The sequence below is a fragment of the Schistocerca gregaria genome, chromosome 2, assembly GCF_023897955.1.
Source record: "Schistocerca gregaria isolate iqSchGreg1 chromosome 2, iqSchGreg1.2, whole genome shotgun sequence".
NCBI lineage: Eukaryota > Metazoa > Arthropoda > Insecta > Orthoptera > Acrididae > Schistocerca > Schistocerca gregaria.
The window spans coordinates 539,771,189-540,312,426 of NC_064921.1; the positions used below are offsets into that span (position 1 = coordinate 539,771,189).

The 541,238-nt window shown below is 40.1% G+C and overlaps 2 protein-coding genes across 17 annotated transcripts; one reads left to right on the top strand and one right to left on the bottom strand.

Moving 5' to 3' along the window:
• Positions 1-1,513: 1,513 nt before the first annotated feature.
• LOC126331098 (gamma-tubulin complex component 3-like) lies at positions 1,514-273,370 on the bottom strand. Of its 14 annotated transcripts, none has more exons than XR_007563253.1 (17): positions 272,921-273,116; positions 230,700-230,881; positions 213,164-213,301; positions 208,646-208,745; positions 199,309-199,425; positions 185,149-185,267; positions 172,532-172,717; positions 132,999-133,238; positions 127,551-127,687; positions 127,315-127,466; positions 122,931-123,123; positions 101,819-102,023; positions 84,785-85,138; positions 77,152-77,394; positions 36,733-36,967; positions 11,108-11,258; positions 1,514-3,105 (listed from the first exon to the last, which is right to left on the bottom strand). XR_007563253.1 is itself a non-coding variant. In XM_049996444.1 (16 exons), exons 1-15 carry the CDS (start codon positions 273,045-273,047, stop codon positions 36,776-36,778), a joined length of 2,685 nt encoding a protein of 894 aa, XP_049852401.1. In that variant the 5' UTR covers positions 273,048-273,370; the 3' UTR covers positions 1,514-3,105; positions 36,740-36,775. The 14 variants fall into 14 exon arrangements, 12 of the variants coding, with proteins under 12 accessions (XP_049852401.1, XP_049852400.1, XP_049852403.1 ...); XR_007563254.1 differs by lacking the exon at positions 272,921-273,116 and adding an exon at positions 272,711-272,876; XM_049996444.1 differs by lacking the exon at positions 11,108-11,258 and having other exon boundaries at positions 36,740-36,967; positions 272,921-273,370.
• Positions 273,371-273,421: 51 nt separating this feature from the next.
• On the top strand, positions 273,422-455,028 carry LOC126331251 (KAT8 regulatory NSL complex subunit 2-like). Of its 3 annotated transcripts, XM_049996458.1 has the most exons (5): positions 273,422-273,504; positions 273,609-273,731; positions 278,072-278,153; positions 386,088-387,189; positions 454,822-455,027. In XM_049996458.1, the coding sequence occupies exons 4-5, from the start codon at positions 386,122-386,124 to the stop codon at positions 454,894-454,896; spliced, it is 1,143 nt and encodes a 380-aa protein (XP_049852415.1). In that variant the 5' UTR covers positions 273,422-273,504; positions 273,609-273,731; positions 278,072-278,153; positions 386,088-386,121; the 3' UTR covers positions 454,897-455,027. The 3 variants fall into 3 exon arrangements, with proteins under 3 accessions (XP_049852415.1, XP_049852414.1, XP_049852413.1); XM_049996457.1 differs by lacking the exon at positions 278,072-278,153 and having other exon boundaries at positions 454,822-455,028; XM_049996456.1 differs by lacking the exon at positions 278,072-278,153 and having other exon boundaries at positions 273,455-273,731; positions 454,822-455,028.
• Positions 455,029-541,238: the final 86,210 nt, after the last annotated feature.

The following is a 541,238-nucleotide window of genomic DNA, read 5'->3' on the forward strand; positions in this document are numbered from 1 at the left end:
ACTAACACTTGAACTGATTTATTTTGTGATTCCAAAAGATACTCAAAATATTCTGTTAGTTTCTATGCTGCATAAAGTGATTACTTTATACATGTCCTAACTTTATTTGGCAACTTTTGAGTGATTTTTAAAACAACTCTACATATAAGGCACATGGGTTTCCAATTTGTTAGTATTCAACCACATTACAAATACTGTATTATTCAAACTGAAGAAAGCAGTTTGTTAAGGCTGAAGAGGCATTATGATGATTACAATGTGACAAATGAAAATTTGTGCCATACATAGGAGTTGAATTCTGTTCTCTCATTTTTTTGCAAGTGTTTGCCTTCATCTAAGCATACTATCCAGACTGTTGAATTCATATGGTCCCTTTCTTTTGGCACTGATTTTTCCAACTGAATAGTCAAACATTTCAAGACACTTAGGGGTAGTACAACATAAGGGATGTGTGTAGGTGGACAGGACTAAGCACCATCACAGCCAACTAAAAAGTCAGGTCTTTAATGCTGAATTTACATTTGGAGAAAATTTGTGAAAAATGCATGACAGAGGATTTGAATCAGTTGCTCATGTAGCTTAACTGGTTAGTTCAAGTGCTTGTTAAAAGGAGGTAATCCAGTTTTGGAAATTGTACTTAACTTTTTTTTGATCGACATCTTGTACCCACACTGCAATTATTCAGCACTGTAGCGATGACATACAGTATGTTATTTTTGAATGCTGAAGAAAAAACCAGAATTTTCTTTCTCGTAACATGCAGCTGGACTGACACTATCAGAGTTCTAAAAAGGTTATTCAGCTGGACTTTTATGAATAAAATCATAGAATTGAAATAAAATTTTAGGAGCATACCTACTTAGGACATGTATGTACTGAAACTAACGAAGTTGCTGGTGTTTTCTTGGCCATTTCCACTAAATGTGATGAATAAGTTTAGCACTGATCGAGGTTTTTAATTTTTTTTTAAGTTAATGGCAAGCAGGACTGATAGTTCCCTGTCACTGCAGATGTTGAATTGTAGTGTCTCAAAATAGATGAGAAAATAATACAGCTCATGCTGAAAAGTAAAATGTGTAGTATTACAAGCTTATAATGTTAAACAAAATTTGGTGACATAGTAAAACTTTGCGATACATCAACTGGGAAAGTTCGATTTCCATTGTGGCTAGTGGTGGCAGCTGAGCTGGAAACCAAACTAACATTCAGAGGGAGAGGGTGTACACAGTGGCATTTATAAATGTATTAAACCGTAAAGCATGAAAACTTTACAAAAAGCTGTTAAAACACTGCAGATAAAACATATTGTGGTTCACTGTGCCTGAACTTGAAACTAGTGGAAGCAATGTGAGGTACTATACAAGAACAGTTCTAAATGAACTATATTATCACTAACCTTAATTCGAATACACAGTTGGTTGCAGTCTGGTTGCCCAACTGCTTCACTTAAGTGGCCAATGTTGAGCTGTGTGAGGAATTTGTAATGAACAACACAAGGGGGGTTGTTGGAGCTTAGGAACAAACAATTTTTACTTTTTAGCAGGTGATCTTTGTTAACAAAGTAAAGTAAACAATGTGTCGGCACTATTGTGACAAGTTCTTATTACAATGAACTGATTCTTCAAATATGTGAAAATATATACATTACAATGATCAATTATTTACAATGGTTTAAAAAAATTACACAATCATGCACAAATAGTCCCAAACAGTATTGTTACTTTCAATTCACAACTGCTAAAAGTTAAGTTTTCCAAAAAGCTGTGCAATATAGCTGCGAGTCCTGTGCGATATAGGTAAACTGCCTCTGCACATATTAAGAGTATCAAGCTTGAGGCATCTCGACATAGAGAAAAGAAGAGAAAATTGGAATATTTAAGAAACTGGTACTGGGGAAAATACATGACAGGAAGTTCAGCAGAAAAAGTTAGAAAGGAAGCAAATGAACATCTGAAGGCTGTAGAAGAGGGAATGTGTAATAACAACTGGGAAGGACTGTTGGATTTCTAATGAACTAGACAAAGGGGGTTGTTAGAGCTTACGAAGTGCAAGGAATAGAAGTTTTCACTTACATAGTTCATAATAGCTGGTATTGTGGCAAAAAAAAACAAAACACAATACTTTGTCAAAGCAGCAACTGTTGCAGATACTGTAGGAAACAACACTACTTACGTCATAAAAAAATGAAAGAATTTTTAAAATGTCATAAATCCACAAAAACTGTCAATTCATGAGCAAATTAAATACAGAAAATATAAAACTTGAAATACAGAATTTACAAAGGAGTAAGAAAACAACATTATCAGTACCTGATACTAGAAAAACAGAATTTGTTCAAAGAAAGAAATAATGTACATAACAACAGAAACATTTCTTTAGTGATCTTAAATTATTATCAACAGTGAGGTAAATTCTTAAATAAAAAACAAGAAACATATCAACATAAATGACTACAATTTAAAATAAAATATAATTTAACAGATACAGAAAATGCTACTAATGTCTAACATACTGGATAAAGAAAAATAAATAGTATCTGGTAAATATCAGCCTTACACATCACAGTGAAACAGAGATCTGAAACAAGAAAATTGAAGACTATTGTAGATGTTCAAAAAGATATAACTCAGGATTGTAAACGAGTCACAACATAAAATCTTACTTGCTACTGAGTAATATCAAACGGCAGAATTTTCTGTTGAAAGTTAACACTGTGTTACAGTTTACATACTACATTTTTATCATAACTAACTAATTTCGCATGATTTGACAAGGAATGGAAATTGACAAAAGCACAAGACCCGACATGATTGAACAATACTAAACCCTAAATGAATTTGAGGCATGTGTATACACAAGATACAGTGATTTTTTCCTTTTGGTGAAAGCCAAAAATTAGCACGTTCGCAGCATTCTTGTTAAGTGCAGATTCACTTATGATTTCAGTACAAAAATATAGAGAGATTTTTGTACAGATCACAATCTACAGTAAAAGCATCAATGTTTTATCTGCCACTGGTTCATCAATCCACCATATTCACTCACAAAAAAGAGCGGTTTATTTTCCTTCTTTGGGAGGTAGTGCCTTGGGTAAAAAACTGAAAGCTGTAAGCAAAATAAAATCAATGAGAAAAATAAACAAAAGAGCAAATCATAATGAAACATCAATGATACACCTAATTGGAGATTGACACATCAGAGTTTCCTCTCCTTAAAAACAATAATACATAATTATAGTAATATTCTAGGAAAATCGTACTTAAAGTAACAATATTCCTGCTTAATAATAACATTAAAAGAAAGTACAAAGGGACAGATGACGCGAACAATGTTTGAGATAAGAGAAAGAAAGATTGTGCTAGGTGAAAACAGAATATTTAACACAATTATGTCTGATACAGATTAACCAACCAGTGACTCATGAGCCATTTGCTTTAGTTAGTTAAATATTACAAAGAAAACTTTAACAATTCTTTCGTCAAAATTATGTATAATGAGTCACTTTACAGGCTATGTACAATGTGGAATCCAAGATTTTCAGGACTGGTGCTGCCATATGGAAACTAGGAGTAGTAGATCTTTGCACCGCTAGGTGGCGAGAGCTGCATATCTGATGAGTGAGTGTGAGGAGTGGCATTCAGCTAGGAGGACACGACGCATGCCCACAGAGTTTTCCATAATACTCTGTGTTTGGTGTGTGGCGATTTTACAATGGATCCATGAACAGAACAGCGCATATGTATCAAATTCTGTGCAAATCTTGGTAAAAGTGCTATGGAGACTCTAGAAATCATTCAACAAGTTTTTGGGGGACAGAGCATGAGCCGTGCGCATGTGTGAGTGGTACGCTCGGTTCAGGGTCGGCCGTACAGACATCGAAGATGATGCTCACACTGGAAGACCCATTAGCCGCACAACATCAGATATTGTTGCCAAACTTTAACAATTGGTTTGTACGGATCGATGTCAAAACAATCAAGACCTTGTGGATGAAGTGGATATTGATTATGGGACATGTCAAGGAATGCTGACTGATACATTGGGAATGCATCGTGTCACCGCAAAATTTGTGTCCAGGATCTTTACTGCCGATCAGAAGGCACAGTGTGTTGAACTGTGCATGGACCTTTGTCAGACCGCATCTGATGCTCCAACCTTCTTGTCATGGGTTATCACCGGCGACGAGAGCTGAATTTATGGTTATGAGCCACAGACAAAGCAACAATCGTCCCAGTGAGAACCCAGGCTCTCCAAGACCCAAAAAAGCAAGACTGGTGAAGAGCAAAGTGAAGACCAATATCATCATTTTCTTTGATACCAAGGGAACTCTGCACAAAGAATTCGTCCCACCCAACCAAACAGTGAATTCCGCGTACTACGGTAACATTTTGCGATGGCTCCATGAAAATGTGTGGCGACAACAGCCCGAACGTTGGCGTCGAGGGAACTGGCTGCTGCATCATGACAACGCACCTTGTCACACGTCCGTACTCACCAGGACCGTTTTGGCAAAAAACAACATGGCAGTTGTACCCCACCCACCGTGCTCACCAGATTTGGCACCGTGCGATTCAAGAAGCACTGCTGGCGTTGATAAACACCCTCAAAGAACAGGACCTCCAAAAAAGGTTTGACCAGTGGCAGAAGCACTGGGACCAGTGTGTACGTGCAGATGGGACTTACTTTGAGGGTGATGGGACCATTAGTCCAAAGGTAAGGTTTTCAACAGATGGCAGCACCAGTCACAATAATTTTGGATAATGTGTGTATGCATCGTTAGTTATAACATGTTATTTTTCATGCAACTCCACTTAAAAACTGACTAAAAAATGCTACCAGCTTTTAAATAAAAATTCAGCTCTGGAGTACAAGTTGTTGAGAAGAAATGATTTTAGTTCATCTTGTGATGAGAAGTTGCATTAGAGAATACATATATGGTACAATTAAAATGCCTAACTCCTAGGAGAGGTACCTACAAGATGACTGTGGTGAATGGCACATATTTTACTTGCTGCTTGTTTTTGTGCAACCAGTACTTTTAAGTGATCAGTTCACCCCCTACCCCCCCCCCCCCCTCTCCCCTAAAAAGAAAAGATATATTACATAAAACATTGGGTGGAAACATGCAAAATACATTAGGAGGCTGATTTGTTTCTTTCCAAGATTAACAATTATGCAAACAAGAAAAGTAGCTGAACTTAATTGTTTGCTTCTTTCTGTTAAAGTTTTCATCAATATGCATTACAAAAATTTGGAGCATTCCACCATATTTACCGACAGCTGTTCTTGTGTACATTAATTGCTGTTTTGACTATTTGTTGTGCAGAACTGAATATGGTACTTTATCAAAATTTATGGCAGTATATTTACAAAGAAGCACTTAGCAATAAAAAATCATTAACAATCTCTTCTGTTAATGTCTCTCTAACAGGATTTATTAATATGTCTGCAAAACGCACCAATTCCACTTGATTAATGTTAAGTGGAATATAATTCACATACATAAGGAACGGGACCCAAAATTGAACCCAGTAGGACTGGGTGTGTGTGTGTGTGTGTGTGTGTGTGTGTGTGTGTGTGTTGGGGGGGGGGGGGGGGTAACTAAAATTTTATGTCCTTCCATCATTGCTAGAACCATCCAGCACAACTACTTGCATTCTGTTTTTTACATATAATTTAAACAAGTTGTTTGTAAAGTCATCAATTTCATAAAACTTCAGTTTTTACATGATCTATACAATAAGATGCCTTGGAAATATCACAAAAAATACCCCTTAATAGTTGTCAACAATGTACCTCACTCCAAAATTCAAGCACCGTTTCATTATCTGAATTGCAGTTCCATACAATCTGCTGATGATATTTACTGCTTGGATAATTCCGAATCGTGGAATTTAGCTTCACTGAAAATCACTAGTCCACGCACTACTTCGCCCGGTGGTGCACAGCTTGTACAGACATGCCCCAAAACATTGCACTGCATTACTCACAGCCTGGCTCTTGTTATATCTGATTATTAAATAAGTGTTCTCATTCCATCCAAACCATGTTAGAATGTATGGCAAGGTTAGAAAAATGGAGCTGGGTTCAAGGTCCTTCTTTGTAAAATAACTTAGACCACGACGACAATGATGAACAATAAACTCTCTGAAACTTGCTGGCAGAAGAACTTTACAAAAATTTGCAGTTGGTTTCAAAGTCACACTGTGGGGTACCACCGACAGAGTCATGCACAGAGGGCTAGCCCACAGCCGCACTGGATTACAAAAGTTTCAGATAAGGAAAGCCTGCGGTGTCATTGCAGGGCCGAGCAGTACTGTGCCCAAATACTGATAGCTGTGGCCTATGGGCTAATGGTAGCACTTACTGCAAGCTATGGTCTATGAACAAGTAGAGCAGTGATTACAAGGATAACATGGCAAGTGCCATCATCCAATTTTCCACCAACTTCGCTCATTGCAAGTGGGTTCAAAATAAGTGAACACATGTCTTGGCTTATCTGTACACAACATATGCTGAAAAAACATTGGTCAAAGTTTTTGAGGCACTATATGTGCCTTTTACCACACGATATCCCCAGGAAAAATGGTGGTTCAGTGGTTAGCGGCGCCGCTTCTTAATTTTACCTCCTTGTTTGACACATTATTTTTTACTTATTTCTAGTTTTGGTGTATCCATCCATGTCCTCAAGAGGTTACTACAAGAATATTCCTTATCAAATTATGGAATGCTTGGGCATTATACTAATTGCAAAATTACAACTGGATTTCACAGTAAGTGTTACAAATTTATTGTATAATATATGTGTGTACAATGTATTGAAGTGTTTTGAATCTTTTTAGATTCCCATATTCTGATATTTCATTCTCATATCAAATCTTATATTTTATTCTTTGTTTATCCCTCACGAACATTTGGTACATTCCCCTGGATGATAATGATTGTAGATATATTCGTAACACAGATATTCCTAACACCACAAGCATGAAGTGAAGGTAGGTCTGCCACAGTGATATTTCTGCTTATGGATCTCACTTGGTAAAGACACTGGTGACGATTTCACACACTGGCAACAATTTCGTGGCAAATCATGCATAGTGGATCACTTTTCCGAAAACTGAATTAGGACATGCTAATGGAATTTCACTGAAAATAATTTCAAATAATTTTCTCTCTCTGTCTCTCTCTTTTTTTAATTCTTTCATCTGACATACAATTAGTAGGTGAATAAGGGCAACGTTATATCAATATACTGCAAAATATTCTTTTAGTAATCTTCTACAGAATTGGGTATATAAATGAAAAAATAATGATAAAAATAATCAAGTTTCGAACGTGGAGCGCAAAATGAAGAAGCACGACACTAACCACAGTGTCGGCACTTCGTCTGAGGATATCGTGTGGTAAAAGGCACATGACATACCTCAAAAACTTCAACCATCGTTTTTTCAGAAACAGCTTAGTATCTACAGATAAGCTGAGATACGTGTTCACTTACTTTGACTGCTCATCCACTGAGTGAAGTTTTTGGGAAATTGGGTTATGGCACCTTGCCCTGTTCTCCTCATTAGTGGGCTGGTGCAGTTTCTCAATTTTTTTCTTAACCCACAAAATGATTGCAGAAATAAAATGTGATTTGCATAGGAAGGAGAGCATGTGGAGAAAAAGAGAAGTAAAAGAAAACTTAATCAGGTTCACACAGCCAGAAACGAATGCCACTGATGTGGATTTGCAAAATAATATATTAAAAAGTTTGCGTAATTTCCCAATCAGGAAATTAAAAACAAAGATTCCAAGACTTACCAAGCGGGAAAGTTCCGGTAGACAGGCAGGTAGACAGTGTGTGTGTGTTTGTGTGTGCATGAGTATAGACCTATCTTTTTTTCCCCCTAAGGTAAGTCTTTCCGCTCCCGGGATTGGAATGACTCCTTACCCTCTCCCTTAAAACCCACATCCTTTCGTCTTTTCCTCTCCTTCCCTCTTTCCTGAAGAAGCAACCGTTGGTTGCGAAAGCTAGAAATTTTGTGTGTGTGTTTGTGTGTATTTTATTGTGCCTGTCTACCGGCGCTTTTCCGCTTGGTAAGTCTTGTAATCTTTGTTTTTAATAAATTTTTCCCATGTGGAAGTTTCTTTCTATTTTATTTACATCACATATATATAGGTCAAAGAGTTGTACAAGTCACGAAGAGGCAATTCTTTGTCAAATTCCTCAAAACCTTAACTATCTGCAAATGTAAGGAAGTTTGCTTTGAAGGCAGATGTCTATGATAGTCTTACTCAAATAGATGGGTTGTAGAAATATTTAAATAAAAACTTCAACATGGAAGAAAATGTAGCTTCTTATGGCAAAATTAGGGAACAAAATTTTCTGAATCTTCAGAAGATGAACAGAAAAATATTGTACACACAAACATCTAGCTCTGCTTCTGCAAGAAACTTTAGTTGTGACGGTTTCATTCTCAATGTAAGGTGGTCACTTTTACACTCTGGCAATGTTGATGCTTTTTTTTTTTTTTTTTTTATTTGTAGTAATTCTATAAGAGACGAACGAGTGACATCCTGTTTGGACATTATGTTTCGTTTTTCGTTGTTTGTAGCAGTGAAAAAGTTTTCGTTTATTGCACATTTTGTTACGTATGTTTGATTTACGTACACTCTTTATCAAATTTGTTTAGTTTTTTAATATGAAATAAAACTAGCTTTATTTCCAAAACATTATTGAGCAGCAAGGCCAATACTAGCAGCTTTATATCAGCTTCTACTTATCATGTTTTAAAGTTAGTATGTACTTTGTATAATGTCATTCACATGTCTCTTGATCATAATTATTACATATAGTATTACTGTAACCAGTTTTGAGTGTAACAAGTCATAATCAGAACTAAAAATCCTGTTCTTCTTACGAGAGTAACAACTGAAGTTGTATTAAAACAGTCTTTGTGGGTCCTTGAAATACATCAAACAAGTGCGAGCAAGACAGCTATAAATAAAAATATCTTTCAGCGAGAGCGGGTGACGGTGGGATGCACATGGCAGTGTAGCAACATTTGGCTTGCCATGTGTGCTCCCTCGATATTGCAGTATGTCTGACTATCATTGGCGCCACAGCACGGCTGGCGAGGTGTAACACAGCCCATCCAGTGCAGTGGGCTGATGTAGCCCAGAGGCACGGGCTACTAAGCAGCCATGTAGAATATGGCAGACTGGGCAGGAGAATGCTGCTAGCTTGGAGCGCTGTGCGAGGCCACTCTGCACTACTCTGAGACCGATGTCAGTTTCTCATTTAGTTCACAACAAATGACAGAATAAAGATGTTGCGGGTAGGCACTGTGTAAAATTAAGGAAGTCAGGGATAAGAGAGACCTCACAAACTGTTTCTGAGGATACCTCACCCAATCCAGAGCATTATTTGCAAAATAAAGAAGGGTTGGTTACAATGGATTAACTTTCATACGCAAAGACAGTTATGAGTGATCCACATTACTTCCCTGCTCCAACTGCCACTACCAACAGCCAAATTAGTGTGTTTGGTATGGACATTTTTGTCAACAAGAATTCCTGGCACTGCAGACACCACAGCCTCCCAACTTCCTATGGTGCAAGTGAATGTGGAGGCTCACCTTCAATGACACCGTAAGCCAGTGTTATGAATTGACAGAACAAGAGGAGACTGACATGGTATCAGATAATCCAGCAACACCAATAGTCATACAAAACCAAAACAACACAATATGTACTGTCACAATTCCCACTGTCTCATATTGTCCAAAACCCACATAGCGCACACTCTGCTGCAGAGTGAAAATCTCATTCTGGAGTCCCCACTTTCACAGCAGATGGCACAACCTACTGTAGCTTAATGGGCAAGTTTTATTTTTTAGCATTAACATATCTGATAGCTCTATGTATTAGATATGTAATACAATTCTGACAGAATCCACAATCAATGAGAATCGAGAGAGAAACCCTTCTCCAAGCAACACAAACCTTTTTTATCAGTCAAGAACTGAGATTATAGTGGCATAGTTTCAGCCGTACTTCCAATCTAGACTCTCTAGAAACAATATAATATGGAATAAGGGCACAATGATCCTATTCATCCATAAGTGTATAGCGTAAAATTGTGTGGCATTATCATCACTCTAGTTTGTGGCAACAAGTGTCAAACCAAACATGTGGCCCATTTACTACTTTGTCATTTTATTGATAAATGATACTAATCCATATCAAATGCCGCATGGCAAAAGCTATCACAGATACCCATCCACCTTACTTAATTTTCAGCAACCTGCAGTGTAAATCTGCCAAGCAAAAGACATTTACAAATACAAGATGAAAACCTCGTGGTCTTAGGAGCACACACTTTACTTAGTATTCAGTAATCTGAATACTCATGGTATAACATGGAGCCGCCAAGAAAGACTTTTACTAATACTAAATGAAAAACTTGTGCTGTTAAATAACTTTTCACCCATGATGGTAATTTTGCCTTATCAAACACAGTCAGATTTTGATATACCTGTGTGTTCTTCATTTCTTGCTCCAATACGTGACTGCAAAGTCTCGAGATACCCATGAGGTCACCACCTTATAACATTTTGGTCATATCAAACTCATCTCCTCCATTTCAAATAACTGGATGTGACAAACAGTACAGGGGTAAAACTGACTGGAAAGGTTGACACAGGTAAAAGAATAAGTGAACATTTTCCCTTTCCAATTTCTTAGACATATGATATATCATATAACTGTTTCATTAACACACTGAGGATAGCAATGTCTGTAACCATTCACAACAATACTGCCCACCATCTCCACAATAAATAGCCTACAGTATGGTGGAATCTAGAATGATTTCAGGCTATTGCTTTAAGGGAAGCAGCATTAAAAGAATTCATGCAGCAGCTCACATAGAAAATGTCCCTAAAATACAAACACATCAGGATTAAAGTAAGGTGACACTTGTAACAATTAAAGAACAGATATTTGTATGCCATTCTTTGTCTCACTCACCCACAATGTTATCATGAATAAGTGATAAGTTAAGCAGTATGTAAATAGGAGCAACATCTGAGACAAAAGCACAGACTGCACAAAAGACAGTCACCTTGCCACTTGTTAACACTCAAGTAACTCCATTCGACCTCTTGGTGAAGGATGACTTTCTATGCATCCCAACACTATAAGGGAATTTCAACTGGCAATCAAGGAAATCTCTACTGAGGCCCATCCAGGAATGAAACATTTTCTATCTGAAACTAAAATATTTTCCATCAGAAACATTATTATATCCACTGTGCATCTTTATACTGAAATGTAGCTATGGAATCTGTCAATTATGTGGGTCACACAAATCATTCTGAAAGAGGAAAGAGATCTAAATGACACTGGTCTTACAGGTCAATTTCCCAAAGGTCATGCAGCAACAAAACTCTGGAAACAATTGTTAAAATACAACTAAAATGTTAGCTGGGACAAAATTATTTACTGTTTAGCATTAAAAATGGCTTCAAAACACGAAAGAGGACATAAGATACCTTGAAGTATTAACAATTCACACCTTAGCTGCTTTTATCCAGAGCAGCTGTGTATTTAAGCACTTATTTTAGCTGATAAAATACAAGCTACATGCTGTTTGGATTCTAGGCACCTTAATTACTGGTATCTATGGAATGATTCATACACTATGCACATACACTAGCCAATCGAAAGTATTTGGAAATATCCTCTGTAACGCAGAATTGATAACTATATGCCATGGGAGGTGGCCCTGCCGGTATAAAAGGTAGCAGTAAGTTTTGTGTTGACAGTAGAGAAGCAGTTACAGCATAACAGGTATAAGCTCAACGACTTTGTACTTTCGACTAGTCATTGGATTTCACCTAAGTACCACATCAGTCAAGGACACTTCAACCCTTCTGAAGCTGTCCAAGTCGACTGTTGTGACTGCAAACTTGAAATGTGAAGGAACAACCACAGTTAAACCAAGACAAGGCACACTTCATTTACTCATATTGATGGAACGAGACTGTTGAACAATGTGAAGGGTGATTGTAAGAAATCAGATAAATCAGTGGAAGGAATAACTTGTGAAGCTGAAAGTGCTACCAGAAATCCAGATAGCAAAATGATTGTGTGCAGTGAGTTAAAAAGAATGAGGTACTATCATTGAGCAGTTCCTCATAAGTGACATACCTGTATTTCTATAGTCAACACCAAAGTTTGATATGGTGTAAAGAATGATGCCATTGGACAGTGGATCACTGGAAACTAGTGTTCTAGTGATGAATCACACTACACACAATACCTATCCAACGGAAGGGTCTGGGTTTGGCAAATACTTGGAGAATGTTATCTGTCACCATGTGTAGTGTGAACAGTGGAGTACAGAAGAGGTGATTATTATGATACGGGAGTATTTCTCGTGGTGAGGGCATGGTCCCCTTACTGCGCTTAAAAGAATGCTAAATGCGGGATGATATTAACAGATTTTACAGCATTGTGTATTGCTTACAGGAGAGGAGCAGTTCAGAGATGATTACTGGTTGTATCAGCATGACAATGCTCAGCCATAAAACAGCATATTTGAGGCAATGATTTATGGACTTAGTATTTAGTTAAATCTCCAATGCTCTAATAAATACAAAAATTCTCTTGGGCATTGAATGTGTAATGGCACTGATCTCTTCTTCCAGGACTGACGTCCACACTGTTTGAATTGTCGTTTTCAGCTCGGCCAGTCTCACAAGATAGTCCGTTGTGATAAACACATCATGTGGAGATCCTCCATAGTTTCTATGTGGCATTTAAATCTGGATTTTTCAATGGCCAGCTCAGAAGTGGAATTCCTTTATTCTGAAACCAAAATTTTGTCTTGGCAGACCTGTGAATTCCAATATTATCACGTTCAAATAGCAAATTATCATCACTGAATTCCTCATACATATGAACCAATTCAATTTCCAACATTCTTTTATAATGACTGGACTTCATTTTGGGGTGTACCATTCTTTGTTAGATGTGCTGTCAGCACATAATGCTGCCCACATCATAATGCTGCCACTGCCAAAGTTTCTATTGTTCTTAACATGTTGTTCTGTACTTAGATCATGCCAGTAATAATGAAAACCATCTGGCCTGTCCAAATTAAACTTCTTCTAATCATTGAAAATTACTTTGTTTCGTTCTACAGTCCAAAACTTATGTTCTTCCACAAACTTCAGTTGAGCTTTCGTATGCACGGTGTTTAAAGGTGCCTTGTGGAGCCATTTCTTGAATGCCACATTCATGTCTTGGGGCAAGATTTGTCTAGTGCAGTGACTGATAACTGCAGATCAGCCACGATTTTAGAGGAACAAAAAGGTCAACTTTTTTCTTTACACATAATGAAACGTGTATATGATGCTGATGATTTTCATGTCAGGTCATAATTGCCATTTTGTACCCAATCCGACAAAATTGCCAATACCACCACAACTGGAATACCCTACTGACATCCATGTCTATGTGTGTCAACTAGTGGACCTGAGTTTATACCAACTTCTGCTCCTCCCTAACCAAAAGATCACATTTTTTTCAATTTTTAAGTAACTGGTCTAATTCTAGTGGTGAAATGACAAATGTGTTTTATTTTGTTCTGTTGTAAACTGTACGTGCAAAATACATACAACACCAAATAAATAGCTAAACTTGTTTTTTCGCAAATAGCCACAAACATTTACACTAATTTCCATCACTGTATGTACTGCTAATACTGAAGTTGCTCTACAATCAAATGTTGAACTTTTCCAGTGTTCAGATGATGGAACTTTCTACTCAAGAGTCACATCTTACCATTATACCTGCCATACATTAGATTGTGTGCAATTACTAGGATTAATGAATGACTCACAGATGATTTACCAGGCCTATGTCAGACGTCTCTTTCCAAGTATAGCACAAGCAATTACTGTTCTTCATGTGTTAGCCCACAGTTGGTAAAGTCCACATCTCATGACAATGCTCACCATTTACTGACTGCAATAGTTAGCTCAATTAAATTACAGAGCTCTCTTTTACCACAGCGGTATCAAGTCGGCACTCTCAAAATTAAATAAAAATAATAATGCAGCATTAGAATTTGCATTGGACCAATGCCATCAATGCTAACCACAATAACCAATGCTCTGCTCTTGAAAGCAGCAAAATTACCTTGACTGATTTCGTGCCAGTACCTGGAAGATAAACTTATGTTGTGGAAAATCAAAACTCTGGTGCGCCAAACTGATAAGAAATTAGCAGACCTAAAGCAGATTCTTAAGAAAAATTATTTTATTAAAACTACGAGCTTGCAGCTCAATAGTAACCATTATTTATCAGAAATACTTCCTTATTACAAAGTTCACTGGACAAATCAAGACCTCAAAACCCCATTTTCTCAGTTACTCACTTCCTGCAACATCCATGAGGTCCCCGAACAAGAAACACCAAACATTAAAAATGAACTCATAACAGTTGTTCAGAGGCAGTGACCAGATGCAAATAAAATATTCACTGGTGAATCAAAAGTGACTGATCAACCATATGGGCCTAATGACTTTTCCTGAACACTGTGCAGAAAGAATGTACTCTGTCCCATGGAATATGCCATTCTTTCCAATAGAGGGAGTGGCCATAGCTGCAACTCTCCAGTTTGTCAAGTCACTATGACTGAATTAGATACTTGTCATACCTGAGGTCAACTGTTGGTTCCAAAATCTCAGCAGTATGGAGAGACAACGATGTTAATCTTGTGAAAACAATGCAGAAAGTGGTCCAGCCAAATAGGCAAGGAATTTCTGCGAACTTTCTCTGGATATCAGTGCACCAAGGCATACTGTAAAATGAGTACAGTGGAGCAAAGAACAATGGGCATTTGGTTGATCCTGATTTTAATGCATCAGGAAATATTTCCATGGAAATAAACAAAATAGTATAACAGCTGGTAGTACCCTTATCTAAAACTGCCCCCCTCCCAAAAAAAAAAAAATAAAAAAAAATCAATATTTAAGGACTGTATCTGTAGTAGAAGACAGCTTTTGTTCATCATAAGAATGTGTTCACATCATGGCCACTTCCCCATCATCTCCACAGGTCAGTGCGTTAAGCATATCATCATGTCAGTTGCATGACCTATTATTCACGATAAACATTTACGCTTTTTTTCTGTAAAACTGACTAATTATTTCTGCTTCCGCTGTTAGACATTTTAGTTGCAAATGTAAATGGTGTTGTACCTCTGAGTATCCTTGTTATCCTCAGACTCAGATGGATTGTTGGTAACATATTTCATAAGTGAATAAGTTTACAGTGAGGCTGTGGTTAATAATCCCAGCTTTTTAAAGACATACCTGCAAGATGTACAAATGTGAACCTTAAAAATATTTCTCGTTACTTTCTTTTGTGCAATGAATACTTTTTGCATAATCGATGAGTTACCGCTGAATATTATCCTATGAGACACCACTGAATAAAGATACGCAAAATATGTTAACTTACTAGCTTTTGTACACACAAAGATGGCAATTATTCTTATGGCACAAGTAGCCATACCTAAACATTTTTGTACTTCTACTATATAGTTTTCACTTTTAAGTTTTCATCACTTTGCGCACCTAACAACTTAAAACTACTCTGTTTACTATGTCTTGTTAGCATACTAGATTAAAAGGAGATGGGATATTTTTGATGGTACAAAATTACAAGGGCTGTATTTTTTCGAAGTTTGAAGTTAGCCCATTGTTTTCTCTGCTCTTCTTCACAACAATGCCTGTATCATTTGCAAACAGGACTAATTCTACCTCCTGATTCAAATAAAGTGGCGGATCATTTACATAAAGAAAGAACAATAGTGGGTTAATGATTGGATCCTATGGAAGTATAATAATGTCTCCTGATGCACATGATGTCGTATTTGTCTTTGTATTGCTACAACAACCTAAGGTAAATCTGTGCATCCAGTTTCTTAAAGAAGAACTATACCAATTGTGCTGAACTATGTATTCATAAAAAATTAACTTCTCTAATAGTATACTATTACCGACACAATCATATGCCTCTGATAAGTCACATAATATCCAAAATGGTGATATTTTATCACTTAAAGATTTTCCTATGTGTTCAATAAATGTATAAAATCTGTCTCATAAGAATGGTGCTTTTGAAATCGAAATCGTTATTGGTTCAGTATCCCTTTACTACACAAGTGTGTGGCAACCCCAGAGTTCATCGTGTTCTCGAAAATTTTAGAAAATGTGGGAGGGTGACACTGAGCAGCAGTTATTGGCACCTGTGGAGACACCATTTTTACAGGCAGGCCTAGCAATGACCTATTTCAATCTATTTGGGAAAACACTATTACACTTTAGAGGAGCACATCTTTTAGATGTCTTTTTGCAGATATTATGTACCAAATACGAACTTTTTCTTTTTAGAGCTATGACGATCTTCCATATTTCAGATGGGAGTAAGAGGTTGATTTTTATTTCACTAATTGTTCTCTGTATTGCTTCTTCATGTACTGTTTTGCTTTCTCTTCTGAATTATTTGCAGCAATTTTCTCATCTATTTTTAAAAATTATATTGTATAAATATCTGCTACACCCAAACATCATGGCTGTGCATCACTTTTTTGGCACCCTGTAGCACCAGTCAGGGCTGCATCAACAGCAATGCATGCTATGCACCTGATCACTATTTCATGATTCTACTTCAGTTTTTTCATCTTTTCCCTCATCAAGCACCACACAGTTTTACCTCTAATATTCCTCAGTGTTTACTGACATCAGTTACATCCTTTCCCCCTACCTAGAGACATCTCATTCAAACTTGAACCTACTCTATCCGTTCAGAATCCCTATCCCCAGCTAAAGCCCATTCCAAAATCCTGTTCCTTAAATGCTGCCTAACTGTCCCTCTCCCCCAAATGGCTTAACAATAAATACTGCCTTCTGTATATCACCACTCCCCATCCACGTCCTTCAAATTTTCTGATTCTGCTAAACTCTATCCTTCACTAACCTGAACTGTCTGTGCACCCTCTGCAAGACACTGTTACTGGGTAATGCCAAATACCTACACTGTATCGTCCAAATTGGAGCCCTCGCCTCCAATACCTAGAAGAGCACATCACTAATAATCTTGAAAACTTACTAAATTTACTGATGTCCTATTCGTGTCTTTACCTTTAACCATCAACAACTTTCCACCCTCTGAGACCCACATTCTCCAAAATTCCCTTCCGGCAGCCCACAAAATCCAGGACCTGAACATATCCGAAGTATTGTTGTCAACCTATCCACCTAAAACCTCAATCCTACAGATGTTTCTGTCCTATCCAGCCCCACGCCCAACTACAAACACCTACCCTCCTCCTCCTGAGCCCTACACTGGAAACACCTATTTGCTACTAAACCCTCCATCTAAAGCCAACCTAATCCCAACACTGACGTTTGCCTCTCCCAGTTCATAACACCATCCAACTGCAATCCTTCCCCTCTTCCAGCTAACCGCCCCCTGGTTACCTCATAGGGATTCCTTACCTCCAACTTGCCCTCATCATTTAACCACAGCCCCTTCCCAAGAACACAAAGCTCACAACAGAAAAAAGATGAAAACATCTGTTACCTCAAGATGGAAACTGACTCAATCATATTTCCAGCAAAGTCTCTCCACCACTGTCATTAGAGTGATCACATTCCGGAAGTCCAGATAACCTCCAGTCCATATTCAAGTCCTTAAAGTTTCAAGAATCTTTCCCTTGAATAAATCTACCTTCTCACTCCAAACACCCCCGCCTTCTAAGTGCTTTGCAAAACCACAAACCCAAAATCCTTGACACTTCATTTCAGCTGGTTACTGTATTCCTGCTGACAAATATCCAATATTGTTTACCAACACTTCAAACCAATTGCCCATAGCCTAGCATGTCATATTAAAGATATGAACCAGTTTCTTCACTGACTCTCAACGATTCCCATCACTTTTATACCTGGATCCCTACTTGCCACTATTGAAGCAAACATTCCTATACACTGCCACACCCAGGCCCATGGCCTCGCTAATATCAAATACTACCTCTCCCAATGTTGTTCTGACTCCAAACCCAACACCTTGTTTCCCGATCATGTAACCAATTATATCCTCATGCACAACTACTTCTTTGAGGGGAAAATATACAAACAAAACTATGACATGGCTGTGGGCACTGACATGGCACCCTCCAATGTGAATCTGTTTATGGGTCATCTGGGGGGAAACCTTTCTAGCCTCCCAGAACCCCAAACCTCTCAGGTTCATTGATGATATCTTCATGATCTGGCATTACAGCCTAGGCATCCTATCCTCAATCCTCTATGCCCTCAACCCTTTGTCTCCCATTTGCTTAACCTGATTCTCCTGAGCCCAATGTGCCACTTTCCTGGATATTATCACCTCCATGATGTATCCATGCTTACTTTTGTCCATGCCAAAACAATTAACCATCAATGATAACTTTATTTTGAAAGTTATCGCCCATTCCACAACAAATAATCACTCCCATATAGTCTGAACACCTGTGGTCAACACATCTGAAATGACAAGAATTCCTATATCCATATGCCAAAGGGTTAACTAAGGCTTTCGCAGGCAAGCACTACTATCAAACCAAAGCCCGCAGAAAGATTTCCTACATAATGGCTTAACATACTCCTAATCCTACCAACAAACCAAATAATCAGCTGCTAAAGAGCAACCCCTCATCACCCAATATAATTCTGGACTGGAAACACTGAACCATATATTGTATCAGCGTTTCTACTATCTATAATAATGCTGAACTACATCATGATCCCTCCCACCCCTCCTAAAGTGGTATTCTGCCACAAATTCACTCTATCTATGCAATCAACTGATGCATCTCTATGCTACATATTCTGCTACACACTCACTCTATCTATGCAATAAACTGATCCATCTCTTATGCCACATCTACTTCTAACTCCCGGTATGAGACCATGGTACAAGACCCGTCTGATTCATCCACCCAGAAAATTCTACTCCAGTCTCATCACAGGCTTATCCAATCCCATCAGAGACAGAGCCCCACCAAAGCAGCCATGTTATAAACCAGCTTTGCTCCAATTCTTCCACAGCATATTATGTGGGCATGATCACTAACTAATTCTCCACCAGCGTCCACCTGCTTAGCTGAGTGATAACGTGTTTGCCTACCAGGCTGGAGATTTTCTTCGCTTGTGGACTACGTATTGTGTTGTCCAAATATCATCTCATCATCACCGACACACAAGTCGCGCAATGTGGCGTCACCTGAAATAAGACTTGCATCCCGGCAGCCAGACTTCCCCGGATGTGGCCTCCCAGCTATCAATGCCACACTATCATTTAATTTTTTTCTCCTCCATAATGAATGGTCACTACCAGACTATGGCAAAGAGCAGTATTAACCACTCATTGGCAAAACACTCTGCTAAGCACCACACCTTTGATATCAATGGCTGCTTCACAACTCATGCCATCTTGATCCTTACCCACAGCACCAACTTTTCAAACTATACAGACGGGAGTTATCGTTTCAACACTTCCTTTATTCCCGTAGTTCTCCTGTGCTAGATGTCTGCCTCATACCCACCTCCACCTTACCCCAGGACCATAACTCCATACTCTTACACCAACACTCTCTTCCCTACAGTCTCCCACGTCCATGTTATATAACTTGCCTTCACATCATCATCATCATCATATTCATAATCATCATGCACTGCAGGAACTCATTAGTGCTTTTTCCATGCACCTTCGGCCTTGCCTTCCCGCAATCCTATGCAGTACACCTACTGCATCCCTCCCACTCCCCACTTCCTTTCTCTTCCTGCTCACTCCACCCAACACAACCCCTCATCATATCCAATGACTTCTTTCGCTGCCTTGTCTTAATAGTATTCCATATTGATTTGATTCTATTGCCTAATGTGTGAACTTAAGCCACTTGGATTTTTTACAACCTTTCTTCTGTATGGATCACTACTGTTTAGGATATTTTGTACATGTCCCTTTTCTGTTGTGAAGTGTAGTATCTGTAGTAATCATACATTTTTTTAATGACTTGTCGGTATTGCACTTAACCATTTTTTTTAAGGGAAACTACTATCAAAAACTGAATATGGAGCTTAGTCAATGTGACTGACTGTGCATCATGATTTCACAATCTGTTTACGACAGGATAGACACGTTTTTCTTTAACTTCTGCTTGTTGATGGAATATATTATCATCGTGTGAGTATTATTATGACCACCTAGTGGTTCTGCGCTAGAAACTATGCATGTTAAAATTAATTTCCTATCAGTTTCACCACCACTGTTACATCATTTAACAGAATCATCATTGACTGGCTGGTTCAAAGAACATATAAATGCACTCTGTCGTAACAACCTGAACAAATCCAGTTTTGTCACACAACTGCTCAACATAGCCATTCTGCAAACAGAACAGAACAAAGGCTTTAGCTACTTTATTTTGCTGACAAAGACGTAAAACAAATAAACTGAAATTTTTATCAATGCACCTAGATCATCAGACTATCTTCTCAATGACTGAACCAGTGAACAAGTTTTTCCCCAAAGAGCTAATATTACTACCTGATAACCTATCAAAGAATAATCCTGTACCATTTCAATAGTTAAAAAGGGTTTTTGTTAAAATGTCGATGATATACAAAGACAGTAGGCACCAAACATTAAAAAAATGCCGTAACAATGTTTGAGTAGTTCATCACGTAAACTTATGATCGTAATTGCTGCAAAAATTTGAATGCAGTAGTCCAGTAACTTTCTATAAACAGCTGCATCATTTTCACCCTGCATTTAATGTGAGGCTACATTTAATATCCATGTTAACATTTGTCTAGTTCAGTGTATTTGCTCACAGAACAATATATTTCAGGGGGGGAATAAAAAAAAATACAAACTGCTTAAAAGTGAAAACGTTGTGTCTCAGTACCAGTACCTGGTAACTCAGGACATCAAAGAGACCAACTCTATAAAGTACAATTATGATGTTGTCGCTAGAATAAAATTTAATGAATCACTGAATTAAAACTGCTATTAACAGTGGAAAGACCACAGATTAATCTGACAGGTACACAATCACAATTTACATTATAATCTCTGTATACTGCAGGGTAGTGAAAAAATCACATTTGCATTATGCAAGGAATATTCAAACAAGTACCTTAACACACATACAACAAAGTTTGCTAAAACATGCAAATAAAATGAAAAACACTAAATTTAAAAGACCATGAAAAGCAGGCATAGATAACAACAAATACATTCACTGCAATTAAGAACATTAATCAGCACAAAGAAGCAGAAAGTTAATGCAATAACGTGAATCAATGGGTGTAATCTTATGACAGTATGCAGAAAAACAAGCGGTCATCATATATAAAAGAGTTACGCAGCAACCAAGCACAGGGAAAGGGAGAAACCCAGAAAGCTAAGTAACCATAAATTAATTGACAAGATATAGGAACCCAAATCAAGTACTAAATTATACTGGTTGTAGCAAGTGTGGCCGAAATAAACTAGACAGTTACATCACACCACAACAACAATTATCTATAGTAATAGCAGCATAGCAAGTGATACGTACTGGCTATTTTTGTCCTGAAAAATGAGAGACATTCATAACTCATCATCACTAGAAATGAAAACATTCAATTTCAGAAAGTGTGATATACACAATGACAAATGAAGAGTCTTCTGTGTGGAAGAGTTATATTGACTCAAACACAATGCAAGGAGGGCTGGAACCTCACACACTTCTTACTAAGAAGAAATGATGAATATTTATGAATTATCAATTAAGCATATGGTAATAGCCAATTCAGTGATATGCTCAGTTTATGTAGGGCAGTATATCTCCTCTTACTGCTGGATACTGAGAACATTCCTTCAATTTTAAGAATTTGCCAGGATTTAGAAATAATGGTGGATTGCAAAAAACACTACACAGTTGTGAGTGCATGCATATAAGGATAAGCAAAAGAGCATAATTCTCAGTTAAAATGCAGTGTCTGATATGTAAGTAGTTCAGAAGAATATGTATCTCTCAATTTGTTGATGATGTAGGTTCAGTTGAACATTTGCTAGAGTCAATAAATTGGAGGATGGAGTGATTAGCTTTTTTGGGGTGGTAATAGTAACTACAGTGAGAGATATTAACATGATTGTTACAGGAACAGTCAATTACGTATTGGGTAAGCTAGATCTGAGTTTTTGGCCTGATTTATATAAGGATGTTAAGAGAAGTCAGAAAATGAAGACACTCGGAACAGTGTTCAATGATGACCATATTACATGCTCTATCAGAAGCAGCAAAACAGGGTAAAGAAAAGGGCAGTAATGCTTAGCAATCAATGGGAATTAGATAAAAGTCAAGATGAATAATTAGATGCAGAGGGTGCATGGAGAAGAATTACCATTGCCAATGTGTAGATGATGTAAACTGTATTGCCTAAACATCTCATTTATTCAATATGAGTTTTATATTATCTGCTCTTCCCAATCCTCTTCAGTTGTTACATTTTAATAGCATACACAGTGTATACCAAAATAAAAGAAAATGTAAATCTGAATGGTAGCTTGGATTATACACACGAACAGACACAAACTGAAAGGTTGATATGAGGCCATCTCCTGAAGCCAAGCTCTTCAATGAAAGCCAAAGTTAAGGATGGGCCTACATGCACAATGTGTCTCCCATAGCCTAATCTTGACCAGTCATGGACAGCCTCCACATTGACTTTGTGGATCTATTGAAGTGGGTTATGTTGTTTTTTGTTGTGGAAACTCTCCCTAAGTTCCCATCCATTGCCCAGGTCCCATCTATGTCAGCAATTACTGTCCAGCAACATGTGACAATCTTTGCCACTGAAGCAGTGCCACATAAACACTGTACACATCAATGCACCACACTTCACACTGGGAAGCTTCATTCCTTTTGGTCAACACAACATAGCATGATCACTTCTCTTCATCCTGCATCGAAAATAGAAGCAGAGTAGCTGATCATAAACACTTCCTAATTTCACATAGAGCCACCTATATACACAGCCATAACCGCACTAAGAGTGACAAGGCACAGGCACCGTATCTGCACCTACATCTTCTGCATCCAACCTTCAGCACACAGTCCTCAGAGCCATGATGGTATAGTGTACAGACTCTTGAATGTGTTCACATGTATGCTCATTCTTCCAATGGAGGTACAAAATACTGTGCTAAGATAGGTCTGATGGATTGTGATCAATTTTTCATTCATACGGCTCTGATCCAAATACCTGGAACTAACTGGCAAAGCTATAGGACATCAACAGATTTGAAGATGTATGATATTTAGGGGCAAATGAATACATCTGACACAAATTACAATGTATGTGTCTAGAAAAGTAACTAGTTTACTATTCAGCATATTAAGCAATGAAAAATCAGTCCACCAAAAAGGAGTATAGGAAATCTAAAGACTTACATACACGCCAATTGCTGTCTTAAGGATTTTTGTTTCATAAAATAACACTGAATCAGCTGAAATGATTTCTTTAATTGCCGATGAGTTTTAAAAAAGAAAAAAAGTATTGGAATACTCAAATAGATATGAATTTATACATTTTCAAAAATCAATACAATGTTTCAATAAGAAAGAAAAGTGAAGTATTTTGTACAGAAATTTTTACAGAATTTACATTTTTCTCCTAGGCAACATGCAAGTTATGCATGATCAATAACACATAATTAAGGCTAGAGAGTTTAAGATATAATATGTTATGTTTCACATGTGGTCCCTGCCTCCATTATATACGAGGTAACTAAATTTTTTCAGAACAGTTCACTGCTGTAAGATGCAGTTATATTTCGCATACGCGTACACACACACACACACACACACACACACACACACACACACAAAATGTGCCATTTAACATATAGTACAATACTATTTTCCAAAATTGTTATGTTTTATTTCCATTAACAAGGAATATTCAGTTATGCCCAATGGAATGTTACTGTACATATTTTTCGAATTCCATGGGTATTTTTTTTTCTTTCTGCATACTTTATTAAGCAATGCAGTTTTTTCCCTACAAAACTGACAGAGAGACCAAACTTTTAACAGTGGAGGAGAACAATATTTATTATTTATTTCATTAACTGCACACTTCGAATTCTGAACATTTTGAACTGTAAAGTTAAGCTCAGTACCACTAAAATATTGTACAGAACTACTACTGATTCTTCGTCCATGTTATTCCGCTATTCAAAAAAGAAGAAAGGTAGGAAACAAGATAATACCAATGTATACAGCACTATCAGTCAGACAATAATAAACATATACCTCCACCATATGGCAGAACGTGTGAGTAGCATAACACTTCATCAGGCCATTGTACACAGTTCTTCATTCTTCAGCTCACATATTAAAAAATATGATATTGTTTACTACACAAATGATATGTTATTTACAGAAACACAGACTGGCAGAAAAGCTTCTTCTTCTTCGAACTGTTGCAGCACTGTCCATCACAAAATGTAAATTGTTCTGTGAAGATTACTACAATTTTTTTTAAAAAAGAAGTATTTTGTGGGATTAAACCTCAATTGTGCAATCAATATTATCCCACTTTGCTTTTACGCTCTTCACAAATAATATGATACACTCTTACAATTATATACATCTGGGATTTTACAACAACAAATAACAACTGTAACACAGTGCTCACAGGTAGCATTCAAGTACAATGTATCAATTTTATAACAACAACAACAAATCTGACTGACCGAAAGAAAACAGAAACTGGAGAATTATACAGATATTATGACCCTATCACATATTAACGAGGTATGTAGTATGACCAACACTTCACTGTTCACACAGAACTTTCCACACCTTTAAAAGAATAATTATTAAATTAACAACTTAGTTTTCAGTTTGCCTGGGTTGCTCATGTTCCCACTAATTGATATTCCAGTTAACTCAAATCAATGGTCACAGGAAGATAATACAAGTTCTATATAAACTTGGGGGAAGGGGGAGGAGGGGGGGAGATGCTACAGTGTGAGGGGGGAGGAGCGGGGGAGGGCAGGGGGGGGGGGGGGAAGATGGGGAGATGCTACAGTGTAACTAACAGGAAACAAAAGAATTTTGGTGGCAGCTGCTGAATGTGCTAGGTAAATGTCTACAACAACTTTAAAAACAATAAAGCAAATAACAAATAATTTCACTAATATTTACACATTAGACATTTAACTCCCACATGATTATGGAAGAACACAGTTGATACTGTATACGTACTTGGATGACTCAACTGCTCACGGGATACACTGCCAGGTTTAAATAGTCAGTACTACCTGCAGATTAATGACAAAATCAGTTCATTCTGAAAATGTGTGCTCACTATCTGAAACAGTTTATTATATTTACCCCATAATAAGATGAGTTTCCTCCCAAACTTTTTCATTCCAAGAACATGCAGATATACGAAGAAAGTTGAAGGTTTATTTCCCATAAATGATGTGATCATATAAGATGAAGCATAAGATTAGAGTAATGGAGGAAACCATCTGTGTTGTTTCCTAAGGAACAATACCTGTCATTCACATGAGGTGTTTTAGGAAAGCCACAAAAACCTAAATCTGGATAAGAGTTTTACCCCTGCTCCTCCTATGCTGCCTTGCTCAGTACACCCGAGATTGTGCTATATTCTCAAATAAAGCTTAAATGGTTGAGGTCAACGTTACATATTAGACGAGGGTGGTCTGAAAAGTTCTCGGAATCACCACGAGAGGTCAGCGCTTGTGCAACGAGTTGTTCATGTGATATTAATTGGAGTGTTGCCTGTAAACACATGCCACGTCAGTGCTCTTGGAAGATAGCTGTGGCTGTGATGTGGCTCTGTTGTTGTTCCTGTATAGTGATTTGCAAAGATGTAAAACTGTCAAGATTTGAGCAGTCATTAACTACTTCATAAAGAAAAGTATGAAAGCAAAGGAGATTCATGCTCATTTGCAGAATACACTTCCTTCAACTGTTGTCAAGTGGACAAATGAACTGAAATTTGGTCGAGAGAGCTTAGATGATGATCCGCGCAGTGGTCAGCCAAGATGTGTCACTACTCCTGAAATTGTTGCAAAAGTGCACAAAATATTCATAGAGGATTGCCGATTAAAAGTGCGTGAAATTGCTCACACTTGCCAGATGTCACCTGAAATCAAATATTAACTGAAGAATTAGAAATGAAAACATTATCTGCAAGATAGGTGCCAAGATTCTTGACACACACGTGCTGGCGTATGAAGGTATGAACCGTTTCCACACCAGCCTTATTCAGCTGATATGGCTCCCCCAGACTTCCATCTCTTCCCAAAACTGAAAATTTTTCTTGGTGGACAAAGATTCACTTCAAATGATTCAACTGATAGCCGGAATTGACAACTATTTTGCAGTTTTTGAATCTTTTTTTTTTCCCCCTGTCGAAGGCTCTGGCCGAAACCTACATGTGAGTGTCTTTTATCATGCCCGTCTGCAAATTGATGTTTCTTCTTTACAGCAAATAGCAATCTATTTTTTCCTATATTGTTGATTTATAATAGCCCTAATTTTTTAAGCTTCTGAAGGTGACAAATTACACCCTCAAAACTAGTAAAGCAAAATAAAAATATACTTGCAACTGATGACTGGATTTTATTATGAAATATATACTACAGTTGCTGAAAAATAGCTGATATGAATAAAATAATAAATGAACAACACATTACATGAATGTAGTTATAAATACACAACTCTTAAGGGACTTAAGTGGAAGAGGTTTCACAAACTGAAGTGGTGAGTCATGGATTGAGAGTGAGAGAAACACAATGAGGGTTTCTCATTACATAAGAAGTTATCAGAATGGAGGCAATGTCAAAATTTCACGCAGTAGGAAATATGAGAATGATGAAGAAGGCAAAGCAAAGAACAAGAACAGAGAATTTTTTGCAGTGTTCAATGAAAATCGAATAGTATATAACATCAAGTAATCAGTCTGATGAAACAATGGGTTCTTTCAAATGGTTCGAACGGCTCTGAGCACTATGAGACTTAACATCTGAGGTTATCAGTCCTCTAGAACTTAAAGAACCACATAAACCTAACTAACCTAAAAACATCATATACATTCATGCCAGAGGCAGGATTCGAACCTGTGACCATAGCAGTCGCGCAGTTCTGGACTGAAGTGCCTAGAACCGCTCAGGCACAGCGGCCAGCTGGGATTATTTGATAGGCTTTATGGACACCACCAATCATATGGTTGTTCATGTTTCTGTGACGTCGAACGCAATGGTCAACAAGAAGAATGTTAAAAGTGCCCTTATAAGAAGCTCTCGCAGTAAAAAGGGCATGCCGGTTGCTCTTGGAAGTTTGGGAAAGCAATGGCTCCACAAAGTGTGAAGGAGTGCAAGGTGAAATGTTTCTACAACTAGAATGATTTGTGTAGCCCAACGATTAAGTTGTCTATTCAATTTTTTTAAAAAGACATCACTACCAGGAACAGAATAGAGCGAAGAACAATAAACACGGAGGAGAACTTTTATTTTGTCTGAGGGAAATGTATCCAACAATGAAAATATAATATATCAAAGAATAATGAACGATGTCTTCATTTGTATGGGAAGATACTTCTGAAACAGTAGGAATAGGTGGCAGGATCAGGATAAGCAATCACCAGAAGATCTCTCTCTCTCTCTCTCTCTCTCTCTCTCTCTCTCTCTCTCTCTCTCTCTCTCTCACACACACACACACACACACACACACACACACACACACACACACACACACACACAGTACATTTGGGAATGCAGGAGGGAGAGGCAGTATGTATGGCATAAGAATGCAACAGGGGGACTGGCACCAGTGATTCTGTGCAAGAGCATGATGATGACATTGAGAAGTGGGGTTGGGTGGGGTTCACAGAACAGAGGAAGAGGAGCCTGAAGGAAAGAGAGTGTAGGTGCAGTTAGAGTCCTGGGGCTGGGTGACAGAGCTGCTGTTGCGCGAGGATCCAGAAGGCACAGGTTGTTAAGCAGTCAGTGAAACTGAGAATGTTGTGCTTAGCAGCAAGTTCCGCGTACAGGTTGTCCACTCTGTATTTCGCCACAGTTTGGTGGTGACCATTCACTTGAGAGGACAGCTGCTCGGTTTCGTGCCCACACAAAGTGCTCTGCAGAAATTTCAGCAGAGCTGCTGTATGACTTGTCTGCCTGTGATGGGAGTGGTCTGGAAGTTACTAATTAGGTGTACCACACAGATCTTGCATCTGTGCTTTCCACATGAATATTGCCTATGTGGCAAAGGGTTGAGAGTGGGTATGGCATAAGGATGAACCATGATGTGTGTGTGAGCAGCAGAATACCTCTTCAGACAGGGGGGGAAGGATTGTGGGTACGATGTTAAGATGTTCTTAATTTCCAGGCATGTTAATACATAAAAGAAGAGCTGGTGAAGAATGAGATTCAATTATAATGCGACCAAATGCTACAGGTGTGTACATACATGATCAGAAGAAAACAGTCCAATGACCTGTCAATAATGAATTCTTGAAATGTTTGGAGGTGGAACCAACAAATGATAAAAGTTGGGTTTTTGCATAACAAAAATGCCCAAATATACATAAACACAGCTGAAGGGAGATCACTGATACCTGGATGCTTCATTATGAGAATTCATGCAGTCACAAATCGTTAACTGTGAGGTAGCCTATGTCCAAACATAACGTGGCGACACTATTCATCCACTCTACAGTCCAGAACTGAAATAGCCAACAGTACGATATTTTACTTGAAAATGTTAACTACGTGAGAATTCTGTGGTGCACATAATAGATAGAAGTGAGATGATTCTCTGTGCAATGAAGTGGAAAACGATGTGAGAAACACACATATGGCTAGTAAATGTATGCAGTAGAATGTGAAATTTTACTTACTATATATTTCAGTGTTGAGGAAGATGGTGGTTCCAGAAGGAGACGGTAATAACAGTGCTATACAAGGACTGATTATGTGCAGGTGTTTTATGCCAAATTATTGTGTCCAATGGCAAACTCAGAAAGATTAAATACATGTGGAAATGAAGACGGGTTTCTTAGGTCAATGTGTCGGGTTCTCTCAGGTTAATGTGTTGGCTAAAACAGAAATGGAAGTAGAAAGGATACTGAAATTAAACTGATTATTTTAATTAATATGTATTTTATTTGTAGTGTAGTTATTATTTTCCATGTTTGTGATTTGTTATGGTTTCAGCTAGCCATAGAAATATTTCATGTATCAGTACCAGTCAATGGAGAGACTGGGATAAACTACTGGGAGAACAGGCAATAATTTTAGGGTCAACTTGTATATTATTGACATGAATGAGAGCATGAAAAGAGAGAACATCTGTGACACCATAACTGGGAAATTTTTTGGAGCATTCCTGAACATGAAATACAGAATAACTTCTGTCAGATTTATGCAAAGTGCTACAAAATGTGAACCAATACAATGTAGGGTTGCTTTCTGCATCACACACAGAACCAAATATATAATATATTGAAATATGACTTTCTGTACCTGGTATTTGGTGGCTTTTGTATTGGAACTTGGATGATATGAAAATATGCTGTTTTAAGGCATTAACACATTAAAGATGACAAAACCGCATTTTCTGGATATGATTTGGTATAATTACATGTTGAGAAATTATATGTTGATGGCTGAATGTGCTACCACAGTAAATGAAAAAATACAAATACTTAGACAGGAACATGAACCTCTCCAGAGATTTTATTCAACCAATTTCTGTATGCATCCTCTTCTGATCATGCAGAAATAAAAACTTGACTTGAAACAGGTTTGTAATGTATGTTGGCAAACAAGGTCAGAATACAAGCTTAGATGATAAGATCTACTTGTACTCAGGCAGTGTATCACTAGCCCACTGCTTTTGCATTTGAATACGTATGTTCATTTCCTCGTCACCTTCTCACAAACATGTGAAACATTTGCTAGCTGAAATATTTAGCACGATAACTGAAATTTTGTTAATAAAGAAACAGAATATTTTTAAAGCTCCCCTGCATCTTGGAGAATCTCTTAAGTTAATGCAACTATTTCACATATCAAGTCCTGGATGGAATAACAACAATGTGGAAAGGATACTTTGTTACTCACCACACAGAGGAGGCACTGAGTCACAGACAGGCACAAGGAAAAAAATTGCTAAAATATTAAGCTTTTGGACAAAGCCCTTCTTCCAAAATAAGAACACCTACACATATTTACAAGAGCTCAACTCACACACACATGGCAACTGCATCTACTTATGATGCAAACAGCTATCTGCTGGGGAGTGTGTAGGGGGTAAGGAGGCAGGATGGAGCAAGGAAGGGGAAGGTTAGCAGGATAGGGGTGGGGAAAGATGCTGTTTTGACAGTGGGAGCATGTGAGAATGCAGTGGGGAGAGGAGAGGGCTGCTAGGAGCAGTGTTGGGAGGCTGAACTGAGGGAGGGGGAAAACACTGGTAGTAGTAGTGGCGGGACAGAAGAAGTGTGTATTGTAGGAGTGGGAGCAGGGAAGGGGATAGGTGGGTGAAGGACAGGGACTAACTAAGGTAGAGGCCACGTGGGTCAAGACAACGAAGGACATGTAGTGAGAGTTACCACCTGCAAATCCAGAAAAGCTGGGGTTGGTAAGAAGAATTCAACCAGGCAACTTGTTAACAAGCCGTCTATCAGAATGGTTGAATGAGAAACAGATGAACTACCTAGTTTCTGAACATGCTGCCCAACATGATGTGGTCCACTTTAATGATAGCTTCACAGCCTGTGCTATCTGTGTTTTAAGTGGGATTTTTCCTTTCAACACAGACCTTCATTCCCTTAACACATCTAGCCTCAAGCTTCACTAGTCCCTGTCCTTCACCTACCTATCCTCTTCCCTGCTCCCACTCCAGCAATATATACTCCTATTCCACCAATGCTCTCATTATTCCTTTCCTCTTCTCTACTCCATCCCAGCACATCCTCCTGACACTGCACCTAGCATCCCTCTCCTGTCCCCACCACATCCCTGTATGTTCCCAAAGACAGTACAGTCACCTGTACCCCACTGTCTCTCCTCTTTCCTGCCCCAGACGTCCTCCTTACACCCAGTACCCACCTTGGTAGATCGTTGTTCACATCAGTTGCAGATGTGGTGCAAGTGCACATTAGGCTCCAGCATCCAGACACAGTGCTCATGGGTGTGCAAGATGTGCTTGTCCAAATGTGTGTGTGTGTGTGGGGGGGGGGGGGGGGGGGGGCCTTAATATTTTAGCAGTCTTTTTCATTGTGCCTGTCTACAGCTCAGCACCTCCTCTATGTGATGCAATCTATCCTTTACATGTTGTTGCTATTTCATACGTATCCATTTTCAGAAGAAAAATTTGTGTCTTTGTTGCACAACATGTAGGTACACATGCTGCTGCTGCAGACCACTGCTCTCATAAAGAAAGTTGTGAAGCATGTCACATGCATGTGCTTGTTTCAGAGTACACTGGTATGAAAACAGCATTATGAAAAATAATTAACTGTTAGCCTTGCAACACTGCAACCCACAAAAAATTACAAGAGGTTGTTGGAATTCTAACTTACTTATTTGGAAGAAAGCATTACTTAACTGACACAAAGCCAAGCTGAAAATAAGTCATGGTCCTAGATCATGACTAACATTTATTAGAAAAGAGTAACCAACAATCATAATGTGAACACACAGGAAAAACCAAATAATAATGTGCTAACATGGCACATTTTAGAAGAAACAACGGACTTATTTTATTTTCCCTATTTGCCCAATAAGACAATCAGTATCATTATAGCACAACTATTAAATACAGAACACCCTTTATTGCACAATGCTTTATTAAGCATTACAGGTTTCAAAATTTCTTCATTAGGCTCAATCTGTGGAATAATGTGTACAAGGAAATTAATTATAGCAAATATGTACATAGTAACATAAGGAGGCAGCTTAGTATTCTATACACAGAAATTTCAATTAGTATTGTACTTACATTTCCAAATAAAAATTTAGTAATTAATGTAATACAGTTCTCATTTTATCCAGACATTTTCACAGTGCTGTTGTCCATTTGAAGGGAACCAGTGCCAAACTGACTGTAGCGATTAAGTTATCTAAGAAGTAAATAAAGACCGGTAGGTGGCTCTAGCATTAATCACAGAAATAAAGTTAAAGAGTAAGTTTACAAAGAACTATACATTGCTAAGAACTACATGTCAGAATACTGTGAACAACTTGAGAAAGCTACACTTATGCTACTTTTACGGAGGAGAAACTCATATGCTGACAGCACGAAATGTGCATCATTACGTAGCACTGTGAACAATATCACAGAAATAATCGTTAGTCAATAATCAAAACATAAGACACATTGGCAGCCATTAACTGGTGTGGTACAAAACAAACATGTATCACCAAATGAGGTCATATTACAACAACTGAACATATAATAAATGACATACAACAGAGTCATTTTGGTGACCCTATATTATTGGTAACAAGCACACATAAAATGGGGGACTACTATTACAAGAAAATGGATTTTTTAATCTTTTTAAAAAGTTTTTTTTAACAATCTTTCAGCTGTTATCAGTTTACAACCATCACAAAATAAAAAGTTACAAGAGTATGACCAACTGCATATTACAATAGACGACCAAATAATGGATGACATACAATACAACCGATCAGTACACCTAGGTAAGTCGCAACAATTTGAAATGAAATAGAAGTTAAAAACATCTTACCATATGGTGGTTGAGGGTGTAGATTTAGGATCATTAGGTGACAAAAAATTGGTGCCAATGCAATCATACTGCTACTACGTTTACATTGTACCACACCAAGTAATAGCTGCAAATATGTCTTCTCTGTTGATTACTAACTACAGACTACTTCTGCGAAGTTCACAATGTTACCTTATGACGCACATTTCATGTTGTCAGTGTGAGAGTTTCCCCTCCATAAAAGAAGCATAAATGTATCTCTGTCAAGTTGTTCATGAAGTTCTGACATGTTGTTCATCACAATGTTTAGTTGTTTATAAAATTACTCTTGGACTTCATTTCTATGGTTAATACCAACGCCACCTACCAGCATTTGCTCTCTTTTAACACAGCTTAATTACCACAGTCAGTCTGGCACTGGTTCTCTTCAAATTGACTAGGCCCTGTCAAATATGCCTATATGAGATGAAATCTGTATTATATTCATTCTATGTGCTCACTTTTATGAGCTTTTTACTAAAATTTTATTTAAATCTAAATATGATACTAATTGAAATTCCTGCATATGGAGCATTAAGATCCATACTTACGTTACTATGTACATATTTGCTATTGTTAATTTCCTTGTACACTTTATTCCACAGCTTCAGTGGGATGATGAAATTTTGGAATGATGTAATGCTTTTTAAAGGACTGCGAGATCAAGTGTTTTCTATATTTCAAAGCTGTACCAAATCTGAAGGGTCACCTGCCTCTACCACAGATGGACTTCTCCATCAAATAATGGAATACAGTCATAGTGTGCTCATTATAATCAGGGCCCATAATTGTGCAGATCAGCTTAGTGCTGGGGGGTATTGTATGGGATAACTACTAGCCAGCAGGGGAACTGCTGTTCAATAAATGAAGTTTCTTCCAATACACACACACACACACACACACACACACACACACAGACACACACACACACACACACACACACACACACACACAAACACACAAACACACAAAAGCTTCACTATGAAGCAGTCAACCTGTACATAACACACTTTCAGCCCCTATCATTCTGTATAAAACAGTGGTAGATAAAACAATAACTAAAGTGCAGTTGCTGGAAGCTCACAAGCAACCAAGGCAGCTGATAACTTCAGAAAAATGAAAGTGACTTGTCTAAAGTTCAGTGTGAGAAAGTACATTCTATGTAATGGTCTTGTTATCCTGAACACATTCAACACAGCCTAGACAATTTTGCTTTAAAGTAAAGTGCTGTAAATATACTTTTCTTTAAAACTCCGAATCAATAATTGCAAATATTTATAAATAGTTCTTTATGTTTCTAACATAAAAAGTCTTAACACAATGGTTTAAAATTTTTTTATATAAAATAAAAAATGGAACAAATAACAACAATTCTAACAGAGTTGCACAACAGTTAGGCACATGAATGAGAAGTTTAATCCTGGAAATTATTTACAGTATCCAACTTTCAAAGCTCAGCTTCAATGTTCACAACACTTGTGAAAAATGTTTGATATGTCACTGACAAACCACACAAGAATAAATAATTAGGAACAAGGAGAAACATTCATTCTTATAGAGTTATGACTCCAAACAGTCATACCAAATACAGTCTCTTATCCCACCCATGAGTGTTTAACAACACAGATTAAAGGCAAATCAATATTGTAATGATAATTGCAGTGGCGTAAGAAGGTCCCCGACACCTTGCAGCACTATTGCAAGCTTTCAACTGCAAAGCACTAATGGCTGTGGGCGTAAACAGGAGTCATCTACAGAGCTCTGACAACACCGAGGCATTTCCAAAGGGACATTTACAAAATCTCATTATGTTACTGTGTGGTAGTCCCATAAAGTTGCCACACCCAGCGCTCTGCAACTGTCAAGGATCAACTTACGCTGACTCAACTACAGTTATTTTTATGAAATAACTTTATACAATACAATCTCACTTTCATATAGGAGGTGAAAAATGAATATTGAGTTTTTAAGCATGGAAATGCATTATGAAGTAAATTAACGGGGTCTGGTTATAGTTTATAATTTACTTTTGTTCACCGATTTGTCCATCTTATGACAAGCTTATGCCCCAATCAAAGGATACAACAGACTTTGTCAACATGATGCCACTTATATGCAAACAATTACATGCCCTTCAACTATGGCTGAATGTTCTGTCAGCACAGACAGCATCATGTGATTCCTAATTTTTTATTTTTTGGTAGATCTTTGATTTCATTACCATTTCTTTCTACACTTAAATCAATGACTGTGCACATCCCTCTTTGTTTACTATTACTAGTTTCTACAGTATTTGGCCTGTTATCAAGGGAGATTATATTGTGCTCTTCATCTGTGAGTATTCTCGTTGCAGAAAAGGTATTACCCTCTTTAATTCCATCCTCTACGTTACAATATTTGAATGCATTCATTATACGTTGGAGGCTTCCATCTACTGTTCTGCTTTCATGTGCCAGAAGGTTGCAATTTTTCTTCTGAACACTTTTATTTTTGTATGCCGACTGTTTATCTACTTCCTTACCAAGTTTGATAGGTATTTCACTTCTAGAAATTCCATTCACAGATTCACTTGTTATCAACTCTTGTCTACTTTCCCTTTCACATACACTGATATTCCTCTGGAGATTTAAAGGACTACCTTCAGGAAGTTTGGAATCAGCAGGATATGTTTTATTCAGCAGAATATCTGTGTCTATACCAACCTCATCAATGAGAGACTGAGCATATGTCTCAAATTTTCTTTCCGACATCTCACTATAAACATTCACCTTGCCACACCACTGAAAGATGCTATGGCTCAGAGATGTGCATGTATTGTTGAGAGGGCCACCATCCTGAATGAAATTTGTTTCCTCACTCTGTTCCTTAGTTTTTGAAGGTGATTTGATTTTTATGGTGGAACATAGATCAATGTTTAATTTATTGTCTTCTGTTCCCAAATTACCACTGATTTCATCCATATCCCACTGCAGATTATCAGGAGCTGCACTGTCTGCAACAGCAATACTATTTGTTGATCTAGATCGTGTCAAACATGTGGAATCTGTAATATGGCATCTTACATTTCCAGCACTATGGGGCTTAAAATGAACTGATTTCATAACATCTGAAGTCTCCTCAGCTAACATTTCACCTCCTCCAGCAAAATCTATTTGATTTGACCAATCAAAATGATCACTGAAGCTAATAGTAGTTGCTTCATATGAGTGACCTGTAAAACTGTGATTGCTTCTTAGATCAACTGCTGTTTCACAGAATAAATCATCCAATTTCATGTCCTTAACAAAATGCTGTTGGTCCAATTCTCTACTGAATGAACTGCTTATATCAGCAGATGTACCGTTGTATATATCATTAACATTTACACACTTAGTCTTTGAGGTGTCAGTTGCATGGTTAAGGATACTGTCTGGTTTAGTGTGTATGCTCTGCTCACTAAAAACAGAATTTAGTAGAGAAGTTTCAGATGTATTTACATGTTTGGGTGTGGCTACACCTGAAGACAGTATCTTTGGATCTTCCATAGTTTTAGTTGTGTCACCATCAAATGAATTAAATGTGAGAAAATTATCTTCACCAGTGCTAGTTTCAAAGTTAGTTTGATCTAACACAGTTTTATTTTCTGGAACATGCTGCTCAGGTTGCTGACACGTGTGTTTAAAACAATACATGCCATTTTGAGTAGTACAGACTGAATTACATGCATTCTCACAGTGTACATGTTTTATAGACATGTTTGTGGCCTCTTTAAGCTCATTGCAATTTATGTGAGGCAATAGGAGGTTTCTATTTAAGTTATAATGAACAAATTTCTCAGACTTACTCTTTACCTTCTGAAGCTCAGCAGAAGGTACTGGAGCTGACTGTCATTTGACGCATGTTGGAGACAGATGCTTGCCTCCCAGTTCACTGAGACGACGATGCTGGTATGTAAGAGGTGCATTTAGCCTTGAATCTGATCTTCGATAGTGCTCATTGAAGTCCAGACGGAAACTCAATAGTTGCAATGTTAGTTCTGGTTGACTTGTCAACATGAGCAGAAACTTCTTCACCAAATCCTGAAAATGCAATAACTACTTTGAAAAGTCAATAACAAAAAGGGTTGTTACTCAAACCTGAGGAAAAGGTGGGAAATTAATTGTCAGACACTGTAGAACATTTGGGTGTTTTTTGAAATTCTCAAATCCTTGATTGTCATAATTTCATTTAAAACTATAAAATCAGGCTGAATATTATCACAATGTAATATTTAAATAATAAAATATTGCCAGTTGGTATTTTTTGTGATCATTCCACTGCAGTTGATTGTGTAGATCATGTTAAACTCTAAAAAAAACTTAAGGTATCTGGAACTGATGGCTTTACACACAATTGGTTTGAATCAAATCTGTGCTGAATTTAAAAAAATGTTGGAAAAGTAAAAATTTTAGTGGATAGGAAGAAAACACACACATAGTTCAGGTCAGTGACTAACGTGTTGTTTGTTGATACTCAGTTCAGTGTCGCCATCTTGTACTCCTCAGTGCTAACTTAGATCTGTAGTGTAGTGGACGTGTTGCACCTTGTTTATTGTAAAAATTTGTGGTGGTGGCTTCAAAATGGAAAATGATGGTCATTTTAATGGTCGAAAAACTTAAAGCTTTAAAAAGAATAGACAATGGTGAAACTTTATTAAAAGTGGCGCAAGATTATAATGTTGGGAAAACAACAGTTGGAGACTGGCAATGGAACTGCAATGAAATTGTGAAGTGGTGTTCTCAGCGAGCAACCTCGGCTGTTTTGGAAGATCGGAAAACCATGAAAAAATGTGATTATGAAAAAGTAAGCGAAGCTTTGCTCCTATGGTTTAGTCAACACAGGGATAAAGGTGTACCCATGTCGGGACCTATTTTGCAGGAAAAAGCCTTAGAGTTTATCAACGAACTAAACGAAGGTGAAGCCGATTTCACAGCTAGTGTAGGCTGGCTCGATAGATGGAAGAAAATATACGGAATTCGGCAACTTAATGTCTGTGGTGAAAAGCTTTCAGCAAATTTTGAACCTGTTCAATTGTTTAGGAATAAACTTCACAAGGTATCGGACAGGGAAAACTTAACAGGCAATCAAATTTTTAACTGTGACGAGACTAGTCTCAATTACAAAATGTTACTGGAAAGAACATTCGCGTCAAAGGCTGAAAAGGCAGTGCCAGGCTACAAACGTAGCAAAGAAAGAGTGACAATTCTTGCATGCAGTAACGCCACAGCAAATTTGAAAATAAAACTGTCTATGATAGGGGGGGAAAAACCAGAGCATTTAACAACATATCTAAAAATGCTTTACCGGTTAAATGTTACAACCAAAAAAATGCTTGAATGAGCTCAGACATTTTTGAAGAATGGTTTTTTAACAAGTTCGTGCCACAAACTGAAAAGTTTTTGAAAGCAAACAGCAGGCAAACAAAAGACAATTACTAACTTCTTCACACAGTAAATATCTATTCAGTCTAATTTGATTTGTACTGTATTAAATGTTTAATTCATTTGGCCTAATTTAATTTAATTTTTGTGTTCTTTTGTATTATTTTCCGTATTATCCGACCTTCCCGCTTATCTGATCTTGCCGCTGCCTGTTTAGGTCGGATAATCGAGACTCTACTGTACCACTTGAGAGAAAGCGAAAGAACAGATTCTAAATGATATTTTATAAACAATTATTAAGTGGTTGTTGGACAATGGACTATCTCTCAATATTGAGGAAATATGCTATATTCAATTATGTTCAGAGAATAGTGTCTCCTCAGCAACTGATGTAAAACTAACAGGAGTCAGTAAAATGCCCCAAATTTTTTGGTGAACAAATTGATGAAAATTTTAACTGGAAGAAGCATATTATTAAACAATTTGTATATTTTCACTCAGTAATGTCTTTATTGAGAAAAAAAGGCTATTAAAGCTGTCAGAGGCTCAGAAAGGAGTTCAGAAGGCAGCAACAAAAATTTTTCATCATTTGTACAATGCCATACAATATCTGACAGGTAGCAAAGCAAGTTTTAAATCTAACCCAAAATCATTTCTCCTGGACAACTTGTATTCCATGCACAAATTTCTGTTTAAAAATTGGTACAAAAAAGGAAACATGTTTGTAAGTGTAATTACATGAAAAGGACTAAAAAATAATTTTTTCTTTAATGTTAATATTAATCATGTACCACATGCTGTTGCAATACAAACAGCAGGCACCACCAGCAACCCGCACAACATGTATCACAGTGGCAGTACCAAGGACCGCAGGCTGACAGACCAAAGACCACTCAAACAGGTGAACCGCAATGCCAGACCAACAGGGACCAGCACCAAAGGCTGGGTCAGCACACAGAGACAAGCTCGTAGATACAATCAGTACACACAGTCTGAACTATTTCCTACTTTCGCAGAAATCGACAGGAGCCACTCACACTTGGGTATCACTCCAGTTAGCAATTATTTACCCTTGCACTCTGGCTCTTGAAATCAGCTCCAGTGCAGCAACCAGCCCCCGAAAGACTTCGCCAGGAGATCACTCGCTGCAACGAAGATGTCTCTCCACTATGTACATCACCAAGGGACCAGACTTTGTCAATGTAACAGTGTCGTACTGGGAGGCCTTGGTATACACTGCTTCCCTACTTCTTCAATTCAATCTAGACAAATTTCTCATATTCTCTTATTAGAACTTCATAAGCGAAGTATGACTCGAAGAAATTCCACGTGTTTTGACTCCATTACAACTTGTATACTTTAACATCTGCCTAAGACTCCAGAGTTTAACTTTTGGTTGATATTTCCGAAGTTAACTCGTTCAAGTAATTGGGAAACTTTACATTACACTTTAGACTTTAATTTGGTCAAACTTATGAACTTTAACTTTGTGGGACTTTGAAGTCTTTTGTCATTAATCACTCATTTCGAGAAGACCCTAGTTTGTTTGTTTCTATGGAAGTTATTGATTGTGTTATGGAAGAGCCAATGGCATTACCTGTGTGGCATATACTTTGTTTGCAATAAAACTTTTTAATGGTGCACCTGATATATTTTTTAACACATTGAGGGACAAAATGGCTAAAGCCTTCATGAAAAAATGTCTGGGGTTGCCTACAGAGCAAAGATTGTACGCAGTCATGCAACTCTTCATTCAAAGCAAATTCACAGCCATGTCTTTCTTCAGGGCTCCAACTAGATGTAAAGCACATGGGGAGAGACTGGGACTGTATAGGGGACATGTAAGGGCTCCCCAGTGAAACTTCTGCTGCATAACTGAAACAATCTTGGCAACATGAGGGTGATTTTATCAAGAATTTGTGGGATTTCCACTGACTGATTTGGAAGATAAATGACAATGGCTGAAGTAGAGAGGATATAAAATGCAGGCTGGAAATAGCTACAGAACAAATCTGAAGAGAGAGATTTAAGAGATATACAAAGAAGAGATATTTTAATGTTTGATATAAATTTAAGTGTTGGGAAACTTTTTCTTGAAGTATCTGTCAGGAGCGTAGCCATGTATGGAGGTGAAATAGGGATGATAAGTAGTTCAGATAAGAATAGAAGCCTTTGAATGTAGTGTTACAGAAGAATGCTGAAGATTAGATGGGAACAGTTAATCAGTTTCTTGTTCCATAGACTAAATTCATGATAAACATTATGATGTCGAAGGTGTCAACAGAACAGTGTGCTTTTGTGTGTCTGTGAAATTGTTTGTGAATATGTGTACTTTCTACTAGAAAAAGAGCCAGAGCTCAAAAGTTGGTGAACACTGTTTTCTGCTAGGTGTTTCTATGTGCCACACATCAGTCTTCTGTAGGCGAATAATTGTGTTGCCCTTATTTCATCTATTTAAACATAGAACACTGACACACAATGAAAAAATAGTATTTATATGGCTACATGCTGGCCAGTTAAGAGTTTTTTTAAATGACCTATTATTTCTATTCAAGAGTCCCTCTAATGTATAGAAGGAGTTGTTAAGAAGAAACATCTTTAATTTACAGTTGAAAACACTTCTGATATCGATGTTTAAAGCTTTCCCGGCATACTGATTGTTCCATAAAAACATGGGAGAACTGCCGGACGTCCTGGCACGACGTTACTGATATCCGGCAGTTCTCCCGTGTTTTTATGGAACACTTCTGATATCAGTCAGACATATTTCCATAGATACACTGTCAAGGAGATAGACAGCTACATATGTCAACCCTTTCTGTTCTGAGGATACAGTCATTAAAGAGTAATGTCGATCATTTTTCCTTATAGTGCTGTATTTGTGAATATCTCTGTTACTTTCTGACTTAGATTGATTGGTGATAAGAAATTTTTTAAGTGAATAAATAATGGAATCAGAAATGTGGCATGTAATGTCTTGTATTTCTTCATTAGCTGCCACCAGACCACGTATATTGCAGATCCATATATTATAAAAACGGCTCCCTGTAACGTTTCACAAATTTCAACCACCAACACATCTGGCCGAGACAGCAAATCCAGTTCATCAAAGCAACAAAAAAATATCCATATATTTAAGACACTTAGTGATGTTTCAGTCTATGAGCTCTTCAAGTGAAGCAAAACTATGTATTTATGATATAAAATGAAGGACTTTACAAATTTGTTGATTTGGTGTTGGTAGTTTTTCACTTAATTAAAGTTTTCTCGTGTTCAGAATCCATCATTGTACTTACATGTTTTGCGAGATAAATAAAAGCATGTACTTGTTTATATTTATCGGTTGATTATAAATGTTAAGAGACTAGAAAGTGTTTTAGTCCTCACACTAAGTAATGTTAGGTGGGACTCAGCACAGCTTTAGAGAGTATGCTTATGCTGCAGCCCCATGGGTGCACATTGTCGGTACACCTGACTGGCTATGCCCACTGACTAGCCACACAGGCACTTTTAACCTGCAGATTCATCACTGGAGTAGCATGTGTGTGGTTCCATTCTGGGTGTGAATGGAGTCACTCATATGTACTTGTTGAGAAAGAGCCATGCCCCAACATACATGACTCTACTTGCGTGTAGGGTAAGTGCAGCTGCAGTGCAACTAGGCATATAGGTGTAGTAAATGCCCCTTAACTGACTTCTCACCAAATTCTTAGGATAAAAGTAGCCAAGCCTAAACTTATTAGCATGTCCACCATATGATTTTTTCGGTTTCAGTTTTCATCAATATCCACATCCAAGAACTTGGAACTCTCTAACCTGTTTACTGCTTCTTATTGCTGCACTGTGTTAACAGAAGGTTGGATATTTCTGACAGTACAAAACGAGATTAACAGTGTTTTTTTTTCTTCTTCTTTTTTTCCAAAGTTTAAATCTAGCTCATTTGCGAAAAACCCACATGGCAACTTTCAAAGAAACATCATTTAATATTTACTCTGTTGATGCTTCTTTGCCTAGCTTCACAACAATGCTTGTATGGTCTACAAAAGGGCTAACTCTGCCTCAAGATTTGAATAAAATGGCAGATCATTAAGATAGAGTAGGAACAGTAGTGCACCAATGATTGAACCCTGTGCGACTCAGATTGTAATTTCTCCCCATGCTTATGGCGTGGAGCCCCTCTGTATTACTCCAACAGGTAACTTTCTGCACTCTGTTTCCTAAACAACAACTAAGGCAGGCATTCTCCGAATTACATATTCCATAAAAACTTAACTTCTCTAATAAAATACTGACACAATCAAATGCCTCTGATATGCTACAGAATATTCCAAATAGTGATACTTTAATCATTTGATTTAAAGATTTTATTATGTGCTGAGTTAATGTATAAATAGGTGACTCAGTATAACGGCCCTTTTGAAATCCCAACTGTGATCGGCTAAGTATCCCATTACTACACAGGTGGCTGACAACTTTGTCAAACATTTTAGAAAATGATATGGGGAGTGACAATGAGCAGTTGTTATTGATGTCTGTAAAGTAACTCTTTTTATAGAAGGATCTAACAATGGTTTACTTCAATCCCTCTGGGGAAAGGGGGTGGCAAAAAACAGACAGGTAAGAAAATGAAAGATGTAGGAAACTAAAACAGAGGGAAAAAAGAAGTAGTTACTGTGAAGAAATGCTGAGATGGAAGAAATTAACATAAATTAAGGTCAGGTGGGTGGCGAGAACCAAGGACATGTTATAGCACTAGTTTCCCACTGTGGGAAAGGGAGTATGTTAGTGAAGGTCTATGCCAGCTATCTTGACACATCTACATACAGCGTCTGCCATCAAGATCCCATCCCTGTAATTTAACCTGACCTGCAGTACCTCCTTGAAACCTCAGGTTCCCACAAGGACTAACACCTCAAACCACAGAACTTCTCACCCACCAAAACAACGCACCGCCACCTTTCATCTTCTTCCTAAGGAGTCACAAACCCACTCACCCTGGCTGTCCTATAGTTGCTGGCTTCAGACCGCCCACCAAACAAATATCTGCGTTAGTTAATCAGCACCTGCAACCCGCAGTACAAGGACTTCCCTTCCATATCAAAGATACTAATCAACTCTTAGGTTGTCTTAAGTCTGTGCCTGTCCCACTGAGACCACACACCTTACTTGTCACCATGACGCCACCTCACTCTATACCAACATCCCCCACTTACACGGTCTGTCTGCTGCTGAACATTTCCTCAGTCATTGTCCACCTGATTTCAAACCTATGATGTCTTTCCTATTCACCTTAATCACATTCATACTTACCAATGACAACATCACCTCTGAGGGGCTGATGCAGAAACAGATCAGGGGAACAGCCATGGGAATCTGGATGGCTCCTTCTTATGCCAACCGTTTCATGGCTCGCTTGGAGAGGGCTTTCCGGGGACCCGTAAGTCTTCAGCCCCTGGTTTGGTTTAGATACATTGATGACATCTTTACCAAATGGACTCATGGTGAATCTCTGAATACCTTCTCCCAATTAATTTTCACATGGTCCTATTCCGAATTTCGTGCCAACTTCCTTGCAGTTGAGCTCATCCTCACCAAAGGCCTGCTACATTCTCCTGTCCACATTAAAACTACTAACAAACAACAGTTCTTACGTGTTGACAGTTGCCATCCTTTCCATGTCCAATGTTCCCTCCCATACAGCCTTGGCATCCAAGACAAATATATTTGTTCAATTGTGGGTTCTTCACACCAATACACCACCATTCTCATCTCAGCCTTCACTGGAAGTAACTACCCCACCAGCCCAGCTCAAAAGCATATTGCCCAGCTCAATTCTGGTACTGCTGACCCTCCAAAAAACAACTTCAGAGCACACCACTGATCACTCAGTATTATTCTGGTCTGGAATGTATGAATCAGCTACTTCGACAAGACCATGACTTTCTAAAATCATGCTCTGAAATTAGATCCAGTCTGTCTGATATTTTGCCCACCACACCTAGAATAGCTTTTCACCACCCTCCTAATCTACGCAATACTCTTGTCAGACCCTATGCTCCTTCTGCACCCATTCCCTACCCTATGGCTCCTACCCCTGTGACCCTATTTCCGCTGCAAGACTTGCCTTAGGCACCCTCCTACTACTACCTATATCAGCCCTAGAACTGGCAAAACATATACTATTAAAAGGAGAGCCATATGTGAAACGATATGTCATCTATTAGCTACTATGTAACCACTGTTCAACATTTTAATCGGCATGACAACCACCAAATTATTAGTTAGGATGAATGAGCATAAGCAGAGGGTGTATTCTGGCAACACACAATATCTTGTTGCAGAGAAAGCTCTACAACATGATAATCATGATGTCAGTGCCTGTTTCACCATATGGGCCATCTGTGTTCTTCCCCCAGATACCAGTTTTCAGAACTCTGCAGGTGAGAGCTAGTGCTACGACATGTCTTCGGTTCTCTCCACCCACCTGGCCTTAATTTATGTTAATTTCTTCTGTCTCAGCATTTCTTCACAGTAACTACCAATTTCTTCACTCCATTTTAGTTTTCTACAACTTCCATTTTCTTACCTGTCTATTTTTTGCCACCCCCTTTCAACCTGTTATGTACAATGCACGAAGCTTTTCACTCTTATTAACTCATGCACGATGTTACGCAGTAATCTCTGTCTTGCACCTTTAAGGTCTCAGGTTTTCAAATCTTGTCCAGTGCCGTCCCCAACAGCCAGTTGTTCCTTCTCATCCCATCTGGTAAGTCTCCACTGACCTGCAATTCTGGGTGACTTTCCTGGAATCTAACTCTTTTCCTAGACCTCACCAATCCCTTTTTCTTCATTCCTCTCCTTCACCTTTAACCCTTCTGCCTGAAACAGGAGCCACTGGCTCAGACAGCTTGCCTAATTATAACCTCCTTTTATACGTGTGTCCTGCCGCTGCTTAGTGAGTAGATTTTTTATCTATCCATAGTTGTCAAAAATTGATTGATTTCATTATTATATTTGTTGGAGCAGTGACAGTGGCTGCAGTAAACGTGTGAAAGGTTGCACCACATACAAAACTTAGCAAACACCAGTTGGGTGATTTGCACGTGCCAAGCAAATCATGCCAATGCAAACACTGATCCACTAGTAAGTGTTTCCCCTCTTCACCTGTCACACACTGTAGTGGCTCACAGCAACGGGCAGGAGGGGATAGTTCTCTCTTAGATGTGGAACATAGTCGGGACGAAGTGTTTGTTACCTTGACAGTGACTAAGAAAGATGTAAAATTGCAACTGGACACTGGTGCTTCAGTTACACTTCTGAACAAACTTACTTATGAATGCTTAGGTTCACAAATACTGAGTCCAGCTATGCATGAGTTGTCAGCTTATAATGGACAGGAAATTCCAGTTTTAGGAACTTTCAACACCTGCCCTTCAGCAGTGTCTCAGCACCGGGAATCTTTCAACGCTTTTTAGAACAATGGCTGCCAAGGTGCCTTCTTGCTCAAATTATCTCGATGACATCGTCGTGTCTGGATATTCTACAGAAGAACATTTAGGCGGTCTCGAGCAACTTTTTCATGTGTCGCAAAGACAGGAGCTCTTTTTTTCGAGACACAAACAGAATATCTGGAACATGCCATTAACGTGCACGGTATTCACCCCACCCAGACCCATCTGCGAGCCATCAAAGATTTGCCGGCTCCCAAAAATCAAAAGGGACTGCAAGCATTGTTAGGCAAACTGAACTAATACTTCAAATTCATTCCTCACACATCTCAGATCACAGCTATGTTTCAGAAGTTAAGCTGTAAGGCACACACACAGGCATTCATACAATCATTCTTCCCGCTCTCCGTATGTGAACGGAAGACGAAGAAACCCTAAAAACTGGTACCATGGGATGTACCCTCTGCCATACACCTCATGGTGATTTGCAGAGCATTGATGTAGAGGGATGTCCCGTTTGCATGGACTATGGAATGTCAGATGGCTTTTGATCAATTGAAATGAGTGCTACTTAGTAACACATGCTTCATTCATTTTGATCTGGGTAAACCTGTGGTGTTTGCAGTTGATGCTGCTTCTATTGGCCTAGGCACTATTCTGTGGCATCATGTCGGAGCTCGTACAATAGCATTTGCCTCCAAACTTCTGAATAACACCCAGGCAAAGCAGCAATGCCGATCATTTACAGTGTAACCAAGTTCCATCATTACCTTTATGCAAGGAAGTTCTAATTGCAGGACTGCCACAAGTTTCCCCAAGTGAAATTCCCTGATATGTCCCTGATTTCCAGACAAGCTTCTGCATTTTCCTCTGTGAAATTTTCAGATCGCAAGGGTATGTAATGACATAAGTTGACAAAAAATGTAAGGACTTCTGTCTTTCTCCCCTTTGTGAGCAAAAACCTTACGTACTAATATCAACATCTTCTGTAATGAATTGTATTTAGTTGGAGAAAGCATGACAAATGGTCTGTGTGTTTCATTAAGACCACTGTCATTATTTCATTAAAACAAAACACATTTGGTGACAAAAATACGTATTTTCTTGGGAGTTGCAAGACAGATTTAAAATACCTTCGTTGATTTCAAAAATGACCTCAGAAAAAGTAAGCTTCTTGAAAGAAGTGTACAAGGCAGGGAAGAGCAGTGTATACCAACACTATAGGGTGACCAATAAAATGTTGGTTCTACTATATTCATTATTGTCAGTTATTACCCACTGTGTTATGTCTATTATTTTAAAGGTATCGTGTGATTTTTCTTCTGAGAAATATATTAGTACACAGCGTACATACCACCAGTGACTGCCACAATTTTCTTCTACTTATCGTCCATGCTTTCTAATATATAAATTATTTTTGAAGTGCCAAAATTACTAGAACAAATAAAATGTCTATAGAACACTGCACTGTACAATGTACTTAGGCTGAGACAGTTGCAATTCCTGGAATCCATTGCCCATGGTCTCTGGCCTGCCAAGGAGCACCGCACTCCTGGATCCATGGATAAAACATTAAAGTCTGCCGCATTATGTCACATACAAGCAGACCCGGCCAGAGGGCAGATTGACCAGACTTGATCTGACGAGCAGGGCTTGCACATCAGAGGAAACAATGAGCTTCAGATCGACAAGCCCAGTCTGTTAAAGAAACCTGCAGAAATGGCCTGTGAAGTTGGCTCGTCGTAGAAGTCCACTCATGTGGCCAGCTATTCATGTCACAGACACCATGTTGATGAAATGAGACCACAGTGATCAACCCAGATAACTTGCGCAAATACCCTGAGAGTCAGTACTAACGAGGATAGGTATCAACTCACTAAGATGATCACTGAGCTGCAGACAGGCACATAGGAAAGACAATCGCATCCTCATAACTAATTTTTCAACCATAGTCTTTGTCAGAAAATGAGAGCGCACACACACACATTCACACAATCACTCTGACACAACTCGTGCACACATGACCGCCATCTCCAACCACTGCATCGACAGTCTCTGAGAATCAGAGCCAAACAAACCACTCCTCATGCCCCCCTGCCTCTCGTTGGCAGCTGTTAGGCTAGTGACAAGAAGTGGTGAGAGCACTGACTGCAAGCTGAGGGGAATAGTAAGAAGAGAAACATTATGAATGAGGGAGCAAGGGAAGCAGTGCACGTACTCAGTTGCGCACAGCCAGCAACGATGCATGACATCTCAGTAAACAAATCGTATCATCTACAGAGACAAAAACAAGATTTCTCCAGTGCCCCCCACCCTCCCCAATTTCCCTAAAACATTTGAGATTCCCTGATTTCCAGAACTTGTGGAAGCCCTGAACTGGTCAGAGACCACAAGCCACTCACTTCACTCTTCCACCCAACCAAACCTGTTCTGCCACATATGGTGCAGAAATTGCAACAATGGGTTTTATTGCTGTTGACTACAACTACAAAATCTTGTGCTTATCTACAGCTCAACATTCCAATGCTGCTGTGTTCTCAAAGTTACCGGTGCACAAGGATGATCAGTTCCACTCCTCCAAAGCATTGTGTTGTCAGATAGATGCTCTGGATGCTTCTGTAGTTCACAGTTTTCCCATGAACTTTTGTCACATAGCACAGTAGTCAGTAGGATGCAGATTTAAGCAAGTTACTGAATTACACGTGCACAGTGTGGCCAAGGGGAGTGAAAGACATTGTTCGGCCAGAAGTATGTCGATACTTCACTCACCGTCAGCCGTGTCAGTGCAATTGTTAGACACTGAGAATGACCTGGCCCCGGGTCATCATCCCACATATCCTTCAGCATGATGGTGCATTAGGAACACTGGGCATTGTGAGCAGAAAGCATCTTGCTCAGCACCATAATTCTTGTCCAGGGGTGGATGCCCAGACTGAAGACACTACATCATGCTGCACCGCTTGGGAGGTGCAACAGGCAGCTCCAGCTCAACAATTTTCTGACTGGCCACACCCCAGAAGTCGTGGACAAGCATCCACATTGATTTTGTTGGTCCTTACTGGGACACACTATTGGTTTTTGTACTGGATGCCTTCAGTCATTTTCCCTTTCTTGTTCTGATGAACTGTATTATGTCGGCTGGTACTCTCAGAACACATACTTCTATTTTTTGCATTGGGGGGTTGCCGGAAGTTTTAGTGTGCGATAATGGATCTGAGTTCCCCTCACAGGGATTTGAACAATTTTGCATGGCCAATGATACTGAGTGAGAGACCACAACACAGCTCCACCCACAATTGAATGGTGAAGTTGGACCTTTTGTGCAAACATTCAAGGCACAAATGAGTAAATTCCATGGAACTCTTTCACGGGAGCACGCCTTGCAACTGTTCCTGTCCTCCGACCATGCAATGCCTCCAGATGGACCTTCCCTAGCTGAACTCCTGCACGGCTGCTGGCACTGCACCCTACTCAATCTGCTGCACCTACCAATGAGGAGCATCGGTCAGCACTAAGATTCTTATTTTCAGATTTGGGGCATGTTTTTGGTTTCCTTCCCAGCAGGATCGCTGCTCAAAAGACAACGGAACCAGCTGCAGCCTCTGAGATTCTGTGATACTGCCACTACATTTCGTTTTACAGATTCAGTATGCAGCCAGAATCAAGGTTTGCAGCCATTCACCATGGACCAGATGGCTTCTCAGCCTGAGGCACTTCCCATGGAGGTGGAGGCCTACGCCTCCCATGAAAGTGGACATGACCTCATCCCTGATGCCATCATCACAACAGTCCATTTTGCCATAGGCGATATCTCTGCACCCTGCAGCCTTCCTCTCTGAAAGGAGGTCCTCCAGGGTTTGAGACTCCAGCCCTGGATGCACATGTGCACCTTCCTTATGGTTTGCTAAATGCCAAGGAGCCTGTCACCAGCTTCAGTCACAGTTCCTGTCCAATCTGTTGTGCCTGTACCTGGACCTTCCCCTCACCATCAGTTTGCACCACAACCATGGCCAGGAGATTTGGGGGGGTGGGGGGCAGGAGATTGGTATCATAAACACAGCATGCACCACTAGGCAGCAACCACAGACATCAATAGGTTGACAACCCACTCCAGAGATGGCATATAGCACAGCTGCCACACCGAGAGGCCACAGTGGCAGTGGCGACAGAGGAGTGATATGAGCAAGCCCCCACAGCAGGGTAGGTAGTTTGAAGTCTACCAAGAAAACAGTCTTCTACTTGTGTACTTTGTGCTGCATTGTCTGCTTGTAGTGAGCCCATACCAGCCTGTCTCCAGTGAAAATTCTAGTGGGACAATAGCTGCTTACTATCCAGCCTTACCTCCTGGAATAGTAGTTGAACTTCAGGATCTGCTGTCTGAGCCAATTTGTGTGTGTTCTTGTCAATTATCATTATCAATGTTTTTGTGTTCTCCTCTCACAGTGTCTCCCTCAGTGCACTACAAATAGTTAAGGGTGGTAATGAGTAAAATCTCCTCTTGTGGTTGTATCAAATGTACAACAGAACATCCTCTGTACTGCTTCTTGTGTACTGTTTTGCTTCCTGTTCTGGACCACTTTCACCAATTTCCTGATGCTATGCATGAACTGTCTTTTGTAATGCTCCCATTCTCTGTAATAGAAATAATGTCATCTTGTATGGTGCCTTTCTATGTCTCTGTTTTAAAAATATCACATATTAATTTTAAGTCAAACAATGGAAAATCCAGGATGGAATGTAACAACACGAGAGAAGGAAAGTTGCTACTCACCATATAGCGCAGATGCTGAGTCGTGATAGGCACAATGTTGGTGCAACATCTTATGTCCCACTTTACTCCCGCCGATATATTAAGCCTGTAACTTCAAACTGATCATGCTCCCTGTGTCAGTTCCCATATTTTTGCAGGTTATCTCCTGCACTTTTCATGTGCCACACGATCTTACATCTCTAACTACGAACCCCTCACCCCCCCCCCCCCCCCTTTCTCTGTTCTATACCTGTTCACACCCACAAAATCCACCTGATCCAGTCACATCTGCCGTCCCCCTTCTCTACGCTTATCCGCCCTCAAACCTGCTACCCGCAATACACATATATTTATTAATGATTACTTATTCTCTACTTTGACCTTTGTGACTTCTCACCAATTTTATTAAGTTTTCACCTTCCACTATTGTTGTCTTACTCAGATTTAATCCCCCCCCCCCCCCCCCCCCCCCCCCCGTGCATCCATTTCGTACTTTTTACACGTATTTGGGTGGTTTTTTTTGCATAATTTTTCGGACAGAATTCTACTTTCTTACGTATTTTTTCACACTTTTGCACCACCATGGATCATTGCTCCTCTCATCTGTGTCAATATAGAAAAGTTTCCTTATCCCTACCCAGATCCAAGTCCCACATACTGTTCCTGCGTTGTTGCTTGACTCATGAAATCACCCCCTAATGGCCTTACCATCAAAATACCCATCCCTGGCTACCACCCCTCCTTCCACAATGACCTCCACCTGTTCAGATTCCGCCAATCCTTAGCCCTCACCAACATAGTCCTGCAAAACCATATCAACCAAGCCCAATTCTTCTTGCAGTACCTTCTCTCCATCTGCAAAATTCTCCTACTATGTAATCCCAAATTCCTGGAACCCATAACACACACTGAAACTCTTGCCCTGCAGGAACTTGAGCAACATGCACAATGCCACCTCAAAAAGCTCTCCATCCTGCTCACTTCCTACTCCCACCTCGGAGTACCACTGTCCACCACTTCTACAACAACCTCCAAACCTCCCTCACACCCCCTCATAGCTGACAAACCTTGTCTCGCAGACCTACTACACTTACCCCACTCTCTGAAACTCCCTCCCACCACCACACAGAACTCAAATCCTAAACAAACCCACAACACAGTCATGAATCTTTCCTCTAGAAGCCTTAGTGCCACAGAAATATCAGTCCTTTCCAAAGGCCTCACCTTTTGCCCCACTCCCAAATTCAACTATGCAGAACTAGTTAAAGACCTCACCTTCTCCCGGTCCCTACAGTGGAAACACTTTTTCTTCACCAACCCGACCAGTCAGACTCAACCGAAGACCAACATTGAACCGAACCTTGCCTAACTCCGTTCACTCCTCCATCCAACTGTGACCCACCCCAACTGCCTCCAAACCACCCCCTGTTAACTTTCCAGAATTTCTTATCCCCGAACCTTGCCTCACCATCATTCCCCAAATCCCTCAACATGCATACTAAACTTACATCCGCAGAAAAAAACAGTCCACCATCTAGAAACTGATCCCGATCTTATAATCCTACCTGCAGACAAAGGCTCCACCACTGTAGCTTTTGAACCGCAAGGATTACGCATCAGGAGGACTCCGTCAGCTGTCAGATCCTTCCACCTACAAACCATGCCACAGTGATCCCATTCCAGCAATCCAGCAGGATCTCCAGTCACTACTCAAATCCTTAGGCCCATCCCAGAACCTCTCCTCAGAGTCCATCTCTTTACTTACCTCTACCACGCCCCGCACTCCCACGTTCTACATGATTCCTAAAGTCCATAAACCCAACCACCCAGGACAGAGAATCTCTGCTCTAGTAGACCAACACGTTCAACCTATTACCTGGAACCTATCCTTCTATATAAAGGATACCAACCATTTCCTCAACCAACTCTCCACAGTTCCTCTCCCTTTACCACACGGTACCCTGCTCATCACTACTGATGCCACATACCAGTACACTAATATTCCTAATGCCCATGGCCTTACTGCATCGAACACTACATTTCCAGACGCCCTATGGATTCCAAACCAACAACATCATTCCTAGTCTCCATGACCACTCTATATCCTCACCCACAATCACTCTTCCTTTGAAGGCATTACCTACAAACGAATCTGCATGGCACCATCCTATGCTAACCTATTCACAGGCCATCTAGAGGAATCCTTCATAACAATCCAGAATCCTAAACCCCTCACCTGGTTCAGATTCATTGATGACATCTTTGCTATCTGAATTGAAGGTGAGGACACATTATTATTATTCCTCCAGAACCTCAATAACTTCTCCCCCATTTCCTTAAGCTGGCCCTACTCAACCCAACAAGCCATCTTCTTAGATGTTGACCTCCACCTCAGAGATGGCTACATCAGTACCTCCATCCATATCAAACCTACTAACCACCAGCAACACCTCCACTTTGACAGCTGCCACCCATTTCATACCAAGAAGTCCCTTCCGTACAGCCTAGACACCCGTGTTTGTCGCATCTGCAGTGATGAGCAGTCCCTCTCTAAATATACCGAGGGTCTCACTGAAGCCTTCACTGATTTTAATTGTCCTCCCATTCTTGTACAAAAACAAATCTCCTGTGGCTTATCTTTCCAGCCTCCTACCACCTCCCAAAGTAGCACAGTCCGGCCACAGGGGAGCATTACCCTCATAACTCAGTACCATCCAGGACTGTAGCAACTGAATTACATTCTGCCAGGCTTTCGATTACCTCTCACCGTACCCTGAAATGAAAAATTTCCTCCTCACTATCCTTCCCACCCCTCCTACCATGGTATTCCACCATCCACCAAACCTACACAATATACTCATCCATCCTTACACAACCCCTGCTCCCAATCCCTCACCTCATGGCTCATACCCCTGTAATAGACCTAGATGCACGACCTGTCCCATACATCCTCCTACCACAACCTACTCCAGTCCAGTCAGTAGCATTACCTATCACATAAAAGGGAGGGCTACCTGTGATACCAGTCATCTGATATACAAGCTAATCTGCAACCACTGTGCTGCATTCGATGTAGGCATGACAACCAACAAGCTGTCTGTGCGCATGAACGGCCACCAACAAACTGTGGCCAAAAAGAAGTGGACCACCCTGTAGCTGAACACGCTGCCAAACATGATACCCCTCATTTCAATGACTGCTTCACAGCCTGTGCCATATGGATCCTTCCCACCAACACCAGCTTTTCTGAATTGCGCAGATGGGAACGTTCCTTGCAACACATCCTATATTCCCGTAACCCTCGTGGCCTCAACCTTTGTTAGTCACTGTCCTCACCCATCCAGCCCCCTCCCTGTTCCCATTCCAGCACTATACAACCGTCATTTCACCGCCACACCCAGTCTTTTAATTTCTTTTACTTTTTTATTATTTTTATTTGTATTTTTATTTCTCTCCTTTCTGCTACTTATCCCCCACACCTTCCCTCCTACTCTCCATCTAAACTGCAACACTTCATTGTTCGCCACTCCCACAATACTATCCTTCCCCCTCCCCGCCCCAGCCTCCTCCTTACCCCCACCTAGTCGCCACTACCATCATGCCCTGGTACTGCTGCTCGCAGTGTAGTTTCAGCTCTCTGAGACTGCAGATGTGTGTGCAAGTTGTGTTTGTGTGAGTGTGTGTGTCTACTGCTGACAGAGGCCTTAATGGCAGAAAGCTATGACTGTGTGAATCTTTTTATTGTGCCTATTGTAACTCAGCATCATATGGTGAGTAGCTTTACTTCTCATATATTGATTTTATTTTGCTGTCTGATCCGTCATATTCAGACAAGATACGCACACTCCTATATTTCTTTAACAATCTTTCTTAGCCCTCTGAATGTCAAGGTAACACTCTATTGTTACTCCCTACTGATGCCAGTACTGTCAGAGTGCCAATTCGTTGGTACTTTGTTTACTTTTTCTTAGCTTATAATAGCGACTGTGCTCATTATTGAAGCCCAAGGTTCTGATTTACATGTACATTGATAGTTATCAACTTCTGAGTATTGTTGCACTGAAATATCGTCGATCGATAACTTTGCTACTGTATTGCTTGTTTGTCGACTGCTTTTCGTTATTTCATCCAACATTGTTGATTATGTCCAGTATTGTTATTTAATATTGTTTTCTTAAAGTTAATTATTAAATTTGTTTATTTGATTCATTTCATAATTTTTTTTTTTTTTAATGCGTCCAACACTGAAATTCGTGAGTAACTGGAAAATACTAGTGATACAGAATATTTTAGTGAAAGTAGCAGTGGTTCAGAAAGTAATAGTGATATCCCTGCTGGTATTCTGATTGAAAGTGAAGGCAGACTGGAAAATACACAGTACACTACAGCTGATACCACATCAATTTCACGAATATGCCACCAGTGGGATATTCAGCAATTGATTCAACTTATTTTTCACTGCGCTGTTACTTCAACTAGATGTTACCAGAACAAGTCACTCAGTTAATCAATTTATTTCTAAACGCGTTGCTCCTTTGTCCAGCACACATAAAAAAAAGAGACCGTCACAATATCAGAGGTAAGAGTTTTTATAGCATGGTTACTGAATACAGGACTACATTGTTTTCATATTGAAGTACAAAACCATCTAAGACATTTACATGGTTTGGTAAACAATATTCTGATCCAAAACACACGTTAGGTGATACAGAACTGCAAACATCATGCAGATTGTTATTATTCCTGTAAATAATATCAATCATTCCATGTTTCTTATGCCATTTTACTCAGAAATAATACAGCATCATATATGGAAATTTAAATAGAACACTGCATGACAGTATAACAACATTTGACATTGTTACAGTACTGTTTGAAATAAGAAAATACTTTTGTGTCATTACTTATGCTGGCTATTTTGTACAAGACCATTTTTCGTTATGAAGAGACTGTGATAATTGTATTTCAACACGAGTTTTCTTTAATTATTTCCTATTATTACATGTAATTACCTTCTTAGGAAAATTATTTTCAAAAATGATTACAAACTCTTGAAGAAATATGTTGAATTTATGATATCTGCCAGGTTTTCTCAGCGCGACTTATTAACAGTGCATTTCCGGGTGATCTACTGAGTTGTTTCCATTTTATGCACAATATTTTGAGAAGTGACCTAGCATCATCTTCAACTCTGAGTTTTGCTGATATGCGCACTTGCTGCATCGACTCCAACCAAACTGTGAACTACTTTTGGTCTCCTGCTGCTGTTTACAGTCGAGTTCCATTCCTGTCGCTCACTATCCCCTTTGATGCTCTTTTCTTTTCCAGAGATTTCACAGATATGCTATGAAACACCCACTCTCTCACCATTTTCCAACTTTGGTGGATGTGATGGCTGACAAAATTTTAATAAACTGACTACTGGACCCCAGCATCATTTAAATTGAAAACCCTATCCTTGTTAATTAGGTTTTCTGACATATTTATTTCAATAGACTTCTTAATTTTGCTGTCTCAGAAACTGTGTTTGCACTATTATACAGATCTCATCATATTTCATTTCATGATTATATTTGAGGCAGTGTTTAGTGGCAGCTGATTTGATTGCTTGTTTTAGTTGGGCGCGTCACTGATGTTCTTTACATCTCTCCTCTACTGTTCTGATAGTCTGTCCCATGTAAGACATGCCACATCTGCACGGAATACACCACACACTTGGCTTTTGGAGACGTAGACTGTCTTTACCATTACAAAAAATACTTTTTATCTTAAATGAAAGGAGCAAAACACTGGCTGCCATGTTTCCATACAAATGTATGGATATAGTGCAGGGTTAAAGTAGTGGTTTCTCTTCCTCAGTTTCAGTCTCAACCTTTTCCAGACATTCTTCATTTTGATTGCATCGCCCATTCCATTTGATGATCTGAGTACCCATTCCTTTGGAAAATTATTTGCAGGTGTTTTAGTTCTTTGGTGAGCTCTCCTTTTCTTTTTGTGTTCCAGTCTTTAGCACCAAATTTCTTTGTGAGGATTGCTGATAGCTTGAGGTGTGGAGAAGAGTCAGTGTGTGTAGGTTTTGCACAAATGTGACTCAAGGATCTGTCCATTCTTCTCTTAACTAACACATCAAGGAAATTATAATAAACCATGTATTTCAAGTAATTTTAAGTATTTTCCATATCTTTGACTATTGGGCGAGTTAGATTCCAGGTACATTTCCACACATAATTCAAACAATGCTGAAGTCAATTTCGTTCTAATCACTGACTATTAGAATATATTATTTCAAGGCAAAAGCGTAATTCATCTTTGCGATATAACTACGTGGAAAGCATTCTAAGCTGACGGACTTAAATTTTACTGTTAATAAAACCTCAGACATTTGTTATTAAAGTATTTGTGTGACTTATTTCCTCATCCTTATCACTGAAATAATTAAGAGAGAAAAGGGATAATCTGGAAAAGTTGTATAAACATAAATTTCACATATAGTTTTGTGATATTATCTGGCAGGCAGTATTTCGTATTCACTACTCAGACTAAATCTGATGATATATGAACCTGCTATGCATGTCGAATATTAAAGCCTACGATAATAAGAATCATTTTCACAGTCAATTGCCACCAGATAAGACTAGTGTTATTGTTGTACTGAATATCAGCACTCTGGAACATAGAGTAAATTTCGCTAATCTCGTGTCGGATGAAACTTTATCATAATACCTGGCAAGCACTATTGTAAAAGGTAGTTGGGCCTTTTTTTCAAATTCCATCATGACTTTTATATTAAGATGGATGGAGTTTAAATGTTCCACAAATTCTTAAGTTTTTTCACTACATGTGACCACACATACAATTAGAAACACAATGGTTTCAACACTGCAGAATCCAGTGCCTTTGGTTCAAAGTGTTCCATGTATAGGTTCACCACAACAGGTGATGATGGACTACCCATCGCCATGTCATCGGTTTGCCATAATTTTTTTTCGTGAAATAGGAAATAAATAGCTGCCCGAAAATCTCAAAAATTTTCTTGCGAAACAATCATTGGAATCTTCTGTGGTTAGTTCCAACGAATCTAAGTGGAACTCTTAGTAAGAGGGAGATTACATTGAAGCTCATCATAACATATTTAGCCTGGAACTGCAACTGACAGATGGTGTACAAATTCAGTTGCAGATGTAGTGTTTGCACTTCCCCACATATTCGCTACGAAGGCATTTCAGGTATTTTGTGAGCTGGTGTGTAGGTGCACCTGTATTATTAATTACAGCTCTTAGAGGAATTCTTCCTTGTGTATTTTTGGTAGACCATACAGTCATGGGGACACTGCTACTTGTGTATTTAAGACTCTTAATGATGTTATGTGGGGAGCCTGACTCAATGGGAAGAGTCATCATTTTCCTCTCACTTTTATTCATAGGTCTACGCTATGTCATTCAAAAGGTAGAAAATCATCTTATTAGGACCATCTAGTTGCTCTTGTCAACTGGTAGAACTACAGTTCCCTTGTCCTCCCCAAGATTTGTCAATGCTACTCATTTTCCCTTGAAGATGTTTGACCTTAGCATTGCCACCATGGTAAGGCCTCTGAAGGTTTTGTTGTGAACGACTTCTGCTGCTTTTGGTGGGAGAGAAGCTTCAACATGCTCCACAGTTCTGCTGTAATGTGCTATTGATAGCATTTTCGGAGTGGGTTCAAAATTTAGTCCATTCGCAAGGATCTTTATTGTATCCTCATCCTGGTGTTTAACTGAGATTAATTACAGTATGGCTCCATGCATTTTGTCTTGGCTTTTTGTGCAAGCAATCAAATTTTGCTTTCTGGTATGTACACATTTTCACCTGCACTGATTCTGCTGGTTACTATATAATATTGTCAACCATTCCCAGGAATCTGCAGAGTGTTCAGCTGTCATGGTTAAGACAGACAGGAAGAAGCTCTTTTGAAGTGACATCTAGCATTTGTCGGGTGTTCCAAATTCTCTCTTGCACTAGAGCCAAGCTTGTGTAGTGCATATTACTATTTGTCACTGGTGTATTAATGTGATGTTTGATTATAGTGAACATAACTATAACTTGTTCATCTCAACACCTTGTTATGAAGGTCAATGTATTGAGAAGTTGAGCTTTTTTACTGGCGGAACTTGTCCAACTAAAGTACATTGTGGAACATCTACCTGTGGAGTTAAGTGATATGATCTTGTAGGTTTTTCTTGGTGCAATTGATAAGTAGTGTGCTTCCTAATGTTCTGCCAGGTTGTTGTTTCCATTTATGCACTATATTTGAACAACTTACCCAGCTGTCTTCTTCAAGTGTTGCGAGTTTTGCTGTTATGTGTACTTACTGCCTGAACTCCGACCAGACTGTGGTCTACTTTTGGTCTCATAACGCTATTTATAGCCGAGTCTGATTCCATTACACCTTTTGATGTCTTGGTTTTCAGAGCTCGCATTGATATTCTGTGAAACACAAATTCTCTCAGCATTATCCAACTCTGGTGGCTGTGATGGCCAATGAGATGTTAATAAATTGAATGCTCCAAGTATAACATAAATGAAAACTACTGTTCCTGTCTATTAGGTTTTCTGACAGCTTTATTTCAACGGACTCCTTAATAATGCCGCCCCTGAAAATTGGCATTTGCACCACAATACTGATCTTATTTTGTTTCATTTCATGATTGTATTTGAAGCACTGCTTAGAGACAGCTGATTTGCTTGGTTGTTTTACTCAGGTATGTTGCTGATGTACCTTGCATTTCTCCTTCACTGTTGCTTTCAAACTGTAGAGACCAGAGTCTTTAGCACCCAATTTCTTTGTGACAGAACATGATGACTCGAGGCATGGAGACATAGGTCAGTGTGTGTAGGTTTCAAACATAAACTACAATCCGTAGATCCAACTGTTTTCTCTTACTTAACAGATAGAGGAATGGCAGTTGGGCCTCTTTTTCATGCTAAGTCATGAATTTTATATTGCAACGGATGGAATTTAAATGTTCCATTAATTCTTGAAGCTTTTCTGTTCCATGTAGACACACTATAACTGTAGAACTTGGCCATAAATAGTGGTGCGAGTATAATGTAAGAGCAAAACTCAAAGCACCTATAGAGGACAGCTGCATCAGTCGTCAACATATTGTGCATAAAATGGCTACAACAATTTGGCAGAACACACTATTAATGTTGAATTTATATTTAAGTTTATTCTAGTCAACATAATTTAAGCTTTCTTTAAAATATTCAGTAGTTTTGTCATTAATCAACCTCACTTGTTTCTCAGACTGTGTCCAAATTGTACGTAGAGGTAAGTTATACTATGTGACTAACTGCGCACTCTCATCTGAATAATCCATCACAGATAGGTGTGTGTCGTTTTTAATGTCTGATTGTTGAATTAGTACATTATCTGGGTATGACTATCTTGAGCAATTTTTGTAGGGAAATTTATGGCTGATCAAACTGTACGTGGTCTGAAGAACCTCGACATCCTCTAGGTTCATTCAAGAAATGTACACTAAAATCACCACAAATTAATAATCCCATACCTCTGTCTAACAGACAGCATAATAATTCATCAAATTTAGATCACATGACTAATGGAGAGGTAGTAAATTGAACACGGAGAAAATATGTTTGTGGCACCAACTTGACTAAAGGAAGGGGTCAATTTTAAGAACAGGTTCATAGCAATCAAAGAATTATCAGTTTGGTAATGAAGGAAAGTGTGTGTAGGGGACAAGAGGGTGAAAGGTGTTAAAATTTCTTGGGACAGATCAAGATTTGAGTACTGTAAGCACATTCAAGTTCACGGGGGTTGCAAATGTTCAGTAGTCGTGCAGAAATGAAAAAGATTTCACAGGATGGGCCAGTGTGGAGGGCTGCCTCAAAGCAGTTTTTGGAATGATGATGACAAAGACGATAATGCAATAATTGAGTGTGGTTGTTATGCCTCTACAAGTATGCAGAGATTCAATTCTAAACAGATCATCAGTAGGTAGTTTTATATAGTCTCTTGAGTCACAAAACAGGTGGTGGGAAGATAGTTTCTCAAGTCACAAAGCGGACAGTATGACTGAAAGCAAGTTAAAGTGCGGTTCAGAGCTACAGAAGTTATTTCTCTGTTCTGAGGTCATTTTTGTGTAACAGTAGCATCATTTTTCAATGCAGTGGAATTAATTTTGGGGCTCAGTTTATTAGATGAAGTGATGCAACGAAAATTTCAAATGGAGGAAGCCAACTATTAAAGAAAAGGTAGGGGTTTTAAGAAAGAGGTGGTAGGTACACGATAGAATATGGCGAATTATATGAATATATTCATAACGTCTTTGAAAATATATCAGAAGCCACTGTAAAAGTTTTATCGAAGTGTAGTGATACCTGTGCTGATGCACCATTAAGATATTTGTTGGATGGCGAACAAGTTGAAAGAAATAAGGAACTACAAACTATACTTGTGGGAAAAAATGTACAGACTGGTGAATGAAAATATTTAGAAGGCCAACAAATATTTTAGTGCACGAAGTATTTATTTTCTTAATGGTCCATTCAGAAAACAACAGATGTATATAAAAATTTTAGGCTGTGTCTCGTAACAGAACTGTAGGAAAACGCACAGTAAAAGACTGTAAGAATACTACACTGAAATTCATTTTTAGTAATCATATACGGTTTAATGGTAACAAAGATCAGTTGTTAACAATTCCTGAAAATTTAATCACTTTCTGACAAATAATCCATCTGTCTGAGTAATTTAAATAAAACGCTGCCTCATAAACTAGCACTAGTAGGCTAGGCATGAGCATGGAAACAACTGGCTTGAAAGATTAACATGACAGTTGGCACAGTAAGTAACAGAAAAAAAGAATAAAAAGGCACAAGTATTCACAGTAAGTAACAGAAAAAAAGAATAAAAAGGCACAAGTATTCAAAGATCTTTATATGTTTGTGTACTACAGGATGTGAATAAAAAAAACACGACAGTAAACAATGAAAATAATTAGGCTCGAGAAATACGCCAAATGATGTGTAGAATACCATTTGATGTATGAAGAAGGGAAAAGTGTTTGGAGACGATGGTGCTTCAATTGAAATGATTATAGCTAAAGGCAAAGGAATACAAAATGAATTAATTAATAATTTTACTGAGTAATTATGAAGGACAAGAATCCCCCAAAGCTGAAACACTGCTGTAATTGCTCTACTAATGGATACAGAGAAGTCAAACTATACTTATCAGTGTCCTCATGGCAAGGTCCACCAAATTTATCATCAACCACAGAGGAACAAAAAAAAAAGTTTACAAGAGGATGTAGTACAATGAACCAACATCCAAGCCATAAATGAAATTATAGAATGGGCAGTAAGTATGAACTATTACTTAGCATGAATAATAAATTTCTGAGAAAGGTTTTGGCTAATTATCAACAAAATTCATATTAATGTCTTTTGAGAAATTAAGCATTGTTTTAATAAACACTCTTACGCTGAAAAATATTCAAGTGGCTCCTTAACCAGCTGGCTTCAAATAATATATTGCCACACTCACAGTTTGGATTTCAAAAGGGTTTTGATACTGAGAAGGTTATTTACACATATATAGTGAGAATACACTTGCTGTACTTATCCAACTAAAAGACAAGGTTTTTTCCCCAAATTCATAATTTGTAAAATGTTTGTACAGAACACTTGAAAAGCATCACAACAAATGAGCATTAGCTTCAACAACAGGGCCAAAGCTGCTATTACTCTATGGCACAGCTGATTTTTAAGACCACATACAGTGTTAATCTGAAATGCTACACGAGTTCTGGTGATTCATATGTAGGTAGTTGAGTGCACAGCGTACTGTCATCATTCAGTCTGCTTATAATAAGTTAATGGTTCTCCATGAAGCAGAGGCCACAAACAATTGGGTAGCAGGAAGAAAATTTGGTGTCACAGAAGCAAATGTTCATAGGAGACATCAGACAAATAATAAATTAAAGGAAACCAGTTCCACACACCAAACTTCCATGGGGCCGAAGCAGGGAAGGTTCTACAAATTGGAGTAGCTTGGTGTTAAGTATGTGTCGAAGAAACACTATGAAGACTTCCCAAATACTTAAGATATTACAGGATAGTACGCACTAGAAATAAAGGGAATTTTTCAACTGAATGTGTTACTGAAACCAGAGTAAGTACTGGCTGGTGCGTGACAATGATGGTGGGCGTACTCTATCTCAGCAACTTCCTGTGGCATTTATGAGACACCTATTTTTTATCTGTCTTCAAATTTTACTGTTGACATGAAGGGTGTTAAAAGTGCTGGCATTCCAAGGACGAGAATAACAATAATGCTGGGTGCACTAGAAAATGGAACAATGTTCCCTGCGTGTGTGATTTTTCACAAGAAAATGGTGTCAAAGGAAAACAGCTTCCAGGACTTACTTTTAGGTGCCAAGAAATGGGATGGATAAAAAATGACTTGAAGCTAGATCAGCTGAAGACCGTTTGGAGCAGAATACCAGGCTCTTTTCATAACAGAAGGAAAATGATGGCACTCTATTCTTTCAGGGGACACCTCACACAGGAAGTTAATGGTTTAATGGCAAGGTAATAATTCTTCAAAGATCGATCTAAAACCTTCATGTAATAGACATCGTTGCGAACAAACCTTTTAAGGTTAAATTGCAGTCACTTTACAAAGACTAAACTGCAAACACTTTACAGTGAGTGGCTTCTTCAATGAAAATATGTCCTTACTCCACAAGGAGGATGTTAAAAAAAATTCCCAATATTCATGATTAATTTTTGAGGACATTTCTCGTGGAGAAACAGTGGTCTGTCTAAAAGTACTTTAAAAATGTAGACAAACAATCTTGACAACAAAAACATTTATTTTGATATAGTAACCAGTTTCAAGCAGTTTTTGACCATCCTTTGACCTTCATACAATGATGGTAGGCAGTAGCGGTGAATCGAGAGGCTACTGCAACTCCACAAATGTCAACTGAACAGTGGTATTGAGATAACACAAATACTGGCAAACTAGACATGTGGAAGCTGAGAGCTGCACCACAAGAATCAAGTTAACTGACTTTTCTAAATTAAAGAAAAGTTTCATTGGCCTGAAAAAAATATCCGAGCTAGGAAAAAGAAGTATGATAATTTGAAAAAGAAGAAATGAGAGGTTTATATGAGGCAAATAAATATTAAAAGTACATATTTTTCTATGGAAAAGAAGGAACAGCTAAACCAAAGGTAAAAGAGTTGGAAAGGGAACGGGTTTATCCACACAAAGTGACTGAAAATAGTAAGAATACAGGAAGAAAGATGACGCTGAAAAATCCACCATAAGTTCCGAATGCATTAAGTTGGAACACTAGAGTGGAATGAGGGTGGACAACAAAAATTTCGAATGGGGTTGTGAGAAAAGCACAACAATGAAAGAAGATACAAAATAAACTGAAATGCAGATGTAAAAGAGCAATGTGGACACATGTGATACTCACAAGGAGAAAGTGAAAAAAAGAAGAAGAAGAAGAAGAAGAAGAAGAAGAAGAAGAAGAAGATTGCACCAAGACATTCAAAGCAAAGGGCGACACTGCACAATTAACTGTATACAGCTAGCATGACAAGGAAAACATCGTGATCTCATTTTATCTGCTGCTGGTTTTGTACACAAGGGATGGTCGTCAGGTACAAACTTCGCAGTATTTAATGTCAGTTTACACAGTAGCAGCAATGCCCAGGTGAAGCTAGTTAAGATTTAGTTTTGTGACAGAAGATCTGTAAGGAGTGTTTGGTCTAATCCATACTGGACCACTGTGAGCCAGGAACATACTATGCAGTGATCACACTATGCCATAGTAAACTGAGCTCACCGAGCTAGTGAAAGTAAGTTAATTTAGTTCTGCATGCATAAGCACCAAAGTTACACGAAAGCTGGCGTTTGTGGTACTTCAACTGCTTGGTAGCTCTACAGCACATGCATGGATGGAGTAGCTGGTCAAGTGGTGTCATGTACACATCACCTACCTGGCACCACAATGGTTTCACAGAGCCCACTGGAGAAGTGACATGATGTCAGGTGTGTGCAAGGTGGGCATAGGGGAGTATAAGCAGACAGCCACAGATCAACAGCTCACTATACTTAGTGCTGCTTAAACACACAAATTCCTGCACACGAGAACAAGGGGGGGGGGGGGGGGGGGGCGGCGGCGGCAACCACCCCTTCTCATTCATTAAATGAGAACACACGTTTATGAGCAGCAGCTCATTGACCACATCAACAAAGATGGATTGTGCCCTTTCATGTATAATTCGGCTCACACTTGCAGATAAAAGTATCAGCTTGTGCAAAAGGTGGGGGCACTCACTAGTATACTACAAGGTCACTTCATGGGGCCAATACACTCACCTAATGCCACACAGCTAACGGATTGAAGCTTCAGTGTCACCCCAACTACAGGAAGCTACTTGCACATTCCCACACGCCAACTTTTCGCCAAGAAGTTTCAGTGTTTGTTAGTGCGGTGAATGTGAGTACAGTCCAGTGTTAAGAAAGGGACAAAGCATTATAATGCAGGTGAGTGTCTATCAGCATATTTCTTTTCTCTCTTATAGCACACACTTTTACTGAGAAGGGCTAATTTATCATTGTCTATATATTATCCTGTCTAGTAATAGTATTTTGGCTGGGAACATTTTAAAATGTAAAATGAAAGGGATGAAAATTTATGCAATTTCTGGATGCTGTTAACTTACATTAACATTTCAATTTTAATTATTTGTGCATAATATGCTTTCTAAGACAGGGAACAATATTTGAGCATTTTGATTATTTAAACTTGACATTCATGTTTGGAAAAGTACTTAGCATAATTTAGAGTTCTGAATGATTAACATGGCTAATTGAATTTGTGAAACACACTTTTCATTATTTACTTAATAATACCTACACATTTACTGAGTTTTTTAACAGAATGTTGTATCTTTCAATATGATTTTCATGTGTCCAGTTTATGTGAAATTTTTGTGTTTCGCAACTGCTGGGCATTTTGATACTTGTAATAATATACCTGCTTAGATATTAGTAACCTAAACCAAACCAAGTCTAAATTAGAAATCAATATAAACTTTTTGTGTGTGAATGAGTTGGATTATTCTTTTACTGCATTATGTAATACAGTCATTGAAGCTTTTCAAAGTTTAGTTTGTTCTTTGATCTAGGTGGGGTGTTTGTAAATGTCATGGGATCAATGAGATTTTAGCACAAATGTTCAACAATATTAGTGATGCGCACAACTTAAGTGCAAAAGCAAATACTGTAACATTTGCAACCTTACACACTTTCTGTATTGCTTACCTTCATTAAAAGATGGCTGCAGTTACATGATAATCTTCAAGTACAATAAATCCAGCAAATCATACACTACATATTTACTATTTATAGCCTACACAATAACATGTGACTTTTAACACAAACAATTCCACTTTTTAGGAATGCCTGGGGAAATGTCAGTGCAGTAAACTGCAAACTCAACCAACATGCTCACCCCCCATATGATGCCAAAAAGTGCCGTTGCTGTTAAGAGCGTACTAGCAAGCTATGGTCTGAGCTTTGTTGAAGACAATTATCTGGGTTCAAGTCCAACAGCATACAGTGTTGCACATTCCACTGTAGCATTAAAGTTTCATTCCGCAGTACATACAGTATCAACACCGTATTAAATGGTGACATCAAATGTATTAGGATACATTACCACTGTAAGAGTGCAGGTGTTTCTGATTATGGTTTTAGGGCGCAAAACAGTTATGGTCATAAGCACCGATTCCGTAGCTCAACTAAAGGGTGAAAACAGGAATTTAAATCAGCAGCAATGGGAGCGAAACTCAATAAGAAGGGAAGCTAAAAACGGATGGAAATCTTAGAAAATTGCTATTGAAGGGGAGATGTTTTCCCCAAAAAGAGCTTCAAATGACCGATGTCATCTCACTAACACTATTAAACTCAAGGATGCAATCGGCTGAGCCCGCGTCATCTGCTAAAAGGGAAGATATATCAGGCGGCAGCTGTAAACGGGTGAACAGCAATTTAAAATAGGGGCACTGAAGTAAATGGTGTCTCACTGTCCACAATTGAGAGCCGTGGGGACAAAGCGGGGAGGATCACCACTTAAAAGATGTCGATAGCTAAAAAGACAGTGCCCAATCTGGAGGTTAGTTAAAATGACCTCTTCCCGATGACAAGGCCAGGGGGAAGAGGTTTCGTCCCGCAATTTATTACTTTGAACTACAGACCAATGCGTGTGCCATAAAAGAGCAATGTGATGTTCTGTCATCGTGTTGCTCTTTTATGGCGCACAAACACTTGTCTGTAGATTGGGAAAGGGAACTATGCGAACAGCGCCACTTTATCGGCTGCCTCGTTCCTTCGTCAACCAACATGCCCTGGGATCCAGAGGAATGCCACAGAAATGCCCTCCAAGTGGACCATGTGGAGCCAGCCTGAATTCTGTAGACCAGAGGGTGGGCAGGATAAAGAGCTTGGATGTTGAAAAGAGAGCTCAGCATATAGTATACTGTGTCCGCTGACGGATGTATTGGACAGCATGGAGAACAGTGTAAAGCTCCAGAGTAAAACTGAACACTGGTCGGGAAACCAAAATCTAATAGGGTTGTCGTCAATAGTATAGGCACTCCCGACACCAAAGGTGGTCTTTGAGCCATCCATGTAAATAAATGTGGCATCCTCCATTTGTGCGCATAGAGCAGCAAATACCTGACAATAAACTATAGGGATACCATCCTTGGGAGGCTGACAAAGAGCACGGAGAACGTAGGACCAGGGCCAAAGACAAGGTGGTGACATTCCTCCATTTGTCTGGAAAAATTTAGGAAATTGGAAGGAAAGTGAACAGTTGACGGAAGCGGAATCCTGATGGTAGCAGAGACAGAGGGCTGCCTGCATACCCTAAATCCAAGGAGGTGTCGTAAAAAAGGGCATGGGTTGGATGAGGAGGCACTGAAAACAGATGAACAGCATAACGACTCACAAGAACAGCTTGACGATTGGACTGTAAAGGTTCAGCAGTCTCAGCATAAAGGCTCCCCACAGGTCTACTGTAAAAAGCTCCAGACGCTAAATGCAATCCATGGTGGTGGACAGAATGTATACGACAAAGAATAAACAGCCATGCAGAGGAGTAAACTATGCTTCCAGAGTCCAATTTTGAGCGCACTAAGGAATGATATAGGTAGAGTAGGTAGGACCACTCTGTCCGCTTCCCAGGAGGTACCACTCAGAACACTGAGGGTGTTGAGGGATCACAGACAGCAAGCCAAAAGATATGAAACATGGGAAGACCAACATAGTTTTCTGTAAAATATAAGTACCAAGAATTCGGGGACATCCACGAACGGAAGATCAACAGGGCCTAGATGTAGGGAAGGTGGATAACACTCTGTACAACACCAAAAATTTACACAGGCGGTCTTACTGGGAGAAAATTGGAAGCCGGTTTCAATGTTCCATGAGTGGAGGCGATCGAAGCACGCTTGAAGATGTCATTCAAAAAGGCTGGTCTGTTGAGAGGCAAAGTACACAAAACACAAAAAATTTGCATCATCCTGGTTCCCAGAACTCCTGAAGACATACGTTGACCGTGGATATTGTATCACAGAAACAGCCCCTTAGACTGTTTAGAGATGTCACTAAACCAGCCAAAAGATGTTAACAACCACGTATGAGCAATGCCTATTAGACAGAGGGGGTCCGACAGCCGATCAGTTCCAGTCATTCCACCAGGAAAGAGGTACACGGCTCGTGTTATCTGTAGTTCAACCATGCCTAGACGGTCAGTACCATGGTTTGACAGCATCTACATTGTTACTTTGTGCCAGGAAGGACTCTCAACAAGGGAAGAGTCCAGGTGTCTCTGAGTGAACCAAAGCAATGTTGTTCGAACATGCAGGAGATAAAGAGAAACAGGAACTCTCGATGACATGCCTCACTCAGGCCGCCCATGGGCTACTACTGCAGTGGATGACCACTACCGATGGATTATGGCTAGGAGGAACCGTGACAGCAATGCCACCACATTGAACAATGCTTTTCGTGCAGTCACAAGATGTCATGTTATTACTAAAACTGTGCGCAATAGGCTGCATGATGCGCAACTTCACTCCCGACATACATGGGGAGGTCCATCTTTGTAACCACGACACCATGCAGTGCAGTACAGATGGTCCCAACAACGTGAAGAATGGACCGCTCAGGATTGGCATCACATTCTCTTCACCGATGAGTGTCGCATATGCCTTCAACCTGACAATTGTCGGAGACATGTTTGGAAGCAAGTTGGTCAGGCTGAATGACTTAAGACACTGTCCAGCGAGTGCAGCAAGGTGGAGGTTCCATGATGTTTTGGGGGTGGCAGTACGTGGGGCCAACATACACCGCTGGTGGTCAGGGAAGGCGCTGTAATGGCTGTACGGTACGTGAATACCATCCTCCGACCGATAGTGCAACCATATTGGCAGCATATTGGCGATGCGTTCATCTTCATGGAAGACAATTTGCGCCTCCCATCATGCACATCTTGTGAATGACTTCCTTCAGGATAATAACATCGCTGGACTAGAGTGGCCAGCATGTTCTCCAGACATGAACCCTATCGAACATGCCTGGGATAGATTGATAAGGGCTGTTTATGGATGACGTGACCCACCAACCACTCTGAGGGAACAACACAGACTCACCATTGAGGAGTGGAACAATATGTGCCAACAGTGCCTTGATGAACTTGTGGATAGTATGCCACGATGAACACAAGCATGCATCAATGCAAGAGGACATGCTACTGGGTATGTGGATACCAATCTGGACCACTGCCTCTGAGGGTCTCACTGTATGGTGGTACAACAAGCAATGTGTGGTTTTCATGAGCAATGAAAAGGGCGGAAATGATGTTTATGTTGATCTCTACTCCAATCTTCTGTACAGGTTCCGGAACACTCAAAACTGAGGTGATGCAAAACTTTTTTTTATGAGTGTAGATTGTAGAACTGTCAACAAAGAGGGAGCCCGAGACATCAGGAAGGAGACATTCCATAGTTGTGTTTATGGCGATGGCAAACAGTACAACACTCAGCACTGGGCCTTGAGGCACCCTGCTTTCTTGGGTAAAACTACAGGATAAATTAGGATCACTCGCTCCTTAAATGTGCGCTCTGTCATAAATTCGCGGAGTAAAAGGGGTAGCAGACCTCGAAAGCCCCAAGAGAACAGTGTGTGGAAGATGCCTGTCCTCCAACAGGTATCGTATGCCCACTCCAGATAAAAAAATATAGCTACTGTTTGTCGTTTCCTTAGGAAACAAGATGGTCAACTGCAGAACGCAGTTGCTGTGGGCACTTGTTAAAAGATTTCGGGACTCTAGCCACCATACGCTCCAAAACCTTACATACACTACCTGTGAGAGAGATTTGGCAATAGCTACAGGGGAGATGTTTGTCCTTTCCAGATTTTCGAACAGGAATGATGATAGCTTCCCGCCATCTTCTGGGAAACTTTTGGTCCAAATTCTATTATAAAGGCGAAGGAAGAAATGCAGAGTAGAGTATGAAAAATGCAGCAACATTTGGATATGGATGCCATCCAGTCCTGGGGCAGAAGAGGGAGAAGAAGAGTGTGCATGTCAGAGTTCACGCATAGAAAAAACGGTATTATAGCTTTCGTGATTTTGAGAGGAGACAGCAAGAGGTTGCACTTTCATGGCTTGTTTCTTTGGGAAAAAGGCTGGTGGGTAATTAGAAGAGCTTGAAGCATAAGCAAATTGTTGACCCAATGGGTTAGAAATTGTGCCTGGGTCCACTAAGGTATCTTGTGCGACAGTTAGCCCAGATATCATGGAAAAACTAGATGTGCTGGATGACCGTTGAATTCGACTCCAAAGTACAGATGAGGGAGTGAAGGTATTAAAGGAGCTGGTAAAAAATTCCAGCATACCTTCTTGCTATTGCATAAGATCAGATGACATTGTGCACGTATCTGCTTATAGCTAATACAGCTGGCCAATGTAGGATGATGGCGGAAAACGCAAAGAGCACATCTCCGCTCGCGTATTTCGTCACAGCGTGCCTCGTTCCACCAATGAACTGGGGGCACTGGGGCAAAGGGGAGGTATGAGGTGTTGAAAATTCCGCAGCTGTAAGAATAAGTTCTGCAACACGAGCGACCTTATTGTCAATGCTAGGAAATTGACGGTCATCAAACGTTGCTAGATAGGAGAAAAGTGTCCAATCAGCATGGGAAAACTTCGAGCATCTTGGGTGCACAGATGGCAGTTGTGGCTGCAATTGAATGACACAATGAAAACGGTCACACAAGTGTGTATCGGTAAGAGTGCACAATTTAAAGCGCCGAGATAGACGAACCTTACCAACCAAAAGGTTCAAATGAAAATAGGCTGACACGGAGGCAGACAAAAACATAGCTTCAACCGTGTTGAGGCAAACCAGATCTGCTTGGTGGAAGAGGTCAAACAATAGGGAACCTCTTGGATACAGACTCGAAGATTCCCAAAGGAGGTGGTGGGCATTGTAGTCTCCAACCAGCAAACAAAGCGGTGGGAGCTGACCAAGGAGCCAAAGGAGATCTGCTCTTACCATTGGTGTGGACGATTGAACATATATGGTACAAAGAGAGAAGGTGAATCAGTAAAGCAAAAAACATACAGCGACATCTTGGAAGGAAATGTGTAAGGGGATTGGGTGTTAATGGATAGTATCATGGAGAAGAATCATAAGACCCCACGCGCCAGAACGCCAGCAACATACGGGAGATGAAATTGGATCAATTGGAAATTAGGGAAGACATAGCTTTATTTCTTGAAGACAGTAGATGACCGGGGAGTAGGATTGTAAGAGGATTGCCAATTCATTCCAATTGGAGGCGGTGGCCGGTGGCATGGAGTGGCACTCAGCAGGAGGCAGAAGATATTGATCGATAGGTTGTCGGGGGACAGCTCCTGCTGCCAGTGATCAGCTGGTTGATCGGCCTCCAGCGGTGCATCTCGACGACACGAGAGACGGCCGAGGTTGGCTACCTCTGGCTGGCACTGTAGAAGAGACACGCCATGGCACAGAAGGAGAGGAACTTTTTTTATTATGAGACATCTTGGAAGCAGGACGTTGAGATGGAAGAAGAGTTGATGGTTGTGGGGCCTGGGCACATAAAAAATCTTCATGAGTAGGTTCTTTTTTGGAAGTCTGGGTGTCTAATTTTGGGGCCTCTGATTTAGCTGGAGCCGATGAAGGTTGAGCCTTATTGTGAGCAGGTGATAGTGGGGAGGTTGAACAGGCGATCACTGGGTTGGCCGATCTGACGACTGTGGCGCTAAAGGTGAGATTGCAAGCCTGCGTGGCTACCTCCTTAGTAGGTCGAGGAGAGGCAAGGACAGTGTTATATTTATGCGCTGGGACCACAGTGAGCTTTCTGCTGGCAAGTAAATTATCAACAGCAAAGGTGGACACCTTTTCCTTCACTTGGATTTCCTCAATAATTCGTTCATCTTTAAAAACAGGGCAATCTCTAGAGGAAGCATTGTGGTCTGGGAATCCCTGCCACAGGTAATGCATTTGGCCATATTGGAACACGACTGGCTGGTATGATTAAACTCCTGACACCACTAGCAACACGTAGGGTTGGGGATGTAAGGGCAAACTGAAATTATCACATACCTCGCTTTAATGTTTCATGGGAGTTGAACTCTGTCAAATGCCAAGAGGAGAGTGCGAGTTGGTACCAGTTCCTTTGCAAACCTTTTCATTACTCGATGTACGCCCGTTATTCCCTAATCAGAAGGTAACTTTGACTGTCCTCATTTGATAATCCATTGAGTGATCTTGTATAAACCAACCCGCACGATGAGTTTAAAGTACAGTGCACTTCCACCCGGACAGGGAAGGTGTGTAACAGTATAGTTCGAAGCAATTTGCGTGCCTGGAGGGCACTGTCTGTTTCTAACAACAAGGTGCCATTTTGTAACCGGGAACATGACTTGAAAGGACCTGCAATCATGTCAACACCTTTCTGAATAATGAAAGGGTTGATAAGTCTTGACCTTCGTCAGGCCGAGAATCATCTACCTTTTTCTCGTGGTCTGAAGTAGTAAAAGTAGAAGAAACCATTGCGAAAGTATCCCCCATGATTACCGGCATCTCTGATGCCATGCTCCTTCCTAGTGGGGGCCCTCTGTGAGGGCACTCCCACCTTAGGTGATTGTCGACACCTTACGTCACACCTCCTGAGAATCATACGGAGGGACCAAACGGCATGTTCGGAGGGTAGCAGCTCAAGTAATCACCCCTCCTTGGTCCTGGCCTTTGCTAGGTGGTACGTATCCGGGGCGGGGAATTACACTTGCGAACACACGAGTCGGGCTTCAGACATGCACAGGGAGGAAAGAAAGAAAAAAGGGAGGAACAAAGAGAAGGAAAGAGTTCTCAAATGCGGCAGCAGTGAAGAAGGTAAAGAAATGCACTCCCAAAGAGAGGGAGAAGGGAAAGGGCTGGGGAGGGGGGGGGGGGGGGGACGACGACGACGACACACACGGATGTGGAGAGGGAAGGTATGCAGCCCAGAAAAGCAAGATAGTTGCATAAGCTTGGGGTTCCACAAAAGAGTTGTAGACTCCCTCAGCGGGAAGGGGGTGTTGTAGGTGTGTTTAACCCTCTGGCTGCTGTTGACAAGTTAACTCATCACGCTCTGCTGATTCCCAGGTGCTAAGGACATGTTCAAATGCAGTCCCTTGGTTTTCCTTAGTGCTACTATGTGTTTACTCATCCTCTTCTGCTGAACCCTCACTGCTGAAAGGCAAGTAACTTCCAAATCTCAGTAAATAAAAAGTTTTGTCTGTCAGTCATGTCATACAGCATACAAGCCTCTGTTCATGCTATCATTTGCAAAGAAACTTCATTTCAATATCTTGAACTGTTTATGAAGTATGACGATTGTTTTGACCACACGATTCCTGACGTACATGGACGAAAATGGGTGCATTGCACACAACCGTCTGACATATACTGAACCAAATAATATCTTTAAAATTACATGCAATGTTTTACTTAATTTGATGCAGTGCAGTAACTATGATGAATAACAAAAAGAAATTCAGTCCTTCAAAGACTGAAGATATTGGACTGTAAGATGAAAGAAAATCAACTTTTTCACCATATGGTTTTCTTAGAATCAGATGATAACTACTTCATAACAGCAAGAAAGCTGTCTCTCAGCACAGCTGGCAGCATTTGGTGAGCAGTACAGCACAAATTCGTGCTCAGCACGTAATGCAGAGAGCAAGTGTATAAGCAGACACTACGGTCTGTAGGAAGTGTCTTAATTCTTACGTAATTTTTTAAGAAGTAACATTTTTACATGATACCATTAGACTGCAAAGACAGACTAAACACCAACAAGTTAATCAAAATATCCACGGGTGTACTGCCGGTCTATAGTGTCCAACGGGCACAATATTTCGGCGATCAAACATGTCGCCATCATCAGGTGAACTGACGGACTGAGCTCCTGTGAACGTGCCGGCACGGAGATCCGTACGCTATGGCTGCTCAGGGGGAACTGGGTTCGGTCGCGGCGGCGGCCGATTTAAATACCCTCCGCCCGCGGCGCGCTCCCTCTGCCGTCCGCACCCCGCGCCACGGTAGCGCGGTGGAACAGATTGCGACGGCGTCTGAGATGACGTCGGTGTGATGGCTCTGTCCGCCGCGACCGAACCCAGTTCCCCCTGAGCTGCCATAGCGTACGGATCTCCGTGCCGCCACGTTCACAGGAGCTCAGTCCGTCAGTTCACCTGATGATGGCGACATGTTTGATCGCCGAAATATTGTGCCCGTTGGACACTATAGACCGGCAGTACACCTGTGGATATTTTGATCATCAAATACGCCAGGAGAAACTCAAGAATCACACCAACAAGTTAGTTAATAAAACCAAACTGACCTTTAAAATCCCTGAAACTCGTCATTTAAACTTTCTTCTTCCTCTTCGTTGTCCTCTTCATGTATAAGACTGTCTTCACTACCATTAGGAGCATCACTATGCTGCACTTCTTGAAAGATTAAACAACAATGTCTTCTCTCACTTTAAACCATGACTGTTTTATGCACTGACACACTTGTTTGATTGCACACCATTTTAAAGCTCTCTTCGGTATCAATTAATGTTGTGTTTCATACATCAGCCATTTGTTCCTTTCTCTCTCATATGCACTATAAATGATTTATTTATCGACACATCAAGAGGTTGCAATTGTGAAAGAAGTCCTCCTGGAATAACAGCAAGGTCTGTATTTCCTTGTCTCTATCTCTTTCACAGAATTTTTCAAATGACTATTAAAGCAACCTAGCATGGGAAGACAACTATTCTTCAATAAAGCACCTTTCCTTCTCTCCCACACACTGTTAATCCATAATTTCATACCAGCCTCACCCATCTAAACCTTGTTATGTATGTGAGCAACAACACCTAGCAGTACTTCGGAAGGTTCTGACATTGTTTTGAGCTTGAAAATGATCACTGGGTTAAGTTTAGTACTGTCAGCACAGCATAAAAGGACAACAGTGTAGTGCATTTTTTAATGTCCACTTGTTTTTATAGACACAGTTTTAGCACCTTTCAAGGCAACAGTTCTGTTATTCGGCACATCAAATGTCTGAGGACTTCCATCCATATGCACCATTTGGCTTAGTTCCACACTGGTTTTCTTTCGACGCTGAAAAATAAAGTGATGGAAGATAATATTTACTCTTATACTCTTGTGGAATTTTCTGATATATTTTGGTTTGCACGTTAAGTCCATTATGCTTCAAAGATCTGTAGCACCCTTTAGGTCTGTTAAGTTCCACTCTAGCAGTAGCTTACAAGCATGTATTGGAATCATTTTTGAATTAATTCCAATCCCATTTTGATGGTGTCCTTGAATTCATTTTAATACGTCGTCTTCAAGTTTTGGCCATTTTGTATTCAGTCCTCTGTTTTCTATATCCATATTTAGTCTCCCTCTTTTTTATCATTTCTTCTTTAGTAGCCCACCAACCCCCCCCCCCCCCCCCCCGCCACCTTCAGTTGGTGGAGGTCTGAAACACCACTCAGCTACTCTGTATCCATGTTGTTGTTCATATGCTATTACTTTCAATTAACAGCCCACATCATATGAATACCTTCTATTTTTTTCCATTGTGAAACTAGCTACTAACAAAAAAAATTCTACTGTTACCGATAACACAAATCACTTTCAACTCAAGTTCACTGGCTCTGTTGACTGCAATGATGCATTATAGGCTAGACAGTGTTCTGTATTTGTGATGGTGGAGTGTGAGGGAGACAGTGTTAGCAAGCTTGTGAATCCCCACAACTCATGTTGATTGCATCGACGCACTGCTGCTGCAGGTTGAATTCAATATTGGCAGATGGAGACAGATTTCCCACAGCATCAAACATATGGCCATTTTAAGACTAATGGGAATTTTAAATTAAACACTGGACATTTTTTCATTAAGTTTGAGTACAAGATATTCCTGAATTATGAAGGCAATTTTTGGATAAAAGAAGTATTTCTTATAGTCTGTAAAATATGGTAATAAACTGGGGGCAACAAGTAAAACAACTGTACCCTTGATGATATAATGAACTTCTTCATGCAGCAGTACACAGTATTTTACCAAACAAGTATCTCTAACCTAGTGCACTGGTGGGACAATTGCCTCAATCCTCATGGCAATTTTGCCTGACAGACATACCAACTCTGGACTGCACAACCTTCGAACAGAAACTTTTTGGTCCCCTGTTGTGGGTACAACTGAGGAATCATGAACAGTCTCGATTATAGGGCATTCCAATAGGTTCGGGTACTCTTAGTTTGAAGTATTAATATGATTCTGGATTTGTGTGTTTGTTATTTTATGTTTAAAGTGCTCCTGGATCATTGTGATGTGATGAAAGACTGCCACTCAATGTAATTCCCTGGACTCTGTAGCACCATGTGCTGCATTATGGAGTCCTCCACAGTTAAGTTCTGTGGTTTGACTTCACAACAATTCAAGAAGTTCTCTGTTTGAATGTTGTTATACAAAAAGGGGAACCAGAACTGTCAAGTTTTCAATGTCAAAGTGTTCGAGTTCATGTTGTAAATTGGATAATAAATCCAAACTTGGTTCTGTGAACGCAGCTTTTTACTTCGTAGTAGAAGTTACCTAACTGTACATGAAAAACATCTGACACTGCCAAAGGTTCTGACTGACATACCCAAAATTGACTTCAAGACTGTCAGTAGCCTCGCACCACCTCAGCTAATGAAGGCAGCAATATTATTTGGCAAAGCATATGGAACTAAATATTCAATATTTGATTTTAGATTTGGAAACTTATAAACAACAAACAGCTCATAAAAATCTCAGCGAGTTACTTAATTTAAATATCTGCACATTTTGTTGATCATAAATGTGACCTCTTGACATTGAATCAATCAGTTTTACAATTATAGGGCACTCAACACACAAAACTAAATTTGAAAGCCTTACATTATAAGGATGGCTTGGAAACTGAATTCTCATCATTTATCAATGCTAAAATATGTTACCTGATAGCTTTTAGCCAGTACACTCAATTGAGTGCGCATGTGAGGCAGGTATTTATTTGTAAATTCATTAACTCGTGTAGATTCCCTTTCCTCCATTGATATGTTTGTGCCAGACTTTTCAACTAGCTTCTCATACTCTTTACGAGCTTCCAGCTCCACTGATGCTCTATTGTGTAGCTGTTCTTCTAGGCCTTGGAGCTGTAGCATCAAGTCATACACAGACCGCAGTTGGGCTGCCAAACTCTGGAATCAAATTGCAGCAGTTTTTGTTTAATAATCTGAGACAGCTTTACTATAATTATTGTAGTGTTTATTAAGAAGTAATAGTTATATTGTTCCTAGTAGTTGAAATACTGTCCACTATAATTTAATTTTGGGGAGTACTTTCTGGTAAAGGTTAGGAAGAGGGGATTTCTGCGATTATTTTCTAAAAATTTGTAAATGGGGATGCATACTGTGTTTCAAGTATTGTTCCTTCTTTGCTATTGTTGTCAGTAAAAAGCAGATGCAATGCGAGTGAGTCACAAGGAAACTACCTATATATACAGGATGAACTTCGAGATGTATCGCACGCATAGGTGCACACTCAAAAACTCTGTAATATTTTACTTAAAAAATAACATCTTGAATTTTTTTGAACAGCATTAACTTTTAATTAATACTATTGGACTAAGACATTAGTTTATTTTACATTTTATCACTATTGTAAACATAAACGAGCAAGTACTGTTCCAAATGTCCAGTAGTAAGATTGTATCTTCGATCATTCAAAACATTTTTATATGCAGAAAAGGACCATTCTACATCAACTGAGGTAACTGGGCAGTGTTTGAATTTGGGTGCTATGTTGGCACTTATTGTTTATAGTAAAAGTTCACCCACCTCATTAATAAAACTATTAATTCGGCACAAGTGTTCAAAGGTTGCATTATTGTTTGAAAACATTTTAAACTTTTCTTTAAGTTTTCTTGCAAACACTTCCGGTAATGAGTTCACTAGAATAATTTTATTCATTAACTGAATAGATTCATTCAACACCAAACCTAGAGTTTTAAGTTGTTTAACACTTGCAGGCATATGGGAAAAATGAGCGCTATTGCAGCAACGCCTTCTTTAATACTGGAATCATTAAAAGCTCCCCTGCACTGGAAAACTGCCAAAGCCTCTGCACTATCAGTCATTTACTACCCTTCCACCCCAACGAGTTACCACTAGTTTTGGAGGTAAAGGCACATCTGACAGTTTTTCTTTCTAGGTCTTGATGCGAGCAGGAGCCTTTAGGAGCACTTTATTTGTGGATGAAATCAGTTTATTTACATTCACAAATGTGGAACGTACTTCTTCAGCAAGGCGATGTACTCCTTGAGAAATGCACATGAATCAAATTGGGATAAAATACTGTGAGGACTTTTCCTGCTTTGATCATATAGGTAGCAGCATCTGATATAAACACACACCCTTTCTTCTGCAGAAGATTCTGGAAATATTTTTCTAACACCCTCATTCACAAATGGCTGACTGAGACAAGAAAATAAAAGAAACTGGCAATAAGTGTCATACACTGTCACTTCAAATGAAAATGATAATACATCCAGCAAGATTGTGCTGCAGCAGAAATTTTAAAATACCAGTACAGGTTAACTATTCAAAAAGTTCAACTAGTTGGGCAGCCTGACACACACCCAAAAGGAATGGTGAAGGAGTGGCTGTATAAATGCTAGCATTCAGAATTCTTAATTCCTCATTCTTCTGTTAAAAATTGAAAATTAATTGCAGAACTGTACATACATAATAATATGTACTAATGTCTATACTGTGATTTTCAGTATCATTGCAAATATTTTGTGAATTGTCTTTTGGTTATATGACTAAGAAAATTACCACGCATAAGCTAAAATATTGAAGAATTGTAGACATAAAAAGTTTAGGTTTTTTTAGCTTCTCAACATAACAGAAAACAATGTATATCCTTTCGATACGCACATAACAAAACACACACAGAATTCTTTTAGAAGTCCATAAACTACTTCACAAATTTCACAATACTTTAAGCATGATGCCACAGTTGAGATTTGATGCCCACGAAGTTGTGTGTAAATTTCACAAGCCTTTAACTGCTCTGCTGTTCAGAGTTAAACGTCCACAATCATGCAAGCGTTGAAAACTTACTTTAAGTTCCCAAACTCCTGCAGTAATTTTTGCAAGTACACTAACTTGTCGCCATGAAAATTTTGAACACTTTAATCAAGATTGGCATGCTGCTCATCAGCACATCCAAACTCATCAATGTCTCAAACCAAACTGATTCAGGCCAATGTGGCCGCTGCCTTTATACAGGCTCGGTATGTCATTGCGAAACCCAGAAAATTACACATACTGTAATAATTATTTAACAAATAAACACCTAGACACCCATGCTTGCACTCGATCTGTTAAAGAAGCCGGTTTCATTGCTTTTGTTATCATAAAATCTAAAGTAATGTCTCTTATTTGATGCATGATCCTTACAATGAATAAAACTTACATTAAACCTATCACAAACACAAATATTATAAATAAATTAAAGTTAGAATTTTGCGAGTTTTTTTATGGTGACATTTGGTTTTTGATGGGCTTCTCGATTTTGTGTGTTACTTGTATTTTATTTGATTAGCTTAATTTGCCATTGTGTTTGCATACATTAAATATAACAATATTCAAGACGGTAAGTTGCTACTCACCATATAGCGGAGATGTTGAGTCACGATAGGCACAACAAAAAGATAGAAACACACACACACACACACACACACACACACACACACACACACACACAAATCAACCCGCATACATGTCTGCAGTCTCAGGCAACTGAAACCACACTGTGAGCAGCAGCACCAGAGCATGATGGGAGTGGCAACTGGGTGGGGGTAAGGAGGAGGCTGGGGTGGGGAGGGATAATATGGTGGGGGTGGCAGACAGTAAAGTGCTGCAGTTTAGATGGACAGCAAGAGAGAAGGTGGTGGTGGTGGTGGTGGTGGTGGTGGTGGGAGGGGGGAGAGACAAATAAGAAATTAAAAGATTAAAAGACTGGGTGTGGCAGTGGCATGACGACTGTGTAGTGCTGGAATGGGAACAGGGAGGGGGCTGGATGGGTGAGGACAGTGATTAAGTCACTAATGTAGGTAGCGGCTAGGAGGGTTACAGGAATGTAGGATGTACTGCAGGGAAAGTCCCCACCTGTGCAAATCAGAAAAGCTGGTGTTGATGGAAAAGATTCATATGGCACAAATTGTGAAGCAGTCACTGAGATGAGGGATAACATGTTTGGAAGTGTGTTCAGCAACAGGGTGGTCCACATGTTTCTTGGTCACAGTTTGTCAGTGGCCATTCATGCGGCCAGACATTTTGTTGGTTGTCAGGTCTACACAGCACAGTGGTTGCAGCTTAGCTTGCAAATCACGTGATTGGTTTAACAGGTAGCCCTGCCTTTGATGGGATAGGTGATGTTAGCGAACGGACTGAAGTAGGTGGTGATAGGAGGATGTATGAGACAGGTCTTCCATCTAGGTCCATTACAGGAGTATGAGCCTTCAGGTAAGGGATTGGGAGAAGGGGTTGTATAAGGATGGACGAGTATATTAAGTAGGTTTGGTGGACAGCCGAATACCACTGTAGGAGGGGTGGGAGGGGAGTTGCGTTTGCTTGAGTGTGTGTGTGTGTGTGTGTGTGTGTGTGTCTACTGTTGACCAAGGCCTTAACAGTCGAAAGCTATAATTGTGTGAATCTTTTTGTTGTGTCTATCGCGACTCAGCATCTCTGCTATATGGTGAGTAGCAACTTTCCATCTCTAATATTGTTACATCCCATCCTGGATTTTCCATTGTTTGGTACATCAAACATAATGAGACTTAATGTCTACAGACAGTTATTGTACTGTACTATGTAACACTGAATTTGTTTTTAACCAAAACACATTTTCTTAATACTTGGAATCAAAATTCCAGTTTATAATCAAATTGTGCTGCTTTAAAAGAGATTTTGAATTTTTTTCCGATAGTGCTGTTTAATGCTATCTGTTGACATTGTCCTTTAAGTCTGGTCAAAACACTTATAAGTTGTTAGTTTTTAAAGGTAATAGGTAAATTTATATCTTTCATCATGAATACCTGAAGTACCATCACACCTACAGAGTACGTGTTTAGACACGGTTCCCCATCACATTTCTGTCTTTTGCGTGGTGCCACTGCCTATCCCATACTTTTATTAGTATACATTTTACTTATCTGGTATCCTTGAAATAATTTGTGGCTTCTTTTTGTGCCATGGCAGCACCCCCCACATTATGCGTGGGTCAGTAACGTCCACTCATCCAGGGAAAACCACTGGCAAAAACTGTAGACTACCTACTGCCCTTATGAAAGCAGGATTAGTTCTTTCATATTCTACCAACAGTGAATATGTAGGCTGCTGATCAAATGGATGGCTTCACATGCTACCTCCTCACGAGCTATGTTTGTTTGTTTCAGGACTTGTGCCATTCAGCACCACATTACCTGTTGAACCAGTGCCTGTCTCACTGGAAGTCTGTCATCTCTCAAAGTCAGTGTATTGAGAAGCTGACATTTCTTCTGATGGAGCTTTAAGGTATTTTGTGGAACATAATCTCCCTGTAGAGTAAAGCGATGAGATGCCTCATGTTCCATCTGTGGGACTGATAAATAGGGTGCTTCCAGGAGTTTAGCTAATTTAGTATTTTTGTTTTTGCACGATATTCTGTTGAATGACCCACCTGCCTCCTTTAGGTGGTGTAAGTTGTGCTGTTACGTGTACTTGGTGCCTGGTTTACAACCAGATTGCGAACAAACAGTGGCATGAGACCAATAGTAATTCACAGTATGACTAGTCCACGCAGCAAGTACACAAAACATAACTCACAGCACCTGAAGAAAACCATATGGTTGGTTGCCAAAATATTTTGCAAAAATAAAAATACAAACCTAACTGAATACGCTAAGAAACATGAGGTGTCACGTCTCACTGTTCCTCCTAACATACCGCAACTTTCCTGGAAAATAAACAATTTCCTGTAATCCCTTTTGCTGCTCTACATCCATGTTTGTCAGAGGATATGACAGAACACCACACAAAGAAAAAATAACAATCAGTTAACAACAGAAAGTTGGTCACAAGATGTAAGTCAACACAACTGCTCACATTTCCACAGAATTGAATGTTGTTGCTATTTACAAAGACAGATTTTTGTAATGGAGACAGTTATCACTTACGACTGCAAATCAGGTCAGTGTAATTCAGAGTTGCTGTACAGGAAATCCATTGAGGTAAATCAGACAACAAACTTATTGGTTTGGTTTCATGTGTGTATTCTGTAATACACACCTGTCTCCGATATGGAAATAAAATACACTAACTTTTTTAACTTAACTAATGGTAAAACTGAAACATAGCAAAATACTTTCCTTTCAAAAAGTTTAAAATTCCTTATTTTGACAACTTGCTTTCCTGACAGCTGAGTCTCCATAACAAGTCCTAAACAAACACACAAAACGATAAACACATTACGTAACTTTTCTAACGGAGAACTAAAAAAAGATTTATTATGACAAACTCATTTTCCAATATCAAACAATGGAAAATCCGGGATGGAATATAACAAAACGAGAGAAGGAAAGTTGCTACTCACCATATGGTGCTGAGTCACAATAGGCACAATAAAAAGATTCACACAGTCATAGCTTTCGGCCATTAAGGCCTCTGTCAGCAGTAGACACACACACTCACACAAACACAACTTGCACACACATCTGCAGTCTCAGAGAGCTGAAACTACACTGCGAGCAGCAGTACCAGGGCATGATGGTAGTGGCGACTAGGTGGGGGTAAGGAGGAGGCTGGGGCAGGGAGGGGGAAGGATAGTATTGTGGGAGTGGCGGACAATGAAGTGTTGCAGTTTAGATGGAGAGTAGGAGAGAAGGTGTGGGGGATAAGTAGCAGAAAGGAGAGAAATAAAAATACAAATAAAAATAATAAAAAATAAAAAAGTAAAAGAAATTAAAAGACTGAGTGTGGAGTGAAATGACGGCTGTGTAGTGCTGGAATGGGAACAGGGAGGGGGCTGGATGGGTGAGGACAGTGACTAACAAAGGTTGAGGCCAAGAGGGTTATGGGAATATAGGATGTATTGCTGGGAACGTTCCCATCTGCGCAATTTAGAAAAGCTGGTGTTGGTGGGAAGGATCCATATGGCACAGGCTGTGAAGCAGTCATTGAGATGAGGGGTATCATGTTTGGCAGCGTGTTCAGCTATAGGGTGGTCCACTTCTTTTTGGCCACAGTTTGTTGGTGGCCGTTCATGCGCACAGACAGCTTGTTGGTTGTCATGCCTACATCGAATGCAGCACAGTGGTTGCAGATTAGCTTGTATATCAGATGACTGGTATCACAGGTAGCCCTCCCTTTTATGTGATAGGTAATGCTACTGACTGGACTGGAGTAGGTTGTGGTAGGAGGATGTATGGGACAAGTCGTGCATCTAGGTCTATTACAGGGGTATGAGCCATGAGGTAAGGGATTGGGAGCAGGGGTTGTGTAAGGATGGATGAGTATATTGTGTAGGTTTGGTGGATGGTGGAATACTATGGTAGGAGGGGTGGGAAGGATAGTGAGGAGGACATTTCTCATTTCAGGGTAAGGTGAGAGGTAATCGAAAGCCTGGCAGAATGTAATTCAGTTGCTCCAGTCCTAGATGGTACCGAGTTATGAGGGGAATGCTCCCCTGTGGCTGAACTGTGCTACTTTGGGAGGTGGTAGGAGACTGGAAAGATAAGGAACAGGAGATTTGTTTTTGTACAAGAATGGGAGGACAATTAAAATCAGTGAAGGCTTCAGTGAGACCCTCGGTATATTTAGAGAGGGACTGCTCATCACTGCAGATGCGACAAACACGGGTGTCTAGGCTGTACGGAAGGGACTTCTTGGTATGAAATGGGTGGCAGCTGTCGAAGTGGAGGTGTTGCTGGTGGTTAATAGGTTTGATATGGACGGAGGCACCGATGTAGCCACCTCTGAGGCGAAGGTCAGCATCTAAGAAGGTGGCTTGTTGGGTTGAGTAGAACCAGGTGAAATAAATGGGGGAGAAGTTATTGAGGCTCTGGAGGAGGTGTCCTCACCTTCAATTCAGATAGCAAAGATGTCATCAATGAATCTGAACCAGGTGAGGGGTTTAGTATTCTGGATTTTTATGAAGGATTCCTCTAGATGCCCTGTGAATAGGTTAGCATAGAATGGTGCCATGTAAATTAGTTTGTAGGTAATGTCTTCAAAGGAGGAGCGATTGTGGGTGAGAATATAGTTGGTCGTGGAGACTAGGAATGATGTTGTTGGTTTGGAATCCATAGGGCATCTGGAAAGGTAGTGTTCGATGCAGTAAGGCCATGGGCATTAGGAATATTAGTGTACTGGGAGGTGGCATCAATAGTGATGAGCAGTGCACCAAATGGTAAAGGGAGAGGAACTGTGGAGAGCCGGTCGAGGAAATGGTTGGTATCCTTTATATAGAAGGATAGGTTCCAGGTAATAGGTTGAACGTGTTGGTCTACGAGAGCAGAGAGTCTCTCATTTTCCAATATCTCACCTGTGTTCCTTCATCTAGGAAAGCCCCAGCACGAACTGTTGCCAGGAACGCATCATGTGCTCTAATGACATCATCCAAGCCTTCTGCTTGCTGGACTTCTTTGTTGAATGCCTCCCAGGAGCATTCCAGCACCTCAAATAATGTGTAGTACTGCACTTGATGTACAAAGTGCACCATTTCAGAGATAAGGAGATGTAATCTCTGCAATAAAGGCTTCATTCCAGGCAGACATCTCATCTGCTTAGCAGCTGTTAGCTGTCGCTTGACAGCCAGACTTAGCACAAATTCCATTCGCTTTGCTCGCCAAAGAGCATTGAACAGCATCAAGTAGGAAGACATGTTCATAGCAAAAACCTGTTGAGGAAAGACATTATCATTTACTAGTATTGAAAAGATGTCCACCTTTCAAAGTATTTTTGTTTTAACTGTCATTCATTACATACAATTTAAATAAAACTGATGCATTATTTCATATTTTCATACTGTCAAGATATTAATGTTGTGTTAGAATAACTTACAGAAGATTGGAGGACTAAAAAATAAAGTTAACAAACTACTTATCTGTTTAGATTATCTAGATTTCTAGAATGAAGTCTATGTATTATGTCTGTCTGTGCATCTTGTAAATACAGAGAATCACATGTTAAACATAGAGGACCATAACTTAGCACCCCATTTCTGCAGAGAAAATTTTTCAATCTAATCTCCTCTAATATCAATACATTTCACCCAGCAGTATTCCATTGCAATTATCACCTCTCAGTAGTGTTATCCGAAAGTGCTGCAAAGTACCCTTACCCTTCTACAGCCGCAATGGCTTCTGGACTGGATGAAAAGTGTTGATCAGTGAGGAATTTCTTACGTTCTGAGAATAGGTGGAAGCCCGAGGAAGCTAAATCTGAGGAATAAAATGAATTAACTTCATAGTGCAAATTCTTCAGTTTCTCCAATGCCACAACACTTTTGTGATCATGTGCCTTATCCTGATGGATAATACCGAGTGTTTTCATGAATCCTCACATACAGTCTAGATATAAGGTGATTTATAATAGTACTCTCCAGCTATGGTATTATATTTTTCAAGACAGTCAATCTACAAAATTCCTGTTGCACCCCCAAAACATTTTTGCCATGGTCTTTCCCACTGAAGATAAAATCCTTTTGTTCTTTGGAGCTGAAGAACCGGATTCTATCCACTGCATAGACCACTGTTTCAGTTTAGGTGCATAGTGATGAATTTATTTTTCATTTACTATCATGTTCTTAAAATGTACCATGCACTTTTCGGAAAATGTCACGCAAATGTGTTTGTGATCCACTGCGAGCAGATGCAACATCCATCTTGATCAAAGCTTTTTCCATGATGCAAGATGTAACCAACATTTCCTTGGTATTGCTAAAGCATTAGCAATGTCACACACCTTTACATACAGATCTTCCAAAATAATATCATGCACTTTGTCGGTGATTTCCAGTGTGCTTGCACCTCTTTGGATGTCCTTGGCATAGAGCATCTTGGATGCTTTCACGGCCACATTTAAACTCTGCCACCTATGCTTTCGTGGTGGAAATCGCTGCCTATTTTTTCATGGTGGAAATTGAAGACGAAGAGCTCCCATACACATTTACAAGCCACAAATGTTTGGTTGATGTTAAATCTTCTTTTAGAAAGAATTTAATCACAGATGATAGTCCATTTTTTTACATTTTTTAGGACCACACACCACAATTGCCTCAAAAGACTGCCTACAGTCAACTGTTGCCTTGAGTGACTTGCAATTTTACTTGCCATCTACTAACAAACATATCAACATAACAGGGGGCAAAATAAAAAAAATAATAAAAAAAATAAAAAAATAAGAATAAGAATAAAAACAATATCAAGTGAGAAGTACTGCGATCTTTGAGTGAGGGTGAGAACTTTTCAGACAGCCCTCATACACCTGCTCTCAATGTCTTGCCATAAGGGTCATATGCTTGTGGAAGATCCAGGTGAAACACTTGGACAACACAATATCGTGCTACATTTCCGTCAAAACTTGTCCTCCTCTATCAGAGGCAGGGCAACGTGTAACCCCTGTCATGTCAATATCATATACGAGATATGCTGTAAATGGTTCAAATGGCTCTGAGCACTACGGGACTGAACATCTGAGGTCATCTCCCCCCCCCCCCCCCCCCCCCCCGAACTACCATAGTGGTTGCGCGGTTCCAGACTGAAGTGCCTAGGACCGCTCGGCCACAGCGGCCTGCAGATATTCTGTAACTTCCACAAAATATTTTATTTAGGAATGACCAGAAACCTGATATCAACACGGACGAATCAGCACCACCAAACTGTGGCCACAAGCAGAGTTCACCATCCTGCGGCAAAACATTTTGCAGATTTATCAATTTCAAAAGTTGTTTCATAGCCTGTATGGTCTGGGTCCTTGCCCCAAACATCAATTTTTCTGAATTACATAGTGGAGGCTAACCTTGGGTCACATCCTTTGAGCCTATAATCCTTCCAGCCTCATCTCTGCTAGCCCATGCCCACAACTTTACTCATCCTACACTTACATCATCTTCTTCTGTTCTATGTCCTCCACCTCCATAATCCATTCCTCCATGTAACTATGCACTGCATACAACTCCACCCCCAAATGACCAAAATAAGCCCATTGGTGTGGCATTCCAATTATGTTAATCTGCTGCCTGTCCCTCCTGACTATCAGTCACTCTTCTCCAACCCTCTCTCCCCCTACTCACCTTATTTCTCTCCTTACTCACTCTACACAAAACAAACCCTAACTCCGGTAGATCTGCAATGCTGGTACGAAGTAACAAGTCGTGACATGGTAACCATCCGACTCTCTAGCTCTGAAGAATAATCCGTCCAGGAACTAGCAATATTTTCCATCTAGTTTTATGCTTTTTGACAACTCAACACATCAAAAATTTACTTGCTTAAATCCACATCTCTCACGAAATTGAAGATAAGTTAGTTAACTAAATTGCCCCCCCCCCCCCCCCCCCACTTAATGCAATGTATTCCATCACATACACAATACATACATAGTACTAAGGTTGTCCATAACAAAAGAGGTTCCCAATTATTTTTCACAATGAAAAACAAGTTTATTGGCAATAGATAATACATGTGTGGAACACTACACTCAAACTTTTACCTATTTGTCAATACAATCACAGCTGAGATCAATGCATTTTCGCATGTGGTGTACCATTTTCTGTATGTCTGCATCATACAACTCTCCTGCCATGCCACAAAGGTAGTGTAAAACCTCTTCTTTCAGCTCCTCTCTTGCAGACACTTTGTGAAACTGGAGTGCATCATGTACAATGTGGTGTGCTGAGCCATGACTAATCTGTAAACATGCGGCAATGTCATTCAGTGTCACTCGGCGGTTTTCCTTCACTATGGCTTCAACTGCTGCAATGTTGTGTGGAGTCACAACTCGTTGTGCCTGACCTGGACGAGGAGCATCTTCCACTGAAGTCACACCATTTGTGAACTTCCTACTTCATTCGTAGACTCGCTGCTGTGACAAATGTGCATCAGCCTTACTGAACCTTCATTCGTTGATGAATTTCAATAGGTTTCATACCTTCACTACACAAAAACTGAATAACAGAATGCTGTTCTTCCCCCTGCAAGTCGCAAGTGGGGCGGCCATCTTTATACGGATACTGTGACGGTATGTGTGCATCTGCACTATGTTGCCAGCTACAGGCCATTCTGCACGCTGTCTGTATCACACTTACTAACTTACAGGGTAACGGCGTGAAATTTTGATTTGTTATTAAAAATTTAAGATTTTCATTTGACACATTCTTGTACAAAGGAATATTTTAACACATCATTGTTTTGACACAATAAAGGTTTAATTTTTAGGGTTCTGTACAAACTGAACCCTTATAGGAACATTTTGTTGTCTGACTGTTAAGACCCCTTTTTCTCAGGAGCAGGTAGAAGCATAAAGTTGAAATTTATGTCAAATACTAATACCTGAGGTCCCTTGGTGGTGTAAATAATTTAAGCTTTTAAGTCAACGCAATCAAAATATATGGTCATATATTTCAGACAATTTGACACTCACAAACTCATTCATCGCAACCTACAGATGGAACTGTTGTTAGACATTCAGGCCTGGTTGTCTAGCAGTAATGCACATATCTGGAAACCAAGAGGTTGTGGATTCTCTAATCAGACCGCAGATTTTTCAGTCTTTGTTTTAACCTAGCCTTTGTCTCTCAAAGACATGTGGAGTCACCGGAAACAACACTTGGTTAGGTTAGGGACACACAAGTCAGCAAAGTGACAACCAGGGTATGGAACCACACGAAATTATTATTGTTAATTAAGTTTGTGCTGAACACTCAGACTGTGAGTCCTACTCACAATATACCTAGAGTAAGCATTTAAAGCTGGTTCTTGAAAATTTGTTAATAGACTTTCTCGCGATAGTTTATGTCTTTCCTCAAGAATCTTCCAGTACAGTTCCTTCACTATCTCTGTGACACCTTCCCATGGGTTAACAAACCTGACCATTCGAGTTGTCCTTTGCTGAAGATGTTCAATATACCCTATTAGTCCTATTTGGGGGTACCACAAACTCTAGCAGCAGAACCACTCACACAAGTAATTTGTAAGCAATCTCCTTTGTGGGCTGCATTTCTCCGCTATTCTACTAATAAACTGAAGTCTACCACATGCTTTGCCCATGACTGACCCTACGTGATCATTAAATTTCATATTTCTACAAAAATTTACACTTAGAAATTTGTATGAGTTGGTTGATTCCAACAGTGACTCACTGATATCATAGTCATAAGATACTATGCTTCTTCATTTTCTGAAGTGAAAAATTTTATATTTCTGAACATTGAAAGCAAGTTGCTAATCTTTGCACCACTTTGCAATCTTATCAAGATCTGAAAATATTTATGCACTTTCTTCCAGATAGTACTTCATTATGGATAACTGCATCACCTGCAAAAAGCCTGATGTTACTATGAGGGCGGATCAAATATAAATGGGATTTTATTTTTTATTTAATTTCATTTATTGAAAAACTCAAGGCAATTGTAATTTATTTTTCCACATAGTTTCCTGCCTTGGAAATGCATTTGACCTAGCGTATGGGCAGCTTTTTGATACCCTCATTATAAAAAGAACTGGGTCGTGTCACCAGCAAGTTGTGTACGAAGTCTTTGACACTCTTGTCATCTACAAATCGTCGCCCTCATAGAGCTTCTTTAAGTGGTCCGAATAAATAGGAATCGAGGGCGACACATCCAGGCTGTAAGGAGAATAATCAAGTGCAGTCCAGTTCATTTCCTGTAGCTTGGAGACAGTTAGAGCTGCAGTATGGGGTTGCACATTGCCATGGACTTTCTGTGCAATTTCTGATACTCTCGCCTGTTGATCATCGCCAATAATGTCTTTAATCGCACAAATGTTTATGTCTGTAATGCTGGTCCGAGGACAGCGATCGTGTTGCTGATTTTCCACATGTTCTTGTCCTTCCTTGAACTTTTTATGCCAAGCAAACACACGTGTCCTTGATAATGTTTTATCACCAAAATGTGCAGTCAATCTTTGGCAAATTTCCGCTGCTGTAACTCCTTCATGAGCAAGAAATTTGATAATTATGTGTCGTGCAATGGAGGAGTGCACCTGTTGCTCAGACATCATGAGTGTAACTGATGAAATGGCAGGAAATATCTAACAGCACATTCTCCTCACTTCCAACAGTCCTGCCTAAGCATAGCAGAGGCGCGGGGCAGTCCTACCAACTGTTGATGTTCAGGAACAAAAATCCCGTTTATATTTGATCCCCCCCCCTCATATTAATATTATCTGCAAGGTCATTAATATACAAAAGGAACAGCAAGGGTCCCAACACACTTCCCTGGGATACACCTGAAGTTACTTCTACATCTGATGACTCTCCATCCAAGATAACATGCTGCGTCCTTCCCACCAAAAAGTCCTTAATCCAATCACAGTACTTTTGACAATACGCGTAACTGAGGTACTGAGTCAAATGTTATTCCAAAATCAAGAAATACCTCATCTACCTGTCTGCCTTTATGCAGAGCTTTCAGAATGTCACGTGAGAAAAGCGCAAGTGGATTCACACGAATGATGTTTTCATAATCATTGCTGGCAGGCATTGAGGATATCATTTTGTTCAAGTTATCTCATTACATCTGGACTCAGTGATTCCATTGGGCTCTGGAGCCTTTTTCAATTTTAATAATTTCAGCTGTTTCTCAACACCACTAACACTAGTTTTTATTTCATTCACTTTTTCAGAGGCATGAGGATTAAATTGGGGCAATTCTCCTCGGTTTTCTTAATTAAAGGGAAATTTGAAAACAAAGTTAGATGTTTCAGCTTTTGCTTTTCTATCCTCAATTTCTGTCTCATTTGCTAGGAACTGGACACTAACACTGGTCAATATTTTGCTATGGTAGTCTCTTACGGCATCATGCACTGCTGTCTTGACAGCCAAAAGTGTTTCATCCACCATCTCTCTATCTATAGCCCTACACTTTGTTTTACACCTATTATGAAGTAATTTCTCTTCCTTAGAAATTTCTTTACAGGGGTTGCATGCCATAGAGATTCCTTCCCATTATGGACTGTTCTGCTGAGCAAAGATTCCAAGACTTAACAAGCGGGAAAGCGCCGGCAGACAGGCACATGAACAAAACACACAAACACACACACAGAATTGCTAGCTTTCGCAACCGATGGTTGCTTCTTCAGGAAGGAGAGGGAAAGACGAAAGGATGTGGGTTTTAAGGGAGAGGGTAAGGAGTCATTCCAATCCCGGGAGCGGAAAGACTTCCCTTGGGGGAAAAAAAGGACAGATGTACACTCGCGCGCGCACACACACACACACACATATCCATCCGCACATACACAGACACAAGCAGACATATTTAAAGGCAAAGAGTAAGGGCAGAGATGTCAGTCGAGGCGGAAGTACAGAGGCAAAGAAGTTGTTGAAAGACAGGTGAGGTATGAGCGGCGGCAACTTGAAATTAGCAGAGGTTGAGGTCTGGCGGATATCGAGAAGAGAGGATATACTGAAGGGCGAGTTCCCATCTCCGGAGTTCAGATAGGTTGGTGTTGGTGGGAAGTATCCAGATAACTCGGACGGTGTAACACTGTGCCAAGATGTGCTGGCCGTGCATCAAGGCATGTTTAGCCACAGGGTGATCCTCATTACCAACAAACACTGTCTGCCTGTGTCCATTCATGCGAATGGACAGTTTGTTGCTGGTCATTCCCACATAGAAAGCGTCACAGTGCAGGCAGGTCAGTTGGTAAATCACGTGGGTGCTTTCACACGTGGCTCTGCCTTTGATCGTGTACACCTTCCGGGTTACAGGACTGGAGTAGGTGGTGGTGGGAGGGTGCATAGGACAGGTTTTACACCGGGGGCGGTTGCAAGGGTAGGAGCCAGAGGGTAGGGAAGGTGGTTTGGGGATTTCATAGGGATGAACCAAGAGGTTACGAAGGTTAGGTGGACGGCGGAAAGACATTCTTGGTGGAGTGGGGAGGATTTCATGAAGGATTGATCTCATTTCGGGGCAGGATTTTAGGAAGTCGTATCCCTGCTGGAGAGCCACATTCAAGGTCTGATCCAGTCCCGGGAAGTATTCTGTCACAAGTGGGGCACTTTTGGGGTTCTTCTGTGAGAGGTTCTGGGTTTGTGGGGATGAGGAAGTGGCTCTGGTTATCTGCTTCTGTACCAGGTTGGGAGGGTAGTTGCGGGATGCGAAAGCTGTTTTCAGGTTGTTGGTGTAATGGTCGAGGGATTCAGGACTGGAGCAGATTCGTTTGCCACGAAGGCCTAGGCTGTAGGGAAGGGACCGTTTGATATGGAATGGGTGGCAGCTGTCATAATGGAGGTACTGTTGCTTGTTGTTGGGTTTGATGTGGACGGATGTGTGCAGCTGGCCATTGGACAGATGGAGGTCAACGTCTAGGAAAGTGGCATGGGATTTGGAGTAGGACCAGGTGAATCTGATGGAACCAAAGGAGTTGAGGTTGGAGAGGAAATTCTGGAGTTGTTCTTCACTGTGAGTCCAGATCATGAAGATGTCATCAATAAATCTGTACCAAACTTTGGGTTGGCAGGCTTGGGTAACCAAGAAGGCTTCCTCTAAGCGACCCATAAATAGGTTGGCATACGAGGGGGCCATCCTGGTACCCATGGCTGTTCCCTTTAATTGTTGGTATGTCTGGCCTTCAAAAGTGAAGAAGTTGTGGGTCAGGATGAAGCTGGCTAAGATGCCGAGGAAAGAGGTTTTAGGTAGGGTGGCAGGTGATCGGCGTGAAAGGAAGTGCTCCATTGCAGCGAGGCCCTGGACGTGCGGGATATTCGTGTATAGGGAAGTGGCATCAATGGTTACAAGGATGGTTTCCGGGGGTAACAGACTGGGTACGGATTCCAGGCGTTCGAGAAAGTGGTTGGTGTCTTTGATGAAGGATGGGAGACTGCTTGTAATGGGTTGAAGGTGTTGATCTACGTAGGCAGAGATACGTTCTGTGGGGGCTTGGTAACCAGCTACAATGGGACGGCCAGGATGTTTGGGTTTGTGAATTTTAGGAAGTAGGTAGAAGGTAGGAGTGCGAGGTGTCGGTGGGGTGAGGAGTTTGATGGAGTCAGGTGAAAGGTTTTGTAGGGGGCCTAAGGTTCTGAGGATTCCTTGAAGCTCCGCCTGGACCTCAGGAATGGGATTACCTTGGCAAACTTTGTATGTAGAGTTGTCTGAAAGCTGACGCAGTCCCTCAGCCACATACTCCCGATGATCAAGTACCACGGTCGTGGAACCCTAGTCAGCCGGAAGAATGATGATGGATCGGTCTGCTTTCAGATCACGGATAGCCTGGGCTTCGGCTGTGGTGATGTTGGGAGTAGGATTAAGGTTTTTCAAGAATGATTGAGAGGCAAGGCTGGAAGTGAGAAATTCCTGGAAGGTTTGGAATACGAGGGGGCCATCCTTCCAGGAATTTCTCACTTCCAGCCTTGCCTCTCAATCATTCTTGAAAAACCTTAATCCTACTCCCAACATCACCACAGCCGAAGCCCAGGCTATCCGTGATCTGAAAGCAGACCGATCCATCATCATTCTTCCGGCTGACTAGGGTTCCACGACCGTGGTACTTGATCATCGGGAGTATGTGGCTGAGGGACTGCGTCAGCTTTCAGACAACTCTATACATACAAAGTTTGCCAAGGTAATCCCATTCCTGAGGTCCAGGCGGAGCTTCAAGGAATCCTCAGAACCTTAGGCCCCCTACAAAACCTTTCACCTGACTCCATCAAACTCCTCACCCCACCGACACCTCGCACTCCTACCTTCTACCTACTTCCTAAAATTCACAAACCCAAACATCCTGGCCATCCCATTGTAGCTGGTTACCAAGCCCCCACAGAACGTATCTCTGCCTACGTAGATCAACACCTTCAACCCATTACAAGCAGTCTCCCATCCTTCATCAAAGACACCAACCACTTTCTCGAACGCCTGGAATCCGTACCCAGTCTGTTACCCCCGGAAACCATCCTTGTAACCATTGATGCCACTTCCCTATACACGAATATCCCGCACGTCCAGGGCCTCGCTGCAATGGAGCACTTCCTTTCACGCCGATCACCTGCCACCCTACCTAAAACCTCTTTCCTCGGCACCTTAGCCAGCTTCATCCTGACCCACAACTTCTTCACTTTTGAAGGCCAGACATACCAACAATTAAAGGGAACAGCCATGGGTACCAAGATGGCCCCCTCGTATGCCAACCTATTTATGGGTCGCTTAGAGGAAGCCTTCTTGGTTACCCAAGCCTGCCAACCCAAAGTTTGGTACAGATTTATTGATGACATCTTCATGATCTGGACTCACAGTGAAGAACAACTCCAGAATTTCCTCTCCAACCTCAACTCCTTTGGTTCCATCAGATTCACCTGGTCCTACTCCAAATCCCATGCCACTTTCCTAGACGTTGACCTCCATCTGTCCAATGGCCAGCTGCACACATCCGTCCACATCAAACCCAACAACAAGCAACAGTACCTCCATTATGACAGCTGCCACCCATTCCATATCAAACAGTCCCTTCCCTACAGCCTAGGCCTTCGTGGCAAACGAATCTGCTCCAGTCCTGAATCCCTCGACCATTACACCAACAACCTGAAAACAGCTTTCGCATCCCGCAACTACCCTCCCAACCTGGTACAGAAGCAGATAACCAGAGCCACTTCCTCATCCCCTCAAACCCAGAACTTCTCACAGAAGAACCCCAAAAGTGCCCCACTTGTGACAGAATACTTCCCGGGACTGGATCAGACCTTGAATGTGGCTCTCCAGCAGGGATACGACTTCCTAAAATCCTGCCCCGAAATGAGATCAATCCTTCATGAAATCCTCCCCACTCCACCAAGAATGTCTTTCCGCCGTCCACCTAACCTTCGTAACCTCTTGGTTCATCCCTATGAAATCCCCAAACCACCTTCCCTACCCTCTGGCTCCTACCCTTGCAACCGCCCCCGGTGTAAAACCTGTCCTATGCACCCTCCCACCACCACCTACTCCAGTCCTGTAACCCGGAAGGTGTACACGATCAAAGGCAGAGCCACGTGTGAAAGCACCCACGTGATTTACCAACTGACCTGCCTGCACTGTGACGCTTTCTATGTGGGAATGACCAGCAACAAACTGTCCATTCGCATGAATGGACACAGGCAGACAGTGTTTGTTGGTAATGAGGATCACCCTGTGGCTAAACATGCCTTGATGCACGGCCAGCACATCTTGGCACAGTGTTACACCGTCCGAGTTATCTGGATACTTCCCACCAACACCAACCTATCTGAACTCCGGAGATGGGAACTCGCCCTTCAGTATATCCTCTCTTCTCGATATCCGCCAGACCTCAACCTCCGCTAATTTCAAGTTGCCGCCGCTCATACCTCACCTGTCTTTCAACAACTTCTTTGCCTCTGTACTTCCGCCTCGACTGACATCTCTGCCCTTACTCTTTGCCTTTAAATATGTCTGCTTGTGTCTGTGTATGTGCGGATGGATATGTGTGTGTGTGTGTGTGCGCGCGCGAGTGTACATCTGTCCTTTTTTTCCCCCAAGGGAAGTCTTTCCGCTCCCGGGATTGGAATGACTCCTTACCCTCTCCCTTAAAACCCACATCCTTTCGTCTTTCCCTCTCCTTCCTGAAGAAGCAACCATCGGTTGCGAAAGCTAGCAATTCTGTGTGTGTGTTTGTGTGTTTTCTTCATGTGCCTTTCTGCCGGCGCTTTCCCGCTTGGAATCTTTGTTTTTAATATATTTTTCCCATGTGGAAGTTTCTTTCTATATATATATATACAGTGGAAGCTCAACTATTCTTTTAGAACGAGCTATAGTTCCTCTTCAAGTTCCTGCCTTGTAATGAAAGTTTCAAGTTCCTCAGTGAGATATAACACTACTAATTTTTTCATCTATTTTACTGAACATATATATCTTTCTGCTTGTTTTAGTTGTCTTTTGTACTTAGGTAATCACTGTTGCCACAACCCTATCATGGTCAGTCATACTGGTTTCGATGTGTACATCTTCATCTTCAAAGAGATCAGTTCTATTTGTTGCCACTAGATCCAATATATTTCCATCATGAGTGGAGCTTCTAACTACCTGTTCTAGGTACTTTTCCAGAGAAGGGATTTAGTAATGTTTCACAGCACGTGTTATCATGGCCACCACTAACAAAACTGTAATTTTCAAATTAATTGATGGATGCTTTAAGTCTCTACCAATGTTTACAGTAAGACTGGGCAGCTTACATTCAAATGTACTAAGGTTCTCTCTGAAGTTTTTGGTTAAATCAGGAGGTGAGTCGGTTGGGCGACAGAAGGATCCAATCATCATTTTATGCCTGTCCCTGACACTGAGTCTTGCCCAAACAATCTCATATGCAGTTTCAATTTCTATCTCGATCGATATGAGTTTGTCTACTGCAACAAATACACCACCTCCATTTCCCGTTTGCCTATCCTTTCAATATACACTTAAATTTCCCCCAAAAATCTCGATGCTATCAACTCCAGGTTTCAACCAGCTTCTGTACCTTGTATTATGTGAGCTTCACTGCTTCTCAAATGCATTTCAAACTCTGGCATTCTGTTGCGTATGCTTGAACAGGTTACCATTACGGTCTTAATATTCCCACCTGTGTGAGACATTTCTTTCGCTTTTACACTGATACTGATCCATTCTGGGAACAATGGTACACACTGTGAGTTTAGTTGAAACTCCATGTGCAAGGCTGGTTTTCTCAATCTTCTCTGCCAGTATCTGAAATGACCTAAGTATGACCTTGGATACTAAACGCCAAGCATAACTTGTTCCAACGTGTGCCACAATCTGCAGTTGGTTGCACCGTGTTTTGTTAATGGCTGTTGGTGTAGCCTCTTCAACATGTTGGATGAGGTCCCCACACATACACACTGAGTGCACATGGTGTCCTTTCCTGTTTCTTGCTACCATTTCCCTAAGGCATTCCATCAATTGTCGTACGTTTGAACTGACGTTAATTAATAGACCCCTATTGTGTTTGCCTCCTCTTGACTCTGGATGCAACAGGTTTTCCCAAAACAGGTCAAGTGAGAGACAGTACCTCAAAGCTGTTGGTTAGGGGGTTCGGTACAAAACCCTGAGCCCTCCCTGATCTCCTTCCTGTACAGAACGCCTTGATCTACTGTTGATGCGCCACTCGCAGTCAGGTGGACGTGTAATGACAGATCCTTTATTTTCTGCAGAGGAGACAGGTACTTGAAGTATCTCTGGTACCAGTATCACAGGTGCACAACTCTGCTGAGTTTTCCTAACACAGCGATTCGCAGCAGTTGCCAATTGTTTGACAGTAGTCAGGACAATTTCAACTGCTTATGAGCATCTTTGTAGTCAATTCTTTGATTTCTATGTGTAAAGATAGATTTTTTTGTGTTGTTTGCATTTTGAAGTTTTGTTGTGAGAATGTGCCGTTTTGCCAGTACACATAATACATAGGATGCTATAAGCAATTACAGAAATCATTATCACCATAACATCACAACTAATTAGTTTAGGGCTAACTGTAACCAGTTAGAACCAATGGAAGTTATAAAGCAATTCTATACCAGTTGATGGATCATTTGAATTGTCATGATCAAAATACCAAATGATGCACTGAATATCTGTGAAGATTCCATGAGTACTATCAACTCACAGTCTCTAATGTCCAAACGTCGTGCACTGCTATTTGTAACTTTAAAATCAAATTAATTTGGATGCAAACTGCAAAAAGGCCATACAACTTTTATATCTAGACTACATATTATAAAAAGAAGATATACAACCCATAGACGTCTTTATCCAGGACATTAAAAACTTTCAAATTCTCTTTAAACATGTTATGTATGTTACGTGTGTATGTTATGTATATATGTTTCTTGGTAAGATAAACGACGACATGAAAACCCTTAAATAAGTGTCTAAAGCTGTACTGCCAACTACATTATACGGGAAGGGAGGCCACAGTCATAGTTTGATGAATTGCGGTATAAGGAAGCGTTCAAGGAGCTGAACCTTCCGTTGATTACCGTATTTACTCGAATCTAAGCCGCACTCGAATCTAAGACGCACCTGAAAAATGAGACTCGAAATAAAGGAGAAAAAAAAATTTCCCAAATCTAAGCAGCACCTGAAATTTGAGACTAGAAATTCAAGGGGAGAGAAAAGCTTTAGGACGCACCTCCAAATCGAAACAAAGTTGGTCCATTGTAATATGAGACACAATTTAGGTCAAATGAATGACGATACAGCTACAGTAGTTTGGTTCAAGCCGTAAGCTTAGCAGTTAAGCTTTACCAGGTAGCCATTGCTATGCGTCAGGCGCTCCGTCTGTATTTATACGGGTACGCTTCCTTTTTCACGTGCTTCGTCTGGTTTGAATTGATTGCTTTTTTTCCTTTGATCTGATAAGCGCCATTCTCTTTGTTATAGGTGATTATGTCACTCTAAACTGAAAATGCATTAGTGTACTGTGTCATGCACTGTTTGTTGCATTCTGTTAATGAATGTTTACGGCCTGTCGTCGCTCGCGGCATTGCTTGCTTTTGCGCACGCTACCGCCACTTACAAAAAAAGGAGAAACTCTACTGCTAACAAGGGCATTAATGGCCGAAAGCTATGATTGTGTGAATCTTTTTATTGTGTTTATCGCGGCTCAGCATCTCCGCTATATGGTGAGTAGCAACTTTCCTTCTCTCATATAGATTTACAGAAGTGTTAAATTATTTTTCTCTCACTAAGCAGTCAACAATATTTCTATTCCTGTCAGTAAATGCAAGTCATACAGAAGGAGACCCTGAGTTACATAAAGAACTCTACAAGCAGTGTGAGTATCAATACCAGTAAATAAGTCAGATGTTTAAAGCAGAAAGAATTAGCCATCTGATATGAAACACGGGCAAAGTTTTCCTGGTCAGATGTAACTGAAATCAGAAACAATGCAACAAAAACTAAAATTAGTAATGCAGAGCTAACTGTGAATAATGATATACCGTATTTAATCGAATCTAAGCCCCGCCTGAAAAATAAGACTCGAAATAGAGAGAGAGAGAGAGAGAGAGAGAGAGAGAGAGAGAGAGAGAGAGAGGAATCGTCTCATTAGCGAAACATTGGGAAGAGACTGCTATTTGTTGTTACTTACACTGCTACTTTCTTTGATAATAATCAACAAGAACCAAATAATATACTGCATATGATAGAAGTTCTGAATGAGAGTCAAGCGAAAAATTTTCTCCCTTTGAAAATTTTTGCAGACGCCTCTTTAGTACATATCATTCTGCACAGAAAATTAGAGTCATCTTAGATTTAAAAATCTAGTCAATTGCCGTGCTTCATTTCTGACTGTACCACTATCAGGCAGAAGAATAAATACGAATATAAACATGACATGATATGTATATTCTTCCACATTTGCTGAGGGCTCACTATACTTTGGTAGTTAATTTGGCAGACAGGATTTAAATGAGATAGCAGCAAACACGATACAATACATAGCAAAATGTTTCTATTCATATTATTCTTATGGCGAAGAGAATAAGCATGTGATTCACAGTTCATTAAAGTTCCTATTAGCAACCATCTCTTCTCACAGGAAGGAAAAAATTCAGAACGTAGAGTTGGCCACTTTGACAAACATCCCAAACAGTCTTGCCAGTCGGATTTTCGTAGTAGATTGAAATGCTGCTACATTCGAAGATGAACTATACGGAATTTGTGTTTACTTCGTTGGATAATGTATGAAAATGCAGTGGTCGAAACTTAGGCAGAGAAAAAAGCTCCTCTTCCACCCTTTTTTTAAAAAAAAAAAATTATTTACTGACACAGAGGTTTTGGCACCAGTATTTATCTTTGTGCCTGCAAAGAATGCCTGCATAGCGCTACATATATTTGACGGCAGAAGTTGTGGCGACACCTACCAACATTTTTCAGAACTTCCGCTTACTTTGCACTTGATTCTAAGCCGCAGGCGGTTTTTTGGATTTAAAAAAAAAAAAAAAAAAAAAAAAAAAAAAAAAAAAAAAAAAAAAAAAAAAAATTTTAAATGTGCGGCTTAGATGCGAGTGAATACGGTATCCTGTGTGTTTCCATTAATTCCATCACTGACCAAACAGCAATACACAAATACCAACACACTTAACATTACCGGCAGAGCCAAATGAAATATGTATTACATATGAGCCCTACAAAGATAATGGAGGCATTACAGGATTTCATTATAAAAGATGCCTGCTTAGCTTGTAAAATGGATCAGGATCTAATTTTGAAGCAGGCCCATGTGGCAGAACTAAAATAAATAGTAATGCTCCACAGATTAAATGCTCTATGACCTGAGGGACTGAAGATGTCATATCACTACAAACGGGGTAGTAATTACCTTGGCAATATGAGCAAAAAGCCTTCAATTATTTAACTACACCCTTTGGAGATTATCCTGCATTAAGCACCTCCTTCATTGCGAGCAAAAAATAACCACTGAATGCTAATTTGCCACTTTGAAATTTACACAGCCAACCAGGAAGCTCCAGTCATACCATCCGCCCATGGGGCTGCACCTATATTAATTTTCCTGGTGCACCCACTTTCATTCATGCATCTTACATATTTGGTAAATACATGCTCGACAATGATGGAAATAAAAGCAGAAATCCTAAAAACGGAATATGTCATTGGCAGATTGCTGCACACTACTGTACCTTATATGCCACAGATCACAGCCAAGATTTTTAAAGAGTTATGTACTACAAATCGGACAAAAACTTAAGTTTCAATTCCTGTGGAAGCTGGTAGACTACAATCAGGATGCAACTTTCAACCAGATATCTTTCCAGCAGTGACATTTCTATACTGCCTTGTGCATCTTGTTAAATGGTATGCCACAGCATTATTCCATTTTACATTAATGCATAGAACACAGCATTATATATACAATGCTGAGTTCAGTGCATTAATGTACAATGAATAAGAATATATTAAAAAACAACAACTGATGCAACGATATCCTTCGACTAAATGTTACACTTTTATCCGAGTTGTAATTTCACTGTGGAAACACCCTGCTGCACTTATTCCTACTATGTAAGTCGGAAAGAAACAGACACATGAATTCCCACTGCCTACATTATCAGCTATAAAGTTGTGATAAGAGATACTGCAATTAGCTCTCTGCATCAAACACCGAGAGAAGAGGAAAATGACAATAACTACTATAAATATTCCACCATGACACTGATTATGAAGTACCATATTTAATAAGATAAATACAAATTTTATAAGTGGCAACAGCTGGCAACTGGAATCAAGAACTGTAAAGAACCAAATCATTAAAACAGTTTTAAAATAATTCTAATTTCATTAATGGCCAGTTTCTAAGCAACAACTTTCAAAAAAGTCGTAATAAGAAAGACTTACTGTTCCTATTGGACCGACAACATGGTAGTCCAATGTGAAAACATCCCAACCAGTATCTCCTTTTGACATTTCGAGTAATCTCACATCCAACCTCTGAAGAATATCTTCATCTTCATACTGGGCATTAGTAGAACGAACAGCAGAGTCCAGGATCCCCGATAAACAGTGAGGATACAATTGTGAGGCAGGCTTTGCCAACTCAGGTCTGAAACACAATGTGCAACAGTTCACAAAATTTCCTCGTAGGCTGAGAGTTTTGATGCACAGAAGTAAATTGCATACACTGAGACTTCCATTCCTCACACAACAAAGACATAGCCAGTCTTCAAATATTTTTGACCTTAATATGAGAGGGCATGATCCTTAAAACAACCTCAACACATATTTTTCATGCGTAAGCTTCATTCAGGTAGCATTGTTCTTTTTTTATAGTTCTTTCACATGGATCTATAAAGCTGTCTTTGGTTCTACAGTACCTGTTGACCAACATTTTCTATTATTTTTACATTTAGGAGCAAGGGAGATCTAACTGATGGTGCTAAATAATCTTACTAGAGGAGAGGTAATAAAAACGACATTAATGATGAAATGAGATCAACAATCACTTGAGTTTTTGAAGAATATAGGATTCTTTTCATAATATATCTTTCACTCTGCAACACATACTATGCTATATAGAAACTTTGTGTGATATTTAAACCATGCAAAAAAAAAAAAAAAAAAAACAACTAAACCCTTGATTGGGTCAGTAGGAATGTTCTCATTATCTGAGTTGCCTAAACACACAGAACAATTAACTCAAAGCTTCCATCTGCCAGTACTTACAATCTGTGTTAGAATTGCAGGACTTGCCTGTGCAGTTTGGAAATTAACAGATTCGGATAGACTGATGCTTTAAGTCTGATTATGAGCTATGGGTGGATAGTCAAGCAGTAACAGTATTTCCTGTGAAAGGCACTTAAAATAAGTGTGCACAAAGAGTAGCCAACTTTTGGTTGGCAGACATACATCTGTGAACGCTCTCTTCAAGCACAAATCATTTGTTAAAACTGAACATACTAATCCAGTGCTTTCCCCCATCTCATTTGCTAGTCTTGGTGCTGTGATATGATGCTCATCCACAATCAAAGTCCAAACTTGCTCAATGACTTATCATTTCAGCTTGTTGATAGTTTGCCTAAACACAGTTCACTGTCCGGTAATGAATGACCATCCCTGAAGCGAATGTACCACTCCTTTTTCCATGACTCGCACACTGCATCGTCACCGAGAACCTGTTGAATCTTACACCTGGGTATATCTGAACTTTTCATAAAATTTGATGCAATATCACAGCTCAATTTATTCCATCATTTTACAATTTACTGGAACCAGTTGAGTGCTTACTACACAAGCTAACTCATACGTTGACTGTCAATTAAGGACGATTTCTACTGGTGGGAAAAATTCACAACTGTACATGAATGTCACCACTACGAATCCACCACAGAAAGTCTTAAACACTTCACTGGTTTATAGTGGAAAGAAGAAGTTTCAGTACTTTCTGAACACACCTTTTATGTGTTTCAATCCTCGTCCAATACACACTTTAGTCTGTTTTGAGAACTATTTTATTCAATTTCATTCCATTATAATGACAAAAAATAAATTAATACGCAGTTCTCTCCCTGAAACTTGATACTGTTAGCTCTCCCACACCCATTTGTTTTCTTGAGAGAAGGATATTAAAGTTATGTATTGTGTGAAGTTGCTTAGAACAGTAAATCCAATTCTTTCAGCCTTTACTATAATGTAAGTACACAAGCAGAAAAAAAACAGTACAACTGATAGATTACATTCTGGCCACTGTCCACTCACTAATAATAATCACTAAGTGGTTGATGGCACCATTACAATCAAGCCATGCTCCCAGACATTATACCAATTACGTATACTCGACTGTTACAGCAGGCACTGCTTTCACACTGAATCCACTGGGCTTGCTTGTATTTTGTGAAGACCAGGGTCTCACACTGAAACAACATTTGGCTGAAATGAACTACAAACAATGATTACATATTAATGACAGATGGACTGGAAGTGTAGTGGTGTCATCCAATGTCACTTTGGACACTGAATAGCAGGTGTAACATTACTGTCGACCACTGTGGCGCCACTAGCCAGATGGTGCTTGTCACAGGACCACCCTCTGAAGAGACCACACCTATCAGAATTCTGCCTATAAGCCAGCCCAGGATCAATCTGAGCCACTTGCAATTCTATCACAGAGTTAACATAGTGGAAGTGCTCACAAGTCCATGGGGTTGGTTGTGATGGATTTGTTTTCTCATTTCCCTTTTGTATTCTGAATATTACAGGTCACATTTCACACGACTGCCTTGGCCTTGGAAAAAATCTTACCCACTGAAGGCATACTTGCACTTTGGTTTCAGATAACAGGACAGGGTTCACCTCCCATGATTTCAAACAGTCTTTTACCTGTAATTGGTTTTAACATCTCCATACTGTGCCCTTTCACCCGGTCTCCAACAGTTACGTGGAATGCTTTGGCCGCAGTTTCAAGTCCCAGATCCTGAAAGAAATAATGTACAACACTGCCCTATGTAGTTTCTTGACAACTTATAGGGCCACCCCAATTGAAGGCCACAGTCTGGCAGAATGGCTTCATAGCCATCTTCACCACACCCATCTGGGCATGTTGCACCAGACACCAATGTCCATTGTCACTGAGGCCTCTCCTTTGTGGGTGGGCGTGCTATTTCAGATGCCCCTAAATCTGCATCTGCAGGACAAATTCTGTCTACAAAGGGTAAATGTTGTATTCCGTGGTCTTCACCCATGGCCTTCTGCACCACCACCTACTCTGGGGAGCTTTCTTTGACATATCTCAATTCTTAGAATAAACCAGGGCGAGTCTCCATTAGTTTTGAGTGAAAATCACCTTCACAAAAATTGAGATGACTCAGGATCTGTGACATGTGCCATTTGGATTTTGTGAACATTTTGTGATTAGTCGATTGCATGAGTCTTCAATCACGAAGCAACTATAACTATTGGTAATGCAAACAATGTGAGTTTTTCAAGAGCAAGTGGCAGCAATTTTATGGGCAATAAAAGCGTTAGCAAATGCAACAGATATGTATTCTGTGCCATACATGTTTATGGATTTTCCATCCTTCAACAAACCGACTGAAGAGTGGGATGATTATCACCAACAACTGCAGTCACAATTTATGTCTTATAAAATTTCTGACTTGGAAAGACAAAAGACCACACACTTGCAGGAAATTCTGAGGTGTGTAATCTAATACAGAAACTACAGCAACTAATGAATCCAGCATAACTTGAGTTTCACAGAATATTATCTTAACTACATGAACATTTTTCGATGAAGAAACATGTTATTGCAACTAGTTAGAATTTTGGCAGCAAAAAAACAGCTCCAATCAAATTGAAGCGGGTTTGGCCACCGACCGATATGGATCACGTAGGAATTGCAATTTTTGTGTGAGCAGATGTACACTGACTCTCCAATGAAGGACGTTCTAACCCATCTTATTCCCAACTTGGAAGTGGGGAACCACACACCGAAGAGTCACATTCTGCAGTCTCTGCTGGAAGTAAGCAGATAGCTCAAACCTATGAACCTGCCCATGCAGGCCAGAGTTAGTAGACGATGGAAGATGTTGTGATGTCAGCTTTCTGGCAACTTTTAGTAGCTCCACAACAAACGCACCCCAATCTGTGGAAATAAATCTACGGTAGGGCAAACTTCTTAAAATGCAGCCCAATATACTCAGGTGTGTTTGTCGGCAATCTTTCAGTGATGTTACACCTCTTCAGTCATGTTTATGTGATCTTGTTAAACCAATCCATCTATTTAAGTTCAGGGTTGCCATCTCTGCAGGCAACAGAAACAAACACATGGGCCTATACAGTTTTACACATTCACAACCAAGTCTCTTATCCAGTAAATTTTCTTATGGTACATGACCACAATGTGACAGTGCTCTTGGGGTAGACTCTTTCCACACTTACAGGTTCACAGTTCGTCAGACAATACACACCTTGTAATTCGGAAGACCTGGCACCAGTCCAAAGATTCTCTGTGGCAGATATGCTCAAATATTCTCACCTGGGCTAGGGAAAGGAACTGATTTCGAAGCTCACGACTCTCAAGAGACAGTTATCTAGTGCTCCTCCAAATCTCACCTGGCACTCCTGGCTCTAAAGGATGCCCTCACAACAGAAATGAACAGCTTCACTCATAGATGTGTTAAAGCCTGTTCTCCTTGGTCAAAGCGCCACATCACTGGTAACAGTACACTAGCCCAACTGCACTGAGACTTCTTGTTGACTTGTAATGATAAATGCAAAAGCTGCAGTGGAAACTTTGCCCCCTACTGACCCCAAATGAACACTCTGCAAAATTAGGCCACAACACCTTATTAAGTAAAATTGACCTCATAGAGATATAGTTTCAAATTCCCTTGAATGCGACATCACAAACTTACCTATTGCTGAACACATCACACACTGTCTCTACCATTAAACTGAGGCGCAAAGGTCATGTGATACCTCCTTTTTCATGTCGGCCCTCCATATGCCTGGCACAGTGCAGCAATTCAATGTGGTGTGGACTCAATGAGTAGCTGGAAGTCCCTTGCATAAATATTGAGCCATGCTTCCACAATGAGATTTTCACTCCGCAGCAGAGTGCGCGCTGATATGAAACTTCCTGGCAGATTAAAACTGTGTGCCGGACCGAGACTCGAACTCGGGACCTTTGCCTTTCATGGGCAAGTGCTCTACCAACTAAGCTACCCAAGCATGACTCACGCCCCATCCTCACAGCTTTACTTCTGCCAGTACCTCGTCTCCTACCTTCCAAACTTTACAGAAGCCCTCCTGCATACCTTGCAGACCTAGCACTCCTGGAGGAAAGGATATTGTGGAGACATGGCTTAGCCACAGCCTGGGGGAAGTTTCCAGAATGAGATTTCCACTCTGCAGCGGAGTGTACGCTGATATGAAACTTCCTGGATGATTAAAACTGTGTGCCGTACTGAGACTCGAACTCGGGACCTTTGCCTTTTGCGGGCAAGTGCTCTATCAAGTGAGCTACCCAAGCACTACTCACGACCTGTCCTCACAGCCACGCTATATCTATAGGTGTCCTTAATTATGAAAGTGTTGCTAGTGCACGATTTTGTGAACGAAATGACCTCTCCATTAAGTTCCACAAATGTTTGACGTGATTCATACTGGGTGATCTGGGTGGCCAATCACTTGCTCGAATTGTCCAGTGTTCTTCAGACCAATCATGAATAATTGTGGCCTAGTGACATGATGCATTGCCAGCCATAAAAATTCCATTGTTGTTTGGGAACATGAAGTCCGCGAATGGCTGCAAATGGCCACCAAGTAGCTGAACATAAACATTTCCAGTCAATGACCAGTTCAGTTGGACCAGAGAACCCAGTCCATACTGTGTAAACACAGCCCACTCCATTATGGAGCCACCACCAGCTTGTACAGTGACAATCTAGGTCGATGGATTCTTGTGGTCTGCACCGCACTGGACTTCTACCATCAGTGCTTGCCAACTGAAATTGGGACTAATCTGACCAGGCTACAGTTTTCCAGTCATCTAGGATCCAACCGATATGGTCAAGCCCAGGAGAGATGCTGCAAGCGATGTCATGCTGTTAGCAATGGCACTAGCGTCAGTCGACTGCTGCTACAGCCCATTAATGCCACATTGCACTGCACTGTCCTGTCCAAATTGATATATTAGTCATACATCCCACATTTATTTCTGCGGTTATTTCATGCAGTGTTGCTTGTTTGTTAGCACTGACAACTCTACACAAATGCTGCTGCTCTGTCATTGAGTGAATTTCGTCAACCATTGCATTATCTGGCTTGAGGGGGGGTGGGGTGGGAAGGGGGGGGGGGGGGTCGGCCTCTGGCCAGGTCTGTATGGAACATAGGCCTCTCTATCATCTTCTGTCTTGCCACCATCTCTCCGTCTTCACCTTGATCCAGTCTTCTCCTTTCTTCTGGAAGCATTCCTCTATTCCTTTCAGCCATATGTCTCTCAGTCTTCCTCTTGGTTTCTTTCCTTCCAGTTCCATCTCGTGTATCCTCCTGGGCATCCTCCATTCTCTTAATGTGTCCATATCATCTCGGTCTTGATTTCTCTAACTCCTTGTGTAATGATTCCACCTTCATTAACTCTCTGATCCTCTCACTTCTTAACCTGTCTACCTTCGTCACTCCAATACTGTTTCTCAAGAATTTCATCTCACTAGCTTTTACTTTGTTTTTCTGCCTTCCTTTCATGCATGAGGGGCTTCATGCTTGAGGGATAATGCATGAAATTTGGTATTCTCGGCACAGTCATGACACTAAGGATTTCAGAATATTAAATTATTCTGCATTCAAAGTCTGTTAATTCCAGTTCTGTGGCCATAATCACATCGGACGTCTTTTCACATGAATCACCAGAGTACAGATGAGAGCTCCACTAATATACTGCCCCTTTATACCTTGTGTGCACGATACTACTGCCACCCGTAGATGTATATACCGCTATCCCATTATAATGACCCTGTCGGTATTCCTCCAGGCCCACTTTATTAGGTCGCAACTCTTCTTACTCTTCCATTCAACTTTCCGTATGGCTAATCTCATTTAATAACTCCTCCACAGATACTATGATGACTGTTTCAAGAGAGAACATTGACTTTTAAGGGGGTCACAAATTATAATTTATTCAAACATTCAGTAAACATTAACATTTTTTGCAACATCTTGACTTCTGTCTCGGGTTTTTCAGCTGACGTTTGTCTGATAATCAGACCAATATTGGCTGAAGAACCTGAGACAGAAGCCAACAGGCAATTTGTCAACAAGTGGCCACGAAAGCCTTAACTTTTTACTTTTGATAACTCTCAGCTTTCCAATCCACATGCCACAATTTGCTACCGACCTCTTCCACACTGAAACTTAAGCAACGAGCGATCGTATCACAGGTATGCTAGAAAAGCATTAAGACGGCTACCAAACAGTGCCAACGAATGCATTATCCAGGCCCCACTCACTCGGTCCTGACTGAGAGCCCCACTGCAACTACACACACACACACACACACACACACACACCAGTTTTTCCTTCTCGTCCAGTCTGGTAAATCTCCCCTTTTCCTAGACCTCTTCCAGTAATAAATATAGACTTTGAACAGAAGTCTTTAGCTAAGGTAGAATTTTCAAAATTTTTAGGTGTGTCCATTGACGAGAGGTTAAACTGAAAGCAACACATTGATGGTCTGCTGAAATGTCCGAGTTCAGCTACGTATGCTATTACGTTTATTGCAAATTTTGGTGATAAGAATCTCAGTAAATTAGCTTACTATGCCTACTTTCATTTGCTGCTTTCGTATGGCATTATATTCTGGGGTAATTCATCTTTGAGTAGAAAAGTATTCATTGCTCAAAAACGTGTAACCAGAATAATTGCTGGAGCCACCCACAGTCATCCTGCAGACATCTATTTAAGGATCTAGGGATCCTCACAGTAACCTCACACTATATATATTCACTTCTGAAATTTGTTGTTAATAATCCAACCCAGTTCAAAAGCAATAGCAGTGTGCATAGCTATAACACCAGGAGAAAGGATGATCTTCACTATGCAGGGTTAAATCTGACTTTGGCACAGAAAGGGGTAAATTATGCTGCCACAAGTCTTTGGTCACCTACGAAACAGCATTAAAGGCCTGACAGTCAACCAACATTTAAAAATAAATTAAAAGAATTTCTAGATGACAACTCTTTCTACTCACTGGCTGAATTTTTAGATATAAATTAAGGGAGGGAAAAAAAACTAACTTAAACATTAGTGTCATGCAATATTTTGTGTAATGTAATATCGTGTACAGACATCTTTTATTAACCTGACACGTTCCACATCATTACGAAGTATCGTGTTCATGATCCATGGAACAAGTATTAATCTAATCTAATCTCAACAGAATGGACTGGAAATTGCCTGCAGCAGTGTGTGCTTTACTTGTCTTATTTTCACTGTTCTGTCCACTATTGGGCAGCAACATTACACATTAAAGCATACACCCTACCGAAATCCCCTATGTAACCTGACATAGCTTTTGACCAATACCAAATGGTGTGTTTCCAGCTTCATTCAGGTTCGGTTTCAGTCATTTCAGTTTTCCCCATAACATAATACGACAACACAGCTGCCACCTGAAGGACTCAATATTAGGCTGCCTGACTCACTCTGTGGAATATAGGTGGACAGGCACACCTCCTGACCCCGAGCATTGACCCTCTGTCTATAGTGAAATCAACTGCACACAAATCAAGGGCTTTTTTTTTTGTTCTCTGGCAAGGTCCATTGCTGTGTCTCAACTGCTTCTTTCTTCAGTAACGAGTGCTGCATCTCCTGCACGCTGTGCACTGGAGCACGTCCAGGATATAACGTTTGATGCAACAATACTTATTCTGGCCCAATATTACAACATCTTGAACCTTTTCCACTGATGTCCTACCTATCAAGCCCATCAACTGCGTCTCCCTCGCAGTTCTCTCCCTGGCCCAATGTTGCAGAGCAATTTAAGCATATCCACAGAGATTTTGCTGGTCCTTTTTGTGCTGCAAGTGATTGGTTGTTAACGTTAATTTTTTCAATTCTGGGTATTCCAGATCACTTCTCCCACTATTACTGTGACCTTGGAAAATATCTTTACCACTGAAGATACCCCACGCCCTTTGGTTTCTGATAAGGGGATGGCACTCCCATTTCATGATTTCAAACAATTTTGTGCCTCAATGGAATTCCACATCTTCTAACTGCTCCATTTCATCCGACCTCCAACAGCCATGCAGAATACTTTGTCCACATTTTCAAGACCCAACTCCCCACAGAAATAGTGTCCAAAACTGTACCTAATGCCCTCAGTAGTAAGTTGCCAACTTACTGGGCCACTCCAGCAAAACGCCACAGTCTGTCAGAGTGGCTTCATGGTGTCCTTCACCTCACTCGCACCGACATGCTGCTCCCACAACCAGTGCATGCTGTCGCTCCCCTTCTGGGACTCCCCTTTCTGGGTGGATCTGCAATGTGGATGCCCCCTAACCTGGATCCATGTGATAAACTCTGGCCACTATGGGTCCATGTTAAATACTGTGGCCTCCATCCACAGCATTCTGCAGTGTCATTGAAACTAATTTTGTCTCTGCCACCCTGGTCAGCAGCCACCTGCCTCTCCAGCCCGAGATACCTTGAGACCATACTGTTTCACTCAACTTCCATCAAGCCTCTCCTTGTTATTCAATCTATCCATGTATTCCAATATTCTTTTACAGCTCCATTTTTCAAAAGTTTCTAGTCTCTTTTTGTTTTAACAGCTTCTCATCCATGTCTCACTTCCATACAAAGTTACACTCCTCACAAATATTCCTAGAAAAAAACATCTTATCACAAATCTGTTTTAGTTGTTAAAATATCCATCTCTTTCAGAGCCGTATTCTTTTTATTGCCAGTGCGCATTTCATCTCCTCTTTATTTCGGCCATCGTCACTTATTTTGTGGCCCATATAAAAAAAGTGCTGGGGCAGAAGCAGCATGTGGTCATCGTCCAGCAGGTCCACAACTAGAAAGGAAGCGGATTGGTGTCTATTGGCATCACAGTCAAAGGTTATATACTCACTGTCCTGGTAGTTTTGCATGCACACTTATGGTGCAGCTGATCCTGCAGTCTTCTGTTACTTAGTCTACTTGGAGATGTTGACTTCACTTATTAACTTTGTTAAGGTTGATGAAAAAGATGTCGCAAAGGCAGGAGGCTGTAGAGCCCTGCATTCCTTTTTGCCTGGAACATACAGAATTCATTTCCTTACATTTATTCTTTGGGTCATCATCTCTTTTTTGATGTTACTGATTTTTTTTCATTATGTTCTTCATCTCTCTGTCTCCTGACACTTCTAGACCTTTTGTAGTTTTGTTGTGACCACATCCATGCTATCTTTAAAGCTTACAATAGCCTTCCTGAGGTGCCGCTGTCTGTTTTGATTATTAGGGGAAATTGGCCCAGATTCTTGGCCTGTAAAAAGCACCATTCTCTGGCATGATGTCAACAGTTCCTGCCAATGTGTGTGCCACTGAATAACCGTGTGATGGATTTTAAACTCTGAACTAGCAGCTCCGAAAGCTATGATAGTTTTTTGCATATCTATCTGCAGTATTTAGAATTTTGTCTCCTGAAAGTAAATACTGGCAAGCTATTGCGTCTCCTTGAAATTTTGTAAATACACATTCTTGCATTGTGCTCTGTTATACTTTTTTTTTTACTTACACTATTCTCTGCAAAACTAGTTGGTTCTGTGGCTTGTGCACTTCCTGATGGGGGGAAAAAAATCCACTGAGAGTATGTTTGATTTGTTTTTCAGCTCTCATTGTGTGTGTGTGTGTGTGTGTGTGTGTGTGTGTGTGTGTGTATACGCGCGCGCGCATGCACGCACATGTGTTTCTAATGATCCTTTCATAGCCTCCAAGATGGTAGGGAAGTCAACTCCACTTAATAAAACTGCAGTGAGGCAAGTACCCCACAGGTTGCCTGCTGTTAATCTTAACAGCCATATAATGCATCATAGGATTGTTCTTATGGAGGTTTGTTTCATTCTCAGGGTCTGAACAGTCAAGCCAATGTCCCCAAACTCTCTGGTCTCCATCCTAACAGATTAGGGAAGGACTTCATAATAACATGGATCGAAGAAAGAGGAAACAATAAATTGAATTTGCAGTGTTATGCCAGTGGCCATTCTTCTCAAGGACAAAATTACCTAACTCTTTGCAGAATCAATCATGAAATTCCCAGTCAGTGGCGCAATACATTGGCAGGGCAAGAGTGATGTTTTTTAGCACAATAAAACTTTCCCTCTGTGTTACAGTACACAATGTCAGTGTATGTGCTCCATACAGGCCTATGCCTCTCAGAGACTGAAATTCGCATGAGAATTATCCACGATTTTTGCGTTATAATGTACAGGATTTAGGAAAGAACATAGATGTTTTTGAATCATTTATCACACGATTAGACCCAACGTGTTGTAGTTTTTACAGAACACCAGAAATCAGTAGATAATATTCATTATTTTAAATTGGAAGGATATACCCTAGAAACATTCTATTGTAGATACATAAGGAAGATTTTCTCATTGTCATTTACTCAAAAATATGGAAGCTTGTAACTTGCATGGAAGAAGTGATTTGAGTGAACAACTCTGTGTTTATAATTTTGAAATTTCAATACCCAAATTCGTGATTTGCACTATAAATTTCTTTGTTGTAGGTATGTATAGATCCTCCTGTGGAAATTTTTAAGTTTTTCTGAAATCACTCAATGGAGTTTTGAGTAAATATCAGGTCACAAAAATGTTACAATAAATAATTTCATTGCCAGATGGAATATTACGATATCTTTAGAAAAATAGTAGATATGGTAATATAATGTATTTATGGTATCTCTTTAATTTTTTTAAACTTTGAATAGAGCTTGAGAGTATGTCCATTCATTATTTAATAATAACCATTTAAGTGAAGAAATCAATGTGCAAAATTATTGTCCTATGGTACCTTTTATTGTAGAGAAGGTGACGGGGTTTGGCTCTTCTTCAAGGCTGTAATAGGAGGTAAGTGAAAACGAATTAATTTCTACCTGGCTTGGACTTTGTCAACATCGCCACTTGTGCAGTACATAAAGAAATAGGGCAATTCTCATCCTTTGCAATAGCTTGCAGTTTTTAACTTTCTGATTTCATGGACATAAAAGGAATAATAGTTTTCTCCAGGTCAGCTCATCAGAGAGACCCTGTGCCTCCGGCATACTGATCTCAAGCAAGACAGATATTTATTTATTTATTTTTCTGGATTGTAAAACTAACCATAATCACGCAACATGGCACAAGGGAATAATCTGTTTGTACTTCTCCCACTAATGTAAATCCCTTTTGTGTGACATGACTAACAACTACATCGAACATCATTCTCAAATTGCAGGCGTACCTGATTTACAAAAGTTGCTACTCACCATATAGCACAGATGCTCAGCCGCAATAGGCACAATAAAAAGATTCACACAATCATAGCTTTTAGCCTTTGTCAGCAGCGCGCGCGCGCACACACACACACATACACACACGCGCGCGCGCGCGCGCGCACACACACACACACATACACACGCGCGCGCGCGCTCGCTCACACACACACACACACACACACACACACACACACACACACACACACACACACACACACACAAGCACAACTTGCACACACATCTGCAGTCTCAGAGCTGAAACTCTACTGCTGACAAGGGCATTAATGGCCGAAAGCTATGATTGTGTGAATCTTTTTATTGTGTTTATCGCGGCTCAGCATCTCCGCTATATGGTGAGTAGCAACTTTCCTTCTCTCATATAGATTTACAGAAGTGTTAAATTATTTTTCTCTCACTAAGCAGTCAACAATATTTCTATTCCTGTCAGTAAATGCAAGTCACACAGAAGGAGACCCTGAGTTACATAAAGAACTCTACAAGCAGTGTGAGTATCAATACCAGTAAATAAGTCAGATGTTTAAAGCAGAAAGAATTAGCCATCTGATATGAAACACGGGCGAAGTTTTCCTGGTCAGATGTAACTGAAATCAGAAACAATGCAACAAAAACTAAAATTAGTAAGGCAGAGCTAACTGTGAATAATGATATACCGTATTTACTCGAATCTAAGCCCCGCCTGAAAAATAAGACTCGAAATCAAGAGAGAGAGAGAGAGAGAGAGAGAGAGAGAGAGAGAGAGAGAGAGAGAGAGAGAGAGAGAGAGAGAGAGAGAGAAGTAGAAAAAAATCTCTAATCTAAGCTGCACTTGAAATTTGACACTCGAAATTCAAGGGGTGAGAAAAGTTTTAGACCACATCTCCAAATCAAAACAAAGTTGGTCAATTGTAGCGTGAGACACAATTTAGGTCGAATGGATGAAGATACAGCTACAGTAGTTTGGTTCGAGTCGTAAGCTTAGCAGTTAAGCTTTACCAGGTAGCCATTGTTATGCGTCACGCACTCCATCTGTATTTATACGGGTACCATTCCTTTTTCATGTGCTTTGTCTGGTTTGAATCGATTGCTTATTTTGTTTTGATCTGATAAGTGCCGTTCTCTCCGTTATAGGTGTTTACATCACTCTAAGCTGAAAATGCATTATTGTAGTGTGTCATGCGTTGTTTGTCACATTCTTATGTGTGATTACGACCTCTCACCGCTTGTGGCACGGCTTGCTTTTGTGCTTGCTACCGCCACTTAAAAAAAGAGAGAGAGGAATTGTCTCATTAGTGAAACAGAGAAAATGGTATCCATTTGAGAATCTTTGCAGACCTCTTTAGTACATTACATTCTGCACAGAAATTAGAGTCATCTTAGATTTAAAAACCTAGTCAGTTGCCGTGCTTCAGTTTTGACTGTATCACTATTCAGTGTAAGAATAATATGAATATAAACATGACATGAAATGTATATTCTTCCGCATTTGCTGTTGTCTCACTCTAGTTTCGTAATTTATTAGACAGACAGGATTTAAATGAGATAGCAGCAAACACGAAAGAATACATGGCATAATGTTACATTTGTATTATTCTTATGGTGAAGAGAATACTGCATGTGATTCACAATTCATGAAAGTTTGTATTAGCAACTGTCTCTTGTCACAGGTAGGAAAAAAACTCAGAACGTAGAGTTGGCCATATTGACATACATTCCAAACAGTCTTGCCAGTCGGATTTTCATAGTAGATTTTTAGTGATGAGTTCAAATGCAGAGTGTGCTGTTGTCGTCTTCAGTCCATAGACTGGTTTGATGCAGCTCTCCATACTTTTCTATCCTGTGCAACACTTATAAAATAATAATAATAATAATAATGAAAATAACTTATAATTAAATGCTGAAAATTAAAACAAAATTTTATTAGGTTTGTAATACATCTTATATGAAATGTTTAAAATCTCAGTGACTATTCTGAATCGATATCACTCAATCCTTTGTTGCTCATTTCTTCATACAGAGCATCGTCCTCCGTACCATCTAGTGCACTGAATATCGAACATTTTTTAAATGCTTGTTGCACAGTCTGATTTGGAACATACTTCCACGCATCGTAAAACCATTGACACACTTGCGACAAACTTGCATGTTTTACAGGTCCTGTTGGCGTCAGTTGTCTGTCGCTTTTCGAAAGCCAGTCTGTATACATGTGTTTAAGCTTGCCCTTAAACTGTTTATTTAAACAGACGCCAAGTGGTTGCAGAATTGAAGCCATCCCACCTGGAATTACTGGCAAGTCCATTTTGCTTTCCTCTAATTTTTGTTTTACTGCAGGTGTTGTATGGCCTGTGTACGCATCTAATACCAACAGACTGCATAAACCAAGCATTACACCAGGACGACGATTCCACACACGCCCAATCCATTCCAGCACCATGTTGTCCGAAAACCACCCAGTTTCGTTTGTTGGTACAATTAAAGTTTTTAGTAACACTTCCAGTTTCGATAAAGTCTTTCACTTGAAAATTCTGAATGGGGTAATTTATTTCCATCTGCTGTGCAAGCAAGCATGACGAACATCCACTGTTTTTCACCCCCTGATGTAAGAACACGTATGTCTTTCTTTCCTTTGGTGTCAACCATATAATTTATAAGGGGAGTTTGGTCAGCATTTCCTATCTGACCAAGAAGGTATTGCTTTTGTGTGCGCCGCCTAATTATAAAGTGCTGAAATTCCACAAGTTTTCCTCCATAATTTTTCAACAGCTTCTGTGCAACTGAAGTTTGCCTCCAAAGTGAAAAACCCCAGCGCTTCATAAACAAATCAATCCAGCTGCGACTAGCCTTAAAATTTTCGATTTTTTGCTCTCTAGCAATTTCATGTGCCTTAATTTTTAAAATTTCAGCATTCACAGGCAGAAATTTCTGATGCTGATCCTTAACAAATTCATTTAAAATCACTTCTAGTGCATGATATCGATCACACTTTGGCCGACTAAATGCTTTCCTGAACATTCAAGTAATTTGTCTCTCTGCAGTCGCAATCACCTGACGTTGCTCCCATCAATCCCGTATCGCAAACCTGCAGCACGGTAAGAACTTTGTTCCGCAAAAGAAATAACTCCCCTCTTGAATTTGGCACTATAATGAAAGTTCTTCACAAAATTCCACAAAGCAATAGGCTGCTACGTGAAATTTTAATGAGACCCAGCATATCAACTCGTGCAACAATCCTAAAGCCTTGTGCATTGTTGGTATTTTAGTGTAAAGAAATTTATTTTTGTTGCTATAAATATCCGAAAGACTACTACACTCAAAGCTCTAGAATACGGAATTTCTATTTACTTCGTTGGATAATGTATGAAAATGCAGTAGTCGAAACTTGGGGTGGAGAAAAAAAGCTCGTCTTCTAGCCTTTTTTTTTTTTTTTTTAAATTATTTACTGAAGTAGAGGTTTTGGTGCCAGTATTTATCTTTGTGCCTGCAAAGCATGCCTGTGTAAGCGCTACATATATTAAATGGCAGAAGTCAGTTGTGGCGGCACCTACCAACATTTTATAGAACTTCCGCTTACTTTGCACTCCATTCTAAGCCGCAGGCGGTTTTTTGGATAACAAAAATCGGAAAAAAAGTGCGACTTAGATTCGAGTAAATAGGGTAGTTTCTGATCACCTTTTGGTTAGAAATATTTACAATAATTACTTTACAGATGCTGTTGAAAATGATGTCTGCACAGATACACAACACACATTTGAGTCCACTAATGAACAGAACTACTGCAAACTACAGGCAGTATGCATGGATTACAGTTGCAGTTTATTGACAGCTTCAAAAACAAACAAAAAATTGCAGGATTAGAAGAGATTTCTCCGTATCTATTGAAGAATTCAAACACTGCCTAGTGAAACCATTTGTTCATCTAATAAAATGTGTTCTTGAAGACAATGTACTCCCTGTGAAGTTGAAACTGCCCCCCCCCCCCCCCCAACACACATAGACAGACACAAAGAGAAAGAGAGACAGAGAGAGAGAGAGAGAGAGAGAGAGAGAGAGAGAGAGAGAGAGAGAGAGAGAGAGAGAGAGAGAGAGAGAGAGAGAGCACAAACAAGTTCAGAACTGTAAACCCATTGTCCTAATCTCAACATTTAGCAAACTCATTGAGAAAATAATGTTAAAAGGTATACTGGAACTTTACAACAATGCTGACATCTTAGGCCACTTCCAGCATGTTTTCAGAGGAGATTGAGGTACTACACCAGCAACAATTCAATCTGACCACAGAAAAATTGATAAAAATAAACCAAAAGTCCCAGGCACCAGGAGTACTTCTGAATCTATCACAAGCTTTTGATAGAGTAGATCATGACAAGCTGTTATAAAAAATTACAATGAGTTGTTTCATTGGAAACTTTATGCAATTGCTGGAAACATATTTTAAAAGATAGACGGCGGTGCACAGAAATTATGTATGATAATGGAGAGAGAAAAAAGAAGGAAGAAAGAAAGAAAGAAAGAAACAGAATATATTGTGGTGTTCCTGTTACTGATATCTCTATTTTAGGTCTCTACCTATTGATTTGTTACGGAAATGATTTCCTACGTTCTCTGCATAGTAAGCATTTAATCACTATGTATGTCAAAGACACATCTGGTGTCTGTTGTGCATACAGTAGGTCTGGTATAACTGAAGAGATTCCAAACTTTATTAAAATTGCTAGAGGTCGCTTTGAAAGAGAGAACTTAAGGTAAACATAGAAAGAACAATTATTATTCAATTTAAACCAAGTGGTCTGAATAGGTAAAATATTGTGAATGATTTGATTCTGTCAAAAACCTGTTCAGAATGTAAACTGTTGTGCTTACACATAAATGGCCAAATTGTATGGAAGTAGCAAGTTGACCCTGTCTGCAAAAGAACATCCAGTCTATATGTATTAAGATTATGTCATACTTCAATTCTGAAACTGTAAGGACTGTGTATTTTGGATTAGTGTACCTTTTCTTGTCTTATGGCATAGTACGGTGGAGTGAGACTTGACACACTAACACTAAAAGAGTTTTCACAATGCAGAAGAGGCCTTGAGGATTATAGTGAAGCATGGAACATCTTGAAAAAACCTATACACTACCTGTAATATTCTTGCAGTTTATGCCATATAAATGCTGGAAATCATAATGCTATTGATAGAAGATACTAACACTCTGCCATCTGGTGACACCACAATGGTGTCATGTGTGACATAGCAGTCAACAGCCGGCGACTCCACAGTAGTGTCGTGTGCATAGTATCGCTCAATGGCAGGTGACACCACAGAGGTGTCATGAGCATAGCATCATGCAGTGGCCGGTGACAGCACTTGACTATATATTTTTTTATTCTGTTGCTTTTTGTTTAGGTAACAATAACTTACACACGTCAACAAGTTTTTTGTTTTTATGAGTACTTGTGCCCTTTCATTGTGGCAGATGAAAGAGATGATATGATTATTTATGATGAAATGCGCAGACATCTTGTCTGATGTTCTGGATGACTTGGGCAATTGGGAAGAAAACACTGGATATTAAAAAAAAAATGAAACTGTAGCAGAATCGTCGGAAGATAGTGAAATATCTCCCAAGAAGAATTTCAACGAACTCTAGGGTTGCCAACTGATTCGGATGAATCAGACGAAGAAGACAGTGCACAGTTTTCAGGGTTTGATTTACCGAGGGCCAATAATAAATTTGAAGGATCTACGGATCCAAACACATTTCCCAAAGATACACAGTGCGTCGAGGATATTGTAGAACTATATTTATATTGGGAACAATCTATTTGAATATATTAGCAACGAAACCAAGAAGAACTACAGTGAAAATTGCAATAGAAGGAAACTGGATAAAAAAAAGATGCCAAATTTGTCGACGTTAAGGCGTTCGAACTTAGAAAATGCTATGTGCTTGCTATCCTTATGAGAGTTGTAAAATGGCAAGGATTGATGATTATTGGTCAACGAATCCGTTGATACACACACCATTATTTCACGAAACGATGTCCCACAACTAATTCAGAGAAATATTATCATTTTTACATATTTCCAACAACAACAACAATAAACCGGATAATGCCGACCGGATTTTCAAAGTGCAATTCGTAATTGCTTATTTTTTGAAAAAGTTTGAAGAAAATTTTAATCTAAGCAAAACCATCTTAACTGATGAAGGAATGATACTCTGGCATGAATGGTTAAATTTTGAAGTTTACAATCCGTCGAAAATTATGAAATATGGCGTACTCATTCAGATGCTGTGTGATTCGAGTACGGGATACATTTCCTCATTCAAGATATATTCTGGCACTGGACAGCCTTTAGCAAAAACAGTGATGTAACCTTCTTATGGAAAGTGGCATCACCTCTACGTGGATAATTATTATAGCAGTGTTGAACTTGCAGAAAAGTTACTTGAAAATAAAACTTGAGTTTGTGGAATGGTACAGCAAAATAGAGGATTTCCAGAAAATTTAAACCTTGCAAATGTCTATGCGTTTGAAGTTTGTCATTAATGGAAGGGTGAAGTACTCACACAGGTACGGAGAGCTTCGAAAACTAAAACGATATGAATGATCTCTAAAATACATAATGTACTGTGACTGACACTCAAACAAAATGTAGACAAATCAATTAAACAATAAAAAAAACTGAAAGTGTATTAGACTACAACAACTACATGAAAGGAGCTGATCGGGCAGACCAATATTTGATTTATTACCCTATATACATAAAAACTATTTCGATACAGAACACAAGAGTCTCCGATATCATGATTTTTTTATTTGAAGTGTCTGAGTTGTGGGTAGAAGACCATGTATTATGATCCCGTTGGCAGATTTTCCAGTCACATAAAGCAACACCAAGTAATACTTATTTCTGAAATGAATAAACAATAACGAAGAAACTGCCGTATACGTTGCAAAAACAAAAAAAGAAGAACAACAAACTTAATGTGCAAGTTTTGTGAAGTTGCGTTTCACCTTGGAGACTGTTTAGCTGCAATCAAATGAAACAGAAATACTAAGTATCAAAGACAATGCAAATAAACAAATACATGAAACAAACAAAATTTGTATTTATTTATGTATGTATATCTTGAAAATTTCATGAAAGTAGGGGAACAGGGTTGAAACTTATGAGAACTAACAATGAGATTAGTAAAACTTAACAATTTATAATCTTCCGATAATGTCAAGAAGGGCCACAGACAAGCCAAGTAATTCAAATTAGCACTGCTGGCACCAAGCGAATAAATTTGTTCGAGACGTGCGGATGGCAAAGTTTTTAACATGGAAATTCACAACCACAATGGAAGACACAAATAGGACTGTCACACATAAACAAAAGAGTCCCTTTAACAGGAAAAAGAAACTATGGAAAAGGAGCTGTTTTTCGTAATTTGTTACCAAAAGAAATTATGATATTGGTAGGGGACACTTTTAAAAAAGTGGCTCCAGCAGTAGCTTATCCTAAATGCCCATAAAACTTGGATTTAATGTGAATAACAAAGTAAGAAACAATCTTGTACTAGAAATATGTGTAGTAATTGCAATATATTGTAAAATTTTAGTAATGTGTAGCTGTAAAAAAAGTGTATACATTTTTAACAATGCCATGCATATAAAATTACTTCTTATGAGCAGATAATAAATTGAAAAGGCACACACCTCATGGTGGTCACTGAAGCATGCTCACAGCTTGAGGTGCTATACGACTGACGGAATTTAAATTCCTCAGCTCAGAAACCAAAGGTACAACAAACATGTATGCACCCAGGCTAGTCAAGTTTCTTGGGTTGAGGACAGTCAGAGGTTAGATTTGAAGCACAAAAAGAGTAATAGCACAGAACAGGCACACAGTCTCAAGTTGACTGATCATATGCTCAGTAAACAGTTGTGAGTCCTCTAGACTAAGGGGTAAGATTGAGCGTGGGGTTGTTTATGCAACAGATACTATACCACTTTCTCAAAGAGCATCAATGTCTAATAATGAAGAGGGGTACTATTTACAAAAAGGACATGCATCATTCCCTGAAGTTCCCATGAACTCAATGCCTATATTTCCTAAGCATAAGTACTTATTCTAAACTTAAGTGTATGTTGATTACTTGGTATGTTCCCAATTAATATTAACAATTTTCAGTTTTGGATGGAAGTATGTAATGATCTTATCACAGTGTGTTCACTTCCTTCCATAATCATGAATTAAAAACCTATCATATAACTGTTTTACTGACAAGCCTTGGCACACTATTACATTTGTCAGTGGCCAGCAACCAAACAAACAGCCAACTCCCAACTTTCTTCTTTTTTTCTATGGAGTAATAAAGCACAAAAACTAACATTCTGGTTTCAGGGTTTAGGGTTCCCAAATTAATTTTAAGCAAATTCAAGGCATTTTCAAATTAACATTCAAAAATTTAGATTAAATGGATGAAAATCAGGACATGATAGAATTAATAATAATTCATTTTTAGATATTCTATTATCCCATTGAAGAGAGGATAACAGCATAATTGAATAATTCAACTAGATGTCAATTCAAAGACTAATTTTACACTCTATGCACTGAAAACTGATGATATGGCCTCACAGATAATGTGTTTGCTCTAGATGTTTATTTTCATTAAGTATTAAACAGGAAAAATCAGAGCAAATGGGAACCCTACTCACAACACCTACATTTATATGTCTCATTTGTACTCATAGTAATGTTACAACAATTGTTTACAGAATACAGTTAAATTCAGCAAACAGTTCCTAGCCCATTACTGGAGTTTTAACTTATTTATAACCTATGAACTTCTAGTTTGCCTTTCTTTTAGAAGGTGCAATCAAATTTAAACTAAAGAATAACTAAAAAAAACTGTTATTTATAAATTCATATAATAAGACAGAGCAAGAACTACTAAATAGTGAGACAACTGAATTCCTAGAATTTGCAAGTTAAAAACTCTTTCTCTTACTCAAGTAACTCCATAAGGTGCCTAATGAAGTCCCCTTGCCCCAGTAGGAGATATCTCCTTAAAGCTTGCAGGTGGTCCATGAATTTATACTGAGTGTTGAGAACATCCAAAACACGACGAGACGTTTCACGGTAAGCTTGTTCTAGCATTGCCTGCAGCTCTCCATCCTGATCCTCAACAAAGAGTGCTTCCACTGCCAACAGAAACAAGTAAATCATTGTAAAGCAAAACTGAAAGTGTCCAATGCAATACCAACTGTAATTGGAATAATTATAACACAGTAATAACAACAAAACTGAAACTGTATGTTTTTGAGATACAGTAAAAGAACTTTTGGTTTGGTCTACAGTTCAATCCCCAATTGGTACAACGATTTTTTTGTGTCACTTACCTCTTCTTTGATTTTCAGTAATGACTATTTAAAGTGAATGTGTGTCATGTCATACTGTGGTTCAGAGTCCACGTTAAGCTTAGGTCCCTCTATAACCGACTGATAAGAAAGTTCTCTACTTGGAGGAAGGCAACAAGATACAATCTCCAACAGAACCATACCTAGGAAACCACTCGAGATTTCAAACCCACCTTCAGATTGAGGATTGCTTTACCTTTAATGCAGAAGAGCTGCTATGCACAGAACCATCAAAGAACATGTAACAATTAAGTGCATTTCTTTAGGATGATGACACACAGTGTGGAAAAGTGATCTGTTGGTTGTTCACATTCTGTTTTGAGCTATCTTTCTACTACATGCCCCGCAGCCCACCGTGCAGTTTGAATGTCCTAATACAAACCGTTCAGAAGTTATGGCAGTTTTATTTAACGTAGGTCAGTAATTGTCACCCTGTACATTCAGACCAACACCACCACCACCACCACCACCACCACCTACTCGACCTACCTCTTCCTCTGTGCTATCTCATCCTACCAATTCACTTCTCCATATAACGTTGCAACACATGTAATTATCCCTGCCCACGCCATAGAGAACTCACCAGTGCCACATTCCTATCTCCTGCACTTGCTACCACATTTGATCCACCCTTCCTTCCAACTCTCCTTGCATTCTTTCTCAACTTCATCCATTCAACCCAGTGGAACCTCTCATCAACTTGAGCCTGTACAATGTATTCAGCTGGGACAATGTTTTCTGTATTGGCTAGCTTTGATGGAAGACATCATCCAAAAGCTTGTTTTGTTTAAGCACCTATCAACCTTTCAATGTGTCAACTTGGGTTGTTATCTTTAAGCTGGATTAGAATGCAGAAATGAAACCCAAATGCTTCTAAGCACACGAGTGCTAGAAGTGGAGGAAGAGGAGGAGATTTGTGTTTAACATCTCGTGGACAATGAGGTCATTAGAGATGGAGCACAATCTCGGATTAGGGAAGAAAGAGGAAGGGAATCGGCTGTGCCCTTTCAAAGGAACCATCCCGGCATTAACCTGAAATGATTTAGGGGAATCACGGAAAACCTAAATCAGGATGGCCAACTGTGGATTTGAACCGCCGTCCTCCCAAATGCGAGTCTGGACTTATTTTTTTATCCGCTCATTTCAATTGCCTTATTATTTTGAAACATCACATATGGCAAATACTAGTTCAATATTATTTTCTGTAACAATAATATAAACACACACACACACACACACACACACACACATTACGCATCTTAAATGATACACCTACTTTAACAGCATACATATAGTTTCAACCATACGAAAATGATGGATTGCTCCTCATCTCTTAAAGGAGGTGCTGAGTTGCAGGTACACACAATGATAAGGCTGTTAAACTCTTAGCTTTCAGACAGAAACACTCTTCTTCAGAAGCTACTGTCTATGGCCGCTTAGACCAGACTGCAGGCTTTGCTTGCATCTGCGGTGAGTAGCAGTCAGGGTGGGTGGCAGAAATACAGAAGTGGCATGTGGTAAGAAGAGGGAGGGATAGCAGAGGGGGGGAGGGGAAAGACACTGTGCTGCTATGAGAGCAAGTAGGAATGTGGTAGGGGCAGGATAGGAATGCTAGTTGGAGAATCAGGAGGCTTTGTGGAAGGAGGGGGAAAGAGGAGAAGGGAGGCATGGAGAAGGGGAAGAGACTAGTAGGTGCACTGGCAAAATAGAAGGCTTGCATAGTGTTTGAGCGGGGGGAGGGAAGCGATTGAATGATGGGGACTATCAAAGGATGAGACCAGGAGGGTTACAAGAATGAAGGATTTTGTAGGGCCAGTTCGCAAAGCACTGCACAGAAAAGCTGATGTTGTTATGAAGGATCCTGATGGCACAGGATCCGAAGCAGTCACTGAAGTGTAGCTGATTGTGTTGGGCCATGTGTTGTTCAGCAGTTGTCTCCTGGGCACAATTTGGGAGTGGCCATTCATGTGGACAGACAGCTTTTTAGTTGTCATGCTCACACGGAAAGCAGCACAGTGGTTGTAGCTTAGTTTGTAGATCACATGGCTACTTCCACGAGTAGCCCTGCCTTTGATGGTATAGGAGATGCCAGTGACAGGACCGGAGTAAGTGTTGGCGAGAGGATGTATGGGACAGGTCTTGCATCTAAGTCTAGTGCAGGGATATGAGTCATGAGACAAGGGGTTGGGGGCGGGGGTGTAGGAATGGGCAAGAATATCGAATACTCCCCCCCCCCCCCCCAAATTCTCTCTCTCTCTCTCTCTCTCTCTCTCTCTCTCTCTCTCTCTCTCTCTCTCTCTCTGTGTGTGTGTGTGTGTGTGTGTGTGTGTGTGTGTGTGTGTGTGTGTGTGTTTTTGTCCATGAGCTAAAAATATAGCAGTCTTTTTGTTGTGTGTTGAAGAATTAATTGAAGAAAGTCATCTCTCTTGAGTATAAAAATAAAAAATATTTCAAAGCAATTTTCTTCTGCGAATGTGTGCTCTTTCCTTAACACTTCATGTCTATGAAAAATGTAATAAAGGATGTGTGACGGTGAATTCAGATTAACGATATCAAAGAAAAGCCTTTGGAGGAAACGTATTTTCAAATATTTTATAATAAAATATAAGCACGGACTAAAGCTCCTCTCAATAAGTGGTACTTTTTTCTCTGTCTCCATCAAATTGAGCAGACGTATCTCTCTGTAGTATAATTAGTCGTGATTTATAATTAAATTAAAGCAGGTTATATTTGTGTTTCATTCAAAAAATGTCATGTACTCCATGCAATTATGAAGTGGTACATGCTTTATGATTTTTTTTGTTTCAGAAAAGCTAGCTGGAAATGTGAGCTCATCAGATCATGGTAAAGAGATGCAAAGTGGCAAATGCAATTCGTGTTCAGCTACTGATTTCGTTCAGCTATAAGAAAAGAGTGTTCCTGTGATTATTTGTGGATCATTTAACAGTGACTTGCAATAATTTTGAGCAAGAACAAACTACATATGATCTGGTCATTGTATCTAACTATGAGTCTGCTGCTCTCACTTTTGTCCACAGAATACATGGTTGTGTTTAATTATTATGACCTGTAAATTATAGGAACTTCAGGAGTTAATTTTATTTCAAAATCAATGCATTCTTTGCAGATGTGTATCCAATGCAATAGGAAGAATGCTCACCACCATCAACAAAGACATATGCTTGATGATTCATTGAGAAAGAGACTATAGTCACCTGCTAATTTGATTTTGACAAATTCTCTCATTTTATATTGGAGCCAACAATACATCAATCTGTCTGCAACTCAGCACCTTCTCTATGTGGTGAGAAGAAATCTATCTTTTTCACATTTTTGTTATTCCACTGTGGACTTTTCATTCCTTGACACATATTCATTGCTTTAATAGAAATGACTGATGAACACTATAGAGCTTATGACAACACCACCATAACAGCCAACACATTTTCAGGTTCATGTACGCAAGCATTGCATATACAACAAAAATTTACTGGGCAATAAAATAGTTTTGATAATTTACCTGATGATAAAAAATGTGACAACAGAATTACTATTGCACTGTAATAAACTAAATGACTGAGAACACTACATCAATATATGGCTAGAGAGATGAGCTGCACTGCCACAACAATGAAGTAATGGTTTCCCCTTACTCTTTTCACTATCTGAGAACATCATCTGTTGCTTTTAACAGATGTAGCTGTAGTAAAAAACTATTCACATTAATTGACTAACAACTAATTTCACAGACACAGTAAATAAAAATGCCTCAAACAATATTCAAAAACCGAAAAGAAGAATAAAGTTGATTTTGCTTAATGTTATGTCTGACATTAACTCTATATGATCAGATCCATGAGCCCCAGCAGTATTTCCATATCTGCTTGAGGTGTCATGTGTTACAAATGATCAATTAACAAGTCTTTAAGTAATTTATTTGGCCTTTTTTTAATCAATAGGTAAGAAAAATTATACCGTTGGTGCTTTCCAAAGCGAGCCTGAGGGCTTCACGGCCTTTTATAGGCGTGTGGTCTTGGCACACTTCACGAAGGAAGTTTATGCTCTTGCCCGTAGCAAGAATTTTGCGAGCTTGTGCCAAAGATATGAAACTTGGTACAAGAGCTTCCCTGTATGGAAAAGAAAATTAATATTAGTTAACTGTATTTCAATTATAATAATACCTAAGTCATATACTATCAATCAAAACTTACTGAACATAATATTTATCGTGCCATAAGCGGTCTCCTTTCACATCAGGATTTGCAGCTATGAAGAATTCATTATAAGGATCCTCCAATTCCCCATCCAAAATCCACCGACTTAGCATTACATACATGGGACGACATACCTGCAAAAGTAAGTAGCTTTTCTTACTGAACACATCTGGAGCATAACTACACTAAATGCACAATAAATGATACAGCTATTTTCTAATTACTGTTATTATTATTAGCCTTTTCCTCTTTTATAAGTGATTGCACGATAAAAGAGTAGGACAAACATGTTACAAGTGATGCAAAATAATAATAATAACCAACATATTTCAAACATCTTGTCGAATCAAACTAAATGGATATGTAGACATAGAAGTAAGTCTCTACCCTGACTATTCCAACACCATCATCATCATTTAAGATAGATTATGCCTTTCAGCGTTCAGTGTGGAGCATAGCCCCCTTATAAAATTCCTCCGTGATCCCCTATTAAGTGCGAACATTGGTGCCTCTTCTGATGTTAAACCTATTACTTCAAAATCATTCTTAACCGAATCCAGGTACTTTCTCCTTGGTCTGCCCCGACTCCTCCTACCCTCTACTGCTGAAACCATGAGTCTCTTGGGTAACCTTGCTTCTCCCATGCGTGTAACATGACCCCACCATCTAAGTCTGTTCATCCTGACTGCTGCATCTATAGAGTTCATTCCCATTTTTTTCCCCTCATTGTGGACACCCTCCTGCTATTGTTCCCATCTGCTTGTACCTGCAATCATCCTAGCTACTTTCATATCCGTAACCTCAACCTTGTTGATAAGGTAACCTGAATCAGCCCAGCTTTCGCTCCCATACAACAAAGTTGGTCGAAAGATTGAACGGTGCACAGGTAACTTAGTCTTGGTACTGACTTACTTCTTGCAGAAGAGAGTAGATTGTAGCTGAGTACTCACTGCATTAGCTTTGCTACACCTCGCTTCCAGTTCTTTCATCATGTTGCCATCCTGTGAGAATATGCATCCTAAGTACTTGAAACTGTCCACCTGTTCTGACTTTGTTCCTCCTATTTGGCACTCAATCCATTTATATTTCTTTCCCACTGACATTACTTTCGTTTTGGAGATGATAATCTTCATACCATAGTCCTTACATTTCTGATCTAGCTCTGAAATATTACTTTGCAAACTTTCAATCGAATCTGCAATCACAACTAAGTCATCCACATATGCAAGACTGCTTAGTTTGTGTTCACATATCTTAATCTCACCCAGCCAGTCTATTGTTTTCAACATATGATCCATAAATAATATGAACAACAGTGGAGACAGGTTGTAGCTCTGTCTTACTCCTGAAACTACTCTGAAACATGAACTCAATTTACCGTCAACTCTAACTGCTGCCTGACTACCCATGTAAAGACCCTTGCAAAAGTTTGCCTCCTATTCCATAATCTCATAGAACAGACAATAACTTCCTCCTAGGAACCCGGTCATATGCCTTTTCTAGATATATAAAGCATAGATACAGTTCCCTGTTCCACTCATAACACTTCTCCATCATTTGCCGTAAGCTAGAGATCTGGTCCTGACAACCTCTAAGAGGCCTAAACCCACACTGATTTTCATCCAACTGGTCCTCAACTAGTACTATTCCAACAATAAGAGATATTCTCCTAAGATGTATACTAATAAAATTATTGAGAAAATGTTAATTGTATACTGAATCATACAAAATAAACAGCTTTGCTTTACTACAGGAGTTGGTCTGTTACTTAAACCAAAACCTATTATTAATATTCACAGCCATTTACAAGAAAATGTAGTGAGTGTGATATTTCCCTTTTTTGGGTTAAGTGGCAATTAGAATAAAACTGGCAGTCCTGTGGAGTGTTACCAAAATAACAAAAATTGTGTCATATTACTCCACGGGAGATACAACTGATCAAGCTGGCCTACTGGCATTGACTCCCCAGTTCATCTTTGGATTTCTGGGAGGCACTGGTTTCACAAAGAACAACAGGATCTCGTGTCACTTTGTGTGATCACAAGGGCAAGGAAGTGCAGGCACACAAGTTCACACTTCTTTAGCAACAATGACAGAAGGATATGTATGAATATGTGGTAACCAAATAGACCATCTTGTGATGAAGCAAGCTGGGATAATTTTAATTCCCCTCTTGTTTTGCCATTTGCCTCCTTAAATTCGTTTTTTCACTTATAACAATTTACCATTAACATACATGAATATAACCTGCATTTTCATAAAAGAGAAAGATTAGCCCTCAGTTTTAAACAATATAACACCAGATTTAATTTTGTGTTTAGTTTTATGTATGTAATTGATTTCCTAATTTATTTTGACTATTCCTAGTTAGTATCTTCTGTTATACGGTGAAATCAGTAATGGCTTCATAACTTAAATTCTACTGTTGACACTTAAACAAATATAAATTTTGTAATAATTGCAAACATTTGGAAGGTGAAATGCTCGTATTCTTTAAGTATCTACTTGGTTCTAGTCGGAAACATGTTAGCAAAATCAGCCATTAATTAATTCAAAAGTTATTGACAGTTTTGTAAAAAGTATTATTTGCATAACTATATTTGTTAATTTCACAATTTAAACAAATAATTCGACCTAACTCTTGTAGTAGAAGAAACTGTTAAAAAGAACCAATTTTTTGATGTATTCAGGTAATTTAAGAAGTTAAGTGTTAATTGTAATTTCTCTAAATTTAACTTTGAAAAAAGTGTAGTTTCGGCCATTATTATTGTGAGGATATGTAAGGGCACGATTTTTGGTCACAAGACAGTCAGTCCATGGCCGAGTTTCAGATGAGAAACCTATGTTGGTTAGAACAACAACAATGTTTCAACTTAACAGTGAAATAAGTGTTACAGTAATAGGCCATGTGTTACAGCAATGACAGTGTCTGTACCATATGCACCTGACTATTCCATAGCTATGTTATTACTGCTTGTTGATGTTCAACAGGAAACTATTGTAGAAGTATGTGGATGTTTGCCTGCTAACTATTAATGAGGCTTATCGGAAGTTGGAACAATACTTCACTGGCCAAATAACTGTGTTTTACTTGGGGGGGGGGGGGGGGGGGGAGATGAAATTAAAGTACTGTGAAACGCAATTGTACAACTGTTGGCTACATCATTTACACTGAGGACAACAAACGAAGAAATACCTCCTATAAGTAAAGGGTGTCTCAAAAGGTATGCTACAACTTCAATGTGTTAAGAACCCAAACCATTTAAGATATTCACATCATGTTTGGCTTATGTGGAGACAAGCACATGAAGTTTCATTTCTTTGTGTTCAAGGTTGATGTCACTGAAGCATAAAGACATCACTTCAAGAAAAAGCTCAGTACGTGGAACAGTTTATTCAGATCAAATCAGACCTACAGATTCAAAGGAACTTCCAAATAACAGTACAGGAAGCAACCATTGTCACAGACTTCAATATGCTAGTGATACTGGAACAAGTGAAGCCAACACAGTACAGATACTGTTGACTTTTCAACAGTCACCACAGAAGTTTGTTCAGAGGGCATCGTAGGAGCTGCAAATCCCTCGGGTGACCTTTCACCGGGTCCTTCGGACTCATTTATGGATGTGCCCACACCGATTGCAGCTGCTGAACGCATTGGCACTAGACAACGAGCCGTAACATACACAATTTGCTGTGGATGTTCTTCACCTTTTAAAGGAGGATGGAAATTTTCTAAAAAATGGAACTTTTTCTGCCAAAGCAACATTCCGCAAAGGTCCTAAGGTAAACAAACACAATGTTCACATTTGGGACACAACCAATCCACATATTGTGACAGACTAGGTAAGTGGTAGCCCAATGTGTGGGGTGTTTGATGTTTGATTGCATTGTGGGACCATTTTTATTATCTTTAAAACAGTTAATTCTAACAGTTAGCTTGACATGCTGGAGCCGTTTGCATTACAACCAGTTGACTCCAAGACACAGCTGTTTTCCAACAACACTGTTGCACTGGGCTCAGACTGTGCAAGATGTTCTAAACCAAGTGTTTCCAGAGTGCCAGGTTATATTCATATATGTTAATGGTAAATTTTTATAAGTGAAAAAACGAATTTAAGAAGGCAGATCGCAAAACAAGGGGGGAATTAAAATTATCCCAGCTTGCTTCATCACAAGATGGTCTATTTGGTTACCACATATCCTTCTGTCATTGTTGCTAAAGAAGTGTGAACTCGTGTGCCAGCACTTCCTCGCTCTTGTGTTCACACGAAGGTACACGAGATCCTGTTGTTTGATAAACCAGTGCCTCCCAGAAATCCAAAGATGAACTGGGGAGCAAGGATTCAGTTCTTTAAATCATTGAGTCAACGGACTTCTTTCTATGGGGGTTGTTTCAAAAGCCTATTGACCAACTCAATGATTTAAAAAAACTGAATCCTTGCTGCCATTGTCACAGCTAATGCAGATATGTTGCACAGAGTGTGGATAGAGGTTGAATACAGACTACATGTTGTGCATGTCACCAAAGGCACCCACGTTGAAGTCGACTGAATGGCACAAAAACTTTTGTGAGGTAGTGTCTCACATAAGCCAAGCATGGCGTGAATAATTTAGTTAGCTTGGATGCTATAACACCTTACAGTTGTAGTGTTTATTTTAAGACACCCTGTGTGTGTGTGTGTGTGTGTGTGTGATCAATAACAGTGGCTACCACCAATCAGAGGGTTATCTAAACAAGCCCACGCCTACTCGGCACAACATCAAAAGTGCAACTGCAACTGCTGGTCAACCTGGGAAGGCAACCAGTCTTGACTAGCATGCATAACTAAAACCAGAGAGTCAACATTTCATGAATGGAGAAAGTGAGCAAAAATCAGTATACTGTTGCATTGAGTTTAGCTACTACCGTCATGGTTTTAATTTGTAAATATACAAGAGTGAACTTAAGTTTCAAAAGACTTGGGAATGCACAATGACGGGGATAGTTTTGTAACATGAAGAATAACCATCTTTAAGTGGTCCATTCCCCAAGTTCAGCATTAGAAGGATAGGTTACTTAATAGTTCTCTCTACATGTCAATATGACTACTGACCCAACATATGTGTTGGAAATAATTAAATAAAAACCAAATTAATTACAATTAAATAAATTATGCGTGTCATTATGGGTAATGTAGATGTCTGCGAGGTGATACATTTCACGACCATTCAGCCATTATAGCAGGATGTACAATTCTGACAATACAAATTTAAAATTGGCTTAAGTTTTGGTTGAACACACGGAAGTTTCAAAGTCAGAACCATGTCTTCATGCAGCATTCATATATTAGTGGGTTTGGATAAATTATAGAGCTCACTTAGAAATTAAAAGTACAGGGCAATTTTTCCTGAATTACAACAAAATTGAAGGAAAAATGTTCAATACAAAATTATATAACTTACTGCTGCCAAGAGTGTGCGTACACTACGGCGTAAATTTGGATCACCGTGCTGCAAAAAACTATGTACACAGGATGCCAGAGCACCACCACGACGCCCACGGCATGCTTCTGCCAGTGACAGCAACAGCTGCAACCTTAGTGTGGGGCTCCGTACACATACTGCCAATTGACTCAATGTCAGTGATGGCAGTTGCTCTTCTGCTAGCGGTGAATCAACTACAGCCTCTGACTGCTTCTGTAACTTTCAGATAAAGAAAAGAGAGTTTACTTTGCGAAAATAAAACTGAAGTGTACACAGAATAAATGGGAAACTAATCATAAAAAAGCAGAGGATGAAAATACCACTACAGATGGAAAGTTCTTTTATTATCACACGATCGGTTCCGGGCCCTTAAATGCTCATCTTCAGGTGTCGTAACTGGGTGCTGTAAACCCCAAGCGCCGCAGTGGACACGTACGAAGCACAGTGTGCTACCTACAAATGCAGAACATGACTCCATGCTCTGACCCAGTCTAACAACTTTCAAATAGAACAGAACTAAGGATACTGATTCTCAAAGAAGCGTCATTTAAAATTTATGGTTACTAATGAGCAGTCATACATTACCTAAATTTTAGTTAAAAATGGGCACAACAATGTCAAAAAGTGTCTAGCATGTTGAAGCTGGATACAATTGAGAGTATTTTTATCAAGGACTCACAGTTGTTAATTTGACTAACCATGACATAATAATAATAATAATAATAATAATAATAATAATAATAATAATAATAATAATTAGTCCATCCCCAACAAGTTAAATAACATATTTCTGACAACAATATCGGTACAGAAAACCAGTAAAATGGTATTATCATCAAGGGCAGATATAATATAAAATGGCACTGGTTATTAAAGTTAATATTTATTGTGCCTGACTATGTGTCAGTTTCTACAGCCACTTGGCATGCAGGCTGTCATTCTCTCATACATGACAGTAATTTTTGCAATTAATTTTAAAACCTGTGTATCTTTTCATGTGTTCTCCTGCTTCCTACTTTCAGTTAATTGATTACCCAAATTATTTTTTCTTTGTTCTCTTTCTGCGGGAAAACTCTGCCACTACAATGAATGTAACAATCTGACATGGCACACAAGTGCTTGGGTTTATAGTGTGGGCTGTGGCAGCTAAGAATGCAAGGGAAGAGAATACAATGAAATGACTGAATACGAATGTAGTCTTGATATTTTAATTTACAAACAACAAGCATGCAACTCTATTTAAATGTGACATTACTATTGTTTTAAATGTGTTATTTGGTACTATCAAAAATGGAAGCTCATAAATTGGCAGAGTACTTTATTTATAAAGAGCATTTAAAGAAATATTCTGTGAAAAATTGAAATTTACTGTGAAAGTTTTTGCTGTCATAAAAGCCTAACTCAACAACAACCATCACGAATTGCTTCTTCCAACATTTGGTTATCAATCATCATCAGAAAAGACTGATTACAACTGGTTTGCAGAATTTAATCATTAACACGTTTTTGTCAGTGATGAATTCTGTGAAGACTGACAAAAACTGGTTGTCAGAAAAAACACTGATGCTATGCAGCACAATAACTGCTCGGTGTGCAGCCAAATAAATTATTCTTGCTTCTTCTTCTTCTTCTTCTTCTTCTTCTTCTTCTTCTTCTTCTTCTAATATTTCAGCTGTATATCATTCACCCATTTTCAGACTGACACTCCAATACTTACTCCATCCTTTTAAACTCATGGACCACACCATTGCAAATGTGGCCACAAATACACAGGTGCCAGTGATGTTGATCAGCAGCAAAGAAATTCACATATGCATGAATAATGTCTGTGGCTGCAAGGTCGACCCTTCCCTGGATGTTGCTGTATCACTTTAAACCGCACTGTGGTGAGGTATTTGAAAGTTTAGTACAGAAAGTGCTGGATTCCATGACTTATTCAAGTTGAAGCCGCTACTGTTATTAAATAAACCCATCACCAAATGAATTTCAAATGCTTCTTTCATCATCGAGTCCCAAAACAATAAAAGATGAAGTAGACGCTAAAATTTTGACACTTTTGTACAACACGGAGTGACCAGTATCAACACCGCACTTTGTCACAGCTGAATTACTGGGTTGTAAGAGACAGTTATACCTGTGGTGTCCTCAACATCTTTCATGGACTTTGCGAGTTGTCTGTATGATGTATGGAAGGCGATACTGGAGATCTTGTAAACAGCCGCACAAGCACTGAGACCATTCTTTTTTATTGTTTGCCAGTACTAAGTGTTGCCAAAGTGATCATTATACCACTGTCAAGACCGAGAGATTCTGTATGACCGCGTTCCAGTGTAGGACTGGGAGTGAATGGCTACTGTCCACTTAGGAATATGATTTACTGTAACAAGAAATTGTAGTCCACACTAAGCATAAGGCAAAATCTAGTAAAATGTGTGCAATATACATTAACTGAAGAGAATTGGATGACCCATGAACTCTTTAGTGAACATCAGCAAGGTGGGGCATTGATTAGTACATGGGATTAGCATTTAGGAGGAAGATGGGTCATATCCCTGTCCTGACCATCTGGACTTAAGTTTTCCTTGATTTCCCTAAATAACTTACGGCAAACGCTTGGGTGGTCCCTTTGAAAAGGGTGTGGCCAATTTCCTTCCTCAGGTTTTCCTAATTCAAGCTTGTGCTTCATCTTGAATAAAGAAGAAGTATACACAACAATTTCGACTTATTCATGCAACACAGAGTAACCAGTACCAATAGACAGCCCTGACACAGGTGATTCACAAGAGCCGGTTGTACCTGTAGAGTTCCACGATTCTTTCATGGACTTTAAGAGATGTCCGTCCGATTTATGAAAGGTCACACCCCCCCAAGGGATCTTGTAAGCCTCAGCTTTATGGATACCAAATCATGTTTAACAGAACTCAGGAGTGCTGCTATTTTCAATGGAGAGCAAAAAATTACTTTCACTTTGTGTTTGCTGAGAATAGACTTCCCAAATATGGCAGGAAAAACAAGAATTTAAATCTTACTGTGTCTTCTTCTGCATTCCTTATGCCAGCCTTCAGTTTAATTCATGGCATGTTCTGTTTCTTCTGTGGAGAACATCCACTGGCTTCTTAAACCTTCTTTAAGTGTTAGGAGTTCATCCCGCAGACTGCTTTCATCATCATCTGGGAAAGATAGTGGCAGCTATTTGAAACTAAATATAAATCCGCATTTCTTGGTTTCCAATATATTGCCATCATCTTTGCAGCAAACCAAAGCATCCAAAAGTGGAATGTATCCTCTCTTTTTTTTTCATTATAAACTGGATATACCTATGGATGGAATTAAGATGGTTTAAAAATTCTTGTACTCTATTTTCACCACGGGGCCCCACTATAAATGTACCGTCAACATGTCTACACTTAAGATATTATTTAACTTTATTAGTAAATTATGCACCTATGAAGACAATTTAGAGGTGACTTCTGAAGACCATGTGTCCACCATTTGTATCACTTTCTTTCCACAAGTATGTTGTCATTCATCAAACCTCTTTAGCAGCACAGCTTTAAAAGAATTATTATGAAACACTTGCCACCTAAGAGTTGCCAAAAACATAACAGTCCAAAGCAGACTAACAACGAACTGGGAGTCGAATGACACAATATCTAAAATGGATGATGATGAAATGATGAGGGTAACACAAACACCCCATCCCCCGGCAGAGAAAATCCCCAACCCAGCCGTGAATCGAACCCGGGACCCTGTGATCCAGAGGCAGCAGCGCTAGCCACTAGACCATGAGATGCGGACATGGAAGTTGTTGAACAGTGGCAACACATGTGCTTTGGCTTGATTATGAAACAATAATTTTTTTTTAATGCACCCGCAGCTACCAACTGCGAACTGGAGGCATACATATAACAACTACTGCCCCCAGTTTCTGTTTGTGTGTGTGTGTGTGTGTGTGTGTGTGTGTGTGTGTGTGTGTTTTCACTAAGGTGGTAGTGCCGTATCTAATAATGTTTGCATTGAACAACTAACATAACTTTTCCACCACAAGGTGTTACACATGTTTTTAATTTTTTTTCTTTGTTAGGAGAGCATGTAAGTTGCCACTGCATGGATTGCATTTTTCTCTGCTTCGTGATAATAAAGCAAATTTCAACATCCCATGTCAATAGTACTACTCTTAGGAATAAAAAGTCTATAACAACTGGCACTTTTAGTCTCATTTCCATCAATAATCCGCCTTAGCTTTAGTTCATAGACAGTGAAATTTCAGTATCTAGTCAAAGATACAATGAACAAATCCAACAGTTTTAGTTTTACAGCAACACTGCAAACAGATACTTACATAAAAACGGTAAGTATATGTGCAATATTTTCACCACCGACAGCTGTCAAGACAACACAAGTGAATCAATCACAGTGTAGTATATCAGCTTAAGATAGCTATACTTGCTCTGATACATTTCACTTTCTTTCATACAACAGCAATGTCAAAAGTAGATAAGATAGAACCGAAGAAAATAATTTATTTCATAAAATACGTTAAGGTCCTTCAATATAATCCCTATTCTTGCTTATGACAGCTTCCCAGTATTTTGGCAACACCCGTATTCCAAACAGTGCAACTTCACTGTTGAGTTGTTAATCAGGTCACCTCAAACGTATGAGAATGTTTTCCATAGAGGTGCAACAATTCCTTTCAGAAACTGTTCTCTTTCTGTTTGATAACACTGAAGCAATTCTTCTGTAATTCTTTTGCAACCTGCTTTCTGCTCTTCACTCAGATGATGCGGAACCCACCTGGCAGCAACTTTTCCCATCTTTAACTTTTCAGTTATGATTCTGTAAACTGAAGTGACAGGCATTATAGCCTCATGTGCAATTTGCTCAAATGTATTTGGTGAGTCTTTCCCACAAGGTGATTAACAATAACCTGAGAGATGTAGTCTGTTGCAGCTCATGGCCTTCCACTACTTGGGTTGCCCTCAGTGCTTACCCAAACTTCATGGAAATGAGCCCATAACTGAGAGATACCGAGCTGTGATACACTACGCTATTCCCACTCACATCTCCCAGAGTGTTATAAATTTACATTGGTTTCTCTCCACATAGTGAATCAATTTTGAGGCACAACTGCTGGTTTCATCTTCCCATGCAAACCACAAAACACATACTAGTCCATCATGCCTAGAGTCTCACTCACAATTGACATGAATTCCAACCTGATCATGTCACAGTATGATAGAACATGTGCAATATGCAGGACTTTTGAAATGATCTTCATATATCCTGCTCTACGATGTGATCATCCTCAAGTTTTTGCAACCAGAAAAACAGTTACACAACTCAATTCTACAATAGTGCTGATTTCTTGTGATTTAGTCCTGTTTTCAGAGTGTACTTCCTAGGCATGTTCACTGCCATAATTTGAAAACTAATGACCATATAAATTTTTCTTAATTATTGCACTGTTCCTCAAGATTTTATATATTTCCCACTTTCTCTTTTCATCTTCTCTCATTTCAAACGCAGTGTCACTTGATCTCAGCACAGTCGGTACAAAGCAAAAGTGTTTGCATGCTGTGCTGATATTGCTCAAGGAGAATGTCAAAACAGGATCCAAGCCACGTGTCTCCCTCTTAACAGATGCCGAAATGTGCTCTACAACATTGAGATCAGGTGATACTGGAATCCGGGGAAGTACCTTTACATCCATACTGACAAGTGGAGGTTACGATGCTGGAACCACAGATTTACTTCAGACTTTTTACATTTTTAGTAGGTGATTAAAACAACATAATGTGAAAGTAGTAAGGTGTACTACTCTAGCAACTTCGAAAAAATTGCAAGAAGTATTTCGCATCTATTATGTCAATTGCATATCTGTGCAAAGGGGTCAAGTGCCAAAATGCACTGTGGCCATGTGGTTAGCGTTTAGACCTGGCAAGAGGGACATGGACAAGATGACGATTCGAGTCCCACTAACATTAATTTTTTTAATCTATATTTTTTTCATCACTGGTTTTGTTATTTAATTTATATGGTATTTGAGAGGTAATTTAATGAAAAACGCACTTGTATTTGCATGAAGTTTCAATTTATGTTTTGCATGCCTGTATGACAGACAACATACTGCAACGTGTGATGTCGGGAACACATCCGATAAGTAATTCTCTTGGTCTGGCACACTGTGACTTACTATATTACTGATGGTGAATAATGTCACTTGCATCATTACTTATCAAGGCTTGACCTGGGCTTTCCAAGCCTGTCCCTCGTCCCTGTAAATTTAATTACAAATAGTAAATAGTCAAATAACATATGAAATTCACTACCACATCATGAAAATGCATTTTTTCCCCATTATATTACCTCTCAAATGTCATAAAAATAAAATGCGGGAATGCTAACCACTTGGCCATAATGAATTCATACACTCTCCCCCTTTTGCACAGATAGATGACTGACAAAATACTTGCGTAACACTTCTTTTGTGATTATTTTGAAATTGCCAGGGTAGTGCACCTTACTACTTTCACATTCTGCTGTTTTAATGCCTACTAAAGGTGTACAAAGTTCAAAGTAAATCTGTTATCCCAACATTGTGGCCTCCCCTATTGAGTATTTCAACTCATTCTGACACGAGTCACAATTGATAGACTTGTGACATTTGTTTCCTTTATTTCTTCATTGATTATCCTCGGTGTCGAGGTACTGTGTTGCTATATTGGCTGTTTTATCACACGGCCTAATTGTGTTACACTTATTTCACGGAGACACTGTTGTTAATCTAACCAATACAGGATCCTCATGTGAAACTTGGCTGAACCAAAATTCGGACCCTTATATATTATAACAATAATAGGCACTGAAACAAAACACTGTTTGATGTTTAAGTTACAGAAATCACGTTACAGAAATCACAAATAAAAACTAACTCATTAAATTAACTGAATACATTGAAAAATTTGTTACTTTTAACAGTTTTTTCTACTACAAGGTTTAGGCCGAGTTATTTGTTCAAATGATGAAATTAACATATAGACTTACACAAACAATACTTTTGACGAAACTGGAAATTACTTTGGAATTAATTAAGGGCTAGCTTTGCTAAAATGTTTTCGAATAGAAACAAATAGATCCTTTAAGAATACTATTAGTTGTTCCTCCAAATGTTTATAATTATCATAGAATTTATATTTGTTTATAAGTCAACAATAGAATTTAAGTTACAAAACAATTACAGATATTGCCCAATAATGAAAGATACTAACTAGGAATAGTCAAAATAAATTAGAAAATCAATAACATACGTAAAACTAAGCACAAAATTAGATCTAGTTTTATATTTTTTAATACTGAGGGCCAACCTTTCTCTTTTATGAAAATGCAGATTATACTCATGTATGTTAATTAGTCAGACACAAAAAAATAATAATAATAATAATAATTTTAAGGAGGCAGATGGCAAAACAAGAGGGGAAGTAAAAAATATTCCAGGTTGCTTTGTCATAGACTGGTGAATTATTTTGCTGAAAGTAGATCTTCACTGGGATCAAAAGCCTCAGAACAGGTGTCATTTACTTTTGCCAATTCATTCATCGTTTTCATATGGTTTTTTTTTTGTGTGTGTGTGTGTGTGTGTGGGGGGGGGGGGGGGGGGGGGGAAGAAGAAGAAGAAGAAGAAGAAGAAGAGGAGGAGGAGAACTTAATTTGAAAGTTATGTCAGACTGTGTTTCTTAATGTTAAGTGATATCTTTAAAACTGTATCATAAATCATGTCACTAGGATACCACCAGATCAAATACTTGTAATATTAGAAGTAAGGTCTTAATAATCTATCTTTACTTCTCACTCCGTCCCCATCATCTCTGGATTGAAAGTGGCACACTGCTACCACTGTAGTACTGTCTTTGACAACCTATTCTCTCTGATGTCTCCCCACCTGTAACTGTCTCCTAGTTATTCCAATAAACAAAAATTATCAGTACTTTATGTAGTTTTGAAATCAGATCTGGTTTCTGAATTGCTCTGCATATCTAAGAAACCATCATTCTAAAAATTGCTAAATGTGAAACAGTAATTATTAAAGTAAAAGTATTCTGGCTATTTATCAATTAATTCAGTTTTGCTTGTTTGTGTATTTTTGACTGCATTACCACAGTGCTGACATGGTATGAAACATTCCAGTATTCATATATCATTTCAAGCGATGAAAGTTTTTTTATTATTGAAGTGCATGGTGATATTTATGAATATGAGTCTGTTTAGGTGGTGAATTTTTTTATATGTTAGTATTATTGGTCTGTAATACTGCCACTTTGCTGTGTACTTGTGTAGTTCATTTACTACTAACTTTACCAGTATCAGAATTGTTACGCAATGTGAACGGTGGAAAAAATCCTGTACAAACTATAGGGTTTGTTCGATGAGAGGATATGGACCGGCAATGCATGGATTCCAACCTAGAGACCATTTATTCAGTCATACTTTGCAACAGAGACTGTTTTCTAATACGTGCTGCACCATGCAGCCACAGTCACAGTATGCATGGTTTCCTCCTAGAAACAGTTACTGTTCCTCATATGTCATGCCCTTAGCACTCTCTCCTGGCATAATAATTGGTAATGTTGTGCCTGAGTCACTTCTCTTGCTGATTCACCTTGTAGCAGATGAAGTAAAGTGTTGTACACAACGGTTCCTTATTCGAATCGAGAGCTTGTCGACATGGTGTTTACTTACAGAAAGGCAAACAGCAATGGGTGGCAGAAAGCAACGCTGTATCATAAGACCTATACCTGCCGACAAAACCACTGTGTTCAATGTTTGCAGCAGTATTTTGCCATTTGTCTGAGACAAGGTCATTTCAGGAAAAAGGAAATCATGAAGGATTACATTGAGAGTAATAGAGCAGCAAATTTCAGTAAAAACGCTACCTCTCTACATGCTCGTGCAGTGCCAAGTAAGCAAACAAGGGCTTGAAATTATTACAGTTGACATTGGTCAAATGATGTTTAAATCATTACATACAATAAATGATCAAATATTTCTACTTTTAAATAACAATGGGCAGAGATAACAATTGGTAAGAGTTCTAATTTTTAAAATTAATGGTTCATTTGTTGTACTACACTTGTGTACAGTATACACATAATAATGTTTCTCCATGTATACAGACTTAAAACTTCAGTTGTAACTACTTGGCAGCTGCAATTTTTATTAGGGAGTTAAACAAATACGATATTTCATTGCATATTTTATCAATTATGTTGTATGTTCTACCAGACACTTTGTGAATTCCATTGGAGTTACTTTTCATATTACTTTCTTTGCAGGGCCCAAGACAATAAATAAGTGAATAAGAGTTTTGTAAGTGTACATCTGAAGTTTCCCATCTTCAAATGTTTTCAAGAATAGTAGATTTTTCAAGTATTGAAATTAGTTGTTTTGTGGGTGAACTAATAAGTGAACAGTGCCACAAACAATACTACAAGAAGAAAGTGCATCAAGAATTAATAAGAGTGAGTAACTTGCCAGCTGAAGAACAATGTTTGTTAAAATTAAGAATTTCGAAAGAAATTGCTATTATTTGTTATTACCAGAAAGATTAAATATTTAGAGAAATACAACAATATTTTTGGTAAAAAGTGTTGTGACCCATTTGGTACTCACAAAAAGCCAGTTAAAAATGGTTTGCGTAAAATACGAGTTGAACACCTAAACAAACAAAAATGTGGATATTAACCTAATTCCTGGACAAGCTCTATGCCCAACTTGCGCATCAAGAATATTTGTAAATAAACCAGCTAAAAAAGTGGCAATTAGTGTTGAGAATTATCCTGAATTTCTTCCTGGGCCTTTAGAATTGGTTGAGGATGATCCTTTGCAGCAAGTATAATCAATCTGTGAAACTTCGGAATTATCTCCTTTACGTAAATTAACAAAGCTCAACAAAGACCAGCAACTATCAGCTTCACAAAGAACAACTGATAAAATTACAAGTGCTGTCAAGCGAAAATTGGAAGAATCTTTCCATAATGACTTAGATGCTCAGAATGGAAATAGTACAGAAAATTTACAAAGTGAGTATGATATACTTATTACCAAAATAAAAGAAAAATTCCAAGTTTCCAGTAAAGATGACAAAATTAAGATAATTAGCCTCTTGCCAAGATCACGGTCAAAGAAAAAAATAATCGAGGAATTTGGTGCATCTGAATACATGGTGAAGTTAACTAGGCAGCTAGTTATGGATCAAGGTATCTTACCACATATTTCAAAAAGACAAGGTGCCAACAAAATAACTGAAGTTGTTATTAATAGTGTTACAGAATTTTATGAGGATGATGACAATAGTCGCATGTGTCCTGGTAAAAAGGAATGTGTTTTAACTGTGACTGACAATGTTAAAGTGCAGAAGCAGAAAAGGTTAATTATTCTCTCGCTGAATGAGCTCTACAGCCTCTATAGAAAAAAAAAAAAAAACAGGTAACAAAATTGGACACTCTATGGTTTGTGTTCTATAATCAAAGTGGTGTGTTCTTCCGGGTTCATCAGTAACTCATACTGTATGCGTTTGCAAATGTCATCAAAACACAAAGCTTATGATTGATGGAAGGAGCAAAGCTTAAAGCAAATTATAAAGACCTGATAGCTTTCATGGTATGTGATGTTGATAATGAAAAATGTATGCTTGACATATGTGCAGGATGTCCTGGACCAGATACCCTACCTGATATCTTAAAAAATGAACTTGACATCTTGCCTGATTAAGTAGTTTTCAAACAATGGGTACAAACTGATAAGAGTTGAGCTTATTACACAGGTAATGGCCAGTGAGGAATTTTTACAGTCTCTTGTCGATAATCTGATGATTTTAAAATCCCATCACTTTATCTCAAAAGTTCAAGCTCAATATTTTAAGGAAATAAAAAAGAACAGAAAGAAACCCACTGTTTAGTGATTGGTGATTTTGCAGAAAACTATACATTTCCAGTACAGGATGAAATTAAAAGTTTTCACTGGACTAATGCACAAGCGACACTGCATCCGTTTGTCATCTACTTTAGAAAAGAAGACAGCGTGTGTTGCAAATGTATTTGTGTAATTAGTGACCACCTAGAACATAATACCACCACTGTGTATGCATTTCAACATCACCTCACTAGAGAAATTAAGAATATCATACGTAATGTTGAAAAGATAATCTACTTTAGTGATGGCGCAAGCAGCCAGTACAAAAATAAGAAAAACTTCTTTAATATCTGCCAACGCAAAAATGATTTTGGTTTACCAGCAGAGTGGAATTTCTTTGACTCATCACACGGAAAGAATTCTAGCGATGGGATAGGTGGAACAACAAAAAGAGAAATTACACGAACTTCCCTTCAAAGACCTTACACAGAACAGATCCTGACTCCACACGATTTGTTCAAATACTGTCAACAGAATATTATTGGAATTAGATATATATTTGTTTCTTCAACTGAAATTGAACAAATAAAAACAAAGCTGACGGAGATTTGATTGTTGTTTACCATTGAAAGGAACAAGAAGCTATCACAGATATGTTCCCATAAGTGACAATCAAATAAGATGTTTTGTTGCTTCCAAAGGCTCCAACTTTGATGATCATCAAACTTCAATACTTTTTACAAATGTATCATCTTTTACAAATAACGATTCTGTTGTTTGTATGTATGATGAGAAGTGGTGGCTTGCAAATATTGAAGATAAAAGTGAAGATAAAAATGATGTTTTAGTGCATTTCTTTCACCCTTCTAGTCCAAGAACTGCCTTTCAACTTTCCAAAAATGACACTGCTTGGGTGCCTGCAAATAAAGTAGTACGAAAGCTGACTCCACTGGAACTCTACATCTACATCTACATCTACATCCATACTCCGCAAGCCACCTGACGGTGTGTGGCGGAGGGTACCCTGAGTACCTCTATTGGTTCTCCCTTCTATTCCAGTCTCGTACGTGGAAAGAAGGATTGTCGGTATGCTTCTGTATGGGCTCTAATCTCTCTGATTTTATCCTCATGGTCTCTTCGCGAGATATACGTAGGAAGGAGCAATATACTGCTTGACTCTTCGGTGAAGGTATGTTCTCGAAACTTTAACAAAAGCCCGTACCGAGCTACTGAGCGTCTCTCCTGCAGAGTCTTCCACTGGAGTTTATCTATCATCTCCGTAACGCTTTCGCAATAACTAAATGATCCTGTAACGAAGCGCACTGCTCTCCGTTGGATCTTCTCTATCTCTTCTATCAACCCTACCTGGTGCGGATCCCACACTGCTGAGCAGTATTCAAGCATTGGGCGAACAAGCGTACTGTAACCTACTTCCTTTGTTGTCGGATTGCATTTCCTTAGGATTCTTCCAATGAATCTCAGTCTGGCATCTGCTTTACCGACGATCAACTTTATATGATCATTCCATATTAAATCACTCCTAATGAGTACTCCCAGATAATTTATGGAATTAACTGCTTCCAGTTGCTGACCCGCTATTTTGTAGCTAAATGATAAGGGACCTATCTTTCTATGTATTTGCATCACATTACACTTGTCTACATTGAGATTCAATTGCCATTCCGTGCACCATGCATCAATTCGCTGCAGATCCTCCTGCATTTCAGTACAATTTTCTATTGTTACAACCTCTCAATATACCACAGCATCATCCGCAAAAACCCTCAGTGAACTTCCGATGTCATCCACAAGGTAATTTATGTATATTGTGAATAGCAACGGTCCTATGACACTCCCCTGCGGCACACCTGAAATCACTCTTACTTCGGAAGACTTCTCTCCATTGAGAATGACATGCTGCGTTCTGTTATCTAGGAACTCCTCAATCCAATCACACAATTGATCTGATAGTCTGTATGCTCTTACTTTGTTCATTAAACGACTGTGGGGAACTGTGTCAAACGCCTTACGGAAGTCAAGAAACACGGCATCTACCTGTGAACCCGTGTCTAAGGCCCTCTGAGTCTCGTGGACGAATAGCGCGAGCTGGGTTTCACACGACCGTCTTTTTCGAAACTCATGCTGATTCCTACAGAGTAGATTTCTAGTCTCCAGAAAAGACATTATACTCTAACATAATACGTGTTCCAAAATTCTACAACTGATCGACGTTAGAGATATAGGTCTATAGTTCTGCACATCTGTTCGACGTCCCTTCTTGAAAACGGGGATGACCTGTGCCATTTTCCAATCCTTTGGAACGCTTCGCTCTTCTAGAGACCTACGGTACACCACTGCAAGAAGGGGGGCAAGTTCTTTCGCGTACTCTGTGTAAAATCGAACTGGTATTGCATCAGGACCAGCGGCCTTTCCTCTTTTGAGCGATTTTAATTGTTTCTCTATCCCTCTGTCGTCTACTTCGATATCTACCATTTTGTCAACTGTGCGACAATCTAGAAAGGAAGCACATTGCAGTCTTCCTCTGTGAAACAGCTTTGGAAGAAGACATTTAGTAATTCGGCCTTTAGTCTGTCATCCTCTGTTTCAGTACCATTTTGGTCACAGAGTGTCTGGACATTTTGTTTTGATCCACCTACCGCTTTGACATAGGACCAAAATTTCTTAGGATTTTCTGCCAAGTCAGTACATAGAACTTTACTTTCGAATTCATAGAAAGCCTCTCGCATAGCCCTCCTCACACTGCATTTCGCTTCGCGTAATTTTTGTTTGTCTGCAAGGCTTTGGCTAAGTTTATGTTTGCTGTGAAGTTCCCTTTGCTTCCGCAGCAGTTTTCTAACTCTGTTGTTGTACCACGGTGGCTCTTTCCCATCTCTTACGATCTTGCTTGGCACATACTCATCTAACGCATACTCACAACAGTGTCTAGTAGTACACACAACATAACTGATAAACTATGCAATGAAATATCGTGTTTAACTCCCTAATGAAAATTGCAGCTGCCAAGTAGTTACAACTGAAGTTTTAAATCTGTATACATGGAGAAACATTGTTGTTGTTGTTGTTGTTGTTGTGGTCTTCAGTCCTGAGACTGGTTTGATGCAGCTCTCCATGCTACTCTATCCTGTGCAAGCTTCATCATCTCCCAGTACCTACTGCAACCTACATCCTTCTGAATCTGCTTAGTGTAGTCATCTCTTGGTCTCCCTCTACGATTTTTACCCTCCACGCTGCCCTCCAATACGAAATTGGTGATCCCTTGATGCCTCAGAACATGTCCCACCAACCGATCCCTTCTTCTGGTCAAGTTGTGCCACAAACTTCTCTTCTCCCCAATCCGATTCAGTACTTCCTCATTAGTTATGTGATCTACCCATCTAATCCTCAGCATTCTTCTGTAGCAGAAACATTATTATGTGTATATTGTACACAAGTGTAGTACAACAAATGTACCATTAATTTTAAAAATTAGAACTCTTACCAATTGTTATCTCTGCCCATTGTTATTTAAAAGTAGAAATATTTGATCATTTATTGTATGTAATGATTTAAACATCATTTGACCAATGTCAACTGTAATAATTTCAAGCCCTTGTTTGCTAACTTGGCACTGCACGAGCATGTAGAGGGGTAGCATTTTTACTGAAATTTGCTGCTCTATTACTCTCAGTGTAGTTGAGCCTCAGTCATAATTTTTTTGTGAGATATTCCCATGAGAATAAAGAACATTCTGTAAAATTTTCACTTGTTTTCATTCAGTCCCTTTTTAGATATTGACCTGCAAAAATTGACAGGAGGGTTTTGGCCATTTTTGAAAAGCTCTAGAAAAAACAGGAGTGCATTCTCAGGACTGCAACTTTTACTGCAGGTAGTTATGTAAGTAAACAACACAGAGATAACATATTATTAGTGAGTCTCTCTTCCTTCATGAAAATTGAAGGCCTTAAAAAGTGAAGATTGATAAATTTTTTCTGAGTCTTTTCAGAAAGAGTTTGAGTGACACTCTTGCATGACAGAAAAATTTTAAAAAAATTATGCCTGAAGTTCATTTCATGCTGAGCACACTGGTTTCTGAATTATTCTGATATCTTTTAAAATAACATGGCAATTAAACTTTTCCGCAAATGTCAATTTCCAATCAAATTTGCCCAACCGCCATAGTACAAATTTGCTGCCAGAAAAAAACTGTGACTTATAAAAAATTTTAAAACAGTGTTTTGTGAATGCCTGCCTATAGGGAACGCATGGAAAAAAAAAAAAAAATTTTATTCATATTGAGTGATTTTAAATGGATTGACACAGTTGTCAGCGGGCCACTCGGTGGCTTCTCAGAGCGGCGCGGAGGCAACGAGGACAGGGCAGCTGAGTTGGCAAGGACACAGACCGCTGAGTCAACTGCGGCACACTGACGACGATGCAACTCTGCTGGCATTCAAGGCTGGCTCGACACAAAATTACACAGGCCGCTGGGGTGCTTCCTTAGCATTGCGGGGCCCTGTGACGCAGACTGTGGTGTACGAGGGCACTGCAGTTGGAAACAATAAATGATTTGGAAAGTTCCCGCCAAATTTTAATATAGCATATTTTACTTTCTGGCATCACCCACTACATTTGGTGTCAGAATAGCAGACGTCGTCTGTCAAGTATGACATTCGAGCCCACCTGCATTACATTCACAAGATGTGGTGAGTTTTGACCAGTTTTCTTTTGAGTATTGGATGTTTTCTTGCCTTTGTTTCGTTTTTTCGAGTATGGCTCCTGGCAAGCCACAATTTAGGTGTTTTGCATGGGCATAGTATTTTTTTGTTGTCAGAGTAAGTGTTAGGGTATTTGGGGCAGTAAGATTTATTATTTTTTCATGGCATTTAATTACTTTTGTATTGGCTTAGGATGATACAGAGCTATAGGAAATTAGGTTGTTCTTGTACTTAAATGTTTTGTTTCAGGTCTAAATGGGAACAAAAGCAACATAATGGCAGAGTCCGAGATGAAAGGTGTGTCGGGACCAGAAGTGGTGCGGACTTTGGTGGAAAAGATAGAACAATTGACAGCAGACAAAACACAGTTGAGAAATGAATTCACATCTAGAAGTGAGTGGGAAACCGCATCTGATCAGTCGTTGTTGCCTAGGGTGCAGGAGATTTATCCAGCTGCCGCGAGTTTGATTACTATGTTTTCTGGCAAGACATCTGAGGATGTGCGTTTGTCTGAGGACGACTTGGAAATTTCAGCTGTGATGAATGTTAGTCTGATGAACAGTTGCTACATGTAGCCAAGATTAGATTAACGGGTGAAGCGAAGATATTTGTAAGGTGTTCAGAGGCAGGACAGTTTAAGCAGTTGAAAGGGGTGGGGGGTTACAAAGATACAAGAAACAGAACAGGGCTCGGTACTTTAGAGAGAAGTTGAGGAGTACAATGACGAAGAGACGGGGAGACAGTAGACAAATTTGCGGCCAGGATAAGGGAAATTAATGTATATACTTATGAGTTGTATCAGAGCAATGAGGCAAATGGTGCTCTGTTGCAGGAGGCTGAGGAAAGAGCACTTGATGTATTTTTGAGAGGGTTACAGGCGAATATGTCACGGAAATTGCATGAAGAACTCCAAAAGATTTGTATTCGGTCATTCAGCTGGCACTTCAATGTGAGGAAATAGACGTGGCAACATGGGTACATGAGAGGCAAACAGTGTTTACAGCGGGTATAAAATGTAAGTGTGATCGTACAGGACAATTGCAGAGGCAATGTACCCAGTCACCAAGAAATAGATGAAGGAGTGGAAATCAGCAGCATGCAGGATGGAGAGAGGAGAACTGGACAAGCGCTAAATGGCAGAGGGGGCCCCAAGATCCACCTAAGAGAGCTCCCGTTTAATTTCAATGTTACAAATTCCTATGCAGAGGTGGAATGTTCAGTGGTAGGATCCATAGGAACTAAAAAGTTTAAGATTTTGTTGGACACAGGGGCGCAAGTGCCAGTGGCTAGTAGGAATATAATGGGATGGAGGAAGTGAGACCCACCACATTATAGGTTGCATGGAGTGGGAAATGAGGTGGTCATGCCTTTGCAGTCGGTAACAGTTGACTTTCGAATGTAGAAAATCCGATTTAATGCGTGCATGGAGGCAGTACCATGGTTAAGCAAGAGCTACGACATGATCCTAGGAGCAGATTTCTTGCATCAACATCATGCCAAAATTGACCCTGGACAACGAACTGTGGAACACGGTGGAATGTTATTTGCACTAGGAGAAACTGATGTCAATGCAGAGCTGTCACAAGGATCGTTCAACGTAATGAACAAACCAACTGTACAGCGTACATTAGCATTAAGGCTTAACTCACATAAATGTGTGTCTGGTGGCACCGGGAATTCCCTTTGGGTAGGTGTGGAGCCGAATCTGCCTGTGGGTACGGTATGTGTCATTGAACCATTGGAGGATAATGAAGTTTTGGGTTCACTGGGTTGTTTTGTGAAACGTAGTGTTATACGGGTACAGGAGGGAAACAATGGGCGAGTAGTGCCCGTGAATGTGGACAATTTTAGCACTGTAGACGTGAATTTAAGGAAAGGAGTTTTAGTAGCAAAATTGGATGTGCCAGACGACGAAGACTGGTGTTCGAGAGGTAGGCAAAGTGATCAACCACTAACTGCCGATACAACTGCATTGCGTGACAAAATCAAGCATCTGAAAGAAGGAGAAAGAGAGCATATGGAAGAATTATTGTGGGAATTTAAGGATTTGGTTTTGTTTTTTTTCCCCCCACAAGCACCGTTACCAACAACTCTATTAGTTCAACACAGAATACCAAGAAGGAATGAAGCGAAGCACCTATTTACCGTAAACCATACAGAATACCGAGGTATTTGCAGCCGACTGTGGAAGATTTCATTGATCAGCAGCTTGTGGATGGTATTATAGAGCATGGTAGTAGTTGCTGGGGAGCGGGCATTGTCTTTGTGCATAAAAAATCTACGAATGTAACTAAGAAATACAAGTTCTGTTATGATTACCGATACCTCAATAATAAGACAGTAACGGACGCATACACCATTCCAAACATATCGGAGACTTTGGATCACTTAGGACAGTGCCAGTACTTTTCTGTGATGGATTTGACAAGTGGTTATCATCAGTAAGAGGTGGCTCCAGAGGATTATCCAAAAACTGCTTTCTCTACACCTGGAGGAGATTACCAGTACACTAGAATGCCATTCAGTTTGAGAAACGCTCCGGCAACGTTTCAGAGGTTGCTAAACAGTGTCTTGAGGGGTCTGAAACCACGAAAATGCCTTGTCTATTTGGATGACATTATAGTGTTTTCAAGTAGTACGGAGCAACAAAGACAGTGTTTACGGGAAGTCTTTATGATGTTAAGAGCAGCTCATTTGACGTTGAGCCTGGAGGAATGTCATTTTGCAGTAGAAGAAGTAAAATAATTGGACCATATTAACAGTAAGGACGGAGTGCGAAGACATTCGAGGTTGGTACAGGCTGTAAGGGATTTTCGGGAACTGAAAACAGTTAAGGAAGTGTAGTCATTCATCAGAATTTGCAATTTCTATTGACAGTTCGTGAAGGGTTTTGCAAATTTAGTACAGCTATTGACGCAATTGTTATTGAAGGGTGTGAAATTTGAGTGGACAGAAGAGTGTCAGAAAGCATTTGACAAACTGAAAGAGGTGTTTCCATATTTTGAAAAGGAGTTTATACTAGCATGCGGTGCATCAAATCAAGCGTTAGGGTGAGTTCTTAATTAGAAAATTGATGGGAAAAAGCATCTTGTAGCCTATGCGTCTAGGTAGTTGACTGCAGCACAGAGGAATTACTCAACAACAGAGAGGGAGATGTTTAGCGTAATCTATGGAATCACAGTGACAGCGAATCATCAGCATCCATGCAGCCAGAACGTGTGGGCCCAGGACAACTGGCGACCATGTTCTGGCCATAATCCTTCCATATCACCTAACATGCTGGAACTATAGGTGTTTCTTGCTGGTGACTTTGCCTCCCACAACGTAAGAAGTGCCATTGATGATTCGAAGGGTTATATGGCTACTACATGATCACGCTTCAGCCCACTTTGCTATTAATGTCCGGATGCGTCTCAATTGTGTGTCTCCCGATTGAGCGATCGGCCGATGGTGTCCAGTTGCATCGCATGCTTGTTCACCAGATCTCAATCTGCGCGATTTCTGGTTGTAGAGACACCTCAAAACTATCGTGTATGCACAGCCAATTCCAGATGTGGAGACACTGGAGCAGCTGCCTTTGACACTGTTCGGATGCAAGCTGGCCAATGTTAACATGTGAGACAGAATGTGCTACGGCTTGTACATGCATGCATTGAAGCACATGGAAACCATTTTCAAGCGATACTGTAACTGTGGTTGCATCGTATAGCACATTTTAGATTGTTGTCTCTGTAACAGTGGATGATTGAATAAAGAGACTCTGAATAGAAATCAAGGATTTCTGGACATAAGTTCATGTGACCTTATTTGTTTCATATCCTCTCATTGATCAATCGCTAGAGTTTGCAGGTGGTGGAGAAAAAAAAATCATCCTACATTTTTTGTATGGGAGTGGCAGATTTTCTCAAGAGTCAGCAAATTTATGGTTATTTATGCATGCGGTACAACTGGGATTGATAGCACAAATGCATTGTAATTACACATTCCATTGTTACTGACTGACTAGTCGGACTGCAAGATTATATGGTGTGGAGATAGTATTACATTATGTGATCAAAAGTATTTGTACACCCGGCTGAAAATAACTTACAAGTTCGTGGTACCCACCACCGGTGACGCTGGAATTTAAAATGGGTTTGGCCCACACTTAGCCTTCATGACAGCTTCAACTCTCACAGGCATACGTTCAGCATGTGTTGGAAAGTTTCTTGGGGAATGGCAGCCCATTCTTCACAGTGTGCTGCACCAAGGAGACGTATTGATGTTGGTCGGTGAGGCCGGGCAGAAAGTTGGCATTCCAAAACATCCCAAAGGTGTTCCACAAGATTCAGGTCAGGACTCTGCAGAGGCCAGTCCATTATAAGGATGTTATTGCCATGTAACCATCCACCACAGGCTGTGCATTATGAACAGGAGCTCGATCGTGTTGAAAGATGCTGTCACCATCCCTGAATTGCTCTGGGTGGGAAGTGAGAAGGTGGTTAAAACCTCAAAGTAGGCGTGTGCTGTGATAGTGCCATTCAAAACAAGATGTGCAAGCCCCCTCCATGGAAAACACGACCACACCATAACACCACCACCTCTCGAGTTTTACTGTTGGCACTACACATGCTGGCAGACGACATTGGGCATTCACCATACCCACACCCTGCCATCGGATAGCCACATTGTGTACCATGATTCATCACTCCACACAACCGTTTTCCACTGTTCAATCATCCAATGTTTACACTCCCTACACCAAGCAAAGCGTCATTTGGCATTTACTGGTATGAAGTGTTGCTTATGAGTAGCCACCCGACCATGAAATCCAAGTTTTCTCATCTCCCGCCTAACTGTCATAGTACTTGTAGTGGACCCTGATGCAGTTTGGAATTCCTGTCTGGTGGTCTGGGTAGATGTCTGCCTATTACACATTAAAAACCTCTTCAACTGTCGGCAGTCTCTGTCAGTCAACTGACGAAGTCAGCCTGTATACTTTTGTACTGTACGTGTCCCTTCTTATCACATCGGAAACAGTGGACCTAGGGATGTTTAGGAGTGTGCAAATCTCACATACATAGATAAGACAAGTGACACCCAATCACCTGACCATGTTCAAAGTCCCAGAGTTCCACAGAACGCCCCATTCTGCTCTCTCACGATGTCTAATGACTACTGAGATTGCTGACATGGAGTACCTGGCAGTATAATGTACATAATATGAAAAACTTATGTTTTTGGGGATGTCTGGATACTTTTGATTGCACTGTGTAAGTTACTTCAAGAATCTTTCAGAAATGATAAATACTATAAAGAAGTAATTGCTGGTCTCAAGTTTGATCTCGCAACCCGCAACACACCACTAAGTAGTGACACTGAACACTACACTACATGCACCAATGCTCAAGGTGTTGTTTCCTCTGCTTGCAGCAACCTGCTGTTTCAGAAGTTCTCATTGGAGCGAACCGCAGCACCCTGGCTCTAGATTTTGTCAATGGTCCTCTGCATGGTACACTAGTGGAGCCTTGTGACCTGGCCGTGTTGTTAACCATCTTCACTATGATGATCCTCAAAGGTAGCCCCTTCCAGAAAAGCTTTGTGACTGTTGAAAGGAATTTCAGTTTCCCTGAACCTCCCATCATCGATCTTAGCCACTGAACAATAATATGGCTTCATGTGGAGGACATGGACTTCGTCTTTGGGCTTTTTTTTCTTTTCTTTTCTTGAAAAAGGATCATAATCCTCTACTTCATATGTGATGTCCGACAAGCAACAAAAACTTTGGTAACTTTCCCAACAGTCTCATAAAAATCCATACCAAGTCTTCCAGGCTCTACCTCACTGGCCAGCACTTGGCATTATAGCAACTTTGATCTTTCTCCTGGGCATGTGAGCCAGCTGCCTTGTTTTTTCAGTTCTGGTGGTGAGGTGCTTCACATAATCATTCGGTTGAAATTGGAACAGTGTATCCATCGTTGTTTTGGCCTCAAGACTGTGGAGCACAAAGAATGGTGTGAAGCCTGAAGTGTCTTGCTTTGCTGTGTTCTATGCAAGTGACACATAGGGCAGTACTGTATCTGACTCTCTCTGTTCAACATCAATGTACATTGAGAGCATGCTTGCCAACATTTTATTAAAGCATTCTATGAGGGCATTTATCTGTAGATCGTATGTACGCAGTTGTCATCCTCAGGGTGATGTCGCAACACGAAATTATCTCTGATATAGTCTTGACTGAAAAACTTTTTTCAGAGGTGCTCCATACTTCAAAATAATGTGTTCTGCATGCAACTTAATAATTTCTGGAACTTTGGGAGTCAATAAAGCTTTGGTGATGGCATAGCAGCCAAGGTAGTCAGTGTAGACCATTATCTACTGATTCCCATTTGTTGACTTCAGGAATTTCTCCAAGAGATCAAATCCCATTCAGTGGAATGTCGCTGCTCCAGGCAGTATTGGCAGCAGATGGCCTGTAGGCAACAGTGTCACATGCTTCTCTCATTGACATTCTTAATAGTGGCTCAAATAAGAGTCTAATGGTTCAGTAGCCACTGGGCTAGTAATACCTGTGTTTGAGTCTGTCTTAAGTTTTCAAAAATCCCTGGTAACCAGATGTTGGGGCATCATGGAAATACTTCATGTTCACTGGAATGATGAGCTGGAATGATGAGAAACCATTTCCACCCCATCGGGTCATAGTTTCTCTTACAAAATGTTCTGTTTGTTAATTGGGACCCTCTTTTTGGCCAGTTCCACATTCTTACAGGCATCTATGGTTTTCAGAAATGCTGGATCTTCCCTCTGTTCAGAAGCAAAATCAGTTAACACAGTGATGACTGGAATTTTGTCTGCAATGCTATGTTCCACTGAAGGGAACCTCACGAAGATAGTCAGTGTCCTTTTGTTTGTGCAATTTTTGTATACCACTGGGACAACGTACTCCTGAAGCTTTAGTGTCCATCTCACGAGTCAACCAACATACATAATAGTGATCCATCACAATGGTGAATAATCTGGCAAATAAATACTGCAAGAACTTGTTGCAAGGGATTCTCTCTCAGTTGCAGATTAGTTCACCTAAGAACTATAGTGTACTCTGCAAGCACAAACCATCACCTTTATAGCAACTTCCTGCATATGTGCTAGAACTATCACTATCCAAAAAAACCTATAGTGTCAGTGCGAAGTTCTGACTCAGTATTTCAGTGAAACAATGCTAAAACTGGAAATGTATGGAAAGGTATTTCTCGTCATTTGTTCCACAAAAATTTGGCGCCTCCCTGCAGCAGTTCTTGCAAGAGACGTTTCTTGATATATTGATCATTTATGAATCACCAATAGTACAAGCACATTCTGAGAAAACTAATTACATCATGAATCTGTGACTACTCTAATTTTCCCTGGAGCAGGATGGACTCCACGCCAATCACTACGTGCCCCTAAATTTTATTTCTTGCGCAATGAAGAGGAGCTTTTTCAGATTCAAGCAGTGATCTGCAGGCGGAATGCACTTCAACAAGGTTGTCAAACAGCTTGGATTTTCTTCCAATATGTTAAAAGATCCCTCTGTGAACCATGGACCTTGACAATGGTGGAGAGGCTTACGTGTCTCAGCAGATAGCTAGACCATACTTGCAACCACAATGGAGGGATATCTGTAGAGAGTCCAGACAAATGTGTGGTTCCTGGAGAGGGGCAGCAGCCTTCTCAGTAGTTTCAGTGGTGACAGTCTGGATGACTGAGTGAGCTGGCCTTGTAACATCAACCAAAACGGCCTTGCTGTACTGGTACTGTGAACGGCTGAAAGCGAAGAGAAACTACAGACGTAATGACATGCAGCTTTGCTGTATGGTTAAATGATGGTGTCCTCTTGGGTAAAATATGCTGGAGATAAAATAGTCCCATCCAATCTGGTCTAAGGACAGGGACTACTCAGGAGGACTTCATTATCAGCGGAAACAAACCTGGCATTATACGAATTGGAGGGTAAGATGTCAGATCCCTTAATTGGGCAGGTAGGTTAGAAAATTTGAAGAGAAAAATGGATAGGTTAAGTTATAGTGGGAACTGGTGAAGTTCAGTGGCATGAGGAACAAGATTTCTGGTCAAGTAATACAGGATTACAAATACAAAATCACATACGGGTAATACAGGAGTAGGTTTAATAATGAATTTAAAAAAATAGGAACACAGATAAGTTACTATGAACAGAATAGTGAATGCATTACTGTAGCCAAGATAGACCCAAATCCCACACTTACCACAGCAACACAATTTTATATGCCTACTAGCTGCACAGATGAAGAGATTAGGAAATGTATGATGTGATAAAAGAAATTATTCAAATAGTTAAGGGAGTTGAAAATTTAATAGTCATGGAGGACTGGAATTCGATAGTAGGAAAAGGAAGAGAAGGAAAAGTAGTAGGTGAATGTGGACTGGGGGTAAGGAATGAAATAAGAAGCCACCTGGTAGAATCTTACACAGAGCATAACTTAATCGTATCAACTTGGTTTAAGCATAATGACAGTAGGTTGCATACAGGGCAGAGGCCTGGAAGACACTGTAAGGTTTCAGATAGATTACATAATGGTAAGACAGAGATTTAGGAACCAGACTTTAAATTGTAAGCCACTTTCAGGGGCAGATGTGGATATAAATTGTAAACTAAAACTGAGTAACTTCAAAAAGGCAGGAATCTGAGGTAATGGGATCTGGATAAACTGAAAGAACCAGAGAGTGTAGAGAGCTTCAGGGAGAGCATTAGGTAACATTGACAAGAACAGAGGAAAGAGATACAGTACAAGAAGAGTGGATAGCTTTGAGAGATAAAACAGTGAAGGTAGCAGAGGATCAAGTACGTAAAAAGATGAGGGCTAGTAGAAATCCATGGGTAACAGACAAGATATTGAATTTAATTGACGAAAGAAGAAAATATAAAAATGCAGTAAATGAAGCAGGCAAAACAGAATACAAACTTCTCAAAAATGAGATCGACAGGAAGTGCAAAATGGCTATGCAAGGATGGCTAGAGGACAAATGTAAGGATGCAGAAGCATGTTTCACTTGGGATAAGATTGGTACTGCCTACAGGAAAATTAAACAGATCTTTGCAGTAAAGAGAACCATCTATACAAATATCAAGAGCTCAGAAGGAAAACTAGTACAGTGTGTAGGCAGAGTTGTGAGGGAAGTGTGGGGAGGTGGGGATAGTAGGAAGCAAGCATCAAGCATTGGCTGGGCAAGGGGAGAGAAGCCGTGTGAGGAGGGGGAGGGGGGGGGGGGGGGCACACCTACAAGTTGCAGTGCTTGCACTACAAATTGTGCGTCATGCTTACACGAAAGCAGACGAAAGGCTTGGAAGTAAAACTCACTTTAAAAGTTGTTCGTAAACGAAACTGAAATAGTCATGTACATTAAAATCTATATACATAAAAATGAATGTATGTATGTTTGTCTACTATGCGCTCACAAACCATTCATCTGATTGCAATGAAATCATAGATCATTACTTCGATTTCTCCACTTCTTTTCCTAAGGTGAAAAGAGAGAGAATGATTTATAAGAAAATGCCTTCTGCACTGCATGTATTTTTTGAATTTGGAAATGTACTGTAATATGAATGTGTTTTGAATACAGTAACCAGTGGTGTTTCCATACAAAGCAATATGGTAGCAAGGAAAAATGAAATATAAGGTAATTCAGACGATATAGGGGGCTCCTTCAAAGTTATCGCGAACAAAATATCTGAAATGCAAACTCACCTTTTCTTGCCAGGCGTTTGTGGTGATACGCCAGGATGATTCTTGGAAAACTGTTTGAATCTTCCAATGCTACGCATGCCTTGTCCTGTGTATGTAGCAGCTCTCACTGAAGATTTGTAAATGGGGTGAAGCAATTTTTTCTGCTCCCTTTCCCTTTCGCAGTATTCAATCACACGCAACATAATATTTAGAGCACTGCTATGTAATACTCGTTTCCTTCTAACCGTAGGCTTACCGGTAGGTGTTGTTGGCGACTCCCGAGATGGGCCAGCAACCTGCCTCTTCATTTATTTTGATAATGTTTAGCACAACTGCACAATAAAAAAAACGCAGAACAGTACAGCGCAAAACAATAATGAAGCAGACGACAATGGCTACCTTGTACAACACAGTCAGTTACGTAATGTTGGCAGCAGTCAGAACTGCATGCCTACCGAAGCCTCCCAACGTTTACCGACTTCTACCGATTCAGGACTAGAGAGAGGTCTGCCATTTAAAAGTTTACACACTGTACTAAGCAAAGAAGGGAAAGCAGAAAGGTGGAAAGAGCATATAGAGGGTCTATACAAGGGCGATGTACTTAAGGGTAATATTATGAAAATGGAAGAGGATGTAGATGAAATGGGAGATATGATACTGTGTGAAGAATATGACACAGCACTGAAAGATCTAAGTCAAAACAAGGCCTCAGGAGTATACAATATTCTATCAGAAGTGCTCATAGCATTGGGAGAACCAGCCATGACAAAACTTTACCATCTAGTGAGCAAGATGTATTAGACAGACAAAATACCCTCAGACTTCAAGAAGAATAAAGGAATTCCAATCCCAAAGAAAGCAGGAGCTGACAGGTGTGAAAATTACCAAACTATCAGTTCAATATTTCACGGTTTCAAAATACTAGCACAAATTCTTGACAGACGAATGGAAAAACTAGTGGAAGCCGACCTCAGGTAAGATCAGTCTGGATTCTGTAGAAATGTTGGAACACGTGAGGCAATTCTGATCCAACAACTCATCTTAGAAGACAGCTTAACGAAAGGCAAAGCACCATTTCTGACATTTGGAGACTTAGAGAAAGCTTTTGACAATGTTGACTAGTATACCCTTTCAAATTCTGAAGGTGGTAGGAATAAAATACATGGAGCGAAAGGCTACTTACAATTTGTACAGAAATCAGATGGCAGTTATAAGAGTTGAGGAGCACAAAAGGAAAGCAGTGGTTGAGAAGGGAGTGAGACAGGGTTGTAGCCTATCCCCAATGTTATTTAATCTGCATATGGAGCAAGCACTAATGGAAACAAAAGAAGAATTTGCAGTAGGAATTAAAATCCATGGAGAAGGAATAAAAACTTTGAGGTTCACTGACAACAATGTAATTCTGTCAGAGATAGCAAAGGACGTGGAAGAGCAGCTGAACAGAATGGACAGTGTCTTGAAAGGAGGATATAAGATGAACATCAACAAAAGCAAAACAAGGATAATGGAAAAGAGTCGAATTAAATCAGGTGATGTTGAGAGGATTAGACCAGGAAATGAGACACTTAAAGTAATAAATGAGTTTTGCTTTTTGGGAAGCAAAATAATGGGTGATGGTGAAAGTAGGGAGGATATGAACTGTGGACCAGCAATAGCAAGAATGGCATTTCTGAAGAAGAGAAATTTGTTAACATCTAGTACATATTTAAGCATTAGGAAGTCTGGTCTGAAAATATTTCTATGGAGTGTAGCCTTGTATGGATGTCAAATGTGTACAATAAATAATTTACACATGAAGGGAATAGAAGCTTTTGAAATGTGGTGCTACAGAAGAATGCTGATGATTAGATGGGTAGATCACGTAACTAATGAGGTGGTACTGAATAGAATTGGGGAGAAGGGGAATTTGTGGCACAACTTGATTAGAAGAAGGGATCAGTTGGTAGGACACGTGAGGCATCAAGGGATCACCAATTTAGTACTGGAGTGGAACCATGGAGGGTAAAACTCAGAGAGAGAGAGAGAGAGAGAGAGAGAGAGAGAGAGAGAGAGAGAGATGAATACACGACGCAGATTTAGAAGGATGTAGGTTGCAGTAGTTATTCGGGGATGAAGAGACTTGCGCAGGATAGAATAGCATGGAGAGTTGCATCAAACCAATCTCTCGACTGAAGAAAACAACAATATCTTAAAAGAAATGATATCCAGATAACAAAGACAAATCATCCATTTTTTTTAAATTGGCATTTGGCCACTGCTATACAGCCATCCATTGCATTTACCAAGTATCTTTCTTAATGGTTGTTCTACTAAACACTTCAAGGATAAAGCTATTTTAGGCCGCTGCTGCCCGTGTTAAACTCCTTTTAATACGTTGGTCAAGTCCCATTGCATCTGCCAGTAGATTCTCATTTTTTTCATGCATCATACTCATTTAAGATTTCATAAGTTCAGCAATTAGAGCACATGTGTGGTCACACACCAACATTCTTTCATAGACACATGCTAGTGTGTGACCACATATTTCCTCTAGACAATGTGTAAATGTGGCACTCACTTATTACTCATAGACACTGTTTTGATGTTGTTGTTTACCAGACACTAAAAATAGGATATTATGTATTACTTGTTGGATAAGTGAACTTCCGCCTGAGGTCTGCCCTCCTTGTATTATTATTATTATTATTATTATTATTATTATTATTATTATTAGGGTTAACATGCCTGCTAGTGGTAGCTGACAATTTGTACCCATTTTAAGCACTTTAATATTTAATCTGTTTTATGTTACAAACACGATTTACATTACGTTTATGTTTGACTGAGGTCTGTTTTTACACATCTCATTCATTATTATGTAATGATTATGCCATGTTTAGCATTTACATATTGCAGAGGTTTGTACCTTCTCGTTGATGGACAGAGTCATTTTGTTCAAATGACAGACTGGAAGAGCTCTATTCTGCCACAGATTGTTATTCTTATTCTTGCAATATGTATTTCTGTCAGGTGGACTACCATTGTGAACTACCCATTGTGAACTACAACACAATTGCTTTTGAATTACACAACATAGTTTTCTTAACTGGCAACAATGAGCATTCAAAATCTCTGTAGGCCATGAAACACTTTTGCACGAGTTTGAACATTATGTGGTTAGGAAAAAAATCACCGATGGTTTACTTCATATCTGGAAAGCAGGACGCAGAAGGATGTCCTACAGTGTCAACAGCGAAGAGGTTTGAATCTGACTGGGGCCATTTAAAGTTGGAGGTGCCACAGGGTTCTGTTCTGGGTCTATTGCTTTTCTTGATATACAGAATTATTCAAAAGTCATGGCCCTTAGGTAGAGACCGGAAAAATTCACATTTTACGATAAATGCAAAATAAATGTGAATTCTGCATGAAAATGCAAAAATGCTGAATAGTCGCAATTTGATAGTGAACTGTATCTAGATGAAGTATTTTATCAGAGATTAGAGTTTGAAACGGCTTTAATTTTTGCGCATAAATATAAAAAAATTAACCAATTTTCAATTACTGGTATTGTACATCATCTGGCGATAAGAAGAGAACGGCAATCTCTCTGACTCTGACAATGAGTCAGTTCTGGTGCAGGTGGGTGCTTGAGAAAGGGAGAGGCTTGTTTCGCCCCAGCTCTCCTATCCCCTCTGGTGGTCAAAATTCTCACATGTTTATGTTTGTGACATCTGCCACCACAACCCGTAGTTCTCACTCTGCGCTATAGTGATTGGAAAAGGAAACCAGTAACGTTTTTTGACTGCGCCATAATTCTTCCCCTAATGTTAAAATAGAGTTACCGCACGTTCGGTTCTACTTCTATGCTGTCTTGTCAGTTCTACCTGTAGCATTGTCACACGTGGGTTACAGAGCTAGAAATGTCCATGAAATGTCAAAATTAATAGTCTGCAGAATTTGTGCCCAGACACACCTTCAGTTCACACGAAGGAAAATGCTGCTGTTTTTCAACAAAACAACCAGTTTTGAATGGGTAAATACACCTGAATGAAAAAAAGGCCATTTCGGTACAAAATGATGTTGAAGTTTTAATGATATCAAACATTCCAGTCAAGAAGTTCCCTATTAGCAATTTTTTTAACTGTCAGTTTCAAAGAACTACAGCTTTGTTTGCCTTCACTTATGTAGCATGACAACCTTTTTAAATAAAAAAAAAGACGTAAATTTCGACAAAAATAGACCTGTTTTACAAAAAATAGATGCAAATTTTCCCAAAAATATATGCTACATTTTCCAGTCCCTACCCATAGGACAAAGTCTACACTGATGGTTCAATAGTCTTTGTCTACATGACGAAGTCGTATTCAGAGATATGACAAGAATGATTACTTGAAGCAAAGAAGTCTGGTAAGCGCAGGTTTTAAAATGCATACCGTATTTACTCGAATCTAAGCCGCACCTGAAATTTGAGACTCGAAATTCAAGGGGAGAGAAACGTTTAAGGCTGCACCTCAAAATCTAAACAAAATTGGTCCATTGTAATACAATACACAATTTAGGTCGAATAAATTATGATACAGCTATAGTAGTTTGGTTCGAGTCTTAAGCTTAGCCATTGCTATGCATCAGCCGCTCCGTCCGTATTTATACAGGTACTCTTCCTTTTTCACGTGTTTCATCTGGTTTGAATTGACTGCTTATTTTTCTTTTGTTGATAAGTATTGTTCTCTTTGTTATAGGTATTTACGTCACTCTAAGCTGAAAATGCATTATTGCACTGTGTCACGCATTGTTTGTCGCATTCCGAGTGTTTACAGCCTGTCGCTGCTCGTGGCATGGCTTGCTTTTTGCGCGCTACCGCACTTAAAATTAAAAAACTAAAAGAGGAATCGTCTCATTAGCGAAACAATGGCAAGAGATTGCTATTTGTTGTTACTTACACTGCTACTTTCTTTGATAATGATCAACAAGGACCAAATAATAGACTGCATATGATAGAACATGTTCTGAAATGAGAGTTGGGCGAAAATGTTTCTCCGTTTGAAAATCTTTGTAGACGCCTCTTTAATTTTAGTAAATTACGTTCTGCACTGAAATTAGAGTCATCTTAGGTTTAAAAATCTAGTCAATTGCCGTGCTTCATTTCTGGCTGTATCACTATTAGGCATAAGAATAATACGAATATAAACATGATATGATATGTATATTGTTCCGTGTTTGCTGTTGTCTCACTATAGTTTCGTAGTTTATTAGGCAGACAGGATTTAAATGAGATAGCAGCCAACACGAAAGAATAGATGGCAAAATGTTTATATTCGTATTATTCTTATGTTGAAGAGAATACTGCATGTTAAAAACAAAGATTCCAAGACTTACCAAGCGGGAAAGTGCTGATAGATAGGCACAACGAATAAAACACACAAACACACACACAGAATTTCGAGCTTTCGCAACCAGCGGCTGCTCCGTCAGGAAAGAGGGAAGGGAAAGGAAAGATGAAAGGATGTGGGTTTTAAGGGAGAGGGTAAGGAGTCATTCCAATCCCTGGAGCGGAAAGACTTACCTACAAAAATATAGAAACCGAAGAGCTGTGGGTACATGTTTCTTGGAAGTATTGTGTTCATGATCTTGTGCTGAAACTGAATGCTGCTATTTTCACCAAAAGGTGGTGGTGGTGGTGGTGGTGGTGGTGATATTCAGTTTGTGGGGCACTCAACTGCGCCAGTCATCAGCGTTCGTACAGAGTCCCAATTTTGCAGTGTCCAATCTTAGCTGCTGTCACGAATGATGATGATGATGATGATGAAATAATGAGGACAACTCAAACACCCAGTCCCCAGGCGGAGAAAACTCCCAATCCGGCAGGGAATTGAACCTGGGACACCATGATCCAGAGGCAGCAATGCTAGCCATTAGACCATGAGCTGCGAACTTTTCACCATAATATCTCAGCTGTCATTGACAACGAGGTGCAAAAGCCTGTTTACTTCACTCCATTATCGTACATGGCACTATATTTTGAGGCAACAGATGGTCAGGCTCACCAGCAGCATCGTTTCACGAACTTTATATAGGCTGTTGTTACAGAGTCCTGGAATTCTAATTCTACTGTCACTGTATGTATACTCCATCATGAGATTTATTGTCAAAAATACAAACCTCAAGTATTCAAATCCAAGTTAAAAGGTTTCCTTGTGACACTCCACTTCTACTCTGCACAGTTTCTCATAATAGTTGAAAACTTTCCTCTGCAATGTGTAATTTATTTGTAGTCTATTTTTCTGGGGCTCATTAATTCCTTAATTCTTTGTTTATAAATTTTCAAAGCAGCATGCTGCAAACTATGTACCAAATAGTTCAAGTACCTATGGCTTGCTCGGTCCCATAGTATTATATAAATGAAATAAATTAATAATTCAGTATCGTTCAGTCAGTGCAATGCGTAATGACACCACCAGCAATTGCCTCAACAAAATATTCTGTAATTTATACCGCCACAAGAACTGTGTCTTCAACATGGAATATTTACTTTGTCTACTCATTAGTGTACAACTTACTTACTAATATAACCCAAATCAAAAGATGAATTTTGTAAATGTTCCGATAGTACCATCAATTAAGTTTCTCCCTGTGGTACGAATTTATGATAAACTAATCCTTCGAAGTCAAAGGAAACTATCAGCATGATTTTGACGTTTGACCTGTCCTGATCAGCTGTTTTTGATATTAATCTCTCGACCCACTATGAAGACTGAACCCTTGTATCCTTTGTATCAATATCATAACTGTAGCCTCACGTCTCATCAACAATATGATTCTCTTAAGGTGCATCTCATTCTCGTTTGCTTGAGTCACAAGCTCTTCACAGACTGCAAGACAAAGGTCTTTCTGATCTTGACTAATGAGCAGTGGGACAAACGTGGTGGCAATGAGATGCATTACAAGATACTGTGTAGGGATTTCATTACATGATCCAACACGCCATTGGTGTGAAATTGTGAATGTTCTGGAATTTTTTGAACAGACCTTGACAAGCACAATTTCATTGACATTCTTGATACGGGCATTGTCAGTAGACATCTAATGGTGTCCTGAACAAGGGACATCTTTAACTTGTGTCTGGCCATTTTTAAACCACGAGAATCATTCATAGCACAGAGTATGGTTTAAGCACTCATCAATGAAGGCTTCCTGCATCATTTGGTGTTTGCGTCTGTGAACTTTTCTCGGGTTTCACGCAGGATTTAATACAGACCCGTTGCTCCTCTAAACATGCCACATCGGAATTCACAAACTGTGCGACAACGTTCTGTTCAATACAGCACTGAACAATAACTAACAGACACATGATGAATTTCCAGGAGTTACGCATTAAACACAGATGTGTGCAAGGATGCCAACTGCGTTTTACTCCACACACTATTGGTGTGAAATTACGACTGTTCCGGAATTTTTTGAACAGATCTCGTATTTGACATTTCTGAATAAATTATTTTAAAAAAATACAAAAATGTAGAAAAGACAACATGAAAAGCTATTTTAACTGTCTCAGTGACTGTCCAAAAAAGGATGAAATACGATGAGCACAAAAAGTATTTTAACAGTTGCTACAGATGAAGTAGTTTGCTGGCAAGTGAACAGATGTGGTGTTTCCAATGCTAAAATATATATTCTGTACAAAATGTACTTTCACAGCATACACTTTGCTGGGAAAAAAACTCAAATATACATCTACTTACAATGCATTAAAATTATTACCACTGAACATATAAAATTAAATTTTAATATTAAGATTTTCTTTTACTGTGAAATATACCTAGGAATATAAATTATTATTGAAAATAGATACTGTGTATTTAAACAAGTATTTAAATATTTGAACTTTCTGAGTTCGAAATGATGCTCCAGAAGATCAAATATGCTGGCGACAAACAGATGTGGTGTTTCAAATGCTACAATATTTATTCTGTACACAACATACATAAGAAGAATTCATTCCGCCAGTTAAACAAAACCTATGCTTATTCATCACTTTACAATGTCATGAAATTATTCACTGTGTCGAACAATTTTTTTCGCTTACTCTGATTTTCTGGCTATGATACTCGTATGAACACATAAGAAAGGACTGGGAATACAAACTGACTATTTAGAAAAGTATTCAAACAATTAAGATTCCTCACTTTGGAGCGTCCCTCCAAATGATGAAGCAAGCTGGCAAGAAACACACTTTCTGTTGCAGATGTTGCTACATCTATTTTGTTCACGATGTAATTACACAGCACCCATTGCACCAGCATAACAATAATTCTACGTATTCATCTGGCATCCTGAATTAGGGTCATTTTTAACTTCTGTCTAGCCATTTTTAAACCGTGTGAACCATACCTGTAGCACTGAGTACAGTTTAAGCGCTCATCACTGCAGGCTTCCTGCATTATTTGTTGTGTTTCTGTACAGTTTTCTTGAGTTTAATGCAAAATTTAATGCAGATGTGTTGCTCCCTCTCGAAATTCGCAAACTGAGCGACACAATGTGCTATTCAACACAGCACTGGACAATAACTTAATAGACACAACAATGAAACTTCCAGCAGCCACACATTACACACAGACATGTTACATAATATAGACTACAGGTGTCACGCTTTTTGACCGGGAAAGTTGTCAATGGACATATAAAAAGACTGAAAATGAATACTGCACATTGTGGAAAGAATTCAAAAGCTAAAAGGTTTCAAGCTTGAAGTGTCTCTCCAGATGAAATAGTGTGCTGGCAACAGACAGACCGATCTTTTTGTATGCAGCAATATCTATTCCATGCACAAAGTAAATACACAGCATCAGTTAATAAAAAGGTCTACAGATCCATTTATCTACAACTTCATCATTTTTTTTTTTTTATTTTGACATAAAGAAAAGATTTCATAATTGCAAACATTGATTTCCAGCCTTGAAGTTTTCTGGAGAACAAATAACTTTATTTATGTACTTGGAATGTATTCAGATGCATCAGAAGTGTTTACCCACAAGCAATTCATTTCCTTTGTGAAGAGTTTGTGTCTGAATTATTGTGCTAGCATGCACTTTGAGCACCGACAAAGGGGGAGTGTGGGTACATGGATTCTACAGTGTTAGGCTTGCAAGCTACCTAGAAAACATTCAGCACAGCAGCAGAAGTGCAATAGTATCAAAGTAAATTGACAGAGATTCAAAATGTGAAATAATTTGGGTGAAGGTAATGGTTAAAGCAGGCTCAGACATCACAATTGGATGTCTCTATAGGCCCCCGGGCTCAGCAGCTGTTGTGGCTGAGCACCTGAAGGATAATTTGGAAAATATTTCAAGTAGATTTCCCCACCATGTTATAGTTCTGGGTGCAGATTTTAATTTGCCAGATACAGACTGGGAGACTCAAACGTTCATAACGGGTGGCAGGGACAAAGAATCCAGTGAAAATTTTTTAAGTGCTTTATCCGAAAACTACCTTGAGCAGTTAAACAGAGAAGCGACTCGTGGCGATAACATATTAGACCTTCTGGTGACAAACAGACCCAAACTATTTGAAACAGTTAATGCAGAACAGGGAATCAGCGATCATAAAGCGGTTACTGCATCGATGATTTCAGCCGTAAATAGAAATATTAAAAAAAGGTAGAAAGATTTTTCTGTTTAACAAAAGTGACAAAAAGCAGATTTCAGAGTATCTGACGGCTCAACGCACAAATTTTGTCTCAAGTACAGGTAGTGTTGAGGATCAGTGAAGAAAGTTCAAAAGCATCATACAATATGCGTTAGATGAGCATGTGCCAAGCAAGATCATAAGAGATAGAAAAGAACCATCGTGGTACAACAACCGAGTTAGAAAACTGCTATGGAATCAAAGGGAACTTCACAGCAAACATAAACTTAGCCAAAGCCTTGCAGATAAACAAAAATTACACGAAGCGAAATGTGTGAGGAGAGGCGTTCAATGAATTCGAAAGTAAAGGTCTATGTACTGACTTGGCAGAAAATCCTAAGAAATTTTGGTCTTATGTCAAAGTGGTAGGTGGATCAAAACAAAATGTCCAGACACTCTGTGACCAAAATGGTACTGAAACAGAGGATGACAGACTAAAGGCCAAAATACTAAATGTCTTTTTCCAAAGCTGTTTCACAGAGGAAGACTGCACTATAGTTCCTTCTCTAGATTGTCGCACAAATGACAAAATTGTAGATATTAAAATAGATGACAGAGGGATAGAGAAACAATTAAAATTGCTCAAAAGAGGAAAGGCCACTGGACCTGATGGGATACCAATTCGATTTTACACAGAGTACGCGAAAGAACTTGCCTCCCTTCTTGCAGCGGTGTACCATAGGTCTCTAGAAGAGCGTAGCGTTCCAAAGGATTGGGAAAGGGCACAGGTCATCTCAGTTTTCAAGAAGGGACGTCGAACAGATGTACATAACTATAGACCTATATCTCTAACGTCAATCAGTTGTAGAATTTTGGAACACGTATTATGTTAGAGTATAATGACTTTTCTGGAGACTCGAAATCTGCTGTGTAGGAATCAGCATGCGTTTCGAAAAAGATGGTCGTGTGAAACCCAGCTCACTCTATTCAGCCAAGAGACTCAGAGGGCCATAGACATGGGTTCCCAGGTAGATGCCGTTTTTCTTGACTTCCGCAAGGCATTCGATACAGTTCCCCCCAGTCATTTCATGAACAAAGTAAGAGCATATGGACTATCAGACCAATTGTGTGATTGGATTGAAGAGTTCCTAGATAACAGAACGCAGAATGTCATTCTCAAGGGAGAGAAGTCTTCCGAAGTAAGAGTGATTTAAGGTGTGCTGCAGGGGAGTGTCATAAGACCGTTGCTATTCACAATATACATAAATTACCTTGTGGATGACATCGGAAGTTCACTGAGGGTTTTTGCGGATGATGCTGTGGTATATTGAGAGGTTGTAACAATAGAAAATTGTACTGAAATGCAGGAGGATCTGCAGCGAATTGACGCATGGTGCACGGAATGGCAATTGAATCTCAATGTAGACAAGTGTAATGTGCTGCAAATACATAGAAAGAAGATCCCTTTATCATTTAGCTACAATATAGCAGGTCAGCAACTGGAAGCAGTTAATTCCATAAATTATCTGGGAGTACGCACTAGGAGTGATTTAAAATGGAATGATCATATAAAGTTGATCGTTGGTAAAGCAGATGCCAGACAGATTCATTGGAAGAATGCTAAGGAAATGCAATCCGAAAACAAAGGAAGTAGGTTACAGTACACTTGTTCGCCCATTGCTTGAATGCTGCTGAGCAGTGTGCGATCCGTACCAGATAGGGTTGATAGAAGAGAGAGAGAGAGAGAGAGAGAAAAGATCCAACTAAGAGCAGAATGCTTCGTTACAGGACCATTTAGTAATCGCTACAGTGTTACGGAGATGATAGATAAACTGCAGGAAAGGCGCTTAAGTAGCTCAGTACAGGCTTTTGTTGTAGTTTCGATAGCATACCTTCACCGAGGAGTCAAGCAGTATATTGCTCCCTCCTACGTATATAACGCGAGGAGACCATGAGGATAAAATCAGAGATTAGAGCCTACAAAGAGGCATACCGACAATCCTCCTTTCCACGAACAATGCGAGACTGGAATAGAAGGGAGAACCGATAGAGGTACTCAAGGTACCCTCCGCCACACACGGACTATGAATGTAGATGTAGATGTAGAAGGATGGTACAGGTAATGCAGCATACAGGAAGTGGCCATGGATGAGAGAGTCCTGGTGCAGGAAGTCTGCTCAGGTCATAATGACACTGCACTTGGCATGGCCTGTAGCCAGCATGTCTGTAGCAATGAAAGGGTTAAGGATACTAAAATTTAAGAAACAAATCTTACAAACATATTTGCTAGATGTGCACACACAAGATTTACAATTACATGAACAATTCTGTAATATTTTATCTTTAAGATGCATCATGTACAAGCTATTTTAAGTTGACATGCATGGGTGAGATACGTTTGTTTAAACTCATAGATTCAGTTGAAGAAGCACATTTGAACGTAGCTATATATAGGTCAACAACTGTATTATACATTTACGAAATAATTTTTACTGCTAAGTCATCTCTCACTGATATTTATTAGCATGACACGTTTCATTGGCATGCTGCAGTCATCTGGTTCATTACAGTTACATGCACATTAGTCTGATGTGTGATCAGGATTCGTGTGTGTCGTTCAAATTGAGAGAGCAATGATGAAGAGAATGGACGCCAACTTCTAAGAGTGGCTTGAAAAGTGTATCGCTGAAAATGGCCTTCACCTGGGAGATTATGTTTTCAAGCATTAATTTTGTGACATGGCAACATCATTGTAGTTAAATTCTGGGTGTCAAAAAAAAATTTTTTTTTGAAGCTCAAGTAAATTTTTTTAAAAATTATTTAAAAAAAAAAAAAATCCGTCCTTTATGCCTCGCCCACTACCACTACAGGTTCACCCATTATTCCAGGAATATCTTGATTACACAGCGCAATGATTACAGAATCTGTTTATTAGTGTCTTCTTCCTTATATAAAATACAACAGTTCCAGGACTAAGGGCAAGTCCTGGATTACACTATTAAATGAGCCATATGAACCTACCCTCACAGATTTGATTTGTATTGACAAGACGTATAGGGCACAACTAGGATTTTAACTTGTGTAAGTAGGAAATACAACTTTCAACCAGGGAGGAAAAAAGGGCTTTAAAATTTTAGCTTGCTTATATAGTTCATAGGGTCATTGATAAGCAATGAGTTTGCAGCCAAATGAGTAAGCGCTTAGTTTCATAAGCGAAAAGTATCTAGATCGAATCTCGCTGCAGGTGCTACTACCTTTTGTGAGTTATCTACACCAATATTTGGTGCTATGCTTCGATATACATAGTATGCTGTGAAATTGTGTGACGCCCGAGAACTGTTTCTGAATGTAAATCAAGTTTGCTTTGCAACAGACACACTAAAATCCCACGGACATACAAAAGTTCAGCAATCCCTACATATTCTACATGTCATGATAATTATTGTTTTCCATGTTTCTACGATTAGTATCAACCTGATTTGTGCAGTGCTGCATAGGTTATACATTATACTTGTCAAAAATTAGATACAGTAATATAAATAAAATGAATACAATGATTTGATTGTAAGTTTAAGTGTATCATTTTTCGATTTCCAAACTCCTAAAAAAAAAAAAAAAAAAAAAAAAATACTTTTTTCTCCTTTCTTCATGTTACAGATTAGGAAAAAAGTAAATGAAAGACCAAATACTGATACTTCTCAAACCCATATTAAATGTGTTGTTAGAATTACACGGAACTGAAAAATAAACTACTGGCAGCGAGAATTGATGCAGACACCTCGCACATATGAAACTAAGTACTTACTGGCTTGGCTGAGGATCCCCTTAACACTAGAGGTCCTACAAAGCATACAGCACAAGCATGCCTATGATTTTCAAATCCAATTTTCTCAAAAACGGTTGAAAGTTCCATCTTCCTATTTACATATGTTAAAGTCCTAGTCGTGCCCTACACACCCTGTCAATACGAATCAAATCAGTGTGGACATGTTCACACTGTCTCTTTGTATGACTAAATCAATCAAGATATGTTTGGATTAAAAACAGAATCAAGATCAGCGTGGCATACTACCGAGCAGAATAACATACATGATAGCATGTTCACTATACTAAAAATTGAGGTATTTTTGTGATGGATTTTAAACAAACTTCTGAGAAATTAATCCTATGTTGTAAATGCTATGTGTGTTCTTCAATCTTGTAGTCTTGAAAATGTCTACCACTTTCCATGTTAAAAGCTGGAACCTTGTGGGGTTATTATAACAAAGTCAGTGCATAATGAATGATGAAACTAATGAATATCTGTTTTAAAAATTTTAAACAGCCAAAGATTGCAAAAGTTTGTTTTGTGATAAGACACACTGAAAAAATCAAAATGCTTATTATGGCCATGGATCTATGCACAAGGAAATTCAATCATCTTAACTCCCATTTGAGGACAAATTATTGAAATATTTTAACATGTTCAATATCAAGTACGTTTGATAACAATTTCATTTTTCAATATCAACTTCCTGTGAATAAACAGTACTTTACCATGAGAAATTTTTGAGACTCATACCCTAGACTGCAGTACAGCAATCAATCTGTAGTATTCTGTCAGTTCATCATGTAGGGCAGCTACAAGGCTCTGGTTAACAAGTCCAGCCGGTCTCGTAGCATCACAGAACTGTCGCACCTGGTTGTGTAGCCACCCAACCTCCGCCAAACGAAGTACTTGCTGCCGGACCGATGGACGGAGGTCCACCTGCAAAAAGAATCTTGTCAGTCCTAATGGCTCTATACTTACACATATCTTCTGTTAAAAAATAAGTTGGATGTTACAACTTTCATCTTTAAATAAGTCAGATGACAAAGAAAACTTTGTGTTAAAAGTGTTTCACAGAGCGAAGAACATTCTGTAGTCTCCTAACTGGAGAAAACACTGAATTTTAGAAGTGTTATCAACGAATATTTATTAAACATTAACCAAGTCCCTCCAGGTATGAAATCAATATGGCAACAACACATAGCAAGAAGTCTAGCCAGAAAGATAAATATATTAGTAACTATAAGGAAATGCAGTGTCATAAATTTCCACAATAACTTCATCTGTCCATCACGTCACAATGTTTTCCTGTATTAATTTCAGAAAACTTCTTTTCAATTTTTTTTCATCATCATCATCATCATCATCATTGCAGTTTTGAGGTTGAAACCTCCTTTGTGCTTTGCTTCACTTACTGGTCACATCCCTGAACTCTCTTGCTATTGTTTGCATTCTCTAGTGGGAATAAAAAGATGTTCCAATCACATATAGATATGAGGCATAAAATACAATATCATCTGAGAGGCTAAACGCTACTAAGGACACTTTTAATGAGGTGTCTGAATGTCTGTGGAGGAACAGCAGCCCATCCTTCCTCAAGACCCGGAACCAGAGAAGATATTGATGTTGAACACTGGAGTTGGTAGCAAAGACAAGATTCCAGCTCCGTCCCAAAGGTGTTCCATGAGGTTCTCTGGGCGACCTAATCCATTTCAAGAATGTTGTTGCTTCACAGACGTTGCTTTATGACAATACACAATACTATAAAAGGTGTTCATATCCTTCCACATGTATCGTTTCATTGAATTCAGTATGGGGACCTAACCCTAAGAACAAAAACACACCCCCATACTATAAAACCACCTCGAGTCTTATTTCACTGTTAACATTATACATGATTGCTTATAATGTTATCCAGGTATTTGCTAAATCTGAACCCTTCCATCAGATTGCATGGGTTGTATTGTGATTATCATTCTAAATCACTCGTTTACAGTCATCCAAAGAGTCAAGTGGCATCACTTTTTATCCCACCTGAAACTTAACTTTCACTGACTTCATAAATGTGTCTCTTATGAGGAGCTGCTCAACCATTCTATCCCTTTCTTTTTAACTCCATATGCTCAGTCATTGTGCTAAATGGACTGCTGGTAGCACTTCGGGAATCACAAATAATTCAGTCTTCTTATTTGTGGTCCCTTTCTGACCATAGGTTAGGTATGCCTGGTCTTAGATTAACTGTGGTTCTTTCTTCACATTCTACTTTACACTCACATCACCAGTAGTTGTTTTGGGTAGCTTTAGAAGGGTTGAAATATCTATGATGTATACATAATACTCAGGTAGCAACCAATGTCTAGACCACATTCAAAGTTATTAAGCTCTCCTGACTAACCTATTCTGCTGTAGTGCTTCTCTACTGATGACATAATACTCCACCTTTTACACTGGTGGATCACACACTCGTGATATCTAGTGGTCAATTCTGAATTACATAGGGGTGTTTGAATACTTCTCATCAGATAGTGTATGATGCTCGTGGAGTAATTGCTGTTCGCAAAAAGTGTAGAGCACATCATGAAAAGTGAGGGGGCAAGACTTTTGAAGTAGGCCCAATAAATTTGTCATATTTCACTGCAGTGGGCCATCATGGCCAGTAAAATATATATACCTGGGCCGGTGAAACATGCCACTTGACAGCTCACTTGTTGTTGGCTGTACTGCGATTGCAAGGTTGCAATAGCTTCCACCACAAACGCCAACAGCTCTGAAGTATACTTTGTAAATGTAAACTACAATCAAAGTTTGTACGTAAGTACAACAAAGTATGTTTTTCTAACAATGGAGAGAACAGCAATGGAGACAAAGCGTTTGATAGTTTATGAAACTAGGAAACAAAAAACACCCGAAGTTACGACAATATCTATGAAAAGTCATTCCAAATTGTTACGATGATAGCTACATATAAAATGTCGTATTAATAATGTAAATCTAAGCATACCAAAGAACATGGTATCCAAACTTGTAGAAAGAAATGAAGCAAAACATCCATAGCCTACTCGGTTGCAGAGAGAAATAATTAATTCTGTATACATTTACACTAATCAATTTACAGTGTCAGTGGCACAATTCCATCCAGTTCCCCTTCACTATCATCGGAATTGGTGCCAAAATCGTTACCATCATTGTCTAACAAAATCAAGAACTGTTTCTTTTCATTTATAATTCCAGCTATAGTCTGTGTTTCTGTTATGAGTTCAGCAACATGGTCTATTTTATTCTTCCATGAGGCAGCATTTACCAGAGCAAGACCTTTGCATATCAGTCTTTCTACTTCTGTTATTGTAAAGGTCTTGTAGCTTCTAATGTATGCCTTGACATCACTCCAAACCAATTCAATTTGATTAAAATGGCAGTGATAAGGCAGTAGCCTAATTACCACATGACACTGTTCACTTGCAACTTCATCTTCGATGTATTTAGGTGTCACAGGATTAGTATGTTTTATGAGCAAATATAACAACAGCTTTGTCATGCTAATGTCCATAGCAATTTCTCTCGCCTGCCACCACTGCACCATCATTTCTTTACGGACACTAATGATGGGAGTTTTGTCTAAAATTACGGGATGGTATGGTACATTGTGTATTACAAAGACTGTCAGAAAACTAAACTGGAGCAACAAATTTTTAAACCACTGTAGAGAGTGTGGGTGGTCCATATCCCCATGTTAGTCACTGGTTTTTCTTGACTGAAAAACTAAAACTGCTTCAGGCACAAAGCCGTTCGAAAATCCAGCATGGGTCACAATTAACTGGAATCCTCTTCCTGTTGGGCTGATGACCACTGCTATTTGAAGTATCATCGGTTCAGCATTTATCAACTGATTCTCCAGTGTTGACCCAAGTTTTGGTGGTGGTGGTTAGTGTTTAACGTCCCGTCGACAACGAGGTCATTAGAGACGGAGCACAAGCTCGGGTTAGGAAAGGATTGGGAAGGAAATCGGCCGTGCCCTTCTCAAAGGAACCACCCCAGCATTTGCCTGAAACGATTTAGGGAAATCACGGAAAACCTAAATCAGGATGGCCGGAGACGGGATTGAACCGTCGTCCTCCCGAATGCGAGTCCAGTGTGCTAACCACTGCGCCACCTCGCTCGGTTGTAACAACGTGAGCTTTCTCAAGTAAGAGTTTTTGTCCTAACTTTTAAAAACATGAGCCAATACTTTTTACTACCATCGTAAGTAACGGTTTCCCCCCTGAGAAAAGTTTCAGTATCTTGTAAGTCTTAAAGTAACACATCTTATACAATGTTTAAACGTAAGTCGGCAACGTGGTAGCGTCAACGCCAGAGCTGGCTTTTGTTGTGGTGCTGTTATTGGTTCAGAAGACACAGCGCCTCACGTTTCCTACTGGTTTGTCAGTTATATTGCCAACTTTACGGTGCTTGGGGAATGACCTTGAAATGACACATTTCAGCAGCCTGGGTATAGGACCCAGTGTTATTACTGTTGCCAATAATCACCTATTCCACCAAGAGGCAATCATCATCAACAAGGATGATGATTAATTACATAACAGAATGTGTGAGGCACTTTTAATGATAATTTTGTATGGTTTTTGAATAACGGTTTTGATAAAAACTTTATTATTGTAATTTCAGTATCACTACTCTTCATTCATTTTCACCATTCATCAATAAATATAAAAAAAAATATTTCACACATGAAACAAATATTTAATAAATACAGTAATTTGGTCAAATATTCTCTTAACTGTGGTCCGAACTGGTTCAATACTTCTCTGTATGAGTATGAGACTGCCAGTCTCAAGCTTACTATAAAAAATAATGAAATCATTCATTTAAAAGTTCTCCTGAAAAGCAATGCACATATAGCAGAGCACTTGCCATTTCAAATCACTAATGCCACTATTAATCGGATGAACTGTGTGGCTGTTCAGTTTAGACTGCTGTCTGCATCGTTCTTTCCTTTTTTTATTTTCCTGTGATTGTGAGCACTTTGTACAATTTTCAGTTTTGTTGTGATCTACATAATTAATCAATATTATTAAAAGCTATAGTAAACTCTCTAAGTTTAATGCAGGACAGTTGTCCATCTGACAGCAAGTTTTATGCACTGCCTTTACTATCCTTTACATTTTGGAAACAATGACTATTTCCAAACAAATAGGCACCCTATTAACCATAACTGATTAACCTGATCATAGAGTTGTGGTATTTGTGGCTCAGTGTGACCAGATGTGCAAATGGTATGTTCCACTGCCCAGACTACTGTAGGCATTGCCAATCTGTAGGAATAAAAGTATCTACCTTACACAGACTGAGCAAAAAACAAAGGTGAGAAGTGCCAAAGGAAATGAGTCTTCTTTTTACTGGGCTCTACCCTGTATCCTCAAGGGGTCAGCATGTTAATCTCAGTTTGGCAATGTTACTGATATAAAGTGACAAGATGTCAATGTTTCACAACTGCATTCTTAAGTCAACAAATAACTGTATTTACGTTAATGGAAAATCACAATAGTAGATGTGCTGCCAGTAACTATTCTGGAATTTAGACCGAAATGGCCAACATGGAGAAAACCTAGTGCAATCAATGAGTTTGAGATAATTGGTTTACTATGTGCACTACATCAAAATACTGTTTACTCCTGATTATTTGGGGTAATGAGAGAGAGAAGATGCACAAATAAACATAAATAATCAAGATATTTTCTTACATGCAGTTTTATTCAAAAGTTTATCCAAGTTCTCTGTGTACGTAATGTAGTCCTGTTTATTTCTTAAAATAGTCTGGGAGGTTGGTCTGCTTCGGATAGAAGTTGATATTTATTTGCCTGGCATTTCAAATTTTTCTTGCAGCAATAGTGGCATTCTACTGAAATCCTGTGGCCCATATAATTTAGATGGACATCAACACATTGCAATGCAGTACAATGACTGAAAATGACAATGACTTTGTTCCCCACTTTCACGTTCACTGTCCTCTTCTTTGTTTTGTTGTGAAGCAGCGGTCACAATTTTGGCATAACTCATGTACTGGAAGCCAGGTTCACAAGCATCAATCGTCAGCCTCTCATTCAAGTTACCTTCATCACCACCTGAAAAACCATTTAAACCCGTAGTCGGATTCATTACTTGTGCAGTTGTTATTTACTCAGCACTGAAATCTTGAAAACCACTTTTTTCTATATCTGGAGGTATTTGCCGCCAAGCTCAAACGAGTGTTATGTGGTTTGACTTCCTGACAGGCATCAGAAATACCATTTATGGCATACAGAATTGTCAACTTCTTCCTGAATGCCACCAAATCACCCTCATTAACCAGCATTCTCAGTAGAATAACACTATGGAGCCATTTTACTAATGCAATTACACCTTGGCCCATTGGCTGTATAAGAGCAGTAATGTTAGGAGGTAAAAACTAAGTTACGGTGAGACCATCGCCAGGTATAAGAATTCTCTCAACGGGACGTGCAGGAGGGTTATCAAGCAAGATAACAGCATTTTGTGGCAATCTTTTATCATTTAGAAATCATGCACTGTACTTTCAGAAGGTGGTGGTTTCAACCTACACAAAAAAACTGGGTAGATGGTATCTTGTTGATTTTTATTTTAAAAAATTGTGACTGGTTCAAAAAATATTAATGTGATTGTTGGAGGGAAAAATAAAGAGTTGGGGACTAAACCCATCTATGAATGTAATTACTTTCCATGAATTCAGGGACTACTTTCTAGAAGAATTCTGATCTGAGTAGAATCGAAGTATTCCTGAAGAGTTTGTGCTGACAGATCAAATGATAACACAAAATAAATTTTTGAAAAGCTGGTTAAAGAGAGTGGACAATTCGCATGACAAAAGACCAGAGTCAGAGTTTAAATCCCTTGTAGAAACTGGCAGATGATTCCAAATGAAAAATGGAGAGCAGGAAGCATTTCACGAAGTTTTTAGAACATGTGGAAGGCAAAGAAATTTGGCAGGAAAAAGTGATAATTAGAAATAGGGAAGGACTGGCCTGAAAATCACAGACAAAGAAATTATTAAGACAGAAACGGGAATAATAGGAACAAACGAGGAAACAACCAACCAAATACGGGAAGGAAAAAAACGCAAGTAGTAGATGGTGAACTCAAGCACCTCTTAGAACAGAGTGTAAAAATAAGAGTTACAAACTTGAGGGGAAGACAAACAGGAAAACAGCAGCTACACTATTTATGGGCTCCAACCAAAGCTTAAAAAAGAGGAGGTATGAGAAAGCTACATGGAAAATGCAACCAACAGATCTCAGACGACACCAAAATACAGAGTGGAGGAAATAAAAATGCACAAAATTGAAGCAAAATAGAAACGGTAGTAAATGAGAATGAAAACAGGGTTGCCCAACAAAATGTGGATTACTGTACAAAATCTGAAAAGGAAGAAAACGTCCATTATTCGGGATAATGAAGTGGCAGATCCTATTATTTGGTGGAGGCAACACAGGTGTATGAAGAGTTAGCTACGTGTATGAAGGGCATAGGAAGGAACCTAATTTGGGGAAGGAAGGAGTGATCAAAGGAAGATGGTACCCATCCCAAATGATTCTAGCAAGAATGAGGGCAAGTACATCATCCAACAGATGAGAAGCATCTACAGGCTTTGTTTAAGTCACAGTCAAATTACACGAAGTAAGTAATGACGACTTTATGAGCAGACTAGTGCTGTGGGCCAGAATGAGTTCATGTTTGATGACTGGGTACAAATCATCCAGAAAAATGTAGATTATAAAGTTTATGAAATGATATGATGAAATTACTGCATTGTTGAAGCCACAAAGTTGTAGGCAGATGCAGCTGAATTGTTATTCTTTTTCTTAGAAAATATCTCTCACTGGTCACATTTATCTGAAATAGGTTGTTCTCAGCTGTCGCCTCATTTTCTTACCTACAGTTTTCTCTGTGTTGTTCTATAATTTTCAATAGTTCTTACTTCTCTCCTATTTCTTGTAGAACCATCTCATTCATTTTTCTGTCAGTCCAGCTAGTTGTTCTAATTCTGCTTCAGAGGTGAGCTCTCTCCCGTTGTTTGCTAACATCCAGGTTTCACATCTGCATGTCAGGACAGACTATTCGAAGGTCTTTATAATTTGTTTTCTTAATGTGGAAGATGATGTCCTTGTTCAACAGTGTGTTCTTCGTATTCTGGAAAGTACTTTCAGCCAGTGCTGTTCTCTTGATTTCCTTGAGACATCTACTGTTTTTCTCCACAGTGCTACTTAAGATAGTAAAATTTCGTTGCTTCCTTCTTCAGTTGTTCACTGCCTATTTTGGTCATTCTTACATCCACCTCTCTTCTTTTCTATAATCATTAATTCTGTCTTCTTGGTATTTATTTTTTAGCTTAAGTATTTTTTTATCTTTTGATTTAATGTAGTCAATATGAAGACCATTAATTTTCATTCCAGTCATTTTTTCCTCTTTTTTTGTATGAATTCAAAAGAGCAAAAAATATGGTAGAGGTAGAAGGCGGAAAACCAATTAACTTACATAACAAACTTATGCAGTACCAATAGATGGATGCTACAATAGTTGTGGAAACAAGGGTGAAGAAACCTGCACATAAGACACAAAATACAGTTATGTGGTCCCTTGTAGAGCAATGTTACTGCTGTAAAAGACTTACTGCGGGAAGGTAACAAGTCAAGTACAGATTTGTGTTAACTAAACAGAATCCCAAAGAAAATATGCAGAGTAAATGTGGACATTTTAACTTTCACTGCTAAAGATATCTGCACCAATTCACACAAGTTATCCATGTTTTAAAGAACTTGCTTCAGCAGAAGTCTCCAATGCAAGTGTGTAAGTTACAATTACTACTGACAGTAATAGCAAATCAATAAATAAATAATAAAAAACAGGTCTTTTTTGTTATTAAGATGAATGATGTGGGTTTTGAACACAAGTTTATGACTGTACCAAATTACAGCACAACCAAAATTTTGGGAACCAAAACTTTTTAATCAGCAGATAATAATTACTTGAAAAAAATTAGAGAACTGAGTTGCAGTCAGGACAACCAGATAAATGTAAAATTTAATAAACAGCATAATTTGGGAAGATAGCGATACAAATCTATCCATACTGTGATGATACCAAGACATGTTGGTTTAGATAATGGAGAATAATGTTACTGTGTCAGAAACCTGCATGGGGATCGCCACTCATATAATGAAGTTCATCAAATTGGAAGTAATGTTCAAGACATCACAATGGAAAAGTGTGAGAAGATGTATCAGATATTGTTGCAAAACAAATGTGATTTTGCCTGAAAAATCAAGTATTAATGCATGACTACAAGTACTTTCTAGATGCTGTAGAAAACATATTATGTACAACTGAACCCTGTATCTTTAGACAAAACAGAAGTGGTGTAGAAGGAGATCAATAAAATGGTTGAATAGGTGTAGTGGAATGGACCAACTGTCCATTGTATTCTAGATCTTTCCATGTATTTTCCAAATTTTCTTATCTTCCTATTTCTACTAAACAACTTCCACACTTATGTCAATTATTACTTCAGACTTTTTCCCTGTGCCTTGTACCTGTCTTGATCCAAAGATTATATGAACTTTTTTCCCCACTATATCAGTATAACTTCCCCTTTTTGTTCATGATTCCCAACCTTGTGGTTTTTCTTGAAGGAGGAATGTTCAAAAATTTCAAACGCCATAGTTTCAAAGGTGTTTTCTACATTATGTATCTTCTGCCTTACTTTTGTTCAGTCAGTCCACAAAATGTTATCAATTACTGTATTTTCATGAGCAAACAAAGTCATAAGGCATGCATCAAAGTATTTTCCGTTCCCTGAAAATATTTACATAACAGAAAATAACCAACTCATAAACTTCACCCCAGCCAACAACACATATTACAACAAGGGAGATTGGGGAGATTGTACACACGTAGTAAATTCCAATGCATAAAATACTTTGGTCAGTATCTTTCAAGAATGTGAATTGATAGATGCCAGTAGCATTTGAACGGAGGGGAAAAAAAAAGCAAATGACACTCATAAGTTTGCACATATATCTTGCATACTACAATTATTTCATTGCATTACTCCATTTGTGCACAGAAATACAAATGAGGAGCTCTTACTTAAGAGGAAGAGCCTGAACTCTGTGTTGCAGGGCCCACTACCCTACAGACTTACGTAACAATACATGTCGTAACATGTGTATTCATTCTTTATAAAGCTCTGTGCTGATCATGCTAACACAGCGATCACACAGCTTGCATATAACACCACCAATGGCCCCAGGTTTATGCAGTCTAAGGATTTAGTAATGATGAGGTAAAGTATGTTTTGACAAAAGTGCGCAAGATAAATATTTTAATGTTATTGCTTCATACTTGTGGCTGAAATGCTCTAAATCACAAGGATATGAATAATGATTACCTCAGGCAAGTGCTATCAATAATCAGTGTTGCTCTGTTCATTAGATTTTACATTTAGATGTCTGTGTGGTTGAAAGTGTGAATGAGTGTACTTCTGCTGAAAAAGACCTATTGCTCAAAAGCAAGTGTGAATGCTATGTTCTGTTATGTGTTTCTGAGCTCCATGCATCAATCTGCTATCAATGAGTGGTTGCCGTACATATTATTCCATCCAGGAATTTTCAAAATTTTTGTAGACACTGCTTTCTAAGGAGTATTACCCATGTTATTTTGCCGTAACAGCTAGCACTTTACATGTGTCAATCCCATGTTTCAAAGAGTATTATCACTCTATTCATAAATCTGAAAATTTGTGCCCTTGCATCAGTTACAAACAAAACTGGACCTGACGGAATACCAATTTGATTCTACACAGAGTACGCGAAAGAACTTGGCCCCCCTTCTAACAGCTGTGTACCGCAAGTCTCTAGAGGAACGGAAGGTTCCAAATGATTGGAAAAGAGCACAGGTAGGCCCAGTCTTCAAAAACGGTCGTTGAGCAGATGTGCAAAACTATAGACCTATATCTCTGACGTCGATCTGTTGTAGAATTTTAGAACATGTTTTTTGCTCAAGTATCATGTCGTTTTTGGAAACCCAGAATCTACTGTGTAGGAATCAACATGGATTCCGGAAACAGCGATCGTGTGAGACCCAACTCGCTTTATTTGTTCATGAGACCCAGAAATTATTAGATACAGGCTCCCACGTAGATCCTAGTTTCTTAGACTTCCGGAAGGCGTTCGATACAGTTCCGCACTGTCGCCTGATAAACAAAGTAAGAGCCTACGGAATATCAGACCAACTGTGTGGCTGGATTGAAGAGTTTTTGGCAAACAGAACACAGCATGTTGTTATCAATGGAGATACGTCTACAGATGTTAAAGTAGCCTCTGGCGTGCCACAGGGGAGTGTTATGGGACCATTGCTTTTCACAACATATATAAATGACCTAGTAGATAGTGTCGGAAATTCCATGCGGCTTTTTGCGGATGATGCTGTAGTATACAGAGAAGTTGCAGCATTAGAAAATTGTAGCGAAATGCAGGAAGATCTGCAGCGGATAGGCACTTGGTGTAGGGAGTGGCAACTGACCCTTAACATAGACAAATGTAATGTATTGCGAATACATAGGAAGAAGGATCCTTTATTGTATGATTATATGATAGCGGAACAAACACTGGTAGCAGTTAGTTCTGTTAAATATCTGGGAGTATGCGTGCGGAACGATTTGAAATGGAATGATCATATAAAATTAATTGTTGGTAAGGCGAGTACCAGGTTGAGATTCATTGGGAGAGTCCTTAGAAAATGTAGTCCATCAACAAAGGAGGTGGCTTACAAAACACTCGTTCCACCTATACTTGAGTGTTGCTCATCAGTGTGGGATCCATACCAGATCGGGTTGACGGAGGAGATAGAGAAGAATCAACAGAAGAGCGGCGCGTTTCGTCACAGGGTTATTTGGTAACCGTGATAGCATTACGGAGATGTTTAGCAAACTCAAGTGGCAGACTCCGCAAGAGAGGCGCTCTGCATCGCGGTGTAGCTTGCTCGCCAGGTTTCGAGAGGGTGCGTTTCTGGATGAGGTATCGAATATACTGCTTCCCCCTACTTATACCTCCAGTGGAGATCACGAATGTAAAATTAGAGAGATTCGAGTGTGCACGGAGGCTTTCAGACAGTCGTTCTTCCCGCGAACCACACGTGACTGGAACAGAAAAGGGAGGTAATGACAGTGGCACCTAAAGTGCCCTCCGCCACACACCGTTGGATGGCTTGCGGAGTATGAACGTAGATGTAGAACTTTTAAATAAAATAGAAAGAAACTTCCACATGGGAAAAATATATTAAAAACAAAGATTCCAAGACTTACCAAGCGGGAAAGCGCCGGCAGACAGGCACATGAACAAAACACACAAACACACACACACAGAATTACGAGCTTTCGCAACTGGCAGTTGCTTCGTCAGGAAAGAGGGAAGGAGAGGGAAAAAATGAAAGGATGTGGGTTTTAAGGGAGAGGGTAAGGAGTCATTCCAATCCCGGGAGCGGAAAGACTTCCCTTAGGGGAAAAAAAGGACAGGTGTACACTCGCGAGTGTGTGCGAGTGTACACCTGTCCTTTTTTTCCCCTAAGGGAAGTCTTTCCGCTCCCGGACAGGTGTACACTCGCGAGTGTGTGCGAGTGTACACCTGTCCTTTTTTTCCCCTAAGGGAAGTCTTTCCGCTCCCGGGATTGGAATGACTCCTTACCCTCTCCCTTAAAACCCACATCCTTTCATTTTTCCCTCTCCTTCCCTCTTTCCTGACGAAGCAACTGCCAGTTGCGAAAGCTCGTAATTCTGTGTGTGTGTTTGTGTGATTTGTTCATGTGCCTGTCTGCCGGCGCTTTCCCGCTTGATGTAGAACTTTTGTATGAAAAGTGCTCTATAACAGAACTAAGAGACTGGAGTGCAACAGGTACTGAAGGAGGAAAAAGAAATTGTCAATAAATAATTGTTCAAAGAAACTGCAGTGTTTTTGTGTTGACTAATGCAAATTCAGTGCTGCATCAGAAAATGAAGACCTGCATTCAGGTTACTAGAAGAAGTAACACATTAAAATATTTTATTGCGTTAATACCAACATATATCTTTCCCCCATAGGATTACAGTTCGAAACGATTAACAGCTATATTTTTCACTGCATCTGTTGGTAACTCCCTCTTGTATAATGATGTCTACTACCAATCTAATAAAGACAAAATTACAAATGGTTAAGAACAATTTTCCACCAACACCCAGAAATAAACAAAACTAAAGAAATTCTTTGTGAAAATATGTAATTCCTTTGAGGTTAATGAATTCTCTGGTCACAGCTCTTGGATTAACATACCTTTGGATCTATTTTGAAGCCTTGAGAGACAGGATCCTCTATTAAGATTTTTCCTCCTATTCCTTGAAAGCAATATATCAGTTCTTGGATCAAGACAGTTTCTGATACTGACATCTTATCTGAAATATTACAATTGAAAAATTAAAACAACTTTTCAAAGAATGAAACTGAACAGCCTGTAACTGAAAGAATTATGTGAAGATTCAAATATTTTTAGAAAAATAAAAACATGTTTCAATGAACAACAAGTACAACCAAATTGATATATTCACATCATCAAACAAAACAATATAATAAATGTTAGTCCCTCTACACACATGACTGTTCACTTTAGACAAGATTTTTAATAGTTAAGGTGACATATTAAGTTGTAGACAAGTAGTAAGATTGACTACGAGCTCCTACTATATAAGTTTTCACACTTCTCTGTACTCTGAATAATACACAATCTAATATTAAACAGTGGAAGGTCCAGGATGAACGAACAGTAGCAGTCCGGTTAAATTGCCTTGGGACACTGACATTCTGTGCGTGTGTTTTAGAAGGACTTAGTCCAAAAGCTTTAATAATTTAGCAGTCTTTTTCAATGGGCCTGTGACACAACACCACCTCTATGTGGTGAGTAACAATCTAGTATTAAATACATAACACATTACAGTGTTGCCTATACAATATTATTGTCATATCCTGTCATGCACTGATAGAAAATTCGGTTAACAAAGCACGTATAGATACAGGGCAGCCACTCATGAAAGCATTCTGAAGTTCCTGAACACTGATGGGAGCATCTGTGGGATTTTCTTCAGCAATAAATGGTTAGAAGCACATAACAACACGACAACAAGAACTTTACAAATATGGACCACACAATGTACCATATGTTATTGAAGTGGAAGCTACTATTAAGCAACAAAATTATTTTTATTAAACTTGGTTATGAATGTAAGTTGGAGTCCAAATGTTGAATTCTTAGCAAATAAAAAAAGAGCCTCATCTATCTGCAATGTGAATATTATACAATTGTATATTGTGAGGAATCTCCAACCACATATCTTACACACTTATGCTACAGGAAAGAAGTGTTGTGTGTTACATACATGTACATTGCACTGCCAAGAGAATATTATCATCAGTTGCTTATGGAACACCAAAAGATGTTCGTTCCCTACAAATTTATAAAATTATAATCTTACACTGCAGACTGAAAAGATTTGAGAAAAAGCTTTAAGCTCGCATATGGGGGTGGGGTGGAACTGTATTTTCTGTCACTTCTTGGCAGAGAATGTAGTTGTAGTAGTAGTAGTAGTAGTAGTAGTAGTAGTAGTAGTAACAATAATAATAATAATTAGCAAACACTTCCCAATGTTCTGTAAAATTATATTTATTTAGTCATGACTCTCAGAAATGGCCTAGGGAGCCATAAACTTGTTCAAGGCCACATAAATATAATTTTGCAGAATATTAGGATGTGTTTCCTACTAAATATTAAATGGAGAACCTTATCCTTTTTTCACCAGTTGGAAATATGTGAACACAGCTCTCGATATAAGAGATGAAAACTTAGCGATTCTTGCCATGGCCACAGGAACATGCATTTGGATGTCTGTGTGGTCGTGTGTGTACTATTACTTAGCAAAGAGCTAGTGCTCAAAAGCTAGTATGAATGCTGTTTTCTGTTGTGTGTTACTGTGTTCCAGGCATTGATCTGCTCTAGGTGCAAGGTTGCCTTTCCGTTGTTTTACATATTATTACGCTTACATTTTTGACACTTACTATGGTTTTGAACTAATCAAATCGCTATTTCTGTAGCAGTAAAGAAATCGCAAGTAGAATAATCTCCAAAATGAAATAATTTAATACAAAGAAACTGAACTACAATTTCAGCACAAACATTTTTCTTTATCCTCTACAAATCAAATTGTACAATTATCTTCATTTTCATGAATATCACTTTGGGTACAAATGCATAAAGTTGAAAGCTCTTATCCTGGCCTAATGGAGATTTAGGCTCCAACTCCGGTATCGCTAAGGAGACTCCACAATCACTGACGTACAAGACTGCCAGTGCTAGGCAGCGCTCACAAGGCACTGCAGCCAGCACTAGCAGACATTTGCAGTGAGTACAGTGGTGCTCTCAGTTACGGAGTATGGCCAATATTAAGGGGCCAGCATCGGCCATTCCACTTCCTTCAAACTGTGTAGCAGTTTGTGACATCACTTGCCTGTTCTTCAAACCTGCCATGGCCACTGGACTTGGATTCTTGCTGGATTGCAACTTTGGTAGACTTTGTTATTTGCGTACAATAATTTGGCTTTAGATGTCTGGACTTTCTCGTTAATATACTGTTCTATTTAGGGTGCTAGTGGACTTTTGAATCAGCATGAACAGTACTTACAGTACTCTGTGTTTGTGAATAAAACAGAGTATCCATCTATTCAGTGTTAAAAACGTCAGTGCTGATGGAGACTCTAGTTAGAGCATCAACTGGATTTAAACTCTGCTCTGTGTCTGCAACAGTGGACTTAGATATCTTGAAGTTGTGGCATCTGCAATGGCAGCAACAGACTGAGCAACACGTACAACAGCATTCCCTACAACAATCTATTAGAATCTACTAACACAGCAGGCCACCCCTCCAGTGCAGCAACCTCCAAACCTGAACAAGAAGAAGACTGGCACAGATTCCATCACTGATATCTCCTCCACTCTCAGGTTGTTATTCAGTGCAGTTGTTTCCAGCTAATAATCTCAAGTAGCTCTGTATCCTTAATATATTGTATCCTCTTTTAGAATTTAAGAAATATTATTTTTTACAGTAATTTTTAATGGTTTGTCTTCCTATTATGAGAAAAAGTGTCCTCTGGTTGCTGTTATGCTCTAATTTTGCAGCGTCACAAGCAATTCTGTCAAACTTATGTGGCTTGGGTGGCAGATTTGATAGATCTCTCTCAAAAGGATTGCTTTATTTGTGACAATCTCGACTGTAAACAGTTGTATTCAGAATCTTTAGCATGTGAAATTGTAATTCATTATGCTCCAGACAAGGAAGTAGCACTGCAAGCCTTAAAGTTGGACAACGTGATCCTAAATGAAGTTCTTGCAATCTTTAGTGCTTATGAAATTTCCTTGTTTGTACACCATTCCCTCAATGAACAGTGTCTTCTATGTCTTAACTTTCCCAATCCTGTAAAATTGATTATATGTCGACAGATAGGTCTTCAGACAGTGATCCCTCAGAATCTTTGTCAAATGGATAGTAGTATAGCATATTTTTCTGTTGGCAGAAAAATCTTAAGCTTGCTGGCCACATGACGTGTGATGAAGTAATGAGAATTTTTCTTTTCTTCTTAAAGAATCTTTATTTATCAATCAACTTTGTCCCCTTCGAAGTTATCCCCTTCAGATACAATATACTTGTGCCAGCACTTTTTCCAATCCTGGAAGCACTTTTGGAAGTCACTTTTTGTTATGGTGTTCAGCTCCTTCTGCGAATCTGTTTTTATCTCATCAATGGTGGCAAAAAAATTCCCTTTCATGTTTCTCCACAGCCTCAGGAATGGAAAGAAGTCACAGGAGGTCATGACCGGTAAATGCTGTGGTTGGTGCACTGTAACGACTCCCCCCCCCCCCCCCCCCCCCCCCCCCGAAAAAATCGCCAATAAGCACTGAGATGTGAGCATGAGAATTATTGTGATGCAATTTCGACAAGTGGTTTCGCTACAATTCTGGTCATTTTCTTTAGATTGCTTCACAAAAACAGCACATAACTTCCAGGTAGTATTCCTCATTGACCATTCGACCATAAGACAGGAACTCGTGATGCAATGTCCCATTTTATTCAAAGAAAACAGTGAGAAGGAACTTCACAGGTGATCGAACTTGTTGAATTTTTTTTTTTTTTGGTCTTGGCTCTTCAGGCAGTTTCCAAGAGAACAGTTGGACCTTGCTGTCAATGTCAAACCTGTTATAACACCCCCCCCTTTTTTTTAGAAGTTTGTGATCATTGATGATTTCATTCAGCAATTTCTAAGCGATGTCTACACAATGGCGTTTTGGGTCAAAATTCAAAAATTTTGGAATAAACCTTGCAGCTGCTTGTTTCAAGCCCAAAACGTCCGAAAAAATTGCTTGTCATGAGCCAAAGACATGCCGATATCAGCAACTTCTCTACAATTTGCTAGAACATTTTCCTTACTTCTTCCACATCGTCATCAGGAATTGATGGGCTGGTGTGTCTAGGGCAGTCGTTGTCAACAATGTCTCATCCTCTTTGAAACATTTATGTCACTCATTAACTCTCATCTTACTCACAGAAGATTCACCAAAGGACACAGTCATTCCATGTATTCCAATTTTCAAGCAAAATATAATGCAGGCACTCTGATCTACATCTATACTCCGCAAGCCACCTGACGGTGTTTGGCAGAGGGTACCCTGAGTACCTCTATCGGTTCTCCCTTCTATTCCAGTCTTGTATTGTTCATGGAAAGAAGGACTGCAGTATGCTTCTGTGTGGACTCTAATCTCTCTGATTTTATCCTCAGGGTCTCTTCGCGAGATATTCGTAGGAGATAGCAATATACTGCTTGACTCTTCGGTGTAGGTATGTTCTCGAAACTTCAACAAACGCCCGTACCGAGCTACTGAGCGTCTCTCCTGCAGAGTCTTCCACTTGAGTTTATCCATCATCTCCGTAACGCTTTCGTGATTACTAAATGATCCTGTAACGAAGCGTTCCGCTCTCCGTTGGATCTTCTCTCTCTCTTCTATCAACCCTATCTGGTACGGATCCTACACTGCTGAGCAGTATTCAAGCAATGGGCGAACAAGCGTACTGTAACCTCCTTCCATTGTTTTTGGATTGCATTTCCTTAGGATTCTTCCAAATATCAGTCTGGCATCTGCTTTACCAACAATCAACTTTATATGATCATTCCATTTTAAATCACTCCTAATGCGTACTCCCATATAATTAACTGCTTCCAGTTGCTGACCTGCTATTTTGTAGCTAAATGACAAGGAATCTATCTTTCTATGTATTCGCAGCACATTACACTTGTCTACATTGAGATTCAATTGCCATTCCTTGCACCATGCGTCAATTCGCTGCAGATCCTCCTGCATTTCAGTACAATTTTCCATTGTTACAACCTCTCGATACAGCACAGCATCATCTGCAAAAAGCCTCAGTGAACTTCCGATGTCATCCACAAGGTAATTTATGTATATTGTGAATAGCAACGGTCCTATGACACTCCCCTGTGGCACACCTGAAATCACTCTTACTTCAGAAGACTTCTCTCCATTGAGAATGACATTCTGCGTTCTGCTATCGAGGAGCTCTTCAATCTAATCACACAATTGGTCTGATAGTCCATATGCTCTTACTTTGTTCATTAAAGGACTGTGGGTAACTGTATAGAACGCCTTGCGGAAGTCAAGAAACACGGCATCTACCTGGGAACCCGTGTCTATGGCCCTCCGAGTCTCGTGGACGAATAGCGCGAGCCGGGTTTCACACGATCGTCTTTTTGGAAACCCATGCTGATTTCTAGTCTCCAGAAAAGTCATTATACTCTAACATAATACGTGTTACAAAATTCTACAACTGATCCATCATCTTCGAAAGTAAAAATTTAGTGAGCACTCAAAGCCACAAGCAACCTTTCCAACCACCAACAATAAACTTAATAATCAAAATAGATGAAGATGCAATCACTCATCAGGGACAAGTGTACTAACAAGACAAAACAAAATTAAAAATTAGATATATAAATCCCACAATATTAAAATATTCCCATTGCTTTTACGATCACACATCTTATAGTGCAGTGCCATTAAATAGTATATAAGATAATGAGTGGCAATACAGTTCCCAGAGAGGTAGGTCTACAAAAGATGTAATTAACCAACCTGCAAAACATGTTCATTCATTAATATGAATGTATATTGTATGCTGTTGGAATAATGGTGGGTATTTATGGACCCTTTAACAACCAATTTGTAGAGGCCTTCACTTTTATCCCATTTGTAAGAGGCTGAATGTCATCAGTTACTACAATGTTGTCTGAAGCACATTGTCACTTGATGTCACTGCTTCTAAAAGAATTACAAAGAAATGATCCTAGCACATTGTTTGTGGGCCAGTATTCTGAAATGAACATGCTTGTGATAAGACTGAGTTGGAGAAGGCAAGAGCAATATCAGCAATACAATACCTAACTAAAAAAGAAGCAAAAAGTCACAAGCCAAAGAATCACACAGTGATTCTGGGGAGAGGTCTGAAGATTACGAGACAAGGATGGACAAATGTGTTGCAGAAATTATCAGAATGCAAGTAGATGCACTTCAAAACAAACAAAGAATGTGTACACAAAAGATTGGACAATGCAGATAGGATTCAGGTCATTGGCAAGAAACTGAATAACAGCCAAAAATGCAGTCACAGCTGAAATGTATAACAAACGGAACAACAACTCTACTGTTACCAGTCACTGTTTATTTACCTCACAGATGCGTTCCAAAGGTTTAAACCTCCATCATCAGGCGGATTTACACTTGTACATGACATACGTGTGTGTAGTGTTACAATTTTTGGGAACTTGTGACACTGTGTTCAGTGGTCACAGGTTCCTTTCACTGCCATAGCACATCAAATGTGAACTGCAATATTTCGTAAACAAAAAAACTTTGTTGACAACTATTACAGTTTACGTGTGATGGAGATAAACAAACACTGACTGGTAACAGTAAACTTGTTTCATTTGATATCAGTAACAGTCACGGTAAACTGTAGTCTAAAATTTTTGCATTTAAAATGACGTGGACAATACAAAATGAAATGTCAGTGAATTTAAACCCAAGTGAAAGAAAAAGGCATCACAGCACTCCAAGTCCATGACTTCACAATACCAAGTATCTGATCTGAACTGAATCAGTGAGGTTTTAAGCAGGCAATAACACAAATGGAGGAAATATTGCAAGAACTACCATTTGTACAGAAGTAGAACAACTTGTGACGACGAACATTCTGGAAGACAATTCTCAGGCCAGGAGGTATGAAGCATACCCAATGGTTTTCATAAAATATTTCCACTGTGTATTGCCACAAAACTGGAGAGAAAATAAAAGATCAGATTTGTCAGAGAATATACGCAACAAGATGCCACATCATGGGCAACAGGAGCTGATACAAGTCAAACTAATTTGAGCATGCATTCCTATCAGAACATTGATCATACGACATGCATGAGAAAATGCAAAAAGTTTTCAAATCAAAACCATGCAACAGGGAAGGCAAGCTTTGTAGATATATTGGAAGGTAACGTCCTGGCAGATTAAAACTGTGTGCCAGACCGAGACTCGAACTCTGGACATTTGCTGTAACATTATGTGATTGCCTTATCACTTTAAATCATTCACTAATCGAGCAGTCGCTCGGCAACAGCTACAGTTAGCAAATAATGTTGTGAGAATGTATGAGGTGAACGACTTGTGACGTAACTTGTTTATTGTCGAAGCGCCATCAGAGATGCAGTGAGTTACTGACTTTGAAAACCGCGGCGCGAAAAACGGACAGAAGAAGAACACTTTTACATATTTCTTTTTTTTATGTACGAGATATTCTCGATGAACAGTTACTAATTCTTCTCTTGTCTCTTGTAACTTGTGTCGGATGTGCATGTCTTGGTGCCGTATTATTATTATCATCATCGTTAAAAATAATATTATTTTAGTGTAAAGTAAAGTGCAATACTAAAAGTGCAATACTGCATAGAAGTAAATTTATTGTGCGATGTGTATGTGGAAACGTCAAAGGAATTATTGTCATTACCAGAAGAGAAGTGCCAGTCAAAACGGCATCCATGTTAAATCTTTCATTGCAGTGTAAGTTCATCTATTAATTGCCATAAATTCAGATTTAAATGGAATTGGTGTATGGACTATTTATTTAGTGTAGAATCTATGTCTCACTCCTTCATGAAGTTATTTAATTTTCTTTATGTTTCTGCCAAATAGAGAGTTCACAGTCACGAATTCTTTCGTCGAAATCGGACGGAAGTTGTATGCGGCAAAATATTTTCTCCGCGCCTCATTCTACTAGTAAACGCATGATAAACTACGGTCCCTTAGGAAATTCATGTTGAGCTATCCAAAAGTAATTATATTTTGAATAGGTATTTACTCTCCTCTGCAATGCAACGTCCGACTGATCAAACAATCCAACAAGAGGCAGCCGCACACGGTCGGCGTTCGCAAATATATTTCCACCGCTGATTATAGCTATATGTTGCAGCACAAAAGAAACATATTGTTATAATTAGCGACTACGAACAGGGACGTTTTTAACGTATGTTTATGTATACACATTACGTAAACATCTCGTTATAATGTCCTGGCAGATTAAAACTGTGTGCCGGACCGAGATTCGAACTCAGGACCTTTGCCTTTCGCGGGCAAGTGCTCTACCAACTGAGCTACCCAAGCATGACGTGCGCCCCGTCCTCACAGCTTTATTTCTGCCAGTACCTCATCTCCTACCTTCCAAACTTCACAGAAGCTCTCCTGCATACCTTGCAGAACTAACACTCCTGGAGGAAAGGATATTGCGGAGACATGGCTTAGCCGCAGCCTGGGGGACGTTTCCAGAATGAGATTTCCACTCTGAAGCGGAGTGTGCGCTGATATGAAACTTTCTGGCAGATTAAAACTGTGTGCCGGACTGAGACGCTAACTCGGGACCTTTACCTTTCGCGGGCAAGTGCTCTATCAACTGAGCTACCCAAGCACAACTCACAACCTGTCCTGACAGCTTTAATTCCGCCAGTACCTCATCTCCTACTTTCAAAACTTTACAGATGCCCTCCTGCATGCAGGATACAGATACAAGAATCTCAAACAAATTATTGCATTTGCAACTGGGACAACAGTCTCTATATCTTGAACAGTGCAGTTTGGAGGTTGTTTACATTTGAGGAGGGCAAAATATAGTTAACAGATGCACTGAAAAGTTCACCAGAAATATCTATCACAGACAAGCAAGTGCTGACATTGGATTTTGTTGATGAGGGATGAAAAATACCACATATATATTCTGGATGTGTGCAAAAAAGTAAGTCAGGTGAAAGACACATGTACTGAACAGCTAAAATATGAGTTGAACAGCAAGCTCAATGTGCATCACTTTATAAGACAAAGCTTGAAACAATTGAATAACTAGCATGCATACCTAAGCATATTGGTATATTTTCGAACACTGGTGCTTCCGTAACATGTGGAGAAGTACCGATACAGAATGCAGAAGTACCGATACAGCTTGTTTACAATGCTAGAACATGAAGGCAAGCTATAAATGTAAGAATGTATGTCTACAACCTATTTTATGGGCTACTCACTACACAAATTAATGTTACAAAAAACAAGGATCAAAACAGATGGATGAAACCTTTTCTAAAACGTAACTGTGCTTAACTACCACTCAAAGAAAGGGAAAGAATAGCTGTCACCACTCTAACAAAACAAGTGCAGGAAGAGAAGTATTTTGAGGGAAAAATGTCATGCAACTACAATAATGATGTAATAGTTGGAGATCAAATTATTTTACACACTCAAAGAAAGTCAAATAAGCTTATATGAAGGTGGGAAATGTACACAAGACTGTACAGGATTACTTGTGGACCACATGCTTGAGAATTTTTATGTAATGGGTCATTCCATGTCAAGTGTCCCAGCTCCACCTTCAATTTTGATTATATTTGTACAGTATGTACATGAGGGACCAGCATAAACTTATGCAAAGTTTCAGGTTCACCTGTAATTTGGTTGACGTGCTGAAGCCCCTTTTGTGAAGACCACTTTTACAAAGACTAGAAAGAAGTTTGGCATTTCACTGTTCCTAATGTAAAAGAGCTAGACTCTTGCTTCTGGGTATGGTGGTACAACTTTTTGTGCTCTACACACAAATGATGGAAGCAGAGTTCAGAAAGCAATGCATTTGGCATAATCTCAGTTCAAAGGGGGCAAACAAATCATGTCGCGAGCAATGCGTCCCATACTTTAACGAGGCGTAAGTAGTAGAGAAAGAGCGCTATGAACGTGGCCTTTTGCCAATTACTGTCTGCGTGTTTAGTATATCACTAATTTGGGTCTGGTTTGTGTGTTTATTTACTATGCTACTATCCTGTAAATTTGCAAAAAAACATGAATGTATCAAAATATACCCATGTTTAAAGTCATGGGTCTCAATGTGGACACCTACCACATTACATTCATTAACACCATTCAACATTTCATTCTATTAGAAAAACTTATTTTCATTTTGGTGTCTCTTTGGGTAAGGTGCAAAAATTGCACCTAAACTTTTGAATTTTTTTTCTAATTTGGTAAAAATCTTTTCATTGGTCCATCTTGGTGACTGGTAGCCCCATCGCCAAAGGGCCACGCCTGATAGCCATGCAAGGTCAGCCACAGGTGTTTTTTTTTTCTTTTTCTTTTTTTACTGCACATTCCCAAGCCTGAATGTGGCTATCTAGCAGGTTCCCAGGCTTAATTTTGGGTCACTTTGTGGTTTCCAAGCCATAATGCAGAATTCTTTAGCTGTTAGACACTTTCAATTTGTTGCAGATGTCCAAAACTATTGCTTCTGGCAAACTGTATTGCCACCCCATCACTGAAGCAGCTGGAACTGGAATGACTACAATTATCTGTTGTTGTGGAATCCAGCATATGTATCTTTTAGCTGGCCAGTGAAATGATTGAGCAGCTCCATGAGGGTGCATGAAATTAATCAAGGTGTTTTTTTCTTCACATGAATGTTCACAGATATTTCCTATCCACCATTTTCCATCACAAACGCATGTGACATACTGGCCAGGCTGTAGTTCAGTAATGGCAACATGTTTAGTAGCAGCTTTAGCATATAGGTTAACATTTGCTATAAAGGACATTGTATCATTTGATACTCTATGAATCTAAAGTCACTTTTCATCAATTGGCACAAAATGGTGATGGTTTCTTGTACTAAACAGAGTATCCATCCTCAAAACATTTTTCTGGATCAATTTTGCTTCTTCAATAATTTCTTTTGTAATATAGATAAATTCAGTGCCATGCCTCTTTTTTTATAATTTGGTGTTAAGATTTGGTTGTCATATGGACGCTGAGGGATAGCCCTTGCTGTTAAAAACTTAATTGTGCCCCAATTCTGTCACATGGTGATTTCCCATAGCTCGTTCTGAAAAAATTCCGTTATGCAGTAACGCCAAAATCTTTTTTATGATGGCAAAGATTTAGGAAGCTCTTAAAATTTTTGTACTGTGCAGCAGAACTGACACTAAAATAATGAATATGCTTAATTTCTTTAAAAATGCACTTTAGGGATTTGATGAAGTATGTTTAAAACACGTGCAGTGCAACTGTGTCATGTCGAACGAAGGCTATCATTGATTATGCAGTAGCTGACACTTTTTAGGTCTTCATTGTCTTTGTAATAAATGACAAATGGATGTATTATAGCTCGACTATTTTCCCAATGGAATCCTTGAACTGCGTTTGAGACAATAAAGGGGTAATTTTCAGCAACATCCATTAATATAATCAACTCTCCTGGCTTGAGACCTTCTTTAGTGAACTGCAATTGCTTGCTCTAATGCTTTGCAATCTAGTGGTGAGTAGAAATGACCAGAAGTTTTGTAATTAATAGTTCTATGAATTCGTCAACTTTCATTTCTTTAGTTTGAAGTGCATCTCTGTCAGTATTAGTCCACTGTTTGACCTGAATTGTATCCTCGGGATCAATATCTGCAAAAGCGCTTTCCAAATATTTCATTAGAGCTTCTGTTCCTGAATATACTTCACAGCGATGAAGCATGCAATCCTTCATTTCCAAGTTAAAGATAATTTTTCTCATTAATATTTTGAAATACATTAACTTTATCTTGTTTTTCCATTTTAGCAACAACTTGATATGCTTCAGGCACTAAAATCAAATTGTTGAGTCCTAAATAAAGAAAAGAAATAAAATTAATAAGCAATTAGTTCACAAAAATTATGTAGCAGTCTCTAGTACAGTTAAATGGTTAAATTTAGCAAGGAATCTGTCACTAACAGGTTTAAAATCTCCAAATAAATACCAAAATGAATATTTAAACACTGCAGACATAATCAACAACACTTCAAAATGAAGCCGTAATTTTTTTGCCTTACCCAAAGTGACACCAAAATGAAAACAAGTTTTTCAGTAGAATGAAATGTGCTCTATTGAACGGTGTTAATGAATGTAATATGGTAGGAGTCCATCTTGAGACACATGACTTTGAACACAGGTATATTTTGATACAGTCACATTTTTTAGCAAATTTACAGAGTACTAGCACAGTAAATAAACATACAAGCCAGACCGAAATTTGTGATACACTAAACACTCAGACAGACAGTAATTGGAAAAAGACCAGGTCCATAGCGCTCTTTCTCCACTACTTATGCCTCGTTAAAGTATGGGACGCATTGCTCGTGACACGATTTGTTGCCCACTTTGAACTGAGATTATGCCAAATGCATTGCTTTCTGAACTCTGCTTCTATCATTTGTGTGTAGAGCACAAAAAGTTGTACCACTATACCCAGAAGCAAGAGTCTAGCTCTTTTACATTAGGAACAATGGAATGCCATACTTGAATATTTCTTCACGACTTTTTGGTCTTGGTAAAAGTGGTCTTCACAGAAGTGGCTCTAGCATCTCAACCAAGTTATGGGTGAGCGTGAAACTGTGCATAAGTTCATGTAGGTGCCTAAGGTACATCATGTACAAAATTCATCAAAAGTGAAGATGGTTGAACTGGAAGCCCTAGGACACTTCATGTGGAAAGGCCCTTATCCAACTTTAGGATGTATTGAGGAACTTATCAAGATCTGAAATGTTCTTACGGCAAACAAAAACAGAGGGTAAACAATGTTATTCTTGTGTATATTATAAATTGTTGATGATCATTTCTTAAAATGTGTTACTACTGTGCGACAGACTTATTAATATATTTGAACAGACAGTCGGCTATGACTACATAGTTAACATGTCTGACTGGGATTTTAGTTCAGGGGTTGCTTAGGCAAAATATGTGTTGCGATTAGGAGAACAAATGAGAGGTCTTTTAGTTGTTTATGCATGGTACTACTATCTGTCTTAGAAGGGTTTAGCAAATACTTGTAACAATCCAACGGTTGCTTTTATCAATGACTGAAATAGACTGGAAGTAGGCTTATTTTCTGTCTGCCGATCACTGTTTATTTCAAAATGAGCAGTTTCTAGCAATATTCTCATTTACTGATCATAAGTCATACCTACAGAGTAACCTGTTCTAATGGAGCTGTCAGTTCATAGGCAAATGACCGAAATCTTTTCTAAAATGTGCAGCTTCCTCCTCTGAATGGTAAAATATTTGCTGCCTCCCCCAGGTAGGGATGAATGACCATCACAATAAAATAAGGAAAATCAGAACGTGGACATACCTTCCACACATACGTTCTGCTCTAATTGGACTCCACAGTATTTGCCAATTTTCACAATCAGAGGTTGCCCTGAAGACTATAAAGATGATACTTGAGTATAACAGCGATAATCTGATATGAATAATCCGCAGCTTATTTGTTTGTCATCATTCAGTAACTGTGTGTGAACACTTCTTCTATATGCAACAAGTACTTTTTCACTGCATACAATTATGATCAGGGGGGAATATACGGCACTGAGAAAAGAGCTTCCACCGTGACATCTTAAGTTCCTATAGCCTTGGATTTTTGCAGTCAAATGTTATTTGGAGAGATTTAATACACGTAATTTTGTGAAGAATGAAGTTACTACATTTTGACAATTTGGAAGGGGGGGAAAAAAAGATAGAGAGAGAGAGAGAGAGAGAGAGAGAGAGAGAGAGAGAGAGAGAGAGAGAGAGACTGCACTCATCATAGCTGTAGAGTTTCTAACCTTCAAATAGTATGCATTAACAGTTTTAAATCTCCCCACTATGTTTCATTATCAGATTTGTTTGTCTGCCTGTAAAGGAAGGATGATATGATAAGGTTTGGAAGATTAATTCAGTCTTAAGCAATCAATATATAACCATTAGGAGACTTAAGGACCCAACACTGCTTATGAGCAAATATACTTACAGGGGTTTCTGGACGGTGGTGGTACAGGCATTACTACTGGACACCCATTTAGGTGAGCAATGGTTCCTTGTGGCAAGTCATGAGCATATGAAATGGCTCTGGATGAATGGTAAGCATCTATGGAATAACATTTGTTTAGTGCACTTAGTAAGCAAAACATTTACAGAAATTTCACATACAACAAACAAAAGGAATACCATTGGGAAAAAAGTTTTGCACCACTCTCAAGACCTGTTTAACTTTTCATTTGAGAACATTTTTCTAAATTTTTTTTAAAACCATGAGAAATTACTATCTAGGCCACACAAAAAAAAGAATGCATTCTCAGTGCAGTTTACAGGCGTGATCTGCGTCTCTACTCCTGAACATGACAATACGGCTTTTGCACACTGTACATTCTATCAAAGGCCTCAAAGCATTATTTCAAGATTGTGCCATGTATGCGTTGTCACTCTACAGTAAAGCAGATTGTCAGCACCAGAAACTGGCTACCAAACTGGAATGCAAGATGATAAATCAGTCTAATATTCAACTGCTATTGTGAGACACAAAACATTGAAATTCTGTCTCGAAATGGTCAACCATGCCAGTAACACTAGATGATGACCACTATTTACAAACCGTGACCCATAAGCACTCTTCGGAGAATGGAACAGAACTGCATGCTGCTGTTTTTGGAAGCAACTAAGAAGGTTGTGATGACACAGAGAGTACACAACCATCCCACACAATCAATTTAGACTTGAGGCATCAATTATCAAACAACATCAGAAACAATCTATCCACATTGTGTATTACGCATACATAAGTTGAAAAAAAGCAAGCAAACACCAAAAATGGAATCAAGTCAATGGCATCAGGTTCTCTAGACCAACAAGTGCAGAATTTATGTGATGCTTGATGACTGTCATGAAAAGTGTACATGTCTCAGGGGCCAGTCACACATGTTCATCAATGTCTTCATTGTTTTAAAATCGTCACCTTTCAAGTGATTTTTCAAGGATATGAGCAAAAAATAGTCGGGTGGAGAACAAATATAGACTATAGGGATGGTGGTTGAGGGTCTCACAGTGCTGGTCCTCCAATTTGTCCCTTGTCAAACTCACAGTGTGAGGCGTAGCATTGTCACGGAGAGGACTGATATCTCTGATGCAATTTCTCATCTTTGCTTCAGTAGGAGGCATTTTCTGAAGTTAACAACTAGCAGCACTAAGCTGCGTTCACCATGTGTCATTTGTGAAGATAGTTAATCAGTTACACTCCTCTGCAGTCAAAAAACATAGTTGCAAGAACTTTTCCTGTTAAGAGGTGGGTTTTCGCCTTCACAGGGTAGGCTTTATTCTTTCTTCGCAACTCCTTAATCATCTTTTTGGATTCTGGAGTGTAATGCTGGATCCATGTCTCTCCATATGTGACGAAGTGCCTTGAAAAAGTCTCCCCTTCTTGCAAAAATTGATTCAGAAGTGTCTCACATATCTCCAACCTGACCTGCCTCTACTGTTCCATTTACAACTTCTGAACCCATTGTGCATTAATTTTTTTAAAGCCAAGCTACTCACTGATGCTGATACCCGCTTCTGTTGCCATTTCTTCAACAGTGCACTAGCGAGCACCTTCAATAACCTCTCGAACAGCACAGATTATGCTATTTTTAGACTTGACCACGAGCAACAAACGTGACCTTCATTTTCTACACTTTCTCAACCAACCTTAAATTGTCTGACCCAAATAAACAGTGCAGCATCCACAAATCGAGCCATCAAACAAAGCAAAATGTCCAAGGATTTAACACCTTCATGGGTCAAAAACATTATCATAAAACATTGCACAGCAAGCAAAGGAACCTTTTGTTCACTCATGGCTGTACCGTTTTCAGAATAGAGTACAGCACAAATAAGTTGACTCCCCTTCTCTCTCTCTCTCTCTCTCTCTCTCTCTCTCTCTCTCTCTCTCCACCATACTGCCCAGAAGAGCTTGTACTATACATGGGTGTAATTACCATTTATATTCCAATCCTTTTTATTATGAATGTCAGAAGCTGCTCACTGCCACCAAATGTACTTACAGGTCAGTGGAGTACAAGATCCTTCGATTTACTGGTCAGTTCTACAGTAAAATTTTCAGCAAAGAGTTCATCTTTCTTAAGACAATAATTAAAAAGGAGATAGAGCCTTTCTTGTGAACAACTTCCTCCAGGAGACAGCTACCAACAAAACAAAGGCCTGTGATACCTGACCACAGTTTCTTAAGGTTCATTACAGCATTCCATGCTCCCCTTGGTTCTATGCCCACACAAGTTTGCTGAAAGAAAAGTGGTGCAAAACTTTTTTGGAGAAGTTTATGTACTGAATACTTTCCATGCATTAAAAATTATGCGACTTATTAACCATCAAATATGAAATAAAAGGTTAACAGTGCCAATCACTCAAATAATATCAGAGATACTTACTTGTACTAAATGCCACATCTAATTTGGCAATGATTCCTATTAAAATGTTCATACCTGTTCATGCATTTTTAACAAAGAGCCTAAAAACCTGAATAAAACCATTAATTAATAGGCCAATACAGATACACACACGAAAAAAAAAGAAACAAGAAAAGAAAGAAGTTTACACAAAGCTCTAATAGTTGATAAAATTTGACAAGAGGAAAGGGTTGGAGGAAATGAAACTATTCACGTATAGTCACAGAAATTTGCACGAAAGGTTTGGAGGAACACAGCAGGACAGCACCATACAAAATAACAATTAATGTTAAAAGTTAACAATAGCCGAGATTTGAAAACCTGTCAAGTTAGAAATGATTAGGAATGAAGATGGGAAAATATAAATTGGAGCAATGGTATACTAAAAGTGGAAGCACAGATAAAACACAGTAAAAACGAATACACAATATAGAAGATGAAATTGATGGAGGAGAAAGAGCCAATGTTGGAAAAAACACTACAGGTACAGATGAAGTAGGTAAATGTAAGGACTAACACATCTAAATTGTATGATCCATTTTGTCTTTAGTGTAATTCTTTTTTATTTTTCACTAATATCAATAAAATTCACATTTCTATTTTCAGCAAGTCAGTGTCATTAACATACTCTATTTGACACAACCTGTGAGGCACCCACAAGATATGATCGGATGTCAAAGTAATGTTTTACATGCACACACCATTTGTGGGTACATAAATGATAACAGAGCTACTGTTCTGAATAACAGGTGGAATGGCCACCGGAGTGCAAAAGTATTGTTCATGTTTACTGTTGTTACAAGGCTTGGTTGGGTCAAGAGCATCAACAGCATCAGATGTTGAGTGAGCACTATGAAGGACACGAAGCTGTCCCATACTCATTTTAAACAAGATTATCTGCCCCTGACAGTTTTGAAAGGGGCCTCATGGTATGCCTCAATTTTGGCCGACTGGTCGAATAGTACAATGTACAGCTTTGCGGGGCAGTGAACCAATGTTGAATTTCACAGGAAAGACAGGACGGGCATACTCATCTTCAAGGTTCAGGTCCACCACATCTGGCCACTACAAGGAAGAATCGCTGTATTGTGTACCAAGCACACACTAACCTCTTCACATCTGCACCTGCCATATGATAACAAGTAACGAAATCTCTGCAACATTCTACATCATCCTACACCACTGATCAGATATTAGTAACAGCTGGACTAGGGAATTACCTTGCCATGTTCCAGGGCGCCACTAGCACACCACCGATTGTTGTGTTTGAAGCGGTGTTTTAAGCAGAAATAATGGACAGCTGGTGAATGGCATCGCTTTGCATTCAGCACTGAATAACAGTGCTGCACTACCCCAAATGACCACCAATGGCAAGTATAGTGGCGAACTGGGATGAGGTCCCATTCTTCCAATGTTTTGGAAAAACATAGCGATGTTGCTCCTGGCGTAAAGAGCCATTGGGTATAACTTCGGGACTCAGTTGATAGTGATTGAGGGAACAGAGTACATCGTGGATATCCTGCATCCTCATGTGTTGCCTCTTGTGTGACAATATTGTGGTGCCATCTTCAACAGGACAATGTTCATTAACACATGGCATTTAACCCTATAAACTGTGTGTGTGATGAGGTACGTCTGTGGCCAACCATCTTCTCTGTAAATGGGACCTGATTTTGTAAACTGCAAGATCCATTTTGTTTATCCTTCCCTTCCGGATGGTTAACATTTTTGTGTCGGGGAGGGGGGGCATTTAATGTGAACATTCATTAAGAGTCCCATCCACAATTACAGAAAATAGTTCCGTATATATTGGGGGGGGGGTAAGTTTATCAAATGGGGAAAAAGGGAGGGAACAACAGAGCCAGGAGTAACATTCAGCTGGGCTGGTGTCCTGTTCCACTACAGACAAGATTTGGTCCTACAGCAACAGTAAGAAGACGTCTTCTGCCGGAGAACATCTACCTCTACATCTACATGACTACTCTGGAATTCACACTTACCATCTTTGCAAATATTTCATCAAACCACTTTCAGGCTATTTCTTAACTTTCATTCTTGAATTGTAAATGGGAAAAACTAATACCTAAATCTTTCCATGTGAGCTCCGATTTCTCATATTATTACAATGGCCATTTCTCCCCAGGTTCGTAGGTGGGAGTCAACCGAATATTTTTTCCCATTTGGAATAGAATGTTGGCGACTTAAAATTCGTGAAAACATCTCATTGTAGTGAAAAATGTCTGTTTTAATGACAGGAACCAAAATTCGCATATCACATCCATGACACACTCTCTTCTATTTCATGATAATACATAAGGACGTGCCTTTCTTTGAAATTTTTAGATGTCCTCAATCTTATCTGGCAAGAATCCTATACTGCACAGCAGTCTCTTTAGTAGATTTGCTGCATCTATTAAAAGTTCTGCCAATAAAATGCAGTCTTTGGTTCATCATCCTCACAGCGTTTTCTACATGACAGTTACAATATAAGTTGTTTGTTGTCTGTAATTATAATCCCTAGGAATATAGCAGAGTCAACAACATTTAACTTCATGTTATTCATCATGCAACTGAAATTTAAAGGACTTTTTTTAGTAAACACATGGCAGATCTCTCTTTCTTTATTGTTTGGGGTCATTTGCCACTTTTTTCACCACACAGATATCTTGATCTTTTAACGACTTTACTATCTGGTGTATGAGGGCATCAAATGAAGGACTCAAGATTAATGTTTAACATCCCGTTGACAATGACTGAGCACAAGCTCGGATTTAGGAAGGACAGGAAAGGAAACCGGCCATGCATTTTCACAGGAAACACCCCATTATTTACCTGGACTGATTTTTGGAAATCACAGAAAACTTACATCAGGGTGGCCAGAAGGGCATTAGAACTGCTGTCTTCCCAAATGGAAGCTCAATGTGCTAACCACTGTGCTATTTGCCTCAGTAAATGACATTATCATTATCTGTAAACAATCTACAAAGACTGTTCGTACTGTCTCCTAAATCATTTATACTAGTTAGGAACAGCAGATGGCCTGTAACACTTCCTAGCGGACTACTATCACCTCTGTTTCCCTTTATGACTTCCTATCAATTACTATGATTGTGACCTTCCTGACAGGAACCATTAAGCCAGTCATATCACTGAGATGACACACACACACACACACACACACACACACACACACACACACACACACACACACACAGACACAGACACAGACACACACACACACACACACAGACACACAGACACACACACACACACACACACACACACACAGACACACACACCTACACCTACATTGTGCCCACACAAGAGACACCGCAAGGCTTGCAGTTCAGCAGATGGACTAGAGTGAAGTTTGTATCATGTGGGTAGAGGGAGAGAGAATCAGGAAGTATGAGGTGGATTGGGGGCACGGAGCTAGCTGCTCAGAGGAAGCAGTTGATGTGCAAGCTAGGACTGTGGGAGGGAGCAGTTTATGTGCAGGCTAGGACTGTGGGAGGGAGCAGTTTATGTGCAGGCTATGGCTGTGGGAGGGACAGGTGGCACATGCACGGGCTAGTTAGACATGTGGCACACAGATACTGGAGCCAATGAGGTGCACCAAATGATTTAAGATGACATGGAGGTGTGGATTGGGAGAGGGCGACAGAAAAAAGGGAATGGAAACTGATTGGCTGAGGTGAGAGGGCAGTGGGTTATCAGAGGCTGAGGGGGGAGGATAGATGATGATCCATGACAGGAGTTGGATGCCAACAAGTTTTAAAATTTATGGAGGTGGTGGCTGGATTGTTAATCCAGAAACAAGAGTTTCAATTTTGGCAATAGGCATTACCAACAAGCTGTCCACCAGAATGAATGGTCACCACCAAACTGTAGCGAAGAGCAAAGTTGAGCACAAGATAATAAGAGTTCAATGGCTGCTTCACAACTCATGCTACCTGGCTCCTTCCCTCCTACACCAGATTTCCTGAGCCAAGCAGATGGGAATTATCCTTGCCAAAACACATCCTTTACTCCCATAAGCCTCATGACCTCAGATTCTGATAACCCACAGTCTCCATATGATCTACCCAACAGTTTCCCCTTACTCTGGTCTCTCACTGCTCCCAATCATCATCTTCAGTCATCTTTAAAGGATCTGGTGCCCATGTATCACATGGCTAACCCATACATCCATCACCTCTTCCCCTCCCCCATTCCTATCCTGCACACCTACTGCCCCCCTGCGAGCCACTTGCTAACCTCCCCAACCCCTTCTCCTACTTCTCACCTCTTTCTCCCTCAACCCAAACCACCCGACAACTTCCTCGTCAATCCTATCTGCCAAACTGCAAGCCTGGCCCTGTGTCCAGTGGCAGAATTAGTGTTGTATGAATGTGTAGTGTCCGTTCTTCCAGACATGTCTAAAAGAACAGACACCACACATTCACAATGAATCCACCCCTTTCAGTGCAGATGCACAATTACATTTCACCTCCTGCAGGAATCTCACAGTAACAAGCATGGAGGACATGGAAAGATACTGCTGATAAGTGGTTCCGGATGAGAATGCAGGTAGGCATAGGTTAATGCAACTGCCTAGGAAGCAGCAGACTCAAGTTCGACACCAGTGTGTGTGTGTGTGTGTGTGTGTGTGTGTGTGTGTGTGTGTGTGTGTGTAAGGGGGAGGGGAGAAAAGGGAAGGAACAACTGACGCCACTGCACTATGAGGAATCAACCAGTGTGTGTGTGTGTGTGTGTGTGTGTGTGTGTGTGTGTGTGTGTGTAAGGGGGAGGGGAGAAAAGGAAAGGGAAAGGAACAATTGATGCCACTGCATTATGAGGAATCAGTGGTGACGATTGAAAATGTGTTCCGGACTGGGATTTGAACTTGGGATCTGCTGCTTACTAGGCAGTTTCGCCATCCGGACACATTTCCTTTTTGTGTGACGCACCTCTCGACAACTCAATGTTTCTGCTACTTGGTGGGTACTCTCCGTTACTCCGAAGCCACATATATTCTGTCAGAACTTTCCTTACTACATTACTGTATTTTTCCTATTCCACAGTGTCATTAGAAAACAAGACAAGATAATTTTTCTAAATGGTTAATACTAAACTTTTTATACATGTACCACTACTATTTTTTTGTTAATGGTAATCCATTTTTTCACTAAATCATTCCTTTAAATTTTATTATTCTAACTGGCAGATAAGACGAAAATTTAATCATGCACTACTTGCCACTGAATGTTAGCTAACCTCCTTCCTCCCCACTCATTGTTGTGATACCACATTTTAAGGCTATACTAACAAGCTTCATTTTCAGTTTAACAAATTATCAGTGAACCGTATCTTTAAATAAACTTGTGTTTTTCATATATAACAATTTATTTTCTATAGCTTTGTGTGAAACATTCTGTGAATATTCATACCACATATGTCGATGGTAATGACTTGCTGAAACGTAATGTGCCATCCTGACTAAATAAACAAAATATTTACTAAAGCATCCAAAAAGTGAAACAAAAAATGAAGAATAAATACATATGAAAAGTTAGGAAAGATATGGCAGAAATGAAAGAGGTGAGGGAGAAACGAGAGGGGACAGTGAAAGGTGTGAAACAAAGGTACACAATAAAAGTGATGAATGTAAACTGAGGTCAGATGGCCAACAGCAACCAAACACATACTGTAGAGCAAGTTCCCACCTGTTTAATTCTGGTGTACCGATGCTTGAAGGAAGAATCCCAGTCAACCAAATGGTTAAGGAAGTGCCAAAGTCATTCTCTGCAACAGGTTACTGGCTGTTAAAGATGCTGACTCTCCGAGCAAAGATCATGTCATCACAGAAAACTGAAGTCATTGCATGTCAACTTGTACCCAGCAACAGTTCTCACAGGTGGCTCTCCCTTTCCTAAAGGCCTACTAATGGGCTAATCTATTACACTGAAATGTTCTACTTATCCAATCCTCTGCTTGTTGCTTCTCTCATCACATCCTGCTCTCCACAGAGATGATGTTGCATTTCTTTATTAATCAGGTTGAACGAAAATGAATGTATCCAAACAGCAACATATAGTTCTTGGATTTTGAGTTAACTCCTGGAATATTTCAGTCAATTTTGAAGACTGTGGGAGAATCAAAATTCGAAATATAACCCTGACAGTGAAAGCTAAGACAATGATGAAAACAAAAACAATCTTGTGGCTTGAATTATTTTTTTAATGGTGCAGTTGAAGTAATACAAAGAAAAAACCATTGGACAGGAAATATCTGTGTAAAACAGGATCAAAACATATCACGAATGCCAGTGATTTGCAAATGAAAGAGAAAAAAAAGGTCAATTAAACATTAAGCGTATTTCTTCATTACATTATAGAAAGAGATTATAAGCATACTGCTGAACTGTAATGAGCAATAAAGGAACTGACAGGAAAATATAGCAAGAATCTTTAGCTGTTCAATTTAAAGTTCATTATATGGAGAAGACAGGAAAACTAAATGGGGAAGGGAATTTATGAACCTTTTACTGAATGTAAACCTATACAGGACTTTAAAAAGAAAAAAAGAATAGCTAAAAATAATTTTTTTATGATCTTGGGAAAATAAACAGCATTCTGGCACACAACTTATGGGATTCAGTAACAAGACAACATAACAGAACACAAATGCAATATATGCAAGTCAGAATTTTAAACTAATGAAAAATGGCATAGTTATTAACTTAAAGATTAACAACCTTCTCTCCACGAGACAAACTGGACTTCACATTAAATAGCACAGAATTCTCATATTAAAAGGACTGTAGTTTATTAAATTGCATACCAGGCATAACTGAGAGATAATCAACAATTTACAAGCATTAGAGCCTACCTGATAAAGTGTTAGAAGCAAAATTGGATGGAAGAGATGACACAGTGTCAAACATGTCTGGGTGTCTTTGCAATGCTGATGCAAATGGTGTTCGTGAAGCCTGCAGATCAAAAGTACATAAATTTTATACAGTATGCAAACAAACTATAATTAAAAATTAAAGCATTTGTTATCGAAATACTAAAACACAAACCACTCAACATGTTGGACAGAGACAGAAATTTGCCTTAGTTTTTTAGTCTTTTAAATATTATTTCATCACAATATATTATAAGAGCAACAGTATATGTAAGAGTTTAATTTCATCCACACATAACTACCATAACTACACCACTAATTTTAAAACAAAAATAATTGTTATTTGTAATACTTGCTATATTCTCTATGACACTATTTTACTCTACACGTTTTTCTGAAAAACTGAAGGGTGCATTCATTTTTACCAATTTAAAAATAACGCTCTCCAAATGCCAAAACATAATCACCAGGAACATGTCTGAGAAAGACAGAAATTTATTATATTAGCAACAGGATAATATACATTCTGGATCTGAAGAGATGTAAAATAAAGGACATGGTAAAGGAGTTACAATGGATTAACAAGAAAAATTCATGCTCCAGACTACTGTAGATAATAAGCCAAAGGTAAGGGGAAGAACAGACGAACATGAAACACACCACAAAATTGTAAATAAAAATGTAGGTACAGTAAATGTAATAGTAAGTGTGAAAATGACTGAAGTGTGGGAGAAAGCAAATACTGGGATACAAGAAATGAAGTAAAAAACATTATGCAAGTACACGAAATAAGGAGGTGGCAGCCACTGCGATAGATGATTAGACAGAGGTACGTACACACACACACGCACACGTGCGCACACACATGCACACAGGGGGCAGAGAAGGGAGAGAAGGGGGAGAGATGGGAAGAGAGGGGAGAGGAGGGGGAGAGGAGGGGGAGAGGAGGGAGAGAGGAGGGAGAGATAAGGGAGAGAGGGGGGGAGAGATAAGGGAGAGAGGGGGGAGAGATAAGGGAGAGAGGGGGGAGAGATAAGGGAGAGAGGGGGGAGAGAGGGGGGAGAGAGGGGGGAGAGAGGGGGGAGAGAGGGGGGAGAGAGGGGGGAGAGAGGGGGCAGAGAGGGGGGAGAGAGGGGGGAGAGAGGGGGGAGAGAGGGGGGAGAGAGGGGGAGAGAGGGGGGGAGAGAGGGGGGGAGGAGAGGGGGGGGAGAGGGGGGGAGAGGGGGGAGAGGGGGGAGAGGGGAGGGGGGAGGGGGGGAGGGGGGGGAGAGAGGGGGGAGAGAGGGGGAGAGGGGGGGGAGAGAAGGGGGAGAGAGGGGGGAGAGAGGGGGGAGAGAGGGGGGAGAGAGGGGGAGAGAGGGGGGAGAGAGGGGGGAGAGAGGGGGGAGAGAGGGGGGAGAGAGGGGGGAGAGAGGGGGGAGAGAGGGGGGAGAGAGGGGGGAGAGAGGGGGGAGAGAGGGGGGAGAGAGGGGGGAGAGAGGGGGGAGAGAGGGGGGAGAGAGGGGGGAGAGAGGGGGGAGAGAGGGGGGGTGAGAGGGGGGAGAGAGGGGGGAGAGAGGGGGGAGAGAGGGGGGAGAGAGGGGGGAGAGAGGGGGGAGAGAGGGGGGAGAGAGGGGGGAGAGAGGGGGGAGAGAGGGGGGAGAGAGGGGGGAGAGAGGGGGGAGAGAGGGGGGGAGAGGAGAAGGGAGAGAGAAGGGAGAGAGAAGGGAGAGAGAAGGGAGAGAGAAGGGAGGGAGGGGGAGAGAGAAGGGAGGGAGGGGGAGAGAGAAGGGAGGGAGGGGGGAGAGAGAAGGGAGGGAGGGGGAGAGAGAAGGGAGGGAGGGGGAGAGAGAAGGGAGGGAGGGGGAGAGAGAAGGGAGGGAGAGGGAGAGAGAAGGGAGGGAGAGGGAGAGAGAAGGGAGGGAGAGGGAGAGAGAAGGGAGGGAGAGGGAGAGAGAAGGGAGGGGAGAGGGAGAGAGAAGGGAGGGGAGAGGGAGAGAGAAGGGAGGAGAGGGAGAGAGAAGGGAGGGAGAGGGAGAGAGAAGGGAGGGAGAGGGAGAGAGAAGGGAGGGAGAGGGAGAGAGAAGGGAGGGGAGAGGGAGAGAGAAGGGAGAGGGAGAGAGAAGGGAGAGGGGAGAGAGAAGGGAGAGGGAGAGAGAAGGGAGAGGGAGAGAGAAGGGAGAGGGAGAGAGAAGGGAGAGGGGAGAGAGAAGGGAGAGGGAGAGAGAAGGGAGAGGGAGAGGGGGAGAATAAGTTGTCTGAAACAATTTATTTGTGTGTGGTACTTGGTGGCAGTCATACTATGGGTATAACTAACAGATCACTTGACAGTTCAAATGCATTTACTGTGATGTTGATAATACATGATTTGTCAGATGTGCAACTTGAGCATGTGGTACCAGAGGGATACTTGAGGCAAGTTTCACTATTAGGCCAAAGACAAAATTAATAGCAGAGGAGTAAGATAATATGATTAGGGGTGTCTTATAGCTTAATAAGTGCATCATGTAGATTAGAAAATCACAATGTTTGGTATTAGAAAGAAAGCATCTCGTCGTCCACACAGCAATGTAGAAAGAATCAATGTGCAATGGGATTTAAATAGTGCCCAAAGTGACAAAATTATTTAATCAGCAATTAAATAAAGTGTTTAGTTTCAAATAAAAACTAGAAAGATTAAAAAAAAATACTTATTAAAAATATTAATTATGATCAGTTGTATAGGGTGACTATAATTAAACTGACAAAGTGGTGTAGAAATAAACCAGTGGTCAGTATGACGTTAAACTGTAATGGAATATTATCAGAGATGGGTTTTAAATGTAAGGCAGAAGAAAAACAATAGTGTGAAAATTGATCAATTTATGGTGCTGTATGTGTCAGAATACGTAAATGAAAACACCTTTCCGGCGCACGACCCACTGAAGTTGGTATAAACATGTCGGGTACACGGCTTTTTCTCCTTTCGCATCTGCAACGTTCATCATGACTGTCACAATGCAGGATTGCGCTCTGACTGTAAAGCTATACTACAAGAACGATTAAAGTGCACACGTCAGTCTGCAGAAGTTCTGGACACTGAACAGTTTGAAAAGCGGTGTTGGTCTGATGATGCCGTGGGTCTGGAAAAAATGATTCGGAAATTCTAAAAGACAGGTTCTTTTGGTGTGTAACCTGGTAGAGATAGGAAATGAATTGATTCGACATCAGTGGAAGTAGTGGCCATGGCAATGCAGGAGGAGACGAGTGGTGGTGTGCAAACGTGTGGTGCACAGAGAACTGCCCGAACATTGGACATACCCGTGAGCATGGTGTATAAAGTCCTACAAAACATCCTTCTTTGCTGTCCATTCAAAATTACCCATGTGCACGAGTTAGTTCCTGTTGAGCTGCCAGCAAGAGAGACCTCTGCTTTAGAATTTCTTGCTCACACGGAAGTGGACAAAGATTGGCCGTGGACAGACAAAGCCCACTTCCATCTGACAGGATATGTCAATACACAGAATTGTCCAATATGGGCAATGGAAAATCCACATGCCAATCAACCAGTACCACTTCATCCTAAAAAGGTCACTGTATGGTGCGGGTTTATGGCATCATTTATCATAGGGCCATATTTTTTCGAAGAGACATGTGCTTCAGTCCTGTTACCTGTACCGTCACTGGTAGGCACTATGAGTTTCTTTTGCGCAACCACGTCATTCCAGCTCTCCAACAACAGGGATGTGTGGATGGGATCATTTTTATGCAAGATGGCGCACCTCTGCGCATTACAAATCCAGCTAAGCAGCTGCTGAAGTGCCAGTTCAGAAATGCTAGAATTATCAGCCGTCGTTTCCATACAGCCTTTCCATCTCCATCACCTGATCTTAATCCGTGTGACTTCTGGCTGAGAGGCTATCTGAAAGAGGTTGTGTTCAGTGTCCTGACAGTAAACTTACCTGCACTGAAGACATGCACTGCACAACACATTCTGAATGTGACTATGTAAACACTTTGATCAGTTGTGGAACATCCTGTTTCTTGATTTCAACTTTTTGTAAATAACAGTGGACAGCATACTGAACATGTTTTGTGCCAGTCACATGGAAATTAATAATTTGATTTGATTTAGATAGATGCTTTTCGTGCAGTTTTTGGCCTCAGGACAACTAAAAACAGTTTTTCCCATCCAAAGCAATATGACCTTGCCGTGATGGATGGGATTACGTAACTAACAACATCACACCTGTACACCCACGCACACTACATAGTAGTTTGTTTAACGCAAAACTTACACTTTAGGCATTGTTGTTATGATTCATTTGTCATTTGTAGTTGACCACTATTAAATAATGATGCTACATTTTGTAACTATTTATTTTTCTTTTGCCACACATTTTCCACCTTCTCCAATAATAGCCCGTTGCAATTTGACGTCATTCTGACTAGTTGTGTTATTTCTACAGTGGTTTGTAAGTTTAACTTTAATTATAATCACCCTGTATAATTAGCAAGACAAATTGTGACATTGGAAGCTACCTGTGATGAACTACGGATAGTAATATTTCTCAATGATAAATTTTGTGAGTCAAATGATGAATTTGCATCATCTGCTGATTCTTGTGCAGCGCTTCTCTGCATGAAGGCCAAGGTGTTTCTCAAGTTGGTTAGAAGTGTCTGAAAAAAAAGATTTAATTATAGATTGTAAATAAATTATAAGTTACTGTGGTATTTGCATGAACTGAAAAGCTAAGATTCTAAAAACACTTCTAGATAGAAAAAAACTGAATTCAGAAATTTTATGTTCAGTATACTTTTCCGAAGTTGTTAAAACCATTTCTCAATAAGCTTTCGTATTCCTTAACCCATTAATCTGCAATGTAAGTTCCAGTTCCAATGGCCAGGACTCAAAATGTAATCACCATCCCCTAGCCTTTGAGCCATTCAATGGCTCTGCAAACCAGTACAACATAATATACCAACAGCACACAATTTATGGAATGTTAAGTACATGTGTAAGATCCAACTGATGTAATTGGTTTAATTTTGTGAAATATTTCATAAATCTTCTGTGACATTCCTAACATAATCATTACACAAACTTGTAACTGCTTATTATAAATTAATACAATATAATATAAAGCAATACCATGTATCTCCAATACCTGAATTCATTCACAATGCACATAAATAGCACTCCTCCAAAAAGCACAAACACAAATCAGTGATCTTCAAGAGTGTGATATAATTCGAAACTTATAGGGACATGTAATGGAACTTTGCATCTTTTACTCTTCCATGTTGTTTCACTACCTCTTATTTCTCATGCAAACTTTACAGTCTTGATTTTGTGCTGTTGGGTGAATATGCTTAGGAAAATGGCCCAATGTTTTGCGTGCAGTCTCCCTTGTAAATTTCTGCATGATAATCATTCTTGTCCTTTACATTATGGTTTTGATATATTCTTCATTAATGATTTTATTGCAATCCTATAATCAATGGAACTCTGTTTTCCCCAATTATTTATTTTGTTGCACAAAATTCATTAATTGATAAGACCAATATAAAAAAAAAATAAAAGAAAATTTTTGAATATCCTCTCATATATATTCTCAAGACTGGAACACTATCTTTCTGAATAATTCCAATCATTCCTTCACTGTATTCAAGCTTTGTTTCAAAGTACAACTGGATCACCATCATTTCTAATGTTTTGCGTTTTGTTATTGTAACATTAACACAGCTCCTCTTTCTGTACTCTATCCCCCCCCCCCCCTCCACCCCTTTCCGTCCAATTTACTTAACAGAAATCTTTGGGCACATTCTTTCTATTCCCTTGTACTGTGTCAATCTGCAATGGTGTCGTAAATAATTTTGGTGAAGTGTACCAATTATCAAGGAATAAGTGTGTTTTCTTTGTAACAAACTGGGATAGCTCTTTGACAACATTTATGCTGGAACTATCACTGGAATTTATCTTATCATGGCCTGTATGTGTTTTAAAGTCATAGCAACAACCTAAATCTGACTCATAATTTGTACAACTTAATAATGAATCGTGCCCTGTTTCATTGCATACGCTTCTTCAAATTTTTGATGAAAATACTTGGTCACAGGTCTTATTTTGCTCAATGTCTGTATTAGCAATCAAATCATTATTTGCAAAGTGCAAACTTCTAAAAACAAGTGTTTCCATAACAGCCCTCTTTGACCAAATCAGTTGAGTTGATGTTGTTGTTGTTTTTTTTTTTTTTTTTTTCTTTTTTTTTTTTTTTTTTCCAACTGTGTAATTATTATGGACAAACTAAAATATCTTAATTTCATTACCATTCACAGGAAACCAACTGCTGTCAATTCTTCCTACTCTGTTTGGATTTGTTCTGTGAACTGGCTAGTCTTGGTTACAATATTCTACTAGAACATGTTATCAAATATTATATTAAATATACACTGAAGAGCCAAAGAAACTGGTATAGGCATGCGTATTCAAATACAGAGAAAGGTAAACAAGCTGAATACTGTGCAGCTGTCAGCAATGCCTACATAAGACAATAAGTGTCTGGCACAGTTGTTAGATAGGTTGCTGCTGCTACAATGTAATTATCAAGATTTAAGTGGGTTTCAATGTGGTGTTATAGTCGGCATACGAGTGATGGGACACGACATCTCTGAGGTAGAAATGAAGTGGGGATTTTTCCACTGTGACCATTTCACTAAAGTACCATCAGTATCAGGAATTTGGTAAAACATCAAATCTCCACCATCGCTGGGGCCAGTAAAACATCGTACAAGAACAGGACCAATGGCAACTGAAGAAAATCGTTCAATGTGACAGAAGTGCAACCTTTCCGCAAACTGCTGCACATTTCAATGCTGCGTCGTCAACAAATGTCAGGATGTGAGCCATTCAACAAAACAACATTGATATGGGCTTTCGGAGCTGAAGGCCCACTCGTGTATCCCTGATGACTGCATGACACAAAGATTTACGCCTCACCTGGGTTCGTCAACAGTGACATTGGACTAATGGTAACTGGAAATATGTCTAATTTCAAATTGTATTGAGCAGATGGATGTGTATGGGTATGGAGACAAACTCATGAATCCAAGGACCCTGCATGTCAGCAGGGGACTATTCATGCTGGTAGAGGATCTGTAATGGTGGGGGAATATGCAGTTGGAGTGATATGGGACCCCTGATACGTCTAGAAACGACTGACAGATGACACGTATGTGAGTATCCTGTCTGATCACCTGCATCCATTCATGTCCATTTTTCATTCCAACAAACCGGGGCAATTCCAGCAGGACAATGCAACAACCCACACATCTAGAACTGCAACAGAGTGGCTCCAGGAACATTCTTCCAAGTTTAAACACTTCCGCTGGCCACCAAACTCCCAAGACATGAAACTTATTGAGCATATCTGGGGTGACTTGCAACGTGCTGTTCAGAAGAGATCTCCACCCCTCGTACACTTACGGATTTATGGATAGCCCGGCTGGATTCATTGTGTCAATTCCCTCCAGCACTACTTGAGGCATTATTTGAGTTCATGTCACATTGTGTTGCGGCACTTCTGCACACTCGCGGAGGCCCTACACTATATTAGGCAGGTGTACCAGTTTCTACATCTACATCCATACTCCGCAAGCCACTTAACGGTGTGTGGCGAAGGGTACTTTGAGTACCTCTATCGGTTCTCCCTTCTATTCCAATCTCATTTTGTTCGTGGAAAGAAAGATTGTCGGTATGCCTCTGTGTGAGCTCTAATCTCTCTGATTTTATCCTCAGGGTCTCTTCACGAGATATATGTAGAAGGGAGCAATATACTGCTTGACTCCTCGGAGAAGGCATGTTCTCGAAATTTCAACAAAACACCGTACCAAGCCACTGAGCGTCAACCCCATCTGGTATGGATCCCACACTGGTGAGCAATAGTCAAGCAGTAGGCGAACAAATGTACTGGAACCTACTTCTTTTCTTTTTGGATTTCATTTCCTTAGGATTCTTCCAATGAATCTCAGTCTGGCATCTGCTTTACCGACGATCTTTATATGATCATTCCATTTTAAATCACTCCTAATGCATACTCCCAGATAATTTATGGAATTAACTGCTTCCTATCCCCCATGTTATTTAATCTGTATATTGAGCAAGCAATAAAGGAAACAAAAGATAAGTTCGGAGTAGGTATTAAAATCCATGGGAAAGAAATAAAAAGTTTTGAGGTTCGCTGATGACATTGTAATTCTGTCAGAGACAGCAAAGGACTTGAACAAGCAGTTAAACGGAATGGACAGTGTCCTGAAAGGAGGGTATAAAATGAACAACAACAAAAGCAAAACAAGGATAATGGAATGTAGTTGAATTAAGTCGGGTGATGCTCAGGGAATTAGATTAGGAAATGAGACACTTAAAGCAGTGAAGAAGTCTTGCTATTTGGGGAGCAAAATAACTGATGATGGTTGAAGTAGAGAGGATATAAAACGTAGACTGGCAATGGCGAGGAAAGCATTTCTGAAAAAGAGAAATTTGTTAACATCGAGTGTAGATTAAAGTGTGAGGAAGTCATTTCTGAAAGTATTTGTATGGAGTGTAGCCATGTATGGAAGTGAAACGTGGACGATAAATAGTTTGGACAAGAAGAGAATAGAAGCTTTCCAAATGTGGTGCTACAGAAAAATGCTGAAGATTAGATAGGTAGATCACATAACTAATGAGGAGGTACTGATAGAATTGGGGAGAAGAGGAGCTTGTGGCACAACTTGACTAGAAGAAGGGATCGGTTGGTAGGACATGTTCTGAGGCATCAAGGGATCACCAATTTAGTATTGGAAGGCAGCATGGAGGGTAAAAATCGTACAAGGAGACCAAGAGATGAATACACTAAGCAGATTCAGAAGGATGTAGGCTGCAGTGGGTACTGGGAGGTGAAGCTTGCAAAGGATAGAGTAGCATGGAGAGCTGCTTCAAACCAGTCTCAGGATTGAAGACCACCACCACAACAACAACAACAGCAACAACTGCTTCCAGTTGCTGACTTGCTAATTGTAGCTATGATAAGGGATCTTTCTATCTATGTATTCGCAGCACATTACACTTGTCTACATTGAGATTCAATTGCCATTCCCTGCACCATGCATCAATTAATTACAGATCCTCCTGCATTTCAGTACAATTTTCCGTTGTTACAACCTATTGGTATATTACAGCATCATCCAAAAAAAGCCTCAGTGAACATCCGATGTCATCCACAAGGTCATTTATGTATATTGTGAATACCAATGGTCCTACGACACTCCCCTGTGGCACACCTTAAATCACTCTTACTTCGGAAGACTTCTGTCCATTGAGAATGACATGCTGATTCTGTTATCCAGGAACTCTTCAATCCAATCACACAATTGGTCTGATAGTCCGTATGCTCTTACTTTGTTCATTAAATGACTGTGGGGATCTGTATCAAATGCCTTGCGAAGTCAAGAAACACGGCATCTACCTGGGAACCCGTGTCTATCGCTCTCTGAGTCTCGTGGACGAATAGCACGAGCTGGGTTTCATACAATCGTCTTTTTCGAAACCCAAGCTGATTCCTACAGAGTAAATGTCTAGTCTCCAGAAAAGTCATTATACTCGAACATATATGTGTTCCAAAATTCTACAACTGATGACGTTAGAGATATAGGTCTATAGTTATGCTCATCTGTTCGACGTCCCTTCTTGAAAATGGGGATGACCTGTGCCCTTTTCCAATGCTTTGGAATGCTACGCTCTTCTAGAGACCTATGGTACAACGGTGCAAGAAGGGGGCAAGTTCCTTCGCGTACTCTGTGTAAAATCAAACTGGTATCCCATCAGGTCCAGCAGCCTTTCCTCTTTTGAACAATTTTAATTGTTTTTCTATCCCCCTGTCATCTATTTCGATATCTACCATTGTGTCTTCTGTGCAACAATCTAGAGAAGGAACTACAGTGCAGTCTTCCTCCATGAAACAGATTTGGAAAAAGACATTTAGTATTTCATCCTTTAGTCTGTCACCCTCTGTTTCAGTACCATTTTGGTCACAGAGTGTCTGGACACTTTGTTTTGATCCTACTACTGCTTTGGCATAAGACCAAAATTTCTTAGGAATTTCTGCCAAGTCAGTACATAGAACTCTACTTTCGAATTCATTGAACGCCTCTCGCATAGCCGTCCTCACACTACATTTCGGCTCTTCAGTGTATCTAGTTCCTTATTTAATCCTACCTGATGCAAGTTGTCTCTTTTACGCCAGAAGTCATTTCACAGTTCCAGATTTTTTAACTATTTCACATTTCTTCCAAATCCAGGGCTCTGGTAGTTTATCTCCATCAGCAGTGTCATCTTCAATAGCTAACCACCTGCATTTTTATCATACAGGACTTACAGTGTCACTATCGTCACTGTCGGTAGCGGGAGTATCAACATATAATGCTCACTGTCCTCATCACATTTATGTTTCGAAAACATTTTGTGGGATACACCTTTAATATTCAATAACAGATATTTCGAAGTGTGAACGTGATTAAGAGTAATATGTAACTCAGTGTGGCACAAAGAGGTAATAATAATCTATCACAAGCTTGGAATAGCCAGTGCCTTGTGTGGTGTGGCACATCACAAGTTGTGACCGTCATACCATGGGCCAGGCCCATGAAGTTTACATTTTGCCTGACCGAAGTACCACAGGTCAGCCTCGTGATAATTACATTTGCCCTGAATACTGTACCACGAGTCTCATGCATGGCTATAGGTTAAGGGGTTAATATGAATAAGCAGTACATGACAACACATGTACAGAGTTTAGCCATTCATTATCTACTGCAGTAATTCTGTACGGACTGACTGGACCACACAGGATACTCCCACACTGCACTGTAAAAAAATAGCAGTAATAATGCACAAGGAACTAGTCTCAATCTCCACACATACACTGATTCGTTCAAATTACAGAAATCCAAGCCAAGATTACTGAACCATGGTCTCAATTATAAGTCTTTCTGACTTGTAGTAGTAAATGAACATTCAGATGGGAGACCTTTATCAATTGCCTATATAAGTGAAAAATAAAAGATGTAGCTCCAGCTGTATCTAGTTTATCTTCTTCCACTGTCAGGAGCACACCATGCATGCTACACCTCACAGATCTATAATTCATTGTACTTATATGATTATGAAAAGGAACGATGATACCCACCATATAGTGAAGATTCCGAGTCGAAGATAGGCAAGACAAAAAGATTGTCACAAACAAGCTTTCACCCCAGGCCTTTGTCAAAAACAACCCCCCCCCCCCCCCCCCCACACACACACACACACAAGGCTGCAGTTTCTGACAGCTAAAGCAGAGAGTGTGTGTGTGTGTGTGTGTGTGTGTGTGTGTGTGTGTGTGGCGCGCGCTCGCACGCGTGCCTCTGTCTTGTAATCTATTTGTTGCCTTGTTGGATTAAATCTTATTTGTGACAGTCTTTTTGTTGTGCCTACCTGCAACTCAGCACCTCCGCTATACGGTGAGTAGCACCATCCCTTTTCCTAATGCTTCTGCAATTCATCATGGATTTTCCATTGTTTGATTCATTGGATTTATTTATTGCTTATTTATGCTGACAAGCTGAAAACAGGTAAAGCAGACCAAATACAAATGGGTAAACGAATATGGATACAAAATTGTGGGTATTATAAAACTGCCTCTTTTAACACTTCGAAGACAAGCGACGTACATGGTTCCTACACCACACCGATTATTCTCTAAAATGATAAGCGATATAGGACCTACACTGACCGCTTCTCAGGTTTGTAAATGTATTCCAATATTTTTAATAATATTTGTCGTACATCTCCTAGGCCTAAGAACACACTGTGATATTTTTACTACTACAAACAACGCAGTTGACATCACTTGTCACTTGTATTCGTGAACAATGAATGTAGACAAGGAGATGGCCTTGCAACGCAGTACTAAAAATTAGAAACGGTGTCGCTAAAGCTCTAATTGATCAGAAGCTGGAAAAATGAGACGATTTACTGTCAACCACAGTTACCAGCTAATGGCCAACTACAGTTGTAAGAGGAAGCAAATGAAGTGGTGGAAGAAAGCTCTCTGTCACATTTTCATCACAATGACTGCAAATTTGTATGTTTTCTATAAAAAGTCAATGCTAACTTGCGAACATCTTGAACTCATCACTGAATTGATTGTGGGGCTAGATATGAAGGCACCTGGCTGTTCAGCAGGCAGTTCTCGACTCGCCGAGTGCGGAGAAAATCGGCCGGTCCAGCCGTGTGCCACTTCGACCATCCTCTCCTCCGCAATGATTGTCAGACGTTGCTTCCGTCATGTTAGGCTATCTACTAGATGCTAACAGCTGACTTTGACGTGGAACAGTTGTACGAGTATATAGTTGAAGGGAACCCAGAATATAGGTATACATTGTTATTTGCTTGATCCACAGAGGGAACCCTTAATTGTTTTTTGCTTTTGGAGAGTGTGTGGTTTACTTTAGTTTCCTTCATAAAAAAAAAAAAGGCTGCTGCGTAGATTTAGCAGTGGCGACGGGTTTGTTCGAATTCCTGCATTGCTCCGTTTTTTGCTGGCATGGCTGAAGGTATTCTGGCTTGTGTCCTTGAGCTACTGGATCATATGCAACACACGACTGAACTGATTCAGCATTTGCAGGCTTTGACTAGTGTTCCTCTGGTGGTGGGGAGGGCGTCAGCCTCTCCTGCTGCACTGCTGCCATTTGACAAGTCTATTGAACCATGGAGTAATTATGTGGCTCCCTTGAAACAACATCTTGCCCATGGAATCAACACCGGCCAGTGTTGTGCATTTTTTCTTGCCTATGTGGGTCCTGACATTTATCACTTAGTGCAGCAGTTGCATCTGGAGGTAGAACCTCATGCTCTCCCTCACGAACAGCTGACCACCAATTCAGCGGAATATTTTGGTGCGCAGGTCCATGTCGCAGCAGCTTGCCACAAGTTCTTCAGCTGACATAAGCGTCCATCGCAGTCTTAAAGGAATGGATCGCTTGCCTTCAAGGGCTCTCCTGGGACTCCTGGTTCTCTAGTGCGACCCCAGGATGTAAGCTGTCGTATGGTTCAGCCCTCGTTTGCGCCATGATTCATGTCCATGCTCCTGACAATGCCCTGAAAACGGATCTGTTGAAGGATCCCTTCTTGAACACGTTTTTGAAGCTGAAGGATCCCTTCTCGGACAGGTGTCTAGCAGTCACTCACCCCTACGAACAGTCTTCCCGTTTCCATTTGTCTGTGGTGCCCCAGGCCTCACCACAGGTCTTTGCTGCACGGGCACCCCATCTATGGCCAGCAGCGGGCACACCACCACCACCACCACCACCACCACCACCACCACCTCCTCCTCCTCCTCCTCCTCCTCCTCCCGACCAGGTTACGGGTTATTGGGCTTAACAACATCAGAGATTGCCCTCCTTTCGTCACTGCTTTGTTACGCACCAGTGCTGAAGTTGTCGTTTCCGGTGGGCGGTCTGTTCTGCTGGCGGGATGAAGGGTCATTGGACTGACGTTTGCCACTCCTCTTCGTCACTAGAGGTGGACCACCAGCGTTGCGACCCATCAAGGAGGCGGGCGTTCTGACACCAGTTCACCATGTAGTTGCTGGGCTTCGCCCACTGTCATCCTCGAAAAGCCGAATGGGTCCCTCCAGGTATGTGGTGACTAAGCCCACCGTCAATGCCCAGTCTGTCATCATCTCTTGCCCTATCCTGAAGGTCGATGATATTCTTTCCAAGCTGACAGATGGGAAGATCTTCGCCAAGATTGTACAAAGGGATCATACCTCCAGCTGCTGGTCGACACTCCCTCTCAGGAGATCCTTGTCATCAATACTACCTTTGGGCTCTTCTGGTACAACTGCATGCCATTTTGGATTGCCAGCACTACAGCCATCTTTCAACACTTTGTGGAGTCTGTGACTAAGGAGGTCCACAGCACTGCAAATTACTTAGACATCTTAAGTCACAGTAATCTCAGCCCCGGACTTGGCTCAGAATATTTGGCAACTTTTCGAGGTTCTGCAGACTGTGGGACAATAGGGCCAAATGTCGATTTTTGGTGCCACAAGTAACCTTTCTCAGCCATGTCTTTAGCACCGTGGGCATTCGCCCAAAGTTACAATACCTAGAGGCCATTCAGCAGCTCTGGCAAATGCATCACAGCTCAAATCCGACTTCGGTCAACTCAACTATTATTGGTGTTTCATCCCACATACTGCGGATCTGATAGACCCTCTGCATCACCTGCTTCACAAGAATGTTCCCTGGACCTGGTCGCCGGAATGTGATTGGGCTTTCCAGTGTCTCAAATCTGCTCTTCTCACGCTACCGTGCCTCGACCCATATGACCCCAATAAGCCTCGTATTTTGGCCACTGATGAGTCAGATTACGGGCTGCGGGCTGTGTTGTCTCATATTGATGTTGGTGTCGAGCACCCAGAACTTTCGCCTCAAAAACCTTATCACATGCACAGCACAGCTATAGCCACATCGGAAAGGAGGACTTAGCCTTCGTCTTTTGATTCAAGAAGTTCCACGACTTCATCTACGGTTGCCGGTTCACGCTCTACATGGACCACAAGCCTTTGCAAGCCCTTGGTTCCATGTTTGGCACCACATCCGCCATCCCTACCCTGATACCGCGCTGCTGCATCGCTGCCTGCAGTGCTGGGCATTGTTCCTTGCAGGGTACACCTAGGACATCCATTACTGCGCCACAGGCCTCCATGCCAATGTCAATCTTTTTCGACTTCCTGTAGAGGCGGATTCTGGTGTCAGTGCTGATCCAGTTGCTCGTTTTCATCTGGATGCCGAGGATTCTTCCACCATTGCTGCGTTGCCAATGGACGCCCGGCTCATCGTACGGCACATGCCCTTGGACCAAGTTCTCTGGACGATTTTGCACCACGTTCAACTTGGGTGGCCCTCCGATCATCAGCATTCAACCTAGAGGTTGGGGCTTCTGAACTCATCGGAACAACTTTGTGATCCGCTACGGGGTGGTTGTTCTCTTAGGCAACACTGATTGTTGGTGTGTTGTGATACTGTCCCCCCTCCTTCAGAGGGTCTTCATGCTCGTACACGTCGAGCACTGGGGTATTGTCCTGACAAAGCGCGCCTCGCCCACCAACATGTCTATTGGCGGGGAATGAAAGGTTACATCACCCACATGATGGGTTCTTGCGCCTCCAGCCAGCATCAGAAGTCGACGCCACCATAATGCCTGCTTCTGTGGCCTACGACCCTTGCCCCATGGTCCTCGCCCCATCTGGATTTTGCAGGTCCAATCCTAGGGGCCTACTGGCTCATTTTGGTGGATGCCGCCAATGGTTTTCTGTATGTCGCACACATCTCCTTGATGACTGCCGCTCGCACCATTCATCTCCCTCATATTTTCACCATCAAGGGTCTATTGGAGACAATTGTAATGCACAACGGTCCACAGCTGACATCGGCAGAGTTTACTTCCTTCTGTGCTACGTCGACCATCCAGTTACTCCATACAGTGCCATTCCATACCACATCCAATGCTTTGGCTAAAAGGATTGTTCGCATGTTTAAATTGCAGATGGCCAAACTGTGTCAGCATTACCTCTTCCCATCTACTTATTGTTCCTTTGGTCCTGAAGGGTCCTCTCTGGCGGAGATACCGCACGGACCCTGCTTCATCTCGTCCGGTTGCTCCTGTCTAACTGTGGCTGTGATTCTCTCCGCAAGATCCAGTCTGGGCACTGGTGTTTCCCAAGGGTTGGCCTCGCTGAGTTCCCACCAAAATCTCCATGCTTCTCTGCCGCACCACAGCGACCGTCATCCTCAACGATGGTTCCCTCTGTTGGAAGAATTTCAACCACCTATGGCACTGTTGTGGGCAGAGCCCAGCACTGCCATTGTCTCTGGTGCCGCGCCTTCGGTCTGGGGTCTTCTGGGAGGCTGGAGGCTCATGGAATGTCCATTTGCAGCTGCCGCCGCCCCAGCTGCTGTCAATGCAGCCGTCGCTACAGGCTTTCGCAGAGTCTCCATGGGCGGGTCCTCAGCTATGGATTTCGATGAGACCCCCTCCCCATCACTGGCACCTACACCACCACCTATGGTCCCGTTCCACCAGCAGAACCTGGGACCAACATTGACATGTGCCTTTGCCTCTCCCCTGGGAGGGGTGGGAGGGAGGACTGCCTCAGTCACCACAGACATCTACTGCAGCGGTAACTCCGCAGAGAAACCACTGATGTGGGTTACTGACTCTGTTGCGAAGTCTGGCCGACGCAAGAGCGTCTGGAACCAAGTACCACAATTGACAACAAACATGTAGGTAGAGCCAACGTCCATCAGAGGGCATCAACCAGCAGCAGAAGAAGGAGGCGCAACAATCAACAAATTATTTCCTGGTAATCAAGTGTGTGCAAATAGACCCAGAAATATCCTTCCGCCCAGGTCTAGATAATCCAGCACCCAGCCATTCAGCAGGCAGTTATCGACTTGCCGAATGTGGAGAAGATCGGCTGGTCCAGCGATGTGCAACCACAACCATCCTTTCTTCCACAACAATTGTGAGACGTCGCTTCTGTCGTGTTAGGCTATCTACCAGCTGCCAACAGCCGACTTCAATGTGGAATAGTTGTACAGGTATAGAGTCGGGAGAGAACTCAGATTATAGGAAGTAGTTGTTATTTGCTTGATCCGCACAAGAGATCCTTACTCATTTTTCTTTTGAAAACTGTGTTACTGTTGGTGGTTTACTGTAGTTTCCTTAATAAAAAAAAAGGTGGCAAAACAAGTTGGTTCTTGCTCAGTAAATTTAGCATTTTCATTTCCGTGTAAGGAAAAAAAATCATTAACGTAACTAGGTTTCTTTACAGGGATTTGTAGAAAAAAGAACCCACTTTTCTAGTGCTATAAACAGGCTTATATTCTGTCCAGCTGAACCTGCTACACAAAATTCAGAAAACTATGAGAAAGCATACTATCTGCCAGATGAATTACACCTTAACTGCCCAGAACTAAAAGTATTAACGTATGCTTCACTGGAGTTTCCAGTCTCCCAAAGCAACTGACCCAATGCCTAAAATTAATATTTATCTTTTTCCCCACAATGAAAATGTACCAAAAGAGCTTTATTCTATTTCTCTGAAGGTATTCTCTCTATAAAAAATATATGGTGCTACACTGAAATTTTCAGAGACACAGCTTTGGGTTTTTGTATTCACAATACTAACTCTTCTAACGCTATATGAATCAAACATAGGATCTGCCTACTGACTAATTTTATTCCATCGAAATAGTTCCCTTCAATTTTTGTGTTCTTCCAAACAGAAACACTAAAATTCCTTGAATTTTAATTGAGTGTGTGCCCAAGATTTCCTATACTATCACTCAACATTGCAAATTAAAAAGGCCAACTAACACAGAAACAAGATATACAGGATGTTCATTTTAACTGAAGATATTGAAATATCTCAAAAACTACACATCATCAGATGAAAAAAAGTTATAATTCCAATTTGTTTGTCCCTGAGGGGAACATCCAATGACAGCACACTCAACCCGCCACTCCATCATGCGGCTAGATGGCAACTTTGAAATCTCCAATGGGAACTCTCATTTTTTTTTATTGCAAATTACGGTTCTACAGCAAAATCTATATACATTTATTCTGAAGTATTTTCTTCGTTTCGCCACAGATGATGCTGTAATTGGAGGAACAGAAATTGGTAAGCAATTGTAATTTACAACAAGCTAGTCAATGGCCCCCAAATGCCCAATGGCACATGGGACCCCACCTCCATGGTGCGGAGTTGGACAATACTTCATAACTTCTAATTGGAAACCCCATTCACAATGTTGTATTCCTCCAACATATGGAAGAGCGGGCTGCTCGACATGCCACTGTGGCCATGGCTCGAGATGAACGCTGCTGTCCTTTTCCAATTCGAGTAAGTGTTACAATGTAGTATCGCCAACTTCAATACACTTAGTGATCCACTTTTTAAATGACCGTGCAAAAGTCTGAAGCATATTTGCGGAAATGTCAGTACAGGAGTTTCTGATGTGGTCAACCACATCTTCACGGCCTGTTGGCACTTGCTGTTAGACCTTATCTTGTGAATATCCCCATAGTAAGTAATCTAGAAATGTCAAATCTAGCGACCTAGCAGGTCAATTAATATGATCACCTCTGCCGATCCACCAACTAGTGTAAACATGGTCAAATACCTCCCGTGCTACAATTTCTTAATGTGCTGGGCAACCGCCATGCTGAAACCACATATTTTGTCAAACGTGAAGTACAACATCCAACAGTATTACTAGTAGTTCCTGTTCCAAATGTTTTCAATATTTGCATCCATTCAGTGTACTGTCAACGAAATCCAGACCAATGAGTTTGTTCCTCATGATGCCACACCTTATGTTGACTGGCCATGGATGTCAATGGTCAACTTGCCGTAACCAGTGAGCATTGTCTACACTCCAGTAATGCATGTTATGCCAATTAACACTATCATGGTTTGTGAATGTAGACTCATTGGAAAATAGTACCTTGGCAAAGAACACAGGCGTCATTTGCATTTGTTGATATGCCCATTCACAAAATACCACCTGGTTATGGAATTCGAAACCACGAAGTTCTTGATGCAGTGTCACATGGTATGGATGATACTTATGATGATGCAGTATTGTGACAATACTATCTACGGTGTAATTGCCGGGTTCTTGTCCTTTGATTGCGAGGCACTGCTGCATTAGCTTCTGATATAAAGGCATTCACAACCTTGTAAAAGAATGAGCAAGAGTAAACTTTCCCTGGGAAACACTTGGCATACAAGGCAATAGCAGCCTCAACATTTCTCCTACATTCTGCGTCAATCAGGATAATTTCTATTATTTCTTCTGTGTTTGCAACATTCATCATCCACTTGCACATCTGTTCTCCAAATCGCAGGTAGGTGTGCAGGTAATAAACACTGCACAAGTATAGTAACGTTTAGAGCCGCTATCTATCCTATGTCTGCACACTTTACGAAGTGTGAGCTCCAGTCGCAGTTATGATATGCCTTAGTTCATTACACAGCCACAGTGCACGTCAAGTAGTCCCCTCTTCCATATGCCGAAGAAATAAAACATTGCACATGGGCTTTCCAATTAGAAGTTATGAATAGCTTCACATCATGGAGTTGGGATTCCACGTGCCATTAGGTATTCAGGATCATTGAGTAGCATGTTGTAAATTATGATTGTGAATCCATTTCTTTTCCTCCCATCTGTGGTGAAATAAAGAAAATATTTCAGACAAAATGTATGTAGATTTTGCTGTAGAATCGTAATTTGCAAAAAAAAAAAAAAAAAAAAAAAAAAAAAAAAAAAAAAAAATAAACAACAAGGTTTTCCGCTAAAGATTTGGAAGTTGTCTCCCACCACCCAGGCATGGTGTGGGGTGGCAGCTCGGGGATGGTATCAGTGGGTGTACCCCTCCGGGAAAACAAATTGTAATTATAACTTTTTTTTTCATGTCTTCACCCTGTATTCGACACTGGTATATTTTATTACTGTTCGAAAAACAATATTTAGGTTACAAATCCTTTAGCAGAGTTATATATAATAGAAAGAAACTTCCACATGGGAAAAATATATTAAAAACAAAGATTCCAAGACTTACCAAGGGGGAAAGCGCCGGCAGACAGGCACACGAACAAAACACACAAACACACACACAGAATTACTAGCTTTCGCAACCGATGGTTGCTTCTTCAGGAAGGAGAGGGAAAGACGAAAGGATGTGGGTTTTAAGGGAGAGGGTAAGGAGTCATTCCAATCCCGGGAGCGGAAAGACTTCCCTTAGGGGAAAAAAAGGACAGGTGTACACTCGCGCACACACACACATATCCATCCGCACATACACAGACACAAGCAGACATATTTAAAGGCCTTTAAATATGTCTGCTTGTGTCTGTGTATATGCGGATGGATATGTGTGTGTGTGTGTGTGTGTGTGTGCGCGAGTGTACACCTGTCCTTTTTTTTTCCCCTAAGGGAAGTCTTTCCGCTCCCGGGATTGGAATGACTCCTTACCCTCTCCCTTAAAACCCACATCCTTTCATTTTTCCCTCTCCTTCCCTCTTTCCTGACGAAGCAACTGCCAGTTGCGAAAGCTCGTAATTCTGTGTGTGTGTTTGTGTGTTTTGTTCATGTGCCTGTCTGCCGGCGCTTTCCCGCTTGGTAAGTCTTGGAATCCAATTATTCATAAGCACGCAGTTAAGTTCAAGGAATTCACACATTCAAACATCGGCTATGGAAGCGCAAAGTCAATTCTTTTCCGCGAAAATTGGAAGAGGTTTATTGAATCAGTTCTTACTGAAATCAGAATTAGCTTCAAACAAACAGAGAGCAAGACAACCTGCAGCTTTTGTCAACAAGTAACCAAAAATTGTATGTATAGTTTTTAGATCAGTTCTTGATGTGTTGCTTTAAACTTTCCTTCAAACTGATTGAATTGTCACCTTGGTTTTCTCCAGTTTCAGTTTCTTCTGAGTTCTGAAATCTAAGTAAACAAACTTTACTCTTACTGTGAATAAATGTCACTGTTTTGAACATTTCTGATTCAGAATTGTTCATCTTTCAAGCTTCACAAATTATTCCATAACATTTACCAAAATTATGGTCAGGGCACTGTGTAGAAACCAAATGGACTTTCATGCTGAAATATTTAGAACAGTTTCACATCAAGTGACAACAAATTGAGAAATATGAGTTAAGCGTATATTTGTGGAGTGCTGGTAAACTCTAGATGTATTTTCACGCTACTCCTTGTTACGTGTACAGAATTGTCCTTTGTGTGTCACTGGAATTCTGCAACCATGTGCACCACCAGGATAATCAGAATATAAAGTTTTTCATGTTGATACTCCTTTGAATATACTGTATGAGACTGGAATTGGAAATAATCAGGAACAATTACAAATAACATTTTACAAAGATGTGTTGAAACAAAAAGGTGGTTGCTTCTCAACAAACACATAATCGAAGTACTAGCTCCTAACATACACCTCACACTACCATCAATCAACCAAAGCTAAATGTACCTGGACACAAAAATGAAGACTCCCACTAAAGGCAGTTGCAGCCAAGCAATGGACACTATGACTACTCAATGCACTACTACATCTTCCCAATGTGAAGAATCCACAACACATTGTTCTTTGAACTAGTATCTCACAAGGCGTATGTAACAAAATAATATACTATCTCTGTAACTTAAGCCTACTTGATTTTTCTAGGTAAAATAAATTTCTCCGAGTATTCAAGGTTTACCAAACAAATCACAACTGTCAATAAATAACTTTTCTCAAAGGTAAGAGTTCTTAGGTCATAAAAGCACCCATTTCTTTTTTCCTGGTTCCTGCACAAGGGCTCAAAATAATGTTACTTATGAGCATTGCATGTCTGCCAAGTACTGGCACTGGATATAGTTCTTTTCTGTTTGCCTGGGAAACTTTGTAAATTCTGTGCTTCTCTTAGTTGAAGAAAACTATATCACCACACCATTCACACAAGTCCACTTTAACATTTTTGTTGTGACTCAATAACTAAAGTTGGTCACAACAGCAAGTGATTACCCTGGCTTAATCTTCTGGTGTTTTTTTTAGTTTCCCTACATTAAAAATAAAAAAAATTAAATTTAGCCAGGGAAGAAAATTATCAAAGTTCTGCTTCCTCTTTATATCAATTTCACTGCATGCATTATGTTTCGACTATACCGCATCAGTTGGAAGTGTGATGAATAGCTAATGCTGCAAATTTATTTTCTTGCTTTTACTGTCATGTGGTCACAGCAACAAGGAGCAAGAAAAATGGGGAAATGAAAATATGCATACTTTTAAAAAATTTGGAAGAACCAAAATAAACAGATTGGTATAATTCAAATTCTGAAATATAGAAATAACGATTGTACATCAATTCTCAGGTCTGGGAACAGTTAGGGGAAATGAATCACAAAAGTGACATATTATGAACTGTTACTTACACATCCTCGAAGATGCCGGTAAATACCAGAGAAACGGTTTGCTTCTCTCTCTCCATGACTACTTGCAATTTTATTTTTTACTTCCTCTGCTATGCTGAACTCATCAGCTTCATCCAGTGAATCATAGCTACATCCTTGTCTAAGCTTTTGTAATTGCTTTTGAAACAGTCGGAACACTTCATCTGGGAACAAAAATAAACAAAAATGTCAAATTAGTGTGCATGACCTGGAAAAAATTCTGAATATGCTGTACTTTAAAATAAGAATGATTTTTATCTTCAATGATATTTCTTACAGACTCTGCAATAATTTAATACTTTGAATAACAATTTCACTGAAATCCTACAGCATGTCACAGACAATAATATCAGAAAAAACATATGTCACTCCCTGCTATGCTTAACAATGAGCTATGGTTTGCTTGTCCCTTTTTTTAATAAATAGGAATAAAAATTATACATAATATGCAAGTTTAAGAAGGAGAACCTTATAAATTGTCTAATAACTAATGAAAGCCACTTAGCAGTGAGAATCTAATATTACTACCACACTCAACAACAAAGACTACACAATTTACAAATAAATATATAAATAAATAAATAATATAAATAATAATAATGATGATGATGATTATGATGATGATAGCATAAAATTTTATTAGTTGGTCCTTGTATTTATTTTAGAACCCAGTGCAAACAGGAAATGAGAAAAGGTTAGGAGCTACTACTCTATTTGATATGGAGAGATGCCAATAACTACCAACCTGTTTCACTACTGAGAAAATTTTCCAAAATTTTGCAGAGGTTATGTATTCTAAAATACTACCTAAGCAATAATAATATCCTCAGTAAATTGATGTTTGCTCTTCTGACAATGCCATTTACACATCCACTTGCCAAATTTTATAAGCGTTAAATAACAAAATACCCCCTGGTTGGTATTTTCTGTGACCTATCTAAGGCCCTTGATTGTGAAACACACAATATTCTCCTGGCTAAACTGAAGCATTATGGAACTGATGGTACAGGTAACCAATTGATAATGTCATATTTTAGTAATTCAACAAACACAATCAGGGGTGATTCTTCTGAATGAGGAGAAATTGTTTGGGGTTCCAAAGGCTCAATCTAAATGACATCCCATCTAATATACAATAAACAGAATTAGTTATTTTTGTGGATGACACTAGTGTTGTAACCAAGCATAGACAGAGCAACAGAAGAAATAGTAAACAATGTTCTTAAAAGTATTAATGACTGGTTTTTCTGCAAATGGTCTCACTCTCAGTTTTAAAAGGACACAACATACTCAGTTCTGCACATCTAGAGGTGCTACAGCACTTATTTCAAAATTTTTAAATGTCCATAGTGACGAGAAATTTAACTGGAAAAGGCACATTTTTAAACTGCTTAAATTACTTAGGTCAGCCACATTTGCACTTAGAATCATTGCAAATCTTGGTAGGGACAAGTCATTATCTTTACATATCTTGCATATTGTCATTCAATAATATCACATGGAAACCAATCTTTAAGGAAAAGGAGTCTCCATTGCCCAAAAATGTTTTGTAAGAATTAACATCTAGATACATACTCTGCACACCACCACACAGTGTGTAGCTGAGGGTACCCTGTAGACTTCTCTTTAAGGAACTGAGCATTCTGACATCATCTTTAAAGTATATTTATTCCCTTACTCCCAAGAACCATGAAACCTGCCATTGGTGAGGAGGCTTGCATGCCTTAGTTGATAGCCGTACCATAGGTGCAACCACAACAGAGGAATATCTGTTGAGAGGCCAGACAAACGTGTGGATCCTGAAGAGGTGCAGCAGCCTTTTCAGTAGCTGCAGGGACAACAGTTGAATGACTGATCTGGCCTTGTAACACCAACCAGAAGGGCCTTGGTGTACTGGTACTGGGAATGGCTGAAAGCAAGGCGAAACTACAGCTGTAATTTTTCCCAAGGACATGCAGCTTTACTGTATGGTTAAATGATGATGGTGTCCTCTTGGGTAAAATATTCCAAAGGTAAAATAGTCCCTCATTTGGATCTCCATGTGGAGATTAGTCAGGAGGATGTTTTTATCAGCAGAAACAAAACTGGCATTCTATGGATCAGTGCATGGAATGTCAGATCCCTTAATTGGGCACGTACGTCAGAAAATTTAAAAAGGGAAATGGACAGGTTAAAGGCAGATATAGTGGAGGTTGGTGAAGTTATGTGGCACAAGGAACAAGGTTTCTGGTTAGGTGAATACAGGGTTATAAATACAAAATCAAATAATAAGGTAATGCAGGAGTAGATTTAATAATGAATAAAAAATAGGAACACTGATAAGCTACTATGAACAGCATAGTGAGCGCATTGTTGTAGCCAAGACAGACACAAAGTCCATGCTTACCACAGTAGTACCAAGTTTATATGCCAACTAGCTGCACAGATGATGAAGACCTTGAAGAGATGTATTATGCAATAAAAGAAATTATTCAGATAGTTGAGGGAGATGAAAATTTCAGTCATCGGGGACTGGAATTCGACAGAAAGAAAAGGAAGAGAAGGAAAAGTAGTAGGTGAATATGGACTGGGGGGTAAGGAATGATAGAGGAGGCAGCCTGTAAGAATTTTGCACAGAGTATAACATAAACATAGTAACACTTGGTTTAAGAACCATGACAGAAGGCTGTATACATGGAAGAGGCTTGGAGACACTGGAAGGTTTCAGATAGATTATATAATAGTAAGACAAGAGATTTAGGAACCAGGTTTTAAATTGCAAGACATTTTCAGGGGCAGATGTAGACTCTGACCACAATTTATTGGTCATGAACTGTAGACTAAAACTGAAGAAACTGCAAAAAGGTAGCAATTCAAGGCGATGGGACCTGGATAAACTGAAAGAATAAGAGGCTGCAGAGAGTTTCAGAGAGAGCATTAGGGAACAATTGACAAGAACAGAGGAAAGAGATACAGTAGAACAAGAATGGGTAGCTTTGAGAGATGCAATAGCGAAGACAGTAGAGGATCAAGTAGGTAAAAAGATGAGGGCTGGTAGAAATCCTTGGGTAACAGAAGAAACACTGAATTTAATTGATGAAAGGAGAAAATATGAAAATGCAGTAAATGAAGCAGGCAAAAAGTAATACAAACATCTCAAAAATGAGATCGACAAGAAGTACAAAATGGCTGAGTGGGGATGGATAGAGGACAAATGCACCGGGGTAGAAGCATGTATCATTAGGTGTAAGATAGATACTGTCTACAGAAATTGAAGAGACCTTTGGAGAAAAGAGAACCACCTGTACGAATATCAAGAGCTCTGAAGGAAAACCAGTACCAAGCAAAGAAGGGAAAGCAGAAAGGTGAAGAAGTATACAGATGGTCTATACAAGGGCAATGTACGTAAGGGCAATATTATGGAAATGGAAGAGGATGTAGATGAAAATGAAATGGGAGATATGATACTGTGTGAAGAGTTTGACAGAGCACTGAAAGACCTGAGTCAAAACAAGGCCCCACGAGTAGACAACATTCCATTAGAACTACTGATAGAGCCAGCCATGACAAAACTCTTCCATCTGGTAAATAAGATGTATGAGACAGGCGATATTCTCACTCTTCAAAAAGAATATAATAATTCCAGTCCCAAAGAAAGCAGGTGTCGACCGGTGTGGAAATTAGCAAGCTATCAGTTTAACAAGTTACAGTTACAAAATACTAGCACTAATTCTTTACAGACAAATGGAAAAACTGGGAGAAGCTGACCTCAAAGAAGATCAGTTTCGTTTCCATAGAAAAGTTGGACCACGTGAGGCAATACTGAGCCTATAACTTATCTTAAAAGATAGGTTAACAAAAGGCAAACCTACATCTCCAGCATTTGTAAACTTAGAGAACACATTTGACAATGTTGACTGGAATACTCTTTCAAATTCCGAAGGCGGTAGCGGTGAAACACAGGGAGGGGAAGACTATTTACAATTTATACAGAAACCAGACGGTCGTTGAGGAACACGAAAGGGAAGCAGTGGTTGAGAAGAGAGTGAGACAGGGTTGTAATCTATCCCTGATGTTATTCTATCTGTATTTTGACCAAGCAATAAAGGAAACAAAAGAAAAAAATTGGAATAGGAATCAAAAGCTATGGAGAAGAAATAAACACTGAGATTTGCCTATGACATTGTAATTCTGTGAGAGACAGCAAAGGCCTGGAAGAGCAGTGGAACGGAATGGACAGTGTCTTGAAATGAGGATATAAGATGAACATCAACAAAAGCAAAATTAGGATAATGGAATGTAGTCAAAATGAATCAGGTGATGCTGAGGGAATTAGATTAGGACATGAGACAATTAAAGTAGTAAATGAGTTTTGCTATGTGGGAAGCAAAATTGCTGATGACTGTCTAAGCAGGAAGGATATAAAATGTAGACTGGGAGTGACAAGGAAAACATTTCTGAAGAAGTGAAACTTTAACATCTAGTATAGATTTAACTCTCAGGAAGTCTTTTCTGAAAATATTTGTATAGAGTGTACCCATCTGTGGAAGTGAAACATGGACGATAACTTATTTGTACAAGAAGACAATAGAAGCTTTCGAAATGTGGTGCTACAGAAGAATGCTGAAGATTAGATGGGTAGATCACATTACTAATGAGGAATTATTTAACAGAATTGGAGAGAATAGGAATCTGTGGCACAACTTGACCAGATGAAGGGATCAGTTGGTAGGACACACTCTTGGGCATGAAGGGATCACCAATTTCATATTGGAGGGAGGCATGGAGGGTAAAAATCATAGAGGGGGGCCAAGAGATGAACACTCTAAGCTGATTCAGAAGGATGTAGGTACAGTAGTTATTCGGAAATGAAGAAGCTTGCACAGGATAGAGTAGCATGGAGAGCTGCATCAAAACAGTCCTTTGACTGAAGCCCACAACAACAACAACAACATACTTATTTCTTCATGAAGTTTGTTTAACTATATGACTGCAGATCTGAAGATCAATGATAGGAATAATAACAACACCAAAAGAAAAAATAACATTCACTGCTACACATTAGTGTTGTCTTTTAGCATAAAAAGGGCCTCACAATGCTGCAACAACTATTTTTGATCACATACTCAGTGGTATAAAATGTCTGGCAGACAAAAAAGTAAAATTAAAAAACAAACTAAAAATAAATTCCCCTTAACAACTCCTCCTATTCCATAGAAGCATTTCTGTTGTTATAATGTGTAGAAGGTGGTGGGTAGGAATTACTAACTCACAACTGTTTATTTTTTAAAACTTATAAATATTCTGCATGTAGCCATAGTTACAAATTAATTTGTGATGGGAAATGACTCATTCCACATCTTCAATTAGATTAGATTCTGTTTTTGTTTCATAAACCCAAAAATTAGATTATTCTCATTGGTCTGGAACAAGTCAGAAAGCATAACATTAAAAAACTCAAACATCTGAATGAAATACTCACTTCCCTAATCATTTGTCAGGAGATTGTCAAAATATGTGAATATATTACAGTGAATTTGAACTCCTATTATCTACAGAATTAATAAACTGTCAGACTGAAACACAATTATGAACTTTTGATAAATTTATCATACACAAGATACCTGATCTTGACTTTTGTAACCAAATGCTGTCAAAACTGAAATCTATGTACTGAGCTATTGATTGACAACACAGTGAAACCTCTACTTTATGTTTTTCTGTTGTCTACACTAAAAAAAAAAAAAAAAAAAAAAAAAAAAAAAAAAAAAAAAAAAAATATTGCAAAATTGAGGAAAACACAGAATTCTGGAAAATTTTAAATTCATAACACCCCCCCCCCCCCACACACAGACACGCAATTGGCATATATGATTAAAAATCACAATCCTCTCCAATACTTTGTATAAAATCTGTCCAAGTGAAGAACATTAAATGTACAAGACAATATTTATACTTTAATTTGTGGTAATGAACTTCATCAGTTTTTAAAAAATCACAGATGCGTAACAGCAAGTAAAAACACGTCAAAAAACTGAAATTGATATCTGGTCACAAGGTAATCGAGCTGTTTTCCAGCATACTATGACCACAAATTTTATGTTCAAGAGACACGTTTTTGAGAGATCATCCTTTGTTCTCACAAAAAAAAAGGGGGGGGGGGGGAAGTTGATGAACATCTTGAATTAACTAAAAACATCACAGCAGCTAAATTGTTAAATAACAAGGATAAATGCAGACATCTGCTTGATGACATACTCTGTCATCATTGCTGTTACTGTCTAATGCTTTTCTTGCGGTCCGTACTTCATGTACTCAGCATAATTAAATGCTAAATGAGAAAAACAGAGATGTGAAAAAATGACTTTACTTCCGTAACTGACGTTACAAGCTTATTAACACTCAGCTCAGTGAATTTTTGTACACTGTGTAAAATATAAATTTGAAAGAAATTTCAGGTGCTACAGTTTCACTTCATGCCCTCTACCACTGCTGACAATTGGTGGTGTGTGCAGTTCAAAGTATATACACGAGGAGTGTATGTAGGTGATACAACTGTGTCAGGTCAGTTTTGAACAAAAAAGTCTTTAAAATATGTTGTTGTGTTTTCCTCAATTTTGCCTTTTTTTAGTGTAGACCACACAAAAACAAAGTAGAGGTTTCACTGTGTTGTCAATCAACAGCTCAGTACATAGATTTCAGTTTTGACAGCATTTGGTTACAACAGTCCAAGACTAGGTATCGTGTGTATAATAAATTTATTAAAAGTTCATAACTGTGTTTCAGTCTGACAGTGTGTTAATTCTGTAGATAATAGTAGTTCCAATTTACTGTAATATATTTACATATTTTGACAATCTCCTGACAAATGATTAGGAAAGTGAGTATTTCATTCAGATGTTTGAGTTTTTTAATGTTATGCTTTCTGACTTGTTCCAGACCAATGAGAATAATCTAATCTAATCAAAAACGTGGAATGAGTCATTTCCCATCACAAATTAATTTGTAAATATGGCTACATGCTAAATATTTATAAGTTTTAAAAACTAAACTCATTCATCAACAAAGAATAAAACAAAAATGCCACATACACATGCCATCCACATTCAACACTAAAGAGCACTGGTAAATAAACACCATGTGCCTTGAAAAACAGTTCCTCAGATATTTGTGATAGTCCTGTAAAGAGACTAGAGCTCAAAAATTTTATGAATTTTTTTTCTCAGTGTGTATGCTGTATTTCACTGTTAACTGTCTTTCCAGTTTAAGGAATTACACGTAACATCTTGGGTTCACAAATGAGGTGATATACCCTTATTCTCTTACTGTAAATTAAAAAGATACTACAGTGAAACATAAGAAAAGGTGTTAGCAATAATGAGAGACAATACCAGTATATACAGACATAAAAATTCTGCGAAGAACAGTTTCAAAAACAAATTCAGGTGAGAGATACGGTTTTTTCATGGTCTTTATTGTCTAATTCACACAACTACGCACTGTGTCTTTATAATGATGAGACATCCACTTTACATATAACATTGGAGAAGATAATCCAAACAGCATCATTCCTATTGGGTCATGAAAGGAATTTTAATTCAACAATAGCCATTCAGTTAATCTCAACATCTTTAAATTCATGTGATGCCTGGGAAATGTGTCCCACGTACAGATTTCGTCGTATTTGAAAGCTAAATTCTGCCTGACTTACAGCTTTCCCACAAAGCATATTCATGAGCGTTCACAGCAACAGTGCTCCCATTTATGTATGTCTGAAGTCTCTTCATTAGAAAGGCGTCAGTAGCAATGACTGGAAATACAGGATTTGACAATCTTCCGGAACTGTCCTTATTGTACTGTACCTGTTTGTTGAAAAACTTTCACACAATTTGGCCTAAAGGCAAAGAAACAAAGAACATGTTAACATCTTGTATTTTGTGTACAACTCTTCCAGGTTAACTAAAATAAGACTTTTCTTCATGTGAATCTGCCAGTTATTTGCCAAGGCAGAAATAATCTTTTCTTCCTTGCACAAAGTATGGAAAAATTATCATTTTGGTAAAATGTCATTACATCTTGTTTCACAATTTCAGGTAACATCTTTTGACCACTTCTGTGTTCCAGAGTAGCAATTACATCACTACTCTCTTTAACTTTTCTTCCTACACATACCATGTGATCTGTCATGCCACTAGTAGATGCTACTCTGACAGTGCTCCACTATGGTAGAGCAAGTGATAAAAGTTGAATCCGTTGACTGCGAGTTGAATTGTATATTTCTGTATAAGGCACTCAGTTACATTGTTAAAATGGTTGTGCTGATGTGCTGACGTTAAGATGTTCTTTTCTTCACAGATCAAATCATATGAAGTTCTCTTAAAACACAGTTACAGTACAGTGAAGAGATTTCCAGGAACATGATCATACCGTACATTTCTAGTTACTGCTACCAACACGTTTCTAATGAAGAGATTTCTAACAGATGCAAACGTAAGTTCATGAAAAAGCTTTATAAAACAGCTGCAAGTTGGGCAGTATGTAGCTTTCAATTACAATAGTAAAGGTACACAGGACACATTACCAAGGCAACACAAGAATTTAAAGAGGATGAGATTAACTGAATGCCTGTTGCTGAATCACAATTCCTTTCATGAAACAGTAGGAATGATGCTCTTTGGGTTTCCTTCTTTAATGGTATATGAAAGGTGGCTGTATCATTATGAAGACACAGTGCTTGGCTGTACAAGTTTGACAATAAATGCTATGAAAAAATCACCTCTCTTTTCTTTAAGTGAACTCATTATGCTTTTGTATCAAGATGTCACGGAAAACAAAGTTATATGCCAGATAGAAGGGTTTTGAAATTACAGTTTCCTTCTTTATATTAGAATTTGTTTATGAAATTTTTATTTACAGAATATTTATATTTGTATATACCGGTATTTATTTAAAAAGTTGGTAGTGTCTCTCATTACTGCTAGCACCTTTTCTTATGTGTCACTGAAGTATCTTTTATATTTACAGTAACAGAATAAGGATATATCACCTCTATTGCGAACCCGAGATGCCACTTGTAATTCCATACACTGAAAAGACCATTAATAGTGAAGTACAAAACATACACAGAGTAAAATGATTGATAAACTTTTTTCAGCTCTTATCTCTTTACAGTTGTGGTCTACAGGTCAACCACAAATATTTTAAGAACAGTTTTTCAAGGAACACACTTGGTCTTTATTTACCAGTGTCCTGTGGTGTTGAATGTAAATTGCAAGTGTAAATGGCGATTTCATTTTATTTTTTACCAATGAATAAAGGTAGTTAGGATATTCTTCATTGTACCTAAGAGTGCTACCAGATGTTTAAACATTACAGAAAAAATATTGGAGATTCAACTCTCTAAGTACCCGACAGGGCTTTGAAATCCTACTTTTTACATTTTATATCAATTTAGTGTCCTAGATACTAGATGCAGAAAAAACTTTAGGTCCATAGGTCTCAGAAAATAGGGGAATTGGTGCCTGACTAATGAGCAGCAACACACTCTTGACTCCTCAAACCTGAATTAATTGGTGCCTGACTAATGACCAGTTACACACACTTGACTCCTCAAACCTGAATTTATCAAAGTGCTTAGAGGTAGAAATGTGCTGTTTGACAGTTTTACTATTACAACATGTAGGTATCCATGTACCAAACACTACTAAATTCTGAAATTGTCACCTTTCACCCACTGTGAGTTTACAGGGAACAATCATACAGTCCAGTTTAAATTTGATCGGGCAAAAATTATGCCCTCATTTCCGAAATATCACTGGCTACCAAAAACTAACTATAAACTCCTGGGGGTTACAATTTATGGACACATGATACATGAAAATCATATCCAAATGAGCAACAGAATATCCATCAAGGCAACATAATATCCATCAAGAAGAAAATACTGGAAGAATACATATAGATACAGTAAAATAAAATACAGGTTGGCTAAGGAAGTATGTTGTCCCTAAATGGAATTAATAAAATATATGTTAATATCATACTGAAAATAATGAATTAAAACTATGAGAAATAAATTCCATTGTTGTTCTGTGAATATTTTCTAGTTAATAAATGGGAAGCCACAGTTTGACAAGTAATAACAGTTTATTAAAATTACAATTACAGCACAACCACTACTATTGACAACATGTTGTTGTTGTAGTCTTCAGTCCAGAGACTGGTTTGATGCAGCTCTCCATGCAACTCTGTCCTGTGCAAGCTTCATCATCTCCCAGTACCTACTGCAACCTACATCCTACTGAATCTGCTTAGTGTATTCATCTCTTGGTCTCCCTCTACAATTTTTACCCTCCACGCTGCCCCCAATACTAAGTTGGTGATCCCTTGATGCCTCAGAACATGTCCTACCAACCGATCCCTTCTTCTGATCAAGTTGTGCCATAAACTTTCTCTTCTCCCCAATCCAATTCAATACTTCCTCATTAGTTATGTGATCTATCCATCTAATCTTCAGCACTCTTTTGTAGCACCACATTTCGAAAATTCTATTCTCTTCTTGTCTAAACTAGTTATCGTCCATGTTTCACTTCCATAAATGGCTACACTCCATACAAATACTTTCAGAAACGACTTTCTGATATTTCTCTTCTTCAGAAACATTTTCTTTGCCACTGCCAGTCTACATTTTGTATCCTCTGTACTTTGAGATCATCAGTTATTTTGCTCTCCAAATAACAAATCTCATCTACCACTTTAAGTGTCTCATTTCCTAAACTAATTCTCTCAGCTTTACCCAATTTAATTCAACTACATTACATTATCCTCAGTTTGCTTTTGTTGATGTTCATCTTACATCCTCATTTCAAGACACTGTCCATTCCATTCAACATCTCTTCCAGGTCCTTTGCTGTCTCTCTCAGAATTACAATGTCGTCGGCAAACCTCAAAGTTTTTATTTCTTCTCCATGGATTGTAATTCCTACTCCAACTTTTTCTTTTGTTTCCTTTACTGCTTGCTCAAAATACAGATTGAATAGCATCGGAGATAAGGTGCAACCCTGTCTCACTCCCTTCTCAACCACTGCTTCTCTTTCATGCCCTTAACTCTTATAACTGCCATCTGGTTTCTGTACAAATTGTAAATAGCCTTGCGCTCCCTGTATTTGATCCCTGCCACCTTCAGAATTTGAAAGAGTATTCCAGTCAACGCTGTCAAAAGCTTTCTCTAAGTATGCAAATACTAAAAACATGGCAACATACATGTAGCAAAACAAAGAGGAAATAGGTCACACTAACAGGGCCAAGACAGGTGCAGACCACTATTTAGTCACAGCAGAATTATGTCAATGGACAGCTATACATAAAATCCAAGGGGAGGAGAGGGCATAAAAGAATGGAATACTGACAAACAAATTGAAGGACAATGACAAGGCACAGGAATTTGTCAGTAAGCTTCAAAGCAGATCTGAGGTTCTAACAATGGAAGACAATCTCGACACTGATGGTCAGTGGGAAAAGATAAAAAACAAATGTGAAAGAAGCAGCAGTAGAAGTGAAAGGAAAAAGACAATAAGGAAGACAAATCCACAATTCTCATAAGGATATGAGCAAAAAGTGAAAAATAAGAGCAGCAAAGGACAAACACCTACAGAAGGATAGCAACAAAAACAAAAAAGCATATGAACTGAAAACTAAAAATGTGCTCAGAAGGAAATAATGAGAACATTTAGATAGTCTAATTAAAATAGCAGAAAAGGATACAACTACAGTGAATGCAAGAAATTTTTTACAGGTCAATTAGGTTCTTCTGAAAAGGATATACAACACAGATGTATGGCATTAAAGATGAAAGTGACAATACAGTTTTGTAAAGAACAAAAGGTACGGAAGTTTGGAAGGAATATTTTGAGGAGCTTCTAAATATTGAAGATGGAAGTACAGAAATGGTGGAACAACATAAATATCAGAACTCGGATCCCTTAGTTGCATTGCCGATAATGAAAGAGACAGCACATATACAATAAAATACTACAAAACAAAATTCCAGGGAGAGATGGAATAACAGATGGACTACTTAGGAAGAGAGAAGATACAACTGTGAAAGAAATACAAAAACTTATAGCCAACATGTGGTGGGCACAAGTGATCCAAGTATCAGTCCATAAAAAAGTGATAAACAAGAATGCAGGAATTATAGAGCCATCTCATTAATTAGCAAAGCCTACAAAGTATTGTTCAAGATTATCCACAAAATACTTGGAACCATATTTAAAAGAGATAATGGATGAGAAATGAGTGGAATTTACAAATAATCGATCCACTACTGACCACATATATGTACTGAGAGATGCCATGTCAGAATACTGTGAATACAGCAATGCAATTACAATACTGTTTGTTGGGTTTAAGCACGCCAATGATAGTATACACACAGAAAAGTTGTGAGAGAATGCTGAAGTTAGGAATACCAAAGAAGATTAAAAAATCTTGTAAATGTTCCACTGAAAAGCTCAAAAGGGACAGTAGAAATGCATGGAGAATATTTCAGGGTCTTGGTCATAAAAACAGGGGTCCACTATGACATGGAATATTACTCCCCTTATTCAACATTATAATATAGGAAGCACTGGAAGCAGCAAGCAAAGCAGTACAGCGAATTAGAACAGGAATAACAATGAACATACTGCTCTTTGCAGATGATGCACCACTAATCACTGATAATCTGGATGACTTGAAAATACCTGTAAGAATGTTATTTAAAGCAGCAAAGGAAGTTGGATTACAGATAAATGATAAGGGAAAAAAATCATGAGGCTGGAAAGACATTATAAGACAAAAAGGTGTGAAGCTCTGCAGATTGATAAATATGTGTTTGAAAAACAGGTGAGTCTAAATGTCTGGGAGCAGTAGTAAGCGACATAAATGATATACAAGAAAGAGAAGGAATGGTCAAAGCTACATCCAGAGTGTCACATTCACTCAACAAACTAGTCACCGAAAATTGTTTCCAGAGAAACCAAAATATGGATATATAAATGAAATGATAATTATTAAATGGATACCCTAGCTGCAAACAGGCGTTGATGTACTTCATTAGGGACATGTTGAAAATGTGTGCCCCGACCGAGACTCGAACTCGGGATCTCCTGCTTACATGGCAGACGCTCTATCCATCTGAGGCACCGAGGGCACAGAGGATAGCGCGACTGCAGGACAAACATCTCTTAGGTGCACTCGAATGTAGTGGTACTGACATTTTGGGAATGTGGGTCTCACGGGGAGCGTGCAAGGGATAAGTCCCTAAAGTCGCGCTATCCTCTGTGCCCTCGGTGGCTCAGGTGGATAGAGTGTCTGCCATGTAAGCAGGAGATCCCGGGTTTGAGTCTCGGTCGGGGCACACATTTTCAACATGTCCCTAATGAAGTACATCAATGCCTGTTTGCAGCTAGGGTGTCCATTTAATTATCATTTCATTTCTAGCAAAGCTGCATGGTCATCTATGGTAACTGTTCTTTCGGGAACAGATACTATCGTCATATATGGATATATAAAACTATAATCAGACCAGTATTACTACATGGGGCAAAAAGAAACGAGTATACAGTGAGCAACATATAAAAATTTTAAAATTAAATGCTTTGAAAGATATTTGGACAATCATGAGGAAGGAGAATAGTGGTGGGAAAGGACAGGGAACATAGGGAGTTATATAACAAACTAGATGATGTTGCAGAAGCCAAGACAAAGAGACTGATGTGGGGAGAAGAGAGAAGGGATTAATATTGAGAGAAGTGCCAAGAGAAGAAACCTGAAGAATGAAGACCTTTAGGCAGACCAAATATAAGATTGAGAGACCAGGTGGCCAAAGATTAAGAGTCGTACTTCAAGAGCCCCACCCCCTCAATTTTATAGGTTCACTCAAGGGTTTCCAAAATGACATGTTTTTTGTGATATACTACAAGCGGGGTGGATCAAAACTAGCAATATGGTGACGTCTGTACTCTAGTGGAGCAGCCTACCAAAGGCGTCTGTACCCCATGTCAGGGGCAGCCTGGAAATTATATCGCCAATCCGTTCTGAAGCAAGCGTGGCAATCATGCTTCTCACCTTCGAGTTATGATGTGTGACATTTATGTTAAATTTTCCGGAGTAATAGCCCCACAGTCGGATCTCTGGGTGGGGGCAACTTTGGTGTCCCAAACACCAAGAGGTGCTGAGAAGAAGATACAGACTCTTCAAATCTGTACATATAACTGTCGCTCTCTAATAGGCAACAACAGACTAGAAGAGATCGAGAAAGAGCTTACAAAAATCAACTGGAGTATTGTTGGTTTAAGCATAGTACGTCAAAAAGGGAAGACTGTCTCCGTTTGCACTCTGGCAACTTGTTTTACTTTTGTGGCGACCCAGAAGGAAAACTCAATGGAGTGGGTTCTTAATCAACAAGAATATTGCTGATAGAGTATCTGCCTTAGAAGGAACTTCCAGCAGGACAGCTCGAATGGTCCTGAAGGTGTCAAATAGGTATAAAATACAGATTGTTTAGGTGTACGCTCCCACCTCTAGACACCTTGACGCCGTTGGATAAGCAGCTGCCGGCAAAAAGTCTTATACTCCTAGCTCACTCATTTGTTACATAATTTAATTCTTAATTTCTTGCGTGTTTTCGGTACTTGCATTGTTTAATTCATAAATTTCGGGCGTATTATAGTACTTGGGAATGTAGCATCGCATTTTAGTACCTGGATAGTGTAAATTCGTGTAGTCGTCTGTCTTCTGTTTTTGTTTTGAACGGCCAGTGTCGGTTGATCACAGCCAGTGTGCTCTCTGCCGCCGTTGGATAAGCAGCTGCCAGCAGAAAGTCGTATACTCCTAGCTCACTCATTTGTTACATAGTTTAATTCTTAATTTATTTGCGTATTTTTGGTACTTGCATTGTGTAATTCATAAATTTCGGGCGTATTATAGTATTTGAGAGTTGTAGCATCGCGGTTTAGTACCTGAATAGTGTAAAATCGCGTAGTCTCCTTCTGCCGCCAAGCAGTGTGTCAGCAGTACGCTAGTAGCAGCATTACTGCATTTACTAGGCAGTCTTGTATTTTAATAACCGTTTAAATTTTGTGTCGATTTGTTTGTGCTCTCTGTAGATTAATTCAGACGTTCTTTGCACAACAGTTTTTAGCATGGATAGGGACTGCAACTGCTGTGTTCGGATGCAGGCTGAGTTGGCATCCCTTCGCTCCCAGCTTCAGGAAGTGTTGGCTTCGGTCACACAGCTTGAAGCTGTTGCCAATGGGCATCACTGTGGGGGTCCGGGTGGGGATTTGTCGGGGACGGCTAGCTCGTCCCACGCATCCCCTGATCGGACTACGACTGTGGCTGCCCAGGATACTGCCCACATTGAGGCTGATCCCTCACCTGTGGTAGAGTGGGAGGTCGTCTTGAGGTGTGGTAGGGGGAGAAAGACATTCCGGAGGGCTGAACGGAAGGCCTCTCCAGTTTGTCTGAGGAACTGGTTTCAGGCTCTGTCTCCGGCTGATACTGATCTTCGGCCGGAGATGGCTGCTTGTCCTGTTCCAGAGGTTGCCCCCTCAGTCTGCAAGATCCGGGCAGTTGCAGAATGTGGGCTTACTGGTAGTTGGAAGCTCCAATGTCAGGCGCGTAATGGGGCCCCTTAGGGATATGGCAGCAAGAGAGGTGAAGAAAACCAATATGCACTCCGTGTGCATACCGGGGGGAGTCATTCCAGATGTGGAAAGGGTCCTTCCAAATGCCATGAAGGGTACAGGGTGCACCCATCTGCAGGTGGTCACTCATGTCTGCACCAATGATGTGTGTCGCTATGGATCGGAGGAAATCCTCTCAGGCTTCCGGCGGCTATCTGATTTGGTGAAGACTGCCAGTCTCGCTAGCGGGATGGAAGCAGAGCTCACCATCTGCAGCACCGTCGACAGGACTGACTGTGGACCTTTGGTACAGAGTCGAGTGGAGGGTCTGAATCAGAGGCTGAGACGGTTCTGCGACTGTGTGGGGGCTGCAGATTCCTCAACTTGCGCCATAGGGTGGTGGGGTTTCGGGTTCTGCTGGATAGGTCAGGAGTCCACTACACGCAGCAAGCGGCTACACGGGTAGCAGGGGTTGTGTGGCGTGGACTGGGCGGTTTTTTTGGTTAGATGGCCTCGGGCAAGTACAGAAAGGGCAACAGCCCCAAAGGGTGCGGGGCAAAGTCAGGACATGCGGGGACCAAGTAGCAATCGTTATTGTAATTGCCAACTGTCGAAGCTGCATTGGTAAAGTACCGGAACTTCAACGCTGATAGAAAGCACCGAAGCTGAAATCGTTATAGGTACAGAAAGCTGGCTGAAGCCAGAGATAAATTCAGCCGAAATATTTACAAAGGCACAGACGGTGTTCAGAAAGGATAGATTGCATGCAACCGGTGGTGGCATGTTTGTCGCTGTTAGTAGTAGATTATCCTGTAGTGAAGTAGAAGTGGATAGTTCCTGTGAAATATTATGGGTGGAGGTTACACTCAACAACCAAGCTAGGTTAATAATTGGCTCCTTTTACCGACCTCCCGGCTCAGCAGCACTAGTGGCAGAACAACTGAGAGAAAATTTGGAACAAATTTCACATAAATTTTCTCAGCATATTGTAGTCTTAGGTGGAGATTTCAATTTACCAGATATGGACTGGGACACTCAGATCTTTAGGCGGGTGGTAGGGACAGAGCATTGAGTGATATTATACTGAGTGTTCTATCTGAAAATTACCTCGAGCAATTAAACAGAGAACCGGCTCGTGGACATAAGATCTTGGACCTACTGATAACAAACAGACCCGAACTTTTCGACTCTGTAAGTGCAGAACAGGGAATCAGTGATCATAAGGCCGTTGCAGCATCCCTGAATATGGAAGTTAATAGGAATATTAAAAAAGGGAGGAATGTTTATCTGTTTAGCAAGAGTAATAGAAGGCAGATTTCAGACTACCTAACAGATCAAAACGAAAATTTCAGTTCCGACACTGACAATGTTGAGTGTTTATGGAAAAAGTTTAAGGCAATTGTAAAATGCATTTTAGACAGGTATGTGTCGAGTAAAACTATGAGGGACGCAAAAAACCCACCGTGGTTGAACAACAAAGTTAGGAAACTACTGCGGAAGCAAACAGAGCTTCACTCCAAGTTTAAACGCACCCAAAACCTCTCAGACAAACAGAAACTAAACGATGTCAAAGTTAGCGTAAGGAGGGCTACGTGTGAAGCGTTCAGTGAATTTGAAAGTAAAATTCTATGTACCGACTTGACAGAAAATCCTAGGAAGTTCTGGTCTTACGTTAAATCAGTAAGTGGCTCTAAACAGCATATCCAGACACTCCGGGATGATGATGGCATTGAAACAGAGTATGACACGTGTAAAGCTGAAATACTAAACACCTTTTTCCAAAGCTGTTTCACAGAGGAAGATCGCACTGCAGTTCCTTCTCTAAATCATAGCACAAACGAAAAAATGGCTGACGTCGAAATAAGTGTCCAAGGAATAGAAAAGCAACTGGAATCACTCAACAGAGGAAAGTCCACTGGACCTGACAGAATACCAATTCGATTCTACACAGAGTAAGTGAAAGAACTTGCCCCGCCCCCCCCCCCCCCCCCCTGTAACAGCCGCAAGTCTCTAGAGGAACAGAAGGTTCCATATGATTGGAAAAGAGCACAGGCAGTCCCAGTCTTCAAGAAGGGTCGTCGAGCAGATGCGCAAAACTCTAGACCTATATCTCTGACATCGATCTGTTGTAGAATTTTAGAACATGTTTTTTGCTTGAGTATCATGTCATTTTTGGAAACCCAGAATCTACTCTGTAGGAATCAACATGGATTCCGGAAACAGCAACCGTGTGAGACCCAACTCGCTTTATTTGTTCATGAGACCCAGAAAATATTAGATACAGGCTCCCACGTAGATGCTATTTTCCTTGACTTCCGGAAGGCATTCGATACAGTTCCACACTGTCGCCTGATAAACAAAGTAAGACCCTACGGAATATCAGACCAGTTGTGTGGCTGGATTGAAGACTTTTTAGCAAACAGAACACAGCATGTTGTTATCAATGGAGAGACATCTACAGACGTTAAAGTAACCTCTGGTGTGCCACATGGGGAGTGTTATGGGACCATTGCTTTTCACAAAATATGTAAATGACCTAATAGATAGTGTCGAAAGTTCTATGCGGCTTTTTGCGGGTGATGCTGTAGTATACAGAGAAGTTGCAGCATTAGAAAATCGTAGCAAAATGCAGGAAGATCTGCAGCGGATAGGCACTTGATGTAGGGAGTGGCAACTGATCCTTAGCATAGACAAATGTAATGTATTGTGAATACATAGAAATAAGGATCCTTTATTGTATGATTATATGATAGCAGAACAAACGCTGGTAGCAGTTACTTCTGTAAAATATCCGGGAGCATGCGTGAGGAACGATTTGAAGTGGAATGATCATATAAAATTAATTGCTCATAAGGCAGGTACCAGGTTGAGATTCATTGGGAGAGTCCTTAGAAAATGTAGTCCATCAACAAAGGAGGTGGCTTGCAAAACACTCGTTCGACCTATACTTGAGTGTTGCTCATCAGTGTAGGATCCGTACCAGATCAGGTTGATAAAGGAGATAGAGAAGATCCAAAGAAGAGCGGCGCGTTTCGTCACAGGGTTATTTGGTAACTGTGATAGCGGTTGGTTGGTTGGTTGGTTTGTGGGGGTTAAAGGGACCAGATTGCTACGGTCATCGGTCCCTTTTTCCAAATACTAAGAACACCCACAGAGAGTAAAAACGATCAACAGACGATAAGACAGACGACACAGAACAAGGGAAACGTAGACAAAGACCAGACAGACGACACGGAACAAGAGAAACGTAGACAAAGACCAGACAAGACGAACTAAAATCACACAGTGTGACGGTGGTTGGCCGACCATACAAACAAAAAGGGAAAAGCCAACCACCGAGAAACACATGAAAAATCAGACAAATCGTAGGCCAAAGGCCAGAATCAACACAAAAACTCACACAGTTACATTAAGCGATAAAATCCCCCTGCCCGAATAGAACGCAGAACTACGTCCGCTATGGAAGAGTCGTCAGATAAAAGCGCAGAGAGCGTATCAGGCAGCGCAAAAGTCTGCCTGAGAACAGTTAAAAGGGCGCACTCCAACAAAATATGGACCACCGTCAAGGACGCCCCACAACGACAAAGAGGGGGATCCTCACGACACAGTAAATACCTGTGCGTGAGTAGGGTGTGGCCAATGCGAAGCCGACAAAGGACGACTGATTCCCTGCGGTTGGCTCGCATGGATGACTGCCACACAGTAGTCGTCTCCTTGATACGATGGAGTTTGTTTGGCACGGGCAGGTTGCGCCAATCAGTGTCCTATAAATCGAAAACTTTGCGGTGTAATAGTGCCCGCAAATCAGTCGCCGGGAGGCCAATCTCCAGAGATGGTGCACTAGTGGCCTCTTTCGCCAGGCGGTCAACAGTTTCATTTCCGGGTATCCCAACATGGCCCGGGGTCCAAACGAAGACCACAGATCTGCCGCAACGGGCAAGAGTATGCAGGGACTCGTGGATAGCCATCACCAGACGAGAACGAGGGAAACACTGGTCGAGAGCTCGTAAACCGCTCAGGGAATCGCTACAGATAACGAAGGACTTACCTGAGCAGGAGCGGATATACTCTAGGGCACGAAAAATGGCGACCAGCTCAGCAGCGTAAACACTGCAGCCAGCTGGCAACGAACGTTATTCAGAATGGTCCCCTAGAGTTAGTGCATAACCGACACGACCAGCAACCATCGAACCGTCGGTATAGACAATGCCAGAGCCCTGATACGTGGCCAGGATAGAATAAAAGCGGCGTCGGAAGGCCACCGGAAAGACTGAGTCCTTCGGGCCCAGTGCCAAGTGCAGCCGAAGGCAAGGGCGAGGCACACACCATGGGGGTGTGCGCAGAGGGGCCCGGAAAGGAGTTGGTACAGGGAAACACCCAAGCCCGCAGAGAAGCTGTTTGACGCATACGGCAATCGGACAACCCGACCGGGGCCGACGTTCTGGCAGACGGACGACTGACTGCGGGAACAGGACACGATAATTTGGATGCCCGGGCAAGCTAAAAACATGGGCAGAATAAGCAGCCAGCAATTGCTGGCATCGTAACCGCAGTGGAGGGACACCTGCCTCCACAAGTATGCTGTCCACAGGGCTGGTCCGGAAGGCACCAGTGGCAAGGCGTATCCCGCTGTGGAGGATTGGGTCCAGCAGCCGCAACGCAGATGGGGACGCTGAGCCATAAGCCAGACTCCCATAGTCCAGACGGGACTGGATCAACGCCTGGTAAAGCCGTAGGAGAGTAGATCGGTCGGCGCCCCACCTGGTGTGGCTCAGGCATCACAGAGCATTTAGATGCCGCCAACACGCCTGTTTAAGCTGCCGAATATGAGGCAGCCAAGTCAACCGGGCATCAAAAACCACCCCCAAAAACCTATGCAACTCCACCACTGTAAGATGCTCGCCGTCAAGATAAAGCCTCGGCTCCGTGTGAACAGTGCGTCGCCGGCAGAAATGCATAACGCAGGTCTTGGCTGCCGAAAACTGAAAACCATGCGCTACAGCCCAAGACTGCGCCTTGCGGATTGCGCCCTGTAGCTGACGTTCAGCAGCTTCAATGCCAATAGAGCTGTAGTAAAGGCAGAAGTCGTCAGCATACAGGGAAGCGGAGACAGAATTTCCCATGGCCACAGCGAGCCCGTTAATGGCTATTAAAAACAAACAGACACTTAAAACAGAACCCTGTGGCACACCGTTCTCCTGGACTTGGGAGGAACTATATGAGGAAGCGACATGCACGCGGAAGGTATGATACGACAGAAAATTGCGGATATAGATCGGCAGAGGGCCCCGAAGGCCCCATCCATGAAGCGTAGAAAGGATGTGATGACGCCATGTCGTATCATACGCCTTCCGCATGTCGAAAAAGACAGCGACCAGATGCTGACGGAGGGCAAAGGCAGTACAGATGGCCGACTCCAGGCTCACCAGATTGTCGGCGGCGGAGCGGCCTTTACGGAACCTACCCTGAGACGGAGCCAGAAGGCCCCGAGACTCCAGGACCCAATTCAAGCGCTGGCTCACCACCCGTTCAAGCAACTTGCAAAGAACGTTGGTGAGGCTAATGGAACGGTAGCTGTCCTCCTCCAAAGGGTTCTTCCCTGGTTTCAGAATGGGGACAACAAGACTTTCCCGCCATTGTGACAGAAACTCACCCTCGACCCAAATGCGGTTGTAAAGGTCGAGGAGGCGTCACTGGCAGTCCACTGAAAGGTGTTTCAGCATCTGAGAGTGGATGCTATCTGGGCCAGGAGCGGTATCAGGACAAGCGGCGAGGGCACTGCGGAATTCCCACTCACTGAATGGAACATTGTACAATTCAGGATGGTGGGTGCGAATAGAAAGACTCCGACGTTCTATCCACTCTTTAGTGGAGCGGAAGCCCAAGGGGTAGTTGGCAGAAGTGGAATTCAGAGCAAAGTGCTCTGCCAAGCGGTTTGCAATGACGTCGGAGTCAGTACAAACTGCTCCATTCAGTGAGCGCGCAGGGACGCTGACGGGTCCGAAAGCCATAGAGGCGGCGAATCTTGGCCCAGACCTGCGATGGAGTGACATGGAGGCCAATGGTGGACACATACCGCTCCCAGCACTCCTGCTTGCATTGGCGGATAATGCGGCGGGCTCCCGCACGCAGCCGTTTGAAGGCGATAAGGTGTTCGATTGAGGGATGTCGCTTGTAACGCTGGAGTGCCTGCCGGCGAGCTTTAATCGCTTCAGCGATCTCAGGCGACCACCAAGGCACAGTCCGCCGCCGAGAGGACCCAGAAGAACGGAGAATGGCAGATTCGGCAGCAGTAACGATGCCGGTGGTGACCGATTGAACCACTGCATCAATGTCATCGGTAGAGAGAGGCTCAATAGCGGCAGTGGAGGAGAACAAGTCCCAGTCAGCCTTATTCAGAGCCCATCTGCTAGGGCGCCCAGAAGACTGACGCTGTGGCAGTGACAGAAAGATTGGAAAGTGGTCACTACCACAAAGGTCGTCATGCACTCTCCATTGGACAGACGGTAAGAGGCTAGGGCTACAGATCGAAAGGTCAATGGCGGAGTATGTGCCATGCGCCACACTGAAGTGTGTGAAGGCACCATCATTCAATATCGAGAGATCGAGCTGCGCCAATAAATGCTCAACGATGGCGCCTCAACCTGTTGCCACCGACCCACCCCACAGATGGTTATGGGCGTTAAAGTCGCCCAGTAACAAGAAAGGTGGCGGCAACTGGGCTATCAGAGCAGCCAGGACATGCTGCGCGATATCACCATCCGGTGGAAGGTAAAGACTGCAGACGGTAACAGCCTGTAGCGTCCACACCCGAACAGCGACGGCCTCTAAAGGTGTTTGGAGAGATACAGACTCGCTGTGAAAAGAGTTCAGGACATATATGCAGACGCCACCAGACACCCTTTCATAAGCTGCCCGGTTCTTATAATAATCCTGGTAGCCACGGAGGGCGGGGGTTCGCATTGCCAGAAACCAAGTTTCCTGCAGAGCAATGCAGAAGAAAGGGTGAAGGCTGATAAGTTGGCGGAAGAAACAGCTGCAGTTCCACTGGAGGATGGTGTTGTCCATGGCTGATAAAGGCGTGACAGGACTGGGAAGGGAGATTACGCCGCTGGGTCACCTGCTGCCTCCGATTTAGCACTGTGATAGTGCTTTCCATGGCGTCTGATGGACCGGCGAGATCGAGGTCCTCAGCGGACGCCAGAATCTCCACTGCATCCTCAGACGCAGAGCCGGAAGGTTGCGGTGGGATGGCTGCCACCACGAGTTCCTTGGGCTGAGAGCTCTTCTTGGGTTTCTCACGCCGTTCCTTGGGTCGCACCGACTGGGAGGGCTTCACCGATTCAGTCTCCGGGACGGAGGAGGATCGTGAAGCCCTACGATCAGCTGATTGCGGGCACTTACGCCACTGTCGGTCGTCAGGCTTCTCGCTGTTGGAAACCTGGGAAGGGAGGGACCCAAGGGACCCCTTGCGAGCGTGAGAAGCCGAAGAAGTTGGACACTTCTCCGGCTTAGAAGTGGGGACGGACGTCCCCGATGGGTAGGATGGTGTTGCTTCTGAGGTAGCTGGCACAGGAGCAACCCGATGGGTAGAGCCCCCCACTGGCGAGGGGGCAGGAGGAGTTGTACTACTCATCGATCCAGCCACAATTGGAGAACCAGACGGGGCTAGCACAGGTCTCCCTTTCGAAGACCAAGATGAAGGCACCGGTAGCAATCAGATTTTCCTTCGGACCCCGATGAACGCGCCGGACGAAATGTACACCCCGGCTCTCTAAATTGGCGCGCAGCTCTTCATCAGACTGCAAAAGAAGATCCCTATGGTAAATAACTCCCTGGACCATATTTAAACTCTTATGGGGTGTGATCGTAACGGCAACATCCCCCAAATTGTCACAAGCGAGTAACCATCGTGACTGGGCAGAGGATGCCGTTTGTATCAGGACTGACCCAGAGCGCATTTTTGACAAGCCCTCCACCTCCCCAAACTTGTCCTCTAAATGCTCGACGAAGAACTGAGGCTTTGTGGAGAGAAAAGACACCCCCTCAGCCCTCGTACAAACTAAGAAGTGGGGCGAATAACTGCTACTGCCATCCTGAGACTTGCGTTCCTCCCACGGTGTGGCCAGGGAGGGGAACGTTTTCGGATCATACTTCTGAGTGTTAAACTGAGCCCGAGAATGCTTAGAGACTGCTGGCGACTGGCCACCAGCGAGAGACGATGTACCACGCTTCATTGCGGGTGATCCGCCCTGATGCCACCTACTCCGACCAAGGGCCCTCCCCATGGGCGCCACCCAGCCACGGCAAGAGCAACCTGGCAGGATGGCCGTTGCCAGGAATCCCGATACCCCAGGAGGATAGGCATCTACTCCTTGGCATACATGGGGAGTTAACGGCGCAGGCATCAGTAGAGCGATCCCTGTGTTGTCAGGGGGCTACAACCAACAGGGTACATGGCGGCCCCACCACAACGGACTGGCTACCGTGCTGGATGTTAGGTAACATGTGGTCCATGGTCGCCGTCGGTGCAGAAAGAGGCACTGCACAGTGCAAGGTGTAATCTGCACGCAGAAACAGAGTCATGCCCAAGAGATGGAGAGCGGACAAGACTGCAGTTCAACGGTGTATAAGCTGGCGAAAGGTCTGATCGCAAGATGGACACAATGCACCAAGTAAAGCGTTACGGAGATATTTAGCAAACTCAAGTGGCAGATTCTGCAAGAGAGGTGCTCTGCATCTCAGTGTAGCTTGCTGTACAGGTTTTGAGAGGGTGCATTTCTGGATGAGCTATCGAATATATTGCTTCCCCCTACTTATACCTCCCGAGGAGATCACGAATGTAAAATTAGAGAGATTCGAGCGCGCACGGAGGCTTTCAGACAGTCGTTCTTTCCGCGAACCATATGCGACTGGAACGTAAAGTGCCCTCCGCCACACACTGTTGGGTGGCTTGCGGAGTATAAATGTAGATGTAGATGGAACTGAATCCTTTCTGGATAGCACCTGTAAAAAAGGTAGCAATTGTCAGTTCCAGATGCTCATTGGCGATATCAATGCAAAAGTTGGCACCAAGAAACAGACGACACAGTGGTGAACAACTAGGGGATTGACGACCGATACGATAGAGGTGAGAGATTAGTCCAGTTCGCTGAATAAACCAATATGTCCATCATGAATACGTTCTTTAAGAAGCCCTCTGAGCGAAAATGGACTTGGAGGAGCCCAAATTTCAGTGTCAAAAATGAGATAGACTTTATTTTGTCAAACATTCTGCAGATTGTAAAAGGCATATCAGTGCTAAATCAGTTCAACACTGCCAGTGATAACCGTCTTATGAGAGCAAGGGTTGAACTCAATGTAAGAAATGAAAGGAATAAAGGGAAGAGAAGGGTAATCAACCTGAAAAACCTGGAAGAACATTCCTCAAAAATCCAAGAAGTCCTCCAAAGCAAGTTCCACATAACTAAAGATGGCGATATGGCGGAAATGGTTGTTTCAAGTGCACGAGAAGTCGGTGGCCTGTGCCAAAAAAATAAATAAATAAATAAACAACCAAAGAAATTCAGTGCCAAAACTGAAACCCTTTTACAACAGAGGAGAGAAATGAAAATCCAAACCGATTGCGACATGGTTGTATATTCCGAACTATGTAAGGCAGTGTGAAGAGAAATAAAAACTGACATACAGAAATTCAATGAAAACACCTTACGAGCAAGCTTGGAGAACAAGACAAGTTTTAAGTCAGCCAAACGCAAACTCACAATCTGTAAAAAGCAGATTATTGCACTCGATGGAAATGACAGTCGAATCACTGAAAAGGAGGTGGTTTTGAAGTTCATAAGAATTTTATAGCAATTTTTATAGCAATCCAAGGGAAAATTTGAGTGTATCTAAATTAAATGATGTACCTAGTGCTCCAGATATACTCCCATCAGAAGTCAAGTGTGCTCTATATAGCATGAAGAAGGGAACAGTGCCAGGTGATTATGAGCTCAGTGTTGACATCCTCAAACTGACAGGAGAGGTAGCAATAAATCACTTGGCAAAACTATTTACTTCCTGCCTGCACTATGCTTCAAGGCTAAGATTATTTTGATACACAAGAAAGGAAGTATTCACAATATTAAAAACTACCGTCCTATCAGCTTGCTCTCCATTTTTTACAAAATTTTCACAAAGATCTTGTTAAACCGAATTAGTTCCACCCTAGACTCAGCCCATCCTATAGAACAAGCAGAACTCCGAAGCAATTTTAGTACTATTGACCACATTCTGACCTTTAGTGAAGTGATAAGCAGAGCGAATGAATACCAACTGCCTCTCTACATTGCCTTTGTTGACTTTGAAAAGGCAATTTACTCCATTGGCCATGTAGCTGTCCTCCAAGCTTTGAGTGAGCAAGGAGTGGGAGCAGCATACATTGAAGTGCTCAGGAAAATCTACAAGAATTTTTCAGCCTATGTTAATATCAGTGAATCAACTGAAGAATTCCACATCATAAGGAGTGTCAGGCAAGGCAATCCCATCTCCCCAAAACTGTTCTCTGCAGTATTGGAAATGGATATGTCAAAGCTGAGCTGGGAAAGTAAGGGAATTAGAATTAATGGAAGAAGGCATACCAACGTGAGATTTGCTGCTGATATTGCCTTACTGGCCAAAGATTTCGCAGAGCTCCAAAACTTAATTATAGATCTTGCATCGGAATGTCAGCTGGTTGGCTTGAACATGAACCTTTCCAAAACAAAAGTAATGACCAACAAATGGGTCCCAGCTGGAGATGTGAAAGTCAAGGACAGTCTACTAGAAGAGGTCAGTGAATATGTCTACCTTGGCCAGATTATAAATATGAAGGGATACATAAGGCCAGAAATATATCGACGCTTCATGCTTGGCTGGCAAGCATTTGGGAAGAATTCAGCAGTATTCAGATCAAAAATGCCAGTAAATCTGAAGAAAGCAGTATTTGATCAATGCATTCTTCCTGTGATGTCGTATGGCTGCGAGACATGGCCACTGAACTCATTTACAAAAGGCAAACTTACGACAGCACAGAGAGCCATGGAGAGATTAATGCTGGGCTATACAAGAAAGGATAGGAAGAGGGCAGATGACATTCAGTCTGTGACGAAGGTTAATGACATCTTAGAGACAGTAGGTTCCTTGAAATGGCAGTGGGCTGGCCACATCGCAAGAAGAAAAGACAACAGATGGATGAAACTAGTACTAGAGTGGAGTCCAAGAGAGCACCAGAGGCCTAGAGGAAGACCACCAGACAGATGGGACAAGATCGCTGGTAACACCTGGCAGAGAACTGCCCAAGACCATCCCACTCGGAGAAGACTGCTGAAAGCCTACCTGAATCCACGTCTCGAAGAGGCCACATCATTTAATGATTGAATTGGCTGATGATGATGATGATGATGATGACTACAAGCACAGCCATTAAAGCATCAAATACCTCTCAATTTCATTATTCCCAGATTGAGAAGACACAGTCTATTGCAATGTACATTCATAAGTCTTTTGTGAAGATATCTGCCACTTGTTGCATGGAGCTGATATACTGAACAGCCAGACTTACCTCACTCTACAACTATCAAATTATTTTCAATATCTAGATGCCTCTCTCATTTATGTTCCTATTTCTGTAACAGATGTATGCATGCCCAATTATCTTCATAACTTGTTGCAGTTTCCACAAATATTTTAAATTCTTCAAGGACAGTCTTCAACCACTCAGTTTTTGTTGTAGCCGTTGACAAAGTAATATATTTTGCTCTGTTCAAGACAGTGAAACAGATGTATGCATCTTTGTAACTTGAGAAGCAGTATCTCCAAAAACATGGATGATGTATCCTGATGCAGAGCTTTGGTGCTCTTCCCTTTCCCTGTCATAATAAGCATAGCAGAGAAGAGCAATTTGAGTTTTCCTTCTCATAACAGAGATCAACATCAAACATCCATCAAACAATCTATTAATTCTCTGGAATTTTTTTTTTTTTAACTATGTTTCCACAAGCATTTTCAATGAGTTTGGTTTTCATCTGTATCTTCCATGCTGAATCTTTTCAATAAGTTTAGAAGATACACATACTGACTAAGAAACAGATTGCCATTGGTTCTCTATACAATAAGTCCCAGTAAGAATTTTGGTTCACCAATGTCCTGCATTTCAAATGATGTTTTAGCTTATTTTTAAAGCTCTCAGCAATTAGAATATCTAGTGCAGCAGGTATGTATCAGACTCATCAGAGCTTTCGACAGACAACCGATTACCTTTCTAAAATTTTCAGATGTACGTTTCCTTTATTGATTCTATATACAAGTCTTTCCTTATTCTTAACACCATAGGACACTTTAACGTAATTTTCTTTACTTAGTTCTTCATGTAAGAACACATTATGTACATCCATTTTTTCCACAAAAAGATCATGTTCATTCATCACACTAATAAAATTTCTCAATGTAGTGAGCCAAGCAACTGGGACATATGTCTCTTTGTAGTTATACCCCATTAACTGTGCAGAACCTTTAGTAACCAAATGTGCCTCATATCTTTCAATATTTCAAGCTTATTTTGAACACCTACTTGCTGTCAATGGCTGTTTCATTTTTCAAAGACGTACATAAGCCCAAGTTCTGTTGGATGACAGAGTCAAATTCTTCCTTTACTGCTTTTACCCATTCTTCCTCATCATGCTGATCCTTCACACCTACAAGATTCTGAGGTAAATTTTCCAATAAATGCTCTACATTCATGGCTGTTAGTAGTCACCTAGGTTTTCTTATAAATCTATTGCTTTTCTGTTGAGATTCTGTTTCCTTCACCTCTTCTGAACTCACAGGCTCTTAGTTATCTCCAGCAGTTTGTTCAGTTTCCTAAAAATTAGTTCCATTCTGATGTCCTCAATCTTCTGCTTTATACTGTCCATTTGAACAGTCTGCTTCATGATTAAATTATCAGTGCTTCCATCTTCAAATAAAAAAAATAGTCTTGTTCATAAGTTATACCTCTGCCAAATACCATACAATTTTATTTGAGAAACCATAATCTACAACCACATAATGGTACACTGCCAAACCATTCAAAGTGCCCAAGTTTGAATTGCTCATGAAAAGCAGTGAAGCTTACATTATACTAAGTACGTAAAGCTGGTTGAAACCTGAAATTGATAACACACAACATTTTGTGGAAATTTAAAAGTATATTGAAAGGCTAGGCAAATGGGAAACGGAGGTGGTGTATTTGTCACAGTAGACAAGGAACTCGAATCCACCAAGGTAGGAACTGAAGGTGCACGTTGAGATTGTTTGAGCAAGACTCCATATCAGGGGTGGGCCTAAAATGATAACTAGATCCTTCTATCGCCCACCCGACTACTCTCCTGAGGTAACCAAAAACTTTAGAATAAAATTTCAATTCACTTGAACATAAGTTCTCCAATCATACTGTAATCATTGGTGGAGACTTTACTCATCCAATAACTAACTCGGAAAATTACAGTTTTGTTAGTGGTGGCAGCAATAAAATATCCTGCAAAACTTTACTAAATGCTTTCTCAGAAAACTACCAAGAACACATAGATACAAATCCCACTCACCATGGAAATATTTTGGATCTAATGATAACAAATACGCCCGACCTCTTTGAGAATGTCCACATGGAAACTGGTATCAATGACCATGACACTATTGTGGCAACAATGATTACCAAAGTACAATTAAAACAAGCAGAAAGATGTTCAGTAAACTAGATTAAAAAATCTAGTAGTGTCATATCTCAAAGAGGAACTTGAAACTTTCAGCACAGAGCAGGAGGAGAAGAGGAACTATGGCTCAAGTTTAAAAGAATAGCTGACCATGCACTGGAAGATATGCATCCAGCAAAACAGTTCACAATGGGAGGAAACCTCCACTGTATACAGTCGCTGTAAAGAAACTTCTAATGAAACAGAGATTAGTGCATAATTGGTGTAGAACAAAGCAAAGAGCAGTTGATAGAAAGATGCTGCATGAAATGCACTTGGCTGCCAAGAGATCAATGCGTGATGCCTTCAGTGACTACTGTAGCAGAATATTGTCAAGTGGTCTTCCACAGAGCTCAAAGAAATTCTGTTTGTATGCAAAGGCCGCTAGTGGCACCAAAGTTAGTGTCCCGTCTCTAAAAAATGATACAGGAACTGAAATTGAGGATAACAAAGCAAAAGCTGAAACACTGGACTCCGTTTTCACATGTTCCTTTACAAAGGAACACCCAGGAACTGTTCCCGATTTAGTCCTTGTAGCACTGAAAAGATGAATGAAGTAAGTATTGGTGTCAGCGGTGTTCAGAAACAGTGGAAGTCATTAAAACTGAACAAAGTTCCAGGCCCCAGTGAAATCCCTGTCAGATTCTATACTGGATTTGCAATTTAGATAGCTGCTCTTCTAACTATTAACTATCATACATCCCTTGAACAAAAAGCTGTACTCAGTTTTTTTTTTTTTAAGAAAGGTAGTAGACATGATCCACATTCCAATATGCTTGAGATCGATTGTTTTAGAATATTCTGAGCTCAAACATAATGAGATATATTGAACAGAATGTCCTCCTAACTATCAACCAGCACTGCTTTCAAAAATATCAACCATGTAAAACCCAACTCGCACCTATTCTGATGACCTGCTGAAAACTTTGGATCAATGAAACTAGGTAGATGAAGGATTTCTTGATGTTCGAAGAGCATTTGATTCAGTACCATATCTATGCTTACTGTTAAAAGTATGATCAATGGGGTATCAGGTGAAATTTGTGACTGGACAGAGAACTTTTTGGTAGGGAGTATGCAACATGTTGCAGAAGCAACAAAAAAAGTAAGCCAAACCTAAAAGATTGCAAAATCTCCAAGATTAGTGATCTTTTATAGAAGCTAAAAATTTAGTGCAGACTTCAATGCAAGATGCTTATAATAGGTTCCACGATGAAACATTGTCTCAAAACCTGGTAGAAAACTCAATGAGATTCTCATTGTATGTACAGTATGCTAGTGGCAAAATAAAATCAATGCCTTCTCTGCATGATAGCAATAAAAAATGCTCTCCACAACAGTGCTACGAAAGCAGAGTTACTAGACACAGCCTTCCGAAATTTGTTCACCACAGAAGAGGAAGTAAATATTCCAGAATTTGAATCAAGAACAGCTGTCAAAACGAGTAGTTTAGAAGAAGATATCCTCGGAGTAGTGCAGCAACTTCAATAGTCCACACTTCCAGTCCACACTGCATATCAATTAGGTTCCTTTCAGAGGATGCTGATGCAATAGTTCCATACTTAACAACCACATAAAACCGCTCCCTCAACAAAAGATCTGTACCCAAAGACTGCGCTGTTGCACAGGTCACACCAACATTCAAGAAAGGTAGTAGGCGTAATGCTCTAAATTACAGGCCCGTATCACTAATGTCAATATGCAGCAAGATTTTGAAACATATACTGTGTTCAAACATTGCAAATTACCTTGAAGAGAATGGTCTATTGACACACAGTCAAAACAGATTTAGGAAAACATCGTTTTTGCGAAAGAACTAGCTCTTTATACACGCAAAGGGTAGAGTACTATTCAGAAACGATTTCAAATTGATTCCATATTTCTAGATTTCCAGAAGGCTTCTGACACTGTTCTACGCAAGCAGCTTGGAGTGAAATTTTGTGCTTATGGAATACCACCTCACTTATGTAACTGGACTTGTGATTTCCTGTCAGAAGGGTCACAGTTCACAATAAATGATGGAAAGTCATTGAGTAAAACATAAGTGATTTCTGGTGTCCCCCAAGGCCCTCTGCAAAACAATTTAGAAAATATATGTGTATGATGCAAAAATTGGTAATTGATCTTAAATAATGAGAAGTGCGAGGTCATCCACAAGAGTGCTAAGAGGAATCCATTAAACTTCGGTTACAGGATAAATCAACCAAATCTAAAGGCCATAAATTGAACTAAATACCTCGGAATTACAGTTACACAAAACTTAAAAGCAAATCAAAGACTGAGTCATTCAATGTCAAATCAACACACCTATTTTACCTCACCCTCTTAGATTTTGCTGAAAGCTGGTACACTTATAGTGGGCACTGAGACTAAGAAAAATACCAAATTTCGTTTTCTATCTCAAACCATTCCTGAAATATGGCTATGTAAACTTTTCAAAAACCAGCCAAAAATGTGTGAACGGACTTTTTTAAAACTGTCCTAGGAGCTGCCCTAATTGAGCTAGAGAACTTGGAAAGGTGTCATTTTGCATGTTCTTTCCAGTGATATACAAAAACATCTAATTAATAACCTTTCCAAAAGGGTAATTAATATTTTGATTTAATTTTTTTTTACAAAAAGCACATAATCGAAAATTTTCAAAATATTTCCATAACTACTTCATACTGTTGTAAATCACATGGCAAAATATAAATCTGGGATGATGATGGGTTTATTGTTAAAAAAAAATATTCTGGGCTCTTGTTTTCCACTAACAGCCCTAGTTTTTGACCAAATTGACCTTTAACAAACATGAATTTCTTTAAAATATACTGAAAGGTAAGTAAAAAAAGTATTAGAAATATCAAAACATCACCTTATTAAACCAAAACCAATCAGCATATTTTATAATTAAGTTGATTGCTTATTTTAATTTCATACGACTTCACTAACAGTATATTAAACCGATATAACGAAAACAAAATATTGAGCATTTAACTACAAACTGAAATAAAGTATTGATAAGTACAAGTATTTAAATAATAGTTCTGGTCCATGATGTTTGAAATGGAACTATTAAACAAATTAAATACCTAATGCTTGTTTTTGAGTAACAGGTATCTGTACATAGCTAAATTTAACAGAATAGGTACAACCACTAATTTTGAAACAACTTTCTATAAAATATGCATTAACACTAATCTGAGACAAAAATTAAGTTTCGAGTTGAAAGCAGTTTCCCAATAAATTGCTAGGAACTTCACGTATTACATTTTAATAAAGCCGACTGGGTTTGGTTTACATCACTTTCATTAAGAATGTATGTTCTCCCTGCCGGAGTAAATGGATTCACTTTTGTGACAACATCCACAACTGACACCCACAGGACATCTGTATGTGTAGGATAAGAGAATGACTTAGTTGGTCCACATGGATGAAGAAGAGTTAATTTCACTTCATCAAATTCTTCGGTTCCCCCCCCCCCCCCCCCCCCCCCCAAAATGTACCCAAGCCACCAGTTTCTGCCATATACAGTGGTGACATAGCCTGATACATCTTGTAACTTCAGTTTGTCGGATGATGTAGTTACTTCCCTCTCCCAACTCTGCATATCACCTGAGAAGTATTTGACTTTTAATTTTGATGTAGTGTTGGGAATAAAAGTGTGAAATTGCTGTGTTCCTTTGATTGTCAGTGCCTCTTTTGAAATTTATTTGTTAGATATGAAATTAGCTTCTTTTGAAAGTTGTAAACGGCAGTTGTATTGTGCTCCAGGCAATCAGAAACAATGACACAGCTCATATGTTCAATTTTGTCTTCCTGTTTGTAATATATAAAAAAAGGATTAATGGTAATCTGTTGTCTTGTCCGGTGGAAACTCTGAGCTACATCCTGTAGAACTATACTATAGTTTTCTGAAATCACATGACAACAAATTCAGATTCCATAAGGTTTTCTCTTGTGGAGTTAAGGAATGTTCGTTGTTGCTTGGCAATGAAGTCATTCCGAATCAAAGTCGACATCTTACTACAAAATAAATCTATTAATTCTTCAGAAGTTTTCTGAACAATTTCCAGATTACATAGGTCAACTGACATCCACTGTTGAAACTGAACTTGTTCATTTAAGTTTTCATGAAAAGAGTCTTTTAAAACTTTACGTATGACAGTTTCTCCTGGGCAGTATTCACAGTTTCCCATGTTGCAATCAACTGATGATGGGTTGCAAAGCATTTTTGCAATGCACTGCTTATAATTGTTTAAGATGCTGTTTGTTACTGTATTTAGTTTGGCATTTTCTATCATTAATGTTATGTTTTGGTGAGTTGTGCACACGCAGACAGTGTGTGTGCGCCACTCCGGCCAACTAATACACAATGTTTTGGTCTCAACTCAGCAAATTTAGAGAAACCTATTTTTATGTTAGGAAACTTGTCTTTAAAATGCTCATAAGCTTCTTTAAGGTTACACAAAATAAGTGTTTTTTTTTATTTTTGTTTTATTTCCACTTGTTTCTGTAATTGTCACACATTGCCCTGCTAACTTCATCATTTTCATAAAATGAATGTACTATTTTGACAGTTTCTGTAGGTAAACACTTCCCTGGTTTTGGGTTTGGACCTTCCACGAATCCTTATTCTTTCAAAAACTTTTTGGACTGCTGAACAATGTAATTAGGAGCATTAAAGTCTCTCATTATTTTCCTGACACTCCACTTTTCAGGTAAACTTGTAAGGATCATTAGTTTTTTTTGCTCTACTCATAGAATTTTTAAAGTTTTGTTTAAGATTTTCAAGAACGGATTCATCAGTATCAGAGTCTGACAAAGAAGTTTCAGGAGTAACAAAAAGTTTACGTGTCACTGATGAGATTTTCTTCATGTCTTATTTGGTGTAATGCCAAGATGTTAGTTTTCTCTTGTCAATTGGGGACTCACCTAGTTCTTGAAGTGTTGTGTTAAATGTTTTAACAACTACTGAAGTTGGAGTGAAGTCAGGGTCTTGGTCTCTGATGATTACCTCCGATCCAGAAGATTCTTCTTCCACATTTTCATCACTGATGGGCTCTGGTGTATTTTTCAATTTGGTTACATTTTTCCTACATTTATCACAAATCTTGGTATTTGAGGAAATAATTTGGGCATCCATGTTGTGACATTTCTCAGTTTTTTTCTGTCTCTAATAAAATGATTTGACTTCTTCAATGAATTACAACACTGCACTCTTACAGCACTGCGCTTTTTACTTGGTTCCATATTTATACAAAAACCACTTATAAACTGTCCTTCAATGTATAGATTTACTTGGAAATGAACTATTAAATATAATAGATACAGACTGGTGAACACAAAGGTAACAATTGATTTGCACTAAAACCACAGTGCACAATGATGCTGTAGGCACACAAAGCCTTAGAAGGTAACAATGCAGACTACATAATCTCAACAATGGCTCCAGTCTCTGAATTACTGTACAGACATCAAGCCCTATGTATATGGTCCTCTACTAACGTACTACCTTAAAGGTCAATTTGGTCAAACTAGGGCCGTTAGTGAAAAAAAAAAAAAAAGAATCCAGAATAATTTTTTTAACAATGAACCCATCCCACATTTATATTTTGCCATGTGATTTACAACAGTATGAAGCAGTTACGGAAATATGAACATTTTCAATTATGTACTTTTTGTAAAAAAATTAAATCAAAATATTAATTACCATTTTGAAAAATGTTATTAGACATTATGTTTTTTGTCTATCACTGGAAAAAGCATGAAAAATGCTGCAAAATGACACGTTTCCCAGTTCTCTAGCTCAATTAGAGCAGCTTCTAGGCCAATTTAAAAAAAGTCCATTCACACATCTTTGGCCAGTTTTTGAAAAGTTTATATGACCATATTTCGGGAATAGTTGAGGTAAAAAATTGAAATTTGGTATTTTTCTTAGTTTCAGCACCCACTATAAGTATTCCAACTTTCAGCAAAGTCTAAGGGGGTGAGGTAAAATTTTTATTTAAAGTGTGTTGATTTGACATGGAATGAATCGACTATGTTATACCAGTAGAACACTTAGAAAATGTAACAGACCTACTAAGAAGACTGCCTACACTTCCATCCTCCGTCCTCTTTTGGAATACTGCTGCGCTGTCTGGAATCCTTACCAGATAGGATTCACAGAGTACACTGAGCAAGTTCAAAGAAGAGCAGCATGTTTTGTATTATCACAAAATATGGGGACAGAGTGCCATTGGCATGATACAGGATTTGGGGTGGAAATCACTGAAACAAATGTTTTTCGCTTTGGTGGACTCTTCTCACAAAATTTCAACCACCAACTTTCTCCTCCAAATGTGGAAATATTTTGTTGACGCCAACCTGCACAGAGAGAAACGATCATCACAGTAAACTAAGGAAAATCAGAGATCACTCGCGAAGGTATAGGTGTTCGTTTTTTCTGCGTGCTGTCCAAGATTGGAATAATAGAGAGTTATTGTAAAGGTGGTTCAATGAATCCTCTGACCGGCACTTAAGTGTGACTTGCAGAGTATCCTTGTGGATGTAGATCTTGGATGGTGAGTCACTGCCAGATGTAGAAGTAACTTCGGGTGTGTCCTAGGGAAGTGTGCTGGGACCCTTGCTGTTCAGGTTGTATATTAATGACCCTGCAGGCACTATTAATAATAAAATCAGGCTTTTTGCAGATGATGCAGATATCTATAATGAAGTACTATCTGAAAGAAGCTGCATAAATATTCAGACAGATACTAATAAGATTTCAAAGTGGTGGAGATACTGGCAACTCACTCTGAATGTTTAGAAATGTGAAACTGTAGATTCACAAAATGAAGAAACATACTTTCCTAGGACTATAATATCAACGAGTCACTGTTGGAATCGGCCAACTCTTACAAATACCTGGGTATAACACTTTGCACAGATGTGAAATGGGTTAATTACATAGGTTCAGTCGTGGGTGAAGCAGGTTTATTGGCAGAATGCTGGGGAAGTGCAATCAGTCTACAAAGAAGACTGCTTACAATCATTCGTGTGACCCGTTCTAGAATATTGCTCAAGTGTGTGAGATCCATACCAAATGGGACTAACAGGGGATGCTGAACATATACAGTGAAGGGCAGCACAAATGGACACAGGTTTGTTTAATCTGTAGGAGACTGTCATAGAGATACTGAAGGAACTGAACTGGAAGTCTCTCGACAATAAGAAGTAAACTATCCCAAGAATGTATAGTAACAAAGTTTCAAAAATAGGTTTTAAATGATTACTCTTACTACAACCCCCCATGTATAGCTCACAAAGGGAGTGTGAGGATACGGTTAGAATAATTACTGCACACAAGGAGGAATTCAAAGGATCATTCTACATGCAGTCCATACGCGAATAGAAAAAGAAGAAACCCTAATAATCGGTACAAAGGGATGTACCCTCTGCCATGCGTCTCATAGTGGCTTGCAGAATATAGATATAGATCATTACAGAAATGTTTGCTTTCTGGATTCAGTTATCTTGATGGCTTGCAAATGAATATAAACACATGCCTCAGCATCAATCTTTCTTTTTTGTGCCATGAACTTCAAAATACTAGGATAATGCAAAACTTTTATTTATGTTTTATTTTATGCACAAGGCCTTATAGAAATATGAAATAATTTGAATGCTTTATATTGTAACTCATCACCTGGACATGCCTGGAGAGATGCTTAGAATGAAAACATGCTAAGTGGGCAACAGGTCTGAGGATCCTGCTGGCCAAAGTAGTTGACACACACCTTGGAGAGCATTTTGGTGGTACAATATACATGTAGAAGTGCACTGGGTTGTTGGAGAAGCACATCGCCTTGTTGGTGCATGAACGATAGCAACAAATGGATCTGAGCACTATGGGACTTAACATCTGAGGTCATTAGTTCCCTAGAACTTAGAACTAATTAAACCTAACTAACCTAAGGACATCACACACATCCATGCCCGAGGCAGGATTCGAACCTGCGACCGCAGCGGTTGCGCGGTTCCAGACTAAAGCGCCTACAACCGCTGGGCCACACTGGCCAGCGAATGATAGCACAACAGGCTGAATGATTATTGGGTGTACCAGCATTAAATGTTCCCTCTACATTCACCAGAGGAGAACAACCATTGCAAGATATAGCTCCCTACACCATGATGCTGTGTGTTCGCCCTGTGTGCCTATGTCGTATACACTCCAGAGTTGATGCTTACCCCCACAAAACCATATACACGTATGACCATTATTGGCATCAAGGTATAGGTGACTCATCTCCAAAGAAAAAATGTCTCCACTCATCCATTCGGAGAAAACAAGTGCCTACCGTGACAACACTGGAAGTGGGCTGCATGATGTTGGGGAATGGGAGGAAGCCACACAAGATTGTAGCCCAGCTTGACAAGTGGTTCTCGCTGATATTCCTGGACCAACAGTCACTAATTTGTTGTGAAGTCACAGTGCAGTCCAAAACGATGCTTTGCAAGAGACAACAGTCTTCGCATATATCTGTGTATCGCCTCTGCCTGGACCCAGGCTGACAAGCATGTGAATCCACTGGCAACAACATTGATGCACTGAGGAGACCTTTCACTTGTAGCACAATTCTGCAGTATGACCACCCAGTCTCCCAAAGGCCCACTATAAACTCTCCTCAAATTCCATCAATTGCACAAACAATTCACATCCATGCTGTTGTCCCATGATTACAATGTTGCAGGCACAGACAGAACTCCATATCCCATGGCAAACTGACTGCCACTGGCTCTGAAAGTTGCTGTCAAGTTGTGAAGTTTGCAACACTGCATGGCTGATAACACAGTTCCTTGTTTGTTTGCAGTGCTGCAAGTTTCATCACTGCACTAACTGCCGTCTTTTAGTGTCCCGTGTAAGTATGGAACACCTTAGTCACTTGAGTCACAGTGTTCCGTGTAGGTTTCTCAATTTTAGTTGTTTATAAAAAATGTGCACATTAAATATGAAGTGAACATAGGAAATTATTAACACTTTCAGAAAAAGGTTAATATTTATCAATAGGAGAATTAAATACGGAGAAAACAATGACACTGGCTAATCTAGACCTAGTGGGATGTCACAGGTCAATTATTTACCATAATCTTCATTCCACATCCATATTCACTGGCTTACCTGACTTGCAATCAAAATGTTGGGTCAAGAGCAATGTTTGATCATTGGCTTTGGCCACTCACGTAAAGATTAAGAGCTACTGCCATGTAACTTTCGGTGCACATATTTATAGTTTTGTTCTTAATTGGCAAAGCCCAAGAACGTGGGCAAACGAAAAACCGAAACAGATTGATCTGTAGCTTGGACTGAGAACAGATTTGCAGACTGATCTGTACCTTAGACCTTTTGAAAAAACTGCCATTAACATTACATCATACTCGCCATATTGTTTACAGTGTTTATTGTATGCTTCCTCTGTCACCAATCAAAGTGGAGGACTTGTGTCTAACATTTCTCAACGCCAAAAATGTCAACTTTTGGTATTAGTTAATAGCGTGATAATATTCCAACGCATTGACATCATTAAAATGGTCTGGAGGAACAACATATGGTTGACGTTCCTAACAAGCCATTAGCGAAATAAAATATGATAATTTCCTAGATCTACAGGATACAAAAGGGTTCCGAGCTGGGAATGATTTCTGTCATTAATGGTTTCAAATCCATAACAGACTTAAAAATATCAGACCACAATGAGAAAATACAGTTTCAATCAGGCTAATGAGTATAACTATGCAATGCATTATAAGCATATAAACAAGACAGGACTACCCAACCTATGCCTTGGACTACACTGCATCTCAATATGTTATGAGAAGCTTTAAAATTATATATATTCCCTTCAATGGATCACATCTCTATTTGAGCTATGTTCCAGTAAACAACATAATCTAAGCAATCACCAAAAGAAAAACTACATACCATAAACTAAACACAGCCAACATACGCACAGAAACTTCCAAACAAAAGCATTTATATTGCCGTCTACACAATGTATGACATCACTCTTCAAAAATATACCAATTGCTCACGTACTGAAGACGATCAGTTCTTCGCTAGGGTAAATCCGTTTATTATTCAGAAAAGTTTAGATGCAATTGCTGGTCCTGTGAAATCCTGCTTTCATTTACGGAGTGGCACTTTGCTTTCGGAGACCACTTTTGATTCTCAAGCATGACAACTTCTTGCTGCTTCACTTCTCCACGATTACCCTGTTTGCATCGATGCCGGTAGAACTTTGAATTCTTCCCGTGGTGTAATTTATACCAGGCGACTTGACGATCTAACAGAGGCCGAAATACAATCTTACCTCTCTGAACTGGGTATCATTGCTGTCCATCATGTAATGAAAAATTTAGATTCCTCCTTAGTGCTCACCTGCACTCTCTTTCTCACCTTTGGTAGAGTTGTGCTTCCATCCAAGATCATAGCAGGCTATGATATTGTCACTGTCTGGCCATACATTCTGTACCCGACGCACTGCTAATGGTGTCATTGTTTCAGCCACACGAGAATGTCTTGTCGACATCCCACCAAATGTGATTGTCCACCACCTCCTCCCTGCTGTATCAACTGCAATGGCAACCATGCCGCCGCCTCTCAGGTGTGTCCTGTGTATCTTGATGAGCGGATTGTTAAAGAGATCCAGGTAAAGGAAAAGGTGCCTTATCCAGTCCCTCACAAGTTACTGGCTAGTTGCAAACCCTGCGTTCTCCCGTCTGGTACCTATAGTTCTGTTCTTGTTACCCCTCGCTCCATGAAGGACATGGCCACGGAGACATGTGACGTCCAACTCAACTCTGAGTTTGTGAAATCACCCAGTGTTAAGGTATCATCGCCATCCCCCCGCCCAGCTGTGCAGCAAGCCGTCAAACTCTCGCCTCAAGGGGTGAAACCACCAGCTACATAACCTTTAAGCCAGAATGGACAGAAGGAGCACTTATGTGAAGACTTCCTCCGTCCCTCCAGCCAAACAACACACTAGACAAAAAGTATACTGTATTAAAGACGTGGCTTTTAAAAAAAATATTTTTGCTGCTAACGTTTCTCTTTGTTCAGTCAAATGCAAGTACACAAATAATCACAGGAATCAGCCTTTCACGGGAGAAGTAGAATAGGTGAAGTGTGGACAGTGATGTGCAAGCAAAGTAGCCCAGCATGAAATACTTGTAGCCTACGTCACTGTGAGTTTTGAGAAAAAAACTGAACATTTTAAAACATATATTATGCAATTACACTCATATTTACATGTTACTGCGCAGCTTGATATTTGTATTACCATTGCATGTCCAAGGTCAAGTAAATATAGTAAGGGTTAGGTTATGCCTCCTCCCCTGCATATTTTGTATTTGATGTAGGCCTCTATCACAATGGTAAACAAAACGTAATGAAATGCCTGTCAGAAATTTGTTTAGCATCTAATGCAGCTTTTCTGAATTTAGCTTGCAGAGTACATTCAATATGGTGTGAACGGAGGAATCTGTGACCTGTTACAACAAATTTATCTCACGTTCACATAGGTTATCTTCGCCAACTCATAACCAAACTGTCATCTTGCAATCCCACCTAGAACTCGATGATGATGATGATGAGTCCCATACTTTTTTACAAAGTGTAGGGGAGCGATGCGAGAGACCCGCGCCACCTTACAGGGCAAGGTCTTAGTGGACGTGGTTTGCCACTGCCTTCCTCCAAGCATAATGGGGATGATTGATGATGATGATGATGATGATGAAGACGACAACAACGACAACAACAACAACACACAGTCATCTCGAGAGCTAGAACTTGAGCTACACTTAACAGCTGACTTAGCACATTTGAGGGCCGGGTGGGGGTGATGGTGGTGTAAAAAGGGCAAAATGTGTCCCAATTACACTTTCGGCATGAATATTGCATTTACAGTCTCACACATGTGCTTACACTATTCCACTAACGGTAATATAAACAAAATACTGGTTTAAAAAATTTACACATGAACTCAGTAACATTTGACATTCTTGACCAGTCCTTCATTAATTCAGATTCAGGAACTCTAAACCCTTAAAACATGTTTATGTTAAAAAAGCAAAAGTTATTTAAAAAGATAAATTCCAAGTCGTTTTCCACTATACTAAAACTTACAACGCAGGCCTACTTGGCACTTACTCCATATGCAAACAAAAAGTTAAACCCCTATAGCTCTGATCTCATGCTCACTATCCAGTTCTTGGCAATATATCCCCACTCCCCTGGAGTGGGAATACGTCTGTCCAAAGGGCACATCACGATGAATACAGTGGAATACAAATTTAATGTCAGCTCGTATAAAATTCCACAGTGGTTATGCAAAACCTGCCTGCAATGGGCACATATCAATGTGCATCTCCAAACTGACTACCTATTATCAGCTACTGTCATTTACGAAAAGAACAATCCTGTCAACAAACAGGCATAACCGAAGCAAGCAAAAACAAAACATGTCACTTCAGTATGTTAAGGGGCGAAATTCAAACATTCAAGTTTACAAATCGTCTAGACAACCGCATTTCTTCACTAGAGAGATATTGTTTCATTCAAATTAAATCTCACCGGAAAGTACCCATATCAAGGCATCAACAATCATTTTCAATTTTCACTGGGAATACTATGACTAACGTAAATTTTACTGCAAACAGCTCAAGACAGTTACTAGGTCCAACGGAACTGAGAAATAATGACCACGACGTGTTTCAGAAATACATATCATTCTCAACAATGTCGCTTTCTAATGTCAAAAAACACAAGAAAGTGTCAACAAACCTTTATGTTTTCCACTGAGATGAAAAATCAATTCTTGAAGCAAAGAAGTAAATGTTTCACTGTTGACATCTGAGCACCAGTCTTTAGCTAACGATAACACATTATCTTCATATTCTTTATGCGACATACTGATAGTTCGCGTGCCCTCCCGCCCTTCATTACAGTTGACACTGTCTAACGCACGAGAGCAGATCCACCTAGCGGTAGCTACTGAAGCTAATTCATAGTAACATCTTTAACGTTGCTGATCTGTAATACCTTAGGCAGTGATGGGGGAAAGTGCATGTGGCCAGTGAAAGATTTACACGGAAGATATTTCTTATTGTCAGACCAACTGGCATGACAGTGAGCCACTAGAGTGTACCTACAGACCAGATGACTGCCCGATATGGGAGTAGGAAGTTGCATGTGCATTTTCGTTGCATGTGTAAAAACGTCTTTATTACTTATGACTACATTCAAAAGTTGCCCGTAATGGAGATTTATCGCGGAGCACTTTTTAATATCTTTGGAATTTCATCTGTTTGTAAGCTATTTAATTTGCTTCGCGGTAGTATCAGAAAGCAAATTCAGCTTCATTGCCTGTAATGCTTAATAACCATTTTATTCCAATAACCAACTATGTACGTTACAAGAATATGCGTACAAATCGTTGAGAGATGTATGCATACTGACATTTTTGCTACAGAAACAAGCTCAGTTGGCCATTGTTGATTTACTGTCTTGAAAGTATCTTATCAGTGGAGTAAACTTTTCACTATAAATGAAGAGTCCTTAACAATGACGCTATGAACGCCCGAAGATCCATATAGTAAGTATACTAAAATCCACAACACTGCAGCAAATGCGTAACTCCGACAATTTTGTTTTAGACAGGAGTAGTTTATTACGTACATAACAACGAAATTAAAATTTAACGTTCTTTAATAGAGATAGATGGGGCAGCTATTTCTTAGAAGTTATTTTTGTTCAAGCCCACTTCAGATACCAGGACATTCTTTGTACAAAGTCATTGGATGATTCCAATAAATGAAAATAGCTTGAACGATTCCATGTATTTTATTTACCAAAAGACTTTTTTCAAAGAAACAAACTATTCTTACTTTTAGACGTATGTGATGTACAAGCGATATTTTCGTAGATCTCTATCTGCATTTACCTCGATTAAACAAAGGAACGTGTTGTTTTCGTGGCTATTTTAATATTCTCGTCTGTAGTCTTCAATCTGTGAAGTTTGTGTAACACGATTTTCGATCATGTACTGAACTACCCAAATTCACAATTATCCTTGGGATATTATATTTTTTTGTATGTTCTAGGGACCATAGGAATCGTAAATGGCATCGTGTTTATGTTTATTATTATTTTGTGCACTGCATTAAGTATTTACAGTTATTTTTCATATGTTTGTGTAGACAGTCTCATATGTGTGTGTGAATATAATGTGTGTAACCATAAAACAAGTGAAAAAAGAAAAAAAAGATAGAAATATAAAAATAATTAATAGAGAAAAATTTGAAAAATTAAATAAGCAAAACAAAAAGCTGCGAGTATGTGATATTGATATGGTGATGACCCTTGTGTGCTCTGAGGACACAGTAGCCTATACTGGATAGGTCAAACCATACCAGACAGGTGACTACAGAGGAGCCAGACTAAAGGCCAATTCACACTGGCTGTCAAGATGCTGTGAAGTCATGGCACTCTCACATCAGGCTGTATTCACACTGTCCATCACATCAAGTCAATTCAGGTCATGTGACCTCAGCTCGCACAGCTTTCCTCAACGGTTTTCTCGTGGGATTTTCTGTCTTCACAAGGTGATTCTCAACCATTTTTATGCAGAAAGTGCACATACACAGTGCATAAACTTGTAGTCCACATTTAAATGAAAATAACATTTATCAGACTCATATGGTTTTTAGAGTATGGGTATTGATTTTATATTACAGGAGAAACTCCAAAGTGGGAAACAACACAAAAAAAGAGTGCGAGTCCAAAAATGACGTCATTACATGGAACAGAAGGGCAATTTCACTCACACAGTGACACCATGCAAGATGAATCTTCATTTTACAAATATTTTAGAATTCTGTAGCAAAAAATTTTCTCCTTTTTTATTTCAAATTACACCCAGACGTACTAAAAGGAACAATTGTCATAGGCTACCATCACATCCCATGAAAAATTGGTTTGTGTAAGGCTGAGTTTAGTTGCCAGTCCAGTGCAAATTTTTTTGCTATAGACACATCTCCCCCAATAATGTTCCATGCAAGATTTATAGGTTTTCTTTACAGTTTTTATTTGGCTTTTAATAGCTCAAGTGCCTTATTTGTCACTGGGTACAACTAGTGGAAACACATATCACATAAATATTGACCATCACTGCTCCCTAAATTGTTTCACACACACTCCACAGAGCTATTGAACAATGTATAAGCCTAAGACAAATATATATTTAAACGAAAAACTCTAATATGTTACTTGAAGTATACTTCACACAAAATGCATTTTGCCACTGTTGCAATATCTGAGGGTTTCAGTCCATTTATTATCAAAAATTAAAAATTCCTGAAACATGCAAATAAATTCCTGTTACTAATCAATGTGATCCTACTCAGTACTTTGTTCACATCATGTTGGATCCATACTGCAGTCCATTATATAATATAATATTAAATACTGCAATGTATAAAACCCACTCTATAAATGTATGGGGTGTTCAAAAATTCTCTCTGCAGTGCTGTATGACTGTTAGCCGTGCATGCCGTATGATTGTGGGTTCCATTTTTTTCAATGAAACAATAAACACACAACGAAACTGCAGTGATATTCTGTAACCATTCATAGGAAAACTTGTATTAAGTGAAATACTGAATGGTTATTTTCAACACAATGGTGCAACTGCGCATACAGCTTGTGTTTCAATGTCACGGCTTGCTGATGTTTTTGGTGATCGCTTAATCTCACAGGGACTTTGGCCTCCACAATCGCCTGACCTAACACCACCTGACTTTTCCTTCTGGGGTGCAGCGAAAGCAACAGTCTATAAAAACCGTTCAAAATCCATTGATGAATTGAAAACTATAATATCCACTTTCACTGCTTCTCTTATAGAAGAAATGTTACAGCTTGTGTCTGGAAACCAGATTAGACGAATTGAATTGTCTATTCAACAACGAGGGAGACACTTTCAACATTTAATGTGAAAATCTGTAAGTAAAAATGAATATTCAAGAAATTAATAACTTGTATTTCACTGAGTTTCATTTCGGTATATTCACTGTTGCATACAGCATGCACAGCTAACAATCAACATCTAGTAAAATCATCAGACGATCAATTCAGTTATAGAATTATCTAAAGAGAATTTCTGTATTGTGTGAAATGTGGCACTAAACAATGAAAAGTGCGAGGTCATCTACATGGGACTAAAAGAAATCCGATAAATTTTGGGTATACGATAAATCACACAAATCTAAGGGCTGCCAATTCGACTAGGAATCACTATTACAAGCAAGTTAAATTGGAAAGACCACATAGATAATATTGTGGGGAAGGCGAAACAAAGACTGCGCTTTGTTGTCAAAACACTTAGAAGATGCGGCAAACTCACTAAAGAGACAGCCTACATTACACTTGTCCGGCCTCTGCTGGAATATTGCTGCTCGGTGTGGTATCCTTACCATGTAGGATTGACAGAGGACATCGAAAAAGTGCAAAGAAGGGCAGCTCGTTTCATGTTATCGTGCAATAGGGGAGTGAGTGTCACTGATATGATATGCGAGTTGGGGTGGCAAAGGCGGTTTTCTTTGCGGCGCGATCTATTTAGAAAATTTCAATCACCAACTTTCTGTTCTGAATGCGAAAATAGGAAGAAATGATCATCATAATAAAATAAGAGAAATCAGAGCTCGAACGAAAAGACTTAGGTGTTCCTTTTTCCCACGCGCCATTTGAGAGTGGAATGGTAGAGAAGTAGAATGAAAATGGTTCGATGAACCCTCTGCCAGGGATTTAAGTGTGAATTGCAGAGTAACCATGTAGATGTGGATGTAGACGTTCAGCACTACGATCTTGCTTGGATGAACGCAATACGAAGGAGGGTTTAGCATACTACTCCAAATTAAACACTGAAGTGGATGAAGAAGCATACTTGTGACAACATCATACATAATGTGCTGCGTGTCATTTACCTTTCCAGCAAGGTATGTCGTTGGACTTGCATTGCTCCTTGCTACCTGTAAACCTACAAAACTGCTTATTCTTGACTGAACTGTTAATCATATACTCTTACCTTACCGAGTTCTTCTGTGAATCAGAAGACTGTTTGTCTCTACACTGTCTATAATGGCTGTGTACACCTACCTGGTTGGTAGGGCGACGTGCACAGTGATGCCCTCACAGTCCTTGGAAGAACAGATTAACTGCCACAACTCTTCTCTATCTCTCCACTTGAGAATATACAATATTCTCAGTTTATTTAACCTGGCCTATTTAGAGACCATTGCGATCAAAGTGGCCACAGAATAAATCTCTCTCCTCGGCCTATGGAGCGTTAAGCACTCTGTGTATCAACACAACGTTTCAGAGAGAGAGTGTTCTTTCTTGTCTGCAAATTGCACATATCGAGCTACTTCTTGCCCTTTTGTGAAGGACGTTGCCCCTGCAAATTTGTAGTCTGTCAACTAAACAACTGCTACTTACTGCAGTCATTTCTCCCATTCTCAAAACATTAATTTTAGTCGTCCTATCCGCTAAGTCCACCTCTGCAAAGAAGTGACATAAAGGGTGCAAACTCCCTTTACTCGAAATTTTCAGGCTGTTACGCCAATGAGAGATCATTCTACAAAAAGATGTGTCCTTACTACCTTTTGCTACATGCTGTTTTAACTACATATTTTCACTCCACCTCTAAAAATGTAGCCCATCCAATTGGTGTGACTGTGCATCTCCTTTGAGACACCTGAGGTAGTAAAGGCACCTTTGGCCCCCTGTGGTGAAACAAGCTACCCAACTCTATCGAGATCTGCACTGCGTCCCTCGCAGGTGTGATATTTATGATCCATCCCTACCCTACGACACAGGTCTGCAAAGTGTCTTTTAAACAAAATCGTTGTGTTTTGGCTCATTGCCTCCTCCCTGTTCCAGGTCTGCGTTGCTACCTTAAAGTATGTACATGCAAAAGGACAAGGGATAACTAAGGAATTACCTAGTATCGTATTCTGACCAGGCAAGTACATTTTCATTATCATTTGATATGCAAATTAAGTCTGTTACACTCAAAGTATGTTGTTTGACACATCACTGAAATCGTGTCATCGAGGAGATGCCCACGGAAGATGGTTAAAATGGACTTCCACCTTCCAAATAGAAAGGTAGATGGTGGAGATGACGCAGTGGGAGCAAAAGAGACAGGAGACAACGGAAATTAAAAATAGCGATGAGTGTAGGCCATACATAGGCTTGGGGGTTTTGGACCCTCCCATACCAGCGAACTTTAACATGTAGGTACAGGGGAGGGTGCGTTTTGGACCTAATTTTAAACAAATGGGTATAGCAGCAAAAAATTAGTTGGACTCCAAACCCTAAATTTTTGAACTGAAATATAGTGGAGACGGTGGCAATGGCATAGAAAGATAAAAGGAGAGAGCAGAGATAGTGATAATTGGATGTACTGTAAATAAAGGGAAGAAAAATCAGACATTGGCAGAGAGATATATACAGTGGCAGTGAGAGGGAGATGCTGAGTATGAAGGCTTCACTACAAAGAGAGACTGGATAAAAGGATTTAGAATGTTATTTGTTAAAAGAGCACAAATGCACTGCCATGCTAAAACTTTGGTGAGGAAAGCAGAAAGAAGATTGAGGGAGCTGTTCCCCCATTTTTCTGTCACTCTTTTAAAGACGGGCATGTTCGCCTTTTTGTGCTTTGACAGGATCATTTTTCCGCTATGGTACTATGTGTTGCATGAGGTACTGCTGGAGGAATTCGAATGAATTAACAGTTTTTCATGGATTAATAGGCTGATTCAAAGTGCATGTTAGTGTACACACATGTGTCATCGAACCACTACTAACAGTACTAACTTTGGTTGCATGTTTGATGCAGTGTTGTCCTGTATTACAGAACATTCAAGGAAATTATACAGACTGTGACATGCCATCACATTCCATTTAGCTAGTGACGCCAAAGAGATAGTGTGAAGCGATATGACGCAGAGTAGATAGTTTATATATAGGTGTATTGGAGTCACTGTTGCTGATTTTCTGATGTTTTAGAGGGCAAGAATGTAAACATTACTTGTCAGTAATGCAGTATAGTGGACACCTGACCTATTCAGCGGAACCCGAAACCCAACCACCCTTTAGCGCAAGTCGAGGAATCTGCAGCCTACACAGTCTGAGCCTCTGATTCAGACCCTCCACTCGGCTCTGTACCAGAGGTCTGCAATCGGTCCTGTCGACTATGATGCAAATGGTCAGCTCTGCTTTCATTTTGCAAGCAAGACTGGCAGCCTTGACCACTTCTGTTGGCCGCTCAAAACTAGAGAGAATCTCTTCTGATCCAAAGTGACGCACACCATTGGTATCAACGTAAGCCACCACCTACAGTTGGCTGCACTCTGTGCTCTTCATGGCATCTGGAAGGACCCTTTCCACATCTGGAATGACTCCACCTGGTATGCACACGGAGTGCACATTGGATTTTTTACCCTCCTGATCGGCCAAGTCCCTAAGGGGCCCCATAAGGCGCCTAACATTGGAGCTCCCAACTACCAATCCCACCCTCTGCGATTGCCTGGATCTTGCAGGCTGAGTGGTTTCCTCTGAAACAGGACAGGTGACAGCATCTGGCTCAGCGACAGTGTCAGCCACAGACAGCACCTGAACCTGTTTGTCAGACAAACTGAGGAGGCCTTACGTGTGGCCGCCTGGGATGTCTTTCGCTGCCTGCTTCGCCCCGGGCGCGACCTCCCACTCGACCACAGATGAGGATTCAGCCTCAGTGCTAGCAGTAACTGGGTTTGCCCCCCCGGTGAGGACCGATTGGATCCCACAGCCGTCTGACAACAGTGGTAACCATCCACTGCAGCCTCAAGCTGTGTAACCAAAGCTATCACAGCCTGAAGCTGAGCGCGAAGTGTCACCAACTCGGCTCACATCCACACACAACAATCGCAGTCCCTGTCCATACTAAAGGCCGTGGAAAACTAAACTATGCAGATAAACTGACTATTGGCACGTGCTGCGCAACTCTACTGTAGACCCTGACGGAAACGCACGAACTGTGTCTGGTAACACGCAGATATTCAAAAACCTATCTACCGAATCACTCAGGTGAAACGAAATAATTTGCCCTTAACTAGGAACTTTTAATATGTCACAAAATCGGTTTACTTTCCGACACAAATAAAAATGCGACAACTGTGGCTGTTAGATATTAAATGTACACGCAGAAACACAAGAAATTGAACTATTAAAGCACACAGATGATATAATAAAAGCCGTTCCTGGTTAGGAACTCGTAAATGACAAAAGCCGTTAACTTCCCTGTTGCTGCATCTGTCTCGGTCAGCTACTGCTGCCTGACTGACTAACTGGCTGACTTTTATTACAACATACAGCTTCCTTCATCGCAGCGCAAGTTAAAAATAATGCATTACTTATCATGAATAGCGAATTTTTAATAAAATCTACACTTTTCTGGTTGCCATTTCAAAATTTGCTTTTTTTTGCCAAAACACAGCGGAGTTTACACAGTTTCACTTCACTAACATGTTGTGCAGACACAACTGCGAGGGAATTCTGAAACAGTGGTTTATTTAATTTATTAAGTGAGGAACTGAGGAAAAGTGAGGTTAATAGCTTATGAAAAACCACATCCTCAGTACAAAAATACGTGTAATGTCTTCACATATGTTGTTCCAAAATCCATAGCATTCCCCCTTGCTATCGATGGTCCTTAAAGATTACATTCTTTTATCGAAAAATTATTTAGTTATTGGAATAACACAATACGTAATAATGTTTTCATAATGACGATATGGTAAAATACTCTCCTCTTTGTGTGCTATCGTTTGCCAAAATCTCATTTCGATATCTCAAATTGTTAATCAAATATGAGAAATATTGTGGATATTTCATTCTGGCCTTATCGCTGGCGTGGCGCTATCGCAAATGAATGTGCATCAGATCAGTTTTCTCGAGATTAATGGCAGATAGGTACCTCTACCGATGTATAAAGAAACATTCAATATGTTAGCTAAATTTCATACACAACAACATATTATGTTATATACAACAAACGAAAAATCATAGCAACCTCGATTTTTCATTGCACACGTTTCCGAATTTCGCCAAATGTCTTATATGCACGTAAATATCATAATAACTATGACGATTAACGAAATCATGGGCATGTAATCATGAACATGACATATAAAGCTATAAGTAAAGCAAAAAAATTTTTTACTCAATACCACATCCTCAGTACAAAAATACGTGTAATGTCTTCACATATGTTGTTCCAAAATCTATAGCATTCCCCCTTGCTATCGATGGTCCTTAAAGATTACATTCTTTCATCGAAAAATTATTTAGTTATTGGAATAACACAATATGTAATAATGTTTTCATAATGACGATATGGTAAAATACTCTCCTCTTTGTGTGCTATCGTTTGCCAAAATCTCATTTCGATATCTCAAATTGTTAATCAAATATGAGAAATATTGTGGATATTTCATTCTGGCCTTATCGCTGGCGTGGCGCTGTCGCAAATGAATGTGCATCAGATCAGTTTTCTCGAGATTAATGGCAGATAGGTACCTCTACCGATGTATAAAGAAACATTCAATATGTTAGCTAAATTTCATACACAACAACATATTATGTTATATACAACAAACGAAAAATCATAGCAACCTCGATTTTCCGAATTTCGCCAAATGTCTTATATGCACGTAAATATCATAATAACTATGACGATTAACGAAATCATGGGCATGTAATCATGAACATGACATATAAAGCTATAAGTAAAGCAAAAAAATTTTTTACTCAATAGTTTCTGTGAAATCGTTTGAGAAGGATTACAGGGCATGCGCCTCGATTCTGTCACCGCTGACCAACAGAATGGTGGAAAATATCTGTCGGCCTTCCCTTCCGAACAAACGAAAGAACTCACCCAGTGCTTTGGGCGAAAACTGCTCACTGTACATCGGTCACTGTATCCTTGCGAGCTATAGCATATTATAACCTACTTGCCTCCAACACTGTCAGTGGTGCTTTGTGAGAGTTTCATTCAGGAAATATTAGAATCAGGGAGCAGATGCTTTGTCGAATTGCATTCAGTTGCCAAGGTTTCCAGTCTGTGAGATGTTCATGATGAGAAGCTGATCTGTGACAACTCTTAACACAACCCGTAGTGCTCTCTCTCTCTCAGCTACAGTCACTGAAAGAGAGTAAAAGATGAGCATAACTTCAGATACATTTGGAAAAAAAGCTTAAAATTTTAAGCTCAGGCATATTTTTCAAGAGTTCTAATAGTTCTGAAGAAATGTATTAAAATTTTTAAATGTGAATTGTTTCCAAATATTTAATTCCTTTTTTTAAACCTCTAGCGACATCACCATTCACTGATAAATAACTTGCCTGTCTCAGTGACTTGTATATCAGTTATATTAGAGCACTTCTATGAAATACAAACGTTTCATTTAATATCTTCACTTTTTCATATCAGGATTTCAATTTAGACACCAGATTGTCATAATGACATAAAATACATTTATCTTGAATAAATATTTTGAATTCTCATCTGTCAGTTCATTCCTGGTTTCATCAGGGAATGATTCCCTCTTCTTAGTGTGTGCCTCTGGAAATTGAGGATCGACATTAATTGCACTAGCAACAACTTAAGATCAGGGAGAATGGTATCGCAATTTAAGCAAAACTATTTTTAATCATTTAATAAGCTCTCAAAGTATCGTATTTAAACATCGGTGGTAGTATTTCGAGCTTGTAGTAATTTGCTTCTATAGTCAACTGCTGTAAATACTTTAGCTAAATACTTGAATGGTCTAACACAATCAAAACACACAATACCACAGAAAGTGTTTCATACGACAGTAACCTACTGAGAGTTTCAACAACAATGGCACTTTTATCCAAGTGAGCTACAATTGGTCTTGCAGTGTCTACTCAGGCACACCAACAAGCATCAGGCATGGAATGTAAAGAACTACCAACACACTGTATCAGAATTTTCCATCGTCATGAACTGCTACTGAACAGGTTGTAAATAAGTCAAATCACTCCCAAAAAGTGTCTGCATTATAACAACTCTCAGCTGAATATAATTTACATAAGGCTACGATACACATACAGAAAATATTTTGCAAGAGAATTTCACAGAGGAAAATGTGTCTGACCTGATTTGTAAAACCCTCTATTATTACTTTCGTTATCATAACGTTGTACATGGCATTCACTGATAGGAATTGAGTGATTCATAAGTGTTGATCCAATTATATATGTAAGAGCAACTCTCGTTTTCTGATTGCAGTTTACAAACTCCAAAAACTGTTCATTTATTTCCTATTTATCAGTTTTCTTCTAAGTAAATATGCAGGATAAACGTTGTTTGTTCAGTATGACTTGAATCAGGAATTGCATCAATAATACTTCTCATTTTCTCTAGTTTCAAGATTGCACCCTGACATCATGGGCACAACTAGAAACAAATTCATTCTGAGAATCACTTGACAAAAAACGCACTTTGAAACACTTTCCATCTTCCTGTCTTGCTAAGGCGTTTCGCAACAATTTTTGAGCAAAGTAGGGTGCAGCGGAATTGTAGTAACAATTGTAGTGCTGGGTCGGGAATAAAGTTAAGCAGAAAGAAAACAGTCCTGCATTTACGGAGCAGTCATGGAGGAGGTGTAGGCCTGTTGCTACAGGGTAGGCTAGGAGTGGAGTACCAGGTCAAAGCATTGTGAAAACCAGTGCTAAGCTGAGCCAGGTTACAGAAGACCTAGGGGCCTTGTGCAAAGATTTTGATGTTGAGGACCATGTTCTTATAGTAGGAGGAGCAGGAAACAGCCTGGCTAGCAATTCGGACTATAGTATTAGGTGTGACTTGGATGTAATAGGAGCAGCAACAACTCACACTCGTGTAGGGCTTGTGGATGTTTTGCAGCGCCATGACCAGCTCTTGGTTAATACAGCTGTAAACTGTGTTATCAGACGGCTGGGGGATTACTGTTGGCAGAAACTAAATCTCATTTCTGCGCTGTGCCTGTTGATACAATTGGGAGGCGGGGTTACACTAGTCATGGCCTGCGCCTGAATTGGAGGGGAAAGGATAGATTAGTTGATCTTCTTGCAGAAACTGTAAGGGGAGAACATGCACACAAGAGAAAGTACCCGTGATTACTGGATTCAGAGGGACACATTTTTTAGTTTACAGTCAGGTTGCAGACAAAGAATATTGAAAGAGATTAAAACAGAACACTGTCATAATGTCTGTAGCAGTATCCAAAGAAATAAAATTTGTGTATTTCATCAGAACATTAGAGGATTGAAAAATAAGATAGTTGAGCTTCTTGTATGCCTATAAAATGTGGTAAATTCTGAAGGTGTAGATGTTTTGTGTCTCTCTGAACACCATGTAACCACCGGGATGGAGAAGTTAAATTTAAGGGATTACAAATTAGCATTTTATTCATATAGAGTCAACATGGAAAAAGGATGAGTCGCTACTTACATAAAAACTACATCTACATCTACATACATACTCCGTAATCCACCATACGGTGCGTGGCGGAAGGTAGCTCGTACCACAACCAGCATCTTCTCTCCCTTTCCACTCCCAAACAGAACGAGGGAAAAATGAATGCCTATATGCCTCTGTACAAGCCCTAATCTCTCTTATCTTATCTTTGTGACCATTCCATTTATAAGTGGCGGCAGTAAAATTGTACTGCAGTCAGCCTCTAATGCTGGTTCTCTAAATTTCCTCAGTAGCGATTCACGAAAAGAACGCCTCCTTTCCTCTAGAGACCCCCACCTGAGTTCCTGAAGCATTTCTGTAACACTCGCTTCATGATCAAAACTACCAGTTACAAATCTACCAGCTCGTCTCTGAATACATGCCCACATGCTCCCTCAATCCAACCTGATAGGGATCCCAAACGCTCGAGATGTGCTCAAGAATAGGTCGTATTAGTGTTTTATAAGCGGTCTCCTTTACAGATGAACCACATCTACCCAAAATTCCATCAACGAACCAAAGACGACTATCCGCCTTCCCCCACAATTGTCATTACATGCTTTTCCCACTTCATATCGCTCTGCAATGTTACGTCCAAATATTTAATCGACGTGACTGTGTCAAGCGCTACACTACTAATGGAGTATTCAAATATTACATGATTCTTTTTCCTATTCGCCCCCATTAATTTACATTTCTCTCTATTTAGAGTTAGCTACCATTCTTTACACCAATCACAAATCCTGTCCAAGTCATCTTGTATCCTCCAACAGTCACTTAACGACGACACCTTCCTGTACACCACAGCATCATCAGCAAACAGCCGCACATTGCTATCCACCCTATCCAAAAGATCATTTATGGAGATCGAAAACAAAACCGGACCTACCACACTCTTCTGGGACACTCCAGATGATACCCTCACCTCTGATGAACACTCACAATCGAGGACAATGTACTGGGTTCTATTACTTAACAAGTTTTCGAGCCACTCACATATTTGGGAACCAATCCCACATGCTCGTACCTTAGTTAGGAGTCTGCAGTGGGGCACCGAGTCAAACGCTTTCCAGAAGTCAAGAAATATGGCATCCGTCTGATACCCTTCATCCATGGTTCTCAAGATATCATGTGAAAAAAGGGCGAGTTGCGTTTTGCAGGAGATTTGCTTTCTAGGGCCGTGCTGATGCACAGAGAGCAACTTTTCTGTCTCAAGGAAATTCATTATAATCGAACTCAGAATATGTTCGAGAATCCTGCAACAAACCGATTTTAAGGATATTTGTCTGTAATTTTGAGGATCCATCCTTCTACCCTTCTTATATGCAGGCGTCACCTGCGCTTTTTTCCAGTCGCTCGGGACTTTACGTTGGGAAAGAGATTTGCGATAACTGTACACAAAGTCAAAAATATTGAAACAAATAGCTTTTGTGTAAATCAGATACTTAAAGCATGTGCTTGTGAGTTGCTTCTGAAACATACTTCTATAGTAATTGTAACAATCTACAGAACCCCTCAAGGTAACTTTCAGCTATTCCTGAAAAATCTAAAGCATTATTGAGCTACTTGTCAGACAAAAAGAAGCATTTAGTGGTTTTTGGTGATTGTAATGTAGATTTCTTAAAAGATACGGATAGGAAAAATGAGCTAGAATCTTTGTCTGGTTGTTTGAATCTAGTATCTGTTGAATTTTCCAACTCATGTGCTACAGGATAGTAGGTCACTTATCGAAAACATTTTCATAGACAGTGCTCAGGCAGAAATAATTAATTTGTATCCAGTTGTTAAAGGGCTATCTGATCATGACGCACAGTTAATGAAAATAACACATACAGCACCTTAAAGGCTTCAGGCAGGCTCATACAAGGCAGGGAGGATTATTGATGCGATCAGGATACAGGGTTTTAAGAGCAGCCTAGAAGAGGTTGAATGGGATGAGGTATACACAGAAAATAATGCTGATCCCAAATTCAATTTATTCCAAAGTAAATTTGTCTCAATATTTGAGAGTTGCTTAGCTGAAACGTTATCCAAAAAAAGCCATTACAAAGTCAAGTAAGCCATGGATTAATTAGGGAATTAAGATATCGTGTAAGAGGAAGAGGAAAATATTGAGACAGGCCAGAATAAGTCAGGATCTGATGTTACTTGCTTACTACAAAACGTACTCTAATATTTTAAGGAAAGTCATTAAGAAGTCAAGAAGCTTATGTGTTCTGACAGAAATTAATAATGCTAATAATAAGAAAAAAACTATTTGGGATATTGTCAAATGGGAGACGGGGCAGCCTGACAGTGCACAGCATACCATAGCAATAAAGCTAAATGATGATGTGAGTGGTAAGTATTTTTAACAATCACTTTCTGAATGTAGCAGCAAAAATAGGGTTAAAGGATTCAGTTTAAGAAGCAAAAAAGTATGTTAAAAATGTCATTCCTCAGGACTTTAGGTCTTTAGAAATAGCACCAGCATTGCCCACTGAAATTAAGAGAATTATAAATATACTGAAAAAACAAGAGCTCATGTGGTGTTTATGGAGTCTCTAACAGAATTTCAAACTGTTGTTCTAATTTAATAAGTGGTGTCCTTAGTGATATATGTAATGCTTCGCTGGCACAGAGAAGTTTTCCAGACAGATTGAAATACGCAATAGTCAAACCTCTTCAGAAGAAAGGGGACAAGTTTAACTTAAATAATTATAGACCAATCTCATTACTGACTTCATTTTATAAAATACTGGAAAAAGTTATGTATTCAAGAGTAGTCTCACATGTAAGTGAAAACAATTTACTTAGCATGTCACAGTTCAGAATCCAGAAGGGTTAGTCGACTGAGAATGCTATCCACACATTTACCCATCAAATAGTGCAAGCCCTAAATAACAAATTATCGCCAATTGGTATTTTCTGTGATCTTTCCAAGGCATTTTAATGTGTGGATCATATCACATCCTTAGAAAAACTCAGGTCTTATAGAATTGAAGGCTATACACACAGCTGGTTTGAATCATACTTAAAGAACAGAAAGCAAAAAAGTTGTGCTGAATAACACAAATAATGTTGGAAGGGTGGTAAATTCTAGTGAATGGGGAGTTATCACAAAGGGATCATCTGCTGTTCCTTATTCATGTGAATGACCTCTCTCTTAACATTCAGCAAGCAGAACTAGTACTTTTTGCAGATGACACAAATGTTATAATAAATCCCATTCCAGAAAAAGCAGCTGAAGATTTTTTTAAGGATGTCTTATTAAGTGATTCTCAGAAAATGGACTCTCCTTTTATTTTGAAAAAAAAAACACACTATATCCAGTTCTGTACATCGAATAGAGTCTTACTGACAATTGATGTAGCATATGAACAGGGCTCAGTTAACAGGGTAGATTTCTCCAAATTTTTGGGTGTTCACATTGATGACAACTTGTACTGGAAGAAGCATATTACTGAGCTTCTCAAACAATTACGTTCAGCCTCTTTCAGTCCTCACATAATTGCTAGTCTTGGTAATAAACAGACCAGCCTCATAACGTACTTTGCATATTTCCACTCAATAATGTCTTATGGAACAATTTTCTGGGATAACTCACCACTTAGACGTAAAGTATTGATTGTACAAAAGAGAGCAGTGAGAATAATTAGTGGTGTTCGTCCAAGGACGTCATGTAGGCACCTATTCAAGGAGTTAGGTATTTTAACTGCACCATCAGAGTACTTATATTCGCTAATGAAATTCGTTATAAATAATCCATTGCAATTCACGAAGTACAGTGATATTCATACATAGGACACCAGAGAGAGAAATGACCTTTCCTATCCATTATTGAAGCTGTCAGTTGCTCAAAAAGGAGTACATTATTCAGCAAAAAAAAATCTTTGATCATTAGCCCAACAACATAACGTGTCTGGCAGGTAGCAGAACAAGTTTAAAATCTAGCTTAAAATCATTTCTTTTGGACAACTCCTTCTATTCCAAAGACGAGTTTCTATTTCAGAACTGGTAAAAAAATTGTACCTCTAAATGTAGTTGCATGTGTAGAACTAAAAATTTCAGTAATATTAACACTTTACCATCCGCACGTCTTGTACAAATGTAGTCGCTTTGCACCCACAGCGCTAGTTCGGATTACTTGGCTTGTCGCCGGCCGTTCTTGACGTTACTGAGAGATTATAAATTGTTAAGTTTTACTAATCTCGTCATCAGTTCTCACAAATTCACAGCCCTGTTCCCCTACTTTCATAAAATGTCGAAGATATACATACATAAATAAATACAAAAGTTGTTTGTTTCATACATTTCTTTATTTGCATTGTCTTTGGTACTTAGTACTTCTCTTTTGTATGATGTGCAGGAAAATATTCTTCAACATGTAACGCCATTCCACAAGAATTCCACATTAGTTTGTTGTTCTCCTTTTTTGTTTTTGGAACATACACGGCAGTTCTTTCGTTTTCGTTTATTCGATGGTCTTTTATCCACGAATCAGACACTTTCAATAAAAAATCGTGAAATCTGAGACCCTTGTGGTCGGTATTGAAATATTTCCACGTACGCAATTAAAGAGGTACATGCAAACCTTTCTTTACCATTTTATAGTTTTTCTGTATATAGGGTAATAACTCAAGTGTTCGTCTGCCTGATCTACTCCTTTCATGTGTTTGTTGTAGTCTAATACCCTTTCGGGTTTTTTAATTGTGTAATTGGTTTGTCTACATTTTCTTTGAAGGTCAGTCAAAGTGGCATTATGTATTGTAGAGATTATTCGTATCGTTTTAATATTCGAAGCTCTCCATACCTCTGCGAGTACTTCACCTTTCTGTTGATGACAAGTTTTAAACACATTGACTTTTGCGGCCTTTAATTTTCCCAGAAATCTTATTTTTTGCCGTATTGTTCCACAAACTCAAATTTTCTTTTCAAGTAACTTCTATGCAAGTTCTACACTGTTATAACAATTATTCATGTAGAGGTGATGCCACTTTCCATCAGAAGGTGTCAATAATTCCAACACTGCTTTATGTCTTAAATGAGAAAATGTATTCCATATTCGAATCACAGAGCATCCAAATAAGTATGCCATATTTCGTAATTTTCGATGGATTTAACCATCCACGCCACAGTATCATTCCTTCATCAACTGAGATGTTTTGACTTGGATTAAAGGTTTCTTCAAGCTTTTTGGAAAAATAATCAATTACAAATTGCACTTTGAAAAGCCAGTCGACATTCTATGGTTTATTGTTGCCGTCGGAAAAATGTAATAATTATATCTGTCTGAATCTGTTGTGGGACATCGTTTTGCGAAATATTGGTGTGTCTGTCAACGGATTCATTGACCAATACTCATCGATCCTTGCTTTTTTTAAAATTCCCATAAGGATAGCAAACCCAATCTTTTTTTTAAAGTTTGGATCCCGCAACGTCAAAAAATTTGGCATTTTTTATCCAATTCCCTTCTATTGCAATTTTGACTGTAGTGTTTGTTGGTTGCATTGCTAATATATTCAAATAGACCTTTCCCAATATACAATTCTACGATATCCTTAACGCTCTGTGTATTTTTGGGAAATGTGTTTGGACTGGGAGATCCTTCATATTTATTATTGGTCCTGGGTAAATCAAAGTCTGAGCACTATCCACTGTCGTCTTCTTCTGATTTATCCGAATCAGTTGGAAACCGTAGCGTTCGCCGAATTCTTCTTGTACGTATTTCATTATCTTCCGACGATTCTGTTTCACTTTCATATTTTTGATATTCAATGTCTTCCTCCTATTCAGCCAAGTCGTCCGAAACGACAGACAGGACGTCCGCGCATTCATCGTAAATAATTGTATCGTATGTTTCGTGTGCCATGATGAAAGGGCACGTACTTTTTGACGTGTGTAACTTATTGTTACCTAAACAAAACAGCAATAGAATGAAAAAGATACTAAAGGGCTGTCGTCAGCCACTGTGCGATACTATGCTCGCGACACCACTGTATTGTTGCCGGCCACTGAGCGATACTATGCAGACGACACCACTGTGGTGTGGCCGCCCGTTGACCGCTATTTCGAGCACGAAACCACTGTGGTGTTAATATTAGCACTATTCATGTGTGTATATGTTGTTGTTGTTATTGTCTTCAGTCCTGAGACTGGTTTGATGCAGCTCTCCATGCTACTCTATCCTGTGCAAGTTTCTTCATCTACCAGTACCTACTGCAACCGACATCCTTCTGGATCTGCATAGTGTATTCATCTCTTGGTCTCCCTCTACGATTTTTGCCCTCCACACTGCGCCCAATACTAAATTGGTGATCCCTTGATGCCTCAGAACATGTCCTACCAACCGATCCCTTCTTCTGGTCAAGTTGTGCCACAAACTTCTCTTCTCTCCAATCCTATTCAATACTTCCTCATTAGTTATGTGATCCACCCATCTAATCTTCAGCATTCTTCTGTATTTCTTTCCCCCATTCCAGTCAATTGTTCCCTTACGCTCTCCCGGAAACTCTGTACAGCCTCTGGTTCTTTCAGTTTATCCAGGTCATATCTCCTTAAGTTCCCTCCTTTTTGCAGTTTCTTCAGTTTTAATCTACAGGTCATAACCAGTAGATTGTGGTCAGAGTCCACATCTGCCCCTGGAAATGTCTTACAATTTAAAACCTGGTTCCTAAATCTCTGTCTTACCATTATATAATCTATCTGATACCTTTAAGTATCTCCAGGGTTCTTCCATGTATACAACCTTCTTTCATGATTCTTAAACCAAGTATTGGTTATGATTAAGTTGTGCTCTGTGCAAAATTCTACCAGGCGGGTTCCTCTTTCATTTCTTAGCCCCAATCCATTTTCACCTACTACGTTTCCTTCTCTCCCTTTTCCTACTGCCGAATTCCAGTCACCCACGACTATTAAATTTTCATCATCCTTCACTATCTGAATAATTTCTTTTATTTCATCATACATTTCTTCAATTTATTCGTCATCTGCAGAGCTAGTTGGCATACAAACTTGTACTACTGTAGTAGGTGTTGGCTTTGTATCTATCTTGGCCACAACAATGCGTTCACTATGCTGTTTGTAGTAGCTTACCCGCATTCCTATTTTCCTATTCATTATTAAACCTACTCCTGCATTACCCTTATTTGATTTTGTGTTTATAACCCTGTAGTCACCTGACCAGAAGTCTTGTTCCTCCTGCCACCGTACTTCACTAATTCCCACTATATCTAACTTTAACCTATCCATTTCCCTTTTTAAATTTTCTAATTTACCTGCCCGATTAAGGGATCTGACATTCCACGCTCCGATCCGTAGAACTCCAGTTTTCTTTCTGCTGATAACGACATCCTCTTGAGTAGTCCCCGCCCGGAGATCCGAATGGGGGACTATTTTACCTCCGGAATATTTTACCCAAGAGGACGCCATCATCATTTAATCATACAGTAAAGCTGCATGCCCTCGGGAAAAATTACGGCCGTAGTTTCCCCTTGCTTTCAGCCGTTCGCAGTACCAGCACAGCAAGGCTGTTTTGGTTATTGTTACAAATCCAGATTAGTCAATCATCCATGTATATATATCTTGTAATCTTACTTCCTCCATATCATATCGATAAAATAATCGTAAACATTATCTAAGGAACATGACATAAAAAATATAAAAAAATAAGTGGATCATAGTGACTCGAGGGCTCTAATATTATGTGGAAGTTTCCGTTACTCGTATCTCCAATATTCTAAGTTTAACCTTCAAAGGCTAATACTGTTTGACTAAGAAGTAATGTCACATCAAGTAATGAGAGACTTCCCTTCTAAACTGGCTGTGCTACAGATGAACAAAAGAACGAGATCCCGTTACTTCTGAGTATCAGAATGGCTCATTTCATTTCTCCTCTTTTAAACTTCTTCCTGGTCGGCTTAAACTAGTAGAAATATTTTATTTTATTCTTGGAGGCAAAATATTCTGTGTATACTCGTTTTTGTGTAAAATTACCTTGTGATGGAATCAAAAGCGCCACATCTTTGAATTTTGTTGGCAAACCTACCAATTGGTAACAACGATTCACAGCTGTTGCCATGAACATTTGTTGGGTATATTTTTTGAAAAGATTTCCAACAACATTTAAAGAAAACACATTTCAGCTCCATCAGAAGGTGGTTTTAATACGTGATATCTAAAGAAAATAGTGTACAGTACATTCAAGATCAAACGTGACATAGAATTGTATGCAATTGGCCTGTATGACTCATAAAACTCAAGAAACGAAATGGAAAGGGAGAGTAGATTGATTGTGCCGGTGCTAGAATAATATTCTTTTATTTACTGTATGATACAAAATTTATTTTACGAATAGAATAGCAGTCCAGTCTGATATTTGCCAACTGAGGACCCTGTGTAATCTGAATCTTGAGGGATTTGAGCCCCACTTGTACCTTGTGGCATGGGGATTTTGCCCCCCCCCCTACCCCTCCCTCTCTTCAGGCCTGTGTACAGGAGTTGAATGTTCCATGCCTGTTGCACTTGGTCAGTCAATAAAGGGACAGTTAACATTGCTTGAGGATGACAATGGAGGTGTCGTCCGATGATGACATATATGTGCTCGATTGGAGAGAGATCTAATGATTGAGCAGGACAAGGCAACATGTCGACAGTTATAGAGCATGTTGGGTTACAACAACGATATGTGGGCGAGCGTTATCCTGTTGTAAAACACCTTCTGCAATACTCTTCATGAATGGCAGAACTACAGGTCGAATCACGAGATTGACATACAAATTTTAAATCAGGGTGCGTTGGATAACCAAGAGAGTGCTCCTGCTGAAATACGAAATCGCACCCCAGACCATAACTCTAGGTGTAATTCCAGTGTGTCTAGCATGAAGACAGGTTGGTTGCAGGCCCTCAACTGGCTTCCTTCTAATTAACACACAGCCATCAATGGCATCAAGGCAGAACCAGCTTTAACAGACGCCCAATCCGTCTTCCAATGGGGTGTACCTTGACATCACTGAAATTGCAAACGGCGGTGTTTTTGGATCAGTGGAGTGCGTATTGCTGGGGGGTCTGGCTCGGACCTGACCTTGAAGTAACCAGTTTGTTACAGTTCGTTAATTACTGTGGTGTCAAGTGCTGCTCACATTGCTGGGGCAGATGCAATACGATGTGTCACAGTAATACGCCACACACAGTGATCTTACGTCTTGGTAGTGCTGAGTGGCTGTCTGGAGCCAGCTATTCTTGCGACCATACATTCTCATGATAACTTTAGTCATGTACAGTGGCTATATTCCCGCCAACTTGCCGCCATAAAGCCATCCTTGACTAATATCAACTCACCAAGTCCAATCTCTAAGGCGACTAATGCTCTCAACCGTTACAGTGAGTATTTGAAGGAAACCTGATTTGCATCTGAATAGTGGCGCTGCTAGCGTCACTGTTGTGCGACTGGCGCGAAATCTGAATAGACATCATCTTTCAGATGCATAAATATGCCCACCAACTTTCGTTTAGTCACACAACTTCTTTGTGTTGCGATTTTTTCCATCAGTGTGTTATCTTTTAGACGCTGTCACCACGTCTTTGGATGAGAGATTCACTCAGCTGAAGTGTCATTGTGATCATTTTGATTTTCTATACGATATTGGCAAGCTGAAGAATACACCTTCTGATACCCTGGAGGAAAAGTATAGAAACCTCACAGTGGTTTTGGAGAATTAGGCACGTTTATGTGCTGGAGTTAAGGGAAGAATTTCAAAAGCTTTCAACGTTGTGAAACCCAGAGGTCCAACAAAGACTTTGAAGTTTATAGGAGGACATAATTTTTGTTCTAATATTAACGTTACTCTAAGAACTTTCCTAGCATTCCTGGCGACACATGTGAGTGGATGGAGAAGTTTCTCAAAATTAAAACTAGTAAAAACATGTCAGATGAACAATGAACCAAACTCATTTACGTGAACTTGTAACAATACCCGAGAAGCACGAACTTCCAGAGGACTTAAATTATGTGGATCGAGTGAAAGAGTTTCTGCAAGCAAAAGCCAGGAAGCTTTGATTTGTCTAGTTTTCTTTAAATGTTCAGTTGCTTAGTTCCTTCCTGTGTTGTTTTTTATTTTGTTCAAAGAAAAAGCTATCGTACACATTATTGTTCAAACCAACTAATATGTAAATTTTAAATTCTGTTGTAATTACATTTTGTTTTACACGGAATACATTGTTGGTACACAAACATAAAAAGTGTTCTTTCAGGGTAACCATAAATTCACATTGTATATTAAATTATTTTTATGGCTACATTTGTTTAAATCATATGACTAACTTTTCAAATCAAGTTTCCAAACATACTAAAAAGTTGACAGATTTTAACATTACACAGACTTTTAAAAAAACATATGAGGGCGTAACAATTTTGCAGCTCACGTGGGATAGCAGTTAGGCTTGTACTGGCCCTAACCATAATGGCATCTGAAACTGAAACACTTATCATAATGGTCCCGTGGTACTGGCTAACTCAATAGTTCTGTATATGCTGGAGTACCTGCCCTACCGTTATGCACCCCTTTTAGGTTGTGATTAGCTTGTCCAATGAGAGGAGCAGGTCAGGTTCCAAGAAGTCATTGAAGGTAGAATTGGTTCTGGGCCAGGAATACTTTCAGTGCTTTGTCTGGTCAATACAAAAAATCGCATTCACTCTGATAGTTCCAGTTATGGTAGCCAGAAGACGAAAAGTTTATCCTGACTTGTTAAAAGTTACGCCACTGATTAGCAAATTACTGCCTTGCACCTGTAATCAGATTACGCTCCTAGATTGATCTTGCTCATAGCAACTCGGTGTAACCACTTTGGGTTCATAGATGAAATATATCCAATGTACCTCTGCTCTCTGAAAACAGGGTTTGGTACCAGGATATGCAGCAAGCTTCACTCCTGTTCTCTGTGGGAATGAATGCAGCTTGCACCTTCCTGCATCAGTCTGCACCACTTGGGTCAGGCGTATTGGCCCCTGCTCTCCCTAACAATGATGGAGTTCATCGACTGACATCAGTGCATAATTCTTCCCTTCTTTAGGAATGAGCTTAACTGCTTTCGTTCCAAGTTGTAGGTACATCCCCAAGGCCTCCCGCCTTACTGGATTGGTGTTGATGATATATTCATACAAGTACTTGTTAAAAGTTACGCCACTGATTAGCAAATTACTGCCTTGCACCTGTAATCAGATTACGCTCCTAGATTGATCTTGCTCATAGCAACTCGGTGTAACAACTTTGGTTTCATAGATGAAATATATCCAATGTACCTCTGCTCTCTGAAAATAGGGTTTTGTACCAGGATATGCAGCAAGCTTCACTCCTGTTCTCTGTGAGAATGAATGCAGCTTGCACCTTCCTGCATCAGTCTGCACCACTTGGGTCAGGCGTATTGGCCCCTGCTCTCCCTAACAATGATGGAGTTCATCGACTGACATCAGTGGATAATTCTTCCCTTCTTTAGGAATGAGCTTAACTGCTTTCGTTCCAAGTTGTAGGTACATCCCCAAGGCCTCCCGCCTTACTGGATTGGTGTTGATGATATATTCACACCACGTGTTGGTGCTTGCTTCTGGATCATTAGACAATCACATATAGTTTGGCCTAGTTTGTGCTGATTTCTACCGTTTCAACATGATAAATCAGTGATAGGATTTCTTCGTTTGATGTGGGATTAAGCTCTAATGCACTTGGTAGTTCCTTTTGAGCCTCTGTATGCACTACATGGTATATTGTCTCCAGGACCTCTACTCGGGTATCCCCTGTGTTGTTGACCAGTGTTGGCAAGAGTCTTGGTGTTCAACTAATCTAATCAGGACTGTATGACATTCAGATACTTTCAGTAAGCTATAGCTACTTTCATATAACCTGTCAGTTCCACTGTTCCCTACTGTAGCATTTGAATGTTGTTCATTATGCCATGTTCCAAATTTGAAACGTGTATAGTGTAACACTTACTTATAGTTTTATTCCTATTCATAGTTCCTCTCAGCTTCACCAGCATATTAACAGTCCTGTATCTCATCAGTAGTTCATGTTCTGAATGCCATTTTCAGCAACCTAGCACCCACGTCCAACGGTACTCTCTTACATTGCCGTGGACATGGGGTATTAAATCCACCACTTGTCGTAACTATTCCCACAGACGTTCGTAGGAGAGACATAATCTCCCAGAATCTCTGTACACTTCTTCCAACACCTCCTTCTCCTCCGCTTTTGGGTACAGTTCTACAGACGCTCCAACAGCCTGCGTATTTATTCACTTCCCAAGTACTGTATGTTAATTTTAGCATCCAACAGTGGCCGTTTAGGATAACATCTTTCTGTCTAGAGAATATTACCCCTTCTTTCAGTCAGTGATCTTGCAATGCACCTACGCATTCCTCACTGTAGAGGTGCTGCACTTCCAGTACTATGACCCTCACATCATGGAAGACTCATTGTGTGCAGTCTAGACCTATAAATCCACTTAAAATACTCTAGCATACCCCCTCAATTTTCGTGACTGTAATGAATACGAAATTCTGCATGTGGCCTACATGAGTGATTCTAGTCCTCTTCTCCTTCTATCCCCTATGTTCTTCTTAGGGAGCAGTGCCATTATTTGTGCTAATAAATCTAGTGTGTCTTTAAAAGAACAAAGGTGTCTCCTACATGCAATAGTTGTACACTTAGACATCTGTGAACTGAAATTCACTAGCATCACTACAACAGCTTAGTACTGACCCTGGTACCAAGTCATGAACCTCTTTGTCTTACCCTGCAGGCTATATGGGCTCATCATGTAGTAGTAGTAGTAGTAGTAGTAGTAGTAGTAGTAGTAGTAGTAGTTGTAGTAGGTATTCTGCCCTATGGCAGGTCGTGTTATGGGTTAAACCTCTTCCACTTTTGTCTGCCCATAGCCAGTTTTTTTTTCATTTCTGAATAGTTGTCTCCTTGGATATTGTCCAGCATTTGATATCCTCTTTTTCCACTTCCCCTTTTTCCTTCCATAATTCCTTCTACTCCTTCCTCCTCAGACAGTGTCCAATCCAGTTCCGTTTTCTCTTTCTAATGACTTTCAGCATGTTTCTTTCTTCTCCAACTCTTCTTAATACTTTTCCATTCCTTACTAAGTCTTCCCATTTCACTTTTTTCCATTCTTCTCCATATCCACATCTCCAGTGCCTCCAATCTTCTTTCATCTTCCTTGCTCAATGTCCAGGTCTCCGCACCATACAGTGCAACGCTCCAGATGTAACACTAGCAAGTCTTTTCCTCAGATCTTTGTTTGGTGGTCTGCAAAGTAATTTCTGTTTCCTTCTGAATCCTTATTTTCCCATTGCAATTCCTAATTTCTGTTGAGCAATACACATCCTCTATTATTACACTTCCAAAGTAATGAAGTTATTCACTTGTTCTATTTCCTCTCCCCCTATTTTCATTTGGAATTTTCTCGCCTTTCCTCCAGTTAGCATGCTTTACGTTTTCTTCTTGTGGTCTGTATTGAAATATTTCCATGTACGCAACACATTAAGAAATGTGCAATTATTCTTCTAATTTTGTTTTTAGATCATCTAACATTTGTTCCATCTCTCTTGCACTCTCTGCCATCACAATCATCTCGTCTGCAAATCTTATACTCTCCACTCTCCGATCTCCTATACACACTCCTCTCCTTCCATCAAAACTTTCATTCATAATTTCCTCCAGTAATTTTTATTATGATACTCCATTTTTTCGTGATGTTCAAGGGCCTTTCTGTTAACTTTTTCCACCCACTTCCACACATCTTTTAATGTCCTAGTGAAGTTCGAGCCTAGTTCTCTAGTCTTCCTCATATCTGGCTTGACTGTCAAACGTTAAAGAAATTTTCCTGCCATACAGCACCTTATATGGTGACTGCCTGATCGCCTGTGACATAAAGTTGTTGCTTTAATTCATGGTTTTCAGCTTTGGAACACTGAACTTTACCATTGTGTCCACTACTTTGTCTGCCAATTGATTTGGAACTGTGATAATTGCAACACAGTGAGGAAAATGATTTATAATATCAGCACAGAGTGGTTTCCTGCTGGTGCCTGACTAAAATGCCCTAAAATATCCATCCCAATCATCTTAATATGCTTAACTGCATCTTAGAATCTCTATAGCGGCACACAATGATTACTTAGTACATTATACACATGGCACACAGTTTCTTTCTTAAAGTGGTTTGATAAGTCTGATAAAAAAGTAAGGAAGATCTTTGTTTCATAAACAACTCACCTTACTGCTCAATGTAATCTCCTTTGAGTGATATGCACTTGGTCCAGCGATCCTCCAGCTTTTTCATCCCATCAAAAAATTTGGTCTGTCAAACTCTGTAAAATATTCTTTGACTGCAACTATCACTTCCTCATTTGTTGAAAATTTCTTCCAGCATGACTAAGCTCTGAGTTAGGGACCAGGAGGAAGTCACTTGGTGCTAATTCTCGTGAACTAAAAGGACGAGGAACGAAACTAGCTATGAAGTGCCAAATGGTTCCGTGTTAGGCCCTCTGTTGTTCTTGGTGTGCGTAAACGATTTGCCAAACCATCTGACAGTTGCAGAAACGGTGATGTTCGCTGATGACACTAGCATTTTTATAAAAGGATACACTGAGGATGATCTACAGCAGAGTGTCTCTAGAACAATAAATGAGATAGGAAAATGGTTTAGTGATAATGCTTTGAACATATATAAGGATAAAACGGTATTGATGAATTTCAGTAGTATTAAAAGTAATGCTAGAAGAAGAGTAAACGCTGAGTTAGGGAACAATGTTACTGCATAAGCTCCATACACAAAATTCCTCGGTATATGGGTGGATGAGCACTTGAGACGGGAAAAGCATCTAAAAGTTTTGAGTAAAAAATTAAGTAAATTCTGCTATCTACTAAGAATGCTTCGGGGATGTTGCAACACTAAATCAATCCTGTGTGCCTATTATGCTTACATGAACAGTTTGCTTAGATATGGTGTGATCTTCTGGGGAAATATAGGTGCAGCAAAACAAGATTTCAAACGTCTAAAAAGGGCTATTAGAATAATGAAAGTGGTTCCCTGCAGAGTGGCATGCAGGAAAATATTTTAAAACATTTAAATATTGACTCTTCCTAGCTTATACGTCTATGAATGGGTATGCTTTCTGAAAACTAAGCAGGAATTTTCAACATTAAATAATCAGGTTCATAACCATGAAACCAGGAACTGGGATGATTTCCACAGAGTTACTCACAAAGGAGCACACTACCAAAAAAGTGTAAACTTTGAGCCCAAAATACTTTTTAGTGCATTGTCTTCTGCAATAAAGAAAATTAAAGAATTTCATAAATTCAAGGTAGATCTTAAACAATTTTTACTGACACATAATTTTTATAATGCTGAAGAATATCTGAATTTGGAAAAGTTCTATTATTTTTATATACTGATATAAAATATTCCAAGATTTTTAAACAAATTAAATATAAGAAAGGGTATTGTAATTGACTACATCCATGCAATGTATATTGTTAATAAATGAATAGAGAGATTGATAGATTGATTGATTAAAAGCCTCATTCATTCATGTTTGCCTTCATTAGCGCTGATGTACAGGATTTTGCGTTATGACATGAAAGAACCATTTTTGAATCCCACCCTCTATCTTTTTTCATTCAAGGCAAGTTTCAAATGATCCAACAATGAAGCATAATAGGGTCCAGATATGGTTCTGCCTTTTTCCAAGTAATCTATGAGAATTATTCCTTGAGACTCCCAAATAATAGTGGCCTTCATCTTACTGAAAAACAAAATGGTCTTTGCCTTCATTGGCACAATTTCATCAGCCTTAGTCCATTATTTTGACTCTAGTATGTAATGAGGGATCCAGGTTTCAGTAACAGTCACATATCGATGCAAAAAGTCTTGCTAATTGCAATTCAACATCACTAGACATTGTGTTGAAACATTGTGTCACATGCAATTTTGGTCAACAGTTGGCAGTTGCAGTACACACCATGCACATATGCACATAGTTTCTTAATGGCCAGCACCCCCATGCACTTGCTTGGCAAGCTCAATAATTTTTATTCCATTGTCTTGCATTATCATAATATGGACTTAGTCAGTGGTTTTCTTTGGGGTGACCTCAATTGGATGGCTGGGGTGCACTTCATTTTTGTGCTTGTCCAACCACAGTAAAATTCATTAATCCAAAGTAAAGGATCGTCAGTGATGGTGCAGAGTCTGCGTGAACTTTATCCAGTTCCGTCTTGAACTATGTGACAGTCCAAATTAAAATGTTTGATAACATAACGAAATTCAGTTTTTTCCGAGTTCAATTGCAGTTGACAGACTGATCAATTGAGACAGCTGTCAATCAACTATGAAGGTGCAACGAAAATGTTCCATTGTTTCATGGAAATTTACCAGACTAACACATTGTCATGCTAACCGCTTAGCCACAGTGGTAACACCGATTCCTGTCAGATCACCAAAGCTAAGCACAGTTGGGCTGGGCTAGCACTTAGATGTGTGGTCATCCAGTCTGCCTAGCACTGTGTGATGCACTAAGGCCTTGTGAGGCAAACTATGGAGCTACTTGATTGAGAAGTAGCGGCTCCAGTCTCGTAAACTGACATATGGTTGGAAGAGCAGCATGCTAACCACATGCCCCTCCATATCCAAATCCAGTGACGCTTATGGGCTGAGGCTGACATGGCGGCAATTCAGTATCGTTGGGCGTTCAAGGTCTGTTTGAACAGAGTTACGTTTGGTTTAGTTTTTAACACATTATCATGTCCTTCTTTTAGTGCTCCTTCTCACAGAGCAATAGGTACAACCATGTGTGGTACAAGCCACTGTTTTACGTAAAATAGTAATGTGAACCATAAAGTGAAGTTTCATCGCAAAAAAAAATTGCATCAGCAGCTTGTGCCCTCTGCCATTCTGGAGGGTTATCTTTCTCCTAAGTCCACTCATGTTACTATGTTTCTTATCCAATTTGTGAACCACTTCAAAATCAAATTTACTTAGTTTTACTGCCCACCTTGTCAGTCTACTTGCCACATCTTTTAAACCTAACAACTGCTTCTGTCATATCTGTCAGTAGTCTAAACCTCGTTTCATACAGATAACATCAGAAGTATATCACGCTATATCTTAAGCTTAACATCACCTTCTCAGTCGTTTTGCATGGTTGCTAGCGTCTCACAAAAACATAAACGCCTTTTCATAATCTGGAAAGACAAACACAAGGCTGATTGCTAATGTCTGCTAAACTTTGGCAAATATGGCTTGATACTCTCTGTCAACAGTAAACTGACACCTTTCTTCAAAAATGTGTGAATGGTCGTGCAAAGTTTGCAAATCCCATTACAAACTTTCTATAGCAATTAGCTACTGTGTGTATCAATCAGGGATCCATTTTCACTCCATCTTGGCTAATCATGTGTAGTAAGTAGTTCACTTCTCATGATACAAAATGGCGTTGTTTGATGTAGAACACAGCATCTCAAAAACGTTTTTAAACTGGCACACATGTTGCACCACATCTTATGTAAATACAGTGATATCATCGATTTATTGATTGGTTTATTGATCCATTTTCATCTACTGCTGCACAATGTGCAAGAGATATTTGGATTTTTATATTAATATCAATTAATGATGAATACTTAAACAAATTTCGTTACGCTATGTACAGAAAGATAATATACAAATGTTCTTCTGTATGAGACTACACTGGGTTAACACAGAAAAATTTATTTTTATAGATATTCATTTACTGTGTAAAAGTAGTGATGAACCAAGTATGACTTCAATTTGGATCTGAAGTGACCATCCAATTACTTCTTTCATTGTCTTGGCTTAAAACCATTAACACTCCATCCAGGAACATTTGAAACGTGGCTGGTGCAATTTTTAAATCAGATGGCTCTTGCTGATGTTGGTAATGACCCCAAGTCACTGTAAATGCACCCTTTGGTTGGTCATCTGGCGCTTTTTCCAACTGATGATAACCACTCTTACCTTTTATTGTGGAGAAGAATCTGCAGGGTCACCAGTTATCCAAAAATTTTGTTATATTTAGCGTCAGATACACATCCTTAATCAGCCTGTTATTCAAGTACTGATAGTCTCAACAGAGTCAAACCTGACCTTTTTGGCGCTGTTACAAGTAGTGCTCCACACAGATTAATACTTCCCTCAATAATGCCATTGTTCAGTTCTGTTTAACGAATTCATCAGTAATTAGTTGTAAATAATGGGATAATCTATAGGGTGAGTCACTAACTATTGCCACCAATAATAACACCGAAAGTATGAGAGGAGGAGAAAAGTTTGTGGGACAAAAGTTGCATGAGACAACGGCGGCCATAATATGACGTTGGTTTTTTGTTGATAGGTGGGGTCGCATTAGAGTTATGAGAGTCAACTTTTTTTTTTTTAATGGGATACTATAGTTTGGTACTTACTTTCTCATTTCTCATAGTGGCTATTGAGATGAATCCAATGATGCATAACTCTAAGGTCTTTGAAGGTCAACGAGGGTCACAAAGGCGGCAAGAACGTCCGTTTACAGAAGGCGTTCGAAGTGATCACCATTGATATCAATGCAGTGCTGCAATCTTGTTACCATGGATTGTGTGGTATTCCTCATCATGTCGGCACTTATTGGAGCACATGCTCTGACAATTTTCTCTCGCATATCTTCAGGTGTAGTTGGAATGTCTTTATAAACAATGTCTTTTACGATCCCCACAAAAACAAATCCAGAGGCGTCAGGTCTGGTGAATGAGCCGGCCATGGCACATTTCCTTCGTGTCCAATCCAATGATTAGGGAAGTGTCTCTGCAACTCTTTTCTAGCCATCAGCGAAAATTTGTATCAGACACCCATTGTGTTGATATCACATGCTGTTCCTTGTTCCTAAAGGTATTTTTCCCAATAACAGACCTAATGTTTCTTGCGGGAATGTAGTGTATTTCCTACCATTGAGATTTCCTTCAATGAAATAGGGATCTATAATTGTGTCCCCCAGAACCCCATACCACCATTCACTCACCGACCACGGTTTTTGGTGTGCAACATGCAGCAGCCAATATGGATTTTCAATTGCCCAATGTCCGCCTCTGGTAGCTGAATGGTCAGCGAGACAGACTGTCAATCCAAAGGGCCCGGGTTCGATTCCCGGCTGGGTCGGAGATTTTCTCCGCTCAGGGACTGGGTGTTGTGTTGTCTTGATCATCATCATTTCATCTTATCGACGCGCAAGTCGCCGAAGTGGCGTCAAATCGAAAGACTTGCACCAGGCGAACGGTCTACCCGACGGGAGGCCCTCGTCACGCGACATTTCATTTCAATTGCCCAATAGTGCATGTTGTGCAAATTAACATTTCCATGGTCCGTGAATGTAGCCCCGTCAGTAAATGAAATGAAATTAATGTATGTGTCTCCCTCTGAATCTGAAGTTGACCACATCGGCAGAATTCAATTTGACGCATACAGTTTGTACCAGTTAATTCTTGGTGGAGAGGATATGGTAAGGATGGTATTTATGGTGATGCAGAACATGAACAACACTACTCTGCCTCCTGCCAGATTCCCTTGCGATTTGACGGAAACAAACACAAGGATCTCGACTACACTGGCAAGAGTACCAATTTCCGTTTCCTTGTTAGTACATTTCCTTTGCCAGTTATGTTTCCGATCCGCTAAAAAAAAAAATGGCTTTCAGCACTATGGGACTCAACTGCCGTGGTCATCAGTCCCCTAGAACTTAGAACTACTTAAACCTAACTAACCTAAGGACACCACACACATCCATGCCCGAGGCAGGATACGAACCTGCGACCGTAGCAGTCGCACGGTTCCGGACTGCGCGCCTAGAACCGCGAGACCACCGCGGCCGGCCGATCCGCTAAAGATACAGTTGTTCTCAGTTTATCATACACATGTTTAAACGTGTATGGTGAGTACATTGGGATATATTTCGGTACATAAGTCTATAGCTCTCATTGGCATTCTCTGTAAATGAGAAGCACATCGGCTTGTTCTTCAAAGGAATACATTATTCACATTCACTTGATTCGACGATACTTCTCTTACCGTTCCTATTACTGTTGTATTGCGGAATCGTCGAATGGTGTTTACATGCCAATGGAATATTAGATAGGTACGCTGTATTCGGCGAATATTTAGTATTTGCACGACATATGAGGGAGAATTGTCACAGGATGTGCTTCGATAAATACCGGAATGAAAAGGAATACCATGCAATCCATTATAAGAAGATGGCAGCACTGCATTCATACCAATGGTCATCACTTCGAACACTTTCGGTAAATGGGCGTTCATGCCACCTTTGTGACCTTTGTTGACCTTCAAAGACCTCACTGATACAAGTTATTGTATTCGTAACGATAAGCGTTATCAGTAAATAAGTACCAAACTATAACATCCCATTTAAATAATAATACAGTTGACCTTCATATCTCTAGCAACAAAAAAAAAAACCAATGTCATACCTGTATTATGGTCGTCGTTGTCCCATGCAACATTTGTCCGACAAACTTTTCAGCTACTATCATAATTTCGGAGTTATTCTAGGTGGCAACAGTTAGTGACACACCTTGTATATTGCTGATTATACATCGGTGGTTTATCTTCATCTGGAATCTTGCACTGCATCACTTGGTTTGCCGATAGTGGACCCCGAATTTTAACAATAGCTTCCCCACTGCTACTGTCTCTGCTCCTTCGAAATGTCCCACTTTTACATATAATACTGTCACACCAGCTGTTTGCTTAGAGCATTCTTTTGAAATTGTGTGGTCTAGATTATTCTCGTCTATAACTTCTAAATTGGCTCCTATCAATCCCTTTGAAAAACTCATATCAGTGCTGAAATTATCCAGTGCCAGGAACCACTCATTCACTGTCCACTTCATGTATGTACCTGTTCAACAGTCCTGCATACAGAACTTCATGATGCATGCAGTTCAACTTTGTGCTCCAGTGGTTATTCCACAGACGAAACGTTTACAGATTGTTCCAGTCCCACATTCACCCGAAGTAAGCTGCACAACACAGTTAAAGGATCAAGACTTTTAAAACCCATAATTCTCTACCATTGTTATGTGGAAGTTTTAAATTTGGCTCAAAGGTGCATATGACCTATGTAATGATGAAAAAGCGTGGCATCCTGCTATATCACACTCGGGCTCAGGGAGGCTTCGAACAGCAGGGTATCACATACGCAAAAGAAAGGTCAGAGCTCAGATGTTCATGTGATGTGTGAGGTGGGATAATGATGTCACATTGGCACCAGGTTTCACCAAAATAGTGCCCAACGCCACAGTAGACGTGGCACAAGATGGGAAGGTCATCCCACTGCCCCCCTCCCCTCACCGACATTTCACCCTTTGTTTGATGACAATATGCTGGAGGTCAGAGCCCTGATCACAGTGTTTAAATCACACGGTTTTATTATGAGTGGCTGAGGAAAACATTTCAGACACAACCTCTCAGGAGGTGACATAATGAGTGTCAATGCAACCACCCCTTCCCTAGTGGTGTTCATTTTCACACATTTCGCGATCGAAAACGACACTTTGAAGTGACACATACAACAGGACAACGTTCTTCAGAAATTTTGCCACTGCAGACATCCCCTGGACGATTGAACCCTCTTCTAGGGAGATAGTGGGGCTGTGACCCCCACTGAATGTGATCTCATCCAACTGGAGTGAAGTGTAACTGCAATTTTTACTCTGGTGTACATGGTGGAACCACTAGACCCCTTCAAAATCATTCAACGGAATTTGAATGTGATCCAAAGCAGATCAGAGTATTTTTGCTTTTTCATACCTCATTTGTCTTACCATCCTGTGGCATGTGCTTGGGCCAGGGTGGATGGAGAGGGGTGCGACATTGAAACAAACATGAATGGTTCAAATGGCTCTGAGCACTATGGGACGTAACTGCTAAGATCATCAGTTCTCTAGAACTTAGAACTAATTAAACCTAAGTAACCTAAAGACATCACACACATCCATGCCCAAGGCAGGATTCGAACCTGCGACTGGAGCGATCGCGCGGTTCCAGACTGTAGCGCCTAGAACCGCTCGGCCACTCTGGCCGGCAACAACAAACGTGAATAAAACGACAACAGGTGCCTCTAAGGATCCCGCTGTTCGATAACACAACTTTCCACCTGCAAACCTTTGTTGGCCATTTTACGAATGACTTTGAGCTTAGACACCTATCTACTAATCTGTACACCCCAGCCAGATAGGCACTATTTCTGACACCCCTGTGATGATGTATGCGGCCATCAAGCTCAAAAGTGAAGTGGGTTGCATGTCCTATGAGCGGGTAGTGATCGGTGAATGAGTATCTCTGTACAGGAACATTTTTAATGTGCTCAGCAAAGGTGCTCAAAGGCCACCAAGGGTGTTGCCGAACTGGGGGTCCTCGACAGACACTTTGCCATTTCCTTCACGTGGATTTCAGTATAGCACCCTCTCCCCCTTTAAATGTGTTGCAGAGTAATTTCTTTATGCATAGCAGAACTTTATGAAGTTTGTCCTTCATGGCAGGTGAATCTTGATACTGTGTGCCATAGGCGACAACTTTCCCCAGTTGGGACAAGTCTCCACCAAGTTTCATTGTGTGTTGCCAAAGATCAATTTTTCCCATATGTGTTTACACATAAAATCCAACCCTAGGATCGTTTAGTACCCTTCATGTATGTAGATGGGGCCATGGGTGCAATTTTTATATCAAACTGATACGCAAATTAATTAAATTGACGAAATGATTACCCCCCCAACCACCCCTACCCCCACCCCTAGATGACATCATGTGTTTTTCTCAGCCTGCTCGTGGGTCCCAGTCCACTTCCCCCTCCCCACCTTCCCTCTCTCCCTCCCCCACCTACCCTATTGGCATTAATTTAAAATTTTGGCAGGAATTTCAAATTTTGGCGGATATTTAGAATTTTGGTGGGAATTTTTGTACTAGGGCTGTGCTGATGTCCTAAGCCAGCCCCTATCCAGAAATGGCAGGAAATTAAGAATGGTGGTGCCCTTTCCAGGACTCAAGTCCCGGTCCTCTTGGACGGAACCCCAAGTGCGCCCCCCAACACAATTATACCACCAGGGGGCACTTGAACTTGGTGGGAAATTTAAATGGTGGTGCCCTTTCGAGGACTCGAACCCTGGTCCTTCTGGACAGAAAGAACAAGTGTGTCCCCCAACACATGGAAACTGCTCAAATGTAGAAGAGGAAAGCTAGGTTAATGTAATTTATTTATTTACTGAAGTAAAGACCAGTCTTAATTACATAGTTAATCATACAGATCGGTCCTAATTACACAATTACACGGAAGTGCTAAATAAACTGGTATGCGAATGCATATTCAATACAGAGATATGTAGACAGGCAGAATACGCCACTGCGATCAGCTACGCCTATAGAAGACAACAAGTGTCTGGCGCAGTTGTTAGATTGGTTGCAGTTGCTACAGTGGCAGTTTATCAAGATTTAAGTGATTTTGAACATGGTGGTATAGTCGGCTCATGAACGATGGGACACAGCATCTGTGGGGTAGTGATGAAGTGGTGATTTTCTCATATTACCATTTCATGAGTGTGCTGTATCAGGAAACCAGTAAAACATAAAATCTCCTACATCACTGCAGCCGCAAAAAGATCCTGCAAGTACAGGACGAACAACTGAACATAATCGTTCAATGTGACAGAAGTTCAACCCTTCTGCAAATTACTCAAGATTTCAATGCTAGGGCATCAACAAGTGTCAGCATGCAAACCATTCAACGAAACATCATGGGCTTTTGGAGCCAAATGCCCACAGGTGTACCCTTAATGGCTGCACGACACAAAGCTTTACGCCTCGCCTTGACCTGTTCACACCGACATTGGGCTGTTGAAGAGTGGTAACATGTTGCCTGGTCAAACGAGTCTCTTTTCAAATTATATTGAGCAAATGGACTTGTCTGGTAATGAAGACAGCATCATCAATCCATGAACCCTGCATGTCTGCGGGAGACTGTTCGAGCTGTGGGAGACTCTGTAATGGTGTGGGGCATGTGTAGTTAGAGTGATATGGGACCCCTCATACGTCTAGATACGACTCTGACAGGTGACACATACATAAGCATCTTGTCTGATCACCTGCATCATTCATGTCCACTCTGCATTCCGACAGACTTGGGCAATTCCAGCAGGACAATGCGACACTCCACACGTCCATAACTGCTACGGAGTGGTTCCAGGAACAATCTTCTGAGTTTAAACATTTCCACTGTCTAGCAAACTCCCCAGACATGAATATTATTGAGCATATCTGGGATGCCTTGCAATGTGCTGTTCAGAAGAGATCTCCACCCACTCGGACTCTTATGGATTTGTGGACAGCCCTGCAGGATTGATGGTGTCAATTCCCTCTGACACTACTTCAGACATGACTCAAGTCTTTGCCACATTGTGTTGCAGCATTTCTGCGTGCTCGCAGGGGCCCTACACGATATTAGGCAGGTGTACCAGTTTCCTTGCCTCTTCAGTGTATATGCACAGTGCCACACAAAGACTGCCTAAAATCGCAATACACCACAAAAATCGACGATGCCGTACAACTGTTGTCATCCTGCTGGAAAAATTGTAAAATTTGTCATAAGGTCTTACGGGACAAAACTGCTGAGGTCATCGGTCCCTAAGCTTATGCACAACTTAATCTAGCTTAAACTGACTTACACTAAGGACAACACACACACCGATGCCCAAGGGAGGACTCGATCTCCGACGGGGGGAGCCGCGCGGACCGTACAATGCACCTCTGACCGCTCGGCTACTCCGCGAGGCCCTGCTGGAAAAACATTTCGCAATACCACTCAAAACTAGTAACAGATGCACTCAGATTCTACTTTTCACGTACAAGCTGTCAGGAAAAAGGCTGGGATTTAAGGTATTATTCTTGTTGTGAAATATGTTCAGCTGACGAGATGCTGGTGTTGGACAGAGAGGAATTTAATATTACCTGTAAACATACAGCTGAGGACCGTATCTATTACTGTTTGACATCAGAATTTGCTTCAGATGCCAGCTCAACTATCACCCTGTAAGCGACGTAATCGTGGCCAATACACGCCGTTACAAATTGCTGTGAAAAAAAAAAAAAAAAAACCAACACTGATAGTGAACGGGTCATAATGCAACACACGTACTGGGGAAAATCGTCATCCTAAAAGATTGCAGAGGGAACAGTAGTTGAACATGCGATCACACGCTGTCGAAAATTAGAGCTCCCTTTAACCTCCCCTCAACCCTCCCCCTCCCTCCCTCCCTTGCTCCATCTAAGGATGGACAAAGACTTGTTCAAACAGTTAACTGCTACCACCCAGCGCTTTGCGGTTTTTCTGCTGTGTACCTTGCTTTGATGGCAGACGAGCTTGATGCAGACGCTGACCGCCTTGAGGCGGCGGTCCTTCGCCAACACAAAAGCATGTATAGTCAACTGAACAATAGGAGAAAAATGAGGGCCACTCCAAGTGCAACCTGCTCGTCTAAAATATAGGGAAACAGCCCCGCCCCCACATGTCGATCACCCGGTCGAGTGCAGCTGCATCAGCTGTCTCACACACATGGATCGTCCCCCACACCACCCCACCACAAGCAATTGCAGTTCTGTGGTGGAGAACAACTGTATTTAACGTCTATGCACGTCTTATAACCAAGCATCTTTTAAGAAGAAAAACACAATCGCGACGATAATCACGTGTCCTCTTTCCACAGAAATAGGCGCAGTCCATTTTCTTTTAGTTTTTGAGCAAAATCGGTACAGTTTTTACGTTAGACTACAAGATACAATTTGCGTCTCATTATTTTGCTACATCTAATGAAGTGCACCACCACCAATTACAAATTATCAGGCTATATGCTCCCTAAATACATCCACCATTTGTAAACTTCCTTTTTTTTTTGCTGTGAAAACTACCGATCACCACAGATTGTCATTGGAGAAAAAAAAAGTGAGAATTTAAACTCTAGAGAATAAAATCTATGTTAAGCAACTTCTTTCAGCCTGATGGGCAAAGTGCACGACCTGAGAGCATCTCTCATATGTCTGAAGATAAACTGTCATGCATGTTTGTATTACAAATATTTCAGACATGTGAAATAATATTAGAGAATACAATGTTTCACGCCACTGTCTCACATGTCGGAAAAAACACAATCTTATTACACTGGACAACAACATGCTAATTCAACAGGACGTTGTTGGTTTTTACACTCTGGCAAGTGTGAAGCAATGTCACTCCTATGTTTCCGAAACAAATCCTATAAGATTTTATGGCACCTCTCTCTCTTTCTTCCATTACATCGAAAGCAGTTACTGTCTGCATACTTACATTTGACATGTTTGGTCCATAACTTCCATCTACCACCATGTCTGTAAAGTTTCTATTCATACATCAGATTCTCACGTTCTAGTTTTGTAAGCAATTTGATCATCACAGCCTGATTCATACAATCTACTCACATGTTGGGAAAAACCTTTATCATTTCTAGGTTCCACAATGAACTATAATTCAAGTGGTATCTACTTTATAATTAGAAGTTATGAAGTACGAAATGACACAGGACTTGCGGTAATACCTGTTTTTTAAATACATAATCGTGACGATAATAATAAAAACAGTCCTGATTCCACGAGAATACGTACAGCCGATTTGTATTAGTTTTATGAGCAAAGTCGGTGTAGTTTTGGGACTATCTGCATCCACACTTTAACCACTTATACCACTCCTTGTAATAGAACCTCCTATAAGATTTTACCACATCTTTCTCTTCCGATATATCGAAAACACAAATACCGCCTGCATGTTGACGTCAAGCATATTACATATACACATGTCGCTCCATTGCAGCACATGGCCAGTGCTCGAAGTTGCTTACACAGATCTGTGTAAAGGTTTGTTGGCTGTACTGGAGGAAGATCTTATCTAGCAGACTATCAATCACAGGAGAGGGTTTCTGTATTGTTCCTTCATAAACAGTTTAATGCAATGTTTTTTCAGCTGAAACACACCCAGGCAGTGTACGGCTTTAGTTTTGTACACTGCCATACACTTTTTTTTCTACTATGACTTCGAAGTTTGTGTCAGATAATAAACCAACATTAACACATTTTGAGCCTTTGGCTCTCACAGAAAGCTGAACACTGCATGGTGTAAACTAGACAACTCCCACAACACAGAGGTTGGTAGAAATGAAATACAGAGGCGATGTTTCTCATTTCCAACATCGCAACATGTGGACAACATCGCAATATGTGAAAACTGGAAGAGTTTGCGGCATTGTAGAGGGCTTCCAATAACTATCTGAAGGTCGTGACCTATACAGTTAATCTCATCTTCTACAGCAATGAGGTAGCGGATGTCTCGGTGTTCTGCTTCGATGATCATTGTTTCTTCATTTTGTTGCCACGTTCGTGAATGCTGTCTGCTGTTGACCATCGCCAGAAGGTACCTTTCCAAACACGAACGAGGTTGTAGAAACAAAAAGAGCTACTATTATCTTATTGATGATAAAAAAAATAAAAAATAAGGAGAGCTTCGCAGCATATGTAATAGGACGACTCTGCAGCATTGAGGAACACTTCCAAACAACAGTCTAAAGGTGATGACCTCTACATTTCATTCTGTGCTCCACAGTGACAAGCAGCAGATATCCAGTGTTTCGCCAAGGCTCTCCCAATTTCTACATCATCGCTAAATCACTCCTCCACTACTTTGCAAGTACCATGTACTAGATTGCGAATGCAGACGGATGACTGTGTAGTATATCTATTCAGTGATTTACATCAAAGTATACCAGTTGTTCTGTAATTTCAATGCCAATGACACGGCAGAATGCTTCCCAATTAATGCATCATCGCTAAATCGACCCTCCACTACTTTGCAAGTACCATATACTGGACTGCAAATGCTGATAGATGACTGTGCAGGACATCCATTTGCTGATATACATCAAAGTATACCAATTGCTCCACAATTTCAACTCCAGACAACAACACAGCAGATTGCTTCCCATTTTCTGTACCATCGCTAAATTACCCCTTTACTACTTTTCAGCTACAATATACTAGATTGCGAAGGCAGCTAGATGACTGTGCAATATGTCCATTCGACTATATACACCAAAGTATACCAGACAGTGTCCTATACTAATGCAATCCCGTTATCTATATATTTCCAGTGCATTGATCCTAATGCAGAATTTACGATTACGACTGGCCATCTTTCCCTGTGTGGATGGGTGTCACAGAGTATTCTCACATTTGTAGGATAAAGACGGAGTTTGACAGATCCCTCCCACATTTTCCTTGACCGATCCTCCCTGCAACACCAATCTTACCCATAGCACCGATCCAAAGGCACAAGATCTCTCCAGATGCGTTTGTGTTGAGGAGGGTAGCACCTCTCATCGGTGTATAGTAGACATGAGAGTGTTGAGGTGATAGACGATTAAGAAGGAAAGTATGATTTAAACATGATGGAGCTCCAGATGGATGGATTTTGAAACATTTCATGTACATCAACCATGCTATCAATTCTGAAGCGTTATTCCACTGTCCAGAGTCAGCACTAGGAAGGTATCAGCGTGATAGAAATGATCATAGAGCACACTCTGATGATTACACAGTTATGCACCTAAAAATTGCTATATTGTTAATGGCACACAGTTTCTGAAGTATTAGTCATGCAGAATGCAACGCTCTTAATACTGTAATGCAGGATATACTTGTCCAACATCAGTCATACAATCACCACACAAGTTTCCTACCCCAATTACTATGGTCATAAACATTAAAATGATAAAGCTACTTCCTTCGTCACCATTCTGGTGTCCTAGGATGTTTCATCAGGGTATATCCACCGATCAAGCTGCAACTATCACTTTCTCATTTGATGATAATTTCTTTCCAGCAGACCAACGTTCCAAGTTAGGGAATGGTAAGAAGTTACTTGGTGCTAAGTCTGGTGAACTGAGCAGACGAGGAACCAACTAGAGCAGAGTCCGGAGACTGCTGTTCTGTCTCTTAGGAAATTAATGGATTCCATACGTCTTTTTAAGTTGGAAACGTACATAATCTCAATCACACTTCCGGAATCTGTCGTACATATCATTAGTAGTAGTATTGGTTCCACAGATGTGGCTTTGTCTCAGTAGGAAATAGAGCAAAGAAAATCGGACATGAATATTTTCGATAGCTGATGGATTGAGGTACCACCCACTCCCTACTGCACGAAAATGCTCACAAAGAAGCAGCAATTTCTTACAACTGAGTAAGCACCACAATCAGTAGCCAAAGCGGTGTAGCAGTCTTATTGACGTTTACAGTAGTGTCACAACAGCTCTGGTAGCTCTCCTTTTGCACAAAGAAGTCCTGGTCTGATGTTAGCTAGTTTGGATCATGTGTAGGGTAATATAACAATTTCGTCCTAACACCACATATCTCGAGTACACCCTCTCACACTCTTAGAGATAATACATGTGACACCAGCCCACTCTTCTACAGAATACTCTAGGGAATGGCTTAAGTCTGATAAATTAATGGCTATTTAAAATGAGTAACATTTAAAAGAACTCAATCCATCATTGTTTGTGAAACAGTAGTGCTTCTCTTACCTAAACTGCCACAAAATCAGGTGCAAAGTGTGGCATAGGGAAATCGTGACGTCACTGCCTCAGTGTGCTTTAATGGTATAATTTCTCCTTTCAGAAGCCCTGGGCTGTTATTGCTGCAATATCAGCATGGTATGAATATACCTTATTATACAAGACCACCTATATGCTCTTGTTACTGTAGTTTCTAGTGTAAATCGGGTTTTAACCACATCAGGTCAGTCACAGGGTCCTACGGTGCGTCAGGCAGGGCCATGGTGCAACACAGGATACTCATAAATTCATAAATCTTACAGCCAACATTGCTAGCAAAACAGACGTCTTTACAGTCAGCTTTATGAAGCTATTGTGTAGTAATACTACATTGTTTTAGTTGCCTGTTGATCTTTTGTATATGTGCTAGAAAGCTTCTATCTGCTTATTTGCATCTGGTATGGCCATAATCAGCACCAGGCGGTTATCATCCGAAACTTCATTAGAAATTTTACCTAGTGTACAAGAAGTTGATACATCGGTGCTAATAAAAATACCATCAGTCGCAGAGGAGCTATAATTCGTTATTCTTACAGGTCTGTCGTTGATGTTTTTCATGTTATAATAGTGCACCACGTTTGCTATTTTAAGAAAGCAGCAGATCTACACTGAAGAGCCAAAGAACCTGGTATACCAGCCTAATATCGTGTAGGGCCTCCATGACCATGCAGAAGTGCCACAACACGACGTGTCTTGGACTCTACTAATGTCTGAAGTAGTGCTGCAGGGAACTGACACCATGAATCCTGCAGCGCTGTCCATGAATCCGTGAGAGAGCACGTGGGTGGGTATTACTTCTGAAACGAACGTTGCAAGGCATCCCAGATGTGCCCAATAATGTACATATATGGGGAGGTTGACGACCAGCGGATGTATTTCAACTCAGAATAGTGTTCCTGGAGCCACCCTGTAGCTATTTTAGACGTGTGGGGTGTTGCATGGTCCTGCTGGAATTGCCCAAGTCCATTGCAATGCACAACAGACATGAATGGATGGAGGTGACCAGACAGGATGCTTACATGTGTATTGTGTCTGCACTTTGTTTCAATTCGCCTGACGTGAAACGCTCGTTTTGCAGGGAGATCGTATTCTTATCCCTCTGTAATTGGTGTAATTCCTTGTTTGCATTGATCTTTTTTTTTGGGGGGGGGTTCATTTGAGTCAGTTTTCTTCGTGAATAAGCTCCACAAATGCATTTCTAGGTGGCAATCATTCTGATTGTTCTTGTATTGCTTCACAGTATGTGTCATTACCTTTTTCTGAAAAACAGCTTGTATCAGTCCGCATCCGCAGATTATAATCGTTTTTGGCGATGTAGTCCCCATAATCACAGTCTTTTTGGCGCACAAGTGCGCTGTTTTCTTTTTATAACGCTAATTAGTCTTCTTTGAGGGATTTCCTTCCTTTTTGCAGCATTTGACTAACACTTACTTTTGCATTCACTTCACTTTGGAGATCAACCTTTTTGTCAGATAAACAAGTATGTAGTTGTTTGCTGACAAAATTGTAAGCATTCTGCGAAACGGCGCGCAAAGTAGTCAAATTGCAGATGATCTCTCTGAACCAGTTTTAACCTATGTAATATACTTCTAATTTGAATGGGTGAAAATATTTTGTCCAGTATTTGATTAATTCGACGAGACTCCAAGGGTATTTTCATTTCTTTCTTTTTTCTTGAAGACATAGTTTCGTTGATGATAACTGACTAGAATGTCTTTATTACATGGTCACAATTTCATGCATTTGTTTTTCATATGAGCATTTCTCCTCTGTAATACCTCTATAGAATTCAGTAAGCTGTCTTTACCTCGGTCATTACAAACAGCTTAATCTGTAAATGTAGATTTATCAATGCACTTCTTCCATGGTGAAAGCTTTGATGAAGTCTCTGTGCTTCATCTATTGATGACAAGTTTATTTGAAACGTTCCTTCCTTTCTGCTGCTGCTCATGATGTGCGGACTGCAATTAAACATCATTAGACTTTGTGCTGAAAATGTTGTGCCAGATGCACTTCCCCTACAAGACAAATCATACAATGGAAATACGTCACTCGTATGAGGTCGGTTTGATGTCTGGTAAAAAAAGCAAGAAAAATGTTTGTCTCCTAAACAAGTTACGTTCTCGACATAGTCTGCTTTGAGGGATATACATCTGGTCCAGTTATCCTCTGACTGTTTTATCCCATCAGAAAAATAGATTCTCTCAAACACTGCAAAACGTTCGTTGACTGCAACAATCACTTTCTCATTTGATGATAATTTCTTTCCAGCAGACTGACGTTCCAAGTTAGGGAATGGGAAGAAGTCACGACTGGTGAACTGAGCAGACGAGGAACCAGTTAAAGGCCAAATTCACGGACTTTCGCTAGTGTTATCACTGATGAGTGCATTATCTGATAAAACAGCACTTTTTTGCATGCCAACCTTGTTTTTTTCGGCAACACAAGTTTCAAACGATCCAACAATAAATCATAAGACGGTTCAGTTATGGTTTTGCCTTTTTCCAAGTAATCTATGAGGATTTTTCCTTAGAAATTGCAATAAAAAGTAGCGGCTATCGCATTAACAAGTAACAAAATGGTATTTGCCATCTTGACTGCACTTTCACCAGTCTTTGTCCATTGTTTTGACTACCATTTGCAAACTAGTGAGTAATTATGGATCCATGTTTCATCGACAGCCACAAATTGCTGCAAAAGGTATTGCGGATTGCGATTTAACATCATTAGACACTGTGCTGAAAATTTTGTGCCAGATGCATTTTTGTTGACTGTGAGCAGTTGTAATACCCGACTAGCATACAACTTCTTCACATTGAGTTCTTTCTGCATTGACGTCACGTCCCGTCCTGTCAAAACATCCTATAGTGCATTTCAATGGCGGCATCCTCAGTGGCCGTCCAGTCCCATCACGGAGCTGCCGAGGTTTCTTGGTGAGAAAGGTTTGACACCTGATGTCATTTTCCATTGGATATCATGACCACCAATCTCGTTTCCTCCTGATATATAGCCACCCACAGATCTCCATGTTTCGTTTGTGGCCTTTGTGGCTACTGTCTGTTATTTTTTTGTTCGCAGTTGTTAGACTGGTCAATGCTGTTACAGTGGCAGGTTATCAAGATTTAAGTGAGTTTGAACGTGGTGTTACAGTCGACGCTCGAGAGATGAGATACAGCATCGCCAAGGTGGCAATTTAGTGGGGATTTTCCTGTACGAGCATTTCACAAGTGTACCGTGAATATAAGGAATCCGGTAAAACATGAAATATCCGACCGCTGCGGTCAGAAAATGATCCCACAAGAATAGGACCAACGACAACTGAAGAGAAACATTCAAGTGACAGAAGTGCAATCCTTCCGCAAATTCCTGCAGATTTCAATGCTGGGCCATTAACAAGTGACAGCATGGAATGAAACATCATTGATATGGGCTTCCAGAACCAAAGGCCTTTTCATGTACACTTGATGACTGCACAACACAAAGTTTTACAGTTCGCCTGGGCCTGTCAACACCGAAATTGGACTGTTGATGACTGGAAACATGTTGCCTGGTCGGACGAGTCTCGTTTGAAACTGTATGGAGTGGATGGACGTGTATAGATATGGAGACAACCGCATGAACATGGAACCTGCATGTGAGCAGGGGACTGTTCAAGCTGGTGGAGGCTCTGTAATAGTGTGGGGCGTGTGCAGTTGGAGTGATGTGAGACCCCTGATACGTCTAGATATGACTCCAACAGGTGACACGTGTGTAAGCATCTTGACTCATCACCTTTATCCAGTCATGTACATTGTACACTTTGACGGACTTAGGCAATACCAGCAGGTCAACGCGACACACCACACGTCCAGAATTCTTACAGAGTGACTCCAGGAACACTCTTCTGAGTTTAAACTCTTCTGTTGGCCATCAAACTCCCCAGACATTAACATTATTGAGCATATCTGGGATGCCTTGTAGTGTGCTGTACGAAAGAGATCTCCACCCACTCATACTCTTACGGATTTATGGACAGCGCTGCAGGATTCATGGTGTCTAGTCCCTCCATAGCATATCTGGGACGCCTTGCAACGTGCTGTTCAGACGAGATCTCTACCCACTCGTACTCTAGCGGACTTACGGACAGCGTGCACGATTCGTGGTGTCAATTCCCTCCAGTCGAGTCCATACCATGTTGTGTTGTGGCACTTCTGTGAGCTCCTGGGGGCCCTACATGATATTAGGCAGGTGTACCAGTTTCTTTGGCTGTTGAGCTACCATATTGTGCATGTGCAATTCGTGGTAAAAACAACTGAAACTCATATTGTGAAGAGCGCAATTTCCATGAAAAAAAAAAAAAAAAAAAAAAAAAACGGAGAGGATAGTGATGCGAATTGAAATCACATGACTTGACATATCATGATGTGAAGGATAGTGTGACTACACTTTGGTGTTGTGGTGTTGTAACGGGATGGTGCTGTGACGCCTAATGTGAATTGGCCTTTACATGCTCAGCAATGTAACGAATTTTTATTCCGTGGTCTTGTATTCACATATCATGGACTTTTCCAATGATTTCCTTTGTGGTTACTCAGTTGGACACGTTTGCTGTGTCTAAATTATTTCAGAATGTGTGGTTATAATATTCACTTACATTGTAAGGGGTAGTACTGAGAGAGGTGGAATGAAATAGATGAATCACGTTAGCATTGCTGGTTCCCTGGAACTTCCTGCCCAGAACACATTTTTTCAGGGAGGAAGCACTTCGATACTGTTTTGTTCAAGAATAACCAAGTGCAGCCGTTCTACATCTGCATCTATACTCTGCAAACCAATGAGAGGTGCATAGCAGAGGATACATCCCATTGTACCAGTTATTAGGGTTTCTTCCTATTCCATTAACATATAGAGCACAGGAAGAATCATTGTTTGAATGCCTCTGTATGTTGTAAAGGGACACTCTCATCTAGCATTAGTTTTTATCAACAGAAGTAGTAGATACCAAAAATAATTACGAATTTTTACACGGGTTAATATTATCTCAACTTTTTTCTAAAAGAATTGCATATGATTTTGTGCATGATGTATTATGTTTCAGGCTAAAATGTATAAAAAGAAATTACTTTATTTTGGTTGTTACAATCGATATGTGCTAGCTTGGAATGTACAGTTAAAATTACTTTTCATTTCGAAACAATTGAAATTATGAAATATTAGCCACACTTAAAATTTCTATTATTAATTACGAAATCTGATGCTCATTATTAAAGCAACTACTAGAATGTCATTTGTCAAGAAAATTTATAAATTCATGAGAATATTGTTAGTACCGCAGAACGAATTAGTGGTGGGCATCTTCTGATGTGATTGGGCATGTTTTTATTTTTGGCAGTAACAATGTAATTTTCGGTTTTATTGAAGTGTAAATTTTAATGACAGTGTGGTGTAAAGAATGGAAGAGAACAAAATTAACAGAAATTACTGCTCAGACAATTCTACAGAAGTTATTACATTGATCGGTATCATGAGAACCTATAAGGTCAAAAAAATTAGCTTCAATAATCAGCCTCTAGCAATGAAGAACTAGAGCCAACTATGAGGAAAGAAGATAAGTAAAAAGTTTATTGTAGATCTTACTCCTCTTAAAGCTTATTAAAAGAGTCAACTATAAAGGCAGTGACAATCTACAAATGATGAGAGGGAGGAGTAGATTACAAGTGGTGGTGTCATCCAGGATCAGTTGACTAATAATGAAGTTATATCTGTTGCAGAAGAAGGGAGAGTGATTTGTGCCATTTTCAGTTTATGTATGAATGGATTTCCGAACACGTGAAAAAAGAAGACCAATAGCTGTCCAACAAAGTAAATTACAACAGTGACAATATAGTGTACTATGTGAAGACATCGTTATTTTGCGATATATATATATTTCCCCATCTGTTCATATATCTTTGATGTTGTAGCGCATTTTTTTTTTCTTTTGTCCTGTAATACAGAGATAAAAGTTGTTTTCTAGATGTAATATGTAACTGGAAATTATTTCTTCTTTGTTTGTAGATAAATATGTTTAGAGTTTATTGATTGTGGAAAGCTTTAATTTTTTGTGTTTATCGTTTACTGTAATAAGTTTGGTAGAAAATAGTTGTGTAAAGATACATGTAATTTACTTTGATGTTGTATAAATTGTGGGCGAGAGTATTGAGAAAGAGAGAGAGAGCAATATTGATAGTCGATCCAACAAAGGTTTTGTTTTGTTGGGTAGCTAGAGAGGCATGTTTTACTGTGGGAGTTGTGACATTTACGAACTGGTGAAGATTGAGTTTAGTGGCAAGCGATGTACGTTTTGAATGACTGTTCTATACCAGTACGTAATATGATAACAGTGAGTGTAGAAACTGGGCAAAGTAAATACTGCGACTGTGCCGTGAGACGAAGTAACTATGACAATGCAACCGAGAATGGGCGGTATTGTAGCTTTGTGTCTGTGAATTGAACTGCATTTGTATTTTGACTGTGTTTTCGTACCCTGAAGTACTGTGAACTTACATATTTATTCGCGTTTCGATGAACTGTCTATTGTGTGTGAGTACATTTCCGCCCAGGACGGTTTATCGTGATCGCGACAGTCATAATACAAATTGACTTTCAATAGAATTCCCCGCGGCAAGTTTTATAAACTGTGTGTGGCATAAGTAAACTTAAATTGTGTGTGCCAGAAACATTAATACTGTGCACGTACGGACATCTGTAACAACAATTACATCGACCAACCTGTGGCCTGCTAAACGCCACTGTAACCAGATTTGCAGTTTAATGAATACCACCACCCGCCCGATTACGAAGAAAAATCATCAGCTGCAATCACACGACCGTGGGAGCAGATCTCAGCGATTCACCAGGACCAGCCAGCTGCCGTCGATATCGCGACCATCGTCACAACACACAAGATAAGATTTAAAAGCAGCGCTCTCCTCTCAAAGACTCTAAATTATTGCAAACACTTTTAATTTCCTTTTGGCTGACATACACATAACATTTGTCTTCTTCAGAATAAAAGTGTTCCCCACGAAGTGGTGTGTTCTATGTAGATATTGTTGACTTTCATTAGTAGTTGCCATTCCGCTTTTAATTATTTCCATTTTTTTTACATTTTAAATCCGATGCCGCTGCATGTGTATTTTTTATAACTTTTGGAGGGTATGTGTCTAAATTCGTGAAGCGTAGCATTTACCAGAAGTATTGTAATGCTTTGCTACTTGGACAACGGCGCCCGCCATAATTTCTTAAACGTCGACCAATGACAGTGAAGCTCGCTTGCTATTGGTGCTAACATTCTATAGTGGGTAATTCAAAGGTGGGTAGCTGTCAAACCACACGGGTTGTGATTACTTTGAATGACAGTCGTGTAAAATTGTGGGTTCATCACTCAACTTTGGTATTCTTTTGTTTATTGATGTTAGAAACAAATTTTTTGTCAATGTCCTTAAATCTTATTTAATATGGTTATTCTATGCTAAACTGGGATAAAAGCACGGTCATACGTTGAGTTGGGAAGTAAAATTTGGAGAAACGTCTATTTAGATACGACTTGATTTAGACTGCATTAGTTAACACGGTACTTTTCGGGTATTTTGGCGGTACTTAGTGACGGGTAGAATCGCAGTCGTCACAACTACCAACAATGGCACACCACATCAAATGAAAGAGTAATTTGCAACTTCAACCTGGGACACCAAAAAGGAAGGATAAGTACAAACTATCTGGGAGATTAATATGTTTGTGGACTCATGTGCTTGTTAACAAAATGAATAGAAAAGCGAGCAGGTGAAACGTGGAAGTGAAAGCTGTAGGACCTGGTCAGGACATGTTTGAACTGAATGAAACTGAAGTCAGCAAAGAAACAGTAAAAACAGATAGTTTGCCGTTAATTTCACCAAAGATAGAGGAAATGAAGTCAGATAACAGTAGTAAATTGGATAGGGTGCAAGATTGAATGGACCAACTTAGTAATCATGTTTCAGAGCTCAGTTTTGGAAAATGAGTTGATAACCGATTCGGCAAGACAGTCGATGAACGTTAATGATGTCAGAGTTAAACAGAAGGCCGTAGGGAAAAAAGTGGAACAAAGCATCGATAGGATAAACCAAAAAATTTTAAATGTTGAAAACAATATGCAAACTAATGTAACTATCTTAAGTCAAAAAATTTCAGTAGTTCAGGAAATTAATGTGAACCAAAGTCTGTGTGCTGACAATGAATGGTATTGCATAGTCCAACACTCCTATCATAAGTTTTCCATCAGACAATTTACATACAGTGTATTTTTGCACCACTACAGAGATAGTTTTGTGTCAGGCATGAATACAATCAAAAAATTAAATTTGTCAAAAGATTTCTTGAAGGTGGAGCTCTGTTATGGGTAAATTTAAATTTAAGTCAGTAGGAAACATATCAGAATTCGAGAAAAGTTTTTTAAGTAAATTTTGGTCAGGAGCTGGACAGCGGAGAATCAAAAGTGAATTTTTGAATGATCCTAATTATAGAAATAGGACCAGTATTCAGAAAGAGTTTTGTAAGAATCAGCTTAAAAAAATAACACAGCTCGATAAACCATTTGATGAAATGACATTGACTGATGCACTTAAAAGGATATTGCCATAAAGGGTGCAGTCAGGTGTAGTATATAAACCTGACGATTCTCCTGAACAATTTTTACGATATGTTGGCAGGGTGGATAAGGCAGTAGAAAGAAGTATGTACCATAACAATCAGAATTATAGAAATCACAATGGGAATACTTGCAGGAGCAGAGATAATGGTAACTTCTATCAGGATCAAAATGTCAATAAAGACAGAAATTTTGAATATCAGTAAGATAGGTATAGTAGGGATAACCATGGGCAATTTAATAGAAGAAACTATCATAGAAGTAAGTACTTCACCTCAATAAAGAGGTCCACAGTTTTGGAGTGAGGGAACATAACAAGCACAGGACTCCCAAGATATACTTGCAATTAGGCAACAAAAACAATGTTAATATTATGACACTTGTATCTGAAGTTGAACAGAAGGAATATCAGATTTCTCATTTACGTTTTGATCAAAAGTTTTGGGATACTCTGTGCAATTATGGTGTTGTAAGTGCTAATCACAAACCAATTGTGAGAAGGTGAGAATTTTGATGTATGTACTAATGATTTCTTCTCTTGGTTGGAAAACAGTGTTATTGATTTATTAAATCAGGTGATGACTGTATTGGATCTGAACTAGGTGATATTTTTGATGTAGATGTGAATGAGAGCTGTGAAATAACTGAGGAAGCTACAAGTCCGAGACTGGTAGCTTATTGCAAATGAATGTAGGTGTTAATAGAGATGAGAGTTGTGTTCATGATGTGTTGATGATGTAATTTTGGAAGAATATGATGATGTTGATGAGTGTCCTGTATGTGTGGAGTTAAGCATAATGATGTTACAGAGTAATTTGTGAATGGTATTGACAATGCAGGTAACATAAGTGATGTATGTGATATTGTAAGTGAGAGTCATGGAACACCAGTCAAGTCAAAGCAGCTTTTCATTAGTATCATGCAGAGTAATGTTTCAAATGGTAAAGGTGAGTTATCTGTAAGCCTGGAGAACAAAGGTGAAAATATTTTGAAGTTTGTTTGGGACCAGATTGATCATAGTGCAGAAAAGGCACATTCTGGAAATAAGTTAGCTATGGTTAGTCAGAATTTGTATCCAAATTGGTTGAATGAAGTGAAAGAAGATCTAAGCAGGAAGTGTAATTTTGACCGTAATATATTTTGTGTTCCTTCTGTAATAAGTGATGTTAGTGGTGACATGGAATCCATTCATTGTGTTCAATCTTTACTTGACGACATGAGTAACCAGAGTAATGCTATAATACCAGTTAAACTGATAAAGCCCCATAAAGATAGTGTGGATGTAGCATTTGATGAAATTGAAAGTGATCATTTATGTGAAGTGTCTAACATCACAGATAATGATTCAGATTTTGGGTGTCCTTACATTAAAATTAAGATTGATTAGTGGTAAGGTAACTTTTTGATTGCTACAGGTAGCCTAATTTGTTATATATCTGAACAATTTAGAGGCAAGATTCAGTATCGTAAAAATTTTGTGGGCATGCCTGTTGTAGATGTAAAGATAAGTTGAGCTACAAAAAATGGTTCAAATGGCTCTGAGCACTGTGGGACTTAACATCTGAGGTCATCAGTCCCCTAGAACTTAGAGCTACTTAAACCTAACTAACCTAAGGACAACACACAGATCCATGCCCGAGGCAGGATTCGAACCTGCAACTGTAGCGGTCACTTGGTTTCAGCTGAAGCGCCGAGAACCGCTCGGCCACACTGGCCGGCAGTTGAGCTACAGGTAAGCAAAGTAAATTGGTAAAATCTCAGGTACTATTAATTATTGGTATAGTGGCAAGACCTTTGAACATAGATGCTTAATGATCCCTAGTCTGGAAGAAAGTATAGACTATATTTGCAGATTCATTTGATTATATAACTGTGTTTCATTTATCAGGTATGTAGTATGGAAGATGATGTGATTTCTACAGTTCTCTCTTATCTATTGACTGAGTGTAAATTTGACACACTATGTTTGCAGATTCATATGACTATATAATTGTGTTTTGTATATACGGAATGTAGTGTGTAAGATCATGTGATTTCTAAAGTTCTGTCTTATCTGTTAACTGAGATAAAATTTATGACACACTATATTTGCAAGTTGATACAACTACATAATTATGTTTTGTAATAGATTTGTGCTTTACAATTTGCTACATATATGCTATGAGACTAAATGAGTAGATCTTTTTACAATTTTGAAATGGGACAATGTTCATAATTCATATTGTAAAAATTAGGCGTAGTATCTTAGTATATCTGCATGTATCACCTTATTAGTACAATTTTTTCATTGTGTATAGTTCTGTTTATTGAAGTCTCATATGTGAACATCTTTTAGCCCTATTTGACATAAATCCTGTATACTTGATTTTGCAATATATAAATAGGCAGAGCATATGCCATGGGATGTGAGGAAGACATTGACCAGCATATTTAGTACACAAAACAATGTCTCAGGATTTGTTGTGAATCCTAGACAGGAATTTACCTATCTGTTGGAGCATGTGATGGGAACTCTAGGAGGAAATTAGAAAATGTGGACGGATACACTACCCACACTGCTGTATGGCTGTTTCGTGCTGGGCCAGTCGATTTACAGGAGATCATAGGTGCTGGGCAATGTACTCAAGCATCTGTAACTACATCAGTGTTGTGTCTGAGATTTGTAAATTGTTAGCCAAGACTGCCAAAGACAGTGTTATTGCACAGAAATGTATGTATTTTCAAGTAGGTGGATTAATTTCCCATTACATTATGTAACTATAAATGAGTATATATATTTTTTATCAATTGTAAGTGAATCTGCTTTGCCGTTAGGGTACGTAGGTTAGTTTGTACAGACAATTAGCAAATAGCACGGAAGACATTTATTAGTATTGACAATATAATAAGAGTTATACATGCCTGATTTCATACATTGATTTTGGCCCTCAAGCTACTTAATTATGTCTTCATTCAAAGCTAATTATGACTCTATTATGTCATTGGAATTTGAGTTGTGGGCAAAGTCATACTTAACTCTGTTTTGGGTAACACTGTTCATTGTAACTGTGTGTGTGTGTGTGTGTGTGTGTGTGTGTGTGTGTGTGTGTGTGTGTGTGTGTACTCAAGGAGAGCGTACAACTATGGATTTAGGCTACATGCTTCATATAATTACTCTTTACATATGATTGAACTTATTGATATGATTGTGATTTTTTTTCATTATGTTGTGTCAAAACATTTTTTGTTGGTTTATACCATGTGTAGTTTAGATTCGTGGGTCAGTCCCCGCATCCTAAGCTTAGGTTCTAATATTTTTTTATTATTTCGTCCTTTCAAGAGTCAATATATCCTTAAGTACTCTGGTTTATGTGGATAATTGATTTTGTGCTATATGTCTACTCAAGATTGAGTAGATTTTTCTGGTCTGTGCCTGTCATTGCGAGTTTTTGAGTTGGCTCACTCATTGTACACTTAGGCTTAGAGATTTTCTTTTCTCTTTTGAAGGTGTGATTTTATGGATGTGACTTGCAATTTGTAGTTCTAATAGTTTATATTATCTCTGTATTTACTTCTGTAGTTTAGTGTTGTAGTTTTGACTTTCTATTATTTGTCTTGTGCAGTATGTTCCACAGATCTGAAATTCTGAATGACATTTCCTGGTATATGTATAGATTATGACTTGTATAGTAGATAATTTTTTATGTTTTTTGTAATATGTTATGTATGAGATACTTCTATACATCTGTATTCTATATTTTGGTATCATTTTTCACTCCATATAGTCTGTTACAAAATATTGTAAACATATTGTTTCCAAATTTTGTGAGGGTGATATTGTAAAGAGATGCCTTTCTCTAGCATTACTTTTCTTCAACAGAGGTAGTCAATATCAAAAATAATTACGAATCTTTAAACAAGTTAATATTATCTCAACTGTTTTTCTAAAAGAATTACATATGAGTTTGTGCACGATGTATTGTATTTCAGGCTAAAATGTATAAAAAGAAATTACTTTATTTCTTTTGTTACAGTTGATATGTCCTATCTTTGAATGTACAGTTAAAATTTCTTTTCTTTTAGAAACAATTGAAATTACAAAATATTCAGCACATTTAAAATTTCTATTATTAATTACACAGTCTGATGCTTACTATTAAAAAAATTCTGGGTTCATTTATAAAAGTATGATAGAAATTACTAGAAAGTCATTTGTCAAGAAAATTTGTAGACTCTTGGGAATGTTGTTAGTTCTGCAGAATGAATTAGTGGTGGGCATTCCTCTGATGTGATTGGGCATGTTTTTATTTTTGGCAGTAACAGTGTAATTTTCAGTTTTTTGAAGTGTACATTCTGAAGACAGTGTGATATAGAAGAATGTAAGAGAATAAAAGTATCATGAAAACGGAAATTGCTGTTCAGACAATTCTTCAGAAGTTATTACATCAGTTGGAACCATGAGAATCTATAATCTCAAAAATTTAAGCTTCAGTAATCAGCTCCAAGATGTGAAGAACTGGAGCTAGCAATGAAAAAATAAGATAAGTAAAAAGTTTATTGTAAATCTTACTCCTGTCTGTTTATTGTAAATCTTACTCTTATCTAAGCTTATTAAAGGAGCCAACTATAAATCCAGTGACAATCAACAAATAACGAGAGGGATGGGTAGATTACAGTGTGCAGTAATTATTCTAATCGTATCCTCATAATCCCTATGTCAGTGATACATAGGGGCTTGCAGTATGTTATCCTCATAATGTTAGTGATACACAGGGGCTTGCAGCATCTTGTCCTCATAATGTCAGTGATACATAGAGGCTTGCATTATATTTCTAGAGTCACCATTTAAAGCCGGATGTTGAAACTTTGTTAATAGACTTTCTCGGGATAATTTATGTCTTGTCTTCAAGAGTCTTCCAGTTCAGTTTGTACAGTGTCTCTGTAACATTCAGCCATGGATGAAACAAACCTGTGACCATTCATGCTGCCCTTCTGCATATGTTTTCAATATCCCCCTTGTTAGTCCCATTTGCTATGGATGCCACAAACATGAGCAATGTTCTAGAATCACTCACACACGTGATTTGCAAGCAGTCTCCTTTGTAGACGGATTGCATTTCCCTAGTGTTCTAGCAATAAACTGAAGTAGGCCACCTGCTTTACCTATGACTGAGCCTATGTGATCATTCCTTTTCATATCCCTAAAAAGTGCTGCACCCAGGTAGTTGTATGACTTGGCTGATTCCAGCAGTGACACATTGATGTTATAGTCATAGGATACTATGTCTTTTCATTTTTTGAATTGCACAATTTTACAGTTCTGAACATTTGTAGAAAGCTGCCAGTCTTTGCACCACTTTGAAATCTTATCAAGATCTCACAGAATATTTATGCAGCTTCTGTCAGGTAGCACTTCATTAAAGATAACCGAATAATCTGCAAAAAGCCTGGTGATGTTACTATTAATATCTTACCTGCAAGGACATTAATACAAAACATTAACAGCTAGGGCCCCAACACACATTCCAGAGTACACCTGAAATTACTTCTACATCCTTTCCCAAGCTGTCTAATGGCGTCCCTCTCACAATCTTGACAAAAGAACGCTACGCAAGCATACAATACAACGTCACAGGCTCTTCCTACTCACATAACTACAAGAATATGACAGAGAAATTAATGTTCGTTTTTTACTATTTATACTAGTCACCTATTCTCATCTTTGTTTGATATTAAATAAGAATCGTCTGTGGTGGTTTCAGTACTCGCCGACACAGATAATATAAAAAAAAAAAATCAGTACATGATTCTATACAAGGACAAAACATCACACATAATGCTTTCTCTTTATTACAGAAAGTTCACACAATCGTTGTCCACACAATTGCAACCATCCAGTTCAATTATTCTTTTCTCCTTTTTTTTTAACCACATGTAATATGTGTTTTGCTAAGAGACGTTACACAAGTCAAATTGGTAATCAAGAAACACTACATTACCTGATTCTCTTGATCCAAAGCTGTCAGTATGTCATGTTAGAAAATTACACGTTGGGTTTTACATGAGCAATGTTTTTGGAATCCATACTGGTCGGCATGGGGGAGGTCATTCTGTTCAAGATACCTCATTATGTTTGAGCTCAGAATATTTTCTAAGATTCTACAAAAAATTGATGTTAACGAGTTTTGTGGATCACTTCTGCTACTCATCTCATAGACAGGTGTGACTCGTGCTTTTTTCCAAGAACTGGGCATGGTCTTTTATTACAGGGATCTACGATAGTTTATAGTTAACAGAGTGGCTAACTCAGATTCAGTGTAGAGTCTGACAGGGATTCCATGGAATTTCAGTTTTAATGATTGCAACTGTTTATCAACATGACTTACACTAATATTTATTTCATTCACGTTATCAGTGGTATGATGATTAAATTGGGACAGTTCTCTTTTGTTTTTCGTTGTAAAGAAACATGTAAATGGAGTTCAGCATTTCAGCATTTGCTTTTCTACCCTCAATTTCAGTTCCTGTCTCATTCTCTAGGGATCGGACAGCAACTTTGAGGCCACTGAAGCCTTTACATATGACAGAATTTCTTTGAGTTCTGTGACAGAATTCTGCTATAGTAGATACTAAAGGCATCACGCATTTCTCTCTTGGCAGCCAAACACATTTCATGTAACATCTCTCTATCCATAACCCTAGACTTTGATCGACACTTATTATGTAGTAATCTTTGTTTCCTTAGAAGTTTGTTTACAGTGATTGTATACCATGGAGGTTCTCTCCCATTGTGAACTTTTCTGCTGGGTACATATCTATCCAGTGCATGGTCAACTATTCTTTTAAACTTGAGCCATAGTTCCTCACATGATACTGCCAAGTGCTGAAAGGTTCAATTCCTCGATGACATGCAATGTTACTGATTGTTTTGTCTAGTTTACTGAACATATATAACCTCTGACAGTAAAGTTTGGTGAGTCAAGTCGGAACAGTTGATTGGGCAATACTGGTGACTCACAACTCTGCACCTGCGTAGTGGCCAGTATTGACAGCCTGCCCCCAATGTAGTTCAGGTGAGCATTGTGTGTGTTCCATGTTAGACCTGTTGGACAAAGTGCTTGTTTAGTGCATTGGTTCTGAACTGAGAACAGAACAATGAATGAGCAAAGGATCAATTAAAATTTTTTTTAAGCTTGGGAAGACACTGAAAGAAACTAATGTGCAGTGCTGGCACGTGTTTATGGGGACAAGAACTGTCCATGGTTTGCCCATTTTCAATTAGACTGGAAAGTGTTCCTGACAATTGCTGTAGCGGATGACCAGCAACTGCCATCAGTGACAAAAGCATTAAGAAAGTGAGGACATTAATCACAAACAACCATCGATTAATTGTGCGCATGATAGCGGATGAACTGCTGATGAACCATAAATCTGTGCAACAAATCCTTACCCAGGAGTTAGAGAAGAGAAAAACTTGTTGTTGTCTTGTACCACATCACTTGACTGACAATCAGAAGCAGGCACATTTAGAGGCTTCATAGGATTTTGTTGAAACTAATTTCTTGAACCGTATTGTCACTGAGGATGAAACCTGGTGTCTCCGGTACGACCCTGAAACGAAACAGCAAAGCATGGAATGGCATTCACTGACATCATCTCATCAGAAAAAGGTCAGAGCCAAAAAATCATGCATCAAAACAATGCTCATCACTTTTTGTGATAGTAAAGGCATTATCCACAAGGGATATCTATCTGAGGGAATGACATTAAATGCTGCACGGTATGTTGAAATTTTGACCTGTTACATGCAACGTCTACACAGGATATGTCCCCAGTATGCACAACAAGGTTCATGGTTTTTTGTTCACAACAATGCTTGCCCACACACAGCCAGTGTTGTCAAACAGTTCCTGGCAAAAAGAGGGTGGTGCAACTTGAACATCCACCATACTCGCCGGATCTCAATCCTCCATACTTCTTCCTATTCCCTCAACTCGGTGCATAGTTATGAGCTGTGACTATTTCGAAGGACAGTAAGGTAACTGTAGTTCATATTTCATCTACATCAATGTTACAGGACTATTCACTGAAATTTAGTTGCCACTGGTTGTATATCTTTCTGTTTGTTTTAGTATTCCTTTGTACTTTGGTAATCATTGTTGCCACAATTGCATCATGGTCACTGATACCAGTTTCAATGTAGACATTGTCAAAAGATCATGTGTGTTTGTTGCCATTGGATGCAATACGTTTCCATCATGAGTGAGGTTTCTAACTATTCTGGGCCAATGCTACAAATTATGAGCTTTGTTGAAACTTCATGTGCGAGACTGGTCTCCTCAACCTTCTCTTGCAAGTCACTGGAATGGCCCAAGTATAACCTCAGAGTCCAGACAACAGGCATCATTTGTTCCAACATGTGTCACAATCTGTGCTTGTTTGCATCCTGGTCACTCAATGAAGGCTGGAATAGCCTTTTCAACATGTTGAATGAGGCCCCTAGGCATACACACAGAGTGTACCTAGTGTACCATCATTCATCCTACATTTGGTCTGCTGATTATTAATAGACCCATACTCGTTTGTTTTTCCTCCTCTTGACACGGGACAAGACAGATTTCCCCAAAACAGATGAAACGATTCCCAATGGCTCAGTTTTAGTGAATGTGGCCCTGTGTGAGGTGAGGGCAGTCACTGTTCAGGCTTCACTTGGAATGGTCTTATACAATTGAGTCAACCCAGAAACATGTGAACAGTTTGCATATGTTGATAAAATATGTATTTGGAATTTTTCCGTTAAATGGTAGGGCAGCTGTTGGTGATTAATTGGTTTATTCATAGAGAGTGTGCATAGTTACAGATGAAATCAGTAGACAACTCAGTATTATCATTCTTAGTCAGTAGTATCCATGGGGGGGGGGGGGGGGGGGGGAGTATTTGAACTTTTATTAAGGCTACTCTGAGCTGTTACAGTGCGATAGTTTAATTTAGAAAAGTAATACAGCAATGACAAACTTAACAAAGAAAGTAGAACTAAATTTAACTGCTAATATGAGCACAATTTGGTCCATCCATTGTTAGGAAGTGTGTTACTTCTGAACTCAATAAACAAAGTAAGTGGTATGAACTGTCACCCTTTCAAAGCACTGATAAACTTTAAGATTCATAAAGAAAATAGACACAATAAAGGGTTCATCAAACCACCTTCTACCTATTGCTCTACCATTCTACTCCTGAATGGTGCACGGGATGAACGAGCACTTAAATCTTTCAGTGTGAGGTCTGATTCCTCTCATTTTACTATGATGAACATTTCTCTTTATGCAGGTGGGCACCAACAAAATATTTCACAATCAGAGGAGAAAGTTGGCGATTGAAATTTCATGAGAAGACCCCACTGCAATGAAAAGCACCTTTGTTTTAACAACTGCCACACCAATATACAGATGGTATCGGTGACACTCTCTTCCCTAATCATGATAATGCAAAACAAGCTGACCTTCTTTGGATTTTTTCGACTTTTTCTATCAGTCCCATCTGATGATACAATATCACACAGCAGTACTCCATAAGAGGGCAGACAAGCATTTTGGAAGCAGTCTCTTTGGTACATCTGTATACATTTTCTAAGTGTGCCACATGGGTTGCGACAGGTTTTTTTAAAAATCTTCTGAAGCTGTTAACCATAATCTGTTTCTCACTACTTTTAAACAGTTTTATGTGGCTATGTTTCAGTACAAAATTCACAAATTTTCCAGTTCACACACAAATGACAAGATCACTTGAGGACAAATGGTAAGATAGAGAAATTGACTGTACAATGAGATGCAAAACAAGATACTACATGAGTGAAACATTTAATATGGTAATTGGCAGAAACTGTAAACACTTTAAATACTTTAGCATATGTCATTGTGTCATTCACACTAGAATAACAGTGAAATGATGGCTATACACAATGAAAGCCAAAACACAGTGACTGCCTGCTTAATAGCATGCTGGCCCTTAGTGACAAGGATTTGCGGCATCGTTATACGTTTGTCTCTAGACTCCGAGCATCGTCTTTGGACGCTAAGCTGAGATTATCTTTGCTCTCTTCCACCATAGGCAGTTATTTGTAAGCCTTGCATGTGCAAAGAGGTGAATAAATGAACTACTGTTAAAAAGGTGTTGTTTGGTGTAACTGACCTGAACATTCACCTCACTGGTGACCCCGAGTCTTCCGTTTTTGCCGTTTTACTTTGTCCACGGCCTCCGCGTTGGTTATTTTCCTGTGTATTACATTGACACAGCATTTGAACAATGGCTTTGGCACAATGCCTAACGCATTGTGATCGACATGCATCATGTTGCGGGTGATGTACACCTGCCAGAATTCCAACGTGATGCCTCTTGATGATTACGCCGATTTTGCCGAATGTTTTTGAGCCTGCAACAATAAGTGAGCTTAGGAGTGTGCATGACTCCGGCTATCAGACGCCTTTGTTCCCACCACATGTGCCCTCCCTCATTGACGATGCAGTTACCTCTTACAGATCTCTGTGCAGTGCGGGACCATTGATGATTTCTGCAAATGCTTCGTTGGATAATGTACCACCACCTGCACAACGATTTGCCACACCACAATCCATGCAGTACCACGCAGATTCTTGACACATGGCCGGAAGTGCTTAGTTCACAGGTCAACCTCCTCAGCATCCGACCACGCCAGCACCTGCCTCGGTTCAGCATCAGCACATGCCTTCTTGCTTCGATACCTCGGCCTGCAACATGAACAATAGCTTGTTATCTGTGCCTGACCTCCATCTCCGTCCTACTGCTACGCCTCAGTGTTTTGTGCCATGACATTCACCTTATCCACACACCGTTTTGAGTGGAGTGCCCATGAACAGTGAACATTCACACATTCTGTCCGATGTTCGACATCATTTTCCACACTGTGCTTCTGGACAGCCCGCACCTCCGGAGCCTCCCTGTAACACAGTTGGCTCCGTCTCTGATCGTACGTCGAGCTTTCCACAGAGGAGCATGCGTTTTCAAACTTTGAACCTGTCGCCCCCGCGCGGTCTACAGTTGAACTTCCACTATCATTCTCGGCACATCTCGGTGCCTCATCCACGTCATTCTTCCGTGACATGTCAATCCAAACACACCTGCAACGTGTTAAGCTTCTGCAACCGCAATCGACACATTTCGGTGTATCACCCGCGTCGCGACGGATCCCACTCAACCACAACACGTCACCTTCACGCTGCCACCCGGCCAGCTGTCATCACCTCTTCCCATGGAGGCACACTCTCCTGGAATACTGCAGCAACAACAGCTAGTTTCAGGCAGTGTCCCGACAAATTCAACTTAATATGTTCTTTCGAACAGTCTACAACGCTTACCGACGCTGCCACCATTTAATCCTGACAGGGCAACAACCTGGTTCAAAATTGTGGACGAAGTGTTTGACCATTACAAACTCGATGAGTCAACAGATTTCTGTGCCTTATCACCCACCTGCACGACCAGGAGGACTTGATTGCTGACCTGGTCGACACCCCGGACTCATCTACCCGGTAGACTCTAGCCAAAGAGATAGTTCTACGTCGGTTTGCACGCTCAACTGAGGTAGCAATATGGCAAGTGCTTCACGTCAAGCAACTAGGCGACAACAAACCTTCCCAGCTCTGGAGACAGCTACGTGCCCTGGTCAGCGCCGATCTGTTCTCTGACACAGCTCTCCTCGCCATCTGGTCAGATAAACTATCTCCTCACGTCCGCTTTGCTCTGGCTCAAAGGCGTCCTGAACCTGTCGAGCAAAGAATGACGATTGCAGACAAGCTACACAATGCATCGCTGCTCCACTTCCCCAGCCATTGCTTGCCTGATAAGTCTCAGGTTCAGGCTCATCGCCCTGCGGCCAGGGCTGTACTGTGCTGAACTTTCTGCTTGCTCCGGGAAGCAGTAAACAAGCAACTGGGACATCACTGGCTCTTCCCACGGTCACGGCTCCTCCTACAACTAAACCTGCTGTGGCCACCGAACCTCGGCCACCACCCCTGGCAACGAATTTCCCACAGGAAATACAACCACAGTACCCATACTGTTACTTCCACACACAGTTTGCTTCCATTCTGTCCAGTCACGACTGGATAATTGTGGACAACTTTACATTAAAGACATTTCATCGGGATACCTTTTCATAGTGGACACAGGCACCGATGTTACACTGCTGCCCATGTCCTTAGCATCGTCAAACATGTGCCCTCATCATGCTTCACTGCAAGCCATGGATTCAATTAAACTACAATGCTCGGTTTCAACTTCACACATCGTCTCATTCTTCGCAAACTGCAAACTCGAGTGGACTTTTTTAGTGTGAGAAATTGACGAACCTATACTAGGCATTGATTTATTGCGACACCACAAACTGGACCTAGTGCAAAACACTGTGTTTCTCCATCTATCCAAGACTCACTTCTCCTGTGCTCCATCCCGGAACCCCCCACCCCCCTCCTTGACACATCGGTCTGGGCTCATCTCATCCATACATGCTTGTATCTGTCAATGACGTTACAAGAAACCATACATACGTGCCTTGTCGAGCTTGAACATATTTCTCGCCTACACAAGGAAAACTTTGAGCTCTCCCTCTGGCTCCACGAAACATAGTTCCAGCTCTCCGATGCAGCAAAGGAATTACAGACACTACAGCAAGGACAAAGCAAGGTCAGTAAGTGTGCCGAATCTGCTTGCAATCCCAGCAATCGAGCTTCCTTGTGTTCACCTCCTGCTACCCCTCGCAACTGTGCTATCAAGACTGCCATAACGTTTACTGACAGTTCCACAGGGCCACACCCTCCTAACACGGCAGCGTTTGACACAAGTGTGCATGTGCGACGAGTGTCACATGTTCCTGAACTGACAGCTCCTACCCCACCCCTTGCGGACAGCACCTCAAACAATGCAACTTCGGCTCCTGCACACCGCTGTGCGATCTCCACTGACAAGACAAACAGTGCATTCGCGCCAAGTGTTTTGCCTGCGACCATGCTGCCACCGGCCGCACCCTAAGATGTTGGACTCACTAATGCTTCACGAGCTCACCCGACCATGGTGCCACTGCTTCGGACCAGCGGCCATCTTGTCACGTTGACTCCTGGGACACTTCACCGTTTCGGCTCCATTCAGATCCGCCGAGTGGCGCCGAACACCACGACCACGCCTCACCTGCCCCACCCCCACACATTGTAAATAAACCGCCTCTCGTGCTGCTGGCAACATTTCTGTTGTCACCAACAGGATGGTTCACAAGCTGCGCCTCACGCCAGGCCTCCTGATATCCAGTAAACCACGTCGACTTTGTCCCGAGTGCCTCTCCAACCTTAAAAAACAGATTTCTGAACTACTAAGCTCCGGCATCATTGAACCCTCTGCCAGTAGCTGGTCTACACCCATACACATGACATCCAAGAAAGATGGGTCCTGGCACATGTGCGGAGACTACCGTCAACTGAACGCATGAACATTAATGGACACCTACCCCATACCCAATATTGCTGATTTTACCAGTTCCCTTGCAGGTGCAACCACATTCTCTGTAATTGATTGCCAAAGGGCCTACCACCAGATCCCCATAGCACCTGAAGACATCGAGAAGACAGCAATCACCACCCCAATCGGGTTATTTCAATTTCGATTCATGCCCTTCGGTCTGAAAAATGCAACCCAGTCCTGGCAACGCTTCATCAAAGAAGTGCTACTCGACCTAAAATTCTGCTTTGCATACCTTGATGACATTCTTGTGTTCAGCTCCTCCATCGAGGACAACATTTGACATGTGCAAACTTTTATGAACACTCTCGCAGCATCAGGCATCGAGACCAACCAAGACAAATTGCAGCTACATCAGCCCACTGTCACTTTTCTTGGTTTTCGGGTCTCTCCTGATGGCATTTCACTGCCGGCTGAGAAGGTACAAACAATACTAAACCTACCCAGACCTATGTGGTTCAAAGAGCTCCGGCACTTTTTAGGGATGGTTAATTATTATCGCCGATATCTACCTCAGGCTTTCGCTCCACTGACGGATGCCTTGGCAGGCACCCACACTTCTGGATCTCGACCTGTTCCATGGACCCCTGCTATGACTGACTCATTCACTGCTGTCAAAAGTCTTCTTGCCGAGGCCTGTACCATTGCTCATCCTCATCCCAATCTGCAGCTTTTCATCACCACAGGTGTGACCAGTACTGTCCTCAGCCAGACTTCGCCTCTGCATTCTTCTCGCGCAAGGTCACCAACGTATAACGGAAATATTCTGCGTTTGACAGGGAGTTTGTAACATCTGCGGCACCCAGCGCATCCATACCACAGCATATCACGTGCAAAGTAACGGGCTAGTTGAACGCTGGCACCGCACTTTCAAGGCGCCTCTTCGATGCTACGACACTCTAAGGACGGAGGCCCTTCCCCTTGTGCTACTCGGCATTCTTGCAATCTATAAGGAAGACCTCAAAGGCACAATAGCCGAGTTCGTATACGGCCAGAAAATTGTTCTCCCTGGTGAACTTGTTTGTGAGCCCTTCCACTTCTCTCCCTCAGTGTGACTTACCTTCCTTCATGGACCACTTTAGACGCCACTTCATCAACCTCCATATCCCTCCGCCTGCCAGCCACTCCCACTCTACGGTTCACGTCACGAAATCTCTGGACAACTGCGAATATGTCATGCTCCGAGATGACACTGTCCATGTTCCCCTCCAACCTCCATATACCCGCCCATACTGAGTTCTCCGGTGCTCAGCCAACACGAATGACATCCAGATAAAAGATTCAGCTGTTACAGTCTCTCTCAACAGACTTAAGCCTGCTCATGTTGTGCCTGCTTCTATCCCCGCTCAGGCCACGACCACGCCACTCCCTGTCATGGACCATGCCACTCACTGTTGTAGCTCGCGACGCTCCGACCACCCCCTCCATGTCGGACTTACACACTAGGTCGAGTGACTTCCAGCTCCAATCGTCGAGCTCTTCCTTGACCTCGCCCTCTACTCCGATCTCACACACTCCGTCAAGTGATCACATGCTCCCCATGTCGAGCTTACCTACGATTTCTCACACACTGCCCCCCACCCCCTATCTTGAACGTACCCTCGCTCGAGGTGTTTGTGCCTGTCCCCCCAAGACATAATCCATGACATCTCAATAATACTACGTGATGATACACTATTCGTCCTATGTTTCCCTTCATCCAGTGCTCATGACACGACCTCTGCCATTCCCTGCCACGTGGAGAAATGTGCTCCTCTCTCGCCCGACATCGACCTGGACATATTTCGTGTATTCGCCACGTCCACCAGAGACATCGCTCTGTTCCACTCGCAAACTGCCGGCGTACCTGTTGCCGCACGGCCAGCACGCCCAGTAAGACGACCGGCTCACTTCAATGACTTCCAGGTTTGGTAGCTGAACCTTCCTTCACAACATCTACCGACACAGCTCCCCAGCTGACCATGGTCTGGCTCCCACAGACCACCCCTGCTGACACCATAGTCACCCCCCCCCCCCCCCCCCCGGCCTCTCAAGAGTACTCTGTACTGCAGGGAGGGGAGGGGCAGCATTGATCTGAATATCATCTTTGAACTAAGCTAAGATTATCTTTGGCCAGTTCCGCCAAGTTAGTTCTTTGTATGCCTTGCTTGTGTAAAGAGGTGAATAAATTAACTACTGTTAATAAGGTGTTGTTTGGTGTCGCTGACCCGAACATCCACCTCAGACTTTTTGTAAGCATAACAAATCATCAAGTAATGATATTTTAGGAACGAAAAATGAATGTGTACTTCCATACAAAGACTTGATTTATCTCATATTTGGGCTCCTTGTAGCTGTAAATTGTTCTGCAGTCTGTCATAAATGTATGTTCTCCAATTTTTCTCAGAACACCTGCATAATTCCAAACTGTTTCAATGTCTTTCTAAACTGATGTATACAGTGGCGCACTCGTCTTCAGTGATGGGAGGCATACCACAGTGACAGTGTGGGATGGTGCTTTAATCACACACCAGTTTTAGAACTGAGTGACACTTGATAGTGCTGATATGATCACAACAACGTAACCTGGTGCAACAGTTGGTTGTGGCAACCCAAACAGATTGCCAAAGCCTGGTACGTCCTCACTTAAATGAACTGTTGGTGACGTTACAATCAGCATGTGTTAAAACCATGGAAGAAGGGCTCTCAGCATGGAATTTGTTCAGATGTAGACATAATGGTCATATTTTATTTGTACTATACAGCACAAGGGCAAATTGTTAAGCAGTGATGTTAGAGGGGTGGAGGAAATTGTTTGAATTTGAGAAAACTGAAATTTAACTTAGAACAAGTGGTGTGCGATGACAGCAGAAAAAACAGTGGCCATCTTGGATCTTCATCATCAATTCTATACTGAAACAAGTGACCTGACAACCATGCAAGCTGCACCAATATCTTAGAGTCAGCCGTCTTATATTTTCAACCAGTGCAGTGTTTCCCTTGAGTTCTTTCCTGCCATTTTACACTTTGGATAACTGCCCTAATTCAGTAGTGATTCATTAGTGTGTAGGAAAACCCTACCTATTTTGAATTTCCCAAAAAGTCCTTGCCAGAGGGGGTGGGAGAAAATCTGGCAACAGTGCATGATGTCTTGGGGGGAACGGGGAAATCTGCTAAAAACACAGACTGCACCAGAAGGCACGCAATCCCATTACTGATGTTGAACACTGGTAGACCCTTTCAGTATTCTGTACTGTGTTATAAGCTCCATCACATACTTGAAGATATCCCTCAAAGAAGATTGTGTATCACATTTTTGACAATACTAAATGTCCCTCATTCGGATCTCCGGGCGGGGACTACTCAAGAGGTCGTCATTATCAGGAGAAGGAAAACTGGCGTTCTACGGATCGGAGCGTGGAATGTCAGATCCCTTAACCGGGCAGGAAGGTTAGAAAATTTAAAAAGGGAAATGGATAGGTTAAAGTTAGATATAGTGGGAATTAGCGAAGTTCCGTGGCAGGAGGAACGAGACTTTTGGTCAGGTGAATACAGGGTTATAAATACAAAATCAAATAGGAGTAATGCAGGAGTAGGTTTAATAATGAATAAAAAATAGGAGTGCGGGTAAGCTACTACAAACAGCATAGTGAACGCAGTATTGTGGCCAAGATAGACATAAACCCCACGCCTACTACTGTAGTACAAGTTTATATGCCAACTGGCTCTGCAGATGACGAAGAAATTGAGGAAATGTATGATGAGATAAAAGAAATTATTCGGGTAGTGAAGGGAGACGAAAATTTAATAGTCATGGGTGACTGGAATTCGTCAGTAGGAAAAGGGAGAGAAGGGAACATAGAAGGTGAATATGGATTGGGGGGAAGAAATGAAAGAGGAAGCCGCCTGGTAGAATTTTGCACAGAGCATAACTTAATCATAGCTAATACTTGGTTCAAGAATCATAAAAGAAGTTGTATACATGGAAGAATCCTGCAGATACTAAAAGGTATCAGATAGATTATATAATGGTAAGACAGAGATTTAGGAATCAGGTTTTAATTTGTAAGACATTTCCAGGGGCAGATATGGACTCTGACCACAATCTATTGGTTATGAACTGTAGATTAAAACTGAAGAAACTAAAAAAAGGTGCTAATTTAAGCAGATGGGACCTGGAAAACTGAAAGAACCAGAGGTTGTACAGAGTTTCAAGGAGAGCATAAGGGAACAATTGACAGGAATGGAGGAAAGAAATACAGTAGAAGAAGAATGGGTAGCTCTGAGGGATGAAGTAGTGAAGGCAGCAGAAGATAAAGTAGGTAAAAAGACGAGGGCTAATAGAAATCTGTGGGTAACTGAAGAAATATTAAATTTAATTGATGCAAGGAGAAAATATAAAAATGCAGTAAATGAAGCAGGCAAAAAGGAATACAAACGTCTCAAAAATGAGATCGACAGGAAGTGCAAAATGGCTAAGCAGGGATGGCTAGAGGACAAATGTAAGGATGTAGAGGCTTATCTCACTAGGGGTAAGATAGATACTGCCTAAAGGAAAATTAAAGAGACCTTTGGAGAAAAGAAATCCACTTGTATGAATATCAATAACTCAGATGGAAACCCAGTTCTAAGCAAAGAAGGGAAGGTGGAAGGAGTATATAGAAGGTTTATACAAGGGCGATGTACTGGAAATGGAAGAGGATGCAGATGAAGATGAAATGGGAGATATGATACTGCATGAAGAGTTTGACAGAGCACTGAAAGACCTGAGTCGAAACAAGGCCCCAGGAGTAGACAACATTCCATTAGAACTACTGACGGCCTTGGGAGAGCCAGTCATGACAAAACTCTACCATCTGGTGAGCAAGATGTATGAGACAGGTGAAATACCCTCAGACTTCAAGAAGAATATAATAATTCCAATCCCAAAGAAAGCAGGTGTTGACAGATGTGAAAATTACCGAACTATCAGTTTAATAAGTCACAGCTGCAAAATACTAACGAGAATTCTTTACAGACGAATGGAAAAACTGGTAGAAGCGGACCTTGGGGAAGATCAGTTTGGATTCCGCAGAAATGTTGGAACGCATGAGGCAATACTAACCTTACAACTTATCTTAGAAGTCATGTTTTGAGGCATCAAGGGATCACAAATTTAGCATTGGAGGGCAGCGTGGAGGGTAAAAATCATAGAGGGAGACAAAGAGATGAATACACTAAGCAGATTCAGAAGGATGTAGGTTGCAGTAAGTACTGGGAGATGATGAAGCTTGCACAGGATGAAGTAGCATGGAGAGCTGCATCAAACCAGTCTGAGGACTGAAGACCACAACAACAACAACAAGTGTTTGCACATCATATGAGACATACTCCCATACCAATGGTGTCTTTTTCTCTGTTTACAAGGTGAGCTATTTGCAGTAGTATACAGCTGACCATCCTGGAAGAACGTTGTATATCAGTAAAATATTGGATGTGGGTAAAGTAAGTTTGACCCCAAAGGACATTGTGTCATTAAATAAAATCATAGAAAGGAAAGTACATCAATCAAATTGGAAGCAGAGTGTCAAGAAACATAGAAGGAACAGTGAAAAATCTTATATTTCTACAGCTCATAAACATGTACCTGAAGAAAACGATGTCAAAAGTTGTATCCATAAGAATGTTGCATATTATTATAATGTAAGGATTGAATACTAGAATAATCTGTGTGGTCCGGCCATTGATCTGGGCAAAACAACAATTGTACAATGGTACTTTTTTACAGCTACCTTGTTTTTGGCAATATATTTTACAATAGTAAATCAAAAGTTTATTGTTTAAGGCATAGCTTTTTGCATGGGACAGCACTTCTGTATTATTCAAGAAAAAGAAGGATAATGGATTTCATGATTATGTATGACTGTTTGTAATATCTGAAACTTGCATAAGTACACCTTTCATTATAAAGGAAATGAGTCAGAATGACTTCATAGCTGTCAGTGTTGTTGAAGGAATTATGAAATGTGACCCAAACTTGAAAATTACTAGTTAAATCTTGGAGATCAATGCAGCTGATACAAATTCAGTGTATGTGTGTCTTTGTCATAATGGCATTCAACCTTTAGTAAATCATTTTCTGACAAAAACAAAAGAGAAAATCAACCTCAAGTTTACATCCCTATACCAGTCATGAGGTTCCCTATTGGCAGAGAAAATCAAGGACTTGTTGGATGTGAGTAAGTACATTGATGTACATCCAGGGAATTTTATGTGAACTACTTTCTGAGTGAACAGTTGACATTATTTTTGTGCTGTTTAATTTTTTCTTTGTTATTGTTTCTTGCCCTATATAGAACTAGATTTCTTATAGTTTGGAGGTTAAATAAATAATTGCATTGTATTATTTCAGTATGTCAGATAATATAGTCTTTTAAAACTTTCCAGTATTTTTGCCATTGTAGCAGAAAATTAATATTCTTTTTGTGTATGCCATTCTTTCATAAAGTACTTTTACAGAATATGCAACATTCTTATACAGAAAGTTACTTAGAAATTAAGATAACTTTCTAAATATTGTAAAATATCCCAAATACCTGTTGCTGTTCTATAAGATATACTATATCACTTGATCTTATATAATAAAACCTATAAACAAACAGTACCAAAGGGAAACAACAATCATTTTTCTTCATGAAAAAGCATGGAATTGTGATGTACAATTTTCTTTGAGGATGGTCTTCATTTTTTGTGATGTAAAGATGTCTGCTAGCCAATTTTAATTTCCAAGCACCAACCAAGGAGGGCCTCAAACAAATATTGGTACTAACATGTAATATCATATGGAAAAGTCCGTCAACTGCACATACGGTTCACGTCCACGCTGTCGCGGCATGCTACCAGTGTTAAAGACTGCGATGGAGCTCTGTATGCCACGGCAAACTGGCTGACACTGACGGCGGCGGTGCACAAATGCTGCGCAGCTAGTGCCATTCGACGGCCAACACCGCAGTTACTGGTGTGTCCACTGTGCCGTGCGTGTGATCATTGCTTGTACAGCCCTCTCGCAGTGTCCGGAGCAAGTATGGTGGGTCTGACACACCGGTGTCAATGTGTTCTTTTTTCCATTTCCAGGAGTGTATTTGAGTAAGGTAGAGGGCTAGAGGGCCCATTCTTCTCTCATCTAAACAAACTGGCCACTAGCCCTAGCCTAATTTAATGACCATTATGTAAAAATACTGCTCACTTGGGCTCTCAGCTTTGTTTATTTTGGATCTAACAGCCATAACTGCCATTTTAATTACCATAATTTATTACTCAAGAAGTCCACTGCGTAGTAAACTTTCATTCATGTGTATCCAGATGTCTGAGTGCTTTTAGTCTAATATCAGTTACCATAATTTATGAATAAAAAATGACAGCCTGTAATCTACAGTCACTACTGTCTTTATGGTTAAGCCTTTTCATGAGGTTTGAGAGGAGTAAGATTTACAATAAACTTTTTACTTATCTTTGTCTCATAGATGGCACCACTTCTTCATGTCTAGGGGGTCTGATTCTTGTAGTTGAAATTTCCACATTTCAGGTGCTCATGATCCAATTGATCTAAATAAATTTGAAGAATGCCTGTGCAGAATTTTTTTTTATCTTTAATTGTGTCACATTTTACTATATCGGATTGTCTTTTGAATTTTCATATTAACAAAGCGAAATAACATTATTCATCCAAAATACATCTAATCTCATCTGAAGCATGCTTACTACTACCTCACTCTGTGGCAATAATATTCCAAAGGGTGTAAAATCTTTCTTGACAAATGGATTTGTATTAGTTTATTATTATCGTTTTATAAATGAATCCAGAAATAAATGTAACAGTACCAGATAGCACAATTAGTAATAGACATTATAAGTGTGCCAAATATCTTGTATTTTCAAATGTTTCTAAAAAATAATTTTAATTCTACATTCAGAGCTACTACATACTGATTGTAACAATGCAAATAAAGTAATTCCTTTTCACAAATTTTAGTTTGAAATATAACACATTATGCATAAAATTTTATGAAATTTTTCAGAAAAACAGCTGAGATAGTACTGACCTGTCCAAAATTTGAAAAATATTTCTGGTATCGACTACTTCTGTTGAGGAAAAGTAATTCTAGAGAAAGATGTCCCTTTACAATAACGCCCTCACAAAATTTGGAAACAATATGTTTACAATATTTTGTGACCTACTATAAGGTTTGTCAAACGGTGTACAAAATGATGTCAAAAGATAGAATACAGATGTATAGAAGTATCTGGTACATAACAATTACAAAAAGCGCAAGAAAAATGTCTACTACACAAGTCATAATGTATACATATATCAGGAAATGGCATTCAGATTTTCAGATCTTTGGAACATTCTGTCACAAGACAAATAATACAATGTCAACACTATAACACTAAACTATAGACATAAATCCATAGACAATGTAAATCACTACAATTACAAATTGCATCTAAAAGTCACACCTGTAAAACTTCAAAAGAGAAGAAAAAATTCAGAGCCTAAGTGTACAATGAGTGAGCTGACTCATGACGACAGGTACAGATGAGAAGAATCTACTCGATCATGAGTAGAAATATAACACAAAATCAATTAGCCACATAAACCAGAGTATTTAAGAATATATTGACTCATGAAAGGATGAAATAATAAAAAAGGAATGTTAGGGTCTAAGCTTAACATGTGGGGACTGACCAATGAATCCTAACAACATTGGGTACAAACCAGCAAAAAATGTTTAAACACAGCGAAATGAATAAAGTTCACACTCATATCAATAAGTTCAATCATATGTGAAGAGTAATTATAGGAAGCATCTAGCCTCAATCAACAGTTGCACTCTCTGCCTGAGTACACACACACAGTCACGATGACCAGGGGTACCCAAAACAGAGTTAAGCATAAGTCTGCCCACAACTCAAGTTCCAATGAGATACAATAATGCAGTACTCAGGATCAACACACATAATCACGCTCATAAATAGCTTTGAATGATGACATAACTGAGTAGCTTGAGGACCAAAATCATTGTGTGAAATGAGAAATGTATACATCTTGTTATATTGTCTGTACTTGTAAATGTCTTCCACACTATTTGCTAGTTGTTCATACAAACTAACCTATGTACATAGAAGCCTAGAAGGTTCATATACAGTCGATAAAAAAAAAAAAACCATAATGTATTGGGAAGCTAATCCTCCTACTTGAAAAAACGTACATTTATGTGTATTAACACTTAACACTGTCCATAGCAGTGACTGCTTTTCTAAAAAATAGTCCCATGAACTCTTCATATAGGGTAATTTCTTGGCTAAAAATTTACAAATTCAGCCACAACACTGATGTAGTCAACATACGCTTGAGTGAAATACCCAGCACTTATGATCTCTTTGTCAGTTGACTGGACCAGCAAGGGTAGAGCCATACAGGAGTGTGGGAGTGGCTCCACCCACCTCTTTCAGTTTTTGCCCTAGATTTCTCATCACACGCTTCAACAGATAGGTAATTTCCTGACTTTCACATCAAATACTGTTTTGTGTACTAAGTATGCAGTTCAGTACCGGTACCTCTCTCACAGCACACAGCACATGCCCTGCCCATTTATGTTGAAAACCACGTGTACAGGGTTTACGTCAGAATGGATTAAAAAGCGTTCACATATGAAACTTTAATAAACAGAGCTAAATGCCTTGAAAAAATGAACTAGTAAGGTGGTATACACAGAGATACTAAGAAACTATAACTAATTTTTATAGTATATATGAATCAAATGAGTCTTCTTTCAAAATTGTTATAGGATCTACTTATTTAGTCTCATAGCATTCATGTATCAAATTCTTATGCATATACCTATTACAAAACATAATTATATAGTTGTATCAACCTGCAAATATAGTGTGTCATAAACTTAAACTCAGTCAACAGATAAGGCAGAACTTGAGAAATCACAAGATCTTACATACTACATTCCTGACCAACAAAACACAATTATATAATAATATGAATCTGCAAATATAGTGTATATTTTCTTCCAGACTAGGGGTCACTAAGCATCCATGTTCAAAGGTTTTATCTTCTATACTAAAAGTTAAAAGTACCTGAGATTTTAGCAGTTTCTTTGCTTACCTGTAGTTCCTCTTACCTTTACACCTACAATGGGTATTTCCACAAAGTTCGTACTATACTTGATCTTGTCCCTAAATTGTTCAAATATACCACAAAGCAGGCTACCTGTATCAATCAAACAGTTACCTTCCCACTGATCAACCTTAATTTTAATGTAAGGACACCCAAAATTTGAATAATCCTCTCTGTTGTCAGACACTTCATGCAAAAGATCACTTTCAATTTCATCAAATGCTACATCCACACTGTCTTTAAAGGCTTTATCAATTTCACTGGTATCATAGCATTACTTTGGTTACTCATGTTCTCAGGTAAAGATTGAACACAGTGAATAGATTCCATGGCACAACTAACATCACTTGTTACAGTAGGACCACAAAACACATTACTGTCTAAATTATGCTTCTTGGTTAGATCCTATTTCACTTGATTCCTTCTATTTGGTAACAAAATCTGACTAACCATAGCTAACTTATTCCAGAATGAGCCTTATCTATGTTATCATCAATCTGGTCCTGACCAAACTTCAAAAAGTTTTCACCCTTATTCTCTAGGCTTAAAGACAACTCACCTTTACTGCTTGGATCATTAATCTGCATGACGTTAATGAAAACCTGCTTTGACTGGACTGGTATTCCATGACTCTCACTTACACCACATGCGTCACTTACCTTACCTGTATTGTCAATGTCATTCACAATTAGCTCTGGAACTTTATTACTCTAAGCTCCACAAACATCTGATACTCATCATCGTCATCATATTCCTTCAAAATTACTTCGCTAAAAACATCACTAACAGTACAAGTCTCATCTCTATCAAAGTCACTTACTTCCCCTACATTCATTTGCAATAAGCCACCAGTCTTGGACTTACCAACCTCAGTTATTTCACAGCTCTCACTCACAACTACATCAAAAATATCACCTAGTTCAGATCCAATACAGTCATCACCTGATTTAAATACATCAATAACACTGTTTTCCAATCAAGAGAAGAAATCATTAGCACATAGACAAAAATTCTCACTACTCTACCATTCTGGTTTGTGATTAGCAACTACATCACCATAATTAAACATGTTATTGTTGTTGTGGTCTTCAGTCCTGAGACTGAGACTGCAGCTCTCCATGCTACCCTATCCTGTGCAAGCTTCTTCATCTCCCAGTACTTACTGCAACCTACATAGTTCTGAATCTGCTTAGTGTATTCATCTCTTGGTCTCCCTCTATGATTTTTACCCTCCACGCTGCCCTCCCATGCTAAATTTGTGATCCCTTGATGCCTCAGAACATGTCCTACTAACTGGTCCCTTTTTTTTGCCAAGTTGTGCCACAAACTCCTCTTCTCCCCAATTCTATTCAATACTTCATCATTAGTTATGTGATCTACCTATCTAATCTTCAGCATTCTTCTGCAGCACCACATTTCGAAAGCTTCTATTCTCTTCTTGTCCAGACTATTTATCATCCATTTTTCACTTCCATACATGGCTACACTCCATACAAATACTTTCAGAAATGACTTCCTCACACTTAAATCTATTCTCGATGTTAACAAATTTCTCTTCTTCAGAAACGCTTTCCTTGCCATTGCCAGTCTACATTTTATATCCTCTCTACTTCGACCAGCACCAGTTATTTTGCTCCCCAAATAGCAAAACTCCTTTACTTCTTTAAGTGTCTCATTTCCTAATCTAATTCCCTCAGCATCACCTAAGTTAAATCGACTACATTCCATTATCCTCCTTTCAAGACACTGTCCATTCCGTTCAACTGCTCTTCCAAGTCCTTTGCTGTCTCTGAACAGAATTACAATGTCATCGGCAAACCTCAAAGTTAAACATAGTATCCCAAAACTTTTGGTCAAAACATAAATGAGAAATCTGATAATCCTTCTGTTCAACTTCAGATACATGTGCCATTTCATTAACATTGTTATTATTGTCTAATTGAAAGTGTAACTTGGAGGTCCTGTGCTTGTTATGTTTCCTCGCCACAAAACTGTGGACCTTCAGTGAGATTAACTACTGTTTCCCGAGTAACTACTTCTATGACTGTTTCTTCTATGTAATTGCCCATGCTCATCCCCATTATTCCCATCCTGCTAATGTTCAAAATTTCTCTCCCTCTGTTAACACTTTGATCCAGATAGAAGTTACCATTATCTCTGTTTCTGTAATTACTCCCATGGGAATTTCTATCATTCTGTGTATTATGTTATTACTTGTTTCTACTGCCCTATCCAGCCTGTCAAAACATCATAAAAATTGTTCAAGACAGTTGCCAGGTCCATGTACTAAATCCCAGTGCTATCTTTCTCATAATCTGATTTTAAGTGTGTGGCGTCGATCCACAGATTGATAGGCCAGAATATCATATGTGTATTATGTCTTCGAGTTGATCTTTGTTTTGTATTCTTCCGGGACCTCAGTTCCTGCCTAGTCTTCGACCTGTACGTTTGTCGTGTAATAAAAGTATTGATGATTCGAAGAGAGAACCATGGTCATTACCTTACCACCTTCATATCTCTTTCATTGATGACCCCAAAGTTCGAATAATCTGTCGAACTGAGTACAAATTGACTACCGCTCTGGCTTCCGCATTCTGCGTGGAGCTTTGTCCACTACACAATGGCCTTCTATAATACACCGCTGCCACTTGGTTTTCACAAGCAACAGTAAATGAATTCAAGCATACCAGTTGTAGTCGGGGTCCGACATGAATTTCCACAGTCCTATAGCCTTGAGAACTCAGGGACCTCATCAAGTGCAATGGTTTTGACATGATGCCAGTGGTCTCCGACTCCAGCTTTGTTAGCCCCAAAGTGCTTTAGTTTTCGCTGCACAGCAGCACAAGAAACCACTACACATTGATACCGAACTTTAATGCAAGTACTGTAAATAATGGGGAGCATAGTTTTCATAATGTGCCACAACAGGACCCCTTTTTGAATGTGCAAGCTCCACATGTGTATCACTCCGCGCTGGTTGCACACTACGTGAATGACATTCGCCAGCCTGTTACTCCAAGTGTTCATTAGTGCAGTAATATGAGTGCGTCAGATTCCACCAAGTTCATCAGTGACTCTGTGAGGGACAATTTCGCTGCAGATGTGGAGGACTAATTGCATAATAACCTGTTGAGCAACCGGCATCACCAGTTTGACCTTCCGCTGCAACAACGGTCCCACTTCGCTCCACGCTGGGCTTCCTGCTAACGGATTTCACTTCCCCTCCAGCTCCTACGAACACAGCCGGCACGCCTGCTTCCTCTCTACTGCCCTCACGACGCAGAGTTAACTTTGACTTGCCTACTCCTGCGTCCACGAGATGCTGCCCGCATTCTTCGACTGCCAGTTCATCGAATCTACCGAAATTTCCGGCATTCAAACCTGCCCACCCAGAGTTCTGGTTCAACCTGGCTGAGCAAACTTTCAGTGTCTGTGCACTTGATGACAATGCCCATTTCACATGCCTCATGAACCACCTCCACAACCATGTCAACTTAATTTATGACCTGGTTAAGTCACCTCCTCTGAACGAAAAGTACACTACGGCTAAACGAGCAATACTGGAACGTGTCTCCAAGACAAGAAGAGAAAATGTTCGACAGCTCGTCTACGAAGAATCCCTGGGTGACAGATCTCCATCCCAGCTGTGGCGATGCCTTCGACTTCTTGTCGGTGAATCTAACATGCCAGACGCCATGCTCATTCAGATTTGGACAGAAGTGCTGCCTCTGTTTGTCCAAACGGCCATTTCTGACCTCTGCCTACGAAGATAGACCAAATAGCGAACGCTTGCGTGCCGCCGACCGAGCTTACTCCACTCTATTACATGAACACCGTGCCCAGCAGTCTGGCAGCTACGCCAGTTTCTAACCACAAACAGGGCCCCAACATGGATGCCCCACTAGACCTAAATCTGTCAAGTTCGCCACACTACCGGCACCTTCACATCCGCACAACAACAGTGCATCTGACTCCGCGGAAGATTCTGGTCCGCTGCCATATGATGACTCTCAGGAGCAAACGTCTGCCCATAAATACTGTTTCTTCCACGCAAAATTCGGGAAACAAGCACACAATTTTAAACCGCCGTGCTCCTACCCAAACTTCAACCGCAGGTAGGCAGCGGCGCCAACCTCCTGCAACATAAACAACAGGTGCTGTCCCACACTCCATTCTGTGTCCGACACTAATGCTTTGAATGGACGAGTCTACATCCACGACTTTAACTCTGGCACAAACTTTCTCATGGGCGTAGATGTTTCCCTGCTTCCAACTCGTCTTGCTACCGAAAAGATCTGACTACACAAAACTGTCCTACGTGCTGTAAACTCATCTAGTTTGTCGTGCTTAAGTTCTACTTCATATGCAGTGTCCCTCTTGACTGAGTGCAACCTGAAGTGGTCCTTCCTGGTGGCTGACATCGACAATCCCATTTTGGGCAATGACCACAAACTGTGTCCTTACCTCGTCAAGAATACAGTGTTCAACCACTCTACACAGGAGCACATCCCATGTGCTTCATTGAGTGTCAATAGTACTGCTAAATAGGTCCACCTGGCTAGGAAGTGTAATAACCCCTGCTCCGAGCTCTTGTCATGGACAAATACGTGGCTCACAGAGCGTGTCGAGACTACACGCCTGCGCTTGGAACAACTTGAGCTACGCCGTCGCCTCAACGTCTTAAGTAACGAGTTATCTTCGGCACGGCAGCAGCTTGCAGCAGACGATGCCTCAGCAACACAGAAGGTTAGTCAGCGCCACTACAGTGCTCTCGCACCTGGGCGCACTTGTAACCGTGTGCCACATAAACTGTACAGTGTCCGCGCTCCCACCAGCTGTAACTGTGTTAATTCGAGTGCACATTCATCCCCCTCCTCGCTTGGGCAGCTAACTTCCCAGGCGCAGGTTAATGTTTTTGATTTACCGCCATCAGCTGTTCATTCATGCCCGCTACCGCCACCAAACTTGACAGAGGCGCCTTCGGTTACTAATAAACAGGGTACCAACCTTGTTTCGCGTAGCTCACTTGTTTGTCACTCTCAACCACCCAACAGTTGGCACTTATGGAAACTTTCGCCGTCCACACCACAACCCAGCGTAGCAGACGCCACGCACACTATACCACAGACAGTCACCTCGTGTACTACGTCGCTCGTTTCCGTGGTTACAGGCGGCACCACCTATTAACTTCGCTTGGAAGACGGACCGTCTATCTCTTGCCGACCACACTGTCTCAAGCCAGAACTCATGAAAGTGGCTCGCGAACAAATAGACGATCTCTTAACAGCCGGCATCATCGAACCATCTGCCAGATGGTGGGCCTCACCCATCCACTTCGTCACCAAAAGCAACGGCACCTGGCGTCTGGTTGGCAACTATACTAAGTTGAACTATCGTACTATAATAGACAAGTACCCGGTTCCTAATGTCACGGATTTTAACTATGCTCTTGCAGGTGCCAAATATTTCTCGGTAGTGGACTGTAGGAGGGCCTATCATCAAATTCCAATGGCACCATATTGAAAAGACAGCTGTTACAACACCTTTCGTCCTTTTCCAGTACCGGTTCATGCCCTTTGGCCTCTGCAAGGCTGCCCAAACTTGGCAGAGATTCATAAACAAGGTGTTGTTTCGTCTGGATTTTTGTTTCATTTACTTGGACGACATTCTTATTTTCAGTCCTACTTTGCAAAAGAACAAGGAACATTTGCAGATTGTTAAAGACACTCTTACCGCTGCTGGTGTCGAACTGAATTATAAGAAGCTCCAGTTGCAGCAGACTTTGGTAAGATTCTTAGGCTACATCGTGTCAGCTAAGGGCCTCACTCCCCCCGAGGAAAAAATTAAACCTGTTTTGGATTTGCCACGCCCTCACTCGTTTAAGGAGCTGTGCAGGTTCATTGGAACAGTTAACTATTATAGGAAGCACTTGCCTGCCGCAGTTGAGGTTCAGGCTCCCCTAACAGACACCCTTGCTGGCAGAAATACAACCGGTATCCACCCGGTCCCCTGGACCCCTGCCATGGAGCAAGCTTTTGACAAACTGAAGCACCTACTAGCAAATGCAGTGACTGTTGCCCACCCGCATTCGGACACTAGATTTTTTATTACCGCGAATGCTAGTGATACTGCAGTAGGTGCTGTCCTCAGCCAACCCGTCGGAGATACTACCCCTCCCTTGCAGTTCTTTTCTACAAAGCTCAACAGCGCTCAAAAAAAGTACTCAGCCTTTAATAGGGAGCTCTTGGCAGTTTACAAGGCTATGAAACACTTTCATGCTGAGGTTGAGGGTAGGGACTTCTAAATTTTAACCGACCATAAACCTTTGGTTGCTGCTGTAAAGAACCCTCCGACTGACCCTCTACCTAGACGCTCCCGTCATTTGGACTTTATATTGCAATTTACCTCTGATATATGATACATCGAGGGTGCAGATAATGTGGTCACAGATTTTTTGTCTTGTGTCGGCGCTCGCATAACTCTAATAGACCTCTCTAACTTGCCTCATCTGCAGTCTGCCGACACGGACACTATGGACCTTATTTCCGATCACAGCTCATCACTCAAACCTCTGTGATCCACCTTTCCTGTTGTCATAGGCGAGGTTTGGTGTGACGAATCAACTGGTACACTGCGTCCCTCATAGCCAAACCTCTACAGAGACAATCGTTCGACAAATTACACAACCTAGCTCATCCAGGTGTGAGAGCCTCTGCCAGACTTACTTCAGAGCTCTTCATCTGGCGCAACAGCTTCACCGCTCCTCCCAGTCACTTCCAGCACGTTCACATCAACTTGGTGGGCCCCCTCAGCCCGTCTGAGGGTTACAGATACGTGCTATCTATTATAGACAGAAACTCTCGTTGGGTGGAAGCTGCCCCACTACCCAATATTACATCCGAATCAGTGGCACGATTCTTCATAGACACTTGGATTTCACGCTTTGGCTGCCCTGTTTACTTGACGACTGACCAAGGCCGCCAATTTGAGTCTGTCTTGTTTTCTGAACTATGTAGGCTGTGCGGCATCAAGAAAATTCATTCAACAGCATACCACCCCCGAAGCAATGGCCTCGTGGAACGGTGGCGTAGGACGCGTAAGACAGCCCTACATTGCCATGGCCTCCTTTGGACGGAAGCCCTGTCATTCGTCTTACTCGGTTTGCAGACCACTTTCAAGGAAGACCTAAATGGCGGCCACTGAGTGAAGCGCGTTTCTTCGGCTCGCGAGTTTTTCCGCTCATTGAAGGTGTTACAGAGAAGTGCGGCTGTCCACAACGTGTGCATCTGACTAAACAAGTGTTACTTGCCGTGGTGTATTGTTCTCCATTGATTACCACAAGTGATAAGTGATAAGTGAGAAAAATGGGAAGAGCACGAGTAAGCGGCAGCAGGCAAGGCTACAGGAGCGCAGGCAGCGCGGGCACCCGGTCTCCGGCGGCAGGTGAGGCCCCGCTTCCCGACATCAGGGAGCTCGTCCGGTCCCAGGTGAGTGTGACGCTGCACAGCAAAGACACGCTAGACGTAATCGTGCAATCCATCACGGACTCTGTGACGGCCGCGGTCATGGACAAACTGAAAGAGTCTGTCGGGCGCAACAGCACCGAAATCCAGTCTCTTAGAAAGTCGCTGGCCGCACAAGAGAAAAAAGCCGCCGACCTAGAGGCTAAACTGTCTGCTGCCACCAATGAAATTGAGCAGTATCAGCGAAGGAACAGCTTGCGCTTGTTCGGGGTAGCTGAAAACGATCGCGAAAACACTGACGACCTGGCCATTAGCCTCGTGCGTGAGAAACTTGGCGTGCAGATCGACGTGGCCGATATTGACAGAAGCCACCGTGTTGGGTGCAGGATACCAGGTGCCATGAAACCCAGGCCCATAATAATTAAATTTGTGTCTTACCGGAAAAGAGCTGAAGTGTTTGCTCAGAAAAGAAAACTCGCCAAGAGTGGGGTTACCCTGAGGGAAGATCTGACGCGCGAAAGACTAAAAGTTTTGAACGCTGCGATCACACAGTTCGGCCTTCAAAATGTATGGACCCAGGATGGCAGGATCGTAGTCAAGACGGAAGGAGGGAGGAAAATGGTGACGAACATGTTCGAACTGAAAGACTGAGCGAAATCTCGCGAGACACAAAGTCTCATATTGTAATCTGTCTAATATAAGTTAATTTTTATTCTTTTTTTTCATTTTTTAGCTTAAATATTGCTCTGTTATTTCTATAAGTACCATAACCTGTATTTTTATATTGTTTACACTGTCAACTATATCTTAACTAATGTATTATCAAATTGTTCGTTTCTCTACATAACTATTTTTTTATCTCTAATTACTTTTTCTCGTGTAATTTTTGTTATTATTTGTATTATCAACTTTTCGTTTCTTCACATAACTATTTTCATCTTTAATTGTTTTTCTCATGTAATTTTGCTAATTATTACATCAGGTAGTCTCACTTTCATGCTTAATTAGCAACCCACCATCATACTTTAGTTGTAATCCTCATAAGTGAAATTAATATCACACTCTGTCGTAAAGTGCAGATTACTCCCGTTGTGTTTAGCAAAATTCCTTCCCCTGCCAGCCCACGGCTGCTTCCAGAACCGTTGCAGATCTTGCTGACCTTGGCCGCAGACCCCGTTGCCTCCCCGCGGACCTACCCCCTCCCCTTCCCGACCGCTTTCACTGCACAGAACTGGGAGGACACTCCCTCACCCCCTCCTTAACACGCCTTCCGCATTCCTCATGCCAGACCCTCTTGTCACCCCCAACCACGACCCGCAAACATCGGTCGGCAGCCTCCTCGGGCAATCAACACCCGAACGCACCAAGTTGCATATTGCACATGCAAATGTCCAGTCTCTGCCAGCTCACTTCGACGATTTCAAATATATATTTCAAACTGCTGATATACACATAATACTTTTGTCAGAGACTTGGCTCAAACCAAGTATTCCTACAACTTCCGTAAACCTAGATGGCTATTTCTTTCTCAGGCACGACAGATACAACAGACGAGGGGGTGGAGTAGGGGCGTACATACGCTCTGATTTGTCACCTACAGTACTACACATATCCGACAACAATGTAGATAAACAAGTGGAATATATGTTCATAGAGATCAAATCGCTTAACAGAAAGTGCTTAATATGTGTCCTTTACAAACCTCCTAAAGTAGGTGGGTTCGCCTGCTTCGAAACTGCCCTCTCTAGTTTTGAATCGTCATATGAACATGTAATTATAGCAGGTGACACTAACATTAATTTTCTGTGCAATAGTCCTTCCACTGGGAAATTTAAGAGGATGCTTTCTTCCTCAAATATAACGCTACTTCAGCTGGCACCTACTCATCACACGACTACCAGTCACACTTTCGTTGATATATTCGCAACGAAATCTCCGAACAGAATAATCCGCACCTCTCAAATATCTGCGCCTGGCATGTCTGCCCATGACATCATTTCCATGACGTATTCACTAGAATGTCCTAGAAAGAAACAAAAACTACATACCGAGACCTCAAACGCATAAATTTGCCTGAACTCGAAACTGAGGCACAAGAAATAGTTTGGGGGATGACCTCTACTCCCCTCATGGACATAAACGACAAACTCCAGGATTTCACTAACAAAATTACTCGACTCTATGACAAATATGCTCCAATAAAGACCAGAAAAGTAAAAAGGCAACCTGCACCCTGGCTGACTGATGAACTAAAACAGCTCATGAATCTCAGAGATGCTGCACATCGAGCATACAAGATACAAAGACCAGCTATCCTGTGGAAAAATCTTCGTAGTCTCGGTTTAGGCAAAATAAAAGTTGCAGAAAATCACATGGTCCCAGCTGAAGAACTAAACCGATTCTTCACGTTACCTACAACCAAAATTGTACCGCAAAAAAACAAACAAACAGAGAATCATTGATTACATCATGGGGTTGAACGACTGTAGCAAAGAAAAATTCTATCTACAGCACGTCACTTGCAGTATTGTCAAGAAAGCCATAATGCGGATTAGATCAGCATCTACTGAACACGATGGTATCACTATCCAGATGGTAAAACTTATTATTGACCAACTACTGCCCTCTATAACAGACATTTTCAACGATTCATTAATCACAAGTGTTTTCCCTGAGGCCTGGAAACTGGGACAAATTAAGCCACTGCCTAAAAAGGACATAGCCACAGCACCTTCTGACTACCACCCCATCTGCCTTCTTCCTGCACTATCAAAGGCCTTAGAATATATAGTTCATGACCAGCTCACCAACTACCTCACTACTAACAACCTACTAGACGAATACCAATCAGGTTTCCGTAAACATCGAAGCACAACATCTGCTCTGATAAAGGTGACAGATGACTTGAAACTTGCCATGGACAGACAAGAAGCGACTATCATTCACTTCTTAGATTTCAGCAAAGCATTTGATACTGTCGACTTCGACATTTTACTGGCCAAACTTAGCGGTCTAAATTTCTCACCAAGTGCAGTGCAATGGTTTCGCTCATACATGACGTCTCGTCAGCAACGCGTCCTGTCTGGGAATATAAAATCACAATGGCGGCAGGTTGTGTCAGGCGTTCCCCAAGGCTCAGTATTAGGTCCTATACTCTTCTCTCTGTATGTCAATGTTGTGTCATCGGTTCTGACCTATTGCAAATACCATATGTATGCTGATGACCTTCAGTTGTATCTAAGTGCGAAACCAAGCAATCTCAAGAAAGCTATTGAAAATTTCGATACTGACCTCAATGCACTGTCAAAATGGGCACAGGACATAGGTCTAAAACTAAACCCATCTAAAACACAACCGGTACTTGTTGGTCACTCTAAGCTCATTAGCCCTAAACATCGTGAATCCTTACCACCTCTTATCCTAAATGGAACAAATATTAACTTCTCTCCCTCAGCAAAGAGTTTGGGAGTAATAATAGATGAAAATCTAAATTGGACAGAGCACGTAACTGCAGTGTGCAAAAAAGCATCAGCATCCCTTCATGTCCTACAAAAATATAAAAGACTCTTCCCTTTCGATCTGAAAAAGAAATTAGTACAAATGCTTATACTCCCAATCATTGACTACAGCGATATTATCCTACAAGGCCCCTCTCAGGAAAATTCCCGACGTCTAGAACTGGTCATGAATGCCTGAGTCCGATATATCTGTGACGTTCGACTTTCTGATCACATTTCACCAGCATATGCAAAATTGTCCTGGCTGCGTGCAGACAAACGTAGAGATTTCCATACACTCTGTCTCATCTACTGCCTTATAAATGTAAACTGTCCCTCATATCTCTCCTCGTCCTTAACGCTCATGTCGGAACAACATGACAGAAACACACGTTCCCATTATAATAAAATCCTCTCCATTCCACTGCATCGCTCAGTCACCTTCTCCAAGTCCTTTACAGTAGCGGGAACCCGACTCTGGAATAACCTCCCTCGTTATGTTAGAGAACTTAAAAACATGTCCAGCTTCAAAAAACAGTTAATGACGTATCTACTTAAGCAACAGTAATGCCTTCCTCAGTACATGAATGCACTTCACCTCATTACTTCCCTCTTTCCCCCTCCTTAAATCCCCATTCCCCAAAACATGCTAAACTAGTAAACATCTACTTTACACACCAAGATGTTATGTACATCTGCACAAACCTTCGTTACTATTGGCAATCCCTCTCATGTTTGTCATTATTATTTGATTTTTTTTTACTGTTATTATAATTGCTTACTATTGCCTTTATCATAATCTGTATGTATAGCACCTGCTGTAAAAATACTGCCAGCATTTAATTTATTAAGTCTTAGTCATGTTTATCATTACATTTTATTATTGCTTTTATCATAATCTGTATGTATAGCACCTGTTGTAAACATACTGCCGCATTTACTTAATTAGGTCTTAGTCCCTACTCTTTATTCATATTGTCACTAGAGTAAGCTAACATTCTCATTTAAACTATTGTCATGATGTAACTCTGATGTGTGAAATGCTGCATGTGTGGAACATTGGTCCGATGTAAGAGAGGGCCTGATGGCCCTAATCTGATCAGGTTAAATAAATAAATAAATAAAGGCTCAGTGGCTGAGTTTGTTTACGGCCAGTCCCTTACACTGCCAGGCACACTTGTTGCTCCTACTCTAGTTGCCAAACCGTCCGAACTGCCATCCTTGGTAGAACAGGTGAGGTTACACTGTAACAAACTTCAACCCCTGCCCCCTTCCAGCCACACTCCACCGCACACAAATGTTTCCAAGGCACTTGACACTTGCGAATTTGTGTTCCTTCGCGATGACACTGTAAAAGCCCCATTACAGCCCCCTTACACAGGCCCATACAGAGTTGGCAGATGAACCAGTAACACAATGGACATCGTATTTAAGGGCTCAGTAACTCCTGTCTCCCTCAACAGGGTTAAACCTGATCGCATCGAGTTTTCCCCTACCTTACCCTCAGTCTTCTTCCTCTGCCCATGATTTGAGTAAACTCACGCCTACATCGGCCCCCTCAATGAGCCCACACTCATTCCGGGGTTTTCCACCTCCACGTCCAGAGGCTCCAGCTCCCAGGGCTCTTATATAACAGTTCCATCTTCGTGCGACAGCACACTGTGCCACTCTTCTACCGGTGCAGCCCACAGGTTCCTGCCACGGCCACTCAGACCTCAGCATCTGACACTCAGCCCTCTACTTGCAGCACACCGCCCTCACCGTGCTACGGTTTCCCCACCCGACCGGCTCAGCATACCTCTCCGTTAGCAGGCGCCAGTCACGAGCTCTCTACCGATGTTCACCCTGATGACATTTGTGGTTTATCTGTCGTCATTAGTGATGATACTGCATTAGTGCTGCTTGCGTGTGACGATCCATGTGACTCATTAGGTGGTGTGTCACAACGTGTAGTGAAGCATTTCAAAATTTCTCAAAGTGCTACGTGTGGCAGCCTACATGCTTACGTTAGGCCAAGTGGAAAGGTGATCATTAGGTTCCCTGCTGATGACACCCTTCCAAACCAGTGCTCCCGCACCAGCCGACGACTACGACCACTGATGTTGCTTCATGATTTCAGCATTAGCATTAGCACCCACTTAAACTCTTGCCCCCCCCCCCTCCCCCGCTTCGGGTACGTACTCCATACTACAGGGGGGGGGGGGGGGCTATGTGGTGTCGATCCACAGTTCAATAGGCCAGAACATCATATGTGTATTATGTCTTCGAGTTGATCTTTGTTTTGTATACTTTCAGGACCTCAGTTCCTGCCTAGTCTTTGACCTGTACATTTGTCGTGTAATAAAAGTTTTGATGATTAGAAGAGAGAACCATGGCCTTACCTTACCACCTTGATATCTCCTTCAAGTGCATCAATCACAGTCATTTTGTCAAATGGTTTGTCAAGGTGTGCTAATTTTTTAAGTTACTTCTTACAAAACTCTTCCAAAGTGCTGTACCTATTCCTATAATTAGGACCATTCAAAAATTCACTTTTGGTTCTCCCCTGTTAAGCTTCTGACCAATTTTTTTTTTTTTAAACTTTTCTTGAACTCTTATATGTTGTCCACTGACTTAAATTTAAATTTACCCATGAAAGAGCTTCTCCTTCAAGAAATCTTTTAACAAATTTAATTTTCGGTTGTACTCATGCCTGATTTGTATCATCTCTGCAGTGATGCAGAAAATCCACTGGATGTAAATTGTCTGCCAGAAAAATGTTGACAGGAATGTTGGACTACGCAATACCATTGTTTGCACACAGACTTTGGTTCACATACGTTTCCTGAACTACTGAAATTTTTTGACCTAAGACAGTTACATTAGTTTTCTTATTGTTTTCAACATTTAAAATTTTTGTGTTTAAACTGTCCATGCTTTGTTCCATTTTTTCCGCTGCGGACTTCTGTTCAACTCTGATGTCATTAACGTTCTTAGACTGTCTTGCCGAAATGGTTATCAAATCGTTTTCTAAAACAATAAATTTATTTTCTACGAAATCAATGTTTTCATTCATACTTTTTAACCCCTCTGATAACCCATTTTTTAACTCTGAAACTTGATCACTAAGTTGACCTTTCTTATCTTGTACTTTGTCTAAAGTGCTATTGTTTTCAGTTCTTATTTCAGTTGACTGATAATTAACTGTACTAAATTCGCTATTGTTATCTGTCTTCATTTCCTCTAGTTTTGCAAAAATTAACTGCAAAATATCAGTTTTTACTGTTTCTTTACTGACTATGATTTCACTCGGCTCATACATGTCCTGGCTGCAATTATAGCAGGTGACACTAACATTAATTTTCTGCACAGCAGTCCTTCCTGTGGGAAATTTAAGAAGATGTGTTCTTCCTCAAATATGATGCTACTTCAGCTGGCACCTACTCATCACACGACTACCAGTCACACTTTCATAGATACCGGTATATTCGCAATGAAATCTCCAAACAGAATAATCTGCACCTCTCAAATATCTGCACCTGGCATGTCTGCCCATGACATTATTTTCATGACGTATTCACTAGAATGTCCTAGAAAGAAACAAAAACTGTCTACATACCGAGACTCCAAATGCATAAATTTGCATGAACTTGAAACTGAGGCATAAGAAATAGTTTCGGAGATGACCTCTACTCCCCTCACAGACATAAACAGAAAACTTCAGGATGTTACTAACAAAATTACTGAGCTATATGACAAATATGCTCCAATAAAGACCAGAAAAGTGAATCATTGATTACTTCATGGGGATGAACAACTGTAGCAAAGAAAAATTCTATCTACAACACGTCACTTGCAATGCTGTCAAGAAAGCCATCATTCAGATTAGATCAGCATCTACTGGAACTATCCAGATGATAAAACTTATTATTGATCCACTACTGCCCTCTATAACAGAGATTTTCAATGATTCCTTAATCACAAGTGTTTATCCTGAGGCCTGAAAACTGTAAAAAATTAAACCACTGCCTAAAAAGGACATTGCCACAGCACCCTCTGACTACTGACCCATCTGAATTCTTCCTGCACTATCAAAAGCCTTAGAATATATAGTCCATGACCAGCTCACCAACCACCTAACTACTAATAACTTACTAGAAGAATACCAATCAGGTTTCCGTAAACATCGAAGCATAACATCCGCTTTGATAAAGGTGACAGATGACCTGAAACTTGCCATGGATAAACAAGAAGCAACTATCATTTGCTTCTTAGATTTCAACAAAGCATTTTATACTTTCGACTTTGACATCTTACTTGCCAAACTTAGTGGTCTAAATTTCTCACCACGTGCAGTGCAATGGTTTCGCTCATACATGACGTCTTGTTCAGCGGCGTATCCTGCCCACGAATATAAAATCACAATGGTGACAGTTAGTGTCTGGCATTCCCCAAGGTTCAGTATTAGGTCCTATACTCTTCTCAACACATTGATGGTCCGCTGAAACGTCTGAGTTCAGCTACTTATTGTAACATTACAGGACATATTGGGACATATTGAAGTATTCGATACTGTGGACTTTTAGGGGATGTCGATACAGATATGCAAAATGTAAAGGGAAACTTTGGTGATGTTTAAATATTGTACTGTGTCAATATTAGGACATTTTGCACAGAAAGAACAAAAATAGAATTAATTTAAATATATATTAGTGTTAGTAACCTATTTTCATTCAATTTTGTAATTATATTTCATTTTGTAAAAGAAAGACTCACTGTTTGCTGTAGCTCTGATTAATTGTATAAATTATCAGTTTTGAGCTAAAGTATTTCGTATAATATGGACAAGATACTTTTAAAAACTCACCAGCTAAAGAGAAAGTCTGTAAATGAACGTTTAATGCACACTTCTGGAACTTTCTATGGAGAAATTCTATATTATGATCGCAAAAATACGAAAAATTGTGAAAACTGTTTCATAACCTAATTTCGAAAGAGGATTTGTATCAAGAAATATTGCTAAAAAGATTTATTTACGTTTTGAAACACGATTTAAATCATTTTACATATAAATAGTTGTTCTAAATCACTCAAGAAATATCCAGAATCAAATGTCAAGATATTTCTGGAAACATCGGTACAAATCTGGTGAAGGTTATCCAGAAGCTGGTAGAAAAATGTTATAAAATCTATTTGGAAATTATGCTTGTAAGAATTTATATGTACTGATCCTTTTACTTACTTTAATCTGTACTAAAATTCTGTAATGTGTAATTTAGTTTTAAGTCGTGAATTGCTATCGTATTATAAACAAAACATTGTCAAAGACTCTCATTGTTTGGAAAGATATTAATACACCTAGGAGTTGTCAGTTGCCAGTTCGGATGTGCAGTGCGGTTGGCTCGGAGAGTCGGTTGTTGAGTCTGTGAAGTCTGTCAGTTCTGTTTGTAAATAAACGTCTGTAATGAAGAATTACTTGTTGTCGTCAATATGAACTCAAGACCTTTTGCACGAAGCAGACACCTCCTAATGCAACATTTTAATTTGGTTGAGGAAGCTGGGATCACTATAAGTGATTGCTGCCCTTCAGGCTGAGTTAGATGAGGCTAGGCGAGAACTGGGCAGGTTAAGGGGGGAGAAGGGTAAACAGGGGTGGGAAGTGGCAACAGGCATGAGGAACAGGCCAAGAAATTCTTCTGACAGCTTTGTTATTAATGTACAAAATAGGTTTGACCCGTTGCCTCAGTCAGAAACTGATGAGCCTCTCACAGAAGTAGATGTAGACAGGGCTCAACAAGCTTTCAGCAGCAAATTGATTAAGAATGTAGGGAAGTCTGCAAAGAGAAAGAAAGTCTTGTTGCTAGGTAGTTCGCATGCTAGGGGTGTGGGCCAACTTCTGCAGGATGAATTAGGGTTGGATTACCAGGTCACAAGTTTTTTCAAACCTAGTGCTGAACTTGGGCAGGTTACAGAGGATTTAGGTTCACTATGTAAAGGTTTTACTAAGGAAGACACCGTGGTTATTGTGGGTGGGCCGGGCAACAGTATTGACAGAGATCCAGGGTACAGCATAAAGTGTGACCTGGCAAAGATTGCATCGGCATCGAATCATACCAGTGTTGGGTTTGTGTCGGTTCTGGAGCGCCACGACCGACCTCATTTAACCTCTTCTGTCAGGACAGTTAATTTGGAGTTGGAACGGCTACTTGGATCTGGTGCAGGGTCACGCATTGGTGTGGTTCCTGTTGATTCACTCTGTAGGTGGGACTATACTAGACATGGCCTACACCTCAACAGGAAAGGGAAGGGTAAACTGGCTGGGCTGATAGCAGGAAATTTAAAGGGGGGAGGAACTACATCTCATGGTGGAAACTCTTTTTTAGTGTAAGATCAGTGTCCAGTGGGAAACTCAGCCAGGCAAGTACTAAAGATGTTAAAAAAGTTCAAGATACTCACAAAAGTAAAGTGAAAAATAATGTTAGTATATTTCATCAAAATATTGGGGGATTGAAGAATAAAAGTACTAAAGATGTTAAAAAAGTTCAAGATACTCACAAAAGTAAAGTGAAAAATACTGTTAGTATATTTCATCAAAATATTGGGGGATTGAAGAATAAAATTGATGAGCTTCTGCTTTGTTTAGAAGATGTAGAAACCAAGAATGTAATAGATATACTATGCCTGTCTGAGCATCACATTGTCACTGATATGCAAAAGGTTAGCATCAATGGGTACAAATTAGCTGCACATGTAAGTAGAGATAATATGATGAGAGGAGGAGTTGCCATATATGTCAAAAGCTTCCACAGTGCAAAAAATTTAGAAACTAAAAAATTTTGTGTAGAGCAACATATGGAAGCATGTGCCACTGAACTTAAACTAAATGATGGCACTTTCATAATTGTAACAGTGTATAGGTCCCCCTCAGGGAATTTCCAGCTATTTCTAGAAAACTTGGATGCTTTGTTGTGCTATCTGTCAGACAGGGGGAAGCAAATTATCATTTGTGGGGATTTCAATGTTGATTCCCTGAAAGAGTGTAATAGGAAGAATGACCTTTTAGTATTACTCAGTTCTTTCAATTTGAGCTCCGTCATTGATTTTCCTACTCGTATAACAAAGAACAGCAGTACATTGATAGATAACTTTTTTATAGACGAAGATAAGTTTAAGGACATAAATGCTTATCCTGTTGAGAATGGTCTTTCAGATCATAGTGCACAGCTTGTTACAGTACATGACATAGCTCCATGCAGTATAATAAATCAGACTTTCAAAGCAGTGCGTTCAATTAACAATATAAATATTGCAAACTTTAGGGAAAGCCTACAGCAGCTAGACTGGGATGAAGTGTATAAGGAACCCAATGCAAACTTGAAATATAACTTATTTCACAATACATTTTTAAGGCTATTTGAAAATTGTTTTCCCAAGAAAATAGTTAGACATAATTCCAAGAAAACATATAAAAAACCTTGGCTAACTAAAGGAATAAGAATATCTTGCAACCGTAAAAGAGAACTGTATCTAACAGCAAGAGGGAGTACTGACCCCGAAATTGTTCAATATTATAAAAACTATTGTGCGGTACTAAGAAAAGTTATTAAAAAGTCCAGAAGCATGTGTATCATGTCTGAGATCAGTAACTCTGATAATAAAATTAAAGCAATTTGGAATATTATTGAAAGGGAAACAGGGCAACCAAGAGCACAGGAAGACTTTAGTGCAATAAAACTGAATGACAAATGCACTAACAAACAATCAGAAATTGAAAATATTTCGAATAATCATTTTTTAAATGTTGTGGAGAAAATAGGATCTAGATCTTCACTAGAAGAGGCAAGGCTATTAATAGAAGAGGCCATACCTGCGCAGTTTGAAACAGCTGTAATTCCACCAACCTCTCCCTCTGAAATCAGTAAAATAATAAACTCACTGAAAAGTAAAAGCTCTTACAGAATTGATGGCATTTCCAGCAAAGTACTTAAAGCTTGTTCCCCACAGATAAGTAGGATTCTCAGCCACGTATGTAATAGCTCTTTGGAGCAGGGTGTTTTCCCTGATAGACTGAAATATGCCATTGTAAAACCATTGCATAAAAAGGGGGATACGTCGGATGTCAACAACTACCGCCCAATCTCTCTTCTGACAGCTCTATCAAAAATTTTTGAGAAAGTAATGTATTCAAGAGTAGCCTCCCATATTTGTAAAAATAAAGTACTAACAAAATGTCAGTTTGGTTTTCAGAAAGGCTTTTCAACAGAAAATGCTATATATGCTTTCACTGATCAAATATTAAATGCTCTGAATAACCGGACATCACCCATTGGTATTTTTTGTGATCTCTCAAAGGCCTTTGATTGTGTAAATCATGGAATTCTTTTAGATAAGCTAAATCATTATGGTTTGAGTGGGGCAGTGCACAAATGGTTTAATTCATACTTAACTGGAAGAATGCAGAAAGTTGAAATAAGTGGTTCGTGTAATGTTAAAACAACAGCTGATTCCTCAAACTGGGGTGCTATCAAGCACGGGGTCCCACAGGGTTCGGTCTTAGGTCCTTTACTGTTCTTGATATACATTAATGACTTACCATTCCACATTGATGAAGATGCAAAGTTAGTTCTTTTTGCTGATGATTCAAGTATAGTAATAACATCCAAAAACCAAGAACTAAGTGATGTAATTGTAAATGATGTTTTTCACAAAATTATTAAGTGGTTCTCAGCAAACGGACTCTCTTTAAATTTTGATAAAACACAGTATATACAGTTCCGTACAGTAAATGGCACAACTCCAGTAATAAATATAGAATTTGAACAGAAGTCTGTAGCTAAGGTAGAATTTTCAAAATTTTTAGGTGTGTCCATTGATGAGAGGTTAAACTGGAAGCAACACATTGATGGTCTGCTGAAATGTCTGAGTTCAGCTATGTATGCTATTAGGGTTATTGCAAATTTTGGTGATAAGAATCTCAGTAAATTAGCTTACTATGCCTACTTTCATTCACTGCTTTCGTATGGCATCATATTCTGGGGTAATTCATCGTTGAGTAGAAAAGTATTCATTGCACAAAAACGTGTAATCAGAATAATTGCTGGAGCCCACCCACGGTCATCCTGCAGACATCTATTTAAGGATCTAGGGATCCTCACAGTATATATATTCCCTTATGAGATTTGTTGTTAATAATCCAACCCAATTCAAAAGTAATAGCAGTGTGCATACCTATAACACCAGGAGAAAGGATGATCTTCACTATGCAGGGTTAAATCTGACTTTGGCACAGAAAGGGGTAAATTATGCTGCCACAAAAGTCTTTGGGCACCTACCAAACAGCATCAAAAGCCTGACAGATAGCCAACTAACATTTAAAAATAAATTAAAAGAATTTCTAGATGACAACTCCTTCTACTCATTGGCTGAATTTTTAGATATAAACTAAGTAAAAAAAAAAAAACTTAATCATTTGTGTCATGCAATATATTGTGTAATGTAATTTCTTGTACAGACATCTTTTAGTAACCTGACACGTTCCACATCATTACGAAGTGTCGTATTCATGATCTATGGAACAAGTATTAATCTAATCTAATCTAATCTAACTGTTGGTATGATTTGCTTTGTTAGGCAGCTTTCAGTCTTCTTGCTACATGTGATCTGAAATTTATTCATACATAAACTGCACACTAAATAAATCACTTTCCTTTTCTGCAACATGCAAAACTTCATTATTAGTCCATTAATTCTGGACAATGCCCACACTTGTAATCTAGCCTTCCCTCCTTTGTTGTCACTACCGTCTATTGTGGAGAAGTCTTTTCATAAGATTGGAGAGGAGTAAGATTTACAATAAACTTTTTACTTATCTTTTCTCTCATAGTTGGCTCCAGTTCTTCATGTCTGATTCTTGAAGCTGAAATTTTCACATTTTAGGTTTTCATCGTGCAGTTGATCTAAATAAATTTAAAGAATGCCTGTGGAGACTTTTTTTATGTTTATTTGTGTCACATTTTCAGTATATCACATTGTCTTTTGAATTTCCACATTAACAAAGCCAAAATTACATTATTCATCCAAACTACAAAAATATGTCTGATCTCATCTGAAGCATGCTTACTACTACCTCACTCTGCGGTAATAACTATATTCCAAAGGGTATAAAATATTTCTTGACAAATGTATTTGTATTAGTTTATTATTATTATTTTATAAATGAATCCAGAAATAAACATAATAAACAGTATCAGATAGCATAATTAGTAATAGAAATTATAAGTGTGCCAATTATTTTGTAATTTCAAATGTTTCTAAAAAAAATAATTTTAACTCTACATTCAGAGCTAGTACATATTGATTGTAGCAATGAAAATAAAGTAATTCTTTTTCACAAATTTTAGCTTGAAATACAACACATTATGTATAAAATTATATGAAATTTTTCAGAAAAATGGCTGAGATAATACCGACCTACCCAAAACTCGAAAAATATTTCTGGCATCAACTATGACTACATCTGTTGAGGAAAAGTAATGCTAGAGGAGGATGTCCCTTTACCGTCTCCACTCTGCTACTCATGTATCCTATTGGACAGTCTCTCACTGCCCCCCCCCCCCCCCGCCCCCCCTCCAACCATCGTCCTTATCCTGCCATTGTCACCACTCTTTGGGTGTCCAACTTAATGAGACGACACTTAGCATTTTTGTCGATCAGTAACACTGTGAAGTGTTGGCACCAGCAGCAGAGATCACCCAAACCTCCAGGAAGAATAAAAAGAAGACTGTCAAATTTGAATGTGATGATTAACCCTTCCATATCAATGCTCATTATTATTATTATACATGTGCTTTTTTCATTTAGTATTATTTTTCTTCCATGGACCAGCAATCCCATGATGATGATAATGCATGCCATCAGCCAGATTCATGGGAGCCAGTAGAGTTTCCATGTCACCTACCTGACACATCAGGCTTCATGTTTCAACCACCTGATTCTAATTCATACAACTTTGAGTGTCCAGCATAATAGCAATAGCAGCATCACTGGTGTACCAAAAATATGTCATAGCAGGACATAAAAGAACTCTTTTTCCAGGACTGTAAGGTCCAACTGTCACTGACTTTGGTACCAATCATTGGGAGTTGCAATGAAGTATCTCATCTACTAAAGTGACGCTTTCCTCAGTTATGTACAATATAAATGCTAGTGGGAGTAAGCATGTGATTGAGGGCATGCCCTCTAGTGAAGAGTTCAACACTGTGATATAGTCCGTGACAGTGTTAATGGCCTGTCACTGTGTCATGCAGCTTCCAAGGAGTGCTGTGTTGTCAGATCGGTGCTGGGCGAACTGACATCAGCTATGCTACGGACAGCTGCTTTAGCCAATGTTTGACCTCTCTCGCTACTGACAGGTTCATGGTGCTCTACTCCCCGTTCTGTGATAAATTTATTAAATGTACCTAATAACTGCGACATACACATAACAGAATGGAATGTCTATTCAATTTTTCCCAGTCATAACTACATTACGAAATAGTGATACATAATCTCTCACTGCAGAATGGATTCTATAATAAATTGCACCTAACAGAAAGATTACGCCTTTCGTTCCTCTTGCTTTAAAAATAAAAAGATGAAAGAATCAAATCTAAAATACCCACCCCAGTTCCCAGCACAAACAGCATTTTAATCTACATTATATCGTAGACAGAACAGAGAGAGAAGTAAAATAAACAAATTTGTTTGAATAGCCATTATCCGCAGCAAGTATATAAATAATCTTTTTTTTAAGTAAACGCCTTTTCTAGCTGGATTCTGTTTTATTAATCCAGATGTGTTCCACATTTTATTTTAAGTCATGATCGGTGGATATTATCTGAAATAGTACACTGTGGCTATATACCATCATTGTAGAGTTAAGAACAGGTTCACGCCCTTATTTTTGCATAAATAAGTTATTACTTACAATTATATGCAAAAATAATTATATGCAATTATATGCAAAAATAATTTTTGAATATAATTGTAAATGATAATTTATTTATGCAAAAATAAGGGCGTAATCTGTTTTCAAATCGACATGACGGCATATAATATCTACAGTGTACTATAACAGATGATATCCACCGATGAAGCCTTAAAATAAAATTCTAAATGTGTCTGGGTTAACAAAACAGATTACAGCATGAAAAGGCATTTAATTTAAAGAAAAAATGAAGTAAAATAAAATTGTCACTACAGAATAGATATTCCACTGAACTACTTTCTAAGGCACAGACAGATAGAGAAGAAAGTAAATGTTCATGATAATTATAGAGTAAGTTTACATTCCATTCACATACCTTTTTACTCGGAGCTTCCATTGTCACTGCCTTCAGAACTGGAGTCACTGGATGTGAGAGCTAGACTGACAATTAATGAATCCATTATTTCATCTCTGACAACTTCTTTCTGGTAATCTTCTTCTTGCAGTTTGTCAGTGTGATGCATGCAAGCTTCCCAATCAGCAACGGTGATTTTCTCAATTTCTTCATGAGTGAGTCTTTCAGTGTCAGCTATTTTAAATGTAGTATTTTTGTCTACCACATATTTCTTCACCTGTGCCAACACCAGTTCAATGGGGTTATAATGGCAGTGGTAAGGGGGTACTCGTATAACTCTGTGTCCATGTTGCTTAGCTATGGAGTCAATATCATAGTTTTTTAATGCTGGTCTTTGACATCTTCACAAGTTCCAAAAGCTCTGCCCTTGTTTGTGTTTCACTGTGTGTTACATTATTATTTCGCACCTAAGAAACAATATCACTTTTCCATGTGCTTGTAGTGGGAAGCCTGTTGAGAACAACAGAATGATAGCTTGCATTGTCCACAACAGTGACAGAATGTGGATGCAAATAAGGCAACAACTGATTCTGAAACCATTCTTGAAATGTTTCTCCTTTAATTTTGGTATGGTAGTCATTTGTGGTTTTTGTTACTTTCAGGCACAAAGCCAGTAGCAGCAGAACCAGCATGACATATTATAAGACACCCACCTTTTCCCTCTGGAACTTTCAAACTGCCTTGTCCATCTGTTGTTTGCCAAATAAAATTTCTAGTATGGTTTTGATTTACCCAAGTCTCATCCAAGTAATAATAGACAGTTGATGTTCCTTTTGATCTGACGTTATGCATTTTTCTTAGAAACGTAATCCTAGCAGCAGAAATATCATTACGCTCCATTAAAAATTTGTGCCCATCATTGGCCTTTACATATTTAAATCCAATGTTCTTCAACATTTTTTGCATTGATCTTGCACTTCCATCAAACCCAGTAGCTTCGTGCATTACAGTGCACAATTTCGCTGCTATGGGGAACTTGCCTCTTTCATAAAATTCGAAAACCTTGCGACGTAACACATTTTGATCGAAGTCGTCAATTCCTGTTACCCTCTTTGGAACGCTATGTTTCTTCCCTGGATACCGAAACACCACATTGAAAACTGCCTGCTCTGACAGCTTCGCCTCCTGTATAACTCGCCTGACAGTTTGTACACCAATATTGCCACAGGCCGTTGCAGTGTGTTCCTACACCTTGGCAAACTCGCAGATTGGCTCACCTGAAACTGCCTCACGCTTGAAGAAAGAGTACACTCTAAAAACAAGGCCTCTTGCCTGTTTGTGATACACTTGATGACATTTAGGTGCTTAAGCGATTATGACAAAACTCAGAGAAGACCCAGTATACAACAGAAATCGGCCAACCGCACTTTTCCACGTGTAAAACATGGTAGAACTCTGAAATATAACGGAGCTTCGGACAGCACGAGGTGTGGAAACCAAATGAGCACTCACTGGCCAGCTGCTCAGCTATCTGCTGTGCATCGTCGGCCGAGAGGCCATCAATGCTGTCGCAAAGTATAGTGTTTGAAAATCCTTAATTTAGTGGGATGAAGGTTGTGCTTTCATGACGAGTGGTGGAAGTTATGTGAGAATTTTTCAAAGGTGACATCACTATTCATTGTTTGTATGGCCCAAGTTTTACTGAGATGTCATACAATGCCTATTGGACACTACCCAAATAACAACAAGAATAGTGTATAGGGCAGAGGGTAGAGTGTTAGCTCTGCCTTCTAGTATGCTGTGAATAACAGTCTCAGGTTGTGGGGGTAAGTATGTGGATTTTTTGGGAATGTATAGTATGTTCTTACAAAGCTCACTCATGAAAATACTTTGCAGAACATGCTCACTAATAATTTTGATGTGTGTTTTGATTCTGTATGTAGTACACATGATGCACCACCCCTATCCGATATCACTAATGAAATGTGTGCATACTCGCACATATTCATATATTCTACAATGTTATCTGAAATTATAAAAGGGTATAAATGATTTTTCATGTCTAGATTTTTTTTCTGCTTTATATCAAGTAGGTAAAGATGCACAGCCATTGTAGCTCAATCAGTGGCGTAAGACTATTATCACTCATTCATTTAGCTGTTTCAATCAAGAATTTTTTATAGTCTTTTATATAGTTGTTTATGTGGAGAAGCATCCACACTAGTGTGCACGCACTCCAAGTAATCATCAGTCATGAGAGCCATTGATGTTGCATTACACACCCTTAACTTGCCTTTGAATGGTGCCTGTTTCTGTAAGGTACATGTACATTTTTAAACTAAGACTCTAAAACTTTACAAGATGCAATCCATTTGCCTTGTCTTTCATCTAGTCTTCAGGTGTAATTCCATAAGGATTATCAGCCACATATCCAGACTTTATGACTATGTCAGGATGGCACCTTTTTGCAAATGATGCAGTTGTCTATAATGAAGTACTATACAAAGCTGCAGAATATTCAATCAGTTCTTGATAAGATTTCAAAGTGGTGCAAAGATTGGCAACTTGCTCATGCACTTCACAAAGCAAAACAAAAAATGTAGTATCCTATGGCTATAAGATCGAGGAGTTACTGTTGGAATTGGCCAAGTCATCCAAATACCTGAGCGTAACACTTCACAGGGATGTGAATAGAGTGATCACATGAGCTCAGTTGTGGGTAAAGCACATGGTAGGCTTCAGTATGTTGGTATAATACGGGGGAAGAGCAATCAGTCTACAAAGGAGATTGCTTACAAATCACTCATGCAACTGGTTCTAGAATATTGCTCTAGTGTGTAGGACCCTTACCAGATAGAGCTAACAGGGGATATTGAAACTATACAGAGAAGGGCAGCACAAATGGGCACAGGTTTGTTTAATCCATTGGAGAGTTTCACAGAGATACTGAAGGATCTGAACTGGAAGACTCTCGAAGATAGACATAAACCATCCCAAGAAAGCCTATTAACAGAGGTTCAAGAATCGCCATTGAATGATCATTCCAGGAATATACTGCTGTCTTCTATGTATCACTTACATAGGGATTGTGAGGATAAGATTAGAATAATTACTGCACACACGGAGGCATTCAAACAATCATTCTTCCTGCACTCCATACATGAATGGAACAGGAAGAAACTCTAATAACTGGTACAATAGGATGTATCCTCTGCTATGCACATCACAGTAGTTTGTAGAGAGTAGATATATGTGTAGATGTGGAGCCTTGATTGAAGATCATGGCCTGTTTAAAACTTGGTCTGGCTATATAATCCCATGCATGATAACCATGAATAACAGCAGTAAAATGCATCAATTTCGTTATGGTTTCTCAAATTATACATTGTTCTTCCAAAGACAACAGCATTCATTACTTTAAAAAAAAATACTCCTTCAACCAGTGTGACTGCTTGAACGAGACAGCACGTGTGACGCTAATCAGCTTCATTCTTAAACACAGACACTGCTGGAAGTTTATACAGTGTGTAATGTATGTCTGTTTATCCTTCAGTGTTGTCGTCTGCTTTGGGATGGAATAGTTGCACAGAACTAGTTGCCCTTTACTTAATGGCAAATCACTGAGTGTATCATACAGACTATTAGTATATGCCACATCTGTCTCCACAACATATACTTTACCAAAATTCACTGCCCCCTCTGATAATTTACCTAATCTGATGACTTCGCCATCTGACCGCCATTGAACTACTCCAACAGGCAAAGTTTGTTGCATGGCACATCCATGGCTTGGCAAAATAAATGTGTTTCTTAACAGTCTCAGGCAGGACGATACCTGAGTATTGCACAAACCTTGTTAACATCAAGGTAAATAATATTATTCAAATTATTAAAAACAAAGATTCCAAGACTTACCAAGCGGGAAAGCGCCAGTAGATATGCACAATGAATAAAACACACAAACACACACACAGAATTTTGAGCTTTCACAACCGGCGGCTGCTTCGTCAGGAAAGAGGGAAGGAAAAGGAAAGATGAAAGGATGTGGGTTTTAAGGGAGAGGGTAAGGAGTCATTCCAATCCCGGGAGCGGAAAGACTTACCTTAGGGGGAAAGGATAGGTATATACTCGCGCACGCGCACACACACACACACACACACACACACAGACATATCCATCCATACATACACAGACACAAGCAGACTGGCGCTTTCCCGCTTGGTAAGTCTTGGAATCTTTACATCAACATTATATTATTCAAGTTGTTAGATGCTTTGAAATATCCACCATTTGTGAGTTCTTTGCCTTGGCAAGTCTACAGACATATTGGCAAAGTCCTCTGTGAGTCCCATATTTGAAAAAGAGCAGCATCTTACCATTGGAAAATAATTCAGTTTGAATGTGTCAACATTGCATCCTATAAAAGCCCCAGTTTGGTATAATAGGATGCACGATCAACTGTGTATGTGGTTAATTACACACCTGGAATTTCACAAAAATATGAGCAAGCAAGTGTACAACTGTTTTAACTGTGTTCAGATGCAAGGTGATTCTGTGATGATTTTACATGCATTCAGGGGTGATTTAGAAAGGTAAATGTATCAATTTCAGGTAAGGGACCCTGGTCCGGAAGTGACAGAGTCTAAAGTTACAAGTGAAAATCATTCTGCTACCTCTGACAGTGGAATACATGTACACAATGTTTATCAGACACATACCCAGGTTCATGATTGTGGTTCCAACATGATGGAGCCCCTTCTCTGTTTTGACTGAAGATTCATGAACCCCTGAATGGGACATTCCCTGAAAAATGGATAGGTACAAGAGGTCCTGTTACACTTATTCAACCAATCTCACCCCATCCAATTTCTTCTTGTGGAAAGTCTTGTGTATGTCAAAACTGAAGAGGATTATCTGGAAAGACTTCTCACTGCCTGTGTCACTGTTCAAATGACACCAAAGATATTATAATGAGGATGGCAGAACTTTGTGTAACAGTACCCCACCTGCATTGACTATGGGGACATTTTGAACAACTATTATAAGTGTAACAGCTTGTGAAACTTGTTCAGATAATTGGAATTTATTATTACAACATCATAGACTTACAATCTTCAGCTTGCATCAAGTTGAATTATTTGAGGATATTGGGAAGTACTCTGTGGAAATTCTACAGATCAAGATCAGTGTTTGCAAGTTGAGGCCCTTAGTCTGAGAGCTTTGTGTGGGTATGGTCGAACTTGAGTAGACTTTCGTTTGTACCTTCTGTCTTGGTCATTTCTGGACCAGGATCCCTTACCTCAAATTGATACATTTACCCTTCTCCATCACCCCTAAAAGTTTGTATCTCCATCACCCCGGAAAGTTTGTATCATCATCATGGAATCATGCTGTATAGCTTTGAATATTTCTTTAAATTAGGTATCTTGAATTCCTGCCAAACATTCATCAGATGCTCACATTCCACATGTTATGGAATTGCCTATGAGGTTACTGGTGAATGGCAGCTATGCGAGCCAATGTGGTTTCAGTGAGTCTCTGCATTGAATCAAGGAATTCATATGGGAAGACCCCCTTCTTCATCACAAGCTGAAACTTTGCTTTGTCTGAACATGTAGCTCTAGCAAGGTGTGTGTCCTCATGCATTCTCTCAGCAAGTTTCTGAAGTAATATGTGCATAAAACATAATGAATTCAGGAATTGCAACCTGTTCAGCATCATCTGCTTGGCAAAAGAAATGTGTTTCTCAACAGTCTCAGGCAGGATGATACCTGATTATTTGCACAAACCAAAATCACCCAAATGCTCACCAATTAAATGAGCATCTTATCCACTCAAATTGAGGAAGGAAATGGATATCTGTTGTGGCACTTCTCTATCTAATGGCAGCCCCCAGATATGACAGTCAACAGCTTTCTTGTATAATGCATCATTCTCCTGTGATTTGGCCATCGGAATGTTACTATCATAAGTGCCATCAGCATACCGTGCAAGTTGTTTGAGCTCATTTAAAATGGTTGCAAGTCAAGTCATATGAGCATAAACTTGAACAATATCATTTCTGGTCTATGACACTCTTTGAAGGTTGAAGGTTGTATGGGAGGGAGTGGAGCCACCCTCACAACGCATCACTGGAGTGTGGAGGCACTCGAAATATTTGAAATTACAAAATATTTGGCATACTTAAAATTTTTATTATTAATTGCACAATTTGGTACTATTTTATATTAATTTCTGGATTCATTTATAAACAATAACATTAATTAACAGAAATTCATTTGTCAAGAAAATGTGTAAATTCTTTGGAATATTGTTGTTACCGCAGAGTGAAGTAGTAAAGGGCATGCCTCTGGTGTAATCAGACATGTTTTTGAAATTTGGAATGACAATGTAATTTTCAGCATTGTTAATGTGAAAGTTCAAAAGACAGTGTAATATAGAAAAATGTGAGAGGATAAATTATTGTGAAGAAAACAAAAAACGTGCAGAGGCTTACTTTGAAATTAATTACATCAGTTGGAACCATGAGAATCTATAATGTCAAAAATTTCAGATTTAAGAATAAGTCTCTAGACATGAAGAACTGGATCCAACTATGAGAAAAGAAGATAAGTACAAAGTTTATTGTAAATCTTACTCCTCTCGAAGCCTATTAAAAGAGTTAACCATAAAGAGAGTGAAATCAAGAAATGATGTGAGGTAGAGGTAGATTACATCTTCCATCTCAAATTTAGGTATGTCCTGAAGTTTAATAGGGGAAATCAATGCGATCAAAGTTATTAACTTCACAAACATCTTCTGTTCCGTATGTGGTTGGAGGCATCACATGATCAGCATAATTTCATTTGCAAGCCAGTATTGATGAAGTAAACCAGAACTCATCTTTGAGATTTTGGGCATTAATAGAGGCCTTTTTAACAGCTAGATACATTGAAAGTTTGATATAACTAGTTTGATATAGTTGGAAGTCTGATATAGCTAGTGTCACAAATATGTGAGTGGACATCCAAGTGGAGTATATGGCTGCATGTCATACCAGAGCCCCTTGTATGGCCAAAGTCATGGAACCAATCAATGATTAAGTCTCCCTGTGATATTGTGCCAAATTCTCCACAGATTTCAATGATGGATTTCTCCTCTGCACCACATTCTTTTTTCGGGGGTACACTAATTCACAGCAAAGCATTGTGCCACATTTAATGCAAGGATGTCACAGATCAATGATGATTTTAGATAACTCCCTTTCCAGAATGGATGTACATACAATAAGGAATAGGGGTGGGTCTCAGTGGCCCAAAGTAGAGTTATCTATGCAGGTATATGAGATCTGCTCCCTAAATGTGGCTGAAACAACACAGTTGTTAATGCTGGTGTGCAACTGACCTGGGGCTGGTGATTATAACAAGCTGTTGATGGCTCTGGGTGAGATGAAGGAACTATTGATGACCCCAGATTCAGCAGTGACAGCCCCAAATGTGGAGAAGGTGCTTCTGCTGGCCACAGATGTGGTGAAAACACAATTGATGGCCCAAATGTGGTGAAAGTGTTGTTGACAACTCTAGGCATGGACAAGGTGCTGCTGATGGCACTGGATATAGTGAAGGCTGCAGGTGAGTTGAAGACACTGGGTACATCTCTGTCAGGCTAGGGGGTGCTGTTGTTGCTGCCACTGCAAGCTTACCTCTAGACAACTCCAAAATTCCTGCAAGAAACAACATTGATAACTGTCTTATGTGTGTGTAATCATATTATAGTGTAAATAATAATTTCTGGTACTTACAAATACATTCATATTTGTCTGTATCATTAAATATGACCCTCATATTGTCATCAATTCATGTACTGCTTCTTAGCATTGTCTCAATATCATCATCATCTCTCATCCTGATATCATTATCAAGTGCACTTAGGAAAAAGAAGAAACATCTCATAAGCATTGAAAGTAAGTGTAAAATTATTGTAGAAGCAGGAAAAGTGAATTAGTTACGCATCTGTTCATCTACGATGGGGTGGTTGCATCCCTTGTGAACTCATGGGGGTTTGATTTCTGCTGCTGCAGCTCATCCATTCCCCATGACTTCATTGTTGTCAACAGAACCTAGAAATAATGATATTGCATAAACAAAGCATGCAAATGCGAATTATTATAGCAGAAGAAGAATAAATTACTACTACTACACACATATGTACTCATCTATGACAGGAGCCCATCCCTGCAAGGCAATGGATGAAAAAGGAGTTTTAGCAACTCATGCTCCTTGTCAACTGCATCTTGAAACAAGAGCAACTTATAAGCAACACATTTAGACATAAGCAGTAATAATAATTGTAGAAGAAGAAAAATATGTGTCAATTAATACGTATAGATTCATTTCCAGTCTGAGTCTATCCTAGGAGCTAAGGGCTGAAAATGGCACAATGGCTCTCACAACATAACTTACACGAGTGCTAGCAATCCCATCAGGAACCTGACCAGCCCTCAGTAATTCTATTTTCAAAAAAGTGGATGGTATTTTATATGTATCATGCATAGCACTTACCATGATGCGTAACCACCTTCACATCAGGCATCAATTTGCAGAGTGGCCACATCCTGGGACTGAAAAGCCAGAGGAAGAGGACTGTAGCTCTATTCTGTATCAGCCATACTGTTTGGTTCTGTAGGTTAGCTTTGGTAGTGACATCATTTTCAGCTTAGTAGCTGAAGTTGCTATTCTGTACACTACTGAAGGCCTGTTACTGATCGATCCACCTGCCAATTTTTTGTCTACTGTACTAAGAGGTGGTGAGGTGATGGTAAAGCCATTAATTCCATTTGATATGCCTTGATTATGTAGAAAATATGTTATTGTAGAAATATTGAGTGATTTTTAGTTTTGGATGTAGTGATTATGATTTATTGAAGCATCACTGGGACACATCCAAGTGGAAAGTGAGTTCATAAATATTGTTATGCATGCATTTCAGCTGATAACCATGGGAAGTGGACATTGTGCACACAGTACTGTTAAGCAGAAGGTAAGAGCCACAAAGCAGGCAAGAAGCTTGAGGAAATGTGGTGCCATGCAACTTACCAACACAATCAATGCCATGAGATGAACCCTTTTGAAATGGCCAAGAGCAACTTTGTGATAAAGCACTAACTGAGCAGGGAGGCGGCCCGTAATTTGATTGAGGAGCTGTGGCTGGACATAAGAGCCCATGAAAGAGGTGCAGCCACCAATCTTTTCAGTCTCAAATTCTCAACACAAGTACTTATTCTGAGGAAGGCAAGACATACTATTCTGAGGAAGGCAAGACATACTGGTCAAAACCAGTCCATTATAAAGTGTCTGGTTTTGTTTCAGATATAGCACAAATAGACAACAGACAGATAATGGCAATATGCAAAGCCATTTCAGTGTCACTGGGATGTGAACACACTAATCTTCTTATCTCTTTCCACCACTTCCACTGTTGTCTTATATGACCAATACTGTTGACTGTAAACACTCTTTTCAAAAGCAATAATGGGAATAGTGTGTCTGGTGGCTGTGTTGGCTGGCTGCTTCATATGTGGGGGGCCGTGTGCACTGTGGTGCACCATGCTGCATGCACAGTCGTTGGGTGAGCATGCCCGCAGCTGTGGTCACTTGTTTTCAATTGGCTGGCACAAGAAGAGATGCCAACATAGCACAGGCCCATCTTGGTACCTCGAAAGCCATACCGACTCACTACTGAACAGCTTATGGAATTACATGGAGGCTCGAATGAGGTACCACCTACTGACCCGATCGACAGAGCAACTGAACAATACAGAATAGGGCTGCAGGGCTTATCTGTGTTCATACCAATGTCTGAAATAGTGCTAAAAATTTTTACAACAGAGAAGAAGAAGAAGAATTAAGTCAGGTAACCATGGTATTCACACACAAAGATATGTGCAAGGATGTGTATTTACAACTGCAGTATTTTCCCATTAATGGTGCTCGTTCTGGAAGTCTGAACCAAAAGGCAATGATAACACCCCCCCCCCCCCCCCCCCCCTCCTGTGAGTCCGAGATTTGACAATTGAGCATATCGCTCCCCATTAATGGCAGCAGTATACTGCGAACATCTGCAACAGAAGCAAAGATCTTCAAATTGCTGCTTTACAACAAGGAACAAGTACATAGAAGCATAGTTTGTGGTGCATATCAGCACCAGTATGGGAGTGCTTGCCCATCTCTCCATCAGAGGAAGAAGATACAGAATACTGTCACTTCATAGCTGCTACTCTGTCAGCTGTCTGTTCAGGACTGATGTGCAGTCCCGTAGTGAGCCTATTAATAGTCCTCTAGGCAGGGAGATAGCTTTAGTGGTGGGATGAAATCTGACCAATAGGCTACCACTCCTCCTCCCCACTGTATTTTTGAACTATTAGAATAGAGGACATTGATGTCATATTTTCGACAGTCATGGCAAAGAATGCTGACAGCATATTTTTGACCAAACAGAGCAGAGGATGCTGACATCACTGAAAGCTCAGACATGATATTGGTTCACAGAGTGGGTACCGATACAGATGCTGCATGGTCCTGGATGATGTAATAAATTTTCTACCAGCATTCTTAAGGAACACACTGTCTGGAATGACATTGCTGTAAGTGCAAACATGCTATTATTGACACTACTATTTCACAGAGCAGATACTGATTCAGTGGTGCACACTCCTAGACGATGTAGTAAATTTTGTATCAGAGTTCTTAACCAATACACTGTCTGGACCTGTTGTATTTACACAAGCATGTCTTAAATGCATTGCTGTGAAGGATGTGATAAATTCTTAAAATAAGCACTGTCTGGAGCTATTGTATTTGCAGAATTGTGTCTAAAGATATCACTATCCATGGTGTGTGATGAGTTCTTAACTAATGCACTGCTTATATTTACATTTTGAAGTGCTGGTGAATTCACTGTACTTATATACCTGGTGTCTCCACCAAGACTCATCAGGTGCAATTTCTCTAATGTTTTGGCAGATTTTGCATCTTCATTCTTGCAGTGTGTAGCTGGATTCAGCCCAAGTAAATAACGATCATCACATCTTTCATACGACATGCAGCATCAGTTTGTTTCTCATTACAAACAAAATGATTTTTGAAATGGAATTTTACATACCATTCTACATAGCAGTCGCAAATCAGTCTAGCGCATATTCAGCTTATCTAAGCATGTTTTACGGGGACAGTAAAACACAAAGACTAAACAGTACCCCACTCCAACAGTGGCAGCACCACCCTGGCCTGCACTAGCTGCTACCACCAAACAGAAGCACTGCACAGTCACTGCTGGAATGCTGCTTATTCTTTATGTTTTACTGTTCATGTTAATACATATTGATAAAATGAATAATGCACAAGACTAATTTGGGACCATTCTGTCAAACAAGGGTGTATAATCATGTTGTTATACTGGCCACACAAACTGCAGCTGGACCTTGGCCTCATTCAGTCCAGCCTTTCACACTTTCCTTTCATCTGTATCTTCATCTCCCAATTTTAAAATTACTTTTTATGTAATGGCATGTAAACCAATGTTTTCCATCAGCACTGGGCATTGTGTGTGAGATTTGATGAGTAGGATTTGTTTGGGTTGATTCCAGGTGCAGGTTGCAAAAGTAAAATTGCAAATATCTGCCAAAACACCAAAGAAAATGCACCTGGTGACCCATAGGAGAGACATCCAGTATATGTCATGCACATGTTATTGTTATTCAGATCACCTCAATGTGGCTGAAGTGTGATCATACACTGCCAGTGTGTGTCCACCACTGTGGATGCTTCTGCAGCATATGTATGCATTATTATTCAGATGGCTGTGTGTCAGATTGTGTTATAAGATCACCTCAGATCAGCAGTCTTGTCTCTCTCTTTAACAAAAAGCAGATGCAGCAATTCATGGATACCACGACATGTGCTTTGCAAACACATACAGAGCAGTATGCTGGTAAACTCCCTCTCCTGGCATGAATGCATCACTGCTGCACCAAGTGCTTAAATGTATAAGGTGTATACATGTTTATTATGTCACTGTATCAGGACCTGTCAGCAGATTTATTGTCTATACTGCAGTTCTGCTCAATGTTGCTGACAAACTATACAGCCACTCCTAGCTGATCTGTGTCTCATCATGAATAGGCAGACTGCCTCCAGGGCAGCTCATCAGTGTAAACAGGGCTCCAGCACACACCAGGGTATTGCACTACCCCTACACACAGCATGTACTGTGAGATGCAGTGGAATGTATGAAGTGCAAGTGTATGCAGATGAATGTAACTCAGTTCAGTGAATAATTGTGTGGAAGTTCATGTATCATGCTGTATCATCATAACATTAGTTGGAAAATTCTTGTAATCAATGTAGCAACATCTGGAAAAATGGAAGAGAATAATTTTCAGTATTACATGTGAAAAACATTCCTACCAGTTGCAGAAAATACAAGCTCATCCTCAATGACACCCATACACTCCCAGAGTTGAGATCTCCCTGCCCATTGCTTCACTGCTGCCACCAGATGGTGTCACAGGTGATGCTCTTCCAGCAAAGTACACCACACCAGCACCTCATTAGGACATCCAGCAGACAGCAACAGCAACACTTGCTGTCACACATACCAGCCACAAAGTGCATAACTGTACATGCCCTGCTTGACTGAGTGCCTGCCCACAACCCCTCAGTGAGATGCAGCAGGTCACAGCTCCTCGTATTGCCCAATGTCTTCTCCACACTTGTCGCCCTATCATGCACCATATTGTTTACCGAATTGGAGCCCCAGCCACGTCACACCTCAGCGGGTGCTTCTGCAGCCACACAGTCGAGCGCATCATCTTGCTGGTCATTCCTCATGTGTTCTGGACTGCGACAAGCTGCCATGCACAACATGCTGCCGTCATACACTGCCAATGCAGCACCCCAGCTGATGGCAGTGGCTGGCTGTTTACCCCACCACATGCTATGCTGCTATGTGCCTCTGTCAAGATGGCAGCTGTCAAAGCAGGTCAGGTGCTGTAGACATTACCTGCTACCTGCCCATATCACTGCTGCCGATGTTCCCTGCCGCAGCACCCACTCTAGTGTTTGACTCTCAGGAGCCACATTAGGCACTGTTCGTCTGATGTCCTCTTGCAGGAGAGGGAACTGTGTGGTGCCTTCCTAAATTCTAAAATTTTGTGAGATTCCAGTCTGCCCTTGCTGTTGCAGCTAGATGCTCTCCAAAGCACCTGCATCAAGTGGACACATACCAACTGGAATGACTTGCCCCCACTGCTGCCTTCTGACTGCTGGTGCTTGTACCTGGAATTTCCGCCTGTGTGCAAGATGAGTAATTTTCCAGCATCTGCCAGCGATGAATGGTCGATGCAGCATCTGGGCGAATGCTCCTACTTTTGTTGTGAGCTAGTGCTCTTGTTTGTTAACCAGTGCTAACATCTGTAAACCAGTGCTTTCATCCATGACCTGCACTTTCAATAAGGACCCAAAGACCACTGCACAGTGACCCATTGAGGACAGATCAGGTGGCTCAGCCTTGCACATTGCTTCAGGCAGATAGCTTGTGAGTGTCATAGCTTCCTGAGCAGTCTCAACCCAGTGGTTTATGGCTTGCACACTGTTTTCCATTTAGGTTTCCTGAGACACTTTCTAGATACACTTTCTGATTTCTGGAGGTCATTAATTCCATGTGCAGGGGCACACATAAACACCCTGTACATTATACTGGTTTGTACCAGTGCCAAACTCACATGTGGACCAGCCTGTTCAGTTATTGCACAGCTTTTTATCTTCCTTCACATGTGATGGTGCCTTGCCATCATCTCCTTTTTACTTTTATTCATCATTACCCACAGCCTTGGCTAGAGACAAACTTTTAGTGCTTATGTTGGGTTTTTGAACTTGTGTAAATTTTAGTGAAGGCTCCTGCCTCCATGTCTTGTACCAGAAATGAAACTGAGAACTTCACATACTGCCCTTTTTGTTTTTGTTAAATGAAATGTCTCTGTTAATAAATAGTTTGTATTGCAGAAAGTTAACCCCCATGCTTTTATGTTGCTTCACTGGAACACGCACTCCATATCATTTCTCACCTTCTCCTTCTTTTCTCCTCAATTTCCCTTGCATAATAGCCATGGTGTGAGTTGTGATGTGGAGTCAAATATTTTCAGTTCTGCCAGTGTTACTACAGTGTAAATTGTCTGCCATCATAATATCTGGCAGTCCTTTGTCATTTCAGATTTATCAGCACAGTATTATTCTTAAACTTCAGTCATTGGTGCATTGTCAGTTTGCATCGCCAGGTTTTACGAATTTTATCAAGCATGCCTGCTAGGCAGCACGAAGGCCATGCCCATTTCTAACTCCATCCCAACTCTGACTAAATAAAACCAGTAATTACTGTGAAGTGTCTCAATCATTAATTTTGCTCTTATCAGGTGTGCCTGGTATAATGAAATATTTATTATCATCATGCAATTTCATGATGACTTCAGGGAATAAACAAGAAACTGTATCATTGTTAGTAAAATAGACATTGTTCAAAAAGTATCATAAGAAATGTGCTACAGGGACTGTTATAAAATATTTCATGTTAGCAAATTAAAGTCTTGATTGACGGGTGTTGCCTGTAATGTAATATCATACACTTCTTTGATTTTCTTTCCTGTGCTATTCACTTGCGTAACAATTACATCTGCAAGTAGCTGTTGATATGAACTGCAAGTTACTCAAAATATTAACGATTTGAGACATTTTTGGTAAGGTTTAAGCACTTAAAATTCCCTTGTGTGCACTTTGGATGCCACACTATGAAGCACTGTCTTATCTTGTCATGGCTACATATGCATATTTGCTGAGGAACCTGCTGGGCAGGAAGTGCTGAACAAACCACTGTTATGAGGGTTATAAGCTTTTCTTCATAGACTTAAAATGAGTAACTTTAACATTTAAAAAAATACTTGCAGTGAACCTTAGCAGCCAAAATTTTGGCAGTCATTCATTTTTATTATTTATTGCAGGTGTCAAAAACATATGCTAGTGAGAAGCTGCTGTTAGCAAATTTGTAGATTTCATCATTTTTATCCTGATTGTTACCAAAACTTTGATGTTTTTATCTATAGCCAACTAACTATAGCTTCTAATGTGGGAAGTTAACAGCAGTTTACTAATACAAAGAATATATTTCATGGCCATAGACATATAATTGCCAAGCTAGAAAAATGTGTCTGTATGGAAAATAAAGGAAATGAGAGCAGAGAAAGAAAACAACCCTCTTCTCAAAAAATTCTGACCCTTTTTTTTTTCAAATATCTAGTAAGATCGTTATTAGATTTTCAAATGAAAATGTTTCATAGATCACCCACATTTCTGCTTTTATTCTACACTAGACAAATTTAATAGCTAATGGAGGGTAAAAGAATGCAAACTACCTATTTGGAACCTTAACTTCACTTCAGCATTTCAGTCCCAGGTTATTCAATTTAGAATAAATAAGTATTCACCACTTCAGCCTTGTTTATGAATCTTGATGTTTCTTAAAATGATAAAAGACTCAGGGTTTAATATTCTGTTGATTATGAGGCTGTTAGAGATCCTCAGACTGGGGAAAATTGGGAAAATAAATTGGTTGTCTTTTTCTAATAAAATATTCTAATATTTGTCTAAAATGATTTAGGGAAACTCAGAAAATTCTTAATATGGATGTTGGGACAGGGATTAGAATCTTGTTTCTCCCAAATGTGACTCCAGTGACTTAACCTCTGCAGCATCTTAAAGAGTGATGTTTAATGAGATACTGTTTAAGGAAACCTGGCACACGACGATGGGTAAGTTGACCCTCTCTAGAATGAAACTTCTTTGTTCTGCTGAAAACTCTCTCACTCCATTGTAACATTTATTCTCAAGAGAAATAATAATTTGCATAGTTTCAGAAGATGAGTGCAGTGTATTTTAGTTTCACTTGAGCCTTTTAAATTTTATTTGATGTGTGTGTGTTTGGGTGGGGGGTTTAAGACATTTATTATAGACTTTCTCACACTGTGATTCATCAACATTCACTTACTTTCATTTCAGGTGATACGGGCTTGTAATACAATTTGTGTTCACAATGCAGCCACATACGGAACAGCATAAGGTTTATGAGAGTCTGAAACCCGAAGAAGACATTTTTGATTACTACCTGCAAGACATGAAGGAAGAAACAAACACACCAGTCAAATGTCGCTGCTGTGATCATAATGAATACGTAAAGACATGTGATATGCCTGTTAGTCAGAGTGATAAAACTAACTTGTCAGAAGTGTCTTTTTCTGAGAGGAATTCTGTGGAAGCTCACATCTATAAAGAAAAGGATCATCAACTATTTACAGCTGAAATGATTCCTGAATCATTTTTTCCAAGTTTTAATTTACTAGTAGGAAATCATAACTCACGTGACATAAAAACGATGACTTCCAAATATCATGAAAACCAAGAAATTCATTCTGAAGTGAGAGATAATATTTACAAGAGGTATGATATAACATCTAGTTCTCAGAGTGAATATGATAGTGATAAAGATTCAATTATGTCAAATGGAATCCTTGATACAGAACATCCTCCTAATTACTCAAATGATTGTCTAAAAAATGCAGGTATTTACACATTGGAAGAAGTTTTAAGAATCACTTCTAGTAAATTAATAAGACTAAAATATCTGTATAAAAAACAACTTGGAACACTTGAATATCATCTGAAGGAAGGTTACAGGAAATACTTATCTCAGAAGAAGCAGGAGAAAGAAATGTGGGGTTCACAAATATTTCCCACACTAATGAAACATGGACACCCAAATTTTGAATTTTCGAAGGCCACTACAAGGTACCATCAACATTCAAGTCTTGCCAAAGAAATGCGTAAATTGCACGATCAAAGAACGGAGGCAGGAATGGCTATCCGTAAACAGAGATTTCGGAAGTGTATATTTACTGAGGGAGGTGTCAGATGCACAGAACAAGTACTTCCCTTGGCAAAGCACTGTATAAAACACATACTCTCTGATTCTAAGCAAATTTTATTTCAAGCATGTGGTTCTGTTAGTGGTGAGGTTGAATGCAGAATACCTGTCCTCACTGTATTCCCAAATACAGCTTGTGTTTATCACACAGATCTAAAGCAATATAGTCCAGACAAGAAGGTAAGACTATTCCTCATAATTCCATATTATTGAAGTTTTTTCATTAACCATAATGCTAGTTTCATTTTTCTCTTGTTCATGGTTCTATGAATATGTCTGGTGTTACATAAAACACAGTATATACAGTTCCGTACAGTAAATGGCACAACTCCAGTAATAAATATAGACTTTGAACAGAAGTCTGTAGCTAAGGTAGAATTTTCAAAATTTTTAGGTGTGTCCATTGATGAGAGGTTAAACTGGAAGCAACACATTGATGGTCTGCTGAAATGTCTGAGTTCAGCTACGCATGCTATTAGGGTTATTGCAAATTTTGGTGATAAGAATCTCAGTAAATTAGCTTACTATGCCTACTTTCATTCACTGCTTTTGTATGGCATCATATTCTGGGGTAATTCATCTTTGAGTAGAAAAGTATTCATTGCTCAAAAACGTGTAATCAGAATAATTGCTGGAGCCCACCCACGGTCATCCTGTAGACATCTATTTAAGGATCTAGGGATCCTCACAGTAATCTCACAGTATATATATTCACTTCTGAAATTTGTTGTTAATAATCCATCCCAGTTCAAAAGTAATAGCAGTGTGCATAGCTATAACACCAGGAGAAAGGATGATCTTCACTATGCAGTTTTAAATCTGACTTTGGCACAGAAAGGGGTGAATTATGCTGCCACAAAAGTCTTTGGTCACCTACCAAACAGCACCAAAAACCTGACAGACAGTCAACCAACATTTAAAAATAAATTAAAAGAATTTCTAGATGACAACTCCTTCTACTCATTGGCTGAATTTTTAGATATAAATTAAGGGAGGGAAAAAAAACTAACTTAAAAATTAGTGTCATGCAATATTTTGTGTAATGTAATATCGTGTACAGACATCTTTCATTAACCTGACACGTTCCACATCATTACGAAGTGTCATATTCATGATCCATGGAACAAGTATTAATCTAATCTAATCTATCTACTGCTAATACATGAATGGTTGTACTGCCAGAAGACTGCATTAATATCTAAAGACTATCTATGCAGTGCACTAACTGAAGTCTAATTGATTATTTTTCTTCCTGGGCTGTTTAGACACTTTCCAGCACATCGCTACCATAAAATTATGTGTGTTACTGATGCCCTGTCTTTTATTAATTAGATTGTGTACCTGCTCCACGACCCATACATGCATACTGCTGCACCTCTAGTTTCCATTCTCTGTCCATCGTTAGTATTCTCTTTCTCTTTTGAATAGGGATGTGGAAGTGAATGAATAATTGCTAGAATAATGGGGAAAATGATCAGAAAGAACAGTTGAAAAATATTTTGAAGGTAATTTATGGAATTCAAGGTCCATAAACAATTTGCATTATGTACTGCTGCTTCCAGTAGTGTGCGGTGCAAAATAGTCACTGCAACCATTGAAATTGTCGATCTGTCACATGAAGCACAGGATTTTTAGCATAATTAAACCAAGTTCAATTGGTGCCTATCAAATCTGAGTCATTACCTTCATAATAATTCCATTGTGTTTAGTCTTGACTATAACAATGTTGATGCAGAAACACTCCTCTGGATACTGTGTAAACTATTCTTGTCTCCATTGAACCTCTTGTAGCAGGATCTTGGGTGTGAGTAAAATGATGAATAGATAGGAGTTGACTATATAACCATACAAATAAACATACCTTTTTTAATATCTTTTTATAATACTTTTAATGAATGATTAGAATACACATTTTTAACAGGGCTGGTGTGACGGATCCAAGGATATGTCTGTACGCTACCACTTCCCAAAACTAAAGGGCAAAGATACATGAATTAATAAATTGAAAAGCGTGTTTCTTACTTTGTTTTATACAGATATTTAATGATGGATCAAAACATTATCATTGCCACAAAACAACTCATTGATTCACCTTTGGCAGTGTCCATAACTCATGCAGTTTTTATATATATATACATATTCAAGCTTTCGCAACAAACCGTTGCTTCATCAGGAAAGAGGCAAGGAGAGAGAAAGACGAAAGGATGTGGGTTTTAAGGGAGAGGGTAAGGAGTCATTCCAATCCCGGGAGCGGAAAGACTTACCTTAGGGGGAAAGGATAGGTATATACTCGCGCACGCGCGCGCGCACACACACACACACACACACACACACACACACACACACACACACACATCCATCTGCACATACACAGACACAATCAGACTTTTGTAAAGGCAAAGAGTTTGGGCAGAGATGTCAGTGAGGTGGAAGTACAGAGGCAAAGATGTTGTTGAAAGACAGGTGAGGTATGAGCGGCGGCAACTTGAAATTAGCGAAGGTTGAGGCCTGGCGGATAATGAGAAGAGAGGATATATTGAAGGGCAAGTTTCCATCTCTGGAGTTCTGACAGGTTGGTGTTAGTGGGAAGTATCCAGATGACCCGGATGGTGCAACACTGTGCCAAGATGTGCTGGCCGTGCACCAAGGCATGTTTAGCAACAGGGTGATCCTCATTACCAACAAACACTGTCTGCCTGTGTCCATTCATGCAAATGGACTGTTTGTTGCTGGTCATTCCCACATAGAAAGCTTCACAGTGTAGGCAGGTCAGTTGGTAAATCACGTGGGTGCTTTCACATGTGGGTCTGCCTTTGATCGTGTACATCTTCCGGGTTACAGGACTGTAGTAGATGGTGGTGGGAGGGTGCATGGGACATGTTTTACACCGGAGGCGGTTACAAGGGTAGGAGCCAGAGGGTAGGGAAGTTGGTTTGGGGATTTCATAGGGATGATCTAAGAGGTTACGAAGGCTAGGTGGATGGCGGAAAGACACTCTTGGTGGAGTGGGGAGGATTTCATGAAGAATGGATCTCATTTCAGGGCAGGATTTGAGGAAGTCGTATCCCTGCTGGGGAGCCTCATTCAAAGTCTGATCCAGTCCTGGAAAGTATCCTGTCACAAGTGGGGCACTTTTGTGGTTCTTCTGTGGGAAGTTATGGGTTAGAAGGGATGAGGAAGTGGCTCTGGTTATTTGCTTCTGTACCAGGTCAGGAGGGTAGTTGCAGGATGCGAAACCTGTTTTCAGGTTGTTGGTGTAATGGTTCAGGGATTCTGGACTGGAGCAGATTCGTTTGCCATGAAAACCTAAGCTGTAGGGAAGGGACCGTTTGATGTGGAATGGGTTGCAGCTGTCATAATGGAGGTACTGTTGCTTGTTGGTGGGTTTGATGTGGACGGACGTGTGAAGCTGGCCATTGGACAGATGGAGGTCAACGTCAAGGAAAATGGCATGGGATTAGGAGTAGGACAAGGTGAATCTGATGGAAACAATGGAGTTGAGTTGGAGAGGAAATTCTGGAGTTCTTCTTCACTGTGAGTTGGCAGGCCTGGGTAACCAAGAAGGCTTCCTCTAAGCGACCCATGAATAGGTTGGCATACAAGGGGGCCATCCTGGTACCCATGGCCGTTCCCTTTAATTGTTGGTATGTCTGGCCTTCAAAAGTGAAGAAGTTGTGGGTCAGGATGAAGCTGGCTAAGGTAATGGGGAAAGAGGTTTTAGGTAGGGTGGCAGGTGATCGGCGTGAAAGGAAGTGCTCCATCGCAGCGAGGCCCTGGACGTGCTGAATATTTGTGTGTAAGGAAGTGGCATCAATGGTTACAAGGATGTTTTCTGGGGGTAACAGATTGGGTAAGGATTCCAGGTGTTCGAGAAAGTGGTTGGTGTCATTGATGAAGGATGGGAGACTGCACGTAATGGGTTGAAGGTGTTGATCTACGTAGGCAGAGATACGTTCTGTGGGGGCTTGGTAACCAGCTACAATGGGGCGGCTGGGATGATTGGCTTTGTGAATTTTAGGAAGAAGGTAGAAGGTAGGGGTGTGGGGTGTCGGTGGGGTCAGGAGATTGATGGAGTAAGGTGAAAGGTTTTGTAGGGGGCCTAAAGTGTCTGAGGATTCCTTGAAGCTCTGCCTGGACATCAGGAATGGGATTACCTTGGCAAACTTTGTATGTGGTGTTGCCTGAAAGCTGGCGCAGGTCCTCAGCCACATACTCCCAACAATCAAGTACCACGATCGTGGAACCCTTGTCGCCGGAAGAATGACGATGGATTGGTCAGCCTTCAGATTACGCATAGCTTGGGCTTCAGCAGTGGTGATGTTCGGAGTAGGATTAAGGTTTTTTAAGAAGGATTGAGAGGCAAGGCTGGAAGTCAGAAATTTCTGGAAAGTTTGGAGAGGGTGATTTTAAGGAGGAGGAGGTGGGCCCCGCTGTGACGGAGGACGGAACTGTTCCAGGCAGGGTTTAATTTGGATAGTGTCATGGGGAGTTGGATCATTAGGAGTAGGATTAGTATCATAGTTTCTTCGTGGCAAAGTGATATTTCCAGCAGAGACTACGAGTGTAGGGCAGTAAATCTTTGACGAGGGCTGTTTGGTTGAATCTGGGAGTGGGGCTGAAGATGAGGCCTTTGGATAGGACAGAGGTTTGGGATTGGGAGAGAGGTTTGGAGGAAAGGTTAACTACTGAATTCGAGTGTTGTGGTTCCAGGCTGTGTTGATTGGAATTTTGAGGTTTTGGAGGGAGTGGAGCTGGAAGTGGGAGATTGAGTAGATGGGAGAGACTGGGTTTGTGTGCAATGAGAGGAGGCTGAGGTTTGCTGGTAAGGTTGTGAAGGGTGAGTCAGTTGCCTTTCTGGAGGTGGGAACCCAGAAGATTGGATAGTTTTTTGAGGTGGAGGGTGGCATGCTGTTCTAATTTGCGGTTGGCCTGTAGGAGGATGCTCTGTACAAAGTTTGCCAAGGTAATCCCATTCCTGATGTCCAGGCAGAGCTTCAAGGAATCCTCAGAACCTTAGGCCCTCTACAAAACCTTTCACCTGACTCCATCAACCTCCTGACCCCACCGACACCCCACATCCCTACCTTATACCTTCTTCCTAAAATTCACAAACCCAATCATCCCGGTCGCCCCATTGTAGCTGGTTACCAAGCCCCCACAGAACGTATCTCTGCCTACGTAGATCAACACCTTCAACCCATTACATGCAGTCTCCCATCCTTCATCAAAGACACCAACCACTTTTTCGAACACCTGGAATCCTTACCCAATCTGTTACACCCGGAAACCATCCTTGTAACCATTGATACCACTTCCTTATACACAAATAATCAGCACGTCCAGAGCCTCGCTGCGATGGAGCACTTCCTTTCACACCGATCACCAGCCACCCTACCTAAAACCTCTTTCCCCATTACCGTAGCCAGCTTCATCCTGACCCACAACTTCTTCACTTTTGAAGGCCAGACATACCAACAATTAAAGGGAACAGCCATGGGTACCAGGATGGCCCCCTCGTACGCCAACCTATTCATGGGTCGCTTAGAGGAAGCCTTCTTGGTTACCCATATTTATTGATGATCTGGACTCACAGTGAAGAAGAACTCCAGAATTTCCTCTCCAACTCAACTGCTTTGGTTCCATCAGACTCACCTGGTCCTACTCCTAATCCCATGGCAGTTTACTTGACTTTGACCTCCATCTATCCAATTGCCAGCTTCACACATCCATCGACATCAAACCCACCAACAAGCAACAGTACCTCCATTATGACAGCTGCCACCCATTCCACATCAAACGGTCCCTTCCCTACAGCTTAGGTCTTCGTGGCAAACGAATCTGCTCCAGTCCGGAATCCCTGAACCATTACACCAACAACCTGAAAACAGGTTTTGCATCTCGCAACTGCCCTCCCGACCTGGTACAGAAGCATAACCAGAGCCACTTCCACATCCCCTCTAACCCAGAACCTCCCACAGAAGAACCACAAAAGTCCCCCACTTGTGACAGGATACTTTCCAGGACTGGATCAGACTCTGAATGAGGCTCTCCAGCAGGGATATGACTTCCTCAAATCCTGCCCTGAAATGAGATCCATCCTTCATGAAATCCTCCCCACTCCACCAAGAGTGTCTTTCCGCCATCCACCTAGCCTTCGTAACCTCTTAGATCATCCCTATGAAATCCCCAAACCAACTTCCCTACCCTCTGGCTCCTACCCTTGTAACCGCCCACGGTGTAAAACCTGTCCCATGCACCCTCCCACCACCACCTACTCCAGTCCTGTAACCCGGAAGGTGTACACGATCAAAGGCAGAGCCACATGTGAAAGCACCCACGTGATTTACCTACTGACCTGCCTACACTGTGAAGCTTTCTATGTGGGAATGACCAGCAACAAACTGTCCATTTGCATGAATGGACACAGGCAGACAGTGTTTGTTGGTAATGAGGATCACCCTGTGGCTAAACATGCCTTGGTGCATGGCCAGCACATCTTGGCACAGTGTTGCACCGTCCAGGTCATCTGGATATTTCCCACTAACACCAACCTGTCAGAACTCCGGAGATGGGAATTTGCCCTTCAGTATATCCTCTCTTCTCGTTATCCGTTAAGCCTCAACCTCCGCTAATTTCAAGTTGCCGCCGCTCACACCTCACCTGTCTTTCGACAACATCTTTGCCTCTGTACTTCCGCCTCGACTGACATCTCTGCCCAAACTCTTTGCCTTTACAAATGTCTGCTTGTGTCTGTGTATGTGCAGATGGTGTGTGTGTGTGTGTGTGTGTGTGTGTGTGTGTGTGTGTGTGTGTGTGTGTGTGTGTGTGTGTGCGCGTGTGCGCGTGTGCGAGTGTATACCTGTCCTTTTTTCCCCCTAAGGTAAGTCTTTCCATTCCCGGGATTTGAATGACTCCTTACCCTCTCCCTTAAAACCTTGTGTTTCCTTATCAGCACAAATTGACAAACTTGAAAAGAAAGAGATCCTCCTGTCTGAAACAGTACAGCATGTTCACAACACCAAAAGAAACCTTATAATTTCAGTGGATCTACAGCACAAATGTTACAAAATAAATTCAGGCATGTGTTTGAAAACAACAGTAGATATCAAACTATGTACAAAATCTCAAATGTGCTAGATGGCCATCCAACTGAGACTGATACCTCCAGCTATAAATCTGCCAGACTGATGTCTCATGAGGTGGAGGACTCATTTTCCTACTATAAGGTAGAGTTTTGGGATAGTTATCAGTCGATAGTTATCAGTCATTTATGATTGATGCCTTGAAGATGAATGTCATTGTGTATTGTAATTTTTAACCTGTGAGGCATAGTTTAGGGGAATCGTTCTTTCACTTTTTATACACACAATTATGATAGTAGCCAACATTTTATTGCATTTACTCACTATAGATAGAATAATGATACAATGCACACAATAGAAACACACACCATAATAGTTACCAAAGATTATTAAAACATAAATAATATCATCCAATACAAAGATAAATCCCATTCTCATATCACAGCTAACTCATGATCATGCGTGCATTCACTCCATATTGATTTTCCATTTTATTCCAACACATCAGACCCTTCCCCATCTTTTGGGAGATTTGTAGCTCAGCAATTAATGTATGTATCATATTTACCAACATGATTTGTTGGTCCATCAACTGGACTGAACTTCAAAATGATGGGCCCCTGGACAATGGTGTGTCAACAAAATATTTGTCTGCCAAACTGTGTGAACACATTTGGATCTTCAGTCTGTTGAGGGAGGTAAATTTGTCTATCCCTGTACAACATGTCATGCCAAGAATATAACAATGGGCTCTTTCATTGCGTCATTCATCCTGACATGTTTTAGAGTATGCTGCCCAAAGGGGGTCAACTGACACTGTGTTTTGTTTACCATTTTTTCAACTATAAACATTTTGAAACTTATGGCAAGGGCCTTAAAGAGATTTATAGGGAGGGGGAAGAGGAGGTGTAACAGTGGCATCTCTTATCTGTACAAACTTGCATTTGAACAAATCTTTCTTGAAGAAAATTTGTTTATCTCCATGTCATGATGCATTGATAGATTTGAGGAATTGCATATGAGTTTTTAGATTGTGTAAAAATATGCCATCTTCCATAACCAATAGACTGGAAGGGGTCAAGAGTGAGAAAAGTTAGCTTATTACTTTCAGTTTCTCACCATAGACTAAATGGGCAGAGGAACACCATAAGTCTTCTTCAATTATGGTGCAAAGCCATAGAGGTACTAATAGTAGTGAAGCCATCCAGAATCCTGCACAGCAGGTGCTGGTGGTATGGTAACTTGTAGTTGATCTGTATTTGTATCTCCATAATCTCAATAGTTCCTCAGACAGTTGGCATTCAAACTCTCTGTCCCTGTTGAGAAATGCCAAACCTGGAGAATCAAATAGAGATCAAGGCACGGGCAACAGACACTGCTGAAATATATGGTACTGGGACAGCTTCCCATGGTAAATAGGAAACAAAACCATTCTGAAGGGGGAAGAGGGCCGACAATATCCAATTGCAAGTATGAGAATTTCCCTGAAAAAGAGGAGAAGTCATCCACTGCAGAAAAGTTGTGGTGAGATTGCATCCAACATTGAGTCCCTCAACAACAGTATTTCTGCATTCTCTACCAAACAACCCCATCTGATACTATCTTAGAAGCAACTCTTATCACTGGGTGTGCTAGGTTGTGAAAGGTGTCAAACACAGAACTTGCCATTTTTCTGGGATAAATGGACATCACTTGTTCCCTGAAGTGTTTCACCAAATCTCTTGATTTGTATTGTGCAGTGCCAGGGGCTCAAGGTATAGGCCTGTTGATGCAGGATCAGTCCGACACTGCTGAAGGAAACTGTATCTGGCTCTGCTGCCATGTCAGTCCTGTTAATGATGGAAAATGCTGCACAGTTGCATGACAAGCAGTCAGCCATGATGTTATCCTGCCCTGTGATGCATTGCACATTTGTGGAATATTGGGCATTGCACTCTGCTTGGTGAATTTGATGTGGTGATTTGAGACCAGTAATATATTGGAATATGTTTGTCAGAGGCTTATAATGTGTGATAATCATAAATATCTGTCCCTCTAGGAATGGTTGGAAATGTTTGGCAGCTAAATGTATGGCCAGGGATTCCCTGTCAAATGCACTCCATTGTTTCTGCTTCACTGGCAGATTTTTGGAAAAAAAGGCACCTGTTGCTATTTCACTGCAATGTATTGTGACAGTGGACCCAGCACTGTCTGACTTGTCACCCACAAGGTGATTGGAACATTCTGAACAGGATATGCCAACATGTAGCATTCACCAATGCAATTCTTAGGTCTGTATGCAGATGTACCTTCAGGAGTCCATGTTACCTTCCTGCTACCGTATGTGTTTTTAGGAGTGAGCAGTTTGTCAAGTCAGTCCTGTAGCTCTGCCAAATGTGTTATGTAATAATTTAAGGTCTCCAGGAAATGTCTAAGGCCTTTAAATGTAGAAGCAGTGGACATGTTTACAAAATCTGCCACTTTTTCAGGAAATGGTGTGGTGTGGAATGATGCATTATTAGCTGCAACAGGCAGGAAATGTACTTTGTTGGTGCTGCACAATTAAGTGATTTTGACCATGATAAGCTCATGGTGCAGTGTTCTTCTTTGGCCTGCCCGTGTAGAAGTGTGAACAGAACCAACTAAGTGAAAAATCTATGCAATACGTCCTTTTCTTTATGCATAAAAATCAACTTCAGAATTTTCCTTTGTTGAGACTGCATGCACAAGATTCATGTAGCGATTTGAAGTTCTAGACTCCTTATTTTACAATTTGCTTTGCTTCTGCATAATATTTAATTGATTGTATCAATACCCATTTGTATTGTGATATACTGAGAAATTTCCAACATTCGTGAGTGTTGTAATAAACTCTTACTGTTATCGTCAATTATAAACTTAATGATGCTCTTTTAAATTTTTGAGAATAGTATGCCTATTCTTGTTTGAAACAATCTTTCTCTAATTTCATTGTACAATTATATGCGAAACAGGTTATTTTTAAGAATTTTTGGATGATTACAAAACTATATTTTCATAAGTTACCAGTACAAGTGTTTTGGATACGTAATTTATATCATAGCAAATCACAATTTGTGGGTCATAGTTCTGCCAAAGAATACGTCATCCTTGAACTTCATTGTATATCAATACAGGTAAATGTGCATTTTTGAGTTTTTAGTAACTACAACTGTCATGTGCATAATCTAATTTATAGTAAATGAAAATTTGTAATTTAGTTACTGTAGCAAATATTGTAAAGATTGTGTTATGTCTAGTTTTCCCTTAAAGAGGAGTAGTCCCCCCATATTATCTACATTTACCACAAATTACCTCTGTTTTTGAGTTTTCTAATAACTATAATTTACCTTGAAAAGTTTTAGATAACTGGTCATTTTTACCTCAGGTTTTTGTGTTGCCTAAATAGAAATCTTATTTTATGTATTTGCTTCATGTCTTACAGGGAATTAGCTACTTTTTTGCTCAACGGATTAAAAGACAATCATCCAGCTTAATTTAGAGTTATTTTTTCATTCCTTGTAGTACATTGCCTCAGCCAAAATGGAGCCCAATGTGAATGCTGTTTTAGAACACGGGATGAATTTGTTGATGTTCATAAGAAGCTGGAAAATGCCCCAACTACTGTCAAATGATTGGCACTGTTGCGAATCAGTGTGTTGGAAGAGCTCCCAAGAGTCATGTACCTGTGGTACCAGTACCAGAGGCACCTCAAGTAGTGTCCTCTCCTGTGGATCCGGTCTCCTCTGCAAAAAGTAAAGGATCTGTCTCGAAATTTGGTAGAAAATCCGAAGAAATTCTGGTCGTATGTAAAGTACACAAGCGGCAAGACGCAGTCAATACCTTCGCTGCGCAGTGCCGATGGTACTGTTATCGACGACTGTGCTGCTAAAGCGGAGTTATTGAACGCAGTTTTCCGAAATTCCTTCACCAGGGAAGACGAATGGAATATTCCAGAATTTGAAACACGAACATCTGCTAACATGAGTTTCTTAGAAGTAGATACCTTAGGGGTTGCGAAGCAACTCAAATCGCTTGATACGGGCAAGTCTTAAGGTCCAGATTGTATACCGATTAGGTTCCTTTCAGATTACGCTGATACTATAGCTCCCTACTTAGCACTCATATACAACTGCTCGCTCACCGATAGATCTGTACCTACAGATTGGAAAATTGCGCAGGTCGCACCAGTGTTCAAGAAGGGTAGTAGGAGTAATCCATTTAACTACAGACCTATATCATTGACGTCGGTTTGCAGTAGGGTTTTGGAGCATATACTGTATTCAAACATTATGAATCACCTCGAAGGGAACGATCTATTGACACGTAATCAGCATGGCTTCAGAAAACATCGCTCTTGTGCAACACAGCTAGCTCTATATTCGCACGAAGTAATGGCCGCTATCGACAGGGGATCTCAAGTTGATTCCGTATTTCTAGATTTCCGGAAAGCTTTTGACACCGTTCCTCACAAGCGACTTCTAATCAAGCTGCGGAGCTATGGGGTATCGTCTCAGTTGTGCGACTGGATTCGTGATTTCCTGTCAGGAAGGTCGCAGTTCGTAGTAATAGACGGCAAATCATCGAGTAAAACTGAAGTGATATCAGGTGTTCCCCAGGGAAGCGTCCTGGGACCTCTACTGTTCCTGACCTATATAAATGACCTGGCTGACAATCTGAGCAGTTCTCTTAGACTGTTCGCAGATGATGCTGTAATTTACCGTCTAGTAAGGTCATCCGAAGACCAGTATCAGCTGCAAAGCGATTTAGAAAAGATTGCTGTATGGTGTGTCAGGTGGCAGTTGACGCTAAATAACGAAAAGTGTGAGATGATCCACATGAGTTCCAAAAGAAATCCATTGGAATTCGATTACTCGATAAATAGTACAATTCTCAAGGCTGTCAATTCAACTAAGTACCTGGGTGTTAAAATTACGAACAACTTCAGTTGGAAGGACCACATAGATAATATTGTCGGGAAGGCGAGCCAAAGGTTGCGTTTCATTGGCAGGACACTTAGAAGATGCAACAAGTCCACTAAAGAGACAGCTTACACTACACTCGTTCGTCCTCTGTTAGAATATTGCTGCGCGGTGTGGGATCCTTACCAGGTGGGATTGACGGAGGACATCGAGAGGGTGCAAAGAAGGGCAGCTCGTTTTGTATTATCGCGTTATAGGGGAGAGAGTGTGGCAGATATGATACACGAGTTGGGATGGAAGTCATTACAGCATAGACGTTTTTCGTCGCGGCGAGACCTTTTTACGAAATTTCAGTCACCAACTTTCTCTTCCGAATGCGAAAATATTTTGTTGAGCCCAACCTACATAGGTAGGAATGATCATCAAAATAAAATAAGAGAAATCAGAGCTCGAACAGAAAGGTTTAGGTGTTCGTTTTTGCCGCTCGCTGTTTGGGAGTGGAATAGTAGAGAGATAGTATGATTGTGGTTCGATGAACCCTCTGCCAAGCACTTAAATGTGAATTGCAGAGTAGTCATGTAGATGTAGATGTCATTACTTGTCCACTTGCCTGCATGTGGCATGTCAGTGGTAGTTTAGGCATCCTGTACAGAGTGGATGGGGACCAGAGAGGACTCAGGGTATTGTACTGTGCCCCCTAACCAGCGAGTTTGAAGTGCTGTCTCTCACTGAAACTGAGCCAGCTGGACCCACTTCACCTGTTTTGGAGAAACCTGTTTTGTCTGGTGTCAGGAGGCAGCAAATGCAAAAAGGTGGAGGTGTATTAATTGTTGGCACTTCAAACATGTTAAAGAGGCTGTTGCAGCAGCCATTTAGGGAACAGGGTGCAACCAACTGTAGATTGTAGCACACAATGGAACAAATGATGTCTGTCATCTGTGTTCTGAGCTCATACTTGGATCATGCCACCGATTAGCAAAGATGGTTGAGAAGACCAAACTTGTGCATGGTGTTTCAATGAAGCTCACATTTTGTAGCATTGTTCTCCCAAACTGATCATGGCCCTTTGGTTCTGAGTCGTGGAAGGACTAAACCAGAGCCTTCAGAGGTTCTGTGACAAGCTAGATTGCCATTTCCTGGACCTGTTCCATAGGGTTGAAAATTCTATGGTCCCCCTAAATATGTCAGGTGTGCACTACACATCATAGGCTGCTACTCAGTATCTGACTGAGTTTGGAGTACACATAAGTGTTTTTTAGATTAGGTGATTCACCATCCAATCCAGATAACAACAGCTGTAGGAAATTCAGAAGTATCAGTGTAAGATCAAAGACATATCTCCCACAGAGATTGATTGGGCAATCAGGGGTGGACATAATATGGTAGTTGGATCCTTCTCTCACCCACCAGACTCATCCCGTAATTTAACCAAAAAAAAAAATAGAGAAAACCTGGTTCACTTGAGCATAGGTTCTCCAGTCTTTCTGTAAACATTTGTGGAGGCTTGAACCATCCAACAATTAATTAGGAAAATTACTTTTTTGTTAGTGCTGGGTTTGATAAAACATTCTGTCAAGCATTAATAAATGCATTCTCTGAAAACTCATGCCACTCATGACGGAAATATATTGGATGTAATGGCAACAAATAGACATGACATCTTTGAGGACATCCACTCCAAAACTGGTATATGTGTCCATGATGTGCTTGCAGTAACAATGATTACCAAAATACAAAGGGCAACTAAAACAAACAGAAATACATATATGTTCAGTGAACTGGATAAAAAATCGGTAGAGTCTTATCTCTATGAGTAACCTAAAATTTTCACCACAGGACAGGAGCATGTACTGGAACTATGGCTCAAGTTTAAAAGAATAATTGACCATGCACTGAATAGATATGTACAGTTAATAATGGGAGGGAACATGCATGGACACAGTCACTGTAAAGAAACTTCTAAAGAAACAGAGATTACTGCATAATAGGTGTTAAACAAAGCGTAGGGCTGTAGCTAGAGAGATGCTGAATGAAACACATTTAGCCGTCAAGAGAGCAATGTCTGATGCCTTTAATGACTACTGTACCAGAATGTTGTCAAATGATCTTACACAAAACTGAAAGAAATTCTGGTTCTATGTAAATGCTGTTAGTGGCACCAAAGTTAATGTCCAGTCCCTAGTGAATGATACAGGAACTGAAATTTAGGATAACTTGTTTTCAAATGTTCCTTTACAAAGAAAAACTCAGAAGAACTGCCCCACTTTAAGCTTTGTACCACTAAAAATATGAATGAAATAAGTATTAGTATCGTGGTGTTGAGAATTAGATGAAATTATTAAAATTGAACAAAGCTCCAGGGCCTGATTGAATTCATCAGGTTCTATAATGAACTCACAGATGAGTTGGCCCGTCTTCCAACTATAATCTATTGGTAGATCCCTCGGACAAATATCTGTGCCCAGTTCTCAGAAAAAAGTGCAGGTCACACCTGTGTACAAGAAGGGTAGTAGAACAACTGCCCAATATCCTTGACATTAATTTTTATTAGAATCTTAGAACATGTTTTGAGCTCAATCATACTGAGGTATGTTGAACAGAATGACCTCCTCCATGCCAATCATCATGGATTCAAAAAAACTTTTATCACATAACATACTGAAAGCAATCAGGTAATGCAGTATCCTGATTTCCAAAAAGCACTTGATTCAGTACCACACCTACACTTATTGTCAAAAGTATGACCATATGGGGTATCATGTGAAATTTGTGACTGAACTGCAAATTTTTTGGTAGAGAGGACGAGCATGTTATCTTGGATGGAGAGTCATCAGATGTAATGTAAAAGTAATTTCAGATGTATCACAGGGATGTGTGTTGGGACCATTGCTTTTGTTGTTGTGTATTCATGACCTTGTCAGATGATATTAATAGTAACATCAGGCTTTTTATGGCCGATGTAGTTATCCATAAGGAAGTGCTATCTGAAAGAAACTGTATAAATATTCAGTCAAATCTTGATAAGATTTCAATGTGGTGCAAAGATTGATGACTTGCTTTAAATGTTCAGAAATGTGAGGTTGTACACTTCACAAACTGAAAAAATGTATTATTCTTTAACTATAATATTAGCAAGTCACTGTTGGAATTAGCCAATACGTGCATATACCAGGGTGTAATACTTTATAGAGATATGAAATTGGATGATTACATAGGCTCAGCCATGGTAAAGCAGGTGGTAGACTTCATTTTATTGGTAGAATACTGACAAAGTGCAATCAGTCTATAAAGGAGATTGCTTACAAATCAATTATGCAACTGCTTCTAGAATATTGTTCAAGTGTGTGGGACCCATACCAAATAGGACTAATAACTAACAGGGTATATTGAATGTGTACAGAAAAGGACAGTATGAATGGCCACAGATTTGTTTAATCCATGGGAAAGTGTTACAGAGATACTAAGGAAAATGAACTGGAAGACTTTTTAAGACAGATGTAAAGTGTTCCTAGAAAGCCTGTTGACAAGTTTCAAGAACCAGCTTCAAATGATGACTCTAGGAATATAAGAGGGTAAGTCAATTATTATCCGCAAAGTAGTTATAATATTTTATTGTAATCAAATAGGAAACTTACATGACCATCATTTTTTGACATAGTCTCCTTGTGTTTCAATGCACTTGGTCCATCATTTTACAAGCTTTCTGATGCCCTCATAAAAGAAGCTGCACTGTGAGCCAGGAATGCACCACTTCTTTCACTGCTTTGTCCGAGGCAAATCAACAGATCCTTAATGCCTGTTTGAGTGGACCAAACAAGTGATAGTCAGAAGGGGCAAGATCGGCGCTATATGGAGGATGATCCAGTATTTCAAATTTGAGTTTCTGGAGAGTTTCAACAGTGTGGGCAGTAGTATGCAGACGGGCATTTTTGTGCAAGAACACAATGCTTTTTGACAGCAATCCTCAGTGTTTGTTGTGAATTGCAGGCTTTAGCCTGGCAGTAAGCATCTAGCTGTAACATGCACTGTTTACTGTTGTTCCCCTTTCCCCATAATGTTCCAGTACTGAACCTTGTGCATCCCACAAAACTGTAAGCATAAGTTTTCCTGCAGATGGTTGGGTCTTGAACTTTTTCTTGCACAGCGAATTTGGATGTTTCCATTCCATACTTTGCCATTTACTCTCCGGCTCATAATGATGGATGCATGTTTCGTCACCAGTAATGATCTTGTGTAAGAAGTTGTCCCCTTCGTTTCCATAGTGATCCAAATGTTTTTTGTAGATGTCCAAGCACGTTTGTTTATGCAGCTGTGTGAGTTGTTTTGGGACCCATCTTGCACAAACTTTATGAAACCCAAGTTTGTTGTGGATGATTTCGTAGGCAGAACCATGACTAATTTGCAGACAATGTGCCACTTTGTTAGTAGTTTATTGTCTGTCTAAGAGAATCATTTCACGTGAACACTCAGTGGATTCTTCATTTGCGGCGGTAAGCGGTCGTCCTGCTCCTTCATCATGCATAACACTCGTGCGACCATTTGGGAATTTTTCCATCCATTTGTATATACTCTGTTGTGGCAAAACACTGTTCCTGTACTGTACCATGCATCTTTGATGAATTTGGGCCCCCTGATATGACCTTCTGACCACAAAAAACAGATCACTGAACTTTGCTTTTCTTTGGTGCAAATAGACAGCGGAACAGCCATTATTAACAACACTGCAGTGATAATAAAACTAACCTAGCAGCTTGGAAATTGCAAAGATATAACAACAATTAAACAAAACATGTGTCATCAATGTAAAATGACAGTACTCCCAAAATTAACAAAAATATAACTAAATTGTGGATAATAATTGACTTACCCTCATACCTGAGTCTCCTATGCATCGCTCACACAGGGATCACAAGGATAAGATTAGAATAATTACTGCATGCACAGAGACATAAAATCAATCATTCTTCCCATGATCCATTCTTGAATGGAATGGACAGAAACCCTTATAACTGGTACAGTGGGATCCACCTTCTGCCATACTCCTCACAGTGGGTCGCAGTGTATAGGTGTAGATGTAGATACTATAGTGTGATACGGCGTAGCCAAGAAATTTTACTACTTCTTTAGTCACCCTTATTAATCATAACACCATAGTACTCTAGTCTTTTGAGCAAAGTACACAGGTGCTTGATGTGCTGCTCTTTGGTTTTTGAAAATACTAACACATCATCCATATAGCAGAACATAAACTGGAGTCCACGCAGGATCTCAAGCATGGAATGCTGCTAAGTTTGTGCAGTGTTTCGCATGCCAAAAGGCCTAGTATTGTGCTCAAAAAGACCAAAGGGTGTAGTTGCAGCTGTCTTTTCTCCTTCTCTCTCCTTTTTTATGCTCCATTTTTTTTTACCATTTTCAATGTAGCTGCCCATGAACTATGTGATCATGATACAGCTCCATCAGTGATCGCTTTATTGAACTCCAGTTTTGCTGCAGATAATTTATCTGGAGGTAAGTGCTGCAGTCTGAGAGCCATCAGCTGACCCAGAGTTGTCCTAATAAAATGTTGAGTGGTATGACTTCTGTTGCTCTTGGCCAATACTGGATCCATGAGTACAGGAAACTCAAGCAGCAGCTGTTGGCTGAATTTGTCTGACACCACAGTAGTGCAATGCAGACACTATAGTTCTTCAAATCTGCATTCCAACTCTTGTTGTGATGCGGAAATTTTCCTTTGCACTTTAGCAATTTCTTCTTTTTAATTCATGGATGGTTGATCTTTCCACAGAACACAGTCCTTGTTTCTCAGAAATTTACGATTCAGGCACCTTGCAGGTTTCTCTCAATTTCGAATGATCGACTGTTGCATGCAGATAAGAGTACAGTGTCTTCTTGCATAACGCACACATGTGCACTGTGCATTGAGGTGGTAGCAATCTCAACTCTTGTTTAGCCAATGTGTGTAGCCTAGAAATATTTGTGTGATCAAAAGCAGTTGATCTGGACAGTACATAGTCTGATAAGGCAGTGAGTTTGGGAGAGAAAAGGAACATCTTCATTTTTGCAATGATCACTGGATAAACACTGATTTCTGAACCAGTGGCCACTAGGAAAAATGCACCAGATTTCTGTCTTTGATAAGTAATCGAGTCGAGTCTAACAGCTCACACCATAGCATTTGTTCTGCCTTTTAGGTGCTGTGAAAAATTCAGATGAGTATGCACACCTACTGGCACCCATTGCTCCCATTTTGGTATGTGCAGGGGCATGTGCACTGCCTCACTGCATCAGCAAAATGCCTGTGGTACCAATACCACTTTTCACACCATTGATTGCTATTGTCTCGAATCTCATCATTGTCAAAATGCCTATTCAGCCAAGCATTTATTCTGGCTAGTTCCTTCATCAACTATCCCATAGGTGGTTTGCCAGTGGGCCTTGTCTGTGCTGCCACAATGCGCATGTTGAGGCTCCCTGCAGTAGCTGTGGTCCCAATGTGCAGTCTGGGGCCTCCTGCTGTAAGCTGATTCACAACGGCACAGGTTGTATTATTCATGCATGCAATCACAACTCCATCCAGTTTGTATGCCAGTTTGTCAAGGGAAAGATTCATAAAAACACAAAGAGAGGCCCTCACATTCTGTGAGAGTCTTCAGTGCCAGAAAATTTTTAAGACTATTCTGATAGCACTTCATTACCTGTCATTACGTGTTATGAGCAAAGCACTTGGGATGGGGAGTCACTGGCACATGCTTTACACATAAAAAAAAGGTATAACCTTGAGTCTGGTTGTAGCACAGAATGCTAGAGTACAGCTTTCTTAAACACGGCATAAGACTGTTACTGTAAAAGATCATCCAGTTGTTTGATCATGTTTAACTGCAGCAATAGACACATATTCAGAAAAAATAGAACACTTGAACAACAAGAGATAAGACATTCATATTCAAAGGACATATATATTAGTGTAGGTAGTGGGGAGCAGGCATGGTAATTATGATGGTAAATAATCACTCACATTCCTGCCACTTACTATGAATGCTTTTATTCTCACAGTGTATACACAATGTGTTTAGCATAGAATGCATACTACAGAGAATTGATCTGGCAAAGATACAGTTGTTCTTGCTGTGGTAGGGCAGCAGTATTATTGGAGAGGGAGGGGGGGGAGGATTGATCTAGTGGTTCTACATCCCCACATTAGTATGTTCTGCAGAAATGATTAGCATTTCAGCTGCCTCAATTCAGCACGTGTCCCGTTGCTTCGTAAGTAGAGGTTTTGCCACGGGTCCTGATAACTTGATCCATTGTGATGGCATCAAAATGTATAAGGTGCAAATGGCGTCCTATGGTATAGCCATCCATGCTGCATTCACTTGGTTCCAAAGTGCATCTGTGGTGGTTGGCACTGGGTCACAGAGCAGCAGTTGTCACTTCACCATATTTCACACATTTCTGACTGGTGACAAGTTTGGTGATCTGGCAGGCCAGGGCAAAAGGTTGACATCCTGTGACACCAAGAAGACATGTATTCATTGTGCAACATGTGGCCATGCTTTGGTTTGCTGAAAAATGGCGTCTGGGGTGTTGCGCAGAAAGGATATGGCTATGGGTTGCAGGATGTCATTCATGTTCATCACTCTGGTCACAGTGCTCTGTACACACACCAGCTGTGATCTTTTGGTGTAACCAATAGCACCCCAAATCATAAGGTCTCAAGTTGGTGTTATATGCCTTGTGTGAATGCAGTCACTGTGGCGAAACAAAATGCAGTCATCGTTTTGAAACAAACAGTACCTGGATTCATTTGTAAACACTGTGTGGTGCCCTTCCTGTCCGCAGTGATGTTGCTGCATATACCATTGCTGTCTACCATGTTTCTGCACATTTGTCAAAGCTACACGGAGAAGTGGCCAATGCACATATAAACCCTACCATAATAAACAGTGACCGAATGTCACCCTTGATAATGTATGATGTGTCCCACTGTTGCGCCAGAGCTGAGAAGGATACAGAACTGTCCTGTCCTGAAATGCCTTTAGAACAAGGTGTTGTTGATCTTGGGGGGAGGGGGAGTGGCTGTGTGGTTCAACAACACATTACCCATCTTCTTGTGTTCTATGGCCTTCTGTGAACCATTCTGCACACACCCATTGCACTGCCATAACACTTGGTCTTACATGAGCACATTCTCTCGTGCCAGTAATGCACCCTCTTTTGTAACTTACTGATTTGGTGGTACAGTTCGCACATACATCGGCAAGGCATCCTGCAGGTCTCCTCAAGTCACACTGATCCATTATCTTTGGTTTATAGTAACAATAGGAGCTGCAGGCACATTTTACTGATGGGTAGTGTTGTGCCATGATATCAATATTGACCTTGAACCAGCAGGACAATATGGTTCAAATGCTAATAATTTCTGCAGAATATACCATTGTACATGTCCTGTGAATATGAGTCTCCTATCTCTACTCATTCAAAGTGTTCTTTTTTCTTCTTCTTCTTCTTCTTCTTCTTCTTCTTCTTCTGAACATGAGTATGTAATCAACATAAACTGTTCCATATCAGATACAATTCCATGTAATCGAAAAATGGCCCCTTTTGTGTCAATCAAAGTTGCCTCCTGGTACACTAGGAGAGTGGGAATTTTGATGTTGTAGTTCTTGCAACATGTCTTGGAGATGTTATTTGCATTCCAGAATTGCTATCAGTACTGTAACTCACAGTTGTGCTATTTAGCATCATAATATGCAAATGTTATTATGAGATGAGCCTACTAAAAATCTTATATATTGTTTAAAACTTTTGTTCTTGAACAAAAGTTGTTTACAAACACATCATTTGTTGACACAGTTTGCCTGTTGTTCAAAATGCTTCCTCCACTGCATGAGAAGTGCACGGACTCCACTGAAAAAAAAGGAAAAAAAAAAGTCTTTTGGTTGTGCGCGCAGCCATTGCTGCACCTCTTCATGAGAATGAAATTTCTTTCCTCCCATTGCCTCTGAGTGGTTCAGACATGTGGTAAACATTCAGCGTGAGGTCTGGTGAGTATGGCAGATGTGCCAGAGTATCAAAGTACAGGTCATCAACAGTTGCAAATGTTGCATGGGCAGTATGAGGATGAGCACTGTCATGCTGTAAGATGGCACTTGTAGTCAGAGTCAACATCACTTTGAACTTATTACAGGCTGAAGCCGATATTTTAACATAATGGAATATGACACACTGGTGATAGTGTTTGCCCTAGTTGTGTAGTGTTCCAAGACAATGACTCTTTCATCCATTCCCTCTAGATGGCTATGTCCAAAACTTTTTGGATTTTGCTGATGAAGAATGGCACCCTTTCTTGCTTACTGTCTTTGTTTCAGGTTGGTTATAATGACCCAAGTTTCTCCTCCTGTAAAAATTCTCACAAAGAAGGTATCACCTTAAAAGTGCCACAAAAGTTCTTCACAAATGTAAGCGCATCACTCCTTCAGCACTGGAGTGAGCTGCTGTGGTACTCAACTTGCAGACACTGTTAAACAGAAGCACTTCAAGAATGAGGATATGTGCTGGGCCATGACCAATGTTGAAATTTGCAGCTCTTTCATCCATCATCGAATGGTGATTTTACATCATAATGGCTTCACCTGCTGCAGTAGACTCTGGTGTCATAATGTGGTGTGCATGACCTTGGTGTTGAGGAACTGCCTCAAACATCATGCCATTTCTCAACTTTCTATTCCACTCACACCCTTCCTGCAGTGATAGATATGAATCACCATGCTGGACCTTCATTCACTGATGGATTTCAGTAGGACTCATACCATCGCTGCACAGAATAGGAATGACAGAACGTTGTTCTTCTTTGCTGCATATCCTAAGTGGGGTAGATAATTTAAACTGGTATGTGGCCTCATTTCACTTGTCTGTAGTATGCTGCTACTTGTAGGGCCTTCCTTATATCATTAGTAACAGGATAACTGCCTGAAATATCAATTTTTAATTACATTGAAGTTTTCATTTGACTCCTCCTCATACATCCATAGTGTGCACCATAGCAGCATCATTTGGCCAATAGATTTCTATTACGAACAGCACAAATCCTCCAGAATTTTGATGTGTGACAGAGGAGGGCAGGGGAACACTCGTAGTAGAACCTGAATCAGTGATGTCAGGTCTTCTTCACCAACAAGTTCATTATTTTTCTGTTGCCTAATGATTGTCACAGAAGATTGCGGAGGTAGTCAAGTTCCAGCCCAACAGTTTCAACATTGAGATGGGTTTATCATATTATTTGGGCTGGTATCATGTATAGATCTCATATCTCTCATCACTTTTGAATATAATTTGATGGCTATGCAGTATCAGGACAGGCTCCTCCAATACATGGTCCAACCCCAGAGTCAATATTTTGGCGAGAGGTCTTCTTTAATGACCATATTACACAAGTGCACCACACTTAGCTCACAAATACCTTCTTCTTACAGGAGACAGGAATCATCTGGATGAAACAGCCTGCAGTATCTGCTGATATGAACTCATGAAAGCATACTTGGTACAAGTTGAAACTGGGGTCAACTTGAGAATTCAGTATTGCCCATTAGCTTTGAGCCCTGACATGGTTATGTTATGGTGGATGATGTCATTTGTTAGTGATCTTCAACTTCTAACTGGTGAGAGAGGTTAAACACTATCATTGGTTGTCTTAGTAATGGATGAAAATAGTAATTATTATTTATGTGGACTTGGAGTTATTAACTGTTGCACCCTGCTACTAGTGTGTGTGTGTGTGTGTGTGTGTGTGTGTGTGTGTGTGTGTGTGTGTGTGTGTGTGTGAGTGCACCGAGTGTAGTGTCCCTGAAGATGTGTACTTATATCTATCACCAACTGTTATCAGTGTGAGCTAGCCACTAGAGGCTGCCTTTAGGAAGCATGAACACAGCATGGTCTCCACCATACTGTCTACTGAGGTCTCATGCTTATATTTGTGTGGAGCAGCACTGACTCCCTATGTCCTTTTAGTGCACATCATTTGTTTTCTCTATCACATATGGTGCACCTTCTGTATGATGCTTATGTCTTGTTATGTGTGGAGTCAAAAGAAGCTTATTTCCATTATTGTTCAGAGGTTACGAATGAATCCATATTAGTGTTACCTGGATTGATTTCATGCATTACTTTTTCACCACATGACTGGTGATGAGATTGGGATGGTTTCCACAAGTGTATTGTCAAACTGGGTGATTTCGGCCAGTTTTGTCATTATTTTGATTGTAACTTTCGTATATATTCTTAGATTAAATTGATTGTTATGGAAGTGGTAGGGTATATGTGTAATGAATAAAATATCCCCAAGCCAGAAAGTGTATGTGTAAGTATATTCATCTGAGGCAGTGACCGAAGTCACCCCATGGATTGGGGTGATTTCGGACACTTGTGTTTTTTAAATCTCTGTCTGAAGTTACAGTATATAGAGGGTGAATTCGGACAGTTACTGACTTCTTTTAAATTCTACATGCTTTTTATTTAATCTTGGTGACATTTTACTCATTTTAAGGAAGCCCTTTGTTATGAATAAGTGATGTGGAACGATATAATGAATTTTATATATTACAGGTAAGTTTTAAATTTGCATGAATTTACATAAAAAAAATTTTACAGTTCTTAACTGAAATATTAGAAACAGACAGAAACAAACAAAGTAATTTAACTAAAAGGTCAAAATAATTTTTCTCATGCATAATTCTAAATTAACTTGCAAACACTTAATTTAATGTTTTAATTTATTTAAATGATTGTCTTTGAGTCTAAAGCACATCTTCTCGAAAAATGAACATTCTTCTCTTCTCAACTGGTGTGAGAAGTATTCTTGAAATTTGCAATTTTTTTATTGTATATTCATCGGGGACATGAGGAAACACAAATATGTTTTTACTGTTCTCATGTGGACGCACGAATTTCACACTTACTTCCATAGTACCAACATCTGTGGCCACTCCAACATATTGCTTGTTTGCTCCTTGTTTCCACGTTTATATTTGTACTCTCTAACAAGAGAAGCCTCTTCTTTCAGCAGTAAAACTTCATTGGATGATGTGTCATTTTCACTTTCACTATTGCACTGTTACGGTTTCCATGAAAATTTTGGCCAGTGATTGACTTTCCAGGTTGAACGTCTAGTTTGCAGTGGCAGCGAGAGCTACCAAGCTTATTTGGAGAATAACAAATTTCTTTGGGGATTTCTTCAAAAGTGGAAGACCATGTGTCTGTGTTGCCTCATTATGAAGCAATTTTCATAAGACATGATCTGGATCAAAAGGGATTAGGCCCATGGCGCAAAATCCACCCTTTATGAAAGAAGAAAATATAAAATTGCAGTAAATGAAACAGCAAAAAGGAATACAAATGTCTCAGAAATGAGATCGACAGGAAGTGCAAAATGGCTAAGCAGGAATGGCTAGAGGACAAATGTAAGGATGTAGAGGCTTATCTCACTAGGGGTAAGATAGGTACTGCCTACAGGAAAATTAAAGAGACCTTTGGAGAAAAGAGAACCACTTGCATGAATATCAAGAGTTAAGATGGAAACCCAGTTCTACGCAAAGAAGGGAAAGCAGGAAGGTGACAAGAGTATATAGAGGGTCTATACTAGGACGATGTACTTGAGGACAATATTATGGAAATGGAAGAGGATGTAGATGAAGATGAAATGGAAGATATGATACTGCATGAAGAGTTTGACAGAGCACTGAAAGACCTAAGTCCGTACAAGGCCCCGGGAGTAGACAACATCCCATTAGAATTAATGACAGCCTTGGGAGAGCCAGGCCTAACAAAACTCTACCATCTAGTGAGCAAGATGTATGAGACAGGTGAAATACCCTCAGACTTCAAGAAGAATATAATAATTTCAATCCCAAAGAAAGCAGGTGTTGACAGATGTGAAAATTACTGAACTATAAGTTTAATAAGCCACAGCTGCAATATACTAACACGAATTCTTTACAGACAAATGGAAAAACTAGTAGAAGCCGACCTCGGGGAAGATCAGTTTGGATTCTGTAGAAGTGTTGGAACACATGAGGCAATACTGACTTATCTTAGAAAATAGATTAAGGAAATGCAAACCTACATTTCTAGCATTTGTAGACTTAGAGAAAGCTTTTGACAATGTTGACTGGAAGACTCTCTTTCAAATTCTGAAGGTGGCAGGGGTAAAATACTGGGAGCGAAAGGCTATTTACAATTTTTACAGAAACCAGATGGCAGTTATAAGAGTCGAGGGGCATGAAAGGGAAGCAGTGGTTGGGAAGGGAGTGAGACAGGGTTGTAGCCTCTCCTCGATGTTATTCAATCTGTATACTGAGCAAGCAGTAAAGGAAACAAAAGAAAAATTTGGAGTAGGAATTAAAATCCATGGAGAAGAAATAAAAACTGTGAGGTTCGCCGATGACATTGTAATTCTGTCAGAGGCAGCAAAGGACCTGGAAGAGCAGTTGAATGGAATGGACAGTGTCTTTAAAGGAGGATATAAGATGAACATAGACAAAAGCAAAATGAGGATAATGGAATGTAGTCGAGTTAACTTAGGTGATGCTGAGGGAATTAGATTAGGAAATGAGACACTTAAAGTAGTAAAGGAGTTTTTCTATTTGGGGAGCAAAATAATTGATGATGGTTGAAGTAGAGAGGATATAAAATGTAGACTGGCAATGGCAAGGAAAGCCATTTTTGAAAGTATTTGTAAGGAGTGTAGCCATGTATGGAAGTGAAATGTGGACGATAAATAGTTTAGACAAGAAGAGAACAGAAGCTTTCAAAATGTGGTGCTACAGGAGAATGCTGAAAATTAGGTGGGTAGATCACATAACTAATGAGTAGGTATTGAGTAGAATTGGAGAGAAGAAAAATTTGTGGCACAACTTGACTAGAAGAAGTGATAGATTGGTAGGGCATATTCGAGGCATCAAGGGATCACCAATTTGGAATTGGAGGGCAGTGTGGATGGTAAAAATCATGGAGGGAGACCAAGAGATGAATACACCAATCAGATTCAGAAGGATGTAGGTTGCAGTAGGTATTGGGAGATGAAGAAGCTTGCACAGGATAGAGTAGCATGGAGAGCTGTATCAAACCAGTTTCTGGAATGAAAACAACAACAACAACAACAACAACAACATGTTTTCCTTGGAGTTTGCTGAAATCTTAGCCAGTGTCTGCTTCAGAAGAGATGGGAAGGCATCCTTGGAAATGGTCCCAAGAGTGTGTTTCTTCCAAATAGTTAATACAGCTCGCCACGCTGCTTTCATTGGCCTGAAGAAGCTTACATCAAGTGGTTGGAGGAGGTGTGCGCTATTGGAGGGAAGGAGAATGAATGAAATATTGTTCTGCTCACAATCTTCAATAACACGTAAAGACACATGACTGGATAAATTGTCTCCAATCATGACTGTTGGCCCATTTTGCCTCTTCAAATAGGGCAAAGCGATTGTAAAGAACCAGTCCTCAAATACTGGCAGGTCAAACCATCTTCTTTTGTTCCTATTGAAATGGGTTCCTTGTGGTCCACCTTCTTGTCATGTGTCCCACAAATGCTCTGATTTGTAAAGGACATATGGAGGAAGCGGTTTACTGTGAGCGCTAGCTGCCATCATTTTTGAGATACTAGATTTTTATGAGTCCATCACTTTTTCAGCATGCTTACTCCCTCGTTTCGTAATTATCTGCTACTTGCCTGAATTGTCTGACATGTTGGTTTCATCATAGTTGATCATGTTTCTAGATGGGAGATTTTCCAGCTTTGCCTTGATATTAGAGGAGAACATCTTAACAGTCTCTTTGTTCACTTCTGCACAAGCTCGTTTAATATTTTCACTTAAGTGAATGGAAAGATCTTCTGACTGTTGTTTGAGGAATAAATGCACCCATTCTTCTCCTGGCAAATTATTACGAAATTTCTTCTCTTTTCAGCCAATTTATCAAGGTAGCCTTTAAATAAATATCTGATACCCAATTTAGTGAAGGGAAATCCCCAATGTTTAGCCCTCAAGATACCTTGCTTCACCATTTCTTGTTCTTCTTTATTTGGCACTGGCTGTCCTCCCATTTTTTTCAGATTTGCTTCCTGCACTTTATTTTGTAGGGTTGATTAGGTATACCATATGAATCACACACTTTTCTGTACGATGATTTACCACTCTGAATATCACGAACAGCTTTATCTAAAAGTTCTGAGTCATAATTACACCATACTGTAGCACCTCTCCTGCTCTTATAGGTTCTTTGCATTGTCCAAAATCACCCCACACAGTACATCATCATCATCATCTAAGACTGATTATGCCTTTCGGCGTTCAGTCTGGAGCATAACCCCCTTATAAAATTCCTCCATGATTCCCTATTCAGTGCTAACATTGGTGCCTCTTCTGATGTTAAACCTATTACTTCAAAATCATTCTTAACTGAATCAAGGTACCTTCTCTTTGGTCTGCCCCAACTCCTCCTACCCTCTACTGCTGAACCCATGAGTCTCTTGGGTAACCTTGCTTCTCCCATGTGTGTAACATGACCCCACCATCTAAGCCTGTTCGCCCTGACTGCTACATCATCACAGTACACAGTTTTACAAAAACCATCATTATTTTATAACCTTGCACGAGAAACTCGACAAACTTGTACAGAAATTGTCTCAATGCTGTTAGCTACTGAGTGCATCAACAATTACAGTTACAATTAACTTCCCACTCGGTGCAACAATAGAAAGTTTCCACTTTATGATAATGCATGATTTTTAACACTGAGACTGATCGTCAATTATTCACCTAGGGAAACAATTGACACAAAATAAAAGTTATGGATAGCGATAAATGCAATCTTGCACTTAAAATAACTGGCACACCAACATTAAAATAAGTAACTCTTTGTTTCTATGCAGTGGCAAAGAGCAAATAACCCATACTGTCCGAATTCGCCCCGTTGTCGAAAATCACCCCGTTTGACGATAGTCTAAGTGTGGTTTCATCAGGTTTAGTCATCATGGATGCCATGCTACTGGCCATGATGGAACAGCTTACTTCAGCAGTGACCACTTATTCAGCTTCCATTGACAGACAGGGTCCATCGGTCTATCCACACACTTTTCCTCCGTATAATGATTCAGCTGTGGATTTTGAAGCTTACAAAAAGACTCAAGACAGCATTTTTTTGGCTTTCAGTGTTACAGACTCGAATTTGTGCAAAGCCTTATTCCTCTCGTTGATTCCATCTAAAGAGCATCAATTACCGTGTCAGCTTGCCCCTTTATAAAAACAAGCAGCTCTTACTTTTGATCACATGTGTGGTTTATTGTCCAGCTACCATCACAAACAAATGCATGTCATAGTGGCATGAACTGAATTATACTGATGTCACAAGAAACCAAACCGGTCACGCAGGGCATGGCTGTCAAACATCTTGGCATTAACTATAAGTGTCAATTCATTACTGATGCCCATAATGACTAATGCAGACTCTGTGCTGTGTAGCACAATTATCTGTTTAGCTCCAGACAAGGAAGTGTGTCAGAAGGCTTTATTCTGTGGGACACCCCCCTCCCCGGTTGGCAGAAGTTCTGAAAATAACAATCTTTTGAAGTTTCTCAGACAGTGGATGACCAAATTGAAGTGGGGGACGATGTGGCAGTTATGTTATATGTGCCCACTAGAATGACAGACAGCTTGCATGAGGAAGCGGCAGTAAACATGCAGGCTGAGTGCCGAGTAGACCAAGGCCAGCCCCAGCAGCCACAACTGCCACAATGCCAGCATAAGCGTTCTATTTTTCCATCTTACCCTTTCTGTTTTGCCCAGCATGACCGTTCATGCCCCAAGTGCTTTGGCTACTTGTAATGCTTGCCAGAAGAAAGGCCACATCGCCTCTGTGTATCATTCACCATAGGTTACTCAGATTACGGACATGGACATAACGTGGGTGAGCCCAATGCATAAGACTTCTCCCAAGATGTTTATTGAGTAAAGTGTATTTTGTCAAGTGCTCCGGTTACTGGTTGACACAGGTGCTGCAGTGACGCTATTAAATTCCCAAACCTATGTGAGTTTAGTCTCACCAATGTTGACACTGGTCACACAAAAGCTGTTCAGTTACAGCAAATAGAACATTATGCTGTTGGGACAATTTATGGAATCTGCTGCTTACAAGTCAGTGTTTCAGTCCATTGTATTTTTGGTGGTTACTGATGCCGGTACTGAGAACTTGTTCAGGGTGGATGCATTTCAGGCATTTGGTTTTTCTATCAACCTTGCATTTCACCTTGTATCTGGTCTGATACCATACTTTCAATTGGAAACACTGTGTGAGGAGTTTCTGGACTTGTTTTTGGAAAGTATAGGGTGTGATACAAATGTTTCTGCTCATATTTCTTTGAAATCCACAGCTCAGCCTCATTTTTGTCATGTGCAACCTATTCCTGTCACCATGAAAGATCAAGTGAAAGCAGAATTGGACAGGCTTCAATCTCCAGGAGTGATGCAACTTGTTATGGCTAGTGAATGACCATCTCCACTGACTATAGTTCGGAAGCTGTCGAAGAAACTTTGTCTCTGTAGTGACTTTAGTACTACTGTCTCCGTACAGTCGATTGTGGATACATATCCTCTGCTATGCCAGGAGGAACTGTTGGCAAAAATATCGGATGGCCAGTAATTTTCTAAAATTGGTTTGTCTGAAGCATATCTTGAAGTTCCTGTGGATGAAGAATCTCTGCGAGTTCTGGTTTTGAATACTCCTTTTGGGCTCTATCAATATTTGCACCTTCTTTTTTTGTGTGGCTAGCACCCCTATTACTTTTGAACAAATTTAGAGCCCTTGAGTATGTCTGTCCCAGGTTGTATTAATTATGTGGATGGTATTGTTGTCACTGAAAAATTTGTGGACTTTGTTTTCTGACTTACAGTCCACAGACTTACAGGGTAACATCATAAAGTCTCAGTTTTTTTCAACTTTCTATTGTTTATTTGGGGTTCAAGGTCTTGCGGGCTGGGGGTCATCCTCTAACCAACTGCACCTCTGCTTTTACATCTACGTCTCTCTCCTGGTCCATGAAAGAGCTTCAGGCCTTTGTAATCTCCCCCCTCCTTCCTGATTCCTCCTATTGTTCACATTAGTCTTTTATGAAGATTTGAGAGGAGTGAAGATTACAATAAAACTTTCTCGTTTACTTAGCTTTTCATGTAGAGTTGGCTCCAGTTCTTCTTGTCTATTTGTCTGATTCTTGACGCTGAAAAGTCACATTTGAGGTTCTCACAGTTGGATTGATCTAAATAAATTTGAAAATTGTTGTTGCAGAATTTTTGTTTTTACATTAATATATCTCCTCACATTTTAGTATATCATACATTCTTTTGATTTTTTACATTAATTCCATTGTTCACAGAAAATAAAAAAAAATATTTCCGATCACATCACAGGCATGCTTATGACTCTCACACTCTGCGGAAATAACGATATTCCAAAGGGTTTACTATTTTTCTTAACAAATTAATTTTTCCAGTAGAGTAACACTGACCCATATACCACTATTGTAACCCATCATGCTCTACAATGTCAACACGTTGCCTAGAACTGTTCAATCAATCGAGCACATATAGGACATCATTGGACAACTCCAGTGTCATCCACATACAGCATTAACCATCCCTCTACTGATCAAACAAGTGCAACTGGCATGGAACCAAATCCCACAAACTAACATCCAGCACCTGTACAACACAATACACACGCATTTCCATGCTTGCATTCATAATTCTGTCTGTTCACCAGTTGTTGAAGTATTAACACTTCACATTTGCAATGGCTTATCTCATGCTTGCATTAACCTGTGATTTTACAGTGTTAATCAGTTAAATATAGTTCCTAGACAATTTCATTACTCCACATTAATTATTTTTCAGTGTTGCAGTTTTTTATGTCATTATAGATATAGTAATACTAAAAACTGACTGACCTACAGGAATCTTCCAGATTTAATTAAATATAAATGCAAGTCAGGTTCACAGATTAGGATACACTCTTAAATGTATTCATCACTTCACTGAGCTTTTTTTTCAGATGACATTAAATGATTTGTAAGTTATGGACACTAAGGGATTTCTGCTTTTCACAGTTTAAACAAAACATGATTCCCTTGCTTTTTGAAAAGCAAATTCATCAACAATATCATCAAAATTCAGTGTTCCTCTAACAATGAGAGCAGAAAGGCATCTTGTGAGATGGTTTCCAATTTCATTTAAGTATTTCAATATTAACACTTGAGTTTTCATATCATTCAGCAGCATTTCTATGAACACTTTGATTTCCACCAAAAGCTCTGATGTGATAATATATTTTGAATATTCACCATTTATGTTTACACTTCGTTCTTTCTCGAGTTTTGTTCTTAGTGTTTTCAGTTCTTCATCCTCTATGTCTCTTTAAACTTTCTGGAGCCAACAAAAAGCCATTGTTTTGGAGTACTTAGCCAGTTGCCCAAACCTTTCTTTCAAACTTTTTAATACTGTGTGAATGGCAGGGCAGCAAAAATCAGTTTTGTATGTCTCCTCTGGAAGTTGTACCCTGAAAACCATGTCATCATTTTCATAATCAAATTGCATCTTCTTGCCAATTCTCTTTTCTTGAAATTTTGGCTCAGTCAGTGAGCTTTGAGCTATCACTTCTGCAGTTATCTGAATATTAACAAAACCTTCTTCATGGAAATTTTCAATAAATTTCACTAAACTTCTGGGGATTTTGTTGCTACTTCGACATGCACATTTTCTGCTTGATGTTTTAATAGCAAAGAGAAGACCATACCTACAATAAACTCAAAGTTTTCTAAGTCACTTGCAGCAAGCTAGAGTGCTTTGCTCTTTGTTTTCAATTCACGAGTGCTATTGTTCACCCCAAGAAGGCCATCTCTTACTTCTCTTGCCAGTACCTTATAGCTTTGACACTGTCTACCCTATTTTCCTTACGTTTGCATCTATACTCTGCAAACCACTGTGAAGAGGTTATATCCCATTGTAACAGTTATTAGGGTATCTGCCCATTCCATTCATGTATGGAGCTTGGGAAGAGTGGTTGTTTGAATGCCTGTGTGTGTGCTGTAATTATTCCAGTCTTATCCATGTGAGCAATACATTTTGAGTTGTAGTATGTTCCTAGAATCATCTTTTGAATCTGGTTCTTGAAACTTTGTTAGTTGACTTACTTAGGATAGTTTACAGCTGTCAGTTCAGTTTCTGCAGTATCTCTGTGACACTCACCCATGGATCAGACAAACCTGTGACCATTCATGCTGCCCTTCTCTGTGTATGCTCAATATCCCCGTTAGTCCCATTTGATATAGACCCCACAAACATGAGCAGTGTTCTAGAAGCAGCCGCATGAGTGATTTTTAAGCAATCTCCTTTGTAGACTGACTGCATTTCCCCTGTATTCTAGCAATAAACTGAAGTCTACCACCTGCTTTACCCATTTACCCATTTTGCATTACTACAAAGTATTACATTGAGGTATTTATATGAGCTGGCCAATTACAATAACAAATCACTGATAGGGTTCTTTTTTGTGAAGTGCACAATTTTACATTTTTGAGCATTTAAAGCAACTTGCCAATATTTGCATCTCTTTGAAATCTTATTGAGATCAGAATGAATATCCATGAAGCTTCTTTCAGACATTACGTCATTATAGATAACTGCATCTTCTCCAAAAAGTCTGAGGTTATTATTCATATAGTCTGCAAGTTCATTAATATGAAGCATGAACAGCAAGGATCCCAATACCCCTCTCTTGGACACACCCGAAGTTACTTCTGCATCTGGTGATAGCTCTCCATCCAAGATAACATGATATGTCCTTCCTGCTAAAAAGTCCTAAATACAAGCACAAATTTCACTTGATACCCCATATGAACATACTTTTGATAATATGTGTAGGTGTGGTACTGAATCAAATGCTTTTGGAAAAAAGATATACAACATCTATCCGAGTGTGCCTTGATACAAAGCTTTCAGTGTGTCACGTGAGAAAGGTGTGATTTGGGTATCACATGACCGATGTTTCTGGAATCCATGCTGGTAGGCATGGAGAATGTAATTCTGTTCGAGATACCTCATCCTGTTTGAGCTCATAATATGTTCTAACATTCTATAACAAATCAATGTCAAGGATATTGGATGTAATTTTATGGATCACTTTTACTGCTCTTCTTGTAGGTGGGTGTGACCTGTGCTTTTTTTCCAATAACTAGATGTAGTTGTTTCTATAATAGATTACAGTTAGAAGAGGGGATGACTCAACCACAAATTCAGTATAGAATCTGCTGGATTCCATCAGGCCCTGGAGCTTTGTTCAATTTTAATGATCTCAGCTTCTGTTTCTTAGTACCACTGGCACTAATACTTATTTCATTCATCTTTTTAGTGGTACAAAGCTTAAAGTGGGTAATTCAACTGGGTTTTCCTTTGTACAGGAACATTTGAAAACACAGTTACCCTAAATTTCAGTTCCTGTCTCATTTGCTAGGGATATCCATACAAACTTTGGTGCCACTAACAGTGTTTACATACAACCAGAATTTCTTTGAGTTTTGTGAAAGATCATTTGACAACATTCTGGTACAGTAGTCATTGAAGGCATCAGACATTGCTCTCTTGACAGCCAAATGTGTTTCATTCAGCATCTCTCTATCTACAGCCCTATGCTTTGTTTGAAACCTATTATGCAGTAATCTCTGTTTCTATAGAAGTTTCTTTACAGTGACTGTGTACCATGGACAGACCCTCCCATTGTGAACTGTTTTACTGGGTACATTTTTATTCAGTGCATAGTTGACTATTCTTTTAGACTTGAGCCATAGTTCCAGTACAGGCTCCTGTCCTGTGCTAAAAATTTCAGCTTACTCATAGAGATATGACGCTACCAATTTTTTATCCAGTTCACTGAAGATATATATATCTTTCTGCTTGTTTTAGTTGTCCTTTGTTCTTTGGTAATCATTTCTGCTGCAACCACACCTTGGACACTTATATCAGTTGCAGAGTGGACATACTCAAAGATGTTAAATCTATTTGTTGGCATTAGATCCAATATATTTCCAACATGAGTGGTGTTCTGACTATATGTTCTAGATAGTTCTCAGAGAATGCATTTATTAATGTTTGACAGAATTTTTTTATCACACCCACCACTAACAAAAGAGTACTTTTCCTAATTGATTGTTGGATGGTTTAAGCCTCCACCAATGTTCACAGTAAGACTAAGGAACTTACATACAAGTGAGCTGAGGTTTTCTCTAAAATTCTTGTTACGTCAGGAGATGAGTCTGGTGAGCAACAGAAGGATCCAATTATCATTTTATCCCCACCCTTGATAATGAGTGTTGCCCAAACAATCACACATGCAGCTTCAGTTTCTATCTTGGTGGATGTGGTTTTCTTGTCTACTGTGACAAATACACTGCCTCCATTTCTCTTTTGTTTATCCATTTGATATACACTTATATTTTCCTCAAAAATCTCACTGCTATCAATTTCAGGTTTCAGTCCGCTTTCTGTACCTAGTATTCTGTGAGCTTCACTTCCTTTCAGGAGCATGCCAAACTCAGGGGCTTTGTTGTGTATGCTTGAGCAGTTAACCATTAAGATTTTAACACTCTCACAAGTGGGAGGCATGTCTTTTGATTTACACTGATAATTCTGGGTTTCCTACAACTATCATTATCTGGATTTGATGGAGAGTCACTTGATCTAAAAAAAAAAAAACCTTGTCTGCACTCCACACGTAGTCAGTCACCTAAGTAGCAGCCTCTGATGTGTAGTGCACACCTGACCCATTTAGGGGGACCCTGGTTGTCTCTGACATGTTCTACATCCTGGAGGACCTCCTCACTACAGATCAATTGGAATGAAAGTAAATCTAATCTAATCTAACCCTACCACACAAGTCCAGGATGTCACAGCCTAGTTATCATGCAAACTTTGAAAGCTTTGGTTCAGTCCTTCCTCTCGACTCAGAACAAAAGGGCAATGATCAATTCTCAGGAAAATGTTGAAAATTGAGAGCTCCATTGAAACTCTATGCACAAGGCTGGTTTTCTCAAACCTTCTCTGCCACCTGCTGGAAACACTCAAGTATGAGCTTGGAGCCCAGACATCAGCCATCATTTGTTCCACCATGTGCAACCATCTGCAGTTGGTTGATTCCTATTCCCTCAATGGCTGCCGGAATAGCCTCTTCAGCATGTTGAATGAGGTCCACAGGCATTCACACTGAGTGCCCCTGGTGTCCTCTCCTGTCCCTTGCTGCCATTTCCCTAAGAGATACCACAATTCACCATATGTCTGAACTGCCGACCATTAATAGACCCCTACCCATTTATGTTTGTCTCCTCCTGACATGGGACAAAACATGTGATGTGAGCTCCACTGGCTCAACTGCAGTTTCAGTGAAAGACAGCACTTCAAACTTTTTGGTTGGGGGGGGGGAATCAATGCAATATGCTGTGCTTGCTCCCTGAGCACCCTGTACAGGAGTGTTACTCTACCACTGAAATGACACTTGCAGTCAAGTGGATGAGTAATGACAGATCCTGTACTTTCTGCTGAGGAGACAGGACTCACAGGAACAGATACTACTTGAGCTGCCTTTGTTACTGGTACCACAGGTACATGACTCTTGAGAGCTCTTCCAATACAACGTGCAGGAGCTACCAATTATTTAACCGTAATCAGTGGTCCAGCTGTTTCTTGGCCTCTGTTTGTCATTGGCCATTCATGCAGACAGGCAGCTTGTTGGTTGTCATGCTCACATAGAATGTAGCCATTGGATGCAGCTTAGTTTGTAGATCACATGATTGGTTTCACAGGTAGTGCTGTCTTTGATGGGATAAGTGATGTTTAGGACTGGAGTAGGTGGTGGTGGTGGGGGGATGCATGGGACAGGTCTTGCATCTAGGTCTATTACAGGCATATGAGCCATTAGGCAAGGGGTTGGGAGCAGGGGTTGTACATGGATGGACAATGATACTTTGTAGGTTTGGTGGGCAGTGAAACACCTCTATGGGAGAGGTGGGGTGGATAGTAGGTAGGACAGTCTTCATTTCAGGGCATGACCAGAAATGATCAGAATCTTGGCATAGAATGTGACTCAGTTGCTCCAGGCCTGGGTGGCAGTGATCCACGAAGGAATGCTCCTCGGTGGCTGGATGATGGGACTTTGGGACGTTGTGGATGATTGGAGAGGTAAAGCACAGGATTTTTAATTCTGTACGAGGTTGAGAGGGTAATTACAGTCTATGAAGGTCTCAGTGAGACCATTGGTATGTTTTGAGAGGGACTGCTCATCACTAAAAATGCAACGGCCATGGGCAGCTAGGCTGTATGGAAGGATATAGAATGGGTGAAAGCTGTCAAAGTGAAGGTATTGTGGTTGGTAGGTTTGATATGGACAGAGGTACTGATGTAGCCTGCTTTGAGGTCTTTGTCAACATCAAGAAAAGTGGCTTGTTGGGTTGAGGAAGACCAAGTGTAGTGAATGGGGGAAAGATGTTGAGGTTCTGGAGGAATGTGGATAGGGTGTCCTCACCCTCAATCCATATCACAATGATGTCATTAGTGAATCTGGACAGGTGAAGGGTTTGGAATTTTGGATGATTAGGAATGATATCTCTAGATAGCCCATGAATAGGTTGGCATAGGATGGTGCCATGTGGGTGCCCAGTGCCATTCGCCAGGATCTGTTTGTAGGAGAGGCCTTCAAAGGAGAAGCAATTGTGGGTGAGGATATAGTTGGTCATCATGAGCAGGAAGGTGGTTGTAGGTTAGAAATCTGTCAGTCACTGGTAAAGGTAGTGTTCAACAGCAGTAAGGACATGGGCATTAGGAATGTTAGTGTAAAGGGACTTGGCATCAATAGTGACGAGCAGGGTCCATCTAGGAAAGGAATAGGAACTGTGGCGAGTTGGTGAAGTGAATGGTTGGTTTCTTTTATATAGGAGGGTAGGTTGCAGGTAACTAGCTGAAGGTGTTGATTTATGAGAGCAGAGATTCTCTCAGAGGGGGCACAGTAACTGGCCACAATGGGGTGTCCTGTATAGTTGAGTTTATGGGCTTTAGGAAGCATGTAGAAGGTAGGAGTGTGGGGAGTGGTAGGGGTGAGGTAAGAGATAGATTCCGGAGGAAAGATTTTGGGATGGGCCTAAGGATTTGAGTAGTGACTAGAGATCCTGCTGGATTTCTGGAATGGGGTCATTGTGGCAAGGTTTGTAGGTGGAAGAATCTGATGGCTGGCAGAGTGCTTTTGCCAGGTAATTCTTGCAGTTCAAAACAACAGTAGTAGAGACTTTGACAGCAGGTAGGATTATTAGGTTGGAATCTGTTTTTAGGTGGCGTATTGTGGTTCTTTCTGCAGATGTAAGGTTAGTTTGCATGTTGAGGGATTCAGGGAATGATGGAAAGGCAGTGTTTGAGATTAAGAAATTCTGGAAAGTAAACATGGGGTGATTGTGGGCAATGGGGGTGGATGACAGTTGGATGGAGAAGGGGAATGAATCAGGCAGGGTTCTACATTGGTCTTTGGTCAAGTTTGATTGATAGGGTTGCTTGCAAAAAGGTGTTTCCCTGTAGGGACTGTGAGAAGGAGAGAAGATCCAGCATGATTGAATTTGGGAGTGGAGCAAAAGGTGAGGCCTTTAGAAAGTAGTGGTACTTCTGTGCAGCTAAGGCTTCTGGAGGAAAGGTTCATGACTTTGCTTCAAGTAATTTTATGTTCTGGATTCTGTACGGTGGTAGGAGAGAGTTTTTGAAGATGGGGTAAATGTAGTACATTTGTCATCTATGAGGGATGTGGGGGAGGTTTGAAGGCTGTAGTAGAGATACCAGTAGTCTAAGGTGAGTACAGGAACTGAACAGGCTGGAGAATTTTTTAGGTGGCATTTTACATGCTGCTCTAGTTCCTGGAGGGCATTTGTTTTATCTGCTGATATAGAGGTTCCAGGACTTTGGGATTGAACAACAGGAGAATTTTATGGATGGAGTGAAGGTTTTGCGAGGAGGTTTGGGTCTGATTGATATGGTTTTGCAGGACTATGTTGGTGAGGGTTAAGGACTGGAGGATTCCAAACAGATGGAGGTCATTATGAAAGGAGAGGTTGCAGCTGCTAAGGCCATTTGTGGGGATTCCATGAGCCAAGCAACTGCAGGAGCAGTATGTGGGATTGGGATCTGGCTAGGGTTCTATACTGGTATAAGGAGCAAGAATCCACAGAAGAAGATAAAAATGTGTAAAAATATGTAAATATAAGTAATGTGGAAAGAAATCTGGAAAAAAAAGTTTCTGACTCGTTGGTCTTCTAAGTGGTTTGATGCAGCCGGCCATGAATTTCTCTCTTCATCTCAGAGTAGCACTTGCAACTCATGTCCTCAATTATTTGCTGGATATATTCCAATTTCTGTCTTCCTCTACAATTTTAGCCCTCTACAGCTCCCTCTAGTACCATTGAAGTTATTCACTGATGTCTTAACTGATGTCCTACCATCCTGTCATTTTTCCTTGTCAATCTTTTCCACATATTCCTTTCCTCACTGATTCTGCAGAGAACCTCTACATTTCTTACCTTACCAGTACACATAGTGTTCAACATTCTTCTGTAGCACCACATCTCAATTGTTTCGATTCTCTTCTGTTCCAGTTTTCCGACAGTCCACATTTCACTACTATACAATTCTGTGCTCCAACTTATAGTCTCTGAAAGTTCTTCCTCAAATTAATGTCTGTTTGATACTTATAGACTTCTCTTGGCCAGAAAAGCATTTTTTGCCAGTGCTAGTCTGCTTTTCACATTCTCCTTACTCCATCTGTCATGGGTTATTTTGCTGTCTAGAAAGCAGAATTCTTTAACTTCATCTACTTCATGATCACCAATACTGATGTTTAGTTTTTTGCTGTTCTCATTTTTGCTACTTCTCATTACTTTCATCTTTTTTTGATTTACTCTCAATTCATATACTGTACTCATTCGATAGTTCATTCCAATTGGCACATCCTGTAATTCTTCTTCATTTTCATTGAGGATAGCAATGACATCAACAAATCTTATCATTGATAGCCTTTCACCTGCAACATTAATCCCACTCTTGAAACTCCATTTTATTTTAGTCATTGCTTCTTTGAAGTATAGATTGAACAGTAGGAGTGAAAGACATAAGGGTGAATGACTACATCCCTGTCTTACACGCTTTTTTATATGAGCACTTTGCTCTTTGTCTTTCACTCTTATTGTCCCCTCTTGGTTCTTGTACATATTTATATTACCTGTGTTTCCCTATACCCTACCCCTATTTTTCCTTAGAATTTCAGACTTTTGTACCATTTGACATTTTCAGATGATTTTTCTAAGTTGACAAATCCTATGAACATGTCTTGATTTTTATTTAATCTTGCTTCCATTATCAACTGCAACATCATAATTGCCTCTCTGGCACCTTTACCTTTCCTAAAGCCAAACTTGTCATCAGACACATCTTCAATTCTCTGTTCCATTCTTCTGTATATTTTTCTTATCAGCAACTTGGATTTATAAGCTGTTAAGGTGATGGTGCAATGATTCTTGCTCTTGTTGACTCTCGCAATCCTCAGAATTTTGTGGACAATGTTTTTGGGAAAGTAAGATGGTGTATCACCAGATTCATGCATTCTACACACCAAGGTGAATAGTCATTTTGTTCCTACTTCCCCCAATGATTTTAAAAATTCTGATGGAATGTTATCTATCCCTTCTGCCCTGTTTGATTTTAAGCCTACCAGGGCTCTTTTAAATTCCGATTCTAATACTAGATTCCCTATCTCCTCTATATTAACTCCTGTTTCTTCTTCTATCATGATTTCAAGACAGGTCTTCATTGTATTCTGTCCACCTATCTGCTCTCTCTCCTCTGCATTTAGCAGTGGAATTTCTACTGCATTCTTAATGTTACTGTCCTTTCTTACATGAGAAAATCACAAGAAAGATGGAATGGATGAAGGATCAGGAAACACGATGAAACCTGAGGGAGTAGCCCAATAGTGAAAGTCTAAATCAAACAGAAATTGACATGAAAATGCAATGAGATCAAAGATAAAAATAAATAAAAATGTATAAAGTGGGTTGTAGGTATGTGGCCAGATATGTGTAGGGGAGGTGGATAGCAGATGTAAACAGATTAGTTCAGATTAGTATGTGCAAACTGGAATAACAGAGGAGAAAGAGTGGGGCTGGGGAGAGGTTGGTAGGATTAGGTACAAGTTCATGGAAGATACAGAAAATAACACACAGAAATATGTGAGAGTGCTGCAGGGAGAGTGATCAATTTGAAGTCTGGAATTAAAGATATCGACAGAAGTAGTGTGGACATGAGTGGAGGGACAGCAAATGAGATATGTATGTTGACCTATAATTTCAAGGCCACTGTGTATCAAATCAGATACATTTTTCATGTCTTGCAGTCTCAATTATCACATTCATGATTCAAATTTGTTAAAGATACAGGCTGAGCTTTTATCTTCATGATTAAAAGTATGAAACCTTCTTATTTCCAGTGCAAAAGTGGGTGTTTGTAATGACTGCCATACTGATTCTCCTGAATATTTCTCCAAGGAAATGACAGCTTTATAATGACACTAAGCCCATTCTGGAGACTCTTGGCCATGATTTTAGTGTAAATGAATAGCATTTGTTTATAGATTCCAGCAAAGTTTAATCCAAAAACATCAATACTTCACAAATGGATAAAATGTCCTATTGTGTCAATTGTTCATGCAGTTAATCTGAACTTTAAACTGCTACTCACACTTATCCTATATGAGGGCACAAACAGCATATATGTGGTGATTTCAGTTTGGGTTCATGAAGCACTTCTGATTCGAATGCGAGTGGAAAAAAAGACCACTATTATGGGGCAAAATAGCTTGCTCAGAATGAACTACTGAATGACCTGCTTTACGCACATGAGAGGTGAGTTTTCAGAAAGAAATAAATAACTATTAAATAAAGTCCTATGAAATGGCTGCATATAAAAGAGATTAGTACAGTACATTTTACATGAAGAATTTATAGGCTGTGTGCAAGATAGATGTCACATTTGTTTGATGAGGATCAAAAGCGAATGTCAAAATTATTTTCTCAGCAATTTTAAAAAGAATCCAGATGATTTAGTGTCAAATCAATTGCTGCTGATGACATGAATCCACTGCACCAAAAGATATCTAAGTTATTTTCATCTAGCAGAAAGGTTATGGCCAGCGCTTCTGGGATGAAAATAGGCTTTTGTGTATTGCTTGCTCCACAAATGGTAAAACAATAACTGGCAAACATAATTCAATTGTTTATAAGCATTTATATGAGAAAAAAGTGAGAAGAGGACGGGATTGCAAAAGAAAACAATATCAGCTTTAATTAGGGTGACATCTGTCACCCAAGATAGGTATACCCTCTTTAAAACTACAAGTATGTGTGGCATAAATGTTTTCAAATAGATTATAAAGCTTTGTTGGGGATTGACTAGTGAATGACCCTGAAGGCAGAAAATATACTGTCTAGGTGTGGGTTGTACACTGCTACCTGTATGCTCTAATAACAGCACCAGCATCTAAAATAAGTTTAATCAGACCAGCACCAACTACATACATAAAGTGAGCACTAATCACATACATAAAGTGAGGCATATATTGCAAAAATGAGTTAAATAAAACAAATGGTAAACTGGTGGTAACATATGTATAGGTGTTAAATTTGCTTTACATAAATTTTGTGGAAACAAACAAGAAATTGAAGTCAACAGGGTGAAAAAGTGAAGTTTAAATTATATAAATTGTTCACTTTGAAACATAAAAGATATGATGGGCATGCATCAAGTTATTAAAAGTGTATAAATTTCACTGTATGGTTAAATGATGATGGTGTCCTCTTGGGTAAAATATTCCGGACATAAAACAGTCCCCCATTCGGATCTCCAGGCCTGGACTACTCAGGAGGACGTTGTTATCAGGAGAAAGAAAACTGGCGTTCTACGGATCGGAGCATGGAATGTCAGATCCATTAATCGGGCAGGTAGGTTAGAAAATTTAAAAAGGGAAATGGATAGGCTCAAGTTAGATATAGTGGGAATTAGTGAAGTTTGGTGGCGGGAGGAACAAGACTTCTGGTCAGGTGACTACAGGGTTATAAACACAAAATCAAATAGGGATAATGCAGGAGTTGGTTTAGTAATGAATAGGAAAATAGGAATGCGGTTAAGCTACTACAAAGAGCATAGTGAATGCATTATTGTGGCCAAGATAGACACGAAGCCCACGCCTACCACAGTAGTACAAGTTTATATGCCAACTAGCTCTGCTGATGACGAAGAAATTGAAGAAATGTATGATGAAATAAAAGAAATTATTCAGATAGTGAAGGGAGACGAAAATTTAATAGTCATGGGTGACTGGAATTCGGTAGTAGGAAAAGGGAGAGAAAAAAACATAGTAGGTGACTATGGGTTGGGGGTAAGAAATGAAAGAGAAAGCCGCCTGGTAGAATTTTGCACAGAGCACAACTTAATCATAGCTAACACGTGATCCAAGAATCATGAAAGAAGGCTGTATACATGGAAGAACCCTGGAGATACTGACAGATTTCAGATAGATAATATGATGGTAAGACAGAGATTTAGGAACCAGGTTTTAAATTGTAAGACATTTCCAGTGGCAGATACGGACTCTGACCACAATCTATTGGTTATGAACTGTAGATTAAAACTGAAGAAACTGCAAAAAGGTGGGAAATTAAGGAGATGGGACCTGGATAAACTGAAAGAACCAGAGGTTGTACAGAGTTTCAGGGAGAGCATAAGGGAACAATTGACAGGAATGGGGGAAAGAAATACAGTAGAAGAAGAATGGGTAGCTCTGAGGGATGAAGTAGTGAAGGCAGCAGAGGATAAAGTAGGTAAAAAGACGAGGGCTGCTAGAAATTCTTGGGTAACAGAAGAAATATTGAATTTAATTGATGAAAGGAGAAAATATAAAAATGCATTAAATGAAGCAGGCACAAAGGAATACAAATGTCTCAAAAATGAGATCGACAATAATTGCAAAATGGCTAAGCAGGGATGGCTAGAGGACAAATGTAAGGATGTAGAGGCTGATCTCACTGGGGGTAAGATAGATACTGCCTACAGGAAAATTAAAAAGACCTTTGGAGAAAAGAGAAACACTTGTATTGACATCAAGAGCAAAGATGGAAACCCAGTTCTAAGCAAAGAAGGGAATGCAGAAAGGCGGAAGGAGTATATAGAGGGTCTATACAGGGGCGATGTTCTTGAGGACAATATTCTGGAAATGGAAGAGGATGCAGATGAAGATGAAATGTGAGATATGATACTGCATGAAGAGTTTGACAGAGCACTGAAAGACTTGAGTTGAAACAAGGCCCCAGGAGTAGACAACATTCCATTAGAACTACTGACGGCCTTGGGAGAGCCAGTCATGACAAAACTCTACCATCTGGTGAGCAAGATGTATGAGACAGGCGAAATACCCTCAGACTTCAAGAAGAATATAATAATTCCAATCCCAAAGAAAGCAGGTGTTGACAGATGTGAAAATTACTGAACTATCAGTTTAATAAATCACTGCTGCAAAATACTAATGCGAATTCTTTACAGACGAATGGAAAAACTAGTAGAAGCCAACCTCGGGGAAGATCAGTTTGGATTCTGTAGAAATATTGGAACATGTGAGGCAATACTGACCCTACAACTTATCTTAGAAACTAGATTAAGGAAAGGCAAACCTACGTTTCTAGCAGCATCTGTAGATCTGTTGACAATGTTGACTGGAATATTCTCTTTCAAATTCGGAAGGTGTCAGGGGTAAAATACAGGGAGTGAAAGGTTATTTACAATTTGTACAGAAACAAGATGGCAGTTATAAGAGTCGAGGGGCATGTAAGGGAAGCAGCGGTTGGGAAGGGAGTGAGACAGGGTTGTAGCCTCTCCCCGATGTTATTCAATCTGTATATTGAGCAAGCAGTGAAGGAAACAAAGGAAAAATTTGGAGTAGGAATTAAAATCCATGGAGAAGAAATAAAAACTGTGAGGTTTGCCGATGACATTGTTATTCTGGCAAAGACAGCAAAGGACTTGGAAGAGCAGCTGAACAGTGTGGACAGTGTATTGAAAGGAGGATATAAAATGAACATCAACAAAAGCAAAACGAGGATAATGGAATGTAGTTAAATTAAGTCGGGTGATGCTGAGGGAATTAGATTAGGAAATGAGACACTTAAAGTAGTAAAGGACTTTTGCTATTTAGGAAGTAAAATAACTGATGATGGTTGAAGTAGAGAGGATATAAAATGTAGACTGGCAATGGCAAGGAAAGCGTTTCTGAAGAAGAGAAATTTGTTAACATCTAGTATAGAATTAAGTGTCAGGAAGCCATTTTTGAAAGTATTTGTATGGAGTGTAGCCATGTATGGAAGTGAAACATGGACGATAACTAGTTTAGACAAGAAGAGAATAGAAGCTTCGGAAATTTGTTGCTACAGAAGAATGCTGCAGATTAGATGGTTTGATCACATAACTAATGAGGAGGTATTGAATAGAATTGCGGAGAAGAAGAGTTTGTGGCACAACTTGACGAGAAGAAGGGATCGGTTGGTAGGACATGTTCTGAGGCATCAAGGGACCACCAATTTAGTATTGGAGGGCAGCGTGGAGGGTAAAAATCGTAGAGGGAGACCAAGAGATGAATACACCAAAGCAGATTCAGAAGAATGTAGGTTGCAGTAGGTACTGGGAGATGAAGAAGCTTGCACAGGACAGAGTAGCATGGACAGCTGCATCAAACCAGTCTCAGGACTGAAGACCACAACAACAACACAACAGCCAGAGTGTTATCATACACACAAAGTTGAAATAAGTGGTTCGTGTAATGTTAAAACAACAGCTGATTCCTCAAACTGGGGTGCTATCAAGCACGGGGTCCCACAGGGTTCGGTCTTAGGTCCTTTACTGTTCTTGATATACATTAATGACTTACCATTCCACATTGATGAAGATGCAAAGTTAGTTCTTTTTGCTGATGATACAAGTATAGTAATAACATCCAAAAACCAAGAACTAAGTGATGTAATTGTAAATGATGTTTTTCACAAAATTATTAAGTGGTTCTCAGCAAACGGACTCTTTAAATTTTGATAAAACACAGTATATACAGTTCCGTACAGTAAATGGCACAACTCCAGTAATAAATATAGAATTTGAACAGAAGTCTGTAGCTAAGGTAGAATTTTCAAAATTTTTAGGTGTGTCCATTGATGAGCGGTTAAACTGGAAGCAACACATTGATGGTCTGCTGAAATGTCTGAGTTCAGCTACGTATGCTATTAGGGTTATTGCAAATTTTGGTGATAAGAATCTCAGTAAATTAGCTTACTATGCCTACTTTCATTCACTGCTTTCGTATGGCATCATATTCTGGGGTAATTCATCGTTGAGTAGAAAAGTATTCATTGCACAAAAACGTGTAATCAGAATAATTGCTGGAGCCCACCCACGGTCATCCTGCAGACATCTACACTCCTGGAAATTGAAATAAGAACACCGTGAATTCATTGTCCCAGGAAGGGGAAACTTTATTGACACATTCCTGGGGTCAGATACATCACATGATCACACTGACAGAACCACAGGCACATAGACACAGGCAACAGAGCATGCACAATGTCGGCACTAGTACAGTGTATATCCACCTTTCGCAGCAATGCAGGCTGCTATTCTCCCATGGAGACGATCGTAGAGATGCTGGATGTAGTCCTGTGGAATGGCTTGCCATCCTATTTCCACCTGGCGCCTCAGTTGGACCAGCGTTCGTGCTGGACGTGCAGACCACGTGAGACGACGCTTCATCCAGTCTCAAACATGCTCAATGGGGGACAGATCCGGAGATCTTGCTGGCCAGGGTAGTTGACTTACACCTTCTAGAGCACGTTGGGTGGCACGGGATACATGCGGACGTGCATTGTCCTGTTGGAACAGCAAGTTCCCTTGCCGGTCTAGGAATGGTAGAACGATGGGTTCGATGACGGTTTGGACGTACCGTGCACTATTCAGTGTCCCCTCGACGATCACCAGAGGTGTACGGCCAGTGTAGGAGATTGCTCCCCACACCATGATGCCGGGTGTTGGCCCTGTGTGCCTCGGTCGTATGCAGTCCTGATTGTGGCGCTCACCTGCACAGCGCCAAACACGCATAAGACCATCATTGGCACCAAGGCAGAAGCGACTCATCGCTGAAGACGACACGTCTCCATTCGTCCCTCCATTCACGCCTGTCGCGACACCACTGGAGGCGGGCTGCACGATGTTGGGACGTGAGCGGAAGACGGCCTAACGGTGTGCGGGACCGTAGCCCAGCTTCATGGAGACGGTTGCGAATGGTCCTCGCCGATACCCCAGGAGCAGCAGTGTCCCTAATTTGCTGGGAAGTGGTGGTGCGGTCCCCTACGGCACTGCGTAGGATCCTACGGTCTTGGCGTTCATCCGTGCGTCGCTGCGGTCCGGTCCCAGGTCGACGGGCACGTGCACCTTCCGGCGACCACTGGCGACAACATCGATGTACTGTGGAGACCTCACGCCCCACGTGTTGAGCAATTCGGCGGTACGTCCACCCGACCTCCCGCATGCCCACTATACGCCCTCGCTCAAAGTCCGTCAACTGCACATACGGTTCACGTCCATGGAGTCGCGGCATGCTACCAGTGTTAAAGACTGCGATGGAGCTCCGTATGCCACGGCAAACTGGCTGACACTGACGGCGGCGGTGCACAAATGCTGCGCAGCTAGCGCCATTCGACGGCCAACACCGCTGTTCCTGGTGTGTCCGCTGTGCCGTGCGTGTGATCATTGCTTGTACAGCCCTCTCGCAGTGTCCGGAGCAAGTATGGTGGGTCTGACACACCGGTGTCAATGTGTTCTTTTTTCCATTTCCAGGAGTGTATTTAAGGATCTAGGGATCCTCACAGTAGTCTCACAGTATATACATTCACTTCTGAAATTTGTTGTTAATAATCCATCCCAGTTCAAAAGTAATAGCAGTGTGCATAGCTATAACACCAGGAGAAAGGATGATCTTCACTATGCAGTGTTAAATCTGACTTTGGCACAGAAAAGGGTAAATTATGCTGCCACAAAAGTCTTTGGGCACCTACCAAACAGCATCAAAAGCCTGACAGATAGCCAACTAACATTTAAAAATAAATTAAAAGAATTTCTAGATGACAACTCCTTCTACTCATTGGCTGAATTTTTAGATATAAACTAAGTAAAAAAAAAAAAAAACTTAATCATTAGTGTCATGCAATATTTTGTGTAATGTAATTTCTTGTACAGACATCTTTTATTAACCTGACACGTTCCACATCATTACGAAGTGTCGTATTCATGATCTATGGAACAAGTATTAATCTAATCTAATCTAATCTTATCTACCTTAGCTGTGAGAGCTGTACAGTATTCCAATGATACAGCTGCTCATCATCCTCAGGAGCTTTTTGACAAGTTGCTGCAGTGGCTTGTTAGAAAAGTGTAGGCACCAAGAGGTGGTGGCATGATGTTAGTACGTACATTGTGAAAAAAGTGTAACTGTATACTGTGGCCCAACGCATGTGCATGCAAAGTGGTGGTGCCCAGTTTAAGTATCCTGACTGATTCCCAATCTGTTTGACTTGTTGGATTTGTTCATCTGTAGCAGATGAGGCCTTAGTACAGGTCACCATGCCTTTCCAAGTTGAAATCCTGTATCTCAATTGATCAGGTCTTTAGTTATATGTATTTTGACTGCTTCTTTAATAATGGAGTACTAGTACATGGAGGTGGATGGAAGGATCTCTGTCTTTCTGTTGTTTATGCTATGTCCAGCGTCCAGACAGTGTTCAGCAACAGCAACTTTTATGACTGACCTAATCTGATGTGAATTCTTTGTTCATTGCATCGATCTTTAACAGTGCAGCATACATGACCAATATATTATTTCCCACACCAGCTCTGGATTTTACATATTCCTGGTCTCCTGAGGCATATGTTGTCTTTAACAGAACTCAGCATAATTTTCTCTCACTGTGGAGGCAGAAGTCACACTTAATTTGATGTTTTGCAAATAGCTTGCTGATTTTAAAGGACACATTACTAACATAAGGTAGAGAAATCATTCTTGAGGGGGTTCTCAACTTATTCTGGCTGTTCTTGATGTTTAGTGCATGGTGGTTGAAATGTTTTTGGAGTACTGTAGTACAAAATATGCCTAATAAAGAACGTAAGCGAAGAGACAGAATTGAGGTGTTCCCTAGGAAGTTTTTTTTTTTCATTTCCTGCAGCAATTGCATCCGTTTGAATCACTCCTTGTTCTCACAAATTATTATTACTCTCCAACAAATGCAATGCCCTCTATAAACATTTGATGGCCATGCTGCTCCAAGTCATTGTTCGACTGACTGCTGCAGCCAGTGACTGTAAATAAAATATGGGAAGTGATTGTGATAGTAGATCCAGTATGGAGTGTGATTATGAAAACCACCTAATTGGAAGGAAACGTAAAATTCAGAAAGGGAAGTGGAAGAAATAGGTTGCGAAGAAGAAGAAAAATTCAGGATAGTTTTATGTTTCCGCAAAAGCCAGTAAGAAAGTCTACCCTAAGAAATTTGCAGTTATTAACAAATGTTGGACAAAGGAATGCTTTAGAAAAATGTGCCCAACAGATCAAAAACAGGATCAATGAATGATTTTGGGCTATAAGTGACAAGAACACACAAGATACATTGATGTTAAGTCTATCAAAAATAAAAATAAAACATTTATAACATCTAATGCACCTAGGTATGGTTGGAATTGGAGCTCCACCTATACATACCAAAAATGCAACAATAATAAGACAGTAGTCTGTAAATACTTATTCCAAAATACACTCCTGGAAATTGAAATAAGAACACCGTCAATTCATTGTCCCAGGAAGGGGAAACTTTATTGACACATTCCTGAGGTCAGATACATCACATGATCACACTGACAGAACCACAGGCACATAGACACAGGCAACAGAGCATGCACAATGTCGGCACTAGTACAGTGTATATCCACCTTTCACAACAATGCAGGCTGCTATTCTCCCATGGAGACGATCGTAGAGATGCTGGATGTAGTCCTGTGGAATGGCTTGCCATGCCATTTCCACCTGGCGCCTCAGTTGGACCAGCGTTCGTGCTGGACGTGCAGACCGCGTGAGACGACGCTTCATCCAGTCCCAAACATGCTCAATGGGGGACAGATCCGGAGATCTTGCTGGTCAGGGTAGTTGACTTACACCTTCTAGAGCACGTAGGGTGGCACGGGATACATGCGGACGTGCATTGTCCTGTTGGAACAGCAAGTTCCCTTGTCGGTCTAGGAATGGTAGAACGATGGGTTCGATGACGGTTTGGATGTACCGTGCACTATTCAGTGTCCCCTCGACGATCACCAGATATGTACGGCCAGTGTAGGAGATCGCTCTCCACACCATGATGCCGGGTGTTGGCCCTGTGTGCCTCGGTCGTATGCAGTCCTGATTGTGGCGCTCACCTGCACGGCGCCAAACACGCATACGACCATCATTGGCACCAAGGCAGAAGCGACTCATCGCTGAAGACGACATGTCTCCATTCACCCCTCCATTCATGCCTGTCGCGACACCACTGGAGGCGGGCTGCACGATGTTGGGGCGTGAGCGGAAGACGGCCTAACGGTGTGCGGGACCGTAGCCCAGCTTCATGGAGACGGTTGCGAATGGTCCTCGCCGATACCCCAGGAGCAACAGTGTCCCTAATTTGCTGGGAAGTGGTGGTGCGGTCCCCTACGGCACTGCGTAGGATCCTACGGTCTTGGCGTGCATCCGTGCGTCGCTGCGGTCCGGTCCCAGGTCGACGGGCACGTGCACCTTCCGCCGACCACTGGCGACAACTTCGATGTACTGTGCAGACCTCACGCCCCACGTGTTGAGCAATTCGGCGGTACGTCCACCCGGCCTCCCGCATGCCCACTATACGCCCTCGCTCAAAGTCCGTCAACTGCACATACGGTTCACGTCCACGCTGTCGCGGCATGCTACCAGTGTTAAAGACTGTGATGGAGCTCCGTATGCGACGGCAAACTGGCTGACACTGACGGCGGCGGTGCACAAATGCTGCGCAGCTAGCGCCATTCGACGGCCAACACCGCGGATCCTGGTGTGTCCGCTGTGCCGTGCGTGTGATCATTGCTTGTACAGCCCTCTCGCAGTGTCCGGAGCAAGTATGGTGGGTCTGACACACCGGTGTCAATGTGTTCTTTTTTCCATTTCCAGGAGTGTATCTTGCACATTACTGAGAGTTGTTTGAAAACAATTTCAAAGGCACTGAATGCTACTTCTCTTTCAGTAGAAGGTAAGAGATGGAAACACAACAACTGACTGTATAAAATCGCAACGGAAATCTGGGACATGGTCTGCTCTCACTGGGACCAGTTTCCTTCCAAACTGTCGCATTATTGTCAAAGCAAGTCTGAAAGGAAATATTTTGACATTCCTGACCTTAGTGTTGCAAAATTATTAAAATCATTCAGAGATAATTTTCACAATGGTTATGCATCTGTGACAGGCAATGACTGCTCCGGATGTGAAACAGACATATGATCAGTAGTAACCATACATAGACTGTTGCAGATCATTGTTGAGGATGGTGGTGTGTTCTATTTATGACTGTTTCTTTCACTTTGTGGATGATTATATTAATACTAGATCTTTAAAGAGGTTTATTATGTGTTATGTTTGTTGGTATATATAATGCCTTTACAGTATACTGTTGCTTTGAAAACTAATTTTGTATGTGAAATAAAAATATATTTTGTTGCTTTATTGTCTGAGTACCCTACTTGTAAATTTAACAGGTGTTTGATAGCTAAATATGGAAAATATCATTTTCTTGTTCTTATTATACAGTGATCAATGGAAAAACAGCTTAAGTGTGGTACTGTATTATCAGTTCAAATCAGCATGTAAGTTTCTTATAGTGTTATTTATTCTTAAACAACAATACATTGTTTCTATTTGACTGAACTTTTGTCCATGAACCAGTGGTTGAAATGAATGAAAACATGATGTCAAATATTTGATGCTCTGATTCTCTATTTCCGTATAATGCAGTTAAGTCATTGTTCCAGAGAACAGTTAAGTTAATAGGCACATATTGCAATATGAATCATTGTTGTAAACTAGTGGAAGGGATGGTGAAGGAAGGAATCACAGGGTCAAGCCTATAAATGGATATAGAAGGCATAATGTTAATGATGTGTTGCTGAAATGAAGAGGATAGATGGCAATCAACATGACTGTAGAACTTGGTCAAATAAAATTCAGAGTTTAAGATCTAAGGAACTACAATGGTAAAACATCAACCTTATCTAGAGCTTACACCGTCTGTTTCCCATATACTACCACATCCAAAGCAGTTAGCACACTTCCACTTAGGAGGGTCCGAGTTCAAATCCCCATCAGGCCATTCTCAGAGTTAGGTTTTCTGTAGTTTCCCTACATTGTTTAACGAAAATTTCAGGGCAGTTTAATTGAAAATGACAAAACTGATTTCTGTCTCATCTTTCCCTGATAAGAGGCTATTTTTCCCTCTGTGATGACCTTATCATTGACGGGACATTAAACTCTCATATCTGCCATAGATGGGTACTCTGTACCCCTTCCAGTGCCTCAGTTCAGGGCTGGAATCTATTTGGTGCCTTTGCAATGGAACAGTTTTAAAAATCTTAATAGGAACAGTTCTAGAAGAGAGTTCAACAGTGTTATCAAGCAAATAACTTACCCAATTCAAAATACCTTTGTGAGTTTCTTGTAGGAACTGAAATGAATAGCTCTCTTAATTTAATTACGTTAGTGTATCATGCAACAACATAAAATCTTTAAAGATACATGAATTCCAGAAATAGGGTGAAAATGAAGGAGTGACTGAGGTATGAAGTAGTATGAGAGTTAATGTTGAACCTCAGACAACTTAATCATTAATTATCCTGTTCACTGTATGTAAGCAACCAGACCATGTGAAAGCTGGCTGCCTTTATCCCCTTCAGTATCAGATATTTAATCACCCCTCCAGTGATATGCTATAAACTCCAGAAATCTGTCCACAGTTTCCTTGGATGCAAAGTGTGGGCAGCATATGAGAAATGAAGTTTGGATACGCACGAAGCTGAAACTGAAACTGAATGTATAGGGCCGTTAAAATGGGTCAGTTGTCAACTGTCTGGAGCCATAATTGCACATTGTTCATGCATGAAACAGTAACACAGGACATTTATCCTATGTGGGCATGAGATAGGCATATCATGCATTAGTCAGCAACTTTGTCTCAACTCTGAAACAGCAATGGCACCAGTCCATGCAAAAAATTAAAAAAAATTTAAAAAAAGTGGCAAAGCCTATAATGATCTGTGTGAAAGTCTCTGTTATAGTCATTGAATGAAAAATCATGTTACCATAGACACTGAATGTGAATATCGCTTTGTAGCTTTAAACTTAAATCACTATTCAATGTAGGCACTTTGCTGTGACAGAAAAATAGAGGGAGAGAAAAGCACATTACCAACAAAAAGTACATTCCCTGCCTATACTAAGAGGGTATGGCTACCACACAACAAACAACCTCAGTCAGGTAAAGAAAGAATAGTAATGTGACCCTTCTTGTGAAGTACAAAACATGAATCCTTTCCACTTGACATTTAACACCACATCATAAGGAGCTGCTGCAATAGTGGACATACGATATAGAGTGACCATGTGTGTACTACATGTGCTGATAATGAAGCCCTAGAGAACAAGGCTCACAAAAACCACATCATGCAACCTAACACTACTGACATTTTATCGTCGATGGAGACCTTAATGCACATAATGTGCAATGGAACTTTGCCATCAGATGCCCCACCAACAGAGACCTATTGGGAGCCTCATGTAAACATAAAGAGCCCTGTCTTTAAGCACATGTGCTTCTGTAGTGTCACTTTCCATCATCAGGTGCTTGATGGGCTCCTTAGCTATCATAGATACTACTCAGTGGGAGGTGGTATACAACTAAAAGATCAAGCAGTGGTAGAAAATGGATACTGAGCAAGGCAGCTGGATGCTGTACATTCAACTTGCTGTAAATATCTTGACAGTGTTCAAAGAAGAATGAATCACATTACAAACATGACCCACTGAGCAACTGATGCCTCCAATCTAAAATCTTTAGACCTTATATGAAGACCACCTGCTCCTGGTGGAATGTGGAGAACATTAGTTGCCTGTCTGCCGTTTGAGATAGAAACATTCAAGGAGGATTTCCTTTGATACTGCTGGCAAATGTCAAAGCATGCAGTAACAGATCTGGTTGTGACTGGGTGCAGTGTCATGAGTCTCAGATAGTGCCGATTCCAGCTCCCTCATGGAGAAAGGGAAGTTGCAGTTCTCAGAACTGTTGGATCTGAAGTCCAAATTGGTCCTCTCTACAGTTGCATGGTAGTGATGAAACCCCAGATCCTGGCTTGGATTGGCAGTAGTTTTTGCAAAATGCTTGGCCAGTGTCTGAGTGACTCACCCGTGTTTCGACACTGTTGCTATTGGTAAACAACTGTGTTTACCAGAAATCCTGCAATTGCTTTCCCATACTTTCGTAGAAGTGGAATGGTTGATGGAGTCCAGGAACGCTTGCCAAGACCTTTTATTCCTCTGCCTAATGACGCATTGAGCCTTGCCCTCATGACTCAAAACACCCTGAGGTTGTCTGCTGTCAGTCGGCATTTAAAATGTCAAAGAGCTGCACACCTGTCCTGGATTGCTGAATGGCACTCGTCTCTCCACCAAGGTACAGGTCACATGAGGATTTTGGGATGGATAGGTCAACAGGATGTTGCATCACTCATGTGATGTGGTCCACCCACCTTGGAGGCTACTGCAATGTTTGGACACAGCTAACTGGCTGAAGAGCATCCAGTTAGCCCTGTTGACCATCCATATTGGTGCTTCTCTTCAGGTACTGCTCAATCCTGTAGGTGAATGCAGAGTGGAAAGTGGTAACTGAAATGAAGTTCATCAATGATCTCGATCTGAACTGGAGTCTGTGAGGGCAGAAGAGTGAAAGAGGGGTCAATCTCTGAGAATGACCCAGTAGCAGTACAGAAATGAATGGGAGTACCCTTGTATTGACCCTTGTATCACACAGTCTTTTGTTTGTTTTGCTTAGAACAGCTCAATGTCGGTTATACCATCAGTGACAGAGCCACTCAAGTTCCTACTGCTAATAAGGTGAGTACACCATTGGTTTATTACATATTTTTTTATAAGTTTCAAACAGGAGTGACTTCAGTAATGGACAGGCATTGTGATTGCTGTGTACAGCTCCAGGCAGTGTTGGCTTCCATTACACAGTTTGAGGCTGCTGCCAAGGGGCATCACTGTGAGGGTTCAGACGCGGGGATGCAAGGGACATCGAGCACGATCCACGTGTCCCCCAATCGGTCTACTGCTGTGACTGCCCCGGGTACTACCTGCACTGAAGTTGGTGGCCTCTCACATGTGGTCAAATGGGAGATCATTCCAAGGTCTGGCAGGAAGCAAAAGACTTTCCAAGGAGCCAATCACATGGCCTCCCCCAAACAGGCTTCGGGCATTATCTGTGGCTGATGAGGTCCCTGAGCTGGAAACAGTCACCCACCCTGTTCCAGGGGAAGCTTCTCAGCATTCACAGAGGGTGGGTTTGCTGGTATCTGGGAGCTCCAACATTAGGCACATAATGGGGCCCCTTAGTAAAATGGCTGCCAGGAACGGGAAGGAAGCACTCCATGTGCATACCGAGGGGAGTCATTCTGGATGTGGAAAGGTTGCTTCCGGATACCATGAAGAGTATGGGGTGCAGCCAACTGCAGGTGGTGGCCCATGTCAGTACCAATGATGTGTATCACTTTGGATCGGAGGAGATTCTCTCTAGTTTCGGGCAGTTACCAGAAATGGTAAAGACTGCCAGTCTTGCTTGCAAGATTAAGGCGGAGCTCACTATCTGCAGCATTGTCAACAGAACCAACTGTGGTCCTTTGGTACAGAACCGAGTGGAGGGGCTGAATCAGAGGCTCAGGCGGTTCTGTGATCGTGTAGGCTGCAGATTCCTCAACCTGTGCCATCGGGTGGTGGGTTTCCAGGTTCTGCTTAATAGGTTATGAATCCATTACACACAGGAAATGGTTATACAGGTAGCAGGTGCTGTGTGGAAGGGACTGGGCAGTTTTTTAGGTTAGAAGGTCTCAGGAAACCACAGGAAGGCTATCCGTCTAAAAGGGGGCAGATAAAACACAGTAAAGTAGTTGTAGAAATGATCAGTATTGTAGTTGTAAATTGTCATAGCTGTATTGGGAAAGAACCAGAGCTCCAAGCCCTAATAAAAAGCAAGATCAAATAGTTATAGGTACAGAAAGCTGGCTAAAGCCAGAAATAAGTTCATCTGAAATTTTTTCAAATGACCTAACAGTGTTCAGAAAGAATAGCTGAAATACAGTTGGTGGTGAAGTATTTATTGCTGTCAGAAGTAGTTTACCTAGTAGTGAAACTGAATTAGATAGTTCCTGTGAAATAGTATGGGTGGAGATTATAATTGACAATTGGACTAAATTATTAATTGGATCATTTTACTGACCCCCCCCCCCCCCCCCCCCCCCGACTCAGAAGATATAGTTGCTGATCAGTTCAAAGAAAACTAGATTCTTATCTCAAATAGGTACCCCACTCATACAATTATAGTCGGTGGCGACTTCAATCTACCCTTGACAAGCTAGAAAAAATTATATTTAAAGCCGGTGGCAGGCATAAAATGTCATCCAAAATTGTACTGAATGCTTTCTCAGAAAATTATTTTGAACAATTAGTTCATGAGCGCACTCAAAGTGCAAATGGCAAAAGCATATTTGATCTCTTAGCAACAAATAATCTTGGACAATAAAGTATAATGTATAATGACGAATATAGGGATTAGTGACCACAAGGCAGTTGCTGCTAGGCTGAATACTGTAACACCCACAACCATTTAAAAGAAACACAAAGTATATCTATTTTTAAAAAAAGCTGATAAAAATGCTATTAATGCCTTTTTAAGAGAAACTCTCCACTACTTCTGATCTGATGACGTAAGCATAAAAAAGTTGTGGAATGATTTCAAAGAGATAGTATTGACAGCAATTGAGAGATATATACCACATAAATTAATAAGTGATGGTACTGATCCCCTCATCGTACACAAAACGGGTCAGATCGCTGTTGCAGAGGCAATGAAAAAAGCATGCCAAATTTAAAAGAACACAAAATTCCCAAGACTGGCGAAGTTTTGCAGAAGTTAGAAATATAGTGCATACTTCAATGTGAGATGCTTTTAATAATTTCCAGAATGAAACTCTGTTTTGGAATCTGGCAGAAAACCGAAAGAGATTCTGGTGATACATAAAGCACACCAGTGGCAAGATGCAATCAATACCTTCACTGCATGATAACAACAGTGAAGTCACTTATGACAGTGCCACAAAAGCAGAGTTATTAAACACGGTTTTCCAAAACTCCTTTACCAAAGAAGACAAAGTAAATATTCCTGAATTCCAATCAAGAAAAACTGCATAGGTGAGAAACGTAGAAGTAGATATCCTCCGTGTAGCAAAGCAGCTTAAATCACTTGATAAAAGCAAGGCCTCCGGTCCAGATTGTATACCAATCAGGTTCCTTTTAGAGTATGCTGATGCGATAGCTCCATATTTAACAATTATATACAACTGCTTGCTCACAGAAAGTTCTGTGCCTAAAGACTGGAAAATTGCTCAAGTCACACCAATACCCAAAAAGGGAAATAGGAGTAATGCGCTGAATTATGGGCCCATATTACTAATTCGATTTGCAGTAGGGTTTTGGAACATATACTGTATTCGAACATTATGAATTACCTTGAAGAAAAGGATTTATTGACACTTAGTCAGCACGGATTCAGAAAACATCATTCTTGTGAAACACAACTAGCTCTTTATACGCATGAAGTAATGAATGCTATCGACAGGGGTTGTCAAATTGATTCCAAATTTTTTTGATTTCCAGAAGGCTTTCAACACCATTCCTCGCAAACATCTTCTAACCAAACTGTGTGCCTATAAAATATCACCTCAGTTGTGTGACTGGATTCATGATTTCCTGTCAGAAAAATCACAGTTCATAGTAGTAGACAGAAAGTCATCGAGTAAAACAGAAGTAATATCCGGCGTTCCCATAGGAAGTGTTGTAGACCCTCTATTGTTCCTGATCTATATTAATGACATAGGAGACAATCTGAGTAGCCCTCTTAGATTATTTGCAGATGATGCTGTCATTTACTGTCTTGTAAAGCCATCAGATGACCAAAACGATTGCCAAATGATTTAGATAAGATATCTGTGTGGTGCAAAAAGTGACAATTGACCCTGAAAAAAGAAAAGTGTGAAGTTATTCACGTGAGTACTAAAAGAAATCCACTAAATGACAATTATGTGATAAGTCACACAAATCTGAAGGTTATAAATTCAACTAAATACTTAGGGATTACAACTACAAGTAACCTAAATAGCAACAATCAAATAGATAATGTTGTGGGTAGAACAAATCAAAGACTGTGATTCATTGGCAGAATACTTAGAAGGTGCATTAGATGTACTAAAGATACTGCTTACACCACACTTGTCCAATTCTGGAGTATTGCTGTGCGGTGTGGGATCTCCATCAGGTGGGACTGATGGATGACATCGAAAAAGTTCAAAGAAGGGTGGCTTGTTGTGTATTATCATGAAATAAGGGAGATAGTGTGACAGACATTATAAGTGGATTGGAGTGTCAATCATCAAAACAAAGGCATTTTTCATTGCAATGGGATCTTCTCATGAAATTTCAATCACCAGTTTTCTCCTCCGATTGCGAAAACATTCTGTTCACATCCACCTACATAGAAAGAAATGATAATAATGATAAAATGAGAGAAATCAGGGCTTGCACAGAAAAATTTAAGTGCTCATGTTTCCCGTGTGCCGTTTGAGAGTGGAATGGTAGAGACAACTTGAAGGCGGTTCATTGAACCTTCTGCCACAGACACTTAATTGTGAATAGCAGAGTAATGACGTAGGTATAGATGATACACAACTCGTGAGATGTCATGAGGCTCACCAGAGCCCAACCCTGAGGGCAAATAGAGGTCAAACCCCCACAAGATTTGATGGGAATTGAAATCTCCCAGGAGGAGAAATGGTCAGATGAGTTTTTCTATAAGATCTGGGACTACTGCACCTTGTGGATTTTTAAATACAGTGAGCAAAAAGTGATCCTCTAATACACTTGAATTTCAGCAGTAAGTGCCTGCACATCAGTACTCATGGGTAGAGCAAAGGATTGATGTGCATTAGTGACAAACACTGTGACCCCTCCCCTGGCTCTTTCCCCCAATAGGTCATCCTTGCAGTATAGCATATAGCCCTGTAGCATAGGGACATCTGTGTCTTTAAAATGTGTTTCTTGTTACCACAAGGGTAATACTTGTGCAAGAATTTCAGGATGAGTCCTGAACTCACTCAAGTACCACTACAGTGTGAGAGCCATTTCACCAGCAAAGTTTTAGTTTACCCCTATCTTTGCATCAGGAAGGTGAAGCACTTGTAGAGTGAGGTAGAGTGCAGAGGTCACCTGGATCTGAGGCATCTAACTCAATTATGTCCTTCTTATCAGTCAGACATGTCAGAATGACGTCTGATGGTGCTGGGGACAGCTTTTGACCTGAACATTGGGATCCTTTCCCTGCAACCTGTCCCTTCAAGGATGAACATTGCTTTTCATATACCTTCTGGATGCTCACTGTAGAACTGTCGTTGGTCTTCCCTGTTGCAGTGCCTGGATTGCTTTGTCCTTACTCTTTCTTCCTTGGCATGCAAACTTGCAAGTACAGGTGCTTGTGGTGGATACAGACATGCTGGACGTCATCTGTGTCAACATGTCCAACTTGGGAACAGGTTTCTGCATCATGGAAGAATATGAAGTGGCAAAGACAGGAGTTTCATCACCTTATATTCTTTTCTTTTTTGGCTTCAGCACAGGAGATCATCTTGGCCACTTATTTTCTGTATTTCGCTTTCCTTGTTGAAAACAGGGCAGTCTCAGCTCCAGATTTGAAGGCTCCCAGAGAAGTTGATGCAGCTTGCTGGAGATGCGGGCAGTCAGTCCTGTCGTCAAGGGTTGCTTTCCCATGCTTTCCACAGTTTGCTTCACCTGCACAACTCACGGTTGTATTGCCAGATCGCTAGCATTTATAGCATCATGTAGGATTTGGTATGTGAAGTCAACTTTAAATCAAAGGAGCCCTGCCATAATAAGCACAGGCAGCGATGGAGAATTGAATGTGGCAACTCAAGTGAGTGTCTTTCCAGTTTCTCTGTTATGCCTTCATATTTGTTGCTCTGCACTGTCCATCCATTGGGATGCCCATTCTTGTTTCATCTCTGCTATGTCCAGATTCATGATATCATGGCGCGTTACCATACCCTTGCTCAAGTTGAGAAAGTTGTGCATCTCAACAATGATGTCATATTTACCCAGTCTGTGCAATTTCTTTAAAAGTTACACTGCTTTGACCTGTTAGTTTTGACCCACAAGGAACCATTAAGGAATTATTTTAAAGTGTCAGCATGTCCTTCTGAACCCTTATGGATATAGAAGGGGGACATTTCTTCAAATGTACCGTCTTTCCTCTTTATCACCAGAAACTCTTTATCGCCAGAAACACATTTTCATTGTTAACCACATGAGCCCTGTTGCTGGTTCTTACTATCGTGAGGGCTAGCCTCCCACATTCTTTTGGATGAATGGGTGTGAGTACTCCCATGCAGTACACCATTCCCACTGGGAGGAGAAGAAAAAGATTTCAAGGGTTCCATCTCAGTCCCATGAGTGGCTAGGGAAATTAGGGAAATAAGCATCCACTCAGACAGGGTTCCACGGGCCTGAGTACGCCTTATACAACTGAGGTGTAGCTGGTTCTCCGGAGATTGTCTGCTAATGACTGTTCCACCTCAACAGCCATGAATCTCACCAGTGCACAGCACGCCTTGAGATTCAGGTTTTTTTGTTTTTTATAGAGGTTTTTACCAACCTTGTGATCAGGGCCATCAAGCCAAGATCTTCATTCCCTGCGACACACAACATTCGACCATAACACCGCCTGTGACACACAATGTTCCACCATCAGGCCACATAGTGCTTGCTGAAGCATGTCCAGAGCTTACAGTGACAGGTGACTGGCAGCGTTTACCCTGGGGTCACTGGGTCTGTACTCAGAAAATGAATGCCGAGCCCCTGAGAGATGTTAACTAGGATCTTCCACCATCATCTCACCATAGAGCTATTACAGAGAGGGTAAGTTGGGACTACAGTTCCTGCCATGAATAATTTCGTAACTCCTCCTGTATGTGGGACTTGGATTTGACACTGTCTGCAGCTTGTGATGTACCGCTTGGTCATGATGAACAGTACTGCACCTTGCTGAAGCATTTTACAGGAAAAGCAAATGAAATCTTCATTACCCTATTCAGCTGGATTTAAGAGACAGAATATAGGCTTAATTTATGGAGAGAAGTCATCCTAATCCCTCCTATGAAATTATGGGAAGACCTTGGAATAGGTGCTGATTTGGTGTCTCGCTTAGTTTTTCAAATTCAAGTAGTTTCTTAGCTGTTTCCAGCCTGAGTTCAGGATATATCACTGCACCACTGATAGTGTGACCTAGCTGGAGGATGGTGTACAACAGGAATTTCTGTAGTAACAGCTCAAAGGTGACTTTGTCAATCTTGAGAAGTCAGTGTCACTATGTGGAGAAGTAATGTCCCCAACAGCTCCACAATTTGGATTTCTGGGGATGTCCATTCATCTTCATATGGTTCTTCCTGGTGTGCACCATTTAAGATACAAAGTCACGAAAATCCTGTCATACTGGTTTGAAAAGGTGAATGGTGTACCACAAGGAAACATACTAAGCATTTTCATCTTAGTACATGGACTTCATTTCCCCATTTACAACTTTTTAAGTCCACCTACAATGATAATGAGGAACACTGTTCTGGGCCTCATATTTGATTATAAATTGACATTATTAGGCACATAAGGGATTTAAAACAAAATTATTTAGATACTAAATATGTTTAAATACCTTAGACACAGCTCTGGCAAGCAGATTTTTTAAAGCACATCTTGCGTCAGAGTCTTCTTGGAATGTGCAAACAGGTGTCCCCAAGAGGAGCCACCAGTCTGTGATACTTCTGATGTACAACTGTCCATATGCCATATATTGGAAGAGTATCTAGCGAATCATCAGTCCACAGCCTTACTGTGAAATTTCCCTTTATTTTGGAACATGAGCCTAAGGGGATCAATTGCCCTATGAAATACTGTTTTCCCAACTAACAATTTCTTTAAGTCTTAGATAGGAACACTTAGTTAAATACTCTGGTAGGCTCTAACATAATTTCTTCCATTTTTAACTGGTTATTTTCTGTATATTTATGCAGATTTTTAACAATTTTTTGCTTTTACTGTTTTAGTATTAATTTGTTTTGCATTTTTGTCTGTGTTTATTTTAGATGTGTAGCTCCTTCAAGCCATAGAGAAGAAAGTAATTGCTCTTAACTCACCTCCTCTAATCCATAGATTTGTTTTCCAGTGAGAGAGGTCACCACTGTGTGGTGCTTCTTGCACACAAATGTCCATATATTACATAATCGAATAGTGCACCATATTTTATAAATAAAGGGTAGCCATCAGCCATTTTAGGGATGAGCCCCTATTTTGGCTGTTGACCCAACTATTGTTTGCCAGCAGGAAAGGAATGCTGGAACAAAGAGCCTACATTCATAAGTTTATCATTTTTAAATGATTATGTTTGCTTTTTTATTTACATCTGATCTGATATTTTACTGTATTTACTTTCACTACTTGAAATTTATGATGTTTTCTAATCTTGCAAGGCAGTAAAATGTTGATGCAGTCTGTGATTTGCATTTCGCAGTCAAATTGTTTATGTTGAGGTCTAATTGTTCTGCTTTTCTTGGTATGTCAGTTCCTGAAGTAAATGCCGCTACTGTTTGAATATTCTGAAATTCTGTATTTGATGCTGAAATGGGGTACACCTTAAAAGTTTGAACCTCTGCCACTGTTTTGCTAGTAACCAATCTAGTCTTCATTGTTGCAAATAATGATCACAGAAACACACAGTAATAAGTGCACTGCAACAGCTCAGTAGAGCATGACCATGCAGAAATACACATTATGATGGAGATGAGTAAGATTAGTGTAGTAAATACTAGAAAGGAAAATACAAATAGCATAATTAATGTGAAGTTAATGTGCTATAACTAAATGTAACACCAGTGAAGTTATATCACATGATGGTAGTAATCAAAGTAATAATGCCACGCCGAACAATATCCATTAGGGATGTACCAATAGAAAGTAAAGTTATATGTACAAGGATTTTCTGGAAATTCCCCGTCATTTTCATGGAGCATAAAAAGTAAGGGGAATGATGGAACAGACTGGCTCATGCACTAGGTCAGTGTGCTTAGAGCTGTGATAGCAAGTAACCCACATTACTACTCAATTACCTACAGTAGTGTTACCAAATGAATGTTATAACTGAAAATTCTGCCAATTCCATTATGCAACATAGCTTTTAGTATCAAATGGGATGAATGTTAATTATGGGACAGATGTGGTCATTTATCTATAGTCAACAATGAACTGGAACACAAAACTGACAAACAGTCCATGAAAGACAACATTTCACAATATCTTAGCTGTCAGATAACATTTCACATATTTCTTGGAGTGTTTTGTATGAGCTCATGACTATAAAAACTAGGGTCTACTAGTTCTGTGATTGTTGGGCTGGCTGCAAACTCAGACAGCAGAATTTCAAACAGGGGGAAACTGCCATATTGTTAAATTTGAATGATGAGCAAGTAGAAAAGTAATAAAAAAGTATAATTTCTAGATTTTTCTAATAAATTTGCTTAAATTATTCCTGTATTTTATAATGAGCACTCAAATGAAAATGAGACAGATGGAAAGAAGTAAGTATACTGTTCATTATTTCAAAAGTGAAAGCCATTACTGACAAAAATTTTATCCCACTGTGAGACAAGATGGTGATGCCTTCATGGAGAAATGTGTGAAGTTGCCCTAGGGAAACATGACTGTACCCAGACAAGCAAATCTTCTTCCAAAGCAAATTGACATCCACAAATGTCTTTCTTCAGGACTCCACAAATATGGAAATCACATTGGGGGAAGATTTGAACTGTAGGAGGCTGTGTAAAGGGCTTTCCAGTAAAATTTCTGCAGTGTACATGAAACAGCCTTGGCAATATTTTTTTTTTTTTTATTTTTAGTCCTGAAGAAAGACATTTGTGGATGTCAATTTGCCTTGGAAGAAGAGATGCATGCATGGGTACAATCATGGTTCCACAGATAGCTGAAAACATTTTTCCATGAAGGCAATGACCATCTTGTCTCACAGTGGGTTAAGTGTGTTAACGGTCATGGTGATTGATTTTGAAATAATAAGCAGTATACTTATATTTTTTTCCAACTGTACCATTTTCATTTGACTGCATCTTATATTTATTGCTTAATGGAGATAACTTTACAGATAGCCCTTCTATCTCACAATAGTTCAGCAGGAACAAAGTAGGAGAAGCTCACAGTGTTCACTGCAGTGCATATGTCGATCAGCAGGTTTGCTTAGTGGAAGAAAGTGAGGCTGTACCCTCAAGGTGGGAAGACATCCACTTTAATATTTGGAAATCTTCTACACCCTGTGCCTTTGGCCAGAACATCAGAGTCAGTATCCCATGAACAGTCTATCATTACTGCTAGCCAGAAGCTATTGTAGCAGAAAAAATCAATTTATAATATCTACTTTTCTCTATAAGTCCCTTGTCTCCACCTAACTCTGGTATCCAACCAGAATGACAATGACAGAGACAAGAGCAAATGTAAAGACTTTTAACAGAACAAGTGAAAGCTTTGACTTTGATGAGGACATGAAGCAATTTGATAGTCACTCCACTGTCCTATTAAATATAACCCTGCATAGCGTAGTAAATAAAATCAACAAAAGAGGCACCATATTTATGAAAACTATCCACATATGTGCATACACTAATGACATAGCTTCTGTAGGAAGAAATATCAATACACTCCACATCAGCCAATAGAAACAGAAACATTAAAAAATGGCCTCATAGTAAATGATACCAAATGTGTATTAATGCCACAATCTGAAGCTAGAAGAACCTCTGAAAAACTAAACATCAATGGGAAATGCTTTGAAGGAGTGTCCTCTTTTAACTACATGGGAGCTCTAATAACAAGTAATAAAGGTACTGGAAAAACTATAAAAGTTAAGGAATAAAAGCAGGAAACAGAACTTACTTTACAAATATGCAACTTTTCAGAAATAGCCTTGTTAAAAGAAATACAAAACTACTGATATATAATTCCTTACTTTGCTCAGTTATGACATACAGGTCAGAGGTATGTATGTTGACAGAACATGGTAAAAATGCACTAAGAACCTTTGAACAGAAGATACACTACAACGCCAAATTACAAGTATTAATACATGGTAGGAACACAGTAAAATTAGTGAAAGCACAGTGAATATGATGGCTAGGACAGAATAGCAGAGGACAGAATTCCAAAGAAAATGATAAAAGGTGTCATCCATTCAGCTAGGCAAAAAAGGAGACCTAGAAAAAGATGGATTGATGACCTAATAATGAATCTCACCAGAATAGGAGTCTAGGCATGGAAAAGAACAGCAAACAACCACAACATGTGGACGAATATTGAAGAAGCCGTGGTTCACCAAGGCCCATAATGCTACAGAAGAAGAAGAAACAAGTTGCAGTACACTTCTTCATCCAAGCTACTTCTCCAGTATGGATTGAGTGAGTGGTGCAGTGATTAACCACTGGACTTACATTTGGGAGGATGGCAGTTCCAATCTGCATCCAGCCAGATTTAGGTTTTCCACATTTTCCCTAAATCACTCCAGGCAAATGCTAGAATGATTCCTCAGAAAAGGCAGGGCTAATTTCCTTCCCCATACTTGAAAACTTTTGAGCTTGTGCTTTATCTCTAATGACCTAGTTGTTGATGGGACATTAAACCTCAGTTTTCCAACGTTTTCCAGCTCTGACATTAACAGTACACATTCAAAATCATGTTGGAAACAAGTAACATTTAACGAGTAGTATTTTATCCAGAAAACCGCAGCAATGTCCTTCCTAATTAAGATCAAACACCCAAAAATACCTGTACAGAGGAAGTATGTTAATTTCAGAAGTCTAATTTACTGTAATCATGAAGTACTGCATTCCTATTGAACTAATTACATAGTTATGGTATTATATGCATATATTTGTGTTACACATGGTACAACTAGAGCATTTGGGGCTCTTGAGACAATGCAGTAGAATTATAGTTAAAGTTTCAAGAGAAACACTGCTCAGAATGATGTCAAATTTGAACAGCATATTATTGATGCAGGTGGGAAATATCATGGAATGCAACATGATGATTGTGGGTTGAGTTTGCACATTACACCATTTGTACTGTTCAATGAGCATGACTGCACAAGTTCAGCAGTCAACAGTTGTGACAGTGTTAGTTAGGTAAGCCTGTCCACCACAGCAAGATTGATCCACATGGGATGGGAAAAATTGGTTTTTAATTGTCCTGATGCTGAAAACCACATAAAAAGCAAAGTGACATTAGTTTTTAATTATACTGGGGCCAAAATGCCATTGCTTTCTAATTGTCATGAGACTAGTGCAAGAAATATACAGTATGCTGTTCACTGTTTTCTGCCACAAGTTGAGATCAAGAAACTGCAAACATTTAAGAGTCTTGAGCAGGCCATGTTTAGAATGCATGTCAGACTGTGTGCCTTCAGTTCAGATATGTTTGTAATTGGAACACTGAACACGATGTCTTTCAGGTAACCCCACAGTCAGAAGTCACGCGGATTAAGATCAGGTATCTGGACAGCGAGGCTACAGGGAAATGATAGCTGCATTTCTGAAAAGTAGCAGCCACTTCAATGGCTGTGCAATGAGCAGAGAAGTGCCATCTTGCATAAAAATGATCCTACACACACATCCAGTGTTGGAATGACAGTTGAATGCAAAAGTCTCTCATAACATTTACCAGTGATGGTATGGGTAAGAGGACCCAGTGCTGGAATGACAGTTGAATGCAAAAGTCTCTCATAACATTTACCAGTGATGGTATGGGTAAGAGGACCCATAGGACTTATCTACTCAAAAAAATCGAGCCCTATCATAAATGATGCCATCAACTCGCACCACATTGTCACCTTTGCAGAATGTAGTGAAACTGGTTAATGTGTGCGGAAATTTTTGGTTGCCCATATTCTGCAATTCTGTGTACTGATGTGTCCTTGGAGATGGAAACGGGCTATGTCCACAGAATGTTCAATGGCCATTCATCGTCCACTGCCACCCAAAAAAGATATTCCACAGTGAATGTTTGTCTTGATGGCAGGTCAGCAGAAAGAAATCCCTGAACATGGGCGATTTTGTATGGATAGCAAAGCAGCATGTTTCACAGCACTTTATGTACTGTGCTCGCAGATATGTCTAAAGTTCAGGCAATGTCCTGTGCATTGCATGCATGTTTGCACATCATCACTCAGCCCCTCCTGTAATGATGTGGCAACATCTTTGACAAGTATTGGACCAATTGGCTTCCTTCCTCTGCTACATTGTACTTCAAAGGAACCTGTCTTCTCAAATTCTGTAATCATTTTCTCCAAACCCTTAGCAGACATTGGATCAATGCCTTTTTCTTCCTACCCTTGATCACCTCTGGCTTCTGGAGTGCTAATGGCCAACAGTCACCATTCTCGTAAAAGAGCTTTACCAACAGTGTAGGATTCCTTCATAGAGACAGTTATGTTGGGCATCTCAGACACAAACTGGTGAACAGCCATGTGCCACACATCTGTTGACACATTCAGTGTCACATATTGCTCAAATTTTTGTTAATTTTTTTTTTTCATTCCATGATGTTTGACCCTGCATCAATAGCATGTTGCTCAAATTTGATGTCAATCTGAGCAGTTATTCTCTTCCTAAACTAGAAACTAGAACTTTAATAGTTATGGACCCCGTGTGTGTGTGTGTGTGTGTGTGTGTGTGTGTGTGTGTGTGTGTGTGTGTGTGTGTGTGAGAGAGAGAGAGAGAGAGAGAGAGAGAGAGAGAGAGAGAGAGAGAGAGAGAGAGAGAGAGAGAGAGAGAGAGAGAGAGAGAGAGAGAGAGAAGTGATAGCAGATGTAGCAGCAGCACAATGAAGATATTATTAATCAAATACATGAAATATATAAAATAACATTGAAATTTGGCAACAGCTATGCAAAGGCCAGCAAAATAAATATAATAACCTAGAACTAGTTAAGTAGCAAACAATTGGTAGTTGTGTTGGTCACACCCCTCTTGCTTTGGTTTCTTTGGGTAGTGACTGTAAGCTGCATACTGATATTTATATACCTGTATTTTTCATTTGCAGTAGCCTTATTGGAATTTACATTTATTTTGTTCTTTTAGGTCACTGAAACTGTGGTGGTTGCAGACAAAATGAATGATAATGAACCTACACCCATGCAGACAGAAAAAGTTTAAGATAAGATAGAAATTTGTATTTTTTGTGTTTATTAAAACATGTTCAGATGAAATTTTCAATTACTTTATGTAGACCATTGTCTGAAATATTGTATTGAGATTGTAAGAAAATAAAGTAATCTTCTAAATCAGTCTGGGTGGATTGAGTAGCTCAGTAGTTGCTGTTTTCGATTCCAAACCAGGAGAAAGGTGGAAGGCAATCTCTAAGGTTCAGTACCTAAGTTATGATAGTAAGATTAAGTTTGCTCATCTCATTACCTGTGACTTATTAGCAAGACAGCAATGTCTACAAAATACAGTTACCCCAAGGCCTATTAAGTTAGGTTCCTTGATAGTCAGAATTTGGGTGATCAAGAGCATCATGTGAGAATGTATCAGTGCTCCCTGAATCTCTCCAAGCAAAATGTAAAGACTTCAAAGGAAATTTAAATATCAAAACACTAAACAACATTGGCAGGCAAAGTTCATGTAGAGCGCAAATGTTTTTAGGCTAAGCAATAGTCTGAGGACTTTTGAGGAATGCTTTCCCATTGATATGCAGAGATCAAAATCAGACTGTGTACAAAGTAAAGACATTTCAGATGTTGAGATTTTAACACTAATTGCTGAAATATTCATAACGAAGTCCCTGAAGTTACCACCTTCCTGGAAATCTTAAGAGATAGTAGGGACAAAGAGCTGGACGAATTATGAAGAAGAGACATGGAACGCATACTGAGAAGACAGACATCATAGGGATGGAGGTATTCATTACTATCAATAAAAAATATTGTGTTTACTGATATCAAAATTGAGTATGAGTGGAAAGTTGTCTGGATATGAGAAACTGGCCTACCTGACCTCAAATTAATCATCAGGTTTTTTACCAGCCACCCAATTCCACTGTAACAGTAGTAGTAGAACCATTCAAAGAAAGTCTATGCTCAATAGTGTAGAAGTATGCCAATCATGCAATACTAATTGGAGACAGCTTTAACCAACCAAGTAGCTTTAACCTACCAAGCATAGACTAGGGCATCTATGGATTCATTGCCTGTGGCATGAATAGATAGTCTCATGAAGCAGCTCTGAACATATTCTCTAAAAGCTTCTATGAGCAGGTAGTTCAAAAATACAATGGAAATATTTTAGAACTTGTAATTACACACAGGCTTTACCTTACTGGCAGTCTTACTGCAGAGACAAGAATAGGGTCATGATGTTGTCGTAGAAATTATGGGTACTAACATTAATGAATCCACTGAGAATGCAAGGAGAGTTTTAGAAAGAGTAGATATGCAATTGTTAACATGCTGATTACACAATAAATGTACATAATTTAGTTCCAGTATGATGAACATAGAGGAATTATGGGCAAAGTGTAAAATGACTGTAAATCATACTGTGGAGGAGTATGTACCCAGTGAGTGGATTGAGGACATAAATGACTCACGCTGGTTTAATAAGGAAACTGAGAAAATGCTGAGGAAAGAAAACTGTTGCATTCTCCATTCATAAAAGAATCGAGAAATAGCAACAGCAAAAGTTAGTAGAAAATTGGCCATCTATAAAAATGTTAATGGGTGAAGCATACAACTACTTCCACCATCATACATTAGTGAAAGACATTAGTGAAAGATCTGGATGAGAATCTATGAAACATTGTACTCCTACTTCAAATCTCTACACATGTTGGAGGGTTCTATCGAGTCAAGCATCAATCAGGTTAGTATGGCAATAGAAAACACAAAAGATAAGCTGAAATTTTAAAATCCATGTTTAAAAAATCATTTATGCAGGCAGATCATAAAGATATACAATCATCTGATTGCCACACTACTCGCATGTAAAGGACACAGAAACAGACATCTTTGGCATTGAGAACCAACTGAAAAAGTTGAAAGCAAGTAAGTTGCCAGATCTGGATGGATCACCAATTCAGTTTTATAAAGAATATTCTTAGGCATAGGCCCCTTACTTATCTTGCATTGATCTTGGATCTCTTGCTTAGTTCAAAGTCCCAAATGACTGGATAAAAGATTAGGTGACACCTGTATATGAGAAGAGCAGAAGAACAGACCTGAAAAATTACAGAACAATATCTTTAATGTTCGTTTGCTTCATAATTCTTGAGCATATTTTAAGCTCAAATATAATAAATTTTCTTGGGACAGAAAAGATTCTGTCCACAAATCAGCACTGATCTATAAAGCATCACTTGTGCAAAACTCAAATTGTTCTTTTCTTGTATGACATTCTGCAAACCACGAACAAAGGGCAACAGTCAGATTTAGTATTTCTAGATTTTCAGAGTGTTAATGAGGGTACAAGCAAATGGGATAGGTTCTCAGATACATGAGTGGCCAAAAGACTTTTTAATTAATGGAACCCAACATGTTGTCTTGGAAGGAAAGTTTTCATCAGTTACCAAGGTGTCATCAGGAGTGCCCCTGGGGAGTGTGACAAGACCACTCTTGATCTCTATACACAGAAACAATCTGATAAATAGGGTAATCAGCAGCCTGCAACTATTTGCTAGTGTATGGGAATGTGTTGTCACTGAGTGATTGTAGTAGACTGCAGAATTTTTATTTGGTGTCATGAATGGCAGCTTGCTCTGAATGTAGAAAACCATAAGTTAATGCAGATGAGTGGGAAAACCAATCTTGTAACATTTGAATACAATGTTATCCGTGTGCTGTTTAACACAATGAAATCAAATATCTATGTGTAAGTTTGCAAAACAATATGAAATGTAACAAACACATAAGATTGGTTGTAGGAATAGTGGCCAGCTTTACTGTATCAGAAGAATTTTACAAAAGTATAGATCGAGTGTAAAGAAGACTGCATATAGAATAGTAGTGTGATCCATCACTGAATACTTTTCAAGTGTTTGGGACCCCAAAAGATCAAGTTAAAGGAAAACATTGAAGCAATTCAGATGTGTGTTGATAAATTTGTTACTGATAAGGTGAATCAATATGCTAATATTAATGAAATGGTCCATGGACTCAAATGATAACACCTGTGAAGGCGACATTGTTTTCAGAAAGTTTAGAGGATCAGCTTTTGCATCTGCAACTGGCTACAGAGCAATTCTTCTGCCACCAGTGTATGAGGGGCATTTAACAAATAAAGAGACAAATTGATTTAGAAAAAAAACTGTATTTTTACAAAATTATACTTTTACTATATTTCAACATAATCACCATCAATATACAATCAATATTAATACACTTTCCCCAATGATGAATCAGATTTTTTTTTTACCTGGGGCCAAAGAAGTCATTGTCTTTTTGTTTGAGCCACTTTCCCAAAAATTCTTTCATTTTATGCTTTGTCTCTGGGATTCTTGTTCAAAATGATGAACCAAAGTACTGTCACATATTAAATTCTTGTTTAGAAAAGTGTCACCTTTCCTTTCATAGTCTTCTTTCAAGTCTGCAGAGTTTTGTTTCATTGTACTGTTGCAGTAACTCTTTCAGGATTCACCTTCCATTTGTTTTACTGAACTTGAGGTTGTTACTGATAATATTATGAACTGTGATAAAACTTATTGCAGTTGCTTTTGCTATATGTTCAACTGTAACATTCCAATCTTGCCAAATGCAGGATGCATGCAAAGGAATTTACACTTCAACTGGACAGCTAGGATGCTGCTCATCATTCACTGAGGTTTGACAATTTTTGAACTATTCTAACCACTTATAAAAATTTTTGCACTTCATACAACTTTCACCAACCTGTAAAAAAATTCAAGAATTGATTTTAGCCAGTTTTCACCTTCAGAAAGCAAAAAATGGATCACTTAATGTTGTGGAAACTTCAAGCAGGCACACTATCATTAAATGCAGCTTGAGGCTGTAAACAAAACAATTTTCTTTCAACTGCAACTGTTCTCAACTCATCCCAATCGTTCCAAATTAAAGTCAACTCCTCTTACAAACTGTTTCATTTATACATAAGTCTGTCTGTCTCTAATTATAGAATGCCCCCTCGTATATCTCACATAATGACTGCAAAGACAAGGTAAAGAAATTATAACTGATCCAGAGGAATATACACAGTAGTTTTTTTGTCACTCCATTTGAGAGTGTAGCAGAAGAAGGAATGACTAGCCATGGTAGAAGGCAGCATGTGGTGGCTTGCAAAGTGTGGACGTATATATATCTAGATGTAGATACGATGATAAATTTAATAATCAAATTCTAGCCCTGTCAAAAACCTAATATAGAGGTGCAATTTATTTTGGGTATGCAAATTATACACTAAAGTATCCAGGAACATATTAGTAAACATTAATATTGGGTAGGTGTTTATGAGGACGTCATCTCTGCTTGGGGCGCTTTTGGTCAACTTCCTGAATGTCTGTGGGGGAACGGCAGCCCATCATTCCTCAAGAGCTGAAACCAGAGAAGGTTGTGATGTTGGTTGCTGGGGTGTGTACCAAAGTCAAAGTCCTGCCAATGGTCTTCCGTTCAGTTCGGGTCAGGAATCTGGGTAGACCATTCCATTTCACGAATGTTATTGTCCATAAATCATTCCCTTTCAGATTCTGTATATGGCATGGCACATTGTCAGGCTGTTACAAGCAATTATTATCTCTCAGGTGTTCCACTAGGGTATGCACTACACAATGCTGTAAAATATGCTTTTGTCCTTTCCACATTTAGTGTTTTATTAAGCACAATAAGGGACTGCATGTCAACAACAAAAAACATCCCCATACTGTAATGCCACCTCCTCTGTACTTCACTGTTGACACTACACAGGATGACAGATTCTACAGCCATTCGGCAAACTCAAGTCCTTCCGTCAGATTGCCACAGTGTGTAGTGTGAATAATCACTCCAAACCGCTCATTTCCAGTTATCATTATCCTGTGGTATCACTGTTTACACCAACTGAAGCATTGCTTAGCACTGACTACAGAATGTGTGGCTTTTTGTAAGCTGTTCGATCATTGTATCTCATTATTTTTAACTCCTCATCTGCAGACACCACATTAGCTAGGCTGCTGGCAGTACTCTTGTGATTCATTTCACTGATTTGCTGCAAATTTTTACAACTACCCTCGCAATACTCGACTGTGTCTGTACATCAGTACATTAAGGCTTCCTATTCTTGAATAGCTGTGGTTGTTACTTTGCATTTCCACTTCACTACTGAATGACCAACAGTCAACTTCAGCAGCTTTAAAAAGGCTAAAATTTCCCTGACGGGTTTCTTACTCGGATGACATCCAATGACCAGCTCTCATTCAAAGTCACCGAGCTCTTCGGTCTGACCCACTATGATGTTACTGCTTCTCCACAGATAACACAATTACTCCCTGCCTCCTTTTATATTGGTGGGTACGCTTCTTGTGCTGCATAGTGGTCAATTATGCATTATGTAGGGCATCTGAATACTTTTGATCAAATAATGTAGGTTAAATAACAGATTGCAATGAATCAGCACCAATCTGGCATAGCACTTGCAGTTAGTAAATATATTGTCGATTAAGTGCTAAATTTCACATGTCGTTCTGAATGGATTTCATTTCCACTGATCAAATAAGAAAATAAGACATACCCATTAATTATTTCACTCATCTCCACAAACAACAATAACAGTAAACAGCCACAAACAGCCGATGACTTAGGGAACTCCTACAAAAAACAGTTATTCAAATTCCAGCTGATCATGTCAAACTTTAATGCACAAATTGGCACAAAGAAGAAATTTAGAACAATTGGGATGCACTGAGCAAATGAAAGAACATACAACGATAATGAAAGATTAATTGGCTATGGGCAAACCTTTACACTAAAATTCTTGCCAATGCAGAAAATGTTAATTTCAGAATTGATCATTTGGCAGTCACCAAGCATAATCAAAAAGGAATCATAAATGCTATAGTATATACAGGAATTACAGATTTCAATTGTCTAAGTTTAGTAAATAAAAGTTTCAGCCTAACAAATCAGAAAATGGAAAACAGAACAGTAAGAATCAACCCTGGAGTCCACAGATTAAAGTCTGTTTTACCTCCCTTGGATATTTATCCACCCAGCTATAAGCCCTTCCAGCCAAAACCTCTATGCAAAACTGATCAAAACATCAGCACTGCACCAAGGAAAGGGATATAATAAAGTGACTTTCAGACATTCTGGTCCACCACAGACCAACTGATTCTTCTGGCATCTACAGTCCACATTGCTTTCCTGAATTGCCAACATCTGATTGCTATGTTCTTTGACCTGCAGATGGTGTATAATACCAGTTTCCTTGCAGCATCACATCCTGCCTATATTGTGTTAATGGGACTTACAGGGGCTATTTTATCCATTTTTATTCAGAATTTCCTATCCCTCCAATGATTCTGGGTCTTGATAGGAATGACCCACACCTACCAATATCTACAGGAAACTGGGGCCCTCAGGGATTGGTTCTAAATGCAACACACTCTGCCACTGCCATCATTAGTATCATGACTACTGAGGGACCCACGAACACAGTACACTGTATTACTGCTCTCTACTCTGGTGCATGGTTGAGTGCCAATTTCAGCGGGCTTTAAAGAAAGTACATAACTGTGACCTGAATCATACATATCAATTTTCTCTTAAGAAAACTTCTCATGCACTTTTGTTCACTGAGGACTGGAATGAGGACTATTTTACCTCCACAATATTTTACCCAAGATGATGCCATCATTGTTAACCATATGGTTAATCTGTATGCCCATGGAAAAAATAATGGCTGTAGTTTTGCCTTTATTTTAGCTGTCGACAGAGCTAATAATCTCATGTAACTGAAAGTGAATTTAACCACACGAAAACACATGATTCTGATTTCTAAAATGAATGTGTGTGACTTTGTTAAGAACCGTTAGCTGGTGTTATCCAGTAAATTAAACAGGATACTGAAACTTAACTCTGAAACAGTTTGAATTTCAAATTTTTCTCCCACTAATACTATATAATTTGAAAACTTAACTGTGGTTGAATTTGTTATGGCACATATTCATTGCCAGCATACCACCATTCGACCATTGCACAGACTCCCATGTGGAGGGAGTAGTGATAGGCTTTCCTACAGTAGAAGAAGTATGTGGAAGAGTTATAAACAAATAAGTTGTCATATCCAGATGAGATCCCAGTCTGGTTTTATACAGAGTACTCTACAGCATTGAGCATTTAGCTTGTGTTTATTGTGAATTTCTACCCCAGTGGGAAGTCCCAAGGGACAAGAATAATGCAGGTGATTCCTGTATATAAGAATAACACAAGGGACCCACAAGATAAAAATCAGTTTACTGCAGAATTGTTGAACATATTCTCTGTCTGAGTATAAGAAATATCGTGGAGATGAGAAAGCTTCTTTCAGCAAACTTTCATGGATCTAGAAAGCATCACTTGTGAAAAACTCACAGTCTGCTTTTCTCACTCAACATTCTGCTAACCTTGATTCAAGGGCAAGAGGTAGATTCCATATTCCCAGATTTCTGGAAAACATATGACACAGTGCCTAACTGCAGACTGTTAACAAAAGCACAATCATATGGGACAGGTTCCCAGATATGTGAGTGTCTCAAAAGGCATCTTAAGTAATATAACCCAGTATGTTGTCCTCGACAGTGAGTGTTTTTCTGAGACAAGGGTATCGTCAGGAGTGCCCAAGGGGAAATGTGATAGAGCCACTCTTATTCTCTATATAAACAAATGATTTGGTGGACAAGCTGAGTAGCAATCTGCAGTTATTTGCTAATGATGCTGAGGTGTTAGGGAGGCTGTCATCACTCAGTGACTGTTGGAGAGTACTAGATGACTTAGACAATATTTCTAGTGGGTTCAATGATTGGCAGCTTTTATAAATTTAAAAAAGTAAATTAATGCAGACAAGTAGGAAAAGCAATCCAGTAATGTTTGAAAAACAGCTTTAGTGTTGTGCTGGTTGAACAGCTTCAGTGTTGTGCTGGTTGATCGAGTTACATCAATTAATGGTTGCACAGTTACATCGATTAAATATCTAGATGTGATGTTGCACAGCAATATGAAATGGAATGGCACATAAGGACAGTGGTAGGGAAGGCAAGTGGTTGACTTTAGTTTATTGGGAGACTTTTAGGAAATTTAGTTTATCTGTACAGGATACCATGTAAAGAACACTAGTGTCACTCATTCTTGAGTATTGCTCAAGTGTTTGAGATTCCCACCAGGTTAGATTAAAGGAAGAAAATGAAGCTATTCAGAAAGAGACTCCTACAGTTGCTACAAGTAAGTTCCATCAACATGTGGGTGTTACGGAGATGCTTCGTGAACTCAAACGAGAATCCCTAAAGCAAAGACTAGGCATTCTTTTTGCAAAATACTACTGAGAAAATTTTGAGAACCAACATTTGAAGCTGACTGCATAACAATTCTGCTGCTGCCAACATAATTTCATATGGGCACTCCAAAGGTAAGATAAGATAAGATAACTTAGGGTGTGTATGGAGATATACAGTTGTTTTTTCCTCACTCTTGCGAGCGGAACTGGAAAGGAAATGGCTAGTAATGGTCCAAAGTACTGCCAACGGGCATTGTACAAGGACTTGTATCTAGATGTAGATGAATACAGTCAATGGATGTGAGTCCAGCTACTAGTCAGTCAGTCCAACAAGTAAATTTTGATGAATGATAATAATAAATACTAGTAAAGGGTCAATACTAACACAAACTGGGTTGCTGTATTGCATGTTGTTGTTTTTGTTGTTATGGTCTTCAGTCCAGGGACCGGTTTTATGCAGCTCTCCATGCTACCCTATCCTGTGCAAGGTTCTTCATCTCTGACTAACTACTGCAACCGACATCCTTCTGAATTTGCTTAGTGTATTCATCTCTTGGTTTCCCTCTGCGATTTTTACCCTCTGCCTTTCCCTGCAATACTAAATTGGTGATGCCTTGATGTCTCAGAGTGTCTCCTATCAACCTATCCCTTCTTATTGTCAAGTTGTGCCACAAATTGCTCTTCTCCCAAATTCTCTTCAGTGCCTTATTATTAGTTACATGGTCTACCTATCTAATCTTCAGCATTCTTCTGTAGCACCACATTTCATAAGCTTCTATTCTCTTCTTTTCTGAACTATTTATTGTCCTTGTTCCACTTCCTTATATGGCTACACTCCACACAGATACTTTCAGAGAGCACTTCCTGGCACTTAAATCTATACTCAATGTTAACAAATTTCTCTGTATTACAAACAAATACAATAAAAGTCTCAGATATATGAAAGAAATCTGATTTATGTGTGTATTTTGCAAACTGACAAATGTGTGTGTGGACACTGGCAAACAACTTTCAGCAGTAAGTAGTAGACTCTTCAGTTTGCAGGTAACTTAAGCTTTTATTTCACACATTTTTCTCTATGAAGTCTTCACACTACTGATAACTGGTGACACGTAGGATACTAAATATCTACAGTATTGAACTCTTATAAGGTAACTATAAGAAAGTTCTGAGTTTCTCAGAGTTGTATTAGATGATTGAACAGTCTACAGATATACTTCCAGTTCATAGTGTGGGGTAGGTACAATATTTCAGTGATCAGCAATGTCATCAATTGCTCTGAGGACTGTCCTCCAGAGCACACAGCCAGTTACTGAAACCTATCCTGAACCAGGCCTCAGCACTGCCCATGCTGGGAGATGAAGAGTAATTGCAAAAATACTGCTGCCAAAAAACTAGTCCAGACTTTTCAGTAAATATTAGACGATATCTGGTACACTGAGACTACTTCAAAAGAATGGGTGATGACAGTAATTCACCTGCTTCACAAAAAAAGCCAATACATCATATAATCAACTACAGTAGCTAAAAAAATCCTCCCTAAATTTCTGCTGAGCAGGTTAAAAAACAGACCACTTAACTGGAAAATACAATACAACATTCTGAAGAAGCATTTCATGTGCAAAATATACAGATGGTACAAGTTCTGTTGACTAGATTCAATGAACTGAAATATCCCATTTCTTCATACACTAAAGCAAGAAGTTAATACTGAAACAAACAGATTGAACAGCCCATAGGTATACTGCCAGTTAATACTGTCCAGTGGGAACAATATTTCAGTGATCACGAATGATCAGGTGCACTCTCAAACTGCTTTCCTAGGAACACCTGGGTGACTGCCTCCCTCCCCCTCCCCCTGTGGGCTGCTCCTTACACTGTCCACACCTGAGGGCACACGTGCCATCAGCCAAATAAGTTGTTGGATCAGTGACTGTGGCTGGTGATGCCATGGATGTGACAGTGTGGATATTGGTGCCCCATCTACTTCAGCCCAAAGCTTGTAGTGTTTGCTAAGTGTCTTATCATCAAACAGAGAAGCCAGCCATTTGGGACCTGAGAAAATGTCATGATACCGTTGTTGTAGCAGCAGCTGACAAAGTTAGGGCCACAGCTGTGCTTACCCAACAGGACTCTGAGAAGATGCGAAAGGTGCTAGATGATGATTCTTACCGGAAGGTCAACAATGAACCTACAACATGATAGAGAACAAGGCCAAGACATTTCTCAAAGAGCAGGATTTACCCAAAGAGTTTTTTTTTTTTTTTTGTCATCAGTCTACTGACTGGTTTGATGCAGCTCGCCACAAATTCCTTTCCTGTGCTAACCTCTTCATCTCAGAGTAGCACTTGCAACCTACATCCTCAATTATTTGCTTGACGTATTCCAATCTCTGTCTTCCTCTACAGTTTTTGCCCTCTACAGCTCCCTCTAGTACCATGGAAGTCATTCCCTCATGTCTTAGCAGATGTCCTATCATTCTGTCCCTTCTCCTTATCAATGTTTTCCACATATTCCTTTCCTCTCCGATTCTGCGTAGAATCTCCTCATTCCTTACCTTATCAGTCCACCTAATTTTCAACATTCGTCTATAGCACCACATCTCAAATGCTTCGATTCTCTTCTGTTCCGGTTTTCCCACAGTCCATGTTTCACTAACATACAATGCTGTACTCCAGACATACATCCTCAGAAATTTCTTCCTCAAATTAAGGCCGGTATTTGATATTAGTAGACTTCTCTTGGCCAGAAATGCCTTTTTTGCCATAGCGAGTCTGCTCCGTCCATCATTGGTTATTTTACTGCCTAGGTAGCAGAATTCCTTAACTTCATTGACTTCGTGACCATCAATCCTGATGTTAAGTTTCTCGCTGTTCTCATTTCTACTACTTCTCATTACCTTCGTCTTTCTCTGATTTACTCTCAAACCATACTGTGTACTCATTAAACTGTTCATTCCATTCAGCAGATCATTTAATTCTTCTTCACTTTCACTCAGGATAGCAATGTCATCAGCGAATCATATCATTGATATCCTTTCACCTTGTATTTTAATTCCACTCCTAAACCTTTCTTTTATTTCCATCATTGCTTCCTCGATGTACAGATTGAAGAGTAGGGGCGAAAGGCTACAGCCTTGTCTTACACCCTTCTTAATACGAGCACTTCGTTCTTGATCGTCCACTCTTATTATTCCCTCTTGGTTGTTGTACATATTGTATATGACCCGTCTCTCCCTATAGCTTACCCCTACGCAGCTTCGATGCATGAGCTGTTAAGCTGATTGTGCGATAATTCTCGCACTTGTCAGCTCTTGCCATCTTCAGAATTGTGTGGATGATGCTTTTCCGAAAGTCAGATGGTATGTCGCCAGACTCATATATTCTACACACAACATGAATAGCCGTTTTGTTGCCACTTCCCCTAATGATTTTAGAAATTCTGATGGAATGTTATCTATTATGGAGGTTATGAAGTAACTATTAGCACAAGGTCCTGTACTGCCAAGACTTTACAGATTCTCCAAGGTTCATAAAGATGGGATGCCACTATGCCCTACTGTCAGTGACATCAGGACTGTTAAATATTTGCTGGTAAAATACTTACAGACATATTCAGCCCTTACATGGGTAAATGCACTCATCACATCTGTTATTCCATGGACTTTAGTTAAATATGCAGGGTTGCCACAAGTTTCCCAAGGTGAAATTCCCTAATATTTCCCTGATTTCCAGGCAAATTTTAGCATTTTTCCCTGACGGTCTTTGAGATCTCAAAGTTAAATAAAGATGTAAGTTGACAAAAAATGTAAGGACTTCTGTATTTCCAAATGTGTTAATCCTCTAATTACTAATGAACAGCAAGCTTTCTCCTTTACAGGATTTATGACCTGAAGGGTAAGTAAATTGTGTCAGTGAAAGCCATTTATAGATTAAGAATTTCTATTTTTACTGAGTTAACTCTAACTTTGAATTAACAGCAATCCCCGAATTTCTAACACCAAATCAGAAAAACACTGAGGCAAAAAATTTTATTCTAGAACTTTTCTTCTGTTCCTGTTAGCTTACTTTTTAGTCACTTTATTCAATTTTTAAATACACAAAGGATGAACATTACATTTTAAAACAGTCAGGTAACAATGCTACAAAAATATCAGTCCTCTTCAAATGCAGAACAAATATTGACACGCATCTGTATTTTATGATGTATCTTTAAAAACACAAATTTATCAAAGCAAAGAATTAGATAGATGTCGTGTGACTAGGGCCTCCTGTCGAGTAGACCATTTGCAGGGGTGCAAATCTTTCAATCTGATGCCACTTTAGCAACTTGCACGTTGATGGGGATGAAATGATGATGATGATCAGAACAACACAACGCCCTGTCCCTGAGTGAAGAAAATCTCCAACCGGGAATCGAATCTAGGTCCTTAGGATTGACATTTTGTCACGCTAACCACTCAGCTACCGGGGGGCAGACAGCAAAGAATTAAAGTGAATACAGAAAATTTTACTTGGCTAAAATTGTTTTTCCATCTAATAGCTGTGATACTGACATATTGTGAAATCATAATTTAAAAGAAACTTTTATGGCAGCATCCAATATTTAACTACAATTTATCACTCCCAAATGTCATACATCATGTTGACTACTTCAATTTTAAGATGTGTATACTAAGAAGTGTCATAGTTTACGTCAATGCTTTTAAAGGCAATATTTTTTGTGAAATCAAACATATGTGATGGCATCAAATCATCATACAAATTGTTTGAACCACAGTGCAAGAATTTAATATGAACAAAAACTGTTCACTAAGTTAAAATCAGTAGCAAAATTTAAGTTTGTCAAAGCTACTTTTATATTTAAATCGCTGACAATCTTATGCTTCAATGAAAACTAAACAGAAGTCTTACCTTTTCATTAGATGTTACAATATGTGAACATTCAATAATTTTCAGCAAATTAGGTGACACATTCAACCCTTGCATGTAAAATTCACACAAATTTTAAGCTGCCGGAAAATGCACTGCATGTGGAAAATGAGCCATCAAAGCATTCCGGCATTACATTCAGTCTTAAATGATAGATTGTGTATTTTTATATAGCTGCAGTCACAATAATTGTGTCCACTATAATTGTCCGGGGTGTTATGCCGTGGTCGGTTGATGCATTCTGAGTCAATTCCCAACGTGTCGTCTCCGACTGCGGCAGACATATTCAAAGGGTCCGTAGCTCCATGGAAGGTCCAACACACCCACTGGCTCGCTACTGACTGCCACTAAATTCCGTGTCCGCGCGCTCCAGTGCCGCGGCGTGACGTCACGTGTTTTGAAAATGTCGGTGCAATTGGCCGCTGTCCGTCGCCGTCGATCGCCGTTGCCATCACCCAGTAGTGGACGACTGGTACACATCTTCTTTAACATCGGCTTCTATATACCGTTTAATTTGACATCCTCCTCCTTTCGATTGAAATTATTAGGATGTTTAGCGATTTCGATTCCCTCCCTGTAGAGCCTTTCGTAATATCCGCTAGTGGCCGTTAGTACTTGCGTCTCCTCTAAACGAATATTGTGGTTCCCTGGCTCGAAAGCATGCTTCGCAACAGCTGATCGTTCCGTTTCTCTTCTTCTACAGTTGCCCTTGTGCTCTTCCAGACGTTTGGAAACAGTTCTTTTAGTGGTACCCACATAAACATCTCCACAGCTGCATGGGATCCTTTACACTCCAGCTTTTTCCAACGGTTTGCGAGCGTAATTGGCAGGCTTATGGCATTCCTGTATCTTCCTGGTGGGCTTGTAAATTACGGTAATATTCCGCATCGTCAAGATCCTCCCTATTCTTTCCGTTACATTTTTAACAAACGGCAGGAAAGCCTTAGATTTTGCAGTAGCCTGTACGTCACTATGATTTCTGCGTGGCTGCCTCAACGCACGTTTTATTTCGGCGGACGAATATCCGTTCTTCATCAGCGTATTGTGGAGAAGTTCCATCTCAGCGTCGAGCAACTTTCTAGCTCTGTCCGCTAACTTCTTGGTAACACCCCGCTTCTGTCGTGGGTGGTGGTTTGAATCCCGGTGCAAACAACAGTCCGTGTGCGTGGGTTTGCGGTATACTGAGTTGCCCATACTAGCATTTTCGTTTTTAAAAACAAGCACATCGAGGAAATGTAATTTGCCGTCTACCTCCTCCTCCATTGTAAACTGAATTCTCGAGTTTATACTATTCAGATGTTCGTGGAACCGGCTTAGTTCCTCCCTGCCATGTCTCCATAGCACAAACGTGTCATCCACGTAGCGGAACCATACATTTGGTTTTTTGCTGGTAGTACCTAAGGTCTGTTCTTCGAATTTCTCCATAAAGAAGTTTGCAATTACGGGACTTAGGGGGCTTCCCATAGCCACGCCATCCATTTGCGCATAAAACTGTTCATTCCACTTGAAGTATGTGTTCGTCAAACAACAGTTAAAGAGTTCTGAAATATCGGCAGGAAAAATTCGATCCAGCTGTTCCAATACATCATTAAGTGGAACCACGGTAAACAGCGATACCACATCAAAGGTGACCAATATGTCCTCCGGCTGGACCACTATGCCATTCAGTCTGCTGATGAAGTGTATCGAATTCTTTATATAAGAGCTCGAATGGCCCACATGTGGTTTTAACAGTGTAGTCAAAAACTTTGCTAACGAGTAGGTGGGCGAACCAATGGCACTTAGTATCGGTCTTAACGGCACATTTTCTTTATGAATTTTGGGCAATCCATAAAGCCTTGGTGGCTTTTTTTAACTACCCATGTGTGGTCAGCTTGGCATCCACCACTACTGACACAACTCTCATGCTCTCTTCCAGATTCTGGCCATCAAAGATCTACCCATCACCATTGTGTCAGACATTGGCCCCAATTCACAGTGGTGGCTTTCAAACATTTCTGCTCTTCCAATGGCATTGAACACCTGTTTCGTATGCCATTTCACCACTCCTCCAATGGCAAAGTGTAGTGTACAGTGCATACATTTAAGTATCAAATGTTGAAAGCACTGGGTACATCCACCACAACCACAGCTGTGCTCACACAGTTTCTGAGCACCTACAGGAGCACCCCTGGCCGTGACTGTTGCCCAGCAGAGGTCCTCAATGGGTGGCAGCTACATACTCTCTTACATCTCCAGGCCCCACAGCCCATGGAACCCAGGACTTGGCATGTCAGGTGCTTTTTGCCGGGCTTAGTTGTGAGGGCAAACACTTATGGGTTACAACCCAGTGGATGCCAGCCTTGGTGGTTGTTGCCCACAGGCAGTGGACACTCTGAGAGGTTAGGAATGTTGGAATACCAACCAGCTCCATCCACACCTACCGATTGTACCAGCACTGCTGATTCAGTCTGTCCTGTAACACATGCCCTTGTTGCTCCCATGCCAGCACAGGTACAGCTTGCACTCTTGTACCCCAACAGCAGTTCCTGACAGCACAGGCATGGATGTGGAGGTCTCTGCCCACTCAGCCATCATCACCCATGCCATCGCTGCACCACAGTGCATTGCCAGGCAGCCCAGTTTTTCCTCCCAGCTGATGGGATTCTGTGCCAGCCCTCAACCTGTGCAACCTATTGACCTTTTCCGGCATTGTCCCGGGCAGATCCAGCCCTACATGCCCATTTCAGGCAGAGGGATCTGGTATCTGGCCTGGCAAGTTTGAAGGCCCATTGGACAGTGTGGAAGTTGATGACAGCCGCTAGGTGGTGTGACTGCATCTCCAGGCACTGTTGTTACCCCTCTGAGTGTTGGCCTATCAGTAACCACCTCTTCCCTTTAAATCTGGCAGTGTAGTGACTCTGCAGGCAGTTGTGATTTCTGTGTGCTACAGTATTGATCTTGCCACACATCATTGTCTTAGTTCTGAATTTATTAGATCGTTTGCCATCTCCATTGTTTGTCATTCTCCTGTGTTGTCCACCTGTTACTCTCTGGTGGCTCACAGTTGAAGCTCTTGGCCAGTCAGCCAGTCTCCACTGGTTGTTGGTTGTTCTCAGTTTTATGTGATTCTGATCACCATAGTGTCGCATCCAGGGCTACTCCTAGATATATCAGTGTTCGCTGTACTGGTAGAGTTTCATCAAGGATCTTGATATTCCAGCATGTATGCTGAAGTATTACTTGGCCTCTGGTGTGTAACTCTTCAATGAGTTTGTTTACCACTAGGTTCCAAAGTAGTGACGGCAAAACCCCTCCTTGCAGAGACCACCTTATGATGATGGTCCCCATTTTCTCATTCAGCATGGCAGCTTCTACCTTTCCGCTACTTAGCATGATCTTAATCCACTCTGAATGTGGTGGTCTCAATACCATGCTCTTCTGCAACTCTAACCTTGGATTTGAAGACTCTATTGCTGAATATTGCTGAAAGTCTCCCCAACCTTGAGAAAGATGCAGAGAACAATTTTCTGAAAGTTTAGAGATTTCCCACCTTACCAACAAGCTGGTAATGTGCTGTTTCACATTATTTGCCTGGTTGATATGCATGTTGTTTTGCAATTAAAGGAACCTTAGTTAACCCCTGTCCCTAACATGCACATTAACCAATTTTTCTAATGTATTTAGTAGAAAGGAGGACAGATGATCAATCTCATATCCTTAGCCTTGGTACCAACAGTTCTCCCTGGCTTCAGAATGGAAACCGCCATCGCTATCCTCCAAGCATTAGGAATATTTCATCTGGGCCTCATGACTTGAATGGTTGTAACATTCTCACCATCAGCTGGATTCTTTTTTTTTTTAATTAACATGTTCTCTGGCATATTCCCAGTTTCCCTTTACCTGTAAACCAGTGTCTCTTCTGGTCTGTACTATCTCTCAGAGTGCATTGAGGGAAGTGAGTCTTGAGAAGCACAACCAGTCTCTCACTTTCTGTCCTTGTATACCCACCATCCTCCTTCCTCAGAGTGCCTCCTGGATTACATGGCATTCTAGTGAGGATTTTATGAAGTCTAATGCAAGTGGCTGTACCTTACACTTCTGCACAGAATATCTTGATTGCTTGATTGCAAGGTTGTATTTGACAAGGCCCTCCCAATGTTTTACACATTGTCCTTCCTTTCTTGCAAGATTGAACAGTCTTCTTACCTGCTCCCTTTGTGGTTCCAGATTTTTGTTCCACCAAGATACCTATTTTCTGTTTGCGCACTTGGAACTTGATGATTTCCACAGTATCTGTTTGAATCTTTAGTGAAGTTCTGACTTCAGATACACATGAGTTTAGGTCTTTTCTACATGAGTCCCAGTCTGCTTTCCTTGGACTTGTACAGGTAATGGTATGTTTAAGACCCTTTTCAACCTCAAACATAATATACATATGATCAGATAAGGATGGCTCCATTTCCACATGCCATTGTTTGATGTAACTAGTGCAGAAATCACACCAATTATGTCTTCCCTTCTACAATATTAAGAAAAGGATAGATTGCTATTCACCATAAAGATGGAACATTAAGTTGCAGACAGGCACAACAAAAACATGGTTACACATTAAACTTTTAGCCAAAACCTTCTTCAGAAAAGAAAACACACACACACACACACACACACACACACACACACACACACACACACACACACACACACACACACACACACAAGCAAGCATGCCTTATGACCACAATCTCCAGCTGCTCCAGTCAGTATGCAAGTGTTGCGTTGAAAGAAAGCAGAAATCCAGAGTGGGGCAGGGAAGGTGATGAATCGCAGGGTATGGGTGGGGGGAGAGAAGAGTGCTGTCTGGTGGAACACACAGGAATTAGATGGTGGCAAGACAAGGCTGCTAGGCACAGCATCAGTTAGCTGTGGTGAAGGGAGGTTAGAGGGGGGGATGAGGAGTGGAGAAAGGGGAAAGACTGGTGGGTGTGCTGGCAGAGGCAACATGCAATGAGGATGAATGAATGTGAATTGGGAGGAGTGGAAACCATTGGGTGCAGGTTGTGGGGATAGTAGGATACTGTAGGTTGAGGCCGGAATAATATTGATGGCAGAGGAAGTGTTGTAAGGATATCTCCCTTCTGTGCAGTTCAGAACAGCTGGTGGTGGAAGGGAGGATCCATATAGCCCAGGTTGTGAAGCAGCTAGTGAAATCAAACATGTTATGTTCAGTTGCATGTTCTGCCACAGGGTAGTCCACTTTGCTCTGGATCAGAGTTTGGCAGTGGCATTTATCCTGGCAGACAGCTGACTGGTAGTCATATCAATATAAAAAGCTGTGCAATGATTGCAGCAGAACTAGCATATAATAAAGCTGCTTTCACAGGTGGCCTGGCCTCTGATGGGGTAGGATAAGTCTGAGACAGGACTGGAAGTGCTGACTGAGTGGACAGTGCAGGTCTTGCACCTGGGTTTTCCACAGGGATATGATAACTGCGGTTGGGATTGGGAGTGTCATAGGAATGGACTAGGATGTTGTGGAGGTTGGGTGGGCAATGGTACACCACTTTAGGAGGGATGGGAAGAATCTTGGGTAGGACATCCCACATTTCAGAGCATAATATATAATCAAAGCCTTAATGAAGGATTTGGTTAAATTGTTCCAGTCCATGGTGGTGTTGGGGAATGAAGTGGGTGCTACTTTGCAACTGCATCTTTGGGGTGGTGGGAGGATTGGGAATATGTGGGAGTATGGTATGGAAAGCCTGCTTGTGGACTAGATCTGTGGGCTAGTGTTTGTCTGTGAAGGTATTTGTGAGAACTTCAGCACATTGGCAAGAGTGTTCTTGTTACTGCAGGTACACTATCCCTGGGTGTCCAAGCTGTATTGGGGGAGTTTTTAGTGTGGAAGGGATAGCAGCTGTTGACATGCAGGTAATGTTGGTGGTTGGGAGGGCTTAATGTGGACAGAGGTGTGAATGGAGCCTTGAGAGAGGTCAACATCCAGTGCCATGCTGGGCTGAAGAGTACCACGTGAAGCAGATGGGAGAGAAGGTGCTGGGGTTGTGAAGGAATAAGGATAAGGTGTTTTGGCCGTGAGTTCAAATCATTAATATATAATCAATGAACCTGAACAATGCCTGGAGTTTGGGGTTTTTGGAGACTAGGAAACTTTCCTCTAGATGGCCTATAAACAGGTTGGTACAGGACGTTGCCATGCCACACTCCTGTCCATATTAAACCCCCCCAACCACCAACAGTTCCCGCATTTTGACAGCTGCCATCCCATCCACACCAAAAAATTCCTCCCATACAAACTGGTCCTAAGGAGGTGGCATATCTGCAGTGACAAGAACTCCTTTGCTCAGTATGATCAAGGTCTCATAGAAGGCCTTCACAGACAGTCACTATCCCCCAGACCTAGCCCACAATCAGATTCCCCACGCCATATCCCCTTACATCCCCAATCCTCCCACCACCACCAAGAATCAGCTACAAAGGAGCACCCCTTGCATCACCTGATACCGTCATGGATTGGAACAACTGAAGCACATCCTTCATTAGGGCTTTGATTATCATGCCTTCCCACTTCTTCTAAAATGCTGTTCCATCACCACCCAACCTCTACAACTTCCTAATCCATACCTGTGTCTTTTCAAATCTCAACGCCTTGCTACAGAGATCATATCCCTGTGGAAGCATCATATGCATGACCTGCCAAGACTACCCATCCAGCACTTTGTATTTCAGTCCTGTAACAGGCTTATCCTACCTCATCAGAGGCTGGGTTACCTATAAAGCATCTGCATCATATACCGGCTCTGTTGCAATCATTGCACAGCTTTTTATACTGATATGACTACTGCTAGCTCTCCAACAGGATGAATGGCCACTGCTGAACTGTGGCTGAAAGCATAGTGGACCACCCTTTGCAGCTGAACATGTTGTTGTTGTTGTCTTCAGTCCTGAGACTGGTTTGATGCAGCTCTCCATGCTACTATATCCTGTGCAAGCTTCATCATCTCCCAGTACCTACTGCAACCTACGTCCTTCTGAATCTGCTTTGGTGTATTCATCTCTTCGTCTCCCTCTACGATTTTTACCCTCCACGCTGCCCTCCAATGCTAAATTTGTGATCCCTTGATGCCTCAAAACATGTCTTACCAACCGATCCCTTCTTCTAGTCAAGTTGTGCCACGAACTTTTCTTCTCCCCGATCCTATTCAATACCTCCTCATTGGTTATGTGATCTACCCACCTTATCTTCAGCATTCTTCTGTAGCACCACATTTCGAAAGCTTCTATTCTCTTCTTGTCCAAACTAGTTATCGTCCATGTTTCACTTCCAAACATGGCTACACTCCAAACAAATACTTTCAGAAATGACTTCCTGATGCATAAATCTATATTCGATGTTAGCAAATTTCTCTTCTTCAGAAATGCTTTCCTTGCCATTGCCAATCTACATTTTATATCCTCTCTACTTCAACCATCATCAGTTATTTTACTTCCTAAATAGCAAAAGTCATTTACTATTTTAAGTGTCTCATTTCCTAATCTAATTCCCTCAGCATCACCCGACTTAATTCAACTACATTCCATTATCCTCGTTTTGCTTTTGTTGATGTTCATTTTATATCCTCCTTTCACGACACTGTCCATTCCGTTCAACTGCTCTTCCAAGTCCTTTGCCGTCTCTGACAGAATTACAATGTCATCGGTGAACCTCAAAGTTTTTACTTCTTCTCCATGAATTTTAATACCTATTCCAAATTTTTCTTTTGGTTCCTTTACTGCTTGCTCAATATACAGATTGAATAACATCGGGGAGAGGCTACAACCCTGTCTCACTCCTTTCCCAACCACTGCTTCCCTTTTATGCCCCTCGACTCTTATGACTGCCATCTGGTTTCTGTACAAATTGTAAATAGTCTTTCGCTTCCTGTATTTTACCCCTGCCACCTTCAGAATTTGAAAGAGAGTATTCCAGACAACATTGTCAAAAGCTTTCTCTAAGTCTACAAATGCTAGAAATGTAGGCATGCCTTTTCTTAGTCTTTCTTCTAAGATAAGTCGTAAAGTCAGTATTACCTCACGTGTTCCAACATTTCTACGGAATCCAAACTGATCCTCCCCAAGGTCCACATCTACCAGTTTTTCCATCCGTCTGTAAAGAATTCGCATTAGTATTTTGCAGCTGTGACTTATTAAACTGATAGTTCGGTAATTTTCACATCTGTCAGCACCTGCTTTCTGGAATTATTATATTCTTCTTGAAGTCTGAGGGTATTTCGCCTGTCTCATACATCTTGCTCACCAGCTGGTAGAGTTTTGTCATGACTGGGTCTCTCAAGGCCGTCAGTAGTTCTAATGGAATGTTGTCTACTTCGGGGGCCTTGTTTCGACTCAGGTCTTTCAGTGCTCTGTCAAACTCTTCACACAGTATCGTATCTCCCATTTCATCTTCATCTACATCCTCTTCCATTTCCATAATATTGTCCTGAAGTACATTGCCCTTGTATAGGCCCTCTATATACTCCTTCCACCTTTCTGCTTTCCTTTCTTTGCTTAGAACTGGCTTTCCATCTGAGCTCTTGATGTTCATACAAGTGGTTCTCTTATCCCCAAAGGTCTCTTTAATTTTCCTGTAGGCAGTATCTATCCTACCCCTAGTGAGATAAGCTTCTACATCCTTACATTTGTCCTCTAGCCATCCCTGCTTAGCCATTTTGCACTTCCTGTCGATCTCATTTTTGAGACGTTTGTATTCTCTGGCTCATTCCCTACACAACAACTTTTCTTGACTGCAGAGATGGGAGTTACCTTTACAACACATCCTCCAGTCCCAAAATTATCCCAGTCTCAACCTACAGTAACCTACTGTCCCCCCACCCCAACCCATCAGTTTCTGTTCCCTACATCATATCACTTCCTCCTAATTCACATTCCCTCACCCTCTTTGTGTGCCACTCTCTGTCAACACACCCATCAGCCTTTCCCTCTCTCTGATCCTCTCCTTTTCAGCTGTCTGTTGTCCCCCCCCCCCCCTTCTCCCTCCCCTACAGCCTCCTGATAATGCACCTGGCAGCCTTGTCAGGCCATCATCTAGTTCCTGTGTGCTCCACCAGACAGTGCTCTTCTTGCCCCCACCCCCTTTCCCATCCCTCGCCGGATCGTTGCTTTCACTCAACACAACAGTTGCATTCAGGAGATGTGTGGATGAGGTTTACTTGTTTGTTGAATGTGTGTATGTGTGTGTTTTCTTTTCTGAAGAAGGCTTTGGCTGAAAGCTCATGGTGTAACAGTCTTTTCATTGTCCCTATCTGCAGCTCAACGTGTCGTTTTTATTGTGAGTAGCAATCTTTTGTTTCCATGATTTGTTGATATTCTGACCTGGACTTTTCACTGTTTCACTTCCTCCCTTTGTCTATTCCCCAAGGAAGGTTCCCCTATTCAAGATTTCCATATTAATTTCTAGATGATATTCGAGTAGGTGCTCACCTCCGCTGTTCATATCACTACTTGCCCACTCCAGGTTGTGGGCATTGGCATCATAACCAACTAACTGTTGTTCATTCTGCTGTGAACAGCTGTCTACTTATGTCAACAGTTCCTGGAAAGAAGGAGTACTGCCCTTGTAAGGAAGATAAGTTGAGGCTAATAAAATTTATCTCCTCATGCTTCCTTTCTGATGTTCTTTCATTCTGATTGTCACTAAACCCTGGACTAGTAGTCTGCCATCTACATCTACAAACATACTCTGCAATCCACCATACGGTGCGTGGCAGAGGGTACTTTGTATCACAACTAGCATCTTCTCTCCCTGTTCCACTCCAAAACATAACGAGGGAAAAATGACAGCCTATATGCCTCTGTACAAGCCCTAATCTCTCTTATCTTACATTTGTGGTCTTTCTGCGAAGTATAAGTTGGCGGCAGTAAAATTGTACTGCAGTCAGCCTCAAATGCTGGTTCTCTAAATTTCCTCAGCAGCGATTCACGAAAAGAATGCCTCCTTTCCTCTAGAGACTTCCACCCGAGTTCCTGAAGCATTTCCGCAACACTCGCGTGATGAGCAAACCTCCCAGTAACAAATCTAGCAGCCTAACTCTGAACTGCTTCTGTGTCCTCGCTCAGTCCAGCCTGGTAGGTATCCCAAACGCTAGAGCAGTACTCAAGAATAGGTCGTATTAGTGTTTTATAAGTGGTCTCCTTTACAGATGAACCACATCTTCCCAAAATTCTACCGATGAACCGACGACAACTATCCGCCTTCCCCATAACTGCCATTACATGCTTGTCCCACTTAATATCGCTCTGCAATGTTACGCCCAAATATTTAATCGACGTGACTGTGTCAAACGCTACACTACTAATGGAGTATTCAAACATTGCGGGATTCTTTTCCCTATTCATCTGCATTAATTTACATTTATCTATATTTAGAGTTAGCTCCCATTGTTTACACCAATCACAAATTCTGTCCAAATCATCTTGTATCCTCCTACAGTCACTCAACGAGAACACCTTCCCATACACCACAGCATCATCAGCAAACAGCTGCACATTGCCATCCACCCTATCCAAAAGATCATTTATGTAGATAGAAAACAACAGCGGACCTAACACACTTCCCTGGGGCACTCCAGATGATACCTTCACCTCTGATGAACACTCACAATCGAGGACAATGTACTGGGTTCTATTACTTAAGAAGTCTTTGAGACACTCACATATTTGGGAACCAATCCCATATGCTCGTACCTTAGTTAGGAGTCTGCAGTGGGGCACCAAGTCAAAAGCTTTCTGGAAGTCAAGGAATATGGCATCCATTGGATACCCTTCATCCATGATTCGCAAGATATCATGTGAAAAAAGGGCGAGTTGCGTTTCGCAGGAGCGATGCTTTCCAAAGCCGTACTGATGCATGGACAGCAACTTCTCTGTCTCAAGGAAATTCATTATATTCGAACTGAGAATATGTTCGAGAATCCTGCAACAAACCGACGTTAAGGATATTGGTCTGTAATTTTGAGGATCCGTCCTTCTACCCTTCTGATATACAGGTGTCATCTGTGTTTTTTTTCCAGTTGCTCGGGACACTACAAGTGCTACTGTAATATAACAAGATATAATTATAAAAATAATAACTGTACATTTCTTTATACTTTGTGTACAAGTGTTAACACACATTTTGTAAGATGCAAGCATAGCAAATTTAAAATTTGTACCTGAAATTAACTTTCAACAAATACTGAATGTTTACCTGCCCAACATCATACACAATGTATCTGAAAAGCTGTTAAGGGCGAAAATGAGAATTTTTAACAACAAGTCACGTCATAATTATAGTATACATCCTTGTACCACACTGTTGGAAATGGCAATTCACCTATGCATTAACAATATTGATTTACTACTATCTCATTTTTAAGTTTTGTCTTATACCATAAAAATCATTTTTCAAATGATGGGCTGACAAATATGGCAGCAGAGATGACATCAAAAACTATTCTTTAGAGTACAACTTTCTTTCCACAGAGGATTATCAGTTGTCATGCATTCTCCTGACAGATTAAAAGTGTCTGTTAGTTGGGACACAAACCGACACTCTTGCTTAGAACTCTAGTTGAGTTTGGAAATTTGAGGTAGGTACTGACAGACTGTGAAATAAGATGTTCATCCACTAAATGGTTGTGAGGCTCCTTCACAACTGATCGGGATGTAGTAACAAATGTTGTAAGATACATGGCTTGAAATACTTTTTAGTATCAGTTTGTCACACACATTGTGTAACTAATTTCTTATTAATTTTTTTTTCTTCATGTGCAGTCTACATCTGACACATGAGCTGTGTGGACATCATTTCACTAAATTACCATGGATTGTTATGGGCTGTCTGTCATGGTCAAGATTCTGGCACTAAATATTATATGGGAGTTTGGAAAAAATGGACACAAACAAGAGTGTATAATAAACATATTCATATCATGACAAGCCTGGCACACTGAACATCAAATTGTAAATAGACATCTTTTCAGCCACCTTTTACATTAGGTTTCATACCTGGTAACACCTTCATCTTACCATGTAGGATTTATGAACTTTCCGGGTAAGAAAATGCATCAGGCCAGACAACTACAAAAGAGATATATAACATTAATTTAAAAAATAAGAACAGCACTGGGGTACATTTATTGACTTTTCTCTGCCAAATAATAATACTACAGTATGTATTTTGTCAAACAATCCCAATCAATCAATGAAAACCAGTCAAAAACCTTTGTGAGAGAAGCGATATTTTCATCAATTCCACTCAGTTCAGTGGCCCTTTCGACCAGTATCCATGACTTTTTAAGACTCCAGCTCTTTAACTTGTTGGACAATGGACCTCTTCCCTCTAGCTCTCTCAGCTCCTTTTTCTTCTTCACATTGCTTCTGCTTTAAGGCCTCAACATACCGATCTCAACCATTGCAATAGTCCAGAATCATTCTCTTGTTAGCATCAATCTTTAGGACACCGCCAGCTGATTTCAGGTCATCATATACTTGTCGTATGGCTACCAATGATTTGGTTTACTATAATACATTCTTTATTAATGGATAAACCTTGCTCTACAAAGGATTGACCATGGCTCAGAATCAGAACCTTTTGAAGAAAGCTATACACATGCTGACAGGTGGCATCATCATCCAATAAGCGTCTCCAAAAGTGATCGATTCTCGTCTCAAACCACCTGTAGTCTGCACAGAGATCCAAAAATAGTTCCATACCACAAAGTTGCACAAATTCTTTCTCAACTTTATCACAGTCCTTAAGTATTAATCCAATTCTGTGAAGAGAATTTCTGCAAGGCATTCAGGATTCTAGCCTTGCTTGTTCTTGAGCTGCTATATATCACAAGTGGATCACAAAAGCTTATGTATCTACAAATGCTGTAGTTCACAGATGACTTTAAAAGGAGGTTTGAGCACATTTCGATAAGAAAGCCCTTTTTGCAGGCAATTTTACTTTTCCGAGCTCAGACTGTATAGGATGACCTAAGTTTATGTTTACTGCAGGAATAAGACCAGTTTTATTATCAATTTTTATATCACATGCTATTTTTGAGGCAGACAATACGTCAGCCATAACAAATTAGGTCATCATATCCTCAAGTAGAATTGTCAAAGCACTGAACAGGAAAGGTGCAAAGGGAGCTAGACACTGGAATAATTGGAATTCCTCCAAAAATGGCGTGACCTTCCCCAAAACATAGCTAAAAAAAGATATTTTCGCCAGCAGCAGATGATCTTCGACGCACTTCAACATTGTTTGTCTGTATCTATTTTAATCGTTTGCTCCTTTAGTTTGTACACATAAGGCTTAAGAAAGGGGATGATTTTTATACCCCAGTCGGCCTCATTCTCGTTTTCCAGCCAGCGCTAGGAAACAAAATATTTTAGAGCTATGTGACATACTACTGGATTTGCTTATCATGTCAGGTTTTTCATGGAAGGTGTTGGATTTGCCTGACACCTTACACAATGACGGGCAAAATTGGCCCCCCTGTAGTCCAGATCTCGATCCATGTGACTTTTTTCTTTGGGGGTACCTAAAGGAAAAAATTTTCCCGAAACGTCCACGTGATTTAATCGAGCTCAGAAGACTTCTTCTTAAAGCTTGCAGTGAAATTACGGAAGACATGTGCCGTATGGTAATCACTAACTTCAGTGTTCGTATGAAGAAAGTTAGGAAACGAAATGGTGGACATATTGAGCATGTGCTGAGTTAGAACAAATCTCCACGGACGGAGCTTCATTGTAGTATATGTTCCTTTCAGATTGTATTTACAATAAAGTTTATATTCAAAAACAAAATGCTAATACATTTCGTGCACCACCCTGTAGGATTAAGTGGGAGCAGTCTGAGCAGCACGTTCCACGATGTGCGCAAAACAGCATGCTCTAAAACATCTGTGGCAACACCAGCATTGCACCAGCACTGCACTCTATCATCTATCACAGATCGCCGCCTAGCTTCTTTACAGGGCGTGCAGGTCTGTGACCTCCAAATACTGTGATAAAGTGTGAATATCTAACACCTTGTCGTTTGTTCGTTATTTCCAATCCTCAGCCACTTTCCATAGACGCTCACGACAGTAGTACCCGAATAGCCGACTCATTCGCCGTTTTAGACGTGCTCGTTTCCAGCCGCTGGTCCATGACACTCGGCCCTAGGTCAAAGTCACTTATATCAGCAGTTTCCCCATTTGTGCCCCGTATCCCCACTAGAATTATTCTCCATAAGGCTCTCATCTTGATTGCGCTTTTCTTCCGCGTCAAATGCCCTTATTAAACCTTTTACAATCAGCTCTTCTTTTAGGTAGACCTACATTCTTCAACAAATTATAAATCGATCTCAAAAAAGTCACAACGCCACAGTTAAGTCTTTAAAGCTGCATTCTTTCAACCCTGATAAATCGTATGAAGGCCACAAGATCCCCTATCATAAGTTTATGCGCTGTCCCCATGAATACTCTTCAGATCAAGACGCAAACCCTTCAATAATGCCCAGATGACATTGGGCACATTCGTTGGTACTTGAAGCATGTTATTAAGATCCATCAGAAGTTTCTATCTTACAAACTTCCACCATATCGACAGCAGTGGTGTAGCCTAAAAATGCAGATGAAAAATAGTGCATTTCAACTTGTCTGTTAACGTTATACCAATATCTGAGAAGAATATCCATTTGCTGGAACTCAGCCACCTTGTTCATGTTCTCATCAAATAAGACTACAAAAGGAACGTCTCCTTCAAGTTCTTCGAGAATATTTTTCCTAAAGCACGCAGCTACCCATGAACAATACTGTACGATGTCTTGGTCTACCCGGACTGGATCTTACTAGCTACATCATCGTTAGGGAACACAATCGAAAACAAAGCAGTCTGCTTTCCTCTAGTAGAAAAGGAACCATGATTTTCGGACACATGATTTTCGACAGCCGGCAAAGTCCATAATATTTCCACCTTTTTCAACATCATCCTGAATCAGGTGATTTGAAATACGACTGTTAGTTGATGCAGCTTTAGTGGCATGGTGGAGGTGACGCCAGGCTGCAATAGCTCGGAAGTCAACGAACCGACCGTCAACTGTGAGCTTCCCGATTCACCAGTCACTACCATCCTATCAAGCGTGAACGGAGCATCTTCATTACGCCCAGTTATCTTGGCAGACGACAGGCAGCGTGATCCTGACCACAATCAAATATCCAAATAAGACGATGACATGATCCTTGTGATACTACATACTGCCAACCTTTAAAATTCAAAAATCTGGAGACTCAGTTTATAAAAACCACAAAGCAGAAATGACCGAAAATCGCAGCTCATTTTCAATGTAGTCCCGAGACAAATGACGCGAGTCTTTGCATGTAATGCCAAAAAACTATATAATGGCTATAAAAAGACAAATACAAACATTAGAACTAACCAAACTGTCAATTCCTTACTCGTTATCTGTAGCACAGTTCAACTGCGGTACTAGGTTGAGACGTTTTTTGTTCTTGCAGAGCTGTATTTTTTCGCTATATTGCTGTTCGGTAACATTTTCCAGAACACGTCACACGCATGGTCAGTGCAAATATTTGGCAAATTGTAAATGATTTAAATAATGATGCAAATAATTCTAACACCAAATTCCATTCTCTTTTATCAGTCACAAACTTAACATTTTCTCGGTGATTTGAAATATCGCTTTTTCCACCATGTGATATACAAAAGTGGCAACTGACCGTAAATAAACAAAAGTGTGAGGTCATTCACTTGAGTACTAAAAGAAATGCGTCAAATTTCATTTAGAAAATAAGTCGCGCGGACTTCAAGGCTGTCAATTCAACTACAAATGTAGGAATTACAATAAAGAACAACTTTAATTGGAAAGACCATAAAATAACATGTGGGAACGAAAGACTGTGCTTTGTTTCCAGAACACTTTAAAATGCTGCAAATCCATTAAAGAGACTGCCTACACCACACTTGTCCGCCCTCTGCTAGAATAATAATGCATGATATGGGATTGACAGAGAAAATCGAAAAAGTCCAAAGAATGACAGTTCGTTTTGTACTGTTGCGATATAGCGTGGGGGCGGGGGGGGGGGGGGGTGGGGGGGTGGTGGGGTGTCAGTGAGATGATGAGATGATACATGAGTTCTCGTTTTGATGTGATAAACAACGACGTTTCTCGTTTTGATCTGATAATCATTAGAACAACGTCATTTTTTGTGCGCGAGAGCTACTTACAAAATTTCGATCACCAACTTTCTCTTCTAAATGCAGAAATATTTTGTTGACAGCCACCTACATGGGGAGGAAGTTCCATAACATCATAATAAAATAAATCAGACCGCGAATGGAAGGCTTTAGGCGTTCGTTTCTCCTGTGCATGGCAAAACAGTAAAGAAATAATCTGAAGATGATATGGTGAACCCTCAGCCAGGCACTTAAGAGCGAATTGCAGGCTAGTCATGTTGACAAACATTATAAAATGCAAACAACAGATCTTTCATTGACATAATAATGCAAGTAAATTGTGGCAATAGTGCTCCAAGAAAACAGAATGAAAATGATTGAGGTCGCTGATTTAAAAAACGTGGAAATGATTCCATTGGTTGCAGCACTGTACTATATATAATTTGGTCACGTTAATGGCTATTGATTCACCAAACACCATGTTACACAGGCTGTCGCCAACATTTTGCACAAATTTTTCACAAAATAGGGCCTTAGTACAAGTTTTATAACCGCACTACACTTTGTTCAATGTATTTGAAGTTTTCTGGCAGCATCATTGTCTGAATTTACTCATGCACAACACACTTAAATGACCATATGATATGATCGCACAATGGCAAAAAAATGCAAGTGAACCTTCAGCATGATTCACTTCTAAAGATTCTTGCTTGGTTTTGAAACGTATTTTTGATGAACTCCAAGAAGTACACCGATTAAAGAGACTAATAAGCAAATGACTTTCCACTTTCCAAAAACTGAAATGGCGGATTTTCAAAACATCCGTCTTAGGTTTGACAGATATTAGTTCAAAATCGGGATAAATAATGGAATAATTGGGAAGAGGGGGAAAAGGCTGAAAATCGGGCGTCTCCCATCTAAATCAGGAAGTTGGCAAGTAGGGTATTATCAGGGGAAAAACAGTGGTTGTCAATAGATGGCTATGCCCAGTTTCAGACCGCACGCGCCGTGGAAAAGGGGTTAATGAAATCACCCTCTCATCTAAAGAGGAAGCAAGAAGAACAGAAACATCAGGACAACAGCGCTGCGAGGCTTACCTTGCCGATCCTCTCTCTTCACTGAGAAACAACGCCAAACTTGATATGGTGTGGCGGTTGTGTCCTCCCCAGGATTCTTCCATCAGACTTCGTTTGGTACAACTACACACCTGCCTAACGGATTGCCCTCCATGACCAACTTCGTGGTGCCTGTAGTTCACAATACTCACACTCTGTTTATATTATACAAGAATTTTATAATGAGGAATAACTGGCAACAGTTCACGCAATAACTCTTGGTTTGATTCCCTTTGAGGTATTCTATTTTATTTAATCTTCCCTTATCCAGATACACATATCCTTCATTATGGACACTTCCTTTTTCTATTCTGTCACACGCCTTTCCCCTACACAATACAAGGATTATTACTAGAATAGTACATCTACTACTCTACTAATATCTTTACAATAACCACTGATAAGGCTACAAGCTGTGGTGATCTTTCTGGATTTAATCACTGCAATTATCCTTAATCCTTCAATTTGGATCACTTGAAACTTTCACACAGTTGCTCTGCTCACTCATTTTCTCCCACAGTGTAGCATCCAGAACTTGCAAGTACAGTACCTTCTAGTGTCATCTGATCCCTCCAGCTCATTGTTCTAAGTTCTAGGGGACTCAAACTTCAGGAATAGTGAAAAATCCCTAATAATAAATCAGGAAACCAAAAGGGTTTACGTTAACTTAGAAACTCATGAGGAAGAAGAGTTAACAGAAGATACCCTAGCTGAAATACACACATTTTTAGTAAAGAAAAACACAGAGTAGAAAATAGTGAGGCTGAAACAAACGAAGTAGGAAGGTGTAGGAATAGTATTTTCAAGTGATGACGACAAAAAAAGAAGAGCAAAGGAATCTGATGAAGGTAGGAGGAAGGAACCTCCAGATAAGACAAAAATTCGAGTCAGATGAATTAAAACAGATAGGAAGTAATAAATGAATACTGAAAAGACAGCACAGACAGGGGAGGAGAAAAAAGCCTCCAGACAAGAATAGAAGGTTAGTGCAGGGAATGATAGCGGATTGGACTCATGAAGCGATACAACAGGACATACTTAACGAACCTTACATAGTTGTTGTTGTTGTGGTCTTCAGTCCTGAGACTGGTTCGATGCAGCTCTCCATGATACTCTATCCTGTGCAAGCTTCTTCATCTCCCAGTACCTAATCAACCTACATCCTTCTTAATCTGCTTAGTGTATTCATCTCTTGGTCTCCCTCTACGATTTTTACCCCCACACTGCCCTCCAATGCTAAATTGGTGATCCCTTGATGCCTCAGAACATGTCCTACCAACCGATCCCTTCTTCTGGTCAAGATGTGCCACAAACTTCTCTTCTCCCCAATCCTATTCAATACCTCCTCATTAGTTATGTGATCTACCCATCTAATATTCAGCATTCTTCTGTAGCACCACATTTTGAAAGCTTCTATTCTTTTCTTGTGTAAACTATTTATCGTCCATGTTTCACTTCCATACATGGCTATACTCCATACAAATACTTTCAGAAATGACTTCCTGACACTTAAATCTATACTCGATGTTAGCAAATTTCTCTTCTTCAGAAACGCTTTCCTTGCCATTGCCAGTCTACATTTTATATCCTCTCTACTTCGACCATCATCAGTTATTTTGCTCCCCAAATAGCAAAACTCCTTTACTGCTTTTAGTGTCTCATTTCATAATCTAATTCCCTCAGCATCACCCGACTTAATTCGACTACATTCCATTATCCTCGTTTTGCTTTTGTTGATGTTCATCTTATATTCTTCTTTCAAGACACTGTCCATTCCATTCAACTGCTCTTCCAAGTCCTTTGCTGTCTCTGACAGAATTACAATGTCATCGGCGAACCTCAAAGTTTTTGTTTCTTCTCCATGGATTTTAATACCTACTCTGAATTTTTCTTTTGTTTCCTTTACTGCTTGCTCAATATACAGATTGAATAACATCGAGGAGAGGCTACAACCCTGTCTCACTCCCTTCCCAACCACTGCTTCCCTTTCATGCCCCTCGACTCTTATAACTGCCATCTGGTTTCTGTACAAATTGTAAATAGCCTTTCGCTCCCTGTATTTTACCCCTGCCACCTTCAGAATTTGAAAGAGAGTATTCCAGTTAACATTGTCAAAAGCTTTCTCTAAGTCTACAAATGCTAGAAATGTAGGTTTGCCTTTCCTTAATCTTTCATCTAAGATAAGTCGTAAGGTCAGTATTGCCTCACGTTTTAGTGTTTCTACGAAATCCAAACTGATCTTCCCCGAGGTCAGCTTCTACTAGTTTTTCCATTTGTCTGTAAAGAATTCGTGTTAGTATTTTGCAGCTGTGGCTTCTAAACTTATTGTTCGGTAATTTTCACATCTGTCAACACCTGCTTTCTTTGGGATTGGAATTATTATATTCTTTTTGAAGTCTGAGGGTATTTCGCCTGTCTCATACATCTTGCTCACCAGATGGTAGAGTTTTGTCAGGACTGGCTCCCCCAAGGCCGTCAGTAGTTCCAATGGAATGTTGTCTACTACGGGGGCCTTGTTTCGAGTCAGGCCTTTCAGTGCTCTGTCAAACGCTTCACGCAATATAATATCCCCCATTTCATCTTCATCTACATCCTCTTCCATTTCCATAATATTGTCCTCAAGTACATTGCCCTTGTATAGACCCTCTATATACTCCTTCCACCTTTCTGCTTTCCCTTCTTTGCTTAGAACTGGGTTTCCATCTGAGCTCTTGATGTTCATACAAGTGGTTCTCTTATCCCCAAAGGTCTCTTTAATTTTCCTGTAGGCAGTATCTATCTTACCCCTAGTGAGATAAGCCTCTATATCCTTACATTTGTCCTCTAGCCATCCCTGCTTAGCCATTTTGCACTTCTGGTCGATCTCATTTTTGAGACATTTGTATTCCTTTTTGCCTGCTTCATTTACTGTATTTTTATATTTTCTCCTTTTATCAATTAAATTCTTCTTCTACTGTATTTCTTTCCCCCATTCCTGTCAATTGTTCCCTTATGCTCTCCCTGAAACCCTGTACAACCTCTGGTTCTTTCAGTTTATCCAGGTCCCATCTCCTTAATTTCCCAACTTTTTTAAGTTTCTTCAGTTTTAATCTACAGGTCATAACCAATAGATTGTGGTCAGAGTCCACATCTGCCCCTGGAAGTGTCTTACAGTTTAAAACCTCGTTCCTAAATCTCTGTCTTACCATTATATAATGTCTGATACCTTTTAGTATCTCCAGGGTTCTTCCATGTATACAACCTTCTTTCATGATTCTTAAACCAAGTGTTAGCTATGATTAAGTTGTGCTCTGTGCAAAATTCTACCAGGCGGCTTCCTCTTTCATTTCTTAGCGCCAATTCACATTCACCTACTATGTTTCCTTCTCTCCCTTTTCCTACACTCGAATTCCAGTCACCCATGACTATTAAATTTTCGTCTCCCTTCACTATCTGAATAATTTCTTTTATCTCATCATACCTTTCTTCAATTTCTTCGTCATCTGCAGAGCTAGTTGGCATATAAACTTGTACTACTGTAGTAGGTGTGGGCTTCGTATCTATCTTGGCCACAATAATGCATTCACTATGCTGTTTGTAGTAGCTTAAACGCTCTCCTATTTTATTTATTTATTATGAAACCTACTCCTGCGTTACCCCTATTTGATTTCGTATTTATAACCCTGTATTCACCTGACCAAAAGTCTTGTTCCTCCCTCCACCGAACTTTACTAATTCCCACTATATCTAACTTTAACCTATCCATTTCCCTTTTTTATATTTTCTAACCTACCTGCCCGATTAAAGGATCTGACATTCCATGCTCCGATCCGTAGAACGCCAGTTTTCTTTCTCCTGATAACGACGTCCTCTTGAGTAGTCCGCACCCAGAAATACAAATGGGGGACTATTTTATCCCCGGAATATTTTACCCAAGCGGTTAGTGTTACAAGGCCAGATCAGTCAATCATCCAGTCTGTTGCCCTTGCAACTACTGAAAAGGCTGCTGCCCCTCTTCAGGAACCACACGTTTGTCTGGCCTCTCAACAGATACCCCTTCGTTGTGGGCTATCTGTATCGCTGAGGCACGCAAGCCTCCACACCAACGGCAAGGTCCATGGTTCATGGGGGTATACATAGAGTCAATTGAAAATAAAAGATCACCGTTAATAAATGTAGAGTTATATGGGGGTCAGATAAGTGCATTGTTGGATACGGGAAGTGAAGTAACAGGCATATCAGAAGTACTATGTAAACATTTGAAGGAGAGGATGAGATAGCCGATATGTCAGTATCAGGACTGAAACTTATCAGTGCTACAGGTAAATTAAGTAAACCTATGAAAAAACAGGTGTTTTGTGTTTTAAAATTGGTAATGTGAATTTTGAAAGTGTATTTCTGGTGATACCAAACTTAAGTCTCAACATAATTTTGGGAACCGATTGGATGAACAACAACCGTGTAATTGTAGATCAAGGGCACATGCTAGTTAAAAATGCAAATGAAGAGAAAAGAGTTAAATTCATAGGACAAGTGATAAGTGAAAGTGACCAGTTAGGGTGTATACAAATAGTAGATTTACTGTATAGAAACAGTTACGATGAAATAAATGCAGAGAACTTTGAGTTAGAGGACAATCAAGAGGTAATAAATAAGCGAGAACAGATGAGGGAGAAAGTAGAAAGTATTCAGACTATTAATGAAGAACAGAAAGAAGAACTACACCAGATATTAGTCAATAATGACAGAACTTTTTCAGAAGAACCGGTAAGAATAGAAAATTTTGAGTGTAGGATGCATGTGAAAACACATGAGCCATTTTATAAGAAACCGTTCAAGAGAGAGAGCAGCAGTCATTGAAGAACTAGAGAGAATGGTGAAGATAGGAGTCATTGAAAGAAGTGATAGTAACTATAATAACCCAATTATGTGTGTGTGGAGAAAAAAGATGGAGGTATTCCAGTAGTACTTGATGCGCGAAAATTGAATACTACAATTGAAAGAAAATGCGATAAGCCAGATTGTTTAGTTGAGATAGTACAAAATTTTAATGGGATACAGTATTTGAGTAGTCTCGATTGAACAATTGAGTGCTGGCAGGTACCATAAGCTGCTGAACATAGAAAATATAGAGCAGTTTGATTTGGAGGTACATGTTACATATATTGAGTGGTACCATTTGGACTCAACATATCAGTGTCAATTTTTATAAGAGCACTGGATAAAGTCTTAGCGAAAGAATTGAGTAAGAAAGTAACTGTCTATGTAGACAACATCTTATTTGTGACAGAGAGTTGGACGAAACAGTGTGAGATTTAAAATGAAGTATGTGAGGCGATACACAAAGGAGGAATGACACTGAGGTTCAAGAAGTCAGAATTTGTAAAAGGAGAAATCATGTTTGTGGGATACCTTATTAGTAGCCAAGGAATTAGGAAGACTCAGCAAAAATGCAAGCAATAAAAGAATTTGCAGTTCCCAAGTGTAGGAAGCATGTTAAGTCGTTTTTGAGGTTGTATGGATTTTATAGAAAATTTGTACCAGATCAGGCTTTTAGTAATCCAACACTAAATGAGTTGTTGAAAAAGATAAGATATTTATTTGGACGAAAGAGTGTCAAGAGTTATTTGAAGTTTTGAAAGTTAAATTGAGTGAAGATAATGTATTGAATCACCCAGAATTGAAATTACCATTTAGTTTAGAGACAGATAGCAGTGTATATGGGTTAGGCGCCCATTTGTTTCAAGTAGAAAATAGTAATGGAAAAGAAGAAAGGAAACCCATTGTGTTTGCTAGTAGAAATTTAAACACAAGTGAAAAGAATTATTCGGGAGCAAAGAAGGAAGCATTGGCTCTTAAGAAGTTTTATTATTTTCTATGGGGACATAAGGTGATAATTTACAGGATCATAAGGCGAAATGCAAATCGTTACATAGTCGATTGACTAGGTGGATCCTGTATTTACAACAATTTGACTCTGAAATTAAGTATGTCAAAGGAGAACGGAATGTAGTGGCAGATGCATTATCAAGATTGCCAATTCGTATGACAGCCACAGATAACGATACAGAAATAGAGGGTTGTAAAAGAATCTACTGTTTTAAGGGGTAACGTATCAAAAGGAAGTTAAGAATATATGTAAAAACATGTGGAGAGAACAGAATGATGATCAGTTTTGGCAAAGGGTAAAGCACGGATTTAGGCAGAAAAATAACACAAAATTGACAAATTATTATTGTATACATAAAGGAGTATTATATAGGAGAAGGGAAGAAACATCTGATGTAAGGAGAGTGTGTTGGTCAGATAGGCACGTAATAACTCTAATTGATGATGTACATTTAAATTATGGACATTCTGGATCAAAGAAGTGTTTAGAGAGATTGAATGAATCTGTGTATTTTAATAATATGGCAATACAAATTCAAGATAGGATAAAGACATGTGATCTCTGCCAAAAACCTAAGGAGTCCAATCAGAAGAGTAGAGACCCTATGCAGTCAATTTTGCCTAACGATGGATTAGAATTAGTGGCTTTAGATTTTTATGGTCCGTTACCCAGAACCAAAGGGTTTTTTGTTATATAGTAGTCAAATATTTTCTCCAAATTTATAAAATTATACCAAATGAGAAAAGCAACGGCAAAATTGGTGTGTGACAAAATTTTTAAAGACTACTTTTTGAAAGTTGGAAAACCTAAGAGTATATTAACAGACAATGGGCCCCAATTTATATATAAAAAAAGTGGAAAAATAGTATGGAGTTACAACGAGTCGAAGTTAAGTATATAACAGCATACCACACTGCAGGAAAACCAGTGGAATGAAGTATGCATGAAATATGGAGACTATGTTGTACATATGCCTATGATAAACATAGCAATTGGGGAAGAAATGGTCACTAACTTAAGGCTCGCCAATTCACGTGTGAAACGTCTGCTGCCGTGAGCCACCTCGACTTGACTCTGATCATTGTTCTTTTTCTTGCCTGCTGGCTATGCTGTTCCATCCGTGTAACCTTGGGGGGGGGGGGGGAGGGTAGGGGGAACTCCCTTTGTTATTCTTATAAAATTACTGGTTCATTTACTTGTAGTCTATTTACTTTATCTATTCTTCCATCGGTACAGCTTAATAATTATTTTTACTTATTATCTATTTTCTTTAGACACTGTACACTTTTTTAAAGCGGGAGTACTGTCCCTGGGTAAGGCTAGTAGTACCGTTCCTCTTTTAAGGCCCTAGATGCCTCTCGCTGGTTGTCTCCATTCCCTGGTGACCTCTCTCGACATTATTTTATATTAAAACTACTGCTTAGCGTCACATTTTTGCCGCTAGATGGCTCATGCTGACTGCCTCCAGCTATCGTATTGTAGCGTCCCAAGGGTATGTTACACCAAGCTGCCCAAGGTTATGGCGAAAGTGCCAAAGACTTATGGTCACTTCTGAACACCACTCTGTTGGTATTTTTTTATTTATTTATTTAGTCCTTCAAATCCTATATGTATAGAATATATACAAGGATATTGGACATGGTTAGGTATTTACAAGATAAAAATACAGTTTGTATTGCAATGCTAAGGACTAGATAGTCAGGTAATTTAGCACAGATTCTTAAATACAAGAAACATCACAGGCAACATACAAAGTAGAATATTAATAATGCATCTTTATTTTTGTTGTTTGGCTTTTATATATTCTGTCAGACTGTAAAAGCAATGATCAATTAAATATGCCTTTACTTCAGCCTTAAAACTACAGAGTTTACCTATTTATTTAATATGTTTAGGTAGATTATTGAAAATCTTTATCCCAGTATGTAGTGTGCCTTTTTGGCACAATGATGTTCTCACCTGTTTCACATGAAGGTCAGATTTTTGCCTTGTATTGTGTGCATGTATATCTTCATTTTTTAATAAGATATCTGCATGTCTATCATATATTGTTTGATGAAAACTGATGTTTCGTAGATAAAAATGCAAGGAAGAGGAAGAACTGACAGTTTTTTGAATATGGGTCTGCATGATTTCATATTGTTTACCCCTTCAATAATTCTTAGTATTCTCTTTTGCATCCTGAAAAGTTTAATATTTGTTGTTGTATTGCCCCAGAAGATTATGCCATAGTTAATTACGGAATGCACATAGGAGTAGTATACATTTAACAGGCTGGCTTTGCTGCAACAAGTTTTTAAGATCCGTATCATGTAACAGGTTTTGCTTAGTTTTCTTTGCAAATATTCAATATGTACCTCCCATTTTGTGTTGTTCTGGAGCCAGAGTCCCAGAAATTTAGTGCTGTTAACACTTTCAAGAACTCTGTCCCTAAGTTCTATTTCTATGTTTGGGTGGTGTCTTCCTTTTACATTATAGAAGTTCAGTGCTACTGTCTTTTCTTTGTTTATAATTAGCTTGATGTAGCTGAACCACTGTTCTACACTGTTCATTGTTTATATAGTGAAGTCTTTTAGTTTTTCTTCTGTTTTACCACTAATAAGGAAGCTTGTATTGTCTGCAAATTGGAGGGTAGTTTGGCAATACTTGTTGTACATAAGATCATTGACAGATGAGAAACAGAATGGGTCCTAATACTGATCCTTGAGGGACAACATATTTCACATTTTCATATCCTGAATAGAAGTAGCTGATTTTGTTATGGTCAGTATATTGCACTTCAACCACCTGTTTGCGACCACATAGGTATGTCTTGAGCCACTCATTGGATATACCTCTAATTCCTAACTGGTCAAGCTTCTGCAGTAGGGCATTATGGTCAATGACGTTAAAAGCTTTAGATAAATCAAGACATATGCCTGTCACAAACTCACTTGCATCCAGTTTAGCATAGATTTCATTAAGAAATTCAAATATTGCACTTTCAGTTGAATAGCCTTTCCTGAAGCCATGTTGTGAAGGAGATAGAATTTTATTTTTATTTAGGAAATCAGACAATCTCTTATAAAAAAACTTTTTCTAAAATTTTAGAAAATAAAGGCAGTAGGGCTATTGGTCTATAATTTGAAACACATTCTGGATTTCCTTTTTCGAACAGTGGTTTCATCTTCGCTGTTTTCAGGCATGAGGGGAAGGTTCCTGATGCCAGTGAGCTGTTGCACAAATGTGTCAAGGGTTCAGCTAAGGCAAGACAGCATTTTTTAATAATTGCATCTGGTATTCCATCAATTCCACATGAGTACCCTGTTTTCAAGGTTTTTATAACTGATAAAATTTCTTCAGAATTTGTGGGTGAAAGGAACAAATATGTAGACACATTTCTCACACTATTGCATGATGGAGGTGATATTTTGTTGTGTTCTTCCAGTCCACTCACCAACTGTTCACTTACGTTTGCAAAATATTTGTTGAAGGTCCCTGCAATTTCTGTTGGGCAAGAAATCATCTGTCCTTCATAACATAAGTTCATATTTTTATATTGTTTAGTTTAACTTGTTTGATTTTTTGTAACTTCCCATATAGCTTTAGATTTGTTTTTTGATTTTTCAATGTATATATGTCATTTGCCATTGTTTTAGCTTTTCTTACAACATTTTTGAGGATCCTCTTGTAATTATTCAGGTACAAATGAAATTCAGGAGGCATGTTCTGTGTCTTTGCTATAGTGTGTAATCTTCTTTTCTCTGCACAAGATATTCTAATACCTGTTGTAATCCATTTGTTCTTTTTGGAGTTAGGTTGACATTTTTGCTTTTTTAATGGAAATGCAGCTTCAAAGTATGACATGAAGATTTCCATGAATTTTTCAAACTTTTTGTTAGTATTTTCACAAGTATACAGTTAATACCAAGTTTCTTCACTTAGTTTCAGTACAAAAAGGTTTATTTGTTTGTTAGCGAATTTCCTTGCTTCTTTTACAAGATCCTTTTTCTCAGTTGTTTCACTTGGGGTGTGCAAAGCAATAAGCTGTGCATAGTGATCACTGAAGCCAGTATTAAGATTTCCGGCACAGAAATTGTTATTTACATTTGTGTTTATTAATATCTGATCAATTGTTGTACTAGTTGTTGGTGTAACTCTTGTAGGAGAGTCAATGGCGGTTTTTATGTTATATGTTTCCAGTAGGGTCATCAAGCTTTGCTGGTCTTTTGAGATTTCTTGAAAATCTATATTAAAATCTCCACATATGATCACTGTTTTGTTGAAGTTTTTTATAGTATTTAAAGCTGCTTCTAGTTGGTGACAGAAATCATTTAAGTTCCCATCAGGGCTCCTATATACACAGATGATTATTAATTTTAATGCAGAGAGTTCAACTGCAGATACTTAAAAAATTTTCTCTTCAGCTAACAGTTCAATGGGTTTTATGTTAAAATAATCAATGCCACTTTTAACAAATATACATGACCCTCCATAACTGGATGTAATTCTACAAAATGATGAAGAAAGATTGAAGTCTGCAAGTTTTGTGACTGACATTGCATGTTTAGGCAGCCAGTGTTCAGTTATACACACTACAGAAACTTTTTTAGCTCATCAGTACATAAAATTTCAACTTCACTTAATTTGTTTAGCAATGATTCGACATTTTGATGAATCAGCATGAAATTAAAGGGTTTGTTAGGCTTTGGCATATTTAATTGATCACTTACCTTTACCTTGTCAATAAAAAATCATTCAGGTGTGCTGGAAGTACTGCTTTTCATTTCCTGACTGCATATATTCTTCTATTATCATCTGCAGCAGAATTTTCTTCTGTGTCTGGCTCCCCTGGTAGTTGTTCAGCTGTTGCTCTTACTGTTGATAATATTGCTGCTGGTGATAGAGTTGGGTCTGTAATTGGTAGAGCTGTTACTGCATTCACTCTGCCTGGATATTGGAGGCACCTAGTTCCTTCTTTTGTTGTTGATGTTGGTGAGTGAGGTTTTGCTGGCATTGTTTCCTTCGAATATTTGGGGGGCCAATCCAGGATGATTTTGCTTTTGAGTGTTTGATGCCTCTTGGTGATAATTTCTTCGATTTTTCCGATGAGCAGTTTTTTCCCCATGTTGTTAACATGCAATCCATGTAATATGTGGAATCTGCGCCCAATATTATTAACATTTACGGGTTCTACATTTCTGAAATGTTTGCAAAGTAATGAAATTTGTTGGTTGGCATTGATTATTTCCTTATTTACACATAACCAAGAAGGTAAGTCATGCCGATGTGGAATGTTCAGCACTAAAACGTTTGTGTGTGTCAACTGTCCTAAGCACCTTTTTAGTTCTTGTTTTGCTTTGTGGGTTTTGTTTTTATATACGTCATTTGACCCACCAATTAGCACAACAAAGTCTTCAGGTTTTCCAGCTCACCCAACGTTCCTGTTCTTGTTTCCGTTCTAAAGTATTAGTGGAATAACCTTTTAATGGCCTACCGCACCACTAAAATAGGTAACAAAATAATGCAGTCACTGTAAATAAGTTCAATGAAATGATGTGCAGCCTAGTATATGCATCGCGTAACAGTTGTAGCAGTTCACTTTACCGAGTACTGGCGAAAAAGACAAATGTCCGCTGTCTTCTTGACTGCCACGACTGCATTGGAGTGCTTAGTTCATTTCAACATGACTGATAACCCATCTTCCCCATGTTGCTAAGAGCGAAAAACTTGGTGCATACTGTGCAATATGGCTGGAAATTTGACGTCTTGTGGGCCTTTGAGGCCTTCAAACCTCCAGCCATTTAGCATCGAATTTCACCATGATATGCTTAGAAAACTATGCGAGAGTTGCTGCTTGGCTGAGGATGCAAAATTGCTTGTTGACAACATTCCTGCAAGAATCAAAAGCTAGCGCAACTGTGAAGTCGAGACGCCACACAAAAAACGGTTTTTCCCGACAAGCCAAGAATATTTCCGGAGGATTCTTTGATACCTGCAGCCTCTGCCTGTTTGTTTTTGGAGGCCCGATCTTGAGATTATACCCGCAGTATGCGAGAATAAAATGTTCACAGTATAGCTCATAAACGGTCCGAGTTATTGAAACGAGATTTTGGCAAATGATAGCACGGAAATATTGGAGTATTTTTCTATACGATAAGCAGGAACTTTCTTGTCTGCTGCATTACACGAGTAACTTGAGACTTTTGTACTGGTATGACTTAATTTTTTAAGTCTCCGATAGCTGCTGAATAAAAATTAGTCTGGCTCTTTGTAACAAGACAAGTTAAGAAATTACACTTTGTTTTCATACCGAAAATGTCATGTTTCATAAACTTTTGACCTGAACTGATCACATTCGCTTGTTTAATAAACCACTGTTTCAGGATTCTGTCACAACTGCAAGTGCATTACAATGTTAGTGAGGCGACACGGTGCAAAAACTATTTTATTTTGCCAAAGGAAGTCAATTTTTAATAAGGAAATGAGAGAAAGGTAGCTGTTACTCGAAACTCGCCAATTCTGAGTGAGTGGTTTTCAAGAGAGAGCTAGTTTTAGTTGTTACAAATATGAAGAAGGGGCCAGACCAATGATCATGTCGTAAAACATACAATTGTACCATGAAATATCTTGTTTTTGAAAAATGAGACATGAGCATTACACAAACAAGAATGTAAAAAATATGGCATATAAAGAGATGGTTGAAAGATTTCTAACAGTATTCCAACTCTGGACCACAGTGTTGTTATATAAACTAAGCTACAAAATTTGAAATAGGGTTTCAGAAAAAAAAATCCTTTGTGTGATCATATTGCCGTAGCCTGCTTTCAGATAACTGGAGGTATTTTAAATACGTATTTACAGCTACGGTACGAAAAACAATAGTGCCAAACGAGGAAATATCTATAAAAAAAACCACCTCGCAAGCAGGCGGCATTTCCTGATTTTCCTGATGTGAGCAAAAATCTCATGCACTAACACCAACATCTTTTTAAAGGTTTTTAGACAGAGACAGGAAGTCACATGGTATAAGTATAAGGAGTGTTTGAGAAGTCTGTGCAAAAATAAAAACTACTTATGTTTTTGGGGTAACCCATTTTTATTTTTTTGACATTGTCTCCTTTTAGACTTACACTTCGTCCAACGCTGTTCTAAGATGTTGATCCCTTCCGAATAATGGGAATTGTACAAGTCTGCAAAATGGCTATTAGTTGCTGCAATCACCTCCTCATTTGAATAAAATCTTTGTCCTAGCAGCCATTTCTTCAAATGGGAGAACAAATAGTCCGAGGGAGCCAAGTCCGTAGAATAGGGGGGATGTGAAACGAGTTGGAATCCTATTTCCAATAATTTTGCCGAGGTGTGTACTGGTGCATTGTTGTGACAGAAAATGACTTTTTTGCAGTCCAATCGCCGGCGTTTACCTTGCAGCTCAGTTTTCAACCGGTCCAATAACGATGAATAATATGCACCTCTAATAGTTTTACCCTTTTCCAGACAGTCTATGAGGATTATCCCTTGCGAATCCCAAAAGACAGTCACCATAACCTCTCCTGCCAAAGGACTGGTCTTCGCCATTTTTGGTGCAGATTCTCCCTTGGTAACCCGTTGTTTAGATTGATGTTTGGTTTCAGGAGTACAATAATGTATCCATGTTTCATCCATAGTGACGAAACGATGCTTATTCCTGCATATTCTTCCTGCATATTCTACCTGTTCATTCAAGATGCCCAAAGCACTAGCAATCTCACGCACATTAACTCTTCTGTGATCCATTACCATATCATGGATTTTATCAATGATTTCTGGAGTCGTAACCTCCAAAGGGCGTCAATGAATGTTCAGCATCACTTGTGCCCACATGGCTACTCCGAAAATTTTGAAACCACTTATAAATTGTTCTAATCGAAGGTGCAGAGTCACTGTAACGCTTATCAAGCTTCTCTTTATCCTGGGGCGTTTTGCCTTTCATAAAGTAATATTTAATCACCACACAAAATTTTTGTGTCAATCATTCGTCTTCCTTGATTCACACGAATGCAAAACACAAATAATCAGACCAACATGGCTGAAACTTTGTGTGCATTCTTGCACCAGAACCTAAATGTCTATTCTGAATCCCAGACACAGAAACAGTTTATCAAGTATTACGGGATTTAATTTCACAAATCATAAATTCACACTTCCTATTAACACCAAATAAAATTAGGGGGTTAATATGTTGACATGAGAGTGTAAAACTCAAGGATAATGAGGCGGCTTCTGTAAGATGTCAATCACTTTTACACAATAATCTTACTCGCATGGATAAAAAGTTCTCTCATGTAAGATTCCAAATCAAATCTGAATAGAATCCCATGCTTTTGATTACCGCCTCCATCACCATTGTTAGGGGCCATGTCTGACTGACATAAAATTAATGAGGTTCACACTTATGCCCAGTGGACACAATGCAGTTGGCTAAATTACATCATGGAAAAATCAAATGCTAAAGCAACACCCTCTGCATCCATAGGTCACATTTTTGCAAGCTGTCCAGCATAGCTTGCAGTGCCATCACTTGTAATAGGTGGTGAACTATGTGAAGTTTTTCTTTGTAATTTTTCTTTCTGAAGTTCATGCTCCCATGCATTGCTTAATTATACTAATTAATTTGCAATTGTGTGAGAATATTGTGTTATATTCATATATACTGCCTCATGTGCAACATGTGGTCTGATCTTGTATTAGAAAATAGCAAATAAATAAACTGATAACTACATAGCCGGTGTGTGTAGGAGGATGCTCTGAACAGCCGATGTGGATGTGGGAGAGGAAAGATTGGGGACTTTTATTAAGGATAGGAGTTGGCGGGTGTGTTCATTGGCCGAGTTGATGTGTAGGTGAAGGATTAGGTGGGTGAGGGCTGTGGATTGTTCAGTTTGGAACTGGTATAGGGACTGATGAAAAGAAGGAATTTCTCACTTCCAGCCTTGCCTCTCAATCCTCCTTGAAAAACCTTAATCCTACTCCCAACATCACCACTGCTGAAGCATAGACTATCCGTGATCTGAAGGCTGACCGATCCATCGTCATTCTCCCAGGGGACAAGGGTTCCACGACCGTGGTACTTGATCGTCAGGAGTACGTGGCTGAGGGACTGCATCAGCTTTCAGAAAACACTACATACAACGTTTGCCAAGGTAATCCCATTCCTGATGTCCAGACGGAGCTTGAAGGAATCCTCAGAACCTTGGGCCCCCTACAAAACCTTTCACCTGACTCCATCAATCTCCTGACCCCACCGACATCCCGCACCCATACCTTATACCTACTTCCTAAAATACACAAACCCAATCATCCTGGACGCCCCATTGTAGCTGGTTACCAAGCCCCCACATAACGTATCTCTGCCTACATAGATCAACACCTTCAACCCATTACATGCAGTCTCCCATCCTTCTTCAAAGACACCAACCACTTTCTCGAACGCCTGGAATCCTTACCCAATCTGTTATCCCCAGAAACCATCCTTGTAACCATTGATGCAACTTCCTTATACACAAATATTCCACGCGTCCATGGTCTCGCTTCGATGGAGCACTTCATTTCACACCGATCACCTGCCACCCTACCTAAAACCCCTTTCCTCATTACCTTGGCCAGCTTCATCCTGACTCACAACTTCTTCACTTTTGAAGGCCAGACATACCAACAATTAAAAGGAACAGCCATGGGTACCAGGATGGCCCCCTCGTATGCCAATCTATTTATGGGTTGCTTAGAGGAAGCCTTCTTGGTTACCCAGGCCTGCCAACCCAAAGTTTGGTACAGATTTATTGATGACATCTTCATAATCTGGACTCACAGTGAAGAACAACTCCAGAATTTCCTCTCCAACCTCAACTCAATGGTTCCATCAGATTCACCTGGTCCTACTCCAAATTTCATGCCACTTTCCTTGACGTTGACCTCCATCTGTCCAATAGCCAGCTTCACACAGTACCTCCATTATGACAGCAGCCACCCATTACATATCAAACAGTCGCTTCCCTACAGCCTAGGTCTTCATGGCAAATGAATCTGCTCCAGTCCTGAATCCCTGAACCATTACACCAACAACCTGAAAACAGCTTTCGCATTCTGCGACTACCCTCCCAGCCTGGTACAGAAGCAAATAACCAGAGCCACTTCCTCATCCCCTCAAACCCAGAACCTCCCACAGAAGAACCCCAAAAGTGCCCCACTTGTGACAGGATACTTTCTGGGACTGGATCAGACTCTGAATGTGTCTCTCCAGCAGAGATACGACTTCCTCAAATCCTACCCTGAAATGATATCCATCCTTCATGAAATCCTCCCCACTCCATCAAGAGTGTGTTTCCGCAATCCACCTAATCTTCGTAACCTCTTAATTCATCCCTATGACATCCCTAAACCACCTTCCCTACCCCCTGGCTCCTTCCCTTGTAACTGCCCCTGGTGTAAAACCTGTCCCATGCACCCTCCCACCACCACCTACTCCAGTCATGTAACCTGGAAGGTGTACACGATCAAAGGCAGAGCCGCGTGTGAAAGCACCCACGTGATTTACCAACTAACCTGCCTACACTGTGAAGCTTTCTATGTGGGAATGACCAGCAACAAACTGTCCATCCGCAGGAATGGACAAAGGCAGACAGTGTTTGTTCGTAATGAGGATCACCCTATGGCTAAAAATGCCTTGGTGCATGGCCAGTAAATCTTGGCACAGTGATGCACCGTCCGGGTTATCTGGATACTTCCTACTAACACCAACCAACCAGAACTCCGGAGATGGGAACTTGCCCTACAATATATCCTCCCTTCCCGTTACCCACCAGGTCTCAACGTCTGCTAATTTCAAGTTGCCACCGCTCATACCTCACCTGTCATTCAACAACATCTTTGCCTCTGTACTTCCGCCTCGACTGACATCTCTGCCGAAACTATTTGCCTTTACGTGTGTGTGTGTGTGTGTGTGTGTGTTTGTGTGTGTGTGTGTGTGTGTCCTTTTCTCCCCCTAAGGTAAGTCTTTCTGCTCGCGGGATTGGAATGACTCCTTACCCTCTCCCTTAAAACCTGCATCCTTTCATCTTTCCCGCTCCTTCCCTCTTTCCTGATGAAGCAACCTTAGGTTTGTGTGTGTGTGTGCTTTCATTTGGTAAGTTAAATCATCTTTATATACATACACACACATCAAAACAAGTGTAGAAGGAAAAATGCCTTCAGCTGATTCCAATATCACAGGGCAGACTAGTTTAACTAAGACCCTCATACTACACCTAATGACTGCCAGTACCAGTCATTGTAAGATGATATCCAAATTTACCTATTAGTTTTGACATTGTCAGCTATCAAAACAGAGGGTATTTTCTGGAGTGTAGGTCTACAATCAAACAAAGCTATTCATCTCTTCTGCTCTTATTTTGTACACCTCCATGTCCCAACCCTCCTCCCACCGACCCTTTAATCCGTGTTCTGCTTGCATCTTTTCTTGATCATGAATGCTCGAACCCCCCCCCCCCCCCCTCCCCCATGACCAACTCAACATTGTTGACCCTTTGTCTCTAGTGATGCAAATGTATTACCAACTGCCACTCACCCTACGGTCAGGTACACTAGAAGGTGCCTCAGCAGCAGAGCCTATGGTGAAATAAATGATACCTGAGCTGTTACAAGCAATGCACCAGCTTTTCCGCCACCACTACACCTGAATGCAGCAGCCTGAAGACAGCTGGCCATAGTTCAAAGCACCTTCAGCTGATCATGAACTGCAGCCAGCTCCTCTTGTATCCAGCACACATCCTATCCATCCTACCAGTTGTAACCTAAAAATTAAACTATGAAAACAAACAAAAAAAGCTAAATATGTGACTTACTACTGTTTGACAGAGGCTGATGGCTTCTCCCCACTCGAATAACATTACATTGAATATATTGTGTGTTCTTACCTAAGGACTGGAATAATTTAATAACCTGTTTATGCACTTTAAAGAAATTTCACCTTCAACTTATATGTATGTGCAACACCTAATAGACTTACAGTAAGCCTCTATTCCATATTTTAAGTTTATTGCTGGATGTCTTTTACATAAGCTGAGATTAATTTGGAAGCCTCACCACATCCCCCTAATCCCTTCCCTTCCCTCCATCTCTTGCCCATACCACCTGTATCAATACTGTACTTTTTTCCAATGTGATCTTTGTACTCTCAATTGTGATTATTAGTTTTCCTAAAGGAATAAAAAATCATTTAGCACTTCTACAACCAAGTGAATTAGTGGTATGTTATAACAGCTAATTATGTGATGGCAGAATGCTGTGAGTTGCGAGCTCCAAAGTTATGAAAAGTTATGATGGATAACACTTGGCATGATACTATGAAGTAAAGTTTTTTCTCTGGTATGTTAACTTTTTTGCCTATGAATCTAAGTATGCTTAATGTGTAATACATATTTTGTGATGTTTCTGGATACATATTCTAATAATGGGCAATGTTTGAAATGCATTACTAATTAGTTGTCAAAAGTGACTAAAACATATACTGTTGTTTGCTTAACATTTTCTGGTGATTTACCCATAATAATTTAATCATTGCACACTATTTCCTTTTGCATTTATTTTAAAAATAAAAGTAACTTCCTATACAGATATAATGGTACATTGTACATAGAAATTCAATCTTTATTTTTTGTTTCATGGTCCTGCTAGTGTTTCAGCTTGTGTTTATTTTATTTATTTTTAACTAAATTATAAATTTTTTTCTGTTTTCAGTATGTTCACTTAAATTATGAATAATTTAAAAGTACATAAAACATGAACCATATATCCTGCTGGAATACTAAGAAGCACTTCCAGAATTTCTGTAGAATGAGTTAACACCATTATTCCTATCACTTTACAGAATACTATCGAAACAATCATTTTAACTCTTTCACTTTACAATTTATTACTGTATATGGTGGGATGAATTTGTGTAAGATACATTACATCTTGAAAAGCTGCTGGCAACCATAACATTTTTATTGAAAATGTATTTACAATATTATGCAAGTGTTTATTTAAGCAAATAGTAATATTATTTAAATAAACTGAAAGTTAGTTGTTTCTGTGCGCTGCAAGGTTTTGAAATATATTCCAATTAATTCACACAATTTACTTCCTTTATGCAATTTTCAAGTGCATCTTTACTTGAGTGATACTTACTCTTTACTTTCACTCGCCACTTTTTCCATCACCTCAGTTAACTGCCGTCATTTCATTCTTTTACAAATTTGTGCACAAGTCATCAGGTGTAGCCCATCTAACCCATAACCAGTGTGGTGGGGTCATACGGGTGCCAGAGAATTTTGTTTATGTTTAGATTGAACAGGTTTCTATATTAAGTTCAATTTACTCCACAAATTAGTCTTACTACACGCTTCTGCACTCTAAAAACTTTTGTTCAGTTTGATGAGTTACCACAGTATATGATCCCTTGTATTGTAATAGACTGAAAGTAAGCAAAATATGCCATTTTTATATATTTATATTTCTTGAATATGACCTCATTCACATTGCAGATGCACAGTTGTTTAGGTGGTTCAGAAACTCTCTGGTATACCATTCCCAACTGAATTTATTATCGACTTGTAGTCCCAGAAATTTAACGCTGGCAATCTCTTCTGTCTGTGTCTTCATATGTTATACATATGCTGGAAGGAAATCTCTTACAGGCTCTGAACTGCATACAGTGGATCTTTTCAAAGTTGAATTATGGTGAATTAGCTTTAAACCAATTATTAACATCAGTGAAACTTTGATTACCAGCCATTTCTAAATCTGAACTTGGCTTGCTGTTTATTGCAATCTTTGTATCATCTGCAAATAAAACAAGGTTAGCATCCGCCAGTGTAACAAACAAGAGGTCATTACCGTACACGAAAAAACTCTACAGATCCAAGGTAGAACCCTAAGGAAGACCACATGTTAGTCAAAACTTGAACCATTTTGCAGCACTGCCAGTGACACAAAAACATTCTAATTTACTTAAGGGAATGCTGTGATTCACACAGCCAAAGGCATTTGATAGGTCACAGAAAATGCCAGTAACATCTAATTTGTCATCTAATAAAGTAAGTACATCCTCACTGTTCGTGTAAATCACCTTCTCTATATCAGAAACCTTAAGGAAACCAAACCCTTGATGAGACTTTAGCCAAAGGTCCAGTTGATAAGTCTGTTGATGATCCAAATCCTGATGTTTGTGCTCCATTGCATGAAGCTCAGATAAACAGTGCTCCTGTTAGAATACATTAGTTGAGAAGTCTGCTGCTGTTCTCAGCACTAGTCTTCAATAGTGTGCACTGTTTGTTCAATACACACCGTGCCACATTGGCACAGGATCTGGTATACCCCAGCCTTCCGCAAACCGAGGTCGTCCTTGACACTCTTCAGTAATGTTCGTGGTTTTTGGGACAGACAGGGCAGAGTTTTTAGTTAGTACTTTTTGAGGAAGTCGTAAGTTTTTCCCACTACCACACAGGTATGAAGTATAAAGGCCGTGGCTGCCTCTTTGAAATTTCGTTCGTCTCTACAAGTTGATCCGTGGGGTGGGGCAACAAATACATCTAATCTGCCATTATCAGCGACATTTTCCCCTTAGAATACTGCTCTGAGCTGTTCCATTTCCCACAGGGGGACCCTCTGTATTTGATATGGCGTGCATATGTATAAGAGCTCTTTGAGCATCCCATTCCACTATACAGGGCAGTGTGTGTTTCCTTCCAATGAACACTGTAGTGATGTGTGCTATCTGCTCTTCTCTTGACCATAAATTCCAGCAATAGCAGTCTTCCATTTACCTTGGTCTCCATAATTAACTTTATTTTAGGATGTAAGCAATTTTGGTGGGTGAGAAAGTTATGGGCATTCTCTCTTCCATGGGACCAGATAATTCAGGAATTGTGACCGTCTCACTGCATGTAGGTTGCACAGTGCGGCGTGTAATAGATGTTTTATTTATTCTAGTACCTACATTGTGGCACTTTGAAAGTAGTTTATATATTAGTATTGACGATAAGAAAAAGAAAATTGATGCAGTTGCTGGTTGTGTGTACACTATGTACTTATATATTTCTGTTTTCTGGTAAGGAAAATAACGTAATACCTGTAAAATAATAGACGTAACACGGTGGGTAATAATAGACAATAATGAACATAGTAGAACTAACATTTTATTGGCGGTCACCTGTAGTATTGGTTTACACAGCTTTTCCCTACTTTATACACTTCTTTCAAGAGACTTACTTCTTTCTGGGGTTATTTGTGAAATCAGTGAAGGTATTTTAAATCTGCCTTGCAAGTCCAACAAAATGTGTAGTTTTATTACCAAATGTGTTTCGCTTTATTGAAATAAAATAACATCAGTGGTCTTAATGAAATACGAGGGGCGTTTGAAAAGTCCTGGCAAAGCTCGTGAAATGGCACCACCGGCGCGTATCAAGACTTGCGTCTAGGGGATGGCGAGGAATTGGCTTTGTTGATTGGCCACGTGGTGCCATGACGTCGTCTCACATACCAGCCAATCCAGATCGTTGCTGCTTTCTGAAATGTACTGTTCTGTAAACGAGGACATTTATCTGTCGATACGTTGTGTGGATAACTCGTTATAGTACTTCACTGTTGTGTGTTCTAGGCCCATGTCTATAAAGGCAGATTCCAACACGTGTTTTGTGTGCGCAAAGCATTTCAGCTTCGAAAAACTTTATACGCGCATATTAGGAAAATGCGTGATGTAGAGCCAAATACAGAAGGTAAGATTAAGTGCCTACAAGTCTACTGCAGCTATTCCTTCAATACATTGTTCAATTTGAGAGCACACGTGGAGAAAAAGCTCATGGTTCGAACTGCAGATATAAAGATTGTATTCCAGTCAATGGACAGTAAGAAACACCACATAGTAATTAGTTTTTATTATTCAATAGAAGGAATCTTTCTCGTAAAACTATAGAATTTCACTCTTTGTGCATTCAGTAATCTGGTGCAATGTTGTACTGCAAAGTTTCTTTCAGTTCACATGAAAGGATTATTTGTATTAACGGCCTAGTCTTAGAAGACATTTAAGTCACAATCGTTGTAATTCACAATGGGTAATTAATAAATTTTATTTTTACTGTCCATAAATTGTGTAGAAACTTTTTTTTTCGTTCGCTCAAGGCATGGAACCCAGTTTCAAGTGTAACAGATTTCTCTTAGCAAAAGGAACAATTTAGACATACCGGGAGATAGTGAGCAAATTCTGAAGCAGTGGAAAGAAATTGCTGATGTTTGTGTATCATGGTTTATAGGCCTACTGGGGAAACTCGCCATGTAAAAAAATGAGTACCGCATCATACTCAGTACCTCAGGGTGATGTGGAAATCCAAGAGTTCTTAATAAAGAAAATGTGGAGCTACAGAAGCGTCCGATCCCACGTGTTGGGTTTCACCCCTGTTGTGTGTGACGTCATGACGGCGCGGAGTTTCGTTTGAGTGTGTGGCGTGCTTGTAGATGTCGTTGTGTTGTGGTTTGTTGTGCTCTCTGGTGGTGTGTTCAGGGTTTTCGTTTGTGTGATGTAATGGGCTCAGTTTGCTTTTGCTCATTATCCAGAATTGTTCCAGTGTCGGCTGTGTTTGTAGTGGAATTCGTTTCAGTGAGTTAACGATTTTGTGTGAAGGTTAATTTAGTGTTGTTCGCTGTACATCGTATGGTAATTTAGTAAAATTAATCGGTTGTTGTTTTTGTTCGGGAATGGATATGACGGATAAAATTAACAGTGCGCAGGCCAAGGGAAGGGTTCAATCCCAAAGTGTGGCTGTGTATGTTGATATTGGTATCTGGAGATGTTTTTGAGCTATATAGGTCAAGGGATGTGTTTGATCCTAATTTATGAGATCGGGAGCCGCTGTTGAGCTATATAGGACTAGAGAAGTGTCAGATTCCAGGTGATATTGTGTTTAGTGGCATTTGGGGAGTTTTGTGATGTCGGTTTTTTCGTCGTTTTGTGTGGTTTTGTATGGGGGTGGGTATCTAAATTTGTTTATATTGTCTCCACCAAAAACACCCCATTTCCCGCGCTTGCCCCGTTAGTGCCACCAGGCTTTTTGTGGAAAGTGTGTGTTCGTTTTTCTGTTTTCGTCCTCATAATGTGTACATACCGACTTTGTCTGCGCCATATTGGAATCATGGTTTATGGTCGTTTCCGCCATATTTGTGACGTCATGGGTCAAAGCGGACTGGCGGAATCAGACTCTTCCGTATTTCCGAAAATGTCACTGTTTGTGTGTTTCTTTTTACTCATTTATCCTATTGCATATAGTTAACAAAATGTAACTGAAATATCTTCTAAACTATAACATTAATGTACATAGTCATTTCAAATGGTTTTGCTATTGTTCACCGGTAAATTATGGGTATTCACCAGAACCCCCAGTACAAATGTTTTCCAGTTGACAACTGAATGAAGTCAAAAAGCAAAATTTGCTTGGATGAGCTGAAAATTGTTTATTTAGTTCCAGTTATTATTTTTAATATTAAAAAAGTCCCCAAGAATTTATTTTGCTGACTTTGTTGGTCTAATTTTCTATATTTAACATGTTGGTTACGACATGCTTGGTGATGGATGTTTTGTCACCAGGCATATGGCATTAGGTGTGTGGCTTTTAGTGACAATACTGCAGTTGTGTTACTAGCTTTTCGGGACCTTGAGCATGAAGTATATGCATCTAGAAGTCTTGTTTAAAAAGTGCAGCCAAAATTCTAATGGACTGTTTTTGCCCAATAATTCAGTTAATGTCTGCTAATTACTTAACATGGTAAGTGCTGTGAGGCCAACACCAGCCACAGCAGAGCCATCTGTCATGGCTGCTGGCATCTTTGTGACATTTCAGGGATAATATACAAAAGTGGGCTGTGTAAGAGGTTCAACTTACTTTTCTTTGGTTAAAGCAATTGATATCAAACTTGTGAAGCATGTTAAAAATCATATACTCCTCACCATAATTTAAATGTTTACATTGAAATGGTTCTGACATGTGCGTAATATATGGAAAGGTTATATTTTCTTGAAACCTTAAGAACCAAACCTGTTGGTTGAATTAACATGTGAGTAAACCCATCACAATAGCACTATGTTATGCATCAATTAGCTGCAGTTACAAGATAAGTAAACATGTACAGAAAACTTTTCATATAAATTTTATTATAAAGCTTGCACAAGTTTTAGAAAAGATGGACAATGAGATAAACTTGTGTAGGCATAATTTTAAATACATTTTTACTTTAAGAAAGCTGAATTGGATAATAATCTCAAGATGCCTTAAATTGCATGACACATATCACCAATCAGGTATTTTCTGTTGGATAAATAGTCTAGTTTTTCATAATTTTTTATTGTGAAAAACCTTGTATCAAACAGCTGTTTTTTTACGATCAGTCCATTATTACATGCATGTAGTTTCGGTAATGGCAGCCATCTTAAGGCTGTACGCAAACCAACAGATAAACATGTCTACATAGTTGGTCTGCATTGTGCAGGTCCCAGCAGTTTTTTTATGATAATTTTATTAAATGCTTTCTCGCTGCCCCCAGGGGCTCAGCATTCATTTGCTGGGTACGGGCTTGGCGACCCCGGGGTTCCTGAGCTAGGGGCTGGAAAGCGCCGCTAGTCCTCTGTGGTTCGTGAGCTCTGGGCATACTTCCATGACCACCGTGCGGCGCGGCGGTGGAATGTTGTGTGTCTCAGGGAGTGGGGATCTTGGCTTGACCGCCCGGTTCGCGAGGATGGAATAAACCTCTATAAACAACCCCTCAATCTCAAGGTGTGCTGCGCGCTGATGAATTGCGTGGCTGTTGAGGTGGAACAGTCGTTAGCGTGCAACTTCTGGGGAACCTGCCGCACCTCAGTTGTATAAGGCTTACCTAGGCACGCGGGGCTCTGTCTAGGTGGACTCTTAGTTCCCTAGCTGCTAGTGGGACTAAAATGGAACCCTCGAACTTTTCTTCTTCTCCTCCCAGTGGAAATGGTGGGCCTCTAGTAGGTTGTAACACCCAATCTAACAAGAGAGCTCATGTAGCCAGTCCTCCTGATTCAGGTAGTCGTAACAGAACGCATGCTGCTTTGCAGAATGTGTTTCTTGTAATTAAAAGAAAAGCTGGGAGTTTCGCAAAAGTTTCACCATTTTATATCCAGAAGGGCTTAGAAGGTATTGCTGGCACACTAAAATCTGTAAAGTGCTTGTGAAATGGCACCTTGTTGGTTGAAACATCTAGCTTGCAGCAAGCCTAGAACCTTCAGAAGACACAATTTCTTGGGGAGTTTGCGATAGAGACTGAATTTCACAACACCTTGAACTACAGCAAGAGTGTTGTGACTTGCAGAGATTTCGTTGACATTCCCCAAGACGAACTGAAGGCTGAATGGTCCCGGGAAGGATGGTACTCTCGTAAAGACTGACTCGTTTATCCTTACATTTAACAGCACCAAATTGCCAGAGCATGTGAAGGCAGGTTTCCTCTGTCTCAATATACGGCCTTATTACCCCAACTCCATGTGGTGTTTTAAATGCCAACACGTTGGACACACTACTCTCGGCTGTAGAGGGAAGCCACTTGCGGGAATTGTGGTAAAGCTGCCCACGAGGGAGTTGGTTGCTCCTCTCCTCCCAAGTGTGTCAGCTGCTCTGGGGATCACCCTGTGTGGAGTAGGGAATGCAGAGTTTTCCTTGAGGAACGGAAGATCCAGGAACTTAAAACTACAAAACGCATCCCATATGGTGAGGCAAAGAAAATTTACAAGTCCATGCAGCCGCCCACGTTCGCTGCTTCCTTTTCTTCCGTTCTTAAACAGCCAGTGTTGAAAACCGATGCCGCTACACAAACGGAGGTTGCTACTGTCAGCACTAGCACCTGCGTTTGTCAATGTACGTGTGCTGCTGCCGTTCTTGTGAAGTCTGCTGCTCCCCCCCCGGCCTTCTGACCAGGCCGTGGTGGCTGACGTCATGGAACTTCCTGCCCCTTCCCGGGTCCAGTCTTGTGCACTGTCGAGCACTGTTACACCCCCTACTGCTTCTGAGGTTTTGGCTCCAATGCTGCGTCAGGCCAGAAAATCGAAGCCAAAGACAAAGGTGAAGAATCGCCCACTAAAGGAGATCGATGTTCTACAGTCTGCTGATGTGGATGTCATTCTCTCTGACGTCTCTCTCGACTCCTCTTCAGAGGCGATGGAGGTCGATGTCAGACTGGGGCAATCCTTTCGGCCCAAAACTGAGCCTCCATCTGTTGTGGGCTCTCCTCCCTGACTGAAAGTGAGAATGAAGGTACTCCCACCCTGATAGATGGCTCCCATTATACAGTGGAATATGAATGGATTCCGGACACATGTGGAGGAACTGCACCTCCTAGCATAGCAACGCCCCCTGTGCTTGTGTTTACAGGAAACGCATTTAAAACCATCTGATGCTCCTGTACTAAGGGGCTATACATCATATCGCAAAGATGACCTGATTGGAGAAAGTGCCAAAGGCGGAGTCACTGTGTTTGTCAATAATGGCCACCACTCCTTTTCTCTCCCCCTGGAAACTGACCTGCAAGCAGTTGCAGTTGAAATCCATTCACCTTGGAGGCTTACCGTTTGCTCCCTTTATTTACCCCCTCTGGATGCAATGACCATAGACGCTCTCACAGATCTTATCGACCACCTCCCCCACCCATTTCTCCTCCTGGGAGACTTCAATGCCCATCATGTCCTGTGGGGCTCCACTTCTCTTTGTGCTCGAGGTCGAATTTTGGAGAGCCTCCTAACATCTCAAGTGTTGTGCATCCTCAACACAGGTACTCCGACTCATTTCTCTCCTGCTACAGGGTCATTCTCAGCCATTGACCTATCTTTCTGCTCTCCAACCCTCACCGACTCTGTTCACTGGGAGGTCATTGACCACCTTCATTCCAGCGATCACTTCCCTATCCGCATTCATCTCCTGGATGGTGTATTGCTGGAGCAGCGGCCACCATCATGGATAATTGGCAGGGCTGACTGGCTACTGTTCACTCGGTTGGCTGTCTTTGACCGCCACAATAGCGTACAAGAATGGGTGGATCACATCAAGCTTGTGATCCATCATGCTGCTGACCTGTCCATACCACAGTCTTCTGGAACTCTTAAGTGGCGCCTTGTGCCTTGGTGGACAGAAGAGTGCCGTTCAGCCATCCAGGGTAGGCGTGCAGCTCTTCGCTGACTTAAATGCCGTCCAACAGCGGTCAATCTTACCGCCTTTTGAATCGCGAGAGCCAGGGCACGGCGTGTCATTAAAGAGAGCAAGAAAAGGTCATGGCAGGCGTTCCTGGACTCCATCACCCGTTCCACTTGTTCCACAAAAGTATGGGAAGCCATCCGGAGGATTTCCGGTAAACATTGCCGTTTACCTATATCTGCTGTCCTGAACCAGGGATGCCTCCAAACGACACCCAGAGCCATTGCTCAGACGCTGGCAGAGCATTTTGCATGAAGTACTGCCACTGCAAATCAGGATCCAGCATTTCGTCACTACCGTGCGACTGTCGAAAGAGTGAACTTGGACTTTCGGTCGAACAGTTCTGAGGCGTACAACTCCCCTTTCTCCATGTGGGAACTTGAATCGGCTCTTAGTGAGACTTCTGACACTGCACCAGATTACGACCGCATCCGGTACTCCATGCTTCGACATCTGCCAGTGGCGTCAAAGGAAATCCTCCTCGAATGTTTTAATCTCATATGGCAGACAGGAGTGTTCCCCACCTCGTGGCAGGAGGCAATCCTCATCCCTCTCCTCAAACCAGGAAAGGACCACACATGTCCCGGTAGTTATCGTAGTATCGCCTTGACAAGCTGTGTCGGAAAGACCCTGGAATGGGTGGTTAACCGGCGTCTGGTCTGGCTGTTAGAGACCAGACAGCTCCTTAGCCGCTTTCAGTGTGGATTCCGAAAATTTCAGTCCGCAGTCGACAACCTGACCCTCCTAGAGGCGGCTATTCAGCAGGCTTTTCTCCGTCAGCATCACTGTATTGGTATCTTCTTTGATATCAGTAAGGCATATGATACTACTTGGAGACACTGTATTCTTGCACAACTGCATCAATGGGGCTTTCGTGGCCACCTCCCCATTTTCATTCGGTCTTTCCTGTCTCAGTGGTTTTTTCAGACCCGCATTGGTAACACTGTCTGATCGCTTTGAGCAAGAGAACGGTGTCCCCCAGGGCAGTGTTTTAAGCGTTACCCTCTTTTCCATAGCCATAGCCATCGACAGTATAACATCTACAGTGAGGAGTCCAGTACAGTGCTCCTTATTTGTGGACGACTTTGCTGTTTTCTGTTCCTCCTCCAGTGTTGCAACCGTGAGCCGTCAGTTGCAGCTAACAAAGCGGCGGTTAGAGGAGTGGGCTGCAAAGACGAGTTTTTGGTTTTCTGCCGATAAGTGTGTTTGTATTCATTTTAATCGTTTTCATTGTCTTTTTACTTTGCCTGCCTGGCATATGAGGGATACTGTCCTACATTTGAGAGACACAGTGCGGTTTCTGGGCCTAATTTTTGACTCCAGGTTGTTATGGCTGCCACACCTACGTGACTTGAAAGCCAGAACCCTGAAGGCACTCAAGATGCTCAAGTGCCTCAGCCACAGGTCTTGGGGAGCGGACAGGGCGTGTCTCCTTCAGTTTTACTGAGCTTTTGTGCATTCACGGTTGGACTATGGGTGCACAGTATATGGGTCAGCAAGGTCTTCTTATATGCAGATCCTTGACGCTGTTCACCATGCTGGGATTCGACTGGCCACGGGTGCTTATCGGACCAGTCCCATACACAGCCTCTGTGCTGAGGCTGGGGAACCGCCACTTACCATCCGGCGGCAGCTCCTGCTGGTGCGCCAGGCTTGTAAGTTTCTTTCAGCTCCCAGCTCACCTGCTCACCATCTTGTTGCCCATCCACCTCTGGACCGCCTTTTTTCCCGCCGTCCCTGGGCTACGTTGCCGTTTGGGATCCGTGTGCAACGTGTACTAGAGTCCCTCGGTGTGGAGTCTGTACAACCCCAAATCCAGGGTCATTGCTGGGAATGAAAGGGCAGATCTAGCAGCCAAGGAGGCGTGTGTCGCCCCACAAGTATCTCAGTGTGCTATCCCCTTGCACGCACTCACCTCGCTGTTGAGCTCACGGGTCATGCGTCGGTGGGAGGATGAGTGGGTGGAAGTGACTGACAGTAAGCTCCGTATAGTCAAGCCCACAATGTGTGTGTGGTGTACTTCCTTTCAGCCCCATCGACGGGACGAGGTTCTCCTCACTTGGCTTTGAATAGGCCACAGCCCTATGTCGCATGGCTACCTGCTCCGGCGAGAGGACCCCCAATGTGTGGTGCTTGCGGCGTCCAGGTCACTGTGCGCCATGTTTTATTGGCTTGCGTTTTATTTTCTGACCAGCGGGCCGCAGATGACTTTCCAGCGGACCTGCCATCTCTTTTAGGCAACACTCGGACGAATGTGGCTAAAGTTTTAAAGTTCTGTGCCATGTCAAATGTTTTTACAAAGATTTTAGGGAGAGGATTTTAATTTGCTCACTGTGTGACGAGCTCGCCTATATTTTATGTAAGTGGCCAGCCAATAACAATTTCCTGTGACATTCTTGTTGCTATGTTTCCCCTTTCCTTTGGTTTTACTTTCTTATGTAGCATTTTCCTTCTTTTCCTGCTTTCTTTGAGTGTGTGCTTTAGTTTTCTTAGGACTGTCCACATTCGTTCCTTTTAATGAGTGTCAGGGCGCTGATGACCTCGATGTTGAGTGCCCATAAGCCCCAACACACCACACCACTTTCTCCCTGTGTTGACCTGTATCAATGGTGACACAAGAAAATTTTTACTGGATCAGGATTTGAACCCATGTCTCCTGCTCCATGTCTACTGCAGTAGTGCCCTCATTACAGCAGTCCACCTCGCTCTTCATATCCATGAGATATTCCTGCAAATGGCTCTTGAGTGTATGAGTGCATCTGAACTGAAGAAAGTTCCCCAATGCCAAGCTAAGCTATGTATAGATACAATTGTATGCACGGTGATTGTTCTTTTGGATGTCTGAAAGAATGGATACCATGCATACAATTGTAGAAATATAACTAGTTGTCTTGTGACTGAGGTGTCAACATCAGTCAGAAGATGTCCGTGGAAAGATTTATAAAAAGAAAAACAGCTGTTTGGTACAAGGTTTTTCACAAGAATTTGAAGCCAGCTGCAGTCCTATATCCCACCTCTGATGGACTCACAAAAAGAAGAAAAAATCATTCATTGCCCTAAGAATTTCTCTGAAAATATTACCCATTGCATGGAATGACCAGATGCTGCATTCAGAACAAGAATTTTGGAGACCTGTGCAGGACCAATGCCTGATAAGTGCTAGATCAAAATTATGACCTCTTCCAATACCTCGTTTTCATTTTCTACCTCGTTTTCATTTTCTACCTCGTTTTCATTTTCTACCTCGTTTTCATTTTCTACCTCGTTTTCATTTTCTACCTCGTTTTCATTTTCTCCCTCATTTTCATTTTCTCCCTCGTTTTCATTTTCTACCAAGTTTTCATTTTCTACCAAGTTTTCATTTTCTACCAAGTTTTCATTTTCTACCAAGTTTTCATTTTCTACCAAGTTTTCATTTTCTACCAAGTTTTCATTTTCTACCAAGTTTTCATTTTCTACCAAGTTTTCATTTTCTACCAAGTTTTCATTTTCTACCAAGTTTTCATTTTCTACCAAGTTTTCATTTTCTACCAAGTTTTCATTTTCTACCAAGTTTTCATTTTCTTCACCTAACTCTGAATTACTGTCACGGCTGCTATATGATCTGGATAAAGGCCCGACTCGGCATTGTAACTGATTACTTTCTGTAGAAGAGGGCAAAAGGAAGGCAGAAGTCCTAAATTTCGCATTTAAGAACTCGTTCACACAGGGTGATCATACAGACGTACTATATTTTGCCCATCACACACTGGCATGTGACTGAACTTGAATGGGGCATCAGAGCTCACTCCCCTGAATTTACAAGGACTAGGTGACTTGGGTGTGCAGATGTCTTGCCACCTCCATCCAGCGACCTATTAAGGCCTCGTTGGTTCCGTGCTGAAGATAGACATACCGGCTATTAGGTAGGTGGTCAAAATGCTCTGGTTAATCAGTATGTGTAGCTGTACTTAGTCAAATATATTAAAAACAAAGATTCCAAGACTTACCAAGCGGGAAGGTTTTGGTTTGGGGATTTCATAGGGATCCCTATGAAATCCCCAAACCACCTTCCCTACCCTCTGGCTCCTACCCTTGCAACCGCCCCCGGTGTAAAACCTGTCCTATGCACCCTCCCACCACCACCTACTCCAGTCCTGTAACCTGGAATGTGTACACGATCAAAGGGAGAGCCACGTGTGAAAACACCCACGTGATTGACCAACTGACCTGCCTGCACTGTGACGCTTTCTATGAGGGAATGACCAGCAACAAACTGTCCATTCGCATGAATGGACACAGGCAGACAGTGTTTGTTGGTAATGAGGATCACCCTGTGGCTAAACATGCCTTGGTGTACGGCCAGCACATCTTGGCACAGTGTTACACCGTCAGAGTTATCTGGATACTTCCCACCAACACTAACCTATCCGAACGCCGGAGATGGGAACTCGCCCTTCAGTATATCTTCTCTTCTCAATATCCGCCAGGCCTCAACCTCCGCTAATTTCAAGTTGCTGCTGCTCATACCTCACCTGTCTTTCAACAACTTCTTTGGCAGTGTGTGTGTGTGTGTGTGTGTGTGTGTGTGTGTGTGTGTGTGTGTGTGTGTGCGCGCGCGCACACCTGTCCTTTTTTTCCCCCTAAGGGAAGTCTTTCCGCTCCCGGGATTGGAATGACTCCTTACCCTCTCCCTTAAAACCCACATCCTTTCGTCTTTCCCTCTCCTTCCTGAAGAAGCAACCATCGGTGTGTGTTTGTGTGTTTTGTTCATTGTGCCTGTCTGCCAGTGCTTTCCCGCTTGGTAATTCTTGGAATCTTTGTTTTTAATATATTTTTCCCATGTGGAAGTTCCTTTCTATTTTATTTACATCATCATTAATTTGTACTTAGTCAAAGATAGACTGTAGCCATTCACCGAGTTGATCACTTATTTTTATTTCTTTATGAGATTATAACATTGTTTCAATCTATAGTGACAGGAAACAGTTTGTTAGAGAAATCCCACAAGCAGTATGGTGGGGTCAGTCTGGCTCCAAGCTTAACTGCTCTAAACACAACCACTTGGTTTTACAGTTCAGAGTGCAAAGTATGCAGACCTACAGCACTACAATTTTACAAGCTTTACCACAATTCCCGCAAGTGGCATCCCTCTACAGCTGAGAGTAGTGTGTCCAAAGTGTTGGCATTTAAAACACCGCATGGGGTTGGGGTAATAAGGCCATACATTGAGACAGAGGAAACCTGCCTTCACATGCTCTGGCAATTTGGTGCTGTTAAATGTAAGGATAAACGAGTCAGTCTTTACGAGAGTACCATCCTTCCCGGGACCATTCAGCCTTCAGGGTTTACTCACATGTTAATTCAGCCAACAGGTTTGGTTCTTAAGGTTTCAAGAAAATATAACATTTCCATATATTATGCACATGTCAGAACCATTTCAATGTAAACATTTAAATTATGGTGAGGAGTATATGATTTTTAACATGCTTCACAAGTTTGATATCAATTGCTTTAACCAAAGAAAAGTAAGTTGAACCTCTTACACAGCCCACTTTTGTATATTATCCCTGAAATGTCACAAAGATGCCAGCAGCCATGACAGATGGCTCTGCTGTGGCTGGTGTTGGCCTCACAGCACTTACCATGTTAAGTAATTAGCAGACATTAACTGAATTATTGGGGAAAAACAGTTCATTAGAATTTTGGCTGCACTTTTTAAACAAGACTTCTAGATGCATATACTTCATGCTCAAGGTCCCGAAAAGCTAGTAACACAACTGCAGTATTGTCACTAAAAGCCACACACCTAATGCCATATGCCAGGTGACAAAACATCCATCACCAAGCATGTCGTAACCAACATGTTAAATATAGAAAATTAGACCAACAAAGTCAGCAAAATAAATTCTTGGGGACTTTTTTAATATTAAAAATAATAACTGGAACTAAATAAACAATTTTCAACTCGTCCAAGCAAATTTTGCTTTTTGACTTCATTCAGTTGTCAACTGGAAAACATTTGTACTGGGGGTTCTGGTGAATACCCATAATTTACCGGTGAACAATAGCAAAACCATTTGAAATGACTATGTATATTAATGTTATAGTTTAGAAGATATTTCAGTTACATTTTGTTAACTATATGCAATAGGATAAATGAGTAAAAAGAAACACACAAACAGTGACATTTTCGGAAATACGGAAGAGTCTGATTCCGCCAGTCCGCTTTGACCCATGTCACAAATATGGCAGAAACGACCATAAACCACGATTCCAATATGGCGCAGATAAAGTCGGTATGTACACATTATGAGGACGAAAACAGAAAAACGAACACACACACTTTCCACAAAAAGCCTGGTGGCACTAAACAGGCAAGTGCGGGAAATGGGGTGTTTTTGGTGGAGACAAACAATATAAACAAATTTAGATACCCACCCCCATACAAAACCACACAAAACGACGAAAAAACCGACATCACAAAACTCCCCAAATGCCACTAAACACAATATCACCTGGAATCTGACACTTCTCTAGTCCTATATAGCTCAACAGCGGCTCCCGATCTCATAAATTAGGATCAAACACATCCCTTGACCTATATAGCTCAAAAACATCTCCAGATACCAATATCAACATACACAGCCACACTTTGGGATTGAACCCTTCCCTTGGCCTGCGCACTGTTAATTTTATCCGTCATATCCATTCCCGAACAAAAACAACAACCGATTAATTTTACTAAATTACCATACGATGTACAGCGAACAACACTAAATTAACCTTCACACAAAATTGATAACTCACTGAAACGAATTCCACTACAAACACAGCCGACACTGGAACAATTCTGGATAATGAGCAAAAGCAAACTGAGCCCATTACACCACACAAACGAAAACCCTGAACACACCACCAGAGAGCACAACAAACCACAACACGACGACATCTACAAGCACGCCACACACTCAAAACGAAACTCCGCGCCGTCATGACGTCACACACAACAGGGGTGAAACCCAACACGTGGGATCGGACGCTTCTGTAGCTCCACATTTTCTTTATTAAGAACACTTGGATTTCCACATCACCCTGAGGTACCGAGTATAATGCGGTACTCATTATTTTACATGGCGAGTTTCCCCAGTAGGCCTATAAACCATGATACACAAACATCAGCAATTTCTTTCCACTGCTTCAGAATTTGCTCACTATCTCCCGGTATGTCTAAATTGTTCCTTTTGCTAAGAGAAATCTGTTACACATGAAACTGGGTTCCAAACTGGGTTCCATGCCTTGAGCGAATGAAAAAAAAAAAAGTTTCTTCACAATTTATGGACAGTAAAAATAAAGTTTATTAATTACCCATTGTGAATTACAACGATTGTGACTTAAATGTCTTCTAAGACTAGGACGCTAATACAATAATCCTTTCATGTGAACTGAAAGAAACTTTGCAGTACAACATTGCACCAGATTACTGAATGCACAAAGAGTGAAATTCTATAGTTTTACGAGAAACATTCCTTCTATTGAATAATAAAAACTAATTATTATGTGGTGTTTCTTACTGTCCATTGACTGGAATACAATCTTTATATCCGCAGTTCGAACCATGAGCTTTTTCTCCACGTGTGCTCTCAAATTGAACAATGTATTGAAGGAATAGCTGCAGTCGACTTGTAGGCACTTAATCTTACCTTCTGTATTTGGCTCTACATCACGCATTTTCCTAATATGCGCGTATAAAGTTTTTCGAAGCTGAAATGCTTTGCGCACACAAAACACGTGTTGGAATCTGCCTTTATAGACATGGGCCTAGAACACACAACAGTGAAGTACTATAACGAGTTATCCACACAACGTATCGACAGATAAATGTCCTCGTTTACAGAACAGTACATTTCAGAAAGCAGCAACGATCTGGATTGGCTGGTATGTGAGACGACGTCATGGCACCACGTGGCCAATCAACAAAGCCAATTCCTCGGCGTCCCCTAGATGCAAGTCTTGATACGCGCCGGTGGTGCCATTTCTCGAGCTTTGCCAGGACTTTTCAAACGCCCCTCGTATTTCATTAAGACCACTGATGTTATTTTATTTCAATAAAGCGAAACACATTTGGTAATAAAACTACACATTTTGTTGGACTTGCAAGGCAGATTTAAAATACCTTCACTGATTTCACAAATAACCCCAGAAAGAAGTAAGTCTCTTGAAAGAAGTGTATAAAGTAGGGAAAAGCTGTGTAAACCAACACTACAGTGACCGCCAATAAAATGTTAGTTCTACTATGTTCGTTATTGTCTATTATTACCCACCGTGTTACGTCTATTATTTTACAGGTATTACGTTATTTTCCTTACCAGAAAACAGAAATACACTCCTGGAAATTGAAATAAGAACACCGTGAATTCATTGTCCCAGGAAGGGGAAACTTTTTTGACACATTTCTGGGGTCAGATACATCACATGACAGAACCACAGGCACATAGACACAGGCAACAGAACATGCACAATGTCGGCACTAGTACAGTGTATATCCACCTTTCGCAGCAATGCAGGCTGCTATTCTCCCATGGAGATGATCGTAGAGATGCTGGATGTAGTCCTGTGGAACGGCTTGCCATGCCATTTCCACCTGGCGCCTCAGTTGGACCAGTGTTCGTGCTGGACGTGCAGACCGCGTGAGACGACGCTTCATCCAGTCCCAAACATGCGCAATGGGGGACAGATCCGGAGATCTTGCTGGCCAGGGTAGTTGACTTACACCTTCTAGAGCACGTTGGGTGGCACGGGATACATGCGGACGTGCATTGTCCTGTTGGAATAGCAAGTTCCCTTGCCGGTCTAGGAATGGTAGATCGATGGGTCCGATGATGGTTTTGATGTACTGTGCACTATTCAATGTCCCCTCGACGATCACCAGAGGTGTACGGCCAGTGTAAGAGATTGCTCCCCACACCATGATGCCGGGTGTTGGCCCTGTGTGCCTCGGTCGTATGCAGTCCTGATTGTGGCACTCACCTGCACGGCACCAAACTCGCATACGACCATCATTGGCACCAAGGCAGAAGCGACTCTCATCGCTGAAGACGACACGTCTCCATTCGTCCCTCCATTCACGCCTGTCGCGACACCACTGGAGGCGGGCTGCACGATGTTGGGGCGTGAGCGGAAGACGGCCTAACGGTGTGCGGGACCGTAGCCCAGCTTCATGGAGACTGTTGCGAATGGTCCTCGCTGATACCCCAGGAGCAACAGTGTCCCTAATTTGCTGGGAAGTGACGGTGCGGTCCCCTTCGGCACTGTGTAGGATCCTACGGTCTTGGCATGCATCCGTGCGTCGCTGCGGTCCGGTCCCAGGTCGACACGCACGTGCACCTTCCGCCGACCACTGGCGACAACATCGATGTACTGTGGAGACCTCACGCTCCACGTGTTGAGCAATTCGGCGGTACGTCCACCCAGCCACCCGCATGCCCAACATACGCCCTCGCTCAAAGTCCGTCAACTGCACATACGGTTCACGTCCACGCTGTCGCGGCATGCTACCAGTGTTAAAGACTGCGATGGAGCTCCGTATGCCACGGCAAACTGGCTGACACTGACGGCGGCGGTGCACAAATGCTGCGCAACTAGCGCCATTTGACGGCCAACACCGCAGTTCCTGGTGTGTCCGCTGTGCCGTGCGTGTGATCATTGCTTGTACAGCCCTCTCGCAGTGTCCGGAGCAAGTATGGTGGGTCTGACACACCGGTGTCAATGTGTTCGTTTTTCCATTTCCAGGAGTGTATATAAGTACATAGTGTACACACAACCAGCAACTGCATCAATTTTCTTTTTCTTATCGTCAATACTAATATATAAACTACTTTCAAAGTGCCACAATGTAGGTACTAGAATAAATAAAACATCTATTACACGCCGCACTGTGCAACCTGCATGCAGTGAGACGGTCACAATTCCTGAATTATCTGGTCCCATGGAAGAGAGAATGCCCATAACTTTCTCACCCACCTAAATTGCTTACATCCTAAAATAAAGTTAATTATGGAGACCAAGGTAAATGGAAGACTACTATTGCTGGAATTTATGGTCAAGAGAAGAGCAGATAGCACACATCACTACAGTGTTCATTGGAAGGAAACACACACTGCCCTGTATAGTGGAATGGGATGCTCAAAGAGCTCTTATACATATGCACGCCATATCAAATACAGAGGGTCCCCCTGTGGGAAATGGAACATCTCAGAACAGTATTCTAGGGGGAAAATGTCGCTGACAATGGCAGATTAGATGTATTCGTTGCCCCACCCGACGGATGAACTTGTAGAGACGAACGAAATTTCAAAGAGGCAGCCACAGCCTTGATACTTCATACCTGTGTGGTAGTGGGAAAAACTTAAGACTTTCTCAAAAAGTACTAACTAAAAACTTTGCCCTGTCTGTCCCAAAAACCACGAACATTACTGAAGAGTGTCAAGGACGACCTCGGTTTGCGGAAGGCTGGGGTATACCAGATCCTGTGCCAGTGTGGCAGGGTGTGTATTGAACAAACAGTTCACACTATTGAAGACTAGTGCTGAGAACAGCAGCAGACTTCTCAACTAATGTATTCTAACAGGAGCACTGTTTATCTGAGCTTCATGCAATGGAGCACAAACATCAGGATTTGGATCATCAACAGACTTATCAACTGGACCTTTGGCTAAAGTCTCATCAAGGGTTTGCTTTCCTTAAGGTTTCTGATATAGAGAAGGCGATTTACACGAACAGTGAGGATGTACTTACTTTATTAGATGACAAATTAGATATTACTGGCATTTTCTGTGACCTATCAAATGCCTTTGGCTGTGTGAATCACAGAATTCCCTTAAGTAAATTAGAATGCTTTTGTGTCACTGGCAGTGCTGCAAAATGGTTCAAGTTTTGACTAACATGTGGTCTTCCTTAGGGTTCTACCTTGGATCTGTAGAGTTTTTTTGTGTACGTTAATGACCTCTTGTTTGTTACACTGGCGGATGCTAACCTTGTTTTATTTGCAGATGATACAAAGATTGTAATAAACAGCAAGCCAAGTTCAGATTTAGAAATGGCTGGTAATCAAAGTTTCACTGATGTTAATAATTGGTTTAAAGCTAATTCACCATAATTCAACTTTGAAAAGATCCACTGTATGCAGTTCAGAGCCTGTAAGAGATTTCCTTCCAGCATATGTATAGCATATGAAGACACAGACAGAAGAGATTGCCAGCGTTAAATTTCTGGGACTACAAGTCGATAATAAATTCAGTTGGGAAGGGCATACCAGAGAATTTCTGAACCACCTAAACAACTGTGCATCTGCAATGTGAATGAGGTCATATTCAAGAAATATAAATATATAAAAAAAATGGCATATTTTGCTTACTTTCAGTCTATTACAATACAAGGGATCATATACTGTGGTAACTCATCAAACTGAACAAAAGTTTTTAGAGTGCAAAAGCGTGTAGTAGGACTCATTTGTGGAGTAAATTGAACATAATATAGAAACCTGTTCAAGGAACCATGTATTCTAATCATTGCTTCTCAGTACATTTATTCCTTAATTAAATTTGTTGCAAGTAATATGTCTCTATTTCCAACCAGTAGCTCAATACTTAGCATTAATACTAGGAATAAGAACAATATACATAAAGACCTAAAATCACCTTACTCCAAAAAGGGCCCAATATTCAGGAACAAGTATTTTCAATAAACTGCCAGCAACCATTAAAAACTTGGTTTGAGATAAAGGACAATTTAAACAGTTTGAAAGACTTTCTGGTAGTTATTTCCTTCTGATCTATAGATGAATATGTTAACAGGGATTGTTAGACCAGTTTAAGTAAAGATGTCTGTTAAATTTCAGTTTTGACAGCACTTGATCACAACAGTCAAGATTAGGTATTTTGTGTATGATAAATTTACAGATATGTGGCGGCATTGAGTGTGCAAATGACTAGTGTTCCTGCGAAAACGAAAATGACGACGGTAATAGTGAAGTGTGTACAAATTATAAGACGGAAATCATTAAATTAAATAAGCTTATTTCTAGCCTTCAGTTAATCATTAGTGAACTTATTAGTGATATGTAAATACTACGTATTCTGGTGAAACCACAAGTGCAGGAGCGAAGATGGACACAAGAGAAGAAAAGGTGGTAAAATAACGTTGGCCAATGGTGCGCTGATTTGGACCACGCCAAGATAGGAGCGGCCTCTACAAGAGGAGAACATAAGCGCCACTCCTGCCAGCCTTGGCCACTCAGTATTTACGAGGATTAGGACAGTAGTCGCTCAGTTGTAGACCGGCGCTCAGAGAACAGTTATTAGTGATCCATATCCATTGCTTATATCGACTTTGTCTCTAGCTAAGAATATCACTGTTTGCGTGTCGCTCGTCGCTTGCGACACTTGTTCTAAATACAAGTTAAGTATTGTCAATCTTCAATATTTTTAATAAAAACTATTGTGATTTTGCTTTAATTGTTGCATAGCATTCCGAGAATGCAGCATCCTTTAGGCACACTATACGAGACGAGTGGGCAGAACCCCACACTACGAAAAGAAATGAGTGAGCCTTCACACAAACAAAGGTCCGCCTTCTTTTCTGCCTAAAAAATCAAACAAACGGAGTGTAATACAAAATCCAAATTTTTAACACAAAAAAGCATTCAGAAGGTGAAAACATAAAACAATTGGTGGTTAAAATCAAATTTTAAGGTCTTTTCATGGGTGAAGAGAAATGAACACTCAAATCAATCATCTCAATAGAATGGTGAAACAATGTTGAAAATCAGCAATAGCAAAAACAGTAGCAGTGAGAAGCTGTACATACCATCCATTGCACGTAATAATGAAACGAAAGTGGAAGAAACTGGTATCAAAAACGTACATCAGAAATATGACAGTAGTAGGTATATTATTTTTAACGGCCGTCCACTGCTGAAACGTGACAGACTTTTCAAAGAACACAGGAGACGTTGTGCTGCCTTACTGTGAAGCCAGGAGCAACAACAATAAATATTATTGGTGTCAAACAGCATGAGTAAATGTTAACAAAACAGATTGTTGTGTATATAGCAGGTGCAAAGGATGTTGCAAAAACAAAGCAGATAACTGCCTAGCAGAAATAAAGAAGTTTCTAGAATGTAACAATAATAATAATAATAATAACAATAATACAGTCATTGCAACATTAACACACAGATTTGACTAAATAAATAACTTGTGTGTGAACAAATAAATACAAAAACTAACATTCATATAAAACAGATGTGTTCTTTGTTTGGAAATTGCAGCCTCAGCAATATAAGAAAACAGGGCAGGTGCCTGCATACCACGCTAAATTACGAAGGAAAGAACTTTATATGTAAAATGTCATATTTGTTGTCACCGTTTTTATTCTATAAATGAATACTTAGAACAGTAATCTTGCTATTTATGTTAATTGAAAACATTGAGCAATGGAGTGAAGTAAACTTAACCAATCCTTACAATATAATACATTAAGATACCGTACTATATGTTAATATATGTAAACAATGTTAACTGATTTTTCTGACATCTGTAACACACTGTGTACCATCAGATCACATGGAATGAATAAATAAATGATAAATGAAATCATTGCAAGCAGAGAGAAGGGAAACAGCGTAATTCCATGGCGTGGGACAGACGTCAACATTGGTAGAAACAGCACAAGAAGCAGCAACAGAATCTAATAAACCAAACAGAACACCTCCTTCATGGACACCTTCCTATGCAGAAGTGGTTTCTGTGCAGAAATCTGGTGGCAAAAGAGGCACCATCGAGGGGAGCAACAGAAAGCATGCTGCAAAACAAACCAGGAAGGACAGCAAAAGCGAAGTTTCCTACAATTACTGTAATAGCAGTAATGACTTCAACAGCACCAATAAAGTTTTCAACAACAGCAATGCAACCCAGAATGTCTCCCACAGCAAGTGCTAGCTGAAAGCCTTGGCGTGGCCTGCAACAAAGGAGGATTTTTGCTACATCCCCTAAAAAAACATCAGACTTAACAACTTCAGTTAAAGTTCAGAAATTGATTTATTAATCCATTTTCATCTACAGTTGCACAATGTGCAACAGATATTTGGATTTTTATGTTAATGTTAACAATTTTATATTTAATTGTACCTTTGTACATTATAGCACACATTAATATATCAATTAATGATTAATACTTAAAGAAACGTTGTTACACTATATACAGGGAGATAATATGTGAATGTTCTTCTGTATGAGACTACACTGGGTTAACATAGAAACATTTATTTTTGTAGATAACCATTTAATGTGTAAACGCAGTGATCAGCCAAGTACAACTTCAATTTAGATTTGAAATGACCAATGTTCTGTACATGTTCAATAGTATCTGGTAAGGCATTGTATAGTTTGATACTACAATGGATATGACTATTTGAAATAACTTTGAGCATGTACATCCAATTTTTGTCTTGTATCATAGCTGCGTATTGTGTGATTTTGAGTGATGAGTGGTCTTTTTGAGTGCAAATTTGGTTCTAAATAAGAACATTACATTTTTAAGTATGTATACAGGGTGTTATAAAAAGGTATGGCCAAACTTTCAGGAAACATTCCTCACACACAAATAAAGAAAAGATGTTATGTGGACATGAGTCCAGAAACGCTTAATTTCCATGTTAGAGCTGATTTTAGTCTCCTCAGTATGTACTGTCCTTCCTCGATTCTCCGCCATGATTTCATACGGAATACTCTACCTGTGCTGCTAGAACATGTGCATTTACAAGGATGACACAACATGTGGTTCATGCACAATGGAGCCCCTGCACATTTCAGTCGAAGTGTTCGTACGCTTCTCAACAACAGATTAGGTGACTGATGGATTGGTAGAGGTGGACCAATTCCATGGCCTCCATGCTCTACTGACCTCAACCCTCTTGACTTTCATTTATGGGGGCATTTTAAAGCTCTTATCTACACAACCCCAGTACCAAATGTAGAGACTCTTCGTGCTCGTATTGTGGACAGCTGTGATACAATACGCCATTCTCCAGGGCTGCATCAGTGCATCAGGGATTCCATGCGACGGAGGGTGGATGCATGTATCCTCGCTAACGGAGGACATTTTGATCATTTCCTGTAACAAAGTGTTTGAAGTCACGCTGATACGTTCTGTTGCTGCTGTGTTTCCATTCCACGATTAATGTAATTTGAAGAGAAGTAATAAATGAGCTCTAACATAGAAAGTAAGCATTTCCAGACACATGTCCACATAACGTATTTTCTTTCTTTGTGCGTGAGGAATGTTTCCTGAAAGTTTGGCCGTACCTTTTCATAACACCCTGTAGACAAGGAAGAGGCAGGATCATCCTTTTTTGAAACAATGGTCTATGTGATTTGTGATTATCTACCCTTCCATTATTCTTATACAGTAGTGTTATAAATAAATCCAAACATCAGTTCTAATTAATGAAACAGTTCCAGAATTTTCTCATAGAAATGCATTGATTGGTGTGAAACATGACTCAGCCCCAAAAATCCATAATGTACAGGGATTTAAGAGTAAGCTGAACGAGCTAGAACTTTTAACGAATACCAACAGTGATCTGACGAATGCCCAAATATGGTTTATGACTGAACACTACCAGAAGTCTCTCGAAATAGAATCAATTGCATTACCACAATTCAAATTAGTGCATCATTTCTCAAGGAAAGTCTTTAGAGGTTGAGGAAGCTGCATATTTGTAAAAGACAGTGTTGCAGCTTCACCACTGGACATATGGAACTCTCACTCTATAGAGAAGGACATAGAATTGTCAAGTGTTGAAATCAAAGATATCAGCATGTGTGTAATATCAGTTTATAGCTCTCCTTAGGGCAGCTTGTGCTCCTTTTATAGGAATTTGACACAAGTATTAGAGAAAGTGGTAAAAAGGAAACCTTAATGATCATAATCTATGGTGACTTCAGTACCAGTCTCCTTACAGGTGGTGGTGATCAGTGTAATTTTATCATTTCATGGACTGTTACAACCTTGATATGAAGTATACATCCCCACCTAGGGTAAGCAACCAAAGTGTAAGTGCTGTTGACCAAGTAGTTAGTGCATGGATTGTTCCATTAGGTCTGTAAAGCTAGGATTTTCTGACCATAATGCACTGATTATACAGCCAATCTTTCTGAGAAGTAAACCTCAGTCCAGAAAAATTACAATACCAAGCAGAGATCTTTGTCAAAGCAATGTCTGTAATTTTTTGTACCATATGCAGTGAGAAAAGGGAGACTGTATACGACTCTCAAACAGTAGATGAAAAATCTGAAACCTTTTTAAACATTTTCTGTTACTATTTCAATTGACATTTCCCTTTAAAAACAAAAATATATGTAACAATAGAGTCTCCTCCAACTGTAAAACAACAGGTATTACAACCTCAGCAAAGAGGAAGAGAGAGCTTCTAGTATTCTCCAACAGTCAGTCAATGACGACAACCTCCCTAACATCCCAGCACTATTAGCAAACAATTGCAGATTGCTGCTCAGCTTTGTCCACCAAATCATTTACTTATACAGAGAATATGAGCAGTCCTATCACACTTCCCTGGGGCACTCCTGACAATACCTTTGTCTCTGAAGAACATTCACCATCAAGGACAACATATTGGGTTATATTACTGAAGAAGTCTTTGTGACACTCTCATATCTGGGAACCTGTTCCACATGGTTGTTCTTTTGTTGACAGTCTGCAGTCAGGCGCCGTGTCAAATGCTTTTCAGAATCTGGGAATATAGATTCTGCCTGTTCGCAGGATATCAAGTGAGAAAAGCAAACTGTGAGTTTTGTACAAGTGCTGCTTTCTATATCCATGCAGATTTATTGACAAAATCATCCTCATCTCAAGGATATTTCTTGTATTCAAACTGAGAATATATTCAAAGAATGTTGGTCTTTTTGTATTTAATTTGCTTTCTGAAGGCATCATCAGAGTTGTTTATCACTTCTCTACACACTGCTTGCTTCGGAATAGGTAATGATTGCTTTTACTTATTCATTAAAAAAAAAAGAGTACTACAGCTACATACTTCAGTCTTTTACTTGAATTCACTGATTTAACTGCAAATATATTGTAAGCATGGTTCTGTAAAGTAAGCACAAAATTACTAAACATCTGTGTAGTGACGAGAATTACTACTTTCCAAAGATGGCACACAATCAGGAAATCGTTTAAAATTAGAGTTCCCTGTACGCAAGGCATTTTAAATCAACAAAAATGATTGACTTTACTTTTCTAACTAGAACATTTCAGAATGACATCATCATTTCACCAACTGAAAATTGGATATTTTTATTTTCTTCCTGACATCACAAATGTTAAGGCATTCACTGGTCAGGTAGTAGAACCAGTAAACTGAACTGAATTTTAAGATGTTTTCCTCAGAGGTAGGCATGATTCGTGGATAGTGTCTCTTGCAGATTATCAAATAAGATATCTGAATACAGTGTGCCCCAAACCGTTATGGCCAAATTATAGGGACAGTAAGAAAGATGCTAAATGGAATATTTTAAGGTGGGAGCAACAAATGGAAACTAATATTTTGGGTGGTCAAAAGCCTTTAATAAACAAAACATGTGAGCCACGTGTTTATAAACTGTGTATGTGAGATGGGAAATGAATCCAGAAGTCAGTAATGATGACAGCTTGCTCCCCAGATGGCAGTCATAGTCTGTTCGTCATGGAACATTATACAAAGCTTCAATTCTTAGTGGACTCTGGTTTTGATGTCTCAGAATATCCATCTACCTGGCTACCCCACCACAACAGCAATGGCTGCTTCCTTTTCGCCACTAACATTCCACCCTTGTGATGTATGGTTGTGTCACACTGATACTGAATCTAGGCCTCCATCACAAGTTCAAGCTGACATTTACCAAAGTGAAGACTTCCATTGCAGAATACTCTGTTGGTGCAAGCAGTTCTGCATGAGCCTTTTGCTTGAATGGTTGATGCAACTATCACTGGAATTGGTACCTTGCTGCACCAATGAATAGACAAACACCGTCAACCCATGGCATTTTTAGCCACAAGTTATTGCCATCACAACACACCTGTGCAACCTACAATTATGAATTGTATGTAGCAAACACCGCTATGAAGAAATTCCAGCACGTTTGTTTTTCCAAGCGCCCACCACACCAACTGTGCCACCTTTATTACATAGGATAGTTCTATACTTGCATTATCCACATTGAGGGAGAACTGACTGTGACAGTAGATGCTCTCTCTGTCTACGATACAATTAATCACAGACACAATATATTTTGCAGCATTCGCTTTGGCACAGCTATCCGACACCAATCTGCAAGATTTGCTGACATAATCATCAGGTGTGCAGCTCCATCCCATCCAAGTACTGTCATTGAGCACACTGTTATACTGTGATATAGCTACAGCAAAACATGAGTGTTTGTGACTGGTGACTTTTGTCAACAGCTTACCATATGGCAGCAACTAAGTGAGAACAACACAAGCAATGACAATTAAAAGTATCCCTTCAGTATCATGACTAACAATGGTGGACGAAATTGCTATAATTCATACACATGTGCTGGTCACTTCATTTTTAATGACCTGTGGAAGTTTAATGAAGTCTCTGATTGACACAATGCAGTAGGCTAGTCACACTAGCCACTATAAGATAGGTGATATCCAGTTATCAAGGAGCATAAGATTTTTAACGTTGATGATATGGGAACAGCAAACAACCACCTCTGTTGACCGACTCAGACCCACGTAGTGCACCTCATACATTGGCACAAACACATCACCAGATAGAATTTCCTCACACTGGACTGACTCATCTGTCATCTGGCACAGACCAACCACAACGGGCATCGGATGAACACACTGGTGACTCAACAACAGCTTGCACAGTGCCTGTTGTTACACCATCCCGACACCGTGCCCATTTTAACAAAAGATGCTGTTAGCACTAAGGGGGGATTGGTGAAGTGATCATGCAAAATAATGACAAATGTGAGCCCAGCAGAAAGTCTGTACTCTGCATCATACGATCCTGGCATACATATATTCTTTGCTTTTCATTAGTATTCTTTTGTTGTTCATATCTGGTTGCTTGGAATGAAAAATGTCAAGTCACTGTTGGGTGTTTAATTTTGCGAATAAAGTAAATTTATTTAAACCCACAACATAGTAAATAAAGTTCTTTGTTACCTTTTCTTGTTGAGGGCATCAGCCTTGCAAAGATATGACAACAATATCTTCATACCAGAAGCTGACCCAGTCATCACAATGTCTTACATGAAGGCCAGCAATCCCAAGATCCTGTTGGTCAGTGTTGCAGCATTTTGACTTTATTGCATTAATGAAAGGCTAATATATGTTGTATGTTATGTTCAAGTCATTCACTACCCTTTGAATCTTATTTGAGACCAGACTCATTGAATTGATTTGAAATTAGTAAATGATGTTGCATTAAGAATATTTGCATATGAATGGCTTTACATCATATTTGAAGATATATACCAATTTTCATTGAAGAAACAAATTACTAATATTAACCAAATTATAGACTGGAGGTAGCGGTACTGAAATTATCACTGTAATTAGTGTGTTGTATGCTAAATAACTGTAACTACAAAAAAAATTAATGTGCGAAAGACAGTATTAACGAAATTTATGGTAAATAAAATTTTATTTGAAAGAAATGCAAGAACGACAAAATACAGGGTGTACATAAATTCCGGGAACACTTTAAATTATTTATTGTACAATAACTAAACACTGTACAGATGTCACACATACTGCATTTTGAAGTGAAACACTGAAAGGTTTTTTTACAAACATTCAATATGTGAACCATGAGTGATGTGGCAGACATCAATACGATAATCGAATTCTTGCCATACCCGTCCCAGCATGGCATCGTCGACTGTGGCAGTCACTTCCCGTATTCTCTCCTCGAGCTCTGTTACGTCACATGGTAGAGGTGGTACATACACCAGATCTTTAACATGTCTCCACAGAAAAAAGTCACAAGGAGTGAGATCTGGTGATGGGGAGGTCATTTCATGAAACAGCTGTGCCTTTCTGTAGCAAGGCCAATCCATCAATGCGGCAGCTCTGTGTTCAGGTACCCAAGAGCTTCACAATGAAAATGGGGTGAAGCCCCATCCTGCTGAAAGATGAACGGAGAGTCCTACTGCATTTGAGGGATCAGCCATTGCTGCAACATGTCCAAGTAGGAATATCTAGTGACAGTGCTCTCAGCAAGGAAGAAAGGCCCGTACAGTTTTCAACGTGACGAGGCACAAAAAAACATTTACCTTTGGGGAATCATACTCAAATTCAATGCATTCATGTGGATGCTTTGTACCCCGGATTCGACAATTATGCCTGTTCACTTTCCCATTAGTGCCGCTAAAAATTAAGCGATCAACAATGCCTTCCCCATCCTCATTCTGTTGTTGCAACTGCGAACAAAACTCAAAATGCTTGTCTTTGTCGTCGCCATCAAGCTTTTGCACTATCTCTATAATATGAATGGTTTCATAGACAGCTTTTGTTGCAAGACTTTCCACCCTGTCATTGGAGGGGATGCACGACGCACCTATTTCTCTGGACTCCTTATGAACCTCTTCGTATGTACTCCACATTCACTTGACTCACATTGGGATGTCTGCTTCTCTGTGCAGGGCACAAGCAACCCGTCGTAACGAATTTGTTGTGCCAGTGGTAAATGGCCTTCCTTGTTGGTGGCTTATTACCATTCTTGGTTCTGAAATTCTGTTGAACAGCTGTAGCACACTTGTTTTTGTCGAACTCAAACACACACAAAGTTTGCTCTGCACCTGATGATTGATTGAAAAATTGAGAGAGTATGGGACCAAATGGCGAGCTCATCAGTCCTGCAATTTCAAAGTGGGTTACATAAGAAAGAGGGTCTGCTAAAAGTGGACGGATTCAGTCAGAGGAGTCAAATTATAAAAGAATGAACATTAAACACACACAGTAAAAGCATGAAAGGTTAGACCAAATCTAAAAACAGGAAAAAGGGGGGGGGGGGGGGGAGCGTCATGGGGTCAGAGACCATGAAGACTGCAAAAGGAGTCCCAACTATAACCAACCCGCCCCTGCTCCAAGACTAAAGGTAAATCTTATATCTGGAAACAAAAACGACTTTCATGGAGGAAACCAAGGACCAGGTCAACCATCTATGGATCGTCTGCTAACACTAAATTTAAGGAAGCAGGAAGGAAGGAAGCAAGAAGGAAACCAAGGACCAGGTCAACCATCCATGGATCATCAGCTAACACTAAATTTAAGGAAGCAGGAAGACTTTATTTAGCATGAAGGGTCGAAAGAAGAGGACATGCCACCAATATGTGAGATATTGTCAGTCTGGCACCACAACCACATTGTGGGGGCGGGTCATTACATGAGAGGAAACAATGGGTGAGCCGGATATGACCAATGCATACACAGCATAAAACAGTGGACTCCTTCCCAGAGGGGCAGAAAGAAGTGCCCCAAACCTGCAGTAGACTCCTTGATTGTGTGGAGTTTATTACTGTGAGCAGTAGTGCTCCAGATGGCATTCCACTGTTCGGCAAAGAGAGATTTGATGTAGATCTGCATATCCGCAGCTGGAATATTGAAAGGAAAAGGGGGTAGGTACTTGCTTCTCTAGCCAAATGGTTGGCCAATTCATTTCCTGGGATTCCCACATGACTTGGGACTCAGAGAAAGATGAGTGAACAGGCGGCACGCTCAAGAGCAGAGTGAAGGTCATAGATGGCAGAGACCAAGGGGTGACGAGAGTAGCATTGATCGATAGCCTGCAGGCTGTTCATGAAGTCGGAACAAATTAAAACACTATGGAGGGAGGCCTGAGAAACAAAAAGGAGGACCCTGTGAATGGCTAGAAACTCTGCTGTAAGTACACTACATGATCCTGGCAACAAATGGTGGTCAAAGCTGGTAGGAGATGTGAAAGCATATCTCACCTCATCAGTAGTCTTCGAACCATCAGTGTAAAAGATGGTGGCACCCTGGAACTCAGCAAGAAAGACACCTACAAGATGCCAGTAAACAATAGGAGCAACAGAGACCTTAGGACCCTGGAAGAGATTGGTCCTAATCCGTGGTCTAGGTGCTGTCCAACAGGGGGTATGGGAGGAAAGACACTGGGTGCAGTCCAGTGAGTGCAGATGGAGATCCTGGCAGAGGGTAGTGAGACGCATGCCAACCAGCAATCCCGCCTGTGGGTGTATGTTAGGAGGGAGACATCCCTCATTGGCGAAGAGCACAGGGTACACAAGATGGTCAGGGAATTGGCGAATGGCGACTGCGTAAGAAACAAGGAGTTGGCTCCATCAGATGTGTAGAGGTGTAATTCCTGCTTCTGTGAGGAGACTATCAACCGGACTAGTGTGAAAGGCACCAATAGTCAGACATACCTCACAATGATTGACAGGGTCAAGGAGTTTCAAAGAGGAAAGAACTGCTGAGCCATAAACCTGATTACCAAAACTGAGTCTGGACAAGACCAGAGCACGGTAAAGATGGAGAAGAGTGGAATGGTCTGCACCCCAAGATGTGTGGGCCAGCAGGCAGAGAGCATTAAGCTTCCACATGTATGTAGTCTTTAGGTGACGAATGCGACGCAACCATGTCAGCTTATTATCAAAAATAATGCCCAAGAAACGGGACTTTGCTACTACATCAAGGAACTAGTTGCCTAAAGTTATGTATCAGGGTGTACTGTGGCTCGATGACAAAAATGCATAACCCGCATTTTGGAGGGGGAAAACTGGAAGCCATGTGCGGTGGTCCATGCAGAGGCATGACGCCTTGAAGCTGGCGCTCAGTAGACGTCATCGAACGGGAGCTGCACCAGATGCAAAAAACATCAATGTACAATGCCGGGTTAACCAGAGGCCCAACAGAGGTCACAAGCCCATTTATGGCAATGAGGAAGAGTGTGACACTTAGCACAGAACCCTGTGAGATACCATTCTCCTGAATCTGAGGGATGCTGAGTGAAGTGTCAACTCGAACCCGGAAGAGTTGGTAAGATAAAAACTCGCAGATAAAAATCTAAAGGGAACCAAGGAAGCCCCAATCATGGAGGATAACTAAAATGTGATGGCCTCAAGCCATATCATATGCCTTATGTAGGTTTAAAAAAAAAAAAAAAAAAAAACTACATCAAGGTGCCGGCGGTGTGTAAAAGCCTGTCGGATGGTGGATTCCAATTGGAGTAAATGGTCAGTTGGAGGTCACTCTGTCCGGAAGCCACACTGATCCGGTGACAAAAGGCCCCGAGATTTGAGTACCCAACCTAATCTGGAGTTGACCATCCTTTCGAGCAGTTTACAAAGCACATTCGTAAGGCTAATGGGGTAGTAGCTGTCTAGTGCCTTTTTTTTCAGGCTTAAGGACAAGGATAACTATATTGTCTTGCCATTGTAAAGGAAAAGCACCCATGAGGCAGATGTGATTAAAGACCCTGAGAAGCTGTTGTCTCTGGGAATGTCTAAGTGTTGAATCATCTGATTGTGATTGGAGTCTGGCCCTGTGGCTCTGTCTCGTGAAGAGCTAAGGGCCTGCACCAATTCCCATTCAGCAAAAAGTGCATTATAGGGCTCAATGTGGTGCGGGATGAAATGAAGGGGCGGTCTGTTCAACTCTGCCATTTCTACTGGAGAAAGGTAGGAGGGTAGGATGCGGATGATGATGTAATCACAAAGTGTGTCGCTAGGTGTTCCGCAAGGACCAATGGATCAGTGCACAGAGCTCCTTAGAGGTTCAGACCCTGTACAGTTGGCTGTTGCTGGTGGCCCAGAACGCTATGGAGCTTTGGCCAAACCTGTGAGAAAGACGCATGCATCCCCAGGGAGGAAGCATAGCACTCCCAGCATTCCTTTTTACTCCGCTTAATAAGGTAATGCGCCTTAGCAAGGGATGCTTAAAAGTGAGGAGGTTGGCCTCAGAGGGGTGTCACTTAAATCACTGCAGCGCACGTTGGCACTCCTGGACAGCGGCTGCAACGTCCTTGGTCCACCACGGCAATGGCCGATGACGAGGGCGCCCTGTGCATAGGGGGACAGCAGTGCCAGCAGCATGCAGAAGAGCGGCAGAGATGTAATTCGAGAAGGAGGTGTCAAAGCGGACAGCAGACATGGATAAAGGCCAACTGGCTCTGTGGAACGCCCAATGTGGGGGCCTGTCTGTCTGGTGGCAGCAGGAGAACACAAGTGTCATTGGAAAGTGGTCACTGTCACAAAGGTCATCATGGGATGGCCAACATAGGGAAGCCACGAGGGCAGGGGAGGAGATCATGAGATCGATAGCAGAGAAGGTGCCATGAGCGGCACTGAAGTGAGTAGGGGAACCATCATTGAGGAGAGACAAATCGAAGTCTGTGATAAGTTGATTGATTAAGATACCCGTACCTGTTGAAATGACACTCCCCCACAGTGGATGGTGGGCACTGAAACCTCGAGGAGAAGTGGGGGTGGGAGTTGCTGTATTAAAGTAGATAGTGCAACGTACACAAGTGGCCAACCTGGACGGAGGTAAACATTGCAAGGGGCGATTACCAGAGTCGTTTGCACTAACTGCTATCACTTCCAAGGTGGTATGTAGGGGGAACCAATTACTCAGGACATCGGAGCAAACCAAAGTGCAGACCTCACCAGATGCTATCCCAGGGCCAGGACGGTTCCGACAGAATGCCCAATAACAATGGAAAGTTGGAGAGTGGTCATCCCGGAAAGGAGTTTGTTGGAGAACAAGACAGATTGCAGAATAAGAGGAGACAAGACATTGCAGTTCCAGTAGGTGACGATAGTATCCGCTGCAGTTCCACTGGATGATTGTGTGGTGTGAGTCCAAGGTAGGCATGGAGGAGACAAGGAGGATGTCAGGTCACTTTGTCAGTAGCTGTCAACAAGGATGGAGTGACATCCATAAATAAGATGTCAGACTCAGGTTGCGAGAGGGGAGTAGGCACCTCCAGGGGTGCCTTATCGTGAGGTTTATGTTTCTTCCTCTTCTCTTTCTGAGGTGGAGGGGGGCAAGACACGGGCAGTACAGGCGTCTGTAAGATCAGGGACCGAAAGAGAGCGGGCGTCCTTGAGGTGCACAGATGGTGCGCCTCGTGGTGGTGAGAGTTCTGGCCTGAGAGACGCCGGGGAGTCGGTTCCTAGGAGGAAGCCCGATGCCAATGGCAGATGCCAAAGAAGAGGGGGGGGGGGGGCAACTCCCTGACAGGAGTCTATTGGCAAATTACCAAACCATGCTGTGGCGGTATACATAGATAGATAGATAGATAGATAGAGAGATAGATAGAGAGAGAGAGAGAGGGGGGGGGGGGAGGGAGGGGGAAAAGAAAGCCTTTCAGGGTTTCTTTTCAAAATGACAAATATGATGTCTGTACAATGTTTGGTCTTCTTTTGTGTAAAATTATGCCAACACTTATATTTATATACTTTTGACATGATAAATAAATAAATGTATGTTTGGTTCTTGTGCAATAAATAATTGGAAGTGTTCCGGAACTTTATGTACACCCTGCATCTAAATTATTTTAATAATAAATTATCACAGAGTAAAAGTAGACTGTTGGCTCCACATATACGATAGAGAAACAAATCATTATTCCGTATTTTGATCATAAAGTCGGGGCAGGACCAGCAACTTCGATAAATTCTTTATCATTTCATTAAACAGTTTCGAACTATCAAGTTCATTTTCAAGCCATGCCTACTGAAGCTACACTAACAGTGCTTGGTTCGGCAGCAGCTCATACACAGGTAATATACACAACAAGCAGTCAAATGGAAGCCAGACCAATTTCACAATATAGGCATATTCATGAAGTGCAATTCAACTAGACTGTGAAAGAATTACAATAAATAATTCTTCATTATTATTATTAAGATTTACAACAAACTTGCAAAACAATCTATGAAGTTGTTATTCAAACCAAATATTGAAACACGTTGCTATTGAGAATATAAGTAGAAAAAATATTATAGCTTAGATTCTGAAGGAAGCTAATACTCTGAGTATGGTCATAGCAAAATAAAAATACATCTTCAGATAACAAGATGACGTGCTGCTTCTGACAATGTAATACCCCTGGATTGAAAAAGACAAGTTACATTAAGGGGGTCCACCTGAGCTCAGCGACAGAGGGTCCTGAGATATATTTTATACTGTGTATTTACTTTGGACATACTTCAGAGCAGGGTTTGTCCACCCACGTCAAAGTGAGTAGCTGGAGATTATGACAAACACCAGCCAGATGCAACACAACTTCATAGCAGTAGCCCTGGTTGCAGCTGTTGCCTGGTCCTGGTTCTATGCCACATTTTCTGACACAGAGTTAATCATAATGGATAAATGTTACCAGGAAGATGAGTACTTAAGTTTAAAAAACATTTCTAAAACTTTTGTGCAATCTGTAAGAGACAACAATAAAAATTTACAAAACTCCTTAGGAGACAATAATAAAATTTTACATCAAAAAGTGGACAGTGTGTTCACACTGACAGAGTAATAAGAATTTGCAACTGAACAATCTGAATGTGCGGTCCACCAATATGAAGTCATCTTTAGAGCTTCATATTTTTTGGAACAATGACAAAGCCTAAATGAAAAGGGACATACAGACAATTACAAAGCAGGTAGAAACTCTTAAAGAGTCATATGCATGATGAAATTCCTAAGAGTAATTACATAATTAAAAAAGAGATGACCAAAATGAACTAGTAAACCAGGAATTTATGAAATCAATTTAAAAAAAAGTACTGTCATATGCAGTCTGGACAACAGCAAAATTAATAATCAAAATATTTAATGGTGTACTTTTGGGTGTACAAACAAGTTGTGGATTCCATTATAAGAACATTTTGTCAAGCGACCTAATCAATCACCTTCTTCTTGCACAGCAAGCTGAATTTACTTGCTGCCTGCACTTCAACCGCATTGTATTAGTGTTGCTCTGTTATTTATAGTACAGAATGACTATCAACACCAACTACACTCTGATGCTCAACTATTTCTCAGAATTCACACTATTATTCTGTTAAATGCACATATTTTCAATATTTTCCAACAGTGGAGGATGAGAGGGCAGATAGGATCTTAGTAACTGAATGCTGGATCCAAGCATTGTTTTAAGCTGAATTTCTGTCACGGTTTACTATGTTTTACTGACATCTTTATTTTGACAGATACTTTAATTACACTATTGCAAATACTTTGTATTTGCACTACATTACTGCTCTCATCACATTTTATTTCATGATTATATTCCAAGTCGGGCTTAATAATAGCTAATTTGTTTGGTTGTTTCAATAGGGTGTGTTGATGTTTCTTGCGTATCAACTAAACTGTCGCAATAGTCTGCCCCACACTACATGACATTCTGTGTGTAGTGCAGTACACATCCAGCTCTCAAAAACCTAGATCAACAGACATTACAAAGGAGACATTTTATATTTTTTTAATGAGAGCAAAATAACCAGGATAGCGTCTTTCTGTATGAATCACCTGGTATTTCAGGTGACACAGCCTACATAAAGCAGATAAGTGATTCACTACTTCCTTTTATCTGTCTCTGTCTCAAGATTATCTTCATTAGTTGTCGATTCTGACTAAAAGATCCACTCAATTTATTAGCCCAAATACTCCCATTCCTTCATAACATTCTCCTTAAATGTAATTCTTCTGTCACATCTCACAGTTTGATTGTCCCTTGGCAAGCTTAATCTCAATCTCACTCTGTGGGTTTTCCTAAGGGTGTTCCAAGAAATCAGTGAATGAAAACCTATTAGGGATTGAAAAGGAACTAGTTGTAAGGGTCCCAGTTGCCTTTGTTATTGTTAGAAAAACTATGGATATTTGTGAGACGACAAAAAAATTTTTATGCACTGTCAGGTGTTCAGCGAGTCTGGCTAATGTCACCTTCAATGGTTATCATGAGCTTAAATTGTTGCTACAGGTTGTGTCAAAATTCTAAATACCCATTTCTGATTGTTAATTCTAAATCTCAAGTATCTAGTTTGCTGTCAACTGCGACCCGTGTAATCTTGTCCCTAAGGATTTGGGACTCCCAATAATGAATTCAACCAAACACACAATTTTCAAAACAATTCATCTCCTCTTTTTTTACACTTCATGCTTCTTCCACAGCCACCTGATTTATTATATACAAATGCTATGTTAGTATTTGAAGTCACACCTGGTATTAATGTAGAGAGAACATTGCTGCATACAAAACGAAATTCAGCTCCTATGATGGATTTCAGTATCATGAGAACAATATGTACCAACTATAGTTAAGTCTGCAAACTGATGAAAGATAAGGCAAGTTTCCACTCCATCTACTGAACTATGTCAGAAGGAGCAACTAAAGTCTTTCTTTAACATTATACCAACTTTTCCCCAGAGTTTCTTATGAATCACAAAGGAATGCAGCACACACTCGCATGGAGAATGTTTCTTTTGCAATAAATATATGTTAATATTATACAGAATACAGAAGTTATTAACACACACACACACACACACACACACACACACACACACACACACACAAAAGAATCTAAGGATACCACAGCACGCTGCACTG

Coding starts and splice junctions, on each gene's coding strand:
- LOC126331251 (XM_049996457.1), top strand. CDS start 386,122: ATGCAGCCACATACGGAACAGCATAAGGTTTATGAGAGTCTGAAACCC. Junction 387,190..454,821: donor AATATAGTCCAGACAAGAAG/GTAAGACTATTC, acceptor TTGTTCTTTTAG/GTCACTGAAACTGTGGTGGT.
- LOC126331098 (XM_049996444.1), bottom strand. CDS start 273,047: ATGTCGCATAAAGAATATGAAGATAATGTGTTATCGTTAGCTAAAGAC. Junction 213,302..230,699: donor ACCGGCATCTTCGAGGATGT/GTAAGTAACAGT, acceptor CTTTTTTTTCAG/ACACTTCTAACCAACTTGAG. Junction 172,718..185,148: donor GCTTCAAAATAGATCCAAAG/GTATGTTAATCC, acceptor TTCTTTTTGCAG/GTGGACCTCCGTCCATCGGT.